Source organism: Cynocephalus volans, chromosome 5 (genome assembly GCF_027409185.1).
Source record: "Cynocephalus volans isolate mCynVol1 chromosome 5, mCynVol1.pri, whole genome shotgun sequence".
Taxonomy (NCBI): domain Eukaryota; kingdom Metazoa; phylum Chordata; class Mammalia; order Dermoptera; family Cynocephalidae; genus Cynocephalus; species Cynocephalus volans.
In genome coordinates, this window is record NC_084464.1 from 92,507,338 (window position 1) to 93,074,360 (window position 567,023).

The 567,023-nt window shown below is 37.7% G+C and overlaps 5 protein-coding genes, 3 non-coding genes and 1 pseudogene across 17 annotated transcripts; 3 read left to right on the forward strand and 6 right to left on the reverse strand.

Annotated features, from left to right (window-relative positions):
* Positions 1-21,903: 21,903 nt before the first annotated feature.
* Positions 21,904-325,098, reverse strand: RNGTT (RNA guanylyltransferase and 5'-phosphatase). Of its 6 annotated transcripts, none has more exons than XM_063096563.1 (16): positions 324,841-325,098; positions 317,087-317,196; positions 312,184-312,287; positions 311,891-311,979; positions 291,965-292,040; positions 290,461-290,701; positions 281,360-281,469; positions 280,260-280,361; positions 242,974-243,109; positions 230,885-230,956; positions 224,349-224,513; positions 186,935-187,003; positions 144,019-144,119; positions 65,262-65,328; positions 25,862-25,985; positions 21,904-24,505 (listed from the first exon to the last, which is right to left on the reverse strand). In XM_063096563.1, the coding sequence occupies exons 1-16, from the start codon at positions 324,902-324,904 to the stop codon at positions 24,342-24,344; spliced, it is 1,794 nt and encodes a 597-aa protein (XP_062952633.1). In that variant the 5' UTR covers positions 324,905-325,098; the 3' UTR covers positions 21,904-24,341. The 6 variants fall into 6 exon arrangements, with proteins under 6 accessions (XP_062952633.1, XP_062952635.1, XP_062952634.1 ...); XM_063096566.1 differs by lacking the exon at positions 21,904-24,505 and adding an exon at positions 108,402-108,447 and having other exon boundaries at positions 25,897-25,985; XM_063096567.1 differs by lacking the exons at positions 21,904-24,505; positions 25,862-25,985 and adding exons at positions 60,706-60,767; positions 108,402-108,447.
* LOC134378166 (citrate synthase-lysine N-methyltransferase CSKMT, mitochondrial-like) lies at positions 192,044-194,181 on the reverse strand (annotated as a pseudogene).
* LOC134379389 (small nucleolar RNA SNORA76) lies at positions 304,917-305,015 on the forward strand. The gene has a single exon (XR_010023787.1). It is a non-coding gene; the product is annotated as a small nucleolar RNA SNORA76 (small nucleolar RNA).
* Positions 325,099-404,362: 79,264 nt separating the features above from the next.
* On the forward strand, positions 404,363-407,931 carry PNRC1 (proline rich nuclear receptor coactivator 1). Its single transcript, XM_063097125.1, has 2 exons — positions 404,363-405,043; positions 406,828-407,931. Exons 1-2 carry the CDS (start codon positions 404,504-404,506, stop codon positions 407,269-407,271), a joined length of 984 nt encoding a protein of 327 aa, XP_062953195.1. The 5' UTR covers positions 404,363-404,503; the 3' UTR covers positions 407,272-407,931.
* Positions 407,932-421,850: 13,919 nt separating this feature from the next.
* SRSF12 (serine and arginine rich splicing factor 12) lies at positions 421,851-438,796 on the reverse strand. 2 transcript variants are annotated; one of them, XM_063097126.1, is made up of 5 exons: positions 438,732-438,796; positions 430,761-430,885; positions 429,375-429,482; positions 429,072-429,213; positions 421,851-422,220 (listed from the first exon to the last, which is right to left on the reverse strand). In XM_063097126.1, the coding sequence occupies exons 1-5, from the start codon at positions 438,794-438,796 to the stop codon at positions 421,851-421,853; spliced, it is 810 nt and encodes a 269-aa protein (XP_062953196.1). The 2 variants fall into 2 exon arrangements, with proteins under 2 accessions (XP_062953196.1, XP_062953197.1); XM_063097127.1 differs by lacking the exons at positions 429,375-429,482; positions 430,761-430,885 and having other exon boundaries at positions 438,732-438,792.
* A 29,079-nt stretch (positions 438,797-467,875) lies between these two features.
* On the forward strand, positions 467,876-483,989 carry PM20D2 (peptidase M20 domain containing 2). Of its 2 annotated transcripts, none has more exons than XM_063097123.1 (7): positions 467,876-468,402; positions 470,491-470,639; positions 473,485-473,627; positions 474,882-475,036; positions 479,335-479,470; positions 482,662-482,784; positions 482,921-483,989. In XM_063097123.1, the coding sequence occupies exons 1-7, from the start codon at positions 467,938-467,940 to the stop codon at positions 483,073-483,075; spliced, it is 1,326 nt and encodes a 441-aa protein (XP_062953193.1). In that variant the 5' UTR covers positions 467,876-467,937; the 3' UTR covers positions 483,076-483,989. The 2 variants fall into 2 exon arrangements, with proteins under 2 accessions (XP_062953193.1, XP_062953194.1); XM_063097124.1 differs by having other exon boundaries at positions 482,662-482,769.
* Positions 483,990-486,838: 2,849 nt separating this feature from the next.
* LOC134379397 (small nucleolar RNA U13) lies at positions 486,839-486,939 on the reverse strand. Its single transcript, XR_010023793.1, has one exon. It is a non-coding gene; the product is annotated as a small nucleolar RNA U13 (small nucleolar RNA).
* Positions 486,940-499,015: 12,076 nt separating this feature from the next.
* On the reverse strand, positions 499,016-532,458 carry GABRR1 (gamma-aminobutyric acid type A receptor subunit rho1). Of its 3 annotated transcripts, none has more exons than XM_063097648.1 (10): positions 532,337-532,458; positions 518,112-518,162; positions 516,050-516,156; positions 514,610-514,677; positions 513,364-513,587; positions 508,019-508,101; positions 504,319-504,459; positions 501,822-501,974; positions 500,249-500,445; positions 499,016-499,306 (listed from the first exon to the last, which is right to left on the reverse strand). In XM_063097648.1, exons 1-10 carry the CDS (start codon positions 532,456-532,458, stop codon positions 499,016-499,018), a joined length of 1,437 nt encoding a protein of 478 aa, XP_062953718.1. The 3 variants fall into 3 exon arrangements, with proteins under 3 accessions (XP_062953718.1, XP_062953717.1, XP_062953719.1); XM_063097647.1 differs by having other exon boundaries at positions 518,112-518,165; XM_063097649.1 differs by lacking the exon at positions 518,112-518,162.
* Positions 507,179-507,287, reverse strand: LOC134379322 (U6 spliceosomal RNA). Its single transcript, XR_010023726.1, has one exon. It is a non-coding gene; the product is annotated as a U6 spliceosomal RNA (small nuclear RNA).
* Positions 532,459-567,023: the final 34,565 nt, after the last annotated feature.

Genomic DNA, 567,023 nt, shown 5'->3' on the forward strand with positions numbered 1-567,023 from the left:
TAAAGTAAGTGCCTGGGTCAGATGCTGTCTGAGCTTCCTAACACTCCTGGCATTTTACTTTTAAAGGATGGCTCATTATTTTCTTCCTCAGATCCCCAGAGCAGACAGATCCCACTCAGCCTCTCCTACACTGTCCAGTATCACGGTAGCTGCTACTCACATGTAGCTCTGTACATTTCAATGTAAAGTCATTCAAATTACAGAGAACTTAACATTCTGTATTTCAGTCTCACTCACCATTTTTCAACTGCTCAGTAGCTACCTGTGGCTAGTGGTTACTATACAAGACGGTGCAGAAAAACATTTCTACCATCGCAGAGAATTCTCTCCCACAGTCCTGCTCCCCGCAGGTCCTGGGTCCTCAGGCTGAGTAATGTCCCGACATATGGAGATGGCAGACACAGTCCTAATGATCCTGATCTGAACTCTTGTGCTCAAAACATCCTCTTTCATCTCTTTTTGAGAAGATGACTTTGGCACTAACCGTGAGTCAGAAAAGACCCCCCCAAGTGCCTAAACATGAGCCCGCATTGAACTTCCAAGCAGCTGCCTTCCCTGCAGTCACTACTGTTGGTGCCACAAGACTTCCCCCCACAACCATGTCCCCAGTGTGCCCTGGGCACCAGGAAAGTGAGGGCTCGGCAAGGGCAAGCTGGCCATGGTGCTACCCCAGCTAGTCCCGTTCTCCAGGACACCGCTGAAGCAAGACACATGCTCTGAGAATGTCTCCAGCCCTCATGGGCTAGGATCAGGGACTGTCTCAGCTTCCCAATCTGCCCAACTGGTTGGGAAAATCAGAGTGGCTCCATTAGGGACTCTCTGACCTCCCGTTCACACTCCACACTTGGTCACAGTCTAGCAGTTCTCAGGTAGCACCAAGTCCTTGTGTGTGCAATGCAACAGATGCAAGAAGCATGTCCTTGTCCCTGACCTTGAGTTGCTGAGCATCTGAAAGCAGGGCTACCCAGTCCCCACCCCAGGCTCTGTTCTTCCAGAGGTGCAAATGCCGGCACCTCCCAAGCCAACATGGCAGTGCTGGCCGCTGGCTTCCCTTGGAATTCTTCCCTGGCTGGGTGTATGGGGTGCAGGCCCTTCCCAACTGCTTTGCCTCCTGCCGGTGCAATCTCACCTCTCCTTCCCGCCGGCACTCTGCCTCACTTTGTCCTGAAGTGTGCATTTCCCGCCTTTCCCCAAGACCCTTTCTTTTCAAGGTCTTCATTTATCCTGTTTTCCATTTGCTGTTGCCATATCTCCTCCACACTGCTCTGGGAGGCTGACCTCCCGTGCCCTCCTGCCTCCAGCTGGGTTCAGCCCATGGGAGCCAAATATTGATCGGAGGGTGGGAGGAGAGAGAGTGGGGGATATTTACGACCCCCTCCTTCTTATCCCCTCCATGGCCTTGCTGAGATCTGGCAGGCCCTCATTTTCCCCAGACCCCTCTTCTGTGCCTGCAGCAACTGCCAGGCTCCCAGTCCCACTGTCCCCTCGCCTTTGTCCCTTCAGGCCTAAGGGCAAGGATAGCTCCTTCTGCTGTTGTCCAGGTACTTTACCATCCTTCACTGATTCTCTTAACCCTGCCCACGCCTCTGTAAATACCCACTTTTTTATACTTTTTCCTTTTAACCCTTCTGAATGTACCATGCGTTTCTCACCAGGACCCAGAATAATAAAGCACCCTTCCTCTTGTGCTCTGCTTGTCTGCACCTGCATTAGCAACCTTCCCAACGTAGTGGCAGGACACAGCAGCAGTCATGGACCACTGCTGCTTCTCACAGTTCTGGCTGTTGCCTCAGCCGTGGTTAGACAGTGGCTGTGGCTGGAGACTCCTCAAAAGCCTCCTCAATGTCTGGCTTGTCTGTTGGGATCGCAACTGGGGCCTCTGCCTACCGCCTCCACTTATGGCCAAGGCTTCCCCACAGCAGGGTGGCCAGGATCCAAGGGTAGGAGCCCCAGGAAGGAGCCATGTAGAAACCATATTGCCTTTTCTGACCTGGTCTTTCAAAAGTCACGCAGCAAGCGTTACTTCTGTTGCACTGTATTCACTAGAAGCTACTCACTAAGGCAAGTCCATCCATATTCAAGATTAAGAGAATTAGACTCCACCTCTTGACAGGAATAGTGTTAAAGAATTTGTGGGCATGTTTTAAAACCAGCACAGATGGTAAATTCCTGACACCTTCTCCGATTGCCATCCTGATTCATGTCATCCACACCCTCTTGGGTCCCCAAGACAGAATAGAGAGCTGCAGACTCCTGTCTCCTCAGCTGACACCCACTGGGTACCAGGTCCTGTTGACTCCACCTCCCAAGTCTCCCTCAGATACCTCAGCTCCTCTCCATCCCTCCTGCCGCTGCTGCAAGTGGCTTCCGTCGCCTCCTCTGGTGGCTGCCAACCTCCTCTTACCTTCCTCCTTCCCAAGCTTACTCCAGCCACACCACAGCCCTTCACTGCTTAGGAACCTGAGTACCAGAGAGATGAAGGGACTTGCCCCAAACCACACAGCTACCCGTAGGCAGAGGCAGGCGGGAACTCAGTCTTCTGAATCTGCTTGAGGGTGAATCTTTGGTTGAGTCTTTGGCTGTTCCCGGAAGGCATTCTCCCACCAGACGCATGGGACAGTCTCTCAGCCTCTTCATTCCAGGCCCTGAGTACAGTTTCCCTTGCTGGATTTTGCAAAAGATTTGTTCCTAGAGAAATAAACAGCCTCTTTAATTATTTTCTTTATTCTAATTTACCATTTAAATAGGCATTTGCAGATTTCTGGGTGTCATTATCTCATGAAGGAACTATTCTTGCTCTTAAGGAACTTCCATTCTAAAATTACACAAGACACAGACAGAGGAGATAGACACACACAGAGAGACACTATGATTTTCTTTTTTTGGTAAGGGCTGGGGGAAGTGCAGAGAAGGGAGAAAAAATAGAAAAGGAGAAAGATCAGCAATGTTTGGTGGATGAAAATAGCGTGAGAGACAGCAAAGAACTTGATGGGATCTGTCCCTAAGAAGAAGGGATTTCGAAGCTGCACAACTATTTATTTATTTTTGCATATAGAATCAGCCATTTTATGCGACTGATAAAATCAAGGACAATTAGACCAAATTGAGCTTTAATTTTGGATTGGAAGTGTGATTCTTCCACCGAGAACTCCCTCCCACAGCATCTGAAATTGCTAACTAGCTGCGGAAGGCCCCAGAGCCATCAGCCTAGATATGCGTGAGCTCATTGCTGTCAAAAATGTAGACACGGATAAGATCTGCACGCTCCTGCAGGGGTACCAGAAAGTCTAGATGAGATGCAGATTAGGGATGCACCTCGGGGAGCATTATTTAAAGCATTTGCTTGTTTACAGTTGGTTCGACTTTTGAACTAAGAAAGAAAAAGTGACCTCAGAACCCCTGAAGTACCTGGGCTTCTGGTTGTGGATTTCGGAGCAAGGGAGGGCTCGGGGGAGCACACTCTACTCAAGAGCTCCACTTTCCTTACAAATGCATTCTCCAAACTGTGCTGAGCTTCCCCTAACTTTTAAAAAATTCTGTCACCTCTTTTCTCTTTTCCACATCTTTCCCTGCCCCCAACCTTTGCCAGCCTGGCCCAAACCAGCATGATACCAAAGTTAAAAGTTCAGACTCTCTGAGGCCTGACAGACGTGGGGTAGGACCCCTCCTCACCTGACCATCTCCAGGTGGCCTGGACAAGTGAGCTTTCGGGGCCACATCTACTTCCTGGGGTCGTTGATGGGATTAATGAAGTGAGATAGGTAAAACATTTAGCACCATGCCTGGCACAAAGTCAGAGTTTAAAAGACGTTTGCCATCATGATTATACTTATGACCATCTTCATATGACCTGTAGCACTCCTAGCCCCCTTTCTCCCGGTGCCTGCTAAGTCAATTTTCCCTATCCTCCGTCGGCTGGACTTCTGTTGGGAAGCTGGGATGCCAGGGCCATGTTGGGTGTTCCTACCGCAGGGGGCATAGGATTCTATGTTGTGTGCCTGCTTGGTCAACCCTTTGGCCAGATGGGGAAGTAAACAAAGCTTTTCTGAAGTGTAGCAGGGCAGGGTCAGGCTAAGGCCAGGGGAGGGGCGGGGGGGTAGAGTTCATCTCTGGTCTCTATCCCTCAGGAAGCAAAATCTGAGCTCGTAGTTTAGGAAAGCTGGATGGGTGAGATGTAAGGCTTGCAGCTTCCTGGAAGGACTGAGCCTCTTTGGCTCAGAGACACACGGGGACTGTTCAATGGAGAGGTCACACAGAGCTGAAGGATGACAGCCAGGTGTTGGAGGTTAGTGTTTGGGCTTGAAAAAGCATAGCAAGGCCCAGTATTACAGGCCTTTCCCTCAATCCGTCTTGAGACTTGTCTGACTCGCCCTCCCCTCGTCAGTGTGGATTTTGGCTCTTTCCTGCAGGGGAAGGGAGAGGCAGAGGCTGAGTCTGGTGTTGGTGAGGGGCCTTGCTGGTGAGTGGGAACTGGAAGGAGGGAAGGAAAAAGTAAGACGAAATGAAGGATTCGCTCTCATCCTTTAGCCACTTCCCGGAGCTCATGAGGGAGGGGACAGAAGGGCTACAGATGACATCAGAGGTAAACACAGGATTTGCTGGAAGCCCACAGGAGGGCCACCAGAGCCATCGGTAAGAGCTTTCTGGAAAAGGAAGAGCTACACTAGGACTGGATGGATAAGTGAGCAGGAGTTAGGGGTTAGCCAGGACGCAGGGTGGTGGAAGGACAGTCTAGAACTATGAAGGTGTGTGTGTGTGTGTGTGTACTTCAGTGATACAATCCACTCAGGATGGCTGGAGCCGCAAGTGTGAGGAGGGGTGTGTTAAGAAGCAGAGAGGTTGGCAGGGCCCACATCAGAGGTCCTGAAGGACGTAGACTTTTTCAGGCAGGTGATGGGAAGCCCCTGGAGATGCTGAGACAGCCAAGTGCCGCGGTAGGACTGCACTTTAGATCAGCCACGACTGCCTTCATCCTGGCAGGACGTGCTAGGGACGCGGGCCTTCGGTGGCCACACACCCGGCTGCTGCTGCTTCTGTGCTTTGGTGAGTTAGGAGACTAGAGGCAATATTATTTGCCCAGCAATTGAAGCCAAACAAACTCGTCTTCCAGTCTTCAGAGGCTATATTTTTATTTTTTATAAAAGTAGCACGTGTACATAGGTTAACAAAGTCAAACATGACTATGACGTACATAACGGAAAACAGCTGTCCCTGCCCCAGCTGTCACCTTCCTAATTCTCATTCCTCAAAGACAACGTCTTCTTTTGGTATTTACCTCTATATTTTTAGACAGCATACTTAGGATGCTTTTTTCGTTTTTCTTTTTTGGCTTTAGATTTGTTGTGGAAGACCATGCCATGTCTCATGTATATACACAGTTGCCCTCCTCTCCATTTTCTCAACAGAGTTATGTCACTGCTTTCAGCTAAACCAGGGGTTGGTTTAGTGTTTGCAGCTCAGCTGAGCCCCCTTATATACTAGAACATTTTCTTTTTGTTCACTTTTTGTTTTTCTTGGAGTTAGTAACTGTCAATATGCTTGGTTTTTCCGTGTGACTCTCACTGATTCATTCTCAGCCTCTCTAACTAAGCCCCAAACCTCCTTTCATACCTTTGAGCACAGCAAGTCTTCTGCTCTCAGCCTGGAAAGCCCCTTGGTCTTCAGAGGCCCTTTTAGGGAACATTTGGGGACCCTGCTTCCTTAGGTGAAAGGAGCTTTACAAACAAACAAAAAAAGAATAATTTTGGACTTTCCTTTCAATTACACTGGAAACTACTCTTAACCCATATGCATGCCTTGGCTTTCGGAGGGCACAAAATCGAATCCTCTTTGGTTTTAGATCTACTAAAGCCTCTCTTTAGCCAGTCTGAATTAAACAATGGCATGCAAGAAATACAGCTGTTATTACTTCCAGGTGCACACATAGTAATTTAACTAAATGCTATCAAAGCCTTTCCAAGTAAAGAGGACTCCTGGGCTTATTTTAATGAATAGATAAAGCTAATTTGTAATTAGTTCATTTAGTTGTTAATATGCAAATAAGACCTGCTGTTATCTGTAATTAGCACCAAATTCTTTATTGCTAACGATGCTGCTAAAGTATAAGGAAAGCCTATAATCCTCACTCAAGTCTTCAACCACCTGAGGACCGCCCCTCCCCGCCAAGACCTCATCTTCAGCCTGGATTCCTCTCTGTGCACCTCTCCCAGGTATCCAGCTGCCTGCTGGACTTCTCTTCTCTATGTTCCGGAAGCACCTAAAACTAACCTAAAACTGAACTCAAGTTCTGTTCCCTCACTACACTTGCAGCCCTTCTAAGAAATGGGCTCCTCAGTCACCGCCTGCTTTGCCCTCTTCCTTCTCCTTCTCCAGCAGGGTCCCTGCATCAGTGAACATGCCACCACCCATGCAGTCACCCCACTCAGAAACTGAGCCTCCTCACAAACCCTTTGCTCTCCCTCCCCCCCACCCCACGTCCCCTCCATTTCCGAGGCTGCTGCTGCTCCCTCCACCCAATGTCACCTCCTTAAGTCAGTTCATACCACCTCTGCCCAGGAGACCTGTGCCAGCTCCCAGGGTCTCTCCACCTCCATTCTCGACAGTCCCATCTCATGTTGCAGCCAGCAGGTTTTTCCCAAACCACCTCTTCACTTGACATCTTTCAGGTCTCAGTTTCAATGTGGCTTCCACTGGGAAGATGTCCAAGATACCCGATTCCCAAGTCTGACGTAAGCACCTTCCACCCATCTGCCGAGCACCCCTTATTTGTCCTCGTGTAGCGTTTACACACTCATATGGTATTTGCCTGTTGATTGCTTCACTCCTTAAGAACAAAAATATGTGTTGCTACTGACACCCAACTGACCACAGTAGACCATCAGTAAATACTTGTCAACAGAACGACTGAGTTGGTCTTCTCAGATCATTTTTAAAAGTTCTCCATCAATTGTTCTGTGATTAATTTGCTTGGCAACCAACTCCTGCCCACTGCATGCCCACTGCATGTAAGACAAAGGGAGCCTTTGTCTTACCCTTGATCCACTGACCGTGAATTCTGAATTAGGAAGGCCTGAGTGAATTGTTGTGTCTAGTTGTATTACTGCCCCCAGGTGAGCACACGGTCCACTCCGGGAGAGCTGGGAAGCCCAGGGGAGTCAGGAGGTCTGGGCCCTTCCCATCTCTTGGACCAACAAGCTCCCCTGTCCTGGGTGGCTTCAGCGGTACGGGCAGGGGGCCAGCCCCACGAAGCCACGACCCCTCCAGCTCTGCCACATTGTGTACGAATATCACTGCCACCACCCACATCTGCAGCCACCGGCCCCAAATGCAGATTAAGTCCTTTGACAGCAGCTCTAAAAACACCAGGAAGATTTTCTCTTTGGTAGGAACATTTGAAATAACATCTTTTCAAGTGTGTTGAAGACCAGAATATGAATAGGCTGGGGGTGTGGTAGGAAGGGGCTGGGAAAGGAGGGGCTGGGGCCCACAGCTTGGACGATTCTCAAAGAGGTGGTGGTGGAGCTTGCTTGCTGTTCTCTACAAAATGACAAAATCACTGTGGGGACATTTACAGCCAGAATCTCTTTGACATTTTTAAATCTCTAAAATCATCAAAAATAAAACAGTATACCATGTGCGTTGGCAAGGGAAATGCTTTATGTTGTGGGCTTGTTTAAAAGACACCCGTGGAGCCTGGTGAGTTTAGCAGGGTTTGCTCTCTGAGTTTTTGGATAATTGAAACATCAGTTGCAGATTCCAGGGCAGCATTTACTTCGTGTGGAAGCTGGCGTGGAGAGGACTAATCGCTTGCATATACAAGTGACTCTGCAGACACAGCCAGCATGTCAGGTCCACATCTCCTTTCTCCTGGAACAGAGGGGAAGGGACAGCAATGAAAATACTGCAGGTGCTTAAGAGAATGATGTGCTGTCCAACAACCACTCACTGAATTAAACCGCCCTTCTCAGTTGGGTGTTAGCAGCCACTTGTAGATACATGGCTCACCCCTAAGAATCTAGGGAAACATAAGAACCTTGGTTTTTCATCCATGGGGGTTAGGAATGGATCCCAGCAATCCTAGGAGGGTCCTGGAGCCTTGACTCCCTCCGTCTTGCTCTTGGACCCCTGGGATAGTGACTTGTGGGCAAAACTCATGAACATGCACTTGGCCCAGAGGCAGAGAAACGATAACCTTAAACTTCTAGTGAAGAGGCAAGTCAGCTCTCACCCAAAAGCCATTTGGCTGCCTATAAATCAATCATCTATTTTCCCCATTCTCCACCTGAAATTCCATAACAGTATTAGCCTCAACATTTTTTGCCCAGTCCATTGTCTTTTAGGATCTACTGTTATGACAAAATCCAGCAGTCCACCAGCACTTAATGGTGACTCCAAGCAAAGATGCTGACAACAGGGGAAACTTCGGCTTTGCTGAATGTGCTGTTCTTTGAGTGGAAGAAGCCAAAAGGAGGGAGAAATGGGGCCTGGGCCTTGCAACCCCAACCCCAGAGAATGGGCCAAAATCTTGCCCTTCTAGGAAGCCCAGGACACAACATGGGCTGGCCTGAGGCACCCACACCAGCAATGGCATACGTAACTTTGTACAGACAGAAGCCAGCTGCAAGTGGTGCTGTCCTATGTCATGAATATAGGCTGGTCACTCCATTTGGAAATAGGAGACAAGCTCAGCTCTGCCTCTGGCATTCCTTCTCTATCATCTTTACAAATGCACACAAAAAGGTTTGGTAACTTGCTAGGTGTCAAGAATAAGGGAGTCTCCTGACCAAAACCTGTATCATGGTAGTAGCCCATGTAAGGAACAGTTCTGCAGTTCTGGGAACAGGTGTGCACCAACACCCCAACTGCAAACTTGCCCTCAAAATTGCTTCCAGGCTCTGAAACTTTTTGGATTGTAGACCATTTGAATACTAATTAGACAAAAGCTCTGAACACTCATTTCAGGAAAAAATTTGCCTATAATTTCCCCTGAAATCAGGAACTTTGGAGTTCATTTAAAGCCTCCAAGTTAATGTCCCAGTTTAGGGATTGACAAAAAAGTTCCTGCAAAGAGAAGATCCTTCGCCATGATATTCAAATTATTGAGTTCTCCCTGAATGCATTATAAATGAGAAGTTTTTCAAATTATTTACAACTTCTCACAATCGTCTGCCAATAAAAGCAAGATCTACCTGTGGTATGAAGGACAAAGATTTGTCTCCCATGGAGAGGCTGGAAGGAACTGGTATTCTACAGAACGTGCATCAACTGCAATCCTGATTGCTTCAAGAGAATGTCTGAGTGGGAGTGCGACACTGGTATTTTCTGGGTGTTTCATCCACTTCTGATAATTTATCTGAGCAGAGTTTGTAAAGTGTGTGTTTAGTGACAATGTTAGTAATGATTTTTGCACAGCTTCTCTCTCCCTGATGTGTTTACTGCCCACTAGCTGAGCCATGATTTTGTGCAGCTGAAGCATACGTTACCTCGCAGCTGAACAAGGTTCCGTTAATCAGTCTTGTTTTCCATCTATTTGGTTGCCACCTGATGCAGTTTGAATGTTTGTCCCCTCCAAAGTTCATGTTGGACCTTAATCCCCAATATGGTGTTTGAAAGGTGGGGCCTTTAAGGGGTGATTGGACCATGAGGGCTCGGCTCTCATGAATGGATTAATCCACTCATGGATTAATAGATGAATGGGTTATCATGAGTGGCACTAGGGGCTTTATAAGGAGAGGAAGAAGCTTGTTAGTCCACTCTTCCCCCTCCTCACTATATGACACCCTGCATTGCCACAGGACTCTGCAGAGAGATCCCACCAAGAAGGCCCTCACCAGATGCGCCCCTCAACTTTGGACATCCCAGCCTCCAAAACTGTAAGAAATAAATTTTGTTTCTATAAATTACCCAATTCCAGGTATTCTGTTATAGCAACACAAGAACAGACTAATACACCACGTGTTTCTCCACAGCATCCCAAATACGCTGTCTGGAGTAGTCACCAGAATTAGAGGTTTTAGGAATCATTATCCGATTCAAATTCTTGTCTGGGATGATGCAAATGCTGGGTTTTGGGAACACATTTGTCCAGGAACAGCTGAAACCATAAGCTGCTTGGTAGGGTATTATTGCCTGTCTCCAGGAAGAGGTGAGAGGGACGACTAGGTTCACCCCTTGTGGTGTGCAGTTTGTGCCCTGCTGAGGAAGTAGGAGGGGCTAAGAGCCAGCTGACTCTTGGCTTAGCAAGTTCTGCAACCTTGGTGCTGTTTGCCCAGAGGAGGCAGCTTTTTCTAACTCTACCAGAGCCACTCTACAGGTTAGTAAGGTCCTAGGAACAACCACCTACTGATGGGTGTGATGATGGGCCAGGTCAGGTGGAAGAAGAGGGTCCTTGGAATGAGTCCCTGTCTGACAGCTGTCCAGGTCTGAGGCTCCACAGTAAAAACAGACAGAAAAGGGCCTACCTGCCTGTTTGGCATTGGCATTTGGGACAAGGGGTTAACTTTAGCACCAAACGAACTTGGGCCTCTGAGAGGAAGGAACACTGGAGTTGGAGACAGATGGGAATCAACATTCTTTCTGCTTTCAAGTTGCGGCAAATCATTTTCCAGAGCTTTCATACTAGGCATCTTATCTTTTCAACATTGGGGTAAGTTCTAGGAGAACCATGTCTTGTACTTTGTTAAGGTCTGCCAAAGTGCCAAGACCAACCCTGAACTTGTAGATTTCAGTCTTTCTGGGCTCATGTAATCATGAGTGCCACTCAAATGCATCTCTGCCCACTAGAAAAATCTGAAATGACCAGAATACTCCCTTACCCTGAAGACCTATGTCAAAGAATCATGGCTGGAGAAAGGCCATGTGGAAAAAGAAAACAAGGGGAAAGGTCCCAGCTCCACCTTTTCCTGGACAAGTGACATTAGGCAAGTCGCTTAAAGTCTCTGAGCCCCAGGCCACTGCCCTGTGTGATGGGAATGACAACGACTACTTCCCAGAGCTGCTGTGAGGGGTTAGTCATAGGTGAGATGTGGGTTGTTCACTGTAAAGCTCTCAACAGTGCTTGACCATGATCATGGCCCATCCTCCAGGGGGTAGTTTCCTAAAGCCAACCAAAGACCACCTTAGCTTCTCTTGAAGCTCCCCAGCAATCTGTATCCTTTGTAACTCACTCTTCCTTTGTTTGCATCAGTTATCACTCATCCATGCGATATGGATTTGCTGTCCATCTTCACCCCCACCTTTGGCCCTAACACATGTTCACTATAAGCCGTGGAGGGCCAAGCTGACAGCTGACTCAGCTTTACACACACTACAGCCTCCGGCACACATCAGGGTTAAACAAATGTTGCCTGCATTGAATCACTTAGGGTTCTGGAATAAACAAGTTCTAAGAAGAAAAGCCACACACATACACACAGTGATGATGTTTCTTACTTGAAGATTTCCTCGGCAACAAAACTGTATTTTTTAGCAGCAGGCTTAGCTAGTCATGTGAATAATTTTAAACAGCCTGAAAAATTACCATTGATTTCAAAGCATTGATTTTTCTATAACACATTAAATCTCTTTTCTGAAAAAGACAAAGAGAACTAAAAGAAAAAACTTTCACTCCAAAGAGTGGGGGTACAGAAGTACTTACACAATAAAATAAACGTATTAAGTTGCCTATTTTTATGCCAGAAGACCTGCAAAGGGACATTTTGCTTCTATCCAGAAAACCGTGACATAATAAGTGAAAGCTCAGATGTGCCCCAAAGAAGTGGGGAGCAGGTGCCATCTGCAGCCACCAGAGTGGATGACTATGCGGTGTGGACCGCAGGGACACCACCTCCTCCTGAGGCGCTGGAACCGGGAAGGCTAAGGCTGGTTGTGGAGGAGCCAGAGAACGCTGGGGCCGAGCCAACTAGGTCTGCATCCATATGTGGTGACCCCTGAAAGAAGGCAGATGCCCGGCCTCCAAATCTGAGTCCTGTGAGTTGGGTCACCACTAAGTTTGACTTGTTATTGAAACTACAGGTTTGAAAAAGGAGTGTTGAGATTTTCATCCTGGTTTTCAACTCTGAGGAAGAAATCTCAGGCATATGTGTGATGATTAAATTCACAGCTACCATTCATGAATTTTTTCCAAGCCAACCTTATTTCTGTGACCTTTAGTCATCTTGTTATTCTCAGTAGGAAATGCTCATAGCTAAAACAATACTGTTATGACTTTGTTTTTACACTGGAAAAAAGAATTTTTCCCCATCATCCTTTACCTCACCATCCCTCCACTGCCCCCCCCACCAAAAAAAAAAAAAAAAAAAACCCAGAAACTTCTATACTTGCTTTCAAGCTCAAGGCAGATTTTATTTATTTATTTATTTATTTTTAGAACCCATCAGTTAAATCTGTTCGTCTTTTTTGAGTTGAGGGACTGGAAGAAATCACACATCGTTTCTGATGTGATATACCCATGGGCGGTTTTGCATCCTACCCAAAGATAGCTCAACTTCATTTCAAGATGCTTTGCCATCTTTGGCAATCAAATCAAACTCGTCTAAGCAAACGCGTGCATGTGGGTTATGCAACTCCGAGCACACATCAGTGTTCCTGTGGTCTTTACTTCACCTTGGATAAAATTCTAAGCCCCGGAGTGCACCAGTGGTCTCCATGGGCGTACAAATGCCCCAGGTTGCTCAAGCTTCAGGATGAGGACAGAATTAAGAGCAGTCACCTCTGGACTACATATGAGCTTTCTCAAAGAGAAAACTGTCTGCCTATCGGGAGGCAATTTTTTTCATCATCATCTTTATTTTCACAGGGAATAATGCCAAATGAACTGGGGACCAGAAAGCTGGAAGACCAGCTGTGACCTTGTTAAAGTCACCTACGATTTCAGGTCCCACTCTGCTCACCTGTAAAATGGGACCAGATGGTCTTTGAAGGCTATTTCCAGCTCAAAATCAGTCTCACAATTTCCTTCTGTCTAAGAAGAGCCCAGGAGGTGATCAGGGTTCAGAACCTAGCTCCATCCTTCCCAAACTTCTTTCATCCAGCCAGCCCCTTGCTTGTTACTTTTCTATTATCCTGTGAGTAGCATATGAAGCCTGAGAAGAAAGCCAATAACGCTAGGAATTGAAAGATGAAGAACTCCTGAATCAAGCCATGCCTGATACCATGCCTGCTTTCTGGACTATTCAGTTACCTAGAGTAGGGGAGTTTGTTTTCCTGTCATTTGTAACAAAAAGTCCTGATGCCTACGGGGAGGCAGCAAAGGAAAGTCAAGTGTAAGAGGGTTGGAAAACAGTGTCCCACCATTCTCAACTCCCTGCTCGCTCAGCTTTTTGAAGCCAGCTCTGCACTGTGGTCTTGGGGTCTGGTCCCCTTATTCTTTCCCATTCACCCGGGCTATCATCCCCTTCCAACTTGATTTTTTTATCCAGTCTGGAGTAAATCTCCTCACCTTTTCAACCTTTTTCTGTTCTCATCTTGCCATTCTCCAATCCTGAACCATCAGGACAGGGCTTTCCAGTCCTTTTGGCATCATGGCAACCATAGAAAATGATAACATTTGAATAGCACCCTGAGGTATACTAAAGAATAATTAGGGTGTCTATATGGGCCCGGGAGGGGGTGAAGTCCATCACATTTTCTTTATATTATGTAACTGTGATAAGAAAAAGTAAAATACAACGTCCCAGGGAAGATATGGCTTTGTATGACACTTTGAAATAAAATCTTTTCAAAATGTTAAATGAGAAACTTGTGCTTACTTCTGTGAACATTCCTCTTTTATATCAGGTTTAGTGCTTCAAATGGCTCTCTTCAAATCCTGATAAAAACCTTTTAATGACAGTCTCTTCAAATTCTTAGTATTACTATTGATGAAAAACTTTGCACAGGTTAGGAATAAAAAAATTAAAATCATTTGCAACCTTTCAAAAATGACAATTGTTGGAATTTAAAGAATCAACTTTTTCTCATGTCTACATACAAATTTTTTGTAATTTATCACTGACACTTCTTGTGGTAACGCAAATGGACTTCTAATCCAAAGGGATTATTTTTCAATTAATCAATTCTTTCCAAATAAGGACGAGGCCCTGATGTGCAGAAAGAACATACATTGTTAATTAGTATCCCAATACCTAAAATGAATGCCACCAAAAGGGCCTGTCACATGTGAAGGCAAAAACTCAGCACCATCCCCTAGAGCCCTCACTAGCCTCCCAGATGCCCCTTTCTGATTAGCCACACCCTGGGCAGTGTGATCAGCAGCTCCATGGGCCCCTTGTCCAGGATGGGCAGTGTCATGCTCTGGGGCAGGCCTTGCCCAGGCTCCATGGTTGAGCACCAAGTACGTCATGTGTATTTGATATTGGTCATTGTACTATAGCCTGCAGGGACCCCGAGGTGCTCCCCCTCAGGAGCCCAGAGGCATTCCTTGGCAAGAGGTAATGGTCCAGGCCTCCCCTGGCCAGCTCCATGGACTGAGAGGATCAATTCCTATGACCCCCTCAGACACAGCGGAGTGTCTGGTAAGTGTTGGGAAGCTCTGGACAGTTCATATCATCACAAAGTGAATACACTCTGTGTAACCACTACACTTGGGAATATTAATTCATCTGCTGATACAGATTAAACCCTAAACCCCACCACCTCCATTTCCTCCTATTTTCTTATTTTTTTCTTGACCCCAGCCATTCCCACCATGCTTCTACAGGTCACCTAGAAACCAAGTTCAAGGCCTTTTCTCCATCCTTGGCTCTCCGGGACTTTCCCGGAACAGTTAGAACTATTTTCTGCCTCCTCTTTCAAGAAACACATCTCTTTAGGCTCTGCAGGCCTTTACCTTATAGAGCTTCTTATTTCTCGACTTTAATTTCTTCTCCTTACTTTCTTGACCTTACTTCTTGATGCCTTACTTTCTTTACTGGTTATTTTTTTCTTCCACCTACTGATGTGGGAGTCCCTGACCCTCTTTCTACTTCATACCTTCTACTCATTGTTTTTACCATCACTGTTATATGGACAAGTTTAAAATCTTGCCAACAGCCTGACTACCCGAGCTCCAGCTCTAAATTTCTGCCTTCCCTTTGAAGTTCCATCTGACCCTCCTGACAGCACCTCCAGTTCAACATGCTCCACAGCCCCTTATTCATTCCAGCCCCAAATCACCTCTTCCTTCTCACTCTCCTGTTTCTGTTAAGAGCACCACCATTTCCCCACCTAGGCTCAAACCCTTCAAGGTAACCTTGGCTTCTCAACTGATCATTGAACCTTGATGATTCTCCCTCCTGAATGCCTGTCATGTCTACCTCTTCTATTCTTGTAGATGCCACCCTCAGTTTTTTATCTTTCTTCCGGACTATTATAATAGCCTCCCAACTGATCTGTTACCTTGTTTTCTTCCTTCTGACACCTTGGACAGATTATTACCAGATTACTCTCACAAAGAAAAATCCTTTGTTTAAAAGCTTTCAACGGCTCCTTATTATGGACCAAATTGAGCCTAACTTCTTAGCCAAACATTTAAAGCCCTTTAAAATCTGTCCCCAGCCTATCTATGCAGCCCCTCTTCATTCACAGATTATAGAAATATTTATTGAATTCCTATACGTTGTGCCCAACAAGCCTAGGTGCTAGAAATACAGCAATGAATGAAATCAAATTCTCAGTTCACATGGAACTTACATTCTAGTGAGGAGAGTCATATAATAGGCAAACGAGTAAACATTTATGTCGGACCATAAGAGCTTGTAGAACAATAAAGCTGGGTAAGAGGGTAGATGGCAACGAGAATGGCATTTTAGATAGGATTGTCAGGAAGGTCTTTTTGACATAGTGGCATTTGCTAGAGACTTGAATGAAGTGAGGAAGTGAGATTTACAAATATATGGAGAAAGGGCATTCTAGGTAGAGGGAAAACAAAGTTCGAAGTCCTTAAAGTGGGAACTTCCTTGGCAAGTTGGAGAAACGGCAAAGGAGCCAGTGTGGATGAGCAGAGTGAACAAAGAGGACAGGGGATGGGATCACAGAGGCAGCTGGAGGCCAGGTCACATGGGGCCTTGTGAACCACATATGCATTCAGGGTTTTATTCTGAATGAGGTGGAAGGCATTGGAAGGTTTTGAGTAGTACAGTGAAATGTCCTAAAAAATACTACACTGACAGCTGAGTGGAGAATAGATGGGGGCTGGGAGACAAGAGTGGAAACTGGGATACCAGTTAGGAGGCTACTGAGATAGTCTAGGCAGGTGGCAGATGAGAGGTGCTGGAGAGGTTGAGGAGTTGTCAAATTCTGGTTCTATTTTGAAGGTAGTGCCGGCAACATTTGCTGATGGATTGGACATGAAGTGTGAGAAAAAGAAAAGAGTCAAAGATGATTCATAGGCAAAGGAAAAAAGCAATTGCTATAAACTAAGCTATAATTATAAGAAGGCTGTGGGAAGAGAAGGCAGTCATGAGGCAAAAAGTTCAGATTTTGGTGTATTAAGTTTGAAGCGACTATTAGACCCCCCAGTAAAGATGTCAAGTTCTCATTTGGGCATTTGAGTCTAGAATTCAAGAGAGAGCTTCAGGCTAGAAATGAACGTGGAAATTGTTTGCGTCTAGATGGTTCATGTTCAGAGAGTAGGAGAGCTCACTTAGAGAGGTTAGTGAACTGCACCTGGGTCATTTAGCAGAGGTTGGGAAGAAGAGAGTTCAGTAAGGGAGCCTGAACTGGAGCAGCCCTTAGGTAAAAGAAAAGAAAACCAAGAGACTACAGTGACCAGAAGCCAAGTGCAAAAGGGGTTCAACAAAGAGGGAGTAGTCTATGATTTGTTTTAAAACAATTGAGTGCTTATGTGCACGGACTGGTCAGTGTGGAAATAAATAGGAATTATCATTAACTGATCATTGCTGAGTCTGTGTAAATGGGAGTTTATTTTGCCATTTTCTTTACTTTTGTATATGTTTGAAATTTCCCATTAAAAAGAGTGAAAAAAAAAAAAAAGAGGGAGTGAGAAATGGTCAAATACTGCTAAGTTGTACATTTGACCCTGTAGAAGGCACTGGTGGTAGCGACAAGAACAGCCTCCGTGGAGATGAGCAGGTTCAAGAGAGACCAGGAAGGAAGGAAGCGGAGCAGACAAGTGCAACCAACTCCTTCAAGGAATTCTGCAGGAAACGGGGACAGAGAAATGGGTCAGCAGCTAGAGGGAGATCAAGGGCCAAGGGCAGTGAGTTTAACTGAGTGATTACAGCTCTAGACAAACCCCTCCATCGCACCCTGCCCTGCCCTCACTGCCCACGCCTCCCTGCCCCACCCAACCCACCCATCCACCAAGGCCTAGATCACCTCCCACCTCCTGCATCATCCCAATTGCACATGAGGTCTCCAGGTGTTCGGCCTGTACCTACAGGAAATATTTTCAGGAATTTTCTTATAGAAGAGCTTTGGTTGAGGTGGGTTCAATTTGGGTCTCTGTAGCCCTCATCTTCAATGTGTATCAGAGCACACTGTGTGTTTATACTATAGATCAAAACGATACAATGTTCCCCTGGCAGCTTTCAGAAGGGAAGCAGAACTTCTACAGAAACTGTGAAGTTTCTTATTACTTTAGATCCTGCATGATAGCATTTGGTAGCAGCAACAAGAATAGTATATTTTGCCTGCCTTTCCCACTTGAAAAGACAAGGCCAGACGTACCAAGTCATTCTAACAGATCATGGGTTGGAATTTATTTTTAAAACTGAGAAGCCTCAGCATCTACTAAAGGATTTCTCTTTGAAAACATCAGAAATTGGGTAGGAATGGGTAGGTGGGGAGAATGAGCTTTCTAGTTTAAGAAATGGCAAGTTTGGTGAAATTGTACTAAAAAATAAGATGTCATTAAAAACATTACTTCCTTTATACCTCCCTCAGAGTGTATCACAGGGAAACCAGAACACTTTCCTAGGATCCTTCCTGCTGAGAAGTTTCCCTTCAGTGCAAAAAAGCAAGAACAGACACTTCTAATCAGGATTAAATACAAGATGCATGAGAGTTGGCCTCTGAAGAAATTCTTATGAAACAAGAGATGTTATCAGTGCTTCTATTACAGTGAGAAAGCTAGAGTGACAAAAAAAAAATATGTTCATACATGGCTAAACTGAGGCGGACAATAGCACAAGACAGCGTTTTAACTCTTGCCATAATTACTACCAAGTGTCCACTATTGTCAAGCTCTCTCCGCTATGTCTAGAGCCCATTGTCTCAAGGGGAGAGACTAAGGGAAATTGCCATAATACAGTGTGAGAGCTAGGAGGCTGTCTATGGGAGGAAAGCTTCCCTGATCCTGAGGTTAAGGGAGGTTGGGGGCTTCTGGCAGAAACAGCAGCAGCACCATGTGCAAAGGTTCCTGGGCTTAGAAGGCACAGAGTTCTGGAAACACTGTATCAGGCACAAGATCCAAACATAGACAAACAGGATGAGGACAGATCTCCAAGGCGCCTTTCTGCCATGTGCCAAGGAGCTCTTAATGGAGGGGATAACAGGAGCAGCGCTGAAGATCTGAAAGACCACTCCGGAGGCAGTGATCTAAAAGCAAAAAGACTGTGTACCAAGTTCCAAGTTGTGAAAACTGGTGACGCTATTGGTCCGATTTGTTGTCAAAGCCAAATGCTGTTTTTCTGTGTTGTATTTGGCTATGCTTTTTCTGCACCTCAAATAGCTGAGGTTTTCATTCTATTTGGGTATTTTAAAATATTCAAATAATTTCATTTTTCACCTATATACCTTGTATCACAAGGGCGCAATATAATCAACTCCTGTAATCAATCACTGTGAGGTAATTTACTATGGTCAGCTCTGGTTATGAAAATGACTTTTAGTTATGGGACTAAGACCTGCTGATGCTTTGAAGGTTTCCGTGTCCCTCCTCCCCAGTTACAAGGCCCTGACGGGAATTTCACCTATGCAATGATTCCCAACATCGGTCCACGAAAAAGTTTTCACCACTTTGGGGGGAAATGTAGAAGCAAAGAACAATGCAGTGAATCTTTCATAAAACAAAATTTGTTCTACGTAAAGGCCTGTTCTTTCTTCTAAGATATATCCCACTTCCTTTTTGGGTGTTAAGATTCCTTTCATTTTATTAAATAATGGCAACATAATTTTTTTTTAAATGTACTTACATGGCAAAATAGTTGGCAACCCCAGACCTGAGTTTTGTGAAACGTGAAATCTAAAAGAGTGGCTGGCATCTCCTTTGAGACCCTCTACCACCACCTTCCTTATCGTGCCACAGTGGTCACCTGATATCAGTCAGATGAGGGAAGGGGCACATCTGGGTTAGCCAAGGCTGACAACAATCTGCCAAGTGTCAGAGTTGACAGCTCACCATGCCACAATCAGGAAAATGTTGGACCAGTTTGTAACTTAATTATTTATTTCTTTGGAATTTAGCATGTTAATGAGAATATTAAACTTCTCTTCATGGCTGCTTAGTCACTCACATTTAAATATTGTTAAATAAACAGTTATACAAGGTTCTGAAAATGTATTTACTTCCCTACTCCCAACTTCATCTCCGAATACTGAAGAGAGGTACTTGAAGCCTATTACCCTGTTAGCAACAAAGAAATGACTTCAATAGTTTCGGACCTTTGCCATGAAAGTCATGGACTGCAACAAAGCACCTAGGAGAGTACTATGCAAAAATTTACGAACTGGAATAGAAAGTGTCTCAGCTCACTACTTAATCTCGGATTTCTCATCCAGAAAATGAGGTTAGTAATGGTACCTCCCTGCACAGAGCAGTGTACTTAGGACAGTCTTGGTGCTTGGTGAATATTCAATAATGGTAATACTGCTATTATTATGCATATAGGAGATTTACAAAGTACTGGCTTTTACTCAAGAATCATGGTTAGACCTGGAAAGTTTCCTTTTGATAATCTGGCTCAATTTTGCCGTTTTAAAGATGAAAAAATAAAAAAGGTGTGTGTGTCTCCAAAGAAAACATAGAACCAATGAGAGGCAGAGCCTGAACTTGTCTGTGGGCTAGCCAGAGCTTTCCCCATCACTTGAGTTTTCCCCACTTGGGAGTATTTGGTTCTTGACTTTCAAGGTTTCTTTTTTTGCCAGGAAGAACTGTATGCATAGTTCAAAATGGTAGTATCATTTAAACATTTAAAGATGGAAAATTCCATACTACAAAAATGCATAATTGACAGAATTTGGTTGTTCATTACTTTATCATTTCAGAACATTTATTGCTAAGTATCCTAAAAGAATTAAATGCATTAAAAAATAATGTAACAGAATATCTACTCATGCAAGGGGACTTTTAAAAAGTTTGTGAACAAGTGGAATTAAAAGATAAAAGCAAAAAATAGAAACTTTATTTCTCAACATAAGCTCCATCAAGTTCAAGACACTTTTGTAGCAATGATACCAGCCATTTAGTCCATCTCTAAAGAACTGAGTGTCCTGGGAATTTAATCACATCAATGCAATCTTTTTATTTTTTATATTATTAACTGAAGAAATATAGGTGCCCTTTAAGATTTTTTAAGATCAGGAAACAAAAAAGATAGAAGGAACCAAATCAGGACTGTAAGATGGATGCTTAACATTTTCCCATTGAAACTTTCACAGAATTCCCCTTGTCTGATTAAAGGGATGAGGAAGATCATTGCCTTGGTGGAGAAGGACTCTCTGGTGAAGCTTTCCAGGGTATTTTTCTGCTAAAGCTTTGGCTAACCTTCTCCAGACACTCTCATAATAAGCATAATATGCAGATGTTATCATTCTTTGTCCCTCCTGAAAGTCAACAAGTAAAATGCCTTGAGCATCCCAAAAAACTGCTGCCAGGAACTTTGCTCTTGACCAGTCCACTTTTGCTTCAACTGGACTATTTCCACCTCTTAATAGCCATGGCTTTGACCGGCTTTGCCTTCAGGATCGAACTGGTAAAGCCAGGTTTCATCTCTGGTTACGATTCTTCAAAAAAACGCTTCAGGATCTTGATCCCACTTGTTTAAAACTTCCACAGGAAGCTCTGCTCTTGTCTGCAGTTGATCTGGGTGCAACAGTTTTGGCACTCACTGAGCAGAAAGTTTGCTCAATTGTAATTTTTCAGTTAGAACTGTATAAGCTGAACCAATTGAGATGTCCATGGTGTTGGCTATTGTTGCTGCTGTTAATCACTGGTCTTCCTTAATTAGGGCACAAACAAGATAAATTTCTTCCTTGTAAATTGATGTGGATGGTCTGCTGCTGGGGGCTTCATCTTCAACATTGTCTAGTACCTTCTTAAAACAAGTTTTCCATTTACAAATGCTGATTTCTTTGGGGCACTATTCCCATAATCTTTTCATAAAGCATCAATGATTTCACCATTCTTCCACCCAAGTTTCACCATAAATTTGATGTTTGTTCTTGCTTCAATTTTAGCAGAATGCATGTTGCTCTAATAGGGGCTCTTTTCAAATTGAAGTCTTATCTTTCTTAGTGCCTCAAACTAAATCCTGTTCGGACACATTATAACAAGTTCAGATGAGCTATTTTGGTTTAAAAAAATTTTGCAATCCATGCATAGTTTTTTCGTAATACACATTCTCCATGAACTTTTTGAAGACCCCTTGCATAGCAGACTGCTAATATGAGGTAGATGAACAGAAATATTAAAAACATCATGTGTTTCCCCCACTCCCCGACACTTCAAGAATAAAACGTTCAAACTACATCTCCCCATGTCAATCAAATTTCTCAGTTTCTTTCTCGGGAAGAAAAATGGAGAATTTCCTGTCTTTATGCTAATCTCTAGAGCGCAAGAAAACCAGACGGATTATACTGGGTGTGGCTGACAGCAGCAGGATATGATGCCAGCAATAGAAGGGACACAAAAGCATAACTAGTAAATCGAAGTAGATAGACTTTCTGTTATTTTAAACCAGTAGTTTTATTATAATATGCACTGACACACAATTACAGAAGGAATGTCCTGACATTTTCTGAGCATTTCACGGAAAGCAAATGTAACCATCCAGGCAGTAGAGTCATCCACACCTTTTCTAAACAAAAAGCAAAAGCTCTTACAAGTGATAACTCAAGAAAGTGAAGTTTTCTTATTCCTATCTAAAAAACTTCAGTCTCAGAAAATAGTTATTGTGAAGTGAGCTGAGAAGGGAAGCGTTTCCTTCATGATGTCCCAAGCCCTGACTCTAGATTTCCCCTCTGACCTTCTAAATGACTTTTTATGATACTGCAGATGCTAGTGTGTTCAAGAGCTAAATAGGATCTACTTATAAGGCCAACTATTAGACTTCACTGTAATTGAAAGGAAAGGATAAATTAAGAAAATTAATTTTCGCTAAAATGCACAAAGACAAGGAGAAAATATCTGGGTGTATTAAAAATGAGATGCTTTTTTCACATAACTCATTTAAAAGGTTACAATTAACATAAACATTTTAACTCCATTAAAGATCATTGGGAAAAGCTTGCTTTTATATCTGCAAAAGGGATCTGCCTTTACACAGGCTTGGAAGAAAGCAACATACTGTGTGAAGAGTCACTAATCCTGGGGAAGCAGGCATCAGACTATTTGGAATTGCATAGGCATTTTTATTTAGACCCTCTTTGTAAAAGACACTATGGAACCTTGAGAAATTTCCCTCTTTCAACAATCATTGTGGCAGTTAGGTGTTTTAATCCCTTTAGCGCCCAAATGCACAAAAGCACTCTAGAAAAAAATATTAACATGGCATCTCGGATAAATTCACTTTATATTTCATAACTTGGGAACAATAAAGGAAAAAGCCCAAGCATGACTCTAGTATTTCCTATAGAAAAGCAATGCAGGAAAAAACTTTGTCTAAAAACATTAAAACTCAGGTGCATATAAATACATTTTTGGTTAATCTGTGCTATGTCATATAGAAATCCTGTCAAATACTCAGTCTACTAGGTAACTCATTTGGATTTTCATGTCTGATTGCATCGGTAGAAGAATATACACTATTGCATATACTTACATATACAAAATTGAGATCATGAAAATTTGTTTTACATACACATACTTAAAACCTGTACCTCTAAAAATAAATAGATTAGCCTCTAATCAGCTAATTCTCAGAGTTCCTTCACAAACCAATTGGAACATAGTTTCTCAACAATGACAGATGACCAATTAATTAGCTGCCCTTTACATCTATTATCTAACAGTAAACATTTTAAAATTTGGATGTATAACAGAAATAACATCCCCAGAATAGAATACAGATAGAATTCTGACCTTGAAAATAAAAGTTTTGATTTCCTTGATGTTTAGTTCTTACAAATGTCTTTGCTTTGCCTCTGCATTTATCTAGCAGTGGGAGAACATTTTCTGGTGACAGCATTCTATTCCACTGACATTCCCTTCTAATCAAAGGAGTCAGCTGGCATCTCCTTTGCCATTTTGTTGGAGGGAACGAACACAGTATTGTTTGTATTTGATATCTCTCCCATAGATCACAGTGAGTTGTGTGTTTTAATGAAACTAACAATGTGCTGATACCACTGAGGTAAAGCAGAAGTAGCCCTGGCATTTAAAAAAAAGAAAAGTCCCCCAGGAGAACAACACATAAAAGGCCTGGTGGTGAATATCCAAATTCCATGAAATAACTCAAAACCACTGGCAGAATGGACACACTGGATGTCTGATATCATAGTTCAGACAACAGAAACAGATGAAAACACTCAAAATACTTCCTTTAGAAACAATGAAATTCACAAAAATGAAGCTTTACTTTTTTACTTTAACATTTCCAAAAAAAACTTATTAAAATGATATAAACCAAACTGAGTTGTTTAATATAGTACAATACTTAACAACTCTGTCATTTGTCCTTGAAAACAGGAATCTCAGAAATGTAGGGAATCCATGATAAATTATAGCAAGGATGTTTAATGCAATTGCCTATTTTAAAAGGAAAATTTGCCACAGTTGAAATACAACTTCTAAAAAATACAGTTTGTCTTATGGGCTCACAGTTCCAGATTGCTAACTTTATAAATTAAATGTGAAAGTTACCCATATATAAACAAGGCCTCTTTTTCATTGATTTCAATCTTGTTTAAACCTTTGGATATTTCAATCTTCAGATTCCACAAGGTAAGGCTGTTTATCAGATATAAATAAAATGTTTAAGTCCATGATGTATTGTAGCACTCAAGAAACAAATGCATCAAATATTTACAGGCTGGCTACAATACCTTTCCTTTTTTTAATAAAATTCGAATATGTAACAACATCTAAGCCATACTCATTTTTTAATTTCTCTGGCTGCAAAAATGGGACAACAGCATTTTTTCTCACTCATCTTTCCTCTTAACCCTGAAGCCAGAAGCAGGTCTTAGGTTGAAGGGTGCAGTCTTTTGGGAGGTGGTGGTGGCATGAGCTCCATGTCAGGGTCCAGATGATGCTTTCGCTTCTGTCCTTGAGAAGCTGAAGCACATCTGTCGATGAACTCAAACAGCATCTCCTTGGTGACAGGGTTTGAGATGCTGTTGCACACAGCTGTGGACAAAGGGAGACACATGTCTCACGTGAGGGTTAATTATAGCAGCTGACTCACCACAGGCTTATGAGAAAGGTTTTCATCCCAATATGCTAAACACTTCCATTTTACTGATTTGCGTGACATGCTTCAGATTTAAACTAATCTCCTTCTTCCCCTGCCCCCAAAATAAATAGCTTTCTAGTGGCTACTGTTTCCTGTAGTATTTATCTTAAACCAAAACTTTTAAGTATTTGGGTTATAAGCACATCTTCACTATGGTTTTCTATCCCTCCAAAACAATTTTTATGGGATTTTAATATGGTACTATAGTCCATATTCAACTAAAACTTCTACAGAAAATGTTCACTCTTTGAAACATACATCATGGCACCAGCCATCATTCCTATTGAGTAGGGAGGCTTCGTTGCAGCTGGATGACCATGCTATTTTAATAACTTATTTGAAATAAGATATAACAAAATTGCCTAATAAATAAAGCATTTTTTCTTAAGTGATCAAAATTTAGTACCAGTCCTTATTTGGTTTGGGAAGAAAAGACAGTTTTAATCATCCTACTTTTGAAATTAACTAATCTTTCTAAACATGGATGGCAGAACCAACAAGAACCCCTAAATGTACAACAGTAACTTTTAAACTACAAAACCTAAACTGGCAATTTTCTCATAAGCTTATCATATGATTATCATCACCATCAACTGAGCACTCTAAAAGCACACAATTCTATTAATCTTTAATCTTGGTTTCTATCTTTTTCAACTCCACTAAAAATACAATCTAGGGAAACAACTGGTACTAGTAGTCATGCACCTAATAAACTTCAATTAATTCGTGTTGTTCCCCATGAAAGAAACATACTACTCTGAATTCCCAAAGCATTCACATTGTACCCAAAGAACACTCTGAAGAACAGCACAGCAGATTTTGGTTTTTTTCTTAATGATTTTCATTTACTTTGTTCTTCATTGTTTGTAAAGCTATTTTAGGAGCTAGAAATTACATTTTCCCCTTCTAATTTTGTCTTTTACCATCTGGCAAACAATGATTTTTATAGTTTTGAACAGATCTGAAATTATCATGGCTTTTGTTGTTGTTGTTCGATAAATTCAACTTGGATACAGCCCAGTATCCTGCCCTTTAAACTTCTCTTTTGGATGCATGGGCACAAGTCCACCAGTTTAGACGGGAGAACCTACAAGATGTCTGAAGTCAAACAGGGTACAGACCTGACACAAACAGGTATGAGGTCCAAATGACTCTATGCCCCAACGAGCGGAACAACAAAGCACATTTTGGTTCTAACACCTTTTTTTTTTTTTTTAATGTAAGAAGCACTGGTAGGTTGTCATACTCACCCATGGCAGTGTTGTAGGCATTAGGAAAACTTTTGTCTGTTCTCTGTCTCATGAAGACCCAGCTGTTGTTCTCAAATTTGCATTCTATAATTTTGTTGTCATACTGTTTTAGCTCTTTTGTCACCTGTTTTAAAAGATAATTGAGGAAAATATTTAAATCATTTAAAAGGCTTTCACTTCTACTATGTGACAGACATATTAGGAAATGCCAAAAACACCTCAGTAACTCTTCATGCAGAGCTCTTTGTCATCTGAAGCGTCTAATCAAGCCTAAAGATATGGTGCACACATGCTCATTTATCCAACGTTTTGTAAATAGTCATGAAAACAGCTGTCAATATATAACAATTAAAAGAAGCTAAGCAGAAATCAGCCACTTCTGGGCCAAATGCAAATATGTTATCACAGGGTCCAATGCCTTCAATACTGTCTGTGTCTCTATGGCTTTCAGATATTGAGTATGTGCTTTGGTTTCATCAACTTTCAGAATAGTCTCACCATCTAAATTCCTATGTCAAAAACTAAGAAATTCCCTTTACTAATTAAAAAAAAAAAAAAGTTACACATCAAAAGTAAACACTAGGATGAAATTTAGGCAAAAGTCTCCATGTGCATCCTAACTAAATTGCTTTTCAAGCAGTGTTAACCAAAAGTCTAATCTTTAGGCTATTTACCCTTTCCATCTCCAAACTAACAAGAATTTTGAGATAAAGCTACCTTTTACTTTAGTTGGTAGGTCTTCTGGGTTCTTCACCCTAGACGATTTAATATGGATTACAACTTACTCTATCAAAGCTAACAAGTATCCATGGTAACTACAGAACCTTCTAAAAGATTTTTCATTGGCTGTAAGGATGGTTTTCATAAATAGGAACCTAAGCTTATCTTTGCAGTTTTCAAATCAAATGCCAGTCATGGTAATATTTTAATTCTATCCTTATCTTTCACAGCTAACAACTTTTCCTCACCATATGGTAGATTGCAATCACTTAACTTCATTAGCATTATTTGAAATGCTCTCATTTTTCTACCCACATATTCACTACTACCTAGGAATATGAAGGAGGCAAATTTTTAAAAGATGCTTTCAATTCACATATTAGGCAGTGTGTATCTTCTTAAAAACTTTCAAATTGTATTCCTTTTACCTAATGAATATTACATTTGATTGGACTATTTACGTTTTCAATAAATCCAACAGGTCCAAAACATTCAGTGGTTCTGGAACTAGACCTACTTCCAAAAAGTGATTTTCCACTTAGCAAACTTGCTAAACTTATTCTCAAATATTCATTATTCTAGTCTCAACTCCCCTGCCTTGCTTGCTAGGGACTCACCTCCTTTTACTTTTGATACATTATCTATATCCAAGTATTGGGCAACTGATTCAGTTAGATAACTACATTTGTGTTATACCATATGTAGGGTCTAACAGAAATAAATTTCTAACCTTTCATAGTCTCCGTTTTCTAACTTCTAAAATGGGCAAAGAAGTTCCTACTTTACTGGGTAACTGGAATAATAATAAATGAAAGTGCCTGGCACATGGTAGACAATTTGTAAAATAGTTAATTGAATATAAAATTAGGAAATGAAATGTTGCTTTTCAAAAACTGTGGTAAAAAACAATATTAAGTTTACCATCTTAATCACTTTTAAGTAAGTGTTCAGTAGTGTTCAGTATATCCACATTGTTGTGCAATAGATCTCTAGAACTTTATCATCTTGCAACCTGAAACTCTATACCCACTAAATACTAATCCCCCCACCCCCCAGACTTTGGTAACCACCCTTCTATTCTATTTCTGTAATTTTGACTACTTTAGATACTTCATATGAGTAGAATCACACAGTATTTGTCCTTTTGTGAATGGCTTCTTTAACTTAGCATAATGTCCTCAAGGTTCTTTCTCTAGCAATTTTATTTACTTCTTAGTTTTAGATACCAACTATAGTGAATAAATCCCAGATTTTATCTATTTGCCATGTTTCCTGAGCTCTAGACCTATCTTTCCTACCATTTGACAAATATTATTGAGCAGTCACGTGCCAGGTGCAGGGTTGTGTACTGGTGACACGACAGTGAACAAGATAGGCACAGTCCCTGCCCTTTGGAATGCAGTATAGTGTGAAAGGCAGACAATAAATGAATAAATAATTACAAAGTATGATAAGGTCTATGAAGAAAAGAGAATGTGTAACAGAGACTAATGCAAGGAGAAAGATAACTGGTTTTAGGTGGGGTAGTCTGAGGAAATGACATTTAAGGTAAGACTTACATTACAGGATGATAAAAAGCTAGCTTACAGAAGGGAAGAAGGGAGGCAGGGAAGCAGGAAGGAAGGGAGAGTGGGTGAGAGGACGGAGGGAGACACACACTTCAGAAAGTGATTAACAATGTGCCCAAAGGCCCAAGGTAAACAAGATCTTACGATCTTGGCATATTGAAGGTGTAAAAGCAATGCAACTGAAAATAAAGAATGTCTTTACAAGCCTTTGTCCCTCATATATCTGACTCATTCCCAAACTCTTCCTATTATACCCTACATATAAACTTTTATATACACACACAAACACACACACATTCCAGCTATCTGACACCTTTATTTGAATGTTCTGTAAACTTCTCAAACCCAACATGTTCAAAACTCAACTCTTCATCTTCTTCCAAATCTATTTCTTCCCATCTTCTTCATCTTTTTTAAAAAATTAATTTATTATTATTATTATTATTATTATTATTATTACATTCTAAGATGTTGTGGAGCAGGTGAAGGGAAGAGGAAGTGGGATACAGTGGGGGGCGGGGGGCACGGTCAAGGCCCGTGGCACTTCTCTCATTCTGGCAGGGGAGTCCAGGGGACTTCTGGTGGTGGCTCGGTAGTGGCTGGGCTGGATGCGACTTGGGGAGGGGGGGGTGAGTGTGGCTGAGACCCTCACCCCCACAACCACTCTGGGAGCCCGGGGAGCTTCCAGCTGTGGCTTGGTCATCTCTGGGCTGGATGTGGACGTTGTAGGGGTTGTGGCTGAGGCCTGAGGCCCCCCCGACCTTGGCTTGGGAGCCTCGGGCACTTCTAGCAGCGGCTTGGTGGTCATCACTGGGCTCGATGTGGACGTCAGGGGGATATGGGTAAGGCCCTCAGCCCCCCATTGCCCTGGCTTAGGAACTTGAGGCACTTTCCACCGGCAGACTGGTGGTCTTCACTGGGCTGGATGCAGACATGGGGGCAGGGGCATGGCTGAGGCTCACAACCCCCTACTGTCCTGGCTCAGGAGCTGGGGGCGCTTCCAGCTGTTGCTTGGTGATTGCTGGGCTGGATTCAGATGTCAAGGGAGTATGGATGAGGCCCTCGGCTCTCCTCCCCACCCTTGCTTGGGAGCCTAGGGGCTTCCAGTCCTTCTAGGTTTTATAGGTGTTCTTTGGTGGTGTTAGACCTTTTCTGGTGAATATCAGAACTATGTCTCTGATGTGTGGGTTTTTTGTTTTTTCTTTCAGTTCTGTGTTGGATTATTTCCTATTCCTACCATTTAAACTCTGCCCTGGAACTAATTTGTTGTCCTTTGCTTACTTCTAAAATGGGGGGGACTTCCTGTGGGGACCAGCAATTGAGCCCTGTGGTTGAGCTAAATTGTTGCTTTGCTGCTAATTCTTTGGAGAAGGCTTTTTGTGTAGCTGAGGTTTTAATTGTGGACCTTGTAAGCACTTCCATGTCTTGTGAGGTCCAGTACAGCTGGGTTGTGTGGAAACTCAGGTCTGGGCCTGAGTCTTTTCAGCAAACTTCCCCGCCTGCAGTTCTCTATTCCTGATCAGTCTCCACTGAGTGGTCCTGCATTGATTGGAGGGCAGATCAGCTGTCCATGCTATGCCCCAATGTTCCCCCAGTGGGCCAATCTCCCCCACACCCCACATTCCAAACACTTCCCATGGGGTGGGTCACCCACCAGAGCCTTGTGATGACTCACTGGCCTTTGAGTGGCTCCTTTTTTCAGTTGTCTATGGCCCCTCGCTCCTATGTGGGTCCACGAACTCAGTAGTGGTCTAGCTGGCCTGGGGGTCACCAATACCTTCTTCTCCCCTGCAGCCTCCAAGTAACTTCACACAAAGGGCACAGATGCGGCTTTTGCCAGCTCTTGCTCTGTGTGCTTACCAGGGCCATCCTTGAAGTGACAGGGGCTCAAAATGGTTGAAGCGGTCCTTTCTTTCTCTCATGGTAGCTTCTCCCATCGTCATGAACTCCATAGGTCTCTCCTCCTCCTCCCTTGAACTCTAGCAGCTCCAGCTTGGTAGTTGTTGCTCTCTTTAATAGTTGTAGTTTGGCTGATTGTGGGAGAGGGTGACACTGGGGACCGTCTATTCTGCCAACTTGGAAGGGTAGTCTGTCTTCTCCATCTTAATAAATGGCAACTCCATTCACCCAGTTCCTCATGACAGAAACCTTGATGTCCTCCTGATCCCTTCCTCCTATTTTTTCTCATTATTTAATTCATTACCAGGGCCTACTGATTCTACCTCCAAAATATGTTGTAAATATGTTTATCTGTCCCTTCTTTTACTTACATAGCATAGGCCAAGCCATCACTGTCTCTCAGATTCCTGCAACAGTTTCCTTTGGTCTCTTCTACACTTCCCTGTCCTATCAATTCTTTACATGAAAGTCAGATTTATTTTTGAAAAATGTCAGTTCAATCAAGTCATTCCCTTACTTAAAGAAAAACAAAAGACATACAGGTCAGAAAGGGAGAAATAAGACTGTATTCATAGATGACATGATTATTTACACAGAAGGAATCTACAAAAAAAGCTCTAGAATTGATAAATTTAAGGTTGCAGAATACAAGTATATTAAATACATACATAAATAGATACAGAATATGTAAATTCTAAACCAACTGTATTTCTATATACTAGCAATGAACTGGAAATTTAAAATTTTAAAGATATCATTTACAACTCTTAAAACTAAAAAACATGAAATACGTATAAATCCAAAAAATACATAAATAAACAAATAAATAAAGCAGGATCTGTGTACTGACAACTACAAACTACTGATAAAAAAAAAAAAGAAAGAAATCAAAGAGGACCTTATAAATGGATAGATATACCATGCTCATCGATTGGAAGATTCAATATTGTTAAGATGTTAATTCTTCCCAAAGTGATCTATAGGTTTAACATAACCACAGGTAAAATCCCAATAGAATTTTTAAATAGATATTGGCAAACTGATTCTAAACTTTATATGGAAGGCCAAGGAAACTAGAACAACCAAAACAAATTTTAAAAGAACAAAGTAGGAGAAGTGACCCTAACTGATTTTAAGACTTAGTATAAATCTACAGTAATCAAAACAGTGTCGTACTGGTAAGAAGAGACACATATGGGTCAGTGGAATCAAATAGAGAGCTCACAAATAGATCCATAAATGTAATATAAATCGATACTTGACAAAAGTGCAAAGGAAATGCAATGCAATGGAGAAAGGATAATCTTTTCAACAAATGGTGCTGGAACAAGAGGATATCCATATGCAAAATATGCACCTCAACCCATATCATTCGCCTTACACAAAAATTAACTCAAAATGGAAAGTATATCTAAACATAAAACTAAGAACTATAAAACTTCTAAAAGAAATCATAGAAGAAAATCTTTGTGACCAAGGGTTAGGCAAGATTTATTAGAAACAACACCAAAAACATGATCCATAAAAAAAAAAACTGATATAGTATTAAACTGTATCAAAATTTTAAACTTATGCTCTCTAGAGATATTGTTAAGAGAATGAAAATACATGACATAGATTAGGATAAAATATTTGTAAATCACATATCTAACAAAGGGCTTGTATCAAGAATATATAAAAAAAATCTTAACGCTCGATAATATGAAAATAACTCAATTAAATATATGAGCAAAAGATTTTAACAGACACTTCACCAAAGAGGATATATGAATGGAAAATAAGCACGTAAAAATATGTTCAAAATCATTAGTCATTAGGGAAATACCAATTAAAATCACAAAGAGATACCACTATATACCTATTAGAATGTCTAAAATTAAAAACATTGACAATATCAAGTGCTGATGGCAATGCAAACCGACTGAATTCTCATACATTGCTGATGGGAATGTAAAATGGAATAACCACTTTGGAAAACAGTTTGGCAGTTTCTTTACAAAGTTAAACATACACTTACTATAGAGCCAGCAATCTCACTTCTAGGTATTTTACCCAAAAGAAATGAAAATATATGTTCACATAGAAACCTGAATAAAATGTTTACAATAATTTTATTCATTAGCATCCAAAACTGGAACCAACCTAAATGTCCTTCAGCTCATGAACAGATAAACAAATTGTGATACTAACATACAATGAATAAGAACTATTGATAAATACAATAACATGGATGAATAAAAGCTATAGAGTATGTGACTCCATCTACATGATATACTCAAAAAGGCAAAATTATGGAAACAGGAAACAGATCAGTGGTTGCAGTGTTTGGGTGTGGGGGAGGTGACTGATTACAAAGAGAGATCATGCTGAACTTTTTGGGGGGTGATGGAATTGTTCTGTGTCTTGATTCTAGTGGTGGCTAAATGTCTGTATGCATTTTTCTAAGCTCATAATACTGTATACCAAAAGGAGTATATTTGTCATATGTAAATTTTAAAAGGTGAATTAAAAGAAAAAAAGAAACTTAAGAAAGATGTCAATTAAAAAAAAAAGTAAATCCAATCATCTCATTCCTTGTCAATGGCTTCCCATTGCAAAGCACTAAATGACATAGCCACTGCTTATCTTTCTAGCTCTTACAAATGTCTGAGCGCACCCTACACCTTTCCTTTACATTATCTATTATTGTTTTGTAAGTTATTTGTCGACTATCAATTTACTGTCTGTCAACCAGAATGGTTAGTAATTACTAAATACCAGGAGTTCAGTACTGTTATAAGTGCTTTTCATGAATTAATTTATATAATCTTCACAACAATCCTAGAAAGTAGGTATTATTAGTATCCCCATTTTACAGACAGAGAAACAGAGGCACAGAGGTGTTAAGTAATTTGATCAGGGTTTAATAGATAGTAAGTGGTGGAGAAATGTATTGTATCCCTACGAGGTTCTCTGACACAGCATCTAATTTAATCTGTACAAGAACCCAGTGAGATTTCCAGATGTGGAAACAGAAGCCTGAGAGTTTAAGTAACTTGCATAAAGATACAGAGCTGATTTGTTTTATCATCAAAATTCAAATTCTAGGTCTTCATGAATCAAAAACGTACGCCCTCCTCTTCCCCAAGAATTTAGGCTCTAGGTTGAAAAAGTATTAAAGGAGGCAAAGGTAGGCTCACGCTTAAGGACAATTTTAGTTTTTGTAATTACAATACACTGTAATTTCAGTAATTATTTCCCAGGATTACACTCCACTTGGGAGAGTCCATGGGTAGGAGACAAAGTAACTTGTGACTAATGAAGTGCAGGAGGACATAACATATTGGCTTGAATAAAGCACAATATCTGTCAAGTTTCTTTTCTCTTACTTTCCAAATGCACATCATTCGGACCTGCATCATCTCTGCTATTTGCTATTCTAGTTGCAGCACAAACCACAAATCATAGCAAATTGCAGAATTTCTAGATCATTAAGGATTTACAATAGGTTAATTTTAAAATGGGCTGCATTTCACAGCTGCAAAGCTTTTGTCTGATTTCTGGACCAAATGAGAAGCCATTATTAGATTGAATAACCTTTCCATGGGCATGACTAGCAAAAGGAAAAGGGCACGTGGACAAAACAGGAGGTTCTGCCAGGTAAAGTGAGGTGAGGTGAAGTAATGGTAATGACTTACTAAATTGAGTGCCAAACTTTATGGTACAATATATTGCCTCCCTGTCTGTTTAGTACCAAGCACGATGAGAATTATGAGCACATCATGGATTCATTGCATGCTTGGGATAATAAAACCAATAAACAATCAAGGGAAGCTTTACAATGTACCATTAATATGGGCAGGAGGCTAATACATAATATGCATTTTTCTCTTTATAAATAGTTATAAGTACAATGACAGTCATCTGACATTGCTCATTTTTTAAGATGTCTGTCACACAACCAATGCAAATAATTCATAAAGTATATTTGTCATATTGAACTTGATAAATGGTCTACCTACTCTGGCAGTAATAAACACCTAACAAATTATTTTAATGATCATTAACTATCCATGTTTAACAAAGTTCACAATATACTGAAGCTAATATTTGAGCAAGGCAATTCATTAAGACATCAATGTATAGTTCAAACTTACTTAAATGAGTCCTTCATTTACTTTCTAACTTGCTAACAATCTGGATCCAATAAGTTTCATTTTTAAAAATTCCTTTAGCAATGTGTGCTGATTACATATAACTTTTATCTCCTTTCTCTCAGCCATATTAAACTCAATTATTCAACTATCCCTTCTCAAAGGGTAGAGGCCTCTGGAGAACTGTCCTCCAGATAGATGTATGTGGGTATGTAGCAGTAGAACAAAATAATTAAATAATAAATGAAGATTTCCTTCCTGTTCTTCCTGCCACTTAGAATACCAACAATATGCTGAGGTTCTTCCTTTTTGATCTTCTAGAGATCTTTGTCCTTTAAAATGACTCAATTTGCTTTAGCGACACTTATAAAGCACAAAAGCATATAGACCCACACAACCTTTGAATCATTAGGTTTAGGTACACAGAACTACTTGGTTTAGTGAAAATGTTCTTGTGGTGATCAGGAGCAAACAAAGCTTCCAGGATTCCTTTTTACAAGTCTGTACCTCAAGTCAATGCAGATTCTCACTAAGACCTTCTGACCACAGCAGCTGTAGCTTGCATTCAGTATGTCCAATTGGCCATTTAGAGTCATTCTTTTATTCCTCACCATACACAATCATTCTATTTTTATACATGCTTTCTCAACAACCATATTTCTTCTTTGAAAGAGAAATCTTGGAGTTATTGACAAAGGCATTACACAAATATAGAATGATAATAATACTGCACAGAACCCTAGGGTTCTATTTTGTGTCTCTATGTACTCCTTGAAAGATATTCACAATGGATTTATCTAAAATCTGCCTCATCAGCTCCAGGTACTGGGGATATCAAAAACCTCTGAAAAGATATTGAAAGTTTGAAAATGATTACAATAAATTATCTGCATCATACTCCCTAAATATCTTCCTCAAAAAAATACTTTTTTCAGAACACATCACATTAACCTCTCATAAAATCAAACATTTTGGTGCTGAAACTCCAAGCGGAAAACTTGGAGATCATCAAATCACTTTTTTTTTTTTTTTTAAAGATGACCGGTAAGGGGATCTTAATCCTTGACTTGGTGTTGTCAGCACCATGCTCACCCAGTGAGCTAACTGGCCATCCCTATATGGGACCCGAACCCGTGGCCTTGGCGTTATCAGCACCACACTCTCCCGAGTGAGCCACCGGCCGGCCCAAATCAAACACTTTTATTGCGGAATATTCAACTACCAAAGTCCTCCCTCCCCATTATCTCTGTTAATTATTGTATGTGTATGTGTGTGAACATTTATATACTGGGGTAGTATAAAATCTAAGGAAATAGCAAAATAATTATTTTAGTAACTTATACTCAAAAAAAATTAAGGCTTTTAGGGAAGACATTCTCATCAGAGATACTTACTTTTTAAATTACTGAGATTTTTTTTCCTTCATGCGGAAAGGATGGGGAGAGAACTAACATCCATTAATACCTGCAATGTAGCAGGGCACTTTACATACATTATTATCCTTTTTATAATCATGAGGAAAATAAGGATTAGAGAATTTAAATAATTCTTTCAAGACTGTATTTGGATCTAGAGCTCTACATTGTTCTGTCTCTCGGTAAACAATTGGGAAATTCAACATACTAGAGGAAAAAGAACATTTTATTACTGTTTACTACTAATCAAGAAATTACTAAACAGTTAAAGCAAAGAGCTAATGGAGTTGAGCTAAAGGAGTATTCCCTTTGTGGTCAACATAAACTAAAGGAGACATGTGTACTCTAGCAGGTCATATTGAGTTTAATGTAACATAATCTTCTAAGAGAAATGATTAAGAAACATAGGCTGCATGTGAAGGGGGAAAAAAAATACCACCACCAAAAACCATGAGCCTCAAGTGCCATGTGCTAGCTAATACTAGTCTGGAGGAAAGAATCTGGAAAGAAGATAGGACAAATGAAGTGGGATCTCCGAAAGTGGGTAGAGAAAAGACGTGGAGAAGATAAAGAAAGTTCTAAGTGTCCTAAGCTGGGTTTCGGTTGAGGTAACATACAAAGATTTCACTGATGATCAGCACTATTTAAATTTTTAGTAGGCTCCAGTGATTAAAACAGTCTTTTTTGTCCTGGCAGCAGGTTTATCTGCTTTTATTTTCAAACTTGGTGGGGGAGGGGATGGGGGAGGGAGGCATCTTTGCATAGACGTCTGTATGTCTGTAAAATGTATATAAATGCATGCTATTATTTAAAGTTTTCCATACTTAGAAGTACCTGATTGCCTGATCTTAGAGAGCATAATTTTCACAATTCACAATTTTTAATGATTACATTTGGAACCAGAATCAGGTTCTCATTTTGTTCCCTCCTTCCCCACTTCCCATACTCCCTTAGGTTTTTGTTCTAGTCCTGTCTCAGTGAGGATAATGAGAGTATCTCCTAGTGTGAATAAAGAACAAAAAACAAAATTACATGGGCAAAGAAAGCTCCACATTTTTGGACATTCACCACTCAACTACTCTTATCAAGCCTTCAAAGGATCTATTCTACATAAGGTAGCTGTGGTAACCTATTATTTTCTGGGAAATTATTTTCTGGGTACATGAAATTAAGTCTGAGGATAAACAAAGTAGGTGGCTTTTTACCTTTCCTCTATAAAGTAACTTGCACAATCTTGGTGCTTAGCAAAAATAATATATCAGGTAAATGATATGCTTGCCAGGAATGTTTTCAAGTTGTCGGTATTTTACAGGATATTTTCGGTGGTGTGCCTACTCTAATTTTCACTTAGCTCAACTCCATGACTATCAGAAATCACCGTGTGAGTCTTTGAAAGTGCACCCCCTACCAATGAATGCCATGCTGTGCCCCTGCCAACTTTTAGGCAAGTATACCTGTGACCCTCAGCTCCTGTGGCTTCCACTGTGGTAAACTGTTGTGCCAGTAGCACACTCGCTACATGAGAGCCTGCTATAGTCAAATGACAGTATGGGAAGGTTTTTTTTTTTTTTGGTGGGGGAAGGTTATTCAAAATTGGAGAACACTATGGAGTGCTGGAAAGTAACAAGCTGAGAACACAAAACCTGCTTTGTTTGTCAGCTGCCACAAAAGACACAGTGGATCACTTCCTGATAACATTCTGTGCCCAAAGGCTCCAAATTATCACTGCTTTAACTGTCTTGCCATCACACTTCAGATGTTACCACTATCATTTCCATTTTTGCATTTGGAATATTCCAGGAACAACAGTCCTTCAAATCCTAGCATCTAATTGGTACTAAATTTACATATAGCCATGCTTCTCTCACTCTGGTGTAAAATGGATATTCTAGTCCTTTTCTGCCCTTAGAGAAGGGGGGGTGGGGACAAGACTCCCTATTTTAACTATTGCACAGCCTGGAGTTTCACTAGCAGATGAATGCTGTGTAGCCCCACTCCAGAGCCTGTTGATGACAGAGCAAACTGCCAAATTTAACCCTAAATTAGTCATGAAAAATAAACTCCATGTTAAACAGGCTAGCAACGGTCTGGCAAGTCAGAGGAAGTGGCAGAATGAACATTTGGAATTTTTTTCTTTCTTTTTCTTTTTTATTCTGATGTGATAAAAGGGAAGGTAACTCATTCGTAGTTATATTTCCTTTTGCTGGTTTTGTTTTTTAGTGACTTGTCTTTCTCTTAAATAACTTTTTAGAAATCAAAACCCAACAGTGAGAACAATTATGATAATAATGCCAGGAAATTTGTTTGCTTTGTTAAATTGAGCTTCAAAAGCACTTCAATTGAACATACATTTGTGATTGCAAGTAATGCCTATTCTTATATCCATTTAAAATGTTTACTTTATTACAGCTTATTATAAATGTGAAGTCTGAAATGCAGCACGATGGCTGCTCAATTTCCAGGCCACAATTTTATGATAATTATATGAAATGCATTCATGTGTCAACAGAACTGCCTAACAATGCCCCAAATGAGGCTCTACACTGCCAAATGGGGCTCTAAGCAGCTCTGTCTTTCTGATGGCCACACTGTTCTGTGCTTCATAACATTAAGAAACTGCTACAAGTGGAGAGCTCTTTGAGAATTTTAACTCAGTTTGTAATGAATACTATTTTGCTACACTTAGCTCAGTTTAATTGCTGCTATCTCAGAATACAGGTGAGCTCCTAAAGAAAAAGGGACCCTACACACCCAAACATCTGAATGGGATAAATGGGCTCTGTTACTTATTATATGGCTGGATTCTCTTTTTAGGCAGCCTTCAAGTACCACAGGAGTTGAGAATGCAGAATCCCACTGTACTTGATGTTCCCTACTGCATGCAGTGATAGAAAGGTACCTGGAAGACACCTTCTGTCCCTTGGCATCTCACAAAGGAGTAAGGGAGCACTTATAATATATGTAGATAGAATAACTGGTAATGAATAATCGGCCGAGAGGTATCCTCCCTCCCAAGTATTGGAGAGCGTTCACGCTTTCCTCACTTTCGTGACAAGTAACCCATATAACAACTGTCCAGCATAGGGACTGAAATCTTGAGCAACATTTTCTTAATTCCACATTTTTTTGAGGCTCTACTATGCGGGTATCATGCCAAGTGCTTTTATACTCATTATTTCATTCAGAGGACTTGTTTGCATGCTGTGGTCATGCACTTTGGGGGGCGGGGCAGGGGGAGGACAAGCATCTACTATAAGGAATCAGGATAACGTGGTAGTAAGCCATATACATATTTTTTGCTTCTGGACTTTTTTGTTTTAAACCCCTACTATCATTTCTCTGAACTGACAGAGATCTGTGCAAATGTTCGATCAATTTTAAGACAATTCATCTTTTCGAAGCAACTGCTTATGAAAGAGTATTAAGTCCAGAATGTTGGTTGGAAGAGAGCATAAGAGCTGACCTACCTGGACCAACTCTATTTTTAGATGAAAAACACTGAGGTTCACAGAAAGCCTGTAACTTGTCTAAGGTGTAAGTCTCTTTGGATATAGAGCTTGGAGTAGGGTCCAGACTTCTGGCAGCTCAGTCCAGTACACTGACTCTGGAGTGACCTACAAGACAGTCCTTTATATACAAAAGGGATAACTCTGCAGGCCAAATTTTTACTTGCAGTCATACAAGTTTTACCAAGAGGAGAAAAATGTTTGATGCAGCTTCCCTAATGCAAGAAAAACAGTTTATATCCCAATCCCCTACAGACACATACACACACATTTCATAAAACAGTTTATTTCCTTACTTTGCACAATGAATTCTGCTATTTTCTTTTCTATTTTATTTCATTAAAAGAAAAATAAACAAACTAGTTGACATCCACTAAGCTGATTTCAAAACCAAGCACCAAAGTTGGAGAAAAAGAAAACCCTCACAGTGTATACAAAGAGAATAATGGATCGATTTCAAGCAACTAGCAAGGAAGGGGGGAGGATATTTTTTTCTAGTCTAGAAGTATATAAACAATGGAGGTGGACAACCCTCAGGACGGGATGTCAACTTAGACCCTGCCACATGGCTCCTGCCACCTTCCTTTCCCACAGTGACTGCACTGTGAAGAGGCGGCCCAGGCTGGCAAACACTCTCATCCACATCTCTTCTATAATCCCACTGGCATAATGTGTGAGCAAAATATAGCTGATGCTTGACCTTAATTTAAAATTTTCAGATGGCATTTTTTTCCATAGAATTGTGCCTATTTTGTCAGCTCCTGAAATACCACATGACATAATATTTTAGAGTATAATTCCTTCCTTCTGTTTACATTCTCCTCCATTAGATGGTAGGCTCCTTGAGTGAACAAAACAAGGATCATTAATTTGTTCACTGCCAGATTCCCCACTGACCACATTAGAGGTCCTCAATAAATATGTGTTGAACAAAAAAACTTGATGTTACACAAAGAAATTATACAAATGGCATCAGACTTCAAAACATTCCAGCCATTATTAAATGACTTTTATCCCTCAGACCAACTAGGCACTCTTGGTCCATGCCTTTGTACTTACTCTTCCCTCTGACAGGCACGCATACTCTCTTGGCCTTCTGGCTAGCCACTTCTCTTTTGCCAGGATCACTTTCTCTGGAAAACTTCTGATTCCACAGATTCTTGTGCTTCATTCATAACAGTACCTTATTCTTCCTTATCTTAGAAAGACTGAGTGTTGAATTCACTTTATCTCCAACTTGACAGTAAGCTCAATTAGGAGAGAGTTTTAATAAAGGGCCTAGCACATTATGTGCTCACTTAAAATTTCTGCATGCATGCATGAATGAAAAGTTATTTACTTTTGGCCTGAAAACCAAACCAAATCAAGACAGAATAAGCTCAACTTAACAACTCAGTCACACAGGTGATAGTAGTGGGATCAACCATAGCTTTCTGAGTAAGAGTCCCTTAAAATCATGATGCCATATAAAATAAGGCTTCTCCTACCTTGGATGTGAATATGATTTGTAGCAAAAGAGGAAATGGGATGTCAGCTAGTAGGGAGAGGAGAAGGGGGTAACAGGGAGGAAAAAGGAAGCAAGCAAGCCATCTTTCATGCATTTTTATGTCAGATGAAAAACAAAGTAGTTAAGGCATCCTATTGCATCATATTCATTATAAGCCAAGAATTTTCTGCTTCCTAAAATATGAAAGATAATGACTCATCTACCCAGCATTTATCAATATTGTCCACAGTAGGAAAAAAAGATAAATGCATCATTCCCTTTTGCATCAAGTGTCCAATTAGGAGAAGCACTAGAAAATATACACTGTAAATATACAAATTTTAAATAAGAAATGCATTTGCATAGCACAACTGATAGGAATGCAAAGGTTTTATAAACATTAACCCTTCCAATTCTTGTGAGCTAGTTTTGTAATATGCCTATTTTAAACAGTGGTCTTAAGACCCCTGTAAGAAAGGATGAATTTAAAATAGGTTTCTGCCTCCCTTTCTGCCACTCTAAAATGAGCCTACATTTCCTTCTCAAAATAATTTTCCATGTATTTTCCACAATGAAATTGAGTAGTAGTTTGCTATGCTCACTCTTTTTTCTATCCTTTCTCTCTATATTCACCCAGAAAACTACAAAATGCCTAGATAAACTAACAGAGAAGATATAAGCACAGAAACAATCGTTCCTTTGTATTATGTATAATTTTCTGTGTCTGGGCTGTGTGTGTCTGTTTGTATGTGTATGCATGCTTGCAAGTATATGTATATGATGCATATGTATATAATGTATAGGCGTGTGTGTGTGTGTGTGTATTTCCCCCCCCCCCCCCCCATATTTTAAATACCAAATCTGGAGTTTTTAGAAAGCGAGGACAGGACAGGAACAGAAAGTTTGTCTTTCATTTTTGAATCTTCCAAGGCCTAGAAAGATGAACAAATCCTAGTCCCTCTCAATGCATATATATACAACTGTCCATGTAGCCAGAAAATGCCAGATTAAGGAACACAATCCTACATTCTTGATTATCAGTCCTATAGTCTTTCCTCTATATCATACTCCCCAACACATATTTTAATTTCATCATTTGGATGTATGTGATTATTTTTATTTTTATTTTCCAGATCTGCAGATTTAGGACTTGTGGTTTCTAGATTTACTCAGGTATCTGAAAATGTATCATAGATTCAACCTTCTCCTATTCTTTGGTACAGAAATAAGGTTACATCCTCCTTTTTAAGAGATATAGATCACTTATACAACAAAAATTTCTTCAGCTCCTAGCACTGTGCAGTCATATCGTGATGAATTGAAAGAATCTCCCCTACGGCCACCTGGAGGTGAGGTAAGTGGGAGTGCATTTGTATCAGACAGAATCTAATTACAATTCTTCTAGGATATCTCTAGCACCTGCCCTGAATGAAGAAGAAGGTCTAGCCCCAGAACTTCACTTGAAAGCTCTATCTGCACCTTAGGGTTGATGCAATTCTTTTAGGTAAGCCAGTTTGGTTGCCTCCTACAGAAAATTATTCTGAATTCTAGTGTATAAGAAAGGCTATTTTAGAGTAACTCTTACTTATTACTGCTAATTAATATATCACCCTTTGGTAAACTAAATCAAATTTGTAAGGAGAAGCAGATACATGTTAACATGAGGTCACAGACAGTGTCTGCATAATTCAAGCAGCTAGTCATGCAAGGTTTCAAACTTATTTCCCCTTAATCCAAAGCTTTTAACCACATAATCTGAATAGAATTCTCAAAGCATTTATTTTATTTGGCTTTGAATATTTTCACTTTTCTTTTATAAATCCTTAAAGGCAAATAATCATAAATTAGTGTATTTTGGTTTTGGTTTAAAGAAAAAAAAATGAAAGGATCCTGGACATCATTTAATGAAAAAACACATTATTCACTTATTTATTCATTCATTCATTCATTTGGTGGTTGGCCAGTACAGGGATCTGAATCCTTGACTCCAAAAAACACGATTAAACACACACACACACACACATACACAAACACACACCCTGTTTTAAGACAAAGAGCACACACACCCTGTTTTAAGACAAAGAGAACCCTAAAGCTAACACAAATTCTCAGCTCCTTCCAACATACCACACTGCTTTCTTTTTGCTTCTTCGCAGATCACTACATGGCATTTAACGACAATTTAATGACAATTCTGTATAATATATTTCTCATCTTGCTAGATTATTGAGCCAATTTAGGAAAGAGTACTACAAGAGAATATAAAGAACTTTGGACTAGGTAGAACTAGATTAAAATCCTGAATCAGATGCTTTTGATAAATGGGCATTATGTTCCACACTTCACAGTCCTCATGTTATTCAATTTTTAAGCTATGTGACCCAAAGCACAATTCTCAGAATCTGCCAGATGGTTGCTGTTGGGGCTGAATGAGTTAACCTATATAAACCATTTGGTAGACATCAGGGGACTCAACTCTGTTAGTTTGCTTTCCTGTTATTTCCTGGAGTTATTCAGCATGCAATTTATGTAGGAAAGTATGATAATGTATATTATACAAACAGAAGAATTTTCTTCCATTCCATCTCTTACAACTTCTATTTTAAACAAGGAAATAAAATTAAATAAACTGAAGAAAGTAAACCCCATCGGTTCACTCTTACTTATTCAATATACGCTTTATCATAAAACTATTAACATTATTAGATGAAGGCAGATAATAGAGTATTTGGTTTATTTTTATTCTATTGTCAACCTGAATTGGAAAAGTCTGACTATTCTATGAGGTTATTCATGAATTAAAACCAATATAAAACCTGGCTTTGAAATGAAATACCTTGAGCTCAAAATGTCTCCTTAAGTTGGAACTCTCTGTCACAGATGTGAATTCTTGAGCACAGCACCCCATGTGCCTATTTTTTCTGGAAAAGTATATCAAGTTCCAGGAAGCCCAAGCCACCTAAAATATTCAAAAAACATACCCTGTGGATTTAGTTATTTGCTTGCTCAGTTTCTCATGTCACAATTTCTGATATAAAAGAAGAATGTAAAAAGAAAGTACATCTGAGGATCCTAATAATCTAGATCCCAAGGTGATAAAAAAAAAATAGGTTCCCCTATCTATAATGGTTTATAACTGTCTTGGGGAGAGGAGTGATGGAGGTGAAGGAAACGCCATTTTTAAAAATGACTTTTATGAGTCTGGTATTGTACTAGATGCTTTACCCACACTATTCCACACAATTCATACAATAATTCTAAGAAGTACATATTGTCATTCCCATTTTATAGACCAAAAAACAAGGTGCATCCCTACTAAATGGATGAGAAAGAAGCCCACCAGGTTTGTCTAGTTCTACAGTCTGTCCTAAGGTTCAGGGATTAGTTTGCTTTTCAATTGAATGGCAAGTCATCCTCGTGCATTTTAATAGATTCATGAAAAAATTTCCATAAAGATTTCTAAAAACTAATTATGAAAGTTAATCCCATACCCCATAAAGGACAAAACATGTCTCATACCAGCCTGCCACCTCTCTCACAATTGAATCTAAGCAAAAAAGCAAAAGAGCCAAAACAAAGTAAAAAATTGAAGGATTCTATTCTTTCGGCTAAGATATACTTTTTCTCTAACATGCCAGATTTCTCTATTGTTTAGATAGTTTGAGCGATTTTCTCACAGGAAATCTCTTGTATTTACAGCAAGCTAATCACTTTTCAGAAGTGATTTTCATATGTATGTGGATGGTTTTAGGATTCAATTTTGTCAAAAGCTGGAAAATTAATTCATGCCTCATCTCATGCAAGCCCCATGTTTTAAGAGATTAAAAGCCACTGCAAAGACCTATTATCATGGAATTTCTGAAGTCTACTCTTAACTAAGAAATCCACTAATCTACCTTTTTTTTGGATGATCTAATCAACAAGACAGAGGGTATGTTTGCTGTGATAAGTTCAATGTTCTATCTAATTGTGAAGGAAATGTGTTTATTAGAAAGAACTGTTTTATGTTTTTAAATTTAGACGGCAAAAAAAAGCACACATCATTAATGTACTATATCAAGACAGAAATACTAAAGATTACAGCAAATAAAATATTCACTAATTTTTTTTTTTTTTTTTTTTTTTTTGTAAATCAGATCTATAATATTACTGGCTGCAAAAAGTGAGATGTTAACACTGGTCTCTTACCAGTTAAACAGAGGTACTTCACCATCTTTACAGATGTTTTTAATACACACTTTCTTCGAAAGCTACAATATGCTATTTGCTACACAATAACTGTTTTCTCTCAAGAAGGAAATGTAAGCAACATTTTGAAAACTTCGTGGAGTTTCTTATTTTGTATCAGCAAAAGTGAGTTACACTACTTTTGCTACTGTCAAACAAACAAAAAAAATCTTATGAAATGGTTACCAATTCTGACTCTTACTCTAATTTTTTTCAGTTGAATATGATAATACATTTCAAAAATGATGTCAAAGATACCACTTTACTATAGCAAAATACTAGAACAGACATTTGATGGAATCAGCAGATGGTGCATCCATGAAGAACTTTTTATTTCAGAGGAGGCAACATCTATTTCTTCACCTACACTGAGTCCCCCAAAAGCATGTGATACTAATAAAGGACTCAAGCAGTCATGAGGCTTTTTAAAAATAAATAACCCTAAAAAGTTTAATAGGCTTTTAAGACTACTCATTAACATAGAAAGTAAGTGGCAAGTAAAGATGCACACAGGTAAAATCTTAAAACGTAAACAAGAATAAAGGAAAATATAAGATTTCACAGGCAAGGGCTCGCCCATGGCTCATTTGGGAGCGTGTGGTGCTGATAACACCAAGGCCACAGGTTTGGATCCCCATATAGGGATAGCTGGTTAGCTCACTTGGGAGAGCGTGGTGCTGACAACACCAAGTCAAGGGTTAAGATCCCCTTACCGGGCATCTTTAAAAAAATAAAAAAGATTTCACAGGCAGCATATGAATACTTGCCAAGTAAGTAGCACAAATTGCACACCACTCCCAGAAAAAAAGGACTACTTCTTCCCAGAAACTGGCTCATACCTCCCTTACGTGTTCTTGCTGTATTATTCTTTGCTTTTGAGCTATTTGTATTTGTATCTGAAGTGCCTTGAATGGAAAGATTTTATATTCTTCATTTCTGAATCCCACCACAATACTGAAAAACACCTAGCACTTGGTAAGTGCTCAGTAGATGTTTATTTGAATACCTGAATAAATGAATGAATGAATGACCATGATGATGATAAAGATAATGAAGCCAGCAGCCACACGCAGGACCAGACACTGTTCTAAGCACTTCATATGTGTTAACTAATTTACTATTAGTTTTCCCTTGGTATCTCCAGTTTACAAATGAGGAAACTGAGGCACGGAGAGAACAAATAGCTTGCTTCCACTCATCTATCTCCTTCATACCCTCCACTTCTTGGCTTAAAGATGACTTCCTCAGGGCGGTCTTCCATGACTCATTAGACAAGGTTACCTACCCTTGCCATCTATCTGTATAGTCCCTTTATATACCTGCCCTTACATTCATCATTCCTGAAGTACTTATTCAATTAGCAGACCTCCACATTAGACAGTAAGCTTTATCAAGGCAGAGACCATGTCAGTCTTTTTCACCATTTGAATCCCAATGGCTATCAAAGTAATTGGCACATAATGGTACTTAATAAATACCAGTTTAATAACTGAATGATGCATAAAAATGTGCTAGGTATTCATTAGATGTTCATTTCAGGAGTAAGTAACAAAAATGAGTGAATCTGAAGTAATGTTGAAATAGTCAATGTAACTGCCCAGTAGGCTGCTGAAGATTCAAAACTGAGGTTAATTTCCCAGAAATCATGAATAAGCATTCCTAGACTGAACGGGATCTGTAATACAGAAAGAACATATAAACATCCAAAGAATAAACAGGCAACCAACCAAACAAACAAAAAATCCTAAAAAACCTCCAAAACAATTTTCATTAAAAGACTCATGAATCAGAAGGGTGTCAAGAGTTTTCAGCCTCAGTACGAGGAGTTGTTAGGCAATGGGATAATATTTTCAAAAGTTCTAAGAAAGAATCATCTCCAATTTAGATTTTTTTACCCGGCAAAACTACCAATTAAGTGAAAGAATAGAAAAAAATGACATTTTAGACATTCAAGGTCTGAGAAAATTATCTCATAAGCACCCTTTAACAGTATATGACTGGAGAATGAGCTCCCACCAAATGAGGGTCTGGTATAAGCTTTAAAAAGATATGCAGTTGAGCAAACAGGATCCAACATTAACAGAAACAAAGAAAATACACAAGTTGATGATGGGAAATATCCTGGTATGACAGCTATGCAGCAGGCCTAGAAAGCAATTTCTTTAGGTTGGACCAGGGAGTGTGGCAGGCTCTCACACAGATGGTTTCATGAGAAAAAGAAACTGCTAGATACCCTGATGTGTTAGAGCTATTGAGAGATGAATATACTTTTGCCACTGTTTAGGCTTCAATAATTAGACTTTAGGAGAAACAAGGAGTTCCGGTCAACGTGGTGGAATAGATGGTCCCAGAGTCACTCTCTCCCACAAATCAACCAATTTACAACTATAAAAATGTAACAACAGCTAAGCTGGGGCCACTGGAGCTCAGGGGAAGAGGAGGAGAGACATACAGAGTTCACGAAGGTGAGAGAAACCACAATGAGAGAAAGAAAAACCTGCTCGGAGTGTTTTGGGCCACGGCGCTTTAAGGCTGGAGCTGCTGAGTGCATGGAGCAGGAACCAGCAGAAGCCACAGCTCTGCCCTTCAGATGGAGTTGCTTGGAGGCAGCAGGGGAGAAGAGGGCCTTAGTGGCCCCCAGGACAGCAAGACCACTAATAGGGTTCCTGTGAACCCACACAGGAGCAAGGAGACAGAATAGCTGTAAAAGGGGAGCCATTTAGAGGCCAGTGAGTCATCACAAGGGATGGGCTCAGGGACCATCTCATGGGAATTGTTTGGAGCATGGGCAGTGGGGGAGACAGGCCCACTGAGAGAATGCTGGGACACGCAAGGACAGCCAATCCACCACCCAATCAGCGCAGGACCACAGAGGAGACTGGCTGGGAATGCAGAATTGCACGGGGTGCAGTTTGACAAAAAAACTCAGGCCCAGATCACAGTTTCTATACAACCCAGGTGAACTGGGTCTCTGGAGAGCTGGAAGTACCTATTAGGTCAACCATTAAACCCTGAGCTGCACAAAAATCTTCCCTACAGAAACAGTAGCAAAGGAGCCATTTAGCTCAACCACACAGCTCAAGTACTAGTTCCCACAGGAAGTTCCCCCGTTTTAGAAGTAAGCAAAGGAGAAAAAATTAGTTCCAGCCCAGGCACACCACCAGCACCTCAGGCCCACCCAGGGCCCAGGCACGAAGCCAGGGACCAGACACCCCACCCACAACCAGGCACACCACCAGCATCAAGGAGCATGCCAAAAACATCACCTCCATGTGGGTGGCCCACCACAGGCACCACAGTAACCACGGCTGCTGTGAAAGTGTCTAGACGTCACAACCACCACACAGATGGTCCACCAGCCACTGGAGTGCATTGACACAAGGAGAGTCACCAGTAGAGACCAAAGAAAAGAAGAGGATGTCTCTCTCCACATAGCCCATTCCAGAGTGACAGAAGAAGCAGCTGCTCTATGATAATATTGGGGACCTGAACACACCTCTCAGCATTGGACAGACATATCATCTAAGCAACAAATCAACAGAGTAACCATTACTCTTTCAGAAGGAGAGAAGAAATCTAGGGTTATCAGTGGTGGGAGGGTAGAGGGAGAGGAGGCTAAGGAGAGATTAGACAAGGAGCATAAAGAATAAGTACAATTTGTAACAATATATATACTAGTAATATTGATTTGATCCATATATGTTGACATTGAATCCCAAAAATATGTACAATCATGATTCAATAAAAAAAGAAACAAAGAAAAAAAATAATAATAATAATTAGACTTTAGTACATAAAACCAAGCATAAGAAAAATGAGAGGAAACAAAAAATTGAGCAACCAAAAAAACAAAAACACAAAACTGAGGTTTAAGAGAAGAATGAGAATTATAGGTAAAGAATTGAGAGTCACTTGCTCATCATTATTCCACAATCATAAATGACCATGACAGAGCTGTGGAGTTACAGTTGACCTATTTTTGAATACACATTACTTGTATATTCAGGAGAACTCAACATATGTTTAAGTTGTAATAAAAATTCAGAAAAGGTTCCTATTAATTGAAAAAATAGATGAAACCATTCTTTAAGAGGTTCCTCTGCATATTATGATAAGCTGCTTGTATTGTTTCATATCTAATAATGTATTGTTTCTACGCGAGTGCCTAGAATCTGCCATTAGTATGTTCTAGTTCGGTAAGAAAGCTCTCAGTTTATATTAAAACTGCTTGCTGCCTGTTTTCTTTAAGATGACCATGTGAATGAAGCTGAAATATATACTACCACGATCATATACTATAAGCACTCACACTAGAGATGAGCTCTGCATTGCAGAGACAAGCCAAGTATCTAAATCCACAGATAACTTAAAAGAGGAATGTGGATCATAAACCACACTGCACTTTTACTGCTAAGACAAAAGTGAAAATTACAGTAAGGCACTGACTGACAAGAATAGAAAGCAGAACTGATTCAGTCATTTTGCTAGAGAAACTTGAAGATACACGTGTGCAAGTTAAGTTGGAAAGAGAAGTATTTTAAGTTTCAAACCTGTTTTACATCACTTGGTATGCTGTGAGTGGCAGTGAGAGACATCAGCTGCTGCCACAGTGAACAAACGGACAATTTTGATTGAAGAAAAGAAACACTGCAAATGAAGGAACATTTTTTTTTCTGAGCATAACTGCTGCTGCTTTTTGTCTTTTGGGCTGTACTCACACATACACAGCCTGTAAGCAGCATCACATTCAAATATTTAGGGTCACAACAGTAGTATATGTACTTAAAAGAAATAAAAGGTAAGATTATATGCCCTTTAAACATATAAAACACTACCTCTAGTGTAGTACTCCCTTAAGGAAAACACAGAACAATTAGCCACCCCTCTCATTAAAAAAGAGAGAGAGAGAGAAAATAAGAACACAGGTCAGTGAATCAAAGTACAATATATTTCTTCAGGAGGATATAGAGACACTGTTAGGCCCAGGTCAAAGCTTACAGATATATATAATTGGGTTCAAATTAAGGTTACTGATTTAACAAGTTTAGTTATCTGATTTTCCCTATAAATATCAACACTTAATTTATTGGCAGGAAAAAAAAAAAATCAAAAGCAGTAAGAAAGAAACTGCCAGAATTTACCCTTTAAGAAACAACTGACAGCAAATCACCAACCACAAAAAACATGGTAATCCTATGACACACCATTACTTTATTAAAGCATATGGCAATAAATAGCCTAAGATGATATCCAAAATAAAAGTTAAATAAATTACATAACACTTTGTTTAAGAAGGTAGGGATACTTCTAATGTATCGAAGAAATTTTCATATAAATGTTTGCTTTAAAAAGCTACATGGAAAATACTTCATTAAACGACAATGATGTTGGATAACTAAGTCTTTACTGTCATGAATTTCTATAGAGCTTATTCTTTTCAATGCACTATTCTATGTGCTGGCTCCCTTAAAATATTTGATCAACATTTTCAAGTGAAAATTTTAAGTCAGCAATATTTACATAAAAGCAGTGTCACAGAACAAAGAGTGGGCTAGGGAGTCAGAAAAACCTGGGTTCCAATCTCAATTCCTTCATTTACTGGTTGCATGATCATGGGCAAATTATTTAACCTCTCTGTGTCTCAATTTTCTCATCTGCAAATAGAAATGTTCTGTAAGAATGCTATAAATACTAGATGGTATGTCTTGGGCACATAATACGTGCTTAATAAAAAATTATTTCCCGTGCCTCTTTATGAAAATACCTTATTTTCTTGTACACCTAGTACAATTAAAGTCATACAATTCTATTTATGCCTGAGTTAAGTTTTTTAAAATTATCTCTGATCTCACCACAAACATCTTACTTTGAAAATAATGTTAAAGATTATTATTTATTTCCAAAAGGGAAGTATGCATATTGAACCAGAAATATGCAAATATCGAGTGGCATAACATCATAGTACAGGCTTCTGCTTGCAGATTACCATGTAGAAACACTGAAAGAAATGTTTAATGAAAATGGCACACTACAGGAGCTAAATTTTTAGATTTATTTACGTATTATTTATAAAGTTTATAAATAATTATTTATTTTAACTCAACAATAGACTCTTGATGCTATGTTTTTGAAGTCACATTTTTGAAGATAACTTTCTGAAGAAGCTGTGAATGCAATAACAGAAGTAATTATCATCTTCAATGGAGAAAAGGGTACAATAACTGATTTCTCTTTCATAATAAAATCTGCATTGAACAAACCTGAACCAATCAATCAGTTGTCTTTTTCCAGAATACAATTCTCTTGTGAAAAATACATCTAACAGACTTAAGCTTAATCTTAACTTCTCAGGACAAAAAAAGAAAAGAAAAGAACTGAAATAACAACTACTATGGAAAGGCAGAATATCTTCTGTGACTTGAACTGTAAGATTCAAAGATATAGCTACCCATATTAACAAAAGCTCTCTACCTATTACATTCACTTCCTGTCAGAAATATTTGTTCAACTTGAGCAGCAACAGAATGTCAGAAACAACAAATAGAAACATTAGTTATTTTTATATTAGTTCCACTTCTTTGTTTCTCTTAGAAACCAATACTTCAAATGATGTGAAGAAGATAAAAGAATATTTTACTACATGACAGTTAGTTAAGACTTTAGGAACCCAGGACCCTTTTTAAAAAATCATCCAGGGCAGTGTCCATTTATTATTAGTTTCTTAAGCTGGGGCCTAAAGACGCCATCTGAAATATTGGTATGAATTACCAAGAAAGTATCAGGTCTTTATGCTACCTTTGGTTCTTACCTGAAATTTTAATGTTTCTCTAAAAAGGCATTAAGGTTCCCTCCCGCCCAGTTCCAACTCAGAAATCTTAAAGTGGGCTGTATAGTCATGCTGTTAGTATGCATGGTTCTTTGTTTTTGTTCTAATTCCTTAACACTAATTTACCCCTTCAACCATTTCTCATATTATTTCCCTACATAAACCTTTGCTCCTACCCAACTGTCTCTTGCACCCAAGGCAAATAAAACTCCAACACTTTGCTTTTTCTGTTTTCCTAAAATACCTATCACCCTTTTACCCCTATAGGAGGCAGAGAAAGAGAAAGACACACGCACATACTTACTCACAACCGACCATTTACCTAATTAGTACTGCAAATCGGTTCTTGCTTCCTCTGTGAATCCTACCTCAACTGCTCCAGTTCACCGTTCTTCCTCAGCTTTTGACATTTTTAACCTATTCTAAGTTTCTGACACATCACATACACCCTGTGCTGTTAATTATCTTTTTACAAAGATATTTCTTCAATTCACCAATCAGACTATGAGCAAGTCAGGGGCAGATAAAATATCTTATTAATCTTTATATGCCCAGTCTCCACCAAAGTGCTTTGTACAGATATACTTGTTTTTGACTAGCAGGTAAGTTTTGAGACATGTAATGGACAAGAGAACAGTACATATAGTCATAGGAATAGGGGGTTATAAATATATGTCATTTATTAGAGAGAAGCAAGGGTACAACGGGAGGAGAAAGCCTGGTAGAAGGACTGTACATTTGCTACAGGGGGCAAGAGGAAGCCACCGTTGATTTTAACTTAAAAGTGAACAAAAAGCAAATTAATGCAGGGAAAACTTATGAAAGGTTCTGAAAGCCATAAATAGGAGACTGAATTTATGCTAGAGTGTCAAAAAGCCTAAAATAGAGACTATTAAGCAGTAGAAGGTTTTGAGGAGCAAAGTGATGTGGACCTGTCTTAGTGTATTCGGAAGAGGGGGATGTATACACTGTCCTGGCCAACAGAGCTGTTGAAGGAGACCTGGCCTCCAGGGCAGATCTAGTAACGGCATTTGGGACTCCACCAAGAATGAGTAGATTCAAGAGAACAGAATTTTCTTTACTTTTTCCTCCACACTATAATTTTTCATAATTTTATTGATTTATTAATTCATTCAAGCCAATAAAGGCATTTGAAAGTCATCATCAGACTTAAAATTTTACTTATTATCAATAAGAATGACTCCTAAAAAGGCCTGGAAGCCTGGATACAATAACATGGAATAGTTAATCGCTAATAGTAACTTCCCCTCACCAATACAATTTCCACCTTTTCTTCCTGTGGCTCCATTTCATTCCAGACATCTCCACTTAGTGACATTTAATGACCTATAGTATTTGCATATTACCTTATTTCATTCATCCTTTTGCTAAACCATAACCTCACTGAAATATCTCCTTGATTATTCTCATAGGCACTGCCTTGTATATCATCAAATTACCCTTGTGCTATGCAACCAACCTACTCATCCTGACACTTAAAAAAAACATCTGTTCCTTCTCCCTGTAATTCTGCTATAATTCTTTTTGCAGCTAAAATCAGTCCTGAGTCATCAACATGCCTCCAAGATACACTGATCTTGGAAAACATTAAAATGTTTTAATCCCAGCTATGCTCACAAGGCCAACTTTGAGCTAGAAAACGAGAAACTGTTTTCACTGTATCTAGCATAACTGCCACACCTGCTTGAAAAAGAATCCTGCAAATGAGATACTAACTTTTTCCTTCTGAACTACTCAGAGCACTGAAAATGCACAGGTGATTTGTTTATATACCCAACTTCCTACTAGCTGGTTCTTAAAGAAATAAAAGACTTCTAGTGACTGTTTCAAATTAATAACCACATAATACTTTTATCCAAATTACCCAAATCTTTTGTATATTATTAAGAAGTAATAAAGGTAAAAATAAAAAAGTATTTAATACAGAAGAAAAACAATAAGTAGGCTTAGCCCTTCAAAACAATGATGGCTAGGACAAATATATGACACAATAAACTTCAAACTGGGAAACTTCAGGAACAGAAAGAAAGATATTTCTTAACTATATCAGAAGATATTATAATTAGAAGCCTTTTAATATCTCAGAGATCTACAAGTATTCCTAATTCAAGAACTCTCAGCTCTTGCTATTAACAACTAAGAAATGTAAACACTCAACCATGACTAAATAAGCAGCAGAGGTGAGATTATAACTTTGAGCCCTCTTTATACTTCCATCCCTTTTTATGTAAACAAAGCACAGTGATTCTCTCCTTTGATCTCTGTGGTAAAACTACATTCCTTTGGTCAAGTCACTTAGTCCAGTCCGTCTTAACAAGTATTATGTAAATTTACAGGAATAATTTCAGCCTATTGTACAAGCAAAATTCAGAAGGACTCCAAGGACTATAATATATATGATAATAATGCAAGATAAATAGTAACTAATTACTTCAAAATACTATACATTGAAATAGTACTCCATAGGAGGCAATATAACTGCACTATTTGCTGTTTAACCTGGGACATATCACTTAGCCTTCTATGTCTTCCTGATTTGTAAAACTGTAAAAGTACTTACACTTCACAGATTGAGAATTAGAATAGTGCCTGGCACACAGTGCTCAACAAATGTTGGCTACAATATTTTTCTATGTGATAATGGTGCTAACTTTAAAAATTAAAAATGCAATTATGTAAAATTAAAAATGTAATTATAATATCTTCTGATATAGTTATAAAATATTCTTCTTTCTGTTCCCAAAATATCCCATTTTGAAGTTTATTGTATCATATAAAAATTTAAAATGTAATTGTTTTCTTGCTTTTGGTTTTAAATAAATAAATTATCCTGTTTTTCTTTTTCATGCTAGAAAGTTATCTAGCATGAAAAAAGTTGACAAAGGGAAAAAAGGTAAAAGTTCCAAAAAAGTTATCAACATGGTCATAACATATCATGATAAAATGAAAAAAAAAAAAATTCTTATACATTAGGGATACATTAAATGTTCTTTTATATTACTTGTTTCTCAATGTCTCAGCCCCTTTTGCACCCGCCCAATTTATTTTGAACAAAATTTCCATTAGATAATTGCTTTTATTGGCTAAGACTTAGAAAGTCAGATTTGATTCTAAAATACTGCAATCTATTGAGAAGAAATTCTGAATAATCAAACAACAAAATGTCATTTTTGTTTGTCCACATAGATTGTGGATAGTTTAGTTAAAGAGCATGTGTGTATGTGTATATGTATATGTTTATATATATATATATAAAATGTGTGTGTTTACTGTTAATATTTTGACAGTTATCAGACTTAAATCTTAGCAGAAAACTAGTGAAAAATTGTAAGTTATTTAACTGAGTCAAGTAAAATTACCTAAAAGTATTTTAATCAAAAACAACATACTATCTAAGCAGATGAATGACTATTTGTGTAGCTATTTTCTGGGTATCAGAAACAATCTGACCTGGTGACACTGCAGAAAGAATTTAACTATTACTTAAATATTTAACATATTTTAGTAAAACCATAAATATCCAAGTGGTACCTCAATGCTGACTTCTATTTGCAATGTTAAACTTAAATTTATAATAATCTCTCCAAATCTTATATTTCATTGCATTTAGTATAGTTGACGAGTTTCTTGAACTACACATGTGTCATTTTTATGTACAGGCAATTAATTCTATAGATAATGAAATTTTAGGATATGGAGAAGACAAATATTTAGCTCACAGTTTAGAAAAAACTATTTTAAGGGATTATTAGATTTACTTGAATATATTTCTTTATTCCTGTTTTAGAAAATCAAAGATCCCTCCTACCTACTCACTGCATTTATTTATGACAGATGTCACTTACTGCAGCAGTCTCCAAACTTCTGGTGCTCCAGTACCAACTTTAACACTTCCTAACACAAATTTTAGCAACATATATAAGTTTGTATTACCGAGAATCTATACTCAGAGTTTGTTACTGTTCTTTTGGGGGGTAGCAGGAGAGAACAGAAGGAAAATAATCAGGAGAATGGGTCTTAATTTGCTTACTGGTGGCTGTTTACAATGCACATGTTGTCAGAAGAGTCAACAAAAAGCAGCACTGGCCTAGAGCTTTTCTAACTGCCTGAATCACTGTTATGGGCCACTTGAAATAGGTCTTTACTGCTATGTCTGTATTTGGGATGGGGTGGGGTGGGTTGTTTTGTTTTTTTTTTTTTTTTTTTTTTTTTTTGTTGTTTTTTCGTGACCGGCACTCAGCCAGTGAGTGCACTGGTCAGTCCTATATAGGATCCGAACCCGCGGCGGGAGCGTCGCCGCGCTCCCAGCGCAGCACTCTACCAAGTGCGCCACGGGATCGGCCCGGTTGTTTTGTTTTTGAGACTTTATTAGTCAAGAGAATATTCTTTTATAACTGACTTTTTACTAGAAAAATGATTTTTCTCCTTTCTGTGAGAATAAAAGTAAAACATAACTTCTAGATGTCTAATATAAATCTAGATCAAAATCTGTGGCATTGCCAGACATATGATTTCAGCAACAACCCTTTTAGGTAAAATCTTTTATATTTACATGGTTATCAGTGCCTTTGAAATTCTAGTTAGAGAACTACGTCTTTTTAGAAGTAAAATATTGGCAAAACAACAACAACAAATACACAAAAAACCAAGGGGATAAGAAGTACCATCTTATTTCCTTTCACCAAAATAGGAGGTACACTGCGTTGTAAGTTACCTAAGTAGGCAAAGTATAGCATACCAGTCACTTTCGTATTTTTGAGAACTTTTCAAAGCTACAAGAAGGGAACTGTTTATTCTTTCTTGCTCCAACCTATGTTTAACAAGAACTCACCTTGATAATTGTGTAGAATATTTAAAAAGATACTAAATCATGCCAAAATAACTTCCAATATTTTCCTATAAAGTGACTAGCTCAAGAAAGATTGATAGTCATTGGAATCTGCAGCTAAGAAAAATGCTAACTTTCTTAATCCAAAAACAATTTGAGGGCTATATTTAAATTTTCTCACAATGATGTATGCAAAAAAAAAAAAAACCCTACATTTCAAATAAAGCTGCTGATGTTAATAATTTACAATCACAATCTTAAATTAGAAAATAAAATTAATTTATATTGCCACAAAGATATATTAACTCAAGATGTAATAAAGATTAAAAAATAAAGTTTTAAGGCAGTAAATACGTATGTAACTAGAACCAGAGCTTTTAAATGATAAATACTTAATAGTAAAAAGCACTTGACTTTCTAGACATTCTTCAATAAACATGTTAACAAATATTTACTCAGTGCTTTTAGTGCCAGGAACTAGACTAAATGCTGAGGATACAGCAGTGAACAAGACATAGCCCAGCCCTCATGAGGTTTATAGTCTTGTTGATAAATTTTCTAAGGACATGAAGATAAAGAATACTAAGACTGAAACATGTGTGACAACCTGCCTAAGTGTCACTCTGTCTTGGCAATAATGCTACCAAAAGAATCTGGACAGGAGAACCACCTTTTGAGAGTACTTTTTAGAGCCCCAGTCTGCAATTACTATAGGACTTGTTAGTTAACAATGTATGACTTTTAACATCCAGAAAATTACAGTGTGGACTCATTTGAGAGCCCAGCAGTGACCCTGAAGCACTGTCAGAAAATGTACAGGACAAGAAGTTGTCGTCAACTTAATAGCAACTGTGTGAAAGTAGGGAGACTCTTAGCTTCCATGAGTGTTTTTTGTTTTGAAGCTTCTTTTACTTCATGAATCTATTTCCAACAAAGGGATAACCACTTCATCCCTTATTACTGTACTATGAGACACTGAAAATTTGCCTCATCAATAACAATACTACAGAAAATTTAGCCATTATTCAATGAATGTCACATAGATCTAGATCTGATTACATTGCTTTCTCTCAAGTTCTCACCCACCTCAATTTCTAATTTTTTTTTTTTTTTTTTTGTCTTTTTCGTGACCGGTACTCAGCCAGTGAGCGCACTGGCCATTCCCATATAGGATCCGAACCCGTGGCGGGAGCGTCGCCGCACTCCCAGCTCCGCACTCTCCCGAGTGCACCACGGGCTCGGCCCCTAATTTTTTTTTTTAATCTAGGAGAGATCTTATATTTATTTCTTTCGCTATCCTCAAAATATATGAAATCACTTGGAAGACAGAACAGGTGTGGAAGGTGCCGTTCTGTTCTTCAGAATTAGGATTTTTGAGACAGAAAATAGCTTTACTTGGCGCCATAAAACATCTGAATTCATTTCTCATTTATCTCTTCCTATATTTTCCTCCTCCCCTCTCTCTTCCCAGCAACTATGACATTTCCTCTTTTTCTTCCCCTAACAAAGCCACTCTGAGGGCTATCACCAATTCAGGAGGAGGTAAGCTTCCTCATTCTCATCTGTATCATATAAATGTGGCATTATCCTGCCAGAAGCATATGGCAGCATTAGCTGGACAAAAGTCTGACTCTGAGAAAGTGTTTGCCAAATTGTGAGTTGTGACCCATTTTCCAATAAAGAAATTCATTTAATGAGTTGAGATCAGCATTAAAAGCCAAATCAACAGAAAAAGAAACAGAACAGAATGTTATTACACCTCTTTTGAATCTTCCATTTACACTGTAGCGTATAAATTTTTGGATTTGTACGTATGCTGGATCCTGATGGAAATACCTTTCTTATATACCTATAGCTTATGGGCAAAAGTTTGGAAGCCACCAATCTAGAACACTCAGTTTTAAGGACTGCATCTTTACGTAATGTAATTCTTCAGATACTTTAGACATTTAAAATATGGATGTTGGGCTAGCTCAACTGGTTAGAGTTTGGTGCTGATAAAATATGGATGTTAAATAGTTTCCTTTAGTAAAAATAGTGTGGATCTAATAAGCCCTATATTTTCTAAAAGATCGTCAGGCAGCAGACAAACCAAATCATTACCATCAGTTTTCCTAGCATATCTCAGTCTTTTCATAATCAAAAGATCCAAAATACATACTTTACCTTTAAGTTTAATTTACCCTAAAAATTATAACTGACTTTTTAACCATCTTAAAAATATTTTTAAAGTAACAAATAACAAACAATCTGATCTCAAAATACCTTAAAGGAAAAAATATTTTACTTTTTTTAAATAGAAAAAAGTCTGAAGGCGATGGTTTGATGAATTTTCAAATATAAACTCAAAAATGAAGAGGAAATAAATATTTCTCTGCATCTATTACATATGTGCATTAATACAAACACCAATGTTACATTTCCTTGGCTGTAAGGAGATTTTTTAAAATTCAAGTTCAGAAAGCTTACAGAGTATGTGACTATGACTAATGGCACTCCGTCACTCAGCAGGGGTGGAACCAGACTCTGCAGAAGGGAATACTTAGCTGTACTAACTGTAAAATAACTGCCTCAGAAAAAATAATCCCTAATAATGGTTATAGTCCTTACTTTTCACATATGATTACTGCATGGAATTCATATTTAAAGTACAGAAGACTTTTTTTAGCCTTTCTGTAGTGTCAAAGTAGAAACTTGGGTCTGACTCAGCCTCACAGCCTCCCACTTTTTGGGCTGTCAGAACTGGAAGAGGCAACTAATATGAAGCCCTTTCGGGAGGGACAGCCCTGTGGCCTTGAGTCTTTCCATAACAACCCCTTGGTTGATTAAAAGTGATGCTGACAGGCTTCAATCCTTCTTGGTTTTATGGATTCTGGCTGCCAAGCAGAGCCTCCAGGACTAGAAACGTATAATAATAGTGTTAAGATTTTTTACTAGACTGTGAAATGCTCTAGAAAACGACATAGAATAATAAGTATAAAATGTAAACTATTATTTACACATGAACATATCTACAAAAATAAAGTATGAATAATAGAATATATATATGTACACACACAATTAAGACAAAGGTGTTAGGCAAAGATATACAGAAATACCCAACCTCATATAAAGAATTTCCGAAAAACTTCCAGCAGCTTGAAAGCATATAAATAGAAATAAGCCAAAATTTTATTTTAATCCAAACTCCCCTTTTTTTTAAATTTCAGAGACTGCATATAAAGGTATAATGAAACATATCTTTTTCTTAATAAAACCTTAAATCACATACAGCCATGTACATTTAGAAACAACTCAATCTTAAGAAAGTCAAAAGAAGTTACGGTCTTGAATGAGGGTGAAATCTGCTTCATTTACAGCATAAAACAATAACTGGATATGTGAGGCAATTCCTTTCTTATGCTGTATTATAACTCATTATAAAATGATCAGTGTTTAGCTTACTATATTTTAGGATAAAAGAAGACAATAATCATGCATGTTTAAAATCAGGTTCTTCAATGTACCCCATAAGTATATACAATTATTATTATTATGTATCTATAAACAAAATCAAGTTCTTCAGATGACAACTTTCCCCTGAAAACTTAAAAAAAATTTTTAAAGGGTGAATTTTATTTTATTATTTAAATTTACTTTTTGAATTGAAACATAATTGGTTATACATATTTATGGGGTATAGAGTTGACTATCAGTATTTGTGTACAGTATGTGATGATCAAATCAATATTATTAGCATGTTCATCAATACAAATTATAACTATTCTTTGTGTCATTTACCCTATTACTCTGTAACCCTCCTCCCCCTCCCCCTTTCTCAGCTTTAGTAACTATAGGTCTGTTTTTTCCTCCTTGAAAGTTCAACACTTTATAATGTTCTCCCTCCCCTCCCCACTTCTCTCTCCTTCTCTCTCTCTGTCTCTCTCTCTCTCTCTCTCTCTCTCTCTATTTCACGTAACATAATTTTCTCCAAGCTCATCCATGTTGCTGTGAATAGCAGAATTTTATTCCTTTTTATGACTGAGTAGTACACCATTTTGCATATATACCACATTTTTCTTATCCAGTCATCTGTCAATGGACATATAGGTTGGTTCCATATCTTGGCTATTTTAAATAGAGCTGAAAACTTAAATTTTTATGTATTCAGTATCTTTTTGGTTAATAGAAAAACTTGGAAAAACATCTTATTCACTTTTTAATTTAAAAAAGGGTTGAAAATTAAGGGTTCTTCCTTTGGGGTCCTTGAATGTACTTCAGTGGGGTTCATGAAACCTCTGAAATGATAAGCAAAAGTGTGTATGTAAATTTTTCTAGGGAGAGGGTTCATAGTTTTCATAGGTTTCTGAAAAGGGTTAATAATGATCTGAAAGTAGAGTCACTGACTTGGGTAAAAATTATGTATAAAATGACTGAGCTTATTTGAAAAAAGAACCTTCCCCATGACTTACTGAAGATGTTAAGAGATAAAAATTATGCTGGAATAACTTCTAAAAAAAATGAAACATAAAACTAGCTTGAAGATGTACCAGTCTAAGACTATGCTGAAGTCTCATGTTTATACATATTTATGTCTTTATTTAGGGCTTGGACAGAAAACTAAAAGATGGGTAAATAATAGAAGAGTATGTATGCGTTCAGCTGTAAGGATGGTTGTAGTGATTTATATTATACACCAATAGTGCAGATATTTATTGGTGTGCTATAGCAAATTTCTGAACTCATCCAACATTTGTCCAAATATCTATTATCCTTTGTGTTTTTCTTTTTCTCTTTCTGACCTTTATAAAATGTAGCTCCTTTTTAGAAATGCAATTATAAAATATCTCTTTAGCAAACAGAGCTAAAGAGATCTAACATCAAGCCACCCATACTGAGGAACTTATTAAGTCCTGTGATGTTAATGAATGAGAATTCTCTTTCCTCAATGATCAAGTAAACAATTTCATATTCCGATTTATTAAAAAAAAAATCAACAACTAATATGTTCTTAGGAAAAGCAAAGCAGTCTCCATTTTTAACAGTTATATTTGACATCTATGACAGATAACATAGATATGATATCATTACAGTTAGTTTACTGGGAGAAAAATTAACATAACAAATACTAGCATTTCATGTTCACAAGAAGTCAGTTACAAGGCAAAGCAGGAAATAAACCTTAAATTTTTAGCTTAATCTCAGGCATTTAAACTATGGGTTTTTTTACTGTTCTTCAATTAACTTATAAGTATTCCAACTAGGTAGAGATTAGGCAGAGCCATAGGAATTATAAAAGAATGCCAACAATTATAAGAATAAGAAATCTTTTTACAGTGAAGGAGATAAACCTTTCCCATGGCAACATCAAAGGAAAAAGACAACCTAAAATAATGGACTTTTTTTCCTACACATTTGATTATAAAGGCATAAAGGATTTACACAGGATTGACCTTGTCACTGAGCTTGTTAGAAAAGACCAAGCTAAAGAAAATGTCATGTTAATAAGTCAGGTAAGTGATAGAGGAATTACCCTCACACATATATTGAGAGTATGCTTTTGAGACACACTGTAACGTATCCATATGCAAAAAGAATCTATCCTTCCCTAAATATATCAGATAAGCCTCTCACTTTTTAGTTATTTCAGTTCTAATAAAGAGAAACAGAATTTTCCAAACCACTGGATGGAAAAAAACTGAGCTGTCAGAAATGTTCCTGCTGAAACCTGTTAGGATTCTGGGCTATACCGCTGAGTTCAGTGAATGGGATAGTGAGGGAGGTTCATGAAGAGACTCTTGCCACCTCACCTCCACTCATTCCAGGGATATTAAAAATAGATAGGGGAAAAAAATGTACCTGAATGCTTGTCATTACTTAAGGAACCAGAAACTTCAGATCCTAATAAGGGACTTTTGAGAGTGTTTTGATTTAGGTTAAATTAATGGAGGTAATTTAAAGAGGTGCTGATTCTTTGGTAACTAAGAAGATTTTTCATTTAAGACTGTTGATATTGTAACTGAAAATTCTTAGTATCAAATAATCTTGGATGTCATATTCAGGCTCAGTCTACTCTGAAAACTTCTTTTATAAAGCATAAAAATATATGTCAAGTATGCAGGTGGAAAGAAGTTTAAACTTACAACCCTCAAATTAACAGGAGAAAAATAACTCATGAAGCCAAAAAACAAATATAAAGAAAAATCAGAAAACAAAATAAAAAAAAATCCACATAACAAATTTTACAGGCCTCCTCGAAAACAACAAAAAGTTAAAAAACAAAAAAAAGGATGATCTCAAACCTTCCCTTTTATTAACTGCCTTTAATGTTAATAATGTTCTTTCATTTCTTATAACAAAGCCTGCTTAGAATCAATTAATCAATCCTCAACTAATATTATGATAAAAACAATTTTTGAAGAAAGATTGAATGCTTTCCCCTCTAAGATTAGGAACAAGGCAAGGATGTCTACTCTCACCATTTCTATTCATCTCTGTAATGTAGGTTTTAGCTAGTGCAATAAAGAAAAAGCAATGAGTCATCCAGATCAGAAAGAAAGGAAAACTGTCTTTCTCAGTAGATGATATAATCATTTATGTAGAAAATCCTATGAAATCTATAAAAAAGATACTTGAACTGATAACTGAGTATAATAAGATTATAGGATTTAAAGTCAACACATAAGAAAATCATGTTTTTACATACTAGCAATGAACAATCAGAAATTGAAATTAAAAACGTTCATAATAGCATCAAAAAATAAAATATTTACAGATAAATTTGTTTTGAAAATGTGCAAGAACAATACACTGAAAACAACAAAATACTGCTGAGAGTCATTACAGATCTAAATAAATAGAAAGAGATGGGGTCTTCATGAATTGCAAAATTCAAGATTAAGATTTCAATTCTCAAATCGATCTATAGTTTCCACCTGATCCCAACTGAAATCCCAACAGGCATTTTTATAGAAATTAACAAGATGATTCTAAAAGTTCATATGAAAATTAAAGGAACCTAGATAAGCCAAAACAACTTAGAAAAAGAACAAAGTTGGAAGATTTATACACCTTGACTTCATGATTTATTATAAAGCTATGGTAATCAAACGTAGTGGGGTACTGGTGGAAGGACAGACACATAGGTCAATAGAACAGAATAAAGAGTCCAGAAATAGATTCACACATATATGATCAATTAATTGTCAACAGAGATGTAAAGGCAATTCAATGGTAGAAATAATATTCTTTTAATCACTTCAAAAATGGTTTTGGAACAACTGGACATTCACATTTTTTAAAAAAAAAGAACATCAATCCATACCTTGCATCTTGAACTACATACAAAAATTAACTCAAATGGAAATAAACCTAGATATAAACCTTAAAACTATAAAACTTCTAGAAGAATACACAGGAGAAAAATCTTTGTGACTTTAGGTTAGGCAAATATTTCTTAGATACAACACCAAAAGTATGAGTCATGAAAGAAAAACTAATAAACTAACTTCATCAATATTAAGAACTTCTGCTCTTTGAGGACACTGTTAAGAGAGTGAAAAGACAAGCCATAGCCGGGAGAAAATATTTGCAAATCACATATCTGATAAATGACTTATATCAAGAAGATATTTTAAAAATGCTCAAACTCAATAAAAAACGGCAAAATTTAAACATATTTCTCATTTAACAAGACATTTAGGTGGCAAATAAGCACATGAAAAAAAGGATCATTCATTATGGAAATGTAAATTAATACCACAGTGAAATACTACTACATACCTATGATAACGGCTAAACTGAAAAAGACTGACCATACCAAATGGGAATGAGGACATGGAGGAACTGGCGATCTCACACACTGCTATGCAAATGTAACATGGAACAACCATTTTGGAAAACAGTTTGGTAGTTTCACAACTACCATTTAATCCAGTCATTCCCCTCTTAGGTATTTACTCAAGAGAAAGGAAAGGATATGTCCATACAAAGACTTTCACACATATGTTCATAGCAGCTTTATATTTGTAATAGCCCAAAACTAGAAACATCCTAAATCTCTATCAACAGTTGAAAGGATAAACAAATTGTGCTATAGTCATATAATGGAATACCACTCGACATTAAAAAAGAACGAACTAGTGAAAAGTGCAACAAGTTGATGAATCTTAAAATGATGAGTTAAAAAGATGTGCAGGCACTCAAGTGGTTGGGAGGGAGAGAGGATCCATTTATATAAAGTTGTAGAAAATGCAAACTAATCTATAATGACACAAATCAGATCAGTGGTTGCCTGGGGACTGGAAGGGAAAAAGGAAAGGCGGGAGAGAGATATTTCAAAGGGGCATAAGGAAAATTGGGGGTGATGAATATGTTAATTATCTTGATTGTGGTGATAATTCCCCAAGTGTAAGCATGTCAAAATTGTAAACTTTAAATACGTACACTTTGTTGTATGAGTAAAGCTATTAGTTTTTTTTTAATGGCAAAAGGAATGATCTGAAAGACTAACCTGTGTAGCTCCAAATGAACTCTTCTAAGTTAATCAGAATTTAGTCAAAGTCAACGTCAACTTTACTATGGGCAAGAATATTAAAATAATCAATTCCTTTCAAAATCTGAATGACTTCTTCAGCAGAAATAACAGAAAAGCCAATGAAATTATTACTTCACATTCATAATATTCACATTCATAATATTTTTGATATGCTGATGGTTATTAGCAAGTTTTTAGTGGTTTCTGGACAAGTGAACTACATCCAGGAAAAGTACACTAACGTGATCAATCATACCTTGATTTGTGCAAACGGTCTTTCATAACCTCCAACATACAGAAGGCCAACATTCTGAGGAAGCAACCTACAAAGGGAAAAAAAGCATTACTTATAAAATACTATTCCTTATATGTAAGGTTATATAATTACCAAAATTTGTATAATAGATGCTGTTTAAAAAAAAAAAATCTATGTAATTACTGACTTTTGCACTATAAGACAGTAACCAGCAAAGGAATAATGCTTATATTTCAGAAAGTAATGGGTCAAATGTTGAGAATGAAAACTTACACGTAGAACACTCTTTAACACATTCTGACAAAATTACTACATAGTGTCTTTGGGAAAGAACAAAAAGAATTAAAGGAAGTGATATCTAAAAATTTATAAAGATTCAATTCAAGAAACACTCATCACATGTCTATACTACACACTACAGAAGATAATAAAAATCCAAATAATTCAGTCCTAAAATCTAACAGGAAAATCTGATACGTAAATAATTAAACCTAACAAAAGCTAGCTTCTGGTAAGTGGTATAATAAAGATATTCACCATTGGAAAGTAGTGGTAAGAGGTTCTTGCTATGAAGAGATCTGGAAAAGTTTGAATAGATGGGATTTGGACTTAGCCTTACACAGTAGGTAACACAAAGGAAGAAATTTAAATGAAGTCCTGAGGATACAGACGATTTGAGACAAAGAATAGACAAGTATGACTGAAATAAGGGATAATTTAGTTGGAGATAAGAATCCAAAGGAAGTTTGGAATAGACCATGAAGAATTTCAAATGCCATCTATTCATTTTGTGTGCAATATGGAGTTATATTTTTAAAAGATGTACTTATTTCTCATAAAACAATAAATGTATATGGAAATAAAAATCAAACCATATAGAGTACGTATAAAATAAAATAAAAATGATTACCTTCCCTGCATCATCCCTTCCTTTCTGTTTCCACTTTTAAGAGGTCTATCAATCTTGATTGCATTGAAACATTGTGAATGAAGAAATAGCATCATTAGATCTGTGTTTGTGGAATGTGTAGAGAAAAATTGGTAGTGGTACAGGGTATGGGAAGGACATAATCAAATATTCTTGTGTTTAATTAAGCTAAGTGTAGATATATCTCATCCTTCTTTTATCATAAATCTTTCCCTAATGGACATTGTGAATAAATAGACACAACCCCAGTCTCAACAGTATTGTACATAAAGAAAAAGAAAAAAAATTGTTTGTACTTCTTACCCAAAGCTACCAGGCCAAAACTCTTCGTCTGGACAGTAAAAATTAATAGACTTTTAAGGAAGGTAACAGAATTCTGATGGTCTCTAGAATAGCTGTAAATTCTATTGCATGAAACTGAGAATGAAACATTTGAGTAGTAATAAAGTAAAGAAAAAACCTGCAAACTCAAAACAATCAAATGAAAAATTTTCAATGTACCATACTGGTCTAATCACAGAAAATTAGAACGAAAGATTATTATCATAACCATCTCTTTGAAATTCATTTAGTGGCTTCAAAAACCTTACTTCAATGATTCCAGGATATCCACTTATTTGTAATTTAACTTCTCTGAAACTGGGATGCCTCTGATAATTGTGTTTTGTAATTGTCCTCAGGTGACAGCTGTGAGGTGGTTGTGTGATTACCCTCCATTGATATTGTCTAGTAAGACGACAAAAGCACTATCTCAAAACAATTTAGATTCTATGAAATAAGGTAGATATTCAGTCTCCCAGGAACACACTCTTTTCCCTACATTCTCTAAGGGCCTATTAAGCATTAAAGCCACTAAAAAAAATTAATAGCTGATGAACACTATCCTGAATTAAATCAACTTAGTAAAAAGCTTCATACATTTGGAATGTAAGTGATGATTTGTAGTAAAGCATTTAATATATTGTTGAAGGTTACAAACATGACTAAAGGCATTTACTAGATTCAATTAGAAAGCATAGGAAATGTCCGCACACCTCAACAGCGAAACGGAGAATTTCTTAGCTACTGTTCCACAAATAAGAAATTAATTTAACCAACAAAACTTTAAACTTTAAATCACTCACAAATCATTGCTGGTATCACAAATCTAATGTTAGTTATATACAGCAGTGATAATTCATTTCCTATATAACAAATGTTCACAGAAAGCTTGATAAACCCCCTTTAGAAGTAAGGAGAGTCACTGTTCATACAAATAGATGTTAGAAAAGGAAGAGAATGAAAGCTGGCTGACATTTAAAAATCAATATGCCTCTAATTACTATGCATATGCATTTCAGGAAGCTTGCCAATATACAATTTAGTGTGTCCCCTCCCTCCAACTTGCCTATCTAATAAACTACCTTTTTCAAAACAAAAAAGTTCTTATATATATCACTTAGATAGCACGTATACATATTTCACTTTAAAAATACTGTTCTTTCTTATTCATGTACCTATTAATCCTTAACACCTTCATTTGAGTGGGTTTTAATAAGTATCATAATTTAAAAGGCCTGCTATGCATAACATAATTAATACTTCGAGAACAAAAATTCCCCCTTTTAAAATGGAACATTTCTTTAACTGTTTTTAACTTTCAAAAATTATTTTGCCAAGTTGTATACATAATTATTGAAAAGTAACAGGCACCATTTTATCATGACAGGGTGCCTGTATACAATATAGCAATCACACATTTTAAATCCCCAGAGTAAGGGCATTAATTCAGCACTGACAAATGAATTTATATGTGTATTTTAAAATAGAAACCTTGATTTATTTAGTACCAAGTAATTGTTTTGCCTTTGAGTTAGGTGAACATTACCATAACCTTTACACAAATGCTAGCAACCACTAAAATATTTGCTTTCTGTAGTGTGGCTACCAAAGAGGATGGTTTTGGAAAGTAACAATGAAAAGGCACTATTGGAGAAAAAAATATATTACAGCTTTTGAAAAAGTAAAGATAAACAAGACTAATGCTCATTTTGCTTTCAATTTACCAGACACAAATATTAACAAATATCTATTCTGAGAAGAAAGTCCCAAAATTGTTTCCAGAAAAGTTTCTCATGTAAAAAAGTAAAATCTGTCAGGTAATAGAATAAACATGCATTTTCAAAACCGAATAGCTCATAAGTTAAAGAATAAATGTCAAAGTAAACTGGAGGATAAAGAATACTGTACTGTATTTTTACTATTCATTTCTTAACTATGGTAAGAGAACACAGTTTGTGTGGTAGTGATTTTCTAAATATTTGTTGCGATTTCTTTGTGCCCACCTAATACTAAACTAAAAGTTTCTATCTGTGCTTAAAAAGGATGTATGTTTTATATTTTGGGAGCTACAGTATTCTAAATATATTTAGTAAAGAGATTCATTCAAAAACAAAATAAAACCTAAAAAAACAGAATAAACATTATTTAAAAGAACCTCATTCACTATATACTGATGATATATCAGACACAGAAAAATTGCTTTAAATTTCAAATCAAAAGTTAAAAAAGGGAAAGGGGATCTTTCTAAAAATAAGCTAAATAACTCAAAATTAACTCTTGTGTCTAAAGCCATAACTACAATATCCATTATCATATACTTTTAAATTGTAACAAAATACCTTGAAACAATTTACAGTATCTTCCACACCGACTCAGATAAAATCCTACTTTTTATCCAGACAGCAAGTAACTCAAAGACCAGACTACATCCAATTTATATACTACTAAGGAAAAAAGAAAAAGAAAATAAAGACACTTAATACGGGGTCAACAGTGCCATTCTGAATTTAAGAAAATGCATATTACTGGGAAGTCCTACATTATTTTTTGAATCTTCTAGTAGTATGTAAATAAAAAAAGCATATGCCATAAAGCAAATTTCTAACAAAATAATTCAGATTACAGTCTTGGAACATAAATTTTAGCTAGAAATCAATAACATAAAAATAATCAGAAAATCCCTTTGTCTGAAAAGACAGATGTATACTTATAAATAACTCATAGGTGAGAGAGGAAATCCCAATTCAAATTTTAAAATATTTTGAATTGAGTAAGAAAATAACAATATATCAAAATTTGTGGGGTGTGGCTAAATCCAACTTAGTAATTTATAACCAAAAAATATATATATAAAAGAAGAAATGCTTTATACAAATTGATGAGTTAAGTATGTACCTCAAGAAACCAGAAAAATGACAGTAAATTAAACCCAAAGGAAAAAAAAGGAAAGAAATAACAATGAGCAAAAAACTCATGAAATAGAAAACATGGACTAGAGAGGATCAAAAACACTAAAAACTGTCTCTTTTAAAATAATAATTAAATTGATTCCTAATGAGACTGACAAAGAAAAAAGATTAAGATACAAATAATGAGAAGAAGGAATAAAAAAGGAAACACAGCCTAAATATACTAATAAACACCAAGAGGATATTATAAACACTTTTGTTCCAACAAGTTTCAAAATTCAGAATAGGAAAGTCCTAGAAAAATATACTAAAACTGAAGCAAGAATAAAAAAATCTTAGTTGTCTTACTATAAAACTTTTTAAATTATCCCCACAAAAAAGCAAAAGATCTATATGAATTCACCAGCAAATTCTACCAAATATTTAAAGAAAAGTTAATTCTAATCATACACAAATTTTTCCAGAAAATAAAAAAGAAATATTTCCCAATTCATTTTATAAAGTCAGCATAACTCTGACACCTGGATAAAAAAATGCAATGTTAATCAAGGGAAAATGAGGAGACAAGCCACAGACTGGAAGAAAATATTTGTAAAAGACATCTCTGAAAAAAGACTGTTATTCAAAATATACCAAAAACTTGTAAAACTCAACAATAAGAAAATAACCCAATTAAAAAATGAGCAAAAACCTGAACCAACACCTCACCAAAGAAGATATACAGAGAGCAAATAAGCACAGGAAAAGATGCTCAGCATCATATGTCATTAGGGAAATGCAAACTGAAACAACAATCAGGTACCACTACACACTTATGAAAATGGCCAAAATCCAGAACACTGAAAACACCAAATGGTAAAAATGTGGAGCAACAGGAACTCTCATTCATTGCTGGTGGAAATACAAAATAATATAGCTACTTCAGAAGACAGTTTGGTGGTTTCTTACAAAACTAAATATACTCTCTTACCATATGATCCAGCAATCACACTCCTTGTGGTATTTACCCAAAGGAATTGAAAACTTATGTCCATACAAAAACCTGCAAAAAGGTGTTTATAGTAGCTTTTTTCATAATTGCCTAATCTGGGAAGCAACCAAGGTGTCCTTCAGTAGGTAAATGGAAAAATAAACTGTGGTACATGCAGACAAATGGAATATTACTCAGAGCTAAAAAGAAGTAAGCTATGAAGCCATAAAAAGACATATAGGAAAGTTAAATGCATATTACTAAGTGAGAGAAGCCAATCTGAAAAGGCTACATATTATATGATTCCAACTATATGACATTCTGGAAAAGGCAAAACTATGGTGACAAGTAGAAAGATCAGTGAATGAAAGGTGAGGAAGAAAGGGACAAACAGGTGGAGCAGAATAAACATTATTTAAAAGAAACACAGACTGGATTAAGGAAATTTTTAGGGCAGCTAAGCTATTCTATATACTATAATGGTGAATATAATTAAGACATTATGGATTTTTATCCAAATCCATAGAACTACATAACACAGAAATTTTAGCCCTAATGTAAACTATGGACTTTAGTTAATAATGTATCAAAATTAGTTCATCAGTTGTAACAAATATACTATACTAATGCAAAATAACAACAGGGGAAACTGTAAGGTGAGGGAGAGAAAGTGTATGGGCACCCTCTGCACTTTCTGCTCAATTTTCTGTAAACATAAAAAGCTCTAAAAATAAAGTCTTATTAATTTTTTTTAAATGCAATGTTGACAGTATAACAAAGGAAACATATAGGCCAACTGAAGAAAAGACAGAAAAAAGAAAAGAGAAAAGGACAGAACAGGAAAAACAAAGAAAAAGAAGAAAAACAAAAACAAAAACAAAAATCCTAAAAAAACTAGTAAACAAAATCCAGTACATTTTTTAAAAACATAATACATCACCATTAAATTGGGCTTATTTTAAGAATAATTTAACATTAGATAATCCACCGCTGTAATTCACCCAATGAACAAAATTGAGGAAAAAATACCATATTATTATAAAGGCATGAAAAGTATTTGAAAATATTAAACACCCGTGTATAAGTACTCTTAGCAAACAAAAAAGAGAAAATAACTTTTTAAATTTCATTTAAAGGATATAGATAAATGAATAAAACAAATCCTACAGGAAACACACTCAGTGTTAAAATTTTTAAATTTTACACTGGGAAAATTCTGAGGATGCATTCTATAACCAGTTTTCTTTATCAATGTACTAGAGGTCCTAGCCAGTGCAATAAAGGCAAGAAAAAAATAATATAAAGATTAGAAAGAAAAAACCTCTCATTATTTATAAATATAAGTATATACTATTCTATATAATATTATAAAAGAATATGTATTATTATATTATTGTTATATAATATATAATCATAATATGATTGTATATTATAATGTAATTATATATTGTAATTAACATATATAATATATAATTAATATATAATATATACCACCAAGATATATAAGACAACACTAACATATATAATATATAATTAAAATATTATAATTAATATATTAATATATGTTAATTATATATGTGTGTATATATTATATAATGTGTATACATAGTATATAATTAATATATTATATATGTGTATATATAGTATATAACTAATATATTAATATAATATGGAAATATATAGTATATACAATAATATACTATATATAATTATACTAATATACATACTATTTATACATATAAATATATATACCAAAGAATATACAGATAAATTATTAGAATTAATCAGTGAGTTTACCAAGATCCCTGGATACTAGATCAATTAGAGAAAAACATCAATTGTATTTCTTTTTGTTTGTTTAATTTGCAGCTGGCTGATAAGGGTTCTGAACCTTTGACTTTGGTGTTATAACACTATGCTCTAACCAACGGAGCTAACCAACCAGCCAGCCTATTAACTGTATTTCTATACCAGCAACAAGCAGTTAGAAAATGAAACTGAGAATAATCCAATTCAAAATGAAATAAAAATCATTTTTAATTTAAGAATAAAACTAACAAAAGAAGTGAAAAACCTCAGTTCATAAAACTATCAAATGTTATTAAAAGAATTTAAGGAAACCTAAATAAATGAAAGAATATATCATGTTCACGGACAGGAAGTCTCAATGTTGTTACCATATAAAACATCCACAACCCCATTTATATTTTCAATGTAATCTCAAAAATCCTGACAGGATGTCTGAGAAACTTCATTAGCTCACTTGAAAATATGATGGGAAAGCAAAAGAACAAGAATATAAAAGATTCTCCTGAAGAGGAGCACAGTAGGAGGACTTGCTCCACTAGATATCAAGACTTCTTATAAAGCTTCAGCAATAAAGAAAACATGGTGTTGCCATTGGGACAAATAGGTCAGTGAAATACAATGGAGAACCTAGAAATAGACCTACACATAGACTCATGATGTATAACAAAGGTGGCACTGGAGAGCGTGGTGAAAGAATAATCTTTCTAATAAATAGGGCTGGGATAATTGGCTATCCACAGATAAAAATATACCATAAAAGAAAATCTTGATAAATTGGCTACATTAAAATAAATAATTTCTGTTTATCAAGAGATACACTAAGATCCAAACTTCACACAATTCATTAGAATAAACTCTAAATGGTTTGGGAAGTGCAACGTAAAGAAAAAAAGAAACCTTACAAGTATTAGAAGAAAACCTGGGTGAATGCCTCTTTAACGTTGGTATAACATGGCAATAAGAGAATATATTGGTAAATCATACTATATAAAAATTTTTTTAAATTGGCATGGGAAAAAGCACCATAAAGTCAAAAGATACCTGATGAATTGGGAAAAAATGTTTGCAACATATACCATAGAAAAGGGACTAATAACACTAATATATACTAATATATAAAGGATTCTTACAAAGTGAGGAGGAAAAGAACAAAAATCCTGATGAAAACTGGGAAAAAGACATAAAAAGAAAATGCACACACACACACAAAATAGACATTAAGCATATGTAAAAATATACAAACTCACTCATAATTAGAAAAGTGCAAATTAAAACAGCACTGAGATACCATTTCTCACCTATCAGACTGGCAAAAATTAAAATGTATGGACAACACATTCTGTTCGCAAGCATGTAGAAAACATACACTCTCATAAACTGTTGTTGGAAATGCAAACTGGGACAACTCTCTGGAGGGAAATTCTGCAATATCTAACAAAGGTACATATACACTTAACTTTTGACCCAGTAATCTCCCTTCTAACAATATGCCTTAAAGATATGCCTCCAAAAACTGAAAAATATGCACAAAGCTATTCACTGCAGCACTGTTTATTACTGCAAAATGTTGGGAACAACCTAAATGCTCATACATAGCAGAGAGGTTAAATGAGTTATAATAAACCCAAACAATGGAGTAACATGCAGCTGTAAAAAATAATGAGGACAATTTCTATTTACTGATAGGGAGTGACTTCCAGGATACAATTACTTTTAAATGAAAAGAGGAAAGTGCAAGAGATGATATCTAGTATGCTACCCTTCATACAAAGAAAAAGTATAAGAAAATTTCAAGTATCTGCTCATTTGTGCAGAAAAAATTACAAGAAGGCTGAAACAGAAACTAAAGAGACTGGCTTCTGTATCAGTCCGTTTTCTGTCACTCATAACCAAATGCCTAAAACTGGGCAATTTGTAAAGATAAGAAATTTATTTCTTACAGTTTTAGAGGCTGGAAAATCCAACATTGAGGGAGCACCTCTGGTGGGGGCCTTCTTCCCAATGGGAACTCTGCAGAGTCCTGAGGTGGCATAGAACATCACACAGCTAGTGGGTAGGGGGGCATGCTAACATTCTTCTTCCTCTCCTTATAAAGCCACTATTGCTACTCCCACGATAACCCATTCATGGATTAACCCATTAATCCATTCATGATGGCATAGCTCTCCTTGTCCAATCACCTCTTAAAGGCCCCATTTTTCAAATACCATTTTGGATCAAGCTTCAACATGAGCTTGGGGGACAGTCAAACCATAGCAGTTTGAAATAGGGGATAGGTGCAAAAGGGTAGAAATAATGAGGGAATGAAAATGAGGTAGCAGGATGAGTGAAGTGTGACACTTCTTTAAGAGTACCTTTTGATATGGTTATGACTTAGAACCATGATAATGTTTCAAACACCAAATAAATAATTAAAATCAATCAGTACATTGAGAGAACCCAAATTGGAATAGAAATAATCACATTACAAATGAATAATATTCCACTGTAAGGAAGATGGGAATGAAAAAGAACTAACTTAAGGAACTTCAGAAAACAGTATTTTGACAATATTCCATAAGGATACAGACAGAAAGAACTACACAAATATTGTTCTTGAGTTAGTAAACTTGTTTCTCACAGGGGTATGGGTTATTAATTCTAAAAATACTTTATATGTATACTAGGATTTAACAAACATATATCATAGATAATGAGATGCAGGTTTCCCACTGCACAAAGAGTTACAAATGAGAAAAGGGGAAAGGCTAGAATTAACATTATGATGTTGGATTAGAATCAGTGACATCAGGGCTGGCCAGTTAGCTCCACTGGTTGGAACACCATCTTTTAACACCAATGCCAAAGGTTTAGATCCCCATACTGGCCAGCCATCAGGAAAATAAATAGATAAATCAGTGGCATCAGTAGGACCTCATGGCCTTTAATGTATTCACAGATGGATAAAGAAATAAATATTAATGTGTTCAGGTGCTTGTTAGTATATGACACAATCCTAGCTCTGACAACCAAGAGGGCCTGGAATGACACCCCCCAACAATGACTGCACCTAGGATCTAGATTTTTGTTTCCACATATTCATCAATAAAATAAACCACCACTCCTTGGAGAAATAGCTGATTCCTGGACTGAGAGAAGAAAAACAAAAGAAAATCCTGAAACATCTTATGGTACTACGAAGTAAGGAAGTGGTGAAAAATGATGGAAGCATTTCAAAATGACATAAAGCCAACTTGAAGGAATTCACAATGGCCAAAATCAAAAGACCAAAATTGAATGACAGTATTGAATTATAACCTATGAAATAAAATATTCTTATTATTCCAACATAAATAAATACATTGGGGAAAAAATAGTTCTTTACAGTAAAATTCTTATTAATACATGGAAAAACAGTGACAGAAATTGAAATTCACCATTATTTGAAATATTCACCAAACTGAAATGGGAAAACACTGCAGCAGCAGTTGTTGCAAGGAAAAAAAAAAAAACCATTGAAAGGTATTAAAATTAGAAGATGAAAGTATAAGGAGAAATGTGATATTTGCATAGCTTCAAAGTTTCTCCCCAGAAAACACTTAATAATTATAAAGAAAAAAATAGCACCTCTGGTGTGGAGAAGCCCAGCAGACAATTAAGTAATTAAGATTAATATCACCAGTATTAAGATTTTTAGCAACATGCTCCCTCACCACCACCATACAATGCACTGAGAAGAGTATGACATTACTTCCATGGTGTTCTTGCCAAAAAAAAAAAAAAAAAAGACACTTTTTTAAAACTAAGCAGTCTACAAAATAACTAGTATTCTTCAAAAAGTATCAAAGTCATAAAAACAAGAGAGCTATTATCAGACTGTATTAAGGAGACATAATAACTAAATGCGATGTGGGATCCTAGATTGGATCCTTGATATTATCAGAGAGGAAACTGGCAAAATTAGACTAATGAATATCACTGTACCAATGTTTATTTCTGGGTTTTGATCAAATGTACAATGGCTATATGAGATATTAACAAAAGAGAAAGCAATGTGAGGGATATACAAGAATACTCTGAAATATTTTTGCAACTTTTCTGTAAGTCTAAAATTATTTTAAAATAAAAAAATTAAAAAGACATCATTAAGAGACTGAAGAAGCCACTGAATAGAAGAAATTTATAACACACATTATCTCGTAAGTTGAACATGCATATACCCTAGGACCTGGTAATTCCCATTTTAGGTACACCCCTAACGGACGTGTGTGAGTTCATGTGTCCTTAAAGCATGTGTGCAAGTATGTTTGGCTATTATTGGTAATCACCTCAAACTGCTATCAATCCAAATGCCTATTTGTATAATATTATACACCAATAAAAGAAATAAATTCCACATATCAGGATGAATTTCAAAATCACAATATTGAACAAAGGAAGCCAGACATAAAAGAACGTAGGGTTGCCTTTATGTAAGGTTCAAAAACAGGCAAAAACAAACACTGATGTTTTACAGATGCATACCTAAGTAGTAAAAGTATAAAGAGGAGCAAGGAAATAAAAACCATAGAGGTTGGAATAGTGATTATCTTTGGTTGGAGGGAGAAGGTTGTGACTGGCAAAGGGCATACTAGGCCTGCTGGTAATATTTTCTTTCCTGGCCTGAGTAGTGGTTAAATGGGTGTTACATGAAATTTCATTAAGCTTTACATTTACATTTTTTATTACTTTCTATATGTGTATTATATTTTACAACATAAAAAGTCAATAAATAATACAAAAAGTACAAAGAAAAAACAAACATAAGCAATCGGTAAGAGACCAAGAGTGACTCCTAAACAAAGCGTACAATATTAATTGATGTATTAACATATTTTAATATTCCTGTATAAACAAGTATTTTAAGAGAGGAGCTTTTAGGGAATCCTAAAGTCACTCATTCCCTTGTTAGTAATGGAGCTGCACATTTTATGGCATAAATAAAATACAAAAACAAAGATCTCACATACCTGGGCATACTGGTTTTAAATACAAGGCATTAAGATTGAAAAAGAAACACAAGTGCATTAAAATGTGTATATAGATTTTCCAATTCCAGCCGAGATAGAATAATAAGGACTAGACTAGTCCCCGTTCCCACTGAACAATTAAAAATACAAAATACAAAGACAATGGTTTTCAGAAAATGGACAACAGGCAGCACAGGTCAGTGGTACCTGAGAGGGGAGACAAATGAAGTGCGTCCTAGGACTGTCTCAATTAACTACCTGGAGTTTTCAAACCAGAGTGCAAGAAGGAAGAATACATGCCTAGAAGGCCTAATATACTTGTTATCTGGTCCTTTAGAGAAAAAGTTTGCTTACCCCTGCTCTAAAAAAATGATTCTGGATATTAATCCCTTGTCAGATGAATAGTTTGCAAATATTTCCCCCTATTCTACAGGTTGCCTCTTCACTAAAAACAGACATATGGACCAGTGAAATGGAATAAAGAACGCAGAAATAAACCCATATTTCTACAGCCAACTGATTTTTGACAAAGGTGCCAAAAGCACACAATGGAAAAAGGACAGTCTCTTCAAGAAAGAGAGTTGGGAAAATTGGATATACACATGCAGAAGAATGAAATTGGATCCTTGTCACATACTATATACAAAGATCAACTCAAAATGGATTAAAGACTGCTATGGTTTGAATATGTCCCCCCAAAAGCAATCCCCAATATGGCAGTTGGGAGGTGAGACATAATAAAAGGTGATTAGGCCATGAGGGCTCCCTCATGAATGACTTAATGTCACTATTGCAGGTTCCTTATAAAAGAATTAGTTTGGCCCCCTTTTGTCTCTCTCTCACCCTCCCTTTGGCCTTCCACCTTCTGCCATGGGATGATGCAGCACAAAGGCCCTCGCCAGATGCCAGTCTCTTCATAATGAACTTTCCTGCCTCCAGAACTGTGAGAAATAAATTTCTATTCATTACAAATTACCCAGTCTGTGATAATCAGTTACAGCAGCATACAGCCAACTAAGACAAAGACTTAAACATAAGATGTGAAACTGTAAAAGTACTAGAAGAAAACATAGAAGAAAAACTACATGATATTGGTCTGGACAACGATTTTATGGATTTTACCCCAAAAGCTCTGCCAACAAAAGCAAAAATAGACAAACAGGATTACATCAAACTAAAAAGCTTCTGCACAGCAAAGAAAACAATTAACAGTGGGCAAAGACAATTTAAGGATTGGCAGAAAATAGATGCAAGCCATACATCTAATAGGGAGTTAATATCCAAAATAAATAAGAAACCCAAATAACTCAAAAGCCAGAAAACAAATAACCTGATTAAAAAATGGCAAAGTTACCTGATCAGACATTTCTTGAAAGAAGACATACAAATGACCAACAGATGTATTTTAAAAATGCTCAGTACCACTAATCATTACGGAAATGCAAATTAAAACACTGACACTATGGTTATTATGGCAACAATTCTCAGGCAGGATAACGGCAATGTTGAAATACAGGCATGCACCCATGCATGCGCACACACACTGTGTAAAGCACGTTTGTTAAAAGGTTAAATTATAAAAATTTTTCATTTCATGTGCTGGAAAATTCTGAATCTATTTTATGTTTTTTCCCCTTCATTTTTGCTATAAAGAGTTTTCCTTGGACTTCAGACAAATAAGATATTTGACCGTGGAGTCCTCCTTTTCCCCAGGGAAAATATAAGAACATTATGTTAAAAAGCCATTTCTGCAGAAAAAGCACAAAAGGTGCTCTGAAGACTAAAAACAGAAATTTAACCCGAGTTGATATAATTCACAAATCAATTTTTCAGTGTAAACTATTGTACTATGTCACGTTACCAGCTATTTCAGTAATCGCTATGATCAATTAAAGAGAAAAAATTGTTGCTTTTTAAATCTCAGACCCCAGAATAACTGAGATTGTTATATTCCACGTTAAGAATTACTGCAATTCTGAATTTCAAGGACAATTTCAGCTTTATAGAACTCCCCCCAAAATGCTGACACATGAACTATATATATAATCAAAACACAAAGAACCACCTACGTGTCTCATTGATAGAATATACATTATATTCGTCTTTACTCTGCTATTTTTAGTTTGAATACTCCTTTAGTAAATATAGATGCATCCCTTTTATTAAAATATGAATTATGATAGGTGTAGAATTACTTTTTCATTGCTAGGCATAAAAGATTGCTAGATATCTCTATTCTTAAAAGTAATTAATTCTTTGTCATTTTCATGACTCTATTGGTAAATATGAATCAGCCTATTTTGATTTAGCTTGACAGTTCCTGCCTTAATAGAATCAGTATATTTTTCACTCAAATGAAATAACTATTGACAGACTATAGTTTGTAAAGGGTTTGAAGGAACTTTTTACCTAGCTGAATAGCTCTTAGAATTTGAGCAATGACAATTCGTTTTACTTTTTCTTTTGGTATCAGCAGTAAACACTCTTTTTTTTAATTGGTTAGGCATATTCATGGAGTACAAAAGCTGATCGTCACAACTTGTGCCCAAGATGTGATGGCCAGATCAATACTATCAGCATGCCCATTACCACAAACTGCGATTATTCCGTGTCCCTCACCCAATTAATCCCTGACCTCCCTCCCCCTCCCACCCTCCCCTACCTCACTCTGCAACCCTAGGTATGCTCTCTCCTGCAGGTCCAACACACCACTGTGGTCATTCTTTCTTTCCTGCTCCCACTTATAAGTGAGAACATATTTTTCCCTCTGTGCCTGGTTTATTTCACTCAACATAATTTTCTCAAGCTCATCCATGTGACTCCAAATGGCAGAATTTCATATTTTTTTTTATGGCACAGTAGTATTCCATGGTGTATATATATACCACATTTTCCTTAACCAGTCATCTGTTGATGGACATTTAGATTGGTTCCATATCTTGGCTATTGTAAATAAAGCTGCAATGAACACGGGAGTGCAGGAATCCCTTCAACATGATGATTCCCATTCCTTTGGGTACATACCCAGCAGTGTGATAGTGAAATTGTATGGTAGATATATCTTTAGGTGTTTGAGAAAACTCTATACTGTTTTCCATAGTGGTTGTACTAATTTACAGTCCCACCAACAGTACTGAAGTGTTCCCTACTCTCCAAATCTTTGCCAGCATCTGTTATTCTCTTTTTTATTATAGCCACGGAGAGGTGATATCAATGTGGATTTAATTTGCATTTCCCTGATGATTAGTGATGTTGGGCATTTTTAAAGTGACTGATGGCCATTTGTATGTCTTCCTTAGAAAAATGTCTATTCAGTTCCTTTGCCCATATTTTAATGGGATTATTTGTTTTACTGTGTAACTGCTGAGTTCCTTAAATATTCTAGGTATTAACACCTCGTCAGATGTATAGTTTGCAAATATTTTCTCCCACTCTGTAGGTTGTCATTTTACTCTGTTGATTATTTCCTTTGCTTGCACAAGTTGTTTAGTAGGATATAGTCCCATTTGCTTATTTTTTCTTTTGTTCCTTGTGCTTTTGGGCTCTTGTTCATAAAGTCTGTATCCAGTCCTAGTTCCTGAAGTGTTTCCACAATATTTTCCCTTAATAGTTATACAGTTTCAGGTATTACACTTAAGTCTTTAATCCATTTAGAGTTGATTTTGGTATATGGTGAGAGGTGCAGGTCTAGTTTCATTCTTTGGCATATGGATATCCAACTTTCCCAGCACCACTTATTGAAGAGGCAGTCTTTTCCCCAATGTATATTTTTGTTGCCTTTGTCAAACATCAATTGGATGTAAGTCTGTGGGCTGATTTCTGGGTTCTCTACCAGTACTGTGCTGTTTTCGTTACTGTAGCTTTGTAGTATAATTTGAAGTACTCAGACTTTAAAAGACTCTGACTTTATTTATTTTTTTTTTTCCTCAGGATTGCTTTGGCTATTCAGGGTCTTTTGTTTTTCCATATGAATGTTAAGATTGTTTTTTCTATTTCTGTGAAGAATATCATTGGTGTTTTGATGGGGACTGCACTGAATCTGTAGTTCACTTTGAGTAATATGAACATTTTCACAATGTTAATTCTTCTAATCCAAGATCCTGGAATGTCTTTCCATCTTTTTGTGTCTTCTTTAATTTCTTTCAGTAATGGTTTGTAGTTCTCATTGTAGAGATGTTTCACCTCCTTGGTTAAATTGATTCCTAGGTTTGTTTGTTTGCTTGTTTTGGTGACTATTATAAACAGGCTTACCTTCTTGATTTCTCTTTCTGTTAACTCATTATTGGGGAATATAAATGCAACTAATTTGGGGGCATTAATTTCGTATCCTGCAACATTACTGAAATCATTAACCAGCTCTAAGCATTTTTTGATAAGAGTCTTTAGGTTTTTCTATATATAGGATCATGTCATCTGCAAATAGAGACAGTTTGACTTCATCTTTTCCAATATGGATGCCCTTTATTTCTTTCACTTGCTTGATTACTCTGGCTACTAGCTCCAGTACTATGTTAAATAGGAGTGGTAAGAGTAGGCATCCTTGTCTTGTTCCTGTTCTTAAGGGGAAAAGCTTTCAGTTCTATCATGAAGGGATGTTGAATTTTGTCAAATGCCTCTTCTGCATCTACTGAGATAATCATAAGGTTTTGTCCTTCATTTTATTGATATGATGTATCACATTTATTGACCTCCACATATTGAACCATGATTGCATTTCTGGGATGAATCCCACTTGATTATGGTGTATAATTTTTTTGATGTGTTGCTGTATTCTGATTGCTAGTATTTTATTGAGGATTTTTGTGTCTATGTTCATCAGAGATATTGGTTTTTAGTTTTTTGTTGTATCTTTGTCTAGTTTTGGTATCAAGGTGATGCTGGCCTCATAGAATGAGTCTGGGAGACTGGCCTCTGTTCCAATTTCTGGAATAGTTTGAAGAGAATTGGTATTAATTCCTCTTTAAAGGTTTGGTACAATTCAGCAGTAAAGCCATCCTGTCCTGGGCTTTTCTTTGTTGGTAGATTGCTGATTACTGCTTCAATATCATTGCTTGTTATTGGTCTGTTCAGGTTTTCTAAGTCAGCTTGGTTCAGTATTGGTAGTTTGTATGTGTCCAGAAATTTATCTATTTCTTCCAGGTTTTCAATTTTGTAGGCATATAGTTGTTTATAATAGTCTCTAATGATTTTTTGTATTTCTGTGGAATCGATTATGTCTCCTTTTTCATTTCTGATGTTTTTATTTGGGTCTTCTCTCTCTCTCTCTCTCTCTCTCTTTCGTGTGTGTGTGTGTGTGTGTGTGTGTGTGTGTGTGTGTTTATTTATTTATTTTGTTAACCTAGCTAATGGTTTTCAATTTTGTTTATCTTCTCAAAAAAAATTTTTTTCTCTCATTGATCTTTTGTATTGTTTTTTTTTCTTTTATAGGTTTCTATATTATTTAGTTCTGCTCTAACCTTAATTATTTCTTTTTGTCTACTAACTTTGGGATTGGTTTGTTATTTTTTTAGTTCTTTTAGGTGAAGAATTAAGTTGTTTACTTGAAATCTTTTTTTTTAATGTAAGCCTTTATTGCTATAACTTCTCTCTTAGTACTGCTTTTGCAGTATCTCATAGGTTTTGTTATGATGTGTTTTTATTTTCATTGTTTTCTAGAAAGTTTTAGATTTCCTCTTTTATTTCTTCTTGGACACATAGGTCATTCCAGAGCCTATTGTTTAATTTCCATATATTTGTATAGAGTCCTGAGTTTCACTTGTTATTAATTTCTACTTTTAATCCATTGTGGTCTGAAAAGATAGTTAAGATAATTTCAATTTTTTTAAAGATACTGAGACTTGATCTGTCACCAAACATGTGGTCTATCTTGGAGAAACTTCGGTGTGCTGAAGAGAATAATATATATTCTGTAGTTGTTGGATGAAATGTTCTGTAGATATCTGCCAGGACCAACTGGTCTAAAATGTAGTTTAAATTCTGTGTTTTTCTGTTGATTTGTTGCCTAGATGATCTGTCCAATGATGAGAGGGGGGCATTCAGGTCCCCCACTATTATCATATTGGGGTCTATCTCTTTCTTTAGTTCTAACAGTGTTTGCTTTATATATTTCGGTGCTCCGGTGTTGGATGAACATATATTTGTGATTGTTATGTCTTCTTGCTGGATCAATCCCTTGTCTCTTTTTGTGATTTTTGGTTTAAAGTCTCTTTTATCTAAGAATACCTACTCCTGCTTGTTTTGGGTTTCCAACTGTGTGGTGTCTTTTTCCACCCCTTTACTATTAGTCTGTGTGCATCTCTGCTGGTGAGATGAGTCTCTTGAAGACAGCATATAGTTAGGTCTTGCTTTTTTGATCCAAACCATTAGTCTGTGTCTTCTGAATGGGGAGTTTAATCCATTTACATTTAGGGTTGTTATTGAGAAGTACTGTCTTATTCCTGGCATTTTATGGCTTTTTGTTTAGATGTTCTGAGTATCATTTGTTCCTTTCTTCTCCCTTGATTATTGGTCTTCCATGTTTGTGGGGTTTTTTCAAGGTAGTAATATTTAGTTTCTTTTGTCTTTTCATTTGCATTTGTATTTCACTGGTAGGTTTTGTTCTTACTGTGCATACATGGTAGCAATTATTGTTTTTCAGATTCCACAGACAAGACTCCCTTGAAAATCTCTTGTAGGACTGGTCAAATTTTGATGAACTACCATAGTTTTTGTCTGTCTGGAAAATACACTATTTCTCCCTTATTTCTGAAGGATAGGCTTGCTGTGTATAGTATTCTTAGCTGGCAGGGTTTTTTTCTTTTAGTATTTTGAATATGTCATTCCATTTTCTTCTTGCCTATAGAGTTTCAGTTGAGAAGTCTGCTGTTAGTCTGATGGGGGCTCTCTTACAAGTGATTTGATGCTTTCCTCTTGCTGCTTTTAGGATTCTCTCTGTCTTTGAGCTTTGCCCATTTGACCATAATGTGTCTTGAAGATGATCTTTTTGGATTGAAACTGTTTGGGGATCTCTGAGCTTCCTGGATCTGAAGGTCTGTGTCTCTCCCTGTATGTGAGAGGTTTTCCATTAATATTGCACTGAATAGATTTTCAATGCTTTTACCTTTCTTCTCCCCTTCAGGAACACCCATGATTTGGATGTTTGTGTGCTTAAGGTTGTCTTGTAACTCTCTTAGAGATTCTTCATTTCTTTAAAATTCTTTTTTCCTTTTTCTTGTCTGCCTGAGTTATTTCATAAAGGCCATCTTAGAGTTCTGATATTGTCTTCACCTTGTTCTAATCTGATCCTTAAGCTCTCAGTTGTTTTTTAATTCCACTGAATGCATCTTTCATTTCCAAGAGTTCTGCTACATTCTTTTTTAAGGTATTAATCTCTTTGTAACTTTCATCCTTCATATCCTGAATATTTTTTCTCATTTAATTGTGTTGTCTTACAGAGTCTTTTTTATCTCATTGAGTTTCCTTAAGATAGTGAATTGAAATTCCTTTTCAGTCATTTCAAGGGTACTTGAGAGTTACTGAATCCCTTTGGTTGTGTCATATTTTCTGATTTGTTCATATTTCTAGCATCTCTACTTTGATTTTTGTCATATGGTAGATCAGTTGCTTTTTCTGTTACTCTGGAGTAGACTTTGAGGAGAAAGACTTCTTCCTCTTTTCCCAGGCTTGTCCAATGACTCTCCTTGTGTTAATAAAGTCAAATATGTATTGGTCATGGATGTTATTAAGGCAGTGAGCCATCCTTGCAACAGTATTAGCAGTGGTGGTGGCTGTTGTGGACCACCTCTGCAGAAGCTGCTAAGTCTCGTGGCAGTGGCACAGCCTGCGGGGTCTTACTTTCTGCATGGGTGGGGCAGGCCGCTGGACTATTCTTCTGCCTGACTGGGTGACACCCCCATTGGCAGTGGGGTGGTGTGGGGTCCTGCCTTCTGCACGGGTGGGGCAGGTTATGGAGGGTGGCTGGCTGGTTCTCCTGCCTGCCTGGTGCCTCCTCTATCAGCAGTGGTGCCTCCAAACACTTTTTATACCTGATAGTACAGTACTAGAACTATCTTAATTACTTCAAATTTAAAAGTAAATCACTAGAAAATTAAATTGCCAGTCTTATAAGCACTCGTACTTGTTTATAAATTACTACATTTATCCTTGATTTCTGCCTTGATCAACTAATAATTAAAAGTTAACTGGGCCAGCCCATGGCTCACTTGAGAGAGTGTGGTGCTGATAACACCAAGGCCATGGGTTCAGATCCCTATATTGGGATGGCCGGTTTGCTCACATGGGAGAGCACGGTGCTGACAACACCAAGTCAAGGATTACAATCACTTTACCAGTCATCTTTAAAAAAAAAAAGTTAAACTATGCGGTAGTTAAACCTCAGTAACATAATAACTATAATCTATTTAAGCATTCAGGTCAAAGTTCCAGAATCTCACGTACTAGACTGATAGGAAATCATGAAATCATGAGATGTCCATAAAAAAGACACTCTCACTGGACAGTGCTGGCAACACTATAAAGCATGTATGACTATAATGTCTTAAAACATATATATAATCTGTTACCTAACGGGCTAGCACCACACATAAATTACTTTAAAACCCTCTCTTCCTCACAGTGACACTAATTCGATTATTGTCAAAAAGTGAAATGAAAGTTATCTAATAATCCCACCACCTTTCCATCCACTCATCATTTACATGCTATCGAGTGACTCACGTGAATTTATTTTTGGGGGGCGGGGGGCAGCTGGCCAATATAGGAGTCTGAACCCTTGATCTTGGATCATGTGAATTCTTAAAGCTGGTTATGGTCATCACAACCTTAACATGAGTAGTAGTCATATAATATCATATTTTCCTCACACAGATTAACCGCACTCTCAAAATGACTTAAACAGTATAGAAGTATAATTAAATAACACAGTCATTTCATAACAGATTTTTTTAATGTAGTTTTTAAAATGACTCCTGTGTAGACCAATGTTCATTACAGCATTATTTACAATAGACAAAAGGTAGAAACAATCCATATGCCAATGAATAATTAATAAGTAAAATGTGGTATATACATGCAATGGACTATTACTCAGTCTTAAAAAAAGAACGAAATTTTGACATGCTACAACAGGGATGACCTTTGAAAATATGATGCTATGTGAAATAAGCCAAACACAAAAGGACAAATATTGTATGGTTTGACTATATGAGGTATGTAGAATATGCAAACTCATCAAGACAGAAAGTAGAATAGTGGTTACCAGAGGCAAAGGTAAGGACAAAATGAGGGGAGTCATTGTTTAATGGATACAGAGTTTCTGTTTGGGATGCTGAGAAAGTTCTGGAAATGGATAGAGTAGATAGTTGCATAACACTGAGAATGTACTTGACACCAGTGATTTGTACACTTAAAAATGTTTAAAATGGCAAATTTCATGGTACGTGTATTTTATCATAACAAAAAAAAAAAGCATATCCATTCCTAAACACAAGTCTATCAATAATCTTAAATGCTTTTTTCTTCCTTATTAAGTACTTAGATTCCCACAGAGATTGTTTTAGACCTCCTCCTTTCTCCAAATCTCCTCAGATCAATCTTTATCTTCTCACTCCAAAAACAAAAAAAACCACCACCACCACCCTTTCATTTTTCATTGAATGGAGAAGATCCAGCCTTGAGCTACAAGTTTATCCACACTTCAATTCATCTGTTATTTCTTTTTTTTTTTTCCAGTATTTTTTTAAATTTTATTTTGTCGATATACATTGTAGCTGATTATTGCTCCCCATCACCAAAACCTCCCTCCCTTCTCCCTCCCCACCTCCCCCCCAACAATGTCCTTTCTGTTTGCTTGTCGTATCAACTTCAAATAATTGTGGTTGTTGTATCTTCTTCCCCCCCCCCTCCCCCGGTTTGTGTGTGTGTGTGTGTGTGTGTGTGTGTGTGTGAATTTATATATTAATTTTTAGCTCCCACCAATAAGTGAGAACATGTGGTATTTCTCTTTCTGTGCCTGACTTGTTTCACTTAATATAATTCTCTCAAGGTCCATCCATGTTGTTGCAAATGGCAGTATTTCATTCTTTTTTATAGCTGAGTAGTATTCCATTGTGTAGATGTACCACATTTTCCGTATCCACTCATCCGATGATGGACATTTGGGCTGGTTCCAACTCTTGGCTATTGTAAAGAGTGCTGCGATAAACATTGGGGAACAGGTATACCTTCAACTTGATGATTTCCATTCCTCTGGGTATATTCCCAAGAGTGGGATAGCTGGGTCGTATGGTAGATCTATCTGCAATTGTTTGAGGAACCTCCATACCATTTTCCATAGAGGCTGCACCATTTTGCAGTCCCACCAACAATGTATGAGAGTTCCTTTTTCTCCGCAGCCTCGCCAGCATTTATCGTTCATAGTCTTTTGGATTTTAGCCATCCTAACTGGGGTGAGATGGTATCTCAATGTGGTTTTGATTTGCATTTCCCCCAGGCCGGCCCGTGGCTCACTCGGTAGAGTGCGGTGCTGATTTGCATTTCCCGGATGCTGAGTGATGTTGAGCATTTTTTCATATGTCTGTTGGCCATTTGTATATCTTCCTTAGAGAAATGCCTACTTAGCGCTTTTACCCATTTTTTAATTGGGTTCCTTGTTTTCTTCTTGTAAAGTTGTTTGAGTTCCTTATATATTCTGGATATTAATCCTTTGTCAGATGTATATTTTGCAAATATTTTCTCCCACTCTGTTGGTTGTCTTTTAACTCTGTTAATTGTTTCTTTTGCTGTGCAGAAGCTTTTTAGTTTGGTATAATCCCATTTGTTTATTTTTCCTTTGGTTGCCCGTGCTTTTGGGGTCGTATTCATGAAGTCTGTGCCCAGTCCTATTTCCTGAAGTGTTTCTCCTATGTTTTCTTTAAGAAGTTTCATTGTCTCAGGGTGTATATTTAAATCCTTAATCCATTTTGAGTTGATTTTAGTATATGGTGAGAGGTATGGATCTAGTTTCATTCTCCTGCATATCGATATCCAGTTATCCCAGCACCACTTGCTGAAGAGGCAGTCCCTTCCCCAGTGAATAGGCTTGGTGCCTTTGTCAAAGATCAGATGGCAGTAAGTGTGTGGGTTGATTTCTGGATTCTCTATTCTATTCCATTGGTCAGTGTGTCTGTTTTTATGCCAGAACCATACTGTTTTGGTTATTATAGCTTTGTAGTATAGCTTAAAGTCAGGTAGTGTTATGCCTCCAGCTTTATTTTTTTTGCTCAGCATTGCTTTGGCTATGCGTGGTCTTTTATTGTTCCATATAAATGATTGGATAGTTTTTTCCATTTCTGAGAAAAATGTCTTTGGGATTTTGATGGGGATTGCATTGAATTTGTATATCACTTTGGGTAGTATGGACATTTTCACTATGTTGTTTCTTCCAATCCAAGAGCATGGAATATCTTTCCATCTTCTTGTATCCTCTCTAACTTCTCTCAGCAGGGGTTTATAGCTCTCATTATAGAGATTTTTCACATCCTTTGTTAACTCAATTCCTAAGTATTTTATTTTTTTGGTGGCTATTGTAAATGGGCAGGCTTTCTTGATTTCTCATTCTGCATGTTCACGATTGGAGAAAAGAAATGCTACTGATTTTTGTCTGTTGATTTTGTATCCTGCTACTGTGCTGAAATCATTTATCAATTCCAAGAGTTTTTTTGTAGAGGTTTTAGGCTGTTCGATATATAGGATCATGTCATCTGCAAACAGGGACAGTTTGACTTCATCTTTTCCAATCTGGATGCCCTTTATTTCCTTCTCTTCTCTGATTGCTCTGGCTAGTACTTCCAACACTATGTTGAATAGGAGTGGTGAGAGTGGGCATCCTTGTCTAGTTCCTGTTCTTAAAGGAAAAGCTTTCAGCTTTTCCCCATTCACGATGATATTGGCAGTGGGTTTGGCATATATGGCTTTAATTATGTTGAGATACTTTCCCTCTATACCTAACTTTATAAAGGGTCATTGTCATGAATGAGTGCTGAACTTTATCAAATGCTTTTTCCGCATCTATAGAGATGATCATGTGGTCCTTGTGTTTGAGTTTATTAATATGGTGTATCACATTTATTGATTTGCGTATGTTGAACCAACCTTACATCCCTGGGATGAATCCCACTTGATCGTGATGAATAATTCTTCTTATGTGTTGCTGTATTCTGTTTGCTAGTATTTTAGTGAGGATTTTTGCATCTATATTCATCAAGGATATTGGCCTGTAGTTTTCTTTTTTGGTTATATCTTTACCTGGTTTTGGTATCAGGATGATGTTTGCTTCATAGAATGAGTTTGGGAGATTTGCGTCCGTTTCAATCTTTTGGAATAGTTTGTAAAGAATCGGTGTCAATTCCTCTTTGAATGTTTGGTAAAATTCTGCTGTGAATCCATCTGGTCCTGGGCTTTTCTTTGTTGGGAGCCTTCTGATAACAGCTTCAATCTCCTTTATTGTTATTGGTCTGTTCAAATTTTCTACGTCTTCATGGTTCAGTTTTGGGAGCTTGTGTGTGTCCAGAAATTTATCCATTTTCTCCAGATTTCCAAATTTGTTGGCATATAGTTGTTTATAGTAGTCTCGAATGATTCCTTGTATTTCAGATGAATCAGTTGTAATATCGCCTTTTTCATTTCTAATTTTTGTTATTTGAGTCTTCTCTCTTCTTTTTTTTGTTAGCCATGCTAATGGTTTGTCAATTTTATTTATCTTTTCAAAAAACCAACTTTTTGATTCATTGATCTTTTGAATTGTTTTTTGGTTTTCAATTTCATTCAGTTCTGCTCTGATCTTATTGATTTCTTTCCGTCTGCTAACTTTAGGTTTGGATTGTTCTTGTTTTTCTAGTTCTTTAAGGTGAAGTGTTAGGTTGTTCACTTGCCATCTTTCTATTCTTCTGAAGTGAGCATTTAATGCAATAAATTTTCCCCTCAATACTGCTTTTGCAGTATCCCACAGGTTTTGGTATGATGTATCATTGTTTTCATTAGTTTCAACAAATTTTTTGATTTCCTGCTTGATTTGTTCTTGGACCCATATGTCATTAAGTAGAATGCTGTTTAATTTCCATGTGTTTGTATAGTTTCCAGAGTTTCGTTTGTTATTAATTTCTAGTTTTAATCCATTGTGGTCTGAGAAGATACATGGGATAATTCCAATTTTTTTGAATTTATTGAGACTTGATTTATGACCTAATATGTGATCTATCCTGGAGAATGATCCATGTGCTGATGAGAAGAATGAATATTCTGAGGTTGTTGGGTGGAATGTTCTGTAGATATCTGCCAATTCCAATTGGTCTAGAGTCTTGTTTAGATCTTGTGTTTCTCTACTGATTCTTTGCCTAGATGATCTGTCTAATATTGACAGTGGAGTGTTCAGGTCCCCTGCTATTATGGTATTAGTGTCTATTTCCTTCTTTAGGTCTAATAGAGTTTGTTTTATAAATCTGGCTGCTCCAACATTGGGTGCGTACATACTTATGATTGTTATGTCTTCTTGATGGATCAGTCCTTTTATCATTAAGTAGTGTCCCTCATTGTCTCTTTTTATGGTTTTTAGTTTAAAGTCTATTTTGTCAGATATAAGAATAGCTACTCCAGCTCGTTTTTCTTTTCTGTTTGCATGGTAAATCTTTTTCCATCCTTTCACTCTTAGTCTGTGTGAATCTTTATGGGTGAGGTGAGTCTCTTGTAGGCAGCATATAGTTGGGTCCTGCTTTTTGATCCAGTCCGCCAGTCTGTGTCTTTTAATTGGGGAATTTAAGCCTTTAACATTAAGAGTTGTTATTGAAAGGTGTTGATTTATTCCTAGCATTTTATTGGTTGTTTGGTTGTCTTAGGTGTCTTTTGTTCCTTGCTTTCTGATTTACTGTTTGGTTTCTGTGTTTCTTGGTTCCTTAGGTTGTAGATAGTGTTTTTGTTAGCTTGTTTTCTCTTCATGAATGCCATTTTTATTATACTAGCGGGTTTAGATTTTTCTTGGGTTTTTATGGCAGTGGTAGTTATTTTTCAGGAACCAAACCCAGTACTCCCTTGAGGATTTCTTGTAAGGGTGGTCGTGTGGTAGTGAACTCCCGCAGTTTTTGTTTGTCTGAGAAATATACTATTTGCCCCTCATTTCGGAAGGATAGCCTTGCAGGGTAGAGTATTCTTGGCTGGCAATCTTTGTCTTTTAGTATTTTGAAAATATCATCCCATTCCTTTCTAGCTTTTAGGGTTTGTGATGAAAAGTCTGATGTTAACCTGATTGGGGCTCCCTTATAGGTGATTTGACGCTTCTCTCTTGCAGCTTTTAAGATTCTCTCTTTGTCTCTGAGTTTTGCCAATTTGACTATGACATGTCTTGGAGAAGGCCTTTTTGGGTTGAATACGTTTGGAGATCGTTGAGCTTTCTGGATCTGAAGATCTGTGATTTTTCCTATACCTGGGAAGTTTTCTGCCACTATTTTGTTGAATATGTTTTCAATGGAATCTCCATTTTCCTCCCCTTCTGGCATACCCATGACTCGGATATTTGAGCGCTTGAGGTTGTCTGATATGTCTCTCAGATTTTCTTCCATGTCCTTGATTCTTTTTTCTTTCTTTTTGTCTGCTTGTGTTATTTCAAACAGCCCATCTTCAAGTTCAGAGGTTCTCTCTTCAACTTCGACAAGCCTGCTGGTTAAACTCTCCGTTGTGTTTTTTTATTTCGCTGAATAACTTCTTCAGTTCAGCAAGTTCTGCTACATTTTTTTTCAGGACATTGATTTCCTTGTACATTTCCTCTTTCAGATCCTGTATACTTTTCCTCATTTCATCATGATGTCTAGCTGAGTTTTCTTGTATCTCATTCAGTTTCCTTAGAATTATCACTCGAAATTCCTTGTCATTCATTTCAAGGGCTTCTTGTTCTATAGGATCTAGAGTTTGAGATTTATTAACTTTTGGTGGTGTACTTTCTTGATTTTTTGTATTTCTGGTATCTTTTTTTTGGTGTTTATTCATTGTGGCAGGGGGTTTCACAGTCCACCGGTTTGAGACTAATGACTAACTAGGATGTTGCTGTGGTTGCCAATTTGGTATGGCTCCCTCCGTGACTGCTCAGTTGGCCTCTAGTGCCTTGTGTGTGTGGTTGCCTCGGGTCTTGGGCTTCTCCGGGGAGCCACCTTTCTGGTCAACTTGGACTTTGCTGGGCTGGTGGATCAAGTACCACAGGGTGTATGATCTCTGTTGAGCTTTCACTTCCTGTGCAGGACTTCTCCCCGTTCCGTGTGCTCTGGCCCAGGCTGTTAGATCGTGCAGTGGCGACCCCACCGGGTGTGTGGTTTCTGTCGAGTCTCCGCCTCCCTGGCCGCACGTCTCCCCCCTCTGTGCGCACTGTGCTGGGCTGGGGCGTGTTTTCTGCACCCCTCGTCTATCAGCTGGGCCTTCAAGACCCTGCTCGGCACCGCCTCGCCCAGGAAGCCTACCAGGTTTCTGCTAGGCACAGACGACCGGTCTCTCTGGGTGCCTTTGTAGCACTGTGTAGATCTTTCTCGGAACTTGTTCACCTTTGTATCCCCCCGGTATAAACCGAGTCTAGCGCCCGCCTGCGGCCTGCTCTCCAGCAGGTTCAAGCGGACCTGGGAACTCTCCTACCACAGTATTCCCAACCAGAAATTCGTTAGGCTTTTTTCCAAACTGGTGGCCGCAGAGATGGTATCTGCCTCCCAGTAACAGGAAGTTTACCGGGGGCCGGAGTCCAGGGTGTGGTGGAGTGACAGTCAGCCCGCCCGTACTTCCTTGCCCTCCCAACACTAGCCGGGGACGCCCCACGCCACCAGCCCCGCCAGAGAACCGCGGAGGGAGTGGGAGAGGAGGCCGGTCCGCAGGCTCCAGAAAGCCCCGCGCCAGGCCAAGCAAGTGGGAGGGCTCAGTGATGGCCGAGCAGGGCGGAGCTGCCCTCACCTGGGAAAATGGAGGCAGCACCGGGGCGGTGAGTGGCCTGGTGGTGCAGGCGGGAGCCCGGTGGGCATCCACCCTCCGAACAGAGCTGTGCCAGGGGTCACTCACAGTGCTGTGCCAGGTCGGGTGCTCGCTCTCTGTCTTTGGTTTGTTGCCTTCCCCGTTCTCGGCCGCTGCCGCCTCGGGCTGTTCAGTCGCGGCGCAGCTCGGGCGCTCCCAGGAATCTTCTTTAATGCCGGCCTGAAACCTCGAATCCTGAATAGGGCAGCTGGCTGCCTTCAGCGCGGCCCCGGCCTCCGGGATCCTGGCTGCATCCACAGCAGCCCTGGTGCCGTGTTCCCTGTTTCAAGACTCGCTTTTGCAGCTAAGAAACAGTTCTTTTCCTGCTCCACACTTCAAAGCTGTTGCCTGTAAATGAGGCAGCCTCTCCTGCCGGGGGCAAAGTGGCGGTTACCCCCCACGACCGGCCAGCAGCTCCAGTCCTCCCTTAAGAGATGGCGAGAGGAAGGTCCACAAGTTTCCCTGCTGCCTGAGGCCCAGTGGCCGCCTTTTCCACCTTAGCTACTCCACGCCAGCCGCCGCAGCCACCGCCATCTTGAAACTCCCATCTGTTATTTCTAAACATATATTCTTAGCTTTCCTTCCTGTCACTTTCTTGTTAAAGCTGTCCTCCAATTACTGGATACCTTCTCAACTTTGACACTTATTCTTTCTTTTCTCAAGGATATGTAATCTCTTATTTTCCTCTATTCTGCCACTTAAGAAGTAGACTTACAAGATCAGTAAAGATTATTCTGAAGTTGAGTCAACTAAAATTTACTACAGAATGAATAATACTTATGGAAGTAATTCACTCTAAGAAAGGTGACTCATAAATAGGGATTTCTAAGTCCTTTTTGTTCAGGCTGTTATGATGCTGTGAAAAGGATGGCTTGAAATCATAGAGTAAGTCTGATTCCTAACTGTGGTGTTCATTAACTGTATAAATTTAGGTTACTCATTTAACTCCTTTTTAGTTTCAGTATTTTGTTAAACAAATGAATATGATCTCACAAAAATGTTTTGACAATTAAATGAAATAATATATGTGCTTAACTGATGTTTAAATTCACTGAATACATTAAAAGACCAAAGTATGTTCTCAAAATACATGATATTTAAAAAGAAAAAATTGTGTTGTATGAAATATTGAAGTTTGTAGTTAATGACAAATAAGAGTTTATAATGTAAATCTGTCAGATTTCATATATGTGGAAGTCTACGTACACGAAAGAGGGAGAAAAGACAAGCAGATGGTCAGAGGGTAAGACACAGACTTGCTGATATAATTAGCAAAGATGAGTAATCTGGATGCTAGCAAAGTATACACTAATGTGGAAGGCCTAATTTTCCAAGCTCTACTACAGTGTGTAGGAAACATCCTTCATGATCATCTCTTTTTCTTTGATCACATATTCACAAAGCAACCTTCTGATAACTGATTAAGTTTCCTGAGTTGTATTAGAAATGGGATGCTGCAAATAGTAGGCATTTATGTGAGTATTTAAAATACATAGGTAGACAGGAGTATACATGTGTGTGTATGCGTACCTTTTTACACATATATAGTGCATATTAGTAAAGATATATATTACTACAAATTAGTACTGATAATAACAAAGGCAATATCAATAATAAAAACTGAAGTTATTTACTGAGAATCTCAACGTGCGAACAATTTTACATTACATCAGTCTTCTCTCTGCTATTAATTTAAATTTGAATACTCCTTTAGTACTTGGAATTTAGGATTGTCATTTAATCTTATCAAAGAACCCCATGAGTTAGGTATCATGAGTTAGGTACCATGATTATCCTCATTTAATAGATATAAGAGGGAATAGAAATGATAGATTTACCTAAGAGCACAAAGCTTGGAAGAAGTAAAACTGGGAACCAAACTTCTCTTCCTTGGGCTCTTTGTTTTTAAGTTCCATGCTGTACAAACATTGCTTTTAATAATTAAGAAGTTTGGTAAAGGATAATTAATCCCCCAGAATGTGATCAACTCTGAGTGATAAAATTAGTTTGAGGCTTGCAAAGCTCTATCCAACCTCTTCAGAGTGTCTCTTGACCAACATGGTCTGCTTCTTAAAGAGGGAAACAAAGAAGAAAAGAGAAAGGCAACAAGAGGGGAGGAAAATTAGGTCAAACTTCTATTCATCTTGGCACTCCCCCACCTTCTATCTCTTCATGGAAATTATATGATCCATTAATCAATCATTTATTATATACCATTTATTTATAGTACATGTCAGACTCTGGGCCAGATACCAGAGACATAAAGTTAATCCTCTCTTTTGGGAGCTCATAGTCTTAAAGAGGCAGCAAGTTTAAAGTAGTTAAACTACAAGAAACTAAGACAAATTGGCAAATTCTGTTATGGACTCACATGAACCACGTACTGTGGTAGCCTTCTGACTACTATAGACTTTAAACCCTGATTGTAAAGGCTTGCATGTTAAGTGCAAACTCATATAGCTGGCTTTATGGAATTCCTTTAGATACACTATGACTCAACATTGGAACCACTGATAAAAATTTTCATTTTTTAAGACTCTCTTATCAAATGCTGTCAAGTGTCATTATATAACATTTTAAACTATAATCCCAAGCCTCTAGTATAGTGCCTGACACGTGGCAGGTAATCAATCGTTGCTCGGTAAATAATCTATGAAAAAGCAAAACACACAAAAAACAACACACGCCTCCTTAGAGAAAAACTACAGTGATATAAAGTTAGTCTAAAATATACTTGAGAAATGTGATGCAGATTTTTCTAGTGAATGGATATGAAGCAAATTTATATGTAGGCTACTTTGCCATAATATACTTTAACATGCAAAATTAAAACTTCCAGCTAAAGTTCTGGCATGACCTAAACAAGATAAAAATTACCTAGTCGTAGAGAAATTTAAAGGATTCCTACAAATGAAGCATAAATAGAAATAATGAAGAAGCTTAACAACTTCCTAAAATTCTTCTTCAATCTAGTTTTAGGAAAAAAACCTGAAGTATTCATGCAAAATTCAAAACTGTTGCTGTATTACATCCTTAGCTGGTACTGAAACATCTAAAGTCATCTGTGGCATAAGAGTCAACAAACATAATTTTGCAAATGTTCTGATTATGGTCAGTAGAGGTAGAGTTAATTTATCTCTAAGATCAAATTTAAATATTCCACTCATTTCCTAAATCTGGTTATTATTATAAAACTCACAAACTCTGAGCCTCCTTTTACTTTATAGCTGGTGATACGCAAAATGAGTTAATTAAAAGAGCCTCTAAGACTAGAATTTCTGTCGGGAGTCTGATGTGATATGTGACTTATTGGGATGAAAGTAGGAAGAATGGAGAGTAGAGAAGTAAAGAAAAATCAGTACAACAATATGAGAGATTGCAATGATAAAGAGATTTCAGTTAACCAGCCAAGAAGAGACTAAATTTGCTAATATTCCTTGACTCCAAAAACCATAAAAATTGTTCCCATAATTTTTTTTTTTAAATTAAGATTAACAAGTTAGCAGCTGCAAGCAAGCATCATGAATCAAGTCTTAGGATCAATATGACTACTGAATATGTCATCAATGCATTGAAATGCTTTTCTATTTATTTGTAGGAAAAAAGCGAGTCTTTTGTGTGGTAAAATGAGGTAAGGCAGTGTGTTGCCTCAAAGATCGGATTAATTTTACAAGAAAGTAGAGGTGTCTTTATGTTTTATTTTACAAGGTACAACCTTTACCATCAAATAAAATACATGACTAATGAGAAGAAAAGACACTGTGAATTTACTCTTACATATAAGTAATTCAGAGAAGTATCACTTTAAATGAGGAATAGTGCTAATAGATTTCCTGTCAGATATAAGGTAAGAAAGGTACATTAATATGATTCTATAATTTAAATGATTCCAAGCAGCAATCTGGAAGCTTAAAAAACACCTTCAACTAGTATTTTTTAAAAATAGAATTCTACTACAATACATGAAAATGGCAAGCATAGTTGTTTCAACTACTTTACAAGGTAAAAATATAATTTAGTAAAGCAAATATCAAGGTAGCTTAAAATAAAGTGAAACAATTTTCTATGTCTACAAAGCCCAAATAAAAGTAAAACTTAAAGGTGCATGGGTACTAAGGGAAATGAACTATTTCATAAGTATTTAAGTTAAATTTCAACAGCCTGTCATTTATTAGAGAGGTACTGAAAAGATTATAAGTATTGTAATCTAAAGTGAAGACATACTGGAGAGAAATGCCAAGCTAGATTTTATTTATCTGTTTTTGCCATAATAAAGTAATCCAAAATAGCTTGCTTCATTTTTTTTTCTTAGAGTACATGCAATGTTTCTTGTCAACTACCTATCAATGTTGTTTATAGACTACTTATCAAATCTGTTATTTACTCAAAGTTTTAACCATAGTTTAAAAGCAGTCTGACAATCAAAGTATCTCAGATTACATAGTTACTGATAAACCATGAAGAGCACAGTACTTTCAATTATAACCATTTCAGACTATTAAAAAAATACTATTATAAAAACAACCTCATACATGTGATACAGTTTGAAATGAAATTTCTAAAGGATTAAGTGCATGTTTATAAGAATAAATGAACACAAATAAGATGGTTCAGTTTAAGCTACTTATTCTTCATACATCTCTCTTAGGGAAACCATGAGATGAGCACCTGTCTCTCTTAGGTGCTAGGAGCACTATGAAAGGAAAGGAATACATTTCTACAAGGACTACTTATAAGACACAGTATGTTAGAAATAATACCATATATAATTTCTTTATAGGAATATTTAATATTTAGCTTAACTTTCCTTCCCTTTTTATTAATATTTTATAACCCATCTCATTGCCATTCCCCAAAAGGGTGTTTTGCATAATGAATAAGGAAACTATGCCATCGTGATACTAAGTAGAAAGATCTAGAAATAAAGAAAGAAAACTGATGCTGATTGCACCAACAAGCAAAGACACTGACACTGACAAGAAGTCCTCCTGCAGTGATAAAAGCATAGAAAGAACTTGCCACTTACAATATGTCCTGCCTCAGAGAAAGTGCCAAGTCAGCACTCATATAGGAATATAGCAGTGACAATTTTATATGAGAGTACTTCAAAAGGTTCGTGGAAAAATAGAATTAAAAGATAATACAAATCTTTCCATGACTTTTTGAAGACCCCTCATATAAATACCCTCACATAGTTAGATATATATAAGGGAAGAGCTGAAATAGATTCAATATAAAACTTTGCTATTAAGATGCTTAAAATTTAAGACAAGGACTTACATCTTATTCTCTGATTTCCTTGTTATAATTGGAATTGGAAGGAATCGGAAGCCTCTGCTTTCATCAATTCGGCCTTTCTACTGTCTTGAGAATGTGCCACAGTCATCACCACCTGAAATATCCTTCTATCTTTTTCCAATTTTCTAGACCTAGTGCAAATGCCATCTCGTCTACGAAGCCTACCTCGACTGCCCCATCCTCACTGATTTACCACTGCCCTGAATATTTCCACAGCATCAACAACCTGTGCTACACAGCTCGGCCCTTATTTACATATACACAGTTCACCATCATTTCATGTGTGTGTGCTTGTGTGTGTGTTTTTTTTATCACAACTATATTGTAACTCCCTGTGGGCAAATGATATGTAATATTTGTTCTATATCCCCCACACTGCTTATCATTGTAGGAGGTATTCAATAATATACTCAATAAACATATATGAAATAAATAATAACAGCCAATGTTTATTAAATTATTTATATCAGGCACTGTGCTAATTAACTTGGACTACTTAATTAATCTTCACAGTAACTCTATGAGGCAGGTTATAATTAATATTAATTATATTCATATTAACCCGAATTATGAGAAAATTAAAGCTTAGTTTGTAATAACCAGGATCACAGTACTAATATGTGGGAGAGAATAAACTGTTGAGAAAATGTTGACTGGCCCAGGGCTCAGTCCTGGAACCTTTCACCTATAGATCTTTACTCTTTTGGTGATCTTATCTACTTTTGTGATTTTAAATACCACCTATCCTCTGTAATAACTGACACATTTCTCATCTCTACCTAGACCATTTATCTGAACTCCAAACTTATATATTCAGTATGCCCATGTGAACAGATATTTCAAACCAAATGTGCCTCATTTCTCCTCCAAACTATTTCCTCCTGTATACTTTCTCATCTCAGTAAATGCTACTTTCATATTTCTAGTTGCTCAGGGAAAAACAAAAACAAAACAAAATTTTGTCTCAATATAAAACCTTCATTGTCTCCTCTGCCTCTTTCACCTCATATCCAATCCATTAGAAAAGCCTGTTCATTCTACCAATGAAATATACCCCTAATATTCACACACCTCCTTTGCTACCACCCTGATCCAAACTACTGTATAATCTCTTACTTGGATCACTGAAGAGCCTTCTGCAAGATACAGTCTACCTCCATCCCACAGCCAGAGTTATTCTTTTAAAACATAGGTCATTTCACAGCAATCTTCTTCATATACTGATCACTCTCCCAGCTTCCACCTTTTCCTCTACAAACTCCACTTGGCGGCCACAGTGATCATTTAAAAATGTAAGTCAGTTCATGTCAATCTCAAAATCCTCCAAACGTGTCCCATCTCTAATTCAGAGTAAAAACCAAAGTACCTAAAAATAGGCCCTATAAAATCTACCCATAACTCATCTTTTCCCACTTGCTCATTCTGCTACACTGGTGCTTTTCATTCTCTAAATGTGCCAGGCAAACCCTCCTCCAAGGGTCTTCTGCATTTGCAATTCCCCCAGATGCCACTGCGTGACTTGTTCTCTCACTTTCTTCAGATCTCTGCTGCCACCTTATCAGTGAGACCTTCCCCAGCAACTTCTTATAAAACAGCAGCTCAAACCTATCACCCTCACCCCACTTCATTTTTCTTCGTGGATCTTAAAAGTAGTTAATAGACTATACATTAATATTTGTTTAGTGCCTCCTTCTCCCCCTAGGATATACTCTTTGTGAAGGCATAGGCTTTATTTTATCCACTGCTCTATCTCTAGCATCCAGAATAGTGCCCAGCTCATAAGAGGTGCTCAATAAATAAATGCCGAATGAATAAATAAGGGAATGTTCTGTTTATATCATTTTACTTTTCTTCTCAGAAACTACATGTTTAGATTGTGATGTTTTACAACTTCGTTAAATTAGATTGACACTTTTGGGGATTAAATTACATATTTCAAAATTCACTCATAAGTAGTTTTTTTTTAAGTTTTACCTCTAAACTTTAAAAACTAAAAACCAGCAAAAACCCATCACCCAAATTATTACATTATAACCCTAAATAATACCAAACATTCTTTAGGTCTGCCACACCCTCATCAAATGATAAAGACATTACTAAAACTTGTTATTAAGTCAATATGACTACACAAGGTAGAGAAGTCAATTCCTTCAAAGAGGAAAAAAGCAATTTCATCAATATTAATACTAATACGAAGTTTAGCATTGGTTATTTGAGAAATTCTTGGGAAAATTTTGGCAAATATTTAGATGGTAACCAAAAATTAGCCAAGCAATTTATCATAAACAAAACACTAATAATATTTTATCCTATCAGTTAATAAAATGATGAGTAAATCTTAATGAAGTCCAATTTTAAATATAACTCATTTAAAAGATAACATCAGAAACTCAGAGCCCACCTTACTGATCCTCTAGGAAGAAGTAGTCTTTTCAAAGATTTAACTGAGTGAAGAAAAAAAAGTATATTATCTAGAGGGGGAGTTCTTAACTTAGGCCATGGATAAGCTTTAGAGGATCTTAGAACCACCTAAAATTGCATGCAATTCCGGGTATGTGTTTGGCGAGGGATATGGAGACTGGGGGGAGTAGGTGCACAGGTTCTGAGCTTTCATATAAAAAAATATGCTATCTAGAAAAAACTTGAGAACTATTATACTTGGCTCTTTGAGGTTTCAATCTATGAAAAGTCTCCTAAGTAAAAAGGCAGAGAAAATGGAAAGGCTAACTACCCAATAAATGCTTCAAACTCACCTAATTGTCCAGCATCCATAATGTCAGTGCCTCGTTTGCTACTTGGAATTCAGGTGCAAATGCCACATGTTATGCCCATAATAGCCTTGAATAGGTGAATTTGGTAATAATAAACACACTTTGTAGTTTCCCTAACATTAAAAAAAATAGGTAAAGTAAATAGAATCTATCATTTTCTTTCTAATTTTAAGGTAAAAGTGTCTTTAATGATGAAAGAAATGACAGTAGCTTTATTTAAAAAATAGTCCCTCCCTGTTAAGCTCACCACCTCCCCAGAAGAAATCTCAGAAGAATTCAGAACTTGATCTTGATATTATCAAACAAAAGAATCCAAGGTCAAGAAACTTAGCTAAAGTTTTGTTTAGATAGAACAGTCCCTTGTTCAATTAGGAGGATGAACAGTCAAGTCTGAAACGTCAAGGTTCCTTTGAGGCAATAATGCATAATTACTTCAACAATATAACATAGATAAATGTATAATATATAGTGTAATACATAATAAATACAAATTATATATACATATAATCTATAATATAAAATAATAAACCACGTTTACCAGATTAGATATTTAAGGGATAACTTTTAAATAAATATGATTCCAAATTTACCTTTTCTCTCCCTGAACCCTCTAAAACTAACAATAGATTGAGCTAATCTATGTATAACTAACCTATAATAAAATACTTCCTATGTCAAAAGATAGGGTGCTACACAGAAAACAATTTCAAATAATGATTAAAAAAATTAAATACCTCTAACTCAAAATGACCACAGAGATGCTATCTGAAGAGCCTTGAACAAGGCAGAAAGACTGTCTCTATTTCCATCAATCACTTCACAATGCTATTCTAAGAGTGAAGGTAACAGAGGGCTGAGAAGTATAGTTGATTTCCTGGAATCTCATGGGATTGAAAAACACATTTCACAATGCTTTTTTCCTTATAAAAGTTTGCTACTCTGCATTTGCAAACTATGCAGAATTTTTTACTTCTCCAGTTGCAATTTATTTTAAAGAATAAGGACAGGGGTTTAGCTTTTTAGTGATTATCATTCTATGGAAATCAACTTTCCACAGCCAAATTTTTTTTAATACATGACAAAATCAGTGATGCTCTACTATGGCTTGTGAGAACTGAAAATGTAAAAAGTCTAGTAGCACAGTAGATTTTGCCAATGATTAAAAAATGTCAGAATAAAAATGAAATCCTTAAAGGCTTCTTAACTCCCAGTGTTAAGAGATATACTGTCTATGGGAAAGCAAGTAACAGATCTTTCCAATCTTGCTATAAATACTCCAGACAAGGTAGACAATATCAAACATCTTTCTTACTTATGTTTGATCTCATAAATGATACAATTATAATCAGTAAGAGAAGAGAATGCTCTTCACAACTAGTACAGTTATTGTCTCTGCTATTACCCATTCCTCACAAAATCTGCTGGGTAGGTGGAAATCCATTCAGGAAAAGTAGAAGCCAGTGGTCACATCAGCTACATTCTTCTATTTTAAAAGTTTGAATTATATTTTTTCATTCTGTCAAATGATATGGCCAATAAAAATATTTTTAAAACACCAAGAAGTCATAGCTATGAAAAAAAATCAGGAATCATAACTGGCATATATAGGACCTATAGCATGCAAAAGTTCCATCTTATATTTACTATCTTTATACTCCATTAAGGTGTTGATTGGCTGTGCTAGAAAGGAGTAAATCATGTATTAGGGAACAGCATCATCTGGTTTAAGCAGAGTTAGATCCATAAATCCCAGAGTGATTTTATCAAAGGACTAAGAAAATTATTATAGTGCATTCTTTATGACTTCTTAGAGAGAGACAGAGCAGAAAGAAGTCTTAAGATTTTTATTCATTCAGGCAAGGAAATGGGTCAGAACTATCTCTCAGAAGATATTTAAACATTTCTTTGAAGTATGGTCCTACAAACTAGGCCAATTACTAGTTGATACCACTTTTTCCTAATTTAGAGAGACTATGATGGCAATCCTTTCCCCTGACAAATCTTATTACCTAGAGCATTAACACCATCTCTAAAATACAAAAGGCCTTCCTTCCAGGACACAGAGACTGTTTTGCACTGGAACAACAGATTCTACTTTTCAGAATATTATGTTTTAGTGAAAGATACTGAAAAATCAAGATCCACAATTCAACATAATAAGTATATAGTTAAAGGACTAATATACTCAGGTGCAAAGGGTATACCAGGGAAGACTGTCTACCAGTATGTTCTGCTTGTTAACCTCATAGTTTTCTTTTTTCCCTTTAATAGTATATTTAAATTGATGTCATATCAATACACTTTGTAACTTCTGGTTGAAGAGATTGGATTTTCTGGGACCGGGTAGGAGGTTCCAGTGAAGGAAGGGCTGGGAGAAGGGTAGATAAAGGTAGCTTTCTTTTCCTTGCCACAGTGACAAACTATCTCTTTCAAATTCCTCTTTTGCATCACTGGGTTCAGCCAGCTTAGTTGCCTAGTTACTTCACTGACCAGTATCCCAAGGGTAACAGCTCTGCTCTCTAAGGTAACCCCAGGACTTCAGAAAAGGTATTTTTGTTTGCATGCTGAGATCTCCTCCCACTAGATACTTTTCCACACCTTCTGTTTCTCTCTCTTCCTTTCTCTGCCATCATGGCTACTGCCTAATGTCAGATCTCAGCCTTGACCATGGTGGCTCAAGCTCAGTGTCTGAACTTTAGGGCTGGTGCCTGACCTTTATATAGTCCATTAGTGCTTGCACTTTCTGAAATCTTTCACCACTGTGGCCCCTGGGTTCTTCTCAGGCAGCTCTCTGCCACTCAGAGCAGTTTAACCCATAGCTCTGCTGGATATCAACTTTAGGCAGCACTTCAGAGTTTGAAGATTTTTTCTGTCTTTTATAAATGGAATTTATGCAGTTTGTTCTATTTTCCCTGATGTTGTATATGTTTTCCAGGAGCAAAAGGAATGGGTTTTGGTCCTAAACGATAATCTTCAGACTTTGGCAATAATACCAAGCAGGCATATGCTTTCCTCTGAGAAAAGAGGAATCTGAAAGGTGGCTAGAAAAGAGATTTCATTTCTTCAAAACACAGCATTAAATTATTCATATTCATTTACTAAGTGGCTTGCCAATGTCTGTGACCTCTAGAAGGATGATAAAATCTTAATTTATAAATAGTTATCTTAAAATATTATGGAAATTAAGAAACAAGAGAATCTTATGCTGGGACACAACAGCTTTCAAACTGGATTGAGACTGAATGGGAGAACAATACAAAGGAGGAAAATGAGGCCAAGACAGGCATAACATCTGAACTGCTTTTAGAACACAAGCTAAACTGCAATTATCTAACACATATGTGTACTATAATTTCTAAGATCCTATAGATCAGTGCTGTCCAATAGTGCTGTCCACAAATGCAAGCCACATATATATAATTTTAAATTTTATAGTAGCCATATTAAAACAATTAAAAGATAAAATTACTTTTCATAACATATTTAAATGGATATTCTCAAATATTATCATTTTAACATGGTAATAAATATCAAACAGTTACTACTCAGAAATTTTTACATTTTTTTGTATCAAGTCTTCAAAATCTGATGTATATTTTACACTTGGAGCACATGTCATTTTTGATAAGTCACATTTCAAGTGCTCAATAACCACATGCAGCTAGCAGCTACCATTTTGCAGAATACAAATACAGAGTAAGAAAACTATTTATTCATTTAGGGATATAACCTGAACAAAAAATCTCAAAGAACCCTATTGAACAATAAGTAATCACCTTGAGCCCAGAGGTTATGCCCTCTTTGTAGAAAAAGATTTACCCCAATCTCATCTCTATTTGATTTAAATCAAACAGGTCATCTTGTAATTTGGGTATGGTGAATTTTTATAATCCACAATATGCACACATATACATCACATTACCTAGTTTAGTTTACATTTTAATTGCATTTTAGAGTTAGCTTGCTATTTCTCTATTATACGTTTCTCTCATTCAACCTTGTACTATTACAAAAATGAGTATATGCAAAGTAGAAGTTATGCTAGACACTGTAAATAGCATATTGTTTGTATACAAATGAATGTAATTAAAATTGCTTAACAATTCTTTGAAAGTTTTCATTTGTTTTCCCTCAGTAAGGCTAAACATACTCTCCAAAATGTATTTGTAACTATCATTTTTTAAAGCAAGTTGCTCTACAAAGTCAATATAAAAGTGAACTTCCACTCAACCTGTGTGCATACCACATCCAGACTTACAAAAGAGTCTGATCTAAAATAATACGGTTTTATTATATATAGGTATTTAAATGCACTATATGTTGTCTAAAGGTTAAGACTATTGCCTTCGGCTGGCTGGTTGCTCAGCTGGTTATAGCATCTTGCTGATAACACCAAGGTCAAGGGATCAGATCTCTACATGGCCAGCCACCAAAAAAAAAAAAAAAAAAAAAAAGACTATTGCCTTTATCTGTCTAAAATCATCAGTAGGTTCTTAAAAGAAACCATGATCAATAGATTTATTATGATAAAGAAAGGGAACAAAATACAAGCAATTAAAAGATGACATTTGCATTAAAATGGTTATTAGACACTGGATTTTAATTGTCCTTCAGATCTTTTCTAAGCATATTTGAAACTCTTCTCTTATTCAAATGCTGCCTTGCAACCACATCTACCTAAACAGTGTACAATCTGTTCATAAGTACTGATAAATAGAAGTCTAGACAGCAAATGATCCCTAAAAGGACACATTTCCATAGAATAATAAGTCCACAGCACTTTGTACTGTCCTATTACATACAATTGTAAGGAGAACAACAAAATGATATTAGTGAAAAAAAAACTTTTATACAAAAAGTGATACAGTCTCTTTTTGCACAAGTTAAGAAAAAATTATATAAGTTTCTACAGATTCAAAATTGTAAACTAAGAGACATATTTCACAGAAATTTTTTAAGTTAGATTATTCTCAGTAAATTCTTTTTGGCTCAAAATTAAAAAGCTAAATATTACTGATGTACTTAAAAGTTTTCTTGGGTGGAACTGGGATTCCTTTCCAATGACACAATATATTTTCATCTGCAAATAAACCATTTCACTTGTTTCCTTCATCATTCCTAATCTTAAATAAACAGAAAATCCAGTCTTGTTCTTGAACAATCTCTAGAGGCAAATGAAATCTTTCAATGTCCAGCCTTTCAATATTTTATAAAATAAACCTGAATTACAAATATTTCATCCAAAATGAACCTCCAAAGCTTCACTTTTTAATTATAGCACTGACATTTAGAAATCTGCTTTTTAATAATCATCTATCATACTTAGTTATTAGTTATTTAAAATTTTTCTTCTAATTATTTGGGAACACTGAAAAACACCTTGCCAAGAATTAGATAATCCTGTAGAGCTTAGTTCCAATCCTGACAATCTATACAACCCAGTCTATATGCTCAAACACAACACTGCATATTCTAAGAAATGTAGTTATAGTCCAGTAATAGTGTATAACATGTATTATTGCTTAATAAACGTACTAACTTTTGTGTAGTACTTTACAGTTACTTTATCTCATTTAATCTATATAACAATTCCATGCAATTATGCTTAATGGGTCCTACCTTCTCAACTTACTTTGGATAACTATTAACTTGGTACATCTTAATTAAGTTACCAGATTTCAGGTAGTCTGTTCATGCCCACTAGCAAAGAGTCTGCCTTAAATACTAACCAGTTTAAATAAAAGTTAAGAATTTTTAACAACTACAAATACTTGAACATAGTAACCATACCTACAAATACCTAAGTGGATAAACTATTAAATGAACAGGTGATAAGTATCATTAATTAGTTTACCCATTCATACATTTATTCATTTTTTAGTACACATGTATGGCAGGCATTTTTATGGTTGGACTGGATATCTAAATGGCATTTATTAGAATGAAATTTACATTTATAAGTAATTGAGCAATGATCATCTATTTTCACCCCAGGAAATTAAAAGATTACTGGGGAAACAAACAAAAAAAAGCTCAATAATCTAACCAGGTGAAGTGAACTATGAATTAACAGTAAAACTAAAAATGAATATGTAATTTGACAACCCGACCAGAAGCAAGCTGGAACAGAAACAAAATCAATATATCCATATTAAAGGACCAGATATCAGAATGGGTCACATGTTGATCTTTTCTTCAGTGAACTGAATTTAATTCAAAACACGTACTTAAGAATAGGTGAAGTATAAAACATTTTATTACATGAGGGAACTGCAACCAGCTCATGGAAAAACAGAATTGAAAGATAATACAAACTTCCCATGAATTTTTGAAGTACTCTTGTACTGTGAAGGTCAAGTGAACAACTCACTATAATACAAGGCAAAATATACTAAATGCTAACAACAAAAAGCCGTGGTACTTCAAAAGTAGAAAGAATTAGGTTGAACTTGGGGAATAAAATTTCTAATAACTTAGTTTCATTATAAGCATTCCTAATCTTAGAAAACTGAGATATGATGTTTAATTTTAAACTTCTTCAGTATCACCTCAAACTGAGTCATTTTAAAGAAAATACCCAATGTAAAAAATAGATGCAATGAATGAGAAAGCACATTATTACCCAGCTTTACCTAATGATCACTAGAATTTTAACAATAGACTGCAAAAGGTAAAGTTTAGGAAAAGGAAAAAAGGTGGGGGAAAAAGGCATAGAACAAGTCTCCATGATGCTACAAATACAAATGAACTGCTTTATCAGGATTCTGATTCCCAAGGACAATACTGAAAATATACTTCCATAATTAATATATTTAGCAGAATAAGAGCTAAATCTAGAATTCAGGCTCTTAATATTTAGCAATAAATTTTCCCAACGTATTATAATTAACTACCCTAAAAAGAAAGCATATCTATACGTTATGTTCAGCATGTTTGTTTTCACCCAAGTCATATGTTGAAACCCTAATCCTCACTAAGAGGTAGGGCCTTTGGGACATAATTTGAGGGTGGAGTCCTCATGATGGGACTAATGCCCTTATTAGAAGAGACACAAGAGAGCTTGCTTCCTTACTCTCCACCATGTGAGGATGCAACGAGAAGGCAGCCATCTGCAAACCAGGAAGACAGCACTCACCAGAACCCAACCATGTTGGCACCTTGATCTTGAACTTTCTTCAGAACTGTGAAAAAGAAATGTCTGTTGTTTAAGACACCCAGTCTATGGTATTCTTTTTTTTCTTTTGTGTGACAGCTGACCAGTACAGGAATCGAACGGTATTCTTACTATAGCAACCCGAATTGACACTATATTTGGATAAATATTTCAAACTAAGAAGACAAATAAAGAATGAAACTTAAATAAACCAGTTCCCAAATTCCAACTTACTTCACACAGTAGTATTCTTTCACATAACATCAACAGTTTTTAAACTATCATAAATTTTTGGTTTCATATATGTGCAATATTAAAGTATAAATATATACTTAATGGCAAGCATGTATTTTTATATATACTATATTTATATGTTTGTTATACATATATTTTTTCTTAAAATTGTAAAAAGAAAACAATGGGGTTGTTTATTTTCAAATAACTACCATATTTCTTATTAAGGAGAAAAACTTTTTGAAATTATTGTCTTGTATTATGGGCTTTTTATTATGCTGAATATGAAAGAAGGGATATGATAATGATGAAACATTCCTGATGCATCAGACTGAAAAATTAGATATTTATGGACCATGTCCGAAACTGGGTTCTAATTGGATAATCTTTTTTCTCCCTCTTGCACTCATTGTGAAGGACATATAAATTTAATTTGGTTACTGGCATGGTCTGTTGGACTAAACATAGGATGGTTGTTTAAAAAAATATATTTCAAGTACCAGTCTTGGTCTGTTGTTCCAGTTCTAATCTGAATTCACTGAATGCTCTTCAATATAAGTCATAAACTAAATGACTTTTCTCAACGTCCTCATCTGTAAAATGGAAATAACTGTCTTATCTCCTGAAGATACTATTTAATTAACAACTGGGTAAAATACTGTGAAATAAAAAATGACGAAAATTTTCAGTGAAATTATAATTTAAACTAAGTCATTATTCAAACTGAAATTTTTTTAAAGTACCTTATAAAATCTAAATTGACCGTTTTTATTAGCTTTTGTTGGAAGATCAACTGACTCATCTGAACCTTCATCTTTCAGGGTGTGGGATAAACTCAAAATAAGTGACAACTTGTAGGTTAGAACAGAATACTTCAACTGGTGCACCAACTCCACAGGTGATCTTTGGTTTTATAATAAAAAACTAGGCTCATTTAATCTACAGCACAAGAGAATAATTAAATGACAAATGATCATCTAAAATGAATTTAAGGTAACAGAATCAGTTTCTAGTTAACGATAGAAATGGCTGTAAAAGACTATCTTTTCTCCCCTAAATTATAAATTATTTTTACTAAAAAGTGTAGAAGTTGATATATTTGAAAACTAATTTGGCTGCAGGTGCTTATTTCACTTATCTCTTCCTTTTCTCAGTTCACAAAGGTCTTAGATGGAGACAAACAGCCTCCCCAAAGAAATACTACCACTTATGACTCGATTCAGTAAGTAATTAGTGAGCAACTACAGTGTCAACTATTCTTAAAAGGTTATGCGTAATAAAATTTTTATAATTAAATTAAATGTTCCTGTGACTTCTCCTTCCAGATGGAGTAGACAGACTTTTCCCTACTCCTTCCACTAAGTACAATTCAAAACCAGAGACATTAGAAATAATGCAACAAAACAAGACTCTAAAAGATGGAGAGCAGGTAGCAGTATCACTAGGCAGTTCAGGACCTAAGGAACAACATGATGATGATGAATACCCTAGATTTTTTTTGCCTCATGTATTTCAGTTGTCCTGGGTTTTTTTGTTTCCGTTTTTGGCAGTTGGCTGGTCTAGGGATCTGAACCCTTGGCCTTGGTGTTATCAGCACCACGCTCTGCTGAGTGAGTGCTTCATGTATCTCAGACTGTGTACTACAGAAGCCAGCAACCCAAAAACGCCAATGGGAGGAGACCAAAAAAAAAAAAAGCCCTAAGAAAAACCTGCTTTCTCTAAGGCGCAGCCTAGCAAGACAGAAAACTTTTTGATAATAACCATTCTATGCTAGCCAACCATAGAAAAAACTGCAGCTCACCCCCAACTCTGACAGCAAGGGCAAGTGGGGACAGAGAAGGCTGAGTTTGGAACCAGGTGGTAAAGAGATATCCCCTACCAAAATGTCAGTGAAGACCAAGGGGAGAACCTAGACTTCCACCTCACCCTGCTATCAAGAGGCACCACTCATCTCTAACTGGGGTGGTGTCAGAGGCAGCCTAGGCAAATCAGGACTTTCACCACAGCCAGTGATATAATAAGACTATCCACATGGGAGGCCAAGAGGGAAGCCTGAATTTCACCCCTGCCCAGCAGCAACAAGAAGTCCCACCAACCCTACCCCTGGTCTATAGAGACCAAGTAGAGAACCTGTATTTCTACCCCCACCTGAGAGCAACAAGGCAGTGCCTCTTTCCCTTACTGAAGTGATGTCAGAAGAGGCCTGTTAAAACAGAAGATTTAAATAAGACACAGTATCTCACAATATAATACCTAACATATCCAGCCATCCATAAAAAAAATCATTAGTCATACCAATACCAGCAACATCTCAACTTGAGTAAGAAATTATACACTCCTACTTACTTTTTACTTAACTTACAGATATCCTTTTATCATTTTAGAATAATTAGTAACAGAGCAATTTTTAAGATTTTAGCCTTAAATTTCTTTGATCTATAGTTTTTCAGTCAAGTAAACCACACACAAAAAAAGCAATACAAAAACTGCTAAAGAATCCTACAGTGAGTAGGTTGAGTGGTGGCGTCCAAAAAGTTACATCCATGTCCAAACCTCTAGAACTTGTAAATGTTACTTTAAGGATCCCAAATTGAAATCATCCTGGATTACCTGGGTAGGCCCTAAATCCAATAACAAGTGTCCTTATAAGAGACAGAAAAGAAGACACAGACATGCAGAGGTGAAGTTGACATGAAGACATAGTAGGGAGATGTGGCCATAAGCCCAGGAAGCCAGCAGCCATCAGAAGCTGACAGAGGCAAAAAACAGGTTCTCCCCTAGAGCTTCAGAGGGAGTGCAGCCCTGCCAACATCTTAATTTCAGACTTCCGGCCTCCAGAACTGTGAGAGAATAAATTTTTGTTGTTTAAAACCACTCAGTTTGTGGTAATTTGGTACAGCAGCCCTAGGAAACAATACAGATCCCTTCTATAATAGCCTTTGAAATACAAATAATTACTTTCTGGATTAATCTGCTTTATCAATATGCTTAACTGTCTTAAAAAACGAGGAAATAATTATGCTATGCTTTCTTATGGCACATTATATTATGCCTTCATATTTGAAGAGGTTAGAGAAGTGAAAATAGAAGAGAGAATATAACACAACTGGAAAGATTGCCAAAGACTATGTGTTAAAATATCAGTATATATGATCATTAAGAAGGAAACAAGATGGTAAAATAGATTTATAAAATGCCTCCGGTTGATATTATTACATTCCTTTCAGGTTTGAGTTTTAGGGATCAAGGAAACACACACTTATCGAGAGCCCTAAACAGCTATGTTTATATGGGTGCTGTTTTGATTTTATCATATTAGAAGTAAAATTGGGAAGTTTAAAAAAATATTCATTAAGTCATTTAAAAACTAAAGAATACATATAAACTACCAAGACTGAACCAAGAAGAAATAGAAAACCCAAACAGACCAATAACAAGCAATGAGATTGAAGCAGTAATCAGCAGTCTCCCAACAAAGAAAAGCTCAGGACCAGATGGCTTTACTGCTGAATTCTCCCAGACCTTTAAAGAGGAATTAATACCAATTCTCTTCAAACTATTCCAAAAAATTGAAACAGAGGCCACTCCAAAACTCATTTTATGAAGCCAGCATCACCTTGATACCAAACCCAAAGATAAAACAAAAAATGAAAACTACAGGCCTATATCTCTGGTGAACATAGATGCAAAAAATCCTCAACAAAATATTAGTAATCAGAATGTAGCAACACATCAAAAAAATTAAACACCACCCTGCACTGGCCAGCCACCAAAAAGATTATACACCATGATCAGGTGGGATTCATCCCAGGATGCAAGGATGGTTCAACATATGCAAGTCAATAAATGTGACACACCACATCAACAAAATCAAGGACAAAAATCAAATGATTATCTCAACAGATGCAGAAAAAGCATTTGACAAAATTCAACATCCCTTCATAATAAACATTCTCAGCAAATTAGGTATAGATGGAAAGTATATCAACACAATAAAAGCCATATACAACAAACCCACCACCAATATTATCTTGAATGGAAAAAAGCTGAAAGCTTTTCCCTTAAGAACAGCAACAGGACAAGGATGCCCACTCTCACCACTCCTATTTAACAAAGTATTAGAAGTACTACCCAGAGCAGTCAGGCAATAGAAAGAAATAAAGGGCATCCATATTGGAAAAGATGAAGTCAAACTGTCCCTGGTTGCAGATGACATGTTCCTATTTATAGAAAAACCTAAAGACTCTACCAAAAAACTCTTAGAGCCGGTAACCAATTTCAGTAAGGTTACAGGATACAAAATCAACATGCAAAAATCAGTAGCATTTTTATACTCCAATAATGAACTAGCAGAAAAAGAAATCCAGAAAGCAAGCCCATTTACAACAGTCACCAAAACAAAATAAAATACTTAGGAATCAATTTAACCAAGGAGGTGAAAGATCTCTACAATGAGAACTACAAATCTCTACTGAAAGAAATTAAAGAGATGGAAAGACATTCCATACTCTTGGACTAGAAGAATTAACATTGTGAAAATATCCATACAATACAAAGTGATCCACAGATTCAATGCAATCTCTATCAAAATATCAATGACGTTCCTCATGAAAATAGAAAAAAACAATCCTAACATTCATATGGAAAAACAAAAGACTCTGAATAGCTAAAACAATCTTCAGGAAAAAAGAAAAAAAGCTGGTGGCATTACACTACCTGACTTTAAATTATACTACAAAGCTATAGCAACCAAAACAGCATATACTGGCATAAAAAGACATGCAGACCGATGGAACGGAGTAGAGAACCCAGCAATCAACCCACAAACCTACCGCCAACTGATCTTCAACAAAGGCAACAAGAACATCCACTGGGGAAAGGACTGCCTCTTCAATAAGTGGTGCTGGGAAAACTGGACATCCATATGTAGAAGAATAAAACTAGACCTGTACCTCTCACCATATACCAAAACCAACTCAAAATGGATTAAAGACTTCAATATTAGACCTGAAACTATAAAACTCCTAAAAGAGGAGGAGTTTTATAGGGGAACACTTCAGGAAGTAGGATTGGGCAAAGACTTTATGAACAAGACCCCAAAAGCACAGGCAAAAAAAGGGGGGGGGAGGATTATATTACACTAAAAAGCTTCTGCAAAGCAAAAAAACAGTTAGCAGAGCAAAAAGACAACCTACAAAGTGAGAAAAAATATTTGCAAACTATGCATCCAACAAGGGATTAATATCCAGAACATACAAGGAACTCAAGCAACTTAACACTAAAAAAACAAGTAACCAAATTTAAAAATGGGAAAAGGAACTGAATAGGCATTTCTCAAAGGAAGATATACAAATGGCCAACACACATGAAAAAATGCTCAACATCACTAAGCATAAGGGAAATGCAAATCTAAATCACATTGAGGTATCTCATGCCAGTTAGACTGGCCAGTACCAAAATGACAGAGAATAACAAAGGCCGGTAAGGATGTGGAGAAAGGGGAACCCTTCTACACTGCTGGTAGGACTGTAAATTAGTGCAGCTACTATGGAAAACAGTGTGAAGTGGAGGTTCCTTAAACAACTACAGACAGAACTGCTATATGATCCAGCAATGTCACTACTGAGTGTATACCCAAAGGAATGGAAATCATTATGTCAAAGGGATACCTGCACTCTCATGTTTCTTGCAGCTCTATTTACAATAACTAAGAGTTGGAACCAACCTACATGTCCACTGATGGACAACTGGATAAGGAATATGTGGTATATAGACACAATGAAATACTACTCTGCCATAAAAAGGAATGAAGTTCTGCCATTCACAGAATATGGACGAATTTAGAGAAAATTATGTTAAGTGAAATAAGCCAGGCACAGAAAGAGAAATAACATGTCTTCACTCGTAAGTGGGAGTTAAAAACAAAGCAAAAGATATTTAGTAAGAAGAATGGGTTTACTTTGTTTTTTGTAAATCTATTTAATATCTGGCTTAATAGAAGACATACATTTGAGGATTGGCGGGGGGGAAGACATCTGGATTCTCACACTGAAGTGCATGAAGAAAATCCAACCCTATACAGAGATGTGGCTAGAAAAGAAAACCATTACTAATAACTTTTTCAGAAATTTGTGGATAGTCTTCTTTTATACTACACCAAAACATACAAGTGATAGTTTTGTGTTTGTTTAAACTCTTCATTTTGAAATAATTATATACTCAAAAGAAGTTGCAAAATAGTGAGAGATTTACCCATCACCCAGCCTTCCCCAGTGGTGACATCTTATATTACTACAGTATATCATCAAAACCAGAAAATACAATAATTAGTCATTAACTAGACTAAAGACCTTACTTGGATTTCACCAGTTTTGTATGTTCTCTCTCATTTTCTTTTCTTTTCTTCTTTTTTTTTTTAATATCATTGTAGGCAGTTTCTTAAAGGTCAGTTGCAATGCAGAATCCAATAAAAATGAACTTTGTGTACTCCAGGAATAAGAATGAAAAGACAAATAATGTTTAAGTACTATTATGAAAACAGCACTGACTTCATAAACTCCCTGAAAGGGTCTCAGGGACCCAGGTGTTCCTGTATCACACCTTGGGAACCTATCTGCCAGTGATTCTCAATCAGACCTGCATAAGAATTACTTGGAGAGTTTTAAGAAGAGACACTTAGGTCCACTTCCAGAGATTCTGATTTAATCAGTGTGGCTATGGCTCTGGTAGTAGTTATTATACTAACTCTCTGGGTAATTCTAAATGTGCAACTGAGGTTGAGAACCACTGGTTTAGGCAAAAGAGAGTTAGTAAATAGTCTAGCACGGATTTCATGTTTTTCTCTAAGAATTGAAAACAGTAGGATTTTAAACAATTATTCTAATGTTATACCACTCAACCTCATCCCTTAGTTAATTCTCTTCAATAGTAGCTACTACTGCATTAATTTAGTGCCAGTATTCAAGAAGTGGGGCAAGAGTAGAGCACAGTGCAGGAATCCACAAGAAAGTGCTGACTCGCCATTTAAAAATAACATTTATGGAGTTTCTATTATTACATGGCATGATGCTGAGGAACTGGAAAGAGGTGTTAACAGAGGCTGGCAAAGATTTTTAAAAATAATAATAAAGTGGTGCCTACTGATCTTTTAACTCAAGCCTGTTATTTGCCCTAATGACAAAAAAATATTAAATATCATAAAAATGGGTTCATATATAAGAAAAAATGAGTTAAACGAAAAACACTTTGAGGAGGTTTGGGTCACTTTTTAAAACTCACCTTTTTAATTTTTACTTATATTATTTTATTATTATTCTTAATCAGACTGAAGTTGCAAAACTCCTTTATATACTTAACATCACATAGAAGTTTATACTGCCAGTTGTTTTCCCAATTAGGAAAAAACTATACAAAATGCGGTGAACAGGCAGACTATATGAGAGAAAACTTTAAAAATTAGAGAAATAGGGGATACAGAGTATGCAAGGAAATAGTTATTTAGTTGATATAATAATTATTTTAAAATATACATTCCCAAATCTCAATGTAGCAAAAAGCTTTCCCTTTTCATATTATAACAATGGTTAAAAGCAATTACATACATTTAGAATTATAGAAAACAAGCATCTAAGTAAAGTGGTTTCAAGGCTAATGTGCAAGTTATCTGGATAAGAAAATGGGCATGGAAAAAACAGCAGACCTGAGACTGAGGCTCACTGATACCATGAAGTGCAAGTACATTACTGGCGAATTCAACAGCTTAGTGAGGTCATCACGTTTGGACTTCCTCAATCCCTCTGCCTAGCATATTGCATGCCACCAGTAAATGCTTACTTAATGAAGGAATGCCACATTTGACATTTGCCTTTCCCTTTGCTTGGCTTCCACAAAACTTTTCTGACTGCCTTGAAAATCAAAAGCCATCATCACTCTGAACCAGTTCTCTGCTATTCTGAAACAACTTTGAGGATTTCCATTCCTTCTATGGTTTAACTCATAGATACTGCAATTTTGAAATGAAATAAATTATTTATCTTCTACTCTAAATGTATTCAATTGTTACTGAGAATATTTCAAATTTATAATGCTTCTTTAAACTTGATTATACAATTTTAATACCTGCATTCCAAATGATTCAATGTTTTCCAAAACTATCTCTAATCTTTTACATTTGTAATAAAAACAAATACTTTGCATATTTATTATTGATCACCAACTTCTACCATTTTCTCTGTGTATGAAAAGGCTGCATTTTTACCTTGTGGGTTTATTCAGCTTGGATAAAAAACTCAATTTAACTTTCATCTACATTAGAAAGCCTTTAAAATACAAGGACACTTTTGGTTTTGGTTTGCATATTAAAGATCTGTGTTTAACAAAATGTTTTATTTCTTTCAAAGATATTTAATTTGGAGTTCTCTGGCTACTGTAACAAATTACATATTACCTTAAAAAGAGATAAGAAATTCATAGATAACCTTACAGAATATCCTTGTCATCCTTCTTAATTTACACGAGGAAACAAAACAATAGCATGTTGGTTCATCGGTCAGTCCATCTACTCATTCCCTCATTCAACAAGTGTTGAGCATCTCCAGGCTGGCATAAGGTGCACAGTAAACAATAAAGGCATGTCCCTACCCTGTGGCTAGTAGCAGAGGAGAACTAAAACCTTGGTTTGTCCCAACTCCTAGTCTAACGTGTTTCCATTACATTGATTGTAATCTCAGAACTCTATTACAGGGTATTCATTCCCCAACAATGGTCCATGTTACGAATATTTAACTGTGCCATTAATTAGATAGAAGATCCTGCTATGGGTCAAATGTGTCCCAAGTTCATGAACTAGAAACTTGATCACCACTGTAACAGTGTTAAGGAGGTGGGAAATTCAATTATGGTATTTGAACACTGCAGCCTTTGAGAGGTGACTGATTGCGAGGACTCTGCCCTGGTGAATGGGTTAATCCATTCGTGAAATAATGAATTACCACAGACGTGGTTCTGATGGTCTTACAAGGAGAGCAAGTGAGAAGGTTAGCTCTCTTGCTCAGGCCATTCTTGCCACGTGACACCTTGTGTTGCTGTACAGAGTCACCACCAAGTAGAACACCCTCACCAGATGTGTCTCCTGGACCTTGGACTTAACCTTCAAAACTCTAAGAAATAAATTTCACTTCATTAGTTTTATGTATTCTGTTATAAGCAGCAGAAATGGACTACTACAGATCCTAAGTATAAAAGTTAAACTTTTCCGCTATTTATTAAAGACATTGGGTATTATTAATGTGTTACTGTACCTGCAGTGGATTGAATTATGTCCCCCCAAAACTCACTGAGGCTGGAATTGTGTCCCCCAAGTTTTATGTATTAGAAACTTAGCTCTCACTGTGACTGTTAAGAAGGTGGGAAATCCTATTATGGTAATTGGAAGGTGGAGCCTTGAAGAGGCGATTGGATGCTAGGACCATGCCGTAGTGAATGGATTAGAAATGGTGGTCATGGGCATGGTTCTGGATTAGAAACGGTGGTCAGGGGCGTGGTTCTGAGGGCTTTAATAGAGGAGAATTTGTCTCTCTTGCTCTCTCTCTGCTCTCTCTGCTTCCACCACCTTGCAGTAAGAGACTCATGGGTCACTGTCACCACCACCAGATGGACTTTGGGCTTCCCAGTCTCAGAAACTGTAAGCAATAAATGTCATTTTTCTTTATAAATCACCCAGTTTCAGGTATATTGTTATAAGCAACATAAACAAACTAATACAGTACCTATGAGAAGAAATTATTAAATCCATACTTTTCTGTTCAGATTTCAAGGCCTTCACATATTTTGCTCAGTTCTACAAAAACTTTACAATGAAAACACATTTCTCCAGTCTTTAGACCTTCTATCATCATTCCTAGCTACAATTCCTCTACCTGCACCCAAACACACACTACAATACACACTCCACACTCTAATCTTTCACACAAGTAATACCTCTTCTTTGGAAACATTTCCCTGGTCTATTGTTCTTATCCAAATCCTGATTCTAAACTTAATCAGAAAGAATGACATGGAATTTACCCTCACCTTCACCCTTAATAACCTAGTACTTATAATGTTTCATAAAATTTGGTTCCTAAAGCTCCAGAGATTTTGATTGCCCAAGCTGTGAATTTGCTATTTGCTATGTCATTAACGAAACTGGAATTAAAAAGAGAAGAATTTTCATGATCACATTTTAAGAAAAACACTATTAAACAGATTTGGACTCTGGTCTACCACGTACAAATACAGAAGTACTATTTTTGTAAAAAACAAAAAAGTAAATCTGAGCATGTGACGAATACTGAACATTTATTAGGGTGAAGACAAGTTCTAGCTGAGAAGTTTCTGGAATGAGAAGAACTGTTATATAAAGAACTGCAAACTTCAAGAAAATTACCACACAAATAATAAAATCAAATCATGATTCTATGTTAGTTCAAACTTTAGATTTTTTTTTTTTTTAATTACCTCTCTAATTTTTTCCTTTGTGGTCCCAGGGCACATTCTGTAGTGAACGTCTTTCCCCCCTTAGAAATTTCCATTCGATGTATGCATTTTATTGGTTCCTCTTTTCCAGACATACCTCTTAAATATAGTTGTTCCCAAGAGTTTTACCCACAAATGTATCAATTTTATACATTTATCCTGGGCAATTTAATTCCCTCATGTGATTTTAGCACATACAAATAAATTACTTGCAGATCTCTATCTTTAACCTAAATTGCTTTCTAAATTCCAGATTAAAATATTCCACCATTTGATGGGCAAGTCCACTGATAATATCCCAAACTTACCCTAACACCAAATTCATACCTTACAACCCTGTCTAATCCACTCTTCTTCTTATGATATTACATTTTTGTTGGTGATCCCAGACTCTCTAAAGAAGAAAACAAGGATTCTTCCTTTCTTTGGTCTCACGACTAATCATTAAATCTACCTTTGTGTTTTTTTGTTTTTGTTTCTGTTTTCCAAATTCATCCTTTTTTCTTCAAACAGAGTAAAAAAAATTTTTCCAAGGTCTCACATCTCTTCTGTTTTTTGCTTTACCATGCTTTTAGCTCATTCTCTACCTTTTCCTTAGCTAGACTATATGTAAATCTTACCTGCTCCAAATTTTTCATTGAATCCCCTAAATATAGAGGATAATGGCCAAACTCTTTAGAATGATCTGACCCTGCCTACTGCTTAAACTTCATCATAACAACCCTCCTTACAGTCTAAAGAATAACAAGCTACCTACAATCTTCAAATTATCCCACATTGTTTCATGTCCCCGTTACCTTTACATATTCTTTTCTGCCTGAAAATACCTTTCTACCAAGTCTGTCTAATAAATTCCTACTTACATTTCAAAACCCAGCTCTCATATTCCCTCATTTGGTAAATATTCTCTCATGCCTCCTTCTCCTAAACCAAGATCATTACTCTTTCTGCAGTGCTACCTTTTTTTTTTTTTTATCTTGTATACCCTTATGTTTTCTATTAGACTAGAAGCAACTCTAGTTGCTGTGTCTAAGCCGTGTTGTATCCTAAGCACCTAGCACAAAGCCTGGCATACTTGTATCCCCAAAATATTTAGTAAATTATATACTTAAAATGAAATCTAAGAATTCCATACAAGTTAATATCAATGATATCATACTGTATCAAGGAAAAAAACAATTACTTCTAACACTATTTTTAAATAGGCCTATATCATTAGCACAATGTTTACACTATGGGTAATATGGGTTAGCTTGACAGGGAAATACTTCTGCTGGTCAAGTCTTGGGGTGACTCTCACACTTTGATGGGTTTTACCCCCAGGCTTTCCACAAGGTTCTCACACTGAAGAGGCAAGAAAAATCCTCTCACATACAGGACAGTAGAAGAAGAAAAGTAACTATTTAAAAGTATGCCTAGATCCTTCTACATAACAAAGACCTGCCCTCAAGGGAATCTACTATTCCAGAGGCTTATCTGGCCTGCAGAACGAGAAAGTAACCACCTCCATTGCATCTAGCCTTCTGTCTCATCTAAGAGGCCAAAATACCAAACCAAAAAAAAGGCTAGGAAAAACTTCTGAAGGTCACAACCCAGAAAAGTAGGCCCCCTAAAAGACTGATATTTTGTCATAAGATTATAGAATACCTCCCCTCCCAGACACATCAACAAGGCTCCAGTATAATTAAAGTGGATTACAAATGAAAGAGCTGCAAGACAGACTCTTTAAGGAGTTCTTAAATAAGGAAAACCCATAGACAACGAGAGGGGAAAAAAAAAAACACAAAAACAAACAAACAAACAATCAATGACAAAACAAAACACAAACAAAAAAGAAACCTATGGCACCTACATGCACAGTAAAAAAGTAAACACAGCCCAGCTCCTAGCCAGATTAAAATAAACCTTAAACTAAAGGCCTATTTACCCCAGCTCCTATTACTCAATACATTATGTCCAGCATTAACAAAAAAAACATAAGGCATGCTAAAAGGCAAGAAAAACCATAATCTCAAGAGACAAAGCAAACGTCACAACCAGACTCAAAGGAATGATAAAATAGGGATTTTAAAATAACTAATTAGCATGTTAGGAACTCTAATGGATAGACAATATGCAAGAACAGATGGGTAGTGTAAGTAGTGAGATGGAAGGAAACTCTAAGAATGAATGAAAAGGAAATGCAGGAGCAACAGAAGAAAAAACAGACAAAGGGGAATTCAAAAAAAATTTTTTTAATTTGTGCATCAAAATATACTGTTAACGGAGTTAAAAGGTAACCCACGAAATGAGAGAAAAAATTTGCAAATCATATATCTCATAAAGAATTAATATTAAGAATATATACAGAACTCCTAAAACTCAACAACAAAAGCCAACCCAATTCAAAAATGAACAAAGGACTTGAATAGACATTTCTCCAAGAAGATATACAAATTTCCAAGCAGCACATGAAAGTGTACTCAACATCACTAAGCATTAGGGAAATGTAAAATCAAAACTACAATGAGATACCACTTCAGACCTGTTAGGATGGCTACTACCAAAGAAATAGAAAAAAATTGTTGGCAAGGATATGGTGAAACTGGAGCCCTTGTACACTATTGGTGGGAATGTAAAATGGTACAGCCACTGTGGAAAACAGCATAGCAATTCCTCAAGATGTTAAAAATAAAACACCATATGATCCAGCAATCCCACTTTTGGGTATATAATAAAGACTTAAAATTAGTATGTTGAAGAGATATCTGCACTCCCATGCTCACTGCAACATTATTCACAATAGCCAAGTTATAGAAGCAACCTAAGTATCCATCATTGAATTAATGGATGAAGATGTGACATATATACACAACAGAATACTATTAAATCTTAAAAAGAAGGAAACTGTCATTTACGACAAGGATGAACCTAGAGGACATTATGCTAAGTGAAATAAGCCGGGCACAGAAAGAGAAACAAACAAAAAAAACCCTCATTAAATATAGAAAAGATTGAAAAGAATTTAAAATGTTAAAAATGTTTACAATTCTGCCAGTTCAAATTTCATACTTTAGAATTAGGATATGTTTCTCCTATGCAACTGCTGTTTAAAAAATAATAATAATTTAAGTATCACCTAACACATGTTCCATTTATCTAAGTTAACATTGTTTAATTGTATTATACCAAGCAAATCCAAAATTTCAGTTGCTATATGAAGCTCCTATTAAAATTCATCCTTTATATATAATTTATGAAATAGCAGAACTTATTTTTTAAAGGAATTTCAACAAAATATATGAGAAGTTTTAAAGTACTTCTTATAGCCAGGTGGGTCTCTTCCCTCAATCTTTTAAGATGAGCATTATTTAATTTTCATAAATAAAACCATTAAATAATATACAGAACATATGTTTACACATTAACACCATCTTAGAGAAAGCAATAAAATGACCTTTATCCCCCACTCTGCAAACACCAAGATATCTTTCTACCCATCTTCTAGTGAACCAAATTTGTCCTAAAATCCCAATGTTTCATTTTCAGAAGCAGGAAAAGAAAATTTTAAGAAAGTAAAGGAATTCTGAGAAACAGGGAGAAAAGGACGTTCAAGAGAAAAGCAAGTATAATAAAAGAATTAAAGGCAATCAAAAAATGAAATGAAAAACTGCTCTACTTTGTCAGCCCCCCTCCTTTCCATATACTAAAGATGAAAGATGTGAATCACAGTCCAACATTCAGCAATTAAGTGATCAAAAGTATACTTTCAAGAGATTTAATGAAGAGTAATTAGATACAAGAAACTATTAATAGTGGTTGTATGTGGGTAATGGGTTGTGGAAGAACTTCTCCTTCTCATGGCTCCACACTTACACTTTTGTCTTCCTCCATCATCCCCTCATAAACACTTATTAGCCTTATATTTGAAAATAAAACCAATAAATAATTATCAATCAGTAAGATGTCTTGGCCTTCCAGGTGCTATGAGTAGGATCATGTATTCTTTTCATAGGAATCCAGATCATAAAAACAATCATGTAATCTAAAATATTACAAGAAAAGAGCTGGAGCAATCATAGCTACCTCAACAACCAATACTGAAAAGCATTTATTAAATGTATATTCATTTATGGCATGATGACAGTGCACCATACACAAGGGGGCCTGTATGCTATGAGCATATTGTGTAAAGAGAAAATACTGACTCAGACAAATAGGAAAGACATATATACACAACAAAGGCAAAACAAACAATACTTTTAACATATATTAGATGAAGGTGGAAAGTTGAGAGTTTACCTTCAAAAAAGAGGGAGGGTCAACAGCCTAAAGAAGTCAGACAACTGAGAAGAAATGACTTTAAAACTCAAAAGCTAATCAATTCTATTCAAACACATTTTAAATATGCAATGGAAAAGCATTGTTTTAAACAATGTTTTAAAAAGACCTAAAACTGCTAGTTCATATCATATGTCTCAAAAATTAGTTGAAGTTTAGGCATTACATACAGTTACATGAACACTTAACATATGAGAATAGCTTTTAAAAGCTTTGTCGCTATCAGTAATCTGTGTTTCCCTCATCTTTCCCAGTTGTGATCTGGAAGGAAAAGTTTTAAATAGACTTGTCAGAAGTTATCAGTGCAGACATCGCAGGAAGCTCTAACTGTGATAAAGAAGGCTGTGGTTAAGTGACCTACATGTACTTGACATGGCTTGGAGGACTTAGTCCCAAACATGAGACAAAACTTACGAAGCACTAAATGAATTCCAAGATTAGATTACATTGCAATAGCCAACTGCTGAAGTTCTCTCAAATCTGTCAGCTCCATATATCAGTTATGGTTTAATCCGGGAAGTAGACATCCAGTGATATAAAATCAGGGATTTATTATAAGGATTAGACCTGCACCATTGTGAGAGAAGCTAAGGAGTAAAGATCCTGAAGGAGATGGTTGGAGGCTCAGACAAAAAAACACTAACCAGAAACCATTAACAGGAGCTTGTGAAGAAGTCTATGGAAGCCTGTTGCCTCTGTGTTTGATGGTGGGTCTGAAGTTGATGTCAGCAGGGCAGAGAGCTGGGAAGAAAACCTGGCTATAAATTGGGGCAAACTGGAATGCCTGAGAACAAACTGGAACTAAAGTCTGTTACTAACCACATTTAAACCTGATGCTGTAGATGACCTGCCTGCAGAAGAATCTGTTTCTCTTTCCTATGGAGCTGCACCTGGCCCATAACTCAGAGAAGGTAAAGAAGGAGATCCAGAGAGGAGCTGTACGGCCAACTACTGTCCCACAGCAACAAGCTAAGCCAGCAGAGCAAAAACAATATGCACTTCTGAATTTAATGTTGGCTACTTTACTTCTGCCTTCCAAGTATCATACACTTCTCAAGGCCAGCTCTAACCCGGCACCATACAAAAAAGAAAATTCTGGGAAATATAATTTTAACTAAACTGACACAGTAAAGAAAATCACCATACTATACCTTCAAAAGATATCCAGAATATGACCATTTCTCACTATCAACAATGTTACCATCCTAGTCATAAGAACTCTTGCCTGGATTCCTGCAATAAACTCTTAATTGGTTTCCCTAAGCCTTTCCTGTGCATTCTAATCACAGCCGCCAGAGAGACTATTATAAGTCAAATCATGTCAATTCTCATCCCCAAACTTTGTGATGCCTCCTACATCCCTCAGAATAAAAAGTCCTTACAGTAGCTATAAGATGAGGTAATGCAGGGCCTAATCTCTTCTACTTCTCTCCTCCTCCCTCACTTAGTCATTTCTTCCCACACTGGCTCCCCTGCTGATTATGGGATCTTTTGCTCTGGCTGTTTCTTCTGTCTGGTATGCTCCTCTCCATGTATATGATTGGCTAACTCCCTTATCTCCTTTAACTCTTCACTCAAATCTTACTTTATCAGTGAGACATGTTGCCTTTCAACATAGTATCTAATTTATTTATTTATTTGTTATGTTTATTGTTTATCTCTCTTGGCTAAAATGTAAGTTCTATGATTTAGGGATGTGATTTTTCATCAATGTATCACAAGCTCCTAAAACAGAAATTGGCAAATAGAGGGTGCCCAATATTTATTTGCCTAATGAATTAAGCAACTGGAGTTCCAGAAGGAAAGAAGAAATGGGACAAAAGTAATATTTTTAAAAATAACGGCAGGAAACGTTCAGAACTGTTGAAAAGCAATATGACACATTTTCCACAAGTCCAGTAAGATCCAGTTGCAAAAAACAGAAAGAAAAAAAAGAAAACTCCATACCTGGACTCATCACAGTGAATCTGCAGTACACCAAAGACAAAGAGTGAACCTCACAAAAACACAATGAAAAGAAAATTTACCTTCAAAAGAGACAATTACACTGACAGCTGATTTCTCAACAGCAGTAATGAAAGTCAGAAGACATTGGAATGAAATCATCCACATGCTGAAGGAAAAATTACTGTTTACTTAGAAATCAACGTCCAATAAGTAAGGATAGAATAAAGAATGTCACTAAAACAACTGAATTTGCTACCAGCAGAACCAAAACAAATATTAAAGGATGCATCTACTGGCAGAAGAAACATGTTATGGATGTAAGTACTGGTAGAAGTTTAGTAATTCCACATAGAAAGTCTGAAATAATAGAAGACATGCATAGCAAAAAAAGTTGTAAATATGTAGAAAAAGCAAGTGAATGTTGACTATGTAACAAAAAATAATTATATATTGTGGACTTTAATAAAAGTGATTTTTTTTTCAAGTTAACAAGAAGTTAAATTAGAAAGAGGTGTTTAGAATTACATTTCTTGGAGAGGTAAAGATGTTAACTTTAGACTTAATGAGTTAAATATGCATGCTGGAATTTCTAGAGTAACCACCAAAAAACCAAAATTTCAAAGTATGACTTCAGAAAAAAGAGGGAAAGAAGAGGGAAAATAAATAGAGAAAAGGCAGGACAAATAACACAAAATAAGTCGGCAAGAATAAATTCACATTTATGACTAATTAAAATAAGTGTAAATGGACAAAATGCTCCATTCGAAAGCTAAAGACTGTCGATGTATAACAGCAACAAATAAATTGAGCTAAATGTTATCTACGGAGACATAGGAAAAAACAGAAAGACTGAAGGTTTAAAAATAAAACAATATATACCAAAGTATTAGTTTTCTAGGTCTTCCATAACAAAGTACCACGAACTGGATGGCTTAAAACAACAGAAATGTATCATCTCACAGTTCTGGAGGGTAGAAGTCTGATACCAAGATGTGAACGGGGCCATGCTCCCTCTGAAACCTACAGAGGAGAATCCTTTGTCATCTCTTCCTAGCTACAGGTGGTTCACTGGTAATCATTAGTGTTCCTTGCCTTCAGCTACAGCACTCAATCTCTGCCTCACATGGCACTCTCCCCTCATGTATCACTGTGTCTCTTCTCCTCTTCTCATAAGGTCACCAGGCATTGGATTGAAGGGCCACCACAGTCCAGTATGGCTTCATCTTAACTTACATCTTAACTACATCTGCAAAGACCCTATTTCCAAAGAGTATCACATTCACAGGTACCAGGGGTTAGTACTTCAACATACCTTTTTGAGGGACACAATTCAACCCACTTCACCAGGCAAAACTAGTGAAAAAGAAGGGGGGGAAAGCTGGCAGAATTCTAGTAAAGTCTAGTAATGTCAAATAATGTGTGCAGTGAGAACAAGAGTAGGATGGTAAGACCAGTTAGAGGCTATTACGGTAGTCCGGGTAATATAATGCTAGTTTGAACTAAGATCATGTTTATGGAAGAGGGGAAGGTTAATAGATTTAAGCACTATCTAGGAAGAAAAATTGGCAGACCGGAATGGGAAACAAAGATGACTCAGTTTTCTGGCTTGTGCAATTGGTTGAAATTTGTCAGCAATCTCTACCGTCTAGCCAGAATACAAATAATATCAATACCTTTTTATAATACTCACTAACTCTCCATTGTAAGTCCTAATTTTTTCTCTTGTTTTCTTGGTCTATCACAATCTAGTCCTGGCCTATTTTATTCAAGTCTCCACTTCCATAAACTCTAGTTATTTGATAAACATTCCAAAGTTTCATGCCTTCTTTCAGACTACACTTTCCATCTTGAACATCATTTCTGTTTTTACAAAGTTCTACTCAAGTGAACCATCTTCTATGGAACCTTCTTTGTGGCATTACTAACAATTAAAATAGTTTCATATTTTTTAAAAATATTTTATGTATATAAGATATGAAACTGTCTGGGACCTACACTTTATTCACACTAATAGTACAGCATTCATCATAATGACAGTTATTTATATCTGCCATCCCAGTCAGGTTACTCCTTCAGGACAGGGCTTATCCATCTTTTTATTCCCAGCACTTAATCATGTGGTTTGCCCATAGATGGTTTCCAATAAATGCTTACTGAATAGTGATAAATTAGTTACAACTAGCTACCACCACTACTTACTACACTCAAAGTTTAAAAGTAAATGAAAGACAAGTAGAATGGTGGGTTTTTTAATAAATCAGATTCTGGAAAAGATGAATAAAAAGTCTTTGTTCCTTAACAATGAATTCATGTAATTTACAGTTAATTTATTCTAAACTCCCTTGAGACCATGAAATATGGTCTATACATTCTACAATGAACTCATTTGCCCATGCAATTTTTAAATCTATATACCACATACTCCAGCTCTATTTATAAAAATTAAAACACTACCAAAAAGAGATAAATTTGATCTGAGGAACTCATGTAACCACACAGTGATCACTAAAAATACTCTTGATGCTAATATGTTAATTTACATGTAATTTAGATCACCAGTTTTCAAACAACTAAATGAAAATAAAATACACTCTTTAAAAAGCTGCACAATCTAGGCTTCCTTTGATGACTGAAAATATGTTACTGAAACCTGCAGTGGCTTCTGTTTATCAATGTGAACATAAAGTATCTTTGGGCTGTAAATATAGAAAACCTCCAGATAACAGGAGTTTCTAATTGAAATATGAGGTATTAATTTAATATAAATACAACTGTTAAATCTGTATTGTTTAAATTGAACAATGATAATTTACACTAGATAATAGTGTGTGGGCATTTGAAAAATCTAAAGCCTAAATTGCTACTATGCAGTGAAATGTATTGAATGTATTTCCTACAATTAAGTATAATTTTTTTAAACAAAGGTCATAAATAACAGGAACCAATATAATAAAATTACGATATTAAAAATAAAAATTCCACCACTATATGTAGCTCTGGAAAAATCTTCTGTCATCTCCCTACTATCCCATTATTCAAGACTTGGAAGTCTAGTTTGCTAAGATAGTTTTCTGACATACACAAAGAATAATAAAGTATGCCCTCCCTCCATATTCTCTCCCCTGAGATTCAAAGCTTAATATGAGTTCCATTTTACAGAGATAAAAGGACTGCATCAACAATGATGTGCCTTAGCTTTCTTCTTTTTATAATAAATTAACATATTTATATTTTGAAGCTTTCATATGCTAAAGGATATTAAATATCCTCTCATAATTAACTCTTTAGATCAAATTAAATGGCTTGGTTAAAAAGAGACTGTGAAAGTTAAAGGAATATAATTCTATTACTAATTATTTTGCAATGATTTTAATAAATAATCAGAGTTATTTAATTTATTCCTTACTGATTTTTATTGAGAAATGCACAGTGGCTAAAAAAGCTCAAATCTTTCCTCCATTTATTCTTAAGATAGAAATAAACAAGAATTTAAACTTGGGTTGTTTAGCAATAAATATATAGTAACTTCATAAATACTTTAGGCCAAATCTTAATACACCAAACTGTAACAAATTGTTTATTTTTAACATTCTACCCACAATTATATCAAATGTAAGCTACTGGACTACAACATAACTGTTTCTTTTTAGTAACATTTAGTAATATTTTTATTATAAACAACTATTTCTGCAGTAGAATAATATCATGCCATGGAAAATACCATTTTGAACATGTATGCAATACAAACTTAGGAAGAGAAATATGTTTTTAGAAGCAAACGGGAATTCTCCACTTCTCAAGAACAATCTAAAGATTTCTGATAATCCTAAGGACATTATCAAGATTCTGATAGCAAAAAATGTCTTTATATACTGTTTGAAGAAAAAGTTTCTTACAAAAATAAACAGAAATAACAGAATTAATGTTTCAAATTAACTTTTAGGATTTTTACAAAAACATAAATCAGTAAAAGCTGTTGTAATGTAACCTTGTTTTTCCCCCTAAACATTAAGGTAATTATATTTGGGGGTCAAGTAGATCATAATAGAAAGATTCCTGGTTATAATATACTTTCTTTTTCTCTTCCAAATTTTATTTTGTCAATATACAATGTGGTTGATTATTGTGGCCAATTACTGAAACCTCCCTCCCTCCTCCCTCCGAACAATGTCCTTTCTGTTTGCTTGTCGTATCAACTTCAAGGAATTGTAATTGTTATGTCACCCCATCCCACCCCCCGGCTTTTTTGTGTATTTGTTTATTTATTTTTAGCTCCCACAAATAAGTGAGAACATGTGATATTTCTCTTTCTGTACCTGACTCATTTCACTTAATTCTCTCTAGGTCCATCCATGTGGTTGCAAATGGCAGTATTTCATTCTTTTTTACAGCAGAGTAGTATTCCACTGTGTAGATATACCACATTTTCCATATCCACTCATCCGATGATGGACCTTTGGGCTGGTTCCAACTCTTATCTATTGTAAAGAGTGCTGCAATGAACATTGGGGAACAGGTATACCTTCGACTTGATGATTTCCATTCCTCTGAGTATATTCCTAGCATGTATAGCTGGGTCATATGGTAGATCTATCTGCAATTGTTTGAGGAACCTCCATACCATTTTCCATAGAGGCTGCACCATTTTGCAGTCCCACTAACAATGTATGAGAGTTCCTTTTTCTCCGCAACCTCGCCAGCATTTACCATTCACAGTCTTTTGGATATTAGCCGTCCTAAATGGGGTGAGATGGCATCTCAGTGTGGTTTTGATTTGCATTTCCCGGATGCTGAGTGATGTTGAGCATTTTTTCATATGTCTGTTGGCCATTAGTATATCTTCCTTTGAGAAATGCCTTTTTAGCTCTTTTGCCCATTTTTTAATTGGGCTGCTTGTTTTTTTGTTGTAAAGTTATTTCAGTTCCTTGTATATTCTGGATATTAATCCTTTGTCAGATGTATATTTTGCAAATATTTTCTCCCACTCTGTTGGTTGTCTTCTAACTCTGTTAATTGTTTCTTTTGCTGTGCAAAAGCTTTTTAGTTTGATATAATCTCATTTGTTTATTTTTCCTTTGGTTGCCTGTGCTTTTGGGGTCGTATTCATGAAGTCTGTGTCCAGTCCTACTTCCTGAAGTGTTTCTCCTATGTTTATAACATACTTCTTAAAAACATTTTGAAAAATGTACTTGAACTGAGAGAAAAGTTCTAAAAAAGTACAAAATGACTATCAATGCCAGTCCCAATAAGAGCTACTTGGAATTTAAAAATAAAATATTAAGTGTCTTTTAGTAAAAGTGAGGTATGAAATTTCAGGGCTTCCTAGTAGGGGAACTGATTTATAGCTTTCTCCTCCATAGGCTGGAAAGAGCCACAACATGAGATTAGAAAATTAGTAAATCCTGAGAAGAGCACAGGCCACAGAAACCTGTGAAAATGGTCAACACTGGCCCAAGGTAATGTGCCTGATCTTCCTACCCACTAGGAGCTAAGGCCGGAGATGGGAGACTATACATAGTGGAGGACGCAAGGAGGCTTTCCTCAGTTATTCAGTACTGAGGACTGGAAGCCTCTAAATAATTGGTCCACTGAGATAAAGAACACACATTTTTCATTCTTGTGTGGACTGCCACCACTTAGAGCACTCCAACAACCAGATCTGAGTCTCCATGAGCCAATAAAGAAAAATAAGAACAAGGTAACCTACAAAGGAGCCAAAAGACAATTAAAAAGATGGAGAGAAAAGAACTGCACTCAGATTTCTATATCCAAGTAAGACATGATTTACCTGTTAGGAAAAAGAAAGATATCTGCAGATATGCAAGAATTCAGATTAATTAACTTACGTATGCTCATCTGAGAAAAATACTAAAAAGAACAATGAACAAGAAAGAGAAAAATGAAAGGAAAAAGTGGCAGATAATGAATCTTGCAAAATACTAATGCTGTTAAATTTAAGTTGGATAACGGCAGACTGAGTGAAAATGTGTGACACAAGACCAAAAAAAGATTCTTGAAATAAAAGGTACATGCATGGCTATAAGAACAATTCTTAAAAATAGATGAGAAGCAATACTACTAAGATATTTCAGTAATACCTGTAGGGATGGAGTTGAGGAGAACATTCCAGTAAATATTCCAATAAAACCTAAAGGGAAGAGATGGTGAGAATTAAAGCATTCCAAAGATTTCATCTGAAGAAAGAGAGGAAAGGTAAAATATTAAAAGGTATCCCAAGATTATATAATACATAATGGTGGAAGGGGAAAAGTACATTTTTGTAGGGGAAAGAGTTATCTTATTTTCAAATAATAACAGAGCAATATATCTTATTAAGCATACAGGGAAAGGAAAGGTAACCAATACTATAATGGAAAGTTAATATAATTTTCAAGTTAATGGGGAAATGCAATTAATATCAATGTAATCACACAGAAACAATTTTTTAAAAAAAGAAAATCAAAGTAGGTAAAAATACCATGTTGAGTAGCTGGGTTTAATAAAGGAAAAGATAAAGTAGATAAAATAATAAAAATAAATTAAAGTAGAGAGAATAAAGCTATATACCTTAGCATGGTAATTTTGAATGGACTAAATTCTCCTGTTAAAAGACAAGAGGCTACAGACTGAGTTAAATAAAATCAACTATATTTTCCAGAACACACTTTAAGTAGTCATGTACCTCACAATGATGTTTTGGTAAACAAGGGACTGTATTTAGGAAAATGATCCCATAAGATTATAATACCGTTTTTTTTTTTTTTTTTTTTTGGGGGGGGGTTGTTTTTTTTTTTGTCTTTTTCGTGACCGGCACTCAGCCAGTAAGTGCACCAGCCATTCCTATATAGGATCCGAACCCGCGGCAGGAGCGTCGCTGCGCTCCCAGTGCCACACTCTCCCAAGTGTGCCATGGGCTCAGCCCTAATACCGTATTTTTACTGTACTTTTTCTGTTTAGACATACAAGTACTTACCATTGTGTTACAATAGCCAACAGTATTCAGTACTGTAACATGCTACATAAGTTGAGGAGCCATAGGCTATATACCATACAGGCTAGGTGTATAGTAGGGTATATCATCTAGCTTTCTCTAAGTACACTTTATGATGTTCACACAAGGACCAAAAATGACAAAGTAACAATGCATTTCTTGGACCATATCCCTGTCGTTAAGCAATGGATAACTGTAACAGATCTTTTCCAATGAAGAATTAGGTTTGATACTTGAAAAGAAAGAATATATTAACTACATACAAATTATGCTTTATCACTACATTCTTAAAAGACATCTATAGTGTTCAGTAAGATGGCACCAAATCACGAAAACTCAGGGAACATGGCTTTTGGGGTTGCCTCTAGTTTGTTCATTTGGAGCTAAGTGCTAGCAATGTGCGGGAAACTGTTCAAAGTGAAAATCATGAAAAATGCTGGCTGGAAAGGGTAGGAAGAGGGAAGATTACTAGCTTTTTATGACTCTTGTATCCCCAGACTGAAACCCTAGAAAAATCATCTAATTTGGTTGTTTAAAAAAAATTGTTTTAGGAATGGTTGTTTAAAAATTGTTTTAGGAAGCCATCTTCCAGGTTTAACACTAAATGTACCATGCCACATTGCTACATTATCAACTGATTTCATAAAAACGACTAGTCATCAAACATGCAGTCGCACTGTAAATGTCTGACAGTGACTGGTCCCTGAGGATATGTGATCATGTACTTTCTATGTCCCAAAGACAGAGGATCTCAGCATGATAGTTTTGGTCATGACCTACCACGGTGAAACAAAAAGACTGGAGATAAATGAATGGGCAAAGAGGTACCCAACAAATGCAAGAAAAAGGCAAGGAGAAGAGGCAATATTAATATCAGACTAGGAGGAATTTAGGATTAAAGGCAATAAAAAGAATAAAGAGGGATGTAATATAATAACAAAAAGCATGATTGGGGGCAAAAATATAAATTATAAATCAGCACAAATCAAACAACAGAGCATCTAAATATCAAGATATTAAAATATGCAAAGAGAACTTTATAATGTAAGGTTTCAAACATCTCTTATATGGGGCAGAACTAGTAAAAGGAGTGAAGGAATTAACTAATACAATTAGAAAAATGAATTTAATAAAAACAGAGAAAATGTTACATTCCTTAAATAGTGAAAATACTTTTATTGTTGCTGATATATCCAAGGAATATATGGAAAAGTTAACACATAATGCTAAAGATGAGATTAACAAAAGCTTTTTAAAAGAAACTTTATAGGCTAGATTGTCTGATTAAAATTCAATAGAAGTAGGAATAAATAGCAAAAGGTAATAAAATGTGTCTGGTTGGAAAGATAAAAGACTTATTTCAAAGTTATACCATAACATTTCAACAATATTTAAGCTTTGATGGGCCAATCACAAAACTACACTTTTTAGAAGTTAATCCTAAACTCTCTTTGGAATTTTCCAACCTTGTGGTTGGTGCCAAAAAGCAACTTTTACTCCTATCTTTGCATGTTTAACTAACAGCTTTAGGCAATCTCTATGTGTCATATAAGCATTTTTTGTTGTTGTTAAATTCCAGTATGCCATAAATCAGACACACGCTTATTTAAGTGACCTAAAGAATTTCAAAACTATTTTTAAATGAATTTCAAATCTATTTTTTTTTACTATATCTCAAATTCAGTTATTTCAGATTGTTCTTACTTGATACTCTTTGCCCCTGTAATGCTATGCATCATTTAAAAAGGCCAAGATGCTCCCACCTCATAAGGGAGAGAAAAACAAAAAGCCCTTAAGTGATTAATGTTTGGCAGAAGTGTTTGTGAATTGTTCCATACTAATTAAAAGCCTGCTTGATAAGAAATTATAAAAATTAATTTTATAACAATGCTGTGATAACTGCAATTGAGAAATTCAATTTAGAAAATATTCACTGAATACATGCCTGGTACATAGGAAGGAATAAATGAATGAATAATGAATGCTCAACATGGAAGAGAATAGCAAAGAAGCACACGTTGCAAGCCTCAAATACTATACTTTTGTTGAAAGGAGTCTGTTTGACCCCCTGAAATTGTATGCAACATTTTACCCGTGTGTTCCTCACACTTTTATGACAATGAAATATTTGAATACTGTAGATCCCCTTTTAAAAATCATAGAATGTTCCACACTTGGGATTTGTTTCATGTTTCCTCATTATTAGATTCAAGCTATACATCCACAGTCAGAATACTCTGTAACTGAAACACATTTTAGCCATTTTTATTTATCCTCACTGCTGATGTTAACTTCGAAAAACCAGTCAGGAAGTTGTCCAAAATCTTTATTTTTTTCCCTTGCAAGTCATAAGTAATCCACAGAAAGACATTTTATAACCATGAAAATATCCTGCTTTCCATAAAAATATGTCTCAGTTAGCATCCATTGATTATTCTTGCTTGAGCAGATCTTTACTATGTTTGAGGCAAAATGATTTTCCATCTCCAGGACTCCTTTCACATTTACCAATCAGTATTCTACTAAAAGCTAAACTACCTCTTCTCCCTGTTTATCGTTAGTATGGACTCATGGATTCCTACTTTTATCAAGGTTTATAATTTGTTACTGTCTTTTTGGTGCTCACATTGTCTCAGATGTGGCTAGTGGGAGCCCCTTCAAGTTGGCTCCTATATCCTTTTTTCATGCCCTTTTATATGCCCTTTTTTTGAAGGAGGTAAGGACTTCCTCACTTTCTGGCATAAGAAGATGTTTTACACTTAACCTGCATCCTCCCTACCCAACCCTAGAATAAGCCATTTCTCTGAGGACTCTGAGGACTCTGGTTCTTTTTACTGAGGAATAGTATTAGACACCAATACCTTGGTGTTAGATGTGCTCATTATTACTGGGGTGTCTTTGCTTCTAGGTCCTGTCAGTGGACAGAGCTAGAAAAAGTGTTTATATGTATATAACTCATTACATACACATACGCACACATTTATACTCACATACATGTGTACATAATACATATTCAATTATTTAAAAAATTCTAATCCCATAGGGTTCTTCACTGCCTTCCTCCATTTCATATTTGTATCTTCCTCCTCCCTAAGAACCCTGACTCCCAACAGCACCAAAACTCATTCATTCAATCCTATAACACATCTAAAATAGTTTAGAATGTCTACACTCATAACACTGCAAAAAACAAACCTACTAAAAAAGAGTTCAAGATTTGTTTGCAGTTCTCTCCATCCCACCCCTGGAGAGGGTGGGTCTACAGTTAAATACTGTGTTCTTAAATTATTTGGATTAGTTCACCCCCCTCTCCACTGCCCCCCACCTTTAATGTGATTCAAAGTAGGAATTTAACTAATATTTAATCTATACAATATTCCACAGAGATATCTACCAGGTAACAAGCATCTCATAACATAAACAAAAGGTAACTTAGAGAAACTGCAATTAAGAAAAACATAACATTATTGAGAAGAAATAACACAAGCAAAAAAAGTTCTCAATGTAAAGAATAGTGTTAAAATGAATGTGAAAATTAAACTCCAAAGAACCAAGTGATGCAACAAAGCTGATATCAATTTTTCTTTAGTAACTTAACAAGTGAAAAGAAGTAATTTGATTCCAGTGAGGTCATAAGCAGATGTTTAAACACCACATGCTCCTTTTCTCCAGCTAGTCTGAAGAAAAAGCACCTTGGCACTTTGATTATGATATTGGCTTTTGGTGATGGCCTCAGGAGGACTTTCTGTAGGAGGTAAGGAGAATGAAATGAAAAAGTTAATACGTTACTAATACCTAAGAGAACGACAGGTAGAGGAACTGAAAAGATGTCAGCCACAGCTCCTCCTTCCTCTCCCAAGCCACACTAGGAATAAAACAAAAAAGAATATTGAGAGTAGTAACCATTCAAAGACTGAAAGGCAAGGAAGCATTTGTCTTAAACAATGTTTGGGCAATGAGAATATTTTCAAGTAAGAAAGCAATTACTACAGGCCATTTGCTAAAAGATGAAAATACCCATTGTTATACATTAAAAATATGAACACTTATATGCCAAATAGCTTAGTCATTAAGCATTCTACATAATAATATTGATTATACTGTGTTTTTATCTCTAACTTTACTTCTTTAAAGTAATTTTTCAATGAAATATAAACAAAAGAACTAAGCATTTCATTTTAAAATAGAGTCAGAGAGGGAAAAAAGAAAAAGGCTTTGCTTAGCAAAGTAATAAGACTTTTCCCCCATATAGTTTATCAGCTATATTCTTGCTGACTTAATCCTTTCTTATATAAGAACATTTTTTCAACAATGAGAATAATATTTTAATACTATGATCTCTTTCTTAAAAACAATAACACTAGTCCAAATAAGCATGAGAAACAAAATTAATCATCCTTTTTTTTTTTTTTAATCTAAGCAAAAGGAAAAAAGAACTCCAGTTAGCAGAGTAAGAGAAGTTTCTCAATAGGAGGTAAAGCAGAATCACATAGTCAATTCTATACATTCCATTGTGCTTGCTATTAAGCTAGCATTTCTCAACTTTAAATTCACATACCTTAGCTGGTTAACAGAACTGAGCCCCTTGATAGAAGTGAGAAGCTAGATCCCCTTGAAGAAGGGCCCAGCAACACCACCACAAGTATAAATGTTTGGCAAACTATAGTCCACAGGCCATCTTTGGCTGACATCTGTTTTTGTAAACAATGTTTTATTGTAACACAGCCACACTTATTCAAAATATATATTGTCTATGTTCAGTTTTGAACTATAATGACAGGGTTGAGTAGTTAAGACAGAGATTATACGGATCACAAACCCTAAAATATTTACCATCTGGACTTTTATAGAAAACAACATGCTGACTCTTACTATAAATCTTCCAACTGTTTTTCAAGGACAGGTGACATTTGCTAGGGTGACTGTGCACTAGAGAAAAGGAGCACCTAGACAACTCAGGGATTACCAGACACTCAGTTTGTATTAGTCAGTTTTCTGTTGCTTAGAACAGAATACCTGAAACTGGGTAATTTATAAAGAAACAATTTATTTCTACAGGTTTGGAGGCTGGGAAGTCCAAGGTTGATGGGCACATCTGGTGAGGGCCTTCTCCTTGGTGAAGACTCGCTATAGAATCCCATGGCAATGTAGGGTATCACAGGACAAGGACTGAGCAAAAGTGTATTTCCACATGCTTTCTTCTGCTCCTTATAAAGCCCCCAGTCTACTCCCTGATAACTCATCAAACCATTAATCCATAAATGGATTAATCCATTCATAAGGGCAAAGTCCTCATGATGCAATCACCTCCCAAAGACCCCACCTTTCAAATACCATAGTCTGATTTCCCACCTTTTTAATACTTACCATGGGGATGAAGCTTCAATGAGTTTTGGGGTGACATTCAAACCATAGCACACTTTACACAGGCACTAATTAATTCAATGAGTTTTGGGGTGACATTCAAACCATAGCATACTTTAAACAGACCCAAAACGCCATCATGATCCATCAGTTAAAGAGAGAGCTTAGAGTGATCAGGTGATAAAAGGGTTCTGGCTCAAGTTTAAATCTAAGTGGGACAGTATGTCCACAAATACAACCTGTGATTATTTTCCAGTTACTGGATTTATAACTGGAAGAGAAATATTTGGCAACTGGAAGAATTTACACATTTGGCTCTCTGACCCATGGAGTCAGGGTTATTATGCTAGGAAAGGCCAAATGAAAGCCCCCGCAACTTGCCCTTTCTTAACGTGGGATAAACCAAAAGGAATAATGCATCCCCCAAGGTAAGTGCAGAGATTGATGCCACCATCAAAGAATGATTATGGATTATCATAAATTTAATCAGGCTGTATTCCAATTGCAGTTACTGTTCCAGATGTGCTATCTTTAATGAAGCAAATCAACACAGCCTCTGAAATCTTATATACAACTACAAATTGGCAAATACTTTTGCCTCTATAACAGTCTGACAGACTATCAGAAGATATCTGCCTTTGCCTGACACGACCAACATATACCTCACAGCTATAGTAGCTATAGTATAGTGCTCTTCTGCTATCTACCATATCATAATTCACAGAAACACTAGTCTTTTTTTTAATAGTAAATATGTATTTGGTATTTATTCGGTAACGAGCAGCAGTCTAAACATTTTACATGTATTATCTCATTAAATTCCCACAAGAGGTAGGCACTACTATTATCCACATTACAGTATTACAGAAACACAAGCAACAGAGAGAGGAAGTAACTTGAGTAAAGAATGGCAGAGCTAGAATTTAAATCCAGGTGGTATAATTCTACAGCCCCTTTGCTTAAAAGGATCCACTATACTAGTCTGGTGAAGAGAAGAGCTACTTTGTGCATATATCCATTTGTCTGTTGACAGGTATTTGGCTTGTTTCCATCTTTTGGAATATGAATAATGTTGCTAAGAAGACTCATATGTAAGTTTCTGTGTGGACTCATATTTTCATTTCTCTTGGCTATATGTCTGAGAGTCGAATTGCTGGTCATGTGGTAAGTCTATTTTTAACATTTTGAGGAACTACCGAACTGTTTGCCGAAGTGGCTTTATCTATCTACAGTCTCAACATTCCTGTTTGAGGTTTCCAATTTCTGCACATTCTCATTACCACTTGTTAATATGTCTGTTTTATTTTGTCAGAGATAGTGATCATTTTGACATCACACAGAACAAACCACTGATCTGCAATGCTTATTGAAAGTGATGAGGAGGAAGTATAAAGTTCTTTGTAAGACAGATGTAAGATAGAAGATAAGAAATAAAACCCACAAAAATTAAGGGGCCACCTCCTAATTAAGGTTTCTAGGGGTCCAACAGTCTGGGGCTTGTCAGAATAGCCTCTTCAAGGTGAATGACAAGTTACTGTCCTTGAAATATCTACTACTAAAAGAGGGGTCACAAAGCTTAAGCCTTTGTGGATTTTGCACCAGTACTACAAGTCATTTACTAAGTAACCTATTAGGCTACCATTTTTAAGTTGTTATCACAGCAAAAGAAGGTTCTGCAACAAGTCCAGGCTTGTAGTATAAGCTGCTCTGCCACTTGGGCCTTATAACCCAGTATTATCAATTGTCTGGAACTACTGGTAAGCCTCAACAGAAAAATCATAGCACAAATTTTTAGGGGTTTAGAACAAAAACATGCCATGTTCTAAGGATCATTATTCTTTTCAGAAACAGATCCTGGATTGCTACTGAGTTTTGATAGAGATTAAATGTCTAATCATCCATGATGAACTGAATGACTAAAAGACTGAAGGAAGAAGGGTCCTGGTTCTTTCCTGTTTGCAGCAAAGGTTTTCTGCCTCAGGCATGGCAGTTGACTCCATAATATCAGTTGGTTCCACCAAAGATTTTTCTCCAGCCATAGAACCGGCTTCATTAGGCCTCCTCTTAAACACCATCATCACCCACTGGCCTTCTTCCTCGATGTCTGAACAAAAAGCCATAGGATTCCTCCTCCAAGATCTTTAGGCAAGAACACCAGCTGGGCAGTGACCTTCTTATGAATTCTGCAGGGCTCCTTCCAATCTTCTAAATTGTAATAATCCACCCTCATTACTTTCTGACCCCCGCCCTCTGCATGGTAGATGCTTCCTGCAGTGCTTGCTTCCTCTGCAAGACTTTTGTGCCTTTTCAGTATTCAGTAAAATAATTGCTGTGGTTTCTGTTTTTGACTAGATTCAAACTGATGTATCTATTGCATTTCAGCCCACTCGCTTGTAAAGTCTATAAGGCAGAACCCATAATTACTTTGTTCATCCAGCAATTAAACACTGAGAACGAATAAATCTTCACAACAAATCTACAAGGTAAGCACTTGTATTGTGGACATTTTACAGATGAGGAAGCTGAGACAGAATAAGTAACAAGACCGAAGGCAAGTAAGTAGTGGAATTGGGATTTGGTTCTGGGCGGTTTTGGCCAGTAACCAATGTTCTTAACCACTATACATACTGCCAAGTTTACTGTAAGAGACTTGTTACAAAAAACTCTACAAATAAAAGCTGTGACTTTGTTGTGTTCTTGCTGTCCGAGTGTTTAACAGTTTATGTTAAACAAATAAGTTAAATATATATGCATTTTTTTTTTTTTTAAAGATGACCGGTAAGGGGATCTTAACCCTTGACTTGATGTTGTCAGCACCATGCTCACCCAGTGAGCTAACCGGCCATCGCTACATGGGATCCGAACCCTTGGCCTCAGTGTTATCAGCACCACACTCTCCCAAGTGAGCCACGGGCCGGCCCTCATAAATATATATGCATTTTTAAAGGGAAAAATTAACGGGAATTAGAATCAAACAAGAAATGAGTCACATAGTTAGTTGGACTTTCACAGTGCAGCAAGTAACAGGTAGAACTATAGGCACAGCAAGAAGGGAATATAAACTTTTTAATCTATTTTAATTAACACAACAAAAATGATAGCAAACATAAATGTTTATGATGTACCAGGTTCTAGTCTAACTATTTTACACATACTAACTAGCTCATTTAATCCTCACAAATGTCTTATGAAGCCAATTCCTATTTTATTGATGAAAAACCTGAGGCATAAAAAAAAGTAAGGAGCTCAAAGTCACACAGCTAGTAAGGAGATTTCAGCCTAGGCAGTCTGGCTCTAGGATCTATGCTCTAAACTACTATGCTACACAAATAATAAGTTTATACCATTCACTGTAAGTCACTGACACTGTTTGAGTTTGCAATTTCCAGAATACAGACTACCTTTGTAATTCTTGCTTTTGACAATGACCATGATTTTTTGTTGAAGATTAGTTAGCATAAAGCCACAATATTTTTAAAACAATAAATAGCTCTCAGATGAAAATCTATATTGTATGTCTTTAAAACTCAACACAATATAAATTGCTAAGATATACAAAAGTTATTTTAGGTCATGATAAATCAGTGTTAACACATCTCAAATGTTCAGAAATGATAATTAGGGATGAAAAGAGAAAAGTTCAGATTTTAATTTGCCATAAACAGGGCATTCAAATCAATAGAATAGATTTTTCTATTTGTATTAAATTTCAATCTAACAGAAACCTATACTATTACCATTTTATTATAGCAGATGAGTGAGACTCAAAACCATACCTAGAAAGCCTAAGACATTATAAATTTTTTTTTAAAAAAATGCAGACATATTCAAAGATTAGGATTTATATTATACCTCTCAAGGCATTTGACTACACTTTAGGCTTTGTGGAAATATTTGGAAGTGCAATCAAAAAAAGAAATTAGCTGTCTCATGGTATTTTAATATCTTAGTCCCATACTTCATTGGTACATGCTATTATTCTTAAGATTCAGAGACACAGCCACTCTCCTTTCAAACTATTACAGGCATATTTCTTATTATGCTCTCTAATATACTGAGTTGCTATTACGCTTTAGATATAAACTCATTTATTTAGTGAAAGCCGCTATAATGTATAGCATTCCTTACATGAAGAAAAGCATATTACTCTAGCTAATTGAATAATACATGTTTTTCGTAATAGTTACCACATTATATTTCATATTAAATACCCTATTTTTGAAAACTGAAACCCTATTACATAAATAAATTATGTACCTACACTGATGTAACTTGCATATTCCTATCTGAAAATTACTTTAAACAGTGACATTCTGATATGTTTTAAAGATGCACTAGAATCAAAAGTAATTCCATTTTTTAGAAAATCTATGTCAGAGGACATAAATAGGTTAAATTTTAAAAGAACAAAATATATTTAAAACATACTAAGAATAAAAGTAAAACTGAGATGACAAACTACTAAACTGAATTACATTTTTCTGTATTTAATTACTATGGACAACTGCAAGAAAAAATATCATTTTTTACTATTTACTATTTAGAGAAATGGGCATTCTATTTTTAGCTCCATGACGCTTTGGGGTGCTGCTAAGAATTATGACCTATAAGAGGCAAAACTAAATGATTTTTCAAAACTCAGTGAAACAATCAAGAAAAACACATAATAGCCTATACTCCTTAACCAAATATTCTAAAGATAGTATTAGGCAAAACAGAAGATCTCGTAATGAAGTAATTTAACAAATTTTATTCCTCTTTAAAGTTTTATTTTCCAAAGAACCATATTCATCTGTGTATTCCTCAGCCTCCACTATTTTAGAAGTGAGGTGGTCTTCCTTAAAGCACTTCCAGAAGAATATATCAAGCCTACACCAAGCTTGCAAGATTACTGACGTATAGGTTCCACACTTAACTGTCAACCTAAAATATCTGTATACCAGACAGTTTGTCAGGAAAGATAGTCTTGAATTTACTACTTATCAATATTTTCAAACACTTAGATAAGAGAAATAATATTTTTGGAGACTTCAAAAAATCATTCATACGTGAGTGTATGTGGATGTGTGTGTGCATTCCCCCTATTCCTCAAAAGAGTGTAAAATTTATCTATCCTTGGATTAAGATCAGACCAATACAGAGCTAAATACCCGTTGGGGAGGACAAGATAATTGTTTTAATAATTTTTTGCCATCAGTTCCCAAAGACAAATTAAGTCACAAACATTTAAGAATATAAAATACCCCATTTTTTGAACACTAACACCCATATGCCTTATTAAACCCCTTTTTTTACTTAGGATACACCACACCGCACAGTATCTTTTCTTGAGAATGTGTAGTCTCTTACACTATTTTCATCTACAGAGTCTGGACTCAGACCTGATAACACAACGTTTGTTCCATTAGCTACAAAAAAGCATACCTGTGTTTTACCTTTGACAAGTAAAAATAATTTCATGGCATGCACTGGTAAACTTTAATCTTTTGGCTAGCATTATTTCTCTTCATAATTTCCTTGATTAAGTATTTATTATTTTGTTGCAATGTATTTACTTTGATAAGATGCCTTAAAAATTTGTAGAACAAAGTTAAATAAAACAACACTTTGGAAAAACAATAAAAATATTCATGCTAGAGCATTTTTAATTCTAAAACAGTAACCAATAAAGTCATGAAAGGAATAAGTGAAAAAATTAACACTTAATGAACATTATGAAAAATCTTAATGAAATTCAACAATTAAAACCTTACCCTAATAAAGTATGGATAAATGTTTGCTATGCAAATGCAAACATGAGGCAGTTTTCTTCAAAATAAAAAACTTATTTCAATACATTTAATTATAATACCAATGATCATACCTTACATTTATAATTCGACAGGATTATTTTTGAGTAAAACCTATTCTCACATTTACAGTTAAGCAAAGTTCACTTTTATACTGTTAACTTTAAATTCTTTTATATTGTTAATTTTAAATTCTTTTAAAAAAAGAATTTAAGATTAAAATTAGTAAAGTTTAAAGAATGCTACAAAAAATGTTAGCTATCATTGGTCAAAGGCATGTGTAATTTGTGAAAATGAAATAGATGTATAAGTAAATATGTAAGGTATATTGTAAAATAAAGTATTTTAATATGTAAAATATCCTGTAAACAGCTAAGCCTCATACAAATAGTATTATTATTATATGCAAAAATAGTAGGAGAACAAAATGCACACTTACCCTTCTCCTCCCATCCTTGTTATCTTTAGGCGAAAGTCCACAGAATTCAGACTAGGAGGCTTCCATTTCAAAATATCATCACATCGACCAGGTTTATATTTCTAAAGTGAATTAAATGATGACAGTAGTTAATATGAAGCTAAAAAATTAAAAATTCAATTTATTAAATATAACATTACTTTTATTAAGCAAAATTACTACTTTTCTGAACATAATTTTTATCTTCAACCAGCAAATGAGGCTAGATGTCTACCAGATTCTTATTGATAGCCTTTCTCCTTTTCCTACCAAAGACCTGTAGACCCTTATTTGTGACAAGTCCAGAAAAAAAAAAAAAAAACAGTTATTCTACTCAATATTTCTATAACTTTAAAGGAAACTTGATAATAAAAAATTGTTTTTTCTTGTTCAGCTTTACTGAGGGATAATTTACAATGAATAAAATTAAACGATGGATTTTGACAAACATATACAACCATGTAACTATCACCAAAATCATGATACGGACCTTTTTAATGACCAAAAAGTTTCCTCCTGACATTTGCAGTCAATACCCTCCCCCAACTCTCCAGCAATGGTGATCTGCTTTCTATTGCTATAGTTGTACCTTTTCTAGAATACATAAGAAATACTTAGCATAATGTTTTTGAGATGTATCTATGTTGCTGCATGTATTAGTAGTTTGTTCCTTTTTACTGCTGAGTAGGATTCCATTGTATATACATACCATAAATTGCTTATGCATTTACAAGTTGATGGATATCTGGGTTATTTCCAGTCTGGGGCTATCATAAATGATGCTGCTCTGAACATTTGTGTGGACATGTTTTCATACTTCTTAAATAAACACCTAGAAGAGTGGAATGGTTGTGTCTCATGGTAAATGGATGTTTAACTTTGTAAGAAATTGTCAAACTGCTTTCCAAAGTGGCTGTAACATTTTCCAATCACCCAGCAATGTATGACAGGTCCATTTGCTCCACATCCACCCTAGAGCAAGGCACTGTCAGTCTTTTTAATTTTAGCCATTCTAAAGTGTGTGTCTCATAAACGTAATTTGCATTTCTCTAATGACAAAACATGCTGAAGATTTTTTTCATTTGCTTATTTGCTATCTCTATACCTTCTTGGTGAAATGTCTGTTCAAATCTTTTACTCCTGTTTTTACTGAGCTGTTTGTCTCATTACTGACTTTTGAAAGTGTTTATATATTCTGGACAAATAGCCTTAGTTGGATATATGTACTGCAAATATTTTCTACCAGTCTTTGGCTTTCCTTTCCATTTTCTTAACAATTTTAAACAACAAAGTTTTTTATTTTAATAAAGTAGAAATTATCCATTTTTATATTATATAATTTGTGCTTTTTGTGTCCTCCTTAAGTGATTTTTTCCTAATCTAAAGTCACTACAATTTTCTACTATGTTTTCTTAGAGAAATTTTATAGTGTTAGTTCTTATTTTTACGCATATGATCCATTTCAGGTTTATTTATTTATGTGATATGAAGTAAAAGACCAGGTTCACTGGCAAATAGATATCAAATTGATCCAGCACCATTTGTTGAAAAGATTACCCCTTCCTGATTGAATTGCCCTGGCATCTTTGTCAAATATCAATTGTGTATAGATATAGATATATTTCTATTCTCACTAATTTGTCACACTGACATACATGGAAAAATCCTGTTAACAGCACACTGTCTCAATTACTATTGCTTTATAAGTTTTCAAAACAGGTTGTGTTGTACTCTCAAACTTTATTCTTTTCAAACACTTTTAGCTAATGTAGCATTTACATTTCCACATAAAGTTTAACATCAGCTTGTCAATTTCTATAAAAAATAAAGCTGCTGGAATTTTAATTAGGATTGCATTGAATCAACAGATTAGGAGAGCAATGACATCTTAATGAATCTCTCCATTTATTAAGGTCTCCTTAAATTAATCTCAGCAATGCTCTATAATTTTCAGTATACAGGTCTTGCACAACTTTTGTTAAATTTATTCCTAATAATTTAATATTTTTGCTGATATTATCAACACAAAAATTCAGCCTTGTTTCAAACACCAACAGTGGAAATACAAAAACACAAAATTTCAAAAATTAAGGAAATTAATAAAAGCATGTAAAAACACAAAACAGCTAGGCATAAATTTAACCAAGGATGTGAATGATCTGCATACTGAAAACTATAAAACATTAAAGATGACCTAAAAACAGAGAAACATCACATGTTCATGAATACGAAGAACACAAAAAATTCATCTTAATACTATTAAGATGTCAATACCACCCAGAGCAATCTACATTTTCAACTTAATCTCTATAAAAATTCCAAAAGCCTTACAGAAATAGAAAAGCCAAGCCTCTAATTCATATGGAATTTCAAGGGGCCCTGAAGAGCCAAAACAATCTTGAAAAAGGAACAAAGTTGTAAGACTAACACTTTCCACTTTCAAAACTTATCTACACAGCTATAGTGCTCAAAACAGTGTTATGCTGGCATAAGGGCAGACATATAGACCAATGGAATAGAATTAAGAGTACAGAGGCCGGCCCATGGCTCACTTGGGAGAGGGTGGTACTGACAACACCAAGTCAAGGGTTAAGATCCCCTTACTAGTCATCCTTAAAAAAAAAAAGAATTAACAGTACATAAATAAACTTAGACATCTACAGCCAATTTATTTTTTACAAGGGCGCCAAGTCCATTCTGTGGGGAAAGAATACTCTCTTCAAGAAATAGTGCTAAGACAGCTGGATTTCCACAAGCAAAACAATGCAGTTGGATGCCTACCTCACACCATATACAAAAATTGACTAAAAATGGATCAACAATCTAAATGTAACAGCTAAAACCATTAAAGTCTTAGAATAAAACAGGAGTAAGTCTTCATGACTTTGGGTTCAGCAATGGATTTTTATATTTGACTCCAAAAGCATGAGCAACAAGAGAAAAAATAAATAAGTTGAACTTCATCATAATTAAAAACCTTGGTGCATCACAGGACGTTATCAAGGAAGTAAAATGATAACCTACAGAATGGGAGAAAACGTTTGCAAATTATATATCTGATAAAGGTTTAGTATCCAGAATATATAAAGAACTTCTTCAACTTAACAACAAAAAGACAAAAAACCCAATTTAAAAATAGTCAAAAAACTTGAATAAGCATTTCTCCAAAAAGATATAATGATTAATAAGCACATGAAAAGATGCTCACTATCATTAGTCATTAGGGAAATGCCAATAAAAACAAAAATGAGACACCACTTCATACCTACTAGAATGACATAAACAAAAACAGAAAATAACAAGTGTTGGTGGGGATGTGAAGAAATCAGAACCTGCACATATTAACAGGAGAAATGTAAAATGGAGCAGCTGCCATGAATAACAACTTGACAGTTCCTCAAAAAACTAAACATAGAATTACCATATGACCCAGAAGTTCCACCCCTACAAACATACTCCAAAAAACTTAAAACAGCTACTCAAACAAACATTTGTATGTCAATATTAATTGCAGGATTATTCACAAAAGGCAAAAGGTGGAAACAACCCAAGTTTCCATCAACAGATGAATGGATAAACAAAAGGTGGTATATACAATGAAATATTATTCAGCTATAAAAAGAAATGAATTTCTGATACATGCTACAAAATGGATAAACCTTAAAAACATTAGGCTAAGTGAAATAAGCCAGACACAATATGACAAATACTATATGATTCCAATTATATGAAATATCTAGAACAGGCAAAATCATAGTGACAGAAAGTAGACTACAGGTCACCAGAGGCTAGATGGTGGAAGGAAAGGGAAGTTATGGCTTAGCAGTTACAGAATTTCTGTTTGAGGTGTAAAGTTTTGAAAATACATGGTAGAGATGATTGTACAACATTATCTATGTAATTAAAGAGACTGTGGGGTAAAAAATTTAAATAAGTGTTTTGTGAGTATTTATTGTGTTTTTACCATTATAGGTTCCTAATATACATAATATGTAAATATGAATAAATCATACTAATCAATATATTTATATGTTCACATTACATGTACCCTAATTGGAATGCATTTTATTTAACACAATCAAAATTTACTTGAATTTCTTTATTGTATATATTTAAGTTATACAGCATGATGCTTTGATAAGCATATATAGAGTGAAATGATTACTACAGTCAAGCAAATTAATGCACCCATATCCTCAGTCACCAAGTGTATGTGTAAGAGCATCTGAAACCTACTCTCAGCAAATTTCCAGTACACAAGACAACGTTATTACAAAAGACAATATAACTGTTGTGCTGTACCCTAGACCTCCAGATTTATTCACCATACATAACTGTAATTTTGTGCCCACTGACCTAATATCCACCCACTCCCCACCCCTTGTAACCACTGTTCTATATATTTGATTTTTCAGATTCCACATATAAGTGAGACCATGCACCATTTTTCTTTCTGTGTCTAGTTTATTTTGCTTAGCAAAATGTCCTCCAGCTCATTCCACGGCAGGATCTCCTTCTTTTTAGAGTCTGAATAACACTCCATTGTATGTATATACAACAATTTTTTAAATCCATTCATCCTCTGAAAAACATTTAGATGGTTTCCATATCTGGGTTACTGTGAATAATGCTGCAATGAACAGGGGAGTACATGTATCTCTAAGAGGTACTAATTTCATTTCCTTTGGTATATACCCAGAAGTGGGACTGCTGGATCATATAGTAGTTATATCTTTAATTTTTTGAGGAACCTCCGTACTGTTTTCCATAATGGCTGTACCAATTTACATTCCCACCAACAGTGTACAAGGGTTCCCTTTTCTCCATACCCTAGCCAGCACTTGTTATCTCATCTTTTTTATAACAGCCATCCTAATAGGTGTGAGGTGATATCTTACTTTGCTTTTGAGTTGCATTTCCCTGGTGATTAGTGATATTGAGATCTTTTCATATACCTGTTGGCTATTTTTATGTCTTCTTCGTTAAAATGTCTATTTGGTTCCCTTGCCCATTTTTCAATTGGGTTATCTGGTTTTATGCTATTGAGTTGTGTGAGTTCCTCAAATACTATGGATATATTAGCCTCTTATTGGATACATGGTTTACAAATATCTTCTCCTTATCTGTAGGCTACCTTTTCATTTTGTTGACTGTTTCCTTTGCTGTGCAGAAGCTTGTTGACTGTTTCCTTTGCTGTGCAGAAGCTTTTTAGTTTGATGTATCCCATTTGTCTATTTTTGGTTTTGTTTCCTGAACTTTTGGTGTGATAGCCAAAATATCACTGCTAAGACCAATATCAAGGAGCTTTTTCCCCCTATGTTTTCTTCTAGTTTTATAGTTTCAGATTTTACATTTTAGGTCTTTATATTGAATTTATTTTGGTGAGTGGTATAAATATCCAATTTCATTCTTTTGCATGTGTATATCCAGTTTTCCCAGAACTGTTTATTAAAGACTGTCCTTTCTCCATTGTGTATTCTTGGTGCACTTGTCAAAAATCAGTTGACTATATAAGCTTGGGTTTATTTCTGGGCTATCTATTCTTGTCCATTGGCCTACATGTTTTTATGTACATACCACATTGTTTTGATTATATACCTTGGTAATATAATTTTAAATCAGGAAGTGTGACGCCTCCAACTTTCATTCTTCTTTCTCAAAATTGCTTTATTTGGGGTCTGTTGTGGTTCCATACAAATTTTAGAATTATCTTTCCCAGTTCTGTAAAAAGTGCCATTAGTGCTTTGATAGAGATTACACTGAAATTTGTGTGTCACTTTTAGTGTGAACATTTTAACAATGTTAATTCTCCCAGTCCATTAACATGGGATATCTTCCCATTTATTTGTGTCTTCTTCAATTTCTCTCATCAATGTTTTATGGTTTTCAGTGTAAAGATCTTTCACCTCTGTTTAAATTTATTCCTAGGTATTTTATGCTTTCTGATGCAATTGTAAATGGGATTTTGTTTTCTTCATTTTCTTTTCAGATAGACTGTCACTGGTCTAAAGAAATGCACCTGATTTTTGTATGTTGATTTTGTATCCCATAATTTTACTGAATTTGTTTATTAGTTCTAACAGCTTTCTTGTGGAGTTTTTAGGGCTTTCTACTTATAGGATTACATCATCCATCTGCAAACAGAAATAATTTTACTGCTTATTTTCCAGTTTAGATGACTTTTATTTCTTTTCCTTTCCTAACTGCTCTTGCTAGTACTTCTAGTATTATGCTGTATAGAAGTGGCAAGAGAGGCCATCCTTGCCTTCTACCAGATCTCAGAAGAAAAGCTTACAGTTTTCCCCCACTGATTATGATGCTAGCTATGGTGTTTTCATAAATGGCCTTTATTGTGTTGAGGAAATGTTCTTCTGTACCTATTTTGCTGAAAGTTTTTATCATGCTGAACTTGGCCAAATGCTTTTTCTGCATCTGGTGAGGTGATCTTGTGTTGTTTTATCTTTCATTCTGTTAATGTGGTGTAACATACTGATTGATCTGCATATGTTAAAACCAACCTTACAGCCTAGAGATGAATCCCACTTGGTGGTTTTAAATGTATTTTTGGGTGGCTTAAGGACAGATTATAGAGGAATGAACACTGTAAGCATTGAAGAATGGGTAATATTCACTCATGCAGATTCACAGCATGAAATAAATATGAGCAAACACAAAGGAATAGAATATATAGGATTGTCTTAAGAGGAGGCAAGTAGGTTACTTCAACAAAGGCATTAGGATGAGTGAGGCCATACTGTAAGGAAGAAACTTAGGAAGGAAGAACTGCTAAGTGTCCTCATTACTAATTTCTTTTTTAATATGCAGGTTAAATTGCATTGACAGATTTTTATGAATTTGAAAAAAACTGCAAAAACCCTAGTCACAGAATCGCTTATTTCAAAGTCCGTATAATAACAATTTAGTATAACTTAAACTTTGCTAAGACAAACCGTTAGAGTTGAGACAGAATACCTTTTATCTGTAGCACATTTAAGAACATCATATACACTATTTTCCCCAAGTCTTTTGCTTAAACATGAATATAAAACCCAAAATATAATTTTCAGTGAAAATTTTTACCTGCATATTTGCCCTGAAATGTTCATTCAGGTAACATATATACTTCAGGATGATCACAAATAAATCTCTCTAGACTTGCTTTGAATATAAATTTTTTAGAAATGTTGAAAATGCAAAATTTTCCACTTGTCAGCTAATTAATAAAAAGAATCTGATAAAATATACTCATTTTCCTAATAAAGCATATATAACAGAAATGCCACAGACCTTGCAGTAACAGTGGCTCACAATGGTAGTGAGGGGTCAAGAAGAGTAAGGAAAGAAAGGAGTGTCAGCAAGGGAAAGTGGGCTGAAAAAAAAAATAGCCTGTGTAGTTTGAAAAAGGTTATGCCCATCCCACCCCACTGGCAACCTCTGCCAAGGGAATTTCATATTTATAGACAATATCATTTACTTCCGTTCCCTATTTATTTATATAAGTGACTGACTATGAGGCCACTTAGGAACCAACATCAATTTAAACTATTAAATTTACGAAAGTTTAATGAAGGTACAGTTTTAAAATATCTCATAATAGGTACCTAATGACAAATTCTAAAAAGTATTTTAATATTTAATTTTATTTGTATAATAAATATTAAATATCATTTACATTCTCCTCTCTAGAAATCAAGACTCAATCTTGTCTAATGAGAAAATAGCACATACTAGTAACTCTTCTGTTTTTACACAGTAATAATTCAGAAACTTAAGTTATTCCACATTTCACTGTATACCAAACCATTTATATTACTTTGAAATACTAGACTTCATATTATTAGGAATTTCAAAGCACTTTTATAAAAATTAATAAGATGCATAATAAATTTTAGAAAATGGTATTTTTTAAATACTGTAGTTCCCAATTACTGAATGTAGATTCAACAATGACATAGATTCCATGAATAAAATGTGCTGAAATACCCATTAGAATGTAAATTCTACTTCAACAAAAATCTTATGAATTTTGTGACTATAAAACACCTAGTAAAATGTTCAATTCTTGATAAAGAATAAAAATAATAAAAAGTAAAATTTAAAACTTACTATATCCCAAAACAAAGAAATGATAAATGTTTGAGGTAATAATGCAGAGGAGATCAGTGGTTGCCAGGGTTTTGGGAGAGGGGGAAAGGGGCGGGGGGAAGGAGGGAGGGATGAATAGGTGGAGCACAAAGGATTTTTTAGGGCAGTGAAACTATTCTGTCTGATACTATAATGGTGAATACATTTGGCAAATCCCATAAAACTGTACAATATAAAGAAGGAACCCTAATGTAAACATTAGTTAATTAAAAAGTATTAGTGCTGGTTCATAACTGTAACAAATGTATCACACTAATGAAAGGTATCAATAATAAGAGAAACTGTAGGGGGGAGGGGTGGGGTGTAAACTGCACTCTGCTCAATTTTTCTGTAAAACTAAAACTGCTATAAGAATAAAGTCTATTACTTAAAAAATACTACAAAATATTTGTCTCAGGTGTATTTAAACTTATTTTTAAAATAGAATATTTGAGATTATAAAATAAGTTAAAATAGCACTATTTATGAAAGGATATATCTCAATCACTATCAAGAGAATTCTTTTTTCATGATTATCAAAATAATAAGGGCAAAGATATAATATAATATGGACACTTAAGTCTTTTAAAAGTACTTGTCAAACATGAAATACAAAATCTTGCTGAACTATAAACAATGATACAAAAACATCCTTTCAAGCTACATGTTCTAGTGTATAATTAGAAAGTAATGCATTTTAATTTCACTAAATTCACCAGCATGTATCTAGATTAAAATAATTATCAAAGCTATATTTAACTGATAAATACAATACTTAGTTCTATTGATGTCAATCTGATTTTAACAGGTGTGCTGTAAAAAAAAACTGGAGCTAGCTTATGTCTGAGCACAATTACCAATATAGCCTAAGATATCCACTGCCATCTTACAAAAAAAAGGTAGTGAACGCAAATGTCAAGCAACAAAGTAAGATGTTTAAAAAAGTGTTTACCAAATGAGATTATCACTTGGCTTAGAGGTAAGGATGGCCACGTGCTAAAGAGAAGTCCCTAAAACTAGAGAGAAAACTAACTGGAGGTATAAGTGATATACTTGTGTAAAGAAAGTAGTGGTTCTCAACGAGTGGCTGTTTTGTCTCCAGGGGATATTTGGCAATATCTGGAAACTGTTTCCGTTGAAAACTGGGGAGTGGAGGTGATGCTACTGCCATCTACTGAATAACAACTAGAGATGCTGCTAAACATCCTACCATGCACAGGGCAGCTGCCCCACCACAAAGAATTATCCAGCCCAAAGTGTCAATTGCGCCAAGGTTAATAAACCCTTAAATTAATGAAGCTAGAAGTAATAACAACAAAGAGGGTGAGATATTTAGTCCCTCTTTACCTCTACTAACTTAATGATTTTAAGCATGTTCAAAGTGTGAGCTTCATCTATCTCATTTGTAAAAATGCAGTAATAGCATTTTGCTTGCCTAAAACAGGACATCTAGACCAGCAATAACTAAAATGCCTTGCAGCCCTATGTTATTATATGATTTCCACTCATAAAATGTGAGTAGTTGTGCTATTAGAATATATATATTCCAGGCCCTACAGTGAAACCTGAGGCACAATGCCCTCTTCACAAGGATCACATCTGAAGCTAAGAAAGATCCCTGCCCTCGCTGTAATATTAGTTTTATTATGTGCTGGTGTTCTAGTATTTAATTTTAAAGAAAACTGAAGAAATCCTAGATAGTAATGTTATTAGAGAGTAAAACAGGAATTAATTCTGAACAATACACATACTTCAAGTATCTATTCTCTGCCTTCTTTTTACTATTATTCACTATATAAAATTCACTCCCTTAAAACTCCAAATATACCAACAACAAAAATTACTCCCAAATCTTCATCTTTAATCCTAATTTTTCTCTCAAGAACATCTAGATACTCATTTTCAAACATAAAAGTGTGTCAAGCACAGGCCTCCTCATTAATGTCCTGAAGAAACCTAGAATTTCAAATCTAAAACTGAATGATTTATATTCTTAAACAAAAAATTTGTTCCTTTCCATTCTGATTTCCATTTTTTTTTAACATGAAGCTCCTAACCAGGCAGGTTCACAACTTCTGAATCATCTTCAGTGCAATCTTTATCACTTCCATATTTCACCAATGACCTCCATTACTTTTTCACCCAGGCTATTGTGATAATCCTATTATCAACAGGCCCTATTAAATATATCTGATCCTGAATACATATGGTTAGATGGCTTACTGAAAGGAAACAGGCTTCTCAACCTTACAACCAAAGACCTCCCCGACATACCTAGCCTGATTTGTCCTCTCTAATTTTGTCTCCTACTATGCCCCTTACATAGAATAACAGACACTAATAATTACTAATTGCTACATTTGCTAAGTTTTTGTTTTCCACCAGTCACTGGTTTGAGGTCAATTAAATCATTTTATTCTCAGAATAGCTCCATGAAGTAGGTGAATGAACATAAACCCCCCTTTTTCATGAATCAAAAAACTGAGGCACAGGGCCGAGCCTGTGGCGCACTCGGGAGAGTGCGGCGCTGGGAGCGCCGTGACACTCCCGCCACGGGTTCGGATCCTATATAGGAATGGCCAGTGCACTCACTGGCTGAGTGCTGGTCATGAGAAAGACAAAAAAAAACTGAGGCACAAAGAAGGTAGGTAACATGTACAGGTAGAGTAGATATTCAAACCCGGGTACTTTTACTCCAGATCCTGAAATATGTACCAACTACTACATTATATGTACTAGGCCAATCAAAAGAGTTCAGACTATACACAAAAATCAACTCAAAATAGATTAAAGATTTAAATGTTAACTTGAAACTGTAAAACTCCTAGAAGAAAACATTGGAAAAAAAACTTGACATTGGTCTTGGCAATAATTTTCTGGATATGACACCAAAAGTTCAGGCAACAAAAGCAAAAATAAACAAGTGAGACGATATCAAACTAAAAATCTTCTGCACAGCAAAGAAAACCAATTAATAAAATGAAGAGGCAACCTAACAGTGTGGGAAGAAATATTTGCAAACCATATATCCAATAAGAGCTTAACATCCAAAATATATAAGGAAGGCATACAACTCAATATTAAAAATACAAATAACCAGATTTAAAAATGGGCAAAAGACCTGAATAGACAGTTCTCAAAAGAAGAAATTCAGACAGCTAATAGGTATATGAAAAAGTGCTCAGCATCTCTAATCATCAGGGAAATGCAGATCAAAACCTCAATGAGATAGCACCTCATACTCATTAGAATGGCTATTATCAAAAAGACAAGAGATAAGTATAGAGAGGATATGGAGAAAAGGGAATCCTTGTACACTGTTGGTGGGAAAGTAAAATGGTATAGCTATTACAGAAAAGAGTAAGGAGGTTCCTCCAAAGATTGAAGATAGAACCACCATATGATCCAGCAGTCCCACATCTGGGTATATATCCAAAAGTATTTAAAACAGGATCACTAAGAGACAGCTGCTCCCATGTTCACTACAGCATTATTCACAATAGCCAAGACACAGGAACAATCTAAATGCCCTTGATAGATAAGTAAATAAAAAAGATGTGATCTGGATGGAATATTATTCAGAATTTAAAAAGAATGAAATCCTGCCATTTCCAACAACACGGATGGAGCTGGAGGGCATTATGCTAAGCAAACTAAGCAAGACATAGAAAGAGAAATACTGCATGATGTCACTTATATGCAGAATCTAAAATAGTCAAACTCAGGGAGGCTGGCTCACTTGGGAGAGCATGGTGCTGATAACACCAAGGCCATGGGTTCAGATCCCTATATGGGGATGGCCGGTTAGCTCAATTGGGAGAGCGTGGTGCTGACAACACCAAGTTAAGATCCCCTTCCCGTTCATCTTTAAAAAAAAAAAAAAATAGTGAAACTCATAGAAGCAGAGAGTAAGATTGTAGTTACCTGGGGCTGGAGGGAGGTGGGAATGGGATGATGTTGGTTAAAGGGAACAAAAATGGTAACTATGCAGAGGTGACAGATATGTTAATTAGCTGGAATGAGGTGATCACTTCACAATGTATATCAAAACATCAAGTTGTACAGTTTAAATACAGTATATAAAAATTTTATATGTCAAAAAACTTGAAGTGTCACAAAATGAAAAATTTTTAAGACAAAAAGGCTAAGGCATCATCTGTTCAAGTGTATTCAAAAGCCCTATAAATTTAAGAATCTACAAATCTAAGATAATATGAAGCAAGCAAAACAATTAAATCCAAAGAAGAACCTAAAGCAAGGTTCTTCAACAGCAGTACTACTGACATTGGAGCCAGTTAAGACTTTGCTGCGGGGCTGTTCTGTGCAGTTGTAGGAGGTTTAACAGCATCCCTGGCCTCTAGGGGATGCCAGAAGCAACAACCATCATCTCCTTAGTAGTGATAATCAAAAATGTCTCCAGATAATGTCAAATGTCATCCAGGAAGTAAAATCACCCTAGCTGGGAACCACTGGTCTAAAGTATGCATTCATTTTTTTTTCCCAACAAATATCTATAAATCAATTACTAGAGCTATGTCAACGCTGTGCTAGAGGCCAGAGAGAGAAAGATAATGGAGGATTTCAGACAAATAAGCAGTTACAATAAATTGTGAGGAATTTAATAAAATATGAAGTTCAGAGTGCTATGATAGCATGTAATAGAAAATATACCATGGTAAAAAAGTTTCCAAAATGAAGTAAAATTTAAGCTGAGAATTATATGGGCAAAAAGAATGAGAGTAAGTAGATACAAGAAAAAGTATAGTGAATCTGAGGAGCTAAGACATTCAGAATGCACACATGTAAAACATAGTACTTAATATTCATCCCCTGAGAACCTACTTATAATCACTTGTAATTGCATAAACTATGAAAGGATAAATAAAAAATTAATGATTGATAACTGGGGGAGGGGAGAAGTATGAGAAGAAGACTTTCTCCTAGGTATTTTTTAAGAATGTTAAAATTTCTGAACCATGAGAATGGTTTATCTAGTTAAAAATTAAAATTAAAAATATACCATTGTATGGTTACCAGAGGCTAGGGAAGAAAAGGGGAAAGGGAAAATGGGGAAAGATTAGCCAATGGGTACAAAATTACAATTAGATAGAAGAAATAAGTTCTTGTGTTCTATCGCACAGTAAGGCGACTATGGTTAAGTTTTGTATATTACATAATAGCCAGAGGAGAAGCTTTTGAATGTTCTTGCCACAAAGAAATGACAAATGCATGAGGTGACAGATACACTACCCTGACCCAATCATTATATAAAATATATATGTATCAAAACATCAAATTATACCCCATAAGTATGTACAATTACAATGTCAATTATAATTAATTTAAATAGAAATAAATTTAATAATAATAAATTTAAATAGTATATACCCCCATAAAACATGATTTTAAAAAATATCAATGTTTCAATATTAAACATAAGTTATCAATACAGAACTGATTTTGTATTCTGCATATTTACCTTCTAGGAATTCGCTGATTCTTTCATTTTTGTGAAGTCTTTATTTCCATATATTTGCCCTTTCTCTCTACCAATATAACATCATTAGCAATTGCTTTTAATTATACAATAACATTATATATCTATGTCCATAGAATGCTGATTACAAATTATTCATCTGTAGCTGTTTGTCAACAAAATTCAATGGAAAAGCAAATATTCTATTTATTAAGAAAACTAGAAAATGATGTTCTCCTTTTTCTTCCTTACACAAAGCAAGCTAAGAATATTTTGCTGTGCTCTAAAAGTTGAACAAAAAGAAATTAAAAATGAAGAAAATGTATTTTCTTTCTTGGTGCTTCAGTATTACAATTCCTTGGAAATTATTATATTTCTCAATAAAAAATAACACATTTTTGGGAAAAGATAGGGTGACACTTTTCCAGTCTGCCAGGAAACAGAGCCCTTCTTCAATTGAAGACCTATCAAAATATGCAGGCAAATGTCATGGAAACAGAAGCTCTCACCATGGTAACATCCTTGCTACAAAGGAAAACCACTCTAATTCGTCATGTACTTCAAGACAAGACGTTAGACTAATTCCAGTTTTCATTTTACAATCTATCCTTAACATTCAATATACCTGGCAGTAGTAAAGGTTTAATAATAACATTAATATTTTACAAGAATGCAATATTATAATCGAAGCTGATTCTAAATTTACATGCAAATTGATAAATGCCAGAGACATAAAATCAAGCTGACCCATCTTAGAGAAAATCAAGATAGTGATGAAAACATTAAAAAACAATTATATCACTACCGCTTGAGAGTAAATACTCTAGACTCAATATAGAAACAAATATATGAGAGAGGGTTTCAAGATGGCGGCGGCTGCGGCGGCTGGCGCGGAGTAGCTGAGGTGGAAAAGGTGGCCACTGGGCCTCAGGCAGCCGGGAAACTTGTGGACCTTCCTCTGGCCATCTCTTAAGGGAGGACTGCTGCTGCTGGCCGGTCGTGGGGGCTCAACGCCACTTTGCCCCCGGCAGGAGAGGCTGCCTCATTTACCGGCAACAGCTTTGAAGTGTGGAGCAGGAAAAGAACTGATTCTTAGCTGCAAAAGCGAGTCTTGAAACAGGGAACACGGCGCCAGGGCTGCTGTGGATGCAGCCAGGATCCCGGAGGCTGGGGCCGCACTGAAGGCGGCCAGCTGCCCTATTCAGGATTCGAGGTTTCAGGCCGGCATTAAAGAAGATTCCTGGGAGCGCCCGAGCGGCGCCGCGACTGAACAGCCCGAGGCGGCAGCGCCGAGAACACGGAAGGCAACAAACCAGAGACAGAGCGAGCGCCCGACCTGGCACAGCACTGTGAGTGATCCCTGGCACAGCTCTGTGAGTGATCCCTGCCCACCCGGCTCCCGCCTGCACCACCAGGCCACTCACTGCCCCAGTGCTGCCTCCATTTTCCCAGGTGCGGGCAGCTCCGCCCTGATCGGCCATCACTGAGCCCATTTGCTTGGCCTGGCGCGGGGCTTTCCGGACCCTGCGGGCCGGCCTCCTCTCCCACTCCCTCCGCGGTTCTCTGGCAGGGCTGGGGGTGTGGGGCGTCCCGACCAGTGTTGGGAGGGCTAGGAAATACGGGCGGGCCGACTGTCACTCCACCACACCCTGGACTCCGGCCCGGTAAACTTCCTGTTACTGGGAGGCAGATACCATCTCTGCGACCACCAGTTTGGAAAAAAGCCTAATGAATTTCTGGTTGGGAATAGTGTGGTAGGAGAGTTCCCAGGTCCGCTAGAACCTGCCGGAGAGCAGGCTGCAGGCGGGCACTAGACTCGGTTTATACTGGGGGGATACAAAGGTGAACAAGACCCGAGAAAGATCTACACAGTGCTACAAAGGCACCCAGAGAGACCGGTCGTCTGTGCCTAGCAGAAACCTGGTAGACTTCCTGGGCGAGGCGGTGCTGAGCAGGGTCTTGAAGGCCCAGCTGATAGACGAGGGGTGCAGAAGACACACCCCAGCCCAGCACAGTGTGCACAGAGGGGGGAGACGTGCGGCCAGGGAGGCGGAGACTCGACAGAAACCACACACCCGGTGGGGTCGCCACTGCACGATCTAACAGCCTGGGCCAGAGCACACGGAACGGGGAGAAGTCCTGTACAGAAAGTGAAAGCTCAACAGAGATCACACACCCTGTGGTGCGTGATCCACCAGCCCAGCAGAGTACAAGCTGACCAGAAAGGTGGATCCCCGGAGAAGCCCAAGACCCGAGGCAACCACACACACAAGACACTAGAGGCCAACTGAGCAGTCACGGCGGGAGCCATACCAAATTGGCAACCACAGCAACATCCTAGTTAGTCATTAGTCTCAAACCGGTGGACTGTGAAACCCCCTGCCACAATGAATAAACACCAAAAAAAAGACACCAGAAATACAAAAAATCAAGAAAGTACACCACCAAAAGTTAATAAATCTCATACTCTAGATCCTATAGAACAAGAAGCCCTTGAAATAACTGACAAGGAATTTCGAGTGATAATTCTAAGGAAACTGAATGAGATACAAGAAAACTCAGCTAGACATCATGATGAAATGAGGAAAAGTATACAGGATCTGAAAGAGGAAATATACAAGGAAATCAATGTCCTGAAAAAAAATGTAGCAGAACTTGCTGAACTGAAGAAGTTATTCAGCGAAATAAAAAACACAACGGAGAGTTTAACCAGCAGGCTTGTCGAAGTTGAAGAGAGAACCTCTGAACTTGAAGATGGGCTGTTTGAAATAACACAAGCAGACAAAAAGAAAGAAAAAAGAATCAAGGACATGGAAGAAAATCTGAGAGAGATATCAGACAACCTCAAGCGCTCAAATATCCGAGTCATGGGTATTCCAGAAGGGGAGGAAAATGGAGATTCCATTGAAAACATATTCAACAAAATAGTGGCAGAAAACTTCCCAGGTATAGGAAAAATCACAGATCTTCAGATCCAGGAAGCTCAACGATCTCCAAATGTATTCAACCCAAAAAGGCCTTCTCCAAGACATGTCATAGTCAAATTGGCAAAACTCAGAGACAAAGAGAGAATCTTAAAAGCTGCAAGAGAGAAGCGTCAAATCACCTATAAGGGAGCCCCAATCAGGTTAACATCAGACTTTTCATCACAAACCCTAAAAGCTAGAAAGGAATGGGATGATATTTTCAAAATACTAAAAGACAAAGATTGCCAGCCAAGAATACTCTACCCTGCAAGGCTATCCTTCCGAAATGAGGGGCAAATAGTATATTTCTCAGACAAACAAAAACTGCGGGAGTTCACTACCACAAGACCACCCTTACAAGAAATCCTCAAGGGAGTACTGGGTTTGGTTCCTGAAAAATAACTACCACTGCCATAAAAACCTAAGAAAAATCTAAACCCGCTAGTACAATAAAAATGGCATTCATGAAGAGAAAACAAGCTAACAAAAACACTATCTACAACCTAAGGAACCAACAAACAAAGAAACCAAACAGTAAATCAGAAAGCAAGGAACAAAAGACACCTAAGACAACCAAACAACCAATAAAATGCTAGGAATAAATCAACACCTTTCAATAACAACTCTTAATGTTAAAGGCTTAAATTCCCCAATTAAAAGACACAGACTGGCTGACTGGATCAAAAAGCAGGACCCAACTATATGCTGCCTACAAGAGACCCACCTCACCCATAAAGATTCACACAGACTAAGAGTGAAAGGATGGAAAAAGATTTACCATGCAAACAGAAAAGAAAAACGAGCTGGAGTGGCTATTCTTATATCTGACAAAATAGACTTTAAACTAAAAACCATAAAAAGAGACAATGAGGGACACTACTTAATGATAAAAGGACTGATCCATCAAGAAGACATAACAATCATAAATATGTACGCACCCAATGTTGGAGCAGCCAGATTTATAAAACAAACTCTATTAGACCTAAAGAAGGTAATAGACACTAATACCATAATAGCAGGGGACCTGAACACTCCACTGTCAATATTAGACAGATCATCTAGGCAAAGAATCAGTAGAGAAACACAAGATCTAAACAAGACTCTAGACCAATTGGAATTGGCAGATATCTACAGAACATTCCACCCAACAACCTCAGAATATTCATTCTTCTCATCAGCACATGGATCATTCTCCAGGATAGATCACATATTAGGTCACAAATCAAGTCTCAATAAATTCAAAAAAATTGGAATTATCCCATGTATCTTCTCAGACCACAATGGATTAAAACTAGAAATTAATAACAAACAAAACTCTGGAAACTATACAAACACATGGAAATTAAACAGCATTCTACTTAATGACATATGGGTCCAAGAAGAAATCAAGCAGGAAATCAAAAAGTTTATTGAAACTAATGAAAACAATGATACATCATACCAAAACCTGTGGGATACTGCAAAAGCAGTATTGAGGGGAAAATTTATTGCATTAAATGCTCACTTCAGAAGAATGGAAAGATGGCAAGTGAACAACCTAACACTTCACCTTAAAGAACTAGAAAAACAAGAACAATCCAATCCTAAAGTTAGCAGACGGAAAGAAATCATTAAGATCAGAGCAGAACTGAATGAAATTGAAAACCAAAAAACAATTCAAAAGATCAATGAATCAAAAAGTTGGTTTTTTGAAAAGATAAATAAAATTGACAAACCATTAGCATGGCTAACAAAAAAAAGAAGAGAGAAGACTCAAATAACAAAAATTAGAAATGAAAAAGGCGATATTACAACTGATTCATCTGAAATACAAGGAATCATTCGAGACTACTATAAACAACTATACGCCAACAAATTTGAAAATCTGGAGGAAATGGATAAATTTCTGGACACACACAAGCTCCCAAAACTGAACCGTGAAGACGTAGAAAATTTGAACAGACCAATAACAATAAAGGAGATTGAAGCTGTTATCAGAAGGCTCCCAACAAAGAAAAGCCCAGGACCAGATGGATTCACAGCAGAATTTTACCAAACATTCAAAGAGGAATTGACACCGATTCTTTACAAACTATTCCAAAAGATTGAAACGGACGCAAATCTCCCAAACTCATTCTATGAAGCAAACATCATCCTGATACCAAAACCAGGTAAAGATATAACCAAAAAAGAAAACTACAGGCCGATATCCTTGATGAATATAGATGCAAAAATCCTCACTAAAATACTAGCAAACAGAATACAGCAACACATACGAAAAATTATTCATCACGATCAAGTGGGATTCATCCCAGGGATGCAAGGTTGGTTCAACATACGCAAATCAATAAATGTGATACACCATATTAATAAACTCAAACACAAGGACCATATGATCATCTCTATAGATGCTGAAAAAGCATTTGATAAAGTTCAGCACTCATTCATGACAAAGACCCTCTATAAGTTAGGTATAGAGGGAAAGTATCTCAACATAATTAAAGCCATATATGACAAACCCACTGCCAATATCATCCTGAATGGGGAAAAGCTGAAAGCTTTTCCTTTAAGAACAGGCACTAGACAAGGATGCCCACTCTCACCACTTCTATTCAACATAGTGTTGGAAGTACTAGCCAGAGCAATCAGAGAAGAGAAGGAAATAAAGGGCATCCAGATTGGAAAAGATGAAGTCAAACTGTCCCTGTTTGCAGATGACATGATCCTATATATCGGACAGCCTAAAACCTCTACAAAAAAACTGTTGGAATTGATAAATGATTTCAGCACAGTAGCAGGATACAAAATCAACACACAAAAATCAGTAGCATTTCTTTTCTCCAATAGTGAACATGCAGAAGGAGAAATCAAGAAAGCCTGCCCATTTACAATAGCCACCAAAAAAATAAAATACTTAGGAATTGAGTTAACCAAGGATGTGAAAAATCTCTATAATGAGAACTACAAACCACTGCTGAGAGAAATTAGAGAGGATACAAGAAGATGGAAAGATATTCCATGCTCTTGGATTGGAAGAATCAACATAGTGAAAATGTCCATACTACCCAAAGTGATATACAAATTCAATGCAATCCCCATCAAAATTCCAAAGACATTTTTCTCAGAAATGGAAAAAACTATTCAGACATTTATATGGAACAATAAAAGACCACGAATAGCCAAAGCAATGCTCAGCAAAAATAATAAAGCTGGAGGCATAACACTACCTGACTTTAAGCTATACTACAAAGCTATAATAACCAAAACAGTATGGTACTGGCATAAAAACAGACACACTGACCAATGGAATAGAATAGAGAATCCAGAAATCAACCCACACACTTACTGCCATCTGATCTTTGACAAAGGCACCAAGCCTATTCAGTGGCGAAGGGACTGCCTCTTCAGCAAGTGGTGCTGGGATAACTGGATATCGATATGCAGGAGAATGAAACTAGATCCATACCTCTCACCATATACTAAAATCAACTCAAAATGGATTAAGGACTTAAATATACACCCTGAGACAATAAAACTTCTTAAAGAAAACATAGGAGAAACACTTCAGGAAATAGGACTGGGCACAGACTTCATGAATACGACCCCAAAAGCACGGGCAACCAAAGGAAAAATAAACAAATGGGATTATATCAAACTAAAAAGCTTCTGCACAGCAAAAGAAACAATTAAAAGAGTTAAAAGACAACCAACAGAGTGGGAGAAAATATTTGCAAAATATACATCTGACAAAGGATTAATATCCAGAATATATAAGGAACTCAAACAACTTTACAAGAAGAAAACAAGCAACCCAATTAAAAAATGGGCAAAAGAGCTAAGTAGGCATTTCTCTAAGGAAGATATCCAAATGGCCAACAGACATATGAAAAAATGCTCAACATCACTCAGCATCCGGGAAATGCAAATCAAAACCACATTGAGATACCATCTAACCCCAGTTAGGATGGCTAAAATCCAAAAGACTGTGAACGATAAATGCTGGCGAGGCTGCGGAGAAAAAGGAACTCTCATACATTGTTGGTGGGACTGCAAAATGGTGCAGCCTCTATGGAAAATGGTATGGAGGTTCCTTAAACAATTGCAAATAGATCTACCATACGACCCAGCCATCCCACTGTTGGGAATATACCCAGAGGAATGGAAATCATCAAGTCGAAGGTATACCTGTTCCCCAATGTTCATCGCAGCACTCTTTACAATAGCCAAGAGTTGGAACCAGCCCAAATGCCCATCATCAGATGAGTGGATACGGAAAATGTGGTACATCTACACAATGGAATACTACTCAGCTATAAAAACGAATGAAATACTGCCATTTGCAACAACATGGATGGACCTTGAGAGAATTATATTAAGTGAAACAAGTCAGGCACAGAAAGAGAAATACCACATGTTCTCACTTATTGGAGGGAGCTAAAAATTAATATATAAATTCACACACACACACAAACCGGGGGGGGGAAGAAGATATAACAACCACAATTATTTGAAGTTGATACAACAAGCAAACAGAAAGGACATTGTCGGGGGGGAGGGGGGGAGGGAGAAGGGAGGGAGGTTTTGGTGATGGGAAGCAATAATCAGCTACAATGTATATCGACAAAATAAAATTAAAAAATAAAATAAAATAAAAAATAAAAATTAAAAAAAAAAAAAAAAAAAAAGAAACAAATATATGTTTTACTAACCACAGCAGAGCTGGTGGATAAAACAAGAAAATCCATTTCTCTAAAAATAAAACAAAAATACTTTCAAGATTTTTATTCGAATTCAATCATTTTATTTTTATTCAATCATGGAACCCACTATACACAGTTTTGTTTTTACTTCATAGTGATAGATTGTTAATGGCATTAAAATTCTTGTCTAGAAACATAAGTGTTTCCAGATGATGAAAGTAAAATCAAAGATGATTTTTAAAGATTAAAAAATAATTAATTCAATTATTACCACAAGTAAAAATTTAATATGCAACATAAATCACCATGAAAATTCTCTTGTAAAAGCTGGTAAACAAATAAGATTTAATTTTATTATCAGCTTTGTAAATTAAATTAAATTATCTAATAACTATCAAGTAAAAGATCTACTACCTATAGCATAATAAAATGTCGGACTGTCATTTTAAAACATTCATTTTTAAGTGACAAACCACAAAAGATTAGCAATTCAAAATGCCAATGAAATCACAGAACTGAAAACCATATAAATAGGAGTCTAATAAAACCTACTTGTTCTATGACATAGACTGATAAAAGATGGAAAATTCTATTTGAAAATGGTTCTTTTTAAAAATGATGATTTCAGTTTCATGAAAGTTTGAACCTTAAGCCTTAGAAATAATACAGGTATTTGAATATTCTTAGGATTCATTAAAAAAGAAAAGTATACACACACACACACATATATACATACATATAAGTGTGCGTATATATATGATAAACAGCTAATTACTCAAAATATTTAAATATTTTGTCAAGTATAGCTCACATTTAAACTTTTTTAAAACACTGTGCTATAGACGGAATGCTTGTGTCCCCCCAAAAAACTCATATATTAAAATCCTAATCCCCAATACGATGGTATTAGGAGGTGGGGCCTTTGAGAAGTGATTTATGTCAAGAGGTCTCTGCCCTCATGAATAGGATTAGCTCCTTTTTGAATGACCAGGAGAGCTCCCTCACCCTTTCTGCCATGTGCAGATACAGCAAGAAGACAGCCACCTATAAACCAAGAAGCAGGCTCCCACTAGAAATTGAATCTGCCAACACCTTGACCCTGAACTTCCTAGCCTACAGGACTGTGAGAAATGAAATTCTGTTGTTCTAAAATTTTGTAATAGGATACCAAACTGACTAAGACACACTGTTTATGAATAATATAATTAAGCCACCTTTAAATAAAATCACATTAAAGTTATTTTTGTATCAACAGCAAAACACATGAGGAAACCAAAAGGCAGCATGTGATAAAGAAAAAAGTAAAACTAGCTCCAAATCTAATTTTGGTCATTAACCTGAAACAAGGGGAAAACACTAGAGATTAAGGAAGAACACTGGATGTAGAATGAAGAAAAGACTGGAGGAAGACAAGAGTGATGATACTGCAGTGGTACAGGCAAGAGGCAATGAACAATAAGTCAGATTAGAGGTGTGGCAGTGGCAGTGGGGAGAAAAAGGAACAATTAAAGAGATACTTAGAAGATAAGGCAAGACTTGGAAAGGAGGAATGGGAAAGGTACCAAAGATGACAGCTACATTTCTGATTTAAGTAAATGAGGTAGGAAATGCTAGAAAAGGATCAGTTTGTACATAGTGTATGTTTGCTTGTATGATTGTTTTGGAAGTAAAGAAAGAGTTCGGCTTTAAAATATACAGACAGTCCCTGACTTACATTGGTAACACTTAAGATTTTTCAGTTTTTATGATGAGTTTATCAGGATATAATTCCATAGTAAATCAAGGAGCATTTGGATTTAGGATTTTTTTACTTTACGATGGGTTTACCAGAGTATTAGATGAATTTTTAACTTACATTATTTTCGACTTAACAGTATTTTCAACTTATGATGGGTTTATCAGGACATAACCCCATCGTTAAGTTGAGGAGCATCTGTATTGTGTTTCTCTTGTTTTGAGAAATTCAAAAAACAATATCAGGATAGGCAATCAGATAACCAAATATGGAGCTCATACAGAGATCAAAAGTCTGTAGGTTTATAGGAGAGAACTAAAGTCATGGGGATAGATGTGGTTCCAGGGGGAGAGTAGGGCATAAAAGAGAATGAAGGTCCAGATACTGAGCTTTGGAAACTTCACTGGCTAGTACAGGAGAAAGAGCCTGAATGAGACAGAGAAGAAATGGCAAAAGACTAGTAGGGAATCAGGAGCATGTGGTATCATAATAGAAGCCACAGAAGAGAGCATTGTTGGAGTGAGTAGGACTGAAGCAATGTGGGACCTAAAACCACTTGGCTGTAAGCAAATTTTTCTTAGCATGAATTTCTCTGAGTTCCCTCTTTTCCCATGGTTATTTGATATTTTGAAACTTGTTTCAGAGCAAAATGACATTATTTACATAAATGTAAAGTTTTTTTCCAGTCAGCCTGGCGCTGCAGACTTGCAGTTAGACACGTACTATCCAGACCCTGAGAAACCAAGGAAAACATCAATAAAATTCTGCTGATTCTACCACTCCAGCAGAGCCCTAAGATAACCCCAAGGATGGGAACAGAAACAGACAGAGACTTGGCAAGGCCTTGCACCTGGCTCCTTGCATGGAGCCCCCAGGGCTTATGTCCCCCTCCTTCCTGCTTTTTTCTTCTCATGTTCCATTCCTTCAATCTCCTCTTTAAAACCCCCTCAATAAATCTGAATTGGGGAGATGGTTTTAGTCTGGCCATTCTTCAGGTTTACAGGAGAGAAGGGTTAGCCTAACACCTCTCATCAAGTCATAGTACTTCCAAATTAAAACTGACTTCCATTTTCATCAACATTTCACTTTTGAGTTGTTTTTGTTTGGAGGAAGGCAGTGAAACTTGTGTACAGTAACAAGATTTTGACAAGCCTAAGCCAGGAGCTGAATGCCCTGGGGTAACAAATTTTGGCAAGCCAAGCTGGGTTTTGGGGCAGACTAACACTAGAGGATCGGAAAAAAGGGGGTGTCGGGAAAATGGAATAGTTTAATCAGGCCCCCTCGCCTTAGGTCCAGTTGGGTACAGTGCAGCACATTCTTTGTAAACGAGTTGTGTGTGGCTGGAGTTAGTGCCCATGCGCAGCACCGCCACCTGGCTGGCGTTTACTGCCTCGGGTTCCACCCCGCATGGCCCATCCTCTCCAGCGTACAGCTCCAGTGAGCTTCTGCTGGGACAGCAGAATGGGCCAAGCAGGAGCAATGGCTGTAGCGGGCACCACCATGGCCGACCTGTAGGCCAAGGAGGAAAGGGAGAGAGTTGTGTGGAGCAGCGGCTGGAACTGCTGGCCAGCAGAGAGCTCGCATCTAAAAATAAAGCATGTTACTTTGCTGGCAGCTGCTCAGTTTTTCTTTGGACTTTGCTGGTAGCAGTTGAGTTTTGGGTTTCTCTTTGGACTGCCTAGCTCCTAGACATGTATGTGCAGAAATAAAGACTACTCTTTCTTCAACCAAGACTCCAAGGACTTTTTTCCCAGTTACCTAGCTCATATACCTGCATGTGAAGGGTTTGTGACCCAGTCTGGACAACAGACTTGAGGGGTCTGTGAGCTCCAGACCTAGCTCTAGCTCTACAGGGGGGTTGAAAAATTATCTTGATTGTGCAGTGAAGAGAGATCAGTGGCAACCTTTCAAAAAAGCAGTTGACTCAAACATCATTTACTTAGCAGGCAAAGCCCTTTGTAAGACATACTCTTATCTAGAAGTACAATACATAAAAGTAATAGATCAGGGCTGCTGTGATATAACAGAATGCTTATCTAGTAACCACTCCCTCCATGTGGTCACCTGAGGTACTTCACAGAAACCTAGAACTTTGGAGATGATCTTTTTGAAACCAGTGAACTAGATAATCCTGGAGGTATCTTTTTCAGCTCTGATTTTCTATAATTCTGTAACTACAATTGAATCTACTTTGTGTGAATTGGGGCTTTCATTTCTCTGCATTTTAGTCAAAATCAGATACTGGTACATTTCTTAATACAAAGAAATATCCTAAGCTTTATTTTCTTGATTAAACTACTAATTAATTTTGCTTTTCCTTTTTCTTATAAAAGTAATAAGTAAACTATGTGCAATTCTGGATGTGTTACATGGTTATGTCTCTAAAAATAGGATCAAAAGCTAAACAAACTTTCTTCTAGACTGATTTTAGGGGGGGTTGTCCTTAATAGAATCATCATTTTAATAAAGTATCTTTAGCATTATTCTTCAATATTTTGCCAGGATTCAAAACATTTTCTTTTATTAGTAGTACTAACATCTTCTACCTTTTATTCACCTTCAATCCACTCATTATAATTTATTTAACAGAGTAGAATTAACTTCTTTCTAACATAAAACATATTTAGGTCATGGAACTTTCACACAAGTAGATGCACCAAGAATCTTCTTGATCTTTCACCATTCATTTGCCTTTGAAATATTTCTGTGGTTCTAGAAAATGGATTACAGGTTAAAATCAAGCTTTTCCTACCCTTCACCAGGACTTCCTTTCCACTTTATGTAGACACACTCTTTCAGATTGCTAGACTGGTCACTCAAAACATTCTCTTTCATGATTTACTTAAATTGTTGGCTAATGGGAGCTAACAGACCAAACACTGTACAGTGGGAAGTTTTGGAGATTGTCTAATAAATGTGGTAGATTAAGCATGTGCATTTCTATCCACTTTAACTCACTAAAATGGGAGTTCAATACTTTTTTGAAAGATAGAAAGTAGATGGAGAAGTTAATAGAGCATAAAACAAAGAAAACAATACTAAGTGCTTGCAGAGAAGGATACCAATGCAAGCAATTTATGCTGCATGCTGCAGGACCCCAGAATGGATCAGGTAATATAAGAAACAGATAACTGAGAAGGTTGCAAGGAGGAGAAGTATGAGGTATGGAACTGAAAACAAGGAGACTGGTAAAAGTTTACATAAGGAGCACTAAACCTCTAGGTGCCCTCCTTCATTTCTGGGTTTATTCGGCAGAAAAGCTGAACAACAGAAGCTCCAATCCAGAAGATTCAAACAAACAGAAGAGAAAAACTGAAACTTGGAGGTAAACTTAAGTGAAAGTATACCTACTGTCCTAGCCCCTGTATGTCCTATACTCTAAGAATACTAATAGCCAGATAAATGCCACCAAGCAAGAGACTGGTGGATTGGTCTCTGGACAGGCAGAGGAGTTCCAGAAAAAAAGAACTGTAGAGGAGTTTCAAGATGGCGGCGGCTGCGGCGGCTGGCGCGGAGTAGCTGAGGTGTAAAAGGCGGCCACTGGGCCTCAGGCAGCCGGGAAACTTGTGGACCTTCCTCTCACCATCTCTTAAGGGAGGACTACAGCTGCTGGCCGGTCGTGGGGGCTCAACGCCACTTTGCCCCCGGTAGGAGAGGCTGCCTCATTTACAGGCAACAGCTTTGAAGTGTGGAGCAGGAAAAGAACTGTTTCTGAGCTGCAAAAGCGAGTCTTGAAACAGGGAACACGGCGCCAGGGCTGCTGTGGATGCAGCCAGGATCCCAGAGGCTGGGGCCGCACTGAAGGCGGCCAGCTGCCCTATTCAGGATTCGAGGTTTCAGGCCGGCATTAAAGAAGATTCCTGGGAGCGCCCGAGCCGCGCCGGGACTGAACAGCCCGAGGCGGCAGCGCCGAGAACACGGAAGGTGACAAACCAGAGACAGAGAGCGAACACCCGACCTGGCACAGCACTGTGAGTGATCCCTGGCTCAGCTCTGTTTGGGGGGTGGATGCCCACGCGGCTCCCGCCTGCACCACCAGGCCACTCACCGCCCCGGTGCTGCCTCCATTTTCCCAGGTGCGGGCAGCTCCGCCCTGCTCGGCCATCACTGAGCCCTCCCACTCGCTGGCCTGGCGCGGGGCTTTCTGGAGCCTGCAGACCAGCCTCCTCGCCCACTCCCTCCGCAGTTCTCTGGTGGGGCTGGGGGCGTGGGGCATCCTCGACCAGTGTTGGGAGGGCAAGGAAGTACGGGCGAGCCGACTGTCACTCCACCACACCCTGGACTCCGGCCCCGGTAAACTTCCTGTTACTGGGAGGCAGATACCATCTCTGCGGCCACCAGTTTGGAAAAAAGCTTAACGAATTTCTGGTTGGGAATAGTGTGGTAGGAGAGTTCCCAGGTCCGCTTGAACCTGCTGGAGAGCAGGCTGCAGGCGGGAGCTAGACTCGGTTTATACAGGGGGGATACAAAGGTGAACAAGACCCGAGAAAGATCTACACAGTGCTACAAAGGCACCCAGAGAGACCGGTCGTCTGTGCCTAGCAGAAACCTGGTAGACTTCCTGGGCGAGGCAGTGCTGAGCGGGGTCTTGAAGGCCCAGCTGATAGACGAGGGGTGCAGAAGACACACCCCAGCCCAGCACAGTGCGCACAGAGGGGGGAGACGTGCGGCCAGGGAGGCGGAGACTCGACAGAAACCACACACCCGGTGGGGTCGCCACTGCACGATCTAACAGCCTGGGCCAGAGCACACGGAACGGGGAGAAGTCCTGTACAGGAAGTGAAAGCTCAACAGAGATCACACACCCTGTGGTACGTGATCCACCAGCCCAGCAGAGTCCAAGCTGACCAGAAAGGTGGATCCCCGGAGAAGCCCAAGACCCGAGGCAATCACACACACAAGACACTAGAGGCCAACTGAGCAGTCACGGCGGGAGCCATACCAAATTGGCAACCACAGCAACATCCTAGTTAGTCATTAGTCTCAAACCAGTGGACTGTGAAACCCCCTGCCACAATGAATAAACACCAAAAAAAAGATACGAGAAATACAAAAAATCAAGAAAGTACACCACCAAAAGTTAATAAATCTCATACTCTAGATCCTATAGAACAAGAAGCCCTTGAAATAACTGACAAGGAATTTCGAGTGATAATTCTAAGGAAACTGAATGAGATACAAGAAAACTCAGCTAGACATCATGATGAAATGAGGAAAAGTATACAGGATCTGAAAGAGGAAATATACAAGGAAATCAATGTCCTGAAAAAAAATGTAGCAGAACTTGCTGAACTGAAGAAGTTATTCAGCGAAATAAAAAACACAACGGAGAGTTTAACCAGCTGGCTTGTCGAAGTTGAAGAGAGAACCTCTGAACTTGAAGATGGGCTGTTTGAAATAACACAAGCAGACAAAAAGAAAGAAAAAAGAATCGAGGACATGGAAGAAAATCTGAGAGACATATCAGACAACCTCAAGCGCTCAAATATCCGAGTCATGGGTATTCCAGAAGGGGAGGAAAATGGAGATTCCATTGAAAACATATTCAACAAAATAGTGGCAGAAAACGTCCCAGGTATAGGAAAAATCACAGATCTTCAGATCCAGGAAGCTCAACAATCTCCAAACGTATTCAACCCAAAAAGGCCTTCTCCAAGACATGTCATAGTCAAATTGGCAAAACTCAGAGACAAAGAGAGAATCTTAAAAGCTGCAAGAGAGAAGCGTCAAATCACCTATAAGGGAGCCCCAATAAGGTTAACATCAGACTTTTCATCACAAACCCTAAAAGCTAGAAAGGAATGGGATGATATTTTCAAAATACTAAAAGACAAAGATTGCCAGCCAAGAATACTCTACCCTGCAAGGCTATCCTTCCGAAATGAGGGGCAAATAGTATATTTCTCAGACAAACAAAAACTGCGGGAGTTCACTACCACATGACCACCCTTACAAGAAATCCTCAAGGGAGTACTGGGTTTGGTTCCTGAAAAATAACTACCACTGCCATAAAAACCTAAGAAAAATCTAAACCCGCTAGTACAATAAAAATGGCATTCATGAAGAGAAAACAAGCTAACAAAAACACTATCTACAACCTAAGGAACCAACAAACAAAGAAACCAAACAGTAAATCAGAAAGCAAGGAACAAAAGACACCTAAGACAACCAAACAACCAATAAAATGCTAGGAAGAAATCAACACTTTCTATAACAACTCTTAATGTAAAAGGCTTAAATTCCCCAATTAAAAGACACAGACTGGCTGACTGGATCAAAAAGCAGGACCCAACTATATGCTGCCTACAAGAGACTCACCTCACCCATAAAGATTCACACAGACTAAGAGTGAAAGGATGGAAAAAGATTTACCATGCAAACAGAAAAGAAAAACGAGCTGGAGTGGCTATTCTTATATCTGACAAAATAGACTTTAAACTAAAAACCATAAAAAGAGACAATGAGGGACACTACTTAATGATAAAAGGATTGATCCATCAAGAAGACATAACAATCATAAATATGTACGCACCCAATGTTGGAGCAGCCAGATTTATAAAACAAACTCTATTAGACCTAAAGAAGGAAATAGACACTAATACCATAATAGCAGGGGACCTGAACACTCCACTGTCAATATTAGACAGATCATCTAGGCAAAGAATCAGTAGAGAAACACAAGATCTAAACAAGACTCTAGACCAATTGGAATTGGCAGATATCTACAGAACATTCCACCCAACAACCTCAGAATATTCATTCTTCTCATCAGCACATGGATCATTCTCCAGGATAGATCACATATTAGGTCACAAATCAAGTCTCAATAAATTCAAAAAAATTGGAATTACCCCATGTATCTTCTCAGACCACAATGGATTAAAACTAGAAATTAACAACAAACAAAACTCTGGAAACTATACAAACACATGGAAATTAAACAGCATTCTACTTAATGACATATGGGTCCAAGAAGAAATCAAGCAGGAAATCAAAAAGTTTATTGAAACTAATGAAAACAATGATACATCATACCAAAACCTGTGGGATACTGCAAAAGCAGTATTGAGGGGAAAATTTATTGCATTAAATGCTCACTTCAGAAGAATAGAAAGATGGCAAGTGAACAACCTAACACTTCACCTTAAAGAACTAGAAAAACAAGAACAATCCAATCCTAAAGTTAGCAGACGGAAAGAAATCATTAAGATCAGAGCAGAACTGAATGAAATTGAAAACCAAAAAACAATTCAAAAGATCAACGAATCAAAAACTTGGTTTTTTGAAAAGATAAATAAAATTGACAAACCATTAGCATGGCTAACAAAAAAAAGAAGAGAGAAGACTCAAATAACAAAAATTAGAAATGAAAAAGGCGATATTACAACTGATTCATCTGAAATACAAGGAATCATTCGAGACTACTATAAACAACTATATGCCAACAAATTTGAAAATCTGGAGGAAATGGATAAATTTCTGGACACACACAAGCTCCCAAAACTGAACCGTGAAGACGTAGAAAACTTGAACAGACCAATAACAATAAAGGAGACTGAAGCTGTTATCAGAAGGCTCCCAACAAAGAAAAGCCCAGGACCAGATGGATTCACAGCAGAATTTTACCAAACATTCAAAGAGGAATTGACACCGATTCTTTACAAACTATTCCAAAAGATTGAAACGGACACAAATCTCCCAAACTCATTCTATGAAGCAAACATCATCCTGATACCAAAACCAGGTAAAGATATAACCAAAAAAGAAAACTACAGGCCGATATCCTTGATGAATATAGATGCAAAAATCCTCACTAAAATACTAGCAAACAGAATACAGCAACACATACGAAAAATTATTCATCACGATCAAGTGGGATTCATCCCAGGGATGCAAGGTTGGTTCAACATACGCAAATCAATAAATGTGATACACCATATTAATAAACTCAAACACAAGGACCATATGATCATCTCTATAGATGCTGAAAAAGCATTTGATAAAGTTCAGCACTCATTCATGACAAAGACCCTCTATAAGTTAGGTATAGAGGGAAAGTATCTCAACATAATTAAAGCCATATATGCCAAACCCACTGCCAATATCATCCTGAATGGGGAAAAGCTGAAAGCTTTTCCTTTAAGAACAGGCACTAGACAAGGATGCCCACTCTCACCACTCCTATTCAACATACTGTTGGAAGTACTAGCCAGAGCAATCAGAGAAGAGAAGGAAATAAAGGGCATCCAGATTGGAAAAGATGAAGTCAAACTGTCCCTGTTTGCAGATGACATGATCCTATATATCGAACAGCCTAAAACCTCTACAAAAAAACTCTTGGAATTGATCAATGATTTCAGCACAGTAGCAGGATACAAAATCAACACACAAAAATCAGTAGCATTTCTTTTCTCCAATAGTGAACATGCAGAACCAGAAATCAAGAAAGCCTGCCCATTTACAATAGCCACCAAAAAAATAAAATACTTAGGAATTGAGTTAACCAAGGAGGTGAAAAATCTCTATAATGAGAACTACAAACCACTGCTGAGAGAAATTAGAGAGGATACAAGAAGATGGAAAGATATTCCATGCTCTTGGATTGGAAGAATCAACATAGTGAAAATGTCCATACTACCCAAAGTGATATACAAATTCAATGCAATCCCCATCAAAATTCCAAAGACATTTTTCTCAGAAATGGAAAAAACTATTCAGACATTTATATGGAACAATAAAAGACCACGAATAGCCAAAGCAATGCTGAGCAAAAAAAATAAAGCTGGAGGCATAACACTACCTGACTTTAAGCTATACTACAAAGCTATAATAACCAAAACAGTATGGTTCTGGCATAAAAACAGACACACTGACCAATGGAATAGAATAGAGAATCCAGAAATCAACCCACACACTTACTGCCATCTGATCTTTGACAAAGGCACCAAGCCTATTCACTGGGGAAGGGACTGCCTCTTCAGCAAGTGGTGCTGGGATAACTGGATATCGATATGCAGGAGAATGAAACTAGATCCATACCTCTCACCGTATACTAAAATCAACTCAAAATGGATTAAGGATTTAAATATACACCCTGAGACAATAAAACTTCTTAAAGAAAACATAGGAGAAACACTTCAGGAAATAGGACTGGGCACAGACTTCATGAATACGACCCCAAAAGCACGGGCAACCAAAGGAAAAATTAACAAATGGGATTATATCAAACTAAAAAGCTTCAGCACAGCAAAAGAAACAATTAAAAGAGTTAAAAGACAACCAACAGAGTGGGAGAAAATATTTGCAAAATATACATCTGACAAAGGATTAATATCCAGAATATATAAGGAACTCAAACAACTTTACAAGAAGAAAACAAGCAACCCAATTAAAAAATGGGCAAAAGAGCTAAGTAGGCATTTCTCTAAGGAAGATATCCAAATGGCCAACAGACATATGAAAAAATGCTCAACATCACTCAGCATCCGGGAAATGCAAATCAAAACCACATTGAGATACCATCTAACCCCAGTTAGGATGGCTAAAATCCAAAAGACTATGAACGATAAATGCTGGCGAGGCTGCGGAGAAACAGGAACTCTCATACATTGTTGGTGGGACTGCAAAATGGTGCAGCCTCTATGGAAAATGGTATGGAGGTTCCTTAAACAATTGCAAATAGATCTACCATACGACCCAGCCATCCCACTGTTGGGAATATACCCAGAGGAATGGAAATCATCAAGTCGAAGGTATACCTGTTCCCCAATGTTCATCGCAGCACTCTTTACAATAACCAAGAGTTGGAACCAGCCCAAATGCCCATCATCAGATGAGTGGATACGGAAAATGTGGTACATCTACACAATGGAATACTACTCAGCTATAAAAACGAATGAAATACTGCCATTTGCAACAACATGGATGGACCTTGAGAGAATTATATTAAGTGAAACAAGTCAGGCACAGAAAGAGAAATACCACATGTTCTCACTTATTGGCGGGAGCTAAAAATTAATATATAAATTCACACACACACACACACAAACCGGGGGGGGGGGGGGGGGGGCGGGGGGAAGAAGATATAACAACCACAATTATTTGAAGTTGATACAACAAGCAAACAGAAAGGACATTGTTGGGGGGGAGGGGGGAGGGAGAAGGGAGGGAGGTTTTGGTGATGGGGAGCAATAATCAGCTACAATGTATATCGACAAAATAAAATTAAAAAAAAAAAAAAAGAACTGTAGATTCTAACACTTGGATATGCCTGAATTTAAAAATAAAGAGTAAAATTTACATACATTTTAACATTATAAAAAATACAGGTTACCCCTAATATACAGTATTATTTGTCCTAACAGTATATCACTTACCCTGCACTTAATTATTAAAGATAAGTTCATTAAAGGTTTTAGACTTCTCCAAAAGAAAAATTTGAAATGTTGGCAAGTTTTACATTAAAAGTAATAAATGTGTCATTTAGCACTTGTTTTTAATAGAAAAACCTAACAAAGGAGGGTAGTTTACAAATCTTACAAAGACAGAATCAGAAATTAGACTGGGTATTAGGGTCTACAGCTATTAGCTGGAAATGTCATATTAAGCTATGATAACTGTGGTAGGCTGGAAAATGGTCCCCCACGAAATTCAGAAACCTGTGAATGTTACTTTACATGGCAAAAAGAAACTCTGCAGGTGTGATTAAATTAAGGTTCTTCAGATGGGAAGATTATCCTGGATTATCTATGTGGGCCCTAAATGCAATTACAAGTGTCTTTTTAAGAGGGACCTGATGGCAGATTTGACATAGGAGATGGCAAGGTGACCACTGAAGCAAGATGCTACCCAGCTGGCTTTGAAGATGAAGGAAGGGGCCACAAGCCAAGGAATGCAAAGAATATGGCTCTAGAAGCTGGAGAAGACAAGAAAATGAATTTTCCCCTAGAGCTTTCAGAGGGAGCATGTCTCTGCTAACATGTTGATATCAACCTAGTGATACTGATTTTAGAATTCTGACCTCCAGAATTGTAAGAGAATAGATGTGTGTTGTTTTAAGCCACCAAGTTTGTGGTAATGCATTAATGTAGCCATAGAAAACTAATAACTAACTTTACCATAGCGTTTTCTAAATTTTAACTTCTCATGTATCACCCTCATGATTTCTGTCATATCTAAATACCACCAGTACTTTTACTTACTATTTTTCTTTAAATTAATTCACCCTAAATCTAAAACATATTTTTAAATGGAAACTTTATACCTAATGGCATACCTTATACACCATAATTGAAAACAGTACTGCTTACCCTAAATAATAAGTACTCCTAAAATTAGATATGATGGAATTAATCAATGATGCTAAATTCCAGTAGATATGTTGCCTATGGAATGGTCTAAAAGGAGACCCACACTCTTTGTTGAAAAGGGAAAGATTAGCAAGTCTTAGATATTAAAAACTAGAAATAGACTTTCTCCTTATAATCTTAGAGACTGGAAGAAAACAAACAAGAATGTAACTAAATTTCTTACTGTATAATGCAATGCCATTTAAAGCCCTTTCCCTGGACCATCTAAAATCACATCTCCTCTCACCACCATAAGCTACACCTGTCTGTAATCAACTCTCGTCTTAGTTCATTGTTCAGAAGACAGAACAAGTGAAAAAGAGAATTAAGGTATTTCCTTTGAATATGCAAGAGCAACCATAAAAAGTCCATTTCACTTGGTAAACAAAAGGAACTTGATGACAATGTATAAGCACAGTGGTTTCAATTCCAAAGAATTAGGTGAGAAAAATCTTAAGTTTCTCTTCCTTTAAAGCCACAAAGAGACATCATAAGAGTCAAGAATTATTAGAAAAATATGTCTTAACTATGAACGATAAATGCTGGCGAGGCTGCGGAGAAAAAGGAACTCTCATACATTGTTGGTGGGACTGCAAAATGGTGCAGCCTCTATGGAAAATGGTATGGAGGTTCCTTAAACAATTGCAAATAGATCTACCATACGACCCAGCTATCCCACTGTTGGGAATATACCCAGAGGAATGGAAATCATCAAGTCGAAGGTATACCTGTTCCCCAATGTTCATCGCAGCACTCTTTACAATAGCCAAGAGTTGGAACCAGCCCAAATGCCCATCATCAGATGAGTGGATACGGAAAATGTGGTACATCTACACAATGGAATACTACTCAGCTATAAAAACGAATGAAATACTGCCATTTGCAACAACATGGGTGGACCTTGAGAGAATTATATTAAGTGAAACAAGTCAGGCACAGAAAGAGAAATACCACATGTTCTCACTTATTGGCGGGAGCTAAAAATTAATATATAAATTCACTCACACACACACACACACACACACACACACACACACACACACACACACACACACAAAAAAAAAAAAAAAACCGGGGTGGGGAAGAAGATATAACAACCACAATTATTTGAAGTTGATACGACAAGCAAACAGAAAGGACACTGTTGGGGGGGAGGGGAGGAGGGAGAAGGGAGGGAGGTTTTGGTGATGGGGAGCAATAATCAGCTACAATGTATATCGACAAAATAAAATTTGAAAAATAAAAAAATAAAAAAAAAAAGAAAAGAAAAGAAAGTTTAAAAAAAAAAAAGGAAAGAAAAATATGTCTTAAGCTCTGCTTCCTTTAGCAGAATATCATAAATATAGCATTTGATAATGTCATCCAAATTCACCTATTTTAATAAAAACTTAAATTTATATTTTTTTAAAAGAAGTTTAAAAAAGTCAAATCTCCGTATAGGAGCTATAAGTACAGTCTCAGTCTGGAGCTTTGGCAAATCAAAATTCTGAAAGTGGAATACACAGAACCACACAGAGCACACAGCAGGTAAAAATAGAAAAATCAGTCTCTGTGAGAGAATTTAAGGTTAAAATTGCAAAACAAAATAATGAAAAATAACGTAGGCTACACAGTAGAATAAAATTTTGCATATGAGGGAGAAAACTGCTTCCTGCTTACTCTGAATGGACTCATGCTAAATTGAAGCCTATTCTGGATGGCATAGTCAATATATTTATACCTAGAATACCCTTTAGAAGATTTATCAAAAATATAGTAGGAATATAAAAGAATCACTGAAGATAAATAGCATGGGTAGACATGTGACTAAGCAGCATATTCTTCTTACAGCCAGATACCGTTTTACCAATTAACAGTGAAGTCCCATTAAAGGACACACGGTGAAAACAATGAGAGGTCTATATTAATGGCAAAAACTAATAGAGTTAAAATTGGTACAGTATGCTTTTAAGAAATAAGAAACTAGACAGAAAATAATCATGAGAAATTAAAATTACAAATAAAACATATCAAGAAACAAAGACTGAAATCATTAAAATTTCACAGAAAATGAAAATGATGAACCAGATACTAATAACTAGGTCAGTATAGTACTGTGCCATCAATTAAACTGTTTCCAAAATAGGTAGTTGTGAAACATTTTTTTCTAATAAGTCTTTCATAAATATAAACTACGAATCTGTTATAATAATTTAATATTTCTGAAAGAAACTGACAATGTCCACTCATGAACAAAATGTGACCCTTTCAGAGACATTCCATTTACTCTATAATCTTACTAATTTAGGAGGTAAAGTCTATAAAAGTAAAAATCCTATTGAAATGATGGCAGGAGGAAAAAAACAGGAATATAATCATGTTATAGTCGTATTATGAAATTTCATAGTAAGTCCATTTTATCTATTTCAATTGCCTAAATTTCCACCTAAGAAATATTTCCGTTTTAGAAAAATTAAAAAGAGTATTTTTTTCTCTTTTATTAAAAATTCATTACCTAATGCATTTTCACCAGATACTGGCAGAAAGGAATTCTTAAGTACTGATTTATATTCACATATATTGATCATCATATGATCATTACAGAATTTCAAAGCTAAACTGCTATAGCCTTTACATTTTAGAGATGAAGAATTGGAGAACCAGAGATATTTAGTGGCTTATCTTAACCAGAGACCACTTCTAACTCATTGGGAAGTCTCTTGAGAAGAATATACAAAGGGCAAAGCTCATGTTATTATTTCAGGAAGAACAGCTGTTTGGATTCTGGACTCTGCCAGAAAACAAGAAGAAATTTAAAGAAAGTTACTGAAAAGTTTCTTGAAAGAAAAAAGATACAGCATAAATTATATTATACATATGCATGTGCAGCAAGGAAGATGAAACAGCTATAAATGTAAAAGATGTTTGCCAACACTGGTAAATTATAAAATCAGTAAAATCTGAAAGGCTAGTGGAAAACACAAGGATGCATTTTCATTCCTTTAACAAACATTTACTAAAATTGGGCCAAACACTATCCTAGACACTGGAGGTTTAGAGATAAATAAGAAACCTTAGAGAAGCCCACAATTCTTCTGAGACAAAAACATACCATACCTTGCGAAGTGGTGGCTACTTCTTTATCTATTGTAAGAAACAGCAAAGCATGCTGAACGAAATCATTTCTGCTTTGAGAATAATAATCATTTAAGCGATCTGTGTTAGTTCTAAAGATGTCTGGCAATTAACTAACAACTGCTGAAGAGGAAAGATAGAAGAAGACATTACTTTTGGCTTCACTAAAGCAAACCATTCCCCCATAAATCCTATGGAATAAAGAGCAAGGAAGGAACTGTGTATGCCCAGAAATCCAAGATCTCATTAAAGCCCAAACTGCTTCCATTTTTAGTCACAATGTTACATTTCTCTTGGACTGGTAGCCTCAGAATGATATGAGCTGGCACCAGAGAACCTGAGAAATACCATGTCAGAGAAGTGGAAGGTATGACTTAGAAATACGTCTCCTCAACAACATCAACTTAAGAGTTTCAAAGGCAGCAAATGCACAAAAAAAAATGGGATCATTCTATGAACTCATCAGAATTTCATCTTTCTAGAAACTGGAGACTGGAATCAGGACCCCTTGAACGGAGTAAGTTTAAAATCCCAGGGCACAATTATAAAAGGTAAGAACCTAGGAAGTAAAAAAGAGATCCGTGCAATATTGCAATGCACTGGGATTCAGAAGAGGGAGAAGGGAGGGAGGCTAAGCTATTTCAATTAAATAATAAAGAAATATAACCTTACTTGGTTCTGCAAGCTGGAGAAGAAAGCTATATCATTATACAGAGAATTACAATTCAACTGAAGACCACAAATGAATTATGTACAAATGCTATGCCACATGAGAAAGAGGAAGAGAGGAATCAATATACCTATGCCTGTAGTGTCCAATACACGTGTGACCACTGAGCGTTTGACAGGAGGCAAGTACAAGATGTGTTGCAAGTGTAAAATTACCACTAGACTTCAAATACCTACTACATAAATAATAACTGTTTTATACTGGGTAAATGCTGAAATGTTAATATTTTTGATAGTCATCTAAATAAAACATTAAAATTAATTTCACCAGTTTCTTTTTAACTTTCTTCATATGGCTACGAGAAAATTTTGTAGTATATATGTGGCTCACATATGTAGTTTGCATTATATTTCTATCAGTCAGCACTGTTTCTCTCATATAAGACTTTCTCCCAGAATATAATTTTACTAGGCCAAACAACAGGGATGGACTGGAAAGACAGTACAAATACAAGGGGCTGTGAAGAACCTACTGAAAAAGCTTGAGTGTAAAACAATGTGGACTCAATCTGACATGATAAAAAAAGGAATAGAAATCAAAGATAGCCTAAAAGTACAATGTGATGAGCCACTTAACAGACTTTAGTAACCACTTAAAAATAGGATGTCCCTAATAGAAGTGTATAACATAGTAAAGAAACAGAATACTAGAGGCAAAATAAAAGACATGGTTGAAGGTTGATTTGGGAGTCCACAACACATAGCCATAAAAATAAATATGTCTCTATAAAGAAAAGGAAAGGGAGATAGAAATATCTTAGAAGAAAAGTATAAAGACAAACAGCCATTCAAAAGGAAGAAGAAGCAGAGAAAATCTGGTCTTAGAAGGTTTATTACAAACAGAGAATCTGAGGTAAAATTATAACACCTCTCTTCAGTTCAATTGTCTAATATTATTATCAATTATGACCTATCAGATAAAATTTTTAAAAATACAAAATTAAATACGTAAACTAAGAGTAGACCTACTAAAACTTCTGGAAATTTTTGACATTTAGATCAGTTAGTCTTGAACTACAAAGTTTATTGTACCTTTTCCCTAACTCTCTAGTACATATAATAAAGGTAGAATTATAACAAGTTGCACAGAACTATGCAAACACAATAAACAATTTAGGGCCAAGTCACAGTCATAGAACTGTAGAAAGTAATGAGCAGATTAGAGACTACTGAGAATAATCTCCTCAGTTTATAGCTGAAACAAAAGCCTAATAACTATAAGGACGAGTTTGTATAGCATCAGGTTTTCAAGGTCACTCAAACCAAGAAAGCAGAAAACATAAACTCCAAGAAGTAGGGGATCTAAGAGAGAAGAAAGGTAAATGGAATTTCCAGGATGAGACAGTGAAAAGAACTTCCAAGAAGAAAAGCTATGCAGCAGGACTAGAGAATGAAAGACTTCGGGAGGAATGCCTTCAAGCAAAAAATGGACCTGATATATTTGATTGCACTGAAAAAAAATTTAACAGTTCTTTTTGAGAGTCTGAGGGAAGAAATACTGATAATCATAACAAATGAAAATATAAGACAATTCCCAACTCTATGCAAAAAATGTTTCCTAAGAAAGAAAATATGATAGTATACTATACTACTTGACTCAAATATAAACAATATTTATGTCACCATAAAAATATAAATACTGAATATTCATTTGACCAAACATATAATTATAATGGGATGATAGAAGGAGAAAGGAGGATAGGTGTTTTGGTGGAATTAGAGGGCTCAATTCTATTCTTCACAGTAGAAAGTAAGCAGATCATGTAAAAAACAGAAAACTAAGAAACAGCAGCATAGATTTTGTAGAAATATGGAAGTAAAAGCAAAACAAAAACAACAGCCAAAATAACCAGCTAAAATAACAGAAAATGACTGCCTCCTAGGACTGGCACTTTGGGTATAGGGAATGTAAGAGAAGAGACTGCTCTATTTTTCAGTATAAGTCATGCTATTTTAATTGACTTTTTAAATCATAGGTATGAATTTTCATGTATTACTTGCAACTTACATAATTTTTTCCACAATAAGAAATACTAACTTCATTATTTTCAATATATAAAAAAAAAGAGGGCAAAAACTGTAAGAAATAAGGTGGCAGAAATCCTCAAGAAACTCTTACACTCAGATTCAAAGGTATACCTTGATCAAAGGTATCATAATCAAGTGGCATTTATATCTGAGGAATGAAAGGATGGGTCAACATGAGAAAAATCAATATAATTTCTACAAAAATGGCATAAAAAGGATAACAGCATGACAATCTCAATAAAGAAAAGGCATTAATACCTTAAAATTAATGCTTTAGGTGTTAATGCCTTGTAATGCCCAAAAGCTACTTATGATTTTTTTTAAAAACTTTTGGGACAACAGAAACAAAAATTTCTTAACACAATAAACAGTATCCAACAGATACTGACCATAAACACACTTAATGGAGAGAATTTAACTACTCTTGCTTTACGACTGATAACAAGGTATAAATGTCTCCCTTTCCTCCATCCAATTAAATCAAATATTTAATTCAGTACTAGAGATCCTGACCAATATATAAAATTAGACAATTATTAGAACTAAGAGTATTCAGCAAGATTGTTGAATCAATAAATTAAATCAATAGTGTAGCAGTACACTAGAAGTACCAACCAAAAAAAGAAAATTAAACACCATTCACTATAAAAACAGAAAATGATAAATATCTGGAAATTAGCCTAACAATAATAAAAAACAAACTCAATTAGAGAAAAGAAAAAAAACTAAAAAGAGCCAAACTTATTCATTGAGAAGGTGATTTAACACTGTAAACACATCAATTTTCTCCAAATTAATCTAAGTTCAAAGCCATTCCAACTAAATTCCTAACAGGAATTTTTGGGTAATATGACAAATGAACTATGGAACTTAAGAATGTTAAACCAAATGTCCATAAATATCTAAGAAAATTCCAGCAAACAGGGAGATTTGCCTTACCAGACATCAATTATAATGTCATTCCAATAAAAATTGTGGCTACTAGAATGGGACCAGACTAACAAATCAACAGACTATACCAGACATTTCTTTTACATATACCAAAATCTCATATAGGCATAGGTCTGAACCATGAGTTTCATACTGAAATTTTCTGTAATTACAGCTAGACTTAGACTTTACTTCTTTCAATCTAGGGAGACTGAGCCTGGAAAATACTGGAACTCAAAGATCCAACTTCTATCTTCCTAAGACAGTGTTTTCTGCAATTTCCATTTCCAGCCTTTACCTTTCCTCCATCTCCTCCTCCCTCAACCACAGAAGATAAGATTTATCCTCCCTCTGTTTGGCAAGGAGGGCTGGGAAGAAGACAGAAGTCAATCACATATCATGTTGTACCTAAATTTGCATTACAGAAGAGTTTTACTACTTGTGGAAAACATACAGTAAAGTAATTGTGTAAAGCATTAAGTAATATAGTGTTTAATACATAGTGTCTAAAATATTAGTTCCCTTCCTTTCAAGTACTCTATTTGATGTCTCTCTATACAACTTCTCAACTAGCTCATATCCTCATTTCTTTTTTCTTTTTTGCAGTTGATTTTCCTGTCCCTTTACCAATTCCTCCCTCCCTTCTCCCTCTCCCCACTCCCACCCATCAACATCATATCTGTTCACTTGTCTTAACAAGTTCAAGGAATTGTGATTGTTGTGTCTCATACCCTCGTTTCTAAGGACAGAGTTAGTGAAGGCAATATGCAGCACATAAAAGGGTGGTCACACATGAAATACAACTCTTTTTTATAGAGTAAGTGATTCTCATACTTGAACATGTGTCAGAACCACGTGGACAGCTTGTTAAAACACAAACTGCTGGACTCATCCCCAAATTTCTAATCAGTAGGTCTGAGGTGAACTGCATCTATAACAACTTGCTGGGTGATACTAATCATCCTCCATGTGCCACACTCTGAAAAACACTACCCTATAGAGCACTGGTCATCAAATGAGGGCAACTTTGCTGTCCAGGGGAAATTAGGCAATGTCTGTGTATATTTTTGGTTGTCACAACTGGGCAGAAGGATGCTACTGGCATCTAGTGAGTAGAGATCGAGAACGCTGCTAAACATCCTACCATGCACAGGACAGCTCCCACAGCAAAGAACTGTCTGACCCAACACATCAATGGTGCTGAGGTTGAGAAACCCTGCTACAGAGTAAAACACAGCTTAGTCCAAATAAATGATACAACTATTAGGTTGGTAAAAGTTCTTCAGTGCACTTCAAAAATTCAACATGGGATAAATATTCAAAAATTCTATTTTTCTTCAAATATTGACATCTCTGAATTTTACTCACCTACAGCAAAATGAAGTTTTAGAGACATTAATACTTAAAGGTATACCAGGGTACAAAAGGAAATGAGCATTTATGTAATGCTATTGGCAGTTTTCTAGTAAAGAAACATAAACTAACATTCATTTTGCAAGAATTATAAGAAATTAATTATATTAAAAGACTAACTTCCTTAAAAACTAATGACCAACAGTGTTCATTTCTTAAGCTGAGTGAAAACAAATAGGTGTTCATTTTAGTATTACATATATTTAGATATAAATGAAACCTATCATAACGAACAATTTAACAAAAAGCAGTAGTCACAGCACTCAATCCTAAGTAAATATGTCTGAGGAAAATGTACTTTATATGTACATGTATATGTATATATTACATACACAAACAGAGACAAATGAACTTACTCCGATAGGCTGAAAAATAAGTCCATCCATTTCATGGCTGACTTCTTTGGCAAAATTTCCTTCAAGCAGCTATAAAATAAATGCAAATGTAATCCTTAGAAATACAAAAATCACTTTAAAAATCACTTTAATTTCTTGATAAGCTTTATAAAAACTTAATATATAAGCTGTAAGAACTGAAATACAAAATAAGGGAGAGGGGAGTGTCCAGAGGAATCTAGGTTAATATACTGTGAAATGAGAGCTCAAATGCTCTCTACACACAAAGAAAGGATAAATTTTTGCAATGATAAATATGCTAATTATCCTGATTTGGTCATCACACATTAAACATAATTACTGAAATACAACTCTATACCCCATAAATATGTATAATCAACATGTGTCAATTAAAAAATAAATTTTTTTTAAATACATAAAGTACAACAGTCCTAACTACAACAACCACAATAATGGATAAAGTATTGAAAATGTATTTTTAAATGCATTTCTAAGCCAACACAAAAGGAAGGAAGACATAGAGGCCAAAGACAGAGTGAAAGTAGAAACTCTGGAAAGAATAGAGTGAAAAATAAACACAGACAAAAAGGAGACAGCAAAGAAACTTGCTTGGGGGCAAGAATTTGTAACCACAAACTAGCTCAAACCTGGGGATTGCAGTCCAAAAATGCATTGTCTGTGTTTTCCAAAACACTCAGAGAATTTTTTTTAAATCGTTCTTTGTTGTCTTGTTTTTTGTTGTTTTTATATTTTTTCAAATAGAGAATTTCATTACAGGAGATACACAGTACAAAATACAACTGACAGTTTTTTCAATGCCTTATCTACTACACAGCAGAGTTATAGGCCTTAATACCTTCTAATTCTGATCAAGTAGTTTTAAATGCTTCTTTTTAACAATTTTTTATTATTTTGAAGAAATCATGTGTATCACTGTGGACGCTCTGAACACTGATTTCTGCATTTCAGGGAAAAGAATAGAATGTACTTTCACAGAGCCAGGTAACATCATGCTATGCAGAATCTGCCCAATCAACAGAAAAGTCAAGATACTTCTGGGATTCAAATATGTCTCCAAAATTTTGGATAGGCTGTGTGTTAAACATCCTTTAATCACAATCACATCATCTTGAAAGCACTACACTTACAAAACTATATGTTTCCAAAAGCAACAACCAAAACTTCAAGTCTATTTCCCCTGCAACAAAATCTGTGCTTCTCCTTCCAAACTGTGACTTCATTTTCTGTGCCATTTCATTCTTCAAAATCAGTAATTTCTCTAAATTGAGGGCAGTGCAGATTTGAGTTTGAATTTCCTTAAAACTATAATACCCTTTTGCCACATTTACAGACAAAAATTAGGCCAGAGATTGCCAGAGGTTGAAGGGGAGGTGTTCGGGGACAAGGTTAGAGGGAGAGTTAGTATTTAACAAGTTTCAGTTTGAAAAGATGAAAAAGTTCTGGAGATGGAAGATGGTGTTGGTTGCACAACAATGTGAATGTACTTAATGTCATTAACCTGCATGATTAAGGGGCCGGCCCGTGGCTCACTTGGGAGAGTGAGGTGCTGATAACACCAAGGCCATGGGTTCAGATCTCTATACAGGAATGGCCGATTGGGAAAGCCTGGTGCTGACAACACCAAGCCAAGGGTTAAAATCCCCTCACTGGTCATCTTTAAAAAAAAAACAAAAAAACACTGGACGGCTAAAAATAGTTAAAATGATAAATTTATGTTTTTTTTTTTTTTTAACTGTAATGCTCCTAGTATTTCCTTTTTGTTTCTTTTTCCACTTATTATAATTGTAAGAAAGTGGGAAGCTGGCAAATTGTGACTCTTAGAGCCATTCTATCCAGAGTTTGGCCAAATGGGCAGAAATTTCAGGACTGTTCTGAGATTCATACTCTTGTCTGCAATTCACTCATGGGTTTTAATGACTGAGCCATCTGGAGGATATTTTCTTAAGTAAAAATTCAATATGGATTAAAAGTACTGATTTCTTATAAATTCCTTTCAAAAGAGAAAAACTTCAAGCATCGAAATGCAAAAATACCGGCTTACATTCTTGCTGAAAATTTGAAAGGCAGGGTAAAGTAAAGTCTTTCTTTTCATATACGTGATATATTCATCCTAGAGGATAATAATTTTTGAAATTGGTGCTCATACTGAGAAGTACTATATACAAGGATCCTTCAAAAAGTTTGTGGAAAAATAGAATTGAAAGATAATACAAATCTTTCCATGAACTTTCTGAAGTACACTCATATATATATATATAATTTTTGTGTACTGTTTCAACTTTTTTCAAATATCCATAAACTAATAATGGGCGAAGGCTCAACCAAGACAAAAACACATAATCTTGATACTTCTTGCACCACATCATGTAAGAAAAGTAACTTGATAAACCTATAGCACAAATTCTGCTGAGCAGAGATTCAAGGGAAACCACAAATACCACAATCATCTCTTTTAGAAAGAAAAAAAGGTTAAAAGAGTCTTGATTTGTTCTCCTTTTATTGTAGGTATATCATTTATGGCCAGTAAACATGGCTTTTCCATTCTTCAACCAAACTTCTCAAATTCCTATAATGGACCATTCCTGTATATAAAGCATAAAGTATCAATACATACTTTACATATATAAAGTATAAAGTAACTTTAAAAATCCAGTTGACAAGACTCTATACAACTTCATGTTAACTGCTACAGAAATAAAAGTAACATGACTTTTTATTTTACTCTAACTTTTTATGAATCAGAGAACCTAATGGACTATGAAACTTCTTGGGTCAAAATAAGCACTCCTTTGCACTACTCCAGATGATGTTTCTTTCTTTAACACACCAACATTTACAATATCACCTATCATGTACTAAAGACCTATGAACTGTTGTTGTGCTTGGTACTTAACATATCATTCAAAACACACAACTCTTCATGAGATGTGTATTCTTGTGTATTCTTAAGTTTTATATTATTATTCAACTTGCCAGGAAAGGAAATAAGGCCATCAGACATTAAGCAACTAACTAGCTTCAAGTCACAGAGCTAAAAAAGTAAAATCACTCAGAACAGATTTCAATCAGACTACAACTAAAAGTAGGGAAATAACCAAAGTCTTCTCTGACTGCCTGAAACAAATGCCCCAAAGATTTTTGCAACTTCCTAAATATACAGGTCTTCCAACAGTCATTTAATATTTACAGACTTGAAATGTGTTGCAGAATATGAGTGAAGTGAATATAAATGGAGGTAAATTTTGAAGAGTAAAAAATTTTTAGGGAAAGCGATGAAATATAAAAATTTTATTAACATTGTATAACTTATTTGTAACTTATTTATTCATATTTGAAATCATATATAAAGTAATATGTTAAATTAGAAATACTGCTTTTTATCTACTCACAATTCTTGAAAGAAAATTTACTCAAACTTGTTATGGGCATCTTCTACATATCAGTATCTTCATCAGTACCCCCAATATTTAAATCATGTAACATGTTTCACTGCTGTCTCTGAGTTACAGCATACTTCAAAGTATACATGAGACTCTCACTGCAGCTGTTATTCCAAGCTACAGGTACCATTAGAATAACATTAGAAAGAAATTTTTCCCCTCATTCGTTCTATAGATCTATATTCATAATTTTGGAAATGTTTTGCTCCTTAAAAGTTATCTTTAACGAAAGATAACTTTCCACTTTCATTTAAAATGTAAAAAATGACAAGAGAATGTTGCTTCTACCCTGACAATAATAAAAAAGCAGATAATCTATAAAAATCATAACTTTTGTTAAGGCCATCAGAAAGCTAACATCTTCAGGCAATCAGGTGAACCGAATCCCAAGTGCCTCCAAAGAAGGATGAGACATATGAACTGACTCACCTTTGGAGAGCACAGGAGGAAAAAGTGGCAGCCATAAATGTGAGTACAAAGTAAACCAAATGAACGTATGATCAATTCTTAAGAATGAATTAGAAGCCCCAAACACAAGAGGAATCCACACCTACTCATCAGCTCTTTTCCCTAGGCTTCTAACAATTCAAAGGAAAAATTGGGGGCAGGGCAGGGAACATGAGAAAGCCTCACTATGGTTGCCAATCAGACATTAAAACCCTCCTCCTTCTCAGACCCTTCCTGATATGAAGCAAAAGCTATCTGAAAATGAAGTCATATGCAGCTATAAAAGGGGCTAAAGATGGCCTTGGGCCACGGATATTGATAAAAAGCAGAAAAACTTGTTCCTGCCAAAACATCCCACCTATGCAAGGCCAAAATTAGGCTGTCAAGAGAGAGAGGGCAAGCCAGCTGAGGAAAAAGCCCATGCCTGAGACTCAGGGGCTCGGGTTCTGCTTAATACAAAGGCTGGGGGAGGAAAACCAAGAAAACCCCACAGTCCCCACAAGTCTGGCACTGAGTGATAAGTAATAATTGTTTACCTACGGGGGAGAGCATGAGAAACATAAAAACAGAATACTCTGTGGTACAGGGGAGCAGAGCCTACTGAAAGGTAAAAGTGAAACAGGAATACTGTGGGGAAAACCCTTTTGTTCCCCAGGGCTCACAATAAGCACAAGTAACGCAGCCAAGGCAACCTGAAGTCTTTGGAGCACTGGAGATATAACTATATAACAACACAAACCCATCTCAAATACAGAACAGGCTGCTTCGACCACACACACCCGCCTAAACACACACAAATGAAGTCTATTAACAAACTGAAAGAAGTATGCCCATTACTAAGCATATAGATATTTACCTCTTTTGTTCACACAGAAAAAATGAATGGCTAACATCCAGTAAAAAAATGATCTCTCTCACACACACATACACAAAACAAGAATAAATAACCTAAATCCAAAAGATAAGGCAATCAACAGAACAAGACACAGAGAAGGCTATACTGTGGAGTTAGCAGACTATGACTTTAAAATAACCTTAACGATCTAGAGGAAAGGGTGGAAAATATACATGAACAGAGATGGAATTTTAGCAAAGACATAGAAACTATAAAAATTACACAAATATAAATGAAAGACATAAAAAACAGTATCTGAGAAAAAGAATGCTAATTAATGGGAATAATAATAGGATTATCAGCAAACTAAAGAATCACTGAACTTGAAGAAGAAAGGTGTATGGCACTTTTCCCAACTGAAACATAAAAAGAAAAAGGAGCAGGGAAAGAAACGGAACTAAAAATCAAAGAGCTGGGAGACTGTAGCAAAAGATATAACAGCTGTACAATTGAAGTATGACAGGAAAAGAAAGATATGAGGGAGCAGAAGAAACAGGAGAACAACACCTCAGATTATTACAAAATTAATTAAACACACACACACACACACACACACACACACACACACACACACACACACACACACACACACACACACACACACACACACACACACCAAGGGACTCTGAGAGAACACGAAGAAGAAATTAAGAAAAAAGTTTGTCATAGCCAAATCCCAGCAAAAGGGGAGGAAATTACATGTAGAGGAACAAAAATAACATTGGTGGCAGACTTATTAGAAATTATACATGCCAGAAGACAATGAAATACTGGCTTTAACATACTAATAGAAACATTAATCCAACAATCTTTAGCAAATGAAAATATCTTTCGAAAATGAAGGCAAAATAGAGATTTTTTTTCAGGCAAGACAAAGTCTGGTAAATGCATTTCCACCAGACCAGAACACAAGAAAATCTAAAAGAAAATGTACAGGCAAGGAGAAATATGATACAAGAATAAAATCTGATATCTAAAACAAACAAGAAAAAGGGCAATAGAAATGGTTAAAAAGTAAAATAAATACAAAACATCTGTTCCTGTTTTTTATTTCTTTAAAAGATAATTGACTGATTAAAGCAATAATACTGACAATGTATTCTGGGGTTTATAACATATATAGAAGCAAAATATATAAAATAAAGGAGAATGATACTGTTCTATGGTTCTTAGTCCAACTGTCAAGTGGTATACTATTACTTAAAGGTAAACCGTGAAAAGTTAAAGTGATACTATAAATCTTGGAACAACCACTAAAATATACAACAAAGACATATTCCTAACAGACCTAAAAAATGAGGATATAAAGGAATAAAAACATTTCAAGTAATCCAAATGACAGCAAGAAAAAAGACAATGAGAACACATGCAGCAAACTACGTAGTAAGCCCCAGAAAGGGCACAGCTCCCGCACAATCAAAGTCCAGCCACAGGACCCTTGCTCCACGCAAGACAACCACATCAGGGTCTTCACTTAAAAACTGAATTAGGGTTCCCTGCGAGCTTAGGACCCTCAGGCACTCTGATAGCAACTGGTAAGCTCCATGCAGACCATCCCAGACAACAGCATTCCAAGTACCTTTGTCTGGCAGTAGCTAGAAGGACCCTGAGAAAGCCACAGGCCCCAGGTTCTTGCCATCAGCCTGCATGAAGTGCAGGTGGGAGGCAGAGTAAGCAGGGCATAGAGGTATTTGGCCTTTCCCACCCTCCAGGAGGCTGTTCATGTGGGCCACAGCCACAGAAGAGGTCTACCCTCAACGCATCCACAGGGTGTGGGTTCTTGGGGTAGATTCCTGTGTACAGGCTTGATGTCCCATAGCCCACATCTAGCACCTGCAGTGGACAGGCAACCCATGCCTCTTGTAGCAATGGCAGTAGGAACCCCTGGACTTACTTGTATCTAAAGGACCAAGTGAAGGTGGGGACACTGCCCAGACATGGCTGGGCATGGAACCGATCCTAGAGACAGCCAACTATAGTACAAATTGTCTTTATTGGTTGCAATAAGAAGTGGAAGAGAAAAAAAATGTGAAGATTAATTTTAGGTGTCAATTTGGCTCAATTAAAGAACACATAGTCAGTTGGTAAAGCATTATTTTTGGGTGGAGCTTTGAAGGTATTTCCATAACAGTGTGTGAGCCTGAGTGGACTGGGTGGGAAAGATCCCCCCTCAAAATGGGCAGGCACATCCAATCGGTGGGGGCCCAGAGAATAAAAGCAGAGAAAAAGGCAAATCTCTCACTCTATCTGATAGTGCTGGGATATACTCTTCTCTTCTCTCTGTGAACATCAGAACTCGAGACTCTTCAGGCTTTGGGCTCTAAGACTTAACACCAGCAGCACCTCCGCTCTCAGGCCTTTGGCCTTGGATTGAGAATCACACCATCAGCTTCCCTGCTTCTGAGGCTTACAGACTTGTGCAGAGCCAAGCTGCCAACACCCATTTTGTAGACAGCCTATTATGGGACTTTTCAACCTTCACAATCACAAGAGCCTAATACCTAATTTATTACCCTAATAAATCCCCTCTCATATATTTACATACATATACTATTGGTTCTGTTTCCCTGGAGAACCCTAATACAAGGGGATAGGACAGCTCCCATTCCTGGGGCAGTGTACACACAATACTTGAGTGCCACCTTACAAAAGTCCTATAACAATTTTAAATGTATATGCACCTAAAAAGAAAGCCTCAAAATGCATTTAAAAAAAAAAAGATAAGAAAAGTAGGGGGGAAATCATCAATTATACATGGGAATTTAACACTCTTCTCTGAGTTCAGTGAATGAACAAGTAGCAAAAAAACTCAGTAGGGGTAAAGATATCTTGAAGAGACACAGAACACAAGCAGACAGAAAATTAGTCAGGATATGGAAGATTAGAAGATCACTATAAAACAACCCGACATAATTGACATTTACAAAATACTCCATCCAACAACAGGAGAAAACACTTTTTTTCCCAAAGTGCACACAACACCTGTAAAGGTTAAAGTCATACAAAGTATATTCTCTGAACACAATGAATTAAATCAGATGCCAGTAAGAGAAAGCTATTTGGAAAGTCATCCAATATTTTTGAAACTAACACTTCTAAATAATCCCTGAATAAAAAAACAAATCAAAAGGAAAACAGCAAAGAATTTTGAACTAAATGAAAACAAAACTACAGTAGATTAACATTGGAGGGATGCAACTGAAGCATACTTACAAGAAAACATTAGTGAACTAAATGCCTACTTAAAAAGAAGAAATGTCACAAATCAATGACCTCAACTTCCACCTTAAGAAAGTAAGAACTCTAAGAATTGCAGATTTAATCAACAGCCACATAGGCTGACAGTATGCTCCAATGAAGATGATTTCTCACAATAAGACTAAGACCCACCCCTCTCTGAAGAGGGCATAGCCATAGCTCACTGGATGGTGGAGAAATTAATGACATGTCTCAATGAAATGTCTCAGCCATTTTTAAAGATGGCAGTTGTGGTCACAAAGCAGTGTGTCTGAATTTAAAATGTTAGAGCAGTAATAATAGACATCTGGAAAGATGGTAGACTAGAGGTGCCCAGGGCATGTTTCTCCTGCAGAAGAAGATCAAAATGGGCCCACAGCCACTGCTGCCACAGTTACTGGAGCCATTATCTGGTCCCAGAACCACCACCTATCACAAAGCAGCACCCTCAGGGCAGCAGTCCCACAGAAGGCCCATCACTGCAGCAACAGAAACCACAAATGCAAGGGAGGCCGTTGCAACCACTGCCACCTCTGCTGCCACAGCAAGGTAACCCCACAGCTACCAAGGATACTGCAAACACACAGGAGGCCACTGCAGCAGCCAATGCCACTACATGGGAACTCTGCTGTTGCTGTGGACACCACAGACAAGTGGGAGGCCATTGCTGCTGCCACACGAAAAACCCACTGCCACTGCAGACACCATACCTGCATGGACAGCCACTGTGGATGCCACAGCCGAGTGGGTGGCCACTGCAATTGCCACTGCTGCAGTCACCACCACCACTGGCACCACCAGGCAGCCAACATCATCACGTGGGCAGCCCACCACCACTGAAACCACCACTGCCACATGGGTGGCCCATAATAGCCACCACCATAGCCACTGCTGCTGCAAGGGCAGCCTGCCACCAAAGCAGCAGCCACCACTATCACAACAGGCACTACCACTGTGCCGATGGACCACCGACCACTCAACTGTATTAACACAAAGAGGATTACAAGTGGAGTCCAGAGAAAGATGTGAGTGAATGCAGACGTGCGACCCAGGTGCCCAACCCACAGGGGGAATTATGCTGCCCCCCCCCACGAGAGTGCAACTAGGGTTGAGCGCTACATAGGCAGCCCATGCAATTGCCTTGATCCAGGTAGAGACACACACGGAACCCCTGGAGAGTGTAGAAACCCAGGATTACCCAATACAGTAAAGAGGAAAATGCCCAGTGCACCCATTAGGGTCACAGGATGCTAACCAGAGTCTAGCAAGCCCACCCTGGGTCACCCACACCAACCAAAAAGTGACAGCATACCCAGGTGCTTCTCCTAAGAACTCAAGATATCACCCACATCCTCAACAACCCAACACAGTGCCAATAACCTCAGCAAGGAATCACTATGTGCCCCAGTGCCTAGGCCATGTAGGCACTCAAACACTGAACATGGCCAACATAACCACACAGAAACTACACTACTACATCTACCTAGAACCAATACTAAAATATCCTACTCAATGGTCAATAGAAAACACATCTACAGGAGGAAGTCTTCTCTCCTCAAAGCCCTCTCAGAGTAAGAGAAGAAGGAATTGATCTACCAGATGACCAGATATCAAAACAGAGATACTAGAAATATGAAAAAACAAGAAAATGTGAATCCACCAAAAGAACACAATAACTTTCAAGTACTAGGCCCCATAGAGCAGGAAACCCCAGAAGTGACGGAAAAGGAATTCCAAGTAACAATCTTAAGAAAATGCAATGAAATACATTCAGACTCAGATGACACAATGAACCGAGGAAAACTATCCAGCATATGAAGGATGAAATTTACAAAGAGATTAATACTTTAAAAAGTAATGTAGCAGAACTCCTGGAACTAAAGAAGTCATTCAGTGAAATAAAAAAAAAACACAAATGAGAGCTTAAGCAGCAGGCTAGAGAAAGCAGAAGAAAGAATTTCCAACCTTAAAGACAGTCTTCTTGAAATAACTAAGGTGGACAAAAAAAGAAAAAGAAAAAAGAATTTAAAAGAGTGAAGAAAATCTAAGAGAGCTAGCAGACAACCTTAAGTGCACAAACATCTGAATCATGGGTGTTCTGAAGGGGAGGAGAAAGGAAAAGGCATTGAAAACATATGTAAGAAAGTATTAGCAGTAAACTTCCCAGATATAGAGACAGATTCAGGAGGCTCAAAGATCCCCAAACAGATTCAGTGCAAAAAGGTCCTCTCTAAGACATATTATAGTTAAACTGGCAAAACTCACAGACAGAGAATCCTAAAAACTGCAAGAGAAAAGCATCAACTCACCTGGAAGGGAGTCCCCATCTGACTAATAGCAGACTTCTCAACAGAAACTCTACAGGCCAGAAGAGAATGGAATGATATATTCAAATAGTAAAAGAAAAAATCTGCCAGCCAATAATACTGGCTGATAGACCCAGCAAGTCTATCCTTCAGAAATGAAGGAGAAATAGTATATTTCCCAAACAAAAGCTACAGTAGTTCACCACTAGATAACCAGCCTTACAAGAAATTCTCAAGGGAGTCCTGCATCTGGAATCCAAAAAGCTATAATCACTACCAAAAATACACAAAAAAGAACAAAACCTACTGGCAGAACAAAAATGCAAACAAGAATGAGACAGAAACTATCTTACCACCTCAAAAAACCAACACGGAAGACAAATAATAAAAGGGAAAGAAAGGAACATAAAATATTTAAAACATCCAAATGAAAATCAATAAATTGCCAGGAGTGAGACAATACCTTTCAATAACCTTAAGTGTAAATGTATTAAACTCCCTGCTCAAAAGACACAGACTGGCTGATTGGATTTTAAAACCTAGACCCAACTATATGCTATCTACAAGAGACTTACCTCACCTATAAAGACACACACAGAATAACATTGAAAGGATGGAAAAAGATATACCACACAAATGGAAATCAAAAACGAGCAGGAGTAGCTATTCTTACATCGGATAAAATAGACTTTAAACCAAAAACCATAGAGAGAGACATAGAAGGCTACTATACAATGATAAAAGGATCTATCCAGCAAGAAGACAAAACAAGAAAAGAATAAACTATCTCCACCTTTCAGTTCTGGTCTATTCTATACACATCAGATATTTTCTAGGCAGATATTCCCAAAAAGCCTCAATTGATTGCTTGAGAATATTCAATATAGTAATGTATATCTGCTGACCTCTTTTATGTGCTTTCATAACTTCTCTTGAATCCAATGTTTAGTTTTAACAGTCCCCACAAAATGGAAATTTGCAACCACCTGGACATTAATCTTTATTGTTTTTCATTCCCAAAGTCTAGTTTCTGATTCAGGTTAAGATTATTCAATGCTACTGTTATCTTACCTATTCCTCTAATCAGTAAATAATCATTCTACAATAGTTATCCTTCTTGATCACACAAAGTCAACATCATTATCTTCTTTAAAAAAGAATGATTTGATTTGATTTGATGCCTAAACAACTATGTCATTAAAGTTAGCTAATCAAAATATAAATAGCTTTTGCAATGGTATCACTGGCTTTTTCACTAACCCGTATTATTGCAATTAAAATTAGGCATAATAATTCTGATGAATTCCATTTTACAAGTTAGAAAATATAAAAACAAAATTTCTTTAGAAAACATAGTTTAATATTTTTGGCTGTTGTTAGTCTTATTTTTGCTAAAATTCCTTCATAATTCCACAAAGAAGTAGTTACCTACACTCTCATGGAACAATAAAAGTTTTTGCCGGATTTCCAATTTTTCTTTTTAGTTTCATAATTTACACATCATTTATTCATTCAACAAACATGCACTGAGTGCCAAGCACTGGCAACCACTCTATTAAGTGTTTGCGATTTGAAAGAGATCAATCAGTCTCTATCTTAGACAAGCTAGTGGAAGGAAGGGTCAAGTTTGGGGGTTCCAACCTCAAATGCCAGAACATAAACCTGAACTGGACTGGGTTTATATTAATAGGGACTAGTGAGATCTATGACCAACTGGAGAGAGTATCCTCATCTACAAGAAGTCAAGTTTAATATTTTTTAAAGAATCATATGAGCTTAAACTTTATAGAGCTCACCACATTATGACTTCCAGTTAATATGAACCTAAATTCACATAAAATAGTAATTTTACAATAAGTACTTTTAATAGAAATGTTTAATGACATCTAAGGGAAAAGAAAAGCAATTACATTTTCATCTATCATTCATGGATTTATTCAAATGTTTATTAAGTACCAATTTTTAAAAAATGAGAACAAGAGAAACAAGAGGAAATACATATAAAACTATTTGCCAGGTACTGTTCTAAGCATTTTACACATATTAACTTGTTTTAGCCTCACAACCATCATAAGAAGTAAGGAGTATTATTACTCCCATTTTAAAGGTGAAGTTAAGAATTTCCCCAAGGTCACACAGCAAGGAACTGAGAATACAAATTCATTCTGGCTCCAGAGTCCATGTTCTTAACTGCTATTCTAAACTAGAATGTCACTTTCCCAGAAATCTCCTAATCTCTAGTCTAGGTTAAATGCTTCTTCAACATACTCTCATAGCACCCTACACTTTCCTCCATCACAGGCTTTCCCTGTTTGTCTGACTACCAAATTGATTTATAGGCTTACTGAGGTCAGGAATCATGTCCTATTCATTGCATCTTCAGCATCTATTAGAGTAATCTGTTACACAGTAAGCTCTCACTCCAACAAATATGTGCTAAATAATATAAAGTGCAAGGATCCATAAAAACAAGCCAACAGGGTTAGGTTATAATCATACGTTATAGATTAGGTACAAAATATATGGAATGTATTATTATCCCAAGAGGTTGTATAAAATGAAAACATAAAAAAATGTAAGAAAAGTTTAAAAGTCATTGATCTGATTCATGTACAGATTATTAAAGGGGTAAGATTTTTTTAAAAAAGCTCAAATCATCTTTCATAGTTAATAACTTTCTCACAAACCATCCCTTATTACCTGCATTATCTCCAGAAACAGTGTTCTCTAAATGGTCTCTTAGCTTCTCTCCTAACCTCTTCTAGGTTAACTTCCTTTCTACAAACTATCTCTACTCACTGATGGTACAACTGACTTTCTGTAACAATTTGTCATGTGTCACAGCCATGTCTAAAAATGTTTGAAAGCTCCTCACTAACTATAGTCCAAGTTTCTATAGTCCAAGTCCAAGCCCATGGATTTTTAGAAGCCCTTTTTTTTTTTTTTGGCCAACTTCTCTTGAATGTATGCATAATCTAACCACAATGAAATATTCACATTTTCCAAAATGTTGATACATTTTGATACCATTAAACCTTTGTTCATTCTATACTCTGTATCCAGATTGTAGCTGGTAAGAAATGTAAGTGCATATTTGTTTTGTAGGTAGGAAATTTATTAGTTTGGAAGAATATTAAGTCCTTTTGGAAGGAACATAAGAATACAATGGATATTTAGCCATAAATACACAATGCAGTAAAAATAAAACTAAACTACATAAGTGGCTGGTCTGAATGTTACAAGGCATAAAAAGTAGATAAAGAAAGGAAAAAGTCAAATTATTTGTAATGTAAGCATACAGGGGAAATTATATTTATTTGTAAAATAAAACTTAAAATTTTCAAAGAGCCATATAAGAAATTGCAAAGCAATATATCTCATTCAAAAATACATCTTCTGTTTAAATAGGTGTGTACTGAAGATTAATTTTATCCAGTAGAGGTCTGGCTTTTGCTCTCAACTATCGGGAGATGATCTCTAGGCCCCTGGAACATCCTATCTGATAAGAGTACCCTCGTTTGTAGGTTTGGCCACTACAGTTTAACAATGTGATTTATGATGGGAGCTTTGGAATATGCCTTATCAGTTCTGACCTCCAGAGGAACAGGAGACTAAATGTATTAGCCCAAACTTGTGGGAGGGAACGAAAACTAAAGATAAGACACGCAGGCAGTATGTGATCAAACCCCAGCATAAACTCTAGATACCAAAGGCTTGGGTGAGCTTCCCTGGTTGGCAATACTCTTTGAGTATTGCCATACATCATAACCAGGAAGAGGTAATACCATCCACGACTCCACAGAGAAAACACAACCAGAAGCTTCGCATCTGGGTCCCTCCCAGATTTTGCCCACGTGCCTCTCTTTTGGCTGGTTTTAATTTGTATCCTTTCATTATAATAAAACTGTAATCCTAAATATACAGTGCTTCCCCAAGTTCTGTGAGTCATCCTAGCGAATCATCAAACCTAAGGGAGCAGGTGGAGACCCCAGAACTTTCAGACTAGCTAGCAAGTATGAAGTTAAGGTGGCTATAGGGACCCCAAACTTGAGGCTGGTGTCTGAGGTGAGGGCAGTCTTGAGGGGATTAAGCAGTTGTCATAAATTCATTCCAATAGGTTTTTGTCACTGAACTTCTCTAGTTGATACAATTTAGGCTGTCTTCTAAGTCCTACCCATCAGCAGGAAAGTTTATGACTTCCCCTGTGGGGCATTATTGCCAAGAGGCTGTTCAGGAAGTAGCAGGCTGTAGAAGGATGCCATAGTTGCCCTCTCAGTTAATGAGTAAAGTGACCCAGTTAGCCACCACAGATGAGACCTTTAGCTTAGCTTTAACAGACATTGAATATCTCCGGATGAGGACAACCCACACTGGGATACCAAATGGCATTTTGCTGTACACTGAACATGTTCTGTAGCCTAAAAAAATACGAGGAAAATGGAAGCAAGACTTCAAAAAATAAACTTTGCTTTCCACAATATAAAAAGTATATAATATTTCCCTATTCTTTGTATCAATTTTAAGCTAGGACAGAAATAGAAAGTTCAAAATCATAAAAACAGGACCTAAGATTTATACTTAGAATCATCAAACCTGAGCGAGCAGGTGGAGACCCCAGATATATCTAGATTATATCTAGACCCTTAGATTATATCTAGAATGCTGTATAAAATACTTCATGAACAAAACAGCAAAACAATTGTATACAGTGACTTTATTTCCTAAACTTAAAGTCAAGCATTTATCAAAAATTTAATGCAGCAAATGAATTACACAGTTCACAGGAATTTTACATAACACCTTTTACAAATACTTGCTTTCATTAACTTCTATGTACAACGTGAAGTTAGTAGTAGTTCTCTTCCATGCATGTAAGTGCATTCTCTCTCAGAAAGGCCCCATATTACTTCAGCCTAGAAGCTTGTACTCTTCTTCTCATGGGATGCACACATGCGTATACAGCACATGTGGACAACTATATGTACTCATAGTCCCTAGGCTAAAACTAGGAATTCTAAGAACACACAAAAGGAAGGGCAAAGTACAAAAATAGGGAAAGAAATGAAAATCTTTTTGAATGAAGAAAAGGAATAGACAGAACAGAGGAAACCACATGATGAGGTATTTGGCATAAAATATTAGGTAAGACAAAGGAAAGCATATTTTAGGAATTGAAAAAGCAACGAATTTAAACCAATAATAGCACCATTCTGGATTTATTACTCTTTTGTTCTTAAGTATATGAAACTATGAGTCATTCAAATTTCTCTTTGAAAATAACATTCAAAAAAATCTTTGTGAGATTTTTCTTAGAACCAGTAATAAAATCTATTCTAACAATATCTAGACAAAACACTGACTTACAATACACCAAAATTTAGAAAAGGTAACCCAGATATGTGAGTAATTAACATTTCAATGTCATTTTTTCCTGGATGTAATCACAGTCTGAAAGGGGGAAGGGATGCAGGTGGCACACAGGTTGGGAGAGTCTCTTATTATTTCCAAGCAATAATACAGAGACTTAAAAATATTCACACACAAGTCACCACTAGAGGGCTGGCCAGTTAGCTCCTTTGGTTAGGAGCATGATATTGGCAACACCAAGGTCAAGGGTTTGCACCCCCAAACCACAGAGCTGCCAAAAAAAATTTTTTTTTTAATTAAAAAGAAAAACCAAAAACCAAGTCACCAGATACACAGATGAGGAGGTTCAGAATACCTTTTATGTAACTTTTTGCTGTCTGAGAAAAAAGAAGTTTAAACGAAAACCATATATATGTTTAGGATTCCTTTTAGGCACATTAGATCAGAATTGGTTTTGGTACAGAGTGCCCAGGATACCACCTTCACTTTTGAATGTGTTTCTAGAGCTGCAACAAGCCAAAACTCATCTTTTGGTGCTTCAGATCTAGGAATGTATTCACTGGTCAGATTTTAAGGACTGAGTTCAAAGTTCCAGTGGTGACTTGGTTGCCCATATACTCAGCACCTAGATTCTACATTTTACTATACTCACTCTAACACGTTAATTCATCTGTCTATTCCTCTATCCATAATACCAGTAAATTAAGTTTAAATCTACAATAAACCTGTGCTGTCCAATATGGCAGACACATGTGGTTATTTAAATTCCACCTAAATTAAATTAAAAACTCAGTTCCTCAGTTGCGCTAGCCACAATTCAAGTACTCAATAGCCATATGTGACTAGTAGTCACTGTACTAGACAACACAGATTGTAGAACAATTCCACCATCACACAAAGTTCAACTGGACAGCACTGCTTTGAAAGAAATTATGCATATCATAAACATAACGTCAACAAAAGAAACTGAAAACATATGTATATTTTCTAAAACACACATAAGGAAAAAATGAACAGAAGAGTAAGTTTGCAAGATGCCAAAAGTGTTAACAAATGAAAACGCTTAAAGAAATTCTGTCAATTACCACAGAGCCATATATTGAAGGATGCATTCAGAATTGAGGCTATAAATTAATAACCAACACAACATCTTATCACACTTGCCATCTATTGGTTAGAATTAAGCTACAGATCCCACCCACCCTGAAGAGGAAGGGATTATACAAAGGTCACTGTGGGTCACCTTAGAATTCTGCCTACCACATGAGTGGAGGTGGATAGCAATACAAACTTTCAAGAGTATTTGGCAGTATAGATGAGAACCTAAAATCCCATTTTTAGAATTTATTTGAAAGAAATACTCATGAACTTTCACTAAGTTATCCAACCAGATATTCATCAAAACATCAGTAACAAAAAATTCATAACAAACTAAACATCCAATAAGGGAATACTAACTTAAAATCATTATTTTTAAATAAACACAATCTATTTTCCAACTCTGTGTGTGCATACACATTTGACATACTTTTTTTAACGTTTCTTTGTTTGAATATACGCAAATCTTCCCTTTGTTTTGTGGCTGCAACCACAGTTTGTTATGCAGTGGTATTGGTGTTTCTTCTACTGCAAAGCATAGTGTCCTCTACTGGTCTTCTATTGTAATAGTTCACTATTGCTTTCCACCAATCACTGGCTATACAAAACTGCTCTGATCATGACCATTACTTTTAAATGCTGCCTCTGCACATGACACTTCTGTTTGCCATATTCTATTTGTTTAAATAAACTGTTTAAATTTCCCACTAACCTCCTCCTTACCCTGCACACACCACACATGTTCAATTAAGTCAGTCAAGACTGATGACACACTGGTAAAAAACAAACAAACCGCTGATCTCAGTCTAATGTATCCAAATAAATTCCTAGTTTATTCAAACCAATTTTACAAGCTAGCACAGAGAAAATATATGAGTTCCTCCCTCTGTTATGAAATAAATACCTCCCTATTTCACAGCCCACACGTTCACAAGTCTGAAAACAGGACATATCTTAAAATCAAAGACGTAATTTTGGTAGAGGTCTCTCTTATCTAGTGGTACAAAAAATAAGGGCATGCTCTTAGAACTGATGACATTTTACTTGGTAAAACAAGGTACAGAAAACCTGGTTATGTGTGAACAATAGAGTTTTCTGATAACCTTCTCAAACTTCATTACTTAAAGTTGCAGCACCCAATGTGTACTAGAATCATATCTGTAATTTATAGTTTGTTTTCATGTATTCATCTTCAGAAAGTTAAGACTTGGAAAGGATGCTTGAACCTATGAGTTTAAGGGCTTCACTGACACACACATTTTCAATTATTTTACCACAAGACTGGCTCTGCTCGGAATATAAAACTTACTAGATGTGTATTCAATAACCAACAAATGAAATCCAACTAAAAATCGTGTAGCCCTAATTTTCTTTATCAACCCCAAAAGTTTACATTTTCTCAATCATGTCTCAAAGTCTATTCTCATTTATATATCACCTTTTCAGTAGGGGCTAGGAAAGAGTAAAACATATTGCAAGTTTTAAGAAAGTCTGAATTTGTCAAATACCTACTCTTCCAGTAATGTAATAAGGGTAGTAATTTTTTTTTTACTTTAAAAAATTAACATGACCATAAAAATTACTTTAAAACTCATGTGCTAAAACTAAGTACCCTCCATCATTTCAACAATGACCAACAGAAGGTTCACTTAATTTCTATGCAACTAAAAAGGGCAGTAGCTATTATTTAACCGCAATGTTTCGTTTTAAAATTCTAATACACCTAATAGGTCAGACATTAATACCAAATATTGGCGCACACTGTTAAAAGTTACACAGTTACAAAAAAAAAGTGTTCAGTTGAATTTGAATATAGTCATGTGATATGTCAATCCTCTGCCTTTGTTAACCTGTAGCAAATTCACAAGTGGGTTTGAACAATTAATTGATCAAATAATTTAGGCACAGTAACTGCCTCTTAATCATTTCAGAGGGCAATAATCAATTTTGTCTTCTGAATCTAATAAGTATTTCTCAAATGTTAATTGTAAAACAAAAATTTTAAGCTATCATACTTAGCAAACATATACAAATATCTCCATGTTATGATTGGAAATCTTTCACAGAAAAGTTGAAAATATATCTGGCACCAGATATAATGATTTCTTCATGTTTCAGTGAACAAGATTTACTATCCCAAAGAAGTTTTCTGGGATAATAAATCTTTAGGCTAACCATACAAAAGCAATTGAGAATTCTCTTTATTATGTATTACTATGATTTTCTTAAATTCTCTTGTGAAATGGTAAATGAATAAGATTGAAAGGATCCATCAGGCCATATACAATATCAATAATAAATGACATTTAATAGACTAGATAAATGCAAAACTAGGCATCATACTTATCCTCATTTTATCTTGCATCTACGTTCAAATCAAAATGCAGTTTCACCACTATATCTGTAATTACACAAAAAATTAGGTATAATCATTGAAAACCTCTATGTGTGAATAATAGATCTTCATGTTAAAGCACAGATTCTTTCATCTTTCTTCAGCCACAGTTGCAATAACAAACTATTAAAGGTTCCTTTTCTTTTACTACGATACAAATACTACATAATAACGTCACAGAACACTTACATAAAAAAATAAACCTATGGTTAGATTTTCTTTATGGACTACCAGTCTTGGTCAAAAACTACAAATTATATTTAGTGAAAAATAAGAAAATAAAGAAAAGCATGGAACTATCTAGAAAATAAATCTGAATGCCTGATAAAATACATAAATACATATAAAACCTAAATTTCCTACTTAAAGTATGCAAATAATAGACAAGCATTTATAAAATTCTTTTTAAACTAGACGTGTGCATGCCCTTTAAAAATTAAATGCAGTAAAGTAGCTTTTGTAATTCTGCTTAATCCTCTCAACAGTTATTACTACACTTTCATCCTACATAGCAAACATTTTATTTTGAAAACAGCAACAGACAAATTATTGCACAAATATTTTCTACAGAATTGTTCTAGTCTAATTGAACACGAGAAAGTAAAATGACTCCAAGCAGAAAAAAACTTTGTTGCTAAGAACTTTCAAAAGAGATTTTTTGGTTTTTCTTTTTTGAGTTTGTGAGATGGGGAAAAGGAGACAGAGGTTTGCTTATTTTTTTTAATCAAGCATAATTTCCTAAAACCATTCGAGACTGGTTCCTTGCATGTTCTTTGACTGGATCCCAACTATACACAACTGACTCTCCCTAAGGGAAAAGTAGAGAGTCCACAGAGACAGACAAGCAAGAAATGAAGAAAGACCACTTATTATTTCAACAGAAACAGAACTTTACAAGTGGGAAATAATGTAAGATCAAGCTTAGTAAGTAAAAGTGAGTTTATCAAAAATGAGAATAAATTATTATTTTTGCCAACTGGGCAGAAAAGCAAACAGGTAATTAGACAAGAATATATCAATCAATCTTACTGCTTTATAAAGGGCTACAATTTTAGAGCGGTCTTTCCATCTATCTATATACACAGACAACTACCATGCCCTAAAAGTAAGAACAGAGAAAATAAATATAAAATGTAAAAGAAACTTCTCAGACAAAACAAGTAATAATAATTTAAAATACTGTCTGCCAAGTAGCTCTGATACAAACTTTCTAAAACATCTATTGAAACACCTATGAAAAACACAGGATGAAGACTTTAAACCTCATACCAGGATAAACAGTTAGTACACTATCAGAACTTCAAGGGTGATAGATCTGTACCGATTCTAGATGGCTTATCTATGTGCCCTTAGGGGTCCCTCAGGATCTTTCAGGTAGTCCATGATGTCAAAACTATTTTCATAATACCAATACGAAATAATTTACCCTTTTTTACTCTCAGTACAGGGCAGTTTTTCAGAGTCTACATAACATATGATAGCGTAATTGACTGGATGAAAAAGAACATGAGAATCAGGTATCTTCAATTAAACCAGACATTGTTTAATTTGCAAAAAGGTAAAACAATGCTGTTCTTTGTCATAAATTGTTTTTTGTTTTGGAATATATGATTGTTTTTCACAAAAATGTTATTTCTACCAATTCAGTAGGTTTATTATTCTTCTTTATAAATTAATTAATACACATTTTAAGTTTTAACCTAATATGGTAAATAACACTTAGATATAACCCACACAAGCAAAAACGCTTTGGAGTCCTTAATAATTGTTGTGAGTCCTGAGACTGAAAAGTCAGAACTGCTGGTCTAAACAGTCTAAGCCTCTTAATTAAGAACTTTACTTGCTCTACTAACAAAAGCAGCAAGTCAAAGAAAATAACTGAGAGGGAAGAATATTACTTTTGTGGTCACTCATAATAGAAGTGCAGTAGTTCAAAAAAGGGAGATCCCAGAAAACAGTGTATATTGAAAACCATAATATTCACATATGCCACTTGTTCAAATGATCATGCAGTGGAGAACAGAAAAATATTCCATTTCACTTCAGCACAGTTCCAGCTAGATAATCACTATGAATGTGAATCAGCATTCCAACTGAAATTTTAAATAGAGTGCAAACAAGAACAATCTACACTCTTCTCAACTAACAAGCACTAGGACTGGATGAATCTTTAATTGTTTAAGAAAAAAGAAATAATTTCATCATGAAAACACAGAGGAAAAGTAAAACTTATCCAGAACTTGAGAAAAAAATTAAATCAATATATTAAAATAATCAAGATCTAACATGATAATTTCAAATATGTCCAAAGAAACCAGAACACTTAGAACTGATGCAAGAATAAAGACACCCCTATGTCTTTCTTGAAAATGTGCTTGTTAGTAATGTAGTTAAAAATGGTGTGTACTTCACCTCCTCTAATAAGAGAAACCAATAAAGTGATAGACATTTTATAAAAATAATAAGCAATTGGAGGACTATCAAAAGATGAGAAAGATTTCAATAAATGTGTGAAATGTAAAAAGTAGAAGCCTGTTGACAGATAAATAGAACACACCCCAGAACAATGGAGGGAGTTTCACTGAAGGAGAGGGGAGAGCTGACCATCAGTAGAATGACAGCTGAGAAGAATAATTCCCAACCTGTCAGGCTGTCTTAGTCCATTTTCTGTTACTATAACACAATACCACAGATTGGGTAATTTATAAAGAAAAGAAATGTATTTTTTAAAGTTCTAGAGGCTGAGAAGTCCCAGGCTGAGGGGCTGCATCTAGTGAAGGCCTGCTAGCTGCATCTTAACTGGGCAGAGGGCAACACATGGCAAGAGAGCAGGAGGATGAATGTCAGCTCAGGTCTCTCTTCCTCTTCTTATAAAGCTATCAGTCCCATTATAGGGACCACCTCCAAATACCATCAATATATGATTTGGGAGATTTAAGTTTCCATCACATGAAATTTAGGGGACAGATTCAAACCATAGCATAAGCCATCAAACAAGAGCAAGGAGGATCAAGCATCACTTTGTCATTGTATTTGGAGATGTCTGCCATTTTGTTCCAGAATTCAAAAACTCACATTCTGATTAACAGTTTGGGATATTACTATCTGTAATACTGTCTAATGCTTACTATTTCCTTCATCCAACAAAATAAATTCCAATGATACATAGGCACATGTCCCAGGGGGAAACCTGAATTGTGATTACAATTACATTTTGTTAGTCAAAAACAAATTGTACAATTAACATAAACTGCAAAACCTCCCAGTGCTTCAATCAAACCCGTCTTTCAAACCACTGTAACATGGGCCGAGCCCGTGGCGCACTCGGTAGAGTGCTGCGCTAGGAGCGCAGCGACGCTCCCGCCGCAGGTTCGGATCCTATATAGGAATGACCGGTGCACTCACGGGCTGAGTGCCGGTCATGAAAAAACGACAAACCATTGTAACATGAATGTGGGTGCAGCTTTCTCCTCCTCCTCCTGGAAATCACATTTAAGCATCAAGAAAAGTGTTAAATAGACAATGTAACCTCAGTTTTCAGCAAAACCCAGAGGCAAATATAACCCACAGACTCTACAGTACAAGCATAGACTACAAAAGCAGCTAGAGTCTGATAGAAAATTCAAGAAAGAAAAGGGCTAAGAAAAGTTCCAAGTGTGGCTAGAAGAACTAGCAGATCTCAGAAACTGCACAAAAATATACTCCCTAAAAGCTTACCCTTAATTGCAAAAGCTTGATTTCAATGTCTGAAATACTGAGTGCAGAAACCAAGGTAAAAAGAGCTAGGAACAGAAGCACTCCAGCTCTTCAGGCTGGTTTAGAGCAATAAATTTGGAAAGTCTACTTTAACAATCACACAGAAAAGCCATACTGCCTGGAACAAGCCTGATTCTGTGGCAGAAGTGAAGCTTTAGGTGGTATAATCTAAACTATTATTTCCCAAAGGAAACTCCTGCAAATAACTGATCCTGGAAAATCTAATTTAAATATGAGTAATACTAAGGGAACTGATGTAGCATCAATACAAAAATACCAAACGAAAGAGGTAGAAAGTGCAATGCTAACACATAATGCAGATGTAACAGAAAAATACTAATACAGAACAGATGAAAGGCAAAATCAAATACTTTTCATGAATTTTAAAAAATTAATAAAACTCTCACTGCTTAAAGAAGAAAGCAGAAATGTAAAGCCTCAAGAAAAGAAGATGGCAAAACAAGTGAACAAGATAAAGGGTAACATGACAATATACTGTGAGGAAGTTTAAGGGGGAAAAAAATCTTCACAGAAATAAAGGTGCAAGGGGGAAAATATAAAAAATTTTTAAACAATAAAAAAGCAAAAAAATAATATGAATACATAAATTTTAAAAAATAATAAAATAAAGGTGAAGAAATACCCTTTTGAGCAAAGGAGGAAAAAGGTTAAGTTAATTAAAATGCGGCGGGGGAAATCAGTCGACATTGCTTCACAGCAACATTAAGTCCTAGAAGATAGTAGATCAAAGCTTAAAGGATAAATGTGGACCAAGGTTTTTATATCCATCCAAACAACCCTTCAATAATAAAGGTTACAACAATTATTTTGAACATAAAAGAACTTAGAAACTACTATTCTCATGAAGTGGCTTTTGAGAAAACTATTAAGAGGCAAAAGTTAGCCAAGCAAGAAATGACTGAGGAAATTATGGGTTTACTGTTTACACGGCATTAAAGAATAATTAACTATAAACTAAAACAAATGTGGAAATTAAGGTTGAAGAACGAAGGTAAATATCTACGCCAATAATATGAAAATAGTATAAATAAAAATTTAGAGAAGAGGGCTAGTATTCCAAGTTTATAATTTAATGCTAACAAATCAGGCAGTAGAGTATAAGCATATTTAACAATAGGAAAGTAACATTCATTAAAAACTGGTAGCAGAAAAGAGGGAGTAAAAGAGAGAAGACGAAGAAACATACTACTTATATTATTCTTAGGCAGAGATTTAATAGGTAATGTCTAAAGAAATATCCCCCTGCAAATTCCTCATTTCAAGGACCATACAATGTGTTACATCATCAACTCACATGTACAGCTCCATGGAACTAGTATCGTCTACAAGGGAGTCACTTTCTTAGCACACACACACACAAAAAAAGAAATACAGAAGTAAGGATATCATAAAGAGTATAGCTATAAAACTAACCACTAAAACAAAAATACAGACAATTGCAAATACCAGAAAAACTGCAAACACATGCACCCACACATTTTAACAGCAGAATGACTTATAGTTAACCATAAAAATAGAAACTAAAATGTAATAACAGCATTGATAGCCAACATATATATCATATGGATAAATGTAAATAAAATTAAATCACCACTTTAAAAAAAAAAGTTACACATATGTCCACACAAGAACTTATACAGAAATGTTTGTAGCAGCATTATCCCTAATAACCAAAAAATGGAGACAATTCAAATGCCCATCAACTGAAAAACAGATAAACAAAACGTTAGACATCCATACAATGAAGTAATATTCAGACATAAAAAGCAATGAAGTACTGATACATATTACAACATGGATGAACCTTGAAAACATCAGGATATATATATATATATATATATATGAGAAAGAAGCCAGTCACAAAAGCTGGATTTTTTTATATTATATGATGCCATTTGCATGAAATGTCAAGAATAGAAAAACTATAGAAACAGAAAGTAGACTAGTGGCTACCTTGGGCTGGGAGGTTGGGAGGAATGAGGAATGACTGTTAATGCGTAGAGGGTTTCTTTTGGAGGTGATGAAAATTTTCTAAAATTGATAGTGGTGATGGCTGCACAACTCTGTGAATTGTGCATTGACTTAAATTCATTGAAATGTCTATTTTACATGGGTGAATTTATAATATACAATTATATCTCAATGAAGCTGATCAAAAATTTAAATAATAATAAGAGTTTCAGTGTGAATCAGAAAGGATAACAAAACTCTGTTGTATACAAAGCACACACCTAAATAATGTGATTCAAAAACAATTTAAATAGTAAGATAGACAAACATAAATTACAAATAAAAAGAAATAGGACTCACGGTATGAGTATTAATAACAATCTTAGAAGTCAAGACAAAAAGATATAACTAGTAAAAAAAAGAACAGTTTATAATTTTATGAAATATAAATCCAAATGAATAAATATATCTATGAATTTGTCATCACCAAAAAATACAGTATAAATATTCATGAAGGAGAAATTTTAGAAGGTATTATAATTAAACAAAGACATTAGTGTCAAGTGGCTTTCATTCACGTCTCTTAGTCCATGACAAATCAACTGAACCGAAAATAAATATGGATATAAAACACTAAAAACAAAAATATAATTAGTAAGATGTCTCTGATTGACATATATCAGAATCTTTACCCTAAAAACTTTTAAATGTCATGTTTTAAGTGTCTAAGAAACGGTCCAAAGAATTGGTGACACCTTATAATAAATTCCAAAAAGTAGAAAAAATACAGATAATATTCTCTCATCTCAATATAATAAAATTTAAAATTTAAATTAAGAACAAATTCGGAAAAAAAGGCCCTTCCACTAGAAATGTTAAGACTCTAGCAAGCATGGGAAAGACTAAAAAATAAAACAAAATTACAGAATTCTTAAAAACATGACAAAGAAATTATCAGATATTATCCTCTAGACAACAGACTATGCCAGCCTCCGAAGGAAATTTTCGGTACTAAAATCTATAGGAAAATAATAAAAGTTAATGAATTTAAAAAGCACTTACCTCAAAATGTTAGAAAAGGACAATAAAATTAAAGAGAGGTATAAAAAAGAAATTAATAAAAATAAAAGTGGGCTTTGCCTAGGAAAACGACATAAATAAAAGATTAATCTAAAAGTTGGTTTACTAGAGGAAAAAATTAAATAGCTACTATTAAAAAAAAAAAAAGAAAGAAACATTCACATAAGAAAAATCATATGAGAGCAAATAACCACAAAAAATAACAAACTTAAGGTCTTACATCAATGGATATTTTACTAAGAAATCATAATTTACCAAAACAGCTTCCAGAAAAGAGAAAAAAATCTAAACATACCAATTTCCATAGGAGAAATGTAAAAGATGTTAAGCCAACCACAAAGCCAAGGGGGATTTCTTCAAAATCTTAAAAAAGCAGGTAATTCCAATGCTTATATTAAAACTGTTCTAGAACATACAAAAAAGAAAAAAAAAATCCCAAGTTCTTTTTCTGAAGCAAGTATAACGTTGATGCAAATGTTTCCAAAGATTTACAGAATGTGAAATCATTTATGAACATCAATGCAAAAATCCTAAGTAAAATGTTAGGGGAAAAAACAGGGCAGTAAATTTTTTAAAATAATATATTAATGCAGTATATGCACATATTGAAACAACATACTGTACCCCACAAAAATAATATAAATATAATTGAAAAAAAAAAAAAAACTAAGAGCAAGTAGGGTTTATCCCAGGAACACAAGAATGAATCAATGTCAGGAAATCTTTTCATATAATTCATGAGATAAACAGATCTAAACAGAAAAAAATAACAGTATTCTATCTATAGTTGCTGAAAAACCATTTAACAAAATTGAATACCCATTCTTGATTAAAAATAAAATAACTCAAAAAACAACAGTAAAGAAACAAAAAAACCCAGAAAAATAAAATAACTCAGTAAAATAGAACCAAACAGATACTTGTTTTCTTGACAAAATAGATCTCAGACTCAAAAACAACATATCATACTTCGAAGAAATACTGAAAGCATTCCCACTCAAGTCAGAAAACAAGACAAAGATCCCTATAACTATTACTACAATTTTAAAATATATTTGTGTATAACTGGAGTAGGGAAAAGAAAAGTTAATGCATGAAAACCTAAAGAAAGGAGTAAAACTATCACTATTTACATTTAATATGACTTTATACCTAGAAATTCAACAGAATCAATTGAAAAATTATTATAAGCAATAACAAAATGCAGCAAGAGAGTTGGATAAATAAGATTAGTATATCAAAATCATCAGCTTCCAACTTTAAACACTAACCTTGTATAAAAGGCATCTACACTAAATTCCTACAGCTAACATCACATTTAATAGTTATAAATAAAATTTTCCTGCCCCAAAGATGAGGAAAAAAACAGGCTGTTCACTCTCACTACTTCTACTTAACATTAAATAAAAGATTCTAGCCAGTACAATAAGGCAAGAGAATAAAACTTAACATTAAATGAAAGATTCTAGCCAATACAATAAGGCAAGAGAATAAAATAAAAGACATTTGAATTAGAAAGGAAAAAGTGGCTTTTTTTCCCATAGATGAAATAATTGTCTATGTAAAAAAACTGATGGAATCTACAAAACAACTATTAGAGTAATAAGTGAGTTTAGCAAGATTCCAGGATAACATATCTATATATAAAAACCAATATATTCCTTTGGAGGAAAAAAAAAAATCAATCTATTCCTATCTACTACCAACAATCAGAAATTGAAATTTTTAAAACACTATTTACAATAGTATCAAAAGTATAAAATAAATCTGAAAAAAAGATAAGCAAAACTGATACTTAAAACTAAAAAAATTGCTGAGAGACAGTAAAGAAGACCTGTATAAAAGGAGAGATATATCAGAGTAATGAACTAGAAAACTCAGCATTGTTAGTATGTCAATTCTCTCCCAAAATTGATCTACACATTCAATGCAGTTCCAATCAAAATCCCAGCAGGGTTTTTTGTAGAAATTGACAGCTGACTCTAAAATTCATATGAAAGTACAAAGGCCTAGAACAGCAAAAATAACTTTGAAAAAGAAGTACAAAGTTGGAAAATTAGTACTATCTGATTTTAAGATTTATTATAGACTAAGGGAACAGAATAGTCTAGAAACAGACATGGACATGGACAACAATTTATTTTTTATAAAGGTGCAAAAGCGATTCAATGAAATAAAGGACAGTCTCTTCAATAACTGGTGCAGTAAGAATCAGATATCCATATGCCAAAAAAAAAATATATATATATATACACACATATGAGAATAGATTTTTATTGTATCAGTGTACCATAATTTAACTATCCTATAGACATAGATATCTGGATTGTTTTTAGCCTGTTGACATATATATATGGTTTTTAGTTGGAAATATATATAGTTTTTAGTCTGTTGAGAGAGAGAGATATATAATCCAGATGTCTATGACTATAAGATAGTTAAATTATGGTACACTAATACAATAAAAATCTACTCAACTGTTAAAAAAAAAGAGGACAATCTCTATGCATCAACACTGGGGTGAGGGGACTCAAGATATACTGTCAAATAAAAAAAAGCAAGGTACAAAACAGTGTGTTAAAAAAAATCACTTCTTGGGCGGGGATGGTAAGGATATAAGTAAATGTATTTGCTTATATATGCATAAAGAAAATATGATATACTAAAAGCTAACAGCAATGGTTACTTTTCTGAGAAGGTGATAAATGGATGGGGGACTTTCAGAGAAACATTTTACTGCATACTTTTAAAATTTTGTTAGCCATGATAATCTACTGAAATAATTCTTTAATTGGCCTTAAAACTGGAAATGTAAGTAGAATTGTAATTTGAAAAATTGCTACTGGGTATTACTATTTTGGGTGCTGTATTCTAACTATGCACACTAAAGTTAAAAACTGAACAGCTCATTATCCCTTCATTGTGTTTGATGGATCAAATTAGACAAAAGAGGTTGTCAATAGAGCTATATTAATAAAGTTCTACAATAAACATTATCTTCAAGATTTTAAAGATATACAGAAATAAAACTATATTATTTTCTACAAAAACAGTATGCATGTTTTACACTTGTAAATTTTGTTCAACACACATAAAAACTAGCATTCCTCAAAGAGATGATACATACTTCCCTGACAAATTGCTTTTATCTTTCATAATATCACTATTTCACCATTCCCATTAGCAAATATAGAAATCTCTACAGCAATAACCTGTCAACTGTAGTTACTATTCTGTAACTGGTATTACTAAAGTCTTACCCTTTAGACCAACTCTGCTACAAAATGTGTTTTCCTTTTGTGTTCTATGAACAAAAACACTTTGGCAAGAGAAAACATGAGGACAAAAAACAATAGTGAGAACTGAAAACATGGGGGATGGGGAGACCTTATTTTTAAAATTCCATGAATTACAATTGCATTTCAAAAAAGAATATACTATGATTTTTAAAAGAAATAATATAAGCTAAGTATAAGGAAAAACTTAAGAGCACTGTGTATTTCTACTAAAAAAGCAGACGAAAAGTTATTCCACATAACTGCTTCAGATCCCTAAAGAAAATTTCTGATGTCATCCACTAACAAATACTTCTAAGCAGCATTGATTTTGACTAATGGGAATATATTATCTAAGACACATTTTCTTAAATCTGAACTTCAACAAATCCCAACTGAAGCAATTTGGATTTTGCCAAACTTTTACACTGTATTTACAAATTAGAAAATATTTCTATAAGAGTACGTAGTTCTAGTCAGTAGATTTCCATGAAGGACATGGCCCATGTTAAGTATTAACCTTATCTTTACCCCACCCATTGAGCACAGTACTATAGAGGCTCTTTTAGGCATCCCTATAGTAGACCTGCTGCCAAAACAGACACGAAAGGTAAGCAGTGAATGGTGGGAAGATGATTGCAGCAGAGGTCAACCAACAGTTCTATGCCAAGCTTTTTAACAACAAGCACATATTTTGTTACACAAAATATTAGTAAAAGTAGAATCATAACACTGTATCTGTTGAGATTTTAAAAAAAAGATAAGCACTCACTAGTGCTGGGATTACTGCTAATATTATATCCAAATGTGAATACCAAATTAAGTGGACTTGATTGGGAGCAGATAAAAATAAATTAATACATATAACTGCATATGTTGCTATATTTCCTGTACAATCTTATTATAACCACCACCCCCCACCAAAAATAATAATTTCATTGCTACCATTCCCTGAATTGCATATAAAAAGACCATGATGGTTCTTTGCAATATCAACTCTTCAAACACCCAAAACCTGGATAAAACAGTGGTTGTTATTAGTTTAGAAATTAAAGTCCCACCAGAACACAACTTCCTGAATACCACGTGCAATTTGATTGTAAAAGTACTACTGATTTCACAATACGCTGCTATTCTCCTCAAAGCTGAACTATAAATTCAACTTATAATAGGGAAATGTGAAAAGAGAAAATAGTTCCCAGACCAGGTTTCTCAATCACTACAAACCTGACTGTAAAAGATGACAAATTTCATGAAAGGTATATCATTCCTTGAGGCATTTTAGGAAATCACTACCTAGCCTTCTTTTGAACACCAAATGTGACACTTTATCCTTTCTAAAACTTCCAAAAAGTTTTAAATATTTATCAGTATACAAACAAGTATGGGACCATGTGGTGTGAATGCTCAAAACATGTTTATGTTCTGACAAAGAAAGCGGAGCTTTATGAAAGTCAACTAACATATTCTACCAATGAGAAGTACCAATTAGGTTTTCTAAGAAAGGTAATCACTACCAAAAGCAAGAATGTCACACAGATATCCAAGACTGCTAAGAATTAATAAAAGAGGGGGAAGGGGAAAGGGAAAGAGACAAAAGAAAAAGAAATTGAGATGGGTTTAATGAATCGTAAATAGCTTAATATATAACAGAAATAGAGAACACACTACACGTAATTTGTGTACAAAGAAATAAGAATCCCACCAAAAGCCCTAAAGAGAAATGGAGAAAGTTTTAGAAGATGATTTAATTTTCAGTTTATATGTCACGTCTTAGCAGAAACACTAATGTACATTTGCTTTTAAATATTTGATATGGTAATCATTCTAGTGAAAATAAACTGTGCAGTAATAATAACAATAGTACTAGTAGTAATACTAGTAGCAATGATATTAAAAATAAGAAGAGAAAGAAAAGGAAGAAAAGAGAATGAAGAGGAAAATGGGAGATAAGGCATAAGTAGAATTACTGTGTTCGTGTGAGATCTCAGAGCATGAAGAAGAGATAGTGAATAGCAGAAACTTCAAAATGCTAAATAGACTATGGAAACAGAAGACAATTCCACAATGGAATCAAAGATTTAAAATAGAGCATATAAATGTATCTATGAACAAAATCACAACAATATTAGAAAATAATATAGGAAAACATTTTGGAGATGAAGGGCTTCCTAATCAAGACAGAAAACCCAGAAGACGTGAGACATACACTGCCAAATTTGACCACATAGAAATTGAACTTTTCACTTATGGAAAACACTATATAAAAAAATAAATGTACAGCAATAGAGTGGAAGAAAATATTTACAAATCCATATAACAAAAATGATAATAATTAGCATTTACTTGATACTTCATACATGTCAGATACTTTTCTAACGGCTGTATATATAATGTTTCATTAAATTCATATAACAACCCATAATTTTTTTTTTTTTTTTTTTTTTTTGCTGGGTTGGAATTTATTTATTTATTTATTTATTTATTTATTTATTTATTTATTATTTATTTATTTATTTATTTATTTATTATTTATTTATTTATTTATCGATATACAATGTGGTTGATTATTGTCGCCCTTTACCGAAACCCCCCTCCCTCCTCCCTCTCCCCCATCCCACCCAACAATGTCCTTTCTATTTGCTTGTCATATCAACTTCAAGGAAATGTAGTTGTTATGTCTTCTTCCCCCCCACCCCGGTTTTTTTGTGTGTGTGTCATTGAATTTATTTACTTGTTTTTAGCTCCCACCAATAATTGAGAACATGTGGTGTTTTTCTTTCTGTGCCTGACTTGTTTCACTTAATATAATTCTCTCAAGGTCCATCCATGTTGTTGCAAATGGCAGTATTTCATTCGTTTTTAAAGCTGAGTAGTATTCCACTGTGTAGATATACCACATTTTCTGTATCCACTCATCCGATAATGGACATTTGGGGTGGTTCCAACTCTTGGCTATTGTAAAGAGTGTTGTGATGAACATTGGGGAACAGGTATACCTTCGACTTGATGATTTCCATTCCCCTGGGTATATTCCCAGCAGTGGGATAGCTGGGTCATATAGCAGATCTATCTGCAATTGTTTGAGGAACCTCCATACCATTTTCCATAGAGGCTGCACCATTTTGCAGTCCCACCAACAATGTATGAGAGTTCCTTTTTCTCCACAACCTCGCCAGCATTTATCGTTCAGAGTCTTTTGGATTTTAGCCATCCTAACTGGGGTGAGATGGTATCTCAGTGTAGTTTTCATTGGCATTTCCCGGATGCTGAGTGATGTTGAGCATTTTTTCATATTTCTGTTGGCCATCTGCATATCTTCCTTAGAGAAATGCCTACTTAGCTCTTTTGCCCATTTTTTAATTGGGTTGCTTGTTTTTCTCTTGTAAAGTTGTTTGAGTTCCTTGTATATTCTGGATATAAATCCTTTGTCAGAAGTATATTTCGCAAATATTTTCTCCCACTCTGTTGGTTGTCTTTTAACTCTGTTAATTGTTTCTTTTGCTGTGCAGAAGCTCTTCAGTTTGATATAATCCCATTTGTTTATTTTTCCTTTGGTTGCCCATGCTTTTGGGGTCGTATTCATGAAGTCTGTGTCCAGTCCTATTTCCTGAAGTGTTTCTCCTATGTTTTCTTTAAGAAGTTTTATTGTTTCAGGGTGTATATTTAATTCTTTAATCCATTTTGAGTTGAGTTTAGTGTATCGTGAAAGGTATGGGTCTAGTTTCATTCTCCTGCATATGGATATCCAGTTCTCCCAGCACCATTTGCTAAAGAGGCAGACTCTTCCCCAGTGTATAGGCTTGGTGCCTTTGTCAAATATCAGATGGTTGTAGGTGTGTGGGTTGATTTCTGGATTCTCTATTCTATTCCATTGATCACTGTGTCTGTTTTTATGCCAGTACCATACTGTTTTGGTTATTATAGCTTTGTAGTATAGTTTAAAGTCAGGTAGTGTTCTGCCTCCAGCTTTATTTTTTTGCTCAGTGTTGCTTTGGCTATGCATGATCTTTTGTTATTCCATATAAATATCTGGAGAGTTCTTTCCATTTCTGAGAAAAATGTCTTTGGAATTTTGATGGGGATTACATTGAATTTGTATATCACTTTGGGTAGTATGGACATTTTCACTATGTTCATTCTTCCAATCCCAAGAGCGTGGGATATCTTTCCATCTTCTTGTATCCTCTCTAATTTCTCTCAGCAGTGGTTTGTAGTTCTCATTATAGAGATTTTTCATATCCTTGGTTAATTCAATTCCTAAGTATTTTATTTTTTTGGTGGCTATTGTAAATGGGCAGGCTTTCTTGATTTCTCGTTCTGCATGTTCACTGTTGAAGAATAGAAATGCTACTGATTTTTGTGTGTTGATTTTGTATCCTGCTACTGTGCTGAAATCATTTATCACCTCCAAGAGTTTTTTGTAGAGGTTTTAGGCTGTTCGATATATAGGATCATGTCATCTGCAAACAGGGACAGTTTGACTTCATCTTTTCCAATCTGGATGCCCTTTATTTCCTTCTCTTCTCTGATTGCTCTGGCTAGTACTTCCAACAGTATGTTGAATAGGAGTGGTGAGAGTGGGCATCCTTGTCTAGTTCCTGTTCTTAAAGGAAAAGCTTTCAGCTTTTCCCCATTCAGGATGATATTGGCAGTGGGTTTGTCATATATGGCTTTGATTATGTTGAGATACTTTCCCTCTATACCTAACTTATAGAGGGTCTTTGTCATGAATGAGTGTTGAATTTTATCAAATGCTTTTTCAGCATCTATAGAGATGATAATATGGTCCTTGTGTTTGATTTTATTAATATGGTGTATCACATTTATTGATTTGCGTATGTTGAACCAACCTTGCATCCCTGGGATGAATCCCACTTGATCATGGTTAATAATTTTACATATGTGTTGCTGTATTCTGTTTGCTAGTATTTTAGTGAGGATTTTTGCATCTATATTCATCAAGGATATCGGCCTGTAGTTTTCTTTTTTGGATATATCTTTACCTGGTTTGGGTATCAGGGTGATGTTTGCTTCACAGAATGAGTTTGGGAGAATTGCTTCTGTTTCAATCTTTTGGAATAGTTTGTAAAGAATCAAGGTCAATTCCTCTTTGAATGTTTGGTAAAAGTCTGCTGTGAATCCATCTGGTCCTGGGCTTTTTTTTGTTGGGAGTTTTCTGATAACAGCTTCAATCTCCTTTATTGTTATTGGTCTCTTCAGATTTTCTACGTCATCATGGCTCAGTTTTGGGAGCTTGGGTGTGTCCAGAAATTTATCCATTTCCTCTAGATTTTGAAACTTGTTGGCGTAGAGTTGTTTATAGTAGTCTTGAATGATTCCTTGTATTTCAGATGAATTAGTTGTAATATCACCTTTTTCATTTCTAATTTTTGTTATTTGAATCTTCTCTCTTCTTTTTTTTTTTTTGTTAGCCATGCTAATGGTTTGTCAATTTTATTTATCTTTTCAAAAAACCAACTTTTTGATTCATTGATCTTTTGAATTGTTTTTTGGGTTTCAATTTCACTCAGTTCTGCTCTGATCTTAATGATTTCTTTCCGTCTGCTAACTTTAGGTTTGGATTGTTCTTGTTTTTCTAGTTCGTTAAGGTGAAGTGTTAGGTTGTTCACTTGCCATCTTTCCATTCTTCTGAGGTGAGCATGTAATGCAATAAATTTCCCCCTTAATACTGCTTTTGCAGTATCACACAGGTTTTGGTACGATGTATCATTATTTTCATTAGTTTCAATAAATTTTTTGATTTCCTGCTTTATATCTTCTTGGCCCCTATGTCATTAAGTAGAATGCTGTTTAATTTCCATGTGTTTGTATAGTTTCCAGAATTTCATTTGTTATTGATTTCTAGTTTTAATCCATTATGGTCTGAGAAAATACATGGGATAATTCCAATTTTTTTGAATTTATTGAGACTTGATTTGTGACCTAATATGTGATCTATCCTGGAGAATGATCCATGTGCTGATGAGAAGAATGAATATTCTGAGGTTGTTGGATGGAATGTTCTGTAGATATCTGCCATGTCCAATTGGTCTAGAGTATTGTTTAGATCTTGTGTTTCTCTGCTGATTCTTTGCCTAGATGATCTGTCCAATATTGATAGTGGGGTGTTCAGGTCCCCTGCTATTATGGTATTAGTGTCTATTTCCTTCTTTAGATCTAGTAGAGTTTGTTTTATAAATCTGGCTGCTCCAACATTGGGTGCGTACATATTTATGATTGTTATGTCTTCTTGATGGATCAGTCCTTCTATCATTAAGTAGTGTCCCTCATTGTCTCTTTTTATGGTTTTTAGTTTAAAGTCTACTTTGTCAGATATAAGAATAGCTACTCCAGCTCGTTTTTCTTTTCTGTTTGCATGGTAAATCTTTTTCCATCCTTTCACTCTTAGTCTATGTGAGTCTTTATGGGTGAGGTGGGTCTCTTGAAGGCAGCATATAGTTGGTTCCTCCTTTTTAATCCAGTCAGCCAGTCTGTGTCTTTTAATTGGGGGATTTAAGCCTTTTACATTAAGAGTTGTTATTGAAAGGTGTTGATTTATTCCTAGCATTTTATTGATTGTTGTTTGGTTGTCTTAGGTGTCTTTTGTTCCTTGCTTTCTGATTTACTGTTTGTTTTTTGTGTTTGTAGGTTCCTTAGGTTGTAGATAGCCTTTTTGTTTGTTTGTTTTCTCTTCATGAATGCCATTTTTATTATACTAATGGGTTTAGATTTTTCTTGTAACAACCCATAATTTCTAACCCCATATTACAGATGAGTAAACTCTGGCAGGAAAAGTTTAAGTATCTTGGAAAATATTCCAAAACCAGTAAAGGAGTAGAGCAAAGAAATGAACCCAGTTCTTGGCTCTAGAACTCATGCGCACCTTCATAATAGAGTACATTTCCTTGCCTACAAGTTAAAGGAAAAGAATGCTGACAGTAGTAGGATGAGCTCTCTCATCTTATGGAGATGGAACTGCTTTATTTGGAAGGCAATTTGGTAGCAGTGACTAACATTATCTATAATTTTAAAACCAAAATTTCTATTTCTACTTACGCTGAAGAAATACCCACTCATATTAGCAAAGATGTTCACTAAAATAATGTTGGTAACTGCAAAAGACTAAAAGCAACCAAAAAATTCATCAATAAAAATAGTAAATTAATTTATGGTGTATCTTTACTGTCAACACCATACAGCAGTAGAAAATAAGTGGCAAATCTCTACACATTGACATGGAAATATCACCAAGCCATATTGTTGAGTGAAAAAACAACAGTCCCAGAATACTTAATATGATCCATTTTAGGTGTCAAAACAACAAAAATAATAAAAGAAACCTTCAAAATGTGTGTGTATATACTTATGTATATAAATGAATTTTTTTAATAAGAATATGTACCAAACACTTTACCTTCAGGAGGTATAAGAACAGACCAAAAAAGTCATTTTCACTCTTTTTAATTCTATTGTTTATAGCTTTTAAAAGAACATAATATGGACCAACAGCCATTAGTCAAAAACTATTACAGATTGAATATCCCTAACCCAAAAATCCCAAATCTGAAATGCTCCAAAATCCAAAACTTTTGAGCGCTGACATGACACTAAAAGGAAATGCTCATTGGAGCATTTTGGATTTTGGATTTTCAGATTAGAAATGGTGAACCAGCATCCTGCAAATATTCCAAAATCTGAGAAATTCCAAAATCCAAAACACTTCTGGTCCCAAGCATTTCAGATAAGGGATACTCAACTAAAAGCATGTACAGCTTTTAGTTTTATTCAAAAGCAAAAACCCACATAATTCAGTAAAGTACAAACAAATAATACTTCAAAATAAGCAACATAGTCACCTACAGTGTTTTTTGTTGTTTAAAGTACTAACACTTTACAGGCATAAGAAACAGAGAAGCAACCTAGTTTAAGTTTACAACACTGAGAATCTTACTAAAGAGGAGAAGCCTGGCAATCATATATGTTTGGCGAAAATAGTGCTATATCTAATTCAAGTAATTCCTGGTAAAGTAAAGACAACTGGGCAGCAAAATGGCATTCGTAGTCCTCTCACAAGCTGAGTTACATTATAACCACTAATCAGAAAACGAAAAAGTAAACTTTACCTTTCTTGAAGCATAGATATCAAAAAATGGCTTATTTCTGACACTAAATGGTTCCTGTGTTTTGTCAATGAGCCCAGTCTTCATTTTTTCATGTCGAGGATTTATAATTTCCCGTTCTATACATTGCAGACGTATATTAAAATCACAATCTCCAACTGGCTGTGCCTGAATTAAAAAGACAATTATTTCAATTTCAACACTATTTTATCAACATAATTATCAAGAATGCCACACTGTATACACTAGTCTAAGTAAATAGCATCCTTTGGAGTTGTCCAGTGCACAGACTACACAACCATACATGCCAGCTCTAATAATTAGTTTGACTAATTATAGAAACATAATTAGTAATCTGTTCATATATACCATATGGATATTTATAATTATAACTGCATAAAACACTATGGGAAAGTGGCATGATTCTACTCTAAGTTGATCCAAAGATTTTATATCTGAATTAAAGTATCAATATACTCACTAGTCATTTTTATTATTTATATAAATTAGTAAAATACCCATATAAAAACTAAAATCCACATAATTCAGTAAAGTACAAACAAATAATACTTCAAAGTAACCAGCATAGTCACCTACAGGGCTTTTTGTTGCTTAAAGTACTAACACTTTACAAGCATCAATAAGTAGAAGATACTAGACAAACACATCTTTGACTCTGAAAACTAATACTGCACAGAAAAAGTTTACACAATATGTTCAAAGTTATACATTTATAAAATGATAAAGTTCTCTTCTAATTCCCTAATAAACTTTCCCCTTAGTGTCCTTAAACATACATGGTTTGAGTCATAAAATAAAAAGAACATGTACACTTTTGTATGAGTTGAGGGTGGGGCTTGCCCTAATCCATATGGTATATATGAACATAACTATAACACATCATCTGGTTGACAGTAATCATTTAGATTAGTAAACAGCACCTCAATGGCATATAAACTACTACTCTTTGCTTTTGCAATTGCATTTTTTCATATCTTCTCTGTTTTCTTCCTCTTCTCTAATCTATACTACCCAATCTAATGTTTACATAGTGGTGGCAGTACTTGCTTAAGGGGTGAACAACATTAGATATGCCTCAGGGATATCCTTCTCTCAACTTCTGGAAGAATGACAACTTTGATACCCAGCAAAGAATAAGGAAAAGACAAAGTGAGCAAGAACTAGGTATGAGGTAGAACACATTCTCTTTATACAAAGGCATACAACTGTCTGTAAGGGTAGTTATTGAGGAAATGTTAGTAAATAACCACACAATCCATGTGTGAGCTTTTCTATGCAACCTGCGTCATCAACAAGGTTGAAAAACCTAAAATGTTAGGCTTGTTTATTAGGCCTATGAGAGGAATCCAGACACCTATACAATTAAAGTGGAACAAGCAAGCCCCCTCTTTTTAAAAAAAAGAAGAGTCTAACAACTATTAAAAGTTATGTAAGTAGTCTAAATTCCCTCCTAGATGCTCTCCAACTTAAAATATACAATATTCACAAATACAACAACAGATCAAAAGCAAGTTCACTTTCAAGTCCACATGCCTACAGTAAAGGAAGTTCTCAATAAACAGATGTTGAATCACTAGACGAGGGGAAACATTCAATAACTATTAACTGGCCTCCCTGTTTTCAGTTTCCTCCTCACTTCAAAACACTATCCATGCTGCCGATGGAATTGTCTTTCAAAACATTTAAAGTATGGTCATGTCATCATCATAATTAAAACCCTCCAATAGTGCCCTATCACATAAAGACCTAAGTTAAAATGCCTTATTCAAGTAATCTGGCCCCCTACTCACCAATCCATTTTCATTTCCTGCTCTGTCCCATACCTCACCACACATCAAGAACACTAACAAACCATCTAATACTCCTGACCTGCAAGATGCAATCCTTCAAAACTAATTTGTGTCACTCTGTCTGCAATTCCAAGCTTCAGTGACTCATCTATACCCAGGATAAACTGGAATATTCCCACCTTTCTAATACCACAACATCTCTTATACACTTTTGTTGTTATAGTTATGATATTATTATAATTTTTTTCTTTACACTCATATTCTCATTCAGAAAATGAGTGGTCTGAAAATTTGTTTTGATTTTACACCCAATCCAAATATCCTAGCAGATGTATATAACCTATGCATATTAATTTTTCATAATTTGTATACATGTGCCACTGTAGACCATATGTTACTAAACACAAAAACAAAATGAATAAATAGATTAAAAAATAAACAGAAGTTCTCTTATTTTCTTTTCAAATCCCAATGAACTGTTGTGAAAGTGGCCTTTCTCTGAAGGCCAGTACACTAACATACAAATTCCTTAAAGACAAGAAATTATGTCTTTTTCGTCTCTATACATTCAATACCTAGAATAGTACTTGACATACAAAAGATGATCAGTGAAATTCTTCCTGGACAAAACAATAAACTAAGGCATTAAAAAGATTTATTATTTCAAAAAGAAATTTTTTTTTCTAATAGTGGCCTTGATTTGGTGATGAAAAATAAGCAAAGTGGTTAATATCAATAAAGGTCCCACAGTAAATTAAATATATGATGCATTCTAATATCAGAAATATGAAAAAATATTTGACTTTAAATCATGAAATACAGTAATAGGCACACAATAAATATTTGTTGAATGAATAATTATAGACCTGAGGACCAAAAGCATAACAATCATTTTTAGAACAAAATACAGATGAATTTCTTAGACAAGACACAAAAGCACAATCTTTGAGAAGGTCTGATAAGTTTCATTTCATTGAAATTAAAAACTTCTGCACATCAATAGACATTATATGATGTATAGACATGTATCAATAGACACATATAATCAAGAAAGGTTTAACATCCAAAAATTATAACTAGGTCTGGCCAGTTAGCTCAGTTGGTTAGAGTATGGTGTTATAACACCAAGGTCAAGGGTTCAGAGTCCCGTACTGGCCAGCCACTAAAAAAAAAGACAACTAATTCCTACACATAAAGAAGAAGAAAATACAGATATCCAAATAGAAAAATTCAATTATGCAAACTTGCAATTAAATCACACATCAAAAAAATTCCAAATGAGTAAAAATAAACATATGAAATATGTTCAACTTCATTGGTAATCAGGAAAAGCAAACTAAAAAAGATGAAATACAGAGTTCCAGTCAAGATGGCAGAATAGACAGTCCCCTGCATCACTCTCTCCCACAAATCAACCAATTTACAACTATAAAAATGTAACATCCGCCATGCGGGGGCGCTGGAGCTCAGGGGAAGAGGAGGAGTGACCTACAGAGCTCATGACAGCAGGAGAAACCACGATTAGAGAAAGAAAAAACTGCTCTCAGCATTTCCGGCTGAGGCTGCTTTAATGCTGGAGCACATGGAGCAGGAGCCAGCAGAAGCCACATCCGTGCCCTTTAGATGGAGTTACTTGGAGGCGGCAGGGGAGAAGAGGGCCTTGGTGGCCCCCAGGGCAGCATGACCACTAACAGGGTTCCCATGGACCCACACAGGACTGAGGAGCCAGAACAGCTGAAAAAGGGGAGCCATTCAGAGGCCGGTGAGTCAAGGCAAGTGACCAGTGCAAGCCCATCCTGTGGGAAGTGTTAGGAGCATGGGCGGTGGGGGAGATGGGCCCACCAGGAGAACGCTGGGACACAGCAAGGACAGCTGATCTGCCCCCTAATCAGCGCAGGACCACTCAGAGGAGACTGGTCGGGAATGCAAAATTGCATGGGGTGCAGTTTGATGAAAAAACTCAGGCCCAGATCAGCATTTCTACACAACCGAGATCCACCAGGTCTTTGGAGAGCCGGAAGTATCTATAAGGTTAACCATTAAACCCTGAGCTGCACGAAAAGCCTTCCCTAGGGAAACAGCAAAGCAGCAATTTAGCTCAACCACACAGCTTAAGTACTGAATCCTACAGGAAGTTCCCCATGTTAGAAGTAAGCAAAGGACAAAAAATTAGTTCTGGCTCAGGCACACCACCAATGCCTTGGGAGCCACCAGGAGACATGAGGCATGGAGCCAGGGGCCGGACCCCTGCCCACAACCACTCACACCTCCAGCACCTTGGGACCCGCCCAGTAACCTGAGGCTTGGAGATGGACACTGGACCCCACTCCTACATCCAGGCACACCCTGACAGCATCTCAGGGCCCCACCCGGAGGTATTGGGCATGGAGCCAAGGACCGGACCCCCCCACCCCACAACCAGGCACACCATGCCAGTGCCTCGGGGACCTGAGGCATGAAGCCAGGGATCAGACACTCTCCACAACCAGGCACACCACCAGCACCAAGGAGCATGCCAGAAACATCTCCTCCATGTGGGTGGCCCACCACAGCCACCACAATAACCATGGCTGCCGCAAAAGCGGCTAGACACCACAGCCACCACGCAGATGGTCCACCAGCCACTGGAGTGCACTGACACAAGGAGAGTCACCAGCAAAGATAAAGAAGAGGATGTCTCTCTATGATAATATTGGCAGACCTGATCACACCTCTCAGCATTGGACAGATCATCTAGGCAACAATTATTCTTTCAGAGTAACCATTATTCTTTCAGAAGGAGAGAAGAAATCTAGGGTAATAAGAGGGGGGAGTGCGGAGGGAGGGGGAAAGGGAGAGATTGGACAAGGGGCATAAAGAATAATTACAATTTGTAACAATATATATAATATTGTACTGCTAGTAATATCGATTTGATCAACATATCTCAATGTTGAACCCCCCAAGAATGTATAATTAATTTTGATTCAATAAAAAAAAATTTTTTTTAAGATGAAATACTATTTCACACACAAATTGGCAAAAACTTAGTTTGATAAAACCAACTGTGGCAAATTGTTACAACTACTTCTGAGAGGAATTTAGCAATGCAGCTAATAAAGTAGAAGTTATAAATTTAATCAGAATCTCCATGATGTAGTGATGAGGGACTGCACTTTTCAAAAACACTTCCCAGGTAATTACATCCCAAGAATGAGAACCACCGTCCATGAGAAACTTTCACAAGAAAAAAACTCATAAAACTGTTCAATACAGTAGTAACATAATAGCAAAAAATAAAAACCTGACCGTCCATCAAAAGGAAAATGGAGAAATTCTATATAGAATGCAATATTCAATAGCAATTAAAGTAAACGAATTAAACCTGCTCATACTAACGCAGATAAATCTCAACAAGATAATATGGAGCAAATTTTGGGTATCATAGTACAGTGCAATGACATTTTTGTAACACTAGAAACCTTGCAAAAGAATACCACATATTTTATGGATACACCCATTGGTAATAAAAGTATTTAAAACATTCATGGGAATGATAAATACCAAATTCAGGGTAGAGGTTGCTTCCGGGAAAGAGAAATGAGAATAGGATGAAAGTGTGTACACAAGAAATTTCTATTGGATTTGTAATGAATTATTTCTTATTAAAAAGAAAATGGAGCAAAAGTATTAAGTTTTAACAAATTTATGGGGTCAGTACATGAGTAGTCTTTACATTATTCTCTATATACTTGTGAATGCTAAAATTTTTTATATTTCTTTTAAAGTATTAGAAGGCTGTTATTTAAGACAGAGTTCCCAGGCTAAGAAGTGAGCCCACATTGAACACATACTAAAGCAGAGCTTAATTTCAGAGGCAAGAGACAGCATTTCCCCACTCAAAAACAAAGCCTCCCCTGCCCATTAGGTCTAGTTATAGGACAATAAATGTTATTTCAAGATCTGGGATAAGATTAAGCCAATTCAATTTCTTCTGAAGAACACAGTAGTCAGAACCAGAACAAAACAAAAGCTTGATGTTTTCTGGCCTTAATTAAATTTGAAACTGTTTGAAATATAGAAATTCAACCAAAACATGAGATATGTATATTGAAAATTTCCAGGAAAAAAAGTCTTTTTGTAATGTGGATTAATGTAATTCTGAATCTTAATACTGCTGTTTATTACACATTCAACACCTCACAATGTTTGTCTTTCTTCTAGTTTCTTCATTTGTTTAGGGGTTTGTTTTTTTTAATGACAAATAAAACTTGCTAATTTTTTTTTAATCAAGTATAGAATAACTAAAACCAAGAAATTCTATTTTACAAAATGCTGTCTTATTTTATCAGAGGTAATCGTTTTCTCTTTACTCACTTGAAGTTAAAAAAAAAAACTAAAGACAAAGACATATGCAAATAGGCAATAACAGAAAGAAAAGGAGATGTAAAAGTACTATCAAAAAGATATCCAATGAGTAACCTAACAGAGTCACAATTTTTCTTTCCCCACTATCTCTGTATTTTTAACAAATAAAATGTATTTGTTTTTAACACATTTTGTTTTAAATACATTTTATTTGTTAAAAATATATCTATTATTTTAAGGGTTCAGATCCCCCGGCTGGCCAGCTGCCAAAAAAATACACATATATGTATATATGTAGATAGAGATATATGTGTGTATGTATGTATAATTTCAGTGACAATTTTTATTTTATAAATTTTATAAATTATAAAATATACTTACATTGAATTTGATTATGTCATATATCAAATATCTAGGAACAGCCTGTCCGTTTACTTTGTCAATAATCATTTCCTTGAAAGAGAAAATAAGATGTTTCTTTATACTTTAATGGAAATTTCCTTAATTGAAATACAGCATACACACAGAAAAGTGCATAAATCATAAATACACAATTTGATGAAATTTCAACATGAACACACTTGTAACCAGGTAAAGTCAATAAACTGTCAGCACCCCAAAAATCCTCATCATGCATTTACTCTATATATATTAAAATAAAATCATATGACAATTATCTCATTATATTTTTTATATTTGAGCTACTATGCTACATTTTATTTTATGTTTGAATTACTAGGCAACAATTAAAAGTAAAGAGACTATAAATTTCAAATTCTAAAACTCAGGGTCATTTTTTTCAATAATTTTGTTGAATCACTATTACATTAAATTTTGTCATATGCCAACTGCTTTAATCATAAAATCTATAACTATATATAGCATCCTTATTATAGATTTAATTACCACATGACCCATGTGATCTTTCTTGGTTTCATGCCACTTTACTAGACTTTGATCAAAGGAAACAGGACAAGAGAATATGAACAGATCACTGCAAGTCTACCACAGCCATTAAAAAGTCAAAATAAATTCTGCACTCTGACAGGAAAGAGATGAGGACACTAAAGGATGATGACAGGTATATAATGCAGTATTTTATAAAATTTTAATTCCTAATAAACTTTTGACCTAAAATTTTTTTTCCTCATATCCTTCCTAGAAAACTAGGCAGGTTTTCTTGCTACCTAATTATAGCAGAAAATCCACACAAGACCATCTAAAATTACAACAGAAGCACTGATTTAGAAAATATATTTTGTTGTTGTTAGATACCATTACCAATTAATTTCTTTCCTGCATATGTGTTTGTTAAGCTACAGACATTTACTTATGGTTATCATCTTTAATCCAACACTTGACATAAATCATGTTTGTTATTTTAAACTGTTCTTTGAAATATTTTTATTTAAATACTTTTATCTGAGCATTTTACATGCTAAAAGGTGGGCCAAAACAGGTCTCAATTAATTATTCTTTCCAAAAATGTGTGGTTGGAAATTAAGTGGATTTCCAGGGTTAGACAGCAGACATCACAGAATTTCCCTCCCAAAATATCTGATGAAAATGAGCACGAACATGTTTTCTTTTAAACATTGTTTTTAAAAGCCAAAAAGAAAATTTATTATCAGGAACCAAAACAAGTAAAAAGGAATAACCAAACGAGTAAGCAACTATCATTTGATCCAGAAATCCCACTTCTGGGTATATATCCAAAAGAATTGAACGTAGGGCCTCAAATAGATATTTGCACACTCATATTCACAACAGCATTATTCACAATAGCCAAGAGGTGGAAGTAACTCAAATGTCCATCAACAGAGGAATGGATAAATAGAATATGGGTATATACATATAATGGAACATTATTCGACCATGAAAAAAAAGAAAATCCTGTAACATGCTATAACATAGATGAACCTTGTGGACATCATGCTAAATGAAATAAGCCGAAAGGCAAATACTGTATGACTCCACTTATATGAGGTATCTAAAGTAGTTAAATTCATAGAAACAGTAAGTAGAATGGTGGTTTACAGGGAATGGAAGAGGGGGAAATGAGAAGCTGTTTAATAGTTAAGGAGTTTCAGTTTTGCAAGATGAAAAAGTTCTGAAGATCTACAGCACAATAAAGTGAATATACTTAATACTACTAAACTGTACACTTAAAAATGGTTAAGATGGGGGTGGCCTGTTAACTCGGTGGATTAGAGCATGGTGCTGATAACACCAAAGTCCGGGGTTCAATCCCTGTACTAGCCAGCAGCAGCCTAAATAAATAAAGAGATAGATAGACAGACAGACAAATATTAAGATGGTAAATTTTATGTTATGTGCTTTTTTTGGTGTTTTTAACCACAACTAAAAGTTTTAAAAAAAAAAAAAAACATAGTTAAGAAGTGAAAGCAAAGTTCCACTTCTGACCAAAATGGCATAAGAGGCACTGGACTTACTCTCCTCCCTGAAACCACCAAAGACATGGACAAAATATATGAAGCAGCAATTTTCAAGACACTGGGTATTTGTCAACAAAGGACAGTAAACAAACTAGGTGAGTCCTACAATTGTCCCAGATATTGCCTGAGGAGAATTTCCAGGCTTCAGTGCAGGTAAGAGGATCACAGATGGAGCCTAGTGGTCTTCCTGAGTTGAGAAAATGAAACTAGTTGTCTAGAAGGACCAAGGCAGCTAAAATTCTCAGGGGAGAGTATAAGAGATCTGCTCAGAGAAAGAATTCCAGAGATCTGCAAATGAACCCCCTCAAATATTCAGCACAGTACCAATCAGTGCAGACATGTGAGGATACTACCCAAGGCCAAACAAAGAACCACCCAAAAGTCTTAGAGAGAACAGTACCTGGCGTCCAGTACAGGGACAGGAATAATACCTGTTTCTACCAGTTAAACTAGAAAATCTCATAATTCACAGGTCACTGAGTACTGAGAAAGATATTGTCTCAGTAGTGAAGAAGAATTGTCTCTAGACTAAATACTACTCTGGTCCACCTAGGAAATCTTAAAAGCAAGACCCAAAAGGAACAAATTTGTTCTGAGTAAATTAACTTCATTCCATAACAAAGTTCGAGAAAATTCACAGAACTATAAAAACAGCCTCCCCAACAAGGTAAAATTCATAATATCTGACATCCAATCAAAAATTTCAGGCATGCAAATACAACCCAAAAAAAAGAGAACAGTCAACTGAAACAGGCCGAAAACTGACAGCGACGCTAAAATTACCAGGTAAGAACGCTGAGATGGATTACTATCTAGTCATACATTGTTTAAAAAAAAAAAAAAAAAAAGATGAGACATAGAAGACATAAAAAAAGACTAAGAATGAATTTCCAGAGCTGAAAACTACAATGTCTGAGATGCAAATGCAGTGTTTGGGATTAACAGCAGTTTAGACAGTCAGAAGAAAAAATTAGTAAACTTGAAGATATAACAATAAAAACTACCCAAAATGAAACATGGGGGGGAAAAAGTTGGTTGTTTTGTTTTGTTTTGTTTTGTTTTGTTTTGTTTTGTTTTGGGGGTTTTTTTGTTTTTAAAAGAAAAGAACATTAGTAATTAGATCTCTGTAGTCGGAAAGGGTAGAAATAATGGCAAAAATTTTTCCACTTTTGATGAAAACTGTAAACCCAGATTTAAAAAAGCACAATAAACCCCAAGCACAAGAATCCTGAAGAAAACTACAAGACACAATACTTCTGTATCCCTCAAGAACTTATTAAAAATTGCTCCATTGTCTTTTGGATTAAATGTTGCTGTGGAGAAATCTGAGAAATTGAATCCTTCACTATAGCCCCCACCAAAAAAAAAAAAATTTCTGCATGTTTACTTTCCCATCCTCTACACTTTTCTATATTTTCTATATTACTATATTTTCTAAATGTCCACAGACATCAAACCCTTCTGCCTATCCATCTGATATTTCCTGAGCCCAAACTATGAAGCAGGCGTATTTCTAAGCGCTGGAGAAATAAACATACAGTTCCTACCTTCGAGAAACTTACAGTCCTAAAAAGAGAGGAAAATATATAACTGGCTGGGTTCAATAAAGAGTTATAGTATTAATGACAGATGGCTATACAAATAGAATGACCATGTACCTTACTGTCCAAACCAGGATACTGTTGAGAGTGAAACAGACTGCTATTAATAATTATAATAAAACAATAGGTGTATAGCTGTATTATCCCAACCAAATTAGGACATATGGTATACGCCTAAGTAGACGTGGTTACTTCTAATTGAAGAATAAGAGGAAGTTTAATAAGGTACATGGCCATTATTTGAATCCTAAAAGATGTATAGGGCATTTTCTAGCAGGAAGGATTTTAATGAGAGGAATTAATCTCTCTCCTCTCATTAACAGATCTCTGGAAAACCTGAGGGCCTTCAAAGCTCATCTCTGTAACTCATTCCTTGAAATCTTTCCAATAAGCCTCCTTTGGTTGTAGGTCACGAAATGTTCTAGAATCAGATAATGCTAATGGTTGCACAACCTTGTGAGTATACTAAAGAGTATTAAACACCTTAAAATGGTGAATTTCATGGTATGTGAATTATATCAATTTTTAAAAATAAAACTAAATTTAAAAAAAAATACTAAAAGCAGTTCTTCGGATCAAAGGGAAATGATTGAACCCCAAATACACAACATATATTAAATGTCAGCTACGAGGGTACTTCAAAAAGTTCACAGAAAGATATGCATTACCTTTTAACTCTATTTTTCCACAAACTTTTTGAAGTACCCTCATATGTACATCTGAGCTATAAATATTGTATAAATATAGGCACAAAAAGATAGGAAGGGAGGAAGGAAGGGAGGAAGGAAGGACAGACAATCACAATAATACACTGAACTTTCAAGAGAAGAGAACAGAACTGAGGTCACCAGAAGTGGGAAGGGGGAGGAGGAGGAGGATGGAAAAGGAGGAATTGGTAAAGAGGTACGAAAATCAAGTACATTGTATAATGAAGAAATACAAATTATCCTGATTTGAACATCACATACTGCACACAGATATTGATATTCAATGCTCTATCCCATAGGTACGTACAATCAACTATGTTCCAATAAAAAAAATAATTAAAAATAAAAAAATAGGCACAATAAAATGACTGAAAGGAAATACATGAAAACATTAAAATGTAATCTCTTCTTGATAGTTAAATTTTCTCTAATTTATAATTTACAGACATTAAAATTTCAACAATGAGCATGCATATTCTTATAAAAAATTAACAAGTTGAAAACAGTTCAATATTCTTGCTATTAATTTTAATGATTAACTGCTACATCTTTCTTTTAGCCTCAATATTAAATTGATTAAATTTCACTGATTTGTTTCAAGTGAATTAATGCCATATTTCTAAACTCCTATTTTCCATATTTTGTGGGTCAAGGAACATAAATTACTAGAGCAAAACAAAAGTTTCAATGCTCACATGTGACAGCCAGACAATTAGGTGGTTTGAGTTATTCTTGGATTTGGAATTTCACAAAAATAATTTGCAAATGAAAATGTAGAAGAAACAGGAAACTACAGAGGACTGTTTAATTAACTAATTGGAAAAAAAAACAGATATGGCAACTATAATTCTGGCCCAAGTAAACTGACAACATGAATCATATCGCTATTTTAAAACTTCACAAGAATCTATTATGCTGCTCTCAGCTATCCAAGTTTGGGGTGAAAATAAACAGTATTGCTAAGTTAAATCTGCAGATGGTTAAATATCTAATTTTTAAGCATTATTTCCTACCTGAAATGTCCTCAGCCCATATCCAACAAAAATCTCTTTATATAGAAATCTTCCCATTTCTAATGCCAACTCCTACTAAAAGACTTCTTTAGTTCCTCACTAGCTAGATGTGATTTATTTTTCCTGTAAACTACCATAGGATTTGTTTTAAATACCTCTTTCTTCAGGTTACTCTTTTATTTGAAGGTCTCTTCCATCACTATCAATCATTCTACACCTTACCCAATTAAGTAAAATGTCTCAAGGGTGATGCCTTCTCCTCAACCCTCTATCTAAGCAATGCCTGCATTCTTGGCACAGCAACTTGGACACGACCAGCACTCAACAAACATTACATCAGTCATAAACTATAAACTTTGGCAAGTGCTGTTACTTAAGTTACTTAACAGTCTTTTTCTTCCTTTTATTTTATTAATTATAACAGTAAAAACAACAAAAAAAAGTGTACCTCAAATAAAATGACGTTAACAAAAGCTAAAATGTTCCTTCTGCTCCCATGAACCAACTACCAGAGCTGCTGCAAATAGCTATGATGTTTATATACTGCACAATTCCAGGGGTGCCAGTCACTTCAACTACAATGAGAATGGCACACCTTGGAGATGTGCAGTGAACAATGCTTCCAACTTTATGCAGTGGACCTGCTAACCACAAGAGGGTGTGTGTGTGGATGGATGGGTGGATGGATGGATGGATGGATAAATAGATGGGCAGACAGATATATTTACACAGATATACAGATTATATAGAGATACACACATGCACATATACGTATATATAACTTCAATTGGAAAAGATTTTATTACACACAGTGTCATATAAATTGGAATTTGCTAGGAGTCCCACAGAGTATACAGTGTAGATAATTCTTCTATTTTTGTGACACAATAGCTACTCTTTGCATAGTCTCCGTTTGCCTCTTGGTTTCCATTCAACTATGTTACTTTATTTCCTCCTTTCTAATCTTCACTACCTGGCTCATAGTCATCGTCTCTAGCTGGATTCCTGATATCACTCACCATGACCCATCTAATACTTTCCTTGATCTCAGTTTCAATGTTCTTCACACAATCTCAATCACTCACTCTCTCCGGGTCACATCCTGAACCTTCTCATCACCCAAAACTATACCTCTGAAGTGACTAACTCAAACATCCCATTCTCCAATCATAGTCTCCCATCTTCTGGTTTGCATGCTCCAATATTTGCCTGGTAAAAAAACAAAGCACATGAGATGGGGGAAACAAGCATTCAGGTCACTTGGAAAGTGGTATTCCCTCTGCTAAACAAATAAATACACATTTTCTGCATGTGATTTCTCATTATGGTAATTTTACCATTGAGAGTTTAAGGGAACATTCATACACACAAGCCACCCCCCATTGTCCCAGTCTCTACCAATAAAAATCAGATATAAAGGAGCAAATTTTACCTAGATTAAGACAGGAGCCATTCTCATGCAAATTCTAGAGACTATTAGCCAGATATAATCCAATCTGGCTTATAAAACAATTTTTTTTAAAAAGACTCAATGTTGAAGAGAGCAAAGAAATTTCAAAGAACCCAAGAAACATCCCAGTAGAAGAGAGACCTGAAGTTGTGGAAAGTTGTAAAATAAATAGATATGGAGTCTCTTTTCCCTGAAAGGAAAGGAAGTGAAGGTGTGGCAGGAAAATAAATCACAGAGCCAAACACAGCAACTAAGAAGGTAAATGGTCTGGATATGAGCACACCAGAATTACTCAGCAGAAAAAAATATAGGTCCATTGTTGTGTAAATCAGCACATAAGGTATAACATACTACTCTAGCCTAACTTATCAATCAAGTAATCTGTTCACCCAAAAGCTGAAGAAGAGTAAAATAAGATAAGCCAAGAGAAAATGTGATATTCTGAAGTGGCAAACAAACCTTAGAACAGACACGAGATTGGGTAGACTTGGACTATCAGGCATTAAAGTGTATACTAAAGCTATAGTATGTAAATCATCTAAAACTACCACTAGACGACCAAAACATGAAATAGGAAAATAAATCAAGAAAGAAACAGTGATAATTGAATTTAGTACATGTGATAAAAATATTTCCAATCAAAAAAAAGAAAGATTAGTTGAATGGTGTTGAGGCAAAAGTCTAGACATTTAGAAATTAATAAAACTGCACCCCTATCTTTCCTTTTATTAAAACATATTTCATATGGGTCAAATAAAAGCATAACTGTACTAGAAAGAAATACAGGTAAGTATTATGATAATTATGAGGTGAAAATAACCCTTTCTTAAAATGTTACAAAGCCAAATATTAAAAACCAAGAAATTTGTACTTTTACCTCATATATTTAAACTCCTGTGCCACAGCAAACACAAGAAAAAGTAATACATTTTTCAAAATATTTGACATAAAGTAATATCCCAAGAAGACAGAAAGATCTCATAAATCAATAAGAAAAAGATGAACACCCAATAGAAAAATGTAGAAAGAATATGAACAGGCAATTTACAGAAGAAATACAATAACTTGTAAAGAAGTGAAAAAATGTTCAGATTCACCAACAATTCACACAAATGCAAATTAACAGGAAAACATTTATTTTACTGTGCACGAGACACTATCATCAGCACCTTACAAACTTTCTAACTTAATCTTCACAATGGCACAAAGAACTTAAGCACTGTTATTAACCCACCTCACTAGAGATGAGGAAACTGAGTAAACCATATGATGAGGTTCCTCATGTAATAACTAATAGAGCCAACAAGGCACCCAGAGTTAGGGCTCTTAACCAGTGCTATGCCGTCCCTTAAAATGAAAAAGTCATTCCTTCCTTCATCAAATTCATATTTAAAATGGTCATACCCTTGAACCCAGCATGGTGAACATGTTATATACCGTGTTGCCATCCTTTCCCTGAGAGCACTACTCCTCTAGGACTCCACGTGGTGATGCTACTAATGAATTTCTGGCCTCCACTGTCACTCCCCCATGAGTACATAACTCAGGCAAGGTCTAGGCTCAAGTCTCTGAGACTTGAGTGTTTTGTTATATCCCTCAAAAGCAGACATAAGATTGAGCATCCTGGCACCAAGAAAAGTCTGAAATGATGATCATCAAAAAAACCATGTCAAGAACACACAGTGGGGAAAAAGTCTCTTCAATAAATGATGCTGGGAAAACTGGATATCCACATGCAGAAGAATAGAACTAGACCCCTAACTCTGACCACTTACAAAAATCAACTCAAAATGGATTAAAAATTTAAATGTAAGACCTGAAACTAGGAAACTACTAGAAAAAAACATGAGGGAAACACTGCATAACATTGATCTGGCCAAGAATTTTTTTGGATAAGACCGCAAAAGCACAGGCAACAAAAGCAAAAATAAACAAGTGAAATTACATCAAACTAAAAAGCTTCTATACAGCAAAAGAAACAATCAACAGAGTGAAAAGACAACCTACAGAATAGGAGAAAGTATTTGCAAGCTATGCATCTGACAAGGAGTTGATATCAAGAATATATAAGGAACTCAAACACTTCAACAGCAAAAGAAAACCAAGTAATCCAGTTAAAAAATGGGCAAAAGATCTGAATAAACATTTCTCAAAAGAAGACATACAAATGGCCAACAGGTATATGAAAAATGCTCAATATTGCTAATTATCAGAGAAATGCAAATCAAAACCACAATGAGATATCATCTCACCCCAGTTAGAATAGCTATTATCAAAAAGACTGAAAATAACAAATGCTGGCAAGGATATGAAGAAAGGAGAACACATACACTGTTGATGGGAATGTATATTAGCACACCATTACGGAAAACAGTATGGAGGTTCCTCAAAAAATTAAAAATGGAACTACCATTCGATCCAGCAATCCCACTGCTGGATATAGATATACAGATTATAGACATAGATCTAAAAAAAAATGAAATCATTATGTCAAAGAGATATCTACACTCCTGTGTTTATTGAAGCACTATTCACAACAGCCAAGATATGGAATCAACCTAAATGTCCATCTTATTGATGAATGGGATAAAGAAAATGTGGTATATTTTACACAATAGAATACTATTGAACCATAAAAAAGAATGAAATCCTGTCATTTGCAGCAACATGGATGCTGTGGATTGAATGTCACCCCAAACTCATTGAATCTTAATCCCCACTGTAACTGTTGAGAGTGGGAAATCCTATTACAGTAATTGAAAAGTGGGACCTTGAAGAGGTGATTAGACAGTGAGGACCATGCCATAGATTAATCCATTTGACAGTTTAATAGTGGTCATGGGCATGGTTCTGATGGCTTTAAAAGTAGAGCACACGAGAAGCTCTCTCTCTCTTTGTTTCTGCCTTTCTCACAATGTGATACCCTGCATCATTGAAGTCACCACCAGAGAAGGCCCTCACCAGACGTGTTACTTGACTTTGGATTTCCCAACCTCCGAAACTGTAAGCAATAAATATTGTTTCTTTACAAATTACCCAGTTTCAGATATTTATGTTATAAGCAACAGAAATGGACTAATACAATGGATTAGCCTGGAAGATATCATGTTAAGTGAAATAAGCCAGGCACAGAAAGACAAATACATGATCTCACTCACATGAGAAATCTAAAAAATTGATCTCATAGAAGTAGAGTAGAACAGAATAGTGGTTACCAGTAGAGATTGGTCAACTGGTACAAAGTTATAGTTAGATAAAAGGAATAAGTTCTATTGTTCCATTGCACAGTAGGATGACTGTAGTTAAACATAATACAGCATATTTCAAAATAGCAAGAAGAAATGATTTTCAATGCTCTCACCACAAAGAAATCATAAAGTTTAAGGTGATGGATACGGTAATTACCCTCATTTGTTCGTTATACATTGTATACATGTGTCAAAATATCACACCGTACCCCATAAATATGCACAATCATTATGTGCCAATTAAAAATAAAATAAAACTTTAAAAAAATGGTAATAGAAGTTATTCCAACATTAGGAGTTAGGAGTTCAGGTGACTTTTACCACCTTTTTTGTAATGTTCTGTATTATTTTAATTTTTACTTAAATGAACCAATATTTTTAGAATTGGGAAGGGGAAAGCTATTTACATAGAAGAAAGTTACAATTTTTTAATCAAGTAACTTTATGATGATTAAACACATATTTTCTGAAATGGGAAAATTCTTATCAGCTTTAAATATTCAAATGTAAAATTAACAGTCCTTATAGATTAAGAGCCAAGGGAAAATGTGATATGTAGTATTACATAATTAAAATTCAACTGACAAGTAAAATACAAAGAAATTCGTCATTTTCAACAAGAATATCTTTTTCGATCACAAAGAAAAAAAATTAAGACTTTATTTTGTTCATTTGTTATCATACCAAGTTACAATGATCTATACAGAACTCATTTAATTCCCTTTCTATGTCTTTAACAACTTTCTTCACTAAAGAAAGCATCTGAAAATCCTGTTTAGGTTCAAAAATTAAGTTCGCAGACCCCTCTTTAAAATGATATTAATTCATTGTAAAGGATATTAATTCAGGTAAGAAATAAATGAAATTTAACATCCAAATAAGAACTAGATTTGATTCTAAATTTCTTAATTATTAAAAATACACATTTACTGTATAAGAAAAAGAAAAATGGCAATGTTTAATTTTAAATATATAGAGAGAGAAAGAGAAAAGGGAATGCTTGCATGCTGTTAGTGGGAGTGTAAACTAGTACAGCCATTATGAAAAACAGTATGGAGGTTCATCAAAAATTAAAAATAGAACTACCATTTGATCCAGTGATCACACTACTATGTATATACCCAAAGGAAATAAAGCCAGTATGTCAAAGAGATATCTGCACTCCCATGTTTATCACAGCACAATTTACCATAGATTTGGAATCTATGGTAAATTTGCAAAGATATGGAATCAACCCAAGTGTCCAACAACAGTTGAATGGATAAAAAGAATGGGGTATATGAAATACTATTCAGCCATAAAAAAGAATGAAATCCTGTCATTTGCAACAACATGGATAGACTTGAAGAACGTCATATTAAATGAAGTAAGCCAGGCACAGAAAGACAAATACCACATGACTTCACTCATACGTGGAATCTAAGGGGGAAAAAAGTTGATATTTTAGAGGTATAGAATAGAACAGTGGTTAACAGAAACTGGGGAGAGAAGGGCCAGGAGGTAGGGAGGAGAAAGAGTTAGGTTGAGGGTAGCCAATGGGTACAAAATTACAATCAGAAAGAAAGAATAAGCTCTGATGTTCTATTGTGCAACAGAATAACTATGGTTACCAGTTAAGTTTTCTATAGTACACAATAGCTAGAGGACAGTTTTTTAATGTTTCTGCCACAAAGCAATGAGGTAATTAAGACATTAACTACCTTGACCCAATTATTATACAACATAAATATGTATCAAAATATCAGACTGTCATCACATATTGTACACAAATACTGATAGTCAATTCTGTACCTCACAAACGTGTAATCAATTGTTTCAATTAAAAAATAAATTTTAAAAAAAAGTAATAAAAACATCAGATCATACCTCATAAGTACGTACGACCACAATGTGTTTAAGTTAAAATTTTTAAAAAGATTAGTACTATTTTAACAATATTTTTTAAATAAAACTTAATGCAAAAAAATAAAATAAAGTATATATAATACAACTTACCCCATCCAAGAGAGTATTTGACAAATGCATATGGAGATCTTTACGATATGGAAATTCCAGATTTGAAACATGAAACACTGAATTGTCTCTATCAATCATAAAAACTTCATTTGTGCCATCAATCAACATCATATAACTGTAAACAAAACATTGAAAAAGTAATGTTAACAGTACAATATCAAGAATGCGGTCATAAGAAATAACAGCTAAAAACAGAAAGGACATGGGCCGAGCCCGTGGCACACTCGGTAGAGTGCTGCACTGGGAGCGCGGCAACGCTCCCGCCGCGGGTTCGGATCCTATATAGGAATGACCGGTGCACTCACTGGCTGAGTGCCGGTCACGAAAAAAAAAAAAAAAAACAGAAAGGACATTGTTGGGGGCGGGGGGGAGGTTTTGGTGATGGGGAGCAATAATCAGCCACAATGTATATCGACAAAATAAAATTAAAAAAAAAAAAAAGAAGAAGAAATAACAGCTAAGCTGTTTTTCTTAGACTTTCAACATCTCGGTGGAGTAATGTTCACTAGAGTCCCCTCTCTCTATTATGCAGATTAAAGTATCACAAAAAACAAATTATTAAAACTTTTTTTCATTTCCTATAGAAAACACAGAGAATAGGAAAATCTAAATTTTTTATGGACACAATGTGATGTCCAGGAGCAACGTTACGACCCATCTTAAGACAGAATGGTTCTATAATTTTTATTAGATCTTAAACATCAGTCTTTCAAAGTTTATAAAACGAACATGCACACATATATAATTGCATTTTATTGGCTCAACAACTATATGAATTAGCTATTACTCTCTCCACTTCGAAGTAGAAAAAATAATGAAAAAAATGATTTGCAAATGGCCAGACCTCAAACTATCCAATGCTCTTTCTACCACGCCAGTTAACAAAACAGCTAATCCTTCTCATTCAATATCATGATATAGCCAGATACCACAATTTCAGGTACAATTTTTCTTCTCATTCGTGACTATAAAATTTCAATATTTTTAAACACAAACCACAAGAACTTTTATTAGCCCTTATTTTCTTAAACCCAACCAATATATGGGAGAATTTATATACTTAACAATCTATAGTTCTTTAAATGGTCAGTTTACCATCACTTATTCCCTATCAGCAGATCATCAAGAATGGAGCTCTGTTTCACACCATATATAAAAATGCAGTCCAGATGGATTCAAGATGAGCAAAGTACAGATTGAAAGGCTATACTACCAAATGGATAATGGCAAGACTTGGGATGAAAATGGAGACCATATCCAAGTACCAAAGTCTCCAAAGAATGACAGAAAATTCACAGTAAAAAGGAGGATTAGAAGGTTAAAAGATGAGCCTCAAAGAAACAGAATCATTTTGTTAGGTTGTTTGATGTTAAATGAAAGAATGAAACAGTTAACAGTCTGGATGTACTGAAAATGGAAGAAAATGCTGGCCAGACCATCCAAACTCCTAACTACAAGGTATATAAGGTAGGTCAAAAGAAAGCAGCAACAACTATCAAGTTAATGTCAGAGGACAGAAAAAACATTAAATGAAGAGATGGAAGCTAACATAGTAGATGGAATCTAATATGAGAAGATAATTGGTTCACCATAAACAAGTGTACTTAAGAGCCAAGTACACATATTTAGAATAGGTGAGGAGAAATAGGACAGCTGATTAAGGTAAAAGAAGTGTGCAAACAACAGAGGGGAGAACCAGCAAGGAAGACCAAAAGGACATACGTTTTGGGACTAGGCATACATCTGAGACTAGAAGCATGTTGTTACTTGCTGTTTCCAAAATAATTTGTAGTTTCAGCAGGCCCCAGGGGAGGGGATGGAGAGCTCAGACCCTTGCTACATATTGAAACAGCTGCAGCCCTGGTAGATGGGGAGTGTGAAGACACAGGTATCACTAGGAAAAATAAAATCAGCCTGTCTGGACTGACTATGCATCTGAGAGACTCCTAGCCCAAAATACCAGACCAGCAGGCTCACAGGCAACAGAAATACTTAGTTGGACTAAGGAATACCCAAGAACTTCTTGCACATGCTTTTCAAAAGCAGCAATTCTTGGTGGATAGGAAGAATCTAAGCTTCTTAGAAGAAGTAAGCCTTGCTCTGCATTGTGTTTCAAAAGGAATTTGTATCACCATAACGAAAAATCGAATAAAAAGCAATTATGACATCACCTGCAAAATGGTATGGAAGACACATAATTCATCATGTTGTATAAGGACCTAGGCCAGCATTTTACAAAGCTTGTTATTTACTAAAAAGGTATTGTATGGCATAATAAATTAGGGAAACACTATATCTTTGGCTTAGAAAGTCATATATTAAGATATTTAAACTCATGAGAAAACGTGTAAGTAAGCCTGTTTATCTTATTTAGCTCACTGTTTCCTAAACTTAATTCCAATATCTGTCAATCTGACAGTATTAGTATTCTATATTTACAATTTTGGGGAAGCTGATTTATGCTAACAAATTTTAGAATTCAGAAAAAAGAAATAGCTTGTCTCTTCTAGTCATACGATGATGACAGAAATTATATTTCCCTTTTCACTGGCTGCCCAAAAATTGAGAATTAAATTTAATGTTCTAATGGAATAGACATTAAATCCCAGGGTGCTGGTATACTTATTTAATAATGTGAGTGTGCGTGTGCGTGTGCGTGTGTGTGTGTCTTACTATCAGGCCTTTCTTTTTACTTCAAGTAAAATATCAATTAAAAGAAAATACTGTCTATATACACATGTGTATAAACAGATTAAAAAGACCAAAGAATAAAAAGTTTTAGAGGACAGAATTTACTACAAAGGATTTCTCATAGGAAATAGAGCTTGCATCTGCAGACACCAGAGAAATTATTTAGCAGTTGGTATTTAGGGATTCTTCTGCACATATAAATTTTCAAGCTCTGAAACACAGCTTTCTAGGCTGTGATTCTTGGATTCAACTCCAGTCATTCTAAATCATATGTTCTTTTGTTATGTGATACTTACAAAAAGTAATGAGCTACTTCACGTTAAGGAAGAAGAGAAAGGAATGTGGAAATATTTCCATATCACTCCAAAGTCTCTGAAAGCAGCCAGATTCTCTAAAACAGAGGTGACTACCTCACATACTGCCAGATACTGGATTAGTGTGTAACTATGGTTCTACTTACAGTGAATATGAATGACTAGTACAATACAATTTCTTATCAACTAGGAAATGATCTCAACCGCAAATTTAATATTGAGAATTATTAACAGTTGTTCATATAATATTCATTCTCATTAAAAGTCAAAATTTAATTCAGTAGAAGTTTCACTGAATTAAAAAATGCTGGTTCACTTTTTATATTAAAGTGTATATGCCAAAACTATATAGATTACAGAAAAGCCAAATTTATAAACAACTTTACTGAAAATGCAAGTTTTCCAGCTTTTAGAAACAATCTTTCAGGGCAGTCACTGAGACAGGAGATATTTAATCAAGTAAAACCACCAAATACACATTAATAAAACTTAGGAAGTACATAATTAAACATGAAAAACACTGATAGATAATATTGGTAACTAATATTACCTTAGAGTCCTAATTCACATTCCAACCAGTAGTCTGAGAATAAAATGGTCTTGAAACATCTTATAATTTAAACCTATCACCAACTCAGACCCAACTCTGATCATCAATTATACTTCTAGGAATTTACCTTCCACTCTATGAAAGCACAGATCATATCTATTTTGTTCTTTCCCACAAACCAGATGTTTTGCAGTCTACTTGAACACACACTCAATAAATACTTATTAAGCAAGGCTATATGTATGAAGAAGGTCATCATAATATTTTAAAACACTGAATAGTTGAAAACCCAAATGTCCATCATTCAGCAAATAGGTGAAATAAATATTATTCAATGTAATATAGTATAATATAGTATTCACCCATGTAAAAAGCATACTATTCAAGCATTTTTAAAACAATGATAAAAATATTCAATAATATGAAGAGATTTACAATATATTAAGTGGGAAAAGGCAACTTAAAAATTAAAATGCATAATTTGATTACAGGGGGAAGAGGGAGCATAAAACTGTGTGTATATAGTAGATAAAGACAGACAGGAAAGCCTATACCAAAATATTGAGCGGAAATATCAATGACATTTGCTCTCCTTATTATACTTTCCTTTATTTTCAAAACTTTTATAAACAAACAAAAATTGCTTTTAAAAGCACGGTGGCTGGGGGTGAGGGGTCGGGGGATTAAAGCTATAAGAAGAAAAATAAAAAACAACCTAGAAATACGATCTAAGAGAAACGTTTTCCCTTTGGAAAATGGCAATGGAAAAAAAAGAAAGAAAGGAGAGAGGGAGGGAGGGAGAGTGGGAGGGAAAGGGAGAAGGATAGGGAGGGAGGGAGGGAGGGAGAGAGGGAGGGAGAGGGAGAGGGAGTGGGAGATGGAGTGGTAGAGAGAGAGAGGGAGGGAGGGAGGGAGGGAGGGAGAGGGAGAGGGAGTGGGAGATGGAGTGGTAGAGAGAGAGAGGGAGGGAGGGAGGGAGGGAGGGAGGGAGGGAGGGAGGGAGAGAGGGGGAGAGGGGGGGGGGAGAGAGAGAGAGAGAGAGAGAGAGAAAGAAAGAAAGAAAGAAAGAAAGAAAGAAAGAAAGAAAGAAAGAAAGAAAGAAAGAAAGAAAGAAAGAAAGAAAGAAAGAAAGAAAGAAAGAGGACAAGATGGTAAACCTTGTTCTTCATACCACAGCAGCTTCAAAACAATAAGTATTCCTTTTCTCCTATCATAGAGTCTCCATATTAGAGCTCTTTAGCGGACAATAAAAACAGAAAAGCTGATCATTTAAATCAATTTATTTCACCACCATCTCTATCCATTTTTACTAACCCCTTTCAAACAGATAATGGTTTTTCTCTTGAAATGATTACTCGCTTGATTTTTAAAATATTTATTAAAGGGCCAAACAGAGGCCAGCCATAGTGCTAGATGCTGTAGCGATGTAACAATGAACAACACAAACGCTCTTCTCAACTTCATATAATTTATACACTTACCAAGAAAACAAGACATTAAGCAAATAATCCCAGGCACAATAAGTATTTAGAAGGTGAAATACAGGAGCATACAAAAGGAGGAATCTGTCAGAGTTTCATGTGTAGTTGATAATAACACAGGTTACACTTATTGAGCAATCACTATATGCTGAGCAATGTTCAAAGCTTTTTACATTTTATTAACTCATTTAATCCCTACAACCTTACCAGGTTCGTGAATTATTATCCCCATTTTCCAGAAGAGGAAACAGAGACATACATAGGTAACTTGCCAAAGGTCATAAAGCTGGCAAATAGCAATGCTAACGTTAAACCTACACAATTGTTTATTTCTACAGCCTCTATAGTACACAACCTCTGACATGTTTGTCTTAACCAAGCAAATGGTGGTAGGCAGGAGGGGAAGGGAGAATGAGAGGAAGAAAGTGGGTGTACACAGGGTACCAGGTGCAATGTCCTTCAGACAAGACAAAATGTAGCACATTCTGGCAACTAAAAAAGTTTCAGAATACTGAAGAATAAAGAGAAAGCAGGAATATGGCATTGCATGAGACTAAAGAAGTAATCAGGGACATAGAAATTATGAAACGTTTTTTACTTCATCCTAGAAAATGGAAAACCACTTACTTAATATGAGACAAACAGAAACCATAATGGGTAATTCAAACACAGGAGAGATTTAGTACAGAAAATTGGTTACACAGACACTGGAAAGCTAAAAAGGGAAAACAGGAAGGCGTAAGTAATCCTAACTGCAGGAAGCACTACCACCGGCAGGACTAGGGGAACAAAATGGAAGGGGTCTGTCATCAGAAGCTAGGAGCACTGTGGGGCTATGCCTGGTAAAGGAGGTCCATGCAGCTGGGTGCTCAAACCTCTAAGGAGGGGGCACCATACAGATGGTACCTGGACCTCTAAGGAGAGGATTCCTGAAGCTCAAGGTTGAATCTCTCTGAAGAGTCACAGAATGGAAGATGCTCAAATCACTAAGTGAACAGAGCACAGTGGGTTAAGAAGTGATGCAAGTGCCACTCAGAGGCTGGTACCTCTATGAGGGATCAGCAAGCCTAGTGCTGAGAGTGCCAAAAGAAGTTGGAGAATGGTGTGCTGAAGGTGTCTTTACAGAAACTGGAAACGAGAAGTCACTTCTCCCACCTTCCAAATTCCTGCCAGTCCTCACAGTACAAAACCCAACAGGAAGCAACTTGGCAAGGGAGTCTGGGAAATGTAGCCCGTAGAGTGCTGGCCCCCCAACACAGTATAAAAGGTAGATTGGAACTGAGAGACAGTAGGTAAATAAATGCAGACCACTAAAAGGTTTTAAGCAAACTAATGACATAATCTCACCGGCATTTTTACAAGTTCACCCCCACATAATATATACCCCAACAGGGTAAGGGCCAATCTGTAAAAATGAGAAATTATGAGGCCTCTATAAACCAAGTGAGAAATCACAGTGGCTGGGACTACAACAGTAATGATAACTTAGAGATAAGTGGATAAATTCAAGATATTTAAGAGGTGGATTGACAGGACAATATGTATTTACTGGATATGGGGCTGAAAGAATGGGAGAAGTCAAGGATAACTTCCAAGCTTCTGGCTTGAGGAACGAATACATTTAATTAATGATCCATGGGGCATTTAAGGAGGAAGGAGTAATCGTCTCATCTTGTTTGAGAGAAATGACAGAAACCATGAGTTTAGTTTTGGATATGGATAATTTCATTTTCACAGCAAAAACTAAGGACCCAGATTTTCTCTATCCCTGTCCCTACCAGGTTGGAAACAGGCTCAGGATCTAAGCCAGTCAATCAAATGTTCCTTTCCCAAGACATTTAACTTGAGTTAGTAACATAGAGGCACAAGAATAGTTGAAAAATTATTCATAGCAACAGCAGAGACATTGTTGGCAAGTGCCAATGGTGTCTTCCTACTTAAAGCATTCTTGTGCCCTGACCTTGGCTCTGGTCCTTGCTGCCATCCTCCCTTGATCCATATCCATTTTCCAAGACTGGTTCTCCTGAAAGCTTTCCAATACATACATTCTTTTGCACAAATTAGTCAAAGTTGATTTCTATTGCTTACAGTCAAGAATGCTAATGGATATGCTGGCTCTTTTCTTTTTTCCTTTTGCCCACTATAGCTGAATGCAGGTAAGTTAAATGTGCCTATGATGCAGTCCCACTGTTATGTCCCCAACATATCCTCAATACCAAGGGTTACTATAACTTCATGCTATCTATTTCCCATCCTTCAACACAGACAAGTGTATAATGCTAAGCCCAGAATTCACTTTCCCTGTGCATCTTTTCTCACAAAATTCACTACCAAATCTTTGTTGTTTCTATACCAGCTACATTTCCTCTCATTACTATTCCCAATAGAATTGGCACACACGTCCCTGAAACCTAATTCTCAAGGTTGTAGAGGTATACACAAATAAATTCAGGTATACTAAATTTCTCATAAAGAAAATTGAGAGTTTAGAGCCACTTTCCCAGATGGAATTTATAAACCTTCCTGACATAAGAGCAGTTGGTCAGACCCTGCCCTCTACCCACCAACACCTGTTACACATGTCCTGAAAACAATGCAAGAGCAGATGACTTGCCAAACAGCAGCTTTCCCCCTTCCCGATGGGACTTACACATACTTTACCTGTTTCTATCACTAGCTCACTGTTCAATACATTCTCTCTGATAATCTCTTTTGCAAAATATACCCATGACCTTTTTAACCCATTTTTTTCCCTTTCAACTCTTAAAAAAGAAAAATAAATTTTATGTTAAGTATATTTCACCCTAATTTCTTAAAAAGAAAAAAAAATTTTCCTCCTTCTCACCTCCGTTACTTAGTTCCATTCATGAACCTAAGAAAACTCTGATCAAACCTAGAGACACATCTGTATCAAACAAAATTAAAATAGGTTTTTTAGTCCATCTAGACAAAATAATCAGTATCAGAGTCCTCTTCACAATCTCAACAGTCTCTACCTCCTCCTTATCTTATAAAATCCAATCACTTTTCCCCCCAAAGATTTTTAAACTATTCAAGATATGAACTTCTTAGGTTGCAATTATAGTTTGTTTAATTATCAGTGTTGCCACAGTACATCTTTTCATTTTTCACACTTGATATCCTCAGTTAACTAACATAGCTATCTTAGTAATTAAACAAGCTTTATAGGCTAGATTGGGAACCCAACTATCTTTTATACTATCATTCTATGAAAATGCAATCTAAAGTTAAGTCAAGGAATCTCAGAAAGACTGCAGATCATTTAAAACATCGCTGTTCACATCACTTCCACAAAAGGACCAAGATTTGATGATGAAACAATATAATACTACACATGAGCTTTAATTTCAAACTAATGGCTATTATTTGTTTATGTAACACAAATATCATTTCAAATCCTTGAAAAGAAAAACTACTTGAATAAATAAAACTTTACCTTATTTCAACTTCCCAGAAATTCAAATAATTCATATTAAGGTCCTTATTTTTCGTATTAACAACTTAAAGAGAATACGAACACACAGAGTAATACTACCATTTAACTGTTTTAAAATTTTTATTGCTGCTAACAATCACTGAAATGAAAACACAGTTCTAACATATTCTTTTTATCAAAAACTATCGGAATTTTCATTCAGCACTATAAAAGATTTCAATCCTATATGTATTTTTATTTTTATTTATTGATGCCATAAGCACAACAGGCTTCTTCAAAAGAATCAGCTCTTCTTTCATCCTCATATCACATCAATTTAAAGTCATGAAACACATGTGATTAAGGTTCTAGTCTTAAACTCATTTTAAGCCCACAGCTTCATTCCATTATGTGATCACTTACATGCACACAACAGTAACTAGACAACATGTATTATTTAATTTTAAATTACAAGGCTCATTCATGTCCCCACCAACATACCTGTCAAATCTGTCTAACCAGGCTTTGATTTTGGAATGTTAATTACATATTAAATGGCAGGCCAGCAGCATACCACTGAAGATTTGGACAATTTGCCAGCATTTAAATGTCTTCTACGTAAGCATAGCCATCTTTATTTTATAACTTGTTTATACCACAAATTTTCTACTATGTCCGTTTAAGTTGTTTAATCTTATTTTTTCGTTGTTGTTTTGTGTCTTTTTTTGTGGCTGGCCAGTGTGTAGATCCAAACCCTTGACTCTGGTGTTGTTATCAACACCAGTTGATAACAGTTTAACCAAATGAGCTAAATGGTCAGCCCTTGTTTAATCCTAATAAATAGCAGTTGGTAAACTATGGCTATAGAAAAGTCATCAGTCATGACTGTAACATGTATTTCATTTTAGCTAATTTATCACAAGTAAATCATGAAGACCTAGGGGTATCTACCATAAAAAATCACAAAATCTTCATGCCTTTTCAAACTATGGTATGTGCTTATTTCTATTAATAGATATCATCTTCAAAATCATAGATGTTTCTGTTTCAAGAAAGCCCCTTCAACCAGCAAGATTTAGAGTCTTGTGCAAAGCTTCCTATCAACTTAAAAATCAACACTATAACAGAGTTTGACAAGGCACAGAGAGCCCAGTGTCCATTTCTAGATTCCTCCCTCCTATTCAAAATCAATGAGATAATACAAATTAAGTGTATAAGATAAAGAGCAAATTTATTCCAAACCACTCAACAATTAAAAAACAATTTAATTTGCTTGATTTGTTTACATGAACTATCAATAATAAGACTGCTATGATTATAGGCTTTGAGGAAAAAATTCCAGTTCCAGAACCTATAATTCCAGATTCAGTACTGCTTGTTATCTAGATCCCTAAAAAACAGGCAGGCAGATTGGAATAACAAATCTCATCAAATATTATGAAATGATTCTAGCTGAGCTGCCCAACTCCTAACTACATGCTTTAACTTCAGAATTTCAACTTTCTTATCCTCTTATTATTTTGCTATCCTCCTTCTGGGAAAATAGAATGGTTTGGTCAGGGCCCTCGCCTTGGGTCCAGTTGGGTGTGGTTCAGCATCCTCTGTAAGCAAATTGTGTGTGCATGTGTGGAGTTAGTGAGCATGCGCGCCCGTAGTGGGTTAGAAATCTTGATTCTCCTTTGATCTTAGAATAGGATTTTTAGGGAATGCATGAATGAGCCAAAAGGTTCTCCAGTAGGGGACAATAGTCCACAGATAAGTTTGGCAAAAGCCATCTAATCAATTCTAATCACTGTTTAGGGATGGGATTGTATACTTTGACTGTTTTAGGTTGCTGGTTTGATTCCAGCTCAAAGGACTATTGACTATTTAACCTACTGATTGTTCTTAAGATATGTTAAGGAAACTACTTGAATGTTGTTTAAATCTGCTAAAGAAATCTCTGTAGGAAGTATGTGGAAAAGAAAATGTTTACTAAGGGCAAACTGTTTGTTGGTGGATCAACTTAGCTTTTTACAAATTGCATTCTGGAATGTCACATTGTTAAATTTACTGCTATTACCAGTTTTAGTTGTTTAAAGCTATACTTAGCTATAATTCCGTTCTGTAACACTGCCTGTTTTTATGTCCCTTTTTGATGATTGAATCAACTGATTTTCCTTGTAAAACTTCTTTGTCTTGTCAATAAAAAGAAAGGCTGATTTTGGATCCGGGCTGCTGCTCCCCTGATGGGCGGCAGTCCCTCCAGGCCTCATTCATGTTACCTTGAGTGAATTCTTTCTTTTTCTTTTTTCATCTCAGTTTCACAGAGGGAAGTGTAACACGCGCCAATGTATTTTTTTAGTTTTGTTGCTATTCGTGTGTGCTTTAGAGAAAGACAGAAAGGGACAGAGAGGGACAGAGAGAGAGAAAGAGGGAGGTAGGGAGGGAGAGAGACTTAGTGAAGCAGGCGGGTGGGCGTCAGCCTTGGGGGTCAGCCCGCACAGCCATGCTTTTCCAAACCTACAGCTTCCAAGGACCTTTTGGCCGGTTACCTAGCTCACAGACCTGCATTTAAGGGGTCTGGTGACCCAGCCTGGCATGTGTGGGGTCTGGTGACCCAGTCTTATCCCAACAACTAGTGTGGCCACCTAGCTTTACAACTGGCATCACGAACAGGATTAAGAGCTAAACAATTGGTGTTGTGAGCAGGATTCCAGGCCTTAGCCTTAGCCAGATACCTCCACCGCTCAGAAATTTGTACATGCATATATATCTGTACTACTACACCACAGAATCAGTGTCAGAGTCCCTTCACAATCCTGTTTCAAAAAACACATCTTCAAACTCCTACTCAAAACTCACTTCCATGAAATCTAGCATACTCTAAATAATAGGTCCTATTCAAATCACTCTATCATTACAAGTTTTCCACAAATTATACATCTACTATGTACAGCAAATAATTGCTTCATTGTGGAAGAGAAGCATACGGAGAGCAAGCAGTAGCCTTAAAATCCAGTTTCAGGAATTTCAACTTTATTTTGTACTGAGCTGATTTATGGTTGAAGTATAACAAACACTAATAGATAAAATAATATACTGTATGTTCATTTGCCAACATTAGTATTAAAGGCATTTATATAACACACCATTAGTTATATGAGAGTTTGCTACAGTGGTTAAACATGATCCCATTCAGGCTCTTAGTAACTGTGTGATTTCTGCCCAAGTTACTTGATTGTTCTAAGTCTCAGCTTCCTCATCACAAGTCCTCACCTCCTAAAGTGGTTGTAAGAATTAAAATAGTACACCCATGTTCACAGAAGAATATTCACAACAGCTAACACACGGAAGCAACCCAAGTATCCATTGAGGGATGAACAAATAAGCAAAATGTGGTATATACATACAATAGAACGTTATTCAGTCTTTAAAAGGAAGAAAAGTCTGACATATGCTATGACATGGATGATCCTTGAGGACATTATGCTAAGTGAAATAAACTAGTCATAAAAAGATAAACACTGTATGATTCCATATGAGGAATGTGGGTTGCCAGGGGCTAGGGAGATGTGGGAATGGAGAGTTGTTGTTTAATGGGTACAGAGTTTCAGTTTTACGAGATGAAAGAGTTCTGAAGATGGATGATGGTGACTGTTGCACCATAATATATACTTAATAACACTGAACTGTACACTTTTAAATAGCTAAAATGATTACTTTTATGGTACATGTAGCTCACCACAATTTTTAAAACTGAAAAAAAGAAGCATTAAATGAGTTTACATACAAAGGATACAGAATATTCACTGGCACATAGTAGCAAAATGTCAGCTATTGTTATGTTATGTCCAAGGCACACAGGAAGTTCTTAATTAAGGCTGGATACCATTATGACTACTACTGTTACTGCTAACTACTACTCCTTCTACTACTACTACCACTACTTCTTTACACAATCCAAGAAAGAGTTGGGGTTATTGATAAAACAAAACCCTGGGTAAAACAGAAAGGATTAGTGTAAGAACCCTGTAAACAGGAAAGAAGAGGTTATCCCTCTGAACAAAGAGGAGAAAGAGATGAGTGAACACAGAAATTCTGAAATAGGCAGAAATAAATCACAGATAATTAATTCCCTGTAAAGGTTCCTGTAGAGCTAGGGCTGGGGCTGGAGCTCACAGACCCCTCAAGCCCATCGTTGTCCAGATTGGGTACAAACCCTTCACACATCAGGCTGGGTCATCAGACCCCTCACATGCAGGTCTATGAGCTGGGTAACCGGCAAAAAGGTCCTTAGAGCCGTAGGTTGGAAAGCATGGCTGTGCAGAGCAGACTCCCAAGGCGGTAAACACCAGCCAGGTGGTGGCGCTGGGCATGCACACTAACTCCACCCACACACAACTCGTTTACAAAGAATGTGCCACACCACCCCCAACCAGACCCAAGACAAGGGGGCCTGATTAAATTATTCTGTTTTCCCAACAGTTACCCACAGGCCACAAATCCAAGGTTATAAGCATATTTACACAGTCAAAGGCAGACAACTACAGTAAATAGTACCTTAATTCATTTTTCTAAGAATAGATATAACCAAGGTAAATTTTGCAAAATCAGAAGCTACACTACCTGAGTGAATAATAATTCTCAAAACAGAGAACTCAAATAAAAGAACTTGAATCAAGTGGATCTCTCAATCTGTCTACAAACTTGTTTTCTAAACGTTACAGTGACAAAAACAGACCCAGAGTCTAAAATATTCAAATGAATTGAAACAGTTTCTTAAGATTTACCAACAATAACGGTACATATACACAATTACACACAATGAAAAATTATCTTGCCCTACAATCTATCTCATTAAAATAAAAATTAGTAACAGCATAAATTAAATAAAATGGCAATTAGATCTACATGGGTTCATGTTTCCCCTACTCACCCAAAAGAAACATAATAATTATCATAAAAATAAGAATTGACGGATAAAGTCTCCTGTCTACAAGTTTATAAAATCAACTAATTAACAGAGTTTGGGCATGTGTAACAAGTAGAATATCAAAGCATACCTTTTAACTAATGAAAAGAACTGTCAAATCAGGACTGAATTTACTTGCTAACAGCAACATGTACCATGCTAACTGCCACTTCTGTGGGCTAGAGTATGCTCCCTCCTCCTTTCCACCAATCTACAAAGAATTAGAGAATTATGGAATTTTCAAAGACTGGAAGGGTTCTTATGCAATCCCACTTCATCCAAGTAGCATACGCCCACACACATATATACTCCACCTCTGGTCCTGCAACAATCCTAACAGCACTTAAGTCACAAGAAAAACCAGTCTAGATTCAAATGTAAGTGAGAATAAAAAGTATTCATAGAGGCACTACCAAAGACAGAGAAACTGTCTAGTTATATTACCTCCCCCAGTTCATAAATGTCTGAAAACAGAGTATACATTAAGTCATTTCACACAAATAAAAACAAGATTTATCATACCGCAGCAAGAAGCTTCTATCTCAAAAACTAGATTTAAATACAATGCGGATATCTTAAGATCTCCTAAGGTCACTTAAATTTGTTTCTTAGTGGTCATCTGAAGTCCAAAATGTAAAAACTATACAACAATAATTGGATACAGACACAGTTGAATAAATCAATGTATCCATTTGTTTACATTTCTTCAAATCCTCAAAAGCAATAAGCACAGAAGAGAAAATCTTAAGATACATCTTAAAGATTCAAATTAAATGAAGTTGACTTAACAAATGAGTTTCCATTTAATTAGGGAGGAGGATTTTTCTTGGTTTTTAAATATTTCCTTATGCTGAGAAATATGACTTTTTTGGTCACATTAAAAATTAAAAGTGCACCATTACTAATCAAGTATAGAACCTTGAACAACCCACTTGGTCTCTCCAGCTTTGATATCCCCATCCATAACCTGAGAAAAAGAGGTAGATTCTTGCTACTTAAAATATAGTCCCTGGTCCAGAAACACTGGCAACACCTGGGAACTTGCTAAAAATGCAGAATCTTAGGCTCCACCCCAGACTTACTGAATCATAATTTGCATTTTAAAAGTGATCCATATGTACATAAAATTGTGAGAAGCACTGGATTTAATAACCTCTAGCTATCCTTAACACTCAAATTGCAAAAGAAAATAGGAAAACCAGATAGCAGATGTCAAAATAAGCAAAAGAAATTAAAATTTTTTAGAACAAGTGAAAAAGAAATTTCCATTAAAGAATCTATCCAAAAGTTATATTCAACAGATTTTTCCTCTTCTTAGCTATAGAAATGTTCTTGGTTTTGATCCTAACTAGGACAAAAAGAGCAAAGAGGAATAAAAAGAGAAGAGAAAGACTCAGCATGATCACAAGTTAGTTCCAATCAGACTTCTAATTTTCACATTTCATATTATGCAACTTTTGAAACTCACTATTAGCTAGACTAATTGAACACATGCTAATGTAATCTACTTTCAGTAAAAGCCTCCATCAAGTCTCAAAAAAAAGGGTTCACCTAATAGTCTTTGAATTATAACTGAAAACGGGAAATAAAGCGTTTGGGGGATAACTGGGAAAAAAATTACTATAGGGTACTCCTGTGCCTCCTGCTAGGAAAGCCCCTTGCGGATGTTTCCAAGGCTTAGCTTTCCGTGACATCACCATCGTCCTTTTCTTCCTCTAGTCACAGAAGTAGGTGAAGCGCTTCCCCTTCCATGGCAACTATTCCTTAAAGTGCTTGTTTCTCCGCCTTCTGTATCGCTATGGAAAATACTCTTATCGTACTTTAATTTCAAAAAACATCTCTTTGGCCTCAAAGGCCACTCAGCTAACTAACTGACTCAACCAATCAGGTGGCCCTAAGCTTCAAAAGTTAAGATAAAGGATCTCCCAACTAACAACCTCCTAAGAACAATTCAAGAAGTGGGAGTTGACTTATTCAAAATTTAAATCAAACACTCATGGCGCAGCAATCACTAAAACTCTGACATGCTTCGAAATATAAACAAAGGGTTAGGGCTGGCCTAGTTAGCTCAGTTGGTCAGAGCATGGTGTTGATAACACCAAGGTCCAGGGTTCGAACCATGTTAACGGCCAGCCACCAAAAAAAACGAAATATAAACAAAGGGTTTAAGCGCCACCAGTAAAACAATTTTCTTCCTCTTAGCCTGAGTACCTATCTGCCCAGGGCCCAGAACCTACAGAGATTCTGGGTTATATCAATCACAGTATTAGGTCAGTCCACTCAGGCTGTTTCCACCTTTATGTTGCTCCTCTTAGCCATGTTATTCATCTTTCACTAATCATCTCCTCTAAGAACTCCTACATTCTTAGAAACTATGTCATGTCATTTATATGCAAGTATACTTTTTGTTGTTCTCTCATGTACTCTCATTTTATTACTGCAATTAGATTTTGACCCATTTAAGGTAATGAACCATGTCTTAAATTTACTTTTTTACTTTTTTCATTTTCTTTTCAAAACTTTACTGCCATTCAAATTGACTACACCTCAAAATATTTTATGTGTTGACTCCATGTACATAGTCAAAACATCAACCACATAAAACTTGTCAGAAATTAGGAATTTTCTTCAAAGCAAGCAACATCTGTTTCATATTCTCATGTTATTCTTACTAGAACAATAAATATTTTCAAAAATTATTTTACTGAAAGGGAAAGATCTATTCTACAAGAAACTTGAAATAATTTTACTTTTAACATAAATGTTATACTTTACCATAAATATTTTACTATAAAGATCCTCTGTTTATTTTAAATTTAGAAATAAGCTAATAGTGCAAGGTATTTTTAAGAAAGATCATTAAAAACATGTGCAAGATGTACAACACATGATGCTTGATTTTATTTAATCCTGCTTCATGCACACAGGGAAAATGTAAGTAAACAAAGTTATATCTAAGTGCACCAAATGTTTTACATGAGTTTTAATTTCTCCATTTACTAGTGTCAAAAATAAAATCAGACCAAGTTAAGAAACATTTTAAAATTTATTATCACACAAAAAATACAGATTGAGTCCTGGAGGCTTCAACTAAGTGGTAAGAAGTTTGCCTTAACAGCAGTTATAGAAATTTATAAAGCAGAAAGGAAGAAGTATTCTGACCTTTTTGTGATTAGCTGTTAGACATTACTATTCTTTTTAGGGCAAGCAGAGCTGTTTAAGCTGATTTGTCTATAGCTGATTGGTTTAATTTCACTGAATCATGCTCACAAGGCCATAAAGCTTATGGTTTGTGTTCCTTTTATAATGAGAGATAGTGTTTCAGAGAAATCAGAATTACTTCAGTTTGGGTTACATGGTTATGGGTAGTTGGCCTTGGGGTATATCGTAACTGCGGCCCCTATTTTTATTTCTCTTTAACAATAGTAAGTAATGCTTAATGGATCAGACTATTAGAAAACTAAAAATTAAATGGTTGCCACCAATCTTTATTCATGTTCACATACCAGGAGAAGTTCTAGATGCAACAATCTCAACAGCTAAATATTAAACACAAGTAGCTAAATAGTACTAGGACTACAAAAATAAACATAATACAGACTCACAATATTAAGGCAACTACCAAGGCCAGATCACAAAGTAGTCTCAATGTGTAGTTGCCTGAAGTTTATAAAGTAGCGATTTGATTTGTTCTAGTTATATACTGTATTCTGTAACTCTAGCCAGTAGTTTACATTTTATCAGGCTAACATAACACATAAAAGGCTTAAATGTCATTCTAAATAATTCACAGGAAGACAAAATTTAGTTCTCTGCCCATGCAGAAGTATTTCAGAATTTAAATTTTCCAAATTCTAAAATGTTACTAAAATAATGTTTGTCCAAGAAAGCTCACCTGCCAGCAAAAATATCAGCAACAGCAGCAACTAGAGCTGGGCTGAAAGCCAGAGACATATTGTACTAAGAAGGGCTGCCTATAAAATCTTCAAATCAGATTTTACAATTTAAAAAAGAGCTGTCAGAATTACTCATTTTCCAATTTCTTCTTTTTTAAAATTTTTTTTATTTATTATTAGCATTTTCATTCTTACAAACCATGTTATTTCTTTAGGGCCTTTACCCGACCTATCACTTCCCAAACCCCCTCCATGCCCCTCCCCCATCTCTAATATCCTTAGGTTTATTCTTTCCTTCTGAAAGTTAAACATATTGTTGTGGTCTTTTCTTTCTTTCCTTCATTCCTTCTTTCTTCCTTCCTTCCCTCCCATCCCCGCTTCCTTCTTTCCTAGCAGCCAGTTATGAGTGAGAACATGTGGTATTTCTGTTTCTTTGTCTGGCTTATTTCTCTTAACATAATTTTCTCCAGACTCATCCATGTTGTTGCAGATGGCAGAATTTCATTCTTTGTTATAGCTGAATAGTATTCCATTGTGTATATATATCACATTTTCTTTATCCAGTTGTCCCATCAATGGACACTTAGATTTCTTTACTTAGGTCATAAATATAATGCCTTTTGGGAACCAAATCACCATCAAACATACAAAATCTGGATATAATTCCTCAAGAAAGTAAATATTATATATGATTTTTTAAATGGTTATAAAAATTATTAATTTCTTTATCAAATTATATAATTAGAACATATATATCAAAATCACTGTTCTTCATATACCATATACAAGTCAAATAACTTTTCTATCCTATGAACGTAAACTTCACTATCTTTAGATAAAAACATTAAGCTTTTCCATTAGACTCCTTTGCTCCCAACACAAACAATTAAGGCCAAAAAACCCTTATGGGGAGACAGCCCATGGCTCACTTGGGAGGGTGTGGTGCTGATAACACCGAGGCCACAGGTTCGGATCCCGTACAGGGATGGCTGGTTCGCTCACTTGGGAGAGCCTGGTGCTGACAACACCAAGTCAAGGGTTAAGATCCCATTACCAGTCATCTTTTTAAGAAAAATAATAATAATAAAATAAAATAAAAAATTTTAAAAACCCTTATGGGATAAAAGACAACATTCACATCATTCTTTCATTCTTAGATTCCAACGCAAGAACATCTTAGATTCCTGAAGCAGACAAACACTTCTGGGGATTTTAATATGGCTAAATTGCTTTTACAAAAACAGTTCCAAAATGGCACTTAACGATCATCTACAAATAAAATTGGATGCAATGCACAAAAGAACATGGCAGCATTGTCAAAACAGCTATGCTTTCACTAATGTAGTATACATAATCCCACTACTAAATTCTAAATACGTAAACTAAATTGCTAAATTCTTAATATGTAATCCCAAACTAATACTTTGGGATGTATTAGATGTACAATGCACAGGATACCATTACAATTCCAATGCTTCACAAAAGCGGCCTGAATTAAAAGCTGGTCCTCTGCTGCCACCTAGTGAAGTCATAAAATGCCACCACTAAGCCAAAAGTAAGAGGGAAAAAATTTTTTCTAAGGTAAATGTGTTTAATAAATCATTAAAATATACTAATTATTTCAGAAAATGGTCCTTAAAATATCACTGCAGCAAATGCTACAATAATAAATACATTGGAGTATTTACTTTTAAAAAACACGTACATTCTCACAAACATATTCTAGAGCATATAGAATACAACAATAAACTATTATAAGGAACTATCAGGTGAATAATTACTCACTTAAAAAAGTTATCTGGAATAATATTTTCATATTACTGTTATAAAAGCAAAAGTTTCAAAACAATCTAAATTTAAAAACAAATAGGAATTGTCAAATAAAGTATGATGCATTCATACAATGGAATAACGATCCAGAATGATTCCTCTTCTTCACAAGACAAATGATAGCAAAGCTGAGTTTTTTTTCCTTTTAAAGTATAAAGCTATTTAGTAGTTTTAAAAATATATCCACAAGTCCACAAATTCTTTGACTCTATTCCCTTCAAGAGATGAAACTTAATTCCCTTACCCTTGAGTGTGGGCTAGACCTGCATCTCACTTCCAATAAATGGAATATGGCAGAAGTGATTGCAAGTCACTTCTGAGGTTAGGTTACATTAGATTATAAAGAGATTACTACTTCCATGTTGGGTGCTCTCTTGGATTACTTGCTCTGGAGGAAGCTGGCTGCCATGCGGTAAGGACACTCAGGCAGGTATGGAACTTGGACTCCAGAGTTGGTATAAAGGTTATTTTAACCTAAAGACATTTGATATTCAACAAATACAGAAAGAAGTCTTCTCAGAGCTTCCCTTATTGACTAAAAAGCAGAAACTTCAGAGAATGAGGCTGCCATAAATCTTCTCTTCGAGGTGGCTTCACTCCCAGAATGAAGACTGAGTAAAACTATCATAAATCCCCTCACTGGGGGAGTTTTAAGTCCATGAACAAGAAAGAAAAGACCACTCCTGCTGGCAAAATTAAACATTACCACAAACCTTCTAATCTCCCATTTATTCCCCTGAAAGCCCATTCTTCTTATAGACACTTATTCTCAACCTTCTGTTTCCCCTATTAAATTACATATAGAAGCCTCTAATTTTAGCCATTTAGCAAGCCACTTTTGTGCACTCCCTATGCATGTGAATAAACTTGTTTTTTCTCTTACTAATCTGTCTTTTGTCAGTTTAATTAGCAGGCACCCGACTACAGAACCTCAAGTGGTATAGAAAAGCTTTTCCTCCCAAGCCTACAGGCAAGAAATGGAGATCTTAGGCCAACAGATAAGGAGGAACTGAGGCCTGCCATCACCCACATGGGTGAGCTTAAAAGTGGAGCCTGGAAACGACAGCAGCCCAGGCCAACACCTTGAAAAACACTGATCCAGAACCACTCAACTAAATTGTTCCCAGAAACTGTGAGATAATAAAATGTTTGATGTGTTAAGCTGCTAAATTTTAGGGTGATTTTTAGGTCATATGTTAGGCAGCAATGGATACAAAATGAAGATAATGAAGGCAAGGAAAGAAAAGCATCAGCAGATGCTCTATTTCAATAAATTTCTGGTTGATAAGAAATAGATAGAGAAGTGCTGAGAAGCATGCATGGAGGGTAGCAACATACACAGATGAAGCTGCCTATTTTGCAAAACCCCAAAGAAGACCCAGACCCAAAAACATCAACTAAAAACAACAACTAGAGTGACACATGGGCTGAAAAAGAGGGGTTGGTTATTTTAACTAATGTACAACAAATTTCCTCAACTCACACACAAAACACCGAGGTTATCCCTCAAACAACAACCACAAAAAAACACAAAATCAGAAGGCTCTTCTGTAAAGAAACTGAACAAAATAGGGAGGAAGGGGGGTTAAGGCAACTACATGCACAAAGGTGACCAGAAGCAAAGACCTCTATGTACTAGAATTTAAAGGTCCTCCAGCACAACAGTTTATCATAAAGCAAAGGTCAGAAGCTGATAAACCCAGCCCACATTCACAGAGCTTCCAAGCAGCCTTTCTGCCTCATTTCTAAACGCAAACAGCCAACCAAGAATCACCAAACATCTGAAGGAAATCAGAAACATGAAGAAGAAAGATGATTCAAGGAAGAGAAAATAACTTTAAATACCCCTGAAGTAGTATTCAGATAGAGATTCAAGAAGCTATTACATCCATAAATCAAAAACAGGTTATCATGAAAAGGTACAGGCAGAGAACAAGAATGTATGTATTCTTGAAAAAGCATAATTACTGAAATAATTAATTCAACAGAAAGATAGGAAGAAAATGAGGGAGGCTCCCGGAAAGTTGAAAAAGAGACAGGAGATGAAAATTATAAGCGAAAAGCTCAGAGATGAAAAAGAATCTGGGAGGTCTAACAACCAACAGTAGTTCTAGAAAGGGAAAATATGGGAGAAAAAAAGGAAATAAAAGATCAAAGATGAGATCAAATTTCCTTGAGTGGAAGAATCCAGGTTTCAGATTCAAAGAGATCACTAAGTGCCCAGCTAATGGGGTTGGTGGGGAGGGGGATATGACAAAAAAATAAATAATAAATAATTAGACATCCACTGCAAAATTTTAGGCCAACAATAAAGAGAAAATTCTGTAAGTTTCCAGTGGCAGGAGCAGACCACTTACAAAGAACTACAATCATAATAATATCAGTAACAGAGGTTACTAGAAGATAAAGAAGTGAGGTTTTTAATATTCTGAGAGAAAATGATTTCAATTTAAAATTTTACACACAGCCCAACTATTAAATACAGGGCCAGAGCAATAGCATCTTCATACACACAGGCATGCATGTGGGTTACTTCTTACACATTGTTAGGAAGTGATTTAGGGAAATAAACCTGCAAAGTGAGAAAATAAACCAAAAGAAAGAAAAGAGGGGAAAGGAGGGAAGAGAACCATGGAATCCAGAAAACTAGATCCAACCAGGGTAACAGTTGGGAACAGAACTTTATACAGAGGTTAGAAGTCACAGAAGATTCTAAGAAAAGTCATTGGGACAACAAAAAAATAATTGAAAGAAGAAAAAAAATGACTACAACTTTAAAAACACTTGATAATAGGGTAAAGGCGATTAGTGAAGTATAAAAATACCCACCTAATTCAATTCAATAATAGAAACATTTTACTTGCAGTGGCAGAGGAATCACAACATTGAACCTCAGGCAAGTTAGCCGTCTTTTGATAGTCAGCTCTATCCCATTACTTGCATGTAGCCTGGTTTGAGAAAAAGCAAACTACACTTCCTAGACTCCTTTGCCAGCTCCCTGGTGGGGACTGGAAAAAAGCAGGAAGGGAGAAACCTACTTATTTCTTGCTTCTGGCAGCATCTCAGGTGGCACTGATGGCAGCAACCACTGGATTGTGGGCTTCTGAGTGGACCACTCAGTGGGGATCCCCTCAGTGGGGTGGCCACTATGCAGCGGAAACGAGTATACTTCCAACAACAGCAGCACCTTCTCTAGCAGATCAACAGCAAGTTCTAAACAGGCTCCAACCTGAGGCAGCACAGCCCACTGATGTAGAAGTAAGCCTTTTCTTCCTTTTGCTTCTTACTTTCCAATGCCTTTATAACCAATTCTATGTATTAAATCCCTGTATGTTTGAAATATTGGAGTGATTTCTCTTTTCATGCCATATAAAAGGAAGTCTAATCCTTTCCACTTACAGAGTCCCCAACTTATGGTGGTTTGACATAAGATTTTTTTGCTTTACGGTGGTGCAAAAGTGATACACATTCAATACACAACATACTTCAAGTACCCATACAAACATTCTGATTTTCACTTTCAGTACAGTATTCAATAAATTACATATTCAATACTTTATTGTTAATAGACTTTGTGTTAGATGATTTTGCCCAACTGCAATCTAATGTAAGTGTTCTGAGCAACTCTAAGGTAGGCTAGGCTAAATAATGATGTTTGGTGGGTTAGGTGTATTAAATGCACTTTCAACTTAAAATATTTTCAAATTACAATGGGTTTATCAGGAAGTAAACCCATCATAAGTTGAGAAGCATTTATAGCTTCAGTCAAAAATTTTTAAAAAGTAGTTTCACCATTTAAATCAACCACAGAATTTTAAAAAGAAAACTATGTTTACCAAACAGCATGTATATGCAAATAGAGTTAACAATACTAAAGTTAAAGTTGACATAACTTGGGAGGTAGACAGAAGACAGGGAACGCTAACGTCCTCATCTTAAAAGATGAACAGCCAAGTACTCTATGGGGATTATTAGAACAAGAAAGAGAGGACTATATATACAGGTATAATCAATGAAGAACTAACTATAACAGTATGACTATGATGGGAGACTAAGAGGAAGGAAAGATGGGCACAGAGATTTTGATGAGCTACATTAGCAGGAACTCACCTTAATAGACAGTCATATAAACATATTATTTAGAGATTTGGGGATAACCACAGAGTAAAAACTAAAAAATGGTTAAAAGTGCTTGCCTTTAGGGAGCATGACTGATGAAGAGAAGAAAGGGATGGGGGAGGTTCTAGCACTCTCCTTCATTATAAACTTTCCAGTGTTATCTAATTTGTTTAACCATAATGAGTATTATCTTAAAGAAACAACTTTATGTTTAATTATCTAATAGAAAAGTATTCAATGAATTGGAAAAATAGTTAAGATGCATTAAGTGAAAATAGCAAAGCACTAAACTATAGATCACATATATTAAACAGTTGATGTAGAAAACATTATTTCACCTCACGGAAATTCCATAAAAGCAGGGACCACTGTAATTTTCAGCATGTAGAATGGTACTTGGCACATAAAAGACACTTAAAAAATTGTGGAATCAATACATTTTCACTTAACTAAACAAAATAATGTATACAGACAGAGAGGAAGGTCTAAAAGCATACACACCAAAATGTAAGGAGCAATCATCTCTAACTGGTGAGATTATGGATGCTTTTCATTTTTGTCCTTTTCTTTATCTTCATTTTTTTAAGTTTTCTACAATGAATACAAATTACTTTCATAACGGGGAAAAACATGTTTAAAGATGCTATCATTTTTTCATTATTACAAGACCAGAATCACAAGACAAAAAAGACATTTTTACTGAAATGCCCATCAAATCCAAGTTAGAAAAAAATCACAACTACTAACAATGAAAGAGGTTGAGAAAGGTAGACATATTCACTGATTTTGACCTAATTAAGAGGATCTGTAAAGCTTTCGAATAAACAGGATACTGCAAACTTATCATTCATAGCACAGATTGGGTAATTAGTTCTAATACTGTACTAGTAAACAAATCTCACAAATTTACCAGTTCTGTAGATAAGAAGCCTTTCTTAGTTATTTTAATTAGTTACTTTTAGATTAAGTAGCTCTATTCATAATGAGAACATAGTGTCTTTATCAGACTTCAAAGTGTAAAATCAAATGATACAGTCATTTGCAGTAACCACCATGAATGTTACTGGTTATGCTTTTCAGAACTTCATAGCCACACAAATTAAATACGTAAAATACAGCATTCTTTTGAGTGATCTTCTATCAGACAGTAATGCTACAATCCATTGCTCAGATTTATCTTGATCTGGAGTAAAATTTAAAGCCACTTAAAGTGGTTTGAGCAGCACTACATATCAGAGGCAGAAAGATGTGGAAAACATTTTGATTTTTATAAAATGATCAGACTTCCTGAGAAGAAAAGATCAAAATAAATATCCCAAAGGTTTTGTTTTATTTTACATTTGTCCCTGACACAGCTGATTACTTTCAATTTTCCTTTGTACAAAGCATGCATTCTAGAAAAATCAATAATTCTTTTAAACAATTTCTCACTGATTCACTAAGAAGATCAAGGTTTTTTCCCTTTTTTATCCAATCTAGTATTTGCCATTTCTATAATCACACATAATGAACTAGAGCATGTGAGCAAATAGTTCTTAAGAAACTACCATGGAATCATTGAAAATAAGTATGAAAATCCAGTTAACATCTCATCCAACAGATAAGCTCCATAGCTGAGATGGGGTAAGGACAAATGTTCTTCGATCTGGTCAGTAGCACTATTTAACTAAATATCAAATGTGGTTGTTTTAGCTCTTATTTATTCCATTATTAAATTTAAAAATCTATCTATGAATACTCAATGTTATACTCCTAAAATCAAAACAAGCAGTCATATTTCATAGGGAATATCAAGCAGTACTCCTTAGTAATTCTTTGGTACCACTCCTTCTTTATTTGTCTTGTTAAACAGTACATAGTTTAACTATATCTCTTACTACATATTAAAGCTATTTGAAGGCAAGAATTGTATTTTGTTTTCCTACAGTGTCTTGTACTGACTTTGAGACCTTCTAAAGCTTATAGTAGCTTAATAGATTTGGTTTGTTCGTTTGCAGCTGGCCAGTACGGGGGTCAAACCCTGGACCCTGGTGTTATCAAAACCACTCTCTAACCAACTGAGCTAACCAGCCAGCCCCTGCTTAATAGTTATCTATTAAAGCAATAAATATTTCTGCAAAGACACTGAATCTCCCACTAAGTGAAAGGTGCAATGCAATTCCAGTTATCACCACAAAGCAATCTGAAAGAAAATGTTCATGTTACAACAAAAAGCAGAATACAAAAATAATCATATTATATAGTTTAGTTCTAATTAGCTGCTAAATCTAGCACACCTAGCACAATCTCTGGCATATGGTAGATGTTCGATAAATATTTGTTGGCTATGTGAATGAACAAAGAGACAAACTCAACCTCTTTAACCTATATTTTCTGTTTCTTACATATTTTGGTCCAATAGCCTAGCTCTATTTTGAAAAAAAAATTTAGAAATATTAACCAAAAAAAACATTTTTTTTAATCTTTCCAAGTTTCATATGTTTGCTACTCCTAAAATATTATTCAACTGAAAATTCTAACTTAGGGTTGCACCTATGTTTGCAACAGAAATTTTACCTATATCTGCTTAGCCTAAGAGTTTTCTAGCCAGCTTTTGGCAATAAGTAATACATTCAGTTGGTTTTTATTTTTAAATACCATTTCAAAGACAGTATCTCCATTAATTAGTAGTAACTCTTCTACTTAGGGTTTTATTAAAGAAACTACTATTTAAAGGATATATTTATCCTTTAGTAAATCCTAAAGATGTGACTAGCCAATGTGTATTTCAAAGGTTTTTAAAATATTGGAGTGTTTTGCCTTTACCTACTTTTCTTCTTGTACGATAACTATACAACTCCCTAAGAGAATTCTGAATATATTCTGGCAAACCAAATGTTGGGTCCTATGTAATAATAGCTTTCAAAGGAGTCTTCAACTATGACAACAATAACTAACATTTATTGAGCACTATACTAAGCATTTTATATGGATCACCTTTAATTAATTAACGAACAAATTCTCAGTGTATCCTTAACTCAATGGCTGGCTAAATATTACTCTGGATTAGGTTACTAATTTATAAACTGTATTCCATGGGGCACTAAGGGCAATAGCTCCCAAATCTGGCTGAAAATCAGAATCAACTTGGTGCTTTTCAATAACACATATTCTCAGAGACAACCCAGGCATAATGAGCCTGAATCTCTGAATTTTTTTTTTTTATGAAAGCTTCCTATGATGGTAACATAATGGTGTTTGGGAACTGCTGCCCTAAAAAGTTTCATGGTAACCTCAGAGACCACCTAGAATGCAATTCCACATGCTTTCCTGCAATGTGCAACAAGCAAAGCAATACTCCTTTTATCTATTTCATACAGTGGAGCTCCAAGTAAGATTTACACTTGGGGAGGGAGTCAAGTAAGTTCTGCAACTCTCTTTTTTAATCAATTTACCACCAGATATCATCAGAAATGTAAACAGTCTTTCTGATTGACTTCTAATCACTCTGTTACTCTCACTCCGCCACGATAAAAAAGAAACACAGGAGCCACAACTTTATTGTGTCCCAATCACAAGGAAACTGGCCTGGATCCTTCATGATAGTTTTGATGAAACTACTGTTAAAAAAAAAAAAAAAAACAGGGCTGGAGTCTTTAAATGATGTAATCTGAACTACATTCTCTCTAAGGGTTTTGGTTATCAGCAGAGGTATGATACTAAATATTTGTGAAGTCCCAAAATTAGTATAATTTCCATTATAATGGGAAATACTACTTTAAACCTGACTTTAAAAGTTCAAGTAGTAGAATACAGATCTATGAAGAAAAAAGCCAGAAAATGGAAGACCAAAGTTGTATTGTTGATCTTGCCAATATACACTTTTATGATTTGAAGCAAATATGTTACTTTTCTGGATTCTGGTCAGTCAGATACCTCTAAAAAAAACTCTAAGTCTCCCCAGAACATTTCAAAAATTTAAAATCCTTTCCAGATATAATTTATTTACTAGTGAGTTTCCAAACTTTAGATGTAATGTATGACTATAATTAATATTTTTTAGTAAACAATAAGACAGGAGATAAATTATTATTTAATACTAATAATTACATATTCTAAAGTTCTGTGTTACATACCATAAGGAACTACTTGCTTTGCTGTCAAAAGAAAGAGAGAACAGAAATATATAAAATATAAAGTAGAAATTTATATTTGACCTGATCCCTTCCCTCAAGTGGATCTGAAAAAGAGCTAAGTAAACAAATCTAAATGAAAATAGTATATACAATATTTAATTGACCATAATCTGGTTTACTTATTCTATTCCTAAATAGCATAAAATATAGTTTGTTTTTTGTTTGTAGCTCACTAAAAATTATTTCAGAGACTTCTGAAACCTCTTTAATATTCTTCTCAGTAGGTAAGACTTTTCTAGTCTAGCATCTCATTACTCTATCCACAATATTCCTGTCTAAACATTCAGCTCCAGTCATTAGAATAAACATCTGCTACAAACATTATTAATGAGATACATATCAAGAGATCCAAGCAAGCTACTAACCACCTGGGGTAACTGCACTGTTCTGCACAAAAACCACTACAGCAGGAAATATAGAAGCTGCCTGAACATATTGTAATTTATTTATCCACACAACAGCTATTTCTACAATACACTATTCACAAGTCACTAGGTATATTTGTCAGAACGCTCATATAGCATGACTATATATTGAGCATCTGTTACAACAAAGGCATGGGATATGATTTTCATGAGAAAAAAGGCTTAACTCGCCTTTCAAATGTATACATTTAGTAAATTACTTACTTTAAAAATCTTTTCTCAGTACCAACGGTTTAGCAGTAACTTACAATAAGTAGGAAGAAAAACTTATTTCAACATTTAAAATTTATGTTTTCCCACCTTAAGCTCACTTTTTACTTTCTTATGAAGAAAGAACATTTGAAATGTAAAGATTGTCTTTTATGGAAAATGTATTCAATCATGGGTTTGCAAACTATAGCCCAAGGGCCAAACATGGCCTGCTGATTTGTACATAAAGTTTTACTGAAACACAGCCACCATCATTCGCTTGCTTAAGAGCAGTGGGATATGCCTGCTTTTCTGTTACAATGGCAGAAATGAGTAGCTGAAACATAGACCACATGACCCACAAAGCCTGAAGTATTTACTATTATTAGGCCCTTCACAGAAAAAGTATGCTGAACTCTGCATTACAGGAAAAACTTAGAGCTGTGGTTTTTGTCTTATGCAGTCCTGATCCACGCAGCATCTAACACAGAGTCCTAGAGATAATGAGTTCTCGATATAATTTCTGAATGAATGAAAGAAGTGGATTCTCAGACCAGGATCTGAGGGAATGAATCTGTCTACTCCTTATAAAAATGTACTTCACTTACTTAAACAGATGCATTATAAAAAGCTGAATATAAATTATATTTCCATAAATGCCTAAGTGGCTTTTTTTAAGTTTCTGCAATAATTTTTCCTATAAAGAAAGTCCCATATTTACCTTCTATATTCAGTTCTTGAGGCAAGGTATGCTTGTATTTGTATGTGTTATATAAACGTATAAGTCAGAAGAGATATATATCCATACATAAATCAGAAACTATCTTTCAGTGATTGTTTAATGTATGCTAATTGCTTTAAACTAATTACTTCATTTCACCCTTTTACAACAACACAAAGGGTATATAAATTCAAACAAAAGAAGTGCTTTCTCAGGTCTATCTACCTTCAAATTCTGCCTTTGTGTATCAATTTCCTTGAAATATGCACTTTTTAAATTTTAAATGGTTTATTTTTGTGTTTGGAAATTAAATGAGACTTAGAATTCTGCTTTTTTAAATCTCAAAAATAGCACAACCACTACAATGCTTCCATATCTTAATGTAAAGACATGAGCAGCTTTTCACTGACTAATTCAATTAATATTTACCAAATGCCTACCATGTGCCAGGCACTATTCTAGGTACTGGGGACACACTGGTTAAAAAGACAAAAGTCCAAGCCCTCATGGAGCTTGTTTTCATTGTGATTATGAATTCATTACAAGGCTTTCATTTGCCTTTATGAGTTATTCCCATAGCCTTATATTTTTCTTATGTCAAACACAGTCTGAGTCATTATCTTTTACTTTACTATTTGTATTACAACAGTAGTTATGAAAAATAATAATTTGGTTTTTATTTAGATAATGGCTCAGAAACAGTTCAAATAAATTTAAGGTAAATAATCTCTAAGCAGAAAGAATTAAAATAAAATGTGAGGAAATCAATTCTAAAAATTTTACATAGTTCTGTCTTCACCACTTTCACATAGATATTAAATTAATTTATTTTGAAGACTGATAATTTCTTTTTGTTGCATTATAAACTCTGCTAATAAGCTAAGCACATGGAGAAATTCTACTTTAAAGTTCTAATTACCTTTTCCCAGAATATCTGTGAAAAAGCAGGATTTCACAATTACAAGACAGTTCAATTCCACCTGTAACTGCAGTACCCTTATATCACTTCTCCTGTTATTGCATTCACACCCAGGTAGAACTGACTCTTCCCTCCTAGGGAAGAGCCATGAAAAGAATGAAGAGTATTCAAGACAAGAGAAACATCAAGTAAAAAAGTTTAATGTATTTTGGGAACTGTCTGAAAGTCAACAAGCTCCTTTAAAACAACCTTCTTGGTTTGTTTGGCAGCTTTGAAAAAAATTGAAGGACAATCTAATCAAGGTGCCATAAAGACTTATAAAATGACTATCAATTATACCTGTTACTCTTTCATGGAGAATCATCTTGTTTAAACTCAGAAAATGTGTTGGGGCAGCAGGGGGGGCTTGTTAACTTTCAGTACACTTTCACCAATATTATAGTTTAATAAAATCTTATCCCATCACATGCATCAAATCTACTTTCATAAAATCTTGAAGCTGTGGTTTTAGCTTATTTAATCTACAGAAAATGCTTGCTATATATATAACCCATTTGGCTAATTATCACTATAAAACAATCAGCCAAATCAGTCCCACTATATGATAGGAAAAGTCTGACTTCATTTTTATTCTAAATACACAAGTTAATAAACATTCTTGTGCCAATTATCTCACTTCTGAATTCTGATGTGAGACAGACAGGCAGGCAAGCAGGCACTGCCATATACAAACCCCTACCATAACTGTCTCTTGGATGAAATAAGGTGCTTTCATTACCTCTTAATGTTCTCTTTGCTCTCTTGGAAATCTCCCTCAGAAGAAACATTCTTTAATAACTGCCAAGGGAGGAAAGAGGGGAAGTCTTTAAAGGAAAAATGCCTTCACTTTCAAATCACTCCCACTGCCCCCCTTTACAATATGTATGAATTGAGAACATCCCAACACAATCCAAACGAACTTGTTGCTAAATCCAACAGACACTTTTCATTCCTTAGCTTACCTGTTCTCTATAAGATTTAACATTGCTGTGCTGACCTCTCTCCTTTTTGGTGAAATTTCACTTTCACTCAGCTTCAATGGCAGATTTCTCCTGGTTTTCTCCTGCCTCCCTTACTCTCAGTAGCCACCGCTTCCTCTACCCAGCAGTCTGTCCACATCCCTCTCCTTGCTAACATATGCTACTGACTCCTAAATCCATATTTTCAATACAGATTTTTCTCCTAGACCCAAAATCCAAATACCCAAATACCCAAATGTGCACAGGAGGTATGCCTTAGTTTATTCTATTTTTATATTGTTTTTCAGAAAATAATTATTTATACTTATTTAATCAATTGGAAATGTATTTGGCTATATGTGTTGAAGCTCTAAATTGAATTTGTGCCAAGCTGTTAATCAATTATCCCCAAATGACTTATTAAATAATAATCTTCAAGCTCTACAAGAGAGGGACAGTGTCCATCCACCTTGTTCACTGCTGTTTCCCCAGGACCTAGCATTGTAACTGACACACAGTGGATATCCAAGAAATAGGAACTATAATTTGAAAAATGACTATAATCTTGGGGGTGGGAATGCAGCAGGTGATCATTTTCCAAGCTCAGGAAAAAGTCAAATAGACAAGTTGTACAGCAAGAAAGTTCAAAAATTCAAAAATCCTACAAGCTAAAATATAACCAAGTGCTATGGTTTGAATATTTGTGCCTCCTCCATAATTCATGTTAAAACTTAATCCTGAATGCAACAGATTAAGAAATAGGGTCTTTAGTAGGTGATTAGGCCATGAGGGTGGAAGGTCTGGGAGAAACTAGCTAGCCCCTTTTGCTCTTCCACTTTCCACGATATAAGGACACAGCATTTGCCCCTTCCACCTTGAGAAAACACAGAAACAAGGTGTCATTTTGGGAGCAGAGAGCAACTTTCAACAGACACCAAACATGCCAGCACCTTGATCTTGGACTTCCCAGCCTCAAAAACTATAAAGAAATTAATTTCTGTTCCTTATGAATTACCCAGTCTCAGGTATTTTGTTACAGCAGCACAAACTAAGACATCAAGTACCAGTAAATGCCTGTGAACTTTTTCTAAGAAAGCTCTCTGATCTTCCCAAAACATTCCTAAGATTTCATCAGATGAAGAAAGACTGTGTTTTCCTCCTGAGAAAGCAATATGAGAATTGACAGGACAGAAAACTGAACTATTATGGAGGCTTTACCACCCAGGTAATAGGCTGAGCTATAGAGAAGAATAGGAGAAGCCCATACTCTTGATGAAAGAAAAAAATCAAAGTACACTCAGGAAGTGGGTGCATAGTAGTATAGTGGATCCAGAAATATTTTATTTTATATATAAAGTATTTTGCATTTTATATATATATATATGTAAAAAATATATATATAATATTTTACATATATATATAAATCAAATTCTATATAAAATATTTCAGGATTCACTATTCTACTTTGCAAAGTTAAGTCAGATTAGAATTAGAGATACTAGGCCTTCCTTTTCGCTTCAACTCCTACCAAAACCATATATTTCTCATCTCAAAAACCTTCTATTGTTATAAAAGATACTGTAGACAAAGAAATATCAAGGGAAAACACTGAAGAATAATAAATTTAAAATAAGCCTTTCGTATATTATTATCCAGTATACAAGGCAAGATATTCACTATCACAATGAAATATTTCCAAGTAGACTGTCATGACTAAGTTCTGCACCTAAATAGATATTCTTCATTCAAAATTGAATTCAAACATTAAGTCTTCATAGCAAAGTAATAATGATAATGATAATAATGATAACACTAATAATTAAAGAAAGAGGTTTTTAAATATGTAGAAATGCTAGATTACCTATAATTTGAAAGTCTTCCAGATTAAAAAATCAAACCATACCATACAAATAATAGAAGAAATATGAAAGAATTAATTCCTCTTCAACTTCAATATAAGAAAAGGATTTCTAATTATGACTCAAAATCCAGAGGCAATAAAAGATTAATAAATTTGATTTCATAAAAATAATAAAATTTTGTAGGGCAAAAAAAACATTAACAAAGTCAAAGGACCATAGGCAAGAAACAAGGACAGATAATTCCCCAAAAAAGGTAATACAGCCTTTAAATACATGAAAAGATGTTCAACCTCATTAATAATTAAAACTACACTGAGATACCGTTTCTCACTTACCAGATTGATGAAAACGTTAAAATTTGACAACACACATTCTGTTGGTGAGGCTATGAAGTACAGGCATTCTTATACACTGCCAGTGGGAATACAAACTGGTACTACTCTTTTGGAAAAGAATTTGGCAATATCTAACAAAATTTCACATACACGTAGCCTTTGATTCAGCAATCCTTCCTCCCAGGAATTTACCCTGAAGTTATACCTTCAACAACATGGGGGAATAAATAGGCCCACAGTTATTCTTAGAAGCATCATTTGTAATTGCAAAATATTGGAATCAATCTAAATGCCTATACATAGGAGAGTGGTTTAATAAACTATGGTAAATCCACACAATGAGTACTATGCAGCTGTTAAAAAAAAATGAGGAAGATATCTATGAAATGATATGTGGTAGTTTCTAGAATATACCGTTAAATGAAAAAAAACAAGGTGCAAAAGACTATCCAGTTCTAAAGAATACGATATCCGTCCTGTAAGAAAGGGGGAAAAGGAAAATATACATGCATCTTGTACACCTGAACAAAAAGAACTACAGGAAGGATAAACCAGAAAACTGAAGAGACTGATTACTTACAGGGAATAGGCAAAAATAGGATGAAAAGATGGGAGAACGGGAAAGGGATAGGAGAGAGTGACAATTCTCAGAGTATATAATTTAATTAGTTCTAACTTTTAGAACCAGGTTAATGTTTCACATACTCAGAAAAATAAAAACTTAAAATCAACCAAGGATAAGGGTGAACTCAAAACAGAATACAAACAGAAACCAATGAAACTAATTGTATTACAAATGAAAACAGAACTACACTGAAGGCGTTGGCAGGAGGAGAGAAAATAATCTAAATAACTTTGGAGCATAGTGCACTTTGACTATATAATCTAACGCTAAAGTCAGACCCAACTGTACACAAATATACTTTAAGTGAGTGGGTTTCTCAGAGGAGTTTGGGATAGACATTCCAAAACTACTTAATGTGTATTATAGTAAATAGTGTGGATAATGAAAACCAAGTTTCTCATTATCAGAGAGAGGAGTTACAAATAGAAAAGGAGAAAACTTGAATAAATCCTATGATGCTGAATTACAATTGAAGTACTATGAACTCATAATTTTGAAAAAAATGTACACATGCACATAGACGCACATACAAACATATAGATACAGATGTATGTATATGTATGTACACACACATACTTCTTAGCTCTGTCTTTTGAGAGGGCCTAGAATTAATGACAGCCTAGTACTAATAAGCCCACCTAGTACCCAGAAATTGGTTTCTAAATACCACTGCTTGGATAAATGGTTGATTCCAGGGCTGGGGTAGGAAACAAGATAAGCCTGGAACATGTGGGGGTGTCAAAAAGTAAGGAAGTGCTCAAAAAATGGTGGAAAGATATCAAAAAGACAGCAGTCACTTGGGGCTCTGAATGGCCAAATCTCAGACATTTTGAGCAATAAAATAATTGCTAAAAAAAATTATAACCCAAAGAATATAATACAAGTCTATGAGTCCATACTGCTTGAATTAATGAATGAGTGAATGAATGAATGAATGAAAGAAGGAATGAGGAATAATGGAAAGTTCTTCTTTACAGTTGAATTCCATTATTCTACTTAGCAAACAATACAGTATAACTATTTCCGGCAAGAATAACCAATGAATGTTAAAATTGATGGGGAAAACTACAATGAGAAACAGGATATTTACAAAGTCTCAGAGTATCTCCTCCACAAGATTCTTATTAAACACAAAGGGAAAAATGGTAACTTTATCATGGAGAAACCTGGCAGACACCAACTTAACCAAGAGATCAAAGTTAACATCACCAACAATGGGACAATTCAATACCATGTGCCTCCTGAAATGACACACAGAAAATTACTTCTGTGGTATTTTTGCCAAAATGCATAATCTGAATCATGAGGAAACATCAAACTCAATTTGAGAGACAAGCTACAGGATAACTGGCCACTACTGTTCAAAAGCATCAAAATAAGAAAAGAAAGCCTAAGAAATTGTTTCAGAAAAAAGAAAAGGAAGAGACATGATAACCTAATGCAACATATTAGATCCTGGATTGGATCCTGTGCCAGAAGTAGAATATTACTGAGACTTTTGGTGAAACTTAAATAAGGTCAACAGTTAGACAATGTTAATAGATCAATTTAATTTCTTGATTTTGATCACTGTACTACAGTTATATAAGATGTTAACATTTGGGAAATGTGGATAAAGGGAACATGAGAACTATTTGTACTGTTTTTGAAACTTTTCTGTAAGTCTGACCAAATGAAAACATTTTTTAAAATTTAATTAAGTCTTAGAGATTAAAAAATGCAGTCAAAAGTAGTCAGAGCTATAAAACTAAAGACATCTCATTTTGAAAAGTATCATTTTACTGAAATACAGTAACTGTTAAGTCTTCCATCAAATAAACTTTAATTTCACCTGTTTCTGAAACTACAGTGGTTTAGTGTTTATCAATTCACCTATATAACTAATACAAATTTCCCATTGTTTCATTTTTACAAACTTCTAAATTTCTATCTATATTATTTGGTTGTCCACTTAGAAAATATTCCCTATTCTATAATGTTTTAAAATCCATTAGCATTTCCTCTGTCAAAATTGCCACTTTACTCACTTTACCTCCAGGCCTTGGCCAGACAAAATTCCAAAAGTATCTTGCAAAAGTATAATGCAAAATTCCTAGGCAGTATCTTTTACTGCTAACTATATCCAGATCTCATATTACACTTAATTTCAGAGATTCCTGGATCTAAATATTGTTAACTAGATACAATGAATGGCCATTAAATTATGGAATAAGGATAATAAAAAGATCCCACACTCTGCCCAGATATGGTTTTAAAGACAATGGAGTCTTTAGAGTTGAAGCCTGTTAATCAGCTGTTCTGATTCCTTGGCTTCCAAGACCATTCTACAGATCCCTAAGGCTCTTTTCACCTTATAAATCACAGAAAAGTCCCTCTCCCATGCTCTTGGCCTTAAATCCTATTGTATAAAAGATTTTTCACTGGTCCAAAAAACATCTGACATATATTTTTTTTCTCACAGAATAAAGTATCCTAAAGTATCCATGGGCCGGCCCATGGCTCACTTGGGAGAGTGTGGTTCTAACACCAAGGCCACGGGTTCAGATGCCTATATAGGGATGGCCAGTTAGCTCACTTGGGAGAGCCTCGTGCTGACAACACCAAGTCAAGGGTTAAGATCCCCTTACAGGTCATCTTTTTTAAAAAATAGAAAAAAAAAAATCTTAGCTCAAATTACTTTAGCTAACTATCTAGGGTCTAACAGTCCTGAGACACAGAGAAAGGGGTATACAACTACAGAGGAGGGAAAATAAGCCAAAGTAGGATGGCACAATACAAGTGACAAATTTTGCAGGCTTTGTTATTTTGCCCAAGGTTTACCATGACCATAGCCTGGATACTGTGAAAAAGGCAATGTAGAAAGTAAAGAGTACCTAAGATATCAAACTCATCAGAGATTAAATCTATGCCTCAACCCCAAGTCTGCAGGCCATTTTGTAAAGCCAAGAGATAGGCACCTTGATCCTCATCTTTTTCACTCTTTCTCCACAAATTAAAAATTAAATGCAACCTACATCATCTTCAAAATAATATTTAAAAACTAATATATATATACACTCCTAATTATTCTAAAATATTTTATTATAACAAAGTTAATAGGACTTCTATATTAATAATAATTTTTTCAATATTATAACATTTGCTAAATGAATAAATACATACAGCAAAACTAATGGATCTAAAAAATATGGATTACAAAAGAGAGAAAGTGTGAGGAAGAATAAAACTTATATTAATGAATAGTTTAAAACTTAGAAATATGAAATTTGAATAGCTTTGCTGTAAGAACACAACAACCTTAAGAATATATAAAATTACAAAAAAGTACTTGTAAGGATTAAGAGAAAAAGGAAAACTATTCAAAGGAATAAAATACAGAATGAATCAGTGAGAATTGGTCATTTTTAGATTATAAACTGACAACTTGTCTATTAACTTGAAATGTGCCCAATAACCACTAAAGACAGACATATCAAAAACCACAATATTAAGAGAAAATGCCCTCAAACTTAACATTTGGTACAGATTTGAGTCAAACTAACAGAACTCTGAAACCGAAAATTTAGCATAATGACTGCATTACAAGCTTAGAATACCAGCAAAACAAAAAATAATTACAATTTTTTGAAACATGCTTATTTTGCTGTTCAAGTCACTCCCAAGAATACACTCTTCTCCTAACAACAAAGCAACATTCCTCAAGCATTAGGGTTATTTGTGTAATTTTTTTAGAAATCTAACTTACCGAGTACCATCTGCTTTCCAGCTTACTTTATATGGCTTCTGCTCTAAAAGTTTAATATTTTGCTTGTCCATGGAAACAGGCTGTGCTCCAGGGAATCCAGACCTTAAAGAAGAACATTTTATTACTATCATGGCTGGCATCCATACAAAGCAATACACGTCTTAAACCAACCTCAAATGAGGCACACATTTATCATAATGTTCTTCCTATCATGAGATTAATGTCAACTGGAATAATATCAGCTTTCACAAGAATGCTAACAAAAGGTTATCATTTTCTTGACATTTTAGAATGCATGTTAACTGGGCTCTAAATTGCTACTGCTGTCATTATTGGGCTAATTTAAAAATATTAGTAAACATGGTCTAAACAGTAAAGTAGTTATGTTTACAAGTCTTTTACTCAAATAGTTGTTTAAACTGGCTTAATTACCTTACATTATTCTAGACCCCATAATTCTCCATCACAACACTGCCAACTTGACTTAATTCTGCAGGGTTGGCAAATTTCTGCCCAAAAGATGTCCAGAAGTGACCAAACAGGAGAAATGTAGGAAAAGATTAAGGTACACTGGCAAGGGTTCAAGACAACATTAAAACCAATATTATTTCTTCATTATTCTAACTTTAAATTATTTCTAATTGGTTTATCTTATGAAATGTCTGATAAATATTTTCAAATCACAGTAGGGAGAAGAATACATTTAAAGTTGATTTTCCCAGGCTTCTGATTACAGAAAAACTGGAAAATGAGGCACATTCAAGTTTCACCTCTTCTCTCTTAATACATTGATAAGACCAGACCAAACATTGATCAGCAGCATTGATCATTTGATCATAGAATCAAAGACATGAAAAAAATACTAGATAGCGACAACAGTAATTTTCTATTGCTTTAGGAGGACATGTGAGTCATCTAACTTCGACTAAACTGTTTGGTTATTGCACTGACTGTCTTGAATAAATCTGACATTTTCAAGCATGCTGTGTAAACTTACTATCTTCAAAGAGCAAAGAAAGAATCTATGTCAGTGTTTGCATTAATTTTAAGTGTTGCAGAGTAAGAATAAGTTTTATTTAAAACTTTAAAGTGTTTATTACCCTTCCCAGCCACAGAATTGATGACACTTCTGTTGTACCTCTCCTAACTTTGGTTGAGTTGTTACTTGAGTTACACCTTTAACAGTTACACCTTCCAAGAAAATAGCACCCTTTAAAAAGAAGGAAAACAAATATATTTTATTAGAGCTCAAATCCATTTACAAAGTAAAAACCAAGAGACAAATTAGTTCATTTTCACAACTCTAAACAAGTCAATGTATGAAAAAGAAATGGTCTGCTCCAAGAGGCTCTATAAACTCCCCCAGGATTGTACACTAGGTTTTCCTTAATCCAGCATATGATTTTCAATGTACATACATAGTCCAGTGACGATATCATGCTGTCAAAGCACTCTAGATGCACTTCTTAGTAATGATATCAGTAATAATATCTACCATTTAGTGAGAGCCAAGCAGAATATCTGGCATTTTATAAACTTTCTCTCAATCCTTACAACAATTCTGAAAAGTAGATTGTCTCATATTTATTTCACAGATGAGTAAATGAAGTATAAAGATTTTACGTATTCATTAAAGCAGCAAAAAACAGAATATGAACCCAAATCTACACTATACCATTCACCAATGGGGAAAGGCTGAGGGGTGGGGGACATTGTGTCATTGGTGGAGAATGGATTTTAAGGGGATAAACACCCAAAATCTTTACCTTTGTAAACTAGAGCATAACAGTAGGCAAAGTGGCTAAGCAATAGTCATTGGATGTATCAACATAAAAACTAAATATTACTCATCATTGAATTTTTAATCTACATTCTTTAACTCAGAACTATGTAAAGTATCTTATTGTATTTCATAGCAAGCATATTTTTGAAATATCACAGAGAAGCGAAGCAAATGGAGAATTTATATACCAAACAACAAAGAACAGTCCTGGAAATTTTAAAAACTAAAAAAATAGTCTAGATTTATGCTACAATTACTTTCAGACCCATAAGAGGGCTGGCATCAGTCTCAAGAAGAATCCATAAAACAACTCTAGCTGTTAATGTAATGTAATTAGGGAATAAAAATATGGTCTACAAGCTGCAATGATCAACCTTCTGGCAAAGACGTGGCAACTCAAGCCACCTGAGAAGGGAAAAAAAAGAACACAATATTTAATCCACAGACATCCCTGTCAAATCTAGAAGAGTTCTGAGTTCTTCCAGCAGACACTGGTCCTACACTTTGCCCCTAATTCTGAATCACTTTTTATAGTTATTTAATCTGTTTTCTACTTCTTCATTTTCCTTAAATAACCATAATATAGAGATTTCTTGAGCCAAGTGATCAAAGAATAGCACTCCTCTCCTATTACACCACTACCTCGCTTTACCAGCCAATGAAATTTCATTTTAAAACCATTTCTGCCATTAAACATAATAGCTTTAAAAAAAAAAAAGCATTAAAGGAAAGCTCAACCAGTTAGATAACGTTTGTAACATATTTAGTTACTGAAAACACTCAGATAATTTCAATACCCACTTAAAAGTATATCTTGCATATGCTAATTAAAATGAAAACACTCAGAGTTCAATATTCAGCACCTTTATTCTGAAGGTATTAATAGCATAGGAGTTTTAAGGTTTACACAAAGAAGGTATCTAGCTTCATTTATGAACATGTATTTCCTAAGCAAAGTTAAGCAAAGTTAAGAAATAAATAATAATTTCTAAATAGACAAAATAAAAGCAAAGGCCAAATTAGCATAAGTCAGTCCTAAAACACAAGCATTACTTTTTTTTTAACAAGTAATAAAAGGACTAATGCACAGAAAACATGATCAACATTCAACCATGTGCTTTCCCACAATATTACCACAAATAGAAATATTTTAGTAAGTCTATGCAGTTGAACAAGCTGAATATTTTTAATTTAACAGAGCCAATTAATATTGAGCATCACTGTAGATTTAACAACTACTGAATTTGGTTATAAAAGATAACCCCGACCATCTAATAAATATTTGTCATCCATTTATTCTCCTTTATCTTTCCTTAATCCTTCCTACATCCTCACTGCTTCCCTACCTCTTTCAAAAGCCCCTCTTCCACTTAGAATAACTCTATTCAGCTATACCATTCAGATGTGACATCCACAGATATCCACTGTGGTTGATGGCACTGCAACTCTCTTTAAGAGCTACTCTCCCCGCCCACAAAGACAGGGCCCTAATAGCCATGTTACATGACATTACAAGATAGCATCCCAGGCCAGCCCAAGTTGATGGCAGCATGAGTGAAACCCTAATTCAACCTGAATTCATCAGACTCTCTCTCCCAGTAATTTGGAACTGGGATTCAAAGATGGGCAGTTAGTCTCCACATGTGGCTAATATTATAACATATAAGGTTAGAAGCTTTGGGACAGCTCAAATCTCCTAGGCTAATGAGGCATTAGAAAGAGGCAGTCCTGAAAGACAAAGACAGTAAGAAGACTGATACAAATAAAGAGAGAAAGCAGAAATGAAAAGTTAAGAAGAAATAGCAGGAACTAGGTTCTAGGTAACTTTCCAGATCCAGGCTCCACTATCGTACCAAAATCTGGCTATATTCCTGTGCCTGAGTTCCACTTACTCATGATACATGCCCCTTATTATTTAAGCTGATTTGAGTTAGTTTCTTCTACTCACAACCAGAGAATCTAAACTAATAAAATCCTCCACCCTTTGTGTATTGAAGGATATTGCCCCCTCCTTCATAAAAAGCAGTCAGTTATTTCTCACCATTCTAACTTCTATCATTATACTAGTTATATCCATATCCTCTGAGATAACTTACCCAACCAACAACCTAGGCTTCACGGTTCAGTTATTTCTTTTTTTTTTTTTTTTAAGGAAAAAATATCTGTAACAAAGATTTGTAATCAGTTACAAAGAAATCTGTAACTGCTTGTAATCGATTAGTCGTAAACATCACTGCACTCGGATCCATCAGTAATTTAATTTTCAATGACCCTCATCTTTACCAAACTTGAACAACCTGGTCCATGGCCATGCCATCACCATTCCAGACCACTCTACTCAATTCAACTCCCATTGACTGAGTGTCCACAACATTCCAAAACCAAGATGCCACTCTGACTTTTTACATTTTACATACCTTAACTCTTTTACTCTCACTGTGCCCACTTTTCAATTTCACCAAGACTAACAAATCCTTCATTCCTCCCTTTTAACAGTCTAACAGCCCACCACCCCTTCATCCTGACCTTACTTCTTATTCAGCCTAGATCCTATGGCTGATTACTCTAATTATTTTCTTCCTGATATCCTCAGTATCCCTTACCCTCTGGTCTTTCCATCACACCCATACTAAATGTCCCCATCCCTGAATCAACCTACCATTAGTCTTCTTCATTCCTACAGATAGGCAGCTGAAAATTACTGAGGAAAAATCACAATCTCAGTTGCATCCTCAGTGCTGAGACTGTTTCTCTCCTCTTGCTGAAGAACTCTTTCTCCAGCTGCTCTTGACCTCCATTCCCTTTCGTCCCCTCAGAGATTTTTCTATCATTTATTCTTCAACCTTTACTTTCGATTTCATTAACTCCACTTATTCCTTATCCACAACTAATAAATACACTTGCATTTCTCCCTCTATGTCTGCATCAAGCAATCACCCTTGCTCTCCCTTCTTGATCATAACCAAGCCACTTGAATGAATAGTCTACACTAGTGTGCAGAAATGAGTTAAAAAAACAAGACTACTGGCAAGGTTGACCCCTGGATGGCATCTGGAAACCTGACTTTCAGAATGTTCTCAGTCAACTGATAAGGGCGGTTCACCATGCCTAGACTACTTACACAAACAATACAGTTCATGCTGGACAAATGCTTTTCTTCTGGGATTCTGGAATTTTTGTACATGCTAGGCAGAGGGTATGTACAGGACCAGCCATCAGTGAAAACCTTGGGTACTGAGAGTCTAATGAGCTTCCATGGGCAGAAACATTGCACAAATGTTGCTGCAGAAAGAAGGAGCTCAGTATGACCCCATGGGGGAAGGAAAGAGCATGAAAAAGCCTGCACATGTACTCCTCCAGATTCCACTTGTCGTTGTCCCTTATGATCCAACTGTATATCCTTAGTACATTGTTGTAATAAATGTGAGTACAACTGTATGCTGAATCCCTTGAGTCCTAACACATCTCCAAAAGTGCAGGTGGAACTGCAGGCCCCTAACATAACTCTGTCTCCACTTTATCTTCCACTAGCTTCTTAAAATCACTGGTCTGATACAGCCTTACTGCACCCAGAAAATAATTCTCAGATAAATGCTTTCTATCTTTATTTTGTCCTCTCTGTAACATTTCATTCTGTTAAACCACTCACTATATGTTAATTCCAAACTATTTTTCGTGTTTTGCATTTCTTTGTCCTTTTGTGCTGCATCCTGATAGAATTCCTTAACAAGATCCTCCAGGTTGATAATTTCCTCTACAGCTAACTTCATTTTGCTATTCAGCCACCTGAATGTTTTTTTTAAATCATGATAATCATTTGCAAGATCTCTAATTGGTTCTTCTTCTTAATACTCTGCTATTATTTCATGGATTGATAGCCTCTCTCATCTTCTATGCTTTATCAACTGTTTCCTCTGGTGTTAGCTAAAAAGAATTAGGCAGTTCTATATGTACTAAGAAAAAATATCTGAGTAAAAATAAGCTGCATAAAAATACATTTATGTTTAAAGGGGACAGGAGGCTGGCCAGTTGGCTCAGTTCATTAGAACATGGTATTACAACATGAAGGTCAAGGGTTTGGATCCCTGTACCTACCAGCTGCCAAAAAATAAAAAGGGGGAGTGGGCCTGAACGTAAGGCCAAAACTAAATAAACATATGTAAGTGCACAGAAAAATGAGTATAAAAAGATAACCAAAAAGTAGAGAACAAGACTGGGAGTAAAGAAATATCTTTACTTTTAATTCTATATGCTCGTGGATGTTTGTATTTTTATTTTACAAAGAAAACTGATCTTTATGTCATATGTGCACATTTTTAAATTAAATAAGTAGATAAATAAGTAAATGGGGGAAATTCTTCTAAGAAGACAAGAATCCCAGCAGTGGTATGAAAGTTAAGAATTGTAAGTTGTTTGGTTTTCAAACTTTTCTTTAATGTAATTATATTACTTCCATAAGTAAAAAATTTAATAATTTTAGTACTTATTAAGGTTTGAAAAGAGGAAAAAACTATAAAAATAATACATAAGCCTTTAAATTTTTTTCAAAACTCTGCCTTTGAAAGTATAAGCACAAATTCTCAAAAATCACCATCTTTTCACTATCAGTTAGAAATCAAACCTAACTGCTTTCTCCAAAAAAGGAGAAAAATTATTTCTGCTTTTGGCAATAACTAACTAGTTCATTTAGACTAATTTTGCAGCCATAAGAAAAAGCTAGACAAAATGTTAAAGCACCCATTTAAACATATCACAGAATTAGAAAGGCAATAAAGACTCGAAGGGCTAAGAACTCAGAGGGAAGGGAAGCCCAGAGAGATCTGGTTCAGCTTTTCCCCTCTAGGATTTTCCTCTAGATGCACTGTTTCAAAAATGGTAACTGAGAGGCTAAGAAACTGAACAGAGCTTTCAGCAATATCATAGAAATGGGAAACAAAAACTGGAGTTATAGTATAGGCCACCAAGGAGAAGGAGTCCTGTTTAATTCTCCAAGGTTTCATTTAGGACCCCAAGAGGCTACACTCTACAAATAAGAATAAGCCAAAAGCAGACCAACCCCCCAAAACAAAAGCCTAACTTTTAAAAAGTTCAATCCCTGACTGAGTAAAGATGTTCTGCTTCTAATTCTGTGTAGGAGCAAAAGCAAATCCTTTCTGAGGGAAAAAAACATGGTCAGAGATTCAAATTATTTCCACAATTTTTCTTTTCTTTTTTTATTTGGTGGCTGGCTGGTGTGGGGATTCAAACCCTTGCCCTTGGTGTTATAACACCACACTCTAACCTACTGAGCTAATGAGCTAGCCTAATATCCACAATTTTTCAAAAATAATATCTAGCATTCAATCAAAAATACCCAAGGATGCATAAAAACTACAATTAACTACAAATCAAAACGACATGAGAAGAAGAGATCCACCAGAGATCCACATATTAGTTATGTGACACAGGCTTTAAAAAAAACTGGGATTAATATGTTCAAAAACTTAAATAACAGAATAATGAATTCTGGCAAAGAACTAAAAACCACTCAAAAAAAAAAAATGAAATATAAAGTCCAGAAGTGAAAAGAAAAATAACTAAAATTAAGTACTCAATGGATGAGTTTAACAGCAGCTTAGACAAAACTAATGAGGAAATTAGTAAAGTCAAAGATAGGTCAGAAGAAAATATCCGAATTGAAAAATAAAGAAACAAAAGGATTAAAAATATAGAAAGGAACATAAGAGCCTATTAGGTTAAGTAGAGGCCCAGGAGAAAAGACAAAGAATAGATCTAAAACAATATTTGAAAAGATAACGGCAAAGAATTGTCTAAAAAAAATTTTTTTTAATCCAGCCATAGATTTAAGAATTCCTACAAACACCAAGTAAGATAAATACAAAGAAAACCACAAGTGGAAACATCATGGTAAAACTGCTGAAAAGCAAAACAAAAAGAAATTACCTCCAAAGAAGCAAGACAGCTGATTTCTCATCAGAAAGAGATGATAGAATGATGTCTTCAAAATGTTGGAAAAAAGTAACTGTCAAGCACCCAGATTTTTATACCCAGGACAAATGTTCTCCAAAATGATGTCAAAAAAAGATATTTTGACACAAATTCTAAGAGAGTGTGTCATAACAGACCCACATTAAAGGAAATATTAAAGAGAGCCCTTCAGTTAGAAGGAAAACCATTCCAAATGGAACCACAAAAATACATGAAAGAATGAAGAGTACCAGAAAGGGTAAATATGTTGGTACATCTAACAAATATTGACTGTCTTATGGGGTTTAAAATATAGAGAGAATTAAAATAAACAATACCAAAAAAAGGCAGAAAGAGGTAAATAGAATCAGTTTCTAAAATTCTTGCATTGTCTAAAAAGTACTAACACATACAAGCCTTTAACAAGTCAAAGATATATATTTAAATCAGGTAACTACTAAAAGAATAGTAAGGAATGTATAACTAACAAGCAATGAGTTGGGGTAATAGAATAATAAAAATGACTAACAGTAAAGCAGGCAAGAAAGAAAGATAAAAAAGAATATACCACAAGTGAAACAAAAAAACAGTTAGACAATTTATATCTAATTTTATCAGTAAACTAAATGTACATGGACTAAATACTCTAAGGTAAAGACTGTTGACTGGATAAATAAAACCCAGCAGCATGATGCTTATAAGAGATACATCTTAAATAAAGGATGAAAAAGACTCAAAGTAAAAGACATTCCATGCAAACACTATCTGAAAGAAAGCTTTTGCAACCATATTACTATCACATACTCCAAAGTGATAAAGACACTGTAAAAATAAAACAATTTTTTACACATATTAGTATGTACCAAATAATACCACCTCAAAATATTAAAAGCAAAACTTGATAGAAATACAAGGAGAAATAGGTAAATCCGCAATCATAGTGGGGAATTTTTAAAACACTTCTCGTAGTAACCAACAAAATAAAATAGGAGAAACTAGGTTTGGAATTTTATTTTAAATGTCGTATTTATTTTCCCTTAAGAAACATGCCGACCATGGCTATTTTTCTCTTAATACTGCTGGAGCTCATTTACACCTAAAGGAATTTAATGGTACTTGATAATATAAAATAGATGTCACTCTTAAGACCTTTTCTTCTAGCAAAAAAAAAATCTGCAAACTTTACCCCATTTATCAAATTAATAACACTGTTTTAAACTCTTTTGCAGAATCAAATATATCTCAAATATATCATAATTCAAAACACATTAAGCATATGCTCATGATGAATATTACTCTTAAAAAATACAGTGAATTCCCTTATAAAAATGATATCATATGAGGGTAATCATCTATACTTCATCTTCTGCTATTTATTCAACTTTCCTTAGAATGTGATGATTGTTTTTCTAGGTATGTGATTCAGTAATTTCAGGTATACTAAATCCAGGAAATAATGTCAGACTAAAAGAATAAGTTACTTTTGAAAGTATTTCTGTGTTTCCAAGCAGCTTACAATTTTCAGCGACCTTATAGTCTTGAAGTTTGAAATGTGTAAATGCAATTAAGACAATGTTTTTCAAACAAGGAACTTTTTTTAAAAGCCCAAAATAACTGTGTTATATGATTTGTATAAAACAATCAAAGCATTTTCTTCCCTGCCTATGAACCACTTCCTACTAATAAATGAGTTGTGATGTTTACAGTTCAACCATAATTCAAGGGTACTTCAAAAAGTTTGTAGAAAAATAGAATTCAAAGATAATACAAATCTCTCCAAGAACTTTTGAAGTATCCTGTATACCACACACTTCAACTACTAACATCATAAACACTTAATTACCTCCGCACTTTCCCTAACTTTCCCCTTTGGCCTATACCATGTACTTATGTGTGTACAAGTAAAACCAGTACTTTTCCTCTCAATAGTTCCCCTAAACTCCAAGAAAAGGAGATAACTCCTACTGTTTTTGGTTAGGCCTTTTATTTCTAGAAGATTAATAAACATTGGCTAGAGAAGTCAAAGTCTCTTCAGCTCAACTTTATGGAAAGTATGAAAACACCACCCACAGTGGGAGGTAGAAGAAATCACATGTAAAGTTATTTTAACTATGTGAAAATTTTGTAAAGCATTAGTAAAAATTCTCACTAGACATTTAGTTGGAATCTTACAGTACTTTGTAAAGAAATAGTAACTTCTCAATCTACCTAAATAAAAACAGGATGAATTTACATAACTGCAATTTTGTGCTCGCTTCGGCAGCACATATACATAACTGCAATTTTTCTCTTAGAAAAGATAGACTCATGGCTATCAAGAATCTTTAGAAATAGCCAGAATGAAACAACCTTACAAACCTAAAGAAACATGACTAGCATTCCATTTTCATAAATCTCAATAACCATGCAGAAGAAGAAGGTAAAGACTATTATAATATTTTTTAACATTACCAGTTTTAACCGTTCTTTTCTCCTTTTGCCAAAGGAAGTACTTGACCCAGGTTCTGATTCCTTTTTTCCATCCTCATCCTCATCTTCATCTTCATCATCCTCAAAACACCAATCTGGCAACAGAGGTGGGGGTGGTGCTTCCTCTATATCACCATAGCGACGAAAAAGTTCCTTCAAATAATCACCCTTATAGATTCCTGGTGGTCTGGCTTGGGCAAAAGTAGCAACTGCTGCTTCAATACTGTGGAAAACAAACACCATGCAATTTCCTCACTATTCTCCATTTATGTAGACTCATCAAAACTCACTTCTTATACTCAAGGCACCATATAAAGTATAATAGGAGTTTACAAAATGGGCAAACCATGGTATTCACCCTCAAGGCATTTAATTTATTAAGGGACAAATTCTGAATAGGTTTTAATGTAAGGTACACTGATAATTCTTAAACTCTAAAAGTAAACTGCTATAAGAGTACAGAAGAGACCTGAGTAGGATCTGTGAATGATTTAAATAAAGTCTTAAAGATTGAGGTCTGACTGTAAGGGAAAACAGCAGTCAAGGAAATGTGAATAGCATTGTGAACAAAAGTAAAAGCATAATGATTTTTCAGGAACTTACAACAGACCAGGCTGAGTCTGACATAGGAGTCTGGGGTTATTGTGCAGAGAACCTGAACAGCCAGAGCTAGAAAGTACATGCAGGAGAGAACCACTGAGGATGTGTAAACTGTAAAATGTGCAATCAGATGTGTACTTCAACAGATTATATTCAAAAAAGGATCTGCTGTGTGAAAGGCTTTGTAAACATAATGACCCTCAATGAGTCAACAAGAAAATTCAGTTAGTAATATCCTATTCTTTTAGGAACTTCAAGTAACTAAAGTCCTAATCTCTCACGATCTAAAAACATACTTCACAAAAAAAAAGGTGCTCATGCTAACTGGTTTAAATGGAGTAATAACGCTGTCTTAAAAACACTTCCTTTGCATTGTTGGGTGGGAGGGGGGAGAGGGAGGAGGGAGGGCGGTTTCGGTAATGGGCCACAATAATCAACTACATTGTATATCGACAAAATAAAATTTAAAAAAAAAAAAAAAAAACACTTCCTTTGTAGAGCATTATAAGCTTTTCATAGCACTCAACAGCTATAAAAAAGACTAATAAAAAGGAAAACAACAATAGTAAATTCCAAAGCTGAATACAAACACAAAATATTGGTACAAACTGTCTAATAATTCTGTAAGATGTGAAAAGAATCTAGAAAAGTAAATATATACACAGTTTATGGGATTCATAAGTACTCAAGGATTCATAAGTGCTACTTAGTACAACACACTAGGTGACGGTATTCTAAAGATTACCCATATCTAAAATGAAAACCATTTCAAATTATATTAACCATGAGTTCACAAAAAGCTTAGCAATATAAAATGCTACAACAAAAACAACAAAATTTTTTATTACTAAATACATCTTCTTCCATTGTAACAAGATACAAGTACCTCCAATCCATTTTCTCCACCAAAAAGGCACATATGAGGAAACCAGTGCGATTGAAACCATGGGTACAATGAACACCTAGAAAATAAAGTAGCTTTGGTTTAAAATTAATAACTCACTTCTGAGGCCACATTTTACTTTAAAATTTCAACCTGCAATCAAAACATTTCAGTCATTTCATAAAATAACTATATTTTTTAAAAGCTTGAAACACCTTCTAAGTTAATTTTTCAGTTTAAGATGATTAATATCTAATTATAGTACTGACTAGAAGTTTAAATGTAATACACTTCAAAATGTTCATGGAAAAATGGGATTATAAGATAACATGAATCTTCCCATGAACTTTTTTACCCTCATATTGGTTTATTGGTTAAAAACTGTCTCTACTATCTAAAGACTTCTCTTACTAAGAGATTCCAAGCATGGTAAATAAAGAGGCATTTTCATCAAACAGACACTAGAAACCTCTGGATCTGCAAACTTTGGATAAATTTTTCCATTAGGAAAAAATGGCCAATGGTACACACTTGCAAGATAGCCAAATCAATTTTTTTTTTTAAATCCAGAAACTAGATCAGGGCAAAGAAACTAATGAAAACAAACTCACCTGGGGGTTGTCACTAGTTGAATGTAATCAACCAAAGTGACTGGCTATAGAAAATAATTAACTAACTGTTGGATATACAGTACAATAAAAATACTACTACTTTCAAGTTATCTAGAAACCAAGTGACTGTATCTTTACGGTAGCTTGCAATCTTTCAAAATAAACTTCAGAAGGAAAAAAATTTGCAGAGAAAAGGAAATTTATTTTTCTTAATCCCTCTTTCAGGACATATTCATGGTCTTAATTAACTACTTTGAAAATAGTAAATAAAACAGCTTGATGGACATTAACATGACAACTCTGCGGCCAGGTAAACTAACAATCCTGCGGACCTCAAAATAAAGCTTTTCCTATTATCTCTGTTTAATTAAAGAATATCCTCATATTTAGTACTAAATCTTTTTTCACCGGCCATCCCTATATAGGATCCGAACCCGCGGCGGGAGCGCTACAGCGCTCCCAGCGCCGCACTCTCCAGTGCGCCACGGGGTCGGCCCCTAGTACTAAATCTTTTTAATGTTACCTTTTGCAAACTACTCTCTTCCATGTATATAGATCATCCTGAGAGAGTGCAACCAAGATCAAATACAGAAATAAACTCATAAAATTACAAGCTTCTAGAAGAAAACACGGGAGAAAATCTTTGCACTCTTGGGGTAGAAAAGATTTCTTAGATGAAACACAAAAAGCATGACGCGAAAGAAAACACTGATAAATTAGGGTACTTCGAAACAATAAACGTTTGCTCTTTGAAAAACACCATTAAGAAAATAAAAAGGGGCCAAGCCCGTGGCGCACTTGGTAGAGTGCGCTGCGACGGTCCCGCCGCGGGTTCGGATCCTATATAGAACTGGCCGGTGCACTCACTGGCTGAGTGCCGGTCACAAAAAGGACAAAAAAAAAAAAAAAAAAGAAAAAGAAAAAGGCCAGCCACAGAAAATATTTGCAATACATGTATCTGGCAAAGGACTTGTATCTAGAATATATAAAGAACTCTTTTACACCTCTACTCACTTTTTTAAAAACTGGGCAAAAGAGTTGAACAGACACTTTACAAAAGAAGATATGCAAGAACCAATAAGCACATGGAAAGATGCTTAACCATCATTAATTCAGGAAAATGCAAATAAAAACCACAATGAGATCCCACTATATACTCATTAGAATGGCTAAAATTAAAGACTGACCATATCAAGTGTTTGTGAAGATATAGAGGAACTGGAACTCTCATTCACTGCTTGTGGAAATGTAAAATGGCACAGTCACTTTGGACAACAATTTTGCAGTTTCTTAAAAAGTTAAACATACACCAATATCAAGTGACCCATTCATTCTAATCCTAGTTATCTACCCAAGAAGAATAAAAACATATGTCCATACAAAGATTTGTACATAAAGACAAATGTCCACAGCTACACAAAGACAAATGTCCATAGAAACGTTATTGATACTGGCCAAAAACTGCAAACATCCTAAATGCCTATCCTCAGGTGAATGGAAAAGCAACATGTGGTACAGTCACACAGTGAATACTGCTCAGCCAAAAAAAAACCAACAAATTACTAATAAATGCAATGAGGATGATTTCAAAACTATTATACTATATGAAAAATGCCACATAACAAGTACATATGTAATTTCATTTACATAAAGTTTTAGAAAATGCAAACTAACCTACAGTACAGAAAGTAGAAAGTGATTTACCTAATCTGGAACTAAGGGTTGAAGACAAAATGGACACTAAGAAGTATGAGATGCAAATATTCTGCATCTTGATTGTGGTTTCACCACTGTCTACAACTGCCAAAATTCATCAAACTGTACTTGTATTTTTTTTTTCTTTTGGGGGCCAGTATGGGGACATGAACCCTTGTCCGTGAGGTTATAACATGGTACTCTAACAAACTGAACTAACCAGCAAGCTGCACACTTTAAATAATGCATTTTATTATATATAAATTATACCTCAATATATTAATTTTTTTAAATCTACATATTCAAGTGAAATACTGGTACAAATATGCAATTGGTATTAATAACATAATTCTAATGTTAGTGTTCATAAATATGGCCTTGTTCTCAGCAATTAACTTTACCAAAAACAAAAGTTATAAATTGAATTCACTAGCAAATATAAACAAATGAAAACCACTTCTACCTTGTTTGTGGATTACAGTAGGATTTCTTTCAAAAAAGGCCCTCACTAAAAAAAAAAATTTTTTTGAAAACTACTATCAACTGAGCCCAATCACCTGCCTATTTCTACAATCCACAGCATAAAATGATCATTAGTATTTGGAATAAAAACCTTAATTAGTGAATAAGCCTCAATAAACAAGGATATAAAGAAACTGCAGACAGTAGGAACAATCTGTACAAACGTAAATATATATGGCAAACTACAAATAAATCAGAATGGCATAAGGCATGGGGTGTTACAAGAAAGTAATGCCAAATAAAGTTGGAGAGAGTAAGAGGGCCAAAATCCTGGGGAAACTAAAGAGATTATAAAGGCAATGGAGAGATACTAAAGAATTTTAAGCATGGCAATAAAATTATCAGGTGTTAGAAAATCACTCCCATGGAAGCTGACAGAAGAATGGGAAGACAATGAAGACATCCCAGTGAGATGATAAGAGTCCGAGTGACAAGAGTCATGGTGATGGGAATAATGAGGAGAGACAGACTGAAGAAACACTTAAGGTAGACTTTGCAATCTGAGGAGCAAATGACTAGAGATTGAGAGAAAAGATGTGAAGGGAGGCTTTGGTTTCTGACATGTAACATTCCTTTCTACCATATTATTCCAGACCAATTTAAGCAGCAAGTATTTCAATTTATATGTTTCTCACCTAAACCACTACTCTTTTTATATCCAATTTTTACTCTAGCAAAATTAATTAATATTTTATGAATACAAAATGTAAGAATTGCCAATTAATAAGTCATTTGAAAGTATACAATTTAAGAAAGTATCATTTCTTTCAATATTCTTTACTATGAAAATACATAGTTTTAGTCCTATTGTTCAGTTATACTTCAAAACATTATAGATGACTGGATTTTTAAAGTAAGATGAGGGTTATAAACTTACAAAACCTTCATCAAATTAAATCTCTATAGAAAAATTGAAAGATTATGTATTGGATGCAAAAAATCCCACTAACTAAGCATACTACAAGCTTAGATATGTCTTCAATGTTTTAAAAAAAGGCATTTTTCAGTTTTCTTCAGTGCATTATGAGAATGAATCTACCTAGTGGCAAATAAGCCATAGTTTATAACTAAAGATTACCTCACTATTAACTATTTCAAAGCAACTTCTTGCTCAAATCTATCGTCATTTTCTAGGTAAGCTAATATAAAAAAACTAATTTATATAACATTAAAGGTCAAATTAAGAAAATAAACTACCCAACAAAAAGAGAGAAAGGTGAGCTATAGCTATACAAATATACATACTAAATATGTAAACGTAAGTTAGGAAGGGGTGGCTTACGAAGAACTGGTGGCAATATATCTTTTTAAATAAAGCCCGGTCTCGACATATACAATTTCCTTTCGGTCTCATTTGTCAGATAAAATTTTACAATTAAAAAACTTATCTGATCAGTCTAAATCAGTGATTCTCAATTGGAGGTAGTTTTGCCCCCTACAGGACACTCAGCAATGTCTAGAGACAATTTTAATTGTCAAAATTTGTGGGGTACCACTAGCCTCTTACGATTAAAGGCCAGGGAAGCTGTTAAATATCCTACAATGCACAGAACAGCCCCTCAAAATAAAGAATTATCCAGTCCAAAATGTCAATAATGCTGAGGCTGAGACGACCTGGTCTACATGAGCAAGAAAAATAATAAGGACAAAAAGAAAACTAACAATTATGAAGAACCTATTATGTGCCAAGCATCTTAAATATTTTTATTTCATTAAAAGAAATATTTTTACCAATAAACATGTGCTACTCATGAAAATACATATTCACAAATTTGTCACTCATATGTGTAACTAGATACACCTAAAACAATTAGAGGCATTAGTTAAGATACGTATCTGTTACACACAGTCTACCATTAACCAAGAAATCAGCTATTTCTCTCTTATCGCAAAATTGATTTTTTTTGGGGGGGGGGGTTGGAGATTCTTTTCTTTTTTTTTAAATTTTATTTTCTCGATATACAATGTGATTGATTATTGTGGCCCATTATCGAAACCTCCCTCTCTCCATGGAATTGTAATTGTTATGTCTTCTTCTGCCCCCCAGTTTTTTTTTTCTTTTGTGTGTGTGTGAATTTATTTATTTATTTTTATCTCCCACCAATAAGTGGGAACATGTGGTATTTCTTTCTGTGCCTGACTTGTTTCACTTAATATAATTGTCTCTAGGTCCATCCATGTCGTTGCAAATGGCAGTATTTCATTCTTTTTTATACCTGAGAAGTATTCCATTGTGTAGATATACCACATTTTCCGTATCCACTCATCTGATGATGGACATTTGGGCTGGTTCCAACTCTTGGCTATTGTAAAGAGTGCTGCGATGAACACTGGGGAACAGGTATACCTTCGACTTGATGATTTCCATTCCTCTCGATTTCTCTTTCTGCATGTTCACTATTGGAGAATAGAAATGCTACTGATTTTTGTCTGTTGATTTTGTATCCTGCTACTGTGCTGAAATCATTTATCAATTCCAAGAGTTTTTTTGTAGAGGCTTTAGGCTGTTCGATATGCAGGATCATGTCATCTGAAAACAGGGACAGTTTGACTTCATCTTTTCCAATCTGGATGCCCTTTATTTCCTCCTCTTCTCTGATTACTCTGGCTAGTACTTCCCTTTTTATTTTTTTTTTTTTTAATTTTATTTTGTCAATATACATTGTGGCTGATTATTGATCCCCATCACCAAAACCTCCCTCCCTTCTCCCTCCCCCCTCCCCCCCAAAAATGTCCTTTCTGTTTGCTTGTCGTATCAACTTCAAGTAATTGTGGTTGTTATATCTTCTTCCCCCCCTCCCCGGTTTTGTGTGTGTTTGTGTGTGTGTGTGTGTGTGTGTGTGTGTGTGTGTGTGTGTGTGTGTGAATTTATATATTAATTTTAAGCTCCCACCAATAAGTGAGAACATGTGGTATTTCTCTTTCTGTGCCTGACTTGTTTCACTTAATATAATTCTCTCAAGGTCCATCCATGTTGTTGCAAATGGCAGTATTTCATTCATTTTTATAGCTGAGTAGTATTCCACTGTGTAGATGTACCACATTTTCCGTATCCACTCTTCTGATGATGGACATTTGGGCTGGTTCCAACTCTTGGCTATTGTAAAAAGTGCTGTGATGAACACTGGGGAACAGGTATACCTTCGACTTGATGATTTCCATTCCTCTGGGTATATTCCCAACAGTGGGATAGCTGGGTCGTATGGTAGATCTATCTGCAATTGTTTGAGGAACCTCCATACCATTTTCCATAGAGGCTGCACCATTTTGCAGTCCCACCAACAATGTATGAGAGTTCCTTTTTCTCCGCAACCTCGCCAGCATTTATCGTTCAGAGTCTTTTGGATTTTAGCCATCCTAACTGGGGTTAGATGGTATCTCAATGTGGTTTTGATTTGCATTTCCCGGATGCTGAGTGATGTTGAGCATTTTTTCATATGTCTGTTGACCATTTGTATATCTTCCTTAGAGAAATGCCTGCTTAGCTCTTTTGCCCATTTTTTAATTGGGTTGCTTGTTTTCTTCTTGTAAAGTTGTTTGAGTTCCTTGTATATTCTGGATATTAATCCTTTGTCAGATGTATATTTTGCAAATATTTTCTCCCACTCTGTTGGTTGTCTCTTAACTCTGTTAATTGTTTCTTTTGCTGTGCAGAAGCATTTTAGTTTGATATAATCCCATTTGTTTATTTTTCCTTTGGTTGCCTGTGCTTTTGGGGTCGTGTTCATGAAGTCTGTGCCCAGTCCTATTTCCTGAAGTGTTTCTCCTATGTTTTCTTTAAGAAGTTTTATTGTTTCAGGGTGTATATTTAAATCCTTAATCCATTTTGAGTTGATTTTAGTACACGGTGAGAGGTATGGATCTAGTTTCATCCTCCTGCATATGGATATCCAGTTATCCCAGCACTATTTGCTGAAGAGGCAGTCCCTTCCCCAGTGAATAGGCTTGGTGCCTTTGTCAAAGATCAGATGGAAGTAAGTGTGTGGGTTGATTTCTGGATTCTCTATTCTATTCCATTGGTCAGTGTGTCTGTTTTTATGCCAGTACCATACTGTTTTGGTTATTATAGCTTTGTAGTATAGCTTAAAGTCAGGTAGTGTTATGCCTCCAGCTTTATTTTTTTTGCTCAGCATTGCTTTGACTATGCGTGGTCTTTTATTGTTCCATATAAATGACTGGATAGTTTTTTCCATTTCTGAGAAAAATGTCTTTGGAATTTTGATGGGGATTACATTGAATTTGTATATCACTTTGGGTAGTATGGACATTTTCACTATGTTCATTCTTCCAATCCAAGAGCATGGGATATCTTTCCATCTTCTTGTATCCTCTCTAATTTCTCTCAGCAGTGGTTTGTAGTTCTCATTATAGAGATTTTTCACATCCTTGGTTAACTCAATTCCTAAGTATTTTATTGTTTTCGTGGCTATTGTAAATGGGCAGGCTTTCTTGATTTCTCGTTCTGCATGTTCACTATTGGAGAAAAGAAATGCTACTGATTTTTGTGTGTTGATTTTGTATCCTGCTACTGTGCTGAAATCATTTATCACCTCCAAGAGTTTTTTGTAGAGGTTTTAGGATGTTCGATATATAGGATCATGTCATCTGCAAACAGGGACAGTTTGACTTCATCTTTTCCAATCTGGATGCCTTTTATTTCCTTCTCTTCTCTGATTGCTCTGGCTAGTACTTCCAACATTATGTTGAATAGCAGTGGTGAGAGTGGGGATCCCTGTCTGGTTCCTGTTCTTAAAGGAAAAGCTTTCAGCTTTTCCCCATTCAGGATGATACTGGCAGTGGGTTTATCATATATGGCTTTAATTATGTTGAGATACTGTCCCTCTATACCTAACTTATAGAGGGTCTTTGTCATGAATGAATGTTGAATTTTATCAAATGCTTTTTCGGCATCTATAGAGATGATCATATGGGCCTTGTGTTTGATTTTATTAATATGGTGTATCACATTTATTGATTTGCATATGCTGAACCAACCTTGCATCCCTGGGATGAATCCCACTTGATTGTGGTGAATAATTTTACGTATGTGTTGCTGTATTCTGTTTGCTAGTATTTTAGTGAGGATTTTTACATCTATATTCATCAAGGATATCGGCCTGTAGTTTTCTTTTTTGGTTATATCTTTACCTGGTTTGGGTATCAGGGTGATGTTTGCTTCATAGAAAGAGTTTGGAAGATTTGTGTCTGTTTCAATCTTTTGGAATAGTTTGTAAAGAATCGGTGTCAGTTCCTCTTTGAATGATTGGTAAAATTCTGCTGTGAATCCATCTGGTCCTGGGCTTTTCTTTGTTGGGAGCCTTCTAATAACAGCTTCAATCTCCTTTATTGTTATTGGTCTGTTCAGATTTTCTACGTCTTCATTGCTCAGTTTTGGGAGCTTGTGTGTGTCCAGAAATTCATCCATTTCCTCCAGATTTTCAAATTTGCTGGCGTATAGTTGTTTACAGAAGTCTCAAATGATTCCTTGTATTTCAGTTGAATTAGTTGTAATATCACCTTTTTCATTTCTAATTTTTGTTATTTGAATCTTCTCTCTTCTTTTTTTTTGTTAGCCATGCTAATGGTTTGTCAATTTTATTTATCTTTTAAAAACCCAACTTTTTGATTCATTGATCTTTTGAATTGTTTTTTGGTTTTCAATTTCATTCAGTTCTGCTCTGATCTTAATGATTTCTTTCCATCTGCTAACTTTAGGTTTGAATTGTTCTTGCTTTTCTAGTTCTTTAAGGTGAAGTGTTAGGTAGTTCACTTGCCATCTTTCCATTCTTCTGAGGTGAGCATGTAATGCAATAAAGTTCCCTCTTAGTACTGATTTTGCAGTATCCCACAGGTTTTGGTATGATGTATCATTATTTTCATTAGTTTCAATAAATTTTTTGATTTCCTGCTTGATTTCTTCTTGGACCCACATGTCATTAAGTAAAATGCTGTTTAATTTACATGTGTTTGTATAGTTTCCAGAATTTCGTTTGTTATTGATTTCTAATTTTAATCCATTGTGGTCTGAGAAAATACATGGGATAATTCCAATCTTTTTGAATTTGTTGAGATTTGATTTGTGACCTAATATGTGATCTATCCTGGAGAATGATCCTTGCGCTGATGAGAAGAATGAATATTCAGAGGTTGTTGGATGGAATGTTCTATAGATATCTGCCATGTCCAATTGGCCTAGAGTATTGTTTAGGTCTTGTGTTTCTCTGCTGATTCTTTGCCTAGATGATCTGTTCAATATTGATAGTGGGGTGTTCAGGTCCCCTGCTATTATGGTATTAGTGTCTATTTCCTCCTTTAGGTCTAATAGAGTTTGTTTTATAAATCTGGCTGCTCCAGCATTGGGTGCGTATATATATATTTATGACTGTTATGTCTTCTTGATGGATCAATCCTTTTATCATTAAATAGTGTCCCTCATTGCCTCTTTTTATGGTAATTAGTTTAAAGTCTATTTTGTCAGATATAAGAATAGCTACTCCAGCTCGTTTTTCTTTTCTGTTTGCATGGTAAATCTTTTTCCATCCTTTCACTCTTAGTCTATGTGAGTCTTTAAGGGTGAGGTGGGTCTCCTGAAGGCAGCATATAGTTGGGTCCTCCCTTTTAATCCAGTCATCCAGTCTGTGTCTTTTGATTGGGGAATTTAAGCCTTTTACATTAAGAGTTGTCATTGAAAGGTGTTGATTTATTCCTAGCATTTTATTGATTGTTGTTTGGCTGTCTTAGGTGTCTTTTGTTCCTTGCTTTCTGATTTACTGTTTGTTTTCTGTATTTGTTGGTTCCTTGGGTTGTAGATAGCCTTTCTGTTTGTTTGTTTTCTCTTCACGAATGCCATTTTTATTATACTAGTGGGTTTTGATATTTCTTGGGTTTTTATGGCAGTGGTAGTTATTTTTCAGGAACCAAACCCAGTACTCTCTTGAGAATTTCTTGTAAGGGTGGTCGTGTGGTTGTGAACTCCCGCAGTTTTTGTTTGTCTGAGAAATATACTATATGCCCTTCATTTCGGAAGGATAGCCTTGCAGGGTAGAGTATTCTTGGCTGGCAATCTCTGTCTTTTAGTATTTTGAATATGTCATCCCATTCTCTTCTGGCTTTTAGGGTTTGTGATGAAAAGTCTGATGTTAGTCTGATTGGGGCTCCCTTATAGGTGATTTGACGCTTCTCTCTTGCAGCTTTTAAGATTTTCTCTTTGTCTCTGAGTTTTGCCAATTTGACTATAACATGTCTTGGAGAAGGCCTTTTTGGGTTGAATACATTTGGAGATCTTTGAGCTTCCTTGATCTAAAGATCTGTGATTTTTCCTATACTTGGGAAGTTTTCTGCCACTATTTTGTTGAATATGTTTTCTATGCAATCTCCTTTTTCCTCCCCTTCTGGAATGCCCATGACTCAGATATTTGAGCGCTTAAGGTTGTCTAATCTCTCTCTCAGATTTTCTTCAATGCCTTTGATTCTTTTTTCTTTTTTTTTTTTTTGCCTGCTTGTGTTATTTCAAAGAGACCATCTTCAAGTTCAGAGGTTCTCTCTTCAACTTCCTCAAGCCTGCTGGTTAAACTCTCCATTGTGTTTTTTATTTCGCTGAATAAATTCTTCAGTTTGGCAAGTTCTGCTACATTTTTTTTCAGGACATTGATTTCCTTGTACATTTCTTCTTTCAGGTCCTGTATACTTTTCCTCATTTCATCATGATGTCTAGCTGAGTTTTCTTGTATCTCATTCAGTTTCCTTAGAATTATCACTCGAAATTACTTGTCAGTCATTTCAAGGGCTTCTTGTTCTATAGGATCTAGAGCTTCAGAGTTATTACCCTTTGTTGGTGTACTTTCTTGATTTTTCTTATTTCTGGTATCTTTTCTTTGATGTTTATTCATTGTGGCAGGGGTTTCATAGTGCACAGGTTTGACACTATTGTCTGACTAAGATGTTGCTGGGGTTGCCAATTTGGTATGGCTACCTCAGTGACTGCTCAGTTGACCACTAGTGCCCTGCGTGTGTAGTTGCCTTGGGTCTTGGCCTCTCTGGGAAGCCACCTCTCTGGTCAGCTTGGACTCGGCCGGGCTGCTGGGTCACGGGGCGGTACCGCAGGGTGTGTGGTCTCTGCTGAGCTTCCATCTCCCGTGCTGGACGTCTCCCTGTTCCACGCGTACTGGGCTGGGCTGCTGGGATGCGTGGAGGCACCACAGAGCGTGTGGTCTCTGTGGAGCTTCCCCTTCCCCTGCTGGATGTCTCCCTGCTCTGTGCACGCTGGGCCAGGCTTAGGATGGAGCCGGGTGGCAGTGGTGAAGCCTACCTTTTGCTAGATCGTGTGGCGGCGACCCCCCCACAGGGTGTATGGTCTCTGAGGAGCCTCTGCCTCCCCTGCTGGATGTCTCCCCGCTCTACACGCACTGGGCCAGGCTGCTGGATTGCTCGGCGGCAGTGTGGTCCCCGCGGAGTTCCCGCCTCCCCTGCCGGATGTCACCCTGCTCCGTGCACACTAGGCCGGGCTGGGAATGGAGCCGGGTGCCTGCGGTGAAGCCTACCTCCTGGATCACGCAGTGGCAGCCCCACAGGGTGTGTGGTTTCTACGGAGCCTCTGCCTCCCCTGCCGGACTTCTCCCCACTCTGTGCACACTGGGCTGGGCTGGGAATGGAGCCAGGTGGCAGTAGTGAAGCCTATCTGCTGCGACAGCGGCCCTGCAGGGCATGTGGTCTCCACAGAGCTTCTGCTTCCTCTGCTGGACGTCTCCCCATTCAGTATGCACTTGATGTTATGTTTTTATAGTTGTAAATCGGTTGATTTGTGGGAGAAAGTGACACTAGGGACGTCTATTCCGCCATCTTGACCAGAAGTTCACAAAATTGATATTTAAATTTCTCCAGTCCACAAAATTCTTACTCTCAAAACAGTTTATTTGTATAGATGCAAACAAATGCAAACCAGCTCTACAATATTTTATTTGTAATTATAATTTCAAACAAGCTCTGAAAAAATATAAAAATTTTTGGTAAATCATTTAGGAACAAAACTTGACCTGAATTGATGCAACATTTAGAGTTCTTTTTCCCCACTTAGTGTGAATTAATATTTATATGTTTAACTACAGAAATGTTAGTGTTGAAACTAGCAATATAGGATGTCTTCTAACACCCAGATTACCTTTAAATACTATTTTCCACGAAAAGGAACAAGGCTCTTTGGAGAAATAACTGATTCCAAGACTGGAAAACATCTTTTGCCAGAAAGCAAGAGAACCATCAAAGGCTGATGGGGTGATATCAACAGGATACCAAAACCAACTTGAAGAGGCTCCCATTGGTCTAGGATGGAGAAATCTGGACATCAGAATAAATACTACCTGCAACCGATTTAACACATCAACTACACAAAAATTCATGAGTTCACTCCACAAATAAAATTAATCAGTCACCACTGGAGAATGCTGATACCAACTCGTTACTCTAAAAATTGAGAAATAAAAAGAAAGAATCAAATATTTAACTTGCTTTTCTAGTACATACTGCATTTCAAGATAATCAAATTGTTGAGAAGAAAGATCTCTTTACCAAAGAAGAATCCCAGCTAATACATGAACAAATTAAAGAATTCAAAAAATCACCACACTGCAACCCCTAATGAAATATTGGATCTAGGCAACAGTCATCAATGGCACTAAAATCAATAGGTGAAAGACAGATGGAGAACTTCACAACAGAGGAAACCAAGCTGCCACCAGAGGAACCCACTTATTCATCTTAGCACCTCTAAAAGTGGAACAACCAGACACAATGTTCTTCCTGATATGGTGTGAAAGTAAGTACACAGTACCAACTATGAAATATTCCTGTCTAAAACCCTAAAGCTCATAAACCTAATTATGTCTTTAGATTTAACTACCAATTTACAGGACATACAGGAGATAAAGGAACAAATTAATTTATACCATGAGGAAGAAATCAGATAAATCCAGAACGTGGAATACTTTACAGGACAATGACCCAGTTTCTCCAACAAGTTGATGATATTAAAAAAACAGAGAGAGAAAATCAGAGAGTCTTAAGAGACATGAAAACAAAATGCAATATGTGGATATTGCTGGATCCTGGTTTTAAAAACTAACTTTAAAAAGGTACCTTTTAGGTCAGGCTGCAGTGCCAGAGGACTTGCTTGCTCATAACTAGGGCCACCTGCCCCCCTCAGGCAACCCTTTTGACCATGAGCAACACGGTGGCAAAAAATTAATTAATCTAAAAGATAGTTTTAAGATAATTGAGGAAATCTAAAAATGGCCTAGGTTTTAGATGACATCAAGAATTTATAACTACAGATCTCCATACTGGCTAGCTGCAAAAAAAAAAAAAAAGAAAAGAAAAAAGAATTTGTAATTATTGGGCTGGCCAGTTAGCTCAGTTGGTTAGAGTATAGTGCTACTCCTGAGTTTGATCCCTGTAGTGACCAATCACCAAAAAATAAAAAAATAAAATAAAAAGAATTAATAACTTTTCTTTGGGTATAATAATTGCATGGTAATTATATAAAAACCAAATAGGATACATACAGAAATATTTTTAGAGATACATGCAGAAACATTTTTAGAGAAATAACATGATGCCTGTGATTTGCTTTAAAATATCCTCAAAAACACAAAGAATGATTATGTTTTGTAATGAATATTCTAATTATCCTGATTTGATCAATATATATTGTACACAAGTATTGGTAGTCAACTCTGTACCCCACAAATATATATAATGAATTATTTTTCAATAAAAAATAATAATAAATAAATTAAATACTCCCTAAAAAAAGTTAAGTGAAAAGATGAAAAAAATCAGCAAAATGATACTGAAGCTGGATGATGATACATGGGGTTTCATTTTAATATTCTTACTATTTTTGGTATGTTTCAAAATTTCCATAATAAAAAAAATTAGGGGGTACCATCCCAGAGGGTCTAACACCTGGCAGAAATTGGAAACATCAGATAAGGGACAGTACAGCTGTAGTTCTCACTAAAGATTATAACAGGTTTCAGGCTTCTGTGTGTTTCAAGAACCTTAAATTTCTACCAAGCCTACAGTATTATCCCACACCCACACCAATTATCAATGGATAATTAAGTCAATTATCAATTGTAATTGATGAATTAATAATTATATCAGCTAATTTAAAGATTTTTTTTTTTTTAAACTAGGATAGCTTTGAAAATAAACCTGAGTGTAACTTATGCCACATCACGAATGTCACAAGTTTACTTCAGTAAGAATATGTACCAGGCTGATGAAAATTAGTCCTCTGAAACTAAAAAACAATTAAAACATTGTAAAGGCAACCAATATTTTCAGATCCTAACACTACTTAAACTTGATTCTGTAGTGCCTTTTGTTTAAAAGGGTGTTATCAGCAAGCAGCTCGAAGACCAGCTTCTCTTATTGTCTTAAGAGTACTATCACAATAAACAATTGCCAATACACTCTCTGCCCCAAAACTTGGCAGGTCCAAAGCAAATGTTTCCACTTCAATCAACATGAACAGAATCACTGCCAATAATACATAGCAAATAACACATATTATAGCAGATTCAATAATTTTCATAACTTGAAAAGTACTCAATTTGAAAATTTTTCCTATCAGTTCTTCTAAGAACACAAAGCACAATTTATAATAAGGATGACCTTGTTTTCCTAAACCAGGAGTATGAATATTTCTGAAATCATGACATCTGATTCCAGTTCTTAAGACTTCTTGACAGCCTACCTTTGAATTCATCAAGTACATTTAGCATTTACCCTTTGTACAGTGGCTTTTCTCAAATGAAAAAAGTTTTGTGAATTGTTTTTATTTTCTCAAATAAAGACCTCAATACTATTTTAGGCTGTATATCTTCTAGTCATACACCTAAATATATGTGTTGTATGTGTATTTGTTTTATACATATCCATGTGAATGTGTAAATTATATATACACACACATATAATACTCAGTACTATATATCATCGATATTCCCATACTATTGTTCTTCTGTTAAATAACAGTTCTATACTGTGAAATATAAATGACCTGCTTTTATCAGACATATAAGCTATTTCCAGTTTTGGTTTTTTTGGTTTTTGTTTCATTTTTACCAAGGAAGCTGTGATGAAATTCTTTTCACATAAATCTTTATACCATCTCTAATTCCTTAAAATAAGTTCTTAGATGTGGTCTTGATGAGTCAAAGGTTATGAACACATTTAAGGATCTTGAGAAATATCAATTTGTCCCTCCAAAAAGGCTATACCAATTAACACTATAATTAACAATGTATCAAACAGTTTATTCAATTCTTGATACTAATGAACATTATAATTTTTTTAATCTTTCCCAATTTGATTGAAGATGGGAGTAACAACATATTTTGTATCTCTTGTTAACAAGTGAGAATGAAAAATATTTTATGTTTCTTTGCTATTCGTATTTCATCTTTTATAAATTGCTTTTTCACTGTTTCCCATATTTCTATTGAAGAATGCCTCTTTGGCCTGCTGGTTTATAAGATACCTTTGTACATATGAGTATTAACTTTTTTGTGTGTGTGTGGCAGCTGGCGGGTACAGGGATCAAACCCCAGATCTAGGTGTTATCAGCACCACACTCTAACCAACTGGGTTAACCAGCCAGCCCAACAGTATTAATTTTCTGTCATATATGCTTCAAGTATTTTCCTTAATTTCTCAAATATCTTTCCATTGTGTTTTATAATACAGAAATTTGTTTTCATTTTTATGTGGTCAATCTAGAAACCAGTACAGCAACTAATTAGACATCTGGACTTTAAAGTCAGAACTTTAAACTTTTAAAGTCAGGACTTTAAAAACCTGGCTCAGATACTTATTAGATGCATAACCATGGGCAAATCACTTAACTTCTCTGAGACTCAGTTTCTCTATCTGTAAAACAGAGATATCACTACATAACCACACAGCATTTTTATGAAGATTACCTACATCCATCCATCCATTCATTCATTCATTTATAGTTTCCCACATTTGCTGGGAACTAATAAGCATTCATTAACAGTTGCTGTTACTATTATCATTAATGGCCATTGCATTTTAAATTTTGACAGCAGTTCTCAGATTTAAGTGTGCATAAAAATCACCTGAGACCTTTACTTTAAAAATCTAGATTACTAGGCTTCATTCCCAGAGGTTTTGATTATGTAGGTCCAGAATGGAGCCCTAAAACATACATTTCTAACAAGCATCCTCAAGTGATTCTTATGCAGGCAGTCCAGAAGCACCCCTAAAACAATACCTATTTATGCATTCTGCCTTTGGTGATATACATGAAATATTCTTCCATACCCCAGAATTAAATGACTCTATCTTCTCCTTTATTCTTATGGGTACTTTTTAAATATTTAATGCATCTAAAATGTATTTATTATATGGTTGACTAATTGTCTGAACACAATTTGTTGGAATAATCACACGTTTCCCTTCTGTTATGAAAAATATCTCCTTTACCACCAGGAAACTATTACTATAGTTTCCATTGTTTTTACCGTATGTTTTAATAACTGGTAATGAAAATCCCCTCATTATTTTTTGTTTTTCAAACTTTTCTTGTTCACAATCTTGCCTACTTGATTGCACAAGTTTTTTCTGTGCTCAATAAATATTTATTCACTTAATAGAGGCAGTAGACTTTACAAATACAAATGAACTTCATAGGCTTCCAGTCAAGATGGTGGAATAAGATGGTCACCAGCGTCACTCTCCCCCACAAATCAACCAATTTACAACTATTAAAAAGCAACAACAACCAAGCTGGGGCTGCTAGAGCTCAGGAGAAGAGGAGGAGAGACCTACGCAGTGCATGAATGCAGAAGCCACAATGAGAAAAACAAAGAAACACTTCAACCGTTTCGAATCCCAGCTGCTTCAAGGCTGGAGCTGGTGAGCACACAGAACAAGAGCTGGCAAAAGCCGCAGCTGTGCCCTTTGGATGAAGTTGCTTGGAGGTGGCAGGGGAGGGCCTTGGTGGCCCCCAGAGCAGGAAGACTACTAATAGGGTTCCCATGGACCCACATAGGAGTGAGGAGCCACACAACTGAAAAAAAGGAGCCACTCAGAGGCCAGTGAGTCATCGCAAGAGACCGGCACAGGGCCAGCCCCATGGGAAGTGTTTGGAGTGGGTATGGTGGGGAGATGGACCCACCAAGGGAACACTGGGGCACAGCAAGGACAGCTGATCTGCCCCCCAATCAGCACAGGCCCACTCAGTGGAGACTGGTCAGGAATATAGAACTGCACGAGGAGCAGTTTGCTGAAAAGACTCAGGCCCAGACCAGTTTCTACACAACCCGGGTGTACTGGATCTCACGAGAGACAGAAGTACCTATAAAGTCTACCGTTAAGACCTGAGCTGCACAAAAAGCCTTCCCTAGGGAATCAGCAGCAAAGCAGCAATTTAGCTCAACTACAGGGCTCAAGTACTGCTCCCCACAGGAAGTTCCCCCATTTTAGAAGTAAGCAAAGAACAACAAATTAGTTCCAGTGCAGAGTTTAAGTGGCAGGAACAGCAAATAATCCAACACAGAACTGGAAGAACAAACAAAATACCCACAGACCAGAGACAGAATTTAAGGTTAACTAGTAAAGGTCTCACATCACCAAAGAACACCTATAAAAACTAGAAGAACCAGAATTCCCCTGGGCTACCAAGTCAGGGAGGAGGGAGGTATGGGGGCCACAGCCATGGCCCCCGACACCTGCAACTAGTCCAGTGACGAAAACTAAGCTGCTGCAGGAATCACCCCAGGCTCTCCTGAGCCGGGGCACTGGGGGGCCGAGGGCCTCATCCATGCCCCCCCACACCTGCAACCAGCCCAGAAACAACCACCCAGCTGCTGCAGGAAGAGCCCCTGGCTTTCCCAAGCCAGGACGGTGGGAGGCCGAGGGCCTTGGCCACGCCCTGACACCTGCAATCAGTGCAGGAAGCACTCCGGGCTCTCCTGAGCAGGGCAGTGGGGGGCCTGAGCCATGCCCCCACAATACCTACAACCAGCCCAGTGACAACCACCAAGCCACTATAGGAAGTGCCCTAGACTCTCCGGAGCCAAGGCAGTGGGGGCCGAGGGCCTCAGCCACATACACCCCCCAACACCTGCAACCAGCCCAGCAACAACCACAGAGGCACCACAGGAAGCACCCCAGGCTCCTGAGCAGGGGCAGTGGGGGTGGCAAGGGCTTCAGCCACAACCCCCTGACATCTGCACCCAAACCCAGTAATGACCAAGACACTGCTGGAAGCCCCCTGGTCTCCCCTGCAGGAATGAAGGGAGTCCCCACAGGCCTCAACCATGCTCCTCCTCCTTCCTCCTTTTCCCACTCTACTTCCTTCCCCCTTCCTCTTCCCCCTCCCCCACAACAGCTCTGCAACATCATAGAATTTAAAAAGTAATATTAATAAATAAACTTTTTTAAAAAATGAACTTCATAGTAATTCTGCCAAAGTCTCATTGACACTTTGCTTGGAATTACATTAAAAATTTGAAATTAATGTGGAAACAAGTAATGTCTCTCCATTTCTTCAAGTCTTTATTTTAATATTTAAGTATATTTTCTTCATAAAGACTGCCTACATTTCTTAATAAATTTACTCCTTGGTGTTTTGTACTTCACTTCTAGAAGAGAGGTAGTTTAGAGTTTGAACTTTCAACTCAGATTGCTTAGGATCTAATCCAAGCTCCAGCCCTTCCTAGCTGTGTGAGTGACCTTGAACAAGTCACTTAACCTTTCCAAGCTTCAGTTTCTTATCATCAAATAAAGTGAAATAATATCTACCTAATACTATTGTTATGAGAAGAAAATGAGATAATATGTGTGAAACGGTTTACACAGAGACTAGCAGAGAGGAAATGTTCAATAAATGTTAGTCAGTATTATTAATATTAACATTAATGAGACCATTTCTAATTATATTTTCTAACTAATTATTCATGGTTTGCAGAAAAGTTGCTGATACTTTCTAATTTATCTGGTGTCCAAACATATCCTCTGAACTTTCTATTACTAACAGCTTTTCAGTTAATTCTCTGAATGGGAAAAACATTAGCTACTTAAAATCAAATAAAGAAGAAATCAAAAAAGATAACAGATTTGACAACAAAAAAAGTTTCTTATTACAAAAAAATTAAAAGACAGATGAATAAGAAAAATTTTCAAGCAGTGAATATAAGAAGTCAATTTAAATGTCATCTTGTCCTCAAGAGAGAATTACTTAATAACTGCTGAAACAAATGATTGGTTATGTAGAAAACATTTAAACTGGATCCTCAATTTAAACCATATGCCAATATAAATACCAGAAAAAACAAAGAAAGTTAAAACGAAACCTTAAAATTCTAGAAAACTACACTTAGCAGCATTGTTTATAAAGGAAAAAAAGCTGAAAGTAACTAAAATGTCATTGAAATAACTGTCATTTTAGGAAAATTTACTGATTTTATGTATTGTTTATTGTCTGGCTCCCACCCTGCCTCCAGCCCACACTAGAATGTAAGCTCCACAAGAGCAGGGACTTGTTTTCTGTTTTCCTCACTGATGTGTTCCAAGAGCCTATGCCTGGCACAAAGTAGCAATCAATAAATATTTGCTGAAAGAATTGTCCATCGACAGGGGAATGAATATAGTATATCCACATAATAGAATACTATAAAGCAGCAAAAACGAACCACAATTACATACATCACCATAGATCACTCTCAGAAACACAATACTGAATGAAAAATAAAAGTTTCAGAAGAATACATAATGATATTCTACATACAGTAAATGTAAAATTATAAAAAGTATATATATAGTGTTTAAGGTAGTTTTCCAACAGTATACCTCAAATGGGGCAATTATGGCTTTATCTTGAAAAACATAATAATTAGGAAAATACATTTATTATATAACTCACAAAAGTCAGTCTCTTACTTTAATAAACACTACTCGGTGATTATTTAAAACAGACCCAAAAAAAACTTCCATTATCAACTCACTTGAAAAAAGAGAACAGAAGTCCAACTGCAAAATAAAATATTCAACAGTGGTAAAGTAAAGCCAAACATACCTATAAGTTCAGGTGGGTTTCTTTCATTAAACCGCTCACACAGACGAATAAATGTCTCAGTATTCTCAGTTGTAGGACATTCACCATGTCTAGCAATATGGAAAAAAAAATTTTGAAAAAAGAAGAGATTACAAATTTCAATGAAAGGTTTCAGTATTAAAGAGTCTTATGGGCTGGCCTGTTAGCTCAATTGGTTAGCGTGTGGTGCTGATAACACCGAGGTGCAGGGTTCGATCCGTGTACTAGCCAGCCACCAAAAAAAAAAAAAGAAAAAAGGAAAAAGGAAAACTTACCCTTTACACTGAAGTTTTATATATTTGATTCCTTCTTTTTCTATGTCATTTCTATCATAGAACCTTGAAGTATTTGTCAGGTCCACCAACAAGCCCATTTTAACCTTAAAAAAAAAAAAATAGAAAGGAAGAAAGAAAAAAGGGCAGACTTGCCAGTAACTGAATTTATTCCAAAAGAAGTTGACTAAATAGCAATACTACATTTCATCCATCTATATTGAGAGAGATTTTATGTACACTCTGCCAATGAACGATCAACAATGGAAATACCACTTATCCAAGCCTTATTCAAGACACTAGGACTTAGCAGCCACTCAATGAAATAACTTAACCACCAAACTATTGAAGAATAGGAACATAAGCAAAACAGACTCCACTACCAAATCACAAAAATCTACCCAAAAATGAAAACACTACCAAACTGTAGTTTTCTGCATCTACCTCTGCACCTATGATTTATTAGACTAGAAGCTGGAACAGAGATAGCATCTACTTGAAATATACCACAGCTCAAGCTCCAGGCACACATCACCCCAGCATTCCAAGCAGCCACACACCAATCACTCTGTTAGATCTATTACCAGCAGCACCCTATATCCTAGGCTTAGGAGATGAGACAAGCCTTTTATGCCATAAATATATATACATATATACAAACAGACACATATAATATATCCCTTTCCATTTGATTAATAACCTTTCTATTTTCTGAAAATACACTAAAGCCTAAATTTATACTCGTTAAAAAGAAGGTTAAAAATAAAGAGACTCTTTTCTGCCTGTGTCCCCTGGTCTAATTAATTAATTGATCCACTGAATCACTCCTTCACAGATTCATAGATTGATTTTTAACTAGGTGGTTAGTTATTTTGTTCATTCATCTAACAAGTCTTTTTGAGTTTTGGCAGCTGGCCAGAAGAAATGAAGCGAGACTCTTTTTTTTTTTTTTTTTTTTTTTTGAAGCGAGACTCTTAGTAAGAAGACGGCAGTATGAGACAGCAATTTCCTCTTCTCTTCCTGGATATCATGCAAAAACAAGGTAAATGATGAAAAAAAAAAAAACCTCATTTTCAGTGAAACTAAAAGCATATAGAATTCACACATAGATAAAAAAATGTTTAAGTTCTGCCAAAAGAAATTAGGAGCACTGCAGAAGCTATGTGGGAAGGAAGAAAAGAGAAGCAAACCCGAGGATGACAGATTTTAGAAAATGCCAACAAAAATACATTTCCTCCAGCTTATTACCCTGAAGTGGTAGACCTATCTCTTACCTGCACAAGAGCTAAGAGACGACCAGGCAGATTACACGGAAGTAGAAGTAATGTAAGGGAGGAAAGGCAACGAAGATGCACAAAAATAGTAAAAATCACCCAGTATTGGTAAACCTCACAAAATGCCAGCACAAACATATTCCAATGAAGGAATCATCCTGGTAAATCGGGGACCAGTTAAATAAATTGTGGTATATGCTGCATTTGAATGGTGTACTACGAAGCTGTAAAAAAAAGAATAAGTAAGTTATTTGTGTACTAACATATGAAGATCTTCACAATATACTATTAAGTAAAAAAAGCAGGTTCAGACCAGTATGTATTATGTGTTTACTTGAGTGTAAAGGGGAGAAAAAAGTAATCTATATTTTTGTTGCTTATACATGTGATAAAGAAATTCTGGAAAGATATATAAAAATCTAGAAATAGTGGAAGCTATGGAGGATGTGGTGTGAGACGAGGCAGACAGAGGGCAAAAGTAAGAAAGAGACTTTTCACAATCTCAGCTTTTTAAACTTTTAGATTTTGGGCCGAGCCCGTGGCGCATTCGGGAGAGTGCGGCGCTGGGAGCACAGCGACGCTCCCGCTGCGGGTTCGGATCCTATATAGGAATGGCCGGTGCACTCACTGGCTGAGTGCCGGTCACGAAAAAGATAAACTTCTAGATTTTGAAACAAGTAGATATACTGTCGTTTTAAACTTAAAAAATAAAAATCATTAGAGTAGAATCACAACTTAGGCAGTTATATTCTAAAACAAGTATATATGGTAAAAAAAAAAAAAAAAAAAGCATGTACAGTCAAAACTCCTTTATAAATTCCTTAAATATCAATAAAGAACAGTATGCATAGCCATATTTGTGCCTCTTATTAGAGACTTAATCCCATTTCTCAAGTCCATCACAGCCGTTTTTCTTCCTGGGTTGGAACACAAGCCATTATTTCATCTGCTGAGCACTAATTGAAATAGTTGGCTTGTGTTCAGGGGCCTTGTGGTGTAAAAAAATCTTTAAAATCCGGAATCGCATTCAGCCTGGCAAGATAGCTTCGCTAAGTAATGCACATCGAACTAAGCCCAAACAAAGGAACAGTTAACTCACACATCTTCCTCCTCATTTTGAAGCATATACTCTCTGGAAAGAATGACAAGAGAAATGATATGCACTTTTTCAATCATTATCTTTCTCTCTTTTGTAGTTGCTTTTATTGAGTACCTATTGTTGGATTTGCCTAAAGGAGACTGGTCTACATAATGATTAGACTCCATTGTGACGGGGGAAAAAATTTAAAAAATTTAAATTTCACAAACAATGAAAGAGACAAAAATATAAACTTCCAAAATATAACTAGTTGTCAAAATGTGCTCTACTAATTTCTTCAGAGACTATATACTGCCACAAAGATTTAAATACCATAATACAGTTTCTCAGCGACCTAGGGTTAGAACCCATGTTGCTTGTCTCCAGGTCCAAAATAAGGAGCAGATGAAAAGTGGCAGTAAGCAGGAAAATGTGGATTTTCTAAATACATAGGAATATTTTAGCCAAGAAAACAAACTATAGTTTACTTAACTGCCCCGAGCCCCATACACATATATGTATATGTACAAATGTGTGTGTCATGAGTTTGTACGGCCAATGTGTTTATGTGAACATGCCTGTGTATATGCACATATATACACACACACATATTACATATACATACCTATTTTTCATAATATATAAGCGCAATCCGTGAAGTAAGATTCACGGATTAGAAGAGCTAATAGAGCTGTTGGAAGATTTAAATGAAGCCCTTACTTTGTGCCAAGCACTGTTCTACATGCTTTACATGCACTGATTTTTTTTTTTTTTTAATATGGAAACTGAAACACGAAGAGATTATGTAACTTGTCCAGAAAGCCGTAAATGGCAAACTGGGATTCAAACCCAGGCTAACTGGCTACTAAGTCCAAAGTCTTAGCACATTGGCTAGGAAATATTTAACACTCTATAAATGTTAGGTATGATTTTCAATGTGTTATTGACAATGAAAATAAATATTTAAAGTTTATAAGGAAGCTAAAATAAAAGACATAAACAACTCAAAACTACATTGAGAAAAGGGATGAATAACAAGTTTTCAAAATCTAAGTGCCTATTTTTCTATCCCATGATATGTCTTGCACATTATGGGGGCTAATATTCGTTCAATGTACTAATACAGCATACAAGGTATACCAAGAGCATAAAATAGTAACAAAGATTGGTGTTGTGGGTTGAATTATGTCTCACAGAAAGATGCATTCAAGTCCTAACTCCCAGTACATGTGAATGTGGCCTTACTTGGAAATAGGGTCTTTGTAAATGTACTCATGTTAAGATACGGTCATACTGGATTAGCATGGGCTCTAATAAAAGGACTTTATAAGAAGAGGGAAATATGAACACAGATATACACAGGGAGAACGTCATGTGACCATGGAGCTGCAAGCCAAGGAACACCAAGGATTGCAGGCAATCCCAGAAGTTAGGAGAGAGGCATGGAAACCATTCATCTTCAAGACTCCAAAAGGAACCAACCTTGCCAACACCTTGATTTCGGACTTCTAGCCTCCAGAACTGTGAGAGAATAAAAATGTCTGTTGTTTTAAGCCACCCAGTTTGTGGTAATTTGTCATGGTAGCCCTAGGAAACTGATACAACTGGTATTATGTCAAAAAAATGTAAAAAAAAAAAAAGAAAATCACAAAGTTTCACTTACTCTTGTAAAGCTACCTGACAGGCATATAAAATGGTACAGCCCCTCTGGAAAATGGGCAGTTTCTCATAGAACTAAACATGCAATTACTACATGACCCAGCAATCATATTCTTGGGCATTATCCCAGAAAAATGAAAACTTATGTTCACACAAAAATCTAAACATGAACATTCACAGCAGCTTTACTCACAATGCTCCATAACTGGAAACAACCCAAAGGTCCTTCAATGGGAGAATGGTTAAACAAACTCTGATACGTCCACACAATTTAATATTATTCAGCAATAAAAAGGAAGGAACATTTTGTTGATACACACAAAGATCTGGACAGTCCTCAAGGGCATTATGCTTACCGAAAAAGCCAATCCCAAAAGGTCACATACTATTCTATTCCATTTATGAAACAACAAAACTACAGAAATGGAGAACAGATTAGCAGCTGCCAGAGTATAGAAATGGGAGTGGGGAGAAGATCTGACTATAAAGAGGCAGCATGCAGGAGTTCCTTTATGGAGATGGAACAGTTCTGTAACTACCACCACGAATTTATACATGGGATCAAACTGCACAGAACTATTAACATACACACACACACACACACACACACACACACAAATACACACACGAGTGTATATAAAAACATAAAAATTAAATAAGGTCTGCAGTCTAGACAACAATACTATACCAATGTAACCTTCCTGCTTTTGATATTGTATAATAATATAACATGTCACCACTGGGAAAAAGGTTCACAGATTTCTATGTACAATTTTTGCAACTTCCTCTGAGTCTGCTAATTATTTCAAAATATGAAGCTTTTTTAAAAAGCCACCTAAGAACAGAAGAAGGATAAAGTACATTAAGTCAGTAGCAAAAAAGTTTTGCTTCTTACCTTTAGACTCTTTAGATAATTTGAGAGCATACTGGGATGGAATCGATTTTCTTCAGCAACTTGACTATCATATCTTGGTCCTAACATTGTCTTCAGAGGTAAGAATCTTCCTAAACAACATTAAGATAGGTAATAATTTTCATTAAAGAAAATGTTCCAGGTTAAAACCTTATAATTAGCAATTCTCAAAATCACCTTCTTAAAATATTTTAAATGGAAAAATTATCTGTAAACTCAACTGTTCATAAAGTACTCTCAATCTAAATTATATTTTTTAAAAGGTGCTGCCTTGAAACTTTTAAGGACAAAGTAAATTCCAGAAATGAACAATCAAACATAACAGCAAAAGAAAAATTACCAGTGAATGCAACCTCTTAATACTACACTGAGAAGTTATTGACTTTACACTTTTAAAGATATGGTATTAGAAAAATGATAATGAAATAAATAAATTGATTGTTTAAAATTCCTGATTACAAAGTTTTTAATATGAGTTGGAACTTTCTCCATCTTATGAACCATATCCTCCATCTCAGGACAAAGATCACACTAGGATATGCTATCATGCTGAGAGGATACTAACCAAAATCACTCTCCACACAACTATCAGTGATTACAATTTCAGCAAGAAACACTGGCTTTTTTTTATCTTTTTTTCTGAATCACAATTTAAGCACAGGGGAAGTCACCGTGTATAATCAATTTTAAAATCACCTATATTAACTGATTTATGTTTTCAAACATAATAAAATCAATAACAAGAATATCTACCTAAAATAATATCTAAGTGATATCTTAACTAAATCTGCCCAGAGGCCTTAACCTAAATTTTATGAAAAGATCATTTTTTAAAATTTTATTTTCTACGAAACCATTCAAAGTCACCAATAACCTCCCCATGGTCAACTCTCAAGACTCACCTTACTTAAGCTCTCAACAACATATGAAACAACTAATCACTTTCTTATTCAAGAGGAAGCTCTTAAATCAATCACATTCTTCACTTGGCTTCCAGGATACTACCTCCTTCAGGTTTTCCTCCTACTCTGGCCTCTCCTTAAGTCTCCTTTACTGGTTACTCATCATCTCCTTGATCCCTCTACATTTTGTCTCAGGGCTCAGCCCTTAGACCCTTTTACTACATATAACCACTCCCTGGGTGTCTTATCTAGTCCCATGGCTCTAAAAGCCATCAATATGCTGATGACTTATAAATTTATATCTCCAGTCCAAACCTCTCCCTTAATTCTGGACTCGGATATCAAACAGCCTACCTGACTTAGTCTCTTTGTCAAACAGACATCTCAGATTTGATAACCAAATGTGAGCTCTCAATACTCAAACCCCAAAAGCTGTCCCTCTCATGGTCTCCCCATCTCAGCAATTAGTAACACCATTCTTTTAGTAGCTCAGGTCAAAACCTTTGGAGTTATTCTTGACTCCTCTCTTTCTCTCACCCTCCATATCCAATCCATGAGCATATCCTGTCAGATCTACCTTCGAATTAAAATAAGAATCTCACCATTTCTTAACACCTCCACCATCAACTTACCTAGATTATTATACTTTATTTGGTTTACTTAACAGATATTTAATGAGTACCTACTACATTCCAGGCATTGTTCTAGGTACATGGAATACAATAATGAAAAGGAAAAAACAAACAGGGAAAAAAAAAAAACCTGCCCTCATAGAGCTTACATTCTATTGAGCAAAGATAGACTATAAACAAAAAACATAATAAATAAGTAAATATGATATGTAAGAAGATTCATCCCATTAGAACTTCTCTCCTTGTCACTGTTGTCTCAGAGGTCCAACCCCGTTTCCATCAGCTCCTTCAGGCTTCACTTTGCTTCTTATATAGGTGATCATCATTATCAGTCCCCAGTAAATTCCCTTAACTTCCTTGCTCCACCCCCATTACTCAATCACACTAGCCTGAGAAAAATCTAAACCTCAATGAACCCAAACACCTGACTACTTTGTGCGTACACCAATGTAGCTGAGGGCTCCTAGCGAAAAACCTCACAGCACAGCAAATGGGTGACACTATAAATCATAAACACCAATCTCAAAGGCAATCCTACCCCATACCACTAACTATCCTCTGTGACAAATAACTGTTTCATATCTTTTCATTCCTAAAATATACCAACCTTCCACACCCTCTTTTCAACTGACACCTTACATTATACCTCACTGAAAAGAACAGAAGTCATAATAAAAAAAAACTAAATTCATATAATGTTTACCACATGCACATGCCAGCCATGTTTAAAATATTTTAAATAATTAGTTCATTTACTCCTAACAATAAGTACTGTTATTATCCCCACAAAGTAACTTGCCAGATGTCACAGGGCTAGTACATGGTAGAACAGTGGTTCAAACCAATATACATAGATCTAGAATCCATGCATTTAACTGCTATTCAACAGCGCCTCTCAACCATCAGGCAGAAACTAGCTTCTCTTTGCAATTAAACTATAAACCTTTCTGTACCTGAGCTCATCCTCTTCTTCCCATTAAAAGCCAATTCTTTCCTTCTGCTCTGAATTCCCTTGCAGAATCCAGATGGTGCTTTTCAAAAACCATCAACCAAATCTTCCTTCCTACCCTACCCTCAAACATCTTAAGCATCTTGGACATATGCTGGTTCGTTCCCATCAGCATTTAAACAAGCCCTAAACTCTCCTTTATCAGCCTCCAACTTATGCTTCATTTTTACTCCTCTTCATAGCCAAACATTTTTTAAAAGTTTAATACACATGCTTCTATCTTTACTTCCTCACCTCCAGTTCACTTATGTGTACATGTGTGGACAAAAATGTAATGACTTTGCTTCTCTATGACTGTACATAATTTAGGTTTTGAGCTCCCATTCAAGATAGCCTACAGTCAAATCAGAATTCTCCTCCCCCACTTCCCCTTCTGATCCCCTCCACCTAGAGGTGATTATATTCCTGGAAGATAGAGACCCTGGCATCAAGGAGGGATACAACTGCTTTTTTGTACACCATCTTTTTTCCTCTCTGGCTTCTAGCAAACTGAACACATTGCACCTGGTCTTTGGACATTGTTACCTTCCATCCCAGCAGCATCTGCTGACTAAAGTCCATCCATAGCCTTGGCAGATGTGTCAATGAAGGTTATCCTACATTTTCCATGTTTCAACCCCAGCCTTCTCTTCAGGTCAGGTGGCCACTCTCAAGTCACTTCTGATCATACCTTATGTAGCCACTGAAACTTTTGGCCACTCTATCCCTACCCGAAGGGTGGGAATTAGACTCTTAGGTAGGTCTCAAAGCCATGCCCCCTCAGCAATCCATTACAATTCTCTAAGAGACTTGCAGCCAAGTAAGTTTTCAATACATTCCCATCTGGCTTCTAACCCCACATTTTCACTGAAAATACTTGTCACCGTCACCAACTTGTTACCAACTTCCAACTTGTTACCAACTTTTCTAGTATCTTAATATCTCAGCAGTACTTCATGTATCTGACAACTCCTTCCCTCTTGAAAAACTCTCGTCTTCCCTGACACTAGATTCTTGTAGTTTCTACCACCCACATAACCCTACCCCCAATTTCTAGCTATTCTTCCTCAACTCTTTGTTCTCTCTTTTATCTTCTACGCAACTTATAAATGCCAGATTCCTGAGTTTCATCCTGGGCTTTTCCTCTACTCTCTCTACAATTCTCTGCTTGAAAGATCTTATCCACCGCCATGGTAGAAATGATGGTATCTGTTGACCAAATTCCACTCATCTTCTTCTTTTTTAGGGCACATAGAAAGACTACATTTCTCAGCTTCTCCTGTAGTTGGGTAAGGGCCATGTGACTGAATCCTGGCAAGGGGGTATGGGCAGGACTGAGCTGTTCCACTACCAAGGCTGGCCATAAAACTCCTTGAGCGATCACTCATTCCTGCTCTGCCTCTTTTCTTCCCCAACCTCAAGCAAAGAATTAGGTTTATTACCTAATAATATCCTATCATATTCTATAATAGACTCATTACTACATTTGTTAAAACAAAACTGTTTAAAGTTGACAGTTTGCAGGGCTGGATGATTAGCTCAGTCGGTTAGAGCTCAGCCTTATAACACCAAGGTCATGGGTTCAGATCCCTATATGGGCCCACTGCCAAAAAAAAAGAAAAGAAAAGAAAATAGATGAATAGGTTTTAAAAATAAAAAATAAAATTGATGGTTTGCTACTCCCATGAAACTACATGCTTTTTAAGGTTAGGTATTATATCTTAGTCATCTCCCTAGCCCCAAGGACTAGCACAAAGTAGACACTCAAATATTTGCTAAGTAAAATGACTTCAAAGTCACTATGCCAAGACTGTGTCTTTTTTTTTTTTTTTTTTTTTTGGGTCGCTAGCCATATGAGGATCTGAACCCTTGACCTTGGTGTTACAACACCACACTCTGACTGAGTAACCGGCTAGCCCAAGTGTCTGATATTTATATTCCCACAGTTCCTAGTAAGTAGTTTTCTGTTTTGGGGGTTTTTGGCAGCTAGCTAGTAAGGGGATCAGAACTCTTGACTTTGGTGTTATCAGCACCGCACTCCAACCAAGTGAGCTAACCAGCCACCGCCTCTAGTAAGTTCTTTACATATAGTAGGCAAGATATAATTTTATGTTAAGTGACATACCTTTAAGAAATGAGAAATTTGTTTCCATCAAAGTGTTCACCTGAAATCTATCACTCAGAAGAAAAAAAGAATTCTTTAGAAATAAAGCTGGCCCTATCTCCAGGAGCTCCCTCTCATTGCAAGTCTAGTCTAATTAGAGAAGGTGACTTTAGAGGGTAACAGATTACATACAATTAGTACTATTTTCAGGAAAATTATGAACTTCTAATACTAGTAAAATGCATCCTAATGTTTAAGATAAAAAAAAATTTGAGGAGCCATAACACATTTTCCTCAACATACAAATATCGAAGGAATTATATAATAAGCATGGATTACTTTTATAATCAGAAAAAAAATACGGGAAGAAAACAAAAGTAGGAAATGGGAATGTGTATGATTCCTTATTTCTCACTAAAGCCCTGCTACTATAAAACACTGCTAATCCTGCATTTCTAAAATATGTAATATAGCATGAACACTTCTAGGACAGAGACAGAATTTAAAGGGAAATTCAGAGAAACTTATCAAGAATTCTATATTATATTCACTTTCCTTTCTAATAAGCATCACAAGACAAAGCAGTACTGATTACTAGCAAAGACCCAGTTTGGTTCTCAGGAGGCCTGGGGTTTTCTGTTCAGGGACCACAGTTAATGAGATAGGTAAGCTTAGTGACTCAATCACAATAATTAAGTCTAGCTTTTGGGGGCCAAAATATTCCAACAGAAGAAAAAGGAAAAACATTTTATTCCTGGCTCTCCTAGTTCCCAGCAGAGTGCAGGGGAAAAAAAGCACACAACTCCATTTCTCAGAGAGGTATAAAGCTGCCTGGAGCTTAGCACCTCTCTTGCTGCTATCTACCCTCAGTTAGTGCCACATTTGTCCCATTCATCTAGCAATAAGTCAGTATTCTGGTATTTGTCTGTGCCATCTTGCAGATCTTATATTAAAATTCTGATTTTTAAAAAGTTCTGATTTTTAAACTGTTTTTCTAATTTCCAAATTAAAAAATGTTCACTTTGATAAGAACTTCTGTATGATTTTGTTTTCCTCACAAATCAGCGTAGCAGATAAACTGAACTCAGGGATCCAGGAAACATGCTCCAGGCTAGAAAAGAAGCCAGACATCTAGGTTTAAGGGTTTCTTCATAACTCCATAGAGAAATCCACATGTAAGAAAGGATTATATATTAAGTTAGAGATGGTACAGAAAACAAAATCAAAATGGCTGAAGAGTAAGACCTATAAAGAAAAATGTAAAGAACTGTGATCAATTTGTTCAAAGAAGAAAGTACAATGATTATCAAGTAAAATTATTTTGATTACAACTGAAAATGTATATAAAAATGTTTAGAACATAAAGAAAACTTCATTGTTCTTAAAGAAAAGATTCCCTCACACTAAGAGTTGCTTAGATTATCTTTCATTATCACTTTTATCCATTGTTTATATGGCTTTATTAACTGGAGATTTTTATATAAAATGTGAAGAGAAGCTGACAAACTAGAAAAATCAGAAAACCTGAACCAAAAGTGACTACAGAATCTCCTCTTCTGATAATTTTAAATTATTAGGCAGACATACTGTAAATATGTACATAATTAGTAACTATTCACAGCTGACTAGAAAATCCTTTAATTTTTGTTTTAAAACTATCTTCTAAAAAAAAGCAATAAACTGAAGTTAGTTAAAATTTAAAACTTTCACTCTTGAAAAGAAAACTTTTAAAAGAATGAAGACAAGCCATAGACTGGAGAAAAGATTTACAAAAGCATATATTCAAAGGACTTGTATTTACAATATATAAAGAACTCTAACAACTCAAACCCAATTTAAAAATCAGCAAAAGATTTGGACACTTCACAAAAGAAGGTATATGAATAGCCAAGAAGCACATGAAAAGATGCTCAACATCAAACCAAAATAAGATATTACTACACGTCTATTATAAGGGCTAAAATTAAAAAGACTGATCATACCAAGTGTTGGAGAGGATGTGGAGCAAACGGAACTCATACAATGATGGTGGGAATGTAAAATGTCACCACTTTGGAAAAGTGGTTGGCTGTTTCTTGAAAGTTAAACATACATCTACCATGTGATCGATCCAGCCATTCCTCTCCTAGAGATTTTACACAGAGAAATGAAAGCGTATGTCCATACAAAGAACTGTACATGCATGTTCATAGCAGGTTATTTGTAATAGCCAAAAACTGGAAACAACTCAAACGATCGTCAATAGATGAATGGATAAACAAATTGTGGTGTACCCATAACAATGGGAAACTACTCAGCAATAAAAAGGTATTAACTACTGATACGTGCAACAATCTTGATGAGTCTCAAAATAACTGTGCTAAGAAGCCAGATACACACATCCCCAAAAAGAGTACATACTGTATGTTTCCATTTATTAAAAAATTTTTAGAAAATGCAAACTGACCTATAGCAACAGAAAGCACATCAGAGGTTGCCTGAGGGAGAGATTACAAGGGTCAGGAGGAAACCTGAGGGGGGATGGTTTCATGGGTGTCTACTAGGATACAAACATGTGTGTGTAGACAAAATTTATCAAACTGTACATGTCAAAGTCTACTTTATGTCAAACTCAATAAAGATGAAAAATCCACAATAAAAGTCATTTAAAAATCAAAAACAAAAATCCTCCAGATTCCCAGTCTCGGTGTCGACCCATTTCACCGCTGAAAACCGCCCCTCCTCTCCTTAGCCCTCCATCTCAAGACCGATACTCCCCGCTTCTTCCGAGAGAAAGGCTGAACCCTAAAAGGTTCACAAACTTCTAACTAAGCTTCAAAGTACTGCCCACCGTATTCCTGGGTCTTAGCTCCTGTCACACAAACCTCCTAGCTTCCCGTTTGCAATACTTAGCCTTAGAGGCATAGTGACAAGTGCCCCCAATCCGCCGACCCACCCCCTCCCGTCCATGTTCCCGAACATTCATCCACAAAGCTTCATCCGACCGAGCACATCTCGGTCCTGAAATACCACTAACGGGCACGGAATCACCGAAAGCTGCTCTCCTCAGTCTGCCCACCCCGGGGCCCGTCGGAGTGCGGGGATTCGAACACCCCCTCCGCCCAGTTTACCTGCCACCGGCTGGCCGCGCCGCGGACAGTTTAGCCACCGCGGCGGGATCTTGTTGTGAGCCATGTCTCGGCGTCGCGCAGAACCGCGCTTACAGCCAACGCTCGCAGCACCTCTGCCGCAGCCTCTTCGCGGTCCAGTCCTCACCGGAGGTGCACAGCACCCGAATCCCGGCCGGGATACCAGTCCCAGCCGCTCCTATCCGGGTAACGTCAGGGGCGGCGCGCCACTTTCATTCAGGATCAACTCCTCAGCTCTAGAGAGCCCACAATGCACCGCGATTTCCGCCCCCTAAGGCCCCGCCCCCTTCTCTCCGAGGTCAGAGGGGAAGAAAAGGAAGCTTGGCAGAGGGATAGCTAGGAGTTAAGGCCAAGGCGAATGAGAGGGGCGGGTCTTCCCTCCTCCCGCCCCGCCGAAATTCCGGCGCGCGCCTAGTTCGCCTCTGCGCGTGCGCAACTGCCCTCTTACCAGACGTGGCTGGGAGACGGATATTTTCTTTTCCCATCTATACAACTGAGAGAAACTGAAAAGAATGGGAGGAAGTCAATCCTCTTTCCACGCGCTTTCATAAAGGCATCTGTTTTACTGATGAAAGGGGCCTTCCCACCGCTATCACAGCTCAGGCTTGGCGTCCCGAAATATCTCCCTAACAAGGTTCGGGGGAACAAGTTTAGAGAAATTCTACGGGCAGGAGAATGGAGCACCAGAAATGAAGACTTTCTCTTTGGGGGATTCATCTGAGGATCTATGAAACATCTGAAATTAATTTCAAAACATTTTAAGAGTTTGGTTTGTACATTTCTGAAGCAAAGTTTCAAAGCCTATTTGGGAGTCTCAAAAAGTTACTAATTAATGTATATAATTGGCAAAGGCAGGAATTGCCCAGTGGAGTGACGCTACATGGCTGTGTTCTCCTTTGCGTACCAAATAAACGGACCCTTTTATTTTCCTTTCTAGTTAGGCGGAGGTGCTTGGAAGCATTATATAAATGCCGTCCCGTGGTGACAATTTCTTTAGGTACCAGACTACATTAAAGTATTAAATATAAAGGTGGATGATAGTAAATTAATTATAACGTAGCAGTTTGACTTTAAGCGCCAATGCTATATTCCAACTACAAGCGTGTGAGGCTGCAGGGATTATATTTTTAAAGGATCAGAGGGGAACTTCCTGGGCAACTCTGCCCTTGAATGCCTGGACCTTCTCAGTAAAAGTCTCATAGAGAGGGCCCGATTGCTCTCTCTCTGAAGCAGCCTGAGTTAGGTCACTTCTCCTGGCCTGTCCCACTGTTACATCTGCTTGGACCTTTTAGGGAAGTGTCACCCCTCCCCTGACAGGACAAGATAGGACCCAGTTTTCTTACAGACCAGCAGTCTGCCCAAATGGTGCCAAATTAATAACCTTCTCTGCTGACGAGGTAAAGTGTATACTATGCCCAGAATGGCGAACTGTTTGATCTCCAAACGCTGTTCAAGGATGGGAAAGGTATTTTATCCAGAACAATATTTCACCTTCTTCTAAGGACGGACTTCCCTTGGAGACTGTCCTTCCCAAACACATTGTGTCCACCCAGGGATCTCAGTCCTAGGCTCAGAGAGAGCTTCATACCCCTGATGAGTAGCTGTTATTAGCTGTAAGGCAGCAATGTGCTTAAATTTTACTTCACTATCCCCTTTTGCCTTCTCCATCCTCAGTGCCACAGATTAGGAGGACCCTGTGGCTCCGCCCGCAGTAGAGGGTAGAGCAGGAGAGTGGCATCCAAGTGAGTGGGCAGTTTCTCTCTTTCTACCGGGAATCCCTTGCCTGATGGGTGTATCTCCTATATCCGGGTCTCTGCTATTCACAAAGAAGAAAAATAGATGCCCACAGAGGGAAAAACATGGCTCCTCCCTGTTAGGCAATTATGTTTTAGCTGATGTCTAAGATGGCAGCCCGCGGATGGGAGGAACACCCAGAATGGCTGCAGAGAGTTTCAGGTCCCTAGAACAGCATGTTTTCCAAGAATCACAAAAACCCCTCCCTTTTCTTCCTCACCACCCCATCCCCTTCCCGCAGGTGTGAATTTCTCCACCTATAGAAAAATCCCAGCTCAGCTTAAACCCCGCTGGCTTCCCTCCCCTTCCTTCTTAGCCAATAGGAACAGTCCAGCTTAGCCTAACTGGATATAAAAGGCCCATCCTGACTCCTCCTGCTGCTGCTCCCACTTCCGAGAGGGCAGCCCACTTGTTCATTACGCCTGCCTAATACACTTTGGTTGAGTCCCTATCTCCTGGTGTGTTTATTTTGCACTCAGGCCGGGGGTTTATTCCTTTCACTCCCTGGCTTCTTGGAACCCCAACTCACCTTTCCAAATATGTCTTTGTCTTCTCTTAACTGGCTGTAGATTTTCTTCTTGGGTGAATTTGATACTGGGCATAGGTCCGGCTGCTTGCGCCCTTTTAAAAACAAACCACTCAAAAGTCAAATGTTGGTGAAAATGGAAGTCAGTTTTTATTCAGGAACATCAGTGACCTGAGGAGAAATGTTAGGCTAACCATCTCTCCGGTAAATCCGAAGGAGAATGGCCAGACCACAGCCTTCTCAAAGACTCAGATTTACTGAGGGGTTTTTTAAAGAGGGGGCTGAGGGAATGGAAAGTGGGAAGGGAAAAGCAGGAGGGAGGGAGACATGAGCTACTGGGGCTTCATGCAAGGATCCAGGTGCAAGTCTCACCAAGACTCTGGTTTCTGCTCATGTCTTTGCTGTTATCTCAGAGTCCTGCTGGAGGGGTGGAATCAGCTAGCTTTACGATTGATGTCTTCTTTGGTTTCTCAGGGTCTGGATAGTATGTGCAAGTCAGCAAGTCTGCAGCTTCAGGCTGGCTGGAAAATAAGTTTACATGTATGTAAACTATCTCTTCTTGCCCCATAACCAAGGTTCAAAATATCAAAGAACCATGGAAAAGAGGGAACTCAGAGAAGTGCATGCTAAGAAAAAAACGGCATCCTTTTAAAATCTTTAGAGCCCATGCAGTTTAAGGTCCCAACATGGCTTCAGTCCTGCTCACTCCAACAAATTCTTCCATGAAACATCCAATTCACCCATAAGGAAGAGCATATAAGGGTAATTAAAAATAAGATTGAACTTTACCTGTTGGCAAAAGGGAAAGACCTTTTACCCTTCCCTTTTCTTAGAGCATTTCCTTGAGAAAACTTGTACAGTTATGCACCACACTATGATGTTTTTTGGTCGACGGTGGACCAGTATACAATGGTGGTCCTATAAGATTATAATACTTCACAACTTTCTTGGAGTAAAAAGGAGTGTTATAATTGCCTACAGTATTCAGCACAGTAACATTCTGTATAGGTTTGTAGCCTAGGAACCAAAGCTACACCGTATAGCCTAGGTGTGTAGTAGGCTATATCATCTAGGTTTGTGTAAGTATTTGATGTTCACACAAGAAATAGCTTAAGGAGGCATGTATTGGAAGTGTCCCTGTCTTAAGTGATATATGACTGTATTTGTAAATTCTTCCTCTTCACTTTGAGATATATATATATATATAAACTCTTTTTAAAAGTTAAATGAGCCTCTTGTCTGCCTTACAACCCAGGAATTTCTCAGAGCCTGGGAGGCATCTCTTTGAAATGTAAACAGCAAGGAAGATAGCGCCCCTTTCTCCCTGCCACCTTGTTAATCTAGACTTAATCTAAGGCATCTTGTTCTCAGCTGTAACTCCCTGCTTGTGTTAGAGATAGTTTAGCTTTTCTTTCAGATAGCAGCAATTAACTAACACAGATGACCACTGTGAAAAACCAAGTGAACCTAGGACGAACTATGAAGAAGTGTATAGCACATGGTACTGCCTAGTCCTCTAACATGAGGACAAGTTATCATTTATCTTGAGAACATGTATGTAATGGATTGTATTTGCTTAGATATATACAAGAAATTTCTTTCTCTCTTTGCATTCTCGTTAGTGGGTTGCCTGTGATGCATATCATAGTCTGGTTATTCAATAATAAAACTTCCTTTTCTCCATTTGTGGAGTGGATTTTCTGGATTGACAGGAGATTTTATTCCTAATCTTTTCCACAACAGGTGTTTATGCCTCACTGAGCTATTGAAGACTACTGCAGAAAAGTGCCTGCTCTGAGACTGAGCAACGCTGTCTCAGGCCTTTCTGTGGAGTTCAGTCTCCTGCTCCGTGCATCTCCAAGAACAGTTGACTGGGGGCCGAACCTGTTTATTCTGACAGCTAGCTCTCCAGGGTGTCTGGAAAGATGCTCCCATCTGGCTTCTCAAAAGTCAGCAAAGTTTCATCAAGGGACATTAGCTTTCTTGATGAATCCCTATCAAGTTAAAATAAGGCCATTAAGGTGGGCACTAATTCAATATGAATGAAAGGGGAAATTTAGACTTAGAGACAGACACACACAGAGGGAAGATGATGTAAAGACACGCAGGAGAAGACAACCCAGTGACTGGAATGAAGCATCTACAAGTCAAAGAACACCAAGGATGCTGGCAGCACCAGATGCTAGAAGAGAGAAAGAAGGATTCTCCCCTAGAGCTGTCAGAGAGAGCATGGCCCTGCTGCTACCTTGATTTCAGACTTCTTACCTCCAAAACTGTGAGACAATACATTTCTATTTTTTTAAGCCACCCAGTTTTGGGTACTTTTTTATGCCAGCCCTAGGAAACTAATGCAAGGCCCCACAAAACCTGGATCTGCCCCTGTTCTAATGCATGCTTACTGGTTCTAAAGCTCCTTGAGCCGGTGTTCTCTGAACCAAAGACTGTAACCTTAGTATAAATGCAGTCAACTTTCCCCAAGTTCTTTTTTTTTTATTGAAACATAATTGATTGTACATATTTCTGGAATGCAGAATTGAATAGCAATACCTATGTACAATATGTCATGATCAAATCAGGATAATTAGTATATTTATCATTACAAAACATAATCATTCTTTATGAACATTTACCAATTTCTTGCTGACCTCCCTCCTCCCCCCACCAAGTTCTTTTAAAGAGAAATTTACCTGGTACATTCTTGGGCTTTTCGTGCCCAAAAGTCTACTCTAAATTCAGCCACAAATACTGAGTCACCATTTACTTTAAGAACACCGAGGTCTTCAAATGTAGCAACCGTTAGGTATTTCTTCAGGTGGCCAGCATTAATTCAAGCATCTGCTAGCATCACCATAGCACTGGTCAGGAGTCTACTGTCCCTGTTGCTGAGGCAGGAGTCCCTCCCCAGAAAATGCCCACAGACTCCAGGGAGGGGCTTGTGTTCCATCAGAGGGTTTACCCACTGTAATGGTTTCCTAGGGCTGCCTTAACAAAGTATAACAAACTGGGTGGCTTAAAACAAAAGGAATGTATTCTCTCTCAGTTCTGAAGCTGGAAGTCTGAAGTCAAGGTGTTAGCAATGCCATGTTCCCTCCAAAGCCTCTAAGGAAAGATCCTTCCTTGTCTCTTCCAGCTTAGCGTACCCCCAGGGATTTGGCTGCTATATGTCTTCCTTCTTCAGAGAACCAGGCAGTTTTTTAGAAAGTCAGAGACTAAGATAGAGGCCTTGAGAATCACCTCATGTTCCCTTCTTTACTTTGTATACTGCTAGGGGCTGCAGAGAATGAAACACAAGCAGAGCACACTCCACTTCACACTGTCTTCCCTCCTTCTGCCAACAACCCTGAATCTGCCTGAGGAGATTAAACAGTTCAGTAGCATGCTTTCAGATCTGGTCTCCTGAGAGGCTCCAGGTATTCCCTCAGTTATCAGGGACTTCTAAAGGCCCAAATTCATGTCTGCCCAGCGTCTTGACATGAAATGCCTCAAGTTCCAAGTGTGCGAATATACACCCAATCTTGAACGGAGTCCTACATATAGAAATCTGATTCTCCAGCCACAAACCTCTGTGCAAGAATATTGCACCTCTTTATTTTCTATAAATCAACTTAATCTTGACTCTGAGTTCCCTTCCTGCTAAACAGGAATTCCCGTTCTGACATTCTAGGGGCTTCCTGCCCCACTTCTATCCCTAGCTTTGTATCTTAGTTCTGAGGGCTGAGATGATACATTTTCAAGAAAGGGGTGAAGGGAAAGGTTGTCCTCCTGTCATTGACCATCTGGTCACACAGCTTGTGCTGATCCCTGACATGGCTCCCTCAGGTCTGGCAGCTCTCTACTGCTTCTCAACCACACTGTGGGGAAAGGGCATCTTTTGTGAGGCTGGAAACCCTGTTGCTCAAGTCTTGTCTTTCTGAGTGCACCAATAGCCATTCCTCTCCAAGGACACTGCAAGGGAGAAGGGCCTGGATGCCCAAAGTCTAGAGTAATTGGAGTAATGTCCAATACCTTCCTTCACTAAGCAGGCAATACCAAAGGAAGCATTAAATTAGCACATATGGCTGGACAATGTCTTGAGAAATTAATTTTTTTAGGGCTTGATGACAGAATGAACATATCAAAGATGACTCTAATCTTTCCATTCTAGATAGGAAGGCCTACAACTTTCTGACCAGCTCCAAGACTCATAAGCCAATTATTTTAAGTATAACAAAAAGCATCAACATGAGTATATTGAAACATTTCCCATTAATAGTGAGAAGTTGGATGGGTTTGTGTTAAAACTAGAATTCTCCACAATTTCTCTACAACCAAAAACTGAATCAAGTAAAGACACTAGATGGAGCTAAAAACCAGGTAATTCAACCTCCTATTGCTCTCATGACCAGGAAAATAGGGTCTTCGATTTACACAGGTGTATATGCCTATTCCAAATGTTGGATTTGGCCTCAGTTCACCAAATTCGTAATAACAAGAGGTCAGCCTAACCCACCAGGTGATTAAATAACAGTGACTAGCAGGGTACATCTGCTGTCCAGCTTATATAAGGCTTTCACTGGAAAAGATTAAAAGGAAAAACAACTATTTTATAAACACTGTTGTCAAGGTATGAAGGTTTCCAGAGATAATAATTGTGCTTCTGGGTACCATAAAATATCTAACTCTACTGCTTAAATGATGTGGCACACCATCTGCCTTTTAATTTGAGAATAATACAACTTCACATGTAAATTGTGCCTTACTTGCACAGTGTTTGTTCAGAGATTATCTAATATGAACTAATCCTTACAGTTGTGTGAGATAGACAATGCTCCATTTTACAGATGAGGAAACAGGCTCAGAGAGAGGCTCAGTAGCTTTTCCAAAGCCTACCAACTAGGAAGCTGAAGAACCAGGCTGGGAGGGGGTCTGCGATGCTGGAATCTGACAGTGGAGTCTGGAAACCTTTGTTCTAGTCCAAGCTCTGCCACTCACGCATATTACACCTTAAGGAGGAAAATATCACCCTTCAAGGCCTAATTTTTTGTTTTTCCATTTGAAAAACGATTAGAGGATCCCTAGGACAGTACACCTTAAACTTAAATGCTTGTAGTCACCTGAAGATCTCGTTAAACTGCAGGTTCTGATTCAGTAGGTCTGGGTGGACCTGAGAGTCTGCATTTCTAACAAACTCTGGCATAATGCTGAGTTCCTGTCTGGAGGACCCATTGAGTAGTAGCCTTCCTATGGAGGGAGGCTAACAACTAACATCTGCAAGAAAAAATATTTCCCAAAACAAAGGAATGGGCAAACCATATATCTGTTTCAATGTTTGCAAATTGAGATAGTCATTGGTAGCTGTTTATTTGAAAGCAGAACTTTGTTGCTTGGTACTGATCTGTACTTGACATCATTTTATGTTCTAGATTAATTGGAGCCTATTAGATTCTATTGGGGAATGAAGCTTTGTTATGCCAATTATCAGCCATCAATGTATCCTTATCATTTGCTTCTTATCTGATTTTTTTTTTTTTTTTTTTTTTTTAAAGATGACCGGTAAGGGGATCTTCACCCTTGGCTTGGTGTTGTCAGCACCACGCTCAGCCAGTGAGCTAACCGGCCATCCCTATATGGGATCCGAACCCGGGGCCTTGGTGTTATCAGCACCACACTCTCCCGAGTGAGCCACGGGCCGGCCCATCATTTGCTTCTTAGATCATATGTTTTTTATTCCTGACTAGTAGCACACCTGGCATCTCAGACAGAACCATCCCAGGTTTCCTATATAACACCTGATATGAAGCTGATATTTTATGTCTTTGCAACATGAAACCATCATCTTTACCTAACTACATGCTTATGTAAGCATCCTGTTTCCCAGACAAACTCTCTCCATAGTGGTTCACTCTTTCATCTCCTTGCAGATCCCACTTGCTTGCTAGGGATTTATTATTAAATGATAGCATGAGCTTAAAATCAGTTTGTCTGAGAAATTTTGCATTTACTTTATGTAGTACTTTACAATTTACCAAATCATTTTCACCTTTATTAACTCATTTAATCCTACAAAAACTTAGAGAATAGGAAAGATATTATGTTCTCCATTGCAGATGAAGAGACCAGAAAGTGTGGCACTCAGAACACAGCCAGTGACTCCTGACTCTAAATCCCCAGCAGCTCTTACTGTACCACACTACTCCCCTACTCATGGTCCAATGAGCACAAGATCCTGTGAATAAAGGGTGTGTCCTTGCTATATGTACAGAAAGAGGAAAGAAGGAAGTGGGATAAGTTTGGGATCACTTTATTAGGAGAAATAAGGAAATAAGAGTAATAAACTGAGGCAGGTTGATGGCTAGGGAAAGGGAGTGGTGGGAGGGAAGGCTGGAAAATGCCTACTTGTCATTTTAGAGTTTGGACTTTATCCGGAGGTAAATATGGAGTCAATGAATGGTTTTAATAAAGTGAGTGACCTTGTAGAGAGTGGTACCTGTAGAGCACTGGGGACAGAAGCCTGATTACGCTGCTCTGGGGTGTGGATGAGAAGGGATAAAGTCGACCTAAAGAGCTGAGGCCATGAGTCCCACTTGCCTGAGAAGTGAAGAGAAAAAGCAGCTAAAGCAGTAACTGCCAGGTAACATGAAGGGTTTTTTAAATATGAAAGGGATTTGGGGATTTTTTAATATGAAAAAAATTTGATTATATTTAAATGAATATGACAAAGGGTCAGTAGAGAGAAGAGGAGATAACTGAGAAACATCGTATTAATGCTAAAAAAAATTAGTTTTAATTTAATTTAATTTAATACTACACATTTTAATTCAAATTAAATGACAAATTAATTAAAATGTTAAAATAAAAATTAAATAAAATGTAATTAAAATAAACACATTTAATGAGATGAAACACATTTCATTAATGCTAAAAAAAATCCAAAGAAGTGCTTTGAGGTCAATACCTTAGTTTCACTCACTGCTGTACCCCAGTACCTAGAACAATGCCTGGAACATGATAGTGCTCAACAAATATTTACTGAGTGAATTAATGCATGAATGGATAAAAGTAACCATTAATTGGGCACTTACCTTGTGCCAGGATTGTGAAAATAACTTTCATACATATTATCTTTAATTCTCACAACCATAAGAGGTAGATGGTTATTTCCAGTTATAGATGAGAAAAGAGAAGCTTAGAGAGATTTAGAAACTTGCCTCTAATCACACAGCTAATGAGTGGCAGACATGGAATTTAATCCAGGTCCCTCTCTATGCTTTGAGAACAACTATGATTTTAAATGCAAAGCTTTTAAATATTCTATCACTTTGTCGGAATACCATAGCAAATAAGTACTGATGCCTGAACTCACTCCAGACCAACTGAATCAGAATCCCCGGCAGTGAGACCCAGGTGTCAGTATGTTTTAAAATTCCTCCAGGTGATTCTAATGTGCAGAGGGATGGGAAATACTTCATTAGATCATTTCCTAATTATGTATGTTGTCCTACCATTTTATTTTAAAGCAAAATTTTTTGCAAGTACACCAAACAAAACATTTCGTCTTATATTCTTTGCACAAGTAAAATACCAGGCACACATGAAGTATCCTCAAATTGAAAAGTGTTGGCTACAATACTTATCCAACACTTGGAGAGAAACATTAAATATTTGAAGTAAAAGTTAAAAATACTTGAGAAAGGAAAAGGAAAACCTTTGATTCCTTACATCATCAGGATGAATAAAATAGAGGAGCTATTATAGAAAGACAGAGGAGCGTAGCAGTTAAGCATGCACACTGTGGAGCCACATGCCTGGGTTCAAATCCTAGCTCTAATGCTCGCCAACTGTGTATAACCTTCATCCAGTTACTTAATCTCTCTCTGTACTGGTTCCCTCTCCTACAAAATGGAGATAATGATAGTATCTACTTCATGGGATTGTTAGGAGAATTAAATGAGTTAATATGTATAAAACACATAGAACAAAAGACATTGTGTCAGCTGTAGTTATAATTACCTATCTTTTCCTACTAGTGAAAGAGGTTTTTGTCTGTTTTCTTCCCAGTCATATCTCCAGTCCTTAGAATACAGCCTGCCACAATGTGGCTTCTCCACAAATGTTTGTTATGTTTGTTATTTTTTAAATGAGATAATTAGGTAAAATGAGTGTCCAGCATGTACAGTCTGTGTATGTCATTCAAAAATATTCATTGAGGGCCGGCCCATGGCTCACTCGGGAGAGTGCGGTGCTGATAACACCAAGGCCCCGGGTTCGGATCCCATATAGGGATGGCCGGTTAGCTCACTGGCTGAGCTTGGTGCTGACAACACCAAGCCAAGGGTTAAGATCCCCTTACCGGTCATCTTTAAAAAAAAAAAAAAAAAAAATTCATTGATTAAGCAGTAACTCTCACCCCACCAAAAAAAGTATTTGAATCTGAAGCTAAAATTATTAAATTTGCTCATAAATCATGTCATGTCATACTTTCAAATTGAAGGGACTTGGTAAGCCACTACAAAATAAAAAAACTGATAGCACTTTTTTAAGCATATGGTTAGACAGGTAAGCCTTTAATTTTACTCCTGTCATCCAGATAACACTGGCCTTAGGTTAAAAGAAAAATATGCAAAAATGAAAATAGTCGAATATTAAAATTATAGGATTGCAGTGATTTTGCCCTTTTCCCAGTTTTCTTCATTATTACACCATCATTTTTACAACATTTTTTTTTTCTTCCAATATTAAACTGAGAGCAGCTTCATCTATTCTTGAGAAGGGGAAAGAAAAGACAGGAAATAGTCCAACAGTTGAACTGCACTGACTAGTTTAATGCTGCCCTTTAACAGCCATAAATTTTTCACGGAATAGCTCCAGCCACTCCTTGACTTGTGAAAAAATCACTTAGGAAGGTTTTATCCTATAAGCAACTCATTAACCTCAGGGAAGACAGATCCAAGAAATGTACAATGTGCTTAGGAGTCATCCTTAAAATTCTGGTATTTTCCTCAATAAGCTTCTGTAATGGGGAAAAATTGTAATTCCATACAAGCTTTGGAGACCTGTTATCACTTTGCAGATTGAACATCCCTTGGAGACAAGGCAATCTACTGGATAAACACCCTGGAAACAGCTTCTGAACCTATCAGCTTCCAGGAAACAGTTCTTGGACCAATCAGTCACCTAGAAACAGAACCTGGGCCAATCAGCCGTTTTCTAAGAACTATTTGTCCAAAAATCTGCCACTGCTGCCTTGCAACTAAAACCAGAGGAAAAAAATGTACCTGAATTATTTCTATGCCTACCTCACGTTTCCTAGCCCATCTTTGTCCTGTTTGACAAGTACCTCCAATTCTGTGTCCCTCAGTGGAATTCATTCTCTACTGCATAATTTTTTAGCCACGTCATCTCTTTTGTGGAATGAGGTAAGGAATAAATAAATACATTTTAAAATAGATTATTTTGTACATTACAGTTGCTCTGATGTTGTTTTATATGATGATATTTTTTCTTCCTGTTTGGTTCTCAACCTTGGCTGCACGTAAGAATCACCTGGAGAGGTTTTTAAAATCCTGATGCCCAAGACTTACCCCAGATCAAGTAAATCAGAATTTCTGTCATCAGAATTTATTAAAGTTCTACAGATTATTCTAGTGTGCATGTTAAGTTGAAAACCACTGCTTAAGTAAATCTTAACAAGATCAAAATCTTTCCAAAGGCAAGGCAGTTTCTTGTATTTTACCACATCCCATGTTCCTAGTACTGTTTTTCTGCCTTAACTAGACAACCAATTGATAGTAAATACAAAGGGAGTTACAGAGAGGCACTCAGGACTTGGGGTAAGGTCGGGATTATGTCATTCCCTGAGCTCAGTGAAGGAACATGGAGTAGTGATTAGAACTTGTTCTTGGGAACTCAGATCTGCATTTGAGGTCCAGCTATATCATCACCTAACTCTCTGTCCTAAAGTAAGTTAATTGTAAAATGAGGAAGTAATAGTATCTATTTGAGAGGATGTTGTAGGGACATTAGGTAACGTAGGTAAAGCACTTAGCTTTGCCCTTGGTACATGCTCCATAAATAGCAAAGTAAGAATCAACACAAAATGATTGAGATGACCCACTTGCAAAAGTAATCCTTTCTAAGAGATGATTTGTAACATGTATTGGGGGAGCTTAGACAGTAACATGCAGTGACAGTGCAAAGTGTATCCTCAGGTCTGTTATTTAAGGAAAGAGAATGTTATCTAATCACTCCTCTCCTAACTTGAACATTTCAAGTAACATTATACTAATGGAAGTGTCACTGGCTGCACAAATCGGGGCGGGGGGGGCACATAGGGATGGGGAGGAAAAAGAGAGAGAGTGTTTATGGTACATCTCTAGCTCTGTATGGAATAGAGAGTATATCCTCCAGAGTGAAGCTTTTGTCCCAGCATTGGGAGACTTTCCTGGATTATTGGAATAATAAGAAACAATGTTGCTCCTCCAACTGCAGCTTGATCCTCTGGTATCAACAGACTCTTGGAGACAGGAACTCCTTGGGGAATACCAAATTTAGCCCACTTACAAAGCCCTCCAGATCTAGAAGTCAGGATCATATAGCAGCCTGACCTTTGTCCTCAAGAAAGCCCCTCAAAACACAACAGTCCGAAAATGTTTTCAAACCTTAATTACATTTACATTTTAATTTGTTAGGGCAGGGACTTCTCTTTTTGACTAACATTTATTAGTCACAATAATAATAATACCAGGTCCCATACACATGAAGAACACAGTGAACTTGATTCTTCCAGTATCTAAAAGATGCCTTAGAAATAAATTACAATAGATCTATCAATTCTTTCAAGCTATTCCTCTATCAGTTCGTGAGACTTCATTCTGTACAAGGAGGTAGCACCTGCTCCTCCATCCCCAGCTAGCAGTCTCACAAATATGTATTACTGGTCATAAATGGAATTAGAAATTTTTCCCACTATGGATGTAGTGGGAGGGATTAAAAACAGAAGGCCATTTTTATTATTTCATCCAGAATATAAAGCATTATTTTATAAGTTCAAACTATTTTCTAAATGATACCCTGGCGTCCTCAATGTCATTGTAGCCCCTTAACAAATATTGCTTAATAAACAATACTCCTGTGGCTTGAGAAAACTACTATAGGAGCAGCATATGCATAATTGGATAACATAGGATCAAAATTATAATTTATCATAAGCCTATATAGTATCACAAATGTAATATAAAATGACAATTTTTCCATATAAATATTTAGTATTTCCAGTAACATTTTCCCTGGTACCTTTGTTGAAAACCAATTAACTGTATATTTATGGGTCTATTTCTGTGCTCTATTCTGTTCTATTGATCTAATTAGACCACATTGTTTCTATGACTGTAGCTTTGTAGTAATTCTTGAAATCAGGGGCTGGCCAGTTAGCTCAATGGGTTAGAGCATGGTGCTGAGACACCAACGTCTAGGATTCAATTCCTGTACCGGCCAGCTGCCAAAAAAAAAAAAAAAAAGAAGAAGAAGAAATCAGGTAATGAAGTTCTCTGACTTGTCCTTTTTTAAGATTGTTTTACTTATTCTAGATCCTTTGCAATTTCATGTAAATTTTAAAATCAGTGTGTTCATTTCTATTTAAACAATCCTGCCAGGAGTTTGATTGGGATGGCTTTGACTCTATAGGCCAATGTCAAAAGGGTTGACATCTTAATAAGGTGCAGGCTTCCAATCCATGAACATGTCTTATTGCTCCATTTATTTAGGTTTTTCATTTCTCTCTGTAATATTTCATATTCTTTAGTGTAGAGCTTTCGTACATTTTTATTAAATTTATTTATTCCTAGGTATCTTATGTTTTGATGCTTTTGTAAATGCTATTATTTTTAAATTTCATATATGGCCCAGCAGCATAAAGTTTATCTTGGTGAATGTAAAGAATGTGTACTCTGCAATCGTATCATGTAAACATTTCAATTAGGTCAAGTTAGTGAGAGTGCTATTCACATCTTCTATATCCTTATTGATATTTTATCTACTTATTCCATCACATACTAAAAGAGGAGTATTAAAATCTTCAAGTATGGGCCGAGCCTGTGGCGCACTCGGTAGGGTACTGCGCTGGGAGCACCGCGACACTCCCGCCGCGGGTTCGGATCCTATATAGGAATGACCGGTGCACTCACTGGCTGAGTGCTGGTCACGAAAAACCAACAACAACAACAAAAAAAGAAAACAATAACTTAAAAAAAAAAAAAAAAAAAAAAAAAAAAAAAAAAAATCTTCAAGTATGATTGTAGATCTATTTCTTTATTGTCAATTTTTGCTTTAATATTCTTTTAAGCTCTGTTATGAAATGTACATGCACTTAGGATTATAATGTTTTCTTGATTAATTGTCCTTTTCATCATTACAAAATGATCTTCTTTACCTTTGGAAATTCTCCTTGTCTTTAAATATACTTTGCCTGATATATAGGAATACTAGCTTTCTTTTAAAGAAAGATTTTCCCACCCTTTAACTTTCAAATTGTGCCTTTATATTTAAAATGCGTGTCTTGTAAACAGCATATAGTTGGGTCTTGCTTTTTATCCAGGCTGACAATCTCTGCCTTTTAATTGGAGCATTCAGTACACTTGTAACTACATTACAGGTAGATTTAAATCTACCATATTGCTGTTTGTTTTTTATTTGTTCCCTCTGTTTTTTGTTTGTCCCATTTGTCTTCTTCTGGGTTGAGTATTTTTTGTATCCTGGTCTATTGCCTCTATTGGCTTTTAGCTAATATTTTTAAAGTGATTACTAATGATCACATTATGTATTCTTAATTTATCACAGTCTACCTTAAATTGATATCATATCACTTCATATATAATGTTAAAGACCTTACAATAATATATGATGACAATTTTTTATAAAATTTGTATCTTTTTGCAACTTCAAATTTTTATGTACATATTTATCAAAACTCTTCAAATGCAACACTTAAGATGTTTGCAGTTTACCGTATATGATTTTTACTACAAAAAAGAGAACCATAAATAGATGTTAAACTCTAGTTAATGATATGCATGCTGAAGTGTCTAGGGATGAAGTATACTGATGTCTACAACTTATTTTGATATGCATCAAAAAATAGGATACACTGATGAATGGATAGAAGAGTAGCAAGATGAATAGATACGCGACAAAGTGAAGAGAGCAAAACAGTAATTGTAGATTAGGTGATTCTTTTAATTTTTCTCTTTGAAATTTTTTATAGTAAATTGTTGGTGAAAAAGCCAGTCTTGTAATTTGACATTGTTTAGTAAAATTTATAGGAGGCCATTAGTTTGGACTGAGCTCCTGCACTAGGCCCAACAGACCAAACCAAAATGGAATCACTCGTGCTGAAGTTCCATGCTACCACGCCAGAAACTAAGTTGTTTATCTGACTTTTTGAGAAATCAGGAGAGAGATAATAGCCAAATACCCAAACAGGAAGCATGATAAGGAAGTCCCCTCTGCTTTAATCTTATAAGAAAAGTACCTTTGAAAAAACCAATCTGCTTTTTGTTCTGTGTTTCTGCTTTCCTCGGCCCTTTTCTGTCTAGAAAACCAAGCTCCTCTACTCAGCTCATTGGAACACCCATTCTATTTTGTAGAATGAGGTGTTGCCTGATTCTAGAATCACAAATAAAAGCCAATTAAAATCTTTAAACTAAATTTGTTGTAATTTTGTCTTTTGACGACATGAAAATTTAATCTATGTTGTAATATTAATTAATTACACCATATAATAAAACTTTAAGATAAGAAAAAAATTATGCAAATAAACTTTGTTCTGGTTATGACCTCAAAGCTCTACCTCAGTGGCTTCTTGACTTTCTTACTTACAGACCTGGCCTAAATTATAAATTTACAACACTGTCTGAAGGCTGTACAGATCTCAACCTTGCCTACACTTCCAGTCTCATCTGGTACCCCCTTCTCTTTACTCTGCATATTAAGCAAATGAGACTTTCGTTTCCCTGAATTCCCCAGACTCAGACTCACCTGAGGCCTAAAGGCCTCCACTTAAGCCGCTTCCTTCCCTGGAATGCTGCCCTCTTTAACTCTCCCCTTCTTTTAGATAAATCATCCTCATCAGTTCCAACTGAAATATTATTTCCCCAGTAAAGAAATCCCTCACCTCCTAAACTAGGTCAGGTTCCTATTCTAGAGGAACTATGGGAAAGCACCTCACGGGGTCTGAAATTCCCTGAGGCTGGCACGTAACCATGGAATTTCCTTCTCAAAGAAAGCAGATGTTGTTCATAGGTGTGACCTTTGTAAACTGTTCTTAAGCAAGGCATACATGTAACACCTATAAATCCCCAACTAAAAGTCTATTTTGGTTTAGAAATCATGCTTGCTTACTTTTTTTTTTTTTTTTTTTTTTGTCGTTTTTTCGTGACCGGCACTCAGCCAGTGAGTACACTGGTCAGTCCTATATAGGATCCGAACCCGCAGCGGGAGGGTCGCCGCGCTCCCAGCGCAGCACTCTACCAAGTGCGCCACGGGCTCGGCCCATGCTTGCTTACTTTTTATGTTATATAGTAAGGAGAAAAATATGCCCCATCAGTATCCTAAACAAAGTAAGAGAGCTGTGATTGGACATTACCACCAATCCACAATTTCGGCCACAGGAAGCAATAAGACATGTAAGAACACCAGCGTACACACACGTGCACATCCCAGAATACTAGTAAGGTAGTTGTGCACTAGCTCATCAGCAAGATTTGGGCAAAAAACCCCTTGCCACCTGCCCCTAATCTCCACAATCAGCCCACAGTGGGCCACTTCTCACATGCAGAACCATCTCAGTAACTGCAGAGCTCCAGAAGCGGTGCCAATGTAACATTATAAAGTGGATTAACCCAGCATGAAGAGCAGTTAAAAACTGGCTTGGTCTGCCTTTTGGTGCCCTGAGTGGTCTGTCTCATTGTAAGCAAAAGTTTTAGGATAAGATCTGATTCTGATCAAAAGAAGGGAAGGTTGAAAAGCGCAGAACCCTCAACCACACATGCCCATGACTCCCTGCACTTCTCTTTCTGAAACTGATTTACAATGTGTAAAATGTAAAAATTCCCTACCCTTAAGAAACCCATAATCCATAACAGGCACACGGATAGCAAATAAACAAGCACCATTGTGTAGAAATGCCACAACAGAATATTAAAAGGTTACTATAGACATAGTAGTTAAAATAGCAATGAAGAACTTTTTCCCCCTACCAAATTAACAAATATAAAATAAAACAGTTGGTCAATCCCCTCTTGTTCCATCCTAACAGATTCTAGTTTTTCTTCGGGTACACACACGTACCTCATCCATACAATCAGGTGACTCAGGAGAAGTTGACTTCATTCTCAACTCCAAAGGCTGATCCTAAACTAACCAAAGATCATAATCCCATCCAGTGGGATCGCCAGTGATTGGCTCAAGAACCCAAGCTTAAGCCAAGGGTTAAGCCTAGGGTGGGGGTGGCCCATGGCTCACTCGGGAGAGTGTGGTGCTGATAACACCAAGGCCATGGGTTTGGATCCCTATACAGGGATGGCCGATTAGCTCACTTGGGAGAGTGTGGTGCTGACACCAAGTCAAGGGTTAAGATCCCCTTACGGGTCATGTTAAAAAAAAAAAAAAAAAAAAGCTTACAGTGGCTTAGATTGTCCCAGGAACTATTTGAATATTTTAGTATGTTTGGAGCATAGGACTCATGGCAGAAATGAGGCTGGAAGGCTGGGTAGTAGCCAGATCATGAAGAGCCTTTTGTGTCATGTGAGGGACAGAGCTCCAAAAAAGCTTGAAGCCTTATCTTATTTGGGCAAGTCAGATTCAGAGATCACCTGAAATTGTTCTTGGATTCTACCTGGGCCCACTGTGGTTGCTTGGAAATGTACTGGGACTGACTCACACTGTCTCTAACACTCAGCTGAAAAGAGGCATGGAGGTAAATATTTCCAGGGCAGGGTGCATTTCTACCCTGAGAAAGTTAATTTGTAGTTTGCACTGGCAGGCTGTCACCAGGAGAGGCCATTCTGAGAGGGGCTAAGTGGCACTTCTGAAAACAGTGTTGCTCAGGTGAGAGCATCAGCATAGGATGCCATCGTGGGAACTGAAGGCCAGGAAAGCTCGGCTCTCCAATAGGCAGGATGCTGCAAGTCTTGTATTTTGTTCCACACAGCAAAGGAACTTATACCTTTTGCCTGTGGTGTTCACGGCCTCTTTACACCGCCACTCTATTGACAGTCATGGTACATGCCAAGAAATTTGTTTTTCTCCTATAGGCCAGTGGTTCTTCCCTCTTTTTGAACCACTTTTTGAAAATGTGATGAAAGCTACAGACCCTCTCCCAAGAAATGGACATTTTCATGTCATTTCTCTACACACCCTCGGTAGGTTCCTGTCCCTTTGTCTATATATCTGCGGACCATGGTTTAAGGACCTCTGCTGCAGAGAATGGTGAATCATTGAAAGGTTTTAAGAAAGGAGATGACCAATCACTGCAGTATTGTGGTGGAAGATGGATTTGGAAGCAGACAGAATGAGGCTGAGACTAAGGGCAAGAAAACCACATATGAGGCCACAGCAAAAGTCCAAAGGCCAAATTGACAGGGGTCTGAACTAAAGCAGCATAAGTGGAAAAGGAGAGGAGGTGACAGATTGGAGAAGAAGGATATATACACAGGTCTTTGTGAGTGATATGTGGAGGGTAGGAAAGGAGAGCCTGAGGGAAAGGATGGGGTTTAGAAATCATTCTTTAACTTCACTCACCAAAGTTGAAGTTTTGGACTACCAGTAAAGTTCTAAGCTGTGTAACATTTAGGTTTCCACCATTCCATTTCCCCACAAATACAGCAAAAAAAACTTCCAGTCTGGCAAATGTTTATGATATATAATATTAAACAATGAAAATAACACCGAATAAATTTATTAAAAGTATGGTCCTCTGGAAGGACCCTTCATAATAAATCTCCTGTGTCAACTTTTTTAAAAAAACAAGAGTAGGAACAATTTCTCAGAAAGCATCATTTTATATTGCAACAGAAATCTATTCTGATAATGTTAGTTGAAGTAGCCACCTAGAAACAATCAATTTTAAAAAGAACAGAGAGTACTTTTACAAAGATTTATTACTGATATGCTTTCCCTTTTTAACTTAATGACTCACCAGCAAAATCCTTTAGAGTTGGAAGGCTCTGTACTTTGTGAGATTGCCAAAGTTGGTCACTGATTTATTCCCCTAAGCATAATTTGAAAGAACCTGCTGTGTAAATCTGAATATTGTAAACCTGTAAACCATGAATCTTTTAAAATCTAGTTTTCCAGGGCCAGCTCGTGGCTCACTCGGGAGAGTGTGGTGCTGACAACACCAAGTCAAGGGTTAAGATCCCCTTACCGGTCATCTTTTAAAAAAAATAAAATAAAATAAAATAAAATCTAGTTTTCCTATTATTGGTACCTAATACTTGAGAGCAGAATCACAAACTAGCGGTGGGGAGGGACTGTGGGACCCTTACTGTGATAAACTTCTGTGCTAAAACTTGTACAGAACCTGCATTCTCGGGATGAGCCATAGGTTCAGCAGGAATGGATGTAGAGAACTGAATCCTCGGGTGGGCAGACCTAACTTTCCAACCACAATAGCAAGGACCAATGCCTTTAGGTTGGGTAAATACTCCTGGAATTCTTGAATTTATCACAGGAAAGGGACGCTGAAAAGGAAAGTTATTCTTGAGGTGAACATGTAATTATGGATTGTGATAAGTGTTTCAAGGAAATGTACATAATACAGTGATAATGTCTAATAGTGGGATTGACTCGGTCTAGGAGTTTTAGAGGTGTTTTCTTGAGGTGGCTCTTTCAGTTGTCTATTGCTGCAAACTACACCCCAAAACACAGCGACTTAAAACTACAACCTTGAAGATGAAGGGATATAGAGAGGAACCATTTTATTTGCTCACAGTTTTATGACTTGGGCTAGGATCAGGTGGTCAGTTCCTCTGCTGGTTTTGTCAGTGGTCACTCATGTGGCTGCATTCAGCTGCCACGTAGGCTGGGCACAACTAGGATTCTCTCATGTAGTCTCTACATTTGGTCTCTCCAGCAGGATAATCAGGCCTTTTATACGTTGGCTGAAGCCTTCCAACAGCACAAAAGCAGAAGTTGCCAACCTTTCTTTAGGCTTAGGCTTGGAACAGGCACCACATCATATCTGCTGAATTCTACTTTTTAAAGTAATAACAGGCACAACCTCGAGTCAAAGGGAAGGGACTATGCAAGGGCATGAACACTGGAAGTTGTAATTTATTGAGGGCCACATTCCAACAAACTAGCAGAGTGACATCAGGCAGTGATCTGGAAGATAAGTGAGAGTTATGTGGGCAAAGAGGGAAGAAGAATATTCCAGGTGGGGCAAGAGTATATGCAAAGCAATTATGGCAAAGGGGTGCAAGGTGTTTCTAACTGAAAGAAAGCCAGTGTTGCTGGAGTACAGAAATAAGGGGAATGTGGGTACAAGCAGGACAGAGCCAGAACATATGGTGCCACTGTATCCCTTAGGAATCTTCTGGATGCAAATCCCAATGCAAACTGGCTTAAACAAAAATATAAACAAAAACAAAGGTATAAACAAAAACAAAAAGAGAAACAATTTATTAGTTTATGTTCCTGAAAAGTTCAGGGCCTAGTAGACTTCAAGTTGACTATATCCAGGGTTTCAAATGACATGATCAGAAATTTGTCTCCCTCCATCTCTTAACTCTGCCTTCCTCTTGGTTGACTTTGTTTTCATACAGCTTCTGAAACTCTTGTAGTCTTATATTTCCCCACATTTAAGTCCTATAGAAGAAAGTTCCTTTCTCTCAACAGTCAACCAATGTTCCAGGATTGTATCAACATCAGTTTGGGGCCCAAAAGGAATCAGATGGCATACTCAAATTAGGATAATTAAAAGAGAATTTATTTATGAAGGGACTATTTTAGTGGTGTGTTGGAGCTGGCTCATAACAACTTGCAAAAGCTGTTTCTTAGCATTTCCTCCCAATACCGCATTCAGTGACATCACATTGGTAGCTTGAAATGGACCATGATGGGAATATTTACACCACAGCAATTAGCAAATGCTACAAATTACAGCCCTCCCCATACACAGCCTTTTATCAGCATGCCACTGGACTATCTCTAAATGTGTAGTAGAGGTACAGGGATCCTGCAAGGACTCAGGATTAATAGCAGTAGAGGTCCAAAGGAACAAGGGAAGAGAGAGATTATCAGAATGTAGAAAGAAAGAGGCATAGTGACCTTCAGTTAAGGGACACCAGCTGTCTACAGGGTATCACAAGATGGGAGATGGAGGATAAATATCCTGACCTCTCTTTTGTGTCTTTCCATCTCCCAAGAGGGCCCTCCATTGGCCAAACCAAACTGAATCCAGAAGGTACAAGAGTTCTGTTGATGTAATCCAAATGAGTCAGACTCCCCAGGTTTGGAAAAGGGTGGAGAAGGGTGGAGAGTTGATCTAGAGGGACAAAGAAAAAGATATCCAGCACAGCAATCTCACTGGGTCTCATTAGATGACATATCTATACCTGAACTAATCAAGTAGGTTAGTGGGATGCTATTCTGATGGGCTCGGTGTCAGCTACATGCCTTCCATGGGACTGCAGGTGGAGTTAACCATATCCAAACCATTTGGAGTAGAGGTAGAGCAAACTCAGAGTGCCTTTTATGAAGGAGAAACAGGTCAATCATCAGGTGTCCACACACACAGTATTTTAGGTCATGTTAAAAATTTGGTCAGGGCCGGCCCCGTGGCGCACTCAGGAGAGTGCAGCAGCACTCCCGCCGTGGGTTCGGATCCTATATAGGAATGGCCGGTGCGCTCACTGGCTGAGCGCGGTGCGCGCGACACCAAGCCAAGCGTTGCGATCCCCTTACCAGTCACAAAAAGACAAAAAAAAAAAAAAAAAAAAATTGGTCAACAGGAAGCTAGCTATTGAATGATTTAAATCAGGGAGAGGGGGCTAGAGAGGTATGTTGAAAAAAAATCACCATACTGACTGCAATATGGGGAATAAATTAAAAGAGGAGAAATTAAATTCTAAAATCTTAACATTACATTTGTAGCAGCCCTGCTTCCTTGGTACAGATTGACACATAGCTGATGCTCACTCTATAATTTCACCTTAATTTTCTGTGCCAAACGGAGTAACATTGATTTATAGATTTTGGAAAGAAAAAGCTAAAATGATATAATCAATTTGATTTAAATCAAATAATATTATTAGGGTGTGGAGTACTTAGCTGCCAGTTTATTTGTCTAATGCTGAAAAGTACAGTGCCCAATTTGGAAAGCCCCTATGCTTTCCTTTGCTGGGAACTCCTATGGCCATACAGTTCAGAGAGCCAATCCCAATTCTTGTCATGAACTTCCTCCTTCCCCTGGTTTCAGGTTCACTTCTGTGTATGAGCTGAAGATTTGCCATTTATATGGGAAGTTACTAGATGAAAAAAAAATTTTTTTTTAAAGTAGAGAAAAGTTAAAATATTCAGTAAATAGCATTAGGATAATTGTCTAGTCATTTGGAAAATAAAATAAAATAAAATAAAGTTAGACGCCTATTTCACACCAAAATCATATATGTTTATGTTCTTGGAGACAGAGAAAGCCTTAAACAAAACAAAACAAAACAAAGACCGTAAAGTAATGACTAAGTAGGAAATATTTGTATATGTAGTTATATATGGATGTAGATATTTACATAGGTTTTTATCATACAGAAATACATATAAAGACTATAAAGATCAAAAATAAAAAGGCAAACACTCCATAGAAAAAAAGGAGCAAACAATATGAAAAGGCAGTCCTATGAAGAGATGTTTGATTTCATCAGGAATTATGAAAATAAGAAACCATTTTCCACCAATTTGCTTGGCAAAATTTAAACATTTATTTCAAGGGTTATTCGAGTGTGTGTGTGTGTGTGTGTGTGTGTGTGTGTGTGTGTGTGTGTGTGTGAGAAATTGGTATTCTTGTTCACTGCCAAAAGGGATATAAATTGTTGCAGACACTTCAGCAGCAATGTGGCAGTACTTATAAAATTAAAATGTACATATCATATGACCCAGCTATCCTACTTCTCAGTGTTTAGTCTGTGGAACATATGCATAAAGAGACATATACAAGGACGTTCACCCCTGCAAAATGAGAAACTGGAAACAACCTAAATGTCCGTCAATAAGGGAATGCTCAATAAATGAGGGTCAAAAAATAAATAAATAAAATATAAAAAATAAAAAATAAAAAAGGGTCTATCCATGCTATGGGACATTATATGGCAATTAAAGAATGAGGCATACCTGTATGGACTGGCATGAAAAGCTCTCAACAGTGAAAAAGGCAACATACAGAATAACATACAGTGTGATAAAATAAAAGTAAAAAATACAAACAAAAACACATACATAAAACAAAAAGCGTATGTTTCTAAAGGAAATAGCCAGGAAGAACGAGTAGTTATTCGTGTTTGGGGAGGGTAAAAGGATTGGAGTTATCAAGGGAAAATTTAACTTTATCTGTAATGTTTGATTTTTTTGTAAGGAAAATTAATTTTTTCTTGTGTAATAAAACATCTTAAAAATAGTTTCTTTAAATACCATGCTTTGTCAGGGGCCGGCCCGTGGCTCACTCGGGAGAGTGCAGTGCTGAGAAATACCATGCTTTGTCTTTTTATTAAACAGCTTATTGAGATATAATTCACATACTATACAATTCATCCACTTAAACTATACAATTCAGTGGTGTACAACCATCACCACAGTCTAATTTTAGAACATTTGCATCACACCCAAAAGAAACAGTCACTCCCCATCCACCACCCCCCATCCCTCACCCGCAATCCTAGGCAACAACAAATCTACTTTCTACCTCTGTCGTCTTCCTGGACATTTCATACATACAGAATCATACAATATTATCATACGGTTTTTGTGACTGGCTTTGTTCACTGAGCATAATGTTTTCAAGGTCTGTCCACGTTGTAGCATGTATCAGCACTCCATTCCTTCTTGTATACCCCATTTTGTTTATACATTCATCAGCTGGTGGACATTTGGGTTATTTCCACTTTGGGGCTATTATGAATAATGCTTCTGTGAACATTTGTATACAAATTTTTGTGTACGCAATTTTGTGTATCTATTTTCATTTCTCTTGGGTATACAAGGGTGCTTCAAAAAGTTCATGGAAAAATTCGTATTCTGTTTTAATTTTATTTTTCCACGAAGTTTTTGAAGTATGATTGTATACCTAGGAGTGAAATTGCTTGGCTATATGGTAACTCTAAGCTTAACATTGTGAGGTACTGCAAGACAGTTTTTCCAAAGTGACTGTACCATTCCACAATCCCACCACATGCTTTGTCTTTTGAAAATTGCACTGTGGGTTAAGTTATGAGAGGCAATGTCTGTTTCCCTTCTTTTAGACTACCTCAAAAAGTAGTTTAATCCATAGTCATAACATAACCCATAATGCAATTTTTGAGATTATATATGAGTGTGTGTGTATATATGTGTATATATAGTGTATACATATATACACTATACTAAGAGTAGTATACATAATTTACTAACAGTAGTATATTATATAGTATACTTAGTATATAATATACTAAAAGTAGTGTTTATATACTAAAAAGTAGTGCATGCATATATGTGTGTGTGTGTGTATGTGTGTGTGTGTGTATATATATATATAATAAAATTTATAGTGAAGAACAAAGCCCTGGGTGAGTCCCATGTTGGGCAGTCCCCCTGGGCTGACAGGGGAGGAGAGCTAGAGTCTGGCAGCCATTGGCTAGAGCGGTCCAAAAGGGCAAGAGGGATGACCCATGACAAGTGAAGCAAGCCTTGATATACGGAGGATGGAGAAGACAACATAGAGTCAGGAATCCTATTTCTCTTTTCTGTTTGGGGCTCCGCAAGGTATTGAATCAGGAGAGCCTGAGGCATAAGAGAGATGATTAGAAATCAAGTCAGTTTCAGCCAAAGAGGTCAGCTGAGAATGATAACCAGATGTACGGGTCAGCAGAGCAAGTTTTGACAGACTGTCAGCCAAAATTCAAGGGTAGGCTATAGTCCCTGCATCCCGGAGCTGCAGAATACTGGGCATCAGGGACGTGCCCTTATGGTGAGTCAGGCATGATGGGAGTTGGGTGGCTCTCAGACAGCAGGCAGGCCAGTGCTAGAGAACTGCCAAGTGGAAAGAATCATTTTAATAAACCAGGACACAGCTCTTCTGTTTCTAGACCTTGACAGCATGGCAATATCATAATCACAACAGGGGCAGGAGTGCTAGAGGAGGCAGAGGCCCATAGTGTATTAGCATAGCAGTGATGAGAATTTCAAAGAACTTTCACACACTCTAGCTCATTAGTTCACAAGCTGGTGGGCTGGCTTGTTCAAAGATTGTTATTGTCCCAAAATATCTTCAAACACATCTGAATCGCCATTAATAACTTGGTATGGATTTTTACAACGTTTTCCTAAGCCTACGGTAACGATGTAATTGAGGAAGTCAGCTCCCCAAAATGGGAGCTCCACAAAATTCTATTTTTTAAATAGTTGTTCAACATTTCTAAATGCACAGTATGTTAAATGATATTTTATCAATAACAATTATTTACTTAAGATTAATTTGCTTTTTTATTTCCACTAGCCAATGTAAAGTTGTGTCCTGAAAAAAGATCTGCACAATAATTTCCACTTTGATGTGGTTCTTGTTCTCTCTGTAATTTCCTTTGTGATTTTTTTTAACCAGATAACTCCTCGTAAGGTATATTAAAGAGATTAAAATGTAGATAAGAAAATAAATCACTTACTAAGGCCACCCATTCATTATTCAATCCAGAGGTTTAGCTGATGAGGTCACTTATGTGGATAATTCAAAAGTATTCCAAAGGAGATGAATTGGCATGGTGAGGAGATTTTTGTTTTTCTTCCCTTTCAAGTCATTCACAGGCACCATTTATTTCAGTATTTCCAGACAAGTTTTACAAATATAAAATTGTAAGAAGCTGAATGTGGAAACTTGAGTTAACAGATACCATATTCTAATTTCTTTACAAATGATTTGTACCTATTTGAGGCACCGTGGGCAACTGCCCAGCTGGCTTGACCTTTAATCCAGCTCTTTCTGCTGTATTTACATTTTCTGTAGTTACAGACTCATGGAGTAACACATTCTATAATTTAGGGCATGGTACATAAAGAGTGCATTTATTTTATTTTTGTTTTTGTTGGAAGGGCTTCAGGCTTTGAGGAATGCTGCCTATTTCTATTTTTTCAGGATTTAAGAAAATAATCCATGAGTTTAAGATTTTAACTTTTTTGCAAATGGAATCTTTTTTATTTTTACCACCATACATAATTCTCTCTGCCCTTGATCATTTTTGGTGTCCTTCTCTGGATCTTTTCTAGCTCCTATTATATCTTCAAGAAGTAGAGACCAGAACCCTATGAAATATTCATTGTATAAAATATTCCGGGGCCAGGCCCTCCTTCAGTTACAGTCACTTCTCATTTTCCACAATAATCCCCAGACATGTTTTCAATCATTTCCCCTGACATATCTCCCAGACCTGTGCTTGCCAGAGACTGAACCTTATTTGAGAATCCGCAGCTGGTTCCTCCATTTTCACATGAACTGAATCCAACCAAAACAAAAATCACACCTGAGGTCATTATCTTTCCTTCATCAAATATTTATTGGACTTTGAGAAAGTGCCAGGCGTTGCACTAGGTGTAAGGAGGTGGGAATAAGGGGTGGTTTCAAAGAATAATAACAAGTACCAAAAATAAATAAATAACAAGCAGCAGCCCTTAAGAAACACACAATCTAAGGGGGAGGCATATGAATTAAAAATTATGTATCTATATGTAAATACTATGGGTTCAACCCACCTCTAGGAAGTTATGTTTGTTTCCTATTACTGCTGTAAAAAATTACCACAAACTTAGTGGCTTAATTCAACACAAATTTATTCTCTTACAGTTCCGGAGGTCAGAAATCAAAAATGACTCTTAAGAGTAAAAGAAACCAGAATATATCAACCCAAAATATGCCTCTTTGACATAAATATTTGTGAGCTAAAAGCAATTAAGACGCAGCAGAGGAAGAGCTCTTTCTATCCTCACTCCCTTTCCCACCTAAAGACAGAATATAAATTCTCCTTTACTGGAGACAACTCTGATCAGCTCAAAGATGGCACCAGAGAAATCTGCAAACAAACCTAGCTCTATTAGTTGCTCTTCCCATAAATTTGCCTTCCCACAGTTTCCCATCTCTGGAAACCTAAAACTGTTTTCCTTTGTCCTGTCACTTCTCTAAAATTTATTGTTCTTTGTTAAAGATGCTATTTAAGCCAGAGTTTTAAGCCACTGCTTTGAGTTACTTTTCATTGAGACTTCTCTCATACATTGTGCAATGCACGTATTAATAAACTTTCTTGTTTTCTCTCTTATTCATCTGTCTTTTGTTATAGGAGTCTGTCCCAATTACAGACTTATGAGGGTTGGGGAGAAATTATATTTCCTTCCCAACAAGGACTAAAATCAAGGTGTTGATGGGGCTGGATCCTTCTGGAGCCTCCAGAGGAGAATCATTCCTTCCAGCTTCTAGAGGGGGCTGGCACTCTTTGGCTCATAACTGCACCACTCCAGTCTCTGCTTCCATCATCACATCACCTTCTCCTCTCTCTGCCCTCCTGCCTTCCTTTAATAAGGACCCCTTTAGATTACATCAGGCCCACCTGGACAATCCAATATACTCTCCCATCTCAAGATCCTTAACTTAATCACGTCTGCAAAGTCCCTTTTACCATATAAAATAACATGTTCATAGGTTCCAGGGTTTAGGATATGGACATCTTTGGGGAGCCATTATTCAGCCTATCACAGAAGTCAAGAGAGCAATGACTTAAAATGACGCTTGAATTTTGAGTGGTAGCAATTGTTGACATTTATTGGGCCCTTTGCTTTGTGCCAGGCATTTTGCTAAGTGGTTTACATGTACTTCTTATTCAGTCTCATCACTAGTCCTCGGAAGTGGTGGTTGTTATCATCTCCATCTTACAGATGAGGAAAATGAAGCTGAAGAGGTTAAGTAATTTACCCACCATCCCAGATAGCAAGCAGAGGAGTCAGGATTTGAATGAAGGTGTCTGACCCAAGCACTGTGCTGTACTGATAAAAAGAAAACTGAAGGAGAGGGGCATTCCAGGGCAAGGAAACCATGTATTAAAAGGCCCAGAAGCTTGAAAGAGCACAGAGCCTTCAGTTATAATGCGGATGAGGACGTAAGGGGAAACATGGAGGGAGACAAAGCTGGGAAGGGAGACAAGGATTCGATAGTGATGGACTCCATGGGAAAGTGTGTGTGGGGGGGGAGTCCTATAAATAATGGTGAATCATTAAAGAATTTTAAAAAGGACAGTAACATGATCAGATGGTTGTATGAGAAAGATAACAGTGGCAGCATTTTAGAGGCAAACTACAGAGTAAATTTAATGACAGAGACCTGCTGTGAGGTTATTATAAAGATCCCAATAAGATAGGATGGAAGTCTGAATTAAAAACTGGGAGAATATAGCCAGCTGCCAAAAAAAAGAAAAAAAAGAAAAAAAGAAAAAAAAAACCTGGGAGGTAGAAATGGAGAGGAGACCCAAACTGAAGAGACACAAAAGAGGTAGAATCTACTGCCTGTTGCTGACAGTATCAATAAGGGTACTGAGAGGAGCAGAGAGGGAAGTGTTAAGAATGGCTCGAGTTTCTGGCATGGAAACTGGGTGTCAGCAATCAAGATGAGTAATAGAAATTTCACACATTGGACTACATAAAAAGCCCTTTGTTTTGACTGATGAAGTAAATAAGGGCTTTCCACCCACTGAACAACAACTCTTCCTGATGCAATGAGACAACCCCCCACAGTGGTCAGCCACAGCCATTCAGGTCCAACAGCCCAGTCACAATGCCCCCACATCCTGGTCACCTGGTCTGATCCTGTAACCATAACCTGATGGAACTGAAAACAGTGGTGTCAACAAACTAAACTGCCCACCAACTGTAACATGTTCTAAACGTCCCTAATTTTGCTCCATGAATGGAGTAGACTTTCTAAGAGGATCCCCCAAAAGAATAAAGCCTTTTCTCTCTCCCCAGGGAGGATTTGGGCTGAGGAAATAAGACAAATGCCACATGAAATAATGAGCAAAAATACAGGAGAGTTTATAATTAAGTGCTAATTAAGTTATGAAGTAAATTCCATTCAGAGGAAAGTGATGTTATTGGTACTCTAGAACAGCCAGGAAAGATACTCATTTTTATTGACCATCTACTGTCAAACCACCACCTGGGGAAGGACTGTCGCATTTTCCAGAGAGGATAAAGGTACTTCCCTAAGTCATGCAGTTGCTCAAGGGCAGAGCTAGGGCATGAAGTCAGGAGAGATTGTCTTGGTGCTGGTCCTCCAGGAAGGCACAGCAGGAGCTCAGACCAGGAGCGCGCATGGTGTCTGGTTTGAACAGGCCAAGGTCTGCAGCAGGGAGCCAGGAGTCATGTGAGGAAAGCAGGCAGGCAGAGCTCCGCACAAGTTGTCACTTACGCCAGAAACGAGACATTCCAACTGGAGACTTTCAGTTCGCCTACCGTTGCTGTGTGTTTTAAGCATTTCAGTTTGGCAATAAACATAGAAAGTTTGGTAACACAGGCGTAAGCTGGAATGTTCAGTGACTGCTCAATCTTGGGAATAATTATTACAAAATAACAGCTGTGAAGAGATCGTGACTCAGCACGCCCCACCTCAGTACTCTTGTGTCCCACATAAGGGCCTTCCAAAGTCTGCAGGAACCAGACCAGCTGCATTCTAATCACTGTGCAGATGGCCTCACACCCCAGATGTGTAGTGTTACTGGTGAGAATGATGACTAACAGGATGATTTATGTGCAAGTTCCAACTTGGCCTTTTCCTGTCAACAAAATTTACTACTATCTTTTAGCTGTCTTTCTACTTCAGTATTAAAAATTGTTACAGTCCCAGCAAAGCACATCCAGCCAGCTGACAAGCAAGGAAAGGTTAAGGACAAGTACGTCAACAACATGGGCTGGACTTTTCCAGGAAACCAAGAAGTTTTGCAAGTAAGGAATTTTTAGAGCCTTATACAAACTTCAATGATCCTAGGCAGTGTTGCAGTTTCACTTCTGGTTTATATTAACTAGTACTAGAAATACACAGGGAGTGACCTTATTCTTATCCAGTGGATTTTCCTTTTATTAGAGTTATGCTCTGCTGGACTGTCTAATAATTTAAAAAACCAATACTGAGTACTACTTTGAACTCAACCTTGACTTAAAATTTCAAATATGTCACTACAATATTTAATAAATAGGAATTCAGTTTTTTAAACAGGTTTTTGAGGTATGATTTTATACTCCATGAAATTCACCCATTGTAAGTGCACAATTCAACCATTTTTAATATATTTAGAGTTGTGCAACCATCGCCACAATGAGAATTCATCTTTGAGCTTATTTTTATTTCAATTTTTCAATGGATAATAATTTTCAAGAGGAAATGATAAGCCACAAAAAGTTTGTAACCTAAGTTGTTAATTAAACTTCAGTTGAGTTTTACTTGAGTGGCCAGGGTCTCCCACACTGCTCTTTCAGAGCCCTGTGTTTGGAGAAACAAAGTGTGTCAGATAATGTGGTTTATTGTTCCAGCTCACCCTGTGGTTTGACTGGTGCTTGATGTTCCCCGAGGTGAATGACCACTGAGTAGGGAGGGGGCATACCTTCCCCTAACACTGGGCTCATGATCACACTGGGCACCCTGTGACCAAACCACTTCTTTTTTTTTTTTTTAAAGATGACCGGTCAGGGGATCTTAACCCTTGACTTGGTGTTGTCAGCACCACGCTCAGCCAGTGAGCGAACCGGCCATCCGTATATGGGATCCGAACCCGTGGCTTTGGTGTTATCAGCACCACACTCTCCCGAGTGAGCCACGGGCCAGCCCAACCAAACCACTTCTTTTTTTTTTTTTTTTTTTAAAAGATGACCGGTAAGGGGATCTTAACCCTTGACTTGGTGTTGTCAGCACCACGCTCAGCCAGTGAGCGAACCGGCCATCCGTATATGGGATCCGAACCCAGGGCCTTGGTGTTACCAGCACCGCACTCTCCCGAGTGAGCCACGGGCCGGGCCGGCCCCCAACCAAACCACTTCTGATGTTACTAATAAGCCCTTTCACAGGGCCATAAAATCTGTTATTTTTCATGACTCTTAACAGCACCTGTGGGAAATGCCCTCGTGAATCAACAATGTCAAGTATTTATATTTTTGTTTTTCTCCCTGTGCCGGCCAGCCCCTAAATAAAGAAAGTATATTTTTTTCCAACCCTGATTTTCCCTTCACCCACCTATATCAGTCCCTAGGACCTTGAAGTGTGGGATGATCTAGTTCCAGTTTTCTCCTTTCCCACATGGATTTCTATGACCTTGCTTTTGGCTTTCTTTATTTGATTTGCTTTCCCTTTATACTTAAAATGATTACTAATCTACCTCCTTTGATGAAAGGCATCTTCATTACGGTCTCCTTTCTCCCTTTCTTCACAAACTATTCCTACAGAATATTCCAAAAACTTTACTTATGAATGCACTGTACACAGGAATTTAAAACTTGGTCTGAGGAACTTTTAAACTCTGATGTTCTATAGCCTCCTCTTTAGGGAGTTGCATTCAAAATCTCAGTCTCAAGCATCCCACTCTCTGATAACCACCTTCTGCCCGTCTATCTCTGACTTCAATAATTTTTCCTCTGGCTGGGACCTACAATCCTTTGATCCTAGAACCATTTTGCTGTCCTTCACATCCTCACATCTGTCCTTAACCAGCTTCTGTCCATGACTCATTACTACCTGGTTCTCTCCTTTCACCAAACTTGCCTGGCAAAATCAACTGTCCACCAGCTCCACCTTGGCACCAGTGCAGTTAAACATGGCGGAAAACATGGAGGGAAACAATCAACCACGTGGAGTGACTCACATTAAATTATGACCACTAACCTCAGGTGCACCCTCAGTGCTGTCTGACAATCTTACATTTCCCTAAATCGTTCACTCTTTTTCACCTTCTCTTCCTGCCTTAAACCTCACACAGCTGATGATCTTACCTCCCATTTCCCTAAGAAAAGAGAAGCAACCAGAGAAACAGTCTTCAACATGTTCCCATCACCACATCTACCATATCTCTGGCTTCCCACATGTTTTCATGGATACTCTGTCTAAGCCTCTGTCCAAGGTCATTGTCTCCACTTGGGTACTGGGAATAATCCAATAGTCTCTCACTACTCAAAGACATTACTTCAGAAATTATCCCTCTGTCCTGCACAAATTTTCCTCTGTACTAAATCATTCCCATTAGCCTATCAACGTGCTGTAAAATATCCTCACCTTAACAGATAACATCTACCTCTCAGCCCCACATCTCCCTTCTGGCTGCTGCCCTATCTTTCTGCTTCCCTTTAAACAAAACTTGAAAACATTTTCTATTCATGCTGTCCCCAATTCCTGTCCTCCCATTCGCTATTGAACCTGCTCCAGTCATGTTTTTACCTCCATCGCAGCTGTTGTCAGGGTCCCCTGTGAGGTCTGTATTGTTAAAACCAATTCTGAGTCCTCATCTTACTTGACCTCTTAGCAGCATTTGCCCAGCTGATCTCTCTCCCTGAAACATGTTCTTCACTCAGCTTCCAAGACATCCTGTTCTCTTATTTCTCCTTTTGTCTCACTGCTGCTCCTCTTCTATCTCCTCTGCTAGTTCCTCCTCATCTCCCTGAGGAGGGAGGGCCCAAAGGCTCAGTCCTCAGAAAGTTTTCCCTTCTCTGTCTATATTTACTCCCCAGAGGATCTTAGGCAGCCTGCAGCTTTAAATACTATCTGTATGCTGATGATTCATAAATGTACATCTCCAGGCAGAGTGATCTCCTTAACAAGGCAATCAGAGTGATCTTTTTAAAATGTAGGCATATCATGTCCCTCCTCTGTTTAAAACATTCCAACACTCCAATGGTTTCCCATCTCAAACTACAGGCTATATGCAATCTTGTCCCCCTCCCCTCTCTGATATCATCTTCTATGATTTTCCTCCCACATTCATTCTGTTCCAGCCACGTTGGAGTCTTGCTGTTCCTCCAGCAAACCATACTCACTGCTGCCTCAGGACCTTTGCACTTGATCTTTCTTTTGTTTGGACTGACCATTCTTCCCTCAGATATCCTTATGACTTCCTCCCTCATTTCCTTAACATCTCAACTTGAACACTGCCTTATCAATGAGACTTCCATTGACCACCCTATTCAAAAGTGCAAAAACCAAAACCAAAACCTCTGGCCCCTTGCACTCCCTATCCCCTTACTCTGCTTTGCTTTTCTCTATTGAACTTATCACCATCAGATGTACTATATATTTACTTGTTTATTTTTCACGGTATCCCTTTCTACCACTGAAACAAAAGCACCATCAAGGCAGGGACTTGTTTTATTCATTGCTGTATTCCCAGAGCCTAGAACAGTGCCTGGCATATAGAAGGTATTCAAAAATATTTATTGAATGAATTAATGAATTCAACAAATAGAATCAAATACCCTATTTTAGACACCAATGACATAGCAGTGAACAAAAAAGGCAAGGTCCCTACTCTCAGGAAGCTTACATTTTAGTGACAGAGACAGACAATAGATAAATGAACATGTATTATATTTATTCGTATATTATAACTTATGGACATAAATTAAATTATAATGACCAGAAATGATAAGTACTATGAAGAAAATAAATCAGTGTAAAGTAATAGAGACTGGCGAGAGTGTCATTTTAGATGGCATGTGAGGGAAATCTTTCTGAGGAGGCAGCACTTGACAGAATCCTTGAACAAAGTGCAGGATTGAACCTTACAGAGGTCTGGAGGAGAGCATTTCAGACAGACAGTCCATCAAATACAGAGGCCCTGAGCCTTGGTTTGACCAAGGAAAAGCAAAAGCCAGTGTGTGGGGCAGAGAGAGAGAGAGAGAGACAGACAGATGGACAGAAACAGAGGCCATGGTAAGCGCTTGGCATTTTTCTCTGAGGAGGCAGAAAGCCATTGGAGGGTTTTGAGCAAGGCAGTGATAGGATCTGATTCTCATTTTAAAGGATAATTTTGGTGCTGGGTGGAGAATAGAATGTAGACGGGACAGAGCGAGATGAGTTGGGGGTACTGCTGCATTAGGTGAGAGAAGAATTTGGGTAGTAGCAATAAAGGTGGGGAGAAATGCTCGGATTTGAGACTATACTCATTTATATCATAGATAGGATTTGTTGATGAATTAGGTGTGAAATGAGAGAGAAAAAGATTAAAGGATTACTCCAGGGTTTTGGCTTGAACCACTGGAGGAATGTCATTTACTGAAATGGTGAATATTCAAGGAGAAATGGGTTGGGGGGGTGCTTAAATCAAGATCACCTAAGGTGTGTATATAGATAGAGAGGGGTTGGGCCGAGCCCGTGGTGCACTTGGTAGAGTGCGGCGCTGGGAGCGCTGTGACGCTCCCCCCGCGGGTTCGGATCCTATATAGGACTGGCCGGTGCACTCACTGGCTGAGTGCGGGTCACGAAAAGGACAAAAAAAAAAAAAAAAAAGATAGAGAGGGGCTAACTGGTTAGCTTAGCTGGGTAGAGCATGGTGCTGATAACACCAAGGTCCAGGGTTTGATCAGCCAGCCACACCCGCCCTCCGCCCCCCAATTAGAGAAATCCAAGGATTGAACCTTGGAGTACTCAGGAAAATGAGGAGGATTAGACAAAGGGGACTAAGAAAGATACAAGGGGACTTCAAAGAGTTAATGGAAAGATTTGTATTGTCTTTTAATTTTATTTTTCCACACACTTTTTGAAGTACTCTCAGACAAGAGAGATAGGACAGGGTGGGATGCTGGAAACCAAATGAAGAAAAAGTGTTTTAAGAAAGAGGAAAAGAAAAAAGCATAAGTACCAAAAGAAACAACAAAAAAAAAAAAAAGGAAAGAAAGGAAGTGATCAATTGCGTCAAATGTCTGAGAGGTGGAGTAAGATAGGATTGAAAATTGATCACTGGATTTGGCAATGGAGAAGTCACTGAAAAAATAGTTCTAGTGGGGTGGTGGGCGAGTGAAAGCCTGCTGCCAGTGAAGGGAAGTGCATCTGACAGATTTGGGATCAACGAGTACTAATTATGGGCCTTGGGCAGTTTAACCTCTGCCTTTCAGTTCGCTCATCTGCCCAAAGGAAATCACACCTCCTTGCTCATAAAAAATGTGATCCAGACAAAATAAGAATTTAGAAATTCTTAAACTATATGCAAAATCAACCTGAATGTTTTAATATGTTATCATGTTTAATGATATATGTTTAAAAAAATAGAAAAGAAACAAATATGTATTAAAGGCCTACTATAAGACAAGCACTTTGCATGTTTGATCTTACTTGATTTTAACTAGTCCAAATATAAACACACTAAAGGACTGTCACCTTTTCTTTAAGAAAATAAAACCCAATATAAAAAGACCAAACAGAAGTAACAGTAACAGCGTCATCCTGAACATTCCATCTTATTATTACTGAAATAATTAGTGCTCAAAGTCTTTTCTAAAAGATTTACATCTGGGGCCGAGCCCGTGGCGCACTTGGTAGAGTGCTGCGCTGGGAGCACAGCGACGCTCCCGCCGCGGGTTCGGATCCCATATAGGAATGGCCAGTGCGCTCACTGGCTGAGTGCTGGACACGAAAAAGACAAAAAAAAAAAAAAAGATTTACATCTGACTGCAAGATAGACTTCTGATACTCATGCTAGAGAAAGTGAGCAGTTCACCTACTTAGTAACATTTTCAGATAATATGACCTTGTGGGTTTTTTCCTCAAAACAAACAAACAAACAAAAACTAGGGTTTCTTTCAAAGACATGTTAACCAATCTAGCTGTGTATATATACCACCCTGGTAACAATTTGTACCCTTGTATACTTGTTTCTGTTTTCCTGTAGGATTTAGCCCTGTGACTTTGTAACACTGTGTTTTCTAGAAAATGTCCCTGAGATCCATCTCCTTTCTGAGCCACAGAGCCTTCTGCCCCTGCCTTCTTCAAGAGGGAGTGGCTGGCTAGCCTGAAGCAGATCTATCTTCCAAAACCACCCTTTTCCTTCCTCAGAGTTCAGAGGCTGTGCTTTATTTTTAAAGAATAGCCTTCTCCCACACAGACCTGGGAGGTAAGCTACCCCAAACTGGGAAAGGGGTTTCCACCAGCAAGAAAAATCTAAGAACCATTGTTTTAGGTCTATATGCTTCTGAGCACAAATGTATACTTTTGTTGCAGAACATATACTTTGGAGCACAAATACTAAACCTTCTCCACCTGCTGTTTCTGAATTTCTCTCTTCCTTATTCAAAGCCCTTTCACAGCTTGACCTCACTTTTTCCTTAGGACCACCTTCTCAGATAGGAAGGTTTTGGAGATGAGAAACCAGACTTGCCCAGGGCAGAATGCTCTGAGCACAACACCTTGCACCGCTGCACAGTGTAGTGGGAAGTGTACTGGCCTGGATGGTGTACACTGGTTTGTAGTCCCAGCTGTACTGGGGAACCTTCAGCGTCACGGATTCTTCCTAGGCTTTTGAGTCTCTGCATGAAAAACATGAAGTGCAGGTGCTATCAAGTTCTCACCGTCTCTGTTCCTCAAATGAGAACACTAAGTCATGGAAATGGAAAAGTGTAATGATGGTGGATTCCTCTGAGGCTGTGCCAGAAGAGAAAAGAGTGGATATTGAGGATAATTCATTGTTTGATTTCTCTTGGCAATAAAAATTATACATGGTGACTAAAAAATTGCCTACTCTAAATAGTACGTTGGTACAAATGAGATTTTTCTTTCTATAATACCAAATAATCAAAATTTCAGATATTTCTTGGGAATTCTAGTAAACAGATTTCTTGAGAGTCATTTTTAAAGTGGCTATATCTCTTGAGCCTGAGATGAATGGGTAATTTCTATTTCCTTTTTCTATCTTTTTATGTCTTCTCCGCATTTTCTACTAATAATTAATAGTATTAATTCTTTAACTCTTTAATCAGAATAGGCTTTTTTTAAAAAAGAAAAAATGGTTTTGTGCAAATGGAAGAGAGTAGAGGGAAAGAAACTTTAAAAACTAATAATGATGAAACCAATATTTACTGGGTATCATTTATTATCTGCTGGGCAGTAACTGGGCAATAACTGGCTCATTTACTTCCTCCCAACTCTGGAGAAGAAGCTATTTATTATTATCCCCATTTTATATATAAGGAAAACAAAGCAGAGGAAGGTTAAATAACGCTTCCAAAGTCACAGAGCTAGTAAATGCCATTGCTGGGACTTCACCTACATGGTAGAGTTCAGGACCTCTGCTATTTTTCATTCTGCTATACTGTCTCCTAAATGATCTAAAAATTAAGTATCCTTGGTTTTGAATACATTGTATAATTTTAGAGAATAAATTTATCATGAAAATTACATTTTATTTAGGTTAATATTCCCTGCACTCATATTAATAGAAGGCTGGAGGAAAGTAGTTTGAAACTGTGATAGATTTGTTACTCAGATTTTGCCATGGATAAATGCAACTCTGTGCTAGGGTTAATTGTATAACAAACACTGGTCTATGCTGACATCTAAACTATTTTGTATAGTACCTCAAAGAAAGTTGAAAGAAGGTGATTAGAATTGATTTTTAAAATCTGGGAACAGGGGCCAGCCCATGGCTCGCTTGGGAGAGTGCGGTGCTGATAACACTAAGGCCAAGGGTTCGGATCTCTATAGAGGGATGGCCGGTTAGCTCACTTGGAGAGCGTGGTGCTGACAACACCAAGCCAAGGTTTAAGATACCCTTACCGGTCATCTTTTAAATAAATAAATAAATAAAATAAAAAAGATGAGCGACCAGTGAGCGACCGGCCATCCCTATATAGGATATGAACCCGTGGCCTTGGTGTTATTAGCACCACACTCTCCTGAGTGAGCCACGGGCTGGCCCAGTCTTTTTATTTTTATTTTTTTATTATTATTATTATTTTTAAAAGATGACCGGTAAGGGGATCTTAACCCTTGACTTGGTGTTGTCAGCACCACGCTCAGCCAGTGAGCGAACCGGCCATCCGTATATGGGATCCGAACCCAGGGCCTTGGTGTTATCAGCACCGCACTCTCCCGAGTGAGCCACGGGCCGGCCCCGGCCCAGTCTTTTTAAAAATAAATAAATAAAATGAAATTTGGGAACATTAGAAACTGCCAATAACCTTTTAAAAATGAATTTTTAAAAAATGCACAATCTATTCATGCAACAAGATTCCATCAACACAGAAAACAGTCAGAAAGAAGCAAGGTGCACACATGCACACGCGCGCGCGCGCACACACACACACACACACACACACGCACGCACGCGCGCCAAGAAAAGCTTCATTGCCACCATCTCATTTTGTGTAAACAATGCAGTTCCTGTCCTGCCCTCAACCAGGAACTCCAGCTACCGGCCAAGGAACCTCAGCCACTTTAGGGTTTTTGAATGTTGGTCTTTCTCCTCTCATCCTCTACTTCCTGACTTTTCAACCGGCTCTCCTCCTGTGGCTGGATCCATTTAACTGCGTATCACATTTCAGGACATTAGATCAATCACAGAATTGATTTCAGGACCCAGGACTGAGGGCAGGCCTCGTGCTCAATAAATATTTGCTGGATGAATAAATAATTGCTACAGGCATGGTCCTTCTGGACAAGCAATTTCATCTAATATTCCAGGGTAGAGAAGGATGCAACACTGCAAAATGCAAGATGGATTACCTATGCTAACCAAATCAGGTTCTGATTGTGAGGGGTGTGAGGTGATCAGGGGGCTTGGGGAAGCTGCAGCATGGTTCAGCGAAAACTGGTTATACTTTGCAATAGTCAAATCTGTGTTTAAAACCTGGCTCTGCTTCTTAACATGTGACTTCAATTTCTTTTCTTAACCTGAGTCTCAGTTTCCCCATTTAAAATGTCTAACTTTCAGGGATGCTGTGAGTTTGGGCAAGAGGGGAGAGGGGTTTATCCAGGCTCTTCCTTGATCCTTGTTTTCATTCCCACCCCAAGATGGAGACCCTAATGTGCTGACTCATTCCAGGAACACTGACTGGGTCACATGAGAAAGGTTGTCTTTGTTCTTTAGCTTGTCAGAATGCCAGAAGTTTTCTGGCATGGAAAGAGACCCACCCATTGTTTTCCTCTACAGCCCTTTCTCCTCTTTCTTGAATGCATGCTGCAAGTAGGAAGTGGCCAGTTCTCTCTCTTCTGCTTTTTCCTGCCAGGTGACCTAAGTGGCAAAGAGGATGAGAACTATTTTCTTAGGAGAAAAAGACCCGTTCATCCTGTTCTCATTGCCTCTGGCATCTCTTCCCTTCCATTTCCTTTATCCCATGTGACCAGCTGGTGGTAACATTTGGGCTTAGACTCAAGGAGAAGGAAGGTTTTAATCAAGCCATTGTTGCCAGAGTTCCCTAACTCAGGGTTTCAGACGCCAGCCCAGCAACAATAAAATATTTATGCAGCCAGAGTGAAATCTTATCACACTGCATCTCAGATGTGCAAAGAAAATGTTGGAAATGGGACCTAAAATGACCAATAAAAGTACCTCATTCTTCTGACTTAAAATAGTCTCCTCCTTCCAGCTAAAAACTCCCTATTAGAGCTGTTTCTCTCCCTTTTTTTCATTCTCAAGATGGTGTTTGGAGGGTGGTGCTTAGGTGACCTCATGGTGGCTCATAGCCCATTTTCTTCTCTGGACGGTCATTAGCCTGTGGTGCAAGGATGCTGGTCTGGTCTTGTCCCTGAGCTGCCAATCCTAAATTCTGCTCTCCTGGCTTTCCTCCTTAACCCCATGCCCACAGCTGCAAGGAACTTTTCATATGTCATATCTGCCTCCTTACCAAGATGAAATTTGCAAACACCCACTTCCCAGAGGCCTCCTAGCAGAATGGCTATAGGGGAACATAATTCATGGGAGAGAGGAATAAAATACACTCATACACACACACACAATCTTTGTTAAGTTACTTTGTTTTCCATTTTCATTGTCTGTTGTGTGCATATTACCTTTGGTAACCCTGTGAGGAAAGGAAACTGGAATTTGAGATTATCCCAAAGACTTCATAAAGTCAAGCTCTTACAGATGATTTCTTGTATTATTTCTACATATGGTTCTATTTCCCACTATACTCTTTCATACTCTCCCAGTATACCCCAATAGAATGTTCAAGCATTTTCTGTTTTGCTTATTTCTGTAAGCTCAGTGTCTAGAAGAGTGCGTGGCACAGAGTACGCGCTCGAAAACTATTTGCTGAATGAATGAATGGTTGGTCACATCTGCTAAAGATGAATCAGTTCAACTCTCAGGGACAATCTTATTTCCCTTATACCTTCAGAGCAGCAAGCAGAAGCTCATGTGCTGCCCACAGCAATCACCCTCTTGGAGGTGGTTGTGGAAGCAAAGGGTCTAGGTGAGATTCCTCAGGAAGAACAAGAAGGAGAACAGATGGGAACCAAGAACAGACCTAGAGTAGCAGTTCTCAACCTTTTAAATCTCAGAACCCCCTTACTCTTTTGAGGGGGGGAGGCTGTCTAGTACAGGGATTGAACCCTGGACCTTGGCATTATCAGCACCATGTTCTAACCAACTGAGTTAATGGCCAGCTCCCCTCACTTTTTAAAAAGGTTGAGGATTCCAAGGCATTTTCTTTACATGACTTATGTCAATATTTACTGTGTTAAAATTAAAACAAAAACTTTAAAAATATTTATTAATTTATTTAAAGCTAACAACAAAAATATATTACATGCTAGCATAAATAACATATTTTTATTTAAAACGTAGCTATATTTTCCAAAACAAAAATTACTGAGAAGAGTGGCATTTACTTTTTTGCAAATCTCTTGTGTCTGGCTTAATAGAAGACAGCTGTGTTCTCATATCCTCTTCTGCATACAATCTGTTGTACTGTGTTTTGGTTGAAATGTTTGGTTGAAATCTGGCCTCACACAGATACATAGTTGGAAAAGGGAGGATCTCAGGGACTGCAAAGGCTCTCTGATCACGTTCTGAAAACTGCTGTCCTAAAGCAATAGCTGCTGCAGCAATAACAATGATCTTCTCTGCTGCAGAACCTTCAGCCCTGCAGGAACACCAGACCCTAATTTTAGAACAGAATTTCAGGTTTTCACCTTCTCTACCTCCAGCCTCTTTGTTTAGAATTGCACAATTCTTCATTATGTATAAAACAGCTGGCAACCTTGAGCAGGAAAATTGGGTAAGAGGTAAGTTCCTGAGGGAGTATGTTGGTCTTAGGTAAAAGGGAGTGGACTAGACATCCTAGAGAAGGGATGAGGGAAAGAAAATACATCATGCATTTTCAGTAAACAGAGACAACAGGTTAAGAAGTTCAGGTACATTTTTGAAAAAATATGACTCAGAGTCTCAGCTGAACAAAAGAAACAATGAAGCTCAGCCTGCTGGGTGTGTAGAAGGAGCTGATTCTTAGAGGGGGAGGAGATGGTGCACATAATTATATTCCTGTGTCTGGATATTCTTGTGCCTAGCTGACAGGGCCACAGCTCTGTTCATTAGTTGGGGAACTGATCGCCATATAGCAGGTTCTAACAGGTGCAGCTCTAAGACTAGTAAATTCTCAATATGTTGGAGTGGCCTTGCTACCATGAGTGGGAAGGCTTCAGATAACACCTGGTTTATAAATCCTTCCCCATCCATGGGCCAGCACAACCACCAACACTTTTTCTCTGTGTTTTGCTTACCTGCTTTAAAGAGGGGAGGTACAGGCAGCCAGCTCTCAATAACCCTAGCCAGGGCCCAGATACCACCCATCTTCCTTCTATCACAAGTGGCCCAGCTCTGCCCAGAAGGATGTGTGTATGTGAGTGCTGCAACCAAAGGCAAGAGCCACACCCTGGAGTATTTTGCTAAACAGATAACAAGTCCAACCTTTGTACTTGCAACTTTCCAAGGCTTTTTCTTAAATACTAAGGAATACACTTACTATCTCTACTGCATTTAGTCCTATACTAACTTGTGACATCTTTTGCATTATTGCTCTACATTGCTACTTGGGTGGCCTGGGGCGATGACTGTCTTACTTAACACAGCAATCCCTAAGTCTAATATAGTTTTTGGTACATAAGAAGGCACATAAGTTTTTAGTGAGTGAAAGTTAAGTGAATGCATTCTAGTGGTCTTATTTAATGTGCACCAAAAGCATGTGCTTTTCATACTTCACCCCTTTAATTAAACTATCCTTGTGAAACTTGCCTCCCCAAGAAGGTATAGGCTCTCCGAAAGCGGGAAATGTACATTTGGGGCTTTTTAAAAAACTTTCTACACAGCACCCTATATCCACCTGTCTTATGGGACTGCTCCTAAAATGCTTCTAAAAGACACATCTTCTTTTATACTGCTAAAAGCTATATATATATATATTTTTTTTTATCATTTTGCTACAGGGCAGGACTTGCTTATTTTTTTCTTTTAAGTCCCACTAATGGCTTTAGGGCAGAGAAAGTTGTTAGTTTGCAGTCTAATGCATTGTTCCCTATTATACAGAAAAGTCCCAGGTAAATGGTTTACTTGACTCTCTATTATGTAACTGAATGGGACTACATAATAAAGCATATGATTAATATACTAGGTCCCCCCTGCCCCATCACCACATCATTTACAACCAGAGAAGCTCTGCTTTTATCTGTTTAAAATTCAAAAGGTTCCACAGATTTTTACTTAAATCAGTACAGCAGTGCCCAGGAAGGAAAGATCTTGTATTTCAATGAAAAACTTAACAGACATTAAAATAACAGATGAATTAATTAATGAAGAGGCCAAATAGAGGAATTTCCCACTTAAAAACAGAATATTTCTCTTTCTCTCTAACAATTCACTAAGTTAAAAAAGCATTGGGTTATTGTCATTTTTTAATATAACAGCTTTTTTAGGATATAGTTTGAAAACCATAAAATTCACCCTTTTAAAGTTTACAATTCAGTGGATTTTAGTACTATATATTTATAGAACTGTGCAATCATCACCACCATCTTATTGTAGAACATTTTAATCAACCCCCACAGAAACCCCATACTCATTAGCAGTCACTCCCCATCCCCTCTCCCCAGGTCTTGGCAACTACTAGTCTACTTTCTCTGTGGATTTCCCTCCTCTGAACACTTCATATAAATGGCAGTGTACAATATGAGGCCTGTATTAGTCCATTTCGGTTGCTTATAACAAAATACCTGGAACTGGGTAATTTATAAAGAAAACAAAATTTATTGCTTACAGTTTCTGAGGCTGGGAAGTCCAAAGTCCATCCGGTGGTGTTGACAGTGACTCAGGGGTCTCACATTGCAAGATGGTGGAAGCAGAGAGAGAGAGAGAGAGACAGACAGAATCTCCTCCTCTTTTAAAGCCCTCAGAACCACACCCCTGACCACCATTTTAAATTCATTAACTACTGCATGATCCTGCAATCCAATCACCTCTTCAAGGCCCCACCTTTCAATTACCATAATAGGATTTCCCACCCTCTTAACAGCCACAGTGGGGGCCAAGTTTCTAATACATAAAACTTGGGGGACACAATTCAAGCTTCAATGAGTTTTGGGGGGACAGTATTCAATCCGCTACAAGGCCTTTTGTATCTGGTTTCTTTCACTGAGAACAATGATTCCAAGGTTCATCCATGTTGTAGCATGTATCAGTATTTCATTCCTTTTTATGGCCAAATGTTATTCCATTGTATGGATATACCATATCTTGCTTATCCACTTATTAGTTGATGGACATTTGGGTTGTTTCCATTCTTAGCTATTAGGAATAATGCTGCTATGAACATTTGTGTGAATGTTTGTGTTGCACATGTTTTCACTTCTCTTGGGTATATACCTAGGATTGGAATTACTGGGTCATAAAGAACTATTTAACATTTTGAGGAACGGACAAACTGTTTCCAAAGCAGTTGCATCATTTTACAATCCCACCAGCAATGTATGAGGGTTCTAATTTTGCCACATCCTCATCAAGAACTGAAACTCTCTGTCTTTTTTATTCTAGTCAGCCTAGTGGAGGTGAAGTTGTGATAGAGTTTGGATGTGTTGTCCCCGCGAAACTCATGCACAAATCTGATCCCCAGTGTGGCAGTGTTAGAAGCTGTTTGAGTTATGGGGCGGATCCCTTATGAATGGGTTAATGCTCTCCCTGAGGGCAGGGGCCTGAGTGAGATCTCACTCTATTAGTTCCCGTGAGAGCTGGTTGTTTAAAACGACCCTGGCACGTCCTCTCTCTCTTTCTCTTGCTTCCTCTCTTGCTGTGTGATCTGCTTGTACCCACCAACTGCCTGCCACTTCCCGCCATGAGAAGCAGCCTGAGACCCATGCCAGATGCAGCTGTCACAGAATTGTAAGCTAAATAAACCTCTGTTCCTTATAAATTACCCAGTCTCAGGTATTTCTGTTATAGCAACACAAAACGGACTAATACAAGTGGCATCTCATTGTGGTTTTTGATATGCATTTCCCTAATAACTAATGATGTTGAGCATCCTTTCATGTGCTTATTGGCCATTTGTATATCTTCTTTGGAGAAATGCTCATTCAAATCCTTTGCCTATTTTTTCTTCTTTTTTGTTTTTTTTTTCTCTTTTTTTAGTTTTAAGTTTTTTGGGTTTTTTGTTTGTTTTGCCTATTTTTAAGTTGGGTTACTTTTATTTTTATTATTGAGTTATAAGAATTCTTTATATATTCTGGATACAAGTCCCTTATCACATATGTGGTTAGCAAATAATTTCCCCCATTCTGTGAACTGGTTCTATCTATCCTTAACTCTAAACCTTGGACAAATTATTTCACTTTTGTCATCTGGAAAATGAGTGGGCTCAAAAGACTCCAGGATTTACAAATTATTATGTACATACACCGGGAACAGATGTCAGTGACCCAGGTGTATGAGATGCCAAGGGATTTGTGTGATTTATTTTCTGAAATGTCAATATCATTCAAAGATCTGAGAGTAAGCAGAATATTGCTTTTCTTCATGTGAAAGTCCAAAGAAGGGAAAAAAAAAAACTCTATATGTTGAGCAAATGGAAATTTGGACACTTTTGAGAACCTGGTGGCAACAGTGTTGCTGTTGTGTCAAAGTAATCAGGGTGAGTGAACTTTGGAGTGATAAATTATGCCTGACCATTGGAACCTGTAAGCCAAGCATGTGACTTCACAGCAAGCCTTCAAAAGCTAATTTTTTTGAAAAACAAGCTGTTCAACTTACAAACCAGTGTTTATTTTATTTAAAAAAAATTTTTTTTGTCTTTTTCGTGACCGGTACTCAGCCAGTGAGTGCACCAGCCATTCCTATATATGATTCGAACCCGTGGCAGGAGCGTCGCTGTGCTCCCAGCGCTGCACTCTCCCAAGTGCGCCACGGGCTCGGCCCTATTTTATTTTAAATTTTGATGAAATGATTAACCCACACAACTCAGCTCAACTTCCTGCTGCCATTATTTTATTTACTGGACAGTGTCTAATTTCACTTCCTGCCACAGTCAATTCCTTTAAAACAAACAAAAAATTAAAGATCCTGATTTTCCTAACTGCTGTGTCATCTTTTGATTTACCTTTTTTTTTTTTTTGTCTTTTTTGTGACCGGTAAGGGGATCGCAACCCTTGGCTTGGTGTCTTCCGCACCGCGCTCAGCCAGTAGTCACACCGGCCATTCCTATATAGGATCTGAACCCACAGCAGGAGCATCGCTGCGCTCCCAGCGCCGCATTCTCCTGAGTGCACCACGGGGTCGGCCCTGATTTACCTTTTTAAAGTGTAATAATTTTGAATAAATAAATTTTCATTTAAAAACAGGAAGTTTGAGCATACAATCTCAGAACAGTTACAAGAAAAAAAAAGGCAAAATAATAAGGGAAATTCAGAATAACCTGAAATCACCAAGGGTTGAAACAGACATGGGGGCCGAGCCGTGGTGCACTCGGTAGAGTGCTGCGCTGGGAGCGCGGAGACGCTCCTGCCGCAGGTTCGGATCCTATATAGGAATGACCGGTGCACTCACTGGCTGAGTGCTGGTCACGAAAAAAATGACAAAAAAAAAAAAAAAAGAAAAGAAAAAGAAACAGACATGGGATTGATTGTCTCTGGGGCACCTCAAGATAAATTTGAGAGGACAGAGATGATAAATAACACTTGAATGAAAGTACCAAATCAATGGGAAGACGCATAGGATATTGTTAGATTCTGTCAAAGGACAAAATTACAACAAATTTAGTTTAAAGAGCTCAATTGGCTTTATTTGTGATTCTGTAATTGGGCAACTCGTCATTCCATAAGATAGAAGTTTTCCAATGAGCTGAGTAGAAGTGTTCTGACCCATGGGATATTCAACGCAGACCCTGGAGGGGGGAGTGGGAATTGGATGGGACAAGAGACACGAGAAATGGAGACAAGACAGTATTCTGATCAAGTCTCGTTTATTAGCCAGAAGGTCACAGCTTATATAACCAGCAGGAGGGAATCGGCAGATAAGGAAGTATGCAGATGTTTTCTGGGAAAAACTACAGGGCAAGTCATTACGGGAAATGGAACATTTCTCAGCTATCTAAAGCAGTGCAGTGGCGTTATCTATGCCTAGGGCTATGCAAGCAGTAAGAAGGAGAAAAGGGCGGAAAGGTCACAGCATTTATATCTTTAGTGCAAGAGGGCTATTGGCAGGGCTTCATGACCCTGGGCAGGCTATGACCGGGCTCTTTGGCCCCGGACAGGTCCCCCTTTTTTATTTTTTCAAGCCAAGAGAACCTCTCGGGAACTGTGCCTGTCTTAGGTTGGGGTAACCCATCCCGAGCACGGTACCCGTCATAGAAATGGGTTGCCATTAATGGCAGCCTTTTGTTTAGGGTGGTGCAGGGGACTTACCCTCTTACCCGTCTTTGGCTATCCAGTTCAGCTCACAGACGCAGCATTTGTTAAGGTGAATGTGGTGGTATATAGGCACCACTTTGTTCTTGCATCTCAAGGCGTTGATAATGGACCTGTATAGACCTTGCCTGAATAGCCTCAATTTGTTGTTTAACAAAGGCTGTGACTTTATTAAGTAAAAAGGGGTCCCAAAGAAAGCAAAAGAAGCAAGCCCACAAGCGGCCCTAAAAAGGGTAAGAGATAAGGCAGGAATCCATTAAGTCCAGTCCAAAGGGGGTTTTCTGCCAGTTGTTTTCTTCTCTTTTCTAAGTCGTCTTGTAGTTGTTTGATATGGTCTCGAACTATCCCGGATTTGTTGGCATAGAAGCAGCATCTGTCCTGTAGGGCTAAACAAACACCTCCTTGTTCTGCAGTCAGTAAATCGAGACCTCTTCTGTTTTGTAAGACTACTTCTGCCAGGGAATCTAATTGGTCTTGGAGGTCCTGTATAGTTTGGGAAAGGGCTTGTACATCCAAAATCAGCTGGGTAGACAATTTTGTATATTGAGATAGAGAGTCGGTGAGACTGGCAGTTCCAGTAGCAACTGCTGCAGAAATTCCCAAACCAGCAAGTAAAGGAATAAGCTGTACAGCCCTTTTAGATCTTCCAGCTATATGCTCAAAAGTAGGGACAGGGACGGGTTCGCTCCCAGATATAACATCTACATCGGGCAGAAGGAAAGCCAAAACACAAAACCCTGTCCAGTTAGTGGGTAATTGGGTATAAGCCTTATTGCTACTGCAGAGAAAAACGGAACTGTTATGGGAACACAAGGAAGTAGAAATGTTGATAAATGACTGACAATTTGCAAATGTAGCAAACCCAACGTCAACCTCAAAACTATTATTAACTGAAGGGGAAATGAAACAAGTAGCATTATAAAACTGTAAAGGTTGTACCTACAAAGGGAAAGTTAATGAACACTGATGACCATCAGAATAATTAAAAGACAAAGTGGGAAAAGCAACAGGGACAGGCCGTCCTACTATCAGACAGAGCCAACAATTTTGAGCAAGATCAGGATTGCTGGCATTAAGCAACTTATGAGTTGCATAAAGAAGGTTGGAGGTCTGAGGATCAAGCCCTAAATCACCCCTGTTCTTGGGCAGGGCCAGGGGGTGATAGGTAAGTTGAGAAAACAAAATGTCATGCATTTCTTGAATTTTTGTTTCCACTTTTAGAATTCTAGTTTGGTCTTGAGGGCCTCCTCCATCAAATATGTGAACGAGGGGAGTGGTGGACCAACAAACAGGTTGACCTACTGAACCTGTACAAGAGGCTTGGGCATACTTATTCAAGGCAAGCCCGACAGCAGAAGGAGGACCTGCAAGATCTCCTCCAAAAGTCCCCACATAATTTTTAATTAGGGTGGCTGTGAAGTATGTTTGGTTTCCAGAAGTGCACAATTGGTATGAAGAATAACAAGTGCTATGCATAGATTCAGCAAACGCGCTGCAAGGACATGGCTTCAGGCTCCCACCACTGCTGGCTATGAACTTAGGTTTTTCAACACAACTATAAGCGGGAGATGATGAGGGCAAATAAGCTGAATGGGTGTCACAATCTACAACAGATATATATGATGCAGGAGGACTAGAAACGGTCCCACCCTTGCAATCACATGGTTTTCCGTACTGTTTTTTCACCAATTGGCAAATGAGTCCAGGATCTCCAAAGCTGGACTGGACCTTGGGCAGCTCACCAGACAAACCAACAATCAGGAAGAAAATGCTGGTTTCCATGACCCCTGTGGAAAAGAAAAGAAAAAGACATTCTCAGGGATCTACCGAATCCTTGGCTGAGAGGTTATGATCAACTTGTTTAACCAGCCGTTCTGGCAGCCATCTGGCTGAGTTATGAGTGCGAGAAAAAACAGACTGAACCTCTACCCCAGATCAAAACTGGATCTGGGCCATTCCAGGAGTTACCTAGGGGGTCTTTCCATTTGACCATGGCAAATTGTGATTGGGACTCAGAATGCCAAAAACGGTCAGCTGCTGATTTGCCCTTGACATCAAGATTTTAAAAATTAAGGATGAAAAGGGCATGACTTAGTAAATTCCTGGGGGAGCCTCTTGTGGGGTACCATTCCCCCTTTTTTATTTTTTCAAAGCAAGTTTTTAGAGATAAGTGGGCTCTTTCGACAATTCCTTGGCCTTGAGGGTTATAGGGAATGCCTGTAATATGTTGAATTTGTAATCTAGCACAAAAATCTTGGAAAGCCTTGGAGGTATAGCCAGGGCCATTGTCCATTTTAATCTGTTTTGGGATTCCCAGGATTGAAAAACAATGTAGCAAATGAGCAATAACATGTTTGGTTGCTTCTCCTGTCTGTAAAGTGGCGAGCAAAAACCCACTGTAGGTGTCTATGGACACGTGAACATATTTTAGATTACCAAATTCTGATAAATGAGTAACATCCATTTGCCAAAGCATATTTGGGACAAATCCTCGAGGATTAACTCCCAAATGGGGAACAGGCAAGAGTGTAACACAGGAAGGACACTGTTTAACTATCTGTCTAGCTTGTTCTCTAGAGATTTGAAACATTAACCTAAGTGTGTGAGCATTAATATGATGAAGGGAGTGAGTAGTTTGTGCCTGTGTAACAGGATCAGTGGTAATGGTGGCCACTGTTTTAGTGGCCGCATCAGCCAATTTGTTTCCCATGGCAAGAGGGCCTGGGAGGTTGGAATGTGCTCTAACATGACCTATAAAAAAGGGCAAACGTCTTTGTTGAATCAGTTTTTGGCATTGCAAAAAAAGCTCAGTGGCAGTGGAGGTATGTTTGATTTGGGGAACTGTTTCTAAAAGGGGGATAGAATTGGCTAAATAGGCACTATCAGTATAAAGAATGAGGGCCTGATTTGGGAAGGTTAAAAAAACCTGAATAACAGCTTGTAACTCCACAAGATGGGCAGAAGTATAACAAGTAGTAAAGCAGACTGTGTGATTATTAATGGTATAAGCTGCAGTCCCTGTGGATGAACCATCAGTAAAAACCAAAAGGGCATTAGTTACTGGCAAGTTACGAGTAACTCAGGGAAAATCAAAAGTGTGTAAGTTACAAAACTGAATAAGTTTATTGGATGGATAATGATTGTCTATTGTGCCTTCATAAAAGGCACAAGCCACTACCCAAGTATCAGAATTTTGTAAAAGCCAGTGTACCTGTTCTTGGGTGTAGGGCTAGATTAATTTGTGTGGTTCAAGCCCAAAGTACTTTCTACTATTTTCTCAACCTTATATAATTAAATCTGCAACAGCATCAAAGTAAGGAAGCAAGGTTTTTTTGGTGATGAAGGTAAATGAACCCACCTAATAGGGTTGTTCTGCCAAAATAGCCCAGTAGGGACAAGAGCCGTATTGAATATAATAAACGTTAAGGGTTGGGTATAAACCAAGTAAGACAAATTGAGCTGCAATAGCATTTTCTACTTTTTGTAATGTAGTCAGTGCTTCTGGAGAGAGAGATCTGGAAGATTTAGGGTCAGGATTTCCTTTTAAAATATCAAATAAGGGCTTTAGGTCTCCAGTAGTAAGTTTTAAATATGGACAGAGCCAATTTATATTGCCTAAAAGTTTTTGAAAATCATTAAGGGTTTATAATTGATCTGTGCGGATGGAAGACTTCTGGTTAGTAATTTTGTGTTCTGTCATATGAAACCCCAAAAAGGTATAGGGATCATGAAACTGTATCTTTTCTGGAGCTATTTGTAAACCTGATAAAGCTAACTGCTTTTCAAGCTGGATAAAACATTGTAAAGCCCTGTCTTTTGAATCACCGGCAAGTAAAATGTCATCCATATAGTGTATAATGTACATATCTTTCCAGAGATCTCTGATTGGTTGGATGACTGCAGCCACAAATTTTTGGCATAATGTAGGACTATTGGCCATTCCCTGGGACAGGACCCGCCATTGGTATCGTTTCATGGGTTCCTTAAAATTTACGGAGGGGAGACTAAAAGCAAAACGTTTTTGGTCACTAGCATGTAGGGGAATTGTGAAAAAGCAATCTTTGAGATCTATAACAATTTTAAAAGAGCCTGAAGGAATTGCCACTGGGGATGGCAAGCTAGGTTGTAAAGCGCCCATAACCACCATTGTGGCATTAACAGCTCTTAGGTCCTAAAGCAGTCTCCATTTTCCAGATTTTTTTCTAATAACAAATATAGGAGTATTCCAGGGGGAGTTACTCTCAACAATGTGTCCTTCTAGTAACTGTTCCTGTACTAACTGTTGGGCAACACATAATTTTTCCGAGGTTAATGGCCACTGATCAACCCAAATGGGCTTGCTTGATTTCCAAGTTATGGGGTGGGCATGCCTTTGGGGTACAGGCTTGTCAATGGCCGAAATCAAAATTTTCCAAAGCCCTGTTTATTAAGTTGGCCTGTTGCCTGAATGGGTTGTAAAATACCTTGTTCCTGTTTTCCTAAACCTTTGCCTGGACTATATCCTTGAGCCAGCATCTGTGCTGTAACTATTTCATTAGGGCTGCACATTATTATTTTCATTTGTGAGAGCAGATCCCTACCCCAAAGATTGACAGGCAAGTAAGGGATGACATACGGTTGAATAAGACCTGAATTATTTTCCTTATCTTTCCATGTAAGAAATTTAGAACTCTGTTTAGGATTGCGGCTTTGTCCAATTCCCTTTAGATTGGTTAAGGTATCACAAAGGGGCCAAGTGGCAGACCAGTCCTCTTGTCTAATGATAGTAACATCAGCCCAAGTATCTATTAGGCCAGTGAATTGTTTACCATCCAACCATAAGGTAAGAGAGGGTTTTTGAGGGGAAATCTGTTGGACCCAGTAAGCATCTGAGGATCCAAAATTGTCTGCACCTCTCACAATATTATGGGCTTTATTATTTGTTTTAACTAGGGGAAGTAGGATAAGCTGGGCTACTCTTTCTCCTTGTGGAATCGTGACAATGTCAGTAGTTGCTTTGGCCAGAAGCTTAATTTCTCCAGTAAAATCATTATCAATTACTCCGGGAAAAATTTGTAGTTCTTTGAATATTGAACAGCCGTGACCTAGGACAAGTCCAAAAGTACCAGGGGGAAATGGACCAAAGACCTCTGTATTTAAAATTTGAGGTCCCATTTCAGAAGTTAATACTTTGCGGGAGGTGGAACAGAGGTCCAGTCCTGCGCTCCCTGGGGTTGCTCTAGTGAGGTTTGAAATGGATTGTTGTTGGCTGGAACAAACTTGATAGCCCCACTTTGGTTCGGGGCCTGGGGCTGGCCCCTTTTCCCGTTTCCCTGAGGGGGCGGTAAGGGATTTCCCTGAGCATCAGTTTTGGATCTACATTCATTTGCCCAATGTTTTCCTCTTTTACATCATGGGCAAAGTCCAGGAGGCTTGCTGACTACGGCTTTTGTCTGGTATTCCTGACAGTTTTTAGCAAAATGACCAGGCTTGCCACATTTAAAGCAACCTTTATTATTTTGGCCTTTATTAGCTAAAAAATCCTTTACTGTTTGTCCACTGAGGGCTGCGGCCATGGCTAGACCTTGTTGATAAAAGGAGCCAAGGTCCGAGCAAAGACGAATATATCCTCGGAGGTCAGTTTTATTTTTGCGGGGCCAATGGCTGCCTGGCATGCAGGATTAGCATTTTCAAAAGCCAGTTGTTTTATATAATCAAGATTGGCATCCGCATTGCCTAACAACCTATCTGCTGTTGTCATTAGCCGGTTAACAAAATCTGAAAAAGGTTCTTCAGGCCCTTGTTTTACTCCTGTAAGCGAAGCGCTTGAATCCCCCTTAGCTGGGAGCCTTCTCCAAGCCTTTAAAGTGGCTGTTTGAATTTGGGAAAATAGACCTGGGTCATAGTTTTTTTGTTCCTCAATACTATAACAGTCACCAGAGCCGGTCAACATATCAAGACGCCAATCTTTATCAGCCTGAAGGTTTTTTCCTAGCAATGTCTTTGCAGTTTTCAAAAAATTCAGACTTCCAAAGTGATCACCCCCCGAGAGTGTGGCTCTGACAAGGGTGTTCCAATCTATAGGAGTGAGCCAGCTTTCAGCCACAGATTCTAATATAGCAAGGGTATAAGGCGCTGTGGGCCCATATTGGGAAATGGCGCCTTTTAGCTCTTTGATAACATTAAGTCCCAGCCTGTCATGTTTGTGGGTAATTCGTCCCACGTTATACACAGATTCAGATACTGGGAAGGCCTCAGTTGGTCAAAAAGACTTTGATCTACATGACTGGGAGCTCTTTCTGTGGGAGGGGGCTAACTTGTTGTTTAAAGGAGGCAAATAGCCAGTCGCTTTAGTTTGACTAGTTGTATTCTTACGTTTTGTTTGTAATTCTTGCAGTTTGGTCGTTAAGACCTGGAGCTTTTCCTCTGAGAGAATTTGTTTTTCTAATTGTTGAACCTTTGACTCTAAATTTTTTAAAGGATCTGATACTGTCACCACTGCAAGAGCGGAGGGCAAATTGTAAGGGGGAGGGCGCGACGAAGGCTGAGCCAAAAATGCATCATCTGACGCATGGTATTCAGCGCCCTCTGTGTCCAGATCGCCCCAATCCACCTCGGAGGGATCAGAATTTAGAGGTTTCTCTTTATTTTGAAGTTTCAATACTGGATATTTTGGGGGCATTTTGGTTTTAACAGAAGGTGTCGCAGCCTGTTCCGAATCGTCCTCTAGAGATATGAAATCTATGTTTTCATCAGGAGATGGAGAGGAAACGCGGACGTCTGTTTTGGAACCTGCCTTTAATATTTGTTCAGTCTGGACCATAGTTTCAGAAATTTTGGGGAATTTATCTTTATCTTGGATCATATCTTTAATTAAATTCCAAAAAGAAAAGGCAGTTACAGGGACTTTTTCGGCCCAAAAGTTTCAAAATAATCTTGCAAGGCATCACCTACTCTAACCCATTTTTTATAATTAATAGTTCCTTCCTCCGGAAACCAGGGACAAAGGTCCTTCACAAAATCAAAGAATTTAAGCAAATCATTTGACTTAACCTTTACTCCTCGCATCTTTAAAGCTTTTTGTAACTGTCTTATGTAGACATCATGACAACTTAATTCTTGTCCGGTTATCGGGTGCGCTTACTCCCCTTATCCTGACACAGAAGGTTCCCGGGGCGGACAAAGGTTTTACTCTTTCTTTTTTTTTTTTTTTTTTTTATTATTTTTTTTTTTTTTTAAAGATGACCGGTAAGGGGATCTTAACCCTTGACTTGGTGTTGTGAGCACCACGCTCAGCCAGTGAGCGAACCGGCCATCCGTATATGGGATCCGAACCCGGGGCCTTGGCGTTATCAGCACCGCACTCTCCCGAGTGAGCCACGGGCCGGCCCATTACTCTTTCATTTTCAGTGGTCGACCCTCCGATGCGCCGTCTTACTCACGGTGTCCCCCGTATCCAGTGCCCCACATTTGGGCGCCAGAAATGTCCTGACCCGTGGGATATTCAATGCAGACCCTGGAGGGGGGAGTGGGAATTGGATGGGACAAGAGACACGAGAAATGGAGACAAGACAGTATTCTGATCAAGTCTCGTTTATTAGCCAGAAGGTCACAGCTTATATAACCAGCAGGAGGGAATCGGCAGATAAGGAAGTATGCAGATGTTTTCTGGGAAAAACTACAGGGCAAGTCATTACGGGAAATGGAACATTTCTCAGCTATCTAAAGCAGTGGTGTTATCTATGCCTAGGGCTGTGCAAGCTATCTAAAGCAGTGGCGTTATCTATGCCTAGGGCTGTGCAAGCAGTAAGAAGGAGAAAAGGGCGGAAAGGTCACAGCATTTATATCTTTAGTGCCAGAGGGCTATTGGCAGGGCTTCATGACCCTGGGCAGGCTATGACCGGGCTCTTTGGCCCCAGACATAGAAGAGGTTGGTTTTATAGACAGAGAAGAACTGAAGAAAGCAGAAGAAACAAAGCAAAAAGCAGATTGGTCATTGCAAAGTTCCATTCTTGTAAGGCAGTGGGAAACAGAACAATAGAGAAATAATTGGTTGTCAGGTTACTTCAGGTTATTTTTGTTGAAAGGATTAAAGCAGAGGAAACTTCATTATCAAGTTGATTGAAACGGGCCTGTTTGGTAAATTAGGCTGTTATTACTCTCTCCTGATTTCTTAGGTCAAATAACTCAGTATGGTGACATGGAACTTCAGCATAAGTGACTCCATTTCTCCATTTTTATTTTTAGTCTGGTTTTTAGGGCCTAGTGCAGGAGCTTAGTTCAAAACGATGGCCTTCTATAATTTTCATTTAACAATGCTTATTTAAAATATAGATTTAACCTGTGGTGAATGTACACAAACCAAAACCTTGGTTTTTTTGAGAATACCCTGATCAAAAAAATGGCTCCTGCAGAGATTTTGCTCTTGCAGCCATATTTAAAAAGTCATGCTTATCTGATAAGGTTCCAGTATACGTAATATATTAAGCATGCTTATAACTCAACAACAAAAAGAAAAACAACCCAATTGAAAAACAGGGGACTGTCCAGTTAGCTCAGTTGGTTAGAGCATGATGCTGATAATGCCAAAGTCAAGGGTTCAGAACCCTGCACAGGCCACCCCCCCAAAGAAAAAATGGGCAAAAGAGTTATCTTAGTTTGTTTGGGCTGCTATAAAGAAATACCATAGGCTGGACGGCTTATAAACAACAGAAATTTACTTCTCACCATTCTGGAAGCTAGCATTTCGAGATCAAGGCTCCAGAGATTTGGTGTCTGGTGAGGACTGACTGTCATAGATGGCTGTCTTCTCACTGTAACTCACATGTTGGAAGGGGACAAAGAATCTCTCTAGGATCTCTTTTATAGGGTCATTAACCTTAATCACCTCCCAAGGCCCCCTCACTCTAATATCTTCACCTTGGGGTTTAGGATTTCAACATATGAATTTTGGAGGGACATAAACATTCAGTCTCCATAAGACTTAGATAGACATTTCTCTAAAAAAGACATACAAATGGCCAATGAGCATACAAATAGATGCTCAACATCATTAGTCATAAGGGAAATGCAAATCAAAACCACAATGAGAAATCACATCACACCCATCAGGACGGCTATAATCACAAAAACAAACAGAAAACCACAAGTGTTAGTGAGAGCTACCAACCCCCATTCTCTTTGATTAAGAGCTAGCCTTTTCATTCCTTTCTCTCGCTAATCAGTCTTTCTCTTTTCCTCTCTTTCAACAAGACTGATTGGGTGAGAAAACTCACCCTGTGATAGTAACCAAAGCCAAACTCCCAACTGGTCCTAACCAATTTTGGCTGGAAAGAGGAGTTTATATGCTAGTCTCCACTTTGCCCGAAAATCCCCCTTCTGATGACAAAAATCCAACCCCCCTTCATTTTAATCCTTAAATCTCCAAAGCCAAGAGAATGTGGGACACGTGTATCATAAATGATGCTACAATGTGCATGTGCTCTCATCACCACTTATATACATAAGAATAACCCAGCCCTTGTTAAATAAGTATGACTGCCTATTGCTAGATCCTTAAAAGTTGTAACTCCTGTCTGCTCAAGGAGCTTGGTTTATTTCAGGTCATGAGACAAACCTCACTCCTGGCTTCTGCAATCCACAATAAACTCCTTTCTGTCAGATGTTCGAACTACTGTCTTAGTGTTTCTACTGACATGTGCAATAGACAAGTACTTGTGACAACATTGGCTAGAATGTGAAGAAATTGGAAGCCTCATACGTTGCTGGTGGGAATGTAAAATGGTGTGTCTACTGTGGAAAACAGTTTGGCAGTTCGTCAATAATTTAAACATACAATTACCTTATGTTTTAGTCCGTTTTGTATTGCTATAACAGAAATACCTGAGACTGGGTAATTTATAAGGAAAAGAGGTTTATTTGGCTTACTATTCTGGGACAGCTGCATCTGGCACGGGCCTCAGGCTGCTTCTACTCATGGCGGAAAGTGGCAGGCATCCAGTGGGTACAGGCAGATCACATGGCTAGAGGAAGCCAGAGAGAGAGAGAGAGGAGGTGCCAGGGTCCTTTAAACAATCAGCTCTCACGGGAGCTCTCACTCACTAACCCTCCTCCCCCAGGGAGAGCATTAATCCATTCATGAGGGATCCACCCCCATGACTTAATCAGTTTCCAACACTGCCACATTGAGGATCAAATTTCCACATGAGTTTTGGAGGGGACAACACATCCAAACTCCATCACCTTATGTCAGCAATTCCACTCCTGGGTATATACCCAAAAGAAGTAAAAATAGGACAAGCAAAAACTTGTCCACAAATGTTCATAGCAGCACTAACCACAATGTCTAAAAGGTAGAAACAACTCAAATGTCTATCAGCTAATAAATGAGGTGCAAAATGTGTTATATATATATACAATAGAATATTATTCAGCTATAAAAAGGAATTAAGTACTAGTACATCCTACAACATGGATGAACCTTGAAAATATTGTAAAGTGCAAAGTGAAGGAAGCCAGACACAAATGCCACATATTATGAGATTCCATTTATATGTACTGTCCAAGAAAAAAAAAAGTCCATAGAGACAGAAAGCAGATTAATGGTTACCAGGGCTGGGGGGGTGGGGCAGGGAGTAGATGGGGAGTGACTGCTTAATGGGTAAGGAGTTTTCTTTTGGGGTGATAAAAATGTTCTGGAACTAGGTAGTGGTGATGATTACACAGCACTATGGATGTACTAAATGTCACTAAATTGTGTACACTTTTAAATGACTTAAATGGTTAAATTTTATGTTGTATATATTTTACCATAGTTTAAAAAATAACGCAAATCAATAAATGTGATACACCATATTAATAAAATCAAACACAAGGACCATATGATCATCTCTATAGATGCAGAAAAAGCATTTGATAAAATTCAACATTCATTCATGACAAAGACCCTCTGTAAGTTAGGTATAGATGGAAAGTATCTCAACATAATTAAAGCCATATATGATAAACCCACTGCCAATATCATCCTGAATGGGGAAAAGCTGAAAGCTTTTCCTCTAAGAACAGGAACTAGGGCTGGCCCGTGGCTCACTCGGGAGAGTGCGGTGCTGGTAACACCAAGGCCACCGGTTTGGATCCCTATATAGGGATGACCGGTTGGCTCACTGGCTGAGCGTGGTGCTGACAACACCAAGCCAAGGGTTAAGATCCCCTTACCGGTCACCTTTAAAAAAAAAAAAAAAAAAAAACAGGAACTAGACAAGGATGCCCACTCTCACCACTCGTATTCAACATAGTATTGGAAGTACTAGCCAGAGCAATCAGAGAAGAGAAGGAAATAAAGGGCATCCAGACTGGAAAAGATGAAGTCAAACTGTCCCCGTTTGCAGATGACATGATCCTATATATCGAACAGCCTAAAGCCTCTACAAAAAAACTCTTGGAGTTGATAAATGATTTCAGCACAGTAGCAGGATACAAAATCAACACACAAAAATCAGTAGTATTTCTATTCTCCAATAGTGAATATACAGAAAGAGAAATCAAGAAAGGCTGCCCATTTACAATAGCTACCAAAAAAATAAAATACTTAGGAATTGAGTTAACCAAGGATGTGAAAAATCTCTATAATGAGAACTACAAACCACTGCTGAGAGAAAATAGAGAGGATACAAGAAGATGGAAAGATATCCCATGCTCTTGGATTGGAAGAATGAACATAGTGAAAATGTCCATACTACCCAAAGTGATATACAAATTCAATGCAATCCCCATCAAAATTCCAAAGACATTTTTCTCAGAAATGGAAAGAACCATCCAGACATTTATATGGAATAACAAAAGACCACGCATAGCCAAAGCAACACTCAGCAAAAAAAATAAAGCTGGAGGCATAACACTACCTGACTTTAAACTATACTACAAAGCTATAATAACCAAAACAGTATGGTACTGGCATAAAAACAGACACACTGATCAATGGAATAGAATAGAGAATCCAGAAATCAACCCACACACCTACAGCCATCTGATCTTTGACAAAGGCACCAAGCCTATACACTGGGGAAGAGACTGCCTCTTTAGCAAATGGTGCTGGGAGAACTGGATATCAATATTCAGGAGAATGAAACTAGACCCATACCTTTCACGATACACTAAACTCAACTCAAAATGGATTAAAGAATTAAATATACACCCTGAAACAATAAAACTTCTTAAAGAAAACATAGGAGAAACACTTCAGGAAGTAGGACTGGACACAGACTTCATGAATATGACCCCAAAAGCACGGGCAACCAAAGGAAAAATAAACAAATGGGATTATATCAAACTAAAGAGCTTTGGCACAGTAAAAGAAACAATTAACAGAGTTTGAAGACAACCAACAGAGTGCGAGAAAATATTTGCAAAATATACATCTGAGAAAGGAGTAATATCCAGAATATATGAGGAACTCAAACAACTTTACAAGAAAAAAACAAGCAACCCAATTAAAAAATGGGCAAAAGAGCTAAGTAGGCATTTCTCTAAGGAAGATGTACAAATGGCCAAAAGACATATGAAAAAATGCTCCACATCACTCAGCATCCGGGAAGTGCAAATCAAAACCACACTGAGATACCATCTCTCCCCAGTTAGGATGGCTAAAATCCAAAAGACTGAACAATAAATGCTGGCAAGGTTACAGAGAAAAAGGAACTCTCATACATTGTTGGTGGACTGCAAAATGGTGCAACCTCTATGGAAAATGGTATGGAGGTTCCTCAAACAATTGCAGATAGATCTACCATATGACCCAGCTATCCCACTGCTAGGAATATACCCAGAGGAATGGAAATCATCAAGTCGAAGGTATACCTGTTCCCCAATGTTCATCGCAGCACTATTTACAATAGCCAAGATTTGGAACCACCCCAAATGTCCATCATCGGATGAGTGGATACAGAAAATGTGGTATATCTACACAATGGAATACTACTCAGCTATAAAAAAGAATGAAATACTGCCATTTGCAATGACATGGATGGACCTAGAGAGAATTATATTAAGTGAAACAAATCAGGCACAGAAAGAGAAATACCACGTTTTCACTTATTGGTGGGAGATAAAAATAAATAAATAAATTCACACACAAGAAAAAAAACTGGGGGGGAGAAGAAGACATAACAATTACAATTTCGGGCCGGCCCGTGGCTCACTCGGGAGAGTGTGGTGCTGATAACACCAAGGCCCCGGGTTCAGATCCCATATACGGATGGCCGGTTTGCTCACTGGCTGAGTGTGGTGCTGACAACACCAAGTCAAGGGTTAAGATCCCCTTACCGGTCATCTTTAAAAAAAAAATAAATTAAAAATAAATAAATAAATAAATAAAATAAATAACAATTACAATTTCTTGAAGTTGACAGACAAGCAAACAGAAAGGACATTGTTGGGAGGGAGGGGGGAAACGGAGGAGGGAGGGAGGTTTCGATAATGGGCCACAATAACCAACCACATTGTATATCGACAAAATTAAAAAAAGAAAAAAAAAGGAAATTATATTACACACATGAACCAGGAAGAGGCTATTAGAAACAAAGAAAATTTAACTATAAGGAAAGAGCTTTCAAAAATTAAAATTATGATAGCAGGAAAAGAGTTGATAGAAAAGTTGGAAGACAAGCTTAAGGACAACTTCCAGAAAGCAAACAAAATCACAAAGGAAGAGAATAGGAGAAGAACGGTAGGAGAATTAGAAGATAAATCCAGAGTGTTCAACATTCAAAAAAGTAAGAGTTCCAGAAAGAGAGAATAGAGAAAATGAAAGAGAGGAAGTTATCAAACCAATGATATAAAAAATAATAATAATAAAATAAAATAAAATAAAAAATAATGCAAACTTTCAAGGAAAAGCTCATCAATTTCTTGAAATTTAAAAGGAATGTCTCATGGTTAGAGAGTCTCTTGGTTATAACCCCAAGGTCACAGATTCAGATCTGTGTACTGGCCAGCTACCAAAAAATAGAAGTCTTAGCCGAGAGCAATTTAGTAGAAAGCACAAACAAAGAAATTAAAAATAGGTTTGAAGCTCCACTGACGACTGATTGGGCCAAGGGTGGATACAAAATCAAACTGAGTCAATCAGAGCCCTTTCCTGGGAATCTGGAAGAGGAACTCTCAAGGAACAAGGAACAACTCTCTTGGTCAAGGAACAAGAAAGAACATCCCGAGTTCATAGCCTGTGCTGATGCCCCAGAGCTCCTACTTGGGCTTGGTGAGTTTCCCTCGTATTCCTTGAGGTTGGCATTCTCACAATAAATCTCATTTTGATTGAATTAGCTTATATGGTTTCTTTTCTTTGAAACCAAGCATCTAGTCCTCATACACAAGACATTTAGATTATTAGGTTATTTAGGACATTTAGGTAATATAATATTACTGTTACGGTCTGAATGTTTGTCTCTTCAAAATTCATATGTTGAAATCTTAACAATCAAAGTGATGGTATTAGAAGGTGGGGCCTTTTACAGGTGATTAGGTCATGAGGGAGCCCTCATGAACAGGTTCATGCCCTTATAAAAGAGGTCTGAGAGAGATCCCTCTCCCTTTCTGCCATGTATGTTACAGTGAGAAGATGGCCACCTGTGAAGAAGTGGGCCCTCTGGCCCTTACCAGTCACTGAATCTTCTGGCACCTTGATCTTAGACTTCCCAGCCTCCAGAGCCATGAGAAGCAAATTTCTGTGAGCCACACAGTTTATGGCATTTTGTTATAGCAGCCATAATGGACTAAAACAATTATCAATTGCATTGCATTCCTTTTGCTGCTGTAACAAATTACCACAAACATAGTGGTTTAAAACAACAGAAATTTATTCTCTTACAGTTCTATAGGCCAGGTGTCCAAAAGATATCACAAGGGTCATGCTCTTTTCAAAAGCTCTGGAAGAGAATGCATTCCTTGCCTCTTCCAGATTCCTTGGTTTGTGACCATATCACTTTCATCTCTGCCTTTGTGCTCACATTGCCTCCTCCTCTTCTGTATGTCTCTCCTCTGTGTGTCTCTCTCTCTCTCTTTTTTTTTTTTTTTTTTGGTGGCTGGCTGGTATGGGAATCCAAACCCTTGACCTTGGTATTACAACACTGCTCTCTAACCAACTGAGCTAACTGGCCAGCTCTGCACTGTGGAGGGTACTAACATTAATAAAGCATATATATTTCACAGGGCCTTAACCTTTAGCCTAGTAGGGCCACAGCCCTTAGATTTGAAGGGCCTGTCCTTAGATCAGGCTGTAGCTTAGTAGGACCTTTATCTTAGTAGGACCCAGTCCTTAGCTGTTAGAAGGGCCAAAGCCTTTTAGTTTAGGCTGTAGCATAGTAGGGCCACAGCCATGTAGTTTTAGCAAGGCCAAAGCCTTGTAGTTTGAGCAATAACCTAACTTTTTAGTAAGGCACTTAGAAATGCTAAACTTGGGGAAAACCAGAAAACTTTCACAGGACTAAAAAGTCTCTGGTGTGGATATGAAAACTATAACACAGCAAAAGTGCTTACTCTAAGGGCAGATGCCCTTGGTGCAGCTAAACCTAATGATGGGAAAAGTATGTATGCTAAAGGGTTCAAGGATACTCTGTCAATTAGCAGTTGGTTCTACATTTCACCTTCAACTGCTTCTCTATGTTTCCTAGGGAACTAAGTGTTGCCATAACGATTATTTCATTGGTTCTTTTGTATGTCACATAACTTAGTTTTTTTTTTTTTTTTTTTTAAAGATGACCGGTAAGGGGATCTTAACCCTTGACTTGGTGTTGTCAGCACCACGCTCAGCCAGTGAGCGAACCGGCCATCCATATATGGGATCCGAACCCGGGGCCTTGGTGTTATCAGCACCGCACTCTACCGAGTGAGCCACGGGCCGGCCCCACATAACTTAGTTTTATGACTCCTTTGATGGTAAATTGCTTAAACTATTTTTAAGTTGCACCTGCTTTAATGAAAACTGTCATGTAGCCAGTTTGTTTATGTTTTCACTATGACTGATTAACCACCTGTGTTCTTTCTGTAACTTTTTCCCTGGATAATAAAAACCAAGAGAAAACCTAGTTCAGGGTTATTTCCCAGGAATTCCTGCTCTCTTGAAGAAGTCATTTCCTGGGATTTAACCCCCTCGGGCCTCTCATTGCTCAGGAGAAATGGGCTTTGAGTAATCCTTTACATCTCCATCTCTGTCACTCTGAGGGAGAGGTGACACTGTGCATCTCTTATAGGGGCACTTGTCATTGGATTTATAACGCACTCATAATAATTCAGGATGATGTCCTTATCTCTAGATCCAGAAGTCAATAACATCTGTAAAGACCCTTTTTCCAAATAAGGTAACAATCATAGGTCCCAGGGATTAGGTTATGGACATGTCTTTTATGGGGGGGCCACCATTCAATCCACTACACCAGTATACAGTGTCATGTGCTGCATAAGGACATTTTGGTCAACAACTGATTGCATGTATGATGGTGGTCCCATAAGGTATTATAATACCATGTTTTTACTGTAACTTTTCTATGTTTAGATACACAAATACTTACCATTTTGTTACAGTTGCCTACAGTACAGTGACGTGTTGTACAGGTTTGTAGCCTAGGAGCAACAGACTATACCACATAGCCTAGGTATGTAGTAGGCTATACCATCTAGGTTTGTGTAAGTACAACACTCTATGATGTTTGCACAATGATGAAATAGTCTAACAATGCATTTCTCAGAATGTATTTCCATAGTTAAATGACAGATGATTGTATATTGTAATATATAATAATGTCACAATGAAAGATACACCCATTCTGAAGTCTGTTGATACATGTTGGCAATATGTATCTGTATTCAATATCGCTGACATTGCTCAAAATGTTTTTTGGAACTCTTCATTTGACATTGCCCTCAGAAATTAAGTCGCATTCTTTAGAAAACAACAATAGCTATGATAGAATCCCTACATTTGCATAGTGTAACAAGCACTTTCATATCCTAGGATCTCATAAAGACCCTGAAGTGATGGAGATGGATCCTTCTGGTGGAAGAGTTTTGTTTTCTTCTGGGCAAATTTGGTGCCTTTATCTTCTTAAGGGCCATGTATCACTTTGAGCCAACTCTGGGAAATGAAGAGAACCACTTATTGTGCAAAATAAATTTTGGCATTGGAATCCCCCAGATGGAGTGGTTGGAAAAATCCAAGTCATTCACTCTTTCTTCTCCTTTACTTTACATCCTATTAGTTAAAAAATCCTGTCATTTCTACTTGGAATAGTTACTGATCGAATCCCTTCCACTTCCGTTTAGTTCAGACTTTACTTTCAGTAGACCTTATCCAGACAGTTCAAGTATTTTCTGAACTAGTCTCCTTCCTGTTGGCTTTGGGTGTCTTGCCCGTCTCCTTCCATCTCCTTCAAACTCCACTCGCCTATGTGTGCTGTCCTTACTCACCCACCTTCTAGGGTTACCTACAGCACCAAGAATGAATTCTAAGTTCCTCTCAATATGATCCTGTCCAATTTTCCAACTTTTCTGGACTATTTCCTGTTTCCAGTCCATGTACTCATACCTCCGTGCCTTTGATTTAACTTTGAAATCCTGTCAGGCAGACTTTTTTAAAGTCATGTACTTTTCAAAAAGTAAAACAAGTATTACAAGGCCTAAAACAAAACCAGATGTCTTCTTATCTTTTCTGACCACCCCTTGTTTTCTGATCCATCCCTCCTCCTCCAGGCAACCTTTTGACCCTTTTACCTATTTCCTCTAGAGTTAACCTTCATATTTTTAAGTAAAATGCTTGTAGTGCTATATGTTTTATTTTTTGGTTTTAGATATAAACTGATGACTTTCCACTATAAAGATAAGGGTTTTAGCTCTATTAATACCCAGAATCCCATCTATAGACATTTACATATGTACATATATTCTCCTTCCCCATCTCCTAATATAGTTATGTCATAGGTTTGGACTCTGTTGATATTTATGTTTACATATAGTGAGTTGTACTATGAAGACATTCTCTTTCTTGTATTTTTTCTCTTCTTTGGAATTAATAATTGCCTGTTCTTTTTCTTGATATTATTTTTCATTTACTCAGCATTTACTCATCTCCAAGTTCTCTGTCAGAAGAATACATCTCTTCTGAAGTCCTTCAAACATACTGAGGATTCTATCAATTTCACTCTTTTCTTTGATACCCTCCCCTTACTCCCAAGTATCATCCATCCTCCTGTCACAGTCCACACTGGGTGCTCTCTGGGCCACCTGTTGTCTCCTACCATTGTTTCTTATCCTTACCCTGGAAATTTCTTTCACTCTTCTTCTAAGTGGAATCTCATGTTTACTAGATCTCATGTCTTATTCTTTCTTGGTTTACCCTCTTCAATGAGGCACTTACTTCTTCCAGTAGCTTCCTGAGAAAAAGTGTATGAGGAATAAATTTCTTGAGGTGTTATGTGTTTGAAAGATCTTTATCCAGCCCTTATTGATTGATAGTTTGGGAGGAAACAGACTTCTAAGTTGGAACTTCTTTACCCTTGGAATTCTGAAGTCATTGTTCCATTGTCCTCTAGCTTCAAGCTGAGATTTGAGATACTATTCCAATTCTGATGCTTTGTATCTGAACGTTTTTCCCTTAGGAAGATTTTAATGATCATCTCTTTTTTGATTATTACATTTCTCAGTGAAGGCTTATTTTTGCCCATGGAGCTGAGCACTCAGTGGGCCATTTCAATCTGTAGACTCACGTTCTTCAGTTCTGGTACATTTGCATGAATTATTTATTTGTTAATTTCCTCCCCTCAATTTACTCTGTTCTCTCTCTATAATGCCCATGGTTCCTGAACAGTTCCTCTAATTCCCTTTTCTTATTTTTCAAACTCTTCACCTTTAAATTTTACTTTCTAAAAAAACTGCCTTGAATTTATTTGGGCTTTGGCCAGTTAGCTCAGTTGGTTAGAGGGTGGTGTTGATTTCACCAAGGTCCAGGGTTTGATCCCTGTACCAGCCTGCTACCAAAAATAAATAAATGATTTTTTTTTTTTTTTAAAGATGACCGGTGAGGGGGTCTTAACCCTTGACTTGGTGTTGTCAGCACCACGCTCACCCAGTGAGCTAACCGGCCATCCCTATATGGGATCCGAACCCGTGGCCTTGGTGTTATCAGCACCACACTCTCCCGAGTGAGCCACGGGCCGGCCCATAAATAAATGATTTTAAAATGTTTATTTTTTATTTTTTTCAATTGGAATTTTTATTTCTGTTGGAGTATTTTTAATTTTCAACAGCTCTTTTTTACTCTGTAATAAGTAAATTTTTATACCATCTTGTTTTTGTTCCATGGATGTACTATATTCCTAACACTCTGAGACTATTAATTAGAGGGGTTTTTTAAATTTTCTTCAGTTGTCTCTATGATCTAAAAATTCCTTTTATTCCTGTTTGTTTGTTTTATTGATTTGATCCTCAAAAATGTGGTGATCCTTGCCTGATTGCTTACACTTCAGGATATAGCAATAAGAGGCTAACTATAGGCTCCATGAGTAGGGCATATATTATTGGCTAGTGCGCCTCACTATGGGATGATCTGTCTGGCTGGGCTATATCTTAAAGAACACTGAAATTGAAGAACATAAGAAATTAAAGAAAAATGGATGTCAATATTTAAACTAATCACATTATATGCACTTGTACAGGTTAATTGGTTAGAACATAGAACTGATAACACCAAGGTCAAGGGTTTGGATCCCTGCACCAGCCAGCTGCCAAAAAAAAAAAAAAAGGATAACTGTAATAAGCTAATTTACTAGTTTGGCTAAAATATCACCTTCTTCTCTGCCTTGAAACTCAAAAAGCTAATGACATCATTTTAGATATAGCATTTATAGCAATGAGTCATATTTGGCTGTGAATCATAATCAATATCTCAAATAAAACTTGGCAAAATATCAACACCACAGGTTCATTCTGAGCTTCTCTGTGAAGGTGGTTGTGCTTGTTCTTAGGCTCTGCAATCCAAACATTCTTTTGGTCTTTTTCTGTGTATTACTCCATTTTCTGTTTATAACAGAATACCTGAAACTGGGTAATTTATAAAGAAACAGAATTTATTTCTCACAGGTTTGGGTGCTGGGAAGCCCACGGTCTGGGAGCACATCTGGTGAGGGCCTTCTCCTTGGTGCAGACTCTCTACAGACTCCCTTGGTGATCCAAGGTATCACTCAGCGAGGGCTGAGCAAGAGCATGTTTCTACACGTTGTCTTCCTCTGCTTAGGAAGCCCCCAGTCTATTCCCTTATCACCCATTAAACTGTTAACCATTAACCCATGAATGGATTGAAACATTCATGAAGGCTTAGTCCCCACAATTCAATCACCTCTTAAAGGTCCCACCTTTCAAATACCATACTGAAGATTAAGTTCCAAAATGAGCTCTGGAGGGGACTCACATTCAAACCATAACACTCTGTGTTCAGGAATTTTTAAAAATGATATGTCAGGGAATGTCAGTTTTTTTTTTTTTTTTTTTTTTTAAAAGATGACCGGTAAGGGGATCTTAACCCTTGACTTGGTGTTGTCAGCACCACGCTCAGCCAGTGAGCAAACCGGCCATCCGTATATGGGATCCGAACCCGGGGCCTTGGTGTTATCAGCACCGCACTCTCCCGAGTGAGCCACGGGCCGGCCCAGGGAATGTCAGTTTTATCTTCTTGTACAAATCTTACATTTTCAAAGATGAAATAAGGACATAGTAACCATTCCTCAGGCAATGTCAATTTGATTCTTTTCTACAAATCCTAAGTTTTTCTGGATGTTATAAGGACAGGAAGATGTTCTTTTCTTAAGAAGAATTGCCAGAAAACCATTAGCCAAATCTCATTTCTTTTTTATGTTCTGGTATTACAGACTAAAGAAAAAAACTCTACACAGTCTCACTTAAGTTAAAAAATCATAAGCATTTCTCCAATAAGTATTCATATTGTAAACTTTTACTACTACATAGTTGAAGAGCTTTAGAGTGTGAAATTCTACTCTACCACATGACTCTAAATTCAAATACTGTAAAAACTGGGGCACTGCTGTATTCTCTAAAAATAAAACATGCTATTTCCCTTATGGAATTTTAGCTGACTAGGACAGGATTGAATTGAATGTCATGGGACCTGAAAAATAAATGAAATTTGGCAGGGTATGTTTCAATCCATTTTCATTAATTTATTTTAAACTCCTTGGAAGTAATTTACTCCTATTTTCTGAAGGAGTCAAGTGAAATAACCAAAGATAGTCAGAGTGATTAAATAAAAGGCTCTCCATGTTTTGCATTGAATAAGAGTAGGAACACTTTTCGTCAATAGGCAAGTAAAAAGTAACTTAATTATTTGGGGATTCTTTTGTTTTTGAGAGACAAAACATAAAAATTACAATTCATTTGGCTTTAAAATGAAGAACATAAAAAGTAAAGCTTTAATTTTTTTTTTGTCTTTTTCGCGACCGGCACTCAGCCAGTGAGTGCACCAGCCATTCCTATATAGGATCCGAACCCGCGGCGGGAGCGTCGCTGTGCTCCCAGCGCCGTACTCTCCCGAGTGCGCCACGGGCTCGGCCCAAAAGTAAAGCTTTACTAAACCAAGTCAATCATATTTCCTCCCCAGATTACCTGTCTGGATTTTCATATTCCTATCAAGGCTATCATTACTCCTCACATCAACCAGATTTGGAAATCTGGAAGCCATCCCTTTTACTCTCTTTTCTCATTACCTCTCCTGACCCTCATACTTCCCACCCTGTCTGGTCTCCCAGCTTGACGTGTTATCAGCTACCAGGTCTCAGGTTTTATTCCCATGTCAACCTTTTCATTTCCTTTGAACTATCTTAGCCAAAGTCCTCAGGTACCTCACAAGTGAGTTATTTCCATATGCCTCACTGCCTCCAATCTATTTTTATAGGACTTTCAAGTTTATTTTCTTAGAGTCAGGTAAGTAAAGGAGTGAAATGAGCAGGATGAGCACAGGCCTTACTTTAAAAGGGCAGCCTCCATGCAGCTCCAGCCAATTATTGCTTTACTAGGGACAGTGGGACAATGTTGCTAGAAATCCAATTTTTCAAGAGAAGTCAGAGATCCCCAGAATTGCCGTAGGTTTCTTTTTTCTTTTTTTTTTTTAAAAGATGACCGGTAAGGGGATCTTAACCCTTGTCTTGGTGTTGTCAGCACCACGCTCAGCCAGTAAGCGAACCGGCCATCCCTATATGGGATCCGAACCCATGGCCTTGGTGTTACCAGCACCGCACTCTCCCGAGTGAGCCACAGGCCGGCCCCTGCCGTAGGTTTCTTACTTCCCTTGCATTCCTGGGAATTGTAGGTATAGGAAGAGGGGCATTTTGTGCCTGCAAGGTAGGTTATGCAATGTACTGGTATCTGTTTGGGCTGATATAACAAAATACCTCAGATTGGGTGGCTTATAAAGAACAGAACTTTATTTCTCACAATTCTGGAGGCTGGGAAGTCTGAGATGAAGGTGCTAGCATGGTCAGTTCTGGTGAGGGCCCTCTTCAGGGTTGCAGACTGCCAACATCTTGCCATGTCTTCATATGGTGGAAGGGCAGGGGGTCTTTCTTGGGCTTCTTTCATAAGGGTACTAATCCATTTGTGAGGGCTCCACCCTCAGGGACCTAATCAACTCCCAAAGACCTCACCTCCTAAAACCATCAATTTGGTGATTAGTTTTCAACATAGGAATTTGGGGAGAAAACAAACATCCAGACCACAGCAACTGGGCTGGCCAGTCCTTGAAGTTGTCCTAAGTGGTTCCTTATAGATAGGTGCCTCATCGTGTTGGTTCATCATTCTGGCCAGGAGCCACCTAGAGCAGGTCTACTAAGAAAGTTCTGTTAAGCCAGGATGATGGTGACCAATCATCCAATCTGGACCAATCCAAACTGAACCGTTCAATTCCCCTCTCTGAAATTTGAACTTTAGATAAACATTTAGCTAGTTGGTAGTGATAGTGAAAGTAGAAATACCAAAAAAGAACAAAGAGTGGTTGAGTCTTAGGAATGCCAAAGAGTGTTAGAGTTAGAATCAACAAACATCTGCTAAGAAGTGAAAAAATAACCTAGTAACTAGGCTGCACTGGATCCTGAATAAATTTTGAGTTTCCAAACATTATTTCAGGTCTGTCAGGTACTACACTGTAATTCTTGTTCCCCGCATAAGTTCTGGGCGTGAAAGTTTTACTAGGATCCTAACAGGCCTGGTGTGTGGTCAATCTTCTTGTCTTATGTCCATGTGTGCATATCCTTAAAACAATACCCCATTACTTTAGGTAACCTGAGTGAATTCTTGCAATAAAAAAACCTAACGATATACACAATGATTTTTTTTAAGAGGTAATTTGACTTAAGCCTTGATAAACTGATTCTCTTTTGGTTTTCTCCCCTCTGTATTTGTTTTGATACAGAAAATTGTTCTGGAATACTTATTAAGAATATTAGTTACTTAAGCAAAAGTACATTAAGTCAAGAAAAATGTACCTGGGGCTGGCCAGTTAACTCATTTGGTTAGAACACAGCCTTATAACACCAAAGTCATGGGTTCAGATCCCCATACTGGCTAGCTGCCAGGAAAAAAAAAAGAAAAAGAAAAAGAAAAATATGCCAACTCTACAGCGTATATTCTGTCAAACAGACAAAAATGACATTAAGTTTTTGCTTGATCTAGAGTAGTTGTAAATAGGAATTGGCCTGGATGTCCCAAGTTTTACAAGATTAAATCATAAGAAAAAAGATAACTCTGGAGTCACAAAACATTCTGGAGCAGGAATTATGCTTCCATTCCATGCTCTGAATATTTGAGGAGAGATAAAAAAAGATAATGACAATGACAGTAAGAAGAAATAAAAACATAAAAAGGGTGGAAGACATGACAAAGTGGAAGGACAAAGATGTCATGGTCAATGAAGTGATTACAGAATGACTGATGCGACATGATTATACAAAAGGGCACAGTGTGGGTAAGAGTTTAAAATTTTAAGATCATTTTGAGACAAAAACTAATCTTTCTTATTATGAAATAAATGTTTTCAATGATTTCATCATGTTAAATAAAATAATATTGATATTTTTAAAAAAATCAATGTAAACTCATGGCTTAAAAGAAACGTCTTCAAAAATAAATAAATAAATAAATAAATAAAAGGGCCAGCCCGTGGCTCACTTGGGAGAGTGTGGTGCTGATAACACCAAGGCCACGGGTTCAGATCGCTATATAGGGATGGCTGGTTAGCTCATTTCCGAGAGTGTGGTGCAGACAACACCAAGTCAAGGGTTAAGATCCCCCTACCGGTCATCTTTAAAAAATAAATAAATAAATAAATAAGTCTTCCTTGGTTAGAGTGTGGTGGTATAATACCAAGGTCAGGGGTTAAGATCCCCTTAACAGCCAGCCATCAAAAAAAAAATAGTCTTCCAATTTTGTAAAAAATATACTATCATGATTCCTAATTGCGGTATAATATGAAATACATTTGGTCTTTGTTGTCCATTCCCATCACAGAGCACCTAAAACCCTTGGAATTCCTAATAAGAGGGTCTTTTGTTATTCATAATGAGCCTCTTTTGGTCACACTTGAATTTATGCTAATGAGGTAACTTGGGGTGGGCAGAGGGGCCCTAGACAGCCTCAGTATAAAGGGTTGAAACTTTCAGCCCCATCCACCAACCTCCAGGAAAGAGGGGTGGGGCTGGAATTAAGCTCTGTAAAAAGTCTTGAACAATGGGGGCTGGCCTGTGGCTCACTCGGGAGACTGTGGTGCTGATAACACCAAGGCCACGGGTTCGGATCCCATATAGGGATGGCCAGTTCGCTCACTGGCTGAGCGTGGTGCTGACAACACCAAGTCAAGAGTTAAGATCCCCTTACCGGTAATCTTTAAAAAAAAAAAAAAAAAAAAAAAGTCTTGAACAATGAGATGCCATGAGCTTCCAAGTTGCTGAACATTTGGAGGGGCTGGGTGGGTAGGCCACTCAGAGAGAGCATGGAAGCTCTGTTCCCCTATCCATGTTCACCTGGATGTTTATCTGTATCCTTTATAATATCCTTTATAATAAACCAGTAAATTGTATGTATTTCCCTGAGTTCTGTGAGCTGTCCTAGCGAATTAATTCAACCCAAGGAGGGGGTAGTGGGAACCCCAATTTATAGCCTGTAGGTCAGAAGTATAGGTGATTAGCATCTGAAGTGGGGACAGTATTGTGGGACTGAGCCCTTAACCTGTGGAATTTAACATTATCTCCAGGTAGATAGTGTCAGAATTAAATTGAATTATAGGATATCCAGATGTTGTCTGACACAGAAGTGCTTGCTGTGTTGGGGGAAAATGTCCCAGATATCTGGTCCCAGAAGTGTGCTATGTTGAGCGTTGTTAAGTAGGAAAAACAGTTTGGTTTTCCCTTTTTCCAGAGCACTCGTGAAGAACAATCTGATATTGATGCCAGATTTTGCCACTAATATTTTTCATCATTTAAAGGAACTAAGGTTCCTTACAGAATAGCTCATTCCATATGTTGGGTCAGAAAAATATCAAGATAAGCCTGGAACATCTTGTTATGGATATAAAGCAAGAATGTTTTCAAAAAATACTTGGGGGTGGGCCAGTTAGCTCAGTTGGTTAAAGCACAGCCGTATAACACCAAGGTCAAGGGTTCAGATCTCCATCCCAGCCAGCTGTGGGGGGAAAAAAGGGGGGGGAGAAACACTGAATAGGCAATAGAACCATCTTAAAAGGGCTTTAAGCCAAGCTCTAAAGGTTTGAGCTAAAAAAAGTAAAATGATTACAGATAATTAAAACTGTGAGTCTATTAGAGTCCATAATCATTCTCCAAAGGAAAAATTCTTTGGCTATAAAAGATAGTGAATATGATAATACAGATGTTAATTTTTTAAAAACTAAATAAATACAGAGTTTTAGGTATAGATGGTTTTGTAAAAAAATCTAAAGCATACATTAGTTTATAAAGTACATATATGCCTTTTCTCTAATTATGAAAGTAGGGAGAAATGAATAGAGCGAATTGAGAATCAGTCAAGCAGGTCTGGAAAAAAAATATTAACTATACCAAGAACAGAAAAGGTACCTCTTTGACCATGCACCCTTGTGCAAAGTACAGGCTGCACAGACCTGCAGTATCCCTTGGGAAATTTTAAGAAATAAGCTTGGTAAAATGACTGCAACCCCAGAAAAGTATAAATACTGTACAGGGATAATGAACATAAATATCCCTTGGTAATAATACTTTATAAGCAATTTAAGTATCACTATAAATTTTGTCATTATTATATAAATTTGTGCATACTTTGCCTTTTAATACAAACCTTATGATTTTAATTAACCTTTTCAGATAAAATAAGTTTTGTGATCAATGGCTAAATGTTAGGGAAATTTTTATTTGTTGAATTTAAACATTTGGATTTCCTGGTTGTGTTCAATGTTGACAGTAACATTATTTCATTGATTTGAAAGATTAATAATTTGAACATGAAGCAAAAAATAAGTTGGAGTAAGTGTCCCTCAACCTTAGACATTTAAGAACTAAGCAAAAATAGGTAAATAGAAATAAAGACAGTGAGGGTATATTAGTCTGTTGTTTATAACAGAATTCCTAAAACTGGGTAATTTATAAAGAAATGAAATTTATTTCTTGTAGTTTTAGAGGCTGGAAAGTCCGTAGTTCAGGGAACACATCTGGTGAGGGCCTTCTTCCTGGTGGGGTGGCTCTCTGCAGTGAATCAGGGCTATTGTCACATGGCAAGAATGGGCTGAGCAAGAGTTAATCTCCCTTGCTCTCCTTTTGTAGCCATCGGAACCACACCCATTACTCCAGGAATGGATCAATGTAATCATTTCTTAAAGGCCTCACCTTTCAAATACATAATCGGGTTCTCCACCCTCTAAACACTATTACAGTGGGGGTCAAGTCTCCAATACATGAACTTTTGGGGGACACATTTAATCTATAGCAGAGAGCGAAAAAAAGACATTCAGACCAAGAAGAGAGAAAGATGATATTCAAGGTAGAGGGGAGAGAAAGAAAATAGAAGTAAAATGTGAAAGAGACAAAGGTAGAAGGCAAGTAGAATTTGGAGGGTTCTGAAGAGTTAATGCAGGCAAACTGCTTATCTCATACGTAGGCATTACCTCTTTCCCTGCTCTTTAATACCTGGTTTACTTTTCAATTTTTTCTAAAACCTCCTCTAAAGGAACTGTTAGCTTAACCAAAATAAAACCAAGATGTCCACTGGAGCAAAAATCTTCAAGAACTCTTAAGAGTCCTCCCAAAATGTATGTCTTGCTACCTCCACTACTGGCCCTTTGTGTCCAGGCAAAAACATCTGACTTTTTCCTTTATATCATATAGCATAGTCGAGGTCAGGTTTGAACATTAAAATCAGACTTTACTAAAGAGTAAGGGTTTACGAGGACTGTACACATGGAGTAACACGAAAACTAATCATGTGGTTTAAAAAACCTGGATTGCTCACTTTTTATGGCCCATCCCAGTTCCCAGTCTGTTTCTTAGAGGTGGGCACCACGTTAGCACCAATCACCCAGGTGGCCGCAGCTGCAAGGCTACCTTTCTTACAGTACAGAATGCAGGGTCTAACATGAGGCCTACCCTTCAGGCCTCAAAATGACAAATTATGTAATTATATACCACACAATAACTCCAAAACTCACCCAAGGTACACACAGACAGTAATAGGTGTCTTTGACCAAGGGCCCCACTGAGCTAGCTACCAATTCTTTTCCAGGATGGTATGATATTATCCCCAGATGAAGTCAAGCCTAACTCTTTGAGATGTAGTGAAAATAGTACTGGATTAAGCATCAAGAGTTCAAGTGATTTAGTCCCTGACTCATTGTGTAACGCCTGGGCAAGTTATGTTACAGGGCACACTCAGCTCCTGGCTGAGGCTCCCCCAAATTTGATACCAGGCATACGGTCCAGCTGCTTGCCCCTTGACAAAAATAAACCACCCAAAAGACAAATGTTGGTGAAAATGGAAATCAGCTTCTATTCAGGAATACCGGTGACCCAAGGAGAAATGGTAGGCTAACCCATCTCTCTGATAAACCTGAGGGAGGATGGCTAGATTAAGACCATCTCTCCAGTAAATCTGGAGAATGGCCAGTTTAAAGCCTTCTCAGAGACTCAGATTTACTGAGGGGTTTTTTAAGAGGAGGTTGAGGGAACTGAACATGAGAAATGAAAAGCAGGAGGGAGGAGGACATGCAAAAGGTCAGGTGCAGTTTTACCAAGACTCCTCTGGTTTCTGCTCCTGTCCTTATTGTTATCTCATGATCCTGCTGGAGGGGTGGAATCAGCATAGCTTTATTGATGTCTTCCTTGGTTTCCCTTAGATAGTTACCTGCAAGTTTTCAGCTCCAGGCTGATTGGAAAACTTTACATTCATGTAAATAATGTCATCTTGCCCCATAACCGCTGTTCAAAATATCACATAACCATGAGAAGAGCATGAACTCAGAGAAAATGCATGCTAAGAAAAAAAAAGCTGTGTCCTTTTAAAATCTTTTAGAGCCCATGTGGTTTTAGATCTCAACATGGCTTTAGCCCTGCTCACTCCAATAATTTCTTTGTATTTAGAGGCTTTATTTACATTATACGTAAAATAAAACCTGTCTCAGGGCTGGCCCGTGGCTCACTCAGGAGAGTGAGGTGCTGATAACAACAAGGCCACGAGTTCATTTACATTATACGTAAAATAAAACCTGTCTCAGGGCCGGCCCGTGGCTCACTCAGGAGAGTGAGGTGCTGATAACAAGGCCACGAGTTCGGATCCTATATACGGATGGCCGGTTCGCTCACTGGCTGAGCATGGTGCTGACAACACCAAGCCAAGAGTTAAGATCCCCTTACCGGTCATCTGTTTTAAAAAAAAAAAAAAAAAAAAAAAAAAAAAAAAAAATTAAAAATAAATAAATAAATAAATAAATAAAACCTGTCTCTATCTACAGTAAAGGGTCAGAATAACAATAAAATAACTGATGGGAAAACATAGACATTCTTACAAAAATAAAACAACTTACCTCCACCCCAGAACTTCCACAATCTCTTCCTGTTCTTCTCCACTAACTCTGGCCAGCCCATTTTCCTCACTGGTTCCTAGATCCACCTTCACTTTGCAGACCTGAGGATTTGAATTAAAGGCTCTCTAAGACTTTTTACAGCTCTGAGAGTATATGATTTCCATTCACCAAATGAAGATGAGCACTTACTATATATTGTGATGCAGACATGAAAATAAGTAAAATCCAGAAAAAAATAATAAAATTCAGCAAATGTAGTACTAAAAGTTCATATAGAGTTACTGGCAAGTATTATTCTGGATATTCAATCTGTCCAACTTTGCTATTCATTATAAAACATTTATGTTTATTTCAGGCATTAGTCATTATGTCGCTGTTGGTTATAACAGAATACCTGAAACTGGGTAATTTATAAGTAAGTGAAATTTCTTTTTCTTTTTTTTTTTTTAAAAGATGACCGGTAACCCTTGGCTTGGTGTTGTCAGCACCACGCTCAGCCAGTGAGCTAACCAGCCATCCCTATATAGGATCTGAACCCATGGCCTTGGTGTTATCAGCACTGCACTCTCCCGAGTGAGCCATGGGCCAGCCCCTGATATTTATTTCTTGTAGTTTTGGAGGCTGGTCCATGTAACACATCTGGTGAGGGCCGCCTTCTTGCTGGGAACTCTACAGAGTTTCATGTCGATCACATAAGGAGGGCTTGGCAACAGCATTCCCACATGGTCACTTGCTCTCTTTATAAAGCACCCAGACTACTCCCTGATAACCAATTAAACCATTAATCCATTAATCCATGAATTGATTTGCCCACTTATGAGGACAGAATCCTCACGATCCAATTGCCTCCCAAAGGCCCCATCTTTCTTCTTTTTTTTTTTTTTTTTTTTTTTTCAAAAGATGACCGGTAAGGGGAATCTTAACCCCTGACTTGGTGTTGTGAGCACCACGCTCAGCCAGTGAGCGAACCGGCCATCCGTATATGGGATCCGAACCCGGGGCCTTGGTGTTCTCAGCACCACACACTCTCCCGAGTGAGCCACGGGCCGGCCCAGGCCCCATCTTTCAATTACCGTAGTCTGATTTCCCACCCTGTTAACACGGCCACAATGGGGATCAAGTGTCAATGAGTTTGGGGGGAACATTTAAACCATAGCCATCATTTATCACTACAAAACTGAAAAATATTGGTCAGAGGGCCGACCCCGTGGCGCACTCGGGAGAGTGCGGCGCTGGGAGCGCAGCAGTGCTCCCGCCGTGGGTTCGGATCCTATATAAGGATGGCCGGTGCGCTCACTGGCTGATCGCGGTGCGGCCAGTCACAAAAAGACAATATATATATATATATATATATATATTGGTCGGAGACTGTATGTCTGTTTCTGTTGCTTATAACAAAATACATGGAACTGAGTAATTTGTAAGAAAATAAAATGTATTTCTTACAGTTTCTGAGGCTGGGAAGTCCAAAGTCAGGGAACATATCTGGTGAAGGCTTTCTTTGGTAGTGACTTCAGTGATGTCAGGGTATCACATTGTGAAATGGTGGAGCAGAGAGACACTAACCTTATTCACTTTCATTTTAAAACCCTCCAAACCATGCCCATGACCACCATGTTTAATCCATTCACTACGGCATGGTCCTACAGTCTAATCACCTCTTCAAGGCCCTGCCTTTCAATTGCCATAATAAGATTTCCCACCTTCAACAGTTAAAATGGGGATTAAGCTTCCAATATATGAAATTTGGGGGGACACAATTCAATAAATCCACAGCAGAGGATGTGAGGATACAGAAAACTGTAAAATTATCGTGCTTGTCTAAAAACCCCTAATCTAGTGTGGCAGGTAGGATGGATAATGGTAAAATGTTGGTCTTGCCAGGCCTGGACTGGAGTTCAAATTCTGTTGTTAACTTACTGTATGATCTTTTACAAGTTCTTTAGCCTCTCTAAGCCTCCATTACCTCTCTTGTAAAATGAAGACAAAATGCAGTACCTATTCAGCAGGGTTGTGAGGTTCAAATGAGATAATCTATGTAAAAAACAGTTCCTGGAATATAAGTACTTGATAAACGATGGCCACAATTCTTTTTTACGTGTAAGTGCAGTGCGGGGAAATAATTTCTACCAACACAGCTAACAGAATACACTGTATGTTGCAGAGCTGTTTCACTTTCTCTCTTTGAGATGCAAGCCAGTTCGTTTGCTGTCTCCTCAAGTATCAGGCACAGTGCTGCCACCCCAAAGTCTCACAGTCCCTCAAGTATGAAGAAGGTAAACATTCCAACGCCCAGTTATATTTTTATGGAGAACTTTTTTAAATATTAAGGGTCAGTTCAATAAGTCACTCCCTTAATTCTTAACCGATCACCAGGGCTAATAAGCAGCGTTGCTGAGCCGAGTAAGTGAAAAAAACGTGAGCCACATTTCACTAAATATAATTTAAATATAGACTGATTTTCTTCACAGTTGCTAGCAAAGAAATCCTTATAGTATACTTGAAATTTTTCTAAAAAAAAAAAAAATGATAATCCTATGATGTGGAGCTTGAAATGAAACGGATACTTTCCCAAGGTCAGTAGCTGAGGAGCCATCAGCTACTGATGATACTTTGTGATTCCTCCTCCCTCCCTCCCACTCACCATCTCCCCTACCCCCATCACCAAACTCAGGTCTGACTGCTCAGTCCGACCACCGCCTAGCTGGGCAAGGCGCAGAGGAGAGCTGGGAGAAGGGTAGGCGTAGGTGGGGCTAAGCCCAACTTCATTGTTCGCGGGACCGACTCTTTCCGAAAGAGCCCGTTGGCAGCGCCTGCGCAGTGTACGCTCTTTGTGCCGGGCTGCAGCTCGCTGGTTGTTTGTGTGTCTCTCCGGGGCGGTGGAGGCGGAGCCTCGGGGGCGTGGCCTGCCCGTCGCATCCCGATTGGGCTTTGTCGGGGAAGTGGGCGGCCGTAGGGCGGAGCTTCTGATAACAACACTCGGAGCTGGGCTGGGGCTATTTGTTGCTGCACCGCCACCGCCCGATTTACGGCCCGCGCTTCTCTCTGGCTCCCTTAGCAGCAGCCGCCGCCGCCCTGTGATCACTGGCTTCACTTCCTCCTCCTCTTTCCGCTGAGCCTCTTGCCTCCTAGCGCTATGACCGTCGTCTCCGTCCCGCAGCGGGAGCCGCTGGTCCTGGGTAGCCGTCTTGCTCCTCTTGGATTTTCTGCCCGCGGTTACTTCGGGGCCCTCCCGATGGTGACCACGGCTCCGCCGCCTTTACCCCGGATCCCGGACCCCCGCGCACTGCCTCCGACCCTCTTCCTCCCTCACTTCCTAGGGGGAGACGGCCCCTGTCTGACTCCCCAGCCTCGCGCTCCAGCAGCTCTACCCAACTGCAGCCTCGCCACGGCGGTAGGCACCCCTCGTGCAGCACCAAAGAAGCGGCGAAAGAAGAAGGTGCGGGCCAGCCCGGCGGGGCAGCTGCCTAGCCGCTTCCACCAATACCAGCAGCACCGGCCGAGTCTGGAGGGTGGCCGGAGCCCGACGTCGGGCCATGGCGGAGCGCAGGAGGTCCCTGGCCAGGCTGCCGCTTTGGTCCCGGGTTCTGCGACCGCAAGCCGAACTGAGGGAGAGAACCCAGTCCCTGCGCCGCTGCTGCCCGCGGCTCCTGGCCAACCCCCGCTCAGAAAAGAGGTAAGGGACGTGAGGGGACGTGGGCCCCTTGGGGAGTTCCGGCCCTTGGACGGCTGCAGCCGGGGTCTCGGGTTTGGGGCCCTGCGGTGAGAAGGTCGGGAGGGTGGGGGCGGGGAGAGGGGCGGCTGTTTACTCGGGAGGGAAGTTTCCGTGACGCCTGCTGGGTTCTTGCTGGGGGGAAGAAGGGGGAAGGGGAGGCATGCGCTGGCGCTGCTGATTGGCTCCCTTTGAACAGCCAATGAGAGGAGCGGCTGCGCCCCAGCAACAGCCCCGATTTAGAAGGCTGGCGGCGTTCCAGGGGGTTTCGGCGTTCCGGGCGCGCGGTGGGGTGGGGATGGGCAGGGGCCCGCGGGAGGGCTGACGTCAGCGCGCGCTACGTGCCGAGCGCTCCGGCGCTCATGAAGAAGGCGAGGCCGGGAGGGGTGGCGGGCCGCTTGTGGCTTCCTGCCTTGTCGATCCTAGTCGGTGAATTCGCGTAGACTTGTCTCTAACGCCCCGGTATGGGAATTGGAGTGGGCCACACGCGGGTCGATTTCCTTCGGCCGGATATTTGCTGAGATGTGAGGTGCCCCTTGTGGGGCGCCCAGTCCAGCTGCGGTTCTGCCCTTAGTCGCACTTTTAAGTTTCAAAGTTGGCAGGAGCGGTGTTGGAGTTCTTGCCTCTTTGAATCGGTCAGTTTTGTGTGCTGGTTTGTCAGATGAACTGAATTGAACGTTTAACAATTTCCACTATGTACTGGGACTTAATGGAAGGTAATTTTATTACTTGTATAATACTAAATAATTTTGACGTTATGCAGTTTAATCGCCGTGCTATTGGACTAGGATAAGATAGAATAAAATGTAAATGGGATTAAATCTAAAGTGATTTGAGGGTGATCTTATCAAAGTAAAACGTTTTCTTTTAATTTCTATGACGTTTTCATGACAATAAGATGAATATAAGTTACTGCTATTTGTTGCAAGAATATTGGACCGAGTTAAGAGATTTGCAGTTTGACTAGCTATGCCCTTGGAAAAAATCACTAAATTTGCCCCCCCCCGTCTTAAATTATGTTCTCATATTCCAAGTTTTAAAACTTCATGACTCTTGAAATATTTGTAATAATCTAAAAGTGAGTTTTTGCACTTTTTGTGTCCTGGCCAGTAAGATTCCTTCTTTTTCTAGAAGAATTATTAAAACCAGGGATCTCTGTTGGCAGTTACCCTTACTGACATGGAATATGTTACCTTGTACTGCGGCTTTCTATTTTTGTGTGCTGCTTACCTATCATATTATAAGTGTTGGAAGGGCAGTGACCGAATGGATTATCTTACACCTTTCCAATCTGTGCTTCCTATAAGGGCCACTTCAGTTAGGAAAGTGATTGGAATTAGGGAAGCAAAGCTCTTGAGGCAGTTGTTAAAATAAAAAGTAGGGGACAGATAGGAAACAATTTTTTTGGCACACGTTTGGAAGAGAGCTCGTTACTCTTCCTTACAGTTGTAGAAAGATGACTTGGGGTTAGTTTGGGTTTTTTAGTTTGCCATTTTAGAACTGGCTCACATGTTGCATACTGATAACTAATGGTGGTGATTAATTGGATCTTTAGTGGCAATCAGAATAAGAGGCGAGCATATTTGGACATCCAGTGATAATGTGCACCAAGCACATAAGTATTTTATCAAGACAGTGAACTAAAGTCTAGGGAAACTTTTTAAAAGAAAAAGTATAAGCTATGCTGAGGTTCATAACTGATTTTTATCTTGAAACTGTATTCACTTTTGTGTTCCTTGTCTTTGTAGGTTTTAAAATCAAAGATGGGAAAATCGGAGAAAGTTGCCCTTCCCCACGGCCAGCTTGTTCATGGCATACACTTGTGTGAACAACCAAAGATAAACAGACAGAAAAGCAAATATAACTTGCCACTAACCAAGATCACCTCTGCAAAAAGAAATGAAAATAACTTTTGGCAGGATTCTGTTTCATCTGATAGAATTCAGAAGCAGGAAAAAAAGCCTTTTAAAAATACTGAGAACATTAAAAATATGCATTTGAAGAAATCAGCATTTCTAACTGAAGTGAGCCAAAAGGAAAATTATGCTGGGGCAAAGTTTAGTGATCCACCTTCTCCTAGTGTTCTTCCAAAGCCTCCTAGTCACTGGATGGGAAGCACTGTTGAAAGTTCCAACCAAAATAGGGAGCTGATGGCAGTCCACTTAAAAACGCTCCTAAAAGTTCAAACTTAAATTTCAGATTTCAGTATGTATGTAAAGCATAATTTTTCCCAAATCCCTGGACTCTTTAAAAGAAAATTGGTACAGGAATGGAAACTTGCCTTGTTGCAACGTACAAGTGCAAAAGATGAGTTTAAAAAATTACATACAAGCAGCTTGTATTATATTTTATATTTTGTAAATACTGTATACCATGTATTATGTGTATATTGTTCATACTTGAGAGGTACATTATAGTTTTGTTATGAAAGTATGTATTTTGCCCTGCCCACATGGCAGGTGTTTTGTATATATACTATGGAGAAATTTTAAATGCGTGCTAAGGCATATGGAAGACCGATTTATTTGCACAAGGTACTGAGATTTTTTTCCAAGAAACAGCTGTCAAATCTCAAGGTGAAGATCTAAATGTGAACAGTTTACTAATGCACTACTGAAGTTTAAATCTATGGCACAATCATTGTAAACAAGGGGTTTGTCTATGTTTCTCTAAATTGATTTCTGCCTTCTAATCTGTAATTACTGGAAAACTCCTGTTCCCATTTTTGCCAAACTTAATTTCTGGTTTTTGGTATATATCCGTTCAAATTTAAAATGTCTCTAATTTTAATGCCAACAAAATTGGTTGTAATCAAATTTTAAAATAATAATTTGGCCCTCCCCCCTTTTAAACTAGTCTTGACTCTTTGTGTGTGACTTTTTCATGTCTGAATGTGAGACTAGGAGATGATTTTGTGTGATTGGGTTTTTAACTTTCCATTTTATTGGTTGAATGTCTTTGGCTTATACTAGTTATCCATCCTCCCTCTATGAAGAGGATCCAATAATTCTGTCTCTAAGAGGAGGAATTCCCCATCTCACAAATGGAAATAGTTGTGGATAAAAGTTAAAGCTAGTTATTTGATAACTTTTTTTATGTGAACTGTTTTATAAAAGTACCATTTGTCTTAACATACCGTACATTTTTCATAGGGAAAAATGACACTTGTTTGGTTTACTAAATTTACATTAATCTTGAATGGTGGTACTTGAGCCAAAGCAAACATAATTGATAAAATAGTAGATGGAGATTTTGGATTCTGAAGCTTGCTTGAAGATAAATATGGCAGTTTATGTATTTTTACTTTAAAATTCAAACTTTGGTTCATCTGAAGTGTGTGTGTGTGTGTGTGTGTGTGCGTGTGTGTATGAGAAAGGTGCTACTAGCCTCTTGAGAAAAAATAAATGGAAGCATCTTAGATATTCTAGCACTATTTGGTTCACACGAGAGGGAGGGAAGACATCTTTCTGACTGTTTAAAGGTGGGTGATGGTATGTGCATAACCTTAGAATCACTAACTTAGTAAGCAATGCCAGGTGTGTGTGTGTGTGTGTGTGTGTGTGTGTGTGTGTGTGTGTGTGTGTGTGTGTGTGTGTGTGTGTGTGTGTGTGTGTGTGTGTTTCATAACCTAGCTAATCATTATTCTTTGGCACTGGCTATCACCTAATGCTTTATTCTATTCTTAGGTATATGTAGAGAAATCAGCTATACTTCAATATTAAATATAAATTAACAGAGCTGTCTTTTAAAAACAATACATTTAGTGGGCCTGGCCAGTTAGCTCAATTGTTTAGGTGAGGGTTCAGATCCCCGTACTGGCCAGCCGCCAAAAAATAATAAAAAATAATAAAAACTATGTTTAGAGAAGCTTACTTAAACTAATATGAAAATATAAGTGAACTTTAAACCTTGTAAAAACAGACTTTATAAGAGTGTTAAGAGTTAACACACTGGCTAAAAGAATGGTTAAAATTTTTAAGGGAATGACTTGAGGGTAGATTATATTACAAGGTATTAAAATAGGTCTTACAGTGTAAAGTGAACAAAACTGGTTAAATTATACTGCAGATGATATATTTAGTGAAAAGTTATTAGTGAATTTAAAAGTTGAATAGCTCTGGTGTTCTAGTGAAATCTGTCTTGTGGCTCATTATTGTTCAGCCAACTTTATTTTTCTCCCATTGGAATCCCTTATATCTCCTCCAATGTTCCCATAATTATATTTGTTTGGTTTTGTGGATATACAAAGCAAACAATGTGTGTGTGGTCACCAGCTAGCTTCAGGCCTAAATTTAAAGTAGTAGCCTGGTAAGGGGGCTCTTAATCGCAAAGGGGTAAAAAGTATATGTGTATGTGAGAGGAAAAAATTGTTGAATTCCGTGGCACTTCACTATGGAACAAACATCAATATGTGGTTAGTATTTTATACTGAAGTTTTTAGATAAATCTGTACAGTTGGATACTGAGTTTATTCAGCTCACCATTGATTTAGTGACACTATAGGAAGAGCTGCCTTTGCATTAATTTTGGTGCTAAGTATTTTGTTTGTGTCCTCTTTGTAGGCAGATAAGGAAAAGGCAACAGAAGATCAAATTACACTTTTTTTTGTTTTCTGATGGCTGGCCAGTCTGGAATTGACCTTGATGTTACAACACTATGTTCTAACCAACAGAGCTAACCAGCCAGCCCCAAATTACACTATTAAAAAGTTGACAGGAGCCATGCTTTTCAAACTTTTAAGATCTTAAAGTACAAATTTTAGGGTGCTTTACATTGTTTATAAGTTAAAGACTGGGATGTATTAGTCAAGTAATCAGCAATTTCTTAGCAGGACCAGCATTCAGGTTTTTGGGCATACTTATACGTTCGTCCCTGTGCTTGAGTGTAAAGCTAGTATGCCATACTAATGTGAGACTTGAATTAGGATCCCATCATGCTATGCTTGGGGAAAATCATTTATATTTCTTTTGCCTAGTAGATAACTTCAAGCTCTTCTGAAAACTACAGTACTTGCTGGGCTGGCCCGTAGCTCACTCGGGAGAGTGCGGTGCTGATAACACCAAGGCCACGGGTTCGGATCCTATATAGGGATGGCCGGTTTGCTCACTGGCTGAGCGTGGTGCTGACAACACCTTACTGGTCATCTTTCAAAAGAAGGAAAAGAAAACTACAGTACTTGCTTTTTTATCTTTACCTTCTCTCTTTGTTTGCTCTCTAATTCAACTTCTAATGTTGAAAGGGAACAAAAGCGAAGCCCAAACCCAGTGTTTTAGTCCCTAGCACCAGGCCCCAGAACTGCTGGCACCCACCTAGCCAGCTGTGTCAGTCAGCTGGATATAGGATTGTGAGATGCCGTGGCTGTGGTGGATAGGATAGACTCGTTGAGTGCCCTGTTCCCCAACCCCTAGCTTGTTCTCAAGTACTCCCAGATGTCTGAGGAAAGGATCAGGCTGTCCTATCTCAAAGCCACCCACCCCTACGCTATTCTTGATTCTTCCAGAAGCAGAACTGGAAAGAGAAGCATGATTAAATGGTTTGAGATTACAAAAGAAGGGAGGACTGGTTTTGAGATTAAGAAATAGAGGAGATAGGGCAGAAAAATTCGGAGTGGGGGCATTAAGCAATCAGATCTAGGAAGGAAGGGAAAGGGATTGAAGATGCAAAGGAACTTCGTTTGATGTTGGCATTTTGTATGAGTTGCCATTCCTGCTCACACAAATGCATATACCTTCCTCCCAAAGGTGGGGAACTCATTTCAGAAGTTCAGACCACAGTTTGGAAATGCCCCAAATTTTTAGTCACTAATTTTAGTTTTTTCTAATAATGTGCTGTTAATACTAATGGGTTGGCATAGATGAGTTTTGACATCTCTCCCAAATCTAACAGTCTGTGATCTAGGTAATGATACATTGATTTTCAGGTTTAATAATGCATTTTTGCATATGATTATAACAATTCCTACACAATAAATTATTTTTCGCAGCTGGGCTGTTTGGGCCTCCAAACCCATGACTGTGGTGTTACCAGCATCATTCTCTAACCAAGTGAGCTAATTTGCCAGCCCTAAATTTTTTTTTTCCTAAAATTTTCGTGTAGAGACCCTTTGGATAATGAACTGCCTCAACCGCCCCCCGCCCCCCCGGTTCCTTGACATTTCTCATCTCTTCTGTGTCATTTTTGAGCAACTTGCCTACAAGGTAATGTGTGGGGGCTTATGTGAAAGCTATATTCAGGAAATAAAGGATAAATGGCAGAGCTGGAAGTTAACTGTAGGTGGAGAGGTGAAGAAAAATACAAATATAACTAAAATACAAATTACATACCCCTCTCCCCCAACAACAAATGCCTGAAGAGGTAAAAAAAAAAAAAAAAAAAAAGGTAAAGTCACCTCTCCCAGGAAGTAGTGACTAATTCTGGTGAGTAGGAATTTTCTCTTTGGGAATCTGACACGGTAGAAATAGCACTGAGTTGGGCCTTTAAAAATCAATAGTATTTGACACACAAAGAAAAGGAAAATGGGGCTGGCCAGTTAGCTCAGTTGCTTAGAGAGCAGCCTTATAACACCAAGGTCACGGGTTTGGATCTCCATACCAGCCAGCCACCAAAAAAAACCAACAAACAGAACATGAAAGTGACTGTTAGAGGTGAAAGAAAGTCTGAGCAGACAGTGGTGTAAAAAGATGTACACAGGGCCGAGCCCGTGGCGTGCGGCGCTGGGAGCTGCAGCGACGCTCCCGCCGCGGGTTCGGATCCTATATAGGACTGGCCCGGTGCACTCACTGCCTGAGTGCCGGTCACGAAACAGACAAAAAAAAAAAAAGATGTACACAGTGTAGTAGCTCAAGAGAAGTGCAAGGAAGGAAGATTCAATGTATTTGAGAAATACTGAAAGAACATGAAGGGCCTCGAATAAGTTGAAGAGTTTCAACTGATTCTTTTAGCATGTCAGAGTCATCAAAGGTTTATGAGTAAGGGAATAAAATTTTTGCTTCAAAAAGAAAACTGGCAGAAATGTGGAGAACAGTTTGGAAAGAGAAAGCTTGAAAGGGGAAGACACTTGATATTTCAGTAGCTCAAGAGAAGGGCCTGAACAACATTATCAGAGGGAATACAAAGGCATGATCTTATTTGGGAGACTGTTTTAGAGGTAGAATTGAGAATTGAACACCTGAATGGAGGGTGAGGGATAAAAAGGTTTTTAAATTGAGCAACTAGAATAAAACTAGCAATTAGGGAACTCTGCAGGGGCATCAGAATTATACTTTGATGTGGCATGTTGAGGATATTTTGATGTGGCATGTTGAACTTTGAAGTGCCTGTAGGACATCCATGTGGAAAGGCACAGCAAATAGATGGAAGATAAGACAGACCTACAGGAACAGCTTTGGTAATTAGTGCACAGAAGCAATAACTGCAACATGCAAATGGAACTGAAATAGTTTGTCTTCCTATATCCTGTCCTTTTTCCCTCATAAAGCTTAATGCCTTTATCAGTACAGTAGTCCCTCAGTATCTGCCAGGAATTGGTTCCAGGACGCACCCCCTTCCAAAGATGCTCAAGTGTCCAATATGAAATGGTGTAGTATTTGTATATAACCCATGCACATCCACCTGAATACCTTAAATTATCTCGATTATTTATATATAATACCTCATACAATGTAAATGTTCTATGTAAGTAGTTGTTATACTGTACTGTTATTTTTATTGTTGTATTTTTAATTTTTCAAAAATTTTTTTTTTTTTTTTTTTTTTTTTTAAAGATGACCGGTAAGGGGATCTTAACCCTCGACTTGGTGTCATCAGCACCACGCTCAGTCAGTGAGCGAACTGGCCATCCCTATACAGGATCCAAACCCGTGGTCTTGGTGTTATCAGCAACACACTCTCCCGAGTGAGTCACGGGCCGGCCCTAATTTTTCAAATATTTTTGATCAGTGGTTGGTTGAATCTGCAGATGCTGAACCTGAGGATAGGGAGGGGACTGTACTCCTCACTTAACTCTCTCTGCCTCCTATGGACTATCATCTTCATCTATGATAATAAATTAGTTGTTGAATAAGAATGTATTTCATTAAAGTGTTAAATGATGGGTGGTTCTCTACCTACCTGTAAAAGTCTGTCAGCAGACCGATAAGTTCTGAATTCTGATAGCAGCAGCCCATTTGGTGAAAAGGAGGAATAAAATTTCCTTCTCTTTTTTCAGTCTAAGGTTGGAAATGGGGTGAAACTGATCTTTTATGATTCTATTTCTCTTTTTGTACCTCTCTCACCTCCTAATGACTCTCCCATCATATTGCTGAATAAATTACCTTTTATTTTAGGGGGTGGAAGGCAATTGATATGCAATTGATTTCTGCTTCAGGTTGAGGGAATCAAGTATATTCATGTATAATCAAGTATATAAGGCTGATAGTCCCATCATCCTCCTAGATTTAAATTTTTGAAGGACATTGCTAAAATAAATACATTTTTAAATCACAGGCTTGTCTTGCTGAGCATCCGATCCCTGAGCTAACTCCTCCAAGTTGTTTTTTGATTATTGTATTTCATTCCTTTCTCTTCTGAATCCATAAATCTTTCCAAAACTGTTCCATAAGTTTTCAGATGGGGCGAGTATGTCTGTGTTGTGAGATGAAATGGTGTAGGAGACTGAATTGTGTAAGCACAAATCATGTGTAATTCAGGAAGTACTTGTTCTTAAGTATGAAAGAAAATTTAACTTGAGAGTTCATTTTATAGACTGGTATTTATAAACATATATATAAACTTAATCCTTGAAAGAAACTTTCTTGAAAGTTTTAGATAGTTTCTGAATGTGGGATGGAGTTTTTCTGTCTTTTAGGAGTTGGAGATAATCTCTTATGCTTGAACTAAACCCTCTTTCCTTTAAACGTCTTCAAGATTGTCTTGAATTTTTGAGTTTTCAGATTAAGTTACTTTTTAGATTCTTTGTAATTATCTTGAGATTCTAAATGAAATATACTAAAATCTCTAAGTAATGTTCCTAACACCCAGGAATTATATTTGCCAAGCAAACCTTGAATTATAAAACCCCAAATTGAATTACAACTTAAGATCTATAAAAGGTGTTGCATTTAATGAGGGTTCATTGTTGAGGTCTTAGAATTGTCCTTAGTATTGAACTGGCCACACAAATTTTAAAGTTCCCTCTGTTAGACGAATAGCTTATTGTAGGTTACGTGGCATTAATAACTGTTTCTGAATTAAGTAACAGTAGAAAGGGACAAAATGAGAGGACTGACAGAAGCAAGTCACATTGATTATGAAAATTAGACACACATTTGTCAAAGGAGGCTACATGTTCTATTCAAGCTCCATTTAATTAGAAGAGGGTAGGTATCCTGAACATTTAACAGTAGCTTAAAAGACAAAATAACATTCTTAATAATGATGAAAATACTTCATTTCCCCAGTCATTCACACAATGCTTATATGAACATGAAAGGAAGGATTCAGGAAAATTAAGTAATTTTTCCTAGTTTAATACCTAAAGTAAGTGGCAAAGAACAGATTAGAACTCAGAAAAACACATGGTATCTTACATCTGGTTGTAAAGACTCTAGATACTAATCAAACTCCTCCAAAGTAGGTGATATATATACAAAGCTACTCCTAAGTTAGGATGTATAGTTCTTATTCCATGATTAGGGCTTGTTAGCCTGACTAGCTGTCAAACCCAAATTACAAATGGCAGTGTTCTTGGCAGTCTAGAATCTTGGAGAAGGGATAGCAGGTAGAAACCATTTTCCTTTTTGTTGCTGGTTTTTGTTTTTTTCTTGTTTTTTTTTTTTTTTTTGGTGGATGGATAGTTTGGGGATCTGAACCCTTGACCTTGGTGTTACCAGCACCATGCTCTAACCTAGTAAGCTAGCCAGCCAGCCCTAGTTTTTGTTTCCTTTTAAGTAACAAAAGCTGAGTATTTTTTCCTTTTTTTATTTTTTTTCACTTTCAGGTTTTTATTTTTAAGTAACAAATGCTGTTTTTTCTTTTTTGTAGACACTTTGGTGACTTTTGGTTATCTCCAATATGCAAATATTTGACTAAAATTGAACTCAAAATTGCCTACTAAAAGTAGATCTTTATTACTGTACTTTCCTTGGCAACATGGAATCATAGAGGCCTTTGGTTTTGGTGGTCCTATAAAAACCTTGGATAGATTACAATTTGGGGGATCTTCTTGCTATAAAACAAGGGCTCTCAGTGGTCCATTACAAAGCTGAACAATATTAACCTTACTCTTCAAATGATCAGGCATTTACTGCTCTCAAATTTTACAAGGGACTAATATCAAAGATTGGAAATGCCTTTTTCCACCAGCCTTCCAAGGCTCTTAAGAGTCACTGTGCATTCAGTCCAGTCTCCTTGACCATCTGTGTCTATTTAAGTTCCTGATGCCTCAGACCAGATCCTGAATTTCAAACATAAGAAAACAATTGTTTATGAAAGCTATTCGACCAAGGTTTTCATTAGAATACCCTATTTATGAACATTCCAGTTTTTCAAATTTTTACTATGTTAAATTTTAAAATAATTTGGGGAATAGATGGACGTATGTGCAATAAAGCAAGTAAAATTTACAGTTAATTGTAGTCTAGGTAGTGGGTATATGGGTGTTCGCTGTAAAATTCTCTTATGATTTTTATAATAAAATGTTAAAGAAAGTAGAGTTGGGGAAATTAAGGCTGCTTTACCAGTCCATTCCAACATTATACATAATTTGAATATTTACTAATAATTCTAAAAGCTCACTTACATGTAGCATACAGCAAAAATAAGTTAATCTTTTGAGGTTGTAAATTTTGAATCTGCTGAATGTTTTCCCTTGCCTTTTCAAGTGGGTTGGTTAGATGGTTATGTCTAAAATAATAGAACTCTCATCAGTGACAGAACACCAAATTGTAATCAAGAGCTGAAAGATTAACAAAAGGATCATGTATTTAAGCACTGGCTTATTTGGGAAATGTGATAGATGACGTTTAATGTTAATGTTGAAAAATAAAAAGTTTTTAAAAAAAGGCCAATTAGCTCAGGTGTTTAGAGTGTGGTGCTGATAACACCAAAGTCCAGGGTTCCATCCTTGTACCGGCCATACTTTTTGTTAATGTTGACAGAACCTTTAATTAGGGGAGGATTAAGAGGTAGGTGAAGATTATAAAGATTCTGAAAGGCATTTATAATAACTGTCCTTGGTTTGAGAGGAAAGTTAAAGAAATTGTCTAAAGTGGAATAACTTGAACTGCAAGCGGTGAAAGGAAATAGGTGTTTATGAGGTGCATGTCCCCAAGAGAAGAAAGGGTATGGCTGAAGGGCTACTTAGCACTGAAGTGACTGGCGTGGAGGGCAAGGCAGTGTGCAACTCTTAACATTTGGTTGGTTCCTATTCTTTAAAGCCTTTAATGCTGAATTAATACAAATGGAGCTAATGGAAAGCTAAAAGTGTTGTTTGAAATTATTCCTTAAGTGACGTAGTTCCACGTTCCATAATAGACATTCATATAAAACCACCACCTTTTGGGCAAATTAAAGGGTAGGCAAGGTGCAGTCACAAAAACGCTTTAAGAGTACCAGTTATATTTGACTACTGACAGGCAGCTCAGAGTCTGTATAAAGTGCTATTTACATATGACATACTTTAGAACAAAAAACTTTCATCCATTTTTTTAAGTGGCATTTAAAAAAATCCCATTTAATAGATTATAAGGTAAGAGTAGGGGATTATAAAATTTAAAACAATACCAAAAATGATTCAAATTTATATATACATTAAAAATTGTAATGAATATCCTAACAAAACTAGAACATTAGTATTTCTAATTCATCTACTTTTAACATTTTAAGGGCAAAATTTTAAGGTTTACTGACAATGATGAATATTAAGTTTTTCCTAACATTCTTATGAAACTGTATAAATACTTCACAATGTGTTAAATTTGAGTTAATGTTCCTTCTCAATTTTAAAAGATTTCCCAGAAATTTCTGACAAGTTATATAATGTCGATTTTGAGGTCTTTAACAGAAAAGGTGTCAATTATTACTATGAAGCAGAAACTGCTTCATGAATGTAATCCCCTCTCCCCCAAGTCAATTAAATTTTTCTATTAAAATAAGGCTGTTAGGGCTATATTGAGATTTTTGTTGAAGTCAAGTCAATTTAATGGCATTTTGAGTACATACTATCAGGAGTAAGCAAAGAAAACTGGAACGTAGTTTCTTGAGAAAATAGGTGATCATAAACAACGAACTGTGGATGTCTTCCAACCTAACTTTATGAAGTGATTTCTAAAAAGAATTGTGGCTTATAACACCAAGTTAAGGGTTCAGATCCCATACCAGCCAGACGCCAAAATAAGAAAAAGAAAGTAGTACTTAGGCATTTGGTTAACAGAATTATACTCCTAGAGAAGAAGCACCTTTGCTTCTTGTTTCAATTACACTTTTTCTGAGGAAAAAGTATACTCACCCTACACAAGCTGTAACACACAAGAGTAATGAACATGCAAGTAATCTATTTCTAAGACTAAATATTGATTACTGGCTAGGCATTCTCTCATTTGAACAAACTTGACTCTTTAAATTTCCTACCAACATTGTGAAAAAACTTGAAACCCGTACGCAGTAGTATATTCATTTTAATTTGTAATCTATTTACTAGTATATGAACAGATGTACGTTGAGTGTGGTGAAACAAACATATAATCACATAGTACTTTTAAAAAATGGTAACCAACAACCCACCGAGCATCCATCTATCTACCTCCAGAAGTTGGTACTATTTCTTTTCACAAGTTCAGAGTTACGATATATTACTAGAATATTAAATTCAAGAAAGAATAATCATAACTCTTTTCCCAAAATAGAACGAAAACATCAGGATAATATGTTTTGGAAAATACTACTGTTGGGGTATGATAGTCTATGTATATTTATATTTTATTCTAATTTTTTCCCCACATAATTCCTTTAAATAAAAGACATAATTCCTTTAAATAAATAATTATTTTAAGTACTGTTTTCACTTGAGAGAAGTTGAATCAACCTAAAATATCTAACACGTCTAGTCAAGGACTATATTTTTTTAAAAAAGGTCTGTGACAATTATCTTTTTACTTAATTTTCTTAATTTTCGGAACATCTTTTCAAAGACATACAAGATACAAATTTTCCAGTGACTAAATCAGGACCTGGTAGACCAATGCCAGAGTTAATGCTATGATCCTAAATATCCTACTTTCATCAAGGGAGTGATTTAGATGCTAAGGTGCATAATCCCCATTTAATACTTGGAGATGTTTTCTAATCAAATATCTAAATAAGAAAAATGAAAGAAGATATCTGAATATCTACCCTGTATTTGGTACTCTTTTAAGCATCTTTTTTAATCTTAAACAACTTTATGGGACAAATATACCCATATTTTACAGGTAAAGAAACTGAGTTTCACAGATATTAGGTAACTTGCCAAGGTTGCATAGTTAGCAAATAAGTGGGTGTGTGGAATTCAAATGGAGTTCTGACTCCAAAATTCATAAATGTATCACCGAACCAGTGGGCCTTTAACTCTTGGGTCACAGACTTACTTGAAAATCTGGTAAGCCACATCTCCTTTGAGAAAGGTACACATTATAGTTTGGCATTTAATTTCACAGGGCCTAGACCTGAAGCTCTGGGTCCATGATGCCAGGTTAAGAACCCTTGCACCAGACCATGCTACATTAAATAGCATATATTTATACAAATACTCTATTCTACCACCGTTTGGAAAACAAATTTAATTTTTAAAATCTAAGTAAGAAATTATAATTTTAATGTAATTTAGAAAAATTATAAAAGCATTTCTAAATACCACTTTCTTTAAACTTTAATCAATTTTGCCTCTGGCAATGGGATCAGAATAAAAGCAGCAATTCCTTTTTATTTGTAATGCAACAGTGTGTCTTAGAATAGCTAACCTCAAGTAAACATTACTAATAATAAAGTCCTGAAATTAGTTAATTTACATTTAAAAATAAATTATTCCAGTGGGTTAAAATTAATTCCTAGACTCCAAATAAAAATTTCAGCAAATTCTCTTGTTACCTGTTAGCAGCTGCAAAATATCAGCTGCTATGCAGACATTATTTGTGCATTATTCACGGGGAGAAAGAAAACAAGCAGCTGTAGTGGCCTTCATTTTCTTTGACTTTACCATGTCTTCTATGATCCTGAACAAATGATGGTAGTTCCCTTGCACTAAAGTTGAGATGTACCTAAATATAGTCTCTTTAAGGAACTGATCACAGATGTCTGAAATCAAAACATTTGCTTTATTTATCTTTTTTTTTTTTCTTTTTTTTTTTAAGATGACCGGTAAGGGGATCTTAACCCTTGACTTGGTGTTGTCAGCACCAGGCTCACCCAGTGAGCTAACCAGCCATCCCTATACGGGATCTGAACCAGTGGCCTTGGCTCTCGAGTGAGCCACAGGCCGGCCCCCTGCTTTATTTATCAATAGGCATTCTTACCCTAAGTATCTCTATTAAATGGTCCAAGAAACAATTCTATGATAAAAGACAGACAATTTTCCAAGATACCCAGCCAATCAATTTTCACCGAGTCAATGGACCCATTTTCACTAAAGCCTATAGTCATTTCTTTTCCTAATTTTATTCTCTTGCTTTCCTCTACACATTATTGCAGTTAAGCATATATGTGTCAAAGACTTATCTCTTCCTAAAAGACACAGCATAATAATCAGGCAGAGGACTCTGGAGCCCAGCCACTCCCCAGCTCCCAAGTTTAATGGTTGTGTGCCCTTGTAACTTAACCTCTCTGTATGTTTCCTTATCTGCAACGATATTTACCTTATATGGTTGTTGTGATTATTAAATAGATGAGTGAATAACATAAAACTTATAGAGCAAGCAAATAGGAAATGCTCAAAAGAGTTTGAACTATTATCATTCCAGCTCTTCCACCAAACCAAATAATACCCTCCTAAGCAGCCTAGGGATTACAACAGAAAACCAAGCCAGAGGTAAGTCAAAGGATTAAATATGTTCAGAAATATTGCCTTATTAACTTTTTACAAAGAGATAATGATTTGTGAATGCAGAGTAATGACATTATAATCAATTTCTAGTTATTATTTTAAATGACTGCATGTATGTGTATGGACTTAAATATTTACTTAGAATATATAAAAATTACTCTTAATATTTGTTTTACTCATTCTTCAGACTATTCTTTAAATTTTCAATAGTGCCACATAATTTTATAACTAAATTTTATTATAACTGAACACCTCAAAGAGTTGTAGTTGTGAAATAAATAAATTTTGCTATGATTAAATAGAGAAAGTCTATTCAGAAAGTACAATATACATGAATTTATGGTATTTGTCCAAGTATTACCAGCATACAAATTATTCTGTAAAGTTGTTTCTTACATATAGGGTCTAAAATGCAAAGAAAAGTGAATTTGTATTCAAAACAAATAGAAGCAACACTGGCTCCAATATACTAAAAATACAAGATAAGACATTCTTTTCTTAAGCACTCTGGATACAAATATTAACTGTATGGGTTAAGAACTTTTAAGTTTCAAGAGAATAATTCAACAAGGTATACAAGTAGAGCTCTAGAAATATAACCCCCATAATAATTATATGCAAAACCATTTTATCACAAATACTACCAAAACCCTGTGAAAAACGTAAACTACAAACACATTTTAAAAGGATCTCTTAACTATAACTACAAAAGCAAAAAATATCAACAAAGTTATATGGTTTAAAAAAATGAAAGGCAATGTAATGTTAAATTCAAATACTACAAAGTTTTAAAGATGCAGTCTTGTCTTTCTTAATAGAAAGTACTAAACACTATTTCAAACTAATAAGACTTATTCTATATAGTTTAAAGTTTTGAGCTTAGAGCTCTAAAAGGAAAAAAATTAAACAGCAGGTGAAAAGTAGGTATGTAGAAATAATGGTATAAAATATGATTTTATACAAAATGTATCACTGTTCAAATATGTAAGGCTTAATAAGAATATTTTTGGATTGTGAGTGTTGCACACCATAATTTTTAAAGAAGTAGTCTCAAATCTTTCAAAATCCAGTATTTCTAAAATGTTTTAACATTTCTGAAGTGAACATGGTACAGGACACAATTTCATGTCAACTTACCTATATTGTTCCATCCAATAAAAATAAAACCTTCTTTGAGCTCAAGAGAGAATGCATCTTTTGAATACTTGATCTCTATATAAATTCTACTTTCTGGGATGTCAAATTTTGTAATATGAACTAATATCAACCAGGAATTGGCCCAAGTTTAAATAAGACACAAAAGAGACATAGGTGTCAAACAGTTTAAGTCTGCCCTATGCAATTATACAGTCATAATTACTTTTTTACATGAAAGTGCTTTAAAGTAAAAAATATTTTTGTAAAAGTATCCAGGTAGAATTTTCTAAATTAGTTCAATTTTACCCATTTCCTTTGAAAATAACCCTTCTGCCACAATGTAAACAAAAAATGGTCCATAAAATGGTGACATATGATACATCATAATTTGTGGTGTGGGCCCTTAAATTGAGACCAAATCTTTATTAATCCAAAGCTAGAGAGCTTTTATTTTTTCTTACACATGCCCAAAGTAACTAATATCAACTCACATTTTCTGTAAGCCTTGAAGAATTTTTATTTAACATAATGAGAGGTTTAATAACTTATATTAAAAACTATGTAGTGCTCTTCAGTTGCTGTTCACCAACTGTTTTTATGACGATAACTCTGAGATCTGGAATGTGACCGAAAATGAGAATGTTTTTCTGTTTGTGCTTTAGTTTCAGAATTGGTGTACCCTTTGGGAGATTTACATGGGGATCTTGCTATGGAGTCAGAATGTCTTCCATGTGATCTTGATTTTGTTCCTGAGCTAGTCTGCTTTTGAGGTGAACTTGATTGTGATTTTCCTATTGACTTGGATCTTTTTTGTAAGGACTTGGACCTTGACCGTCCTCTAGAACCAGAATTCCTTCTTGGAGTTCTTGACTGCCTTGCTGAGGTAGACCGCCTTGGTAGTGATTTGGAACGAGATTTAGACTGGCTATAAGAAAATCGTCTGTGTCGAGACCTGCAAACATTCATAATGTTAGAGCATATATTTCACACAAAACAATAGGTTAGAAAATAACACTTTCAGTAAACTTTTATACTTTACACAACAAATGGGTCATCGGTACTGAAAAATGTCCTGCATATTTATATTTAGTCTGGGTTACACAACTCTTAAGAGATACAAAAATCTGAAGGAAAAAAGATTTTTTTTAAAAAAAAGGAGAGAGAAAGAAAACAATTATTTCAAGTTTATCAAATAATGCTTATAAAAACAAAAACCTAGAAGCAGGACTTCTGGGTGCTGCCATGATAGAGCAGCTTGTACTAGACTAATCTTTCCATAGAAAACAGCTATGTAACATTTAAGAAACAACTGTTCAAAGGCATTAAAAGCATAACTTGAGGGGTTACAAGATGGTTTTACTAAGACCATCTTCCATATGACAGCATGGGGGAATTGAGTCCAACCATACAATGACTGTTTGACTACACTGAAGAGATAGAAGTTAGAATTTAGGGCTACCAAAATGGCTGGGACTTGAGAGGCAAAATTCCAGAGACAAGGGAAACAGACCAAACAGAATCCCTAAAATCTGCCTACAGATTCTTTTTAAGTCACTGGCTATCTTATAAGTTGTACATGCAAAGGATGAGACTCCAAGAGGCCAGCAAAAAACAGCAATTGGGAAATTCAAGAACTGAGCTGAAATTTAATCAGATAACAGTGCACGGGAGCGAGGCTGGAGTTCAAGTCCCTAAGAGGTTGAGGAGCCTTGGGCAAAAATCCAGGCTTTCGGGCTGGCCCGTGGCTCACTCGGGAGAGTGTGGTGCTGATAACACCAAGGCCCCGGGTTCGGATCCTATATAGGGATGGCCGGTTAGCTCACTGGCTCAGCGTGGTGCTGACAACACCAAGCCAAGGGTTGAGATCCCCTTACCGGTCATCTTTTAAAAAAAAAAAAAAAAAAAAAATCCAGGCTTTCAATTAACACAGAAGGGCCACATCCTAGAGGTAAGGGCCATGACCTAGGAGTAAATGCAAATCCAAAACAGATAAGCTTTAACAATGCCCCAAACAAAGCCTTAACAGGATCAAAGTGATCTGCCAGTACTCTGACTGCTGGAAGAAAACTACTTTCTTCAGAGGATCATCCAGAGCTTCTATAATTTTATGTCCACAGTGTCCAACATCCAATTTAAAAAAATGATGAGGCACATGAAAAAATAAGCAAAAATGACTAAAACCAAGGAAAATAAAAAACAAAAGAAAGAGACCCAGTGTGATTTGGATATTGGTGCTATTGGACATGAATTCAAAAACTTACTAAGACTAATATGTTCAAGAAAATAAGAGGAAAAGATAGACAAAACAGATGAAAAGCTGAATTTCAACAGGCAATTGGAATCTATAAAAAGAAACAAATGACATTTTAGAACTAAAAATATATAATATCTGAAATTAAGATGACATGAGATGGACTTAACAGCAATCTGGATACAGCAGAAGAAATAGTGAACTGAAATATTATTAGAAAAACATCCTACTGAAACATGAGAGAAAAGGAATTTTAAGAAATCCCAAGAGGAAGAGATATGTGGTATACGGTCACACAGCCAAGATGAAAGATTCAATAAAGCAGAAGCAATATTTGAAGACATAATGGCCTAGAATTTTCCAAAACTAATAAAAGGCATCAACTCACAATTACAAGCTCAATAAACCCCAGGTAGAATAAACGAGAGGTCTGCAAAAGATTCATGGAAAATGCATATTATGAAAACACTATGCATGGACTTCAAATTTTTTTCCACCAAAATAAACTCATACTAACCTGTTATAATGTGTCTAAACTGATGTCTATATAAGACATCAGTTTGAAAAGAGACCCCTATCAGAGCAACATGATTTCTGCTAAAACTGAAGCAAGAATAAACATGAAACTGATGGTGAGGCTTGGGTGGAAGAATGGGGAAGGTGGAAGCCTGCAGTGGCAGACCATCCATCTCAATTTGCCAGGAAAAAAATTAATGTTATTTGTGCCCTAACTGAAGATGGCTGACAGTTTAACAGCAGAAACAATAGCAAACACTACCATACATCTCAACTGGCTCAGCTTACACAATTCTGACTGAAAAATTAAAGTGGAGCAAACTTTCATGGGTACCAAAATGTTGTGCCCAGATCAGCTTTCAACAAGAACAGAGCTTTCAGTGGAAATTTTAAAAAAGTGGGATCAAGATCCTGAAGCATTTCTTTGAAGGACCATAACAGGATATGACACATGGTTTTACCAGTATGATCTTGAAGAAAAAGCACAATCAAAACCATGGCTAACATAGTCCAGTGAAAGCAGAGATGGATCAGTCAAGAGGAAAGATACTGGCAACAGTTTTGGGGAAGCTCGAGGCATTTTGCTTCTTGACATTCTGGAGGGCCAAAGAATGATAACATCTGTTTATTATGAGAGTGGAGAAAGTTAGCCAAAGCTTTAGCAGAAAAATTTCCAGGAAAGCTTTACCAGAGAGTCCTCCACAACAGTGCTCCTGCTCATACCTCTCATCAAACAAGGGCAATTTTGTGAGAGTTTTGATGTGAAACATTAGGTGTCCACCTTACAGTCCTGATATGGCTCCTTCTGACTTCTTTTTGTTTCCTAATTTTAAAAAATCTTTAAAGGGCACCTATTTTTCTTTAGTTCTTAATGTCAAAAAAGAGTGCACTGACATGGTTAAATTCCCAGGACCCTCAGTTCTTTAGAGATGGACTAAATATGACTGGTATCATTGCTTACAAAAATGTCTTGAACTTGATGGTGTATGCTGAGAAATAAAATTTATATTCCTTATTTTTATCTTTTAATTCCATTTGTCTATGAACTTTCTGAAGTCCCCTCATACAAAGAAAACTACACTAGGCATGTCACAGTCAAACTACAAAAAACCAAAGTCAAAGAGAACATCTTAAAAGCTGCCAGAGAATAAAAGACAAATTCCCTTCAAAGCAGCAACAATGCAGCAACAATAAGACAGCTGATTACAGGTATCAGAAAAACAATGGAATGGCATTATTAAAGAAAGAAAAAAAATCCCCAAAACCTGCCAACCTAGAATTCCATCACCAGCAAAAATATCTGTCAAAAATGAATGTAAAGTAAAGTAGTTTTCATACAAACGAAAGCTGAAAGAATTCACTGCTAGCAGACCTGTACTATAATACTTAAAAATCTTTAGACTGAAGGAAAATGATACCAGCTAGAAACACTGAACTAGAGGAAGGAATACAGAACACTGGGAAGTGTAAATATATTGAAGTAGAAATATATTAAATATATTATGGAATAAATACACAGTCTTTTAGAAATTATTAAATTTCAGTTATTTCATAGATAGCTGTAGAAAACAAAATGGGAAAAATGTCCTTGAAAAGAAATCCTAACATATGAAAAAAAAGACATTATATTTAGACTAAAGGTGGCTAAGAGAAAATTTTAGTATTTTTCAGTAATATTTAGAGTTCTAACACAGTTGTTCCTTGGTATCCACGGGGGATTGGTTCCAGACACCCCCCCACACCACACTCCCCATGGATACCAAAATCTGGGATACTCAAGTCACACAGTTGGCCCTGCAGAACCCGTGTACATGAAAAGTCAGCTCTCTGTATAAGTGGGTTCCGCATCCCTTGAATACTGTATCTTTGACTCAAGGTTGGTTGAAAAAACTCCACAAATAAGTGGACCCACACAGTTCAAACCCGTGTTGTTCAAGGATCAACTGTGTATAAGAGTACTTCAAAAAGTTCAAGGAAAAAATGGAATTAAAAGGTAATACAATCTTTCTACAACTTTCTGAAGACCTCTTGGACACATTCATTGACTTAAAGTCAACAAAGACTTATGGAATACCTAATATGAGCTAAGAACTACTGCTAGCTGCTAGGGATATACTCATGAATAAGACAAAAGTCCTTGTCCTTCAAAGAATTCATAGTCTAGTGACAGCAACAAACTAGTTTTTTTCTACATCCAGAAAAGGCAAAATAAGACGAAGGCAAAACAGATCTCCTTTTACAGTACGTATTAGGTTTATATATATTCTGATCCACATTCACACAAACATACACACACACACACACACACACACACGCACACAAATATACACTTACACCCACCCACCCATACAAAATCTGATCCTCATGAATACTTTGAGAGCTAGGTTAAGATTTGCATTCTCTATAAAAGAGTTTTTAAAATGAGAAAAATTGGGTCAGGGAGGTTAAGCAATGGTCTTTTAACTAGTACAAAGAAGAAAAGCATTGTCTTGAAAGATGTGGTCCTTTCTATCTCTAATACTCCATGATGATTGGAGAATATTAAAGGCCACTTTTTTTTTTTTTTTTTCGAGCCAAGTGTTATACTTTACTTCCACTAGAAGGCAGACAATGATGTGAATATCTACCTTATTTAGATCAACCAGGAGGAGTAAACTGGTTAACTAAGGTTCTAATGCATTTGGAAACAATTTAAATTTTTAATGAAGCCAATGGGCTTTTCTTTTTTCTTTTACAAGCTAAATCTTTTTCACCAAGGCCAGTGGATTTCTTATTATTCAGTAATTTAGGGCAGTGCTGCTTAGGTAAAAACTGACATCTACTTTGTTCTTTGATTTATAGATTAAACCATTCATTTTATATATACCAATCACATCATTCTAAACGTAAACTAAATTATATATTTGTATATGTGTGTATGTATACATATAAACATAGTTAGAGGATATACATATAAAATTCAAAGTAATCTAAACTGTTGTACATTACTCCCTTATAATATTCATGTCCTCTGTGAAGCTAGAAGCAGTATAATTGATATTGGTGTTGTTTTCCTGTATGCAAGGCATGTAAATTAAGAAAACAGTCTTAATTTGGTCTCAACATGTTTTAAATTCTATAAATACAACTTTGTGTTTGAGTATAGAAACAATATACCATAGTCTAAATTTCAAATAGCCTATCAATGGAAAAAATCATTTTCCTTTAGCCATGGAACAAACTGGGTCATTCTCCACAAGATGTAAGAGAGGTTTATATTGTTAGTCTACCAGAGACAGGATGATAATAAAGATCAAGATCTAAAATATGCTATGGCTGTTTATAAGTAGTTCTTCAACAATCTTGGTAATGGCCCAATCCTGACCTGGGTTCTCACAGCTTATAAGAGGAGCTTAAAGCTTCCCCAGCTTCACGTCTACCCAAGGATGGGCCAAAATCAAAGCATTTGGATCACATCAGAGGTGAGGTACTTATTTGACATATAAGATTTGATGGCTCTGGGCTGAGCCCGTGGCGCACTCGGTAGCGTGCTGCGCTAGCAGTGCAGCGACGCTCCCGCCGCGGGTTCAGATCCTATATAGGAATGACCGGTGCACTCCCTGGCTGAGCGCTGGTCACGAAAAAAAAAAAAAAAAAAAAGATTTGATGGCTCTGACTAGGCCACACTTTCTAGCAATTAGGATTCTTGGGTATTAAAAAGCCACAGAACGTGGAAGTGGTTCTCTCTTATATTTCCTTTCTACTTGGCTGGAGAAATAAGAGCCAGTCCACTTCACAATCTTGGTTTTAGAACTAAGGACTTGGGGTAATGACACTCTCTATTTGGCTCTGCTATGTATACCCTTTGTTAGACTTTTTCTTGTCTAGGCTCTGGAAGTTGAGGAACGGAGGGACTGGGAGTGAAAGTGAACAGCTGTGGTAAATGGCTTTGATTTGAAGCTATGTGGGCCTATCAAGCTTAGGTGTACTATATGTACTACATATTATTGTATATGCTGATATTCTTTAAGAATCCACCTTAAAATTCTACGTGCCTATGAAATAATTACAGCATTAAAACTGAAGATAAATACTATAAATGTTTAAGAATTCAAGCATACCAATACAATTTCAATTATTATTTCAATAGCTTCATCATGTAATTAATTTCTATTGAGATTTACTATTACTTGTATTCTAACAGAAACAAATTCCTGGCTGGCAAAATAGATAACTTGCAAATATCTCTTCTCCCTAAATTAACTATTTTTTATGTCTTCTTCCTACAATACTGCCATACTTGGAATTTATTCTTGATAATAATTTACCTATTATAAGTACATTAATTTATACTAGTTGACCTTCCTTTCACAAATGATTGTATTATATATCTTACAAATTTAGTCATTTTCAGAACTCAAGATTCTGAATTTTGGGTCTCATTTATGAAATTTTTTTTTTTTTTTTTGGTGGCTAGCTGGTACGGGGATCCAAACCTGTGACCTTGGTGTTAAAAGGCTGTATTCTAACCAACTAAGCTAACTGTTCAGCCCTAGGAAAATTCTGTTTATCTTTAATTCTTCATTTTAAGTACATTTTTAATTTTTGCCTTTTCTTCAGTATATATTATCTTTCCATTTAAAAAGTTACAGTTAATGGGCCGGCCCGTGGCTCACTCAGGAGAGTGAGGTGCTGATAACAGCAAGGCCATAGGTTCGGATCCTATATAGGGATGGCCAGTTAGCTCACTGATTGAGTGTGGTGCTGACAACACCAAGCCAAAGGTTAAGATCCCCTTACTGGTCATCTTTAAAAAAAAAAAAAAAAAAAAAAAGTTACAGTTAAGTCTGTCATGAAATAAGAACACTGGAAGGTATCCAAAAGCCCAAGTTAAATAACAATACATAATAAACAGAGAAGAGCATTTCTTTCTACAAGTTAATTGTTTACATATATTAAACAAAATGATTCAAGTGGCCTGTTTTAAAATCTCTTTAAAATGTTTTCCAGAAAAAGCAGAAAATGAAGTTTTTAATCCTCTTGTATTCTGTACTCACTCTTTAAGGCTGTCAGACCGCCTCCTGTTTCTTCCCCATGAAGAACTTCTACTTCGAGTTCTCCTTTGGCTGGGGCTTCTTGATCTCCTATGATCACTTGGAGAACAAGGATGACGTTCTTTTGATTTCATTTGGCCTGGTGCTAGAATATAAAGAATAAGACTTATAATTTATTACCTGAAAACCCTATTAACAGCCACTCAACAAGTATCATTTTCTGAAAGCATTTTACATTAAAAAAATCTGTTACTGCTGAAACTCATTCTGCTGAATAAATAACATCTGATGTTTAATCATACTTACTTTTGCGATCACCTTGTGCAAACTGTATTTCAATTTGACGGCCACATACCCACTTTCTATTGAGGTTATAAAGAGCATCTTCAGCATCTCGAACATCTTCAAATATGACTAGCTGTTAAGGATACTTTGAACATCAGACATCAAGTAAAAATATTTTTAGAGTATTATTTATATGTGAAATGAAATTAATAGGAAAAACAAGTTCAAGTTATTAAGCTCATCTCCAATATAATATGAATAACCAGAAAAAATTTCACTTTTCATTATGAAAAGAAATGCCCCATTATGAACCTAAAAGAAAAAGTGTAACTGTACTTTTAATGTATACATCAGTGTAGCTGCATTATACATGTATAATTTGAAACATGTCATGAGAAAAAAAAAATATCCAAAATTGACTAGCTTTATAAAACTATTTAGGACTCATTCCCTTCTTTCAGATAAAGGATCCATGAGGTTTTTCACTGAAAATACCAGAATGTAGAAGCCTTTATTCTGAAATTAAAATTACGCTTTCATTAAAAGGCTTTTAAATTATGACATCTAGGAAAAATTGCTTATTATAAATAAAACTGCACACATAGTAGTGAGCTAAAACAAAAACTGACTTAGTCTTTTAAAAATGATATCTACCTTTTAATCTACCATATTGAACATTCCTTTATGTTTTTGCTACTTGGGATATAAGCATAAAAAGAAACATAAAAGCAATCTGCAAATATCTGAAATTACATATACTGCTTGGTAATACCCCACTAAACTCCTGTATCTATATAAGTTATATAATACTAAACCTAACTATAATGGAAATTAGATATATAAAATGATCAAATAGTTATATTTCAGGAGGTTGTTTACTGGTTTAATTTTTTAAAAATAGCAAACAGAAAAAGCTCAATAAATGCAATATAAAATGAGATTTTGGCAATTACCTCAATGTCACTTGGTCTTGAGCCTTGACCTTTACTCTTTAAGGCTTGCAAGATGGACTTTACAAGAGACGCAGAACCAACAAAATCAGACTTGGCTTTGACTCTGGAACTCTGAGTAAATGTAGGAAAGCCGAAGTCTCGACCTGGTGTTGGCTTCGTCTTTTGCTTGATAAAGACTTCCCCTCTTCCAGGTCTTTATATCTGTGTCCACCCTCCCTCTTTACTCCTTGGTGCTTGAACTTTAGGTGCCTTTTGTCTTGCCTGCTTGGTTTATGCTTGGATTCTAGCTAACAGGTTGGTTCAAACTGGGGGGTGCTTGCCAGCTACTGTGGACTGCTTTAGATTTTCTGAGATAAAGAAATAAACACATTTAATTAGGAAATATTAATCTCATAATATATGCTCCTGAATACATATACACATAAGCACATATATACAGGACATTCAAATGCACACAATAAAAATAAAGGATATTGAACATAAGCAAATCCTCTTGGCCGGCGAGTGTAGAAGTCAAGTGGAATGTAAACGTCTACTATAGGGCCATATCGACCAAATTCACGGCGCAAGTCCTCAGGCCTGAAGTATTTTAGAAATAAGGCAAAAAGATATGAGTAGCTGGATTAAAATATTTTGCCTACAGAAATCCAGTGGAAACTTTGAAAAGAAAGTACATCATCTAGACCAGTATTATCTAAAATTGTCTCTTGTAAGAATCACCCCAGGTTTTTAAAGGAAGGAATAAAAGAAAAAAAAGACTCTCAGGCCTCTCAGAAATTCTGATTCAGGAAGTCTGGATTAGGGACTGGAAATCTGTATTTTTACGAGCACTCCAGGTAGTTGTTATGCTTAGCCAATTTCAAGAAACACTGACCTAGCACATTACCTTTAAAAGTTATCCCCATTACAAGACTTAATAATGAACTGTTTCATTAAGAACGCATTCATTTGTCTCATTAAAATTTCATGTTTATGCTAAATCTTGTTTTTGGATAGCAAGAATTAGATTCCAAAGAAGTCCTAAAATTATTTCTCAGGCTTAAAAAAAAATAAAGAATTTTTTACTACTAAACATAAAGCAAAATAACTATTCTCAAAATTGACAGGTACTTTGAGCCTCTATATGTCATCTACTGTGATAGGTAGTGAGGAGAAAGACAAGGAAATACATGGTATAATATTTTTCTTCATGGAGCTGCAATGTAACTGATGGAACAAAATATTTAGCAGTAATAGCTGGTAGTTATAGTACATTTATATACTAGCCACTGTTCATCTTAAGACCACTTAATTCTCACAATAACCCTATGGTTGTTTACAGATAAGGACACAAACAGATTAATCCCCCTGAGGTCACTGAGCCAGCAAGTGACAGAGATGGAATCAAACTTCCACAGTCTGACACTAGTCTGTTTTCTTAACCATTACACTCTATTGACTCATGGAGATCATAAGGGTTTCAGCATCAAGCTGTGAACACAAAACATGGCTCAGGAGAAATGAGTACTTCAAAACATACTGTACAAAGAAAAGACTCAAAGACGGCGGCAAAGCTTCTTTGGGCAAATGGAAGAAAGATGGTGTCAATGACAAAAATTAGTTGGAAAAGAGCTAGGTTGCAAAGGAAGCAATTTTCAGAATAAAAGAAAAAGAATTTAAAAAAACAAAAAAAGCAGTTTTCATGCTTAGAAATGCAAAATTTGAGGTGATGGTGGAACATCCATAACAGTTCTGTAGGCAACTGAAAATTGTTATTATACTAGTTATATGAATTTAATTTCTTCTCAAGACTAAAAGTCAGAAGAGAAGAATCACTGATTAAGGCTAGAGATGGGGATTTGGAGTTATTACACGAAGATTCAACTAACATTAACTAAGCATCCAGCACATGCCAGGCAGCACAGCCAATATCATGACATACTTTATTTATTTATTTATTTATTTATTTTAAAGATGACCGGTAAGGGGATCTTAACCCTTGACTTGGTGTTGTCAGCACCACGCTCACCCAGTGAGCAACCGGCCATCCCTATATGGGATCCGAACCCGTGGCCTTGGTGTTATCAGCACCACACTCTCCCGAGTGAGCCACGGGCCAGCCCCGTGACATACTTTATTTAATACTCACTATAGTAACATGTTTGTCTGCCTTCCCTAATAAGCTATTAGCTTTAGAGACCTATGACAATGTCTTTTTTTCTTTCACTTATTCATTCAACAAATACTTATCGAACACCTACTATGTGCCAGCCTCTAGGGATACAGTGGGGAACAAAAAAAACAAAAAACAAAAAAACACAATTCCTGCTCCCTCAGAACAAAGACTGTGTGGTAAAGATTCTCAAACATTCCTGAATATTGGACTAATTTGTGAAGGGGATGTTACAGAAACAGGCACCCCAGCCCGATGCATTAACTCTAGACCTAATTAATGCTTCCTATGGTGAGGCCCAGTTATGTTTAATTTTTAAGGGTTTCATAGGCAACTGTGAGACTGAAGGTTAAGAATCACTGCTAAAGCAGGTGTCTTTGCCAGCCTATTTGTACTTAGCACAGCTGCTGGGCACAGTAAGCACTCAATATACATCTGCCTACCAATGAGTGAAGAATATGTTACTGTTACCATATTTAAGAGTAACATTTAAGGGTCAAGGAGACTGAGGGTGAAAGAAGTTACCTTGCCCAGAGGTACACACAGCCAGTAGCAAAGCTAGAATTTAAATGATGGTCTTTTGAGGCAACCAATCTTCATTCAACAGAAAAGGGATCCTAGATAATGTAAAGGAGGAGGCTGGAACATGTGTCACAGAGGCCTGGAGTTCTGGAAGCCAAGGGTGATGGGAGTCTGAAGGAACAGATCTTCTCAAAACAGCTGGCTCCCCCTTCACTGTCTCCACTCCCTTGCCTGTTAGCTATTGTTTCGATTTCAATTATTTTTGCATTTTTGGTGTGATATACTTCAACATTCAGAAAGTACAGAGGGGCCGGCCTGTGGCTCACTCGGGAGAGTGTGGTGCTGATAACACCAAGGCCCCGGGTTCGGATCCCATATACGGATGGCCGGTTCGCTCACTGGCTGAGCGTGGTGCTGACAACACCAAGTCAAGGGTTAAGATCCCCTTACCGGTCATCTTTAAAAAAATAAATAAATAAATAAATAAAAATTAAAAAAAAAAAAAAAAAAAAAAAAGAAAGTACAGAGAACAATTAAACAAACACTCATGTACCTACCAACAAGATTTATTTTATCTCAATACTTGCCATTTGTGCCATTAATTTTCAGTATATTTTAGAAATAAGACATTATACCCTTCTACTTTAGAAATAATCACTGGTGTCCATCATTCTCCTGCATAACTATATTTTTACTGCAAATTCACATATCCATAAGTATGTGTTTTTATATATATCAAATTTTACATAAATGGTACCAGATTATTTGCATCATTTTATACCTTGCTTTTCCCCCCTTGAGATTTCTCCATGTAGCTCTAGATTACTCATTTTAACTCTGCATGATATTGTTATGAATAAACCACAATTTATTCATCCATTTTTCTGTGGATAAACATTTAAGATGGTTTCTTCATAAAAATTTTTTTGAACTCCAAGCTGTGTTGCAGTGCACATTATGGTACATGTACTTCCTAGAGCTCTACTATAGTTTTCTGGGATATATCACTAGCAAAGGAATTGGGTTGAAGGGTATGTTTATCTTCAGCTTCACTACATGTTCTCCAAAGTGGCCAAACCAATTTACACTCCCCCAAAACATGCAGAATTCTCACTGCCCCACCACCTTATTAACAATTTTCAGTCCTCCCATTCTGAAACATATGAAGTGAATGAGTATGTCATTGTTGTTTTCATTCTAATTTACCTAATGACCAGTGTGGTGAAATATATCTTCATGCTTACAGACCATTTATTTTGTTTAACTACCTAGGAGTGGAATTGCTGCATCAAAGATGTACAAAATTAACTTTTATGAAACTGCCAAATAGTTCTGCAAAGTGGTTTTACCATTTTATATAAGCATATATATATATGCTTGCATCAGCAAGCACAAGCAACAGTTCCAGTGGTGCCAATTTTTGTCAGCATGTGGTACTGTCAGTTTTTAAATTTTAGCTATTTCTAGAGGGTGTTTAAGTGGGATCTCACTGTGGTTTTAATTTGCATTTCCCTAATGACAAACGAGTTGAGCACTTTTTCATGTGCGAATTGCCCATTTCTTTAGATATATATTGTTGTGAAGTGTCTACATTTTTTGCCCATTTTTAATGATGGTTTTTTGTTTTGGCACTGGACTGTACGAGGATCCAAACCTGTGATCTTGGTGTTATAAGACTGTGCTCTAACCGAGCTAACTGACCAGCAACTTTATTGTTTTATTTTTTACACTTTGATCAATGATCCAGCTCAAATTATGATGTGAGGGAGAGGTTACAGTTGCATTTTATCTTTTTTCTGTATGGATATCCAGTTGTTCCAGCACCATTTGTGAAAACTTTCTTCACTGGATTGCTTTCCTGCCTTTGTCAAAAATCAATTGACTCTATAAGTGTGGGTTATTTACAGACTCTCTATTCTGTTCTATTGACTTTTGTTTACCCTTAGGCCAGTATCACATTGTCTTGATTACTGTATCTTTTTAGTTAAGTCTTGAAGTCAGGTAAATTTAAGTCCTCCAGCTTCAATGTCCTTTTTTCCAATATTATTTTGGTTATTCTAGATCCTCTGCATATCAATATAAATTTAAAATTAACTTATCAGTTTCTATTTTTTTAGAAAAAAATGCCACTGATCAGGATTACTTTGAATCTATAGATCAATTTGGGAGAGAACTGATAATAATTTGTCTTCTAATCCATGAACATGGTATATATCTATGAAATTATTTAGGTCTTTTAAAATTTCTCTTGGCAATATAGTTTTCAGTACAAAGGATTTTGCATATTTTTTGTTAAATTTGTTCATGCTTTTTAATGTTATGGTAAAAATGGAATTGTTTTTTTAAATTTTATTTTCAATTGTTTGCTTTTAATACATAGAAATGAAGTTTTTATTTACCTTGTATTCTGATACCTTACTAAACTCAGTTTTAGTTATAGTAGTTTTGTTGTTAATTCTGCAGTGTTTTCTATGTAAACACATCACCTCAGAATAGGGATTGGTTTTACTTCTACCTTTCCAATTTTTATGTCTTTTATTTTTCTTACCTTGTTGCACTGGTTAGGACCTGCAATAAAATGCTGAATGGTGGTATGAGAGTGGGCATCCTTGCCTTGTTCCTGATCTTGATGGAAATGCATTCAGTCTTTTACCTTTAAATATGATATTAGGCTTTTCATAGATGACCTTTATTAAGCTGAAGAAGTCCCCTTCTATTCCTAGGTTGCTTAGGCTTTTTATCATGAATATTGCTGAATTTTGCTTAATGCTTTTTCTACATCACCATTAAAACATATTGCCTCATATAAACTGAAACCAAAGAATGCTACTAAATATTCCAAAGAGAGGGCTATTTAGCAACTTGATTGTTACTCCCCAACTTAATATGTTTATGCATCAAAACTGGAATGCTATCTATGTTTGAGATTTGGATGTTACTTTTTTCCATTTGATACACTATATTTGACAATAAAAAAAACTATTCCTCTACATAGTAAAAAAGCAAAGATACTAAAATTAATGCGATGGTACTTCAAAAAGATCATGGAAAAATAATACAAATCTTTCTATAACTTTTTGAAGAACTCTCGTTTTCTTCCTGATCCACATCTTGTTTCAACAGTGAAAAGAAACAGCACAAATTTTAAATTTAGTTTTAAAATTTCCTTAGTCCACATGTTCAATTTCACATCAAATTTTTTGCTAACCCACAATGTTTTTTAATGTCTTATGCTTTATAATACTTATTAAAATGGCACCTCAATAAAACACTTTAAATAAAATTTGGCTTTATTTTAAAACTAACATTTTTATTAAACAAAATTTGAAAAATATTTGAGGGCCGGTCCCGTGGCTCACTTGGGAGAGTGCGGCGCTGGTAGCGCTGAGGCTGCGGGTTCGGATCCTATATGGGGATGGCCAGTGAGCTCACTGGCTGAGCGCGATGCAGACAACACCATGCCAAGGGTTGCGATCCCCTTACCAGTCAAAAAAAAAATGTGTGTGTGTGTGTGTGTATGAAACTAGGAAAAAAGAAAAGAAAATCAGTCAAGTCCTACCACCCAAATGAATTTCTTTCCAGTCTAATTTTATATATAGTTTTTCCTTTCTTCATTTTTTATATAACTGAAATCATACTGCATATATAATTTTATCTGTTTTGTTTAACATTTTATCCCAATAATTTTCTTCATAAGCACACAAAATATTACTGCTAATTTAAAACATGTTTAGGTTCATATTGTTAGTTAACTTACACTGTATACTACCTTGTATGAAAAAAGTTAACATAGGTTACACGTGATGACTCTACTTTCATAACACCACTCACCAGCTATGCAATCATAGGCAAGACACTTAATCTCTCTAAGCCTTGGCTTCTTATCTGTAAAAGGGGCCTAACAAAGAACATTCATTATAGGGTTATTGTGAAAATATAATAAGAAAATATATGTAAAGTTTTTAGTACAGTGCCTGGCACATAGTATTCAACAAATGTTATCAATTATTATTTCACTAATACAACATAACCTCCTTCACTTTGATTTCCCATCAGTGGCAGCACTAAAAAGTGATGAAAAAATGCAAAAGGGAATCAGTAAATCTCAATTACCAGTCTCAATTACTCAGTGATGGATTACCTACATCAGAGGTCAGGTGTCACCTGTAGATGTGTTTTGTTTGGTCTGCACAATGTTTAAATATTGAAAAAGTGTGGAAACATTAAATTGCCAATATTTTACAACCTTTAAATCTACAAAAGTGGGAATTTCATAATTCAATTTAACAAATGCTAACATTTTAAAATTAAGTTTACACATACAAAGGGCAGATTTCTCACTTCTGAAAATTAGGAAGATGTGGCAACAAGGAGTACAAATGTCTACATGGCAGCTATCAGCTGGAGCTTAATCGCAGATGCTGTTCACTTTAGATAGCACCTGTCCTTTTCCATTTGCTACAGTGCACACCATCCTATTGTGCTTTATACCCTGACAGTTCCAGTAATTTATATTATCCTTACTGGCCCCTATGGCCATTAGAATTGGAAATCTCTGAATTTTTGTAGACATACTGGAGAGGCTTGATGCTTATTCAGTTTTCAAGTGGTCTTTTTAATTGTGTTTGTTTGTTTTAATCCTGCCCAAATCATTCGTTTTGCTTGTGTTTTCTATGTAACGGATTGATAAACAGGTTGAGAGGAAATATAAACACAGGGCATCTTTTACATGTTAACAATGATATAATAACTTATCGCCTATAGTTGTAACGTGTATATTTGTAGCGATCAATTAAAAAAAAAAAAACTAAACTAAACACTTATTCCTCAAAGGTAAATTATGATTACTCCACATGACTATGGAGTCAAGAGCTCCGTATATTTGTCCCTGTCTAGCCCCAAGTAAGTCATTAAAACTCTGAGCTTCAGCTATCCCTTATGTATAATAACATAATATTGTATACTTACAAAGGTTGGAAGGGGGAGTAAATTAAGCCTAGTGAAATGAAAATGTCTTTTAATGTCTTTCCCTCGCCCAAATTCCCTCTGGCTCCTACTAAAGAGAGAGAGTGCTTTATCAAAAAATCATTCTTAAGACTTATGCAGACAATTCTCAAAGGAAGACGGGTGCGATCAGAACCAACCAGGTAACGTAAGGGCACCCAAACCGTTATAAAGGGTGTTAATAATGTACTCAGAAGTTTAAAGAAAAACGTACAAATCTCACTCACTGAAGTTATCTTTTGTAGACAGAGTAAAGCTGTGTAAAGAGTAACATTTAACCGGCACCGTCTGTGAGTGGACCAGAATTGGGGGACAAGAATTTGCAAGGCCCAAGGTACGCATTATTTTATAACACGTTCTCTTCATCCCCAATTCCTCTTCATCTAGGAGGGTTAGACGCGAGGCTTTATCGGGCACGGCGACAAAGGGACTGAAATGAAGGCACCCGCTAGAGCGAAAACCCTCGCGGCTAGCGGCGGAGAGGGCCCAGGCTCCCGAGAAAGGGGCACCCGCGCTCCGCGGCCGCCGGTGCGGGGCCGAGGCGTACAGCGCCGCGGGGCCTGGGGCGGAACGCCGGCCGGGAGGGAGGGGCGCGAGTCCCGCCCAGGCCCCGGAGGAGCCCGAGGGCTCACACCTCCCCGGGCTGCACGCGCGGGGCTCGAGAGGAGGCTCCCGGCAGAGCCGCCGGGCCTCGGCCGTTACCCCACCTGCCCCCCGCTTCCCCAACCGGCGGCCGCCGCCGCTCACCTGGTGGCGTCTGCGACGTTCCTGACGAACAGGGAGGTGTTGGGGGGCCTGGTGTAGCGAGACATGACGGCTTCCTCCGTCCCCTCCGGGTCTGCCCGCGGCTGCTGGGCTCCCGCCGTCTCTCGCCGCCGCCGCCGCCACAGCAGCTCCGCCGGCCCCCGGCGCGACCCCCGCCCCTCGGCCTCGGCCCCGCCAGCGCGCAGCCGCAGAGGCCGGCGCGGAGGGGGTGCTGCGCGGGCGAGCCTGTCCGCACGGACCCCGCGGGGGCGGAGTGCGCCAGGAGGGCGGAAGCCAGAGGGGCCCAAGGGCCGAGGTGGGAGAGGATACGGAGAGGGGTCGGCGTGGGAGTGGGCCCCGCCTTGAACCGCTGCGCAGGCAGCCGCCCCTGGAGCCTTCACGGCCTTATCCTCAGCCCAACACCTTGGCAATTGTCTGGCCTCCTGCCTCTCTAGTCTTGAGCTTTAGGCTTTTTAACTGAGTTTTCGGTTTTTTGGTTTTGTGTGTGTTTTGATTCTTCACCCATTATTCGCTTAGGGCATAATATTCAGCTGTGAGTACATTTATTTAGATGTTTATTGAACGCCTGCTATGCGCCAGGCACTGTTCTAGGTATAGGATGTAGCAATGAACAAACGGGCCAAGTGCCATCCCTTAGGGTTTGCATTGTAGAGAGGAAGACTGAGAACAAACGAATGAATAAATGAATACACGATGTAGGAGAAAGCAGTTAAAATGCAGTGGCAATTAAGCATATTTAAATTATCTCCTCCCCATTCCTCCAAAATGTTGTAGCCCATTCCCTTCTAGTTATCCTTTCTTCCATGTTTGCTCCTGTGGTCTGCACAGCCTGTAACTCAGGGCTGGGACCATACCCAGGTAATTCATAATTACTAATAGCTCTCCCTTTCACTCTCAGACGTGGTCTGCCTTAAAGTATAAATGATGTGGTCATCCTACCTAGCTCACAGCCCTCTCAAAGGCTATGAGAGTTTCCCAAGGTCTGCAACCCTTCTGGAGCAGTAACTGTCCATTCATCCAAAAGGGATTGCTATGGCACAGCAGGCGCAGGACTAGACTGAAATACAGTGGTGGGGAGGGGAGGCAGGGTTCCGACAATAGAGTTTATAATTTGGTAGGGAGGCAGAATCTAATAATCACTGGTAAAGATACAAGCTATGATAAGGGCTGTGAAAAGAAGTATATGCTGCTGAAGTATATGCCCCTTATGGGCGCAAGGTGTGAGCAGTGCTAAAGGGTCACTTAACTTTTCCCTGAAGAAGTCTTGAAGAGATAGTTGAAGAATGAAGAAGAGCAGTTGGTGCGCTGGAGCAGCATGTGCAAAGACCTTGAGGCAATATAGGAAATGAAAGGAGGCAAACAGGAGCATAAAGCTGGAGAAGAATTGGAAAATGAAAGTGGAGAGTAGGCTGGGCTCATAATAGGAAAGTTTGGAATGCCGACTATGTATGTATTATTTTGCTATGGCTGCTATAACAAATTACAGGTTGAGTATCCCTTATCCAAAATGCTTAGGACCAGAAATGTTTCAGATTTTGGATATTTTCATATTTTGAAATATTTGCAGAATACATACTGGTTGAGCATCTCTCATCTGCAAATGTGAAATCCAAAATGCTTCAGTGAGAATTTCCTTTGAGCATCATGTAGGTGCTCAAGAAATTTTGGATTTTGGAGTGTTTTGGATTTCACATTTTCAGATGAGGGATGCTCAAACCATATGACAAATTTGGTGGCTTAAAACAAAAACATATTCTCTTAGAGTTCTAGAAGCCAGAAGTGTGATATCAAGGTGTCCACAGGGCCATGCTCATCTGAAGGGTCTAGGGGAGAATCCTTTCTTGCTTTTTCCAGTCTCTGGTGGCCCCTAGGCATTCCTTGACTGTGTCTGCATAACTCCAGTCTCCACCTCTGTCTTTACATAGCCTTCTCCTCTCTGTATCTTCTGTCTTATATAAGGACACTTGTCACTGGACTTAGGGCCAACCTGGTTAATTCAGAATTAGAAAAAAGACCACAAAGCTCTTTACAATTTGAAAAAAGCTTTTGTGGGATTATGTGAAGACGGGAGTGTGGATGTGAAGTGGTGTTTGTTTTTCTGTTCCTACTGATGAAAGTATCTGAAGAAAGGGGTCTTCATCTGTGAAAGGAGGTTCAATTAAAAACTTGAACTGTAAAGGTTTAAATTGCCAGGGGATTCCCAAGGAGTATACCACTGGTAAAATGTGACAATTGTTTAATAACCATAGCCCCCTTTTTTACAGCACAGTTTAATGTATTGTTCTTTGTGGTAACTATTCCTTCTTTTCCATTTAATACATTTTTTAGAGTATAGCCTATTTAATCCTTCTTAATTATTTCCCTGAGAGAGACTTTGATTTGAAAATATTTTAGGAAAATTGATGTCATTTGTAATTTAGATACTGTCATTACTTTATCTTACTTTTCAAAAGTAAACAAATTTAAAATTTTTCATTGAAAAAAAAATGTTTTTTCGTTGAAATTACAATTCCATAAAAAGTATCGTAAGAAAGATTCAGAATCTTTTTCAATTTGTTAAAACTTGTCTTAGTGGACAAGTGTTTGAAATCAGTAGTCTATGTTTAAAATAGAGGCACACATGAATTTATTTATTTATTTATTTATTTTTCTTTCTTTTTTTTTTTTTAAATTTTATTTTGTCGATACACATTGTAGCTGATTATTGCTCCCCATCACCAAAACCTCCCTCCCTTCTCCCCCCCCATCCCCCCCAACAATGTCCTTTCTGTTATGAATTTATTTTTAATGTTTGTGTTTACTCCTGAGAACTGTCTCTGGGGACATTGCTGATAGGCTAACTTATTGTCATTTAGAATCTAAACACTTAGGACTTTTCCTCTTATTCTCTACCTATCTGCCCACACGCTAAGCTGGCTATCTCTTACACTCTTTTTGTTACTCAGGAGCATCTATTCAAATTTTTTTTTTTTTTTTTTTTTGGCAGCTGGCTGATGCAGTCCAAACCCTTGACCTCGTGTTATCAGCACCACACTCCCGGTTGAGCTAACTAGACAGTCCTGGAGCATCTATTCAAAATGGAATAGGAAAAACACAATCCTCTCAATTTCATCAACAGGTTTTGGGAAGAAGAGTTTGAAAGTAGGAAATTACTGTTTCTGGGTTGATAGTAAGGTTCAAAATTCAAGGCCATTCCTAGTTCTTATTACCATAGATAATCAAGCAATGCCAAGGCTGTCATAATATTGAGCAACACATATTTGGTATTCTAAAGCAATCTAATAGTGTATGTGTATGTATAATATAACCAGCTTTTCTTCCATTTCATAAGTGGATCAAAATAGGTTATCAGGTCTTTCATCAAGGAATCAAATCTTGAAAGACTAGTATATATGTATTTTTTCTTCACCAGATGAAGATGATATGGACTAGTATATTTTAATCAGATTAATTAACCAGCTTTGTTTTTGACTGTCATAGTGGAGAACTAGAACTGATTGAATATTAAATTGTACTTGGGTACGTATGAGTGTCTCCAAATTTATGTGATAAAAAGTACTTTGAAGAAACAATGTATCAGGATTAATGAAGCCACCAAAGAGTGAACATCATCTTTTACTGTGAACTCACTCCCCAGCAGATGGTGCTAGCTCTCCTCTAGTGAGACCTACCCTGGTTTACTCTTTCTTAAAAAGTACCACAACATTGAAGATGAAGAATAGTGTGGGGATTTTTCTATTGCTCCTGCACTTTAGTTTATAAAATGTCATTCTACTCAATCCAGTTGGAGAATCTATGATGTTTCCACTTATGAATTTGATCTCTTCTGCTGTAGCTGTAGGAAATTATGTAAAAGGTCATTTGATAATAGTGTAAGTAGGAGAGATCAAGCTAATATAACTCTTTCAGAAGTCAGCTTAGAGGCCGGCCCGTGGCTCACTCGGGAGAGTGCGGTGCTGATAACACCAAGGCCACGGGTTCGGATCCTATATAGGGATGGCCAGTTTGCTCACTGGCTGAGCGTGGTGCTGACAACACCAAGCCAAGGGTTGAGATCCCCTTACCGGCCATCTTTAAAAAAAAAAAAAAAAAAAAAGTCAGCTTAGAGAAAGTCTGTCACTTTACACATATATTCCCTAAAATGACACTAGGTCTTGAAAATATTGGAGATGTGTGTTTCTTCTTAATTAATTTGTCAACTGTTTAGTGTGCTAAGAACTGGGGATGAAAATAGAATGTATGCTCTCTAATTCTCAAGGACCCAGCCCAATGTTTCCCAGACTTAAGTCATTTTCATACATCCTCCTACAAGATTTTTGCCATGATGTGCCTCTTTACCATAATATGCTTACTTTAAATTAGCTCACTTTTACTTTAAAACTCCAATATTAATTTAAGTAGTTTCATAGACAGAAGGTAATCATTAGAAAATATCATGGGAAAAAAAATTAACCATATTGTAGATTCTAGGTATTTACTTTATCTACAGAGTTTCCATACCTGAGGTCTGCTCTGTCTTATAAACGGGAAATTAATAGAGAGATATTGAAGACATATTGGCACCAAACTAAAACTATCTCTTTCTAATGTACTGTAAAGTTTTAAAAGGGGAATAACTCTCACACTATGCAATTCCATATTTAATGCTGCATTAGTATGACACATAAAACTATAGCACCACCACTGGCAAGTATTCTTACATTTTGGTAGACAGACTCCTTAGAGAAAGACACATTTGTAAACAAATCATTATGATACAGATTCATAGTGCTACATAAAGGTAATTAAGAGTAGTTTGGAGGACATAATGGAAACAGATTAGTTCTCTATGGGGGCAGGAGACTGGGAATTATTTTAGAGGAAATCAATGTTTGAGCTGTTTTTGAAGAATGAGTATAAATTCACCCAGGATAGAAAAAACAGGGCATTTAGGCAGAGTGAACTAGATAAGCAAAGGCACCATTGTAGTGGTGGGAGTAGTTTGGTGTTTTTTGCTGAACTAGAGGGAAGGAAGGATGAATGCTGAAGAGGGTGGAGAGGAGATTTGGAGCCAAGTTTTGAGAAGCTGTGCCTGTATGTCATGCCAAGGAGATATGGCTTTATTCTTTTGGGAATGGGACTCCATCGAATGTTTTTAAGCAGGAGGTGAAGAAGATCAAATCTGTGTTTTATAAGGATGGTTCTTACAGAAATGGAGAGGACGAATTGGAGCAAGTAGGAAAGTAGAGACTGGTGCAAGCAGATCGGCTAAAAGACTCTTGCGTGTGGTGTATTTTCTCTTCAAAAAAGTATTTCATAGCTTTTTTCCACTGAAAAGACTTAGAAATGATGACCAGCCCAGTAACATCTGGCACCCCTACGAGCCCAGACCATAGTTCCTAAATATAATTTCCTTTTAAAAGGAAACATGACTCTTTGGAAGAGTTGCTGATTCCAGGTCTGGGGCAGGAAATGTGCAGGATGAGCCTAAAATATCTTATCATCTCAGAAAGAAAGAAGCTATCAAAGGCTTCTGAGGTTGTGTTGAAAGGATTCAAAGACAACACTGGCTAAAGATGGGACAATGTGAGTCTCAATAAGAATGATAACTGCAATGAATTAAAACATAAAAATATCTTTAAGTGTACACATCCACAATTATAGTAAAAAAAAACAAGCCTAGTTAATTACTTTTTGATCCCAACTTTCCTGCACAAACTTATACCTCAGGGGAACCAAAATGGTTGATGAGGGAAGTTCTTTTTTTTTTCTTCACCTATAAGTATTCCAATCAATAAAACAAAGATGGTATGATAAAATTTGAATATCATAATTTTGCAACCCCTAATGAAATAATGGGTCTAGGCAATGGCAATAAGTGACTGCTAAATTAATGTAAAGAGAAACAGCCAGACATACGTGGTCTTCTGAAGGAAGTTCACGTCAGTACCTGGGAATGCTCTTGCAAAAATGTTGAGCCTAGCCTCTAAGCTCAGCATTGGCTAATAGAACTTCCTGTGATAATGGAAATGTTCTATATCTGCACCATCCAACACTGTTACCCCTAACCACATGGGACTATTTTAATTTAAAGTAAAAATTTAAATTCTGTTAGTTACACTCTTAACATTTCAAGTGCTCAATATGTACATATGGCTGATGACAGCTCTAGCTCTATCAGTTTTCAGGAAATAAGGGGACAAAAGAATACATCAATGACACCACAGGAGAGCAATAAGCAATATCTACAATGTGGGAAACTTTTGGGCAAACTACCCAGTTTCTACAACAAATAAGTTACAAGAAAAAATACAAAGGAGGAAAGCTTGCCAAAGTCCAGCTTCAGCAAGGGGTGGGTACCCAAAAAGGGAGAGAGAGTCGGCGAAAATAACAAACACAGATGGAGACCTCAGTGCATCAATATGCACGTTCTCTCTCTGCGGGCTGTCAGCGTGTTGCAGCTGGAGCCCAGTAGAGCATGAGACAATGCCTTTTATTTATATTTTTCTCTACAGGGGGGGTTTGGGTACTATTTTTATTGTATCAGCAAGCTTAAATCAATAGTCCAAAAAGCAGGGAGGAAACTTTTTTAGAGGTCAGCTAGTCCTTTTTGTCAGCATGTCTCAGGTGATCAACTCATGCTTCTTTTTCTTGGAATCTCAGGTTATCAGATCGGCCATCCCTTCATTGTCTTGAAGTTATCTTGTGACCTTTGTCTGTTAGCAAGCTGTGGTTAATATCCACCCTATTAACAGGGTGGCAGCTGTTTTGATTAAATACAACTTTGCTAAAAGGAAAAATGTTAACATTTAAATTCTAATGGGGGTCTAATGATTTTATGTTCTAATGGAATGAACCTACTGTTCATATGGAAAAAGAACAGTGGATATTTGAGCAGCATTATCATGCACATTTTAAGGTTATGCATTGCCTGTGGCCCTGTAATCTTGATCTAAATGTTAAAGTGTCCTTGTGCACAGCACCATCCCTCACAAAACTAGGTGTACTCTCTTATTCTTCTAAGATCTAATTTTGCAGGTTTAATAATTTTACACCATATATATATATATTTTTTTTTTTTCGTCGTTTTTTTTTTTCGTGACCGGCACTCAGCCAGTGAGTGCACCAGTCAGTCCTATATAGGATCCGAACCCGCGGCGGGAGCGTCGCTGCGCTCCCAGCGCAGCACTCTACCAAGTGCGCCACGGGCTTGGCCCTTACAGCATATATTTTTATCCCAACACCTGATTCTTAATGATTTATTTAAAACTGGACACCACCAAGTAAAGGGAATTCTACAGTTTCATTCCCATGTACTTAATTTATCCCAATCATATAATTTCCCATTAATACCCACCATTCTCTTGCCATTAATATAATGTCCAGTAAATGATGTTTGCCAACTTACATTAGTAAGTAGCTCATATTTAGTCATGAGCGGTGCTTTTGGAACATATGTTGGTGTGGTCAATTTATCATAAGGGGATAATTTTAAATTGTCCAATTTACTCGGATCCTCTGTGGGAATGTTTGGTTCAATGACCACATAATCATTTGTGTTATTTTTATAATCTTTTGGGAATTCAGAGAACTGTCACGCTAACCAAAATATCGAAAGAGAAAGCAAAAGCCGTACCACGAAGCCGAGGCAGGAACCCTTCCGGTTGCAGCAAGTGCTCATAGCTGCGGCCTTGCCGACAGCTCTCCCTCCGGCGGCCTTGCCAACTCGGAGAGGGCAGCCCAAGCTGACTCCTTTAGGATCCTGCCATGGCGTGGACCGCACCAAAAGCTGGTGTGGGCAACGTGGAGGCTTCTCATTCTGTGGTCAAAGACCCCTTGACACTTATTAAGATGGTCATCCTGCTGAACTAGGGGACTGCCACCATGATGTGAGGAGGAGGCAGGGGGAGAAAAGGGAGGAGAGAGGCAGGGGCGGGGTGGTCGGTGACATAATGGGGGGAGAATGGGGAGCAAGGAGGATGGACTCACAGCCATGTGTATCTGTACAATGGCGTTCTACTCAGAATGAGAAAAGGGGTAGACCAACATGGATGAATCCCAAACACATCGTATTGAGCCAAAGAAGCCAGAAACAGAAATACGCATTCTGTATGATTCCATTTATAGGAAGCTCAATAAGAGTCCGAATTAATATATGTGAACAGAATCAAAGTGATAATTACTTTTGGGGGATGGGGATTGACTGATAGGAGAAGTGAAGGAACTTTTCTGGTGCAGTGAAACTGTTCTGTATCTAAATTGGAGTGCTGATTACTCAAGCATATATATTTGTCAGAAGTCACCAAATTGTACATTTAAGATGTTATTTCACAGGGTGTATATTTTGCCTTAAATAAAAATGTTTCATAATTTTTTAAAAATTAAGAAGAGAAGAGGGATTATCACTGGACAGTAATGACAATATGCTTTTTAAGATGGAATCTATCCTTTCTCTCGACCAGCTCCACAGATGGCCTGCTTAGGTTGCCAGTGTGGGATGGTTGCAGGCAAAACTGGAGAGGTCTCAGGAGTTTGTTGAGGGCTGGTGGAGGCATGGTCATCTGGCAGAACTCTGTGATGGGCTTCAAGTGCCATGGAAGGGCTTCAAAACACTGTAGGTAGAGGTTGGCTTCAGGCTGGTCTTTGGGAAGCCACACGAGATGGTGCTGGAGCTGTGTTGGGATGACATAAATCCAGCCAGAGTCAGTGCTGTGTGCTCCTGTCATGGCCTTTTGGCGGGTCTCATATTAGTTCAGACCTATCCAGTTGGCTAGAAGCTGGCTTTATATGAAATAGGAAATGCTGCTTTCACAAACGCTGGCTGCACTAATTCAAGAGAAGCTTCAACTCCTTGAGAGGCTTGACTCTGTTCAAAATGAGAATGCAGAAATTCAGTCATTTTTGGAGGATATCAGCCTAGAGAAAGAGTCATCAAAGATACAGAGCCTAGCAAACACCCATGGAAAGCTGATGAGAACCACCTCAATCCTGGGGCCGGCCCTGTGGCACACTCGGGTGAGTGCAGCGCTTGGGAGCGCTCTCGCCGCGGGTTCGGATCCCATATAGGAATGGCCAGTGCACTCACTGGCTGAGCCCGGTTCAGGCAACAAACCCTTACCGGTCACAAAAAGACAAAAAAAAAAAAAAAAAAGAACCACCTCAATCCTGAAGGAGGAATTAATTTTCCTAAAAGACAAGAGATGATGGCTGAAGTTACAAGGATGATGTAGTCACTGACCTAGGATTCAACACATCACAGGAAGCTTTTCAGACAGCATCTCCTTCATTGTCCCTCCAAAGGTGGGCCGTTCTCTTCCCTCTACTCAGACCTCCTGTGCTTCTATCCAATGTGAGGTTCATTTCTGCCCTGGATCCAAGGAGACAGTTCCTGTGGAGACCTCCTTTTCCTTCTCCTACTCTTTTGGGATGCACTTTTGGAGCCCCCTTCGTGGGTGGGAATTTTTCTCCACCATCACATTCTAAAAACAGAAATGAGTTCCACTGAAGTTAATTCAGACTTCAGATGAACCAACTATTGGAACCAACATTAAGAAAGTTGAAACTTTTTAAGTCATATCTCTTCAAAAGTGAAATGAAATTTTAATCTCATTCTTTAGCATTTTAAAAACTGATTAAAAGAACATACTTGTGCTCAAAGTGACAATCAATAGAACTTTAAGTCTCAGGATAGTGTTTCATAAGTGTTATTTTTATATACATTTTATAATTAAATGATTTTACTTTATTTTTCTCTATAAGTATGAATATTTTATTTAACTACATGTTGCAGTTTTTCAATAGCATACAGTTCTAAATGGATTCTATAGAGTTCTTCAGAGGGTCCCAAGCAGGATTGAGCCCTAGCTGTGTATGGTGGTAATCAGTTCAATAATGCACATTTTATCAGCTTTCTCCTTCCTTGTTTCACTGTTCTGCTTCCTTCACCTATTTTCTGGGAGTCTTTCAAATAAATCACCTATACCTAAGAGTATGTCTCTGGGTCTAGTTTCAGGGGCAACTAAGCTAAGACATTGGAAACGTACAGCCGGCCATACCGTGTGTAACTGGGCTCTCTGGGTTGATTTTCTTTTGCCTTTTACAGTGAGGATTGTGGTTAACGTAGGCATTGCCAACAACAAATGAAGCTTAGTCACCTCCTTCTGAACCTTAGTCCTTGTCAGACAGAGAGCATGTAATGGGGAAAACATCAGCTTCAGGCCATGGATGCCTCTGGTTCATCGATTAGCTAGGCTCCTCCCATGCTGCCCCTTTTCACCTGTTCCTGAATGTACAGTAGAGTGACATAAATGAGATTGACCAGACTGCTCCTTCCTTATTCCATAGTTTCTCTGACATTACCAGAAAATTATTGGAATCTTTGGTCTTAGTTGTCCTTCAGTAATGGTGCAGTCTCAACCAGTGGTGGTAGCAGACTGGAAATTTTCAGTAGTTTTTTTTTTTTTTTTTTTTTTTGTCTTTTTTGTGACTGGCTGCACCGCACTCAGCCAGTGAGCGCACCGGCTATCCCTATATAGGATCTGAACCCACTCCCGAGTGCGCCACGGGGTCGGCCCAAATTTTCAGTAGTTTTTGTAGAGAAGTAGTGAGCATCTGCGCTGGGTAATTTTAGGGTTGAGAGCCTGGAGCAGTTCTGCACCAAAGCCAATCCTGATATGTATCAGAGAGCATCTCATTGGAGCTAGGTGCACTCCATCAGTCAGTCTTGGGTTGTGGATGAATATCTGACCACCGTATGGTACAGTACAGAACACTGGGCATGAACACAGTTGGTGTTTATCACCTGCAGCCTCTCAGGCCAACACTTGCTTTCTTGAATTCAGAATTTCAGAACTAGAACAAGAGTCTGTTATTGGCATCTCTGGGACTCATGCTCACAGGTCCTTACACTGGCAATAGGGCCGATCTTGCAGAGATGTTTCTCAAATGTCTAGTGATTCTCAGCTCTCCACTCTTATTTAAGAGCAAAACACCAAAAAACAGATTGGAAGCTTGGCTGGAACATGTTAAGTGGAGGCTTTACAGTTGCTTCAGACCTGGCCATTACTTTATTAGGCCCCCAAATATTATTATCTATAGATAGGTTGTTTTTTTTTTCTCTTGGGACAGTTTTGTTTTGTTGTTTGTTTTTTAGGAGAGAGATATCCTCTATTCTCCTGTGGAGGGTGTAAGCCTGGCTATTATTATGCTAGGAGTTGAGTAGGGGCAGAGGCCCAAAGTTCCCACAATCCAATGTGTAAAATTTAACTTAATTTCCTTATTTTACCTTTTGCCTTATTCCTCTGAAATTTTCCTGAGTCTAGAGCTTTGATTCAGTTTTTTGGTGAGATACCTGCCTTCTCTGGTTACGATAGGAAAGGTTTAGGTGCCTAGCTACACAATGTTAGGCCTGGCATCTGGAGATCTGGCTGCTCCTTATATGGATTTCAACTAATATGGCTTTTAATCCACACCTCTGCATTCAAAGCGACAGATGCCTCCAATCCTATAGTTGTTCTTGTCTTGCTTTTGGCTTTTCTGTGTACAGGCAATAAAATTTCAGTTTTCTCTGCCTTATTAAGTAAGTCTCCACTTGGCCCCCTGCTGCCATCTTCCAAGTTGTATTCTAGCAGCAAAGCTGCCCATCTGAAAATACTGCGGTCCTCCCTTGGTATCCATATGGGGCTGGTTCCTGGACACCGTCACCATCCCCCACCCATCCCGGCCTTCCCATTGGATACCAAAGTCCACGGATGCTCCCGTATACTTTAAATCATCTCTAGAGTCTTTATAATATGTAATATAACATAAATGAAATGTAAATATTACTGTATTTTTTACTCGTATTATTTTTATTGTTGAATTGTTATTTTTAATTGGGTTTTCTCCCTGAATATTTTTGATTCTCAGTTGGTTGAATTTGCAGATGCAGAACCTATGGACATGGAGGGCTTACTGTACATTTCTCAGCCTCCCTAGCATGTAGGTGTGCCAACCTGACCAGATTCTGGCCAAAGACATGTAAAGGGAAGTGTTATAAGTGATATCTGGGATGGCCCCTTAAAGGAATTTTATTCAGGTGAAAAGTGTACCTTTTTGTCCTTCTCCTCTTTCTTTTTTTCTACTACCTGGAATGTAGACATGATAGCTAGAATGCCAGAAGTTATTTGGACTCATGAAGAAACCTAAATGAAAGAAGCCACTAACTGAGGATAGCAGAGCAGAAGTGTGGCCACTTGTTCCCTGATAGCAGTGATGTCGCCCTGGACTAATGCCAGATATCTTTTATATGAGAGGGAAATAAAATTCTGTCTTATTAAGCTATATATTTTGGGTGTTGGAGTAAGTGCTGCTAAATGTCATTATAGCTGATTCCTCTTTTATCCTCCCCTTCAGCCCGGTCTTTCTTTGGTGGTGGCAAAAGGCAGATAGGACAATCATAGTAATTGCCAAAGTAGTTAGCAACCCAAGCCTGTTCCTCAAACCACTTGAAGCATAAGTTCCCCATTTTCCAGCTCAGAATTTCCTCTGTGCAGTGACATCGATAAATAGGACCAGAAACAGATTCAGAATTTGGAGGGCTTGAAGCTTCTACAATTTGGGGGCATCTATATAAGAAAAAAAATACAAAATTACAAATACAAAATTAAAAACTCTCTTAGGCGGGGTTTCCTAGAAGCAGAGCCTGAGATGAGGATTCTTGTGCAAGTAATTTATTGACGGTGGGCTCTCAGGAAATTGTAGGGGAGTGAGGGAGGCAGGATAGAGCAGAAGCCAGGCAAACACGTGGTTTCAGAAGATATCTAGACTCAGCTTCATCTCATGGGACGCTCTGGAGTATGAATTACCCTGCTATGAGAGGTAATTATGCCTTTTATGCCTCAGCATCGATCAGTTATTGGAGTGGTCCAACTTCCCAAGCATCTCCAGGCAAGGTGGCTCCCCTGGGCCTGGCAATCAGTTGGCTGCAGAAGGGTACAGTTGTGGGTCCTTGTTAGTCAACACCTGTAGCGGAATCAGGGCAGGACCAACAGCTATTGCTACAGGTACAAAAGTAAAGTGGAAGAAATGGTCATCTAAAATTTGTTTTAAGTTGATAAATATTGTAAGTATTACAAAATCCAGAAAAAATATGTACCATTTCTCTTATTTTTTGACCCCATAATTGTTAATCACCTCTTCATAAGACAATAGTTTTGCAATATAGTTTTTTATAGGCAGCATTGAAAGATAATTTAGTCTAGCATGGTTGATTGAAATTTGTTTTTATTATTGATAGTTTAGAAAACTTTCTTAGGAGCTGGCTGGTTAGCTCAGTTGGTTAGAGTGCAGTGTAGATGACTGTACCAGCTAGCTGCCAAAAAAGAAGAAAAGTTTATTTTAGCTTCATAATTCATTAGTAGTAAGGCTGTGTATGTTTTCAGGATTATTGTCAAATTTGGTAAAGCCTCTATCAAATTTTTTCATATATGAGCTGTATGATTTAAAGACATTTCAAGTTTTCTTAGACAGTGATAAATCTTAAATTCTCTTTGAATTGGCCAAACTCATTGACCAGTTTATCGTCAATGTCCTGTTTCAGTTGTATACAATGAATTTTATGTTATCTTTACTGATAAATTTAAATCTCCTTCCAATGAGTGATGTGTCATCAGATTCATCAAGATCAGTTGCATCGGATAGGCTAAGACACAATCCAGTACTTTGCAATGCATAATGCAGCATATGACTTCACAGACAGATTGTGTGTAGTACTGCTAAGTTTGTATGCTATAAACAGTGAAGTTCTGATAAATTCTGTTTTGTACAATTCCCATTAAAAGAGGCAGGGGGAGAAACTATGAAACAGTCATAACTGTGTACATTGCATTATTGAGTATATCCCTGACAAAACAGAATTTTTTTGACTAGGAAGATGAAAACAGACTCCCTTCATAACAATTTTACATATCTGGTGATCAGAAGAATTTCCATTAGACTTTTACCTCCCTTTGTTTTAAACCTTGTTTCTCCTTCACTACCCACATACTTATGGTATTGTCTGTTGTAGGATAAGGTCACATTATAATATGACCTCTGGCCCTGCACCTTTACCTGCCAGGATGCCAGGTAAGTTGCCATGGGAATATTGGTGGAAGTCATTTCTTTTTTTTTTTTTTGTCTTTTTCGTGACCAGCACTCAGCCAGTGAGTGCACCGGCCATTCCTATATAGGATTCGAACCCGCGGCGGGAGCATCGCCGCGCTCCCAGCGCAGCACTCTCCCGAGTGCGCCACGGGCTCGGCCCTGGTGGAAGTCATTTCTACATCTGGACACCTAGCAGTACTTACCTGTATATAGAAGTGACTGCAATATACTTAATTATATTTCACTCCACCCAAAATAAATGGATGCCTGTTCAACTTCCCCTTAGCTGAATCCCAAAATGCTGTGGCTACTCCACTGTCGAACTGTGAGGTCTCATCCTCTTTGTTAGACCTGTGTTTCCAAGTGTCTTACTGACAAAGACACATTCTTACCAACTGAATCATGTTCACCTAACTCTGCTAATTCGGTGCAATTTATTTCTAACATATTAAAACAGAGTATTTTTGAACTATATAGCTGCATGATACTTTAATCCTTTATAAGAATTCTAACCAGACACAACATCATATATACTTTCATGTTTGAAAGTATATTACTTAATCTTATAAATTTCCTCCGAATAGAGTTTTCTTTTGATCAATTCAATTCTTCACTGTAAGTTACCAAAAAAAGTGGTAGTATAGCAAAGGGATGTCAGAGAGTTTCTTTGGTATGACTAGTGGAGGCTAAGGGTGTAAACTGTTACTACAGTATTTTCACCTTATTGACCAGTTGATATTTTGCATAAGATGTTTCCTCCAGACTGTCAGCTTGTAAAGTTTTTCAATTTCCAGACTTGCTATCCTGTCAGAACCATGGATTGATTAAACTGATCCTATATAAAGCAATATAACTTCCTTGCATACACAGTTCTCAATTCCACTGAAGCTTTAATAATAATTGCTGTTTGGATACCAACTCAACCAAAGTTAACTAACAAACACTTACTGAGATTCTACATTGATTTAAAAATATACAATGCCCACTCTCCCCACTTTTATTCAATATAGTACTAGAAGTCCTAGCCAGAGTAATTAGGCAAGAGAAGAAAATAAAGGGCATCCAAATTGTAAAGAAGTCAAAATATCCCCATTTGCAGATGACATGATTTTATGTAGAGAGAAACCTAATGACTCTACCAAAAAAACTCCTAGACCTGATAAACAAATACAGTAAATTGCAGGATGCAAAATCAATATACAAAAATCAATAGCATTTCTATACACCAACAATGAACTAGCAGAAAAGAAATAAAGAAAGCAATCCCATTTACAATAGCAACAACAACAATAAAAAATACCTAGGAATAAGTTTAACCAAGGAAGTGAAAGATCTCTATAAGAAAAACTATACACCAATTAAAAAAATCAAAGAAGACACAAAAAAATGAAAAGACATCCCATGCTCATGGATTGGAAGAATCAATATTGTCAAAATGACTGTACTAGGCTCACCGTGCCAGTGCCTCAGAGCCTGCCCAGGGACCCGGGGTATGGAGCTGGGGATCAGACATTCTCCACAACCAGGCACACAACCAGCGCCAAGGAGCATGCCAAAAACATCTTCTCTATGTGGGTGGCCCACGACAGCCACCACGATAACCATGGCTGCTGTGAAGGTGGCTAGAAGCCACAACCACCGTGCAGATCGTCCGCCAGCCATTGGAGTGCCTTAACACAAGGAGAGTCACCAGCAGAGATAAAGAAAGGAGGAGGATCTCTCTCTCCACAGAGCCCATTTCAGAGTGTTGGAAGAGACATCTACTCTATGATAGTATTGGGGGACCTGATCACACCTCTCAGCAGTGGACAGATCTTTTGGGCAGCAAATGAACAGAGTAACCATTATTCTTTCAGAGGGTGAGAATAAATCTAGGGTGATTAGAGGGGGGGGGACGGGAGGGAGGATGGGGAAGGATTGGACAAGGGGCATAAATAATAATTACGATTTGTAACAATATATATGCTAGTAATATTGATTTGATCAACATATCTCAATGCTGAACCCCCAAAATTTGTATAATCAATTTTGATTCAATAAAAATTTTTTTTAAAAAATGACTGTACTATCCAAAGCAATCTGCAGATTCAACATAATCCCCATCAAACTAGCAATGACATGCCTCATAGAAATAGAAAAATAATTCAAAAATTTATACAGAACAAGAAAAGACCCCGAATAGACAAAGCAATCCTGAGCAAAAAGAACAGAGCAAGGGGCATTAGCATTACACTCCCTGACATCAAAATATACTCCAAAGCTTATAGTAATCAAAACAGCATGGTACTGGCAGAAAAACAGACACATAGACCAATGGAACAGGATAGAGAATTCAGAAATAAATCTGCATACCTACAGCCAACTGATTTTTGATGAAATAGCCAAGAACAGACATTGGGGAAAGGATAGTCTCTTCAACAAATGGTGGTGGGAAAATTGGAAATCCATAGGCAGAAGAATAAAACTAGATCCGTATCTCTCACCATATACCAAAATTTAACTCAAAATGAATTAATGACTTAAATGTAAGACCCAAAACTATAAAACTTCTAGAAGAAAATACAGGAAAAACATTTCATGATGTAGAACTGAGCAAAGATTTTATGAATAAAATTTCTAAAGCACAGGCAACAAAAGCAAAAAGAAACAAATTAGATTATATCAAGCTAAAGAGCTTCTGCAGAGCAAAGAAAACAATCAGCAGAATGAAAAGACAACCTGCAGAATGGGAGAGAATATTTGCAAACTACGCATCTGACAAGGAATTAATATCCAGAATGTACAAAGAATTCAAACAACTCATTGTTAAAAAAATAAATAACCTTATTAAAAAATGGGCAAATAAACTGAATAGACGTTTATCAAAAGAAGACATACAAATGGCCAACAGGTATATGAAAAAAATGTTCAACAGCCCAGAGATGACAACCAAGCCACTTTAGGAAGCACCCTGGGCTCCCGATCTGGGTGGTGGGGGTGGGGGGGTGGGCTGAAGGCCTCAGCCACAACCCCCCCAACACCTGCAACCAGTCCAGCTACTACCACAGAACTGCAAAAGGAAACACCCCAGTCTCCTGAGCCAGGGCAGTGGGGCGGGGGTCTGAGGGCTTCAGCCACCCCCTCCCTGAACATCTGCATTCAGCCCAGCAATGACCAAGCCACCACTGGAAGCCCCCTGATCTCCCCTGTTGGAATGAGGGGGCTGCTACAGGCCTCAGCCATGTCCCTCCTCCTTCCCCCTTCTCCAATCCTTTTTCTTTTCCCCTTCCCCTATCTGCCTCCCACCCAATTGCTCCACAACATCTTAGAATGTAAAAACAGATGGAGCCAGGGACTGATCCTTTCTCCTGCAGCCAGGTACACTGCCACTGCCCCGGGGCCCATCTGGGGTTCTGAGGCTTGGAGCCAGGGACCAATCCCTCCTCCCACACCAGGCAAGGAGCACACCAAAAACACCACTTCCATGTGACCACAGCCACCACAATAGCCATAGCTGCTGCAAAAGTGGCTAGATGCCACAACCACCATGCAGATGGCCCACCAGCCACTCGAGTGCATTGACACAAGGAGAATCACCAGCGGAGACCAAAGAAAAGAAGAGGATATCTCTCTCCACAAGGCCCATTCCAGAGTGATAGAAGAAGTATCTACTCTACAATAATAGTGGGGGACCTGAACACGCCTCTCTCAACACTGGACAAATCATCTAGGCAACAAATAAACAGAGTAACCATTAACTCTTTCAGAAGGAGAAAAGAAATCTAGGGTTATCAGAGGTGGGAGGGGAGAGATTGAATAAGGGGCATAAGGAATAAGTACGATTGCAATAATATATATGCTAATAATACTGATTTGATCAACATATGCCAACATTGAACCCCCAAAATATGTATAATGAATTATGATTCAATAAAAACATTAAAAAAAAAAAAGAAAAAAATGCTCAACATCACTAATCATCAGAGAAATATGAGTCAAAACCACTGTGAGGTATCATCTCACTCCAGTTAGAATGGCTATTATCAAAAAGACAGAAAATAACAAATGCTGACAAGGATGCGGAGAAAGGGGAACTCTTTTACATTGGTGTGACTGTAAATTAGTATGGCCACTATGGAAAACAGTATGGAGGTTCCTCAAAAAACTAAAAATAGAACTACCATATGATCCAACAATCCCACTGCTTGGTATCTATCCCAAGGGAAGGAAATTGGTATATCAAAGAGATATTTGCACTCCCGTGTTTATTGCAGCACTATTCATAATAGCCAACATACGAATCAGCGCAAATGTCCATCAATAGATGGTCAATAGATAAAAAATTATAGAGAGATAGGAAGAGTAAGATCTAGTGTGTTATAGTAATAGAGGGAGATTACAGTCAACAGCAAATAACTGTGTAACTTCACGTAGCTAATTGAGAGGGTGTCGAATGTTCCTAATACAAATCTTTGAGGTGATGGAGATGTTAAATACCCTGATATGATCATTGCAAACTATTTAAATGTATACAATATTATACTCCATAAATATATGCAATGATCATGGGTCAATTAAGAAAAAATAAATAAAAAAGAAAAAATTTTCAGAGACAGAAGTAGATTAGAGGTTACCAGAAACAGGGGCGAGGGAGTGATGAGAAATTATTGCTTAATGGGTACAGAGTATATGTTTGGAATGACGAAAAATTCTGAAAACAGTGGGACTTCTGGGAATAAATATTTAAAAGGAAGCTTATAAAAACTCATGTGATGTGAGGGAATGTTAGTTAATGGGTACAGAGTATATGTTTGGGATGACGAAAAATTCTGAAAACAGTGGGACTTCTGGGAATAAATATTTAAAAGGAAGCTTATAAAAACTCATGTGATGTGAGGGAATGTTAGTGGTTATTTCTGTAGTCCTCTGCTTTTTTTTTTATTGAAACGTAATTGATTGTACATATCTGTGGGGTACCATGCTGGGAAAAAAAATTTTGGAAATAGAAGTAGTAGTCACACAGCATTGTGAATATAATTGATTACATGCAGTTGTATGTTTAAAAATGCTTAAAGTGGTGATCCTTAAGTTATACATGTTTTACTATAGTTAAAAAATGGGAAAAAATAAAAATGTATAATGAAGTTATGAAAATATTAACACTCAAAAGTCGAAAAGGAACATAAGAAGTACTTCATAGAAGGAATTTTGGAGTTTGAAACTGGAATCTAGGTTCAAGTATATGGAATTTGTTTATTCAACAGCCTTAGGTATTTGAAGATCAAATTCTCTTGGATTAGCAGCTACATGGATGATCCTATTGTGCAATGTAGAAGTTCGGGTTTAATACAATCTCTCATAAAACTTATTTAGCCATTAATTGAAAGCAGACAAATAGGCTGGTAATGAATTAGCAATTTTGGCCTTTTTATTTAGTTAACTTAGCTTGTTTTTTTGTTGTTTGCGGTATGGGAATCTGAACCCTTGACCCTGGTGTTGTAAGACCCATGCACCATGCACAAATCCCACACATGCCGGGATGGCTCACTTCACGAAGACCATGAGACAGAGACTTTTGCAATCAGGCAAAAGGAGTTTTATTCCAGCATGCTGGGGTCACTTAGTCTCCTGGACAGAAGCAACCACGAGCTTACAACACAAGCACCTTTTATACAGTTTTTCTGGATAGACTTTTGTGACAGGATGAGTTGCTGGTTATCTGTGGCGCCTTTAGATTTACAGGTAGGCTTTAGCAGGCTGGCTAGCACCCCGATAAGGAACAGCACATTTCTCAATCATTTATCTTCCCTGGGGTCTGGCCAGGTGGCCTTTAGATAAGGAACTAGTCAGTTCCTGGAACCGGGTGGGGGTCACTCCCTTCCTGGAATGTTTAGTGTGCTCTATATGGCCCCTTAGAAGCTGCTTCACTTAAAATGTTTTTTAGCAAGCATTTGTTACAAAAGCAAACTGCATATATTAAAGTTATATTTTTCTTTTACAGTGTTATGAGCACCATGCTCTCCCAAGTGAACTAACCAGCCAGCTCCTTAGCTTGTTTTCTTAGACTTCACCTTTGATGTGTAATCCCTGGGCTCAAAATGCATACTTTTTTTGTGTGTGTTTTATTATGTGTATTGCAGACTTAATTTTTAAATTGAAAATATTTAGAACAGACTATAGCAATGTAAAAATTTCATAGTTGCATACTGTTCCCTTATTCCCCCTTTTCTCTCTCTCTTTCATATACATTATATTGTTAGTTTCTTTTGATAGTTTCTCTAGTACTCTAAAATTAATTTGTGTGGCATAGGGACTGTCTCTTCAAATGGTGAATATGAAACACTGGACATTCCTGCAGAATAACTTTAGCTTTAGCCCTTTCATTCCCACTTTGAATATAATTTTCTTTCACTTCCATTCAATAGTATGAACTGTTCCACAATTATCTTTGTCCTATGTTAAACCCTGGTATTGAATGCTATGGTCAAATCCAGGCTTTCAAGCTTTCAAAGCAACACGATAGATCTGTATTGCCTGTCCTCATGGTTGCAGAACTTTGCATGGTCAAGTATTCCTGGAAAAAGAAATTGACCACTTGGCAGCAACAACCCTTGGGTAAAATTATAAAATAATTTTAGAAAAGAAAAAAAATGAGAGTATCAGTTGCTGATATTTGGTATGAATTAGACAGTGAATAAGGTATTTGCTTTCCTGAAATAACAATAAAAGTGACAATGCAGATTTTTAAAAATTGGCCAGTGATCACACTTGCCTTAAAAAAAAAAAAAAAAAAAAAAAAACCTCTGTTATAATTCAGCTTGAACAAACTTTTCTCCTAAGCCGAATTAATTTGTAACAAAGGAAGCTAGTTTTAATGAAGTCAAGTAGCTTATAATAATAGAAATAATGAAATTTTTGTTAGGAGACAAAAAACTTCACATTAAAGCAAATAGGACTATAAAATGCAGTTTCTGAGGAATTTTTTAATCCAATTCACATTTATCACTAAAAACCCATGAAATTTCAAGGAATGATCTCTTGAGACGAAATGAACATTTTCAATTCCAATATTATCATAAGTGTATTATAAGAATTTTCCATTTGTCAAGGAAAATACTTGGAAAGCCTTTATTAAGAAGTCGTGTAATTCCATGCATGTGTGTACCACAGGTGTCTCTCTCTCTCTCTGCCTCTCTCTCTCTATATATGCTTAATATTATAGCCTGCAATGAGATCTTTATTCAAAACAAATCCTCTGCTCTGCTGATATGTAATTATCTTGGGCTGCTAGATGTTATGGACTGAATTGTGTCCCCCTACCCCACCCCCCAAAGTTATAAGTTGAAATCTATGTGACTGTATTTGGAGACAAGGCCTTCAGGGAGGTAATTAAAGTTAAATTAGGTCATAAGGGTGGGGCCCCAGCTGGAGTGACTGTGGAGAAGATGGATGGGCAGGAGAGGAGAAATGAGGCAGTTGCCAGGGGGCAGAGGGTCTTTGGGGAAAAGAGAAATGTTTAAAGTGTCTTAAGGAATTTTATGATGCAGGGTATGATGTAACACTCTTTTTATCTCCTTTCAAAGCATTCAGTAAAATCTATAATAACCAGCAGTGGTCTGGATTTGAATTTAAAGCATCAAGTCTGGCCTAAAGGTGAAAATGGAGCAAACACAGAAGCTGCAAAAGGGGCCCAGCCAGAAACATTACATTTGTTACACACGTGTGAGCATATGTACATATGTACAGAGAGACAGAGAGAGAGAATGAGATGGAGAGACTGAGAGCCCAAGGGAGACAGGGAAAGAGAGAGAGAGAGAGAGAGAGAATCTGGAAACACATGCACCAAAATGTCAATGGTAATTATTCCATAGCAATAGTCATATAGATAGGGTCATAAATCATAAATAATTTTTATTATTTTTGTACTTTAATCGCTTTTCCAATTTTTATGGTGAAATTATGTAAAAAAAATAATGTTGATAATAATAACAGCTGACATTTTTGAGGGCTTATATGATTATATGTCAGGCACTGTCCCAAGCATTTGCATGTAATGACTTCACTTCATTCTCACAGCAATCTGCCTGTGAGGCTGCTATATACATACCATTCTTTCCATTTTGCAGATGAGGAAACTTTTATGATGTATTACATTTAAAATTTAGAAATAAGGAAAATGGCACTTAAAAAGAAAATAAAAGAGCAAAAGGGAGAATGGGGATGGGAAGAAACAACCAGAACCTAGAGTGTACTTGGCCCCTTCTCCCCATCTCTGATCAACTAAATCAAAGTGAAAAAATCGTCTGAGGAGACACAGGTGGTGTCAGGTCTGGGACGAGATCCCTGTCTCTTGTTGCTACTTTAACACAGGATATACAATTTAGAGGCATGTTTTAAAAATGCATACTCCACTATAATTTGTTACCATAACCACTAACATTTAAATGTTCTCAGACATTATTTAAGCTAAACTAGGAACTATCCCTTCAGTTGATTAGAGTCCCCCATGACCTTTTAACTTGGAAATCACAGCGCTATGGCACATTTTGAAGGCTTTGAGAATCTTCTAGCATTGCTCCAGTTTCAGTTTAACCAATTGTCAGAGGCTTATGTTGTGTCATATTTACAAACAGAAAATATTCTAAAATGTTAACTAGTAAGAAGGACTTGGCTCTCCTATCTTTTCTGATCTGCCAGAAGTTCCCACCAGTGTCTCTCCTTTCCTTTTTGGTCGCTCACCTTGTAGCAAAGGCAAAAGGGGAAAGGCATTTTATACAGAAGACCTTCAGGAACACCGTCATTGTATTTTCCTAATGTGTTTTATCGAATTTTCTAGTTGGCTCCCTGCTTCATCTTCTGTCATGCCTCTGATTGCTAGATGTTTATTAATTTTTAGGCCACACATATTTTTATTAACAACTCTTTCTTATGACATCTTTTATAAAAATTTATTTCCTAGAACATCTTGAGGACTTTAAGCACTCTGTGACCATCTACACCATCCATTCCTGCTAGTGACTTTGAAATATGTAGCAACGAAATGACCAGGAAGTTTGAGAATTGAATCCTTAGTAAATGTAATTATTAACCACCATGTATGTACATGGTCAGGGTATACACATTGCCTGAAAGATCAATTCAGGAATCTCTTGAAGGACCCTCAAGCACTACAGTGGGCCCAAGCTTCAGACGTATCAGTGAGGGTGGGGGAGCAATAAAAGTTCTCCAGCCATTTTCCTGAACCATAACCTTAGGAGAGAAGTGTTCTTGTGTTCCACAAGCTGGGCTCTGTCTTTGCCGTGTTTCTGTGTACAGGCGCAGGGAATCGGGGCAAAGGAGAAGACTGTCCTTTGAAAGAAGCTCACTGTCCTCATTTCCAGGAATGGCTACAGAGAGCAGAGCAGCTAATCTCACTGCCAGGAAGGAGGGAAGCCAAAGGGAGCCTCATGGCACTGAGTAGCAGGACATTCAGGGCTTGAAAACAGCTGCCTTCACTTCGTGGGCCATCTGAAGAAATCTATACAGAACTCGAAAACAAGTCGTAATAGAACATTGCCCAACAGAAGCAAGGGTCTTTTAGGCATTTTTGCTCATTCCTTTTGATTTTGTTTTCCAGGGTTGCTTCCTCAGCTTAAAATTTTCCCTCCCAAGTCACTCACTCCCTGGCTGGTTTAATTTTCCCCTGGGTATAACCACTATGCGTGGTAGATATGCAGAGGTGCACTTTACTTTGCCCTTGCTAGTCTCCTCTGGGATGGTCATAGCCACCTCCTCGCCACATGTCTAAGGAACGTCCATCAACTCGCCCCTCATTCTTACCATCCACCCAGCTGTTAATGCTAGAAACTTCAGTTATCTCTCCTCCTTTTTGGCACCCCCTTCCCCAAACACAAACATTCAATGAGACATCAAGTCTGGCTTTTTCTGCCTGTGGAATTCTTGGACTTTGCCAAGAACCTTTTAGCTTGTCTCAGACCTAAGTCTCTGTTTCCAGTTCATCCTCCACATAGTCATCAATTACTCTTGTAGAACAAAATTCTAACTTTACTTCTCCCCTGCTTAATAACATCCAATAGTCTACCCATTGTCTGGATAAGTTTTAATACCTTAGCAATATGTACAGTTCTTCTATGTCCCTTCACCCCTAATCAAAATTCACCTTTCTGCTGACCCGCTGTCTTAGCTCCCTACTTTCTGCCATGGCAGCCAGCTCTTCCAACACCTTATCCCACATTGATTTCTTAATTGCTGTTTATTTCATCTAGAGAGGTTTCTGGATATACCTATAAATATCTGGGGAAGGGGCTGCTTAGAGGAGTGTTGTAAATGACCGATATACTACAGGAACACTTTATTTTTTCTTATTCTGCATGCTGGCAGTGGTAGCCCCCAAATCATTACAGTGGCCAGCGTTCCATTCTGGAGAAAATTGTTCAGGTTTTAATATTGTTAAACTGAAAAGAGAGTAGGCAATATTCATGTGTACTTTTGGAAATATTTTATTTATTCTGTGTTTTGAAGGTTTTAATATACTTTTAAAATTTTTCTGGTGAAATATTTGCACTCTCTCTATGGATCTAATCATCTTAGCACCTTTTACTCCTTCCCCCTCCTCACCCCGAGTACTTCTATTTGCCTTTGCTCTACCCTTAATTTTCCTCATTTTATTTTTCATTCCATTCCTTTCTCTGTGTTCTTAAAATATTATTTCCCCATTTATCTCATGCTTTGTTAGTCTGTGTTGGGGATTTTGTTTTATTATTATTTTTTATTCTAATTCGAAGGGTATAAACCATACAAAAGCCTGTTGTCTTATCAAAAGGAGTTCTGAATCTGAAGGCCAAAATAATATCCAGTATAGTCTTATACAATTTGTCTGTTGGCGCAGTCGACGCCATGGCAGGATCCTACAGGAATCAGCTTGGGCTGCCCTCTCCGAGTTGGCAAGGCCGCAGCTACGAGCACTTGCTACAACCGTAAGGGCTACTGCCTCGGCTTCGTGGTACGGCTTTTGCTTTCTCTTTCGATATTTTGGTTAGCGTGGCAGTTCTCTGAATTCCCAAAAGATTATAAAAATAACACAAATGATTTTGCGGTCATTGAACTAAACATTCCCACAGAGGATCCGAGTAAATTGGACAATTTAAAATTATCCCCTTATGATAAATTGACCACACCAACATATGTTCCAAAAGCACCGCTCATGACTAAATATGAGCTACTTACTAATGTAAGTTGGCAAACATCATTTACTGGACATTATATTAATGGCAAGAGAATGGTGGGTATTAATGGGAAATTATATGATTGGGATAAATTAAGTACATGGGAATGAAACTGTAGAATTCCCTTTACTTGGTGGTGTCCAGTTTTAAATAAATCATTAAGAATCAGGTGTTGGGATAAAAATATATGCTGTAAAATTATTAAACCTGCAAAATTAGATCTTAGAAGAATAAGAGAGTACAACCTAGTTTTGTGAGGGATGGTGCTGTGCACAAGGACACTTTAACATTTAGATCAAGATTACAGGGCCACAGGCAATGCATAACCTTAAAATGTGCATGATAATGCTGCTCAAATATCCACTGTTCTTTTTCCATATGAACAGTAGGTTCATTGCATTAGAACATAAAATCATTAGACCCCCATTAGAATTTAAATGTTAACATTTTTTCCTTTTAGCAAAGTTGTATTTAACCAAAATAGCTGCCACCCTGTTAATAGGGTGGACATTAACCACAGCTTGCTAACAAAGGTCACAAGATAACTTCAAGACAATGAAGGGATGGCCGATCTGATAACCTGAGATTCCAGGAAAAAGAAGCATGAGTTGATCACCTGAGACATGCTGACAAAAAGGACTAGCTGACCTCTAAAAAAGTTTCCTCCCTGCTTTTTGGACTATTGATTTAAGCTTGCTGATACAATAAAAATAGTACCCAAAACCCCCCTGTAGAGAAAAATATAAATAAAAGGCATTGTCTCATGCTCTACTGGGCTCCAGCTGCAACACGCTGACAGCCGCAGAGAGAGAACGTGCATATTGATGCATTGAGGTCTCCAGTCTGTGTTTGTTATTTTCGCCGACCCTCTCCACCCCTTTTCGGGTACCCACCCGTCGCTGAAGCTGGACTTCAGCAGTCTGTATTTCAATCATGAATAGTGTTGCTTTTCCAGGGTAAAAACTTACTTTTACTTACTCTTTCCACCAAAGCACCCATTTGTCGTGAATTTCCTGTTCTCAAAGTCATTGAATCAGTTGTGACGGTGGCTGGTTTTTTGAGCAGCCAGCGAAGTGGCATCATTATATTTTAAGATCAGTTCTCAAGGGACTGGCCAGTTAGCTTAGCAGGTTAGAACAGTTACTGATGAACACCAAGGTCCAGGATTTGATCCCTGTACCAGTCAGCTGCCCCCCCACCAAAAAAAAATCAGTCCTCAAGTGAGAACTCTCTCCTCCCTCTCTTCCCAAAGTAAAAAATTCACACTTTAATACTAAATTGTGAATATTGTATTGTTTCTTCTGATCCAGCACCAGCTAAAGGAAAGGGGGTTTTTAAAATATTTTTGTATTTGTAAAAATAATTGCAGGCTTCTTGGCAGCAGCACATAGATAGAAGGTAGACACTTCCATGAATATTATAGATAGAAATGAAACTAATCTGAGCTGACCAGATTCAAGAAGGCCACATATCGAACTTTATCAGCTTCCAGAAGCCATTCTTTTTGCCCTCCAACTCCAGGTAAAGGACTGAGAAGTCTAGGAATAAGCGTAACATTGACATACACAGTATCTGCACGTAATTAGTGTAGTTTAATTGCTTAACAGCAATTAATTGGTTAATTGCTTCCATTACTCAGTTAGCTTATTAGATTCGAGAAGAATAATCAGCCAACAAATATTTATTGATATAGAGGAAGAACTATATCATAATGATACGATGTTAGTTAGGTACTGGGGAACACAGTGGGAAAACAAGAGGAGAAGATATACATTCAACAAATGATCACAATTTATCAAATAAATGAATTCAAGGATGCAAAGTAACCATGTGTAAGAAATACAGTGTGTCAATAATAGATACTTAATACACGTGCACACACACAGACACACATATCCTTAAGGAACAGAGCTCAACATGAATCTACCATTTCTCCACCTCAAGTGACAGCTCTTGTTAATTTGTAACAAGCAATATAAATAGCAGTCTCTATATACAATTTATATGTACCCCTTTTCTCTTGCTGTTTATCACTGCCTGAGAACAAACATGAATTCTACTGATGCCGAATTGCTGCAGTAAAATTGATTCAAAATGAGTAATTGTTATGGGTTCTGATATGAACAGATAAGCTGTAGACGGGTTTATGCATTTGGATGTCTGTTTACACAAGCAATAGAGCACAGTGGCTAAAAGCAAGCCACTGGAGTCAGACTCTGGCTTCTGTTCTGTACCGAGTCCACTATTTACTAGCTGTGTAAATCTTGGACACTCATCTGTAAAGTGAAGATAAATAATCACATTAACAACCTCGTAGGTGGTTATGAGGATTAAATGAATTGGAACAGTACCTGGCACAGAGTAAGTGCTCTGCAAATGTCACCTATTGTTTTTGCTCTAACAGGCCACCCCCCTTTATTTTTAGCCATCTAACTGGGCACAATAATATTGAATCTCATAGGTATAGGGAGGATTTTTGTCAGAAGTATACCAGAGTAAGGTTTGTTAAGTATAGTCAAGGAGGTCCAGGAATTTAATACCGCATTTGTTGTCTTAAGGGCTGAGTTTCGTTTAGGGTGTCAACTGAGAGACTGTTTTTTAGAATGACATTTACTGTGGTATTGTTAGTATATAGAGTAGTAAAAACAGTAGTTAATAGTCTTCACATGTGTTAGCTTCTTTTAGACTTCTTTTCAAAAAATACACTTGGTTTATTACATAAATATATTGTGTCCCACTTAACATAGTTGTGACAAATTGAGGAAAGAGATGGTAGAGTATGAAGAGCTGATAGAAACTTTTAATATGTGGAAAACCTCAGAACATGAACCTGTACAGTGTTATTAATAGGCATATCATCAACAACAGTTTTTCAGACTTTGTGCTTCACTCTGGAGAAAAACAAGGATATCACATCCTGAATTTCTTCACTGGGTAATTTAAAACCCAGTTATACTGTGAACACCAGCTGCACATATCATGCTGCTTGAGTTCAGCATCAATTAAAATTATAAATGCAACTAGTCACATATTCCGTTTCAAAATTGTTACTATTCAAAACTGTCCAAATCAACAAAATAGTATGAATATTTATTATCATAAATCTTTTGGTTATCTCTTTGGTTGTTTTTTTAAAAACCTCATTTTAAATTCTTGATTCCATTCTATTCAATGTAATATAATGTAATAGCTAATGCATTTTGAGAGCTTACTATATAATCCAGGTGCTGTTCTAGAAATAAGAAAACTGTTCAGAGAAAACTGTCTAGGGTCGTCACAGCTTTTAGATAATACAACCTCAAGGAGAAGGTGGGGAAAGTACCGAGAACTTAGGTGTATAGAGTCTGTAGACCCGTGTTCTTTGTATAGCACTTATTTTGACGTCCTCTTTAAGTATCTAAAAGCCGTGTACCATTTTTATTACTATTACTAGAAAGGAGTAGCGTTTTTCAGAGGAAAACGTTCCACTTTGTCTCTGATGGCTAGTAACCAATAAAACCGTTCTCGTTCTGCTGCTGTGGGAAATAAGCAACAACGGAAAAGTAACAATGATTTTAGAGCATAATTCATTTGCCAGGACAGACAAGGCGATGGGAGGGAGAGACAAGTGTCAAGCTCTCCCTTCTTCCCACCGTCCCCACCCGGCCCAGGGCTGAGCAGCCGCAGGGGTGCACAGGTCGGACCTGGTTTTCCGGGAGGCGCTGGGGGCGGGGCCCGAGGCCGGGGGCGGGTCTGCACGAGCCTTGTAGCCGACCTGCGCCGCCACAGCCGCTGGAGTTCTTGCAGCCGCCGGGCGCGTGCGCAGGCGTTGGGGGGCTGCTGCGGGCCAGGAAGCCGGGGGCGACCGAGCGGAGCGCGGAGGGTAACCGGCTGTGGGCACGATGAGACCCGGAGAGCAGCGGCCCGTGGAGGGGGGCGCATGCTGTGGCGTCTCCGAGCTGGAGCTGCTGAAGCTGCGCGCGGCGGAGCGCATCGACGAGGCGGCCGAGCGGCTGGGGGCCTTGAGCCGCGCGATCTGGAGCGAGCCGGAGCTGGCCTACGAGGAGCACCATGCCCACCGGGTGCTGACGAGCTTCTTCGAAAGGGAATCGCCGGCCGCTTCCTGGGCGGTGCAGCCGCACTACCAGCTGCCCACGGCCTTCCGCGCCGAGTGGGAGCCTGCGGGGGTCCAGGAGCCGAGCGCCGCGCGGCGGCCGCTGCACCTGTGCTTTCTGTGCGAGTACGACGCGCTGCCGGGCATCGGCCACGCCTGCGGCCACAACCTCATCGCCGAGGTCGGGGCGGCGGCCGCGCTGGGCGTAAAGGGGGCCCTGGAGAGCCTCCCCGGGCCGCCTCCGCCCGTGAAGGTGAGGGGGGCCCCGGGCGCGGGACTGCATCCGACTGCCCTGGCTGAGGGTGACCGGGTAGTGCCAGGACCCCTGGGCATCCCGTGCGCCTCCGTCCTCTCCCGCCGCTGGACAGGTGTAGGGGATGGTTCTCAACGTGCAGCCCTCGCCTTTGCCAAAAAGTAGAACAGAGCCGGCGAATAAGTCAGGAGTTCACGTGTTGCTGACCTAGCGACGTTTTGCAGATTTTTGTCTTCTCTTCTGTAGTTGTAAACAACCCAGTAGGCTGTCCCTCAAGAAAGAACTTAGAACCTAGCCTGGTTTTCGTTACGGGTTATTTTTGGTAACTGAGAGGCGACTTCAGTTTGTTGACAAGGTTGTGCAATCTCTGGAGGAAGTCATTTTTGTAGGGAAACCTGCAGCCCCTCTTTATTAGGTTCCAGAAAATCTTTTGTTTGTATCAGATGTGGGAGCTGTTGTGGCTCGAATCAGTGGTATTTGGATAGGAATTTTTGGTGGTTAGAACCACCAAACCTCTAGAAGCATACAAATACAGGTAATGGGGAAGCGAATGAACATTTACTGCATAGATGAGTTCATCCTTAAATTTTCATTTCATGATTTTAAGAAATATCTGGATTCTTTAAATGGGGGAATTCGTTTATGTTTGTCATAGAGCAAGTTTAATCTTGTATTACTGTTTTTCCAGGTGGTATATTTACATTCTGTGAGCTAAGATTCAATCATCATTCAGGTTAAGGGGAAAACATGTTTTATTTTCATATTTTTTTAGCCCATTTTTTTCTAATGTCAGTAACCTTTCTCTTTTATCCTAACATTTTCATCTTTTGTGGCTTCTTCTCTTTAGCTGTCTTTTCTGCCTCTTTGGGCTTGTTTTTGTATTTGGTTAGGTTTTTGCTTTGGTTGGGGAGGAGGGGGTGTCCTGCCATTGCATGAAACACTGGAGAGATTTGACGTTAACAAGGTTTATGAAAGGTTCTGAGTAGTCAGCAATGCATGTCATAGTTAATGAGTCAAGGGTTAAGAGTTAAGTGCAGCCTAATCTAAGAGTTTGGATGCTTTATAACTTGTAAAGAAAGCTAGATTTTAGGAAAGGTACAGACTTCTAATTTCAAACGGTTGTTCTCAGTTTTAGCAAGGTTATCTGTCTTACCTGAAAATGGAATTTAAGTTGATTTTCCTTTGCAAGCCAAGAATTTTTTCCACCTTGTTCCATTGTATCTTTATACATGACGTTTAAAAGTGTATTAGCTGTTTATAGATAATTTTTCTTTGCTTTTTAAAATTGTTTGAAGAAGTTAAGCTTAAGTATCAAAGTAAAATTTTTATTCTGTAAAGTTCTCTTTTGTTTAATTAGGTGTTTGGTGACCAATAAATCTGCCTGGTTGAACTGGTGGAATCGAATTAGTAAGTTTGTGTAATAGTGGCCGTTTCTAACCATGGTTGTTAAGCTTTGTTTAATGTTCTTCATAAGGAATTAATAAGTTTAGACCTTTTAACAAGATAGCTCAGTAAGGAATTAGAATTCAGGCTTTAAGGTCAGGAAATTTAATCCCAGCCCTGTCTGAAGACTTGTCTGTGACCTGGGGCAGGACACTTCACTCTGTACTTCAAAACCACTCTCCCTAAAATGATGACCCAGATGGCTCACCTACCTTACAGGGGTGTTAGGAGGATAACTAGTAAGTCACTGGAAAGTTCCTTACTAGTAAAGTGCTTATGAATAATTATATACGTGTACTCAAAGGCTTAGTCAAGAAGCTTTAAGAAATACATCTTAATGAATTTTAAGGAACTAGTATTTAATTTTTTTTATCAGTGCCATTAGTTATATAAAATTGGGAAAAACTTCCTGTAATGTCTGTAGTACATACTTTTCACCAAATTGTTATAACAATGTAAATTACATTTTGTGGTTAAATTAGCACCATATTTATGCCCACTGCATAAGTGTCAGAGAACAAAACCTCTCTCCATAGTTTAAGGACTTGAATGTAGATTGTGAATACATATGCAAGAGAACCTGTTTGATATTTTCCTACTAAGGATTTTTAGTTGTTTTGCTCTGACATGGGTATTTCCTTTTAGGTAATTGTCCTGGGAACCCCTGCAGAAGAAGATGGTGGTGGCAAAATTGACTTAATTGAAGCAGGGGCTTTTAAAAATCTTGATGTTGTTCTTATGGCCCATCCATCTCAAGAGAATGCTGCTTATCTACCAGATGTCGCTGAACATGAGTAAGTAATCAAGTTGAGGATAAACTTCTTAGTGGAAAACAGGCTATAGAATACTTTTATGTCTAAACGAGAGACTAAAACTCCACATTTATACATTTAAAAAGTAAATTGAAAGATAATGCGGTATCTTGATTTCCATTGAATGACATTTTTAAAGCCTCTTCTAATTGGGATTTATTATGATGTTCGTAATTGGAGTATTAAAGTCATAGAGCCTAAAAAGCATAGAAATAGCACACAGAACATGTTGACGTTTATGTTCTATGTTGAACCGTCTGAGAGTAATCTGGTTTCTGTAAAGCATCTATTCTTTGATACGGAGTTGCCGTTGCAGTTGAATAGATTTGCAAGAGACAGTTCTGTTAGACTTGGGAAGAAAACACATCTCCATTTTATTTACTTTAATTTGAATTATTTGCAAAGAGGGTAAATTATATCCTGAGAGAGAATCCACAGTAGCTGTGGATTTTAGTGGAATTTTTCAGTCTATGCTTTTCAGATTTCTCTGCTAAAACTTTTCATTTCTCTTTCTCTATGTTGAGGAACTTACTTTTTTGCTACCTAGGAGCATGCATCATTGAAGTGGTTTGAATTTTTTACACCAGGAATTTCAACCATAGTAGTAACCAGGTATCTCACCTCTTAGTGCCCCACCAAGGCCTTGTTTTTAGAGGGTGATCATTTTAATTGTTCTGGTATCTTTGTTCTTATCACTGGGAATTGATACTGTGATAGTAGGAAGAATCTTTCAACTTTTGCTTCTGGAAAACATTAGGCATTAGGAATTTCTGCCAATGCCTTTGGCTGGAAGGGGCCTGCAGCTGTAGGCAGGCTTCCCAGCCCATTAGCCTACTTGGACTTAAGTTAGGCTTTTTGGTCTTGATTCTTAAGTCAGCCCACTTGGCCTCAGTCTTTTTCGTGTCTGGCTTCTTAGGTTTCTCATTGGTCATCTTTTAAGATGGAAAAGGGAACAAGGTCAGGATTTAATTTTTTTAAAATTACTAATCCATTTATCCTGAAAACTTCTGACAATGAATAAGATAAAGCAAGTTGTCCCTATTCACCACATTTCCCAAATATAGTCACTTCTCTAGAGGTATGTATTTTTTCAGGACTTTTTTTAGTGTATTTATAGGACATAAATAGGTACATGTGTAAATTAAATTTTGAGGGAAGGTTTTCCTCCCTGAATATTCAGCTCAATATATTACTGCTCTGGTTCTTGCACCTTTAAATTAAAAACAATATGCCTTTAAAATAATTCCATATCAGTTTGTCTAAAATATGCTTCCCCCCCCCCCCCCCAAAGATGACCGGTAAGGGGTTCTTAACCCTTGACTGGGTGTTGTCAGCACCACGCTCACCCAGTGAGCATACCGGCCATATGGCCATCCCTATATGGGATCCAAACCCGTGGCCTTGGTGTTATCAGCACCACACCCTACCGAGTGAGCCACGGCCGACCCCTAAAATATGCTTTTAAGCCTTAATACTAACGCTGATATAAAGCAACCATAATATTTCTCTTCCTGTAGTTTATTGTGGTTTAATTGTACATAGATGTAAACCCTGTAAGAAATGGTTCTAGAGCCATTTTCATAAAGGACATCCTTTTCCTTTTTATAATTATCACCACTTTTTAAAAAATTTATTTTTTATTAGCATATTTGTTCTTACAAATCATGCTTATTCTTTATGCCCCTTATCCAGTTTCCTCCCTCCCCTATTCCCCTCCCCTTCCCCCTTTTAATAACCATAGATTTGTTCTCTCCATCTAATAGGTTAACTGTTCCTCTGTGGTTTTGTTGCCTAGATCTGTCCAGTACTGAGGCTGGTGTGATCAAATCTGTTTATCACCACTTTTGATAAAATTCCACTTTCAAAGTGATGGTGATAAGATATATAGAGAGAAGATAACAGGTATCCTAAAATTTTGTAAATAGGTTTGGAGATGCTTTTACTTGTTTTTGTTCTGCCATCAATGTTGTAATCAGTCAAGAAATTTCATGAGCATTCTAAAGACTCCTGAATTTAGCCCATTTAAAAAAAAAGTACAGAGTGGTTTTTTAATAATCTGAATGTGGAAACTATTAATCAGGCTTTAAAAAAAAGTGTTACCTAAGCAAGTTAATCATGGAGCTTTATAAGTAACTAATACATAATCCTTTTTCTATATGTATTGGTTTTTTTTTCTTTTGTATCCAAGTAGTTAGACTGGTATGAGAACTGTAAGTAGAGTAACAATAATTTATAAACTTTAAAAATATTAGTGACATAGGTATTTTAAAACATTAATAAAATATTGATCAGGAACCAACAGACTTACTGCTAGGGTATCTTGTGATAACATTGTGAGTATAATCTGATCGTCAGGTTATCTTAACCCATTTCAAATGTTACCTTCCTGTGTTTCCTTGACCTTCCCCTTAAGAAGGAATTATTTGAATTTTTGCATACCTTTGATGTAGAACTCTCACAAGGCAGGGTCAAGGGAGACAGAATCCTTTTTTTTTTTTTTTTTTTTTAATAATTCCAGCACCTAATGCAGTATTGCATGTTTGTTTGAATTGAATTATGTACACATTTAGTCTGTGCAGGAGGATGGTTGAGCAGTTTTCTTTTTCTCTCCTTTTGGAATGCCTTCTCTGTATCAGGCACTGTGCTACATAATAATAAACTGTAACTAATGTAAATAAATTACAGAGTTACTACTACAAATGATTTGCAAATCAAAATTGCAGCGGTGTGAATTAATTTTAAGTAATAGTTGGGTAATTCTAACTCCTTGGATTATCTTACCTTAGCAGTATTGGAAAAACATTTCAAATGATTTTTTATTTTGTAGTATGACTGTGAAATACTATGGAAAAGCATCTCATGCTGCTGCTTATCCCTGGGAAGGAGTAAATGCATTAGATGCTGCTGTTCTTGCCTACAACAATCTGTCTGTGTTAAGACAGCAAATGAAACCAAACTGGAGAGCTCATGGTATGAATGTCAGACACTTTGTATAATAGATGGTGCTTAATATATTTAACTGCAATATAATTACTTAATATTTGATTTTTTTAAACCATTTGGAAACATTTTATCTATGTCATGCGTATTCTAAAATTTTTAGATATTTGCGGAAATTCATGTGATAACATACTAGGATGTTTGTGGGTAGGAAGGCGGTGATGATTATTGTACATAAATGGGATAGTCATCTTTGAGTAACAGATAAGGGTTTTATGTAAGGAGGTACATTCTTTCTGAGTGTATTTGAAAGTTGGAACCCGATTTTCCAGTTATCTTCACTCTCTCCTAATGATAACAGAATTTTGTCATTTCCTCAGTTTATAAAAAGGTGTAATGATTATTAGTTTTACTTACTCAAGTGCTGTTAATCCTGAGTAATGTCTTTTAAAATTATGTGTATCACCATAATATAAATACAGTAATAAAGTACTATTTTGAAGGTACAAATGTATTTTTATGATTTAGGAAATTGTTTTATTGTAATATCTATTCCTTACCTGATTTTGTCACAGGCTGAAGTTAATGTGTAAATTGTACTTTTACCAGCTTCCTGCCTTAGTTTCTTTAAAGGGAACAAACAATATGTAGAAATTTTTTTTTAAAGTAAGTCATATAAATTAGATTTTGCATATTTATTTTAGCTATTACTTTGAATTGATAAATCTTCATTCTGTGTAGTTCCAAATGAATGCATTTGTTTTAAAAGTTGATAGTACTTAGTGAACTTTAGGTTGCATTGGTTTCTTCTTGGCATGAAAATTATTTTCACATTTCAAATATTCATGGATTTCTTGAGGTACAAGAGTAATTACAGAACCTCATATCATTGTTTTTCCTTTTTTTATGTGGGAAGTTTATCAAAATGTACAACTGTAATAAAGCCTACTGAAAAAAGTCTTCCAGAAAGCTTAAGATATTGCTAAGTTTACTTTTTGTTGTATAATTTCCAACAGTTTCTTTATAGTCTGGATCATAATTTCTAAACATAAATTTCGTAAAATGCATGTAGTCAATTTTTTTCCTGTTAGCTAGAAAATACCACCCTATATATAGAAACTTATGCTGTATAACACATCAAAGTCTTTGATTGGTATATCTGTGAAACTAGTAAGTTTAAATTGTTTTTCGTTATGTACATATTGGCTGAAAACTTTATGGGTATATTTAAGCTTAAAGAAATGGTCACCAAGCTTAATTCCAGTAATTTGGTTCTTTTTATAGGTATAATAAAAAATGGTGGTGTAAAACCCAATATCATTCCCTGTTATTCTGAATTAATCTATTACTTCCGTGCACCCTCAATGAAAGAACTTCAAGTTTTGACTAAAAAGGCAGAAGATTGCTTCAGAGCTGCAGCTATGTCTACAGGGTGCACAGTAAGAATTTTTAAGAATTAATCTAAGTTACAATCAGAGGTATATATGTGGGCTGGGGCTGTCTATATTAATTTAGATTAAAACTTAACTTGCCTCTTTATCATTTGGTGATATTCATATGCAAAATGAGTTGGCCGAATAGTTAATGTGAAAGCCTTTAATTCTTATGTATTTTACTCAGTGCCTGCAATAGGGAAGACTATAAGTCATCTTACTTATATAGTCATTAGAATAATTCTCATACTGCTGTGCTAGAATTCCTGTCTTTTTGCAGATTATATCCTTCCTTATTGGCAGTTATGCTTTTAGAATTATTCTGTATAGTTCTTATAAAGGGAATTTTATGGCAAAATCAGCAAAAGCTATTTTTGGTGTTATAGATATGTGTAGTAGTGATATAAATACTTAAGGCTTGCTGGAATGAAAGTTAAAATAGACACAAGTTTAGTCAAGAGGTTTTGTTGACTTGAATTCTAAAGTCAGTAATATAAAATCTGAATCTTGACCTGCAGGATCCCATGGTCTAGTTGGAGAGAAAGATATTGACCTGTGCTTCTCAGCCTCCCTAATTTCTTAACCTTTAGAAATGTTATTAAATATCTCTGGGCCTCTGTTTTCTCACTTGAAAACTGGGGATAATAACATAATCTATGTTAGGATTAAATGAGATTTATTAATTAAATTCTTGTGAGAATTAAATGAAATAATGTTTATGAAGAGTTTGGAGCCTAGCTTTTATATATATTACCTTATTTTTTTCCTGTTCTTAGTAGTCTAGAGATGTATAATTTATTCACGTAGTAGCAGTGTCTCCCAGCAGCAGTGATTCTCAGTTTATGCTAAGTGTCCTAAGAGTAGTGTGGATGGTAAGTGTCATGAGGGATCTGAAGCAGGAAAGAGGTGGTCTGAGGCTGTTAAGAAGATTTCATGGAAGACTGTAGACCTGAATTGAGCTTTGAAGGATGATCGTACTTTCAGATATGTGAAGGACAGAGAGTGAGAGCTCCTAGACAGGAAGTGTAGTCAGCAAAGGTAAGAATGTAAAAGCTGGGCTGAGCCCGTGGCGCACTCGGCACTGGGAGCGTGGCGACGCTCCCGCTGCGGGTTCAGATCCTACATAGGAATGGCCGGTGCACTCACTGGCTGAGTGCCGGTCACGAAAAAGACAAAAAAGCTCATGTTGTGATGTAGTGAATAGATAGGTATAAGAGAGTATTTCAAAAAGTTCATGGAAAGATTTGCATTATCTTTTAATTCTATTTTTCCATGAACTTTTGAAGTACCCTTGTATGGGCAAATGTTAGGAGCCAAGGACATAACTTCATGTGCCACTAGAGAGGATAGGTATTGGTTTAATGTAAGAGAACAGTAAAGCATCCACAGCCTAGGACAGTAAAAAAGTAAACATTTATTAACTTATTTATTTATAAATATTTAAAATGTTTACTGATAAAATACATAATACACTGTTATCATTAGCTAATATCTCAAGGTGTACAGTATTCCTTAGGGTAAGATTCATTGTAATTAGATTTAAATCTATATTTAAAATAGTCTTTTAATAATTTATTAAATTTTGGCTGATTTGTAAGACCTGATTAGATTGTCATATTCTACCTTAGATGTGGACAAGAATAGAAGAAATGTCATCTCTACCATTTTATGATTGGGTTTTTTTTTTTTTTTTTTGGGGGGTCCTTTTCGTGACCGGCACTCAGCCAGTGAGCGCACCAGCCAGTCTTATATAGGATCCGAACCCACGGCAGGAGTGTCGCCACGCTCCCAGCGCCGTACTCTACCAAGTGCGCCACGGGCTCGGCCCTTATGATTGGTTTTTTGCTAACATTATTGGTATTATCTTTAGTTTGAAGGGAATATCGCCCATTTTGATTTAATCAAAATGAAATCTGCTAAGTCTACTTAACTGGGCACATATAAACTGCTTCTGTATCTTCATACACTGAAATTAATAAATGAGGACCATTGCCAAGCCTTCCTCATTGTGAATCTTCTGTATTTCTCTCGGGGTACCTTTATACCTTTCAGACCAGGCAGTGGGTCAGTTTGTATACCAGTCAGCTTGTATACTGAATGTTAGTAAAGTTTAATTTCTTTCTTTTGGAGATTGAGTCCTAGAGCAGTGTTCTCAGAGTGTGATTTTTGGACCACCTGCATCAGAATTACTTGGGGGTGCTGGTTAAAATGGAAGTTTTGGGCTCTCCCACACTCTACTTAGGTGACTGAAGTTGACACTTCCTAGCTAGTGTAGAGCTTGGTGACATTGTATGGTTTGGTGCCTGTGTAACATAGGGAGATGGGGTCCTAGGAAATCTCAATATAGAAAATATGTAATATAGAAAATACGGGGCGGCCCCATGGTGCACTGCTTGGGGAGCGCAGTGGCGCTCCCGCCACGGGTTCGGATCCTATATAGGATAGGAATGGCCGGCCAGTGCATTCACTGGCTGAGCTCACTGGCTGAGCGTGCCAAGGGTTGCGATCCCCTTACTGGTCACAAAAAGACAAAAAAAAAAAAAAGAATATGTAAGATTTGAGAGTATATATCTGGAAGAGAAAGTGCCCTCTCTCAAAACTTTTCCTGTTAGAGAACTATCAATGATTTGAAAACTTTGTTTTGTTTTATTATTTATTTATTTATTAATATATATTTTACATTCTAAGATGTTGCAGAACAGTTGTGGGAGAGAGGGAGAGGGGAAGGGGGAGGGAAATATAATGGGAGGAGGAAGGAGAGGGATGTGGTCGAGGCTCATGGCACCCCCCTCATTCCAGCAGGAGAGACCAGAAGACTTCAGTGGAGGCTCTGTCATTGCTGGGCTGGATGTACATGTCAGAGGCCATGCCTGAAGCCCTCGGCCCCCTACCACCCTGGCTCGGGAGCCTGGGGTGTTTCCAGTGGTGGCTCAGTGGTCATCTCTGGGCTGGTGGTGGATGTTGTGGGGGGCGTGGCTGAGGCCCTTAGCCCCCCACTGCCTCAGCTCGAGAGCCCAGGGCGTTTCCTGTGGCGGCGAGGTTCTCAGCCCCCTACCACCACCCCACCCTGAGAGTATAGGGCACTTCTGGCAACAGCTTGGTGGTCATGGCTGGGCTGGTCGTGGGTGTCAGGGGTCGTGACTGAGGTGCTTGGCCCCCAACAGCCCCAAATTGGGAGCCCTGGGTGCTTCTTGTGGTAGCTCAGTGGTCCTCGCTGGGCTGGTTGTTGGTTGTGGTCATTGGGGCAGCTTGTCTGAGGCCCACAGCCCTCTCCTCTCCCTGGTTTGGGAGCCCATGGAGCTTCAGCCCTTCTAGGTTTTATAGGTGTTCTTTGGTGGTGTTAGACCTTTACTGGTTAACATCATACGTTGTCTCTGATCTGTAGATATTTTGTTTTTTCTTTCAGTTCTGTGTTGGATTATTTTCTGTTTCCACCACTTAAACTCTGCACTGGAACTAATCTGTTGTCCTTCGGTTACTTCTAAAATGGGGGGACTTCCTGTGGGAACCAACCCTTGAGCCCTATGGTTGATCTAAATTGCTGTTTTGCTGCTGATTCACTGGGGAAGGCTTTTTGTGCAGCTCACGTTTTAGTTGACTTTGTAAGCACTTCTGGATCTTGAGATCCAGTACACCTGGGTTGTTTGGAAACTCTGGACTGGACAAAACTTACACCCCTGCAGTTCTATACTCCTGACCAGTCTCCAGTGAGTGGGCCTGTGCTGAATGGAGGGCCGATCAGCTGTCCGTGCTGTGCCCCAATGTTCCCCTGATGGCCCGTCTCCCCCCCCCCCCCACTTCAAACACTTCCCATGAGACAGGTCATATTCTGGTCCCTTGTGATGACTCACCAGCCTCTGATTGGCTCCTTTTTTCAGTTATCTGTGACACCTTGCTTCTGTGTGGGCCCATGGGAACTCTGTTAGTAATCTTGCTGGCCTGGGGGCCACCAAGGCTCTCTTTTCCCCTACTGCCTCCAAGCAAGTTCATACGAAGGTCACAACTGCAGCTTTTGCCAGCTCTCGCTCTTTGTGCTCACCAGGGCCAGCCTTGAAGCAGCCGGGGCTCAAAATTGTGGGAGGATCCTTTCTTTCTCTTGTGGCTTCTCCTCCCTTCATGAACTCCATACGTCTCTTCTCTTCCCCGAGCTCTAGGGGCCCCAGCTTGGCTGTCGTTGCTTTTTACTAGTTGTAAATTGATTTGTGGGAGACAGTGATGCTGGGGACCGTCTATTCTATCATCTTGACTGGAAGCCTTGAATCTGAGTTTTTTATTTCAAAATTTGTTTTGTAATTTTTTATTAGGTAGAAATTAAAGCTGGAGCACATGATTATTACAATGTTCTTCCCAATAAAAGTCTTTGGAAAGCTTATATGGAAAATGGAAAACAGCTGGGAATAGAATTTATTTCAGAAGATACAGTGTTGAATAACCCTTCAGGTAATTATTATATATTGTGCTATTATTTGAGGAAGAGAAATACCATCTTGGGTTAAATGGTTTTGTTTAATGGTTTGGGAGGTAGGGAGGTACTGCTGATGTTTTTAATAATATTTTCACAAACAATGGTTAGGGAAGAGAAATTAATGGCCTCTTCATTGAGTGTAGAATGTCAAATGAGCAGACTATTTTTAGAAATAGCCAACCTACTGTTTGGCCTGTATTCTAAATATTTCTGGTGATTAAATTTGCTTAGTTCTAATATTTAAGTAAGCTACTGAAATGGGAAATAGAATTTTAATTCATTGTCAGTTACCACAATAAGCAGGTTACTAAGTACTTGGTTGTCTGGGGCATTTTCAGTTTCCGAGGAATAACATACAACTACTAGAATTTATTTATTATTTATTTTTTTTTTTGTCTTTTTTTTTTGTGACCGGCACTCAGCCAGTCCTATATAGGATCCGAACCCGGGGCGGGAGCGTCGCCGCGCTCCCAGCGCCGCACTCTCCCGAGTGCGCCACGGGCTCAGCCCCAACTACTAGAATTTAAATAATCATAAGTTTGGGGTTATTTTATATATTTTTCCTTTTAAAAGCATACTATTACTAATACATTTGCAAGTTAGAGATGAATGTCCTAAAATATAATAATAGATGTTGATGAAGTAAAACCAAAAGGACTTGGTGATAAAAATGGGGTGCTGATGTCATTCATTGAGTTTGAGAGAAAGAACAGGTTGGGGTAAGGTGGGTTGATATAAATTATTAGCATGTTAAATTTAAGGTGCTTATAGGGTTTCTAAGCAGAGCTGTTCAGTAGCCTGTTGAATCTGGAACCCCAAAAGATGTCTAGGTTGGAGATTTAGGAGTTATCATTATAGGGGAGGTAACTGAAGACACAGGTATTGGTGAGGTTGTCCAGGTACATAGAGGGAGAAGACACCCAAAGATGGAAACTCTGGGATTACCAGCATTTAAGAGATAGACAAAAGACAGAGGAGGAGACAGAGTGGTCAGAGAGAAAGCCAGACAATCAGGAAAGTAGAGTCATGGGAGCCAAGGGAGTAGAGAACTTCTAGAAGGAAGGGAGGAGTAAATCATTTCAGGTGCTGTAGAGACTGAATAAGATAAGTATGGTCTGGTGTCCATTGGACTAGTGATCAGAAGTTCATGCATTGTCTGGAAGAAACTAGTTGAAGGCTGGTGGGACCAGATTTGGATCTCACTTCTCTAATCACTGCATTGACTGATGAGATAGTGGACGCAGCAAAGGAAGACTTCTTTTTCAAGAAAGTTAAGTTTAAAAGGAAGTAGAGTAGATACAAGCTTGTGGGAGATATGGAAAAGAAGAGATTTTTTAAAGGAAGATACTTTCAAGAAGTAGATGCAGGTAAGTGTTCAGCGAGGAAGGCAGGGAATTCACTGATGTCCTCCCTAGGAAGTTGTTAGTAGAACATGGTGAACATTGAGGTGATAGGCTGGAGGGAAGATAAAATTGCCACTGAGAAGAGTTGGCCAGGGACATCACAGAGTGTGTGTGTTTTCTGAACAGCATTGAGAGCTCAGCTCAGCATCGAAGACCATGAGTTTATTGTCAAGGCAGTCTTCATGGTCCTGTACTTTTACCCTAACAGGTTTCTGCCATCTTGCTACAGGAGGGAAGACAAATGGTCACATTTTGCCACATAACTAGTAGCAATGAGATGATGAGCATGTTATTTAATATCTGTAAGCTTTGGTTTCTTCATGTATAAAATGGGAACTGTTCAAAGTGTTAATGAGAATACATGTGAAGCACTTAGATTATCTTTGGAACATGGTAATTCCAGATACATGTTAGCTGCTGTTTGTTACAGATTTCGCTTCTTTTGTTTCCTTAACACTCATTCTTGTATATTCTAACTTTGCCCGGCATGGTGTTTGACATATAATAAGCATTCAGTAAATGTCCATTGAATGAACGTAAGGCTTTGATTTTAGTATGGTTTAATTAGCAAATGTTAGTGTGTTGATTTTGTAACAAGGCTAGATGCAAAGTGATTTAAAATACCATTTCTTGTCTTATAGAGCTTCCTAATCTAGTTTGTGAGATAAACACTAACCAAATAATCCAATAAATGGAAAGAAAACTAAGCTGAAAAGTGCAGTGAAGGAGAGTAATACAATTCTGTGAGAGCCTGTTCTAGAGGACGTAGATCTTGCCAGTGGAGAGAAGTGAAGCTTCCTTTGTCTGAAGGGTAAAGTAGGAGTTAAGTAGGCGAAGAGGGGACAGCATGTATAAATGTCCTGAGGTGAGGGACAGCATGGTGAAGTGTCCAGGGTGGCTGGGGTATATTGGATAAATGAGAGAAAAAGCTGATGGAGTCAGGTCATGTTAAGATTGAAAAAATATTGGCAAATAGAGTATGTTGCTAGACCAATTAGGAAACTAGTGTATGAGTTCAGGCAAGAGATCATGATAGCATAGACTGATTGGGAACAGGTGTTGGTGATGGTAACATGAAAAGTTATGATTCTGAGATATGTTGGAGGTATTGTTGACAAGTGAGGTGGCAGTAGAAGAACAGGAAGATCTGAATTTGACTTTGCATATGTTAAGTTTGATCTACCTTGAAGACATCCAAGAGCAGATATCAGGCTGGCAATGGGATGTATGAGTATGGAGCTGGTAATAAATTTTGAGTTGGTGGTAATTTGAAGCAATACATATGGACAAAATCTTATGAGTATGGAGTGAGAAGAAGAAAGGGCCTGGTCTTGAGTCTTGAGTAACTAATATTTTGTGGTCAGATAGAGGAGGCTTTACCCCCAGGGAGACAGAAGAAGGTGCCATCAGAGGCAGAAAGGACACCATGTTAGTGCTGTCACAGAGGGAAGAAAGGGAGTAGGTGACAGTGAAATGCTGTCAAGATGGCAAGTGAAAGTAGCCATGGCATTGGGCCAGGGCAAGTCTTCGGGACCTTTGTGAGAGCTGCTATGGTGACCGAGGAGGTGGAAGCAAACTGGAGTGGATTGAGGACTCAGTGGAAGGTGAGGTGCTGAAAGAAAGCATGAGTATATGGACAGCGCTCCAGGAAGTTCACTTCTCTAGATCCCTTCAACAGCGTATGAAACTATAGCCAAGTACAGAATTCTGCATATAACTTCATAACTCAAATATTTAACCAAATGTACTTTGTGTGTTCCAAGGATCTACTGATTTTGGAAATGTTACTTTTGTGGTTCCTGGGCTTCATCCGTATTTTTACATTGGATCCAATGCCTTGAATCATACTGAACAATACACCGAAGCTGTGGGTAAGTGTTCTGCAGGTGAGCGTTTTGGCCCTATTATATTGTGTTGGGGAGTTGGAGAGAGAATGTAGATATTAAGAGCTAACTTGAGAAATAAATAAATTAATTTTTAATAAATATGGAGGTATTTTTATTTATTTTCTCTACTTTTTAGGATCACAAGAAGCTCAGTTCTACACTTTGCGTACAGCCAAAGCTCTGGCAATGACTGCATTGGATGTTATTTTTAAACCAGAGTTGCTGGAAAGAATCAGAGAAGACTTTAAATTGAAACTTCAAGAAGAACAGTTTTTAAATACAATAGAATAAAAGGAAGATTTAGGAGCTACTTATGAATTATCAAGACAGGATGATTTTTTTTCTTTAATCTTTTTTAATGAAGAAGGGCATACTTGTTTTTCAGTCTTAAAGGAGTTAAATTCCTCTTGCCTGTTAAGTGAGGGCAGGATGTGGAGAAAACATATTACCTCATCTAAAATGAAAATTTTTGAAAATCTATACTTGATGGAATTGTGATATTTCAGGAGCTGTATGTGATGCCATTTCTTAAGCTGGACAATATGTGGTTTATCAGTGATAATATGTTGTATGAGTGTATAGTAAAAGGTCCAAGAGATTTCAAACCTTATAATCAGAATTGACACCCATGAAAGTTTTGTCGTATAGCGTAATAAATTTATTCTCTAAAGTTTTAAAATTCAAGTGCTAAATTTAGGCAAAGTTTGTTTGGAATATCTGACTATCTGTTTTGGTTTAGAGAACCTCTTCATTTATAATAAAAGTAGACTTTTAATCAGAATTGCTTGTGGGAAACAACTAGAAACTCAGGTACAAGTAATCTTTAGTTTTACCATATTTTTTTTTTTTTTTTTTGTCTTTTTCGTGACCGGCACTCAGCCAGTGAGTGCATCAGCCAGTCCTATATAGGATCCGAACCCGCGGCAGGAGCGACGTCGCGCTCCCAGCGCCGCACTCTCCCGAGTGCGCCACGGGCTCGGCCCTAGTTTTACCATATGAAGGAAAAATGAGAATTTTTTTTTAAACATATAGTTAACTCTGCAAAATGGCATTAAAGTAATTCCTAATTCAATATAACAGTAACAGATTTACAACAACATGGATGGACCTTGAGAGAATTATATTAAGTGAAACAAGTCAGGCACAGAAAGAAATACCACATGTTCTCACTTATTGGTGGGAGCTAAAAATAAATATATAAATTCACACACACACACACACACACAAAAAAAAAAACGGGGGGGAGGGGAAGAAGACATAACTACAGTTCCTTGAAGTTGATTCGGCAAGCAAACAGAAAGGACATTGATGGGTGGGAGGGAGGAAAGGGAGGAGGGAGGGGGGTTTTGGTAATGGGCCACAATAATCAACCACATTGTATATTGACAAAATAAAATTCAAATAAATAAATAAATAAATAATGTAACAGGAAAAATTATGGACAGATAGGATTGGGCTCTTCCTATAAGGTATTTGCTTGGTAGCCCAAGATGTTCTAGAAGGGCTTGATAAAAGAGGAGCACTGGCTGTGCGTGCATCAGGCTCTGCTATCTTGAGTTTTTACTGTCATAAAACTGGTCCCTCTCCCTAGCAGCCCTATTCAGGCTGAAGCCTATTCTACTCTGAAGCCAGGCTGTCTAGCCTGGTTGGACCATAGTTTGGGGGACAGATTTCTGAGCCTCCTTAATCCTCACCCTAGTCCAGTATTTAAAATTTTAAGTTTTTCATGATTTATAGTTTAGTGTGACTTTCTTGAACATGATTAAAGAGTATGAGAAAAAATGTCAGGTAAAATAAATATTTTAAGCTGTGAATACGGTAACGCTCCAGTATATTTTATTTTAAAGGAAGTCCCCAAACTTTAGTGTAAACATTCCAGAAATGGAAGGGCAAGGAGAGGAAGGTGAGCATTTGGCTTCTGTGCTGTAAGCAAGTCACTTGGGCCCTTTGAGCCTCCAGCTCACTACTTGGAAAGTTAGATTAGATCACTTATCCTTACAGTCCTCTGAACCTCTAATTCCTGTTCTATATGATACTATTTAAACTTGCAAGAAAGAGGATTTTATTTGGAAGGATTAGTAGTTGAGAAATGCTTTTCTTCTAAGACCCAATTTAGCAAACAGCTTGCTTTTTTTTTTTTTAATTTAGCTAGTGTGCTAAGAACGGTTTTTACATTTTTAGAGAGTAACTATTTTTTAAAAGAGTAATGACTCTTAAAAAACAAACAAAAAACCAACAGAAACCGGTGATTTGACCTGCAAAAACCTAAAATATTTACTGTCTGACCCTTTGCAAAGAAAGTTTGCCAGCCCCTCTTCTGTATAATCATAAAATATAACCAGTTTCTCTTTGGTTTACACATATCAGGTCTTCTAGGATAAAACTTCAAGCCTCAGTACCCTGACATGTTGACCTGGACAATTGTAATGCATTAACAGTTTTGTCCACATTGGGTGCTGTGGTACTTACCTTTTAGCATTTACTTCACTCTGGGATACAGCTATCCTGTTGCCTAAGACTTTCCTCTGTGCAAGCCAGTCTTCTAACTCTTCACATCAGCATTTAGAACTTGATACTCCATGCCACCTTTTGTCTGATTATTAACAATCTCAAGTAGTCATGGTTGATATATATTTTATAGAGGACGGCATCAGCAAAAGCATTGACATGTCCAAGATCTCTGGTTTATATAAATGGAATTAATATCCTAATTTTATAAATTTCTCAAATATAATTTTTAAATTCCTTATTTAAATTCCTGCATTGTAAAGAGTGCAGCTTTATTTTCTAAAAGCTTGGTAAATTGTCAGTGATTGTTAACTGGTATTCCAACATACTGCTATATCCTGTCTTGTGAAGTGTCCCAACTTAATGGTTACTCATACAAAGTATTTGGGTTTTATATGTGATTAATTTACTTTTTAAAAACAACTTACGGAAATTTCAAGGTTAACATCTATTTTTGCTTATTCACTTGCATTCTGATAAGCATTCTTGCATGGGAGAGCAAGGTGTGGAGGTGCAGTTGCCTTGCAGGGAATTGGTATAATCTGCACCAGTGCTGTCTGCCACAGTCCAGTGTGAGGAACTAATACCGATGAACCACTAAGATGTGGGTCACTTGAGTTTCTGTAATATTTTGTTTCTCTTTCAGTTTTAAAAAAACTGGTCAAAATTGGGGTTTACCCATTGGAATATGGTCACAGATTTATCATGTCAGAAAGGGGGTTGAGAACTGATGATCTATATCTAGAAGTATGGTTTTTTTAATCTTACCTTGACATTTTACCTTTTTTTTTTTTTTTTTGTTGCCTGGCTGGTACAAGGATCAAACCCTGGACTTGGGTGTTACCAGTACCACACTCTAACCAACTGAGCTAACCAGCTAGCCCTGACCTTTTACTTTGACAGTTATTTAATATAATTTAAAAATTTAAAGTCCCTTTTTACTTTTTATATACCAGTGAGTTAATTGAGCCACATTGTACTAAAAAGCATAAGTAAATACATAAATATTGGAGTCAAATTCTTGTGTCCAGAGGAACTATAGCTGATCTTCATATGGTGTTTGAATTTAGGAGACTGCTTCCTTTGTAATGATAGTTTTTCCTTTTGGAATTAAGTTCTTTCTTTACCCTTATACATCAATGGTATGTTTCCTAAGTGACTGCTAAATTTTCATAAATGTTTACAATTAGGTTACATTATCATAGTTGGTTGGTCTTCACATTTTGGATTAAGTTTCCAAAGATTTTGGAAGGTGAAAAGGGAACTGCTGGATTATAGGTGAGCAATGAACTTTTAGATAAGGAAGGGTTCTCTTTAGCTCTTTATACTTAAAAAATAAATGTTCATTTTTGGGAGGTTAACAAATAATAAAACTTTTTAAATTTAGAATTTTGTGTATTTTTGAGGAAGAAGACAACCAAGTTTTTTCCCCAGAATTAGTTTGAATGACATTTTATTATCACTTAACAGATTCAGTGATTTATATATATGTAATATATTACTCCTTCACTAGACTGTATTTGAAGCCAGTGTCTTTTCCCTCCCACATCAGGCAGGTAGTGTGCCAACTAGTAGCAAAATTTGAGGGAGGCAAATCTCACAGTAGTGTGAAACCCCAGTCATCACACTTAAGAACCACAGAAGGACCCCACTCTTTTTTTCTGGCGGCTGGCCTGTAAGGGGATCCGAACCCTTGACCTTGTTCTCAACACCATGCTGTCCCAAGTGAGCTAACTGGCCAGCCTCCAGTATCTTTTTAATATGCGTGCATGTGGGTGTCTTTAATTCTTATAGTATCTAGCATAGTAGCTTACCTGTGAATATTCAGTACTTTTTGAATAAGTAAATATTGCTTCCTTGCTTGGAATCATTAAAGTTTAAAGCAGCTTTGTGGACAGACAATCATTCTAAGATGAGTTTTAATTTTGTGATTACATTTTTTTGTGATTGTAGTTATCTCTGTACAACCTGCAGAAGAAAAGAGATCCTTAGTATTACTTTGCTTCGGGTACACAAAAAATTGACTTTTTTTTTTGGCGGCTGGCTGGTGTGGAGATCCAAACCCTTGACCTTGGTATTATAACACCATGTTCTAACCAACTGAGCTAATTGGTCAGCCCCGACTTATTTTTTTAAAAGGCTAGGCTGACCCAGTGCAAAGTTTAAAATTATATGATTTTTTAAATGTTAGTTTCTGACCTAAACTAAAGGTATAGGTGGACCTGCTTGAGATGTCTGTCCCCCCCCCCCCCCCCCCCGTGCCGGCACTCAGCCAGTGAGTGCACCAGTCATTCCTATATAGGATCGGAACCCGCGGCGGGAGCGTTGCCGTGCTCCTAGCGCAGCACGCTACCGAGTGCGCCACGGGCTCGGCCCAGAGATGTCTGTTTTTATGGAAAGTGTTTTTATTGCATGCCTTTATAATCTTTCACTGTACTGAGAGCCTTTCCTTAAATATCAGCTTTTAGCTATGTTAAATTAATAGACTTTAAAAGATGTAATCTAAATTAATGGTTTAAATATAATTATGCTTTGGAAGTGTTTTCTCTTAAGTGACTTAATCTTAAAAGCAGGCCTGCTCAGCATCTGGGAAATGCAAATCAAAACCACACTGAGATACCATCTAACCCCAGTTAGGATGGCTAAAATCCAAAAGACCGTGAACGATAAATGCTGGTGAGGTTGCGGAGAAAAAGGAACTCTCATACATTGCTGGTGGGACTGCAAAATGGTGCAGCCTCTATGGAAAATGGTATGGAGGTTCCTCAGACAATTGCAGATCTACCATACGACCCAGCTATCCCACTGTTGGGAATATACCCAGAGGAATGGACATCATCAAGTCGAAGGTATACCTGTTCCCCAATGTTAATCGCAGCACTCTTTACAATAGCCAAGAGTTGGAACCAGCCCAAATGTCCATCATCAGAAGAGTGGATACGGAAAATGTGGTACATCTACACAATGGAATACTACTCAGCTATAAAAACGAATGAAATACTGCCATTTGCAACAACATGGATGGACCTTGAGAGAATTATATTAAGTGAAACGAGTCAGGCACAGAAAGAGAAATACCACATGTTCTCACTTATTGGTGGGAGCTAAAAATTAATATACAAATTCACACATACACACACACACACACACAAAAAAAAATCCCGGGGTGGGGGGAAGAAGATATAACAACCACAATTACTTGAAGTTGATACGACAAGCAAACAGAAAGGACATTGTTGGGGGGGGAGGGAGAAGGGAGGGAGGTTTTGGTGATGGGGAGCAATAATCAGCCACAATGTATATCGACAAAATAAAATTAAATAAATAAATAAATAAATAAATAAAAGCAGGCCTGAATATGGGACCTGTATAAAACAATTATGTGGTACTATTAATTGCTAAATTGCTATATATACCATGTAAGATTGAGTATAGCTACTATTTAGTTTGTCTCTAGATTTTTGGACTGCTTTTCAATCTTAACAAATTCTTCATATTATATGAACTACTCATGAAATTTTTCCTTTTTCACTGCTCTCTATAGCACTCATAAGAGCTGGACCATTTAGGATAAACTAGAACATTTTATGTGTTTATGAAAACTTGCATAAACTTAGTGTTTTGATTTCCCACAATCCTCCAAAGGACTATTTATTGAGAGTTGTGTTGATATTTTAACTGTCACAGTTTCAGAAGTTGAGTTCAATGAACATTTGTTGAAAGGTGCCTATTTCTAAGCACTGGGTGTAAGAAGAGTAAGACACGGTCCATACCCCAAAAAAGTTTGGTTGGTGGTAAGTTCTCACAAGATTTACTTCATCTGAGCAGCACTGGGATTGAGGGAACATCTGAAAGCTACTGTCTTGGAAATTTTTGAGGAAGTGCTTCTAAAATATTTTAAAATACTTGAGTCACTTCAATTTGTTTGAACAGAGGAAATTGATATGAAAAGTCTTTTTTAATTTTATAGTATGTTCCTTTTAAAAAAATCTTTCTGATAGTTTTTGTGTTTTATACATTTCTAACTTTTTGCCTGAAGCATCTCTTTAGTTTTTTGGAAAATGTCCTACATAGTACTAGCCTTCAAACCATCACAGTACATTTTCATTGTAAGATAAACGTGATCTTTGTGCTAGCTAGAAACTCTTTATAAAGCTGTAAGGTATGATAAATTACTATTTTATTTTTTAACATGCTTTAAGCATTTTGCAGTCCAATTATATAGTTGAGGATGATGCATTTTAATATATCTGAAGCTAATATTTTCAAGTAAGCAATCAGTTTCTATTACATCAGATTATAATTTTTTTGTAATATTTTAATTACATGTTAAAGTGTGTATAAAAAATTTGAAATGTTCATAAATATGTTTAATAGCAATTATCTTTTTAAGAGTAACATTTATGGACATTTAATGAAAATATATGAAGAGAAAGCACAATTATCCAGTAATACTGTGATATACTATTTTATTCTTCAGTGTTTCTTAGATGTTGGTTAGCTTTCAGCTGTATAAGTGTCATATGTTGTTCATGTAATGAGAATTTTAAAAGGTCTATTAAGTTCTTTTGTTTAAAAAATGAATGTTTTACTAGTCTCAGAAACTGGAAAATGGCAATGCAAATTGTACATGATAAGAGTTGTTAGATGTGTAATTATTGAATTTCCTTTTTAAAAAATATTTCTGACTTTGGTACAAAGTAACTTTATTTCATAACACAAATGCAGTAGAACAGGTTTTCAGATCCTTATCAATGGTTAAAAAATGAGTGCCTCATATGAAAAAAATTACAAATATCCATATTTCTTTGTTTAAACCGGCTTTCAAAATAGAGTCCCTATCAGTTGTCTTTTTTTCAGTGATTAAAATGTAAGATTAGCTTTGGTTAGTTCAGTGAGCCAGAGTATCCAATCACTTTAAAAAATAAACTTCAGATATATATAAAATAGAAAAGAATATTGGGTCAGAGTTTTAAATAGACAAGAATCTTGTTTAGGTCAAAGACTAAGTAGACATTGCCCCACTGGATGAAAAATTGCATTTGAGAAAGTTTAAATTTTTATCTATCTGTTGTGTTACTTAGTCACTGAGAATGGAAAGCAGAGGGCTACCTTGTTAGCTCAGTTGATTAGAGTGCAGCCTTATAACACCGTGGTCACGGGTTCAGATTTCCATACCAAAGCTCCTAAATCCAGGCATTGTTACTGGCTGTAAATGATGTGAATTCAGGATTAACAGATAGCTTTGTGGCATGTCATCTGGCCTCACACATTTCTCAAAGGATGATCCTGTGTTACAGGAGGAGAACCTTAAAGTTTGATATGAACACACGTAGCTCTTGACTATTAGTAAAGAAGTAAAGTTTGCACATTGCTTGAAAGAGGGGTAGGATGCCACCTTTGAAGAACTGAATGTAGATGCAGCTGAAACCAAAAGCTTTTAACTAACATCCAAGCCCCATTAATCTCTGCAAGTTGAGCAGTGGTCCTAAATCATTGTTCAGCCCTAATGTTTCTTCAGTGGAGCAGTTATTCATAGCAGCTATTTGGTATGACTTCCATAGTTTTTAAAAGGCTTTTAATAAATCTCAGGTACAAGACCCACTCAGGTGGGTTGGATGTTCTTTAAGAGAAGGTCCGTTGTAAAAATATGAGTTTATAGTAGAAAATCCCAGGCAGGAAGAGATTGCAACCATGTTTCTCTTAGATTTTTATCTCTAGGTATTTTGTCCAAGCATATTTGAGTCCATGTTTCCCAGTTTCTGATGTTGACACTACCCCACGTACTCTCTAAGGTCTTCTGGCCTACATATGATTGCTTTTGTTCTACTGATCCAAAGTTGGGTAAAAAAGAATTTAGAAAATCCAGAGGAAGAAATTATAAAAGCTTAGAAATTAATTCACAAAACAAAAAATTTTTTTTATCATAAGATGACATGAACAGGTAAGTTAACTCACAAAACTTATTTTCAGTCCCCACTTTAATGTGTCACAACCACACGTATTACCTTTTAATATTATGGCATGATCTATCTGTCCCCACTGCCAAAGAAATATGTTTTCTGCATATTTCAAAAGCATGTCCTTCAGGTTGAACCAGTTGCTGATTTTTTTTTTTTTAGCAGTCTGAGGGGTTTCTAGTTCTGGCCTTGTTTGCAGATAGCCATCATATGAGCCCAGGGTAGGCTGAGCAGGAAAAATCTTAACATGGCTCTGGTTACTTATTCTTTTGGTTACTGATTATGTTCACATCTCCCAAAAGACCAGTTTTCCCTCTTTTCTTCTCTCTAGAAGGCTATAAGAACTGAAATGGAATTCTGATAAGGGTAGGGAGGCACTTAAATTAGCTCTCCTAGAAATTTAGAAATGAGATGGGATCATTTAGATAGTGATGAGCCCTGGGACTTTGAGGTCAATAAACCTGTAGCTGAATGTCCTGTATGAGCAGAGAAGGACGATCTTGACAGCAAAGAAAGCAATCACCCAGCAAGAAGCAAAAACAGGTACTGTATTACCCAGAAAGAGAAGCTGTCTGAAATCTTTCCAGTAAGGCCCAACTGTACTTTCACTTTATTTTATACCTGTGAGATTCTCCTGTATCTTTTGTTTCTTTCTTAAGCTACTTTGAGTGGGTTACTGTTCCTACTATCAGATATCACTAAGGTATAATACCCATTCCTGATTTTTAAAGTCTTAGAAAGCTAGAGACCTAGAATTACACTACTGTAACACAATAAAGAATACTGATCTCAAACCAACACCCATTCTATAAATTCATTATTAATTTAAGGGAATAGTCTAGAATGACAAGAATATATGCCTAAGAGTAGTCATCACAGTATTTTTTTTAATCCAACATTAGGGGAAGGATTGGTTTGTACATCCATAATATGGAATGATTTTAATGGCTGCATAATATTATGGGAAGTTTTTAGCAGAAAAATCACGTTGTGTTATAGAAAAGAACCAAAATTAATTTGTATATAAAATATGATGGCTAACTGTCTAAAAATGTATAGAAAAGGTAGAAAATACTACTCATTGCTGCTGACTAATAGGATTATAAATGAGTTTTTTCTGCTTTCTATAACTTGAACTTTACAAGATAGTACTTCTCCCCAAAAGGAGGAATAAAAGAAGGAAATTGACCACCCAAATCAGCACTTAAATCTCAGGTAACTCAGATTCATACTCCTTCAGAATTAAAATTTTATTTATTATTATTATTTTTTTTTTTTAAAGATGACTAGTAAGGGGTTCTTAACCCTTGACTTGGTGCTATCAGCACCACGTTCTCCTAAGTGAGCAAACCGGCCATCCCCATATAGGGATCCGAATCCGGGGCCTTGGTGTTATCAGCACCATACTCTTCCTAAGTGAGCCACAGGCTGGCCCAGAATTAAAATTTTAAATTCAGCTTTGTGGTAAAGGAATATTTTAAAAATATTCCAGGGAAATTTTTTTTCTATTTTGAAGAGGCTTTTGTGTTCTTTAAGCTGGGCTTGTTGCTTAAAGGCTGTAGACTTTAGGGATGATTCTCCAACTTCTTTGAGATTGGCAAATCAGCTAAAGCTGTGAACATAGTGCTTACCACACATAGTAAGCACTCAACTTGTATTGAATAAGTTGTTGAATGTATAAATGCAGTGCTCACATCACTTTTTGTAAATGATACCCAAAGCATATGGTTATGAGAACCGAGTTCAGAGTTTTACTAACTTGCTTGTATATATGAATCACCTGGGGATCTTGTTAAAATATAGAATCTAATTGAGTAGATCTGGGGGTGGGGGGGTGCTGAGATTCTGCTTTCCTAACATGTTCTTAGGTGATTCCAATACTGTTGGGATACTTTGAGTTACAAGAAGCAATTGGATTTATCCCAGTTGAAGGTGATAGGCACAGTAATTACCCAAAATTGGAAATTCAACTTGAGGAATGTCATGGTAATTGTGTTATGGAACAGTATTACAAAATGGGAAGATAGTTTTGATGCCATACATTAAGTTTATAGTTTTTAGGTAAAGCTACCAGATTTGTTTGTGTATAATCATGCCATATTTCGTAACTAAACACCATTTTGCAAAGACTTAACTATTTGGAATGGCAAAGCCAGCAACTACATAGTTGGTTCATATTGTTATAGTCAAAGTATTTTGGAGAGAAGCCAGAACATTAAAGTTAATTTTTAAATAAGGATAGTTATGTGTAGATGCATAACATGAGAAAATGGTGCCAATTTTGGGTGAAAATTGAGAAATTTTCAGAGACCGTTTTTTTCTCTCATCATGCTTGAACTATTTCTCTGGGCATATCATTAAACTGGACACTATAGAGTTGAGTGCTTTCCAATAGAAGGTCTAAGAGAAAGAAACCACTGGAAAATTGCAAGTGGAATCCTGTTATAACGTGCCTGAATGAGATTGAAAACTTGGCTTTTGAACAAAAAAAAATCTTGGCATTGTAGCCAGTAAGATTTCCTAAAGCAACTTCTGCCTGTTTATTTAATCCATATCGAATAATTCCATTGATATCTCAGCCTGCAAAAATTCCATTTTCCTTGGAATCCATCATTTTTAGCGACAGTGTTTTGGAATTACATTCATCTAAGTTCTCCATTGCAACAAAAAATTAAATTTAAGATTATATTTTACATTTGTTGCCAGAACCTTTTTTCCTGCTCCAGTGGGTTTTCCCCAGTGTTAATGAGCACTTTTAGAAATGTCAATTAAATTTTTAAGGCAAAGGAAATAGAATTTGGGAGAATTTACTTTTTGCATCTCTTTATAGGATTGTGGTTCCCTGTCTTATTTTTAGTTTTCAGAATAAATTAGATGTATAAAACGTTTAAAGGGCTTTTATTTATTGGAGAATTACAAAGTTTGAAAGGTACATGAGAATTTAACCTACACCATGCCAGAGTAATTATTCAATTCATCGTACCAAACAAACTATTGGCATTGTGTAGACTCAAAAGATATTACCTAAATTTTGTCTTGCAGTCATTTGGCCTGAGGTTGAAAGTTTTTTGTTTTTTCCTGCTAACTAGATTTTAAATTTTCATCAAGACTTTACTTAATTTTATTTTATTTTTTCTTTATTAACTTAGTACATGTTTCTTAGTATGCGTTCTTTAGTGTGTTATCATGAAATGAAAGATTTGGGTGCTTGAAACTTGGAAAATTTTATGCCTTTTTAAAAAGGGTATATTGCAAATCGTGAAAAATGAAAAAGCTAAAAGCTTTCCCCTTTTCTACCTCCCATTATAGATATAAGGAATAGTTGGGTGGTTGGGTACCTCACATAAGTTACCCTCACTTAGGCATGGATTTGATTCTCAAGGAGATCAGTTACCTTCATTCAGTTCTAATAGTCAACGCCTGCGTGCCAGCCATGTGTCCTACAAATGCATGTGTTTCATCACAGTAGGGACTGAGTGGGTACAGTCTCTTCCGTAAGTGCTACTTGAAGAAACCCACTAAGCTCACCAATATGTAGATCGTTTTGAAGTAAACAAGAGGGCATTTATGAAATGGTCTCAAGAAATTTAACGATGTCTCCTTCCACACAAAGGTACTAACAGTAGAAATAATTTTAAGAAAATAGATTAAAATAAATTCACAATATGTAAGCATCCATTTATTCTGAGAGTTGTGATAATACTGAAGTGAGCTAACGTGTTATTCTTGTGATTATAGCCACACACAGTAGGGGGCTCCACGGTTGAAATCCACAAGTTCGTGTCCCTGGAGGGTGGAATGCAGGCTGAGGACCGGGTTATATGTCAAGGACTCTTCAGTTTTAAAAAGCTCATACAAAAAGCTGATGAATTAGAAATTTTAAAAAACAAACGCCCTTCACCACAGGTAGTTTGAGAAGCACTGGTTGGGAACGTTGCTACTACATAACAATATTACTCGATGAACAAATGAATGAATAAAAAGGTGCCATTGGGTAAAAAACTTTTCTTATACTAGTATTTATGTATTGTGTATAACTTGGTTTGTCCAATATGTGTCTATTATCTGTAATAAGGTGAATGATTATCGAGTTAGGGTCTTCCACTTATTAACCATGTATCTGCAAGCCAGTCAGTTAACCTTCCTTGGCCTTTACATTCAGGTTCAAATGAAACAGTGAATGTGAAAGTACTTTTTGTAAAATTGGGTTTACACGTGAGGTTTCATTGTTACTAACCCATTTTTCATTCTAAGATCCAGCATTACCACTCTTCTCTATAAAATATGAATTATGAAAAAACTAAAAACATTGTTTAGAAATATATAACACAGGAAGAGAATATTGCCATTAAATAAAAGCTGGTTTGACTAAAACCCCAGTTCTCTGCTGGCTTACACTTCCACACATCTTTATGATGTCCACATTGTATCACAGCAATAAGAAACCCCCGAAATCCTGAAGTGCTTTCAGAACCACAAAGCAGAAAATACATTATGTTTGATATAGTTTTAGGCAAGTATGTTTTACAGTATTTTAACTCTTTAAAAATTATTCAATATGGCCACATGGAACCTGCCTATTACCTGGGTAATATTATTAACCAAATCTCCCTATATGCCAGTAAAAGTTTATTAAATACTATACTACCTTTGAAGAGGTATGTTAAAGAAAAAGAGAAAAAGATATATACTATCGATGTTCACGTATATGATGAAGTTTTCTGCAAAATTATCTGTCAGAAAAGCGGGTGTTGCTTTATATTTGGGTCTTTACTACAAAGTCATATTACAGAGCACTCTCTCAATTACATAACTTTGGCAACAAACTGCCTTAAGAAAAACACATTAGCCAGGAAATTACCTCACTCAATGTTAGTTTTAGATGCTTATAGAGGTCACTGAAGAATTGTGAGAAAAGGTAGCAAAAGAATTTAACATGAATTTAATCACTTATTCCTTACAGTCAGTAGTGTGGCTATCAATGTAAAGAAGCCTTGTAAAGATCACTTTAAAAAATAATACTGTATGTGATTATGTTGCAAAGATCAAGAATAAACACCTATAAGATGCATTAGATATATTATTATACAAATGAATAATTTCCATGGGCCTCTGTTATGGAATGAATTGTGGTCACCCCCCCTTAAAATTGGTATGTTAGAAGCCCTGACTCCTAATATGGCTATTTAAAAATGGGGCCTTTAAAAAGGTAATTAAGGTTAAATGAGGTAATTGAGATGGGCCCTAATCCAAAATGACTGGTGGTGTTATAAGAAGAAGAAATTAGGACACAGACATGTACATAGAAAAGCAACATGGATGAACTTAGAGAAAATTAAGTGAAATAAACCAGGCACAGAAAGAGAAATACCATGTCATCACCCATAAATTGGAGCTAGAAAAAAGAAAAAGATACAAGAATCACAATAATTTGCTGAATTTTCAAAAGGAGAGAACGGAATGGAACTGAGGCTACCAGAGGTGGGAAAGGGGGAGGGGGAGGGAGGGTTAGTAAGAAATTGATAAAGGGCCACAGAAAATGATTACATTGTGTAATAATAAATATAATAATTATCTTGGCGGTGGGGGAGACCATGTGAAGACACAGTGGGAAGGCAGCCATCTGCAAGCCAGGAAGAGAGGCTTCCGGAGAAACCAAGCCTGCTGACACCTTGATCTTGAACTTCAGCCTTGAGAACTGTGAGAAAATAAATTTCTGTTGTCTAAGCCACCCAGTCTGTGCTATTGTGCTATGGCAGCTTTAGCAGACTAAAAGAGCATCCTATACACTGGTTCAAATGGTGGAGTATCCCAAATGAGACGGAAGTTCAGATGATTTTTCCCTAGAAACATTCTAGATGATTCAGAGTGGAACTAGTGATGAGAAGACAGTGGCAAAGATGACTGTGAAGAGTTGATTAAAATTGTTCTATAAAATAAGCAATGTCTTAAAAATAACATTTTTTAAACATCAAAAGTTAACATTTAGGGCTGGTCAGCCAGCTCAGTTGGTTAGAGCACGATGTACCACCAGGGTCAAGGCTTCAGATCACCATACCGGCCAGCCACACACACACACACACAAAAGTTAACCTTTAACTATTTCATCTATATCCTTTTGAGTTTATCTATTTGAGTTTCCCAAAAAACTTAGATTGCCTTTTTTGTTTGCAGCTGGCCTGTAAGGAGATCCAAACACTTGACTGGGTGTTATCGGCACCACACTCTACCAAGTGAGCTATAGATTGCCTTATTATTAGGATTTATGCAAATACGCTTTTTTCAAATTAGAATAAAGTATATTCCTGCAAATGAAGACATACCATGCTATTATTTAGTATCAATGAACAGTCAAATTAACTTTGAAATGAAAATAACATCATTGTGCATAGTGTTCACTTTATTAAAGTGAGCTTCAAATAAGACAAACGCTCTTTAGGTAGGTTTGGTGAGGATTGATCTATATAGTATATAGATATATAGTATAAATAACTTTAAATATAATACCTCAAATTAGAACCCTCTCCTTTATCCCATGCCCTGACATCAGTTGCCATTGGGCCATCCTTCTGCCTGGCAAATGGGCTTTCTGGTTTGGATGACAATTGTTTTCTGGTTCAAAGAAAATGCTGGTTTGGGGGCTAGCTGGTTAGCTTAACTTGTTTTAACACCAAGGTCAAGGGTTCAGATCCCAGTACCGGCCAGCCGCCAAAAAAAGGAAAAAGGAAATGGTAGTTTTCACTGTGTATAAATGCAGACATCCAGTGATGTCTTCCCATTTCTTTGCTTTTTGGTGTTCTTTTTACCTTTAGAAACCATGTGAGTATTTCTCATTCTAATGAGGTACAGGTAGTCCCAAATCATGCATTTTCTTGAAATATTTATACAGAAAAGTCAGTCTCTTCCCAAGTTCCTCAGTGAAGATATCACATTATTGAGAAAGGACTTCACTTTGAACGAGGACATGCTCCAAGGTGGAGATACATGAAGCATTGATTATAAAACAGGAGACACTTAAACAAAAGTTTTCTAGCCTAGTTTTCTCTATGACAAAATAGACAAAAAGCATGCATATACTGTACCGTTGTCTCCCAAGTTTCCCTACCAGGGAAATTTCCATCCAAATCAGAAGCAATTGCACCAACCTAAAGAGCTTTTCTCGTGAAGAGGTGAAAACTTGTGAACTGCAGCATGTCAACTAAATGATATGAATATGATTATTGCCTTTCATTAAAATAAACATAAGGAGATACATAAAAAATAGATAATAGGCTATAAACTGAAGCATGAGTTTCTGTCAGTGGGGATTTAGGTGCATGTAGTTTCCATGCAAATGAACTTAGATGCTTCCCAATTCCACCTACTCTGGAGAATATAATGACACGTAAAGGAAATCATTCATGTGAATAGCATCTAGAGTCTAAAGAGAGGTTGAATTACAATGTGCCTACAACTCTGGTAGTGTGCTTTCCCAGGGGATCTGGGTTACATCTAATACCAGTTGCTACATTGTTACATTCCTGTAGCACCTAGTATAATGCTGTGTATTCAAGAGATAGTTAATAAGTGCAAATTAAACCAGTCAGTAAGAGTCTTGTCAATATAGCCGTAGCTTTGGAAAGCTGGAGAAGGGAAAGTGAAAACATGGGTGGGTATTGGGAATTTATTTATTTTTTTCACTATAACCTTCAATTCTTTTTCATTATACAGATATTTCTGTAGTGCATACCATAAAGAATGTGAAAGTTATAGAATTAGGGTATCTATGAGAAAATAGACCAGTATATTAAATTGAATAAAATGTATGCTGCTGGAAAAATGATCCTGGAGTATTTGTCAATGGCGTGGGTGTCGATCCTCATGCTCATGTAGCTGCTTCTGTGACTTTTCCTCTGGGGAGAGCACCTCTCCGAGGCCAGGGTCAGTTGCACCATCATCCTGTCGGGCTTCTCTCCGTTCTCCGTCATGTAGTTGCCCAGGTCGTTCACCTCCCCATCGCTGTAGCTGCCATCTAGCTGTGGTGTGGGCTGAGATAACCCACAGGTGCAGGGAGGCTGCGAACACAGCAAACGCACATTGGGATGTGCCCCTTGGCGTCATCTCTCAGAACCCTTCAAAACAACTGCAGAGTGGAGGGTGTTGCCTTTTTCTAGTTTCTTTTATTCCCAGTTTGGGGAGGGGAGAGTAGAAAAATAATGGTGGTGTCACAGGAAACATTCTCAAATAGCAGGTATCCATTTTATTGAACTAAAGTCTACAAATCGACTCTTAGGAAATATCACAATGTCATACCAGGGACCAATAAGAATGTTTGTGGTTAGATAAATCGCCTTGTTCTTCATGAGAGCCTAAACTGGTACGAGCCCTGATAAAAATTTATAGATCTCGTTATTATGCGTGTGTGTTTGTCATAGGGATGGGATTCGGAAAGGTGCAGCATTGTGGAGGTAGATCACTACTACACGGTTAGAGTCTTCTGGAGGAGATAACCATTGAGCTGCAGGCTGGAGGAAGAAAGGAAAGCCAGGTGGGAGGGGAGATGACCTGGGAAATGATGGGAGATGTATGAGGCCACATAGGAAGGAAAATTTCCTAGAATGGGGGATGTTCTTCCCTGGAGTGTTCTTTTATTACATGTCTATGTTCATGAAAAATTTGTTCCACCATGTAAAGTTGTCATTTATTTTTCTCCTGGGATTCCCTCACTAACCTATGAACACCACCAAGATTAAAGGGACCATGTCTTAGTTGAGTTGGCTTAGCGGCTCCTGGAAAATGGGAGGTGCAAAATAAATGTTTCAATGAAAGAATACATCCTTCTTTCATTGAAAGAAGTAGCCCAGAGTAACTTTCACTCTGTCTTCGCATACGTCATTTTGTGTGATCTTCACAACTCAGAGAAGTGGGCAGAGGAGGGGGTATCATGACAGAGCTTACAGAGACGGTCTGACCAGGCTCCATCCCACCCAGACACTTTAAGCCCATGGTAAGGTCACCTTCTCCCGCAGCTTCCGCTCCTTGCGCTCCTGCACCGTGGTCAGGTAGTTGACCGCTGCATACTCCAGCACCGAGAGGAACACGAACACAAAGCTGACCCAGAGGTAAATGTCCACGGCCTTGATGTAGGACACGCGGGGCATGGAGGCGTTTACACCCGTGATGATGGTGGACATGGTCAGCACCGTCGTGATGCCTGCAAGCAGACACTGAGTGAGTAAAAAGCATTTGTCTTTCACCAAACCCTGGGTGGCTTCGTGCCTCTGCTGCTTTGTCTGTACTGTTCCCGCTGCCTAGAATGTCTGCACCCCGCCCTCTGTCTAGCAAACACCTACTCATCTTTCAAGACTTAGCTTTTAAAAAGCTCTTCCTGTCCCTCAACCCCTCATCCCCATCCTTTCCCCTCTGTATATTCTGTACATTCATCATAGCCTCTGAATCACTGTACCCTTCTGTAGAGAACCCCAGACATTTTGGCATTAAGACATTTATTTCAACTCAATTATTTAAAAATAAGAGATTGCATATATGAGCAGGTATATATGTTTCTTGTAACTACTGCTCCATCAAGGGGAAAAAGTGTACCAGGTTTAATGTTGTATCCTGGCTGCTGCTGTCCAGTCCTACAGTCCATTATCAGAGGTCAGGATGCCTCTGGCAGCCACTGCCGAGCTGGGCCTGTCTGCCCTTTTAGCAATGTTGACACATGAAAATTCAGAGGTCAGTTTTACCAAAGTCATTTATAGGAGACAGATTTTAAAACTAGAATTTATATTTGGCACAGTAACTGTTCAAGCTACAGAACAACTGATAGAGAACAGGGCATCTGTCCGTGGAAATTTGCCTGGGATTTCAAATTAAGCTCAGAACATTTGTTCAGCAAATATCAAATCACAGGGATTGGGGTCATCCTCAGGGCCAGATGCAATCCAGTTTCACTAAAACCTGATGGGTCACACACTGTCTTGCAGCCCCCGAACTGTCTGAGCAGTGGTGGTATGTGTGAGTAAGTGGGTACTATACTGAAAGGGAGAAAGACAGTTGATGGCAAATAGCTATTGATGGAATGCTTATAGAGTAGGGATTCTCAGACTTGAGAATGTGTAAGAATTACTGGGAGAACTTATTAAAAAGGCAGGTTCCTGGTCCTCACTCAGAGATTCTGATTCTATAGATGTGATGGAACCCAGGAGTCTTTGTTTTTAACAATTTCACTTAGAGATTCTATTGCAAAGATCCTTTGGACCACCTTTGCAGAAACCTTGTTATAAAATATGATTTCTTATGCAGGTGAGCAGAGAAAGCACCCACAGACCAGGATCACCCACCCTAGAACACAGCTCTAACAAGAATAAAGGTGGGCTGCTTGGATGGGCTCCTACAGGAACCCAGAGACAGTTTTGCTACAGGGATTCTTAATGATGGGATTTTACTAGTGTATAAATAACTTGTAGTTCTCTCAAGTCAAAATGCCAAAAGGGGCACAGAACCAATGTAAAAAGAAATGTTTTATCCGGAAGGAATTACTTGTATTTTCAGATGCTGGGAATGTGCACTTGAGATGTTCCTTACCTAAGGGGACTCTGGCAGGCACAGCTCTGCGGTCGATCCAGAAGGACACCCAGGACAGCATGACCATCAGCGTAGCGGGAAAATAGGTTTGGAGCAAGAAGAAGAAGATGTGGCGACGTAATGTGAAGTTAATGTACAGACGGTTGTACCAGCCTGGGGGATAAAGAAGAAAAGATAGCGCACATCATAGCTCCTTCATAAAGCAGATTTTATTTAGGGAATCATAAATGCCTCAGACACCACACTGGACCCTTACCATGCCTCTGTAAGGTGGAAGTGAGGAGAATCATGAACTGAGTGATTGTATGGGAACCCACACCCCCTGTGTGAATCCATCTCAAGAAACCTTTGGCTCCTGTTCTACACACAAAGGGAACCCTTTGAGAATGTCATTTAAGCTCTTGTTACTCAAAATATGGTCTAAAGTCCAGCAGCCTCACTATCATCTGGAAGCTGGTTAGAAATGCAGACTCTCAGTAATATTGAATATACTAATTATCCTGATTTGAGGATCACATATTGCCCACAGGTATTGATATTCAATGTGATACCCCACAGTATGTACAATCAATTAAGTTTCAATAAGGAAAAAAAAAAAGAAAAGGAATACAAACTCTCGGGCCACAGCCCAGACCTACTGAAATCAGAATCTCCAATTAACAATATTCTTTTTTTTTTAAAAGATGACCGGTAAGGGGATCTTAACCCTTGACTGGGTGTTGTCAGCACCACGCTCAGCCAGTGAGCAAACTGGCCATCCCTATATGGGATCCGAACCCGTGGCCTTGGTGTTATCAGCACCGCACTCTCCCGAGTGAGCCACGGGCCGGCCCCTCCAATTAACAATATTCTCCGCAGGATTCATATGCACATCAGAGTTTGAGAAGCATTGATTCAAACAACTCCTTTTGAATTTCTTTATGGGTGATGTGTTTTTTTTTTTTTTTTTTTTTTTTAAAAGATGACCGGTAAGGGGATCTTAACCCTTGACTTGGTGTTGTGAGCACCACGCTCAGACAGTGAGCGAACCGGCCATCCGTATATGGGATCCGAACCCGGGGCCTTGGTGTTATCAGCACCGCACTCTCCCGAGTGAGCCACGGGCCGGCCCAATGGGTGATGTGTTTTAAGTTAAAATATGAAGTGAAGGGCCGAGCCCGTGGCGCACTTGGTAGAGTGCGGCGCTGGGAGCGCTGCGACGCTCCCGCCGCGGGTTCGGATCCTATATAGGACTGGCCGGTGCACTCACTGGCTGAGTGCCGGTCACGAAAAAGGACAAAAAAAAAAAAAAAAAAAAAAAAGATTCTTAAAAAAATAAATAAATAAAATAAAATAAAATAAAATATGAAGTGAAACACAACATTGTATTAGGAACAGAATGTTCACAGGTCCACCTATACTTTAGTTCTGCCTTTGTGTTCTTTACAAGGAAAAAATACACGTGGAGGAGTTGAAGGGAAAGGAAGGATGATGGAAGTAAAAGGCAGGATAAGCTTGAGATGCCTAGGACTGAAAATAAAATGGGGACCTGGCAACATTAACTTGGAAACTTGGCAGCCCGGGTAATTATAACGCATTGGACATGCCTCTTGGTACCAGCAAGTGATTGTGGATGGACTGTGGGAATGCTGAGGGTCAAAGGAATGGGGGTCCTCTGAAGAACCAAGATTCATGGGTGATAGATACAGGAGATAAGATGTGCTGGATTGCCACGCTACGCTGGAAGTAAAACCATGCTCTCTCCTATAGATTAGAAAGACCACGGTGTACTTAAATAGTGCAGTCAATTGTGCAAGCTTTTAGCAATAGAAACTGCATAAAGATGTGAGCAAAATCATCTTGAAATTTGACTGGTCAAAAAAAGAGGCAAGGAGTGGAGAGAGTTAACCTCAGCTGCTTAAGTAGCATAGGCCGCTGCCAGGAGGAAGTGCAGAGCATGCCCACAGGAAACGGGAGGTACAAGCCTATCCAGACCATTGCTTCAAAAAGCAATAGCCAGGCCCAAGGGGGGAATGTCCAGTGCTCCTGCACCATGGCTTAGCAGAGGTCCATAAAGAGGGGCTGTGGAAGCAGTGGAGCGAAAGGGGATTGATCAAGAGTGGAGCACTGCAGAGGGGCTGGCTGAAGTGGCAGAAAGTGAATGGAAAACAGCAGGCTGAAACTGAACTTGTTCCTTGCTGTAAAGGAGGGGGCTCTGGTAGTCAAATCAGGGGTGAGATGCCAGCTGCTAAAGTGGCAGTGTGATTGTCTCAAATAAACCTACTCATGTGGCTTATGAGTCTCTACTAATATTTTTTAGTTTATCACTTCCAATGCATTTGGTGGTTTCGAAAAATCACCTCCATCCCATGCTTGCCACCCACTAGACTTCATTTAGGATTCCTGTCTGTGGTTTCAAATACACTTGCTCTGCTCACTTGACAACCAATTCACACCTTTCCTAACACCAGGGCCACAATGAAGCCCGCCCCGCTCTCAGCCCCAACCTCACGCTCACCTGTGCTGCTGTAGAAGGCCAGTTTAGTGGTGGTGTGGAATTCTTGAATGAGGAACTGAGAGAGCGAGATCCGCTCATCTGTCTTTAAGGAGTCGTTGCCTTTTTTCCAGTACAGCATGAGGTCATCTTCTGTGTAGGCATCTAAAAAGATGGGAGACAGAATCAGGCATGAGGCATTGGCAAGACAGACCTGTGAGGCTGCATGGAATATGTGGGTTGTGATCTCCTGCACAAGCTCTCGGGATTGTGAGAAGATAGTTTGAATAAGCAAACCGCAGTCTAGGCAAAGCAAAACAAAATCTAAAAAAGACAAGGCTAATTCTCCCCAGGCTCCCAAAGGCATCAGAGTAAAGCTCTCAAGCCTAAATGCTCATAATTCCTGCAAAAGAGCTCACACCACAATGCAGCCTGCTATTTATTAGGTTAAATCCAAAGAAATTGCTATTTCTATAGGTCAGAAATAGTCAAACATCAGCAAAGTTTCACATGGTTTGGCCTTATGAATGGGGTAATTTAGCCTTTCTTTCCTTCTTTCAAAGTGTAATGACTTATCAATTGATGGCAAATACCTTTAAACACTATCAGGTAATAAGGACTGCATCCTAGTGACAAAGGACCCATAAAGAAATGGGAGTGAAGCAAGTGCCTTCTCTGTAGGCCCCCACTTGCTCCTACCCAGGGTGAAGCCAAAGTGATTCCATGATAATCACCCTTTCTGTGCTACCATTACCCCACCTCCCCACCACCACTTCAGGACAATACACTTCTTACTTCAATTTAACAAACCTACCTGCACCCTGGGCATAACTGAAGTAAAACCTAATGGAGTTGCCAGTCCAATCTGTTCATGTGTAAACAGTTCTTTCTGGGGCTCCTTGACATTGTTTGATTCCTGTTTCCTAACCCTTGACCTGCATGATGGTCAGTTTCATGTGTCAACTTGGCTTGGCTATAGTACCCAGTTATTCAATCGAACACTAATCTGTGAAGGTGTTCTGTAGATGTGACTAGTATCTACAGCCAGTGGACTTTCAGGAAAGGAGATAATCCTGGATGATCTGGGTGGGCCTGATCCAATCAGGTGACAGACCTTAAGAACAGAGCCGAGGTTCCTGGAAGAAGAAATTGCACCTGTGGACTGTGGCATCAGTTGCACTGACTACCCTCCTGATGGTCTGCCCTGCAGATTTGGGACGTGCCTAGCAAGCCACCACAATCCGGTAAACCAAATCCTTACAATAAATCTCTTATGTATATCCTACTGGTTCTGTTTCTCTGGTGGAGCCCTGGCCAATCCAACCTGGAAGAAGCTACACTGCAAGTGGGGGCAGAAACTGCCTTGGTGTAGTGGGGAAAACAAGGTTCTGGAGCCAATGAACTTAGTATTTCAGTCTGGCTCCACCACTTAGCTCTGTGCCCTAGGCAATAGAGATTAGAGATAACGACCTTCTCACAGGGCTCTCCGGAGGGTTAAGTGACAAAGCAGAGGTTTTTTTTTTTTTTTTTGTCTTTTTCATGACCGGTACTCAGCCAGTGAGTGCACCGGCCATTCCTATATAGGATCCGAACCCGCGGCGGGAGTGTCGCTGTGCTCCCAGCGCCGCACTCTCCCGAGTGCACCACAGAGGTAAAGCCACTGTGCTACACCCTTTCCCCATGCTCAGTGCCCTGGGCAGTTGTCCACTGGGCACCTGCTGGGTGTGGTGCGAACATCTCGCACTCCTCAGCCCCAGGTGACTGGAGCCAGGGGACACCTGATCCACCACCACAAGCTCAGGCTGGCTTACAGAGGTGCCCTGGACCAATGCAATTCCCCACTAGGACTTTGACACTGCCTGGAAGTGCCATTTTTGGGAAAAGTGTACAAGCTGGAGTCACGGGGGAGTCCAGACTATGCCAGTCAGAGGAAGCGTTTTGGCCAAGAGCAGAACGAGCAGATGTGGAGAGAGCTAGAGATATAAGTGGCTAGTTCGCCTGAACTGCCTCAGGCTGGCCCTTCCAGGGGCATGGTTTTTGTTGTTGTTGCTGTTGTTTTTATTGCAGTAAAATACACATAACATACATTTCACCATCTTAGCCATTTTTAAATGTACTGTTTAGTGGTATTAAATACCTTCATAATGTTGTGCAACCAACAACACCATCCAACTCCAGAACTCTTTTATATTGCAAAACTGAAACTCTGTGCCCGTTAAACAATAAACCCCCACTTTCCTCCCCCAGCTCCTGGCAACCACAATTCTATTTTCTGTGTCTATGATTTTACGACTCCAAGTACTTCATAAAAGTGAAATCATACGATTTGTCTTGTGACTGACTTAGTTCACTTAGCATAATATCCTCAATTTCATCCATGCTATAGCATGTGTCAGAATTTCCTTGGTTTTTAAGATGGTAATATTCCATTGTACGTATATACTGTACCACATTTTGTATATCCATTCACCTCTTGATAGACACTTGGGTGGCTCTCATGTTTTAGCTATTGTGAATGATACTATGAACATGAGTGTACAAACACCTTTTCAAGACCCTGCTTTCAGTTCTTTGGGGTATACACGCAGTAGTGGAAATGCTGGATCATATGGTAATTCTAGTTTTAATTCTTTGAGGAACTTCCAGACTGTTTTCCACAGTGGCTGCACTGTTTTACATTCCCACCCACAGTGTGCAAGAGTTCCAACTTCTCCACATCCTTGCCAATGCTGTTTTCTGTTTTTCTGATAGGAGCCATCTAATGGGTGTAAAGTGGTATCTCATTGTAGTTTTGATTTGCATTTCCCTAAAGATGAATGATGTTGAGCATATTTTTATGTGCTTCTTTGCCCATTTTGTGTGTGTGTGTGTGTGTGTTTGTTGTTGAGCTTTAGAAGTTCTCTGTATATTTTGCGTGTCATCCTTGCGCAGGGGCCATGCTAATCTTCTCTGTATCGTTACAATTTTAGTATATGTGCTGCCGAAGCGAGCACGTCTGTATATTTTGGATATCAATCTCTTATCAGACATATGATTTGCCAATATTTTCTCCCATTTCGTGGGTTACCTTTTACTCTGTTGATAATGTCTTTTGATGCAAAAAATTTTTAATTTTTTATGAAGTCCAATTTGTCATTTTCTTTTGTTACCTGTGCCTGGTTTTTAACTGTTCCAGGATTTCCTCATGTGTGCAAGTTTCCTGAGGCCCCTCTGTTGTACCTGAGAGTCTTAACCACCACACAAACTTACAGTGCTGGGCAATTGTTGTTAAACTTATTTTTGCCAGGAAATCCTTTCTTCAGCGGAAATCGTATTAGAAGAAAAATAAAAAAGATAAAAAATGACCTCTCTGGATAGACTCTGTGTGTGTGTGTGTGTGTGTGTTGGACTGAGGGCTTGGAAGGAGACCCATATTTGATTAGCCCTCTAGTCCCCCTCCCCAAGCAGTTTCCCTGGGGAACTCTGAAAACTTAAGGTTTCATAGAGCAAAGTTTAAAACCATTGTCAAAGGCCCATTAAAAACATCAATTATGGGAATAGAAGGTTTTATTCCTAAATTTGTTCCTGATTTTTAAAACTACCCTAGACTTAGCTTCAATCTAAAAAACCACCTTAAAAGCATAGTCATGAATGAGGAACACATCCTGTTCCTGCTACTGAGAGTGAGAGAGGTGTCCAGGACTCCTCAGGAGCTGGTGCTAACGCCTGGGCACAGTCTACTCACAGCTTTCGATTTCGAGCGAACACGTCTGTGTATCCAGGGGAAACCGGCTGAAGTCCATATTGCACATTGCAGTCACTGTAACCCTAGAAACAAAAAGACGAAACCCATGTGTTCAGAGCCTGTGAAAGACAAGTGCAAACAGGAATGGCCTCTGCTTCCTTCTAATATGACAACTGCCTCTTCGTAATTCATAAGCCACATGTCAGGATTTAGATAGTAGCTCAAGAATGATACCCTCATTGGAATGTTTAACTCTAGGGTCAGGGTGAGGCAGATAGAAAGGCTCTGCTAACTCTTATCACATTCAAGCATTTTAAAGAAGCAATGGTTTCAATCCATATAACAATGTGAATAAACTCATATAATATGGTTTCTTAAAAGAAGCCATAGGAGCATTTATTCTTCTCCTGTTTTAGATAAATCCAAGTTCTTCTGTTATTTTATTGATTTTATTGATATTCAATATCACAAACAATATTGCATACACTTATGACAGTTGCCGAATCTGGCACTTTTTTTTTACAATGTTGATATTTTTATATTGATAATAGAGTATCTGCTAATGGGTATATGTGTTTTTAGTAGATAATTCCACAGAGATCATAGTAATGGAAAAGCACTGAAAGATCTTATGCGCTAATATTCAAGCACTTGCTGGCATAAAATGGTTCTGTTTGGAGTTTACACAGGAAAAGAGGTTTCTGTATCAAAGAACAAACAAATACGGATTATTAGTATAGATGAAAAGTCTCCCATAAGTGGGGAATTTCATGGCAGGACATAATTAACAGTCATCGGCTGGTACTGAACATACTATTTTTCCTTCAATTACACAAAATTTGCTATGTATAAATTGTGGAAATCATCTGGATAATTCATGGCCCAAAAGAAAAAAGTCACTTTTAATTTAAATAGAAATTTCAAGGAAAAAAGCATTCTTGAAATGGAATTATCCAAATATTTGCCTGAATTTTTCCACTCCATTTGAGTGTGAAATAGTTGTGTTCTGTGAGGGATTCGAGATTGCAGCACAGAGGTAGACTTAAGTCCCCTGGAAATCCTGGTAAACAGAGTGTGTTGGGCTGTGTGAGGGTGGGGGGTCAGGCTGACAGCTGACTTGGATGCTTAATGGTGGGGGGCTTCCGTTTCTATGGGTTCATCATCAGCATCACTATGCCTAATGGCAGCACTAGCAAGAAAGAAACTAGGAACTAAGTTTGGGGACACTGGGAACTAACTTTAGGGACATGAAATGTCAAATGCAGGAAATTTTTTGCTATGAGCAAGAGGATTGACTATCTCTTCTCTTTGTATCAGTTGGTACAGATGCTTTTAGAATCACAGACATCATCAGACTGGGTCTTTCCACCCTAACTTGATGCTTTTCCACTTGTAACATATGATTGAACAAGCATTTGTGGTGTAATCAAAACCTATGTTTATTTTTGTTTCCCCAAGTCCCTTTAAACTGATTTATTGGAGGGGGTCTTCCCTTGCCCTGGATGGAAATGTGGCAGGTCCTGTTGCTTTTCTGCTCATTCTCATGCAATAGTCAAAACACTCTGTATTCGTCTGTTTTCTGTCACTTATAACAGAATACCCAAAACTGGGTAATTTATAAGAAAATGAAATTTATTTCTTACAGTTTTGGAGGTTAGGAAGTCTACAGTCTAGGGGTTACATCTGGTAGGAGCCTTTTTCTTGGTGGGAACTCTCTACAGGGTCCTGTGGCGATGCAGGCAAGCATGGCGAGAGCATGCCATGGCAAGACGTACACTCTCTAATGTACACTCTCGCTCTCCTTATAAAGCCATCAGTGCCCCTCCTGCAACAGTCCACTAAACAATTAACCCATTACTTCACAAATAGATTAATCCATTCATGAGAGCATGGTCCTCATGATCCGTTCACCTCTTAAAGGCCCCACCTTTCAGGTACCATAGTCGGATTTCCCACCCTCTTAACACTGTGTCAAAGGGGATCAAGCTTCAGTAAGTTTGGGGGGGACATCAAATTCACACCACATTCTTAAGTCACAAACCACATCTCTTCAGAAATTAAGAGTTTAAGTGCGAGGTATTAATCAACGCTTCAAACTTCATTTAAATTAAGACTTCTGCTCTCCCTCCTCAGCTAAGATGCAAAGTTGCCATTTTTGTGGTGAGTTTCTCCCCATCTCTGACCACCTGCTGCACAGGTGGAAGTGAGAGGAGAGAGGGAGGAAGGGACACGACAGTTCTCTGGAAAGGTGGCTCTGTGCTCTCTGGGCCTGCCACATGGTGGAAGCAGATATTTTCTTTCCTGGGTTCCTCATTCCCATGCTGCAGGTTTCCATCCTTCAGCAGCAACTCCTCGCCCCATCTCACTCCTGATCCACTCCCCACACACTTAACTGTTCCTAACAAAGCTGGGAGTACAGGCTGCTCCCACCACAGCAAAGTCTTCTGGTTCTGTCCCAAGGGTGGTTGAATAGCTCTTTTGTCTCCGTCTGACTGTACAGTGTCCCCCAACTACAGGCACACAGCTACCAAGCCCCCCAAGTGGTCCCAGTGAGATCCCACATGTGGCATGCCCACTACTCTCGCCCAAAGAAAATCTCACAAATGTTTTCTTGCTCCCACAATCATTGGCTCTTTTATATCTTGAAGTTGACTAGGAGTTAAAGAGCCATGGAATTCGTTTTTCAACAATTTCTTAGTAACGTGAAGCATCTCATTTGTGTATTTCTCTTTTTATTGCATCTTGGTACCCAGGAGACTTTGATTTTACCATCCTGTTACCTGTCTTCCCCTACCCCTCTGCCCACTGCATGGCATTCATACCTCAGTTTGCATTTGAATCATTTGGTTCCTGCCTGTCTCCTCCACTAGCCTGCAATAAGGATAGTGACCTTATATCATTCACCTTTATGTCCCCAGACCTTGAGACAGGACCTGGCACAACTCCAGGGGCCACCCTGGCACCCAGATGGCTCTTAAGAAAAATCTGTTGAATGAATCAGTGAGTGAATGAGGTGAGAGGGATGGTATGTTAGCATGTATTTAGGAGCTGACCAATTGCTGACTGAGTTGACCCAAGTATAGTACTCCATATTTTCCCTAAAATAAATCTCAAAGTGAAATAAATCTCCTCAGTAACTTAGGCCTCTTTTTTTTTTTTCCCCACAAGGATGGAAGAAGGTGTTTCCCCTGGTGGGTAAGGCTCTCTGAGGATTTTGATTCTGAGCACACAGGAGGTTTTCCACTCCCTTGTTTCCTCTGTTGCTCTTTTTGTGGTCACATCCAGTGGAACGCAGGCCTAGGCTTCTACAGGCTTCTACAGGCTTCTACAGGCTTCTACAGGCTTCTACAGGCTTTCGAGAGCTGATTGTTAGATTTTCAGGAAGTTTGTGAGCCAGTTGGTAAGCAAGGTCATTATTAAACATTAAAGTTAAAATGAAAATACATTAAAAACAAAAGTAATAAATACTCAAAATTCATCACTTCCTAGTTATTTTACTACTTTTTATGACTGTCTATTTTCCTGAAGTTGTTTGCATCTACTGCATCTGTGTTGTGGAAATACCGCGGAACTGTGGGCTACCCTGCATTCTAACTCCACAGTCAGTGACATCAGGCTGGTAACTGGAAACCAGCCAGGATGGGAATATTTATATTACAAAAATTGGCAAATACCACAAATCAGGGCTAGATTGATTGTCTTGTTGATTGTCTAGACTTAAGAAAGCAGATTAAACCTAAAAGTGTGTTATATCTATCACCATTACATTGTGAATAGTACAGAATATTGAGGAAATATTCTTCCAATATTTAAAAGTTATTATCCAATTCAGTAAAGAAGTTATTTAATGACTTTGATGAATAAGTGAAGTTCCTACATAGTTCCTCATTGTTTCACTTTTGTCTATTAATGTAAATGAAGATATCAACCAACATTCATCAGGTCTACGCTCATTTGTCAATCATGTCAGCGAGCATACTTACAAACATGTACTCATATTCTGACTTTGTAGAATTATTGTTGGTGATAGAATTATAAAAACTGATAGTGAAAAAAACTGAGTGGTTTTTACGAGAAATAGGACGTTGTGCTCAACTTATAAGTATATGGAATTTATAACAGATAGGAAATCATGCTCAACTTAAAAGTATTATATATTTTATTTCATCTGTAAATAATGTGCTATACATCTTTAAATCAGTAATATTTATAATAAATTTGTGTATGCATATGTATGCATACTTGCCTTGGAACCAGTTGTTAAACATTTACCAGCACACCGATGGTCATGTGTGCTATGGTCTGGTTCTCTACAGCTCTGCTGATACTGTGGCGTTGGATTGTTTTGTCAGTGGTTTTTGAGCCTTTGGGTGCCTTGAACCTGTCAGAAATGAGGACTCCAGGTAGAATCAGCCCAACATGGCTTGGGGAAGGGGTTGCACATCCTTGACCCACCTGAGTACTTCCTATGGGAGGAGGCATTTGAAGCTGTGGAGATGACATTCTCATAACCCCACTCTGAGTCTGGTACCTAATTGCTTCAGTTCCAAGCCAGAATGAATATTGGGGGATAATTATAAATATTCCTTAGGAAGATAGGAACAGAAATTTATCTTCAACATTGCAACCTATGCCTCTAAAAATACTTTGTGCAACTGTCTAGGAACTCCCTGCTTGGACATTAGCATGTGGATTCATCTTTACCATTCATCAGCATGTGAGCCAAAACCAAGTCTGTAAAACTGAAATGCATCATCTTCACAGCACAAGAAGAGTAAATCACAGCAAGTAAGCTGTCCCTGTCTGTGAAGGCCTGCAACTCATCTCTACACCCCCTCCCAGGGAGGTGGTGCTAAAAAATGTCATTTAAAGTCATGAAGTAGTCCAGGGTCCCCATAGTTTCTCAGGATCGAAAATAAGCCTGTGGCTAGCCAGATGGGGCAAAAGTTTTTTTTAAAACCAAACGTCTAAAATGTGGCCAGAAAATGGGAATCAGTAGGATTGGGGGAGGCAAGTTTTTGAGAAGAATGCATTATCTATTTCTGTGACTCCTACGAGAGAAATAAACTTTTATTAAAGTAAAAATTTTTAATTAAAATATAACATACAGGATAAGGCATAAATCATAAGTATCAGCCTGATAAATTTCCCCAAATGTATTTTCAAGACTGAATAATTCTTTAAAAGTTTTACTTATTTGTTAAGTTAGTTTTCCTTGATGTTGAGAAGTTAGCAACTACTGAAAAGTTAGAACTTAGATATTCAGAGCTAAAAAGCAAAACTGCTGCTGTGAAACTGATGCTGTTCTTAGTTAAGATGAATGAATGATTTGCCTTTCTTCCTACCTGAGGCTGTAGAGCACTTTGCCGTCAGGCTGGACCCGCAGCATGACGTTGTCCGTGGTGGTGTCGTGGATGAAGGAGCGCTTGGAGTGCACGAAAAACATGTCGGGGACCCAGATCTTCTTCACCAGCCGGCCGTCAAATGTCATGCTGACGTTGTTGGTGCTCGGAAAAGACAGTCTCTCGTCCTTCCAGTAGTGCCTCAGGTAGAGGGTCATCGTAAAGTCCTGGGGGCGGAGGGGAAGAGAGAGAACCCCAGACACACACCAACCCACTGGGGTGTCAGCAAGAGAGGCTGGACCCTGTGGAGCCATCACCTGGCTGGGGAATGAAACTGAGCTAGGTGAGGTCTTGCATCTAGTCCCTGGGGTTTGCTACAGCAGAAGGAAGAGAACACAACAGGGAGGACCTCAGCAAGGGGCCTGTAGCGGATGGGGTCTCTGAGCCCACCCCTGGCATTTGCCTCTGCACTGGGGAGGCTGCTGCTGCAACATCTGTGACTCAAGCTGTGAGCGCCAGAGATGATGCCTGCGAGCAGCCCTCAGCCAGAGAGGGGTGGTGGGTAAACACCCCAGCTCCCTTGGCCTTCAGCTGGGGTAACCCTGAAGTGTGAGCTTTTCTGACTTCTGGAGCACCCCTGTGGGACTGTTCTAGAAAAGTAACTGGTTTGATGGCACAGCTTTTTTGCTTCCTTCCCTTCCCTGTCTCACCTCCCCACTGTTGTGGCGTTTCCTGGGCTCACCTCCCAATAAACCACTTACGCTAGAATGCTGATCTCCCGTCTGTTCCTTGGGGGAACCAAACTAAGATAAGGCCCTAAAAAGTCCTGGAAGTCAAGGAATTATAGAAGGTCCATTTTTTATCTGAACCCACCAAAAATGAAAAAAAAGGTCACTGCTTTGCTGCTCTGCATTTCCACAGCCAGGCACAGAATCATGGGAGGAAGGTGTGTCTGGCTATTTGGCAGCTGCAACCTTGCACGCTGCTGTTTACATTTGAGAGCCTTTGCTCAGAGAATGCATCTTGGCAGCAAGAGTCTCAGCGCTGGAGGGGAGAAGATGAAGTTTGTCATCCGGCTCTGTTTCATACCAATTGGGCAAGTGTCATAACCTCCCTAAGCCATCCCTAAGATGTGTGGGAATCCCCGCCTCCAGGGGAGTCGTGAGACTAAATTCAGGTGCCTGGAGCTCCTGGCCTGCGATAGCTATGTGAATCCCTTGCCTACAGCCCTGGTCAGAGAAGCACTTACCATGTCGACCTCTGAGATGCTGTCCAAGCTCTCCACCTGCACATCAACGCCAACAGGAATGGCTGGGCCTGGGGACAGGAGATGACAAGAGCAGTCATTCTTTTTACTTCAGCTTTTACTATGAAAGAGATAGGCAAAAGGAGCATTTCCCCTAGAACCCAGGTGTCATGTCAAATTTGAAGGTTTGGTCATGCCCACCTGAAGTCAAACTAGAGATAAAAGGATGGAATCGTGGGCTGACTCCCGGGAAGAATAAAGAATATTCCAGCAAAAGTTAAAAAAAAAAAAAAAAAAAGGAAGGAGGTTTGGTTTTGTTTGATCTGGTATGAATCATCCAGGTCATTCTGAAACGATTTCTCATGAGGCCGCCCACTTCATTTTCATTATTTACCTCCTGATTTTGCACCCTCTGCACCAGGGAAGCCAGTGGCTCTTGTCTGGCCATGAAAAAGGCATTGCTCAGTAAAAGGCACCAGACCCAAGTCACATTTGGGTCATTTGCTAAACCTGCAGATCTACATCTTTGCAACCTGAAGGAGTAGGTTGCAGGGGGAGACATCATATACCAGGATGGCTTTAAAAACATTGAAATTTTTTTTGTCATTTCTGGGCCATAAAAACAATATTGATGAAGACTAAGAAGGCATAATAAAGGCAATAGATCCCTTCCCCCATCTTCCCTGCTTTCAAGATGGGGGGGCAGACATGGAGCACACTCCAGTCTTTGTGGAGAGAAAAGGTGGGTCTAGATCCAATGGCAACAGGTTATGGAAAGAATAGACTCCCAGAATCTGGTTATTCTTTAAGCAAAGCCAACTGGAAGAAATAAAAGTCATGAGAATGATTTCTGAAATAAATGTAACACTGTTGGACACTAAGAGGGCTGAAACCCAGCAGCTGCAGGCCGTGCTTCAGAGGGCTTTGCTGTTTTTCTTCAAAGAGTCATTATTTTCTTGAGCTATTTTCATTTAATTCAAGCCAGCAGACCACACTCGGCTCTCAGACACGTACTCGGAGTTCCGTCTGCCAGCTCCCAGATAAGAACAAATTTCATCCAAAGTTGTTGTCTCAGAGAATTCTAAGGAGGCAGCCTTGGGCTGCAGCTGCCCTATCCTTCCTTTGCCCTCCCTGCAGCCAGCGGCTGGCCTCGCTGCTCCTGGGCTGTCCTCATCAGGAGCAGTGGCCTGAGGACAGCCGGTTGGCCTAGCCTGGCTTCCCACCAGCAGCTGCTTCCTGAGAACGTGCTCAGCAGAGCCCAGGGTGGGCAGGGCAGATGCTCAGAAGATGCCGTGGGCTTGGTGCCCTATCCACCAAGCACAACTGAGGCAGACCTGGTCAGAGGAGAGCAAGGCCATGTGGTCCCTTGACTTGATTTCCTGCCCATGGACAGACAGAAGGACCCAAAGAAAGAAGACACCCGCAAGAGTGCACATCTCATACCTCCAAAGCCAGGTCTCATGCTGAAATCATGGTCATCTATCCTCAGAAGCTGCTCTGACTTTGTCAGAGGCGATTTGGTGATGTCAGGGCTTCGTTTTAGAACTGGGCTGCCGAGGGGGGAAAAGGAGGTTGATCACAAATTCTAGCCATGCCGGATAAAAAACCATTCGCATTTTGAGTTGATTGTGACAGACAGGATGTGTTTTTTCTTCCTTTAAGTTACTGGGTATCCCTTTCTCCTTTCTCCAGCTTTCTGGATGAATATACTGACCCAGAAGGTCCAAGACAATGGTTCTCAATGTTCAGGAGTTTTGAAAATACCCCAAGCCCCACTTCAGAGTATCTGATTTGGGTGGTCTGGGAATAGGGCTTAGAGATTGGTATTTTTAAAAGCTTCCCAGATAATTTTAATGTATAAACAGGACTGGAAACTGCTGGTCCCGGTCTTATTAATCAGCTCAAACTCTCCCAATGCCTTGGCCCCTCTGGAGGGGGCTGGTGGAGCTGATGGGGAGTTTATGTGTGGGCTGAGCCTCACGCCCTCCCAGGAGATGGAGCTGCCCCCCCTGCCCCCCAGTCAGACGCCAACCATCCTGTCTCTGACGGAGGCAGCTTCCTGTGCTGCTGCTTCTGAATTGCACCTAGAGCCATTTTTACTTATTTTCACCTTTTCTAAATAAGTGATATATTTGCAGGGTTTGATGATTTTTTTAAAAAGGAAATGCAGTGAAAAGTCTGCCTCTGTCCACTTCTTTCCCCCATCCACAGATACTTCGCTTATTGGTTTCTTGCCTGTCTGCCCAGAGTTTCTTGTAGATATGAGTATACACAAAGATATATTCCGAGTTCCCCCCTTTTTTATACACAAAGTTGACATATTATTTAAACTCTTCTATATCTTGGTTTTCCTTTATTTACTGTGCCTTTCCCACACCAGAGTATCCCAAGCCTCTTATTCTTTTTACTCTGCACAATGTCCCACTACATGGAAGCACCATAGCTTCTGTGACCAGTCTCGACTGGCAGACATTTGGATTCTTTCCAGTGTTTTGCTCTTACAAGCAATGCTGCAATGGCCTTGAACAAGTCAGCACCATTTTTAGAACTCACAGAAATAATGAATTACCTTCCCACCTCCTCCTTATGCTGACATCAGGCCTGTGTCCTCTCCAGGAAGCCCAGTACAGTGGCTTCAAACTTTGGCATGCATCAGCATCTCCTGGAGGGCTTGTTAAAGCTAGGTTCTTGAACCACCCCTTGCCCTGTAGCTTCTGATCCAGTAGGTCTGGGCTGAAGCCCAGGAATTTGCATCTCTAACAAGGTCCCAGAGGCTGCTGGTGCTGCTGGTCAGGAGACAGCACTAGGAGAACCTCCGCCCAGATGCATTTCCTCCTCCATATAGTGTCCTCCCTCTTAACTAGCTCAGTCCTCCTTTAAGTCCTTCACTATCTTCTGTCCCAAGAAACGCGTTAGCATTGGGGGCAGGAAGGGGGATGTGGCTGGCAGACAGAAAAACGGGGCTCTGACCTCCATTCTGAAACTGCCTGCTACATGCCTATAGGCAATGTGTTTTATTTACCTGACACTTGGTTTCCCCAACTGATAAAATGCAAAGCTCCGTGGCAGGATGGGGCTGTGAGGATTAAATGAGGTAATGTGTGTGGGAGTACTCTGCAAACCGTAAAGTGGCACACAAATGGAAGAGGCCGTTGCCATTACAGAGCCGTCCAGCATGCGCCCTTCCAAAGTGAGGAAACTACCATGCTGGCGGCAGAAGCGGCCCAGGGAAAGAAATAGAACTAGTGAACTGGGACCGGCTGTGCTGCTCAGGGCATGTCAGGAGGAGGGAAACCAGTCTCCGTGGCTGCGACGTCCTCCCTCCCACCCAGCTTGATCCAGGAGCCCCCTCCCACCTTCTTTTCTGCTCCCTTCCTCTTGTCCCCCACCCTTTGCTTCCCGATCCTCGATGAGGGGCTGGGGGATGTGCTGCTGAAAATCTCTACAGTTGAGGTGTGGGAAAGAAACATCTTTAGAACGGTGAGCATGCGGTTTATGGCCATACCTGCCTTGCTTGTGGGCATCTTCATGCACTTCTCGTCTGTGTCTCTGAGGCCTACTAGGAAAATATAAAACAGAGATGTTCTAGAGACAGTCTAGGTACTCGAATCCACAAAGCACCCCTCACAATCCGGATTTTAGCTTCAAATCCAAACAGAATAAAATGTGCAAGAAAAAAAAAAAAACACTGTGAAGCTTCATTGTATTAATTTAGCCTTTTGACGAGCATTTTCCAAGTACCCACAGGAGCAGGGATTGGAGGATTAATTACTTAGAAAGCCTAATTTGAAGAGGTCTGACCTGAAATATCTCCCGCACCGGTCTACCTAGGCCTGAGATTGATGCCATTCTTTCAGAGGTTTCTTAAGGATTGTGTACATTTTAACTTGCATCCACCATTAAACTGTTATTACAGAGGGTAACGCATTGCCAGGAGAACTATATCACTTGGGCATGCTTGCTCTCTGGCTTATGGTTTCATCCAAATGGGTGCTGGCAGGAGATGAGAGAGGAACAGGGGAAAAGAGGTCAGGGTATTTATCCCTCCTTCTCTCCCAGCTTCTATGGAGACTAGCAACGCCTGTGTTACTCTGTGATTATAGATAATCACAGTATCTTCAGTAAGTGCCAATAATACTATTTCCCCTTCAGGGCTATGAGTATTCATGGCTTCCTGCTGTTCCTAGTCCCTGATGCATCAGCAGACTGGTTAGTTCCCTGAACCCTGCCCATATCTCTGCAAGTGGTCCCTTTGTTTAATTATCAGAAGATAAGCCCTTTGAGTGCAGTGCTGTTTTCTGCCAGGACTCGATGGATGCATAGGGACACATCTGGATGAATGCACAGGGATTATGTCATCTGCAGCAGAGCAGAGCAAAGGCAGGAGTGAGCTCTGCAGGAGTGAGTCCCAGGAGTGGGAAGAGCCAGGACTAGAGGGACCTGCTCTTTAGGCTACAAGTCACCATAGTTGATGGTCTGGAGGGCAGAATGAGGCTACAGGCAACCAAGGGCAGGGTCTCTTCACATTCAGCAGCTGGCACAGTACTGGGCCCCAGTGGGGTCTCAGCACATATCAGTCGAATGAAGGAAGGAATTAGCCCCCCTTAGATGGGCACCTGCAAAGAGATAGGAAGAACTGAAAGAGGGGATTGGAATGGGAAAATGAGCTTGAAACAGAAGCAGACACTGACTAAATGGTGATTTGTCCAGTTCTGAGGTGACACTGCCTTTGCCTTCATGAAGCTTAGATTCTAGCCTAGAGAAGACTAATAAATAGGATTCTTAAAGCCTTTTTCATAGCTGTTATTTAATATTTTTAAATAACTTTTTTTCTGTTTACATGCCCATGTAAAAAAAACTTGAAATATAGATTAAGCATAAAATAAAAGATAAAAGGAACTCGGAAATAACATCTGCCATTCTGTATATATCCTTACAGTCCTCTGAGAGAGAGAGATCACAGTTTGTAACTTAGTTTTAAACCCAAGTTACAATGTGTCATGGAATATTTTTCATGTCACTGGCATCTTTCTACCAGCCGGGGGTATGATTATTAATCTTGAAATAAAGTGTTACACAAGACAAATAATACGAATAACTAACATTGCTTGAGTACTTACTATCTGCTAGATACTATGCAAACTCATATTACATGTTATATTAGTCTGTTTCTGTTGTTTATAACAGAATACCTGAAACAGGGTAATTTATAAAGGAATGGAATTTATTTCTTACAGGTTAGAAGGCCGGGTAGTCCACAGTCCAGGGAATACATCTGGTGAGGGCCTTCTAGGTGGTGACTCTCTAGAGCAACTCAGCGTATCACATGGTGGGAGAATGGCATGAGCAAGCAAGAGCTAACCTTTTCACTTGCTCTTCTTATGAAGCCATCAGAACCATGCCCATGACCACCCATGAAACCATCAACCCTTTACTCCATGAATGGATCAGTCCATTAACAAGGGCACAGTCCTCATGACACGATCACCTCTTAAAGGGCCCACCTTCCACCACCATGATGGGGGTTAAGTTCCAACATGAGCTTGGGGGAAATTCAAACCACAGCACACGTATTAACTCAAGTTATTCCTCACAACAACCCCATGAGGTAGGCCTTATCATTATCCCCATCTTATACACGGGGAAACTAAGACACAGAAGGTTTAAATAACTTTTAAAGGTGATGAAGCCACAAGTCAGACCCAAGGGGTCTGACTCCAAGGGTTGGAAGCAAGGTTGGCTAGTGTCTTGTTGGGAGAGCTGCCTCCATTGCCAGGAATTTGGGTTGCATGTGGAAGGTCTGAGCTTATCTTTCCCCTTGTGTAGAACCTTGCACAAGGACCTTGCACAAAATTGGTACCAATAAATATTGAATGAGCCCCAGGAGGTTGTGAAGAGAGGATGGACATGTCCCAAGGTAAGATGATACAGGATGACATTTGAGACAGCTTTTTGTTGAACTTCACAGAGGGTGCACATTTCTTGAACACCCATTCTCACTTTGGCTAGAATGAAAAGTTCTGACCTAGGGAACTTCTTGATGTCTGCTTGTTGTGGTTCCTAGTCAGTTTGTGTGGAGATGATGCTTCCCCACAACATTTGCCAGAACTCTCTCCGAGGCGATAGGGCGTGGACGGGGCCTGTGGGGGTGGAGGTCTGCAGGAAGGCTAAGTAAGGCTCCTGCAGCTGGCAGCAGAGCCCCTGACAAGTTAAACTTCACTTTACTGATTATTTCATCTCTGAGAAGATAGAGAACTTAATTTTGACAAGGATGCAAGAACTGGCTAATTAAAATGATCTTACTTTCTCCGTATTTGTAGTAGTCAAGGAAAGAACTCCTTGCCCAGAGTCCAAAACTCCTGGATGTTGTCCTCGATCCCTCCCTCACCTCACACCCTCATCCAGGGCCACAGAGAATGGCTGGACATGTCCAGCCCTAGCTGCACTTCTTGGAGGTGTATCTGCTCATAGGGGTGCCTTTTTTGATATGCATAAAGACCCTGAATATTTCTGGTTGAACCTCTGCCCCGAAATATTCCTCCCGGCCCCACGCTCTCCATTCCCACTCCCTCTGCCTTAGGCGCCACCGTTTCTCACACGGGAGGCAGCAGGCTTTCCTGCCTCTAGTCTCCCCTTCTCTAATCCATCACACCGTCACCATGGAATGAAAATCACAATCATGTCACTTCCCCTCTTAAAACTCTTCACCCTCAAAGTAAAACCCATAGAAGTTGGGCATACAAGGCCTATACTAAGGCTCCTACATACGTTCCCGTCCCAGCTCCCACCCTGTCCCCGGCGTTTTTGTTTGTTTGGTTGGTTTTTTTTCTCCTCCCCCTTGCCCCCTCACTCCTCCTCTGCTTTTTCTATTTCTTCCTCTCTTTCTCCTTCTTTTTCTTTTTTCTTGTCCCTGACTTCTTGCCGTTGCCAGTTACACCGGTATGCCTTGCTCCTGATGTCCCAACTGTCTGGAATGCCCTTTCCACCATTCTTCATACCACTTCTTACACAGACAACTCTGTGCACTGCCAGGTCAGATACCATCTCTTCCCGGGAGCGTTCTGGGCTTTTCTCCTCCCCACTGAATTCAACACTTCTCTCCTTTACACGCTTCCATCAGAACGTGTGCCATCCTGTGTGGCGGGGGGCTTTCTGACCATCTCACTTCACTGTGAACTCAACAGAGGACGGATTGTATACTCCCAGCCCTTGGCAGTGTGCAGAGCTGATTTTGCAGAGACGTGTACAAAATACGAAAGGAGAAGCACCAGCCCAAGGGTGTGTTCCAAAGAGCTGAATGGACCCATAAGATATATGTGAAAGGGGCCAAAGCCTACCAAATGAGACTCAAGAGACACGGTGAAGACAAGCGGAATTCTTTAAAGTTGTGTTCTAAGCCAGGAGAGTCAGTCGAAGGAAATGTACTGCTTGGAGAAAATGGGGCAACGTCAACAAACAATTACAACAAGGCTGAGATTCTGGTAACAGAACCAATTCTACTCTGATATTTTTCATCAAAGAGAATGGTCTTCAAATTGAGAAGAGTGAAAATAATTAGTTGCTGCCCAGGATAGTGAACATGAGAGCATGATTGCACACTGGAATCACCTGAGGAGCTTAAAAAATCCCAGGCTGCACCCCAGACATTTAAATCGGAACTTCTGAGGGAGGGACCGAGCCATCAGTAGCCTCAATGTCAAAGCTCCCCAGGTAATTGCAATGTTCAGCCAATGCTGAGAACTCTAATGCTCATAAGTGGAACTTTTGTACAGTGGCCTGGTGCAGGAGGAGGACCCAGGCAGTGAGCAAGCCAGCGCTGCTTGAACCCCAGCCTTCCTGCCTGGTGAGAGGCTCGGCATGTTTCTTCTCATCAGGTCTGTTTCTGGAGCTGTGAAATGAGGGACTGGGCCACGAGGTAGCATTGAGACTTTTCTAGTCTATTCCAGAGGAGTGGTATCCCTGAGATGTGAGGGGTACTTTACAGCTCTGGTCCTGTTGGCTGAAGCTGGTACTGAAAGGGACAGTTCAGTGACAGAGCTCTACCAACACGGATGTCACTTTCCACACAGACCCACCATCACCAGCTGTGTCTGTGTGTGTGTGTGTGTGTGTGTGTGTGTGTGTGTGAGAGGTCTTTAAAGATGCTGCCATAATGTTATTTATATTACGTTTCTTGAATGTTACAGGGACTGTGCATTTTTCTACTAATGAATATTCTGTGTTTTTTCTTGGGTGTAACTAGTTAATCTCCTTCGATTCCTTGCTAAGTGAATTTTTGGTAACTAATAATCTGCTTTTCAAATCATGTCCCCTAGAATGTGTGATGGTTAATGTTATATGTCAACTTGGCTAGGCCATGGTATCCAGCTTTTGATTAAACAACACTCTAGATGTTACTGTAAATGTATTTTTAAGATGTGATAATATTTAGATCAGTAGACTTTCAGTGAAACAGATTACTCTCCACAATGTGGGTGGTCCTCACCCAATCACTTGAAGGCCTTAAAACACTGAGGTTCCGCAGAGAAGGAGAAATTCTGCCTCCAGACCGCCTTCGTTCTCAAGGCTGCAACATCAGCTCCTGCTGGAATCTCTAGCCTGCTGCTCTGCCCTGCAGATTTCAGACTTGATAGCCCCCACAAATGTGTGAGCCAATTTCTTAAAATAAATTTAAGATAAATAAATTTATCTTAAAATAAATCTCAGATAGATGATAGATAGATACATACATAGGTGATAGCTATATACTGTGTATGGATAGGTACTGTATATAGGTAGAGATGTATTTGTATATGCTTGTGTATATACATCTTATTGGTTCTGTTTCTCTGGAGATCTCTGACTAATACAGATTATACGCTCCTTGACATCTGAGGTCTGCACAACCAAGGGAGGTCTGAGTTGTTGCCTGGGACTGTCTGGTGCAGGTAGGACCAGCTTGGCTTTGACTCAGCTTCTGTCCTATCTCAGGGTCATCTGATCAAATTGTCTTCCTGTCAATTGACTTCTGTTCCTACCCAACTTGCTAGCTCCCTAACACACAGACCTGATCTGCTAGTGCACTTCCAGGGAGAAAAAAGGACACATCAAGAATATGTTTGTCCACCTGCTTCTCGGGCAAAATCCCAACCCAGATCATCCCTTTTTTTCTTGTACATATGTCTGAATATAAGTACTCTATGCTATTCCTCTGGATTAGTTTTTTCAATTTAAAGCTCTGAATTTTTTCCACCTATTCTCTTTACCAGATTTCTCAGATTGTATTTTTCCTATTTATTACAGAACACAATTCCTTCTAACTTGTAGATATCTATTTGTCTCTATTACTGACACCACCCTCTTCATGAACAACCTTTGTTTAGTGATTAAATCTTATTCGTTATGTACTTATGTGCCTTTGAACATTTTAGACTCTCATTAAATGCCTTTTGAGTGAAATTCCCATAGCTAATTAAATGTATCAGCTGTTAAAAAACAAAAACAAAACAAACAATACAAAGTTACAATTAGATAAAAAGAATAGTTCTTGTGCTCTAGGGTGACAAAAACTAATAATGTATTGTATATTTCAAGATAGCCAGAAAAGAGGATCTGGAATGTTATAACCACAAAGAAATGATAAATGTTTAGGTGATAGATATGCTAATTATTCTGATTAGATCATTACAATATATACATGTATTGAAAAAACAAATTGCACCCCATAAACATGCACAATGAAAAAAAATAAATTAAACAAACAAAAAAGAATGTATGTTTGTCGAGGAGACAGCCTGCAATGTGAAATTGCTGATTGGATTTCTCTCCCCAGCTCCACCTGCCATCAGGGTGGAGCAGTGAGACCAGGCCCATGAAAGGCAGGAGTAAGGACTTGCAAGGTGCTGCTGCTGATGTCACAGTAATTGCAAGAGCTGCAGTCGCTTGTTTGAAGTTAGATTTATTTGATGAGGCAGCTTATGGTACTGGAAAGAGCTCAGACTTGGCATCAGTCAGACTTCAGTTCGAATCCCAGGATGGCCACAAACTAGCTGTTAACCTTAGACAGATGTTTGATCTTTCTGTGCCTCTGTTTCCTAGGAAATGGGGGAATAATACTAATTTTACAGGATTGCTATAAGGATTAAGCAAAAGAATGTTAATTTGAACCACATGAAATGACCGACATTCAACTGTTTTTGACTTACAAAAACATTTTCACATGGTTCAACCTGATTTTATATCCATCAATATAACTTTCATGTTATGATGACAAGAGGAGAGCACAGGACGTGAAAAAGTGGGGGGTGGGACTCTTAAGGTATGTTGTGTGACTATGTCAAAGTTTTAATATTTTGGGAGTCCTTGCTTTTCTTTTCTTTAGAATGAGGGGGTTACTAAGGCCCTTAAAGGTCTGACATTCTGCAAAAATTATTTGATTAAATCTGTCCCCCCACTAGACTGTGAGCACCTGCAGAGAAGGAGCAGGTCTGTTTTTGTCACCATTGCCTCCCGAGCCGTGGGCACGGTACCTGGAACATAGTGTCCTCAGTACATATTTACTGAGTGGATGAATGAAGTACAGGAACAGTAAGAGTCAGGATTCATTCATTCATTCATGTCCAACATTTCTTGAGCATTTACCACGTGTAGAGAAAATACAGTAAAATGGTCAGGGCTCCCTCAGATGTTCCGAATTGCTGAGCATTTGATGTAAATATATAACTGCTGGAGGCTTTTGCTGCCAGTGCCCCTGGGACCATCTGGGAGGCCACCACCACTGCTGCTGGAGGCTGCTGTAAGCTCTGCTGCTGCTGGTGAGGACTGAGCTTGTGTTGTCTGCCAATGGCTCCTGGGATCTTTCCCAGTTACCTAGCTTGTGGACCTGCATGTGAGGGGTCTGGTGACCCAGCCGGACATGTGAGGGGTCTGTGACCCAGTCTGTACAATGGGTTTGAAGGGTCTGTGGGCCCTAGCCCTGACAATACAATTGGCTACGTCGGCAGGATTCTGACAGTCGCCCTAACCCTACACCATGTATCAGACATTGTACTTGAACCCGGGGAGACAAGGATAAATGGTGCAGGTTGAGCCCTCAAGGGGCTCCTAGTCTAGAAGCAGAGACAGATGAGATAAAAATGACCTTGCTGAGCGATCAGTCCTCAGAGAGGCGTGTTCGAGGACTGTGGAAGCTCAGAAGTCAGTCACCTAATTGAGACTGGAGAGGCAGCAGGTGGAGGAGGGCCAAGGAAGTCTTCCAGGGGAGGTGACATTTCTGCTAAAAGTGTTGGAGGAAGAAAAGGAAGGAGCCAGAGAAAGAAGAGAGAGAAGGGTGCTGTGCGCACGGGACAGCACGTGCAGCAGCCTCGGGTCATCACCGGGCAGAGAGACAAGCACCAAGAAGCACAAAGTGGGTTCTCAAAAGTTCAGGCAAACTGCCTGGAGAACAAACGGGCACGATGGAGAGAGAACACTACTAACTTAAAGTCAAATATCAAGGTGTTTAGGGTGATCAGAGAGACCCAGTCCATAATAGTCCGACAGCTTTCATTGTCACACACGACAGGGATCCAACAGCGGCATCTCAGACATCGTGTTACCGCCTCCCTTCTGGCTCCTGCCTTCACATCAGGACGCACTGACATCTCTCCTAGCCTAAAAACGCTCTTGCCTCTCTCTGCCTCTCACCTCCACCCAGTCTCAGCCTTGAAGTTCACAGTCACAGTTCCTGTAAGAGTTTCCTATGTTCACTCCATTTTCTCCTCTCCTCTTTTCAACCACAGACCCTGTCTGTTCTTGTTAAGGCTGTTAGTGGAGATTAGCTGCTGTATCTAGAGCTCGCTCCTTAGTCCTCTACCTTAATGATTCTGACCTTGGTGTGATCTGACTCTACTGGCCCCTCCCTCCTTCTGGAAACCCTGACACCTCACTGGAATGCCTTCCTGGTCTGTGAGCCTCTGAGGGCACAGCCTGCTCTGATTTAGTCTTGGTGAAGAACTCATTGCCCAATGTGGTGCTGCCCTGTAATGAGCATCTGATAACTGTTGAACAAATGACCTCTCAGCATCCTTGACACCGCTCTATTCCAGGTCTACGCCAGCTCTACGCCGATTTCTCTGGGCTCTCGTTTCCAGCTTCCTTCACTGAGTCCTATTCCTCTATCTTCTCCTTAAATGTTGCTTTTCCCCAAGGTTCTGTCCTTGATCCTGTTCTTATTTCATGCTACATGCTCTCTCCAGATCGCCTCATCTACCACCACCCATGAGGACTCCCTTTACACATACATCTCCAGGCCCAATTTCCCTCCTGCGCTGCAGATTACATCCCTTCCTGCTGCCTGACAGCTATCTCTTGGTTTCCTGCAAGCACGTCCAGGTCCATGTGTTCATACTGAGCTCATCATCTTTACCCTCAAACCTGCTCCTCCTCCTGCTCTCCTAACCCCTTACCATCTACCTGGCCGTACAATCAAAACACCTGCTAGATATTCACCCCAAACTTCTCTTTCACCCTGAAGTCAACCAAATTCTGATAATTCTAGCTCCTTAAAATTTCTCAGATCCATCTTCCCCATTCCTGTTCATCCCACTATTATTATCCTACCTAGCTCAGCCTGCCACCATCTCTCACCTGGTCTCAGGCATAGACTCTGGTTCCTTCCTCTGACTCTCCTCAAGCATCCTTCCCGTCCACCTATCATGCTATGGAGCAAGCCAGCGTGGTCTCTCTGAACTGGAAATCTGCTGAAACCATTCTGATCCTCTTTACCTTCAGATAAATGTGAATTCTTTAGCATGGCAAAGAACATAATGTTACTTCTGACCTCTGGTAGGATCAGTTTGCTCTCCCAGAGCCCAACCTGGCATTTCCCAGGGACCTGTGTAATATACATAGCTTATGTTTCCATTCTTCCAGGGAGGGGAGGAGAGACAGGAGGTTTTGATTCATTCTAGAAACATTGCCCAGTGCCCTGGGATTCTCTCTACCCTGCATGATTTCTGTTCCCACCCAGATGTGCCTCCCTTGGAGATTTTTGAAAAACAGATGAATTATTTGCTGGGGCAGAGACTAAGGTGAGGCAGATGAGGTGACTAAGGGAGCAAAATTCAAAGAGGCACTCTCTGGATCATGCAAGCACTTCCTCGACTTTTGCATGTGGGGCACCTCACCACTTACCCCTTTGTGTGCCTGTGTTTACCTAAGCCATTTTATTAGCATGAACCATGAAAAGAAGCCTGGACACAAAACCAGTAGCATATGGGTTTAGAGTCTAGATGAAACTGAGTCCATTAAAAGTTTAGGCTGCATAAAAATGAAATTCAGCCTGGCTGGTGGAGTATAAATTGGGTCCACTTTCCGTTCTGGAAAGAAATTTGGCCAAATATATCTGGAGTTTTAAATGTTCTTGTGCCATTTGATCCGGGACACCTCCAGGAGTCTATCCTAATTAAATGATCATGTATGTAGACAACTATTCTTATGTACAAAGATATATATACAGAATATTTATAACAAAGAGGAAGCAATTAGATGTCCATAAATAGAGGAAAATACTTAAATGGTGGTACATTGTGCATTATTATGCAGCCAACCAAATGATAATTCGATAGACTTTTAAAATAAGTAAAAATGCAGACAATATCATGTTAAATACAATAACATTACAAAATTACCTGTATATGCAAAAAATACTCCCAAACCAGTTAATATTCAATATATGTTTAGAGAAAAAGACCGGAAGTAAATACACAAAAATGTTAATAGGTTACATCTGGGTTTGGGGATTATGGGTAATTTTTTTGTGTTTTTAAATTTTTTTCCCCATTTTTAAAAGTTTAAATAATGGTCATATGTGTCTTTCAAAACAAAAAAATGAAAGTTTAAAAAAATTTTTTTGAGACACTAGCAGGTAGGAGAATTTAAATGTAAGTTTTAAAAAGAAAGTCTGTTTCACTCTCTAAGATCAGGAAAAAAAGACAAGAATGCCTACTCTCATGACTTCTATTATAAAATGTAATACTGGGAGTCCTTGCCAGAGCAATTAGGCAAGAGAAAGAAATAAAAGACATACAAATAGGAAAGGAAGAATTGAAATTATCATTGTTTGCTGATGACATAATCTTTACATAGAAAACCCTAAACACTCTATCAAAAAGACTGTTAGAACTAATAGATATAGTAAGGTGGCAGAATACAAATCAACACACAAAAATCAGTAGTGTTTCTATACACTAACAACAAACTGTCCAAAAAGGAAATCAAGAAAACAATCCCACTTACAGTAAATACAAAAAAAGAGAAAAAAGATAAAAACTTACAAATAAATTTAACCAAAGATATGAAAAATGGATACATTGAAAACTATAAATATTGGTGAAATAAATTGAAGAACACACAAATAAATAGAATGTTATCTCCTGTTCATATTGGAAGAATTAATATTGTTAAAATGTTCATACTACCCAAAGCAATCTCCAGAATTACTGCAATCCCTATCAAAATTCCAATAACATTTTTCACGGAATTAGAAAAAAAAAATCCTAAAATTTGTATGGAACCACAGAAGACCCCGAGTAGCCAAACCAATCTTAAGAAAAAAGAGCAAAGCTGGAGACATCACCCTACTTGATTTTAAACTGTATTACAAGCTATTGTAATTAAAGCAACATGGTACTGGCATAAAAACAGGCACATCAACCAGTGCAACAGAATAGAGAACCCAGAAATGAACCCACACATTTGCAGTCAATTGATTTTCAACAAAGGTGCCAAGAACACACAATGGGGAAAGGACAGTGTCTTTTAAAAAAGGTATTGAGAAAACTTGATATCTATATGCAGAATACTGAAATTGGAGCCTTATCTCACAGCATATTCAAGAATCAGTTCAAAATGGTTAAAGATTTAAACATAAGAACTGAAAATGTAAAACTACTAGAAGAAAACACAGGGGAATAACTACATGACATTAGTTTGGGCAATAGTTTTTTGGATTTGACCCCAAAAGTTCAGGCAACAAAAGCAAAAATAGACAAATAGGATTACATCAAACTAAAAAGCTTATGCACAGCAAAGGAAACAATTAACAGAGTGAAAAAGACAGCCTACGGAATGGGAGAAAATATCTGCAAACTATAAGGGGTTAATATCCAAAATATATAAGAAACTCAATTCAATAGTAAGAAAATAAATAACCTGATTTTTTAAAAAATTGGCAAAGGACACAAATAGACATTTTTCCAAAGAAGACTTACAAATAGCTAGCAGATATATGAAAAAATCCTCAACATTGCTAATCATTAGGAAAATGCAAATTAAAACCACAATGAGATGTCATCTCACATATGTTAGAATGGCTATTATCAAAAAGACAAAAGATAACGTGTTTAGGCTGACCGGTTAGCTCAGTTGGTTAGAGCATGGTGCTAATAACACCAAGGTGATCCCTCTACTGGCCAGCCACACACACGCACAAAAAGGTAACAAGTGTTGGAGAGGATGTAGTGAAAAGGGAGTCATTGTACCCTGTAGGTGGGAATGTGAATTAGTACAGCCATTATGAAAAACTGTAGGGAGGTTCTTCAAAAAACTAAGAATAGGACTACCATATAATCCAGCAAGCCTACTTCTGGGTATATATAAGGATTGAAATCAGTATGTCTAAAAGATGTCTGCACTGCAGCATGACTCATAATAGCCAAGATATGCAATCAACCTAAGTGTCTATCAATGGATAAAGAAAATATGGTATATATACACAATGGAATACTACTCAGTTAAAAAGGAAGAAAATTCTGTCATTTGGGACTACATGGGTAAACGTGGAAGGCATTATGTTAAGTAAATAAGCCAGGCACAGAAAGGCAAATACCACATGATCTCACTTACATGTGGCATCTAAAACAATTGAACTCATGCCTCATAGAAGCCGAGAGCAGAATGGTGGTTACTAGAGGCTGGGGATGGGGGAAATGGGGAGATGTTGGTCAAAGGATACAAAGTTTCAATCAGATAGGAGGAATAAGTTTTTGAGCTATATTGCACAGCATGGTGACTATAGGTAATAAAAGTATTTGTATGTTTCAAAATTGTTAAGAAAAAAACAACAAATAAAACGAGTAAAAAATATAAACAAATAAACAAATAAAACAAAATTGTTAAGAGTAAATTTCAAATGTTCTCACCACAAAAAATAAGTATGTGAGATGATGGATATGTTAATTAGCTTCATTTAATCTTTCTACATTATATTCATATACCATAACATCACTATGTACCCCATAAATATACACAATTCTAATTGTCAATTTACAATAAAATAAAAATTATTAAAAAATAAAATTAAAAAAATTTTAGTTGAAAGTAATTTTTTAAAAGAAAGTCTATTTCACTCTCTAGGACTCCTGAATCATTGGTATTTGCTAAGAGGTTGCCGCTCTAACTTTGGCTTGGGAAAGAGGCTGAGAAATTTTTAATGATAACCAATAGGTTGATTGCTTTTGTTGCCTTTAATCCCCATGAGCACATTTAGTTCAAATAATTTCTATGGCTGCGCCACTCCACAAATTCCACTGTTTGCCCAAGCAACCTCTGACTCTGGTGGTAACAGGGCCAGTGTTCTCTCTCAGTGCCCCAGGGCTCACCACACCACTACATATCTCAGCTCCTAGTTTCCTGATGTTGCTAAACCAGTTTGAAACAAGTGCTGTGAGCTACAGCTGGCTGTTTGGGAGCCTCTGTGTGGAGGGTTCTTTCAAGTCCCAGGAGGTGGTGGCTCACTTGGGAGAGCATGGTACCGATAACAACAAAGTCAAGGGTTCAGATCCCTATACTGGCTCTGCCACAAAGAAAGAAAGTCAAGCCCCAGGAGGGAGGGTACTGGGGACTTAGAAATAAATCCAGAAATAAAGAAAGCTATAGTTCAATTTGGAGCTAAGGCTGACAAAGGACCAAGAATCAGGAATGCCTTTATTGTCTCCATTTCCTCATCAGTAAAGGGAGCACTGGATTCAATTGTTGTCAAGTGTCTGCTTTTATTGACACCTGGGCAAGCAGGTGTGTGTGCAGCATGCACACCCATTGCCAGTGCTGCCATCAGAGCTGCCCAGGGAGGCCCAGGGGCTGGTGGGGAGCCTGGCTCCCCGTCTAAGCTCCCTCTGCATGGGCTGCTACGGACCCGGCAGCACGTACTGCACTGGAGACGGGCCTCGCCTGCAGGCGCTCCACCTCTGCCCCTCCCAATTTACAGCTACAGGACAATCTAATGATCCTTCCAGACATACAGCTTGAAGAAAGCTGCTTTGTTTTCTTTTAAAATATTAAAAAGGAATCCACAAATCTAACAAATAATTAGAAATAACAATCATTCTCACAAATTAAAGGTTCCATTGGTTATTTGAGAATTCACAGATTTATTCTAACCCTAGGATGCAGACATCACATAATTGCCCTTGATATATGTTTTTTAAGTACATATATTGCTTTTTTCCAGAATCTATCTTTCACCCAGGACAATTCATAAGGAATTTAAGAATATGCAATGATAATACCATCTAACCAGCATCATTTTTAAAAGAAAACATAATTCTAACTTCCTAAAAGGGGGAGAAGCAGGAGAACAAAGGGAAAAGGAGGGAAAAGGCATCCACACAAAACACTATAAGCCAGAAATGATGTCAGTCTCCAGAACAGTACTGTAAGCTTGCTTTGCACTCCCTCTTTCCCTAAATCCTCTGTCCCTAAATGTCCACTCACCTGCCTTTCTTAGACATCTCGTGTACTTCTCTTCCTGGCCAGTGCACTCTGCTTTCAGTAGCCAAAACCCATCCCCACCACAAAAGAAAGATGCCAAATTTCATATTCTGGAAAGCCAACATGGGTTTCCAAATCCAAACAGTCCTCCCAAGAAACAGCAAAAAGGAAAAGGATGTTCTTTTTCTCTTAAGACATTATTGGTCTGTTCATTATTAGAAGGATGTTTACTCATGCAAAAAAAATCAACCCACAGTATGTAATCTGGAGAGCAGGAGAAAGCGATTTCCACTAAACCTATAAATCCTCCTACGTCAGATGTCAGGGATTTTCTGAACTGAGGTTGAATTCCTGTGTTTCTGTGGAACAATTATTTTGGCTGGTCTAAATTAGATTATCATCAAATGTGGTAAATACATTGGTAAAGGTCTGTATTTTCTTGTCCCTGAAGTAAAAGGGGACCAAACAATTTCCAAAATGAAAAAAGTCCAGAGGTGCTGAACTGCTTCCTATGGCTGGTTAAGAGCTCCTCCCTGGGTCTATTTTAAGCTTCCAGCCATCATCATTTGCTTTAGCTGAGGGCTGGATTTGCACAGCTCCACGCCCCCAAGTCTTCCTGTGGCTGAATCTATGGGACCTCCGGGCTAGGTACTTGAGAGTGTTGTCTGTATGGCTGAGATTGGAAGGGTCAGAGGGGAAGAGGTTTTTATATCTTTGTCTTGCACAGAAACAATTAAATTTCCTTGTCAGTTTCTTTATTCTTATCATGAACCTCACTGGACTTTTCACATCTGAAAAATATTGGTAATAAATTAACTATGCCCATCAAGTCTGTGTTATCTACAGACAGTTTTTCTTTTTCTTCGAAGCTTGCTCAACGACTCTGCTATAATCTACGGGCCAGAGATTGTGTCTTCATGAAAGCATACTTTCAGAAACTTGTGGAAGAGGGCTGCACTCAGTACTCCAAACTACTGACTCTTCAAAGCTGAGATGACATAGCTTCACTAACTTTCAGGCAGTGCCGGGGGACTGAGTTAGATGCAGAACTCTACAGTTGGAAAGCAGAAAGTTTCATGAAACTACTAATCCAAGATCCAACAAAACAAGTATAAATTACATAGGACTGAACAAATTGATGAGGGAAATTTTACTGAGGTCATTTGGAATACTGTTGATTTGTTTTAATATTCTATTTTATGCATATGTAAGAAGGCCTTTTTCTTCTTATGCTATCTGCAGTTCACAATGATTTTGTCAATTCTGCTTTGGTAAACTAAAATGAAACATTTTATATTGATATATGATTCTCACTGTCACAATTCCCCTTCTCCAGGGTTTCCGTAGTGTAGTGGTTATCACGTTCACCTCATACAATTCCTCTTCTCCAAATTCAGAAACTCTTACCCATTCTCTATCCAGTTCATGGCAATATAGTTTTTTGCACAGGTTCAGGAAGAATATGTTGTCCTTTTTTGCCAGGCCATAATGGGAAGAATCAATTATGCAATGATGGCCTTGCCTGGAATGTCATAGTTGAGAATGGTGTTCATTTAAGCAGGTATGACAAGCCATTTTAAGGAACAAAGGTTGGCTGTGCTTATGGAGTCAATGTCTACAAAATCCTTCCAGGAAAACTGGCCTTGGTCCACTTTACAGGGGCCAGACTTTCAGGTAGTAATGAGGGTCATTTCCAGGCAAACCCTTAGGGTATTTTTTTGAAACCTCAAGAAAAGATAAATTCACCCAAGTCTATAAGTATTGCAGGTAAAATCTGGTAGAGTTTTTTGGGCTCCATATCCTAGTTTCCACAGGATGGCAAATAACAGATTCTTTTAAAACTACAATATAATATTCCATGTGATAACTTCTAGACAAGCTAATTTGAGATTGTTCAACACTGTATGGCTCTAGATTTTGCAAAGCAAACTGAAGGAGGCCTCTGTGACGGATAACACTATTGAGGCACCTATGCAAGTAATCAGCCAAACCTAAGGAGACCAGCCTTTTCTTGTGATTGCTGTGGGTCAGATGTGTCCCTCAATAGTTCACGTATTCATACAACTTGACCCCATTGTAACAATGTTAACAAGGTGGGAAATCCAATTATGGCATTTGAAAGGTGGGACCTTTCAGAGGTGATTAGATTGTAAGGATTGTGCCCTTGTGAATGGATTGATCCGTTCATGGAGTAAGCATGGTTCTAATGGCTTTAAAAGGAGAGTGAATGAGAAGTTAGCTCTCTCTTGCTCAGACCTTTCTTGCTGTGTGATACCCTGAGGTGCTGTAGAGAGCAACTCCTCAAGAAGAAGGTCCTCACCAGATGTGTTCCCTGGATCTTGTACTTCCCAGCCTCCAAACTGTAAGAAATAAATTTATTATCTTTACAAATTTCCTAGTTTCAGATATTCTGTTATAAGCGACAGAAATGGACTAATATAGTGATCAAGAATAACTTTTCTTTGAAATTATGTATGATCACAAGGGGAAGGAAGATGGTCAAAAAATTGTCAGACTTTATTTCAACAGAATGCTGAGCCTTGTCCGGTGGGTCCTCTGGGGATTATCTGATCCTACAGGGATCTGTGACTTTGATTGTCTTTGACTAGGCTATTTTACAATTCTGTAAAGGTAGACATAAACGTGTAGAAAAATGATATTAACGCATCTCTTTCCATAGCTATGCAAATTATTCCTTTTGTCTAGTGGAGAATATAAATCTCTGTAAATCAAATCCTCATTTGAACCAGTTATAACGTTTTACTGGTTTCTTCACTAATTAATGAGTTAAGTAAAATCTTTCATGTCCATTTTATAGTTATATGAGAGTCATGATTATGTCCTCTTATATAAATCATGCTTTAACAGCACTTCCAATAAATAGATGTTGAAAATAATTCAGCATATAGAAATAAAGGCAGAATATATGCTGTCTCCAGAGGTCAATGACTTGCTGATCCAAATGAATTAAAGTGGCAAAGGGGAAATATTCTGGGGCTGAATCCATCAACATGTCCAGGACAACAATGATGCATTACATTGGGGAGGGGGAAGAGCGTTAAATGGCTCAATATGCCCAGATTGAAAAATGCCTTTTTTTCTTGTTTAGAGGGTCCTGAACCAGCTCCAGGGGCCAGGAGCTTGGGCATAACAAAAGAGAGCAAATCCAGAAGACCTCAAACATGCGTTTCCTACCCTCTCTTACTAGCTTATCAGAGCACTGGCTCAGCAGGCTTGAGTTAGCTCAGTGGAAGGACAGGCTGATACCAGCTGCTGAGCCTTTGCCACAAGGCCACTTCATCCACAAGGAAGCTCCCACGGCAGAGCCCTGGGGTGGGGGTGGGGGTGGGGGTGGGAGGAGGCCCTCTCAAAGCCCTTTCTGCTTTCGGCTCCAGCCAATCGTGCCCAACCCGAGCACTCCTCTCACTGTGATAATGAGAGCTCAGCCAGCCATGTGCACTTTGCAACTTCCCTGCTTATGTTTTCAATAAACTTCATTTCCCATTAACACCATGTGGCTCTACCGCAGAGAGCATCTGTGCCCTGTTTGTAGGACAAGAACATAAGAGGGAGTTGTAAAGAGGAAGTACAGCCTGAGAGAACCACTTAGGGCCAACACCAACACTTATTAAGGATCCAGACTGACTTACTAAAGTATAACATTTCCAGACTGATTTTAAAAACCACTGTTTTTGACCAAACTCTCCTTTTCCTTATATCAGTCTTCTTTTTTTCAATTTTCTTTTTCCAGTATACCAGTCTTCTCTCTCTTCTCATACCCTGCTGTGGTTTGAATGTGTCCACCAAACAGCACGTGTTGGAAACTTAATCCCCAGTGCAACAGTGTTGGGAGGTGGGGCCTAATAAGAGGCGATTGGGTTATGAGGGCCTGCTGCATTAATGTCATTATTGTTATTGCAGGAGTGGGTTAGTTATCATGAGAGTGAGCTTGTTACAAAAGTGAGTTAGCCCCCTTTTGCTCCCTTGCTCTCTTGCCCTATCTTGCCCATGATGGGATGACGCAGCATGAAGGCACTCACTAGATGCCAGAGTTATGCTCTTGAACTTCCTAGCCTCCAGAACCATGAACCAAATAAATGTATTTTCTTTATAGATGAGATCGAGCATGTTCAGGGTGGTATGGCCATAGTCTTTTCTTCATAAATTACCTAGTCTCAGGTGTTGTGTTACAGCAGCAGAAAATAGGCTAAGACATTTCCCCTTTTTATTTCTCACGACATCATGGCCTTTCCTATACCATGCAGGGTCTCTAGGGCAGCAATTCCTTCAGTGGAGGAAGGACCAGGCAGTACTTGATCTAGTGCACTTTCTCATGGCCTTTAAGTGTCCCCTTGCCTCCCACCCTAGGAGCCAGCCCAATACCATGCACAAGGCACTCACTGAAAGGGTGAACTTCAGACACCACACCCCAGCTGCTCCCAAACAGTGGTCCCAGGTGCTCATCAACTCTTCTCAGCACATTTTCTAGCTACAAACACACCAGTTTTACTTCTGACTCTGAGCTCAGTCCCTAAACATGGTCCCCCTAGCATTGGACTGGACATTTCCAGGTAGAGAATTAGGGATGAGTTAAAGAGCAAAGGAAAGGATTTTGATGAAACGGTGACCAGAAGAGTCATTTTTCAGTTCCTGACGTAGCTGCTCATTTACTCACTGTATTGCCTAGCCTACAATTTAAGCTGCTGCTGTAATCAAGATATTCAAACATCAGTAAATAAGACAGATTATTCTTTCTTTCTTATGTAGCAGTTCAGAGTGAGTGTCCTGGCTGATGGAGAAGTCTGCTCCAGGAGGAAGTTCCTTCCATCTTGTTGCCCCCTCTTAGGGTATGGTCCTGATGTGCATAAAGTTTGGTTGCCCCATGACTGTAGCCCAGGCCATGGGAAAAGGCAAGGAGGAGAAAGGAAAGGCAAGCGAGTCCCTTCTAGGCAGGTGACACACGGGCTGCACTCATCACTTCTATTCACATTTCATTGGCAAGAACTTGGCCTCGTGGCCACTCCTAACTGTGAAAAGTCCAAGAAATGCGGTCTCTAGATGAGGCACCTTATGCCTAGCTACAACTCTATCACTATGGAAAAAAAAAGAGAGAATAAATTTGGAGAAAAAATCAGCAATCTGCTGAACTCTCCAATTTCACTCTCCATCCCAAGAGTCAGGTAGCAGTGACTTGAATCCCAACTTCTACAAACTATAAACCCACTTTTCTGGGCTCCTTTTCCACTTGGTCCACTTTATATCTGGAACTAAAAAATCACTTGGAACATCCAAATAAAACAGAGAGGGGACAAAATGTTAGGCCATTAATATCAGACATGTCAGGGAGGCTGTGGTATTTATAGTGTGCATGCAGAGTAACCACCCCCATTCCGCATCTGCTATTTTAATTCAGGTCAGATTCCTTGATCTCTAGGTCTTTTAATGCCCATCTGTAATGTGCTCTCTTTGTCATTTCCCTGTCACCCCTTTCCTCCTGCATTACCAATGCCGTAAGCCAGCTGGTGTGGATTTCACATTGAAAGCACTTAAATTACTTAACTCAAGTTATTTAATATAGTAGCGACAATAGACTGAGACTGCCCACCATTTATATTAAAATTTTTGTGATTGATGGGAAATCTAGATTAACAGGCAAGCTCAATTAGCTGGAGTTAAATTTTTTTACAGTCTAAGCCTTGTGGTCTGAACACACCCAGCCCAGTGTCCCACAACTGCTGTAGCCACAACTGCAGTGCAAAGGACCAATAGACCATTAGACTATGACCTTTTGATAGCAGAGCCTTAATTTTATCCATACATATTTTTTTCATCACAAGCATTATCATAAACTTTATATCTGACACTTGATAGAAATCAATAAATATTTCCTGCCTGAATAAATGTCTGTGTCTAGATTTTTTGTTTGTTTGTTTTGCATGTGGCTATCAAGTTGTTCCTGTATCACGTGTTGAAAAAAAACTATCCTTTCTCTACTGAATTGCCTTTGCTCTTTTGTCAAAGGTCAGTTGACTACATTTGTGTGGATTTATTTCTGGGCTCTCTATTCTGTTCCGTGATCTATTGTCTATTCTTTCACAAATCACTGTCATGATTACTATAGCTTTATAGTAAGTCTTGAAATTTGGTAGTATCAGACCTCCAACTTTGTTTTTCTCTTTCAATATTTTATTGGCTATTCAGGGACTTTTGTCTTTCTATACAAACTTTAGAATCAGTTTGTCAATATCCATAAAGTAACTCACTGAGATTTTTTTTTTTTTAAAGCCTCCTGTAGCCAGTATTCCCAGGCAGTCTCCCATCCAAGTACTAACCAGCCTTGACCCTGCTTAGCTTCTGAGATCAGATGAGACTCACTGAGATTTTGATTGGGTTGCATTGAATCCACAGATCAAGTTGAGAAGAACTGGCATCTTAAACAATATTGTCTTTGTTTTCATGAACATGGAATATCTCTTCATTTATTTAGATTTTCTTGATTTCGTACACTACACAAATAAATGAATTAATAAATACTACCACTAAGGCTTTATGTTTGGAATTATTTGTGGAATGTTAAGAGCCTCAGTCATTTGATAGAATGTTCTTATTTTCAATATTCTCTTCTAATGAATGATTAAGAAGGCAAACTAACAATTTTTAAGCACCTACCTCCAATAGATAACTTAAACGAGTTTACTTCTCTAACTGCACTGCCCCAACCTTCATCCAGGCCCCATTAACTCTTCCCTGGACCACTGCAGTAGCTTCCTAACCTCCACCCCCAAGTCCGCCTCTGACCCCAGCACCAGTTATAAACTTATTGGCTCTCAGTCCCAAGCCCAACTTTCTTTGCCCTACTTTGTGATTCTGGAGCTGACTCTGTAAACTGTGTTTCTCCTTTGTCAGCCAACATGATGTTCTGTCAATAGAGGGTGCAGGACAGAGTCTTCAAGGCTGGAGAGAGAACAGAATTTTCTTCTTCCTATTTTTATTATTTTTAAGGGGCAGCAAGGGGCACAATGTGTAGCTGGTCCCTGTGGCATTCCCTAAAGCAGTTGAGGTTCTCATGGTTCCCCAAGCAGCCCTCAGCAAGTTTCTTCTTCCCCGGTAGAGGACAGCTTGTTCCTGCAGGAGTCACACCTTCTCATCAGAGCATGGATCTCAGACCTTACAGGACCCCCTCTGAGTGTCTAAGTTTCTTCACTGTTCTTCCTTCAGCCCTAGGCATGCTCTCTTCAGTTGCTACCTCTCTATACCTTAGAGTCCTCTTCTACCACTTTTAACAGCTAACCACCTCATACCTAGTTAACAACTCCTCATATCAAATGTTCCTTGTTCAAATGACTGGTGTGGTTTTTGCCTCTTGATTAGACCCTGACTGATATACTTCTGTGGTTTCCCAATGCACTTTGAGTAAGACCTAAACTCTTTATCTTAGTCTCAAGACCTGCCCAGCTTTCCAAGTTTATCTGATTTCCTTGTCCATCTCACTATGCTCCATACACTGTGCTAGATGTGATGGGTCTCTGCTGTGATGGTTAGTATAATGCACCCACTTAGCTAAACCACAGGACCCAGTTACTTAATCAAACACTAATTTAGGTCTTGCTTTGAAGGGATTTTGTAGGTATGGTTAACATCTACAACAATAGACTTTGAGTAAAGCTGTTAGCCTCCATAACGTGGGTGGGCCTCATCCAATCAGTTGAAAAGCTTTAAGAGCAAAACTGGAGGTTTCCTGGAAGAAGATATTCTGCTTCAAGCCTGTGGCGTAAGCTCCTGCCCAAGAGTCCCAGCCTACTGGCCTGCCCTGTGGTTCTCAGATTTGCCAGCCCCCATAATCACATAAGCCAATTCCTTAAAATAAATAAAGTAGGATATATAGTACATATAAAACTATATTTATATATCCTCCCTACGAGTATGATGATATACCTGGGCACTTCAGGCTCAACCTGGGGGGTCTGCCGGAAGCTCTGCTCCACACTTTGCAGAGCTGGCTCGGCTCACTCTTTAGATCTCAGCCAAGCATTGCCTTTTCAGAAAAGCCCTCCCTCACCGCCCTCCCTAAGTAGATTTTGTATTTGTTATTTGCTGTCACTTCAACCTGTTTTTTCCTTCAAAACATTTCTGACAACTTATTTGCTGTTGATCTCCCTGGCTAGGATTTAACAATCAATGAGGCATATCTGCTTTCCTCCGGCTTAGAACCTTACCTGGCTTACAATAGGTGCTCAGTAAATACATAGTGAATGAACAAATTAACCTATCAAATGCCCAATGCTTTTATTTCCTAAGGAAGGAAATGTATAATACTTTCACATTTTTTTCCGAGCTTAACTTTGAAGTATTTCAGAATGACTTCAGATGTCCATGTATTAATACATTTTAGGGAAAAATTCAATAATGTGGTTTGAATTAAAAAGTATTTCTGAGTAGCACTGATTTAACTTCTTAAGACACAATACCATCATTGCCCCAATTTTTCTCACCTTGGCAAGTGCACCCAAACCCAGACCATTACATGAAGCTCATCTCCTCCGCGAACAGCCTCTCCTGGCCACTCACATGCTCCTTCTTGTGCACCGATGGCACTTACTCTGTGCCATATAACCTCACAGTTTAATTATCTGCTGCCACTGTCTCACGTCCACTGTATTAGTCCTCTTCCTCTAAGGACAACGTGAGCAGCATCACTGCGTCTTATTCATCCTCCTTTCACACCCACCACAAGACACTGTACACTGTTGGATGTAAAACTACATTTCTTTTTGATTCTGTATTTCTCGTCATTATGGTCAAATAACAAATGTTTTATGATTTTGGTGATGGGGAGCAATAATCAGCCACAATGTATATCGACAAAATAAAATTTAAAAAAAATAATTAAAAAATTAAAAATAATAAAAATAAAAATAAATGTTTTATGAATGTTTAGACCAATTATCTAGTGAGTCTCTGAGTGATCCGTTAAATACTTGGCCAAAATCCTTCTTGGGAAGTTGGGCACTTCTGTCTCCTTCCAGGAGGCAACCCCTCCTTCCTACTTTTGCTAGCTCTTTCCACCAGGAGCCATAAGTGGTTTTGAAAATGTAGCCTCTAGTTTATATTAATTAGAGGTTATAAATAGGAACTAGCAATAAAGAGTCAGTAAGGAAAAGATATCCAGTTGGCCCTCCGTATGTGTGGGTTCCGCATCTATGGATTCAACCAACTACAAATTGAAAACATGAGGAAAAAAATTGTGTTTGTTCTAAACATGTACAGACTTTTTTCTTGTTATTATTCCCTAAACAATACAACAAACAGGATAACAACCATTTACATAGTATTTAAGTTGTATTAGGTATTATAAGTAATCTAGAGATGATTTAAAGTATACGAGAGGATATGCGTAGGTTATGTGCAAATACTATGCCATTTTATATCAGGAACTTGAGCATCCATGGATGTTGGTATCCAAGGGCGGTCCTTGAACCAATCCCCCATGGATTCTGGGGAACAATTGTATATAATCCCCCACCCCTGAGAAAGAGATAGAAGGAAGACAGCATTAAAGATTTGTATTTGTTGAAACTATTATGGCTTGCTGTTTTAAATTATTTGAACTTTCCCCTCCATAATGCTAGAACTAGAAATGAGAAGAGCACTTATAAATTACACGGTATTTCCAGCACGGACATGGACTCTTGGGTGACTTTGGAATTTTCTGACTTGCTATACTGCAATCTCCTCACTTGGAGATAATTCCTCCAAATTATAGATTCACCTAGGACAAGGCATAAATAATAAATATTTATGAAGTGCTGTGTCAGTGAAACAGAATAATAACACAGAAATAATATGAACAACCACCTCAACAAGTGACCCATGGAAAACTAACAGATAGTTTAAAGTGAAAAGTAGTGTTTCTCAGCCCACTATTCCCACCCACCCAGTGGACTGAAGACCACTGGGTAGACTTGGGGAAACTAAAGGGAGTCCATCAGTCCATACAGGTCCTTTATCTGCCAAGGCAATCTTATTTGCAAAAAATAGAGGCTTAACTCAAACTGGCTTAAACAGAAATGTATTCTCTCACAAAACAAGAATTCCAGGTTACAGAATTGTTTGATTTAGTGATTCTCTAGTGTCATAAAATCCCAGTTTTTTCTGTCTTTCATGTGTCCTCTTTTTTCTCTGGCTGTTTCACTCTTGGTTGCAATATGGCTGCCAACAGTAGCAAGTTTCCTCATTTATCCAGTGGGAGAGAAAAGGAAAACCTATTTTAAGAGCATGGAAGGGCCGGCCCGTGACTCACTCGGTAGAGTGCGGTGCTGATAACACCAAGGCCACGGGCTCAGATCCTATATAGGGATGGCCGGTTTGCTCACTGGCTGAGCGTGGTGCTGACAACACCAAGCCAAGGGTTGAGATCCCCTTACCGGTCATCTTTTTAAAAAAAAAAAAAAAAAAAAAAAAAAGAGCATGGAAGACAAGCCCTTTCCTTCAGTCAGACTGGGCCAAGTAGGGTCCACCACGGACCAATTACCTTTACCAGGGAAAAAAATGTGCTCAGATGGGCCTAGACTCATCAGGATCCCCAGCTGGACTGGGAACGGGGCAGATGTTGAACAAAATTGGCTCTGATCAGGAAGGAGGAAGACAAAGTGGATGCTGGGTTGACCACCAATGTTGCCCATTCCAGGTGCAAAGCCTTGTCAGGAGACTGACTCCAGAACAGCCTTTGCTGCTGTTTCCGAATGCCGGAGTAGCTCTTGTGATCAATAAAATGCAAACCCACTTTGGAAATACAGCCGAATTTGTAATGGCCTTCAGCCATGTATTTCTCTACCTAGAAATATTAAAATTATGACTACCCTCATCTGATAAGAAAGGAGAGAGGGAGGCAGGCTGGCTCTTCATAATACAAACCTTTAAATCGAATTGCACTTCCTATGGGAAAGTGCAGCCCTGTCTCCCTCTGCTGGAATCATAGTGAAATTGCTTAAGGCAACCTTTTATTCATTCACAAGTAGCTAGGCTCAAATATAACTTCACAAAAAATCCTCTGGTTTCTTGTTGATCAAATTTGATATACTTGCCACGGATTCAGGGGAGTCATCGTGGCCAGAATTGCGGTGAAAAGAGGAAATTCTGTGAGATGAATCTAGGCCTAAGGCCACAGTGGCTGTTAGGAGCCTTCATGGGGTCTGCTAGGATGGAAGAGGGGTCCCCTCAGCAGCGCTCCAGTGTCTGAGGACTGAATACAAATACAGGGACTTCCTTGTTGTCCCCCAAAGCAATCTAACTGCTGCTGAATAGTTATAGTCTGCAGCTGAGTGGTCCTCTGGCACTTACAAAACATTTTCACGTCTATGAGTCCATGTGGCCCCAAGAACAAATACTTGAAGTAGGCATAGCAGGTTACTACCTCCCCTTCATGGGTGAGGTCCTCAAGGCCTCATCCTATAAACCAGGAAACGTGGCTTATGGATAGGAGACTTGTGCTTTCGCTCCCAGAGCCTGTGCTTTTTCACTGACTCTGTCCTCCTCACGCCCTTCCTGAAAAGGCTGACCGGTAAACGGTTTTATTTGTGACACAGTTTTCTTACCATGTTGCCCAACAAGGCATTTTAGTGACAACCCATACCTTTTAGTTAATTCCAGACTATTACCTGCTAATTAGAGGAGCTGATTCATTTGAATGAAATAGAGGTTTTTTGGCAATGCTAAGAATGAATTCTTTGAATGAGAAGCCACATTTGGAAATGTCAACTCTTGAAGAAAAGAAAGGATGTAATTTAATTTTATAATAAAATAAACAACAGACTTACACTGAATTCATGGGTAAACACACAACAGAAAAGAATAACATAAGAACAACAAAACATGAGCTGTGAATTGAACTTTGGTTGTATATAATTCCTTACAATCGGTTAACATAAGATGGCTGGTTAGCTCAGTTGGTTAGAGTGTGGCCTGATAACAACACTTAAGTCACGGGTTGGGATTGATGTACTGGCCAGCCGCCGGGAAAAAAAAAATCGGCTGATATAAATTCCATTCTGTCTTTGAATCTGTTGAAAATTAAAACTAAAATAGCAAACATCAGGGTGTTTTATTTGTCTTCATTTTTTCAGATGACTTGATTCTTTAAGGGAAAGAGAAAACACCGGGGATCTTAACGAGCCAGCGGAACTAATGATTTTTGCAGATTCCTGTTCACCGCTTGCCCTGAGAAGCTTAGGATTAGGCTTTCTCTAGGGGCTTCTGAAATGACCTTGAATCTTGCTCCATTTGTGCCCCCCAGGAGACCATGCAGGGTAGTGTGGATGTTGTATTAGTCCATTTTCTGTTGCTGATAATGGAATACCAGAAACTGAGTAATTTATAAAGAAACAAAATTTATTTCTCACGGTTTTGGAGGCTGGGCAGTCCATGGTGCAGGTGGTGCGTCTGATGAGGGCCTTCTTCTGGATGGGAACTATCTACTGGGGCCCGTGGCAACCAGAGTATCACACGGTGAGAACGGCATGAGCAAGTGAGTTAACAGGCTTACTTGCTCTCCTTATAAAGCCATCAGAACCACTCCCCGATAACCTATTAAACCATTACTCCATGAATGGATTAATCCATTTATGAGGGCATAGTCATTACAATCTAATCTCCTCTTAAAGGCCCCACCTTTCAATACAATAATGGGATTTCCCACCCTCTTAATAACGGGAATCAAGTTTTCAACACACGAACTTTTGGGGACATTTAACACACAGCAGATGTGAACATAAATCACAGGTTTGTGGGGGATTGCAGTTGATCGTGATGGCCCATGCTCACCTTAGCTGTCTTACAGAATCATGACTATTTCAGCTGGGAGGGGTGTTGGGGCCCCCCCAGGTTAATCCACCTCATTTACCAACAGGAAACTGGTCCAGATGGGTTATTCGGTTTTGGTTGCTTTTTTCACGTGGTTATAAAGTTGTAGGAGATTCTCGGTTTTGTTTTGTTTTAGTTCCATTTAGGTACAACTGGTAATTTCCTATCTGTTTTAGTCAATGCTGGAGACTGAGTCAGCCAGTCCCTGGTGATGTGGTCTTTGAGGCTATGACTTCTGATTCCAATTGTTCTGTAGAAAATGCTGAAGATAGCAGCCCAGGTGGTTTTCTCAGTTGGTTCTTCTTGATTTGAATATTCAGTAGTTTCAGGAGTTGTTGACTTCAGTTTCACCTGATTCAAAATTTCCACAGCTCATGCTCTGTAGCCGCAGTGACAGGCACATGTAATTTTTAGAAGCCCATGATTACTTTGCTTAAAAACTGTCCTTTATTTTCAGGTCAATTTACAGATCTTAGTTAGTAGTTCCTAGTAGTTCTAAAATGGAAAATAGAAAGAAATGCTGTTCTGTCCATCCCCACCTGTCCCCACCTAGTCACACAAAGTGCCTCTCCAATGTGGTTATCCACAGCCTATCAGACAAAAGGAGGCAGAGCCTGAGGCACTAGAGAAGTCTACAAGAAGTAAGGCCAGACTGTCCAGGCAGTGAGGACAGAGAGATTCAAGTAAACAACCAAATCGCTTTGGATGTAGCAAAGCCCCTCTCTTAGCATTCAGTGCCACTGGTCATTTTGCGCTTCAGTTGGACACCACGCTGCATGTCCTGGGAAAGACAGCCATATGTAGGAGCTCATGGGATCTGCCCCATCAGGTTGGTGGTTCTGATTGTCCTGTAAATACAAAGATTGTTATAGTGTGCACTAAGAATATGGCTGACCTAGTAGTCTTACTCCAAGAAGACCAAAATGGTAAATCATTAAGATTTTAGGCAAAGGGCCGGCCCGTGGCTCACTTGGGAGAGTGCGGTGCTGATAACACCAAGGCCACGGGTTCGGATCCCTATATAGGGATGGCTGGTTAGCTCACTTGGGAGAGCGTGGTGCTGACAACACCAAGTCAAGGGTTAAGATCCCCTTACTGGTCATCTTTAAAAAAAAAAAAAAAAAAGGTTTTAGGCGAACTTTCAGCTTTCTTCTGTTACATCTAGTGGATAACACTCCAAAGAACTTGAATATAGCAACTCTCCCATGAGTAAACAAAGGCTGTGGATGGAAAGAGTTACTGTAAGGTGGGGACGCTAACATCTTAGAAGGGCAGAGAGCATGATAGCAGTAGCTCAGACTTGAGCCAGTTCTACGTAGGTTCAAATCCCAGTTATGCCATTTACACCTGTGTGGCCCGTGGAGGTAAACCTGTCCAGGCATTGAGTTCCTCATCTGTAAAATGGGAATGATAGCAACAGTACTTCCTTCTTAAGGAGGTAAACGAGTTAATAAATGTAAAATGGCATAACACGTATAAAATGTTTGCTATGGGCTGAATGTTTGTGTCCCCACCCTAAATTCATATGTTGAAGCCTAAATCCCCAATGTAATGGTTTTTGGAGGTGGGCCCCTTTGGGAGGTAATTAAATCACAAGAGTGGAGCCCTCATGAATGGGATTAGTGCCCTTACAAGAAGAGATGCAAGAGGAATGATCGCTCACTGTTTTTCTTCACTTGAGGATACAGCAAAGAAGTGGCCGTCTGTTAACCAAGAAGAGGGCCCTCACCAGACACTGAATCTGCCAGTGCTTTGATCTTGAACTTCCTAGTCTCCAGAAATGTGAGAAATAAATGATTGCTGTTTAAGTCACCTAGTCTATAGTCTATGATGTTCTGTTACAGCAGCCTGAAGTGACTAAGACAATGTTCGATGGTAGTCACTCAGGGGAAAACCATTTGTGTGAATTTGTCATACACAACACCACCACTTGCACTTAAGCTTTAAGCTGACAGATGCTTTTCCAAGCATTCTCTCGTTCACTTCTCACAACAACCCTGTGAGGTAGGAATCAGTGCCTCCATTTTACACATAAGGAAACAGGATCTAAGAATTGTCTCCACTGTAAAATGGAGCAATTAATAGACTACCAGGAACAACACATCTCTAAATTATAAACGTGTATTTTCAAACCAAGCCTATTTTCTTTGTTTGATTGCAAGTGGTAGATAATGTTTAAAAAGTGCATGAATTGGTATTTTTTTTCCTTCACCTTACCCACTTCTTCCACAAATTCCTCATTCACCCCTGTATCCATCCAAAGCAAGGTTTAAGTTGTATGGTTGCTACCTCTGAGCTTCAGTCAAGAGTATCTATCTTGATGAGCATGTTTCTGTGCTAAGACTCACACACACAGTCTGTCAGTTTCTTAAAAAGTTAAATGTACACCCGACTTAGATATGACACCAAAAGCACAATGAACCAACTAAAACACAGAGAAATTGGACTTCATCAAAATTAAAAACTTTGGTGCTTCAACAGATACCATCAAGAAAGTGAAAAGACAACCAACTCATTGGGAGAAAATATTTGCAAAGCATATCTATCTGATAAGAGACTTGTATCTAGAGTATATAAAGAATTCCTACAACTCAATAATAAAAAGATAACTAAACCTAATGGATTAGTCCATTTCTGTCGCTTATAACAAAATACTTGAAACTGGGTGACTTACAAAGAAAACAAAATTTATTGCTTATAGTTTTGGAGGCTGGGAAGTCCAAAGTCCAGGGAACACAGCTGTTGAGGGTCTTGGTGGTGACTTCAGTGACCCAGGGTGTCACGTTGTTAAATGGCAGAACAGAGAGAGCAGAGAGAGAAAGACAGACTCTCCTCTTCTTTTAAAGCCCTCAGAACCACGCCCCTGACCACTATTTTTATAATCCATTCACTACAGCATGATCCTACAATCTAATCACCTCTTCAAGGCTCCACCTTTCAGTTACCATAAAAGGATTCCCCATCCTCTTAACAGTCACAGTGGGGGCCAAGTTTCTAATACATAAAACTTGGGGAACACAATTCAAGCTTCAGTGAGTTTTGGGGGGACATAATTCAATCCACTACACCTACAATAGGCAATCTGAATACACATTTTTCCAAAGAAAATATACAAACAACCAATAAGCATATGAGAAGATGCTCAACATCATTAACCATCAGGGAAATGCAAATCAAAATCACGAGGCACCATTTCACACACACTAGGTTGGCTAAAACAAAGAAGACAGGCAGTGTTTTAGTCCATTTTGTGTTGCTATAACAGAAATACCTGAGACTGGGTAATTTATAAGGAAAAGAGATTTATTTGGCTTAGGATTCTGGGACAGCTGCATCTGGCATGGGCCTCGGGCTGCTTCTACTCATGGTGGAAAAGCGGCAGGGAGCCGATGGGTACAAGCAGATCACATGGAGAGAGGAAACAAGACAGAGGGAAGGTGCCGGGGTCTTTTTAAAAACCAGCTCTCCTGGGAACTAACAGAGTGAGAACTCACTCATTTATCCCTCCTCCCCCAGGGAGAGCATTAATCCATTCATGAGGGATCCGCCCCCATGACTCAATCACTTTCCAACACTGCCACATTGGGGATCAAAATTCCACATGAGTTTTCGAGGGGACAACACACCCAAACTCCATCAGATAGTGACAAGTGTTGATGAGGATTCAGAGAAATTGGACGCCTAATATATTGCTGGTAGGAATGTAAAATGGTGCCTTCACTTTGGAAAACAGCCTGGAAGTTCCTCAAGAAGTTAAATGTAGAGTTACCATATGAACCAGTAATTCCACTCAGGTTTATACCCAGGAGGAAAAACAAAACAAAACATATGTCTACACAAAAACTTGCACATGAATGTTCATAGCAGCATAATTCATAATAACCAAAATTGGAAGCAAACCAAATGTCCATCAATGGATGAATGGATAAATAGAACATAGTATGTCCATACAATAGAATAGTACTTGGCAATTAAAAAGGAATGATGTACTAATACATGCTACAACATGGATGAACCCTGAAAACATTATACAAAGTGAAAGAAATAAGTCACGAAAGACCATATATTGTGTGACTGCATTTATATGAAGTGTCGGAATATGCAAATTTATAAAAATAGAAAGTAAATTAGTGGTTACGTGGGGCTAGGGGAGGGGAGGAATGGAGAAATTGGGGATGATAGCAAAAGGACAAGGGATTTCTTTTAGGGGTGATGAAAATGTTCTAAAATTGATTGTGGTGAAGGTTACATGACTATGAATGTACTACCATTGAATTGTATACTTTAGATAGGCAAATTGTCTCATACATGAATTACATGTGAATAAAGCTGTTTCCAAAAAAATGTACACCGACCTCATACCCAATAATTATGCTCCTAGTTATATACTCAGGAGAAAGCATATGTTCACAAAAATTCTCATGCACAGATATTTGTAAAAGCCTTATTTATAAATATATGTTATACATTTATTATCTATGTATTTATTTAATTAAATTATTTATTATAGGAAGCTTAGTTACCCAAAGTGGAAATAACCCAAATGTCCATCAATGGTAGAATGAATAAAGAAATTACAGCTATTCATGCAGGGAGGTGCTGCCCAGCAGCAATAGGAATGAATTACTGATACATGCAACAACATGAATTAGTCTCAAAAAAGTTATGCCGAGTGAGAAGAACCAGACAGAAAGGAGTGTGCACCTTACAATTCCATTCATATGAAGTTTTAGAAATGACAAAGCTAATGTGATGTTGATAGAACTCAAAGCAGTAGTTGTGAGGTAAGCAGAGGAGATGGTAAGGATTGACCCGGGGCATGAGAGAACTCCAGGAGGTGTCAGAAATGTTCTATCCCTTGGTAGGAAAGTGATTAATGGGTACACACATTTGTCAAAACTCATTTAAATGTACACAAGTTCTGTGCATCTCATTGCATGCACCTTATACCTCAACAAAAGTTGTCAGCTGTAGATACCTATACAGTTATCTAATAATAGTTTATTAAAAGGTAACTTTTTCAGAAACCCATATACGATCACACTTTCCAACTGTTTAGATGCCCATATTCATGTGGAATATGCATATAACATGCAATAGACAAGAGCAGAACAATATTGTGAAAAACAAAAGATGCCTTTGTTCTTGGACACTATTACCTTAAGGTAAATAGTAACTTGCATCACAGATGTACAAATGGTGCAGAATACTAACCCATTTAATCACAAATTATTATTTACAATGATGTTTTTAAATGTCACCTTATTTCTTTTAAGAAAGCATATCCAGAACATTTCATTCAACTCTAGCTATTTATCTCACTCTGGATTCTTCTTCTTCTTCTTCTTCTTTTTTTTTTTTTTTTTGACCCAAATCATTCTGCTTTTTATTATCATTATCAATTCTCAACACAATGTCGGTAATAAAATATGCCTCCCTGCCATGGCACACTGCTCCTACAAACTCCTCACCCCTTTGTATACTACTGCACTTACTATATACTTGCAAACACATAAAAAATAACACAAATAAGGTTTTGAACTATCTGTAGTATCCATATTAGCCATCAATTCAGCTCATATTACCATATATTATACATTCAATTTTGTTTTGTAAACATAGCTTGACTAGTCAAAATCATACATACAAAAAAGACATAACGATGTCTATCTTCCAAAAGTCATGATATTTAGCTCCCATAAAAATTCTTATCTCAGTCTCAAATTCATTTCCAGCTGGGGCCACTGGGGCCTGATGTCTGACGCTGTCACTTTTGGGTTCCCAAGTTCATCAGGAACAGTCTTGCCCATCTTTTCCTGTGGGCTGACTTGTACATGCCCAGTGAGTTAAACACTAAGGTGTCTTTTAAAAAATTTTTTTAATTGACACATAATAATTGTACATATTTATGGGGTATTGTGTGAAATTTTGATACATGTACACGTGACCAAATTTAATTTAATGACCAAATTAAATATTGTCATATATATTAATTATCCTGATTTGAGCATCACATACTACACACAGGTAATGATATTCAACTCTGCACCCCACAGACATGTACAATCAACTATGTTACAATAAAAAAAAGTCCATAACCTCAAACATTTATCAATTTTTTGTGTTGGGATGGATTCTTTTCATTCTTAACCTACATATTTCATATTTAATTAGTGACTCAATTTCTTAATGTTGAGCTAGGGCTGGGTCTGGAGCTCACAGACCCCTCAAGGCCATTGTCTAGACTGGGTCACAAACTCTTCACATGCAGGTCTCCAAGCTAGGTAACCTGCAACAAGGTCCTTGGAGCTGTAGGTTCGAGAGCATGGCCCAGGCTCATTTTTTATCACCATCCATACTGCTCTCAATTCAGCCCATTGACTGATTTGCCCTGTGCCATTTTCATACCGCATGCTATCTGTTAAGGGTCAGACAGCAACAGTTGTCCATGATGCTGAAGGTCCCATGCTAGAGCCATCTGTATACCAAGCCTGCTCAGAGATAGGTCCCTGTCCCCCGTGGAAAGGTGTAGCCTCCACCTCCATGGGTAACGGTTTGTCAAAGTTTCCTCCACAACCTCTACTGGGCCTAGCACAGTTTGCAACTCTTTGGACAGAGGACTTGTTGACACAGTGCTCCTTTGTTCTATATATGCTCCCCATTTAGACAGAGTGGGAGTCTAAGCAATGCGTGTTTTAGGGTTGGTGGCCCACGTGCGCAGCCAACCTATTATGGGGTATGTCATCCTTGCTAGGACTTTGGCAGTTCCTGTGATAGCTTCAGTGGCTGTCAAGGCAGAATACACAGCTCTAACTGCTTTTCCATTAGAGTATAACACACTTCAGCTCCCTTCTAGAGCTGAGACCAGAATTCTACAGGTGTGCAGAATTGGTCCTGTCTCTGCCACAAACCTGATCCTAACCCCTCTTGGGTTATATGTACATCTAACTCAAAAGGCTTAGTGGGAACTTCCACTTGTAAAGCCTGTACCTGCTGTATTGCCCTTTTTGTAGCCCAGTAAGCCTGTTCTACTTCCTCAGTCCAATCCCAGAGGACTCCTTTCTTTGTCAATGCATATAGTGGGCCTGCCATTTGGGCCATGTGGGGTAAAAAAGCTCTCCAATACCCCAAAAGTCCCAAATATGTCTGTAGCTGAGCTACAGTTGTGGGTCGAGGGTATGCCTGTATCTTATCTACAATAGCTTCTGGGATGACCCTCATCTTACCCTACCAGACCACTCCTAGGATTTTGACTGACAGCCCAGGTCCTTGATCTTTGGCTATGTTCACGGCCCACCCACATTGTTCCAAATGACTTAGCAGCCTTGGAGCTGCCTGGGTTAAATCTGCAAAAGAATCAGAGGTTAGTAACACATTATCAATGTAGTGAAACATTGTAGCCATGCTGGGCCTAGTCCACTTGGCTAGGTCCAGCCACTAAACCATGACAGATGGTTGGGCTATGCAGGTAACCTTGGGGCAATACATGAAAGGTCCACTGTCTTCCTTCCCATGTGAAGGTGAACTGATCTTGGCTATCAGCCAAGATTGGAATAGAGAAAAAAGCATTTGCAAGGTCCAATACATAATGATAAGTTCCCAGCTGAGTCATCAGCTGATCCATCATGTCGTGAACTGAAGTCACAGCTGCATGCAAAGGAGGCACTACTTTGTTTATTTCTCGATAATCTACAGTCATTCCCCAGGTACCATCAATCAGGCTTTTTCAATGGCCATACTGAAGCATTAAATGGGCTATGAGCTGGACAAATAACGCCAACTTTCTCTAATTCCAATATAGTGGCACTTATCTCTGCATGTCCTCCTGGTAGGCGATACTGCTTTACATTAACTACATGTCTTGGCTTGGGTAACATCTGTGGGTCATGTTTAGCATATTCTCATAACAAAGACTTTACTGTCTGTATTTGCAGCCAAAACTCTCCAACTGTTGTTTGCTGGTGCAAGCCATAAAGTACGTCCATACCCAAGATGTATTCAGCTATGGGAGATATTTATTCAGTATATACATGAGGAAGTAATCTTCCTATGCCCAATGGCAATGACACAGCTTTGACCTCAGTAGTATGTCCTCCGTAGCCATCTATACAAACTGTGGCCCCTGGAAATTTATCTGAATTGCCATATATCAGGCTACATTCTGCACCTGTATCCACCAGTGCCAAAACACGCTGCACATTTGTCCTCGACCAATATATTGCCAATTCAACACAAGGCCTCCAGTCCTTGCCTCCCCCCAAAAGATGAGTACCTTGGCCTGCTCCCTAATTGAAATAGAATAGTTCATCCACCTCCTCAGGAGCAACCAAAAAATCCTTTAAATCCACTGAGCGTATCTTGCTACCTGTTTCTGGACGTTTGGTGAAACGTTGTTCAGGGCACAATTGCTGCCACAAGGCAAACAGGACTGCATTTGGCTGCCAGTCAATTTTCTGTTTATCAACCTCTGCTGTGAGCAAGTCAAGCCACATCTGCTTATGGCTAGTCTTGCTTGGTCCCTTTGGGATAAAATCCTGAGCATTTCTTGGGGGTTTGGTCTTAGCCACCTTCTGGACCCCTTTTGCTTATCTGCTATCCTCTACTTCCCCCAAGCTGGCTATCATGGTCGTTACTTCATGTATAGGATGACCAATGTATGGGGCCAGTATGGCCATCGGTGACACAAAGGATGCTATGGGGCATTTTGCAGCACTATGTCTCTCATGCTGCCTGTAAAGTTTTCATTGTCCAGGCCATGAGTGTTCACATTAAACACAGACTGCCTCATCCCCAGCTCCTGAATGATTTGGACCAGCTCAGCATACATTTGCTATTTACTAACCATCTTGGGCAGTTCTCCAGCATTTGCCCACATGGTTCAGGCAGCTGCATTCACCCAGTCCATCAAGGGGTGATTACCTCGCCCTTGTGCATATCTGCGGCTATTCTGCAGCTGCTGCCTCAGGGATGGGTGTATGATAATGGAGGCCAACTTCTCCATCTCCTCACCAGAGCACACCACACTATCCACCCCTAGGTCCCATAGCCACAACAGCCAAGTAGTCAGGGTCTCCCCATGTTTCTGCCTGAACTGTCTTCCCAAGTCAACCAGTTCAACCTGGGTATATGGGACATAGGTGGTGAACTGGGTCACCTGTGGATCACCCACCAGTTGTCCATCCAGTCCCATAGGCTGCTCGTGTTTCAATTTCTCGTGCACAACAGGTTGTGCCTGGAGATCCACGGTCTCCCACTACTTACCACTGGGTTCGTCATCTTCCCTGGTATGGGGGGCAGGAGTGGCCAGTCACTGCATGTCATCCTCCAGGATAATCATCCTTTTTGCCAGTTACCTAGCTCATAGACTTGCATGTGAAGGGTTTGTGACCCAATCTGGACAACGGGCTTGAGGGGTCTGTGAGCTCCCGACCCAGCCCTAACTCGACACTTAAAGATATTCAAACTCGGATGGACTTTTCTGTGATCACATTTATATGCTTTAAGCCAGCTGGGCATCTCAAAACAATGCGCTATTCAGTTGGACTGAACCAAAAAGGTACGCATGCCTGATGTGCAGCTAAGCCAATCACCGAACACCGAAATTTGCAGAGAAGAAAGTATAGGTTTTATTGCAAAGGCCAACCGAAGAGATTGGGAAGTTATCTCTTTAAACCCAAACTTCACATTAGTTTTCAATCATGGCTTTTTAAAGACAAAAATTAAAGGTGAAGGGCTAGAGCTCATGGACACCTCTGATGGGCTGGCTCTTGTGTAAGCTTCAGCATCTTCCCTAAACTTGATCTATTTTGGTTCTTGGAGTCAAGTCATCTTGTCTGGGTGCCGAATGATTGATGTGACTGTGGTCAGGTCTCCCCAACCTCAAAATCTGCAAAAAACAACTTATATCTGTGTGTGGTACTGTTATCTTTAAAGCAAAAGCAGAGGTAAGCATCTGGTGACTGTAAATCATTTTTGACTATTGTCCAAATTAATATGACTTTATGCTTAACTGGCTACATTTTTCTTTAAAATAAACAGAACATTCTTTAAGCTAATCTTTTCCCTGTTGCAAGTTCCCACACTTGTTTATCTAAAGTCTATGTGATTAACTGCCATAATGGCTATAGACTATTGGACTGAGCAAAATACATATTTCTGATCCTCTAAAAGTTAAAATCAAATTAAATTCATGGCATCAGTTTCATTGTTCACTAAGAGGAGAGTGACATGAGGCAAACTCTTCACCACTCCTAGGAAAACAACCTAAGACCATGAATCACCGTGGAGGCCATGAAAATATCATGCAATTAGCCTTGTCTCACCCTCTTGCATGTGGTAATCAATCAAGGACCCCCTAGAGTATGGGAAAGACAGGCCAGCTCAGCCTCAGGAGAGGCCAGCGTGGGAGTGGTCACAATGGATGTGCAGAGCAGTTAGTGGAGCAGCCTTCACAGTCTTTCCCAAGGAGAATCACCTTGGATCTGCTGACCTCATTTGCTTGCCCCTAGATTGGTAGCACTGGGGATAAAAGGAAGAAATCCTGTGCTCTTTCAAAATAAACGATGGCAAGGACTCAGTGCTCAGGTTCTACTTCTGAGTTTCTTTGAGCTCAATTGTAACAGAAGTTCCTGGCATCAACACAATGCTTTAGAAAGACCCATTTATCTCTGACCCGTCTGCTGCACACTTGAGACAGGAACAAGAAGGCATCCGAGCAGGAGGGATGGAGGGGGAGGCAATGACTAAACATTTTGTCCTTAGAGATGAGCTTCCTAACAATTCTCAGCTGGTGCTTCATGGAAACAAGTGGGTGTGTTCTTGGCTGCTATTGCAGGCACTGCTCTTTCCTCCAGTGTATGTTTTCTCCTTTCTTCCAGAATCCCCTCTTTGTAGCTCGGCATATGCCTATTCAGAATAAATACTTCTCCCAGCATTCTTTGCAGCTAGATGTGTCCAGTGGGCAGTGTGTGGCAGCCATGCCCCTTCCTCCTTCTTTAGCCATCCTGCTCCCTCAAATGCAGAAATGGTGACTAAAGCTCCTGCCGCCTTCTTGGACTATGAGGTCAAGGGCCACCCCACCTGCAGAGCAGCAAGCAGTGAGCTGGCAAAAGTCTCAGTTATGGGTCTCTGAGGACTTTGTGGAGCAGGGCTGCTATATCATCTTGGATTGTCTACTTCTAGACTTCTACCTTATTTAACCCAATGTTATTTTTAGTCTGTTACTTGTGGCTGTATCTAATTGAAACTCATAGAAGTGACATTCAGGAAGTCACTAAAAGCAAATGCATAAATCTGGATGGCATTTGACAACATCAAGCAAATTTTTTCAAAGAAATTTTCCTGAGGTCAGAAATATGCTGTAGGAACCACAGTGAAAAGCATGAGTCAGTGAAAAATCCTGAGGGGTGGGCCACCTTATCATTCCATCTTCAGAGAGAACACTCACAGATGTCCCAATGGGCCAAGAGGATGAAATCTCTAGCCAGATCGAGAAGTCCCAACCTAGTCACATGCAGTCACCAATTTGATGTAATTTTATGGCTATTAACTGATTTGAATTCTATAACTGGCAGAAGGGGATATCTGTGTAAGCACTCTTCCTTTAAAAACCAACTGTCTGACAGTAGGCAAGTTACTCAATCTCTCTTGGTCTATTTTCTCATTTGCCAAATGAAGAACAAGTCCTCCCTTTGATAGGTGGTCCCCAAAAGTTTTGGTGGATCCATGACAAAGTTTTCATCTCTCCTTTTGATGAGAACATCAGAAGTGTTAACTAAAAATTAATAGGGATCATTGTTTTGGGCTAAGCTCCCACACTAGGCCCCAATAGACCAGACTGAAAATCAAAATGGCATTTAAGGAGTTGCAGAGTGGTACATGGCCACAGACCTACATTCATTCTCCTGTGAGCAGAAAGGGTACATGTGAAGTTCTATGTTGCCAAACCCTGCAGAAGTTCTATGTCACAAAACACAAACAAAGTTTCTCTCTTCTTCCAGTTTGCATTTTCTTAGGGCCAGAGACAGGCTGAGCACTTGTGAGGAAAACAGAAAAGTTTAGTCAGGCCCCCTTGCCCCAGGTCCAGTTGGGGGTGGTGCAGCACATTCTTTGTAAACAAGTTGTGTGTGGGTGGAGTTAGTGCACATATGCGCCAATGTATCTTTTTAGTTTGTTGCTGTTGTGTGTTCTTCAGAGTCCATGAAACAGCAGCTGGCCACAGAGCTGGAGTCTAAAAATAGAGCATGTTTACTTTGCTGGCAGCTGCTCAATTTTTTGGACTTTGCTGGTAGCAGTTGAGTTTCTGAGTTTCTCTTTGGACTGCCTAGCTCGGAGATGTGTGTGTGCTGAATAAAGCTGACTATTCCTTCAATCAAGGTTACAGGGACCTTTTTCCAGTTACCTAGCTCGTAGACCTGCATGTGAAGGGTTTGTGACCCAGTCTGGACAATGGGCTTGAGGGGTCTGTGAGCTCCAGACCCAGCCCTAGCTCTATAGCACTTTAGATACATTAACTCACTTACTCATCTCATCTACCCTATGTGGCCAGAATTACCACCTGTTTTCTGTTTCTGCTGTGTTTTTTTTTTTTAACAGATGGTGAAACTAAAGCTCAGGGAAATTAAATCAATGGCTCAAGGTCACACAGCTAGCAAAGTACATTCTCTTTGTCTCCAGACTCCTGCCTCCACATGGAACATAAATGGAATACCTCAATAGCTAACAGGAAATGACATGATGTAAGTAAGTGTTTTAGTCTGTTTTGTGTTGCTATAACAGAATACCTGAGACGGGGTAATTTATAAGGAAAAGAGGTTTATTTGGTTTACGATTCTGGGACTGCTGTATCTGGCACGGGCCTCAGACTGCTTCTACTCATGGCAGAAAGTGGCAGGCAGCCGGCGGGTACAAGCAGATCACATGGCGAGAGGAAGCGAGAGAGAGAGAGAAGATGCCAAGGTCTTTTTAAGCAACGAGCTCTCGTGGGAACTAATAGAGCTAGAACTCACTCATTAATCTCCCCTCCCCCAGGGAGAGCATTAATCCATTCATGAGGGATCCGTTCCCATGACTCAGTTTCCAACACTGCCACATTGGAGATCAAATTTCCACATGAGTTTTGGAGGGGACAACACATCCAAACTCCATCAGTAAGCACCTAGCACAGTGTCTAGCACCTAGTGGACACCTATAAAAGTATTTGTTCATTCATTTTTTTCCATCTGTCAGTCACTGTTTCAGACCTTGAAATACAGCAATTAAGAAAACAGACACAAATCCTTGCCCTCAGGGAACCTGCATTCTAGGACTTATTATCACATCTGTGATTGCATCCTCTGCCACAGCTTTGCCACATGCACCCATTCCTGCTCACAGGAGGATGAAAAAGGTCTGTGATCATGCTACACTCTGCAACCCCTCAAATGCCACAGCAGAGCAGACGTCAGGGGAGAGTTGGAGATGCAAGACCAGCAGCTGCCAGCTTCCTAGTGGAGGTAGAACTTTGTATTCTCTTAGGGAAAAGGAAAGGTGTGGGGAAAGGAAGACATGGAGAAGGCTGGAGGCCAGAAGAGGGCTGGCAACCAGAGGACCAGGACCCGGGGTGGGAAGCTTCTTCCAAGCAGCTTGGGCAAATCCAAGTTCTTTAGGTGTTCTGTCGGTGCCTGCCTATCCCTCCCACACCCCAGACTCCCATTCCACCCAGGACACCAGGAAGCCAGGTGCCTTCTGTATTTATCTGAGCAATGTGGATAACAGAAGACTGAAACTTCCCTTGGGCCATTTTTTCCTCAAACTTCACAGCTTTCTTGCAGGGAACCATGAAAAGTGAAAAGGACTTGGGGCCAGAAGTCCCAGTTCTAGTTGCGGCCCTGTAACTTGCAATCTGTACCTGTTATCACCTCCGTAAAACTCTATATTACTGAGTTCTCAGGAAGGGTAAAGGACTGGGTTCCTGTAAAAATACCTGCTCAGAGTAGGCTAAGTATTCTTTGTTGGGCTGATTGGTTTGCCCAAGATCAGGATGAACAAATTGTTGGGAAAAGAGTAAGGTGGGCTTCCCCTCCTTACAGTCCCCCATCCTCTATGGCTGGGTCCATTGCCTTGTCCCTACACACTCTGCTCATTCCTGTTCTTCCATCTTCCACCCCCAGAGTAGGTCCTGAAGCACCCCCAGAGAACCCCTTGTGTCCCTGGGAACACAGTTTGCAAAACATATGCAGGCAATACTCTCCCAGATAAATTCATTTGAGACTTTAGTACAGTCTTTAAAAACAGCATTAGTGTCATTTTTTAAAAAAAAGAGTTGGGACCACAATAAAATCAGAAACTCTGCGAGTAGGGCTCAGACATTGATATTTTTTCAAAAGCATCCCAGATGACTCATGTACAGCTGGGGCTGGGAACCACTGATCAAGAAAAATAATCACAACACAAAGTAAGTGGCTCAAGGCGCAAATGCGCAAAATGCTTTGGGAACACAACTGAGGTAAAGATAAATCCTGCTTTGGAAAGGGAGATGATATCAGGAAAGGCCCCAGAGGGGAGGTGACATTTGAGCTCAACTTCAAACGATGATCAGAGGGGTCTCTGGGGCCTTGCTACTTGAAGCCTGGTTGGCAGACCAGCAGCACCTCCCAGGTGCTTGTTAGAAATGCATAATCTTGGGTCCCATCCCAAACCTACTGAGTCAGAATCTGCATTTTTGCCAAGATGTCCAGGTTATTCACAGGCACAGTGAAGTGTGAGATGTGCTGGGCTAAACAGACAATGATTTACTACAGCCATTTTTTTGTGTCAATTTACCTTTTAAAATAAATCCAAAACCTAACGTTCTCAATGGCTGGCCCAAATGTCATTTTGTAATGCCACCTGAAGGTCTGAGGGTCAGGATTGAGTGTTTTATCCCATCTGCTAATGGGGAATGTTTTTATACTGCAGGTGCATACATTCTCTGGATGGCCGTGAAGGTCAGATTGGGCCACAAGGCCCTCCTGGCAGGGGATTTAGTTCTCTGTGAGAACAGTCCAGCACACTTGCCCTCAGACCCATGTATGGCATACAGCCTTCCTTGTGGGTACCACTTTCAGTCATTCCTCATTTCCTAGTGATTGACAGGTGACACAGTTTGGATATGTTTGTCCCCTCAAAGCTTATGTTTAAATCTGATCCGCAATGTGGCAATGTTGGAAGGTGTTTTGATCGTGGGGGTGGATCCCTTGTGAATAGATTAATGAATGCCCTCCCTGGTGGTGGGGGGGGGGACAGGTAGTGAGTGATTTCTTAGTTCTCAAGAGAGCTGGTTGTTAAGAGGAGCCTGGCACCCCCCCCTTCTCTCTTTTGCTTCCTCTTGTCACTTGATCTCCTTGCATGTGCCCGCTTCCTGCCACTTTCCACCATGAGTAGAAGCAGCCTGAGGCCCTTACCAGATACAGCTGCCTCGTAATCGTGCTCCAAATAAACCTTTTTTCCTTACAAATTACCTAGTCTGGGGGTTTGTTATAGCAACACAAAAACAGACTGATACAGTGGGGGGTGGGAAGTCAGCTGCTTCCAATCTGGTGTTAATCCCCCAGGCAATAGCTGTCTGTTCTTTTGCAATGAAATGAACACGGGAGACATCTCAAATTTGCGGGGGGCTGGGTGGGGACTATGAATCCTGCTTGTGCTTTCATTAAATGAATAGTACTACATAAACCACATAGGTGGTAGAACTCTGTAATGCCTTTGCTGCCCTGGCCACCCTGATTATCTGCAAGTTTCACAAAGCCAGCTTCCAACTGACCAGGTGTCCAAGTTCGACTCCAGGCTTTCACTTGGGTGTAGGGATAGCTGTGTTGCCTTCTTTCAGCAGAACCCAGATCAGTTTGGATTTTCTCTACTCTTTCCAACCTCTTTTCTATTCTCCTAAGTAAGGGAATAAATCACTTTTCCCTAAAAATACTATGAGAAGTCGATTGTTTCATGCAAAGTTCACCTATCTGGATGTGTATGGTAAGGGAAGGCAAGGTGGGTATGCAGTAGAGGAAATCTTTACTACCACAGTGGGGTTTATATGAGAACTGAATTAGGAACCATCCAACCAGTGTTTAGCATGGGGCTGAGCAAGAGAATGCACCCAATACTTGGCTCTTTGCACAATGTGGTTGTTGTAATGTCTGTTCTCTTGTCTTCTGTCATGGCTGAGGCAGTGCTCACTCCATGTGTGCGGGAACAGAAGATGGCACAGGCACTCAGGTCTGCTGCTTCCAAGCTCTGGTCCATAGACCTCCTGATCCAGTTATAAACACTGTTCTTGTACCACTCTCCCAAATTCCAACATAATAGTTTGGGAATCCAGTTATTGAGAACACAACCCTCATTCAGGTCAAGTATAACACCATGTTATTTTCAAATCCTCCAAAAGAATAAGAATCTATAATTGTCTTTCCATAATAAATAGCATTAATTCCCTGAACATTTTTCCTTCTACCTATCTAAGCCACTTGTTGTGGTCAAGAGAAAGGTCCCTCTTCTTTACCAAGGATACCTGTCTACCTGGGCGCTTGTTCCCACTTGTGAAACAGGGCAGCTACCCCAATATTCCTGTTTAAAAAGCTATCTCTACACCCCTAATCCACCCCCAGTCAGAGCAGGTCTTGGTTGGGAGCAGGGAGTAGCTGGAGAAAATATCAGCTTGAACAAGACTGAATGGTCTGAATTCCCAGGAATGCTGATAAAGCTTGCTAAGAGTTAGTTAAACACATAGCTCTCTACAGCTAAACAGGATCTCAGGGCCTCTAGATGTTTGTTCCACAATAAAAGGCTTCAGATAATATCAATAAGGACAATCTTCAGTTGTTTTGTAGAACTGCCATCAACCAAAGTGTGCTTTGAAGCTCACATACCCCCACCCAGACTTGGAGGAGCCATTTGAAACATCCCTCAAGATGCCAGAGATAACTCTGCTGATGTCACCCTGAACCAATCAGATTCCCACATGCCTCCCAAGACCCCTGCTCATTTTTTTGCCCTATAAATGCTTGTAATTTTAAGCTATCTGAGAGTCCAAGGGCTTAAAGCTCCTTTAGCTGCCATGGGCTCCTTTGGGCATTTATTAAACACTGACCTTTATCACTGCAGACTTTGGTGTCAGGGACTCTTTAGTCATTTCAGCATGTCAGACGACAAACTCCTCTCGATTCTGTAACACCTTGCGTCCTGCCTGCATCTTGCCACATCTGTTCGTGGTCTTCATCCTTCTCGATTTTTATGGCTGTTATCTGCCCCCAGCCACACTCTCCTCCATATGAGAGTTTCCGCCCTCCCAGTTTCTACGACGCAACAGTCTTCTGCTAACCCGTCTACTTTACAGATCGGTCCTCTTCCCACCTAAATACATACTCCCAAGCTCTTGTCCTCAGACCTTCCTCTTGTGCTTCTCCTTCGGGAATTCCATCTACTTTCATATCTAGGAGGGTATTCCCAAACCTTTGTCTTCCTCCCGGCCCCAGACCACATTGACAGCTTGTTATTTGACATTTTCGTTTCCTTGTCAAAATCACACTCCTCTTCCTGCACACATGACAGCTCCCTCCCGGCTCCCCAGTCTCTGTTAACACCAGCACATGGGCTGCAGCTCTCACACATAACTGAACTGAGCATGAACTTTCTCCACTATTATTATCATCATTTTTCCTTTTTCACTGGTTCCCTCCAACTAAGCAGCCTTCCATTTTTTAAATTGAGGGTCTCTCTTCTGCAGATGTTTACAAAGAGATTAACCAAATAAAAGTGTTTTGAAGGATTCTAACTTTCTAAACTTAAACACAGTACAGAGCTGTGATCATCTTCAACATACATGGCCCAAACTAAACCAGTCAACCTCCCCAGGTTTATTCTAAGTGGAATGAACCTAGAAAGACCCTTGATACCAGTGTCTGGGAGCTAGAAGGCTATGGGCCCAAGACTGTCATGGCCACTACCCTCCAGCCCTCTAACCCTCCCTCAACACACACACCAGGTGGAGAAACCCTGTCTGCAGTGGGTGAGAATGAATACAGAGTGATGAACGGAGAGGTGATCCTGGAGGGTCATATTGAGTCCCAATTTCAAACCTTCAAGTCCCCAGAGCTTCTCTGCTTCCTGTGAATTCTTTTTCATTCTATGAGCCCCTATAGTACCTTTCCAATAAATCCCCTTTTTTACTTGCACCTTTTTTTAAATTGGATTTCTGTCACTGGCAGCTAAAAGGATTTGAAAATACAAGGGTTTATAGTCTGCTGGCAAATTAATTGATTTTCCAAAAGATTATTACTTCTCTGCTCAAAACCTTCTTGCTTCAACCTACTTTTCCTATCTTATCTCTTTTGTACATTTCATAGGGTGTCTATGGTGTCCCCTGAACACAGCTGAGCTTTCCTTCTGCTATGTTATCATCCCCTCTTCTCCTTGACTGGTAGTTGAAACTATTTATCCACTGCTCAAAATTTAACACAAACATTCCTCAGATTCTGTGATCGTTCCCTCCTTTGAACCCACTGGGTGCAAGCTTCTTAATGACTAAAGGGTGTTTCCCATTCCTTTCTTTATCTGCCACCACTCCATCCCCCTCCCCGGCACAAGGCTCTGAAGACACATGCTTAATAAATGTTGGCTCCTTGGTGTCAGCGAAGTTCGTCTGATCACCAGTTTTTGTACAATACCCATTTCTTTTACTCCAACATGCACATTTTTTCATCTGATCACCAGTTTTTGTACAATACCCATTTCTTTTACTCTAACATGCACATTTTTTCACACTTTAATATTGGTAAAATCGGGATTCATCTTATAATCATCAGCATGCCATAATTTAATTAGTAGCACTTTTTCTTTCTTAGTGGTACATAAAATATGGGTACATCTTACATTTGATGGGGTCTTAGATTCAGTGAAATAAAGTATCATTCAAGCATTCCTGATAACAATTGTGTTTGCTTCTTTGTCTTTCTGCCTCTAGGGCGAATCATTCCATGTTCTCAACATTTCCTTAGTTCATGTCTTCTACTCTGACTGGTGTTGTCTCCACTTTACCTCCTTTAATTTTCTACTTTTCCCAAGTAAAGTCAGACTATTAAATTACAATAAGGCAGTGCATATACAGTGGTGTCATTGTATTATGGTCCCACATGATTAAACACTGTTTATGGTTCTAAATATGTTTGCTATAGAATTAACCCCACTTAAATATATAAGCTAGCAAAAATACAAATTTATTTGTTTTAAGTTGTGAACAGGCAACCATGTTATATGAGTCACAATTTATGAAGACAGTGTAATCAGAAACAGAGTAGACTTACAACCAAAAGCAATATGATACATTTAATGACAATATAGTTATTATTCTTTGAGCAGCATTATGGCTTAGGAGAGTCTCTAGAGATTAAAGGTTTCTAAACAAATCCAAATGCCCTGTACCATCTAATTACCTTTGTTTATGCACTTTCATTCTTCATCGGTCTATGAAGGCTAGGCAATCCAGCTGTCTCAGGTCAGGCACCTCCATGGAGGGGAAGCTGTCCTTAGCACTGGCATGGGGGTGACCTGTGGTGACTCCTGGAGTTGTGGAAAGGGCTGGTCTCTCACCTCCTCTTCCCATAGCCTGGGATCCAGCCAAAACGGATGACTTGCCCCACTAATCCAATACTCTGTGATCTCAAACTCTCCTGCCTCTCTTCACGCCTTTGCCTAGGCTGATCCCTTTATGTAAATCAGTGCTGTCCAACAGAACTTTCCGCCATTGTGGAACTGTTCCACAGATCTGCTCTGTTCAATACAGTAGCCACTAGCCCATGTGGTTATTGAGCAGAGCACTTGAAGTATGGTAAGTGCAACTGAGGCACTGAGTTTTCAACTTTGTTTAACTTAAATCAAATTAAAATTTAAATAGACATGTGGCCAGTGGCTACCATAGGAGACAGCACAGATCTAGCATGTACTTTGCCCATTTCTTCTTCTCCAAATCCCTGACTTTCAAGGGCATCTCAGAAGCTGCTTTCTTCATGAGATCTAGTCTTCTCAGTGGAACTCATTCTTTCCTTCCTCAAAATTCCCATCACACTTTGAACCATTACTGTGGCACTAAACACTTTTTAACTTAAGTCACAGATACTTGTGTGTCATGTCCTCTGCTGGGCCCCTCTCTGAGAGCGTGACTACTCCTAATTCTTAATTTGGACCCCACTAGACTTAGTGCGGGGATATTTTAAATGTTTGTTGTGTGCAGCATAGCAATTAAATTGACAATAAGGAATTGACAATAGTTGCTGTGCAGTAAAGGATTAACCTTGCCCCCAAAAGTTTGAGCCTTGGTCCCCAGCTCCTGGGAGATAACCTCTATGACATTAGAATGTCCTGCCTGACAGAACGGTCTTTGTTTATTGGGGGCCTTGGGCCAGACCACATAGTCTATGCTAACAATGTGATTTATTATGGGGGCCTTGGGACATAAGGTATCAGCTCAACTTCTGGAGGGTCTGGAGACTAAAGCCAGCTATGTGGGCAATAATGATGCCTACTCCCAATAAAAACTATACACCTTGGTGAGGTTGGGTGAGCTTTCTTGGTTTGCAACACTCCATGCACATTGTCACATGTCATTACTGGGAAAAATAAGTGCTGTCCGCATGACTCCATTGGGAGAGGACAACTGAGAGTTCCACGTCGGTCTCTCCTGTTCACTGCACTTTGTGCCTCTTCTCTTGGCTAATCTTAATCTGTGTCATTTTGCTCTAATAAACTGTAACCATGAGAATAATGGCTTCTCTGAGTTCTGCAAGTCCTTCTAGAGATTATTAAACCAGAGGATGGTCTCCTGAAGTCGCAGTCACCCAAGGTAATCTGTGTCATAAGGGAGCCTGGAGCCAGACCAGCTGAGAGTTCAGCTCCTTGAATCACAACCCTAATCACATAGCCTCTCTGGGGGCTGGAAGCCATGGTTCAAATCAGTGGTGGTGGTCGGAGATAATGAGTCTGGTCCTCCACATGGGCGATGGACAGGTGGAGCAAGTGTCTGGGACCAGGATCACACGGGGAGTGGATATGGAAATAGAGGAAATGGAAAATGGGTGGAGAACTCCAGTGGAAGGAACAAAGAAACTGGGATGCAGAGAGCAACTGCGTGGTCAGCCATGGTGAGGAAGTGAGAGGCTCAGGTAGCTCCGGACCCCTGACTTGAAACTTCTGGAGGGTCTGGCATTCATGGGCACCCTGGTCCTCAGGAACTAAGAACCCCTGCCCCTGGGACTCGGGAGCTGGGGAGCAGACTCCACAGGCCAGAGTTTATTTGATTTAAGGCAGGGTTACGCCCTCTCTTTTGCTGTGCCATTTTCTGCTCTTGAAAAATGTTTAGATCAGACACCCAGACCCTGGCAGGAAGCTGGTAGGAGTGATGGGGAAGAGAACAGAACGACTTCCTTCAGTAAGCAAGGGATCTGAGGCGGGCATCCCCCCACTCCCCAAGAACAGCCTTCTAATTCCAAGTGCTGCGATTTAAAGGAGGGACTCCCTTATCAAACTTATGTCCTTTAATACTACCTGACATTCCACTAATGAGAGATTCACTTAATTGGCTAACAAGCACCTAAAACAGGGGTAAGAGAAATGATCGTCCACAACTTAGTGCAGATTCAATAGACTGGGTCGCTTTCCTAGCTCTGGGCTTAGCTGCATTCGAGGAAAGGGTCACTAGCTTGCGGAAGTCAGGGGGAAATTATTCTAGAGCGTGGAACCCTTCTGGTTAGAGTAGGTGGCATCCATAGGGCTTGGACACAGGGGTTGTTGAGGATACTGTTCTGCTGGGAAAGAAGAAGAGCCC

Excerpts from the sequence above, each read along its gene's own strand:
- PNRC1 (XM_063097125.1), top strand. The coding sequence starts at position 404,504 with ATGACCGTCGTCTCCGTCCCGCAGCGGGAGCCGCTGGTCCTGGGTAGC. Across the intron at positions 405,044-406,827 it reads AACCCCCGCTCAGAAAAGAG|GTTTTAAAATCAAAGATGGG; the intron begins GTAAGGGACGTG and ends TTGTCTTTGTAG.
- PM20D2 (XM_063097123.1), top strand. The coding sequence starts at position 467,938 with ATGAGACCCGGAGAGCAGCGGCCCGTGGAGGGGGGCGCATGCTGTGGC. Across the intron at positions 475,037-479,334 it reads CTATGTCTACAGGGTGCACA|GTAGAAATTAAAGCTGGAGC; the intron begins GTAAGAATTTTT and ends ATTTTTTATTAG. Across the intron at positions 482,785-482,920 it reads TGTGGGTAAGTGTTCTGCAG|GATCACAAGAAGCTCAGTTC; the intron begins GTGAGCGTTTTG and ends TCTACTTTTTAG.
- GABRR1 (XM_063097647.1), bottom strand. The coding sequence starts at position 532,458 with ATGTTGGCTTTCCAGAATATGAAATTTGGCATCTTTCTTTTGTGGTGG. Across the intron at positions 513,588-514,609 it reads GCATCTCAGAGGTCGACATG|GACTTTACGATGACCCTCTA; the intron begins GTAAGTGCTTCT and ends CTCCGCCCCCAG. Across the intron at positions 500,446-501,821 it reads GCCTGCCAGAGTCCCCTTAG|GCATCACGACGGTGCTGACC; the intron begins GTAAGGAACATC and ends GTCTGCTTGCAG.
- SRSF12 (XM_063097126.1), bottom strand. The coding sequence starts at position 438,796 with ATGTCTCGCTACACCAGGCCCCCCAACACCTCCCTGTTCGTCAGGAAC. Across the intron at positions 429,483-430,760 it reads ATATCCTTTATTTTTATTGT|TCATATTTGAAGATGTTCGA; the intron begins GTGCATTTGAAT and ends CTTAACAGCTAG. Across the intron at positions 422,221-429,071 it reads CGGTCTGACAGCCTTAAAGA|GTCTCGACACAGACGATTTT; the intron begins GTGAGTACAGAA and ends GAATGTTTGCAG.
- RNGTT (XM_063096563.1), bottom strand. The coding sequence starts at position 324,904 with ATGGCTCACAACAAGATCCCGCCGCGGTGGCTAAACTGTCCGCGGCGC. Across the intron at positions 317,197-324,840 it reads GCGCGGCCAGCCGGTGGCAG|GAAGATTCTTACCTCTGAAG; the intron begins GTAAACTGGGCG and ends AATGTTGTTTAG. Across the intron at positions 187,004-224,348 it reads ATATCTATGCTTCAAGAAAG|CTGCTTGAAGGAAATTTTGC; the intron begins GTAAAGTTTACT and ends TTTATTTTATAG.